Here is a 576,716-nt window from a genome sequence, read left to right on the forward strand (position 1 = left end):
CCCCTTTGGATTTTTTGCGAAAATTTCGACGACTTTGAAAAGTGCTGCAATTAATTTTTGAGGGCACTATTTCGACGTAATTTTTCGAGAGAAATCCATTAAGCGCAGTCCCAATACGCTGCGAGCAACGGATCAAAAGTTACAGCCAAAAAACTGCAGATTTTCGTCGTCATTTCTCTGCTGCTGGTCCTACGCTTTTTTTAATGTGTCTTTTGAGTTCCTGGGGTTCCAATTAGCCTAGAAACGGTCATACAAATCAATTCGAAAACCGAAAATTTTCGGCTTCGAAAATCGGAAAAAAAGTAAGGCTAACCCCTTTGGATTTTTTGCGAAAATTTCGATGACTTTGAAAAGTGCTGCAATTAATTCTTGAGGGCACTATTCCGACGTCATTTTGCGAGAGAAATCCATTGAGCGCAGTCCCAATACGCTGCGAGCAACGGATCGAAAGTTACAGCCAAAAAACTGCAGATTTTCGTCGTCATTTCTCTGCTGCTGGTCCTACGCTCTTTTTAATGTGTTTTTTGAGTTCCTGGGGTTCCAATTAGCCAAGAAACGGTCATACGAATCAATTCGAAAACCGAAAATTTTCGGCTCCGAAAATCGGAAAAAAAGTAAGGCTAACCCCTTTGGATTTTTTGCGAAAATTTCGACGACTTCGAAAAGTGCTGCAATTAATTCTTTGGGGCACTATTCCGACGTAATTTTGCGAGAGAAATCCATTGAGCGCAGTCCCAATACGCTGCGAGCAACGGATCAGAAGTTACAGCCAAAAAACTGCAAATTTTCGTCGTCATTTCTCTGCTGCTGGTCCTACGCTTTTTTGAATGTGTTTTTTGAGTTCCTGGGGTTCCAATTAGCCTAGAAACGGTCATACAAATCAATTCGAAAACCGGAAATTTTCGGCTCCGAAAATCGGAAAAAAAGTAAGGCTAACCCCTTTGGATTTTTTGCGAAAATTTCGACGACTTTGAAAAGTGCTGCAATTAATTCTTGAGGGCACTATTCCGACGTAATTTTGCGAGAGAAATCCATTGAGCGCAGTCCCAATACGCTGCGAGCAACGGATCAAAAGTTACAGCCAAAAAACTGCAGATTTTCGTCGTCATTTCTCTGCCGCTGGTCCTACGCTTTTTTGAATGTGTTTTTTGAGTTCCTGGGGTTCCAATTAGTTTAGAAACGGTCATACAAATCAATTCGAAAATCGAAAATTTTCGGCTCCGAAAATCGCAAAAAAAGTAAGGCTAACCCCTTTGGATTTTTTGCGAAAATTTCGACGACTTCGAAAAGTGCTGCAATTAATTCTTTAGGGCACTATTCCGACGTATTCTCGCGAGAGAAATCCATTGAGCGCAGTCCCAATACGCTGCGAGCAACGGATCAAAAGTTACAGCCAAAAAACTGCAGATTTTCGTCGTCATTTCTCTGCCGCTGGTCCTACGCTTTTTTGAATGTGTTTTTTGAGTTCCTGGGGTTCCAATTAGTTTAGAAACGGTCATACAAATCAATTCGAAAATCGAAAATTTTCGGCTCCGAAAATCGCAAAAAAAGTAAGGCTAACCCCTTTGGATTTTTTGCGAAAATTTCGACGACTTCGAAAAGTGCTGCAATTAATTCTTTAGGGCACTATTCCGACGTATTCTCGCGAGAGAAATCCATTGAGCGCAGTCCCAATACGCTGCGAGCAACGGATCAAAAGTTACAGCCAAAAAACTGCAAATTTTCGTCGTCATTTCTCTGCTGCTGGTCCTACGCTTTTTTTAATGTGTTTTTTGAGTTCCTGGGGTTCCAATTAGCCAAGAAACGGTCATACAAATCAATTCGAAAACCGAAAATTTTCGGCTCCGAAAATTGGAAAAAAAGTAAGGCTAACCCCTTTGGATTTTTTGCGAAAATTTCGACGACTTTGAAAAGTGCTGCAATTAATTCTTTAGGGCGCTATTCCGACGTAATTTTGCGAGAGAAATCCATTGAGCGCAGTCCCAATACGCTGCGAGCAACGGATCAAAAGTTACAGCCAAAAAACTGCAAATTTTCGTCGTCATTTCTCTGCTGCTGGTCCTACGCTTTTTTTAATGTGTTTTTTGAGTTCCTGGGGTTCCCATTAGCCAAGAAACGGTCATACAAATCAATTCGAAAACCGAAAATTTTCGGCTCCGAAAATCGAAAAAAAAGTAAGGCTAACCCCTTTGGATTTTTTGCGAAAATTTCGACGACTTTGAAAAGTGCTGCAATTAATTCTTGAGGGCACTATTCCGACGTAATTTTGCGAGAGGAATCCATTGAGCGCAGTCCCAATACGCTGCGAGCAACGGATCAAAAGTTACAGCCATAAAACTGCAAATTTTCGTCGTCATTTCTCTGCTGCTGGTCCTACGCTTTTTTTAATGTGTTTTTTGAGTTCCTGGGGTTCCAATTAGCCAAGAAACGGTCATACAAATCAATTCGAAAACCGAAAATTTTCGGCTCCGAAAATCGGAAAAAAAGTAAGGCTAACCCCTTTGGATTTTTTGCGAAAATTTCGACGACTTTGAAAAGTGCTGCAATTAATTTTTGAGGGCACTATTCCGACGTAATTTTGCGAGAGAAATCCATTGAGCGCAGTCCCAATACGCTGCGAGCAACGGATCAAAAGTTACAGCCAAAAAACTGCAAATTTTCGTCGTCATTTCTCTGCTGCTGGTCCTACGCTTTTTTTAATGTGTTTTTTGAGTTCCTGGGGTTCCCATTAGCCAAGAAACGGTCATACAAATCAATTCGAAAACCGAAAATTTTCGGCTCCGAAAATCGGAAAAAAGTAAGGCTAACCCCTTTGGATTTTTTGCGAAAATTTCGACGACTTTGAAAAGTGCTGCAATTAATTTTTGAGGGCACTATTTCGACGTAATTTTTCGAGAGAAATCCATTAAGCGCAGTCCCAATACGCTGCGAGCAACGGATCAAAAGTTACAGCCAAAAAACTGCAGATTTTCGTCGTCATTTCTCTGCTGCTGGTCCTACGCTTTTTTTAATGTGTCTTTTGAGTTCCTGGGGTTCCAATTAGCCTAGAAACGGTCATACAAATCAATTCGAAAACCGAAAATTTTCGGCTTCGAAAATCGGAAAAAAAGTAAGGCTAACCCCTTTGGATTTTTTGCGAAAATTTCGATGACTTTGAAAAGTGCTGCAATTAATTCTTGAGGGCACTATTCCGACGTCATTTTGCGAGAGAAATCCATTGAGCGCAGTCCCAATACGCTGCGAGCAACGGATCGAAAGTTACAGCCAAAAAACTGCAGATTTTCGTCGTCATTTCTCTGCTGCTGGTCCTACGCTCTTTTTAATGTGTTTTTTGAGTTCCTGGGGTTCCAATTAGCCAAGAAACGGTCATACGAATCAATTCGAAAACCGAAAATTTTCGGCTCCGAAAATCGGAAAAAAAGTAAGGCTAACCCCTTTGGATTTTTTGCGAAAATTTCGACGACTTTGAAAAGTGCTGCAATTAATTCTTTAGGGCACTATTCCGACGTAATTTTGCGAGAGAAATCCATTGAGCGCAGTCCCAATACGCTGCGAGCAACGGATCAAAAGTTACAGCCAAAAAACTGCAAATTTTCGTCGTCATTTCTCTGCTGCTGGTCCTACGCTTTTTTTAATGTGTTTCTTGAGTTCCTGGGGTTCCAATTAGCCTAAAAACGGTCATACAAATCAATTCGAAAACCGAAAATTTTTGGACCCGAAAATCGGAAAAAAAGTAAGGCTAACCCCTTTGGATTTTTTGCGAAAATTTCGACGACTTCGAAAAGTGCTGCAATTAATTCTTTGGGGCACTATTCCGACGTAATTTTGCGAGAGAAATCCATTGAGCGCAGTCCCAATACGCTGCGAGCAACGGATCAGAAGTTACAGCCAAAAAACTGCAAATTTTCGTCGTCATTTCTCTGCTGCTGGTCCTACGCTTTTTTGAATGTGTTTTTTGAGTTCCTGGGGTTCCAATTAGCCTAGAAACGGTCATACAAATCAATTCGAAAACCGGAAATTTTCGGCTCCGAAAATCGGAAAAAAAGTAAGGCTAACCCCTTTGGATTTTTTGCGAAAATTTCGACGACTTTGAAAAGTGCTGCAATTAATTCTTGAGGGCACTATTCCGACGTAATTCCGCGAGAGAAATCCATTGAGCGCAGTCCCAATACGCTGCGAGCAACGGATCAAAAGTTACAGCCAAAAAACTGCGAATTTTTGTCGTCATTTCTCTGCTGCTGGTCCTACGCTTTTTTTAATGTGTTTTTTAAGTTCCTGGGGTTCCAATTAGCCTAGAAACGGTCATACAAATCAATTCGAAAGCCGAAAATTTTCGGCTCCGAAAATCGGAAAAAAAGTAAGGCTAACCCCTTTGGATTTTTTGCGAAAATTTCGACGACTTTGAAAAGTGCTGCAATTATTTCTTTAGGGCACTATTCCGACGTAATTTTGCGAGAGAAATCCATTAAGCGCAGTCCCAATACGCTGCGAGCAACGGATCAAAAGTTACAGCCAAAAAACTGCAGATTTTCGTCGTCATTTCTCTGCTGCTGGTCCTACGCTTTTTTGAATGTGTTTTTTGAGTCCCTGGGGTTCCAATTAGCCAAGAAACGGTTATACAAATCAATTCGAAAACCGAAAATTTTCGGGTCCGAATATCGGAAAAAAAGTAAGGCTAACCCCTTTGGATTTTTTGCGAAAATTTCGACGACTGTGAAAAGTGCCGCAATTGATTCTTCAGGGCACTATTCCGACGTAATTTTGCGAGAGAAATCCATTGAGCGCAGTCCCAATACGCTGCGAGCAACGGATCAAAAGTTACAGCCAAAAAACTGCAAATTTTTGTCGTCATTTCTCTGCTGCCGGTCCTACGCTTTTTTTAATGTGTTTTTTGAGTTCCTGGGGTTCCAATTAGCCTAGAAACGGTCATACAAATCAATTCGAAAACCGAAAATTTTCGGCCCCGAAAATCGGAAAAAAAGTAAGGCTAACCCCTTTGGATTTTTTGCGAAAATTTCGACGACTTTAAAAAGTGCTGCAATTGATTCTTTAGGGCACTATTCCGACGTAATTTTGCGAGAGAAATCCATTAAGCGCAGTCCCAATACGCTGCGAGCAACGGATCAAAAGTTACAGCCAAAAAACTGCAGATTTTCGTCGTCATTTCTCTGCTGCTGGTCCTACGCTTTTTTGAATGTGTTTTTTGAGTCCCTGGGGTTCCAATTAGCCAAGAAACGGTCTTACAAATCAATTCGAAAACCGAAAATTTTCGGCTCCGAAAATCGGAAAAAAAGTAAGGCTAACCCCTTTGGATTTTTTGCGAAAATTTCGACGACTTTGAAAAGTGCTGCAATTAATTCTTCAGGGCATTATTGCGACGTAATTTTGCGAGAGAAATCCATTGAGCGCAGTCCCAATACGCTGCGAGCAACGGATCAAAAGTTACAGCCAAAAAACTGCAAATTTTCGTCGTCATTTCTCTGCTGCTGGTCCTACGCTTTTTTTAATGTGTTTTTTGAGTTCCTGGGGTTCCAATTAGCCGAGAAGCGGTCATACAAATCAATTCGAAAACCGAAAATTTTTGGATCCGAAAATTGGAAAAAAAGTAAGGCTAACCCCTTTGGATTTTTTGCGAAAATTTCGACGACTTTGAAAAGTGCTGCTAATAATTCTTTAGGGCACTATTCCGACGTAATTTTGCAAGAGAAATCCATTGAGCGCAGTCCCAATACGCTGCGAGCAACGGATCAAAAGTTACAGCCAAAAAACTGCAAATTTTCGTCGTCATTTCTCTGCTGCTGGTCCTACGCTTTTTTTAATGTGTTTTTTGAGTTCCTGGGGTTCCAATTAGCCTAGAAACGGTCATACAAATCAATTCGAAAACCGAAAATTTTCGGCTCTGAAATTCGGAAAAAAAGTAAGGCTAACCCCTTTGGATTTTTTGCGAAAATTTCGACGACTTTGAAAAGTGCTGCAATTAATTCTTTAGGGCACTATTCCGACGTAATTTTGCGAGAGAAATCCATTGAGCGCAGTCCCAATACGCTGCGAGCAACGGATCAAAAGTTACAGCCAAAAAACTGCAAATTTTCGTCGTCATTTCTCTGCTGCTGGTCCTACGCTTTTTTTAATGTGTTTCTTGAGTTCCTGGGGTTCCAATTAGCCTAGAAACGGTCATACAAATCAATTCGAAAACCGAAAATTTTTGGACCCGAAAATCGGAAAAAAAGTAAGGCTAACCCCTTTGGATTTTTTGCGAAAATTTCGACGACTTCGAAAAGTGCTGCAATTAATTCTTTGGGGCACTATTCCGACGTAATTTTGCGAGAGAAATCCATTGAGCGCAGTCCCAATACGCTGCGAGCAACGGATCAGAAGTTACAGCCAAAAAACTGCAAATTTTCGTCGTCATTTCTCTGCTGCTGGTCCTACGCTTTTTTGAATGTGTTTTTTGAGTTCCTGGGGTTCCAATTAGCCTAGAAACGGTCATACAAATCAATTCGAAAACCGGAAATTTTCGGCTCCGAAAATCGGAAAAAAAGTAAGGCTAACCCCTTTGGATTTTTTGCGAAAATTTCGACGACTTTGAAAAGTGCTGCAATTAATTCTTGAGGGCACTATTCCGACGTAATTTTGCGAGAGAAATCCATTGAGCGCAGTCCCAATACGCTGCGAGCAACGGATCAAAAGTTACAGCCAAAAAACTGCAGATTTTCGTCGTCATTTCTCTGCCGCTGGTCCTACGCTTTTTTGAATGTGTTTTTCGAGTTCCTGGGGTTCCAATTAGTTTAGAAACGGTCATACAAATCAATTCGAAAATCGAAAATTTTCGGCTCCGAAAATCGCAAAAAAAGTAAGGCTAACCCCTTTGGATTTTTTGCGAAAATTTCGACGACTTCGAAAAGTGCTGCAATTAATTCTTTAGGGCACTATTCCGACGTATTCTCGCGAGAGAAATCCATTGAGCGCAGTCCCAATACGCTGCGAGCAACGGATCAAAAGTTACAGCCAAAAAACTGCAAATTTTCGTCGTCATTTCTCTGCTGCTGGTCCTACGCTTTTTTTAATGTGTTTTTTGAGTTCCTGGGGTTCCAATTAGCCAAGAAACGGTCATACAAATCAATTCGAAAACCGAAAATTTTCGGCTCCGAAAATTGGAAAAAAAGTAAGGCTAACCCCTTTGGATTTTTTGCGAAAATTTCGACGACTTTGAAAAGTGCTGCAATTAATTCTTTAGGGCGCTATTCCGACGTAATTTTGCGAGAGAAATCCATTGAGCGCAGTCCCAATACGCTGCGAGCAACGGATCAAAAGTTACAGCCAAAAAACTGCAAATTTTCGTCGTCATTTCTCTGCTGCTGGTCCTACGCTTTTTTTAATGTGTTTTTTGAGTTCCTGGGGTTCCCATTAGCCAAGAAACGGTCATACAAATCAATTCGAAAACCGAAAATTTTCGGCTCCGAAAATCGAAAAAAAAGTAAGGCTAACCCCTTTGGATTTTTTGCGAAAATTTCGACGACTTTGAAAAGTGCTGCAATTAATTCTTGAGGGCACTATTCCGACGTAATTTTGCGAGAGGAATCCATTGAGCGCAGTCCCAATACGCTGCGAGCAACGGATCAAAAGTTACAGCCATAAAACTGCAAATTTTCGTCGTCATTTCTCTGCTGCTGGTCCTACGCTTTTTTTAATGTGTTTTTTGAGTTCCTGGGGTTCCAATTAGCCAAGAAACGGTCATACAAATCAATTCGAAAACCGAAAATTTTCGGCTCCGAAAATCGGAAAAAAAGTAAGGCTAACCCCTTTGGATTTTTTGCGAAAATTTCGACGACTTTGAAAAGTGCTGCAATTAATTTTTGAGGGCACTATTCCGACGTAATTTTGCGAGAGAAATCCATTGAGCGCAGTCCCAATACGCTGCGAGCAACGGATCAAAAGTTACAGCCAAAAAACTGCAAATTTTCGTCGTCATTTCTCTGCTGCTGGTCCTACGCTTTTTTTAATGTGTTTTTTGAGTTCCTGGGGTTCCCATTAGCCAAGAAACGGTCATACAAATCAATTCGAAAACCGAAAATTTTCGGCTCCGAAAATCGGAAAAAAGTAAGGCTAACCCCTTTGGATTTTTTGCGAAAATTTCGACGACTTTGAAAAGTGCTGCAATTAATTTTTGAGGGCACTATTTCGACGTAATTTTTCGAGAGAAATCCATTAAGCGCAGTCCCAATACGCTGCGAGCAACGGATCAAAAGTTACAGCCAAAAAACTGCAGATTTTCGTCGTCATTTCTCTGCTGCTGGTCCTACGCTTTTTTTAATGTGTCTTTTGAGTTCCTGGGGTTCCAATTAGCCTAGAAACGGTCATACAAATCAATTCGAAAACCGAAAATTTTCGGCTTCGAAAATCGGAAAAAAAGTAAGGCTAACCCCTTTGGATTTTTTGCGAAAATTTCGATGACTTTGAAAAGTGCTGCAATTAATTCTTGAGGGCACTATTCCGACGTCATTTTGCGAGAGAAATCCATTGAGCGCAGTCCCAATACGCTGCGAGCAACGGATCGAAAGTTACAGCCAAAAAACTGCAGATTTTCGTCGTCATTTCTCTGCTGCTGGTCCTACGCTCTTTTTAATGTGTTTTTTGAGTTCCTGGGGTTCCAATTAGCCAAGAAACGGTCATACGAATCAATTCGAAAACCGAAAATTTTCGGCTCCGAAAATCGGAAAAAAAGTAAGGCTAACCCCTTTGGATTTTTTGCGAAAATTTCGACGACTTTGAAAAGTGCTGCAATTAATTCTTTAGGGCACTATTCCGACGTAATTTTGCGAGAGAAATCCATTGAGCGCAGTCCCAATACGCTGCGAGCAACGGATCAAAAGTTACAGCCAAAAAACTGCAAATTTTCGTCGTCATTTCTCTGCTGCTGGTCCTACGCTTTTTTTAATGTGTTTCTTGAGTTCCTGGGGTTCCAATTAGCCTAAAAACGGTCATACAAATCAATTCGAAAACCGAAAATTTTTGGACCCGAAAATCGGAAAAAAAGTAAGGCTAACCCCTTTGGATTTTTTGCGAAAATTTCGACGACTTCGAAAAGTGCTGCAATTAATTCTTTGGGGCACTAATCCGACGTAATTTTGCGAGAGAAATCCATTGAGCGCAGTCCCAATACGCTGCGAGCAACGGATCAGAAGTTACAGCCAAAAAACTGCAAATTTTCGTCGTCATTTCTCTGCTGCTGGTCCTACGCTTTTTTGAATGTGTTTTTTGAGTTCCTGGGGTTCCAATTAGCCTAGAAACGGTCATACAAATCAATTCGAAAACCGGAAATTTTCGGCTCCGAAAATCGGAAAAAAAGTAAGGCTAACCCCTTTGGATTTTTTGCGAAAATTTCGACGACTTTGAAAAGTGCTGCAATTAATTCTTGAGGGCACTATTCCGACGTAATTTTGCGAGAGAAATCCATTGAGCGCAGTCCCAATACGCTGCGAGCAACGGATCAAAAGTTACAGCCAAAAAACTGCGAATTTTTGTCGTCATTTCTCTGCTGCTGGTCCTACGCTTTTTTTAATGTGTTTTTTAAGTTCCTGGGGTTCCAATTAGCCTAGAAACGGTCATACAAATCAATTCGAAAGCCGAAAATTTTCGGCTCCGAAAATCGGAAAAAAAGTAAGGCTAACCCCTTTGGATTTTTCGCGAAAATTTCGACGACTTTGAAAAGTGCTGCAATTATTTCTTTAGGGCACTATTCCGACGTAATTTTGCGAGAGAAATCCATTAAGCGCAGTCCCAATACGCTGCGAGCAACGGATCAAAAGTTACAGCCAAAAAACTGCAGATTTTCGTCGTCATTTCTCTGCTGCTGGTCCTACGCTTTTTTGAATGTGTTTTTTGAGTCCCTGGGGTTCCAATTAGCCAAGAAACGGTTATACAAATCAATTCGAAAACCGAAAATTTTCGGGTCCGAATATCGGAAAAAAAGTAAGGCTAACCCCTTTGGATTTTTTGCGAAAATTTCGACGACTGTGAAAAGTGCCGCAATTGATTCTTCAGGGCACTATTCCGACGTAATTTTGCGAGAGAAATCCATTGAGCGCAGTCCCAATACGCTGCGAGCAACGGATCAAAAGTTACAGCCAAAAAACTGCAAATTTTCGTCGTCATTTCTCTGCTGCCGGTCCTACGCTTTTTTTAATGTGTTTTTTGAGTTCCTGGGGTTCCAATTAGCCTAGAAACGGTCATACAAATCAATTCGAAAACCGAAAATTTTCGGCCCCGAAAATCGGAAAAAAAGTAAGGCTAACCCCTTTGGATTTTTTGCGAAAATTTCGACGACTTTAAAAAGTGCTGCAATTGATTCTTTAGGGCACTATTCCGACGTAATTTTGCGAGAGAAATCCATTAAGCGCAGTCCCAATACGCTGCGAGCAACGGATCAAAAGTTACAGCCAAAAAACTGCAGATTTTCGTCGTCATTTCTCTGCTGCTGGTCCTACGCTTTTTTGAATGTGTTTTTTGAGTCCCTGGGGTTCCAATTAGCCAAGAAACGGTCTTACAAATCAATTCGAAAACCGAAAATTTTCGGCTCCGAAAATCGGAAAAAAAGTAAGGCTAACCCCTTTGGATTTTTTGCGAAAATTTCGACGACTTTGAAAAGTGCTGCAATTAATTCTTCAGGGCATTATTGCGACGTAATTTTGCGAGAGAAATCCATTGAGCGCAGTCCCAATACGCTGCGAGCAACGGATCAAAAGTTACAGCCAAAAAACTGCAAATTTTCGTCGTCATTTCTCTGCTGCTGGTCCTACGCTTTTTTTAATGTGTTTTTTGAGTTCCTGGGGTTCCAATTAGCCGAGAAGCGGTCATACAAATCAATTCGAAAACCGAAAATTTTTGGATCCGAAAATTGGAAAAAAAGTAAGGCTAACCCCTTTGGATTTTTTGCGAAAATTTCGACGACTTTGAAAAGTGCTGCTAATAATTCTTTAGGGCACTATTCCGACGTAATTTTGCAAGAGAAATCCATTGAGCGCAGTCCCAATACGCTGCGAGCAACGGATCAAAAGTTACAGCCAAAAAACTGCAAATTTTCGTCGTCATTTCTCTGCTGCTGGTCCTACGCTTTTTTTAATGTGTTTTTTGAGTTCCTGGGGTTCCAATTAGCCTAGAAACGGTCATACAAATCAATTCGAAAACCGAAAATTTTCGGCTCTGAAATTCGGAAAAAAAGTAAGGCTAACCCCTTTGGATTTTTTGCGAAAATTTCGACGACTTTGAAAAGTGCTGCAATTAATTCTTTAGGGCACTATTCCGACGTAATTTTGCGAGAGAAATCCATTGAGCGCAGTCCCAATACGCTGCGAGCAACGGATCAAAAGTTACAGCCAAAAAACTGCAAATTTTCGTCGTCATTTCTCTGCTGCTGGTCCTACGCTTTTTTTAATGTGTTTTTCGAGTTTCTGGGGTTCCAATTAGCCAAGAATCGGTCATACAAATCAATTCGAAAACCGAAAATTTTCGGCTCCGAAAATCGGAAAAAAAGTAAGGCTAACCCCTTTGGATTTTTTGCGAAAATTTCGACGACTTTGAAAAGTGCTGCAATCAATTCTTGAGGGCACTATCCCGACGTAATTTTGCGAGAGAAAACCATTGAGCGCAGTCCCAATACGCTGCGAGCAACGGATCAAAAGTTACAGCCAAAAAACTGCAGATTTTCGTCGTCATTTCTCTGCTGCTGGTCCTACGCTTTTTTTAATGTGTTTTCTGAGTTCCTGGGGTTCCAATTAGCCAAGAAACGGTCATACAAATCAATTCGAGAACCGAAAATTTTCGGCTCCGAAAATCTGAAAAAAAGTAAGGCTAACCCCTTTGGATTTTTTGCGAAAATTTCGACGACTTTGAAAAGTGCTGCAATTAATTCTTGAGGGCACTATTTTTACGTAATTTTGCGAGAGAAATCCATTGAGCGCAGTCCCAATACGCTGCGAGCAACGGATCAAAAGTTACAGCCGAAAAACTGCAGATTTTCGTCGTCATTTCTCTGCTGCTGGTCCTACGCTTTTTTTAATGTGTTTTTCGAGTTCCTGGGGTTCCAATTAGCCAAGAAACGGTCATACAAATCAATTCGAAAACCGAAAATTTTCGGCTCCGAAATCTGGAAAAAAAGTAAGGCTAACCCCTTTGGATTTTTTGCGAAAATTTCGACGACTTTGAAAAGTGCTGCAATTAATTCTTAAGGGCACTATTCCGACGTAATTTTGCGAGAAAAATCCATTGAGCGCAGTCCCAATACGCTGCGAGCAACGGATCAAAAGTTACCGCCAAAAAACTGCAAATCTTAGTCGTCATTTCTCTGCTGCTGGTCCTACGCTTTTTTTAATGTGTTTTTTGAGTTCCTGGGGTTCCAATTAGCCTAGAAACGGTCATACAAATCAATTCGAAAACCGAAAATTTTCGGCTCCGAAAATCGGAAAAAAAGTAAGTTTAACCCGTTTGGATTTTTTGCGAAAATTTCGACGACTTTGAAAAGTGCTGCAATTAATTCTTTAGGGCACTATTCCGACGTAATTTTGCGAGAGAAATCCATTGAGCGCAGTCCCAATACGCTGCGAGCAACGGATCAAAAGTTACAGCCAAAAAACTGCAAATTTTCGTCGTCATTTCTCTGCTGCTGGTCCTACGCTTTTTTTAATGTGTTTTTTGAGTTCCTGGGGTTCCAATTAGCCAAGAAACGGTCATACAAATCAATTCGAAAACCGAAAATTTTCGGCTCCGAAAATCGGAAAAAAAGTAAGGCTAACCCCTTTGGATTTTTTGCGAAAATTTCGACGACTTTGAAAAGTGCTGCAATTAATTCTTTAGGGCACTATTCCGACGTAATTTTGCGAGAGAAATCCATTGAGCGCAGTCCCAATACGCTGCGAGCAACGGATCAAAAGTTACAGCCAAAAAACTGCAAATTTTCGTCGTCATTTCTCTGCTGCTGGTCCTACGCTTTTTTTAATGTGTTTTTTGAGTTCCTGGGGTTCCAATTAGCCAAGAAACGGTCATACAAATCGATTCGAAAACCGAAAATTTTCGGCTCCGAAAATCGGTAAAAAAGTAAGGCTAACCCCTTTGGATTTTTTGCGAAAATTTCGACGACTTTGAAAAGTGCTGCAATTAATTTTTTAGGGCACTATTCCGACGTAATTTTGCGAGAAAAATCCATTGAGCGCAGTCCCAATACGCTGCGAGCAACGGATCAAAAGTTACAGCCAAAAAACTGCAGATTTCCGTCGTCATTTCTCTGCTGCTGGTCCTACGCTTTTTTTAATGTGTTTTCTGAGTTCCTGGGGTTCCAATTGGCCAAGAAACGGTCATACAAATCAATTCGAGAACCGAAAATTTTCGGCTCCGAAAATCTGAAAAAAAGTAAGGCTAACCCCTTTGGATTTTGTGCGAAAATTTCGACGACTTTGAAAAGTGCTGCAAATAATTCTTGAGGGCACTATTTTCACGTAATTTTGCGAGAGAAATCCATTGAGCGCAGTCCCAATACGCTGCGAGCAACGGATCAAAAGTTACAGCCGAAAAACTGCAGATTTTCGTCGTCATTTCTCTGCTGCTGGTCCTACGCTTTTTTTAATGTGTTTTTCGAGTTCCTGGGGTTCCAATTAGCCAAGAAACGGTCATACAAATCAATTCGAAAACCGAAAATTTTCGGCTCCGAAATCTGGAAAAAAAGTAAGGCTAACCCCTTTGGATTTTTTGCGAAAATTTCGACGACTTTGAAAAGTGCTGCAATTAATTCTTAAGGGCACTATTCCGACGTAATTTTGCGAGGAAAATCCATTGAGCGCAGTCCCAATACGCTGCGAGCAACGGATCAAAAGTTACCGCCAAAAAACTGCAAATTTTAGTCGTCATTTCTCTGCTGCTGGTCCTACGCTCTTTTTAATGTTTTTTTTGAGTTCCTGGGGTTCCAATTAGCCTAGAAACGGTCATACAAATCAATTCGAAAACCGAAAATTTTCGGCTCCGAAAATCGGAAAAAAAGTAAGGCTAACCCGTTTGGATTTTTTGCGAAAATTTCGACGACTTTGAAAAGTGCTGCAATCAATTCTTTAGGGCACTATTCCGACGTAATTTTGCGAGAGAAATCCATTGAGCGCAGTCCCAATACGCTGCGAGCAACGGATCAAAAGTTACAGCCAAAAAACTGCAAATTTTCGTCGTCATTTCTCTGCTGCTGGTCCTACGCTTTTTTTAATGTGTTTTTTGAGTTCCTGGGGTTCCAATTAGCCGAGGAACGGTCATACAAATCAATTCGAAAACCGAAAATTTTCGGCTCCGAAAATCTGAAAAAAAGTAAGGCTAACCCCTTTGGATTTTTTGCGAAAATTTCGACGACTTTGAAAAGTGCTGCAATTAATTCTTTAGGGCACTATTCCGACGTAATTTTGCGAGAGAAATCCATTGAGCGCAGTCCCAATACGCTGCGAGCAACGGATCAAAAGTTACAGCCAAAAAACTGCAAATTTTCGTCGTCATTTCTCTGCTGCTGGTCCTACGCTTTTTTTAATGTGTTTTTTGAGTTCCTGGGGTTCCAATTAGCCAAGAAACGGTCATACAAATCGATTCGAAAACCGAAAATTTTCGGCTCCGAAAATCGGTAAAAAAGTAAGGCTAACCCCTTTGGATTTTTTGCGAAAATTTCGACGACTTTGAAAAGTGCTGCAATTAATTCTTTAGGGCACTATTCCGACGTAATTTTGCGAGAGAAATTCATTGAGCGCAGTCCCAATACGCTGCGAGCAACGGATCAAAAGTTACAGCCAAAAAACTGCAGATTTTCGTCGTCATTTCTCTGCTGCTGGTCCTACGCTTTTTTGAATGTGTTTTTTGAGTTCCTGGGGTTCCAATTAGCCAAGAAACGGTCATACAAATCAATTCGAAAACCGAAAATTTTCAGCTCCGAAAATCGGAAAAAAAGTAAGGCTAACCCCTTTGGATTTTTTGCGAAAATTTCGACGACTTTGAAAAGTGCTGCAATTGATTCTTCGGGGCACTATTCCGACGTAATTTTGCGAGAGAAATCCATTGAGCGCAGTCCCAATACGCTGCGAGCAACGGATCAAAAGTTACAGCCAAAAAACTGCAAATGTTCGTCGTCATTTCTCTGCTGCTGGTCCTACGCTTTTTTTAATGTGTTTTTTGAGTTCCTGGGGTTCCAATTAGCCTAGAAACGGTCATACAAATCAATTCGAAAACCGAAAATTTTCGGCTCCGAAAATCGGAAAAAAAAGTAAGGCTAACCCCTTTGGATTTTTTGCGAAAATTTCGACGACTTTGAAAAGTGCTGCAATTAATTCTTTAGGGCACTATTCCGACGTAATTTTGCGAGAGAAATCCATTGAGCGCAGTCCCAATACGCTGCGAGCAACGGATCAAAAGTTACAGCCAAAAAACTGCAAATTTTCGTCGTCATTTCTCTGCTGCTGGTCCTACGCTTTTTTAAATGTGTTTTTTGAGTTCCTGGGGTTCCAATTAGCCAAGAAACAGTCAAAAAATCAATTCGAAGACCGAAAATTTTCGGCTCAGAAAATCGGAAAAAAAGTAAGGCTAACCCCTTTGGATTTTTTGCGAAAATTTCGACGACTTTGAAAAGTGCTGCAATTAATTCTTTAGGGCACTATTCCGACGTAATTTTGCGAGAGAAATCCATTGAGCGCAGTCCCAATACGCTGCGAGCAACGGATCAAAAGTTACAGCCAAAAAACTGCAAATTTTCGTCGTCATTTCTCTGCTGCTGGTCCAACGCTTTTTTTAATGTGTTTTTTGAGTTCCTGGGGTTCCAATTAGCCAAGAAACGGTCATACAAATCAATTCGAAAACCGAAAATTTTCGGCTCCGAAAATCGGAAAAAAAGTAAGGTTAACCCCTTTGGATTTTTTGCGAAAATTTCGACGACTTTGAAAAGTGCTGCAATTAATTCTTCAGGGCACTATACCGACGTAATTTTGCGAGAGAAATCCATTGAGCGCAGTCCAAATACGCTGCGAGCAACGGATCAAAAGTTACAGCCAAAAAACTGCAGATTTTCGTCGTCATTTCTCTGCTGCTGGTCCTACGCTTTTTTTAATGTGTTTTTTGAGTTCCTGGGGTTCCAATTAGCCAAGAAACGGTCATACAAATCAATTCGAAAACCAAAAATTTTCGGCCCCGAAAATCGGAAAAAAAGTAAGGTTAACCCCTTTGGATTTTTTGCGAAAATTTCGACGACTTTGAAAAGTGCTGCAATTAATTCTTCAGGGCACTATTCCGACGTAATTTTGCGAGAGAAATCCATTGAGCGCAGTCCCAATACGCTGCGAGCAACGGATCAAAAGTTACAGCCGAAAAACTGCAGATTTTCGTCGTCATTTCTCTGCTGCTGGTCCTACGCTTTTTTTAATGTGTTTTTTGAGTTCCTGGGGTTCCAATTAGCTAAGAAACGGTCATACAAATCAATTCGAAAACCGAAAATTTTCGGCTCCGAAAATCGGAAAAAAAGTAAGGCTAACCCCTCTGGATTTTTTGCGAAAATTTCGACGACTTTGAAAAGTGCTGCAATTAATTCTTTAGGGCACTATTCCGACGTAATTTTGCGAGAGAAATCCATTGAGCGCAGTCCCAATACGCTGCGAGCAACGGATCAAAAGTTACAGCCAAAAAACTCCAAATTTTCGTCGTCATTTCTCTGCTGCTGGTCCTACGCTTTTTTTAATGTGTTTTTTGAGTTCCTGGGGTTCCAATTAGCCATGAAACGGTCATACAAATCAATTCGAAAATCGAAAATTTTCGGTTCCGAAAATCGGAAAAAAAGTAAGGCTAACCCCTTTGGATTTTTTGCGAAAATTTCGACGACTTTGAAAAGTGCTGCAATCATTTCTTTAGATCACTATTCCGACGTTATTTTGCGAGAGAAATCCATTGAGCGCAGTCCCAATACGCTGCGAGCAACGGATCAAAAGTTACAGCCAAAAAACTGCAGATTTTCGTCGTCATTTCTCTGCTGCTGGTCCTACGCTTTTTTTAATGTGTTTTTTGAGTTCCTGGGGTTCCAATTAGCCAAGAAACGGTCATACAAATCAATTTGAAAACCGAAAATCTTCGGCTCCGAAAATTGGAAAAAAAGTAAGGCTAACCCCTTTGGATTTTTTGCGAAAATTTCGACGACTTTGAAAAGTGCTGCAATTAATTCTTTAGGGCACTATTCCGACGTAATTTCGCGAGAGAAATCCATTGAGCGCAGTCCCAATACGCTGCCAGCAACGGATCAAAAGTTACAGCCAAAAAACTGCAAATTTTTGTCGTCATTTCTCTGCTGCTGGTCCTACGCTTTTTTTAATGTGTTTTTTGAGTTCCTGGGGTTCCAATTAGCCTAGAAACGGTCATACAAATCAATTTGAAAACCGAAAATTTTCGGCTCCGAAAATCGGAAAAAAAGTAAGGCTAACCCCTTTGGATTTTTTGCGAAAATTTCGACGACTTTGAAAAGTGCTGCAATTAATTCTTTAGGGCACTATTCCGACGTAATTTTGCGAGAGAAATCCATTGAGCGCAGTCCCAATACGCTGCGAGCAACGGATCAAAAGTTACAGCCAAAAAACTCCAAATTTTCGTCGTCATTTCTCTGCTGCTGGTCCTACGCTTTTTTTAATGTGTTTTTTGAGTTCCTGGGGTTCCAATTAGCCAAGAAACGGTCATACAAATCAATTCGAAAATCGAAAATTTTCGGTTCCGAAAATCGGAAAAAAAGTAAGGCTAACCCCTTTGGATTTTTTGCGAAAATTTCGACGACTTTAAAAAGTGCTGCAATTATTTCTTTAGGGCACTATTCCGACGTTATTTTGCGAGAGAAATCCATTGAGCGCAGTCCCAATACGCTGCGAGCAACGGATCAAAAGTTACAGCCAAAAAACTGCAGATTTTCGTCGTCATTTCTCTGCTGCTGGTCCTACGCTTTTTTTAATGTGTTTTTTGAGTTCCTGGGGTTCCAATTAGCCAAGAAACGGTCATACAAATCAATTTGAAAACCGAAAATTTTCGGCGCCGAAAATCGGAAAAAAAGTAAGGTTAACCCCTTCGGATTTTTAGCGAAAATTTCTACGACTTTGAAAAGTGCTGCAATTAATTCTCTAGGGCACTATTCCGACGTAATTTTGCGAGAGAAATCCATTGAGCGCAGTCCCAATACGCTGCGAGCAACGGATCAAAAGTTACAGCCAAAAAACTGCAGATTTTCGTCGTCATTTCTCTGCTGCTGGTCCTACGCTTTTTTTAATGTGTTTTTTGAGTTCCTGGGGTTCCAATTAGCCAAGAAACGGTCATACAAATCAATTTGAAAACCGAAAATCTTCGGCTCCGAAAATTGGAAAAAAAGTAAGGCTAACCCCTTTGGATTTTTTGCGAAAATTTCGACGACTTTGAAAAGTGCTGCAATTAATTCTTTGGGGCACTATTCCGACGTAATTTCGCGAGAGAAATCCATTGAGCGCAGTCCCAATACGCCGCCAGCAACGGATCAAAAGTTACAGCCAAAAAACTGCAAATTTTTGTCGTCATTTCTCTGCTGCTGGTCCTACGCTTTTTTTAATGTGTTTTTTGAGTTCCTGGGGTTCCAATTAGCCTAGAAACGGTCATACAAATCAATTCGAAAACCGAAAATTTTCGGCTCCGAAAATCGGAAAAAAAGTAAGGCTAACCCCTTTGGATTTTTTGCGAAAATTTCGACGACTTTGAAAAGTGCTGCAATTGATTCTTTAGGGCACTATTCCGACGTAATTTTGCGAGAGAAATCCATTGAGCGCAGTCCCAATACGCTGCGAGCAACGGATCAAAAGTTACAGCCAAAAAACTCCAAATTTTCGTCGTCATTTCTCTGCTGCTGGTCCTACGCTTTTTTTAATGTGTTTTTTGAGTTCCTGGGGTTCCAATTAGCCAAGAAACGGTCATACAAATCAATTCGAAAATCGAAAATTTTCGGTTCCGAAAATCGGAAAAAAAGTAAGGCTAACCCCTTTGGATTTTTTGCGAAAATTTCGACGACTTTGAAAAGTGCTGCAATTATTTCTTTAGGGCACTATTCCGACGTTATTTTGCGAGAGAAATCCATTGAGCGCAGTCCCAATACGCTGCGAGCAACGGATCAAAAGTTACAGCCAAAAAACTGCAGATTTTCGTCGTCATTTCTCTGCTGCTGGTCCTACGCTGTTTTTAATGTGTTTTTTGAGTTCCTGGGGTTCCAATTAGCCAAGAAACGGTCATACAAATCAATTCGAAAACCGAAAATTTTCGGCCCCGAAAATCGGAAAAAAAGTAAGGTTAACCCCTTTGGATTTTTTGCGAAAATTTCGACGACTTTGAAAAGTGCTGCAATTAATTCTTTAGGGCACTATTCCGACGTAATTTTGCGAGAGAAATCCATTGAGCGCAGTCCCAATACGCTGCGAGCAACGGATCAAAAGTTACAGCCAAAAAACTGCAGATTTTCGTCGTCATTTCTCTGCTGCTGGTCCTACGCTTTTTTAAATGTGTTTTTTGAGTTCCTGGGGTTCCAATTAGCCAAGAAACAGTCATACAAATCAATTCGAAAACCGAAAATTTTCGGCTCTGAAAATCGGAAAAAAAGTAAGGCTAACCCCTTTGGATTTTTTGCGAAAATTTCGACGACTTTGAAAAGTGCTGCAATTAATTCTTTAGGGCACTATTCCGACGTAATTTTGCGAGAGAAATCCATTGAGCGCAGTCCCAATACGCTGCGAGCAACGGATCAAAAGTTACAGCCAAAAAACTGCACATTTTCGTCGTCATTTCTCTGCTGCTGGTCCTACGCTTTTTTTAATGTGTTTTTTGAGTTCCCGGGGTTCCAATTAGCCAAAAAACGGTCATACAAATCGATTCGAAAACCGAAAATTTTCGGCTCCGAAAATCGGCAAAAAAGTAAGGCTAACCCCTTTGGATTTTTTGCGAAAATTTCGACGACTTCGAAAAGTGCTGCAATTACTTCTTTAGGGCACTATTCCGACGTAATTTTGCGAGAGAAATCCATTGAGCGCAGTCCCAATACGCTGCGAGCAACGGATCAAAAGTTACAGCCAAAAAATTGCAGATTTTCGTCGTCATTTCTCTGCTGCTGGTCCTACGCTTTTTTTAATGTGTTTTTTGAGTTCCTGGGGTTCCAATTAGCCAAGAAACGGTCATACAAATCAATTTGAAAACCGAAAATTTTCGGCCCCGAAAATCGGAAAAAAGTAAGGTTAACCCCTTTGGATTTTTTGCGAAAATTTCGACGACTTTGAAAAGTGCTGCAATTAATTCTTTAGGGCACTATTCCGACGTAATTTTACGAGAGAAATCCATTGAGCGCAGTCCCAATACGCTGCGAGCAACGGATCAAAAGTTACAGCCAAAAAACTGCAGATTTTCGTCGTCATTTCTCTGCTGCTGGTCCTACGCTTTTTTAAATGTGTTTTTTGAGTTCCTGGGGTTCCAATTAGCCAAGAAACAGTCATACAAATCAATTCGAGAACCGAAAATTTTCGGCTCTGAAAATCGGAAAAAAAGTAAGGCTAACCCCTTTGGATTTTTTGCGAAAATTTCGACGACTTTGAAAAGTGCTGCAATTAATTCTTTAGGGCACTATTCCGACGTAATTTTGCGAGAGAAATCCATTGAGCGCAGTCCCAATACGCTGCGAGCAACGGATCAAAAGTTACAGCCAAAAAACTGCAAATTTTCGTCGTCATTTCTCTGCTGCTGGTCCTACGCTTTTTTTAATGTGTATTTTGAGTTCCCGGGGTTCCAATTAGCCAAAAAACGGTCATACGAATCGATTCGAAAACCGAAAATTTTCGGCTCCGAAAATCGGCAAAAAAGTAAGTCTAACCCCTTTGGATTTTTTGCGAAAATTTCGACGACTTCGAAAAGTGCTGCAATTACTTCTTTAGGGCACTATTCCGACGTAATTTTGCGAGAGAAATCCATTGAGCGCAGTCCCAATACGCTGCGAGCAACGGATCAAAAGTTACAGCCAAAAAACTGCAAATTTTCGTCGTCATTTCTCTGCTGCTGGTCCTACGCTCTTTTTAATGTGTTTTTTGAGTTCCTGGGGTTCCAATTAGCCTAGAAACGGTCATACAAATCAATTCTAAAACCGCAAATTTTCGGCCCCGAAAATCGGAAAAAAAGTAAGGTTAACCCCTTTGGATTTTTTGCGAAAATTTCGACGACTTTGAAAAGTGCTGCAATTAATTCTTTAGGGCACTATTCCGACGTAATTTTGCGAGAGAAATCCATTGAGCGCAGTCCCAATACGCTGCGAGCAACGGATCAAAAGTTACAGCCAAAAAACTGCAGATTTTCGTCGTCATTTTTCTGCTGCTGGTCCTACGCTCTTTTTAATGTGTTTTTTGAGTTCCTGGGGTTCCAATTAGCCTAGAAACGGTTATACAAATCAATTCGAAAACCGAAATCTTTCGGCTCCGAAAATCGGAAAAAAAGTAAGGCTAACCCCTTTGGATTTTTTGCGAAAATTTCGACGACTTTGAAAAGTGCTGCAATTAATTCTTCAGGGCACTATTCCGAAGTAATTTTGCGAGAGAAATCCATTGAGCGCAGTCCCAATACGCTGCGAGCAACGGATCAAAAGTTACAGCCAAAAAACTGCAGATTTTCGTCGTCATTTCTCTGCTGCTGGTCCTACGCTTTTTTGAATGTGTTTTCTGAGTTCCTGGGGTTCCAATTAGCCAAGAAACGGTCATACAAATCAATTCGAAAACCGAAAATTTTCAGCTCCGAAAATCGGAAAAAAAGTAAATCTAACCCCTTTGGATTTTTTGCGAAAATTTCGACGACTTTGAAAAGTGCTGCAATTAATTCTTTGGGGCACTATTCCGACGTAATTTTGCGAGAGAAATCCATTGAGCGCAGTCCCAATACGCTGCGAGCAACGGATCAAAAGTTACAGCCAAAAAACTGCAAATGTTCGTCGTCATTTCTCTGCTGCTGGTCCTACGCTTTTTTAAATGTGTTTTTTGAGTTCCTGGGGTTCCAATTAGCCAAGAAACAGTCATACAAATCAATTCGAAAACCGAAAATTTTCGGCTCAGAAAATCGGAAAAAAAGTAAGGCTAACCCCTTTGGATTTTTTGCGAAAATTTCGACGACTTTGAAAAGTGCTGCAATTAATTCTTTAGGGCACTATTCCGACGTAATTTTGCGAGAGAAATCCATTGAGCGCAGTCCCAATACGTTGCGAGCAACGGATCAAAAGTTACAGCCAAAAAACTGCAAATTTTCGTCGTCATTTCTCTGCTGCTGGTCCAACGCTTTTTTTAATGTGTTTTTTGATTTCCTGGGGTTCCAATTAGCCAAGAAACGGTCATACGAATCAATTCGAAAACCGAAAATTTTCGGCTCCGAAAATCGGAAAAAAAGTAAGGCTAACCCCTTTGGATTTTTTGCGAAAATTTCGACGACTTTGAAAAGTGCTGCAATTAATTCTTTAGGGCACTATTCCGACGTAATTTTGCGAGAAAAATCCATTGAGCGCAGTCCCAATACGTTGCGAGCAACGGATCAAAAGTTACAGCCAAAAAACTGCAAATTTTCGTCGTCATTTCTCTGCTGCTGGTCCTACGCTTTTTTAAATGTGTTTTTTGAGTTCCTGGGGTTCCAATTAGCCAAGAAACAGTCATACAAATCAATTCGAAAACCGAAAATTTTCGGCTCAGAAAATCGGAAAAAAAGTAAGGCTAACCCCTTTGGATTTTTTGCGAAAATTTCGACGACTTTGAAAAGTGCTGCAATTAATTCTTTAGGGCACTATTCCGACGTAATTTTGCGAGAGAAATCCATTGAGCGCAGTCCCAATACGTTGCGAGCAACGGATCAAAAGTTACAGCCAAAAAACTGCAAATTTTCGTCGTCATTTCTCTGCTGCTGGTCCAACGCTTTTTTTAATGTGTTTTTTGATTTCCTGGGGTTCCAATTAGCCAAGAAACGGTCATACGAATCAATTCGAAAACCGAAAATTTTCGGCTCCGAAAATCGGAAAAAAAGTAAGGCTAACCCCTTTGGATTTTTTGCGAAAATTTCGACGACTTTGAAAAGTGCTGCAATTAATTCTTTAGGGCACTATTCCGACGTAATTTTGCGAGAAAAATCCATTGAGCGCAGTCCCAATACGTTGCGAGCAACGGATCAAAAGTTACAGCCAAAAAACTGCAAATTTTCGTCGTCATTTCTCTGCTGCTGGTCCTACGCTTTTTTTAATGTGTTTTTTGGGTTCCTGGGGTTCCAATTAGCCAAGAAACAGTCATACAAATCGATTCGAAAACCGAAAATTTTCGGCTCCGAAAATCGGCAAAAAAGTAAGGCTAACCCCTTTGGATTTTTTGCGAAAATTTCGACGACTTTGAAAAGTGCTGCAATTAATTCTTTAGGGCACTATTCCGACGTAATTTTGCGAGAGAAATCCATTGAGCGCAGTCCCAATACGCTGCGAGCAACGGATCAAAAGTTACAGCCAAAAAACTGCAGATTTTCGTCGTCATTTCTCTGCTGCTGGTCCTACGCTTTTTTAAATGTGTTTTTTGAGTTCCTGGGGTTCCAATTAGCCAAGAAACAGTCATACAAATCAATTCGAGAACCGAAAATTTTCGGCTCTGAAAATCGGAAAAAAAGTAAGGTTAACCCCTTTGGATTTCTTGCGAAAATTTCGACGACTTTGAAAAGTGCTGCAATTAATTCTTTAGGGCACTATTCCGACGTAATTTTGCGAGAGAAATCCATTGAGCGCAGTCCCAATACGTTGCGAGCAACGGATCAAAAGTTACAGCCAAAAAACTGCAAATTTTCGTCGTCATTTCTCTGCTGCTGGTCCTACGCTTTTTTTAATGTGTTTTTTGGGTTCCTGGGGTTCCAATTAGCCAAGAAACGGTCATACAAATCGATTCGAAAACCGAAAATTTTCGGCTCCGAAAATCGGCAAAAAAGTAAGGCTAACCCCTTTGGATTTTTTGCGAAAATTTCGACGACTTCGAAAAGTGCTGCAATTACTTCTTTAGGGCACTATTCCGACGTAATTTTGCGAGAGAAATCCATTGAGCGCAGTCCCAATACGCTGCGAGCATCGGATCAAAAGTTACAGCCAAAAAACTGCAAATTTTCGTCGTCATTTCTCTGCTGCTGGTCCTACGCTCTTTTTAATGTGTTTTTTGAGTTCCTGGGGTTCCAATTAGCCTAGAAACGGTCATACAAATCAATTCGAAAACCGAAATCTTTCGGCTCTGAAAATCGGAAAAAAAGTAAGGCTAACCCCTTTGGATTTTTTGCGAAAATTTCGACGACTTTGAAAAGTGCTGCAATTAATTCTTTGGGGCACTATTCCGACGTAATTTTGCGAGAGAAATCCATTGAGCGCAGTCCCAATACGCTCTGAGCAACGGATCAAAAGTTACAGCCAAAAAACTGCAAATGTTCGTCGTCATTTCTCTGCTGCTGGTCCTACGCTTTTTTAAATGTGTTTTTTGAGTTCCTGGGGTTCCAATTAGCCAAGAAACAGTCATACAAATCAATTCGAAAACCGAAAATTTTCGGCTCAGAAAATCGGAAAAAAAGTAAGGCTAACCCCTTTGGATTTTTTGCGAAAATTTCGACGACTTTGAAAAGTGCTGCAATTAATTCTTTAGGGCACTATTCCGACGTAATTTTGCGAGAGAAATCCAATGAGCGCAGTCCCAATACGCTGCGAGCAACGGATCAAAAGTTACAGCCAAAAAACTGCAAATTTTCGTCGTCATTTCTCCGCTGCTGGTCCTACGCTTTTTTTAATGTGTTTTTTGAGTTCCTGGGGTTCTAATTAGCCAAGAAACGGTCATACAAATCGATTCGAAAACCGAAAATTTTCGGCTCCGAAAATCGGCGAAAAAGTAAGGCTAACCCCTTTGGATTTTTTGCGAAAATTTCGACGACTTCGAAAAGTGCTGCAATTACTTCTTCAGGGCACTATTCCGACGTAATTTTGCGAGAGAAATCCATTGAGCGCAGTCCCAATACGCTGCGAGCAACGGATCAAAAGTTACAGCCAAAAAACTGCAAATTTTCGTCGTCATTTCTCTGCTGCTGGTCCTACGCTCTTTTTAATGTGTTTTTTGAGTTCCTGGGGTTCCAATTAGCCTAGAAACGGTCATACAAATCAATTCGAAAACCGAAAATTTTCGGCTCCGAAAATCGGAAAAAAAGTAAGGCTAACCCCTTTGGATTTTTCGCGAAAATTTCGACGACTTTGAAAAGTGTTGCAATTAATTCTTTAGGGCACTATTCCGACGTAATTTTGCGAGAGAAATCCATTGAGCGCAGTCCCAATACGCTGCGAGCAACGGATCAAAAGTTACAGCCAAAAAACTGCAGATTTTCGTCGTCATTTCTCTGCTGCTGGTCCTACGCTTTTTTGAATGTGTTTTCTGAGTTCCTGGGGTTCCAATTAGCCAAGAAACGGTCATACAAATCAATTCGAAAACCGAAAATTTTCAGCTCCGAAAATCGGAAAAAAAGTAAAGCTAACCCCTTTGGATTTTTTGCGAAAATTTCGACGACTTTGAAAAGTGCTGCAATTAATTCTTTGGGGCACTATTCCGACGTAATTTTGCGAGAGAAATCCATTGAGCGCAGTCCCAATACGCTGCGAGCAACGGATCAAAAGTTACAGCCAAAAAACTGCAAATGTTCGTCGTCATTTCTCTGCTGCTGGTCCTACGCTTTTTTTAATGTGTTTTTTGAGTTTCTGGGGTTCCAATTAGCCTAGAAACGGTCATACAAATCAATTCGAAAACCGAAAATTTTCGGCTCCGAAAATCGGAACAAAAAGTAAGGCTAACCCCTTTGGATTTTTTGCGAAAATTTCGACGACTTTGAAAAGTGCTGCAATTAATTCTTCAGGGCACTATTCCGACGTAATTTTGCGAGAGAAATCCATTGAGCGCAGTCCCAATACGCTGCGAGCAACGGATCAAAAGTTACAGCCAAAAAACTGCAGATTTTCGTCGTCATATCTCTGCTGCTGGTCCTACGCTTTTTTTAATGTGTTTTTTGAGTTCCTGGGGTTCCAATTAGCCTAGAAACGGTCATACAAATCAATTCGAAAACCGAAAATTTTTGGCTCCGAAAATCGGAAAAAAAGTAAGGCTAACCCCTTTGGATTTTTTGCGAAAATTTCGACGACTTTGAAAAGTGCTGCAATTAATTCTTTAGGGCACTATTCCGACGTAATTTTGCGAGAGAAATCCATTGAGCGCAGTCCCAATACGCTGCGAGCAACGGATCAAAAGTTACAGCCAAAAAACTGCAAATTTTCGTCGTCATTTCTCTGCTGCTGGTCCTACGCTTTTTTTAATGTGTTTTTCGAGTTCCCGGGGTTCCAATTAGCCAAAAAACGGTCATACAAATCGATTCGAAAACCGAAAATTTTCGGCTCCGAAAATCGGCAAAAAAGTAAGGCTAACCCCTTTGGATTTTCTGCGAAAATTTCGACGACTTCGAAAAGTGCTGCAATTACTTCTTTAGGGCACTATTCCGACGTAATTTTGCGAGAGAAATCCATTGAGCGCAGTCCCAATACGCTGCGAGCAACGGATCAAAAGTTACAGCCAAAAAACTGCAAATTTTCGTCGTCATTTCTCCGCTGCTGGTCCTACGCTTTTTTTAATGTGTTTTTTGAGTTCCTGGGGTTCTAATTAGCCAAGAAACGATCATACAAATCGATTCGAAAACCGAAAATTTTCGGCTCCGAAAATCGGCAAAAAAGTAAGGCTAACCCCTTTGGATTTTTTGCGAAAATTTCGACGACTTCGAAAAGTGCTGCAATTACTTCTTTAGGGCACTATTCCGACGTAATTTTGCGAGAGAAATCCATTGAGCGCAGTCCCAATACGCTGCGAGCAACGGATCAAAAGTTACAGCCAAAAAACTGCAAATTTTCGTCGTCATTTCTCTGCTGCTGGTCCTACGCTCTTTTTAATGTGTTTTTTGAGTTCCTGGGGTTCCAATTAGCCTAGAAACGGTCATACAAATCAATTCAAAAACCGAAAATTTTCGGCTCCGAAAATCGGAAAAAAAGTAAGGCTAACCCCTTTGGATTTTTTGCGAAAATTTCGACGACTTTGAAAAGTGCTGCAATTAATTCTTTAGGGCACTATTCCGACGTAATTTTGCGAGAGAAATCCATTGAGCGCAGTCCCAATACGCTGCGAGCAACGGATCAAAAGTTACAGCCAAAAAACTGCAGATTTTCGTCGTCATTTCTCTGCTGCTGGTCCTACGCTTTTTTGAATGTGTTTTCCGAGTTCCTGGGGTTCCAATTAGCCAAGAAACGGTCATACAAATCAATTCGAAAACCGAAAATTTTCAGCTCCGAAAATCGGAAAAAAAGTAAAGCTAACCCCTTTGGATTTTTTGCGAAAATTTCGACGACTTTGAAAAGTGCTGCAATTAATTCTTTGGGGCACTATTCCGACGTAATTTTGCGAGAGAAATCCATTGAGCGCAGTCCCAATACGCTGCGAGCAACGGATCAAAAGTTACAGCCAAAAAACTGCAAATGTTCGTCGTCATTTCTCTGCTGCTGGTCCTACGCTTTTTTTAATGTGTTTTTTGAGTTTCTGGGGTTCCAATTAGCCTAGAAACGGTCATACAAATCAATTCGAAAACCGAAAATTTTCGGCTCCGAAAATCGGAACAAAAAGTAAGGCTAACCCCTTTGGATTTTTTGCGAAAATTTCGACGACTTTGAAAAGTGCTGCAATTAATTCTTCAGGGCACTATTCCGACGTAATTTTGCGAGAGAAATCCATTGAGCGCAGTCCCAATACGCTGCGAGCAACGGATCAAAAGTTACAGCCAAAAAACTGCAGATTTTCGTCGTCATATCTCTGCTGCTGGTCCTACGCTTTTTTTAATGTGTTTTTTGAGTTCCTGGGGTTCCAATTAGCCTAGAAACGGTCATACAAATCAATTCGAAAACCGAAAATTTTTGGCTCCGAAAATCGGAAAAAAAGTAAGGCTAACCCCTTTGGATTTTTTGCGAAAATTTCGACGACTTTGAAAAGTGCTGCAATTAATTCTTTAGGGCACTATTCCGACGTAATTTTGCGAGAGAAATCCATTGAGCGCAGTCCCAATACGCTGCGAGCAACGGATCAAAAGTTACAGCCAAAAAACTGCAAATTTTCGTCGTCATTTCTCTGCTGCTGGTCCTACGCTTTTTTTAATGTGTTTTTTGAGTTCCCGGGGTTCCAATTAGCCAAAAAACGGTCATACAAATCGATTCGAAAACCGAAAATTTTCGGCTCCGAAAATCGGCAAAAAAGTAAGGCTAACCCCTTTGGATTTTTTGCGAAAATTTCGACGACTTCGAAAAGTGCTGCAATTACTTCTTTAGGGCACTATTCCGACGTAATTTTGCGAGAGAAATCCATTGAGCGCAGTCCCAATACGCTGCGAGCAACGGATCAAAAGTTACAGCCAAAAAACTGCAAATTTTCGTCGTCATTTCTCCGCTGCTGGTCCTACGCTTTTTTTAATGTGTTTTTTGAGTTCCTGGGGTTCTAATTAGCCAAGAAACGGTCATACAAATCGATTCGAAAACCGAAAATTTTCGGCTCCGAAAATCGGCAAAAAAGTAAGGCTAACCCCTTTGGATTTTTTGCGAAAATTTCGACGACTTCGAAAAGTGCTGCAATTACTTCTTTAGGGCACTATTCCGACGTAATTTTGCGAGAGAAATCCATTGAGCGCAGTCCCAATACGCTGCGAGCAACGGATCAAAAGTTACAGCCAAAAAACTGCAAATTTTCGTCGTCATTTCTCTGCTGCTGGTCCTACGCTCTTTTTAATGTGTTTTTTGAGTTCCTGGGGTTCCAATTAGCCTAGAAACGGTCATACAAATCAATTCAAAAACCGAAAATTTTCGGCTCCGAAAATCGGAAAAAAAGTAAGGCTAACCCCTTTGGATTTTTTGCGAAAATTTCGACGACTTTGAAAAGTGCTGCAATTAATTCTTTAGGGCACTATTCCGACGTAATTTTGCGAGAGAAATCCATTGAGCGCAGTCCCAATACGCTGCGAGCAACGGATCAAAAGTTACAGCCAAAAAACTGCAGATTTTCGTCGTCATTTCTCTGCTGCTGGTCCTACGCTTTTTTGAATGTGTTTTCCGAGTTCCTGGGGTTCCAATTAGCCAAGAAACGGTCATACAAATCAATTCGAAAACCGAAAATTTTCAGCTCCGAAAATCGGAAAAAAAGTAAAGCTAACCCCTTTGGATTTTTTGCGAAAATTTCGACGACTTTGAAAAGTGCTGCAATTAATTCTTTGGGGCACTATTCCGACGTAATTTTGCGAGAGAAATCCATTGAGCGCAGTCCCAATACGCTGCGAGCAACGGATCAAAAGTTACAGCCAAAAAACTGCAAATGTTCGTCGTCATTTCTCTGCTGCTGGTCCTACGCTTTTTTTAATGTGTTTTTTGAGTTTCTGGGGTTCCAATTAGCCTAGAAACGGTCATACAAATCAATTCGAAAACCGAAAATTTTCGGCTCCGAAAATCGGAACAAAAAGTAAGGCTAACCCCTTTGGATTTTTTGCGAAAATTTCGACGACTTTGAAAAGTGCTGCAATTAATTCTTTAGGGCACTATTCCGACGTAATTTTGCGAGAGAAATCCATTGAGCGCAGTCTTAATACGCTGCGAGCAACGGATCAAAAGTTACAGCCAAAAAACTGCAGATTTTCGTCGTCATATCTCTGCTGCTGGTCCTACGCTTTTTTTAATGTGTTTTTTGAGTTCCTGGGGTTCCAATTAGCCTAGAAACGGTCATACAAATCAATTCGAAAACCGAAAATTTTTGGCTCCGAAAATCGGAAAAAAAGTAAGGCTAACCCCTTTGGATTGTTTGCGAAAATTTCGACGACTTTGAAAAGTGCTGCAATTAATTCTTTAGGGCACTATTCCGACGTAATTTTGCGAGAGAAATCCATTGAGCGCAGTCCCAATACGCTGCGAGCAACGGATCAAAAGTTACAGCCAAAAAACTGCAGATTTTCGTCGTCATTTTTTTGCTGCTGGTCCTACGCTCTTTTTAATGTGTTTTTTGAGTTCCTGGGGTTCCAATTAGCCAAGAAACGGTCATACAAATCGATTCGAAAACCGAAAATTCTCGGCTCCGAAAATCGGCAAAAAAGCAAGGCTAACCCCTTTGGATTTTTTGCGAAAATTTCGACGACTTTGAAAAGTGCTGCAATTAATTCTTTAGGGCACTATTCCGACGTAATTTTGCGAGAGAAACCCATTGAGCGCAGTCCCAATACGCTGCGAGCAACGGATCAAAAGTTACAGCCAAAAAACTGCAGATTTTCGTCGTCATTTCTCTGCTGCTGGTCCTACGCTTTTTTCAATGTGTTTTTTCGAGTTCCTGGGGTTCCGATTAGCCAAGGAACGGTCATACAAATCAATTCGAAAACCGAAAATTTTCGGCTCCGAAAATCGCAAAAAAAGTAAGGCTAACCTAAAAGTAAGGCGTATTTGGCTGAATTGTTCACTACACGCGAGATCGGAGCTTACGGCACTGCTTTCCGTCATTGGGGGGAGCTTATGCCGCCTCCTCCGCGGTCTGAGGCTTTCCGCAACTCTTTGACGGTTGCTGGCAGTCGTCATTGGAATTCCCTGCCAGCTGAGCTTCGATCTTCTTCTGATCTTCCCGCCTTCAAGCGTGGTCTCTACCTGCATCTCTTTCAGACTGAAGCGTCTCGTTCCGTATTGTAACAGTGTCTAGGGGCCTTGTCCTTTCTTCAAACTCTCTTCTTTTTGCATTCCTTTCTGTACGCACCGGTTCGAGTTAACTGTACTTGTATCTTTAGTTTTAGTTTTAGTTTTAGCCATAGCCTTAATTGGACTTTAGTTTCAATGTAATTTGTATAAGTTTGTGCTTGTACTCTCTTGTAATACATTTCGTTTCTTTGGTGCTACCAGTTTTTCCAATATTGTAATGGAAATATCAATAAATACCTTCAACCTTCAACCTTCAACCCCTTTGGATTTCTGGCGAAAATTTCGACGACTTTGAAGAGTGCTACAATTAATTCTTCAGGACACTATTCCGACGTAATTTTGCGAGAGAAATCGATTGAGCGCAGTCCCAATACGCTGCGAGCAAGGGATTAAGAGTCACAGACAAAAACCGAAAGACGCATCCTATTAATTTTTTTTGCTGCCGGTCCTTGCGTCGTCATTTGTCTGCTACTGGTCATTTGCTTTTTTTGCTGTGTTTTGTGAGTTCCTGGGCGTCCAAATATTCCAGAAAGGGTCATACTAATCGGATCCGAGACGAAAAATTTTCGATTCCGAAAATCACGAAAAAAGGAAGTCTAACCCCTCTGGATTACTGATGAAAATTGTGATGAATATGAAAAAACAGAATTTAATTTTGTGGCACTTTCTCGTACCGTAATTCTGCCATCAGATTCGATTGCGCGCAGTCCCAATACGCTGCGAGCAACAGACGAGAAGTGTCGGAGATTTTCAAGAATATGGCTCTATCTTCCGATCCAGCGATAATTACGATGTCCTCTCCACATTTTCACGGGTCCAATTAGACCACGAAGACTGGTTCAAATCTCTTCCTGCTTTCAAACTCCTGGGTTCAACATTGCCAAAAAACTAACGACAGCCTGTCTCAAGAATGGACCAGAAGTTACAACGAATACACGTCAAATGTTTACAGATATTCCGAAATGAATCGAAGAAAAATCACAAATCCATATATACCAAGTTTAAACTCTTTATTCAATATGGCTTAATTGTAGTACAAGTGTTTGTGTGTCAGTGTGTAGCTGTACAAAACACGTTACCAAGTAGTAGAAAAGTGAAAGACAAAAAGAAATGCAAAAGTATGATCAAATCTTACAGAATAATTCTGTATTTTAAAACAGGACACAGGAGTGTAATATTTCTGAACCCATGCAGAATAAGAAAAATACTATGCTAAATAGTCATTGTCATAGTTCGCAAGCACAGTTCAAGTTCCGGCTTGCGTAAAAGCGCAACGCATCTCCGTAAAATATGCTATATTGTGTACGATATCGTTCTATTCGTGTTTTACGTAACCTGGATTGACGCGAATAAATAAAAGAATTTTCCAAAATTTTCTCATATTTTTTTTCGGCTGATGGTCCCACGACGATTCAAACGCATTTCCTGGAATCCCTGAGGTACGATTAGTCGCGGAAAAGTTGTACGAATAGTATCAGAGATGAAACGTTTTCTGCCAAAAAATTGTGAAAAGAGTACGACTGACTCCTTTGGATGTTTTCCGGAAATTATGACAATTTTGAAAAATGCTGGAATCGACTTTGTACCGCACCATACCGATGTTATTTTGCAAGAGGAATCAATTGCGCGCAGTCAGAATACGCCATCACCTACTTTATTTCGCTTTTTCATTCTCTCAATTGTTTCACACTTCTAACGAACAATCTAGATTCTTGAATATTTCTAATAGAAATGTAATTGAGATACATTAACCTAACCACCCCGGTTTCGACGCATAGCATTTTGCCTTTACGTCGGTATCCATTTTCACGAGCGACCTTACCCGCCTACGGCATGGCAACGCTGTATCGAGTTGCCGTCGCGTCAATTTCACGACCATGAAAATCCACCCTTAGTCAATACGGCTAATTTCTCGCTCAGTATTCCGCAATCGTTTTGTTCACGAGGCAAGTTACTGTTACCAACAATTGAAATGCATTACCATCCGTTGGTATATAGCGGAGAATAGTAGACCTTATCATGCGCTGCTTACTTATTCACAGTGGTTATGCAGATTTACAATTTATACGCATTCAAATATCTTTGATAGTGAGATTTTTGCAATGGAATTAAGGAAAGCTGACAGACTTTAAACGAGGTAAGACAATTAACGAGGATGCTGGCACATCTATAAAGCTAATAGTCACAGCTTACATTTCTGCATACATTGGAAATCGGATTTTTTTGTAATATTTATAGAAGGTAATTTGTTATTTTAAATAAATATTTATATTCATGAAATGTGTGCACCAAATTCATTTAACTACACTCCTACATCAGTTGGGCATAATAAATTTCATTAAATAAAAGGTCAAATTAATGAATCATTTATTATTTTAATTAATTAATTTCATTAAATAAAAGGTCAAGTTAATTTTTGTTTAAACAGCACAGAGCCGCGTGAAGTTAGATACAATGGAGTAAGATTATTTCAATGTATATTATATATATAGACGCTGCAGTTCTATAAAAAAATAATACGTACTTTTGTCGCAACAATCGAAGATTCGGTCCGATGAAACGTGAAATGAAAGAATCGAGAGCAAACATAGATATAGCTGTCGTTGGTGCTGAATAAAAGATTCCCTTTCCAATCAGGAAATGTTCGATTAAAGTTAATATTGTTTAATTAAGAGAATCTCTTCTTGATTAACAACGAATTCGACTTTGCGCGAGGTCGAAGAGAGAGGAAAATGAAAAAAGGAAAAAATAAACATGGGAATGGAAAGGAAGTAGAAAAAAGTGGCTTCGTGTGAAATGGAAAATGGAATAAACGAACGGTGCCCCAATTATAATCCCGTTTCCACGGAGAGAAGCACGTTCATGCATCTGTTAGTAGCTTTGGCTTGTGGGCTGTGATTTAAACCGATATCTACGTACTCTCCGAGTCTCGAACTCCGCACCTGCAGGACCGTCCTCTTCGTCCGACTTTTTTTTGGCTTCATCCACCTTCTCGCGTGCTGGTTATCCGTTCGTTGCGGGTACGTAGCAAGCTTACTTCAGGGAGGTTGGTAATTTATTTGGCAAGTAGGTAGCGGGACTGGATGGGTACATATACCGCAAGTTATGGAGCAGCTAAATTTCAGTTTGTTATATTCTTCAAAGTTCTGGATACTCGATGATTTCCCAAGTTTACAACATGCGCCGGTATTCACTGGAATAATTATCTTGTACGATACTATTACTCAGCAGACCTCGTCGTGTTCCAAGGGATTATAAAACCACCGTCAGCTGGACGAAGTACAGTATTCTTCCTGCACAAAAAATACACCTCAATTATACTACCTGTACATCAAAATGCGCAACTTCACTGTACACAACTAATAACGAAGGTACATATAAAAATATATTGATTTCTATAGTATACCTAACTAACGATCAATTGATGACGACCCATAAACTGAACTGTTTTCAAGAAAACTTGAACCCTTACTTGTTGGTATAACGTTACAGATATTTTCTAACACTCGAAAAAGCTCGTTTTTGTCAGAAAATAATTACACAGGAACGTGACTGAACCAACTTTAGCCAAGATAAAGATTTACCAAATATACTTTACTTCACTCTTGTCAGTGATGTACAGAAATTTCTAAGAAAGGTAAAAAGGCAAAATCAATTTTCCTGTCACCCCCACGCCTCCATTAAACATGTGTCCCATCTAGGACTAATAATCAATACAGGGCTGGAGTTACACACAGTTTCACGTACATTAATACATGTACATATAATAGATATGCAAATGTTTATAAGCCCGATGCGGCAAGCGATATAAATTATGGATATCGTTTTGCATTTCATTAGTGTAGAAAGGAGGATTTGCAGAATAGCGACTTATCACCCTATTATTCGGTCCAGCATATGTATGTATAAACGGTGGGCCATCCCAAACAACAACGAACCTACGACGATCAAGCTACACAAACCTGAGCTTTCGGAAGACAGATGTAATCCCTCACGATGAGCCCCTAGCCAACGTTTCGCTCCGTCTAGAAATCGCTTCACGATTTATGCTCTGTAGTGGACTTGTGATTTGTTTCATTTCTCACTTTTTTTCATCCTTTTCTCTTTTCCCTTTTTTGTTGGTCGTATTTTTTCTTTTCTTCGTTTTTGCTCTTCGTCCTGATATCTTGATACTCACGCGATACACGTCGAGCCTGCACACAGGCGACCATTTAATTACAAAATATTACGTACATTTGTACAACGTTTTCATCAGCACATTGGTTAATTGTGGAGAGAAAAAACCAAATGCATTAGATACTAGAATTAATTCCTCAAATTTCCGTGACTCGATATTAATCTGTTTTTAATATAACCATAGAACTAATATCGCAAAAGTTTGAATAGATCTTGTAAACGTTTCGGGGCTCGTAATGTTAGACATAACAAATTTGGCCGATGGGCTGGGGATAATGGGAGAATAAAATGAAGGAATTTCTATATTTTTTTGCACACGTTTGTTCACAAAGTCTGCAAGCTTTTCCCTGGTCTCCGAGGACATCGTTGAAGTTTGTTTTGACGGGGTTCTAGAGGCAAGTGTAGGTCAAAACCATCGGTAAACGGACTCAAACTGGTCCAATAAAAGGACAGGAGGATATCTGTGCACAGGGGATTTTTAGACCATGTAGAACAGGGTCGATACTGTCTGCAAAATTCCCGTCCACGTTTCGTGTTCGGAATCGTGTCGGGGGAATTCCTGTTAAAAGATACAGGAAAAATCCTGGTTAATGTTCTTATTTCAGGCTTGTGCATCCAGCGCTGTTAGTAATTCATTTGATACCATATTGAAATACATTGACACAATTGACCCGATCAATTATGCTCAATTATACAAAGCATGACGTAAATGTCAAAAATAACTTTTAATAAATAACCTTCGTCTAAAACTGTATCCAACGTACCCGAGCAGACGGAACGTGAAAGTTGTTGCGCTTTTCAAAGCCTGCTGTTGTGGTTCTATCGCATGGTCTCGTTGAAAGAGTACTTGAAGTACATACTATTGAAGCTCGTGGTATGTCCGCATCATCTTTCTCAGTTAATTCTTTCGTCGAGGAAATTTTTCAAGTCCTTCAAGCCAGCGACGCGTGGCGCTATGTTTTAATAAGCTCCTTGACGATTAGTCACTCTGGGCTACTTGCAGACTCTCTCTCTCTCTCTCTCTGGTAACGTCGCGGTGAGATGGAAATTTTTCGTACCCAACATACCTAACCACGCTTCATCAACTGTCATCCCTGCAACAATTTAACGATTTATCGCCGGTTTTCCACTATCAAGAAGCGCCAGAATAAAGTCTCCGAGAGTCTCATCATACTTCATCTCATACCGAAGAAGTAATGTGTTATTCGAGATGCAATTTCCGTCATTTAATAATACCGAGACAGTGCTGCATTGTAATATTATGTCCCTCGAATATACAGCCGCACGTATCGTAATTCAATTCCGGAGAAGTAATCACGAATTCGGAGCCGTAGAAAATGGTTAGAATTTTTACCATCGCTGGAATTTAACGATCGAATTCATCGATAGCGATACCTGAAAAGTACACATTCAGGACACGATTTAACCCGGTAAAAATCAGCCGCGTCGACGGTCGTAGAACACTAAACTAGTTTGATTGATCTTTCGTTGCTGTAACAATTTTATGGTCTTCGACTCGTTATCGAGTCGTTCACCATGGTTAGCAATGAGCAGGCCGATCGTTATATGTCGTATGCCACCTGTATATGCCGAAGGTACTAGGTATGCACACGTATGGCATGCGTAAAGGGTTGATGGCTTCCTCTTCCCTCACTTGTTCTCGTCCTCTGCCACTTCCTCTTTCCCGGTTTTCCTTTTCCCATTTTTTTTCACCCTAGGTTTGGTCTTTCTCTTTTTACACGCACGGACGGCAGCTTCCAGAAAATCTCGTTACCCTTGGACCCCGACCCTTCTTCTATCCCCGCGACGCGGCGTATCTTTTGCCGGCGGGAAGTGCGCGTGGCGGGAATCTCTAACAAGTGTATACATATATGTACTCAGCAAGATTGCCACCTAGAGTAGTCATTTTCTGATGAGGGTCTTCTGAAAGTTTTAACGCAATCTCGATTCTCCACGTTTCAACTGCTCGCCGGCAAATCCTGAATGTATAAGGTACCTGCGGCTAATAAGGCCTTTCGGGTAATACAATCTTGCGTGATCCATCGTCAGACGCAGCTACGCTATAGCAATTTATCATTAAAAATCAGTCCTAACAAGTAAGTATCTTTTTGCAATATTACACTTAGCTATCAGAAATCGTAGCCTGTATCTTTACTATGTCATACATGCTTCCATGAACTTGAATATGTGAATAACGTATCGTGGTCCAAATATATTTAATTTTTTTTTTTTTTTCATATATACATGGTCGGCGGTTATTAAGCCCTACCAAATCTAATTATAGGCTTTATTATTCTCCTATTTCTTGTATCAAAGTTTGCCTCCGAAATTAGCAGTGTGGTCAGAAAACGATCTGGTGTCAGCTGTTCAAGCGATCAACCCGTTCGCTTTAAAATGAAAATATTGACTCAAAATGCCTGTATTTGAATAAAGAAACATTTTTCAGAAATTGAATTTGTTTTACTTCAAAATTGGAGTTTTTCTCGTAATGTGAGAATAATTATACAAAACAATATTTTTTTTTTTACACAATCTAAGGCCAAAAATTAAAGAGAGACACATGTTTTTCACCCAAATCGACGAAAAATTATCGATACCAACTTTGAAAATAAAAGTATTCTTATATACTTACGGAAGACAAGTATGAGAAAAAATTTGCTTATTATATGCCATCTAAAGCTCCAAGTTGTTACAACGTTGACTGATTGGTAGACTGCTTTTAAAACTCGCAGGCAATTAGACGACTTTTGTAGAATGAAGCAAAAGCGAAGTGAGATGGTTGGGAATTGTCGCTTATACCTATATGTTCATACGTTGTATACTTTACGTTGTACACACGTCGCCATTGCACGCGTGGTATTCGAAAGTAGAATTTTTTTCCTCAACGTATCTTTGATGATGACGGGCGACCCCGTGACCGTCGGTTTTTCAAAGCTCGTCGTTGGCAGCTGGACCGTGTCGAACACATATACATAAAAAAAAAAATGTGCTAGAGTAACAAATTTTCTTCTACAGAGGCTCGTAATTTAGCGCTTTGACGTCTAAAAAACAGGTCATCTGTATTCTATACATATTATACGATAACGTCCGGAGGACGAAGCGTGGGACGGTTTGGGGGTGTAGGCGAACGCCATTGTTCTTCAACCCTTTCCTTCATGAATTTGTAATATCTCGTGGAAAGAAATGTAAAAAGTGAAGAGGGTCAAAAAACATGAAACAAGCGTACCGCGGGTTCATCACTGCGATTGCAAATTGCAATACACGTTTCGTTCTCCTTTAATCCCGAATAACGCCTATTAGGTTTACTGGTGTAAGCTAATGGCCTGCAGAGGTCTGGCTGGTGAACTTTAAAGCGTCATCGCACACCTCTAACGAGGCGGGAATCCGCGAGGGCCGCTAATTTAAACTAACATTTCCCGTTCTCTGCAGCTAACGGGCCCATTTTCAACAATTTGCCTCTGTTCAGCCACATGGAATCACTTTTCCATCCAACGGTAAAATACACATTCAAAGAATTGTGATTTTTTTCTAGTACAGATTTTCGGAATTTACGTTTTCTCTTTTTCGTCAGAAAAGTTGAAGGGAAATATCGAGAGAATGCGGTCGAAAGCAGGAACAAAACAAAGAAACAAATAAAAATTCTCCACAGCCATAATTTGGAACCTGTAGTAATAACTCATTTGAACAACAAACATATGAAAAAAAAAACACTTGCAGCCATGCGTTGCATTGTTGAAAAAGTTTTTTGAAACGGGAACATTAATTTTGTCAGAAAATAATTATTTTTGATAAGTTTATCCGCGATAGATTTTTCATGAGAACAATTTACTTTTCAACAACGCATAAACTCTGCGTTAATTTTCTAAACAGTAGTTTTTCCCGAGACATATAAGTTTTTTGTTTTGTTCTTTTGTTATTGAATGCAAAAAAACTATGAGATATCCTTTGAGAAATCACATTAATTTCTTTCTTCTTACGTTTGTCCTTCCAGACCATTTGATGTATCCTTTAGGATGATCCTTGAGTACACGCGCTTCCTTGTCAGGAAAACTGCATTGTAACGTTCAGCTGTAATTTTTTATCATACGTATGTATATACCAAGGCGCACTTTTTCCCCTCTTGCATACCAACATAAACCTTAACGACGACTATAACTCTGTGCGCTTTAGCGAATACCGTGGCAATATTTCATGGGGTAAAGAAAATTGGCCTGGAGCCTTCGTTTGTTTAACAAACGGCTTGCGTATAGCACGCGCCTATAACGTGTACCTACGTGCAATTCACCCTACAGAAGACGACTTCGTGCTTCTTGCCGGAGGGTTAATCGGTCGAGCCCCGTTTAATCTGTTGTTTTTCAATTTACGTCTGATTGAACAAGCCGGGAGTTCTCTCAAATTTGTCGGAGGAAAATCCTCTCCAATTCCGTATGTATTATATATTATATATATATACTATATATATATATATGCATGACAATCCGCACGACCCTTAATTCGCCGCGCTGATTGTGAATTCAAAGTGTCAATCATATCAGCCTTTAAATGTGTACGATTTCCACTTTCAAATGGTGTTTCCTGGCTCTCGTTTTTAAATTCAATCAATCAAATTAAGTTTAACGACCATCGCTGCTTCGAATGGATATACATATAGTGTAGCTGTGTACCTGAAACGTTAAAAATGTAATTACTTGGTTTTCAGGGTTTCCTCAGAAATTACTCGAGTGATTTACGTGGTGCACCGAGCAGCTGACGACGCTGAGGAGCAGTAAACCACCGAGTAGCAGTAGAAACCAGAGCACCACGGTGTGCCGGAAGCGTAACAATTACGGCGAAATAACGAATGGATAATTAAAACTAATATCCTTCTCGGTGGACTCGAAATTAATTTAAAAACCAAGATGTACGTCAAGCTTTTCGCGACGTACTAACGTGCCTGCTAACAATGTGTAAAAAGCTGCAAACAGGAACCTCACATTTTATCGAAACGAAATTACAATTTTCCAAGTGTAGCAATATTCACTCTGCAACAATAACGTCAATCGCAGGGGTTGCTATCTGTATCAGGGAGGATAATTATCGGATTAAATGTTTTCGTCACTGCATCCATGTTCGAATATATTTTGTGTAATCGATTGTATAAGAGATTAAAGCATCTGGTTTATGCAGTTGCAGGCTTTAGCGGTTTAATCTGATGATGAAATGTTCGCCAGTTTCGATTTGATAATGCACCGTTCATGTAATCCTCCACTTCAAGTGTATACCTGCAGGAATGCGTTCATCCATGATGGTGTAAAATGGGAATATTTCATCGGTTCGAATAGCTGCATTGCAGGGAATTTGTACGCAGACCTTGCGATTCTGTTGCAACGGTGGTTGATGCGAAATCGCCTCAATTCGCGTCGAACATGCCCCGTCTGTATAGAAATGGTCAACGATGCGAGGGATAAATGTCTTTTGCAGAATACGTATGCATGCATGCTCCATTCTCCTCGTTTCTTAATACTTTTCTTTCACTTATATGCGACGCATTAAATTTACATAGAAAAAAAAGGAAGCGAGACTTTCTCCCGAATGACGACGGAATTTTGCAGTCACAGGTCGTTCAAGGAGCCGAATCGTAAAATCATTGAAATTTACGAGCCCGTCTGACACTTTCTGTCGGTGGTAAAACAGTTTCGAAAATGATGAAAGCTCCTAGAACGCGAGGTTATAAGGTAAACCCGTTCGTATTCACATCTTCTTCAAAGAACTATGGCATCCAATACAGTAGCAGAAATTTTGTGAAAAACACAAACAAATTTTGTATATTGAAAATAAAAAAACATCCTATTTTTGTCGGTACCAATGATATTGTTAACAATAATATGTATGTCCTATATACAAGTTAATTTCACCACAGTTCCAGGATCGTATAAGTTTCAACAAGAAACCACCGCATATATGGTCATTAGTTAACGTAAGAATTGTTTTATTTTGTATGGAAGATGGTTCAAAATACACGTTCTGGGTCCTCACTTGGACCGAAACTTCAACTTTAATTGTCGTCCCTCTGACCTATATTTCCAATAAAACTAACATGCATCGAGGTCAAGAATAAACACTTGTTCTGCAAGAGCTTTTTTTTTCATTTACGTATCTAGTCTGTTGAATAACCCTTCAATTTAATACGTGTTTGTGGTACGAGAAAGTTTTATTAGAGACTGGATGACCATTTGTTGGTTTGCAATTGTTAATTTTATTCGTTTCGTTCTGCGAATTATTCTCGAGATGATATAACGGAGCTTCATAAAACGATAAGTATAATATTTTGTGGAATGGAATTTCCAATCTTGTGTAAGCGGGTGTACATTATAATAATATCTCCCTTTAATTAAAAATAAAAGGGAATAGGTTGCGTTATTGGAAAACAATTTCAACGATCTGTGTTGCGAGCTGAACGTATAAGTGTTGAGCAATTTACTTTGAGCTTTGATCAAGATTTATTTTGTGATTAGACATACTTTTAAATTTCAAAGTACCGTAGTGCCTAGATTTTTCCAAGAATCTGAATAACCGTTGATCAGTTCTACTACATCAAACGTACGGGAGGGTGTCTTATTGGTTTTATGAAAGCTGTTTAAAATTGATGATCCCTTACGGTAAAGTAAGTTATCACGTATAAGTCAACGTTCAGTATCATGGAAGAGATCAACTTATGAGGAAAAACCTTTGTAAAACCTGTATGCAACGTCCAAATACGTCAATATTTTTTGTTCATCATTTTTTGTATTTCACGTACATAATATATTCACAACTTTTTGTAAGCGTTTCGACGAAAGAGCTACGTCCGTGTGTTACCAGTAATTTAGGATAAATTTTACCGATCGACAAATGTCTCATTATTCACCATTGGCTATAGTGCAGAGTATCTGGCCAATCCTGAACAACGAGACAAATGATGATCGGTAAAATGTATTCTCAGTTGCCAAAATGTAGGCAGATATTGTTAAATTGTTTACCCGAATTGCATAAATGCAGGCGGATTTCGTTATCGTGTCACTTGTATTGCATAAATGCAGGCGGATTTCGTTATCGTGTCACCTATATTGCATGAATGCAGGCGGATTTCGTTATCGTGGGTCTAAATCTTGGTAAACGGTTTTGCTTCAATCGCTTCACGTCTTCCGGAGGACGCGGCTCAAAGACCTAACGCGTATTAATCAAACCGAGCACCGAATGTGGGGGCAGAGAATCCGCCATATAGGGGGTATAAGGTGAGTCCAATATTTATAGCTGGTTCCGTGCCCTCGAGTGTAGGTGGCTGAGAAATGAGATGAGATTTAAGACTTGAGGGGAGTTTAAAAAGAGACGCAAAGTCGTTGAGAGCCTTCCTCTTACCAAAACTCTGCTTCGCACCAACATCCTCGGCGGAAATAAGAAGAGAAGAGAGAAAAAAGTGTACAACAAACTTTTGCACGCATTGCCCAGACATTTGTCATACTTTTGCGTGTTATTTCCACTGACGTTAATAGCGTCACGTTTCTCTTCCTCTCGGAACCTCCTAAGTACTGCCACAGGATTTTTCCCTTCTCTCCATCTCCTCTCGCGTTTTTTCCCATTCTTTATTCCTACGATTTTCACTAGCTCAACGGTGGAATATTTCATTCAAGGTCTTATAGATACAGCTATACGAAGAGACAAGTCGAGTTGCACATTATTGGTAAAAAACTTGAAAAAATCATTCAAAGTGAAAATAGGTAATCATATTACAGATATTTGCTCGAGGGGAGCAAAAAGTCTGTAGCACTTGGAGTTACTCTTATTTTTTTAAGCTGAACCTGCAACCACAACGGAATATATTTTGTCATTTTTTACGTGACTTCATCCAAAATTTACTAGAAAAAACATATTACGGAATAATCTCACAGCCAAATCCACACATTTTCTCATCAATACTTTCCAAAAATTTATCACCCATTGTTTTTTAGCGACGATCGTAAAAGAGCAGTGTTATCGACATGTTTTTACAATATAGCCACTAAAGTTTAGCTTATCTCGTAAATGGTTGGAAAAACAGAGAGGGATGAAAAAATCTGGGGGTTTGGTAATCGAGAAAAAATTAAGACTAGCATTGGTTTCATTGTTCGCATTGATCAAGTTCGCACGGATTTTTACAACGTATACATATATTTTTGGTCGGATTAATCACTGGCATCTACCGTAACGACGTTGCTCTTTGCTTTAAATGTTACCGGGGGTGTTTGTAATCCCTTGGCCTGAGGTAATCCTACACCGGAGGAATATTCACCTTGATTACAGGGCGGTCTGCCAGAGGGGCGTTTACGTCACTGAGGATTCATCTTCCGCCATCAAAGTGGTCAGCTGCCACGTTTTTCAATGCGACGTACAATTTCTCAAAATTGGAAAGATTACGTTACTTTCAAACCTAATTTTTTTCCTTATTTTCTTCGTAGATTCCTAGGTAAAAGAAACATCTTTGGATGTTCGTATATTTTTTTCCAATTATTTATATGCGAAATCTACAGTTTTCAAAAATTTTAAAGCACCATAAGTGTTATTTTTTAGATGCCAGTAGTTCAGGATCTCGAAGGCTTTCCAAAAAAAGTTTGGGGGTGAAAGTCACAAACCTTTCTGGATAAAGCGACCGAATATACATATTTCTCGGGACAAATATTTGCTGTAGAAATTATATGAGAAAAACGCATTTTTTGATAAACGGAGAATCGTCAATGCGTTAGATAATTATCTCAGTTGAATCGTTTAGCAAATTTGAATAATTCTATCGGACTAAAAAGTGATCATACAAACGCAAAAAATTCATTTGAAAATGGTTGGAGATAATTCCGAAGACCTGAAATCGCGAAAATCTATATTGGGGTAATGGGCATTGTTACAATAACACGTTAAATTATAGTATACTACATTACCGACGTGACCAACTCATTAATAAATATCTACTTAAATGTTAACCACAATAAAACGGTTGTATAATATTTATCCACTACCCTGGACATAACAAAATATTGTTGAAACTATAAGAAATTGTGATAAAAATAAGTTTTTAGTGTAATTAGGGTTGCCAACACTTCACTTTCTGATTATCTCAACATTAAATCAGTTTATCCAAGTTGACTGCATTTTTTTACTTCAATAGGCTTTAACAACGATTTATAGTCTCACCAACATCGAATCATCAAAGTAGTTGTAACAACAAAATTTATTACGAATGAGCATATCGAAAAGAAAGAATACAGCGTACTAGACCCTTCTGGTGACAATTAGAAAACTCATTTTGCATTTAGAACTATATTTTCCGGTAGTGACAAAAAATGAAAATAGCTAAGGACTGAATAATGTCTATTCTAGGGAATTTGTTTTTATCAGCAAAGGTTTGCCTCAGGTTGCGAGCACGGATGTCAGCCAATCAAAATTAAGCAAGTTGAATCGCGCGCGCTACGAGCAGGTTCTTCCAGGAGAATCTCTCGATATATCTCGGACCAGATATTCTCCCGGTGTTTCGAAAAAGAGCTCGACAGCTGCGTTAAATACGGCAAACATTGAAACGCGTTCACGAGGAGTCGCATAGGCCGTATACTCTTTGCCTCCCCAATTTCGTAAACGGCTTTTCCATTTGTAACGTAACATTTGCCGGGAAATACTAACACCGTTAATTAACGCCTGTTCATGCGTTCGTGGGGCTTTGGGTCTTTCGAATCTGTTCTCTTTTCCCTTCTTCATCGCCGCTTTTTGGCTTGCCTTTCGACCCTTCCTCAGCCCGGGTCGTCGGGTTGGCCAACACCGAGGTCCAGAGCAAAAGAGGGTGGCGATGAAATTGTAACTTTGGCGAAGTGTAGTTAAGCGTAACTTAAATTGCTGCAGTATATATACCGGAGTGTTAAATTTTGGAAATAAGAGAGCAGGGAACAAAAAGCGAGAAAAAACAATGCGAGATTCCCGGAAGTTTGAATTCGCGCTGCCAGCCCTCCAGGCTTCGGGGCGATCTCGCTTCTGTGTTTTCCGACCCTGGCTATACGGAATATTAATATCTACACTGGGATTTGTACGCTGACGCATACAATTTAGATTTTTTCAGATCACAGCGTTATTTTTTTCTTTCTTCTCGGGAACCAGGTATACACTTTGGTTCTTACCGAGATACATATCAACACGAAATATGAGATTTTTAGCAGAAGTCTAAGAGGTTTTATATACTACGTGATATTCTTCATTCAAATAACGTAGAAGAAATTATACTCATTTTAGTTTCTGTCCAGAATTTCTCGACATTATTGTGTTGGGCGGTGTTACACTTTGTCTTTTGATTTTTCCGATGCAAAGAAACCTTAGTATTATTTTTGAAATTAGTTCAACTATCCACACGGCTATATATGCACATAAGGCTGAAATCAAGATTATTTTGAAAAATTAAGCGAATAAAATTGATTAAGTCAGTACGTACATTTGACATGTTATTTAAAATTAAAAAAATAATTTTAGAATTGATCTGAATATTTTATCCTTGAGGATGATTTTTTCTAAGGCAGGAAAGAAAAACATTGTCTAATATACTTGCATACGCCACGTGTGGCACGCCGAGGTTGTTGTTTATGCCGTGATAGTGAACGGGGGAAACGAGGTGTCCGCAGCTTGCAGAGCTTTTAGCTTAACAGGTGCTGGCCTGAGGAGTGGATAAACCGTTTTAGCTAGCAGCCGCACCGCAACAATGGTGAATGGCGTTCTGGCACAGGAGGAGAAGAGGGTTTGGTTCCGGTAATGGCTAGGACGAAAATAGGCCTTCTAGCGATGGGGGTGTGATTTTGATTCGGTATTTTAAACCATAATTGCAGTTGCTGGACGGGAAGATAATCGCCTGTAATAATTTGCTCGAACACCTCGAAGAACCCGCTGGTCATCAGACACATGATAGAAGAAGAGAGCAGGAGACAAGAGAGGGGAAAAGCTGGAGTAATATACCGACGGCAGAAAATAAGGGTAGCTGAACGGCAAAATTTGATTTAAGGGTCGAAAGCGCAGCTTTTAATCGCATTATAAATAAATCAATTAAGCTTCCTTTAACGGCGATGCTTTTATGTATAGGTATATACATGTACCTATGCGTGTATATATAATTCAAACTATAGTTATATACTGCAGGTTTACCTAGTCTCGACTTGTAGTTGATTTTCAACTCCTGTTTCCATCTCTTGTTTTACATTCAAACGGGTTATTTTCTCACTCAGAGTTTTCAGCTCTGATAACTTTTTTAATTCTTTGGTTTCTCGTCTTCTTACATGTATCCGTCGACGTTTCGACAGTATCACACTGTCGGCAATGTAACAATCTATGAAAACTGTATCTACCTTTAATCCTGTACGCACCCCGTAATTCTTTAATAAAATCAGTTCTGTTTATAAAGAAACGCATCGGCATTTCGAAACATAAATTATAAACATACTGGAGGCGTTTGCGGAATTATTATCAACGATACAAAGCGGTACCTTTTTTTTTCTACTCTGGCCATGGATCCTAGATCACGTACTCTTTCCTTGATTTATGGACATTTTACGATAAAAAATACCTTATTTTATCGTTCAAGTGTTTTCCAAGCCTTGTTCATCAATAATTCAATTCGGGACTTGAATTTCTTTGCAAAGTTTGATGAGAAACTAGTAAGTTTTGACAGATCGTGGTAAGAACTAGGCGGCGAATTTCAGAAGATAAAAACTTGAAGCATTTATACTCAAGTGTGAATTTTCGTCAAACTTTGACTCGCAAAATAAATTCAGAGTTTAGGTCGCATCTCATTATAACAGATAGAAAAATTTAACACTGAAGATAAGTAAATTTTCGATTGTACTTATGACAAATGAACTTTCCGATAGGATCATATACGTATAACAAAATTAAAATTTATTTGTCTCTAGCACTTCGTTCTTCTGGATTCAGCCTGAATTAACTGCTCCAATAATGAGAAACAAGATTCCAAGTCGGCAGTAGAACCGTACCTGAGCTGCGTTTATTCGACGGAAAAACAAGAGATATCGTTAAAAATTTTCTTTAAAAATTCACGAATCTCAAAGGAAAACAAAATGAAGTGGAATTAGAAAAAGTGGGCCGTGACACGTGTTACGAGATATACTACATCGTTATAAATCCTTGAGATGAAACAACCCACCTACTCTGTTTCGCCTCTTTTTCTTCTCGTGACAATACTTGCTACTCGCGGGTGTTTCATTATTATACACACCCAGCTCGAAAAAAAAGGAAAATAAAGAAACAAGTAAATAAGCGGGAAAAGAGAGAAGAATAAATAAACAGCGTTCTGAAGCCTCTGCGGAAGGTAATTATACATGAGAGATTTGTGTGGATGACGAAGAAAGAAAGAGAAAAATAAGTTATAAGAAAATAAAGAACGAATGGGAGAAAACACGAATGTCAACCGACGGTTTCTTTTCGGAAATAACATTTCTCGTCTTTGTAAAATTTATTTCATTATTATCCGCCGAATTGTTCGCGAGCTCAAACGCCTCATTTTTGTGTCGGGTAGCACGCCAGCTACTCGTTAAGGCTTTTCATATACCTGCACCATAATGCTATGCATATAAGCTTTTGTTTGATATGTACATACATATACGCGAAGCCGAAAAAGGGCACAGGGCCTACGTCCATATCCGGACAAACGTGAATTGGGTTTTTCGGCTGATCAGGGCGGGCTGTGCGAGGGGGTTGAATAAATTTACGCCCCATAGTGCCTTCCACCTTGGTGCCTGGTATTCAAGCAGTGTCAATTTTATTACGGCTCCGTTTTAATTGTATATGCTTGTTAAAACTCTCGCAGAAGGTGGAAAAACTCAGTAATACATAGAATATTTTTACTGACTGTTGGTAAAAAAATTTGGACATTTGTGGTTTTTTGTCGTTTGCTTTGGGGCACAGCAGAGTCGAAAATTCATATGAATTTAACGCGGGTACGTATTATTTCAAAGCGATGCAACGTACGCATTGAGAAATCCTTAAATCATACGTAATCATACTTGGTTAAAATGGAATCCCAGCTTGGAGGAAAAAAATTAACTCCCATTAAGCTAATTTGCGTTTCAAACCATGGAATTTTGGCGACGAAAATGTTCTTCTTACGGGAGATACGAGCATTAACTGACATCTGTTGGTCAGCAGTTGTACCAGCGAAATTTCATGTTTTGCACTTTTTTGAACTAGTCCATGGATTTTTGAGAATTCGAAATCGATACGGTTACGATTGTAAATGCGCTTAATGCACGAGCCCATCGATGGAGTCCAATCTGTTCAAACCTGTTTCATTCGTCGAAACCAGTTGCCAGAACAGCGTAGGGTCATGGTGAGAATTTTTGATGTCTCTTTATAGGAGTTCCGTGGCAATTCTCGATATTCCGTTGCCCGGAGAATTTTTATTCCCGATATGTTAAGCCCCGACGAGAGTTTTACTGTTATAACTGGGCTCTCCTTGCGGGTATAATGCACTTCAGTTGGTAATGAGTATAAGCAAATTTGTTGGTAATTGGGGAAGTTTATATGGTACCTATAAAAGAGCCGAGGCTGTTAGAGAGGATTTATATAAGTGAAAAGCAGCGTGCAGGGGGTGAGGTAAGGACTTGAAGAAGAGCTGAAAACTATGTCCAAGACCCTTCTTTCGGCTTGAATAAATTAACGCTTTTGAATTTAGCAATTTGCTAATTAACGCGCGGCTAATTTTACCAATTAATCGACTGTGGAGAAGTATCCGCCTCTTCGCCGATTGCTCTGCCCCTCGAATTGCCAACGGAGGGAAGTAAACTCTACACGTCTAATCGAGGGTGAAAGCGAAGATGAATTGGTCCGAGTTAGAAATTTTCAGTCGGTGTGAAATTGCGGAAATTAGTAAAATAAAGCAAAACAGAAAGATTAGGAGTGTTTACGCTAAGATTAGTACAGAATAAAAACAAAAGAAAAACAAAAATTTTCTAACTCATTTGATATTGTAATCATAATGAAATCCAAACACAAATTAATCCTATAATAAGTTTAAGTTTGAGTACTTACTCAACTTTGTAAAACGTGCGACGATCAGCCCTGCTGTAATTTTACCTTGGAATAACTGAATAAAATATTTGCCAACTTGCAAAGGCGTCACAAAAAGCGACGCGAAAATTAGAGCAACGATTTAGTGCGAGAATCACGAGCCTGCACTCGATATCTTAGGGGTGCAGGTCGTGTTTGCAATTTGTCCAACAAGGGTGAGTTGGCTTGAGAAACTTCGCGCGTGTGTTATATTGTACGCGTGAAGTGGAGAGGCTACAATCTACATACTTCGCCTCACCCCCTGCTGCACTCAGAGTCTGTCAGACATGTTCAGTAAATTCAAACCTCAACCGCGCAGAGTCCAAGACTTCATACTCTTGCTTTAAGCTCCCTCGCGTGTAGATAGGCATTCGTATGAAAGCCATCTAGACGTGTTTAAGGAGGTGTTATAGTTCGTCTTTACCGACTCAGTAAAATGTCACTTACTTTGACTATATTATCAAAGCCCACGCAGTACCTACTGATGTGAAAATGTCGCGGTTAGCAGAATTCTACATGCAATGTCGGATACGGGTACGAAAATAAGAGCATGAAATGTATTTTGACGATAAGTGGTAGATTCAATTACAGAAACGCATATTTTGGCACAATTCTTGCGCAAGACAAAAGTTTTCTTTGCTATTTGTATTTGGCATTGCGTTTGTAATTGCGCCGACTGATGATGGTTCAAACTAACCGAATTTAGGTCAACAGATTATAACCTCTCGCTCATTAGATTACGGCGCAGCTGCGATCTACTACGTATCGGTCACTCTGCCCACCGTGCTAGTAACATTTTTACGAAGTTGGCTACGCATTTAAAGTAGACTGCGTGCAGAGCTTTCGTCAGAACACCTCTGACAAGGAACATCACTTTGGTGTCCCCCTCCGATTTCGTTGCAACTCATGATTTTTTTTCGTTACAGGGTTGAATACTGCCCTTCAGGATTAGATTGTAGATACACGAAGTGCCGGCAATTAATTAGATTTATTAACAAATAACATAAATTCAATTATTATACATAGGAACAAGCGGCTCAAAGCCATAATTATACAACTTAGTGTGACAAGTAATATATATTTAATTCCTTTCAAAACGCTCGACTTTCTTCTACGACCTAACCGTTCGAACTCTCACCAACGACTGTCTTCTCGAAATCCTTTCCTTCTTCACGTTTTTCTAATCCCTGAACAATGGGACGAGCATACACGGACACGAAATTAACCAAAGGTACTCACGATCCACACTAACATATATACATACATGCAATTGAAAACTCAAGGTCTAGTTTTCTTTATCAGTGGAAAAACGATTTGAAGGGTTGAAAATGACTCCGAAAGATGAGCACCCAACGGGGGTGGTTTATTAGTTTTGGATAAAAGCGCTTGGTATGTATGAATGAAACCAACACAGAAATGTTTCATTCATCAAAAGAAACATCTCAGCTTTCGTTTCATTCAAATACATTAAGCGCATCAAGAAATCACCCCGTTGGATGCCTATCTTTGGAGGTCGTTTTTACCCCTTTGAACCGTGTCTCCACCGACAAAAATACGTGTCCTGCAGTTTTCAATTTTCTACAACGTGCATGAGTTGCAACGAATTCGAAGGTGGAGAACTAAATTGGTGTTCCTTGTCAGTACATAGTATACACCTACCTACCAGTCCGCTTAAATTAAGTCACGAAAATGGCTGGGCAAATTACAGAGCTTGTCGAGGTAACTTTGCAATGTACGAAGCGAGTGATCACAAAGGCTAATACAAGATTACCGTAATCTATTAGTAGGAAATTGTTACACGATTAACGGTTGCCTTAATTTCCACCCCCTCAACGATACCAAGGGAGTTATTATTTTCCCTCGTTTAACCGCAAGTCGGAAATAAATTGAAACTGTTAAACGAGTTTTGAAAATAAATTGGCAGGCGAACGAATGCATAAGAAGGAATTCAACTAGCTTTAATGATTGTCGTGTTCATCGATCGAACTATCAAAGTTAAGAAGAGACATCGCGTTATGTAGACTGAAAATAGAGCTTACGAGCTACGAGCTACTTCAATGCTTGCATTAATTTGCAATTGAGAACAAAGATACTCACATGGGAGGCTCGTTGTCTGATCTATACTCTTCACGTAGCGCTCCAGGTTCTCGTAATGTCGAGATTCGACTGCAGAAAGCTCCTCAAAAGCGACCTCGACGCCTCTTCGAGGCATCGGCACTTGTATAAAATCACTTGCTTCACGATTGTGTTCACAAACACACACTCCACCTGTTATTTAATAATTTACGGATGTCTCAAAAGTGCTGAGTCGAGTTAACACTGGCAACGATCAAATATTCAAGCATGTCAAACGAACGAATTGAAACTGCATAATGTAATCGCCAACCCGTACCTGTTCATCGGTCGGCGTCTCGAGACAGGACAGACGGCGCTTGGATTCGACCAGTGGAAAACCTTACGAACAGGTATTACGTCAACTTCAAAACGAACAACGTGATTGATACTTGTCTAGAGTTCGGTTCCAAAGCTAATCGAGATGGGATGAGTGAGTGAGAGGGTGAATAAATAAAGTCCACAATTTCGCGAGAGATAAGAGAGCGCTTGCTTCCGCATAAAAACCCTCACGGTTTAGAGGGAAAAGCCGAAGCAAGTCCTGTATTTATTCAACAAAAATCAGTTCGACAGGCTAAAAAGTAATAAACTGGCTGGCGCGTTCCTTATCAGACAAATTAATCTAAATTGAACGATCATTCAATAACCTTGATCTACCTGCCAATTATGTACAACTCATCAATACGCCGCACTTCCGACTGTTACGTGGAAGTGGGGTTACGGGGAGGGCCCAAAATAGCTCATGGCCGTGCAAACATCGGTCCCGATTTCTCGGGAATCCAACGCTGTTGTGCTCGGGTGACAAGTGCGTCGCCGCGTCGACGATCCCCCTAGGAACGGGCACCTCCGGTCACCAAGAGGTGGACCCCGTTCTCATAAGCAACCCTAAAAACGCGATCCTTAAAACTATGTGAGATGGAAAGAACTCGACACTCGACCGAGCGCGGGAAGAACGCGGTAATTGCACGCGCGGACAGAATAGGGAGATTTAGCAGTACGTCCTACTTACTCGAGCGCTCGATTCTAAGTGAATCGCGCGCGTGCGCGTGAAGCGGGGGCTGCGCGCGCGCACTGTAGACCCCGTTTTCGCGCAGCGCGCCGCCATGCGGCTGGGTGCCCTTAACGTCGCGAGGTACCAACGGCTCCGCGAGGTTCGAGCGCGAACACAACGTGTACAGTAATGTTCATTAATAGGTTCCGAGTGGCTTACGACTTTTTTGGAATCAAAACTGGAATGAAATTTCTTTGCAATCAAATTTTGTGTGCCAATGACTAGCGACGCATGTGACAGGAGGAACAAATCATAAGTTAATCATAGAGACGTAAAATTTCTATGTAAAGAAAACTCGTGTCAGTTTTGATTTAAAAAAAATGGTGAGTCATTGGAAACCTATTAATTAACATTACTGTACCTCATTCGTCACAGTAATACCCGATACTGTTCAATGGTCAACATTCATACTCACAAAAGACACGTTCATTTTCATTTCGGTTACCATAACTCCGAGTTTCGGTCACAATCATTTTCTTATTAGACGTTTATAATGGATCAAGGTATTTGTTCAGGGAATACCGTGCAAACCGTGCCGTAACTACAGAAGCGAAGGGACCAACTTTGAGAGTGAGGTTAGGAGGCTCGTTATTCTGGCCTTCGTCGAGTGTTCGCATTAGTGAACTGAGGATGAATGGGACTCTACATAATTTGATGGGAAAATCGGGACGGGAGAAAAAAACACGTTCGCAAAATCTCCAGCAATGTTATTTGCGCAAATGATGATGAACACAAATAGAACACTATTATGTATAACTATGCAACAAAAATGAATCCAAGCAAATTCTAATAGCACAAGCTAAGATGTCAACGATTGGAGAAAGGTTTTAAAGTCAAATGTTAAAAAGGCTTAAACTCTGACGTTTCTCAAACTATTGTGACGCTGCACCACAACATGCACGTCACAATAAGCGCCGAAACCGCGGAAGAGAGAAGAAGACACAGAAATTTCACCACACACCCACACATCCAAGGTCAGCCAGCGTGGCCCTTCACTCATAATTAATTACTTGTCGATAACCCCACCTCTCTCCCTTGCACCCCACACCCCCACATGCAGTCACACACGTATATTTAACAATAAGAGAATAACGCTACCGACCAGAGCGTGGCCGGTCGCAACGCGGGACCCGACCTTTTTGTTAATTAGTTTTTAAGATTCCGTTGATACGACACAATATATTCATCAAGTTTAACCCCAGATCACGTGCACTCCTCTTTTGACCCCCCTATCTCGCTAACTGCCCGCTCCCTAAATTGTCCGCAGTTCAAGTGGTCATACGATACCTTTTATCCGTTTTGGACTTATTTTCTTCAGCATGGAAATCGGATCTTTTCAAAGAATTTAAGGAACATCGTCAGTGAGAAAAACGGACATAAGAAAATTATAGAATATGATAAAAAATACCGTATTTTAAATGGTTTTTAAAGTTTATATTACAAAACCTTTTCTGAAATTTTCGAATCAATTTCTGTTACAATTATTTACGGATGTTGTTCATAGGTGTCCACCATCATTAGCGCAAATGATGGAGGTGGAAATTGTAACGACACTCCCAGCTGTCTACAGGGCACTCTACTATCAACGAGGCAAATGCTCGAAGGCATCCAGAGGTATAAACGGCCTGAATGATGTACCGGAATGTCACGAGTCTCCGTTGCGAAGCATCTTCACCTTCTTACCTTATATGTCGAGCGCCAGGTCGAGTTTTTACTCTCATCTAGCCCCGAACTAAACTGGAATTTGTCAACTAGTTCGAGTTGATGGCCCGAGGGTCGTCTATTCGCCGACGACAGCGAGGCTACTCGAACGAAGGTTGGTGAAAATCTCGAGGGATGAGTGATTGGGACCGGAAGGGCGTGAAACAGAGGCAACTCACGGGTATTCTAGATGTTGAACAAAAAGACTAGTTGATTAGCTTAAACTGACAGGTAGATACCTAATCCAATGTCCAGGCTCAAATAGCTCTATTTTCGCGGCTTTGCATTCCGAAATTTGTCCAACGATTATTCCTCTCTTCTCAATTTTTTATTAACCATTTCAAAACTTTTCCCTCTGTTTGTAGACGTTCGACATTAGAGTCGTCGCAGTAACGAAGCTGATTCCTTCAGAAGCAGTTTGTTGTGTAAAGTCAAGTGTTAGTGCAAATGTAGGCACACCTCTCTAGTGGCGCGATTTCTTCGACGGATTATTTTTGTATTCGAACAAAGAATGCGAAGAAAGCAAGCCGTGGAGCCTTTTAATCTCCATGCATCTCGCTCTGTGTGCCGTGGACTTTGGTTCCTTGGGTTTCTCGAGTCGACTCTCTTCGCTCCTGCCTTAGAAGCTGCGCAAACCGCGTTTACACAATGCCGTAATATAAGTGTACACTGTTCGCAGTTAAACCACAAAGAGGATCGAGTCTTTCATTCTTTCACCACCTTCGAGGTTTTTCACAGCTTCCGGATCTCCCGCAGACTCGGTCATCGCCGCTTGTATTATGCGGGTGGAGACAATGCTTCGGGGAGTTTCAGGACTCAGGAAGTTCTCTCTACTCGTACAATGCGAACAACGGAGGGCAGCCGTCCTGAACACTCGTAGACCGCGTTTCGGTCACTCCGCATTCACTCTGCATCTTATACCTCAGCTATCGCCGTTATGCAGACTCAGAGTGCGTGTATTGTTTGGAAATTTCGCAAATTTCGGCTCGCCCCGCTCCGAGTCGAATTTCCATTTTCATTCTCTGTAGGGTGAAAGTCGTCTGATGTTTAAAGGGTTCCTGGAACGTCGAGCTCTGCTGTATCCGGTGATATTGCGCATCGCTAACTTTCCTCTCTCCTTCAAGATCTTCCGATTACTTGGTTGGATTTTTCGTACGTATTAGAAAGAAAAATAAGAAGGAAAGATTGAATTATACCCGAGTTTCTTTCATTATTAACAACATCTTGTCACAGAGGTCACATTGTTCTGAAATATCTTTTAACCTATTAATAAATTCTTTAGATATTGTTTCACTGTCAGACATATTTTGGATAAAGATAACGTAATTTTGTTAACATTATGAGTTTGTCACTGGTAATGTTGAAAACAATATTGCAGGTGTCTGGATTTTATTTGTTGAAGGTAGGGATCAAGAGAAAGTTATATCCGTGAGAATTTGTAGGTAATTCATAATTCACTATCATAATTAGGTATCATTAACATCAAAATCAGACAAATTATATGCTTCGGTTATTTCCCTGATGTTTTTCATACTATAAATTGAATTCTTGGTTTTTAACTATTTACCGAATCAAAGAGATATCGTTTTGACAGCAAATTTGAAATTCCGCTTCACAAAATCTTTCAACCTGTAGATAATTGTAGGTCTTACGAACGTCTCACGTGTGACCATAATTATTTTCACTATAATTCTTCAACACGTTTTATTGAAGGTAAATTAATGTCTAATTAATTTTCAAATAGTTCGATATTCTCGACCAGAAAAAGGCGATTTTATTTCATGAATGACACATGAAATAAATTGCTATAATAACACCGAGAGCTCAGTCTTGTTGTTTATAAAATGCTTATCTGTATTACACTTCCAAGTAACTCAGAGACTAAACCACTCTCGAAAATTTTGTCGCGAAGAACGATAACATGTCTGACGATTCTGTATTATTCGCGGTAGAGCTTAATAAGACGTTGGGACGTTAAGCCACCGCGGCGCAGCCTCGTTTAAGTAATTCCTCTTCTCGAAGTGCCAGAATCCCGGCATATGCAGGATACATTCTAGATAGCTGAGGAGGCTTTGTGCCGTCTGATGAGTCTTGAGCAGGTATATAAGTGTCGTGATTGTTCTTATCGTATCCAGAAGATTATGCATATAAACGTGCTTGCGAAAATCTCTAGGATTCCCGGTCTTGGCTTAGTCGTGTCGTGGAGGAGAATTATCGCCGCTGTTATGAAAGTAGCGAAATTCCACTACGAATTAGTTACGTAACCGGAAGTAATGTCCAGAAAAATAATAATGATAAAAAAAAAAAAAAACACACGATGTTCAAGAATTTATTTATGACGTAATACGGTTTGTTTTATTCAAATTATCGCGTTCAATTCATTCTCATAAATTAATTCGTATCAAGGGATTTGACATTCAAGTTAGTAACATGTTTCTATGGAAATCGATTGAGCATTTGATACTATTAACCAATATTTTTTAAGCTTTATTGGAAAAATATTATCGCAGATGTAGTTTATTTAATTAATTAAAAATTATATCGCATCGAATGCAATGACAATTGCGCCGTTTAAATTTATAGATTCATTTACCGCTTCAAATTAAATGAAGTATTACTTTATCGAATCATAAGTAAATGAGATTACTTCAGTCTCTTTGATTGAGTTACATTGAATTTTATAGTTCTGAAGCCGTTTACACGGAGGTAAAATGAGTACTTTCCTCAAGGCTTCTGCAATATGTATTCAATCAAACTATAACTGCATTACTCTGAACTGGGTCAAGGAATAGTTGAATTCTTAACGAGGAGGTGGACACCACGCCTGTAATTTTATGAGGACAAAATTGAGAAATTTTGTATCATGCACAAATTTACTATCGAATTATGTCTACGTGCAATTTATGTTGTAAGTTTATTTACACCGATCACATTAAACATTGAATGAGCTTGTTATTATTATTACTATTATTATTATTGTTATTATTTCGTACGTCGCATAATTATTTTATTCTCTGTTAACAGTTACTTCTTATCATATCATGTTTAATGTATAGTATACGTATATAATATATTTATAATTTATGTAACGTAAACTTAGAATTATCTTCTGCTCATTTGTAACTAGTTTGTTAATTCGTCAGTTTGTTTCGTGTAAATTATACAACAATAAAAATTTGTAATTACGCATTATATAAGTGATGGGTCATTTATACTGAATATTTCATAGGATAAAATCTACCGGCGTTGAGTATTTATGGAATTTATGCTTGTATACAATGCAAATTACACGTAGCAGTGTTGCTATATACGTGCATGTACATACAATTAATTATACGCATAGGATGTAAATTGTCAGGAAATTCAGCGTTATTGGGATAAGGGATTAGACGAAGTTTTTAAATCGAAAATTCGACCTACAACATTAGTGTCAAAAATACTATCACGTACGTTATGTACATATGCGAAACGGAACTGCTTATAGGGTCACTAGTTGAATGCGGAGGGGAAAAAAATGACATGATTTGATGTCGAAATGTATAGTTAGCGATTCAACGATTGGAAAAACGAAACCTACGCATTAGTTTACGTAGGCGAAGGGTATACGATAGTATACAGCATATATATATGTATATTATATACTCAAGTGCTCGATGAGAGCACAACAATAATATCTTACAATATATATTTACATACGCAAAGTGTGTCATGGTTATAATCCAATTTAATTAAAAACGTTCATATATTTCACTTTCGCGTTATAATTTCTCAGCTCGATACGTTTAATCTCCCGGATTAAGTGAGTATTCCAAACGTAATTGAATCGAACTAACAAGCATTACCGAAGGAATAAAATAACTTTCTATCAAACTTCATTGGGTTAATTATCTCTGTTAAAAATTGCATAGACATATATGTATCACTTTACAAATAATGACCATGTTTATAAATAAATCTGTATAAATTAAAGACAACATTTTTTTTACCAGTTTGAATTCGAGAAAATTAATGCCCGTGTTTTTTCTAATGCTCGGAATAATTGAGATATATAGTAATGAGTTATAATATAGAAGAATAAAAAGTTGTAGGAAGTATAAAAAAATTAAACACTCATTTGTAACTATAATTGGCAAACAGCTAATATCCATACCATGCGTAATCACAGGTCCATGGTCCGTGACTTTATTTGTGGCTTATTAGCTCGTTATCTCGTCCCGTTTACATATATTTCCTAGGTACTCGTAGTACCCACCGTTTCCAATTTCCGACGCCATAGAGCCGATAAACGGGCAATTACAAAAGCCATTTGTTATTTTTCATTCAGATTTACACAGCGTGCACGAAGCAAGGTGTAAGATGAAAGTAGTAAGAAGGATTCTGTCTTCCGAGGGAGGAAGGGGTTAAAAATTATACACTTGACCTGACCTTAAATTGTTCGTAAGGTTTGTTGTACAATTGTGATGGACATGCGAAAACACACTCGGATGGAGGAAGATAAGTTCTTTACACAAGTATAGTATAATGTACGTTTTATAAATGCTGGCTAAATTTCACTCGATAGACGACTCGGGAATTTGTCAACTTCATCACGTGGTAGATCGGTACTGTCCAACGTGCCTCGAGATCGTTCGATGGAACCAGCTCGAACTGAGGGTGAAAATCAGCGTCAGTAGAATGTTTGGGGATGGTCCAGAGCCCGAAGAGCTTCTACGATCGCCGCCGTGCATTGCGGCGGGTTTCTCTTCCTCTGGAAACAGGCAAGAAAGAATACGAACTGTTCAATGTCATTCAGAAGTTTCAAAGTTTTCACTTCCTTCTAAAAAAACAAAAAATGAGAACAAATAAAATCTATCAATAAATATCGTCTATGAACTAAATTTTAGAAAGATAAATTTTATGGATAGAAGAAAAAAGAAAATTCGAATTATTGCTGATTTTGTTAGTGCATGCAATTTTTTCCACGAATCGTTAAGTATTCTGGAATCTGAACCAGTGTTAATTTACAGCATCAGTAAATAGTCACTGGTTTTTAGTAGGCATAGTCTTTACACGCTAAATCATAATTATAGAGAGTGAGATGAATTTTTTTGCCTCGGTACCAGCATGTGATCGCAAAAACGTTATATGCAAAATCATGGTTCGTTATAATTACTGAACTTAAGCTTTATTAGGAAGGATGAATTAACGCAAAAAATGTTGAGAAAGAAAATGCAGGCATAGCATCGCAAGAAATTGGAGTTCTGTATAGCAGCAAGTACACGCCTGGCCAATGCCCGATTTATATGTGTACGTTATAAAGTACAATATTTAAAAATAATTAGGGCAGCTTTCTTCATTTCCGTTAAAAACTGTAACTGTAAGAGATATACATTCAATTGAATCTTATTATTGTTTACATAAACAGATGCACTTCAGCATGGATCACATTAAACAATACTTTCTTTCACCCTATGCTGTCTACTTTAACTGTCTACTTAAACATTTTTCTGCAGCAACGTTATTCGCACCAATAATAATGAACAAAGATGGAATAAGATTCTTTCAGGTTAACAGAAACGATTCTGAGAAAATTAGAATGATACAAGCTAAGTTATCGACAATTTGAGAAAATTTTAATCGGGTTGTAATATTTTTAGATCTGACTTTGCTCAATGATCAGATAGTCCAAATTGTTTGATAAATATCAAGAAATCTTATATTATAGTACAGTTATAACCCGCGAATGTAATTGTTGATAAATATCTGTTGTACCGTAGTTACAAGATATTTACAGAATGTTTCCGAGTAAACACCACAGTATATTGGGTTGCCTACAATTAAGGGGCACAAATATCGGTAATACAGACTCACTACCGAGTTATCGGTAGGTAACGCGCTTAAAGTCCTTGCAAGTGAGCTGGAACTGCCGTATTGCCAAGTTGTGTGGATTTGGCCAGGCAGTTGTTTCGTGGTTTTTCAATCTATGCTGAAGCGCGTTCAGGGATCGCATTCCAGAGTCACGTTAAAGTGATTATATGACATGACTTGACCAAAGTGATTGTGAGTCGGTAAGCCTGTTTTACCGATATTTATTTCCCTCAGTGGTAGGCAACCCAACATACTGCGGTATTTTCTCGGACGTATCCTGAATTATTATCTACTCTAAATATAAGTATTTGTCAATTTTTTCACTCCGGAAATTTGTACGATGATAAAAATGAGTCGAAAATATTAGAATCGGATTGTAAGCAATCGTTAATTTCGTGTCCACGATTGCTTGCGTAATTTGTAATGACACTGCTGGAGAATATATGCCATACAGTTTTTTCTCTAATTTTTTTATTTTTTTATTTAGACGATCCAGCCATCGATCCATCCCTCAATATGTTACCCGGAATTTGAATATCTCGAAAGAATTTTTCCCCTAAAACCGTGTAACAATTAAACAGCAATTGGAGAGTGTTCTTGGGGTTTGGCGTTCGCCATTGCAGAAAACAAACAACCACCGGGGCTCTTCCTCTCTCCGGCTCGCTCTAATTAAATCCCTCGAAAGTCCCTTTCCCTTTCCCTTTCCCTTTCGCGCTGCTCGTCCCTTCGGAACGAGTCGTTATCGTCGCCAAGATCGTACCGAGTATCCCTGCAGTGCGTAGGTAAAGAGACGCTGAGTGTTTGGGCGATCATTTCGTACCCGTGCAACTATGCGGATGGTGCAGGGGCATTTTCCCTTCGCGTTCTCCGTCCTCCTAGCAGTTTAATTTTCTCCCCCTACCAACCACGCGTAGGTATATACATATATGTACGGTGTATACATGTATATAGTGACACCCCGACACCGGTGGCCAATTAAACGTAAATTAAAGCGAGTCACCCGCCGCGGTGAGAAGCCGGAAAACGGAAGGAATTAGTCGGTTACGCGATCGGCTGAAGAGGCAGGTGCTCGTCCGGAGAATCGAGTCAACTTCTCTGCAGGGGATTAGCAATGAAGTTTAAGAGAAATAGACGCGGGAAATTTTCACCCTCGTAATTTTAATTGGAAAAAACAACAATTACACAACAACAAAAAACGCACGCACATTGTTATAAAGTTGTTTACAGTTTTGTCAAGTAACGCGATAGGCGAGTATAGAAATTCTCACCGTGATTTGTGCTAATTGGATCGACCTAGACTTTTTACACTGTCAAGTGAATTCTCTGTATCTATTCATTAGCTTTTCTCGTTAGGGAAATAGAATATATTTACATTGGTATGTTGAATTGAGCTTAGAATAAGCGTTCGCATTTTCGTGTATACTTCTCTACGTGTATTGCATGAGCAAAATGTGAATTGTATACGAATTTTGATGAATATGTGAATAATGTTTCTTTATTCCATTTACAAATTCCATCTGCAAATATTGAAATACTATACTTATTTGGAAATTCCTTCTCATCTTTTTTCCTGCCACGCTGATACTTGTACAGATATCTATTTTTCACATTTTTTCATCCAATTTGCGTGACCACTCGAATCGACTTGAATATATTACACATTTATGGAGAGAGATACCAATTTTGTAAAAGCTCGATTTGTTCTTTTTCATCTGGCAGACTTGATATACAATCCCTGTAGTATTCCGTCGAAAAGTAGATAAATAAACAATATAGAATATAAAAAAGAATTAATACGAAATATTGCATTGTCAGTTTCATTATACTGCGTGTCGGTAACAGAAACGTTATTAATTGAATTTTGTGTGCGTACACAGATCGGTGAAACTACGTGTCGTTCACCATGAATAATTTCATTAGAAGAGAGATAGTGAGAAACCGAGAGAAATAAAAACTGAAAACTGATGCTACCGATTTTTGCTCTCTTCAGATTTCTCGTGGCCGCTTCTATGGCAGATTACAATATAAAATTCTGAAATTCTAGTTACTGTGTATACACCGAGAGAAATTCCTAGTTGTGGTTACTATCTTTGTTACTACTGTGATATTGTAATTTCACTAAAAAGACCTTAGAATTAAAACTGTCTAAACGATCAACTCAATCTATCTCCCAAGTCTTTCTTTTTAGTTAGCGTCTCTGTCATTGGTTTATTAAATTTCCAACAACTATCCAATAAGACAAGTAATATTTAACGTATGATATATATTAATATAAACATAATTCTGTTTTTTTTTTTTTTTTCAATTTGAACTTTGACCTTATTACATCGGTGCGACATCCATGAATAGAATCGTTCCAACGGAGTTTACAAAAACCTAAAATAAAATATCCGACCAGAGAAAAGAAAGATACATAAAACGTTAAAAACCACTGTTCGTGATAAGAATCCGGTTACGCAGTAAAAATTTTCAATTCACGCGATACATTAAAGTGTCATTGATTCACGCGCGGTCTACGTTACATTGTTACTCGTGTCGGTTATACCCTAAAGCATTGTACAGATACTCGGATATTTATAGAAGCCCCGCCTGTATGCATGAAGGGAAGTGTAATGTATCAGGTGGAAATGCGAGCGAGGGAGTTATGACACCGGAAAAGAGGAATTTCTGCCAGGAATTTTATCGCACGAGAGAGACCGCGTGTCACGAGTACCTGCAGGGTGAAAAGTCATATCCACATGGCACGCCCTTATATATTTGCCACGTGACCGTAATAATTATTTGGTGATAAAAAACGACGCAGGAAGCGAACGGTAAAAAATGTTGAGAGACCGACGATGCGAGGCAGCTTTACGTCTATGATGTCAAGTGGTTAGGAAGTGCTCTATTCCACTTTTTACCCTGCATGTCCTGCAGTTCGTGGTTTGTCAATTTTTACTTCTTATCGCCTATGGCGATGTAGCAAAAGTCATGGCTGACGTCGTGGATCCTGATAGGTATTTCATGTTATGTACATTGAATAAATATTTGTCTCTTAACGAGCTGATGTCAAATCCAAGTTCTTTACGTGCATTCCGTGTTATTTGCAAAAAGTTGGTTCCTACTGGGTAATATTTATGTTTGGGTTCTTTCCTACTAAGCAATTTCTGATTGAGTTATTTTCTACTGGGATATCCTTGTTTGAGTTATATTGTCGCTACGGGTTTTTCGAAAAATCTCTGTCGATGATCACGAAAACTATTGGATAAAATAATCTGAAATTTAAAGGTTTTTACATTCAAATAATCAGGATTAAAAAGAGACTCCAACGTCGAAAGATTTAAATCATGCTTGATAGTTGTTCCGGTGATTCAATTGGTTTGGTTTGTATAGTGAAGAGAATCACCGCGAAAAAATACAATTCTTACGGCTCGTTCTTTTGGTTTTGTTTAACCGTCGACGTGGCTCCGTTGAACTGCGTCAAATTCATCTGAGCGACGAAAGTTAATCGCGATACGTAATTTCGTTTTTGTTGTGTCGGATTAGAACTATATCGTGTGTGTTTATGTGTGTGTGTGGAGGATTAAAAATTGACGAGAGCCAACATTTTCTAAGTTCCTATCCCACGATTAGAATAAAGTGGATCCCACAGTTCGGTTGTGTTTCGTTCTATTTTTAAACTATAGTGCAAGTTTCTTTTTAATTTAATTTCAGTTAAGGGTTGTTCAATTAGGAAATCTCGTCTTAGTTCTGCTGCACCGAGTCCCTACTTTTCTTATTTCCTACACATTCGGGATCTGGGGAGCCATTCAAGGCAACATAAAGAGAACGCAAATTACACTTTATAAGGAAAAGGAGAAGAGATTATCCATGCACGGAGTAAGGCTATAAAAGGAAGATTTCCATTCAAATTCATAGCATTTAGACTCTGGTGGATACAGATTTTGGTTCAATCATCAAATAAAAAGATGTTTCACTTTTAATCTTTTAAGAACTTGAGTATTCAACTATTTCGAAAATTTCACCTGTTCGAAAAGAGTCTTTTTTAAAGTTTGTGAATGTATTTCCGTAAAACTTTCAAGGTTTTTCATCGCCATGTATTAGTAATCGATTATTCATTAATTAACTTTCACAGTTAACCAGAATTTATTATTTCATGATTCGAGGCATCTTCTGATGTAAACAATAGCATTATTGCGCGTTGATAACTGTGCTGCAATGTAAAATTTTTCCAACTTTTCCCAGACACCAATGTGTAGAATTAGCGTAAAAATATCAGAATCGGATCTAAAACATCGGAATTGAAGGATCTTGAACGTTCTAATGAAAAAACAATTTCACAAATTGTTGATACCTTCCTTGCTAAAAAACGACTAACGTCATTCACTGTAGTCGCAAAAAAACTCCCCGAGAAAAATGTAATCCACCCCATCGAACTCACCCTCAATGACGTGAACGACGACATATGCAGACCTGGCGTTGCTGGGTGTGCAAGTGTAATTTCCACCATGGGCCGGTTTCGTCTTATCGACGATGAGTATGGAGCCCGTCTTGGTTAGTTCCACCCTGACACCAGGCTCAGCGTCGTAGTTTATCATCCTGCCCTGGCGGTACCAGAAGACATAAAGGGGGGGTTCGGTGGCTGAGATGAGTTGGCACTCAAGCCGGAGGCTGGATCCCTGCTTGACGTGGAGGTCCGGCGCCCCGGGGATGACGGAGTATGCCTCGGTGATCTTGAGACGGGCAAACTGGTGCTGAACGGGTACAGTGGGCACCTGGAGACCGGGGAAATGGACGGGGATGAGATTTCGAAGAGCGTGGACTGGCGAGGATCACTGCCCCTTGCCAGCCGAATGTCCTCCAAGGGTTTAATTAAAATGGAAGTTGCTCTCTTCGAGATTCGGGGATCGAGAGGAGTAGATATATCAGAACGCCAGTTCTGGATGCAAATTCCTGTACCGACATTTTACCGACACTTAGCCAAGACATAAACCCATTTCTAGAATGTTCGAGGGTTTGGGAATATCTACACTCTGATTGACTTTATTCACCCGATCGTCGGGTCATTTAGTCGTTTAAGGTCATCGATTTTCCGAGAATTTCATTGCTCTATTTTTTCCGTTCTCCTTCTCTATCTATCTCTCTCTCTCTCTCTCTCTCTCTCTTTCTCTCATTCTCTCTCTTTTTGCTTTTTATCATTTTTATTAATTCGTTGTTTAAGGGACTAATGTCTTTAATTGTTTTCGTTCTTTATCTATTCTATTCTCTATTCACACTAGCTTTAATTTGTTTTAAGATACTACTGTTTGTCTTTTCTGCTCTCTTTATACACGTGGGTCTTTACCCTAGTATAGTAATAAACTTTCCATTCTATTCTATTTTATTCTATTTTTTTCTCCCTCTCCCTTTTCTCTTATTCTTATTCTCGTAAGAAATTCTTGGTCGAAAATTTCCGTGGGAACATAAAAGGTCGTTAACGGCGACGTCGAGAAGCATTCCTGAGAAAAAAAGTTCGCGTCTACGCCAGACCTCAACCGTCGGTAGGGAAGAAAGGGTATGGAATTACGATGAGACAGAGCAAATTGTTGGTAAGCTAGAGCAACGAAATTATTGGACGGTCGATAACGTCAGACAACTAAATGATCCGATGATCGATAAAGTCAATCAAAGTGGAGATATACCAACATTCTAAAGAGGGTTTGTGTCTTGGCTAAGCGTTGGTAAAACGTCGGTACAGAAATCTATATCCAGAACCGGCCTCGTTTATCTACTAGAAGTGAGAATCACATCTTAATGGGAATATATGGTATACATGCATATAACATTATTATATATAATAATATTAATATATATATATAATAATATCACGCGCATTTCATACACCTGATGGAATTCGCAAGAACGGTCAACCGGCCGAAAACCAAACCATAGAGGACCCCAAGGAATATTTGGTTTTCTTATCCACTTTCACCTGGCACTCGTAGAGACCCGCGTCCTGCAGAGTTACTCCGCGGATCATCAGGGCCCAATCCGACGTCGACGGTCTCACCATGAACCGACTGTCCACCGAATGCGTCGCCGTTCCCACCGTCAGTAGCTGTCTGTCTCTGCGTCGCAGCCACGTAACCTTCGGCAGAAACATGGGTTAAGTGTAATATGTGGCACCGATATTCAGTTTTGGACAGAAGAATAAAAATTTGAAGAAAGCTCAGCTGGGAATCACCCATATGCATATTATTCGAAATAAGGAATCTGTTTCAGTCCATTGATCTCATATTTCGTCATTCGATTATAGTTCAGCAAACTTGAAAAATACTTCCTTCAAATTAAGTTACCGTGTGAATTTGAGGAGAAAAACTCCTGAGTATTAAGCTGGCTTATATTTTCGCTTCATTTTTTGGCTACAGGAAATCAAGGTATTTCGAATTTCAATTGGTTTACCACCTTCTAAATTATTTAACATTCCGAATTGCGTAATCAATTGGGATGACTGATTTTGTGGAGCAATAAATACTAGGTTACTATTTAATATTATATAACTTATGTTATATTATTCTTATATAACTCGATAACCTTTATCAGAAAATATATATTATCCATTATTCAAAAAACTTTGACGAATACGACGCAAAGAGGCTTACCTATTTCAAAATCGAAATATTTTTTTGTTACAATTTGCCGAATTTGTTAGTATATCCGTAAAACCTAAAACTTCAGTTTATCATACGAGTAAAGTTTATTTCTTTCGATTATTACTTCGCCTTTACTTCAGACGGAAAGAAAAAGTTGTCACGCCTATTCGGTAAGTTCATAAAAATCGACGAGGCGAGGCCATTGATCATTGGGTTCTTGAAACGTGCGAAAATGCGATAACATCGCCATTGCACGCTATTTAATTAATGTTGTCCCGGCTGAGAAGAATGGTTTCCAATCCCTTTCGGTTTATCTTCACAGTCCGTAGCCATGTATATAAGACGCAGATAGATATTGCAAGCATGTGTGTAAGCCACTAAAAACGTTAACAACCACCAGCCAATATATATAATCACAGGGGTCACACCACCACGTATGTGTCTACCACCATACATACATCAGTGAGTCTGCACTGTAGGTAAAACATTTCGTTGTACATAATAAAATATTTACGTGCGATAAATCCGCTTGCAGGTGGTAAAATAAAAGGTTTTTCAATTTTTTTTTTTTGTTCGGAAAGAAAAAGAAGGCGATATCTCTCTTGCACCCTTAACGCGCCTGATTCTGCAACACCAGACTGCTGCTGCGAAGGAAAGCCGTTTCTTTGGTCTTAAAATTTTTTACAATTGGCCAGATTTACATATGGACACTTGGGGGAGCGACACAATAACCCCCGTATCATATCGCTGCAGGGGTTCTTATGACGTTCATAATATACCCGGCGCGTACTTAAGCTTGCGGTATATGTATACACTTGCAGGGTCGTTCCAGACCGCGTATTGCTGCACCATTGCAGAGTCGAGGAATACTTTAGTGATTTCACTGTTCCTAGACTTGGACGACTATCGGAGCGATGCACGCGTTTTACGCCGGCAGTAGTGGAACATCGTTTTTTACAAGCAGCTCATGACTTGATAAAACAAGTTTCTGTTTTGCATGATTGCCACCGAAAGAAATAGTAAATTAACGAATATCGTCCGGAAATAATTTTCAAATTTAAACACTTCTGTGTTTTTGATGAAAACTAAGTTTTTTTGGTCAAAATTTTACCAAGTCATGAACACTCCACGTGATATCAACAGATTTTAACCTTTTTAATTTTCAAGTACGTCGAAATTTTTTCACGCGATTGAAACACATCTGTAAGACCAATTTGTTTTTTCGTCACATTTGTGAATACAGTTTTGAGTTGCAAATATTCAAACCTGAACAATAATTATCGATATTGCATCAACTGTTCTGATTGTTTCAAGATTGATCTAACGACGCAGCGATCTGAAAAAAAATTTTTTTGAGCACTTTGCAAATTTTAATCTTACCAAAATCAATGCCTGACCTTTCGAAAGTATGAAAAAAAAATTATGCAAAATTTTACATTACATGAACAGCACGTTACTACTATTCAGTGGGTGATATTGGGTTTTTTTTTTTTTTTTTTTGGATTTCGTTCCGAATTTTTAAAGAGGTGCAATTAGCTGAATTCAATTCTAATCTATGAAAGTTACCCAAGTGTTAAAAAATATAAAAATTTAATAATGAAATATATCAGAAAGTTGATTACAAATTAATTGCAATAGAGAATATAACTTTTATGAATATATTAAAAAGTTTTCTGACATTGTTTGAAATAAAATATTCTGGAATTATAACAAACAATATAATTTCAATATGCTTTTCATAAAGTAGGAAATATTTAAGAATATTTTTAGAAACTGTCAAAACGTCAAACGTGCCACATAGATTTTAACTATATAATTATAAATTTTTGAAGTTCTTGAAAAAATTCGTTCCATAATTTGAGCCATCATGCCATCAGAATTTTTTCAAGAATTGAAAACAAAAAAATAGTACCTTAGTAAGGTTGAAATATTTTTAACTGGAACTGGTCTCGATCCATCGGCTATGGCTGATCCGACTTAGTGTCTTACTACTGAATCGCTGCTTCCACTCACATCGCGACGCAGGAATTATTGGACTTAGTCATTTGTGCACTACTTTAACCACCAGTTATATTTAAGTCCATAAAGTCGTTAAATCGATAATTAAAGGTTTGAAGCATTGATTTGAAAGTTTAAATAATAATTTGGGTATATGAAAAAAATACAGTTGTGTGTGAAAATCCATTAGAGACTCAGAAAGCTTGTTTGCTGCAGACTTCGCAAATAATTCAGCACAGTTTTTTGGAAATATATTCAATAGCTGTCGAATTCTGCCTGATCGAGTATATAATTGAAGTTTTGGAAACTTCTGACAGTCCGTTTATTCGATATCGTGCAAAGTGCCAAGTCGTATTTCCAGGTGAGAATATTCGCAGACAGGAAGTGATTCTCTAGTGGCCAACGAACGGGGTTGGATTCTTTATCCGATTTGTTCTCCAAGTTCAAGTTTCTCAAGACGCAAGGGATTTGCTACTTCTCCCCTTTGTCTGAATGGGGAAAAACAACGATGCACAGTAAATAGGCTCTTTCTCTTTCGAATGCAACTCAAGGTTCGCTGACTCGCTTCCCGGAGAAAGAGAGCACCGAGGAATTTCTGTCTCAACCTTTTATCATCGATTTTTTTAAAATTATTTTCCCTCGACACATCTCTTTCAATCTCAATATAATGAAGATAAATGAAAATGTGAAGGGTGTCGGGGTCTGGTCGAATATTACGTCATCAATCAAGGGATAGGGTTTTGCAGATTATTAAACTCGCTTCTTATCTTGTCGTAAACAAAATAGAATACAGTTATCTAAAAGTATGATACAAGATAAATCGTATGAACCGATTAAAATTATTGTTTGATATACGAAGTATATGTTGTATGCCAGGGAATTATAAGGAAAAAATATTTCGTAGGAAAATTGTGGTACGAGAAAGATTTGGATGTGATAACGATACTTATCGAGAGACGTTCGGATACTCTGAAAAGAAAAAACAAAAAGAAAAAGAATGCGGAATAAATTATATCTAAGTAAGTAAAAGCGAATTGTAATACAGGTTGTAAAAAAAAAAAAATTTGCGGGTTTTTGTTCTAATGCATAAATTCTGATGCTAAGCATCGAAAAACATCAGAATATCCTATTCTTAGCTTTTAGAGTTTGCTTTTGTCTGTTTTACACCGATAAGTAAATTTTGAAGATTTTAATTGATTTTACGAGCAGCAGGTGGTAGTACTTAGATCAAAACGGTAGCAAATTGCATATTACTTGCCTAAGGCACAGTAGTGAGTGTTTACTTGTCTATCAAAGCTGTAGTAACCGTTCTTGTTTATTACTGAGTTAGAAAATGGTGTCAAGACAGTGTAAACAAGATGTTGATTAATTCTGTTTAATTTGCGGTGAATTCGTTAAAGTAAGAAGCAAAAAATTTTCTTTGGCAACAAATTTAAAGCTTTGTGAAGCTTGTGAAGCCTACTTTAACCTGCGAATACGGAATCAAGATAAAAAATGGATACCTTACTTTGACTATGTTAATTTAAAATTATATCTAAAATTAAAATTTAAAAAAAATTTGAAATCATTTATATTTTTGTAACTTGAATACTCAGTAACTGTTATGATTATACGGAAAAACTATTAACCCCAATTGATCTCAAATTCTCATACGAGAATAGGATGGGAGATTACATTTAGGGTTTAATACGAGAAATTTCATACAAACATAAAAAAATTACTAAAAATATTCATTTTTGAACTTGATTTTTTATTATTTTCCATTTGTATGCTATTATTAATCATTATTCTTAAATTAAAAAGACTCCGATGTTCAGGAAGAGTTTGTCTGATTGTTATTTAAAATAAAATTATAAAAAAAGTCAGTTATTTTTCTTAAAATTGGAAAAATTGCTCTGGTTTCTACAAAAGCAAACTTTGATAAAAAAAAATATTTCTCCCTTTATTAGTATCGTAAAAGAAACCAAAATTTGACATTCATAAGTAAGAACCAAAAATCGTGTCGACCGGTGTGATGAATTGAAGTCCAAATATCATACACCGATTTAAAGAAAAATTCTACTAAAATTTCGTAACCGGAAGTCAAGAGACATCCGAATATATTGTGGCTTATCTTCAACGAATACTTGATTTTCACCCGAACTATCATTCGAATCGATATGGCCGTTTGTTAATCGGAATTCAAGATAATATACGCAACCGGGACTAATAGAAGCTTCAAAAGTTTCGTGACAATATTGAATGTACCATTAAAATTTCCTCTGTAATTCATGATATGAATATATGGCACCGTCTTTCCACGAAAACGGTTGTAAGCGCGACGAAATGAAACGAATATCGAATTCGAAGATAATTATTTGTTTAAAAGCGACGAGACGTTCCTCGCGATGACAGACAGACAGACAGACAGACACAATAGAGAATTCGCTTTACAATCGTGCCGAAAGTAGGTAGAAGGAATGTTCCCTACCCGTGGCAACAAATCTGTTTATCCCATTCGTAATTGGTGAGTTAAATTGAAACTCGTCGACATGGCTTGAAAGTCGAGGAAAACTGAGCGTGCGGTACAAACGAATTTCGAGTGGGCGTGTTTTCAGACCGTTAGATATACATATACGGCATAATTAGTTTGAAAATTAGATTAGAAAGCGCGTGTCCTTTCGTGTATAATACAAACGTAGGCGTCTGTTTGTAATAAATGCGTGTAGACGAGAATTATTATTTAATTTACCTTATTATACGTCTCCTACAGAGAAGGAAAGAGTCTGGCCGTTGCGCGTTGCAGCGAAACTTGACCAAGTATGCGAATCACGTGCGATGCATAATGTATACCGACAGGTTGTATTTACACGTGTAGGTTTCGCCTTTGCCCAGGCTGCACATAATATGGTCCAAGCATGCAAAATATACAAAGCGAAGGATGCCCACGTATTTTCCGGCCGACGCAGCCCGCCGCAAACTGACCTGTTTGTCCCGTTATTTCCCTCGAGTTCTCCCTGCATATCTACTGCAGCATGAAGCGTCCACTGCAGATTCGCAAAGTCTTTCGTGTGGAAGCGATCCCAGTTCCGATGCGATAGGTGCGGAGTGAATGTGCATCAAATGCGTCGATGACTGAATAAGCACTGAATTGGCTATACATTCTAAACTTTATTGTTATATATAATTGTTAACATACTTTGGGATAATGTAAGAATGTGAAATAAATCAATGACGAAAATGACGATAAGAGAATGAAATTTGAGTAATAATAATGCTCAAACGTTATAAATAAATTTTTTAAACAAAACGTTGTTCAAGAAATTTTCAGGTAATGTCTTTTTTTTTGTCATGTGAAATGAATTCCTTGATTTTTCTCAATGCACATGAATTTTTTTATATTTTGGAAAATTCCGTTTTCGAAAATTTTTCATTTTGAAAATTTGAGGAAAAATTGTGAATTTTGGATAAGTTTTCGTGTAAACGTTTTACATTATAATTAAAAAGTTTCCGGGGCACTGAAGGAATAGTTTCGTAAATACAGCACTTACAAATTTTCGAAAACGGATATTCCAAGAAGAATGAGAAATTTTTAAAAATTCATGTGTATTCAGAAAAATCAACGAATTCATTTCACATGACAAAAATAATATTCCCTGATAAATTTGTCAAATAATGTTTTGTTTAAACAATTTATTGATAACTTTTGGACATTATTATTATTTAAATTAAATTTTCTTATCGTCTTTATTGTAGTTGATTTGTTTCAGATCTTTATTTTATCATTAAGTATTCAATATTGTTGACGAGACTCACTTTTGATTAACAATGTAGGTATAGGCAATACATCGTTAAGGTTATGGTTTGTTTTTTCATTCTTCCTAGAACAACATCTTGACGACAGTTTTTGCCCACTCAAAATTCTCCAGACGTCTATGACTTTTCTCAATTACAGTAAGCAGAGCCTGGTCAAGAAGCTTTCGGGGTCGGAGTCGGTTAATGAGTGCAATTCAGCCCTCTCGGCTTTAATAACGATATGAAACCCGGAGAAATCTGACACCTTTGCAAAGACTTCATGTTTTGAGGGCGTGATTTGGGACTGGCTCACCCAGCGACGAGAGTCTCATTTTCCCTGAAGAACAAAGTAGGTATAGTTCTTTGGCACGACGCTGTTGCAATTCAAGTTTGCGCGGGCCGGCACGAATGGGGGTAGAACGAGAGGAACGTTGGAATAGGAATAGGAATATAGAACACTAGAGGAACGACCAAGGTGTAAGGTAAAAACGTGGGATTACGAGACCTCTAGCCCTGTGATTCTTAGATGGTACTCTTAAGGTGCTTATAAAGACCCGTTCTACACCTTGAAAACGCGGGGATGCAAAACTCCTATACCGCTCAAGCGATCAGAGTGAAACTTGGGCATTCAATGCCTTATTTTGGCAAAAAGTGGAGCGTTTTTTTACTTTTTCAAAATTTTGAAAAAAAATTTACAGATTGGTTACCACTCACAGAAATTGGCCAGATTTTCACAGTTCCACTGAATGGATCGAACTATCCGGTATGATGCCACTCGGCGGTGATGGAACACACATTTTGAGCCCAGTCCCATGAGATTTGATGGTGATATGACGAAATGGCAGCTGATCTGGTTTTCGATTATGAAGAACACCGAAATCTCATTTTGGCGACATTTGTTACCGACATTACGCGCATGCCGGTAATGTATGCGTGTAATGTCGGTAAAAAATTATCGGCACGCATGAAAGGTCCTTCTTTCCGGAAGGAATAGTGGAACAGGAGAAGAACACTGAAATAGCTGGTGATATAAAAAATATGGCGTAAGGACGCGACGTGAAAAATATCATTCATCACGTATATTTAGTAGGAAATTTTAGTAAAATGAAAATCGTTACAATAACGATTTGAACAATTTCTAATTGATAAGAAAATGTGCTGTGTTGGTAACTGTTTAGGGAAAACGGGTATACTTGTCAATACTAAATTTGCCTGGTTATCACTACATTAAATCTGTTTAGTTTACTATATTTTTTCAGTCAAATAACGCCTTAGCCTCAATTGATTGCTGCTGAACAATATCAAATGACTGCAAATAAAAAAACTTAATACAAGTGAGCATTAGAAAAGTAATTTTCATTTCATACCCAGGTAGAATTGTATTTGTTGGTTATGTTTGGAGAAAAAAATGCAAACGTAGTCACGGTTAACCACAGTTAGAAATTTATCTCAACGAAGGGAACAGAGTCTCGGTACCCGCGACGAAGTGTAATTCCTGAATCGAAAGATTTACTTTATTCTCACAACCGGTAGTCGAGGATTCCGAGTCTCTGTAACATACTGTGCACAGTCACATATCAGCGGATTTTTCACCGTCGCGGATCTTAGACGCCGGCGCCAAGACGCCGTAAAAACCGTCCGGCGTCGTTTTCTCAGCAGAAGTATGCAAATGGCGATAAAAAGGAATGAGGAGAGAGAGAGAGAAAAAAAGCAAACAACAAAACGAAAGGAGAAAGAAACAAGAAAGGTCTCCTCCTCCTCCTCCTCCTCCACAACGACTCGCGAACAGCGTCGCGTCGTTCCAGCTATCGAGGCATCCATGCTTGCAATCAGACGCGAAAGAATATTGCCTGCCGTAATTTAATTTCTTCACCTTCACTTTCCATCCCTCAATGTGTTTTTAACCCCCCTCGAGATTTGCAGGGTAAAACGCGACGTTATTTCTCTTACACTCCTTTCTTCTTTCGTTCTTTGTTTTTATTTTCTTTTTACTCCATGAATTTGCCCGTAAAAATCACCAGCTTGGAGAAAATTTACGGTACATCTACGTATAACGTAAGCTTACTCGCAGGTCGTTCTGTATACATAGCTTCATACGTGAAAAGTCACGAAAAGAGAGACACAAAATCGGTTCACACGCGTCTCAAGCACCATACGAGTTGGAGACTACTTATCCGTAGAAAAGAATACAAACTAAACACCAAAATCGACATTGGCCTGATTTCGAGCTATCGTTGTTCTACTAAAAAAGTGCAAAAACTAAAAAGAAGTCTAAAACTCGGTGAAGTACACTTTATTTTCCGAAAAAACCAAAAAATCTGCTTTTTAGACTATTACGTGTAAATATTTTTATAAATAAAAACCTGCATGAATAATTAGAAAAAAAAATAAAACAATAACAATCGTACCGATTCAATCAGGCTATAATATCATTATTATAGTTAAACTAGTAAGCAATTTTTCATGTCAAAACTGTACCCCATCGCATACATGCATTATAGATGAACGCATTGTATTTTTTTTTGGCCGTTAACACTAATACCAAAATATTTCCATTTCATCAGAACATTAAGTAGAGCTTCCACCACGTGGGTTTGCTTCATGCGATGAGTCAACAAAGAATATATAAACGTGGACATTAAATGTTGTTAATCCTCATCAGGATCCAAGCTTTTTCCGGTTCTTTTAAAACATCAGATTCTACCCTTACCTTCGTTGTATTATACATAAGATGAGAAAAAAAAATCTTTTACAAAAAAATCATTATAAAAAATTTTCAATATTCCAATATACATTGAACAATAATAAAGCTTGTGTTCACGATTATCATCACTGAAAAATTTCTTCTATTCCATATATTTTTCCAGGGCCACACAGTCTACCTCACCAATGTTATACATATACAACAATATACGTATAGACATGTATCGGGTGATCAAAAAGTATCAGGTTAATCAATATTCCAACGACGAGGCTCCCCGAGTCAGATGAAAATCATGTTTTATTCATCGGACGTGGGTGCATGTATACCGTATACCTATACAGTAACACACACACACGTATCTACGTACACCTGTAAAGGTGTCGACGTTCATCTACACGCACGTGTACACCTATGGCTACCCCGGGTTTTCCACGGGTCGTGCATCGGGGTGAACAAGCTTCGGGTTGCCACGACAGGGATGGAAATGCAGCGCCTCGAGCTGCTCTGTCTGAGCTTGCATCGTTATTATACATGCGAACACATGCGTGGATATATGTATACTTGCATGTAAGTATGCGTACGTGTGTATATATGTATATTATGTATGTATATATGCGTGAATCGTGACGGCTTATCATACACGGTCTGCATACATGATTGAATCACTGCGGTTATAGGTACCTATAAGCTGGATAGCGAGTGCACCTATCGTGTGTAAATCTCACATATCGGTATGTTTAATGCATACACATATGCCTGCCCAGATGGTCATATGCTGAAACAAGCTGGTAAATATCATAGCTTTCGAGACGATGAACGATAGGGTTTCTGATTTTTGGACAGATTTTATTTTTCTCAGAGTTGAAAAAAAAACAAAAAAAAAAACCATTTAAAAGATCGTAAAATTGTTAATTAAATGCAAAATAAAATTAAGATTATTTATAATCGTCAAAGTTTATTATGATATATTCAGTCATGTTTGAATGAAAATTTTTATTACTTAAGACATTTTTTTTAAACCAAAGTAAGTAAATTAAACTCTGAGTATCTTCTCGTAAAACTTTTAATTTGTATTTTTATTGAAAAGTAGATACTTTGAATTTACTTTGTCACAATTTCCGATCAACTACAATATTCTGTAGTATTTTTTTTTCAATTTTCAAATTATAATCGTTCGTGTTGCAGTTTTAACGAAGTATTACTATTCGCAAAAGTGTCGTTTGCACAATTATTATATTATATAGGTATCATTGTTTATGATATAATAATTTGATAATTGTTCAAACAACGTATATACAATGGATATCTGCAACCTAATTGATTCTATTATAAATGTTATTAATTTGCCTGGTAAATTTTCACATTCGTAAAATAGAATAATACAAGTTTAACACCAAAAAAACGAAACCTTTTTGCATAAAACTGATAGTCCACACCGAAAAAAAACTGTTCTTATAAGGTCAGATAAATGTATATACGTAATTATATTTCATTATATATTATGTAATTATAATTTAACATAATTTTGAATAATCTTATAAAAGTTTAAATAAATTTCAACAATTATATTAAACTTCATAAAACTTTATACAATTATACGAAACTTTGAAAAAATGTAAGTACGATACTATAATTTTACATAATTTCATAAATTTCGTTAAAATATTATAAAATTCTATAAGTATACACATGTAAATATATATAAAACTGAATTGCAATAAAAAAAATTTCACATAAATTAATCTGTCGATATAAACCATTTTTAAGTCGCAAGTGATAAATTAGCGTCCAATCCGGCAAACTAAACTTACACGTCAAAACTTTCCAAGTAGTGCAAGTCACGGAATACGGAAGCTGTGCACGCCCTGAGACACACGTAACATACGGTTTGTCTTTTGAGCGCATTTTCCGCGAGCTTCCGCTATGAATTACCCCGCTGCATGAATATTTCGAAAATCAAGATACGGCGCGCTGTAGGAAAAGGCTGAATAAAAGAGCAGCCGCTACTGCAATCCTTCGCCTCTGCACACACTCGCCAGCCAGACTCCCTCTTTATCAGCCCTTATCTCTATCCCTCGTGTCTCTTCATCTCCCAGCGGCCCTCCTCCCTGGCCATCATCTTTCGGTATATCACATGCTTTTTTCTCTCTCTTTCTTTCTCTTTCGAACGTGATGCGGGAAGTTCTCCAATTTTCTGGCTCGGATGGCAGATTGTCTCCGAAATGCAATACAAACTTTATCGACGGTATCATCTGCTCCCCCCCCCCCCCCCCCCTTCTCTACCTCTTCTATTGGTTCGAAATTTTCTTCACAAAACACTCGAGGAGAGCTTGCGTCACGCTCGCCTTGACTCTTACACAATTTGATTATTTTGTTAAATTTTGATCTCACGATGTACTTCCTCGGTAGGTACATTATATAACCGGGTGAATCGGAGACTGGAGTGACTCTCTCTCTCTCTCTCTCTTTTTCTTTCTGGATAAAAATTCGCCTTTCACCTTAAGTGATATCGAGGAAAGAAACGAGAACTGTTCTTTCAATGGTTTTGAGATAATAACGGAGGTAACGTTTATGGTACGAAAATAAGAGTCCAGTTATTTGAACCGCGAGATCGTATGATATTTATGCATGCAGAAGAGATTCTCATTGTTTGTATTGTTAAAAAGAAAACAATTAAGTTAAATATAATATAAATTTTTGTAGGAAAATAATAATAAACAAAAATCCGGGCGGCATTGTTACAGAAATATTTCTCAAGTGACTCAGCGATCTTTCTCTGAAACGAGCCATTCAATTATTATATCGCGGACCTCGACGACTCTCGAGATAAATGCACAAGAGGTTGGGATCCACTTCGTAAGAGCAAGGCGGAAGGATGAAAAATTAAGGAAAAAATTAACAGAAAACTTTCTTGAAAAGATGGAGAGCTTTTAGCGCGTTGATATCCTTCCGCGAATTGTAGGATGAAGGAATTATAAATGTTTTGAAAAAGTTGACTTCCGGTCAAACTGGCATTCATCAGGACACCGAAAGCTGGTTTTTAATTTACATCCCTGATTTTCAAATTTCGTAAATCCTGATATGACGCCAAGCGATTCGACGAATTTATAACGAAAAGCACCTTGGAAGCTCTTCCGTATTTTCGGCTAAAGTTCTGAATAAAACAGTATCCGGAATACCTACTGCTCGATAAATTATTAATCGAACAAATGGCGAACGGATGGATCTCTGCTACATTTAATATAATTTAATTTTCAAAACGATGGTCGTCGTCATTAAATAAATACGCAGATTTGCCGTCCCTCGTGGATTACCTTAAGCTTAATTTTCACGTTCAACTAACATAATCGTACAATTTCCTCGACAATGGTATAGGTATCTGGTATATGTGTTATATATTGTATAGACGAGTTACATCAAATCATGGTTCAATTCCCACAGGATCGAAGACGTCGACTTCTTCGATTGGACGAACCATTTGTCAATGAGGACCTCGGAGTATAGGTATTAGGCATATATCTATTGCATGTATCGAAGAGATTTTGATTGGCTACCGAATAGCTGATCGCATTTGTGAGCGAATGAGAGTTTCAATGCAGAAACGATCCCAAGTCGATTTTTACAGTATTGGCCATTGCCAGATGACGAATGCCAAGAATTAGTATTAAGCGTGTCCTTAAAAGGAAGTTCGTTGGCCTAAGATCGATATTAAAAGAAAATAAAAAAAATTATTACTAGAGTATCGTACGTTTATTACTTTACAAATTATTAGATTCTTATGTAATGAAGGTATCTTAAGGCTGTAAAAAAGTAGTTAATACTGAAATTATAAAACAAAAGCTTGGAGATCGATGCTAAATTTCAAACTGCTTCAAAATGGTTCAAAATTCAATAGATTTGTTTAATTTCACTTAACAATGCATCGGAGAAGCCTATTGATTTCTCAAAATTCACCGTAACAGTTTTTTTTTTTTTTGTTCTTAGCATATGTCATGCGTCAGTTCAATATTCCCATTTATCGATTAGAATCACCAATATTGTTGAAATATTATACAATTAAATATAGTGATGCCAAAATAATAGAAAAACAGAAGAGAATTTTAGTAGGATTGTAGAAAATAGTCTTCTCAATAAAATGAGCCACCCTAAAGTTGATTCGAAGAAATCGAGTTGATTTATCATTATTTTGTAACGATTTGAAATGAAACATCGATATACATAAGGTTTTGTTATAATAAAAATATTTTTTCTTTTCATATGTGTATAATATAAACATATTAGGGTGGTGCAAAAAAACAGACTATTTTTTTTTTTTTTGCGTCTCATGTGACAAAATGTTAGTTTTTGATATTTTAAGAGCCCACTACAAAGGACAACTCAAAAAAAAAATTTTTTTAAGAGGTCGCTCCAAATTTTAAAAAATGTCAAAAATCGTCAAAAATTAAATTAAAAAAAATGTACTTTCAGTATTTTGTTTGATTTTTAATTCATGTCGTGTTGTATTGTTATCGATTCTTTCTTACTAAATTAAAGAAAAAGATTTATGAAATTTTAATATGAATATTAAAAGATCGCTCGAAAAGATCTAAAGAAATGCACCAAAAAATTGAAAAAAAATTATGAGCGACCTTTCAAAATTCAAATTTTGAACTGAAACTTTCGGAAACTTATTTTTTTTTTTGTCTTTAAAGTTATACCGTAACGAAATACAAAATTAGAAAAAAAAAAAAAAAAATCAATTTTTGACGATTTCTGACGTTTTAAAAAATGTGGAGCGACCTCTTAAAAATTTTTTTTTGAGCTGTCCTTTGGAGTGGGCTCTTAAAAAATCAAAAACTAACATTTTGTCACACCAGACTCAAAAAAAAAGAAATAGTCGGTTTTTTTGCGCCACCCTAATACATATATATAAAAAACGCATTGAGTTTTACCGCAATTCGCAATCAAAGCTGTAACCGATTTCGAAATAAAAATAACGCCCAACAAGTGTTTCGGATATATGATGGTAGTTATTCCCAGCATTCGTTGAGAAACTGTGCGATGTTGATAATTTTCGGAATGATTTTTTAACACCACATCTGGAGCCTGAATGTGGTTTAATAGTTTCTAAAACGGAGCCTTGAATCGTGTGTAACCTACTATAAATACGTGTAACATAATACATGATCTTTAATGCCCGGATGTGGCGGGGATAGGAATGTTATTCGAGGATGAAAAGCTGATCCCTTTCGGTCCCGTGGGACACGCGAGGACTGCAGGCATGTCAGAAGAGGATCACGTGACTTGAAAATTCCAACAACGATTCTCTCACCGAAGGATAAGCGCGACGCGTTGTGAGATGAAAATTCAAACATCCGGTCACCCGGCGGCAAGTTCGTGCAAATAAGGTAAGTGTACCGGTTATTGACACTTTCAGACCCAATTACTGACCCTTTTATTTTCCAAAATTATAAATTGAGGATACCAAATTGTGAATTTCTCGATGATTAAAACCAACTGCTAGAGAGTTAGACACTAAAAATCTATTTTTTGGTAAATTTAGAATTGAAAATTGAACAGATACAATAAAAAAAGGTCAATTATTGAAACAGGGTCAATACCCTTACCTTAGTTTCACTTAACTTAATCGCCATTTAAATAACAGTAAAAAGGATTTTGGAAGACGCAAAACTGTTTTATAAGGGCCAAAACCAGGGGCGAAGAAAGCCGGGTGAATACTTTTACAGAAAAGCCGTGAAATCAGTTTTACTTTTCATATACGTTTATTTTCATCCCTCATCACTCTCACCCTTTTGCCCCATGTGTAGCCTTTTAATTCACCAAAAGGCTCACCACTGCAATGCCGGACTAATTCGCGGCTTCGGTCAATTTTTGCAATTGTTTCAGGCCAAGATTTCGGCGTTGATAAACTTGAATGGAAGAAGATTGAACCTTTTTTATTTTTAAATAAAATTCTTAGTTTAAATTAGTGCCGTGCATTCATTGTTTTTTTTCTCTTGTGTATTATTTCGTTTTTTTTTTAATTAATCGATTAAAGAACTAATCAGAATTTCTTTTAATAGATTTTTCGAGTAATCGATTAACTTACCAGAACCGGGAAAATGTCAGGGAAAACTAGGTTTTAGGTCCTGGAAAAACTAGAAATGTCATGAAATTTTTTCGCCACCCTGAGCAAGCCACAAAGACTACAAATTCGCTTTATAACAAGTAATTTATTCGACATGGGTATAAGGTCTTCACGATGCCCGCGCACATTTATACGCTATTGCACAACGAGATTACATCGTAATCCTAAATTCGTTTCCTTCCCTTTTCGGTCGTTTCCATTGGGTGGTAAAAAAAAAATAGTGAACTGCAAGCGTATATCTCGCGATTGCGATTACTCTCACAGCTCAGAGTTATGAACCAGGACCGCAAATTTAACATTTTTTTTCTATCTCTTATCAACCATGTTTCATCTCTTTTTTTATTCCTGCCTTTGTTGGTGCGAATTAAACAAGGCGCAGCATTGTTCGTCTTGACGTAGATGTAACAAGCACACAATCCGTTGCAATAGGGGTGAGGGGGGGACACGACGGCTCCCCTAATCCGGTTATTACTTTTTGTCGTTTATTTTTACTATCAAATTAATTTATTTTTCTTCTACCTTAAACAAAATTCACCGAAATTTTATCAAAACTCTAGAAAAAAAAAAAAAAAAAAAAAAATTGTTTTGGACAAATTTTTGAGGTTAAATACACCGCGGTTAACTGTTGTCTGAATTTATGACGGTTGGACGCCCTGCCAAACAACTGTTTTCGAATTGTAGCGCGTGCGCATTAAACTTTAGCAGACGACGGAACATTCTGCCGTTAGCAATTCACACTTGACGGTACACTCTATATATGTATAGTACAGATAGGTTATACGGGGTGGATATGAATTCGTATGTAAACGCGGAGACGCGAAGTACGTGTTCCGCGTACAATATATCTACAGTATATACTCTCATTTTATTTCTGTCTTTTTAAGCTTCCGGTATTTCCGGAATATGGAATACCGACTAGGCTGCATGCAGGCGGTAAAACTCTACGGTTTTCATCGCTGTAATAAAGCTCTGCTTGTCAAACACGCCAATGATATGCAAAATCGTGATAAGCACGTGCAGTAAGGTGCAATATACGTGTGATACGATATGCAAAGGTGTGCGAAATCACTCGCATCGAACAAACAACGAGTTTGTTCAAATTTAACGAAACGGACACGAAACACGCGATAATTTTTCGTGCCATAGACAGTCAGGATCAAGTAATATCGTGGTAAAAATATACGCTGTGGGGACTAAAGTTTTGCCTCCCCCTGAACTCGGATTTTCTATCCTACTTCATTATCAAATCCTTTTTTCTTTTCGTCGCAGCTTTCAAAATGTATTCATATGAATAGACACAGAGATACCGACAGCTGGAAAATATCCGCGTGGATAAGTCATGGACATTGAGGGTGGAAATAAAATATGAGAAAAAGGGGGCCGGAAGTGAATCAAAAGAAAGGCGGAAAAGAAATCAGTTCGGAATTCAATCAACAGTAAGGGGAAAAGCGTATCGGTGGTTAGAGAGAAGATATACGTATAAGGTAGTATACCGATGAAGCGGAGTCAATCAACCGACAGATAAAATAATGGCGGCTGGTACAAGGATAATAATGTGGGTTGAAGGATGAGAACAAGAAAGAGGGAAGCTGGATTCGTAAAATGATTTTGACCTTGTGTAAGGCGTAAAAATGAGAGAAGGAATTTTGCGGGAATAAAGGACTGAGAAAAAGGTGGAGGGAAAAATAACTCGACAAAAAAGAAAAAAAAAATACAACTTGATGGGAATTCAAAAACCGCCCAGTCAGCAAAGTCGGAACGGTGTTGTAATCCGGGATAATTTCTTCGGCAGTTATTCCAATTTCTCAGCCCTACTCGAGGGACGGACGCCGCGTGTTCTTCTCCTTAAATATATGTATAGCTACGAGCACTGGAAGCAGGCCTTACAATTTTAATCACCCTTTCGCGACAAGAAGGATAATGCATTGTCCGATTATGTGTGATGAGAGTACGCGTCAGTTAGAAATTAGAAAAAATTTTGAACTACATGAGGTTTTAATCATCGATAACGTTTGATAAAGGCTATTTTTTTTTTTTATTCGTTTCAATTCCTCAATTCGAAATGAATTTAAACCGAATATAGAATTAGTAAGCTGGGAAAATATCAGGGAAAACTAGAAATGACATGAAATTTTTTTCCCAAAAATTTGTGGTCACCCTGTCGTAAGATTAACGAAATTCTTAAAATTTCGTGTCAACAGAAAAGTTTGGGTCTTATTTGATTTTATTGGACATATCTGATTAAGGTGTTTGGTTGATCGTAATCGGATGAAAAAAATTTTTTATTTACTTAAAAAAAGTTGATTTTATTTTTTAGCGATTCCTTTCCAAAATCCAGCCATTTTCAGTAATCCAACTAAACGCCCATGTCTAACTACACAGTTTTTGTTCACAAAATCTGGTCCAGAAGTGTTCAAGAGATGATCGAGTCTTACGGAGTTGGACAATTTTTTCTTTCATATCTCCTTTTGACTTTTCCTTTCACTTAATTTTTCTTCCAAACTCTTAAAAGTTTAATTACGCGAGACATGCCTGTAGGCCCAAGTTTTCCCCCGTGTGCTCAAAGGCACGCAAGATTAAAAATTTTCACTGAAGTATGTTAAGCACTTCGCATCGCAGGTATGATATATACATAAGTGTAGGTATCGATTTCGTGTACTTTTCTTCTCTTCCTCTTCTCATCTCGAATAATTCATCTCTTTCACATCATCTTGCCTGAAGGAGAAAAAATATGCTCGAAGAAAGCTCGCTTGATTCTTTTTATTTCCCTCCCTTCCTTTTTTTCTTCTTTGCATCGCATGTACGTCGTACACCCTTACTTTTAAGCATGGATAGTCAGTGTTTGGACACGCGTATAATAAAAGAGCTGCGCCTCATATTCCAGAGGCTATATGAGATATCAGCGTCCGGTAAATTGTTGGACGGCAAGAAGGGTCCATTTATAGTAGATCGTATAAGATCGAATCTCGTCTTATCTCACGCCTGAAAGTATTCCGATCTCAGCGGAAGTAAGCGTTGAGAAAAAAAAAGAAAAACCATGTTTTTCGTACTTGTGCGACGCATCTTCGTGAAAAAACTGAACTCCGTTATAAACAAATCAAAACCGTTTCATTTACGTAATACGTAAGGATGAAGTAGAACGTAAGAAAGAAGATGAGTAAGAATAAAAAAATTGTCTGAAAATTTGAAAACTAACGGACTGTAAACTTTATTCTGTATTTTATTGTTCACAAATTCAAAGTCCACGTTGGTTGGTTATTTGATTAAAGTAACGCGAATCCAGAAAAAATTGTAGGCTTACATTATTCTAAAATCTGAACTTTTCACGCCTAGAACTGATAATTTTATCGTAAATGAGAAATTAACAAATTCGAATGCGTTTCTGTTGTTGCGTTCTCGTTAGATTTGAATACAAAATCCTTTATTACACACATAACTTCCCATTAGTCTGTAAAAGTGAACGCCGTATGTATTCGTCATAGCTTTTTAATGTTGTATATTTTTCTTTCCACCGCTGAGGTATCGGATCCGCAGTTATAATTAAAACAAATGTTTCAAAAAGTGAAAGATTAATGCAGTAATTTCTGGTTGTCCGGAACACCGAACCCGCGCGAAATTTTTGCAAATCCCTCGCGGTTTCGGTGAGTCGATTCCATGGTTATCAGGGTGCAAGAACGAGGGGGGGGGGGGGGGGGGGCAGAATCGGGAAACGAGATTTTCCCTTTCACAGGGACGTGCTCAAAATGAGAAGAGAGATTCGCGGAGGAAAGACAAAGCGTGCGAAGTGACTCCGATTTGTCCAACACCGTTCTCGAAGAACCGAAAAACTCAAACGAGCCTCGGTGATCAGACCCAAGAAAGGGGAAAAGGACAAAGTTTTCCAGCCCGCCTTTCAACCTTTTTTCGCTGACCGCGGGCAACAAGGAGTCACTCGAACAAGACACGCCCGAGTCTGCTGCTGATATCGCCTCATGGATTGCTTGAAAGTAGATAAATTGAACGAGATAAAAAAAAAAAAAAAAAAAACGCTGGTAGAAAGGAACAAGGACATTCTTTAAAATAACTTCTTAACTCTAAAATAATTTCAGATTATTTTTTTCAATTCTACACGAGTTCAGAGCGACAGTCAGGAGCCAAAGGCGTAAGTTTTCAAGACCGTAAGTGAATGAATGAATGAATGAATGAATGAATGAATGAGATCGAACGAGTGAGCGATTCGCAATGAATAATTCTGTTGAAAAGTTTTGCAGGTTGGTGAAATCCTTGGAGCTTAGGTATGGTAATAATAAAAATAATGATACCAATAACAATAACATTAAATTTAACGATATACGTGTTGTATATTATCAGGCCGTTTGTGACTAGCCCCCGACGACGAGGCGATTTATTCATCCTCGTTCCTATATTCTTATATTTTTATCCTTCTTTCGCTTCTAGTATTTCCTCTCCTTCCTTATTTTATACCGATGCCAAGAAAATTCAAAGGAACGAGCAAAACTCTACACTGTATATACCTATGTATACCCGTATGCGGAATGGATGCCAATAACGGCAATATCGTCCTACCGCGTTCTGGCATAATATTTGCAAGTCAATGTTTGCTCCTCGGCGATACACACACACACACGCACACGCACATATTTCGCTGTCCTATAACTCCTGGGTATAGAAGAGGTAACAACTAGTGATTTACGACGAGTGATGTTTCAATCTTTCGTGACGTTACCAAACTTTTCCATTTATATTGCGTACATTGTGTATTATACCTACATAGATATTGTGATACGGAAGTTCCTGAGTCCGCATCAACGGTTTCTTGAGGACTGATCGTCCTATTTCATGCTTTTTTCCCAGATCTATCAAGCATCAAAGACTTGATAAAAAAAATTTCGCATTTAAACATTGAGAAGAAGATTTGTAATAAGTTTTAGTAACGACCGTGAGAGGCAGATTAATATTTGGCTTTTAGGTTTCCTATTTTTATTATTTGTAATACGACCGTCTTCTCTGATAAAACCGTTGGCTTTTTCTATTTCCCATGAACGTATTTTATTCTGTAAAGAAGCTTCTTTTAACGTACTTTCGAACGTGTAAAAGTCATTTTAACGTTTTAGAAGTTACACCGTGGGAACCATTTGAAATTACGTACAACGTGTTTTGCAGATAAGTAAAGGTACTTGAAGTCGCTTTGAAGATTGTTTAAATCGTGCCAAGTAGTTTAAATCAATTAAATATCATTCGAACTTATACATCAAAGCATTTGAGAAAAGCTCTTCATATCCTTCTTTTTTCATGCTCGTTGTTAGAATCATGCTAAAGTGAATGCGAAGTGACTAAAAATGCTTTCGATCAATTTGAAGTTAATGAAAAACTGGTTTGTATAAAAAAATTGCACTCTTCAAGTATACAAGTGTAGGTATTTGAGAGCAGGTTTCAGGGTGAGACCAATAAAACCTTGAGTAATACCTCGCGTCAGGCGGCGAGGTGCTTACAAGTTATTAATAATAAGATCGACAAGTTCGTTTACAAAGTTCAACTTTTTATCGGCAATCTTTGTCTCCCGCGTTAAATGATAAAATGGAAATACTAGTTGTTATAAAACAAAGTTTTTAGTTTAATAAAGATTCTTAACGACCGTAACACGGATCTCCCCCTCCTCCTCTCGCTCTGAATTTAAACCATGATCGTTGACCTAAAAGTCAGGCAACAGTTGCAACGATCATAAATTACATCGATGCACGAACGATGAAAAATGTTCTTTGAATCCTGGATCGGCGGAACGAACGTCTGGAGAATTAACGGTGAAAAATCGTAGCCAGAGTTCCATTGCAGTGAAAAATTAAGGAGAATAAGGAATAACGTATAATATAAGGTATGCGAAGAAAAGTCAGCGGTGATTACAACCCGACTATAATATTTTATCTATTGTATAATGACACACTCTGCACTTCAATTTCACATAATAAACAATTCCAAAAATGGTTTATTGTGTTATATACACAATAAATTATGGCAATGCTCATCAGAGAAGTATTTCCGAAGAGAAAAGTTAATCGAGAAAAGAAGTTGAAATTACAGAAGCAAAAAAAAAAAAAAAAAAAAAAAATTGGAAATGAGGAGAAATTCAGCGGCACTTTACCCGACGACAAAGTTCCGAAACGGAAGTTGACACTTTGGTCAACCCTGCGGCTGTAAAAGGCAGCCATAGTCTTGCGGGGAAATGGTTCACCCTTTATTTTCGCGATTCCTTATAGCACAAGCGTGACGTCCGAACTGCAAAAAATGTTCGCTAAATTCTTTGTTTTTGTATTACATGTACATGAATTCGAAATTGGAAGCAACTTTGCAAACGGAATAACATCGAGGATCCTGGCAGTGAAGTCGAGGACGATTCAAGGGACATCTAGAGCAGTGATTCTGCGACGAGGCCCTCATCCTAATCGCGAGATTCGCGTGTGGCAGGGAGGCTGAAGCACGTTAAGTGGGAACGGGGAAGCTAATTCACTCTACGAGGCACCCTTGCGGCAGTTATTGGGCCTCGTTACGTCACCCTTTTTCGGCTCGAATCCTACAGGATATAGAACCGGGGAAGATAGGCATCAAAAGGAGCGCTTTATACAGCGTGCAATATTATCTTGGCACCATTAATCTGACCCGGAACGCGCAACGAGAAAACGGGAGATAGGAAAACCCGGAGCATTGAAAGGTCCGGACAGATATCGGAGGACGAAATCGAGATAACCTGTATTGGCACAGGGTGCGCACATCCCCGGTAATCCTTGAGAGAATTTTCAATTTTTTCCACCCTACAGAAGGTAAATCCGTTAGTAGAATTGGACCTGCATCGGTTCACATTTCTTTTTTCTCTGAGATAAACTCAAGATTCGTTTCAGATTCGATGAAAATGATGTTTACCTAGATTAAACAAACCAATTACCAATATTTCTGTAACCAGAAAAGTGTGATAAATGAAATAATTTCCGCCGTAGGAGGTAACTCTTCGGAATAAAAGGTCCCGCAACACGACCTAAGAAAGTTGAAAAAAAAAAAAAAAAAAAAAAATTTCCATCGTTATTCGTGACGAAAAGTATTTTCCGCTCGATTCTTTATAAGGCAAATTAATTAAGCGCTGTCATCCGCAGGTGACTCGAGCAGAGGGTTGAACCCATTGTCAGGGGGGGGATGTAAAAAGTGGAAGAGGGAGGCGCGTTTTCTTCCGATTCGCACGTAGATATATATACATGTATAATAGGGGGTTGAGATCATCCCCCGATATCCTCGTTCCTAAAATAGGCCTCGGGTTATACGCACCTCCACACATATATCGTTCGGTATAGGAATCTGTGACATATTCTCCCGTCGTTTCAACCCTGCGACCCCCATATTCCAATCCCGTTTCTCTTTCCCGTGGAGAACCGCGGAGGTGATTTACGAGCTAGAATTCATTACGATTACAATCCGATTGCTGGTGCAAGCCGCCTGCGCCTTGCTCGCGGGGGTTGAAACTCCGGCGCAGTGGGTTGATCTTTAGAAACAAGCCCTGCAGCTATCGCTGAATCTTTAACGAATACCACGTACGGTAGAGCTCGACACATTGCTAGGCGTTATTTACTAAGGGTGAATACACACTCCAGGCTCTCACGCGTCTCGTGTTAATCAGGAATGCGAAACGGCGCGAGTCCAGATCGCTGCACATTGCACAGTTCTGAGACTTTCCATTTTTTTTCCACGTTTAAAGAAAAAAAAAAAAAAAATTTGGACGTCGGAATTTTCGACGAATTTTAACCTCTTCCCCGTTATCGGTTTCATGTTTGGAAACAAGATTTTGAAAAGGAGAAATACCGAGGTAGACTCTAGCGCCGGAAAGAGGTTGAAGGAATTTCGTACAAGACCTTTCGTTTTCAATTTATTATTACACTTTCTTACTCATTTAGATGTAATTTATTCCTAAAACATTTACTTTATTGTTTCTGTTGTATTTTTTTCTTTTTTACGTCTATAATCCTTTTATTCCTCGATACCGTTTACCACTTCCAATTTTCTGCGTAATTTTACACCGTTAATGCATTTTCCCTCTTATTTCATCCTCCACCACCAGGCTCCTGTACTATTTCTCGTTGTATATGTTTATTTTTCCTCTTCTTCAAGCGTGAATAACAACAAAAGTTTCCTACCTACTTTCCTTCCTTCCTTACTTTATTTCTTCCAATTCCCTTCCTCGGAAAGTTTCATATCTCCAAATTTATTGGCGACACCTTGTTTTTTTAACGACCGGGTTACGTATAAACTGCGGTTCCTAAACGGGGTGCCAGGATTTTCCCCAATTTCTTTCTTTCCTTCTTTCTCTCTTTCCTGCTTCAGTATTTTTCATCTATTCCAGAGATAGAAAAAAAAAAGTGAAGAATAAAAGAACGGCGGATGAAAAAAGGTCGAGCATTAAGGAAGCGCGTAGATATTAGTTCTACAGCAGCGATAAATAACGATGCAAGCCTTTACCCTCTCGCATGTTCTAGTCATAATCTTCCCTATTTACCCGCATAGATACTTCTCTATGCAAAGAATGTATCCGGAAAACTCCTTCGCGAGTTCATCAATTATTATCAGAGTCAAGTGGAAGAGGCTACCGGCTGACGTGGTATGGTTCGAATGAGAAAAGTTTCAATATTTTCTGTAAACTATGTAAACTCGTACCATAATTTTTAGAATATTTTTTTCTTTTCGTTTTTAATTCTGAAATATTAACGATATTTGTTGTAACGGACGAAAGAAAAACGAATTTCGCTGACCTACACGGGGATTTCAACTGGAATTAATTAGCAATGATTTTGCTTTGAAATTGTCATGAATAAATCTACATATTTTTGTTAAATTTTTCATAGTTTATAATAATTTGCTAAAATTACTGTGCGCCGAAAACGATATTTATGAAAATGTATCCCCATATAAACGGGTTAAATGACGTCATACTATTCAATTCAATTACTATTGATAAAATATACAAAGTATCCCACCGCTGGCACAAGTTAAGATAAAAAAAAAAAATCCTAAAGTGATTACGAAGTTATTTTTATTTCAAAGATAAACCAACCGGGTGAAAAAAAAAAAAAAAAAAAAAAAAAAAAAAACGTGTGCACTTTTCTACAAGACGGCCTCGTTTAAAAACATGAATAAATTTCAGTGATATTCATTCCCGAACGAGTGTTTGAGCCTAATACCCTGTTTAAAAAGGATATGAAAAAGTATCCCAGTTGACAAAGAAAGACGAAAATAAAAGCGAGTAGGTATCTGTAGGGTACAAATATACTTTTCTCTTCACTCGAATCGTCCGGAAGTTGGTTCTCCTCTCTCGTATTTACGTTCATTTTTTTTTTTTTTTTCTTTCTTGTATACACTCCTATACATCTATCAATGGATTTCTGTCGACGTACTATACACTTTCCTGAAAAGTTCTCTGCGGGTGATGCATATTGTGCATATAGATATTTGCGAGAAGGATATCCAACGAGGGGAGGGAAAATCCTTTGTCAAAGCCACAAGACGGCCGGTACCTACACACAATACCTGACATTTCTACAAGAGCAAGGTGGAGACTCTATTTATAACGTCAGGGGTCGGTATGACGTACGAGCGCCTGAATACACCTGCGCATTCCCGAATAGTATATATATACGTATATACACGTGCATATATATATATATATATATATATATATATATGTATATTTACAGACATGCTTCACGTGCAATTCGCGTTCTACCGATGATATACGTCAGCGAAAGAGCTCGTCGCGATGACGAGTGTTCGCCGATTCGGTATCGAATCGTTAATGTAATATCCGTCCGGCGTCGCATCGATAACGAGTGATTGGATTATCGCCACTTTCTGTCAAATATATTTATAAAGACAAAGTACATTCATACTTTAGCATATATTGTTTATTTTTTTTTATTTTTATTCTGATTTTAGTCCGACGGATTCGAGCATCGCTTGACTTCTTGAAATCTTAAACGACTTTTCATGTAAAACTGTTTTTAAGAAATCGGTTGAAATCGTTGAAGAAAAAAATCGTTTCAAACCACATTAGAAGTTGCTTGACATCAATGAATATCCTTCGAATTGAACTCTTGTTAAATCGGTTGGAATCGCATGAAATTGAATGAAATTATTGATGCTTGTCATATAATCTTATTAAGTGAATAAAAGAATTAATTAATTCCGCCTGTGGTGTGAATTAGTGTTTGATAATTGCATTTTTACTCCTCTACTTTTTTTTTTCTCTTGAATACCGTTATAATTATATAACAATAAAAGTAAGAATAAGGACCGTTGAAATATATTTATTTTTGTCAATACTTCCGTAACTTAAGCATTACGAAAAAATTCATCCATTCTGAAATTCTTATCTGATCTGTACGTGAATCAGAAAGGAATTCAGAGAGAATCAAGGGAGGAATGCGGATCACGATATTGCGATTCCATGCGTAAGATGGAGAGAAGAAGGAGGATGAGAAGTCCGAACGGTTCGTTCATAAGTTATAAATTTAATATTCTACAAAGTATTCTTTGACGACAATTATTACGAACCCGTTTCATTTAGTCTCATTTAACTTTATTAACTGAATACAAGTATAATGATAAAATATCTTGCTTGTTCTTATTTCTCTTTTTATATCTCTTGGAGAAATCTCCAAGAGTTTCCACTTCAAGAGCAGAATATGTAACATAATAATAAAAAAAACTGCGTCAAAAAATGTCATCATTTCGCGAAATCTCGCTCCGCATTTAATACTTCCGAATGTCTCTATTGTACTTCGTCCGATATTCGGATTACATACCTTGTTTAAAATTCGCAACAGTACCTCATGCTTCTATCATATGCCACACCTGCTGCAAGTTTTCAATTCGATAATTCAACAACACAAATGGCGTTGCAATGCCGGCGAAGCGACGTTAAATCTAGGCGAAAATTTGCACCACGTTGTTACGGGTTGGAGCATGAAAATTTCGCGCCACAGGTATGACATAATGCAGCTGAACCGCTGCTGCAGCCATTTGTTGTACATCCGTGCGCACAATTCATTTCATTTTTTGTTATAAAAATTTTTATCCAGTTATCTGTGGCATAAAAATATCTATCTTCATGCTTTTTTTATATCTCATTCCAAATCGTAAAGGGTATGATCTCCAAAATATTAGCCCTTTGACTACGTTGGCTTTTGTGGAAGACAAATTGTTTTCTATTGATATGCGCTATAGTGGTTTCAACTGTATCCTATGATTAGAAAATTAACTTTATAACATACGAATAACATACGAAAATAGGAGACGAATAAATTTTTAGATGCCACGGGTGGCTGGGTAAGAATTGTTGGTACTGCCGATATTATACACGGTATCAAAATAAAGTAAATTACAAATCGAACCACGTACCGGATATTGACATGAATTTATTCCACCGCGGTGCTTTCGATCAGATTCACTACCGTATAACATTGCAGCTTACGGGAATACGCCTGACGGAGGTATAAATATATGAGCCATTGAGCGTATACGCACACGGATGCATAAAGCACTCTGCTATTCAATGGATATGAAAGCCCGGGAAAAGTTGTTTCGATATCATCAATCTGCAGGCTTGAGTCTACGGCAAGGGGGCAATACTGGGACTCGAAAATATATTAAATCGACGTTGAATCAGTCTTTGGAACGAAAGTAGGACTTGCCAGTCTTGGTCGGTTTGTAGTTGGAAAAAAGAGATTGAATTTTGAAAACTGAATAACAGTTATAAAATATCACAGTAAAAGCTAGACTCAATAACCCAATTTATATACAATGCAGAGTTTTGTTTAAGTCTGTCTCATGAATCTCATGATTTGGCAACAGAGAATTAGAAGAAAGCGGTGCGATTGGACGGAATTTAGTTTTTAATTTTTTTTTTTTTCAATCAAACTTGTCGAACAAAATGTAGGTAATTGCTTTTTTCTAACTTATGCAAAGCCAAGAATCGATGCTGTTTAGTAATTTCTTTACAAGATAGTGAGAAATTATTACATTACGCTTCACTTTAATGATTCAAAATTTCGCATATTCGTTCGATTTCAATCTACGCCGATTATTCTATTAATTTCGGTATTGCCAACTTCCATCTCAACTTTGAGAAGACTGCCACTAACAAATCTCAAAAAACGGTTACCAATAATAATTCTCAACCCCCAATTTACTCTAGTTCCGAAAACAGAAGATGTACCAACCCCACCCCCTAATATTATCCTAAAGAAAATATTTCGCTGTGCCGAAATGGCGTACGAAAAAAACTGACCACGTTCCACCAATTAGCCAATTAACTCTGTAACGACTTCCAAGTTTTTGCAGCGACGATTAGACCGAAACGACGAACTCACCCTGTCCAAGTTTACAACTCGTCAGTTTCATAACAAGGGACAAAAGCTATTGCTTCGTCCCGTTATCTTAGCAAAAAGAAAGACCAGGGGGAGGACGGAGATGAGTCAGGGATCGTGTCGCTCAAGACACTAAGCTTCAGTCTGAACTTTGGTAAAATTTCCCCTGCAGAGAGGGCGGCAAGATTTTTTTCGTATCTAAACGATTCATCACCGCCGAGGGTGTGTGCAGAGGGATGGTAGCGCGTGTTCGAATTACTTATTCAAAGATGTATTTGGCATAGGGATTGTACCAGCATTTAATACACAGGTAAATAAAGTATCGTATGATGTACTCACGATTCCAGCTCCGGGCTCGGACAGCTTACAAGGTAAGGCAGCCGTTCCTCCTGTTTGTGCCAGGACTTCTTTAATCGGACCCGAGACATCCAGTGCGTTAGTCTCACCCTCTTGTGTCCCGACGTGTCGCCGATGGACCACAGCATCTGAGAATTCAAAGGGTTTCATCTTCAATAGCTCTTGAGCATCGTGATTGCTTCACTACTGATGCGAGTGGGGGTGAGAATGTAGAAATATTATTGGATAATAGAAGAGATGTGGGATAACGAGAGTCTGGGTTATGGAATTTTTAAATGTAGAATAGTTCAAGTAAATTAGGACAGTCTTAATTTATGATGGTAAAGTATAGAAACTCCCGAAATATAAGGGTGGGGGTTAAAGTATCAAAATATTCACTTTTGCGCACTAGTATCGAAATGTATTAATTCTTGACTAACAAGGCGGGTATCCCAGGTCGATATCTCCGATTCGATTTATTTCGTAATAATAATTCGTCTTTGTTTTTAATCTGCTATTAAACATTTTAAGGAGGTGAAACCACCCTGCAAAGTATGGCGTATCAAGAGGCGATTTGGCAGTTTTTGTTTGTAATCCTTAAAATTACATTTTTTATTTCTTGTTATGAGAAAACTTTTCCAATTGAATTGATTAAAAAATGTTATTTTCTTGTAGGTGAAACTGCGAAATCGCCTCTTGAAATCCCTTACTTTGGATGGTGGTTTCACTCCCTTAAACTGCTTAATGGCTGATAAAAAAAAGTACATGTCGCTTAGTTTTTGGTCTACTATAACGAAATCAGATCGAGGAGATCGACCTGGGATACATTCCTGGTAAGATAGGTGCTCTGGAAATTCGCTGGGAGGATTAAAAAAGTTAATAGTACAAATATGTTCACCTTGGTTTACATCTTCAAGTGTGATTTGAAGTTTGATTTTGGGATTTTAGAAATCCTCCCAGATACTATTTACACGACGTGAAATATTTTTTGTAATATTAGGATTACATTAAAATGGTTCGTCAAACGTGGAATGAAATAGTAGGGCAAAAAGGCTATTCTCAACAAAGATTTACTGAAAAGTAAGAACAGGTTAGGGGATTTCAAATTTCATAGATCAGTGAATAATTCTGAAAATTGCATTCACGACTGCAAATGTGATGCTTCAAGTAATTAGCCAATATCAAAAAAGTCAGCCGTAACGCAGTCTCGAAAATATTTGTTTTATCTACCTGGTGGTTAGTCGTTCCTGATTCAATTCCGACTGAATTCTTATCAACTGTTGGCTGAACTATTCAGATTGTTTGCTTAATGCTTTTTAATTTTGGTCAAATTCTTGACATCATTTACATCTCATTTTTTTTTCACAGTGGACTCTATTGATAATGTCCCGAAAACAGAATTTCAAAAATAAAGTTAACGAAAATCGGTCAACGCGTTCCGAATTTATCCACATTTTAAATGGGTCTGGTTTTTTTTTTTAGCCCATCGTATAGAACGACACAATGTCGATTCCGCTACAAATGAGCACCCTCGAAATTTCAATCTATTCCGTTCGTTTCTTTATTTAATATAGGAAGAAAACGGATGAGTAAAGGCGCCTGTGCGCAGCGCAACGTCGATCCACTGCAGCGAATCGATATCTCGAATGCGGCACGAATTTGAACGGGGACGCGAACAAGATGGCGCCGAAACCGACGCTATGACGCAGTAGTTCACAGTTATCAACTTAACACCCTCTGGCTAAACTAAGGGTAACAAAATCGGGAAGAATACAACTATCACAATCAGTAGATACATCACATGTCGTGGAAAATTGAAAGAAAGATAACTAAGCGGTAACGATAGACAGATTACTAACGGCGGGGGGGGGGAGGGGGGGGGGGGGGGTGTTGGCGACAGGCGATTGGTAATAAACGTTATTAAAATTCGGAAACAAGCTTAAAGATGAAATATGTTAATCAGGCTGATCAAAATGATCATTAGAGATGAAATAATAGGCCACACGAAATTCCGAGATATGGTATTACTCGACCCAAGCGGTTAAAACAAAGAGAAAAGGTAAGACAAAGAGTCTCAGGGGTAACAAAAGCATACTTACGTATAAGCACTAATCCGGATTAGCGAGGTTCACAACTTTGGCAATACGAATTTGGCAATACAAATACGAAAAACACTTAAGGTAAGGAAATCGAGAAAAAGAAACACTGGCAGAGGAAATGGTCTGATCTGAACCGCAGTAGAGACAGAAATGGCGAGACTCGGCTCGTCAAGATAGCGGCAACAGCCCCGAGAAAACGTCTTTAGTGCTCGCTAGATGGCAGCAGCTCCGAAACGCAACGTTTGTCTTGCCTTATTCCCTTGTTTTATTTGGATGCGTGGGCGATGGTTCCGACAATGTTTAGTCGGTAGAGGGCTCTCAGATAATCTCCTTCACAAAACCAAAAAAACCAACATCTCTTGTAGTGGGATGTTTTCTAGTAACTGATCTAGCAGATTTTATGCATATCGGATCAGGACGATGGTGGTATCGGAATGCAAGGGACTTCCGGTATTTGAGACAGTTAGTTCGGAATTAGTGGCGATCAACCATTCCGTAGATAACGTTTTGGAAAATTTTTTCAAGTAGAAAACGAACTTAACGAGAGGAAAGTCATTGATTTATTTTTTTTACATAGGCGTTACGAGTCAAACTTAGATATCTTATGAATTTTTAAATATACGTTCACTGGCATGGAACGTTGTGAAGCGGGTTAAAACCGTTTTCCGTTTAATTAATTTAAAAAGCATTGTTCAGTTTAGAACTGAATTTCCGCAGGCTTGCACACGTAATGTCCGGTAATTTATGCGCATACCTACATACCGCGATATGTACCGGCAGTCTGACAAAATTTAAACCCCGGACATTTAAAATACCTACCTAACCACCTTTTTCTATCAGTCGCCGACAGCGAACTCTGCCGGCAGCATTGTTTGCGGTTTTTTTGCCACTGAAAACGACCCGGATATATATTACACCTTTTCTTTGAATTTAATTACTCAAAAACTAGCGACGAATTATTCGTCACTGCCGGCTCGGCGATATCGCATTAAAGAAAAAGCATTATTTCGCGGTTTCATTTCCTTTTTATTATTAGACCGTATATAATTTGTTGTAAAACAAGCTGACTATTATGCATCAAACAACAATTTCAATTGGTTAAACAAACAAGTAAAACGTTATGAGATGAATTGTATCTGAATACGTAAGAGCGAATAATAAATTGAAAATGAAAGGTCTTCTGTTATAGTTTAGTAAAATTTGTGGAAAAATTTGAGAATTATGAACTATTTTGAAGTTCGGCCTACCAAAATTTTCTAACCGGAAGTCTAGATATATCGAAAAAAATTGTGTCACATCTGCATCGAATATTTGATTTTTTTCCTAAACTTTGTTCAAATTAGTTTAGTTGCTTGTTTGGTATCTATGAATCTAAATTAAATTCGAATAAAGCAGCGTGAGTCGAAGATCTCGTCTTGCAGCATTCTTCCAAGATCTAAGAGTAGCGGAAGTTTGAAAATTTTCGTGAGACGTCTCGATGGACCGAATACTCGATGTATCACTAAAATTTGGTCGAAATCAATGCTAGAAATTCATTTCTAATTCAAGATACGCGAAATAGTTATTGAAGCGTTAAAAACCTTGAAGCGGTGGAAGCATCAAAAGCTTCACGAGTCATCTGCCTCAAGACTTGATTCTCCATCGATCTATGATTGAAATCGATGAAACAGTTTTCCCGGAATCAGAATACAACAGTTCTCTGTAAGAATGATCGCGTGAAAAAATCCTAACTTTCAAATTCCACGTTCGCTGTGATTATCCAAAATAAATGAAGCGTTTCTCTCTTCGATTCCCCATAATTCTTCTCTGGTTTCCACGGCGCAACGTCTAATTTAGATCTTAAACTCCGATAAGAGAAATTGTTCTACAACGGGTGAAGCGGACGTCGGGACGACGTCAGATGACGGTAATCAAGGGGTGGGTTTAACTCGTGAGAATACCGCAGTCAATTAACGCCAAGTGCATAGAGCAAAGCTCCTTCTAGTCCCGAATAATCTTCACCTTGGTTTCTCGGGCCGCAACCTGCGTAATCCGCTTATGTAACTGCGCATGCATTTCCTTCTCGGTTATGCGGCTGGTCCATTAATCCTCTCTTTGCTCAAACGATTACAGAGATTTACCAGCGCCCAAGTTGTGTGTTTATATTATACATGTAGATGCCCCACCGTCGAATCGTCGTTTAGCATCTGCTCTCTGTCGATGAAGTTTGAACCCATTCGAAGGCGCTGAGCTTGATCCTTATACAATTGTTTCCTTACGTGACGTGGACATTATTATATTCATGAAGTTACGAGGGTCATTTGAAAAATCGTTAAATATAAAACATTGGAATTATAAATGAAGTCTGGATCTATATCGATCCTTTACTTTGACTCACTTTGATATGGTTGAACAACACAGTACTTGTTTTATTTTGACGTCTTGGAATTGACGATATTGTTTATCTTAATATGTTCCATCGATATTGAATATGATTGAGAAATTGATATATTGAATTGACTACCGAAAAACAAGAAAATCTGTTTCAGTGACTTTGAAGAAAACAGTCTTCTAAATAAAATGATCCATCTTAGAGTAAAGTCCAAAGCATTAATCCACTAGAGTTTAAAGAATTTTTAAACGATGTCAAACGAAGCATCGACGTTTCAGCTTTTATTAATAATTTCAGTATTTTCTGTTTTATTATTTTAACGTACAATTCCATAATTTAATAAATACTTAACGTACGACTTACATCTCGTAATAAAACCAATAAACTGTATATATTCTTGGTTAACCAATCTCTTCAATTGACAACCGATTTGTGATCACTTGTCTTTTCGTTTCTGTTTCATTTCCAAAATACAAATGAATTTAGCAAGTATTTGAAATATTTTTAAACTTTTTCGCGTCTTCTAATTTGACTTTCTGTTCGCCTCATCGGAAAACTTTTAATTAGAGTTTATTATTTGCCACGTGACAAAGTTTATCGAATGGGAATAAACAACGCTGAAACAAGTAGTGGTTATTTGTTTGTTTCTTCGTTGCTTCATATAGATGTGAACGAAAAGTTCAAATTAATGGGAAAAAAATTGTACGAAAACTTGTAATAGAAGAAAAAATAAAACAAAAAAAAAAAAGCAAACACGGCAGTCTTTGATTCTTCATAAAAATTAACCTGTATATTATACATTTGCATTGAATCATTCACTTCAATTTTGGAAGCAAGAGTTTCATAGTTGATAATTTTTCCACCCTTGTAATGCTGTAGCATTACAATTCATTTCCAGTCTGTTGATCATTATTCATTTACACGGACACGTGGGTATAAGATAGGATACAAAATCTATACTATATATATGCAATTGAATGAGTATGTGTGCAACAGAGGAACGTGAATAATAAAAATATTCTCTGCGTCAGCAGCGCTTCGATCGATCCCAATCTCATTCATTATTCACTTGTGGCACTTCCCGTATGTATTATACGTAACAGGTACGAGTTGTCTGGATAAATCGGAAAATACTTAGCGCTTTTTATACACCGTGGATGGTTAACAAAACGTTAGAAAATTGCAGTAGGTTTTACATGAAAATGTGGCCCTTCTTTCAATAATTGGCGATAAAAATAAATAGAATTCTTTGCAGGTTATTGTTCGTTCGTCGTTTCGTTTCGTTCACTCGTCATTTCATGAAGTAAAAAAAAAAAAAAAAAAAAATATAAATATGATGACTTGATTGGAATTGAATTTTTCTATTTTTTATTATGGTGAAGTCCAGTGAATACCATGCCACCGGGAATCCAGGGAAAATTCAGTGAATTCAAAAAATGGTCAGGGAAAGAATGAAGTTTTCTTCAAAGTTGATTGAAATTTGGATCGATTCTGGATCGGAGAATTAACACGAGGTGGTATTACTATGACTTCGTCGTACCTCGTTTCAACACTGAGTGAGAATTTCACGTGATAATGAGTCGTCTTTAACGTCCATTAATAATTCACAAGCAGTGCAAGAATATGAAAAATATTAAATGAGTGGAATTTGATTTCTGAATCTCACGAATATCATGGACACACGAATGCGTAAGCATCACCGATAAACTTTTTCCTTTTCGTCTAAGCTGTTTTTCCGGCTTGCTTTAGACACTAAAACCCAATTACTCCGTTCGAAAGCATCATCGATCCGTACTTCGTATTTCAAATTTGAGATTAGCGAAGCCGGTGAACTGCAGATAGTTTAGTTGGCGAGACGTCGCATCGCGTGCTGGATGGTTCGACTCTCGAGTCAAGTTGAGAGTTGGGTTGAAGGAGTAGAGGAGTGTAGAAAGGGGTGCCGAATAAATCCCACGTCAAAAAGTTCTCTCCCAAACAAGCAGAGTCTGAAAACTTTGCCAATACATACTGCGGCCGTTCCGTATGCCGCATGGTTGTTGAGACAGGAAACTTTTCGGCCCTTTCGGTTGCTCACCACCTATATTCACTAACCGCGCGCATAAATCGTTTCACGCAATGTTTATTCTACCTCCTGCCCCCCCTCCCCCCCTCCCCCCCTCCTGAAACCCTTTCCTCCCTTCGAAATCCCACGTTTTTCACCTAATAAGAGACCGGCGTCTCTTTCAAGCGTTCTCCCACGGGCGCAATGATCAACAGTTATTATCGTTCAACCCTTTGCTTTCAGGAGGGTGAACCGAGCAGATTAGGAATTCAGACAATTATTACTTCCGAAGAAGTATAATAAACGACTTGCTCATTCGAACAAGATAAGCGTGAAAATGAAATTACTTCGACGATTTTGTATTAAGCAATTCATTGAAATTCGACGGTGCTTCTTCGGTCTTAAGGTGCTTATAAAGAAGCGTTGTACATACAGCTAGAAAATGCACGGAAGCAAAACTCCTACATCGCTCAAGCGATCAGAGTGAAACTTGGGCAATTGATGGCTTATTTTGGCAAAAAGTGGAGCGTCTTTTTAGTTGTTCAAAATTTGGGAAAAAAATTTATAGATTGATTACCACCCACAGAAATTGGCCAAATTTTCACAGTTGAACTGAATGGATCGAACTATCCGGTATGATGCCACTCGGCGGTGATGAAACACACATTTTGAGCCCAGTCCCATGAGATTTGATGGTGAAATGACGAAATGGCAGCTGATCTGGTTTTTGATTACGAAGTACACCGAAATCTCATTTTTGCGACATTTGTTACCGAACTTTCATGCCTGCCGGTAGCTTTTTACCGCCATTACACGCATACATTACCGGCATGCGCGTAATGTCGGTAACAAATGTCGCCAAAATGAGTTTTCGGTATTCTTCGTAATCGAAAACCAGATCAGCTGCCATTTCGTCATTTCACCATCAAATCTCATGGGACTGGGCTCAAAATGTGTGTTTCATCACCGCTGAGTGGCATCATACCGGATAGGCCGAACGATTTAGCGCAACTGTAAAAATTTGGCCAATTTCTGTGAGTGGTAACCAATCTGTAAAATTTTTATCCAAATTTTGAAAAAGTAAAAAGACGCTCCACTTTTTGCCAAAATAAGGCATTAACTGCTCAAGTTTCACTCTGATCGCTTGAGCGGTATAGGAGTTTTGCATCCCCGCGTTTTCGAGGTGTACAACGGGTCTTTATAAGCACCTCAAGGACTGAAATCACGGAGAAAGGGCGTACAGAAAATTTTCATGCGCAAATACAGTAATTACGGATGAATTTACTGTTGCAGTATGGCGATTATTCTGATTGTCTGACACTATATTCAATACAACTATAGTAGATACATTGTTTTATACAATGCAAGACTAATCCTCATAATGTGACGGCGAATCAGTTTATCACTAGATTCATGAGTCAAACTAATTTCGACGATTTCGAAAGTCTGTTGAAATCGGTGAACGTCGCAATACACAGTAAACTTACATTAGCGACACCAATGTATGGGGGTCTTTGAGTACGGGACAAATGGCGTCAAACGATGGTCCCAATTCCTCGGGGAATCGATCAATCGAATACGCTGAAAGGTGCAAAGGTCAAGGATTATCCTGAACGTATATAAAAATAGAAGACGAAGAAAATAAAAGAGCTGCAAAGCCGACATTCGCTCAAGACTGAACTGCCTCTTGAGAGAGGCCTACATGTGAAAGATTGCTTCAGAAGCTCACGTCCATTAGAGACGGAAATGCCGGTTATATTGGAGCGACGCTTTTGGACCAATGAAATAATAATCCAACCTAAGGAACTGCTTATCCCAAAATGTCAAAACGTTGTGTCTTGTTTACTATATTGTTATAGCTCTGGTGTTTTTTTACACGTGATACTACTTGCTTGATTCTTATTTAGCCGATCCTCCAAGTAGCTTGGACTTAGATGTTCGTAAAAAGAGTCTTTTCATCGTTATATGCATGCATGGTAGCAAAAGGAACGCGCGAGTTGAGAAACTTGAAGTAAACGATAAATCATGAAAGTTGGGTTATCCGTCATAAAAGTAGTGAAAAAAGTGAGACAAAAACAAATATAAATCAGTTTATGCCACGGATTAGTTTCTTCTTTACAGTGTATAAGGAGTACGAGGTTCACTCATCGATGCAGGTAAGGTAACACAGAGGCACTTTAACCGAACTTCTGCGGTGCTGCTGCTGCTCTAACATTGCGAAGGTTGTAAAAAGTGTTTTCGAATCGCAAGCCTGACTGAGGTGGGAACGAATTAATCACCGAGTCTGACACGTCTGCACTCACCGAAGGCAGTAAAGCGGCAGTTTTTCGGAATTTTTCAATCATCTTTATGGCGTTCCACGATGAGAACAGCAGGGGAGAAATAAAAATTCACCAATTTCTGGGTCTCCTGTTAAAGAAGCACCACTTTAGATGGCTTAAAATGGATCCTAACAAGAAGGCCAGGTCATTTCCTTCAACACGTATCTACAAAACGTCGCGAACAGTCTCGAAGAAGGTGTCGGTATCACAACCTTAGCCATGCAGAAAAGTACTTGAAATAACCAATAACGATGCAAACGAGAGCTATTGAAGTTCGAGCTCAATACTGTCTGCTTCTACAAGCCGGAATAAAGAGGTCGGTAGTGTAAATAAAGTAAAAAACACAAAGGGAATTCCATCGAGGTAGCTGACGTTTCTACATATGATCGCGTTCTCTTCTTATCTCAACACCTCCGAGTACCAAGAACATCGTTACCAATCGTTTCTCTGTTCATTTCACTTCGTTGTCTATCTCTAGATCTCTGAGCACGTTTAGCGAACCGATAAAGTAAATGTTATACGATACCATAAGAAAAGTACTGTACATTCGTATATTTAATGGTGGTTCGTAATGACTTCAACAGTCCCTGCATCCGACTCTCGATTCAATCTCATCAGCATTTCTCTAGAGACATTCGACTTGGGCAATGAACTGCAATGTGGCACGGAATGACAAATGATTGGACAGAAGTGCTATAACGGGTTATTGAAACCGCGAGGAAATGACACCGTGCGAAGTGTTGGACTATCTCCGGGAAGTCGGGAGGGCTTAATGACGAGTAAACTTAGTTTACAACTTCGTCGTGGTAAATACGTTAGGTACGTTCGGTGCATGTACCTACCTTCACAATATCTTCACCTATGTGCGGACACCTCGCGTCTGGCCGCTAAATATACAAGACTTGCTCACACTGCTCTATCCAAATTCCAAACCACCAGGACTATCTCTACACGGTGATCTATGCATATATCCACCACCTTGTAGATGGATATGTTATGTGTGTATGTGCTTTCATTCCAGGAAAGGAGAGAAAGAGAAAGAGGGCCTCTTGAACCCGCATGTTGACGGCCGAGCTAGAAGGGATGGTTCACCGTAAATAAATCTCTACCCTCGTGACTATTTAATGCCGACAAGAGCCACGTAACACCTCATAAAGTATGCATATTATAGGGGTCAATTTACCAATTGTTGGTCATTTTTTTTACAGAGGAAATTTTCAACTTGCTGCAATTTGGACAGGATGTAGTGTACGCAAATAAGGGAAGGTCACCTCACCTTCATGAGCTAAAATATAAAGAACGATTAAAAAATTGGAGCAATTTTTTAACATATTTTTTGTAAGAAGAGATTGTGGTCTGCCTAATAATGATCATTGTTAATACAACTTACAAAACTAACCTTCTACGCTATGTCTCGAAAATTCAAACCGGATGAATCGCCTTTTAAAATTTTACTACCGAGTTCCGATTTCACAAGGCTTCGTTTGATGCTAAAAACTAAATTTTCGAAGATTACGTAAGAAGAAGAAAAAAAATAAATAAATAAAAAAAAAACGACGTAATATCTATATTCCATTTATATTCACAATTTGTATTTCCGTTTACTGCATCCTTCTAAGGATGTCGGTAGTTAGTTACACCATGATTCGGTAGCATAAAAACTGGTTTAACAAAAAAAACTGATTCGAGAACGTAAATATAGTTTTTCTGTTGTTGACTGGAAGTCATATCGAACGGTAATGAAATGTGATCAACTTTATCACCTTGTCAAAATGAAATCTTTATCTTTCGAGTTTTTCACACTCCTGTCATTGTAAAGTAATATGGTCTAAAGTATGTTTTGTTTAAAAAAGTTCAATCCTTCCGAAGATACAATATATTTTTCCAAATCGTCTGCTCCTTTCGAAAAAAGTGACATTAATCGATGTATCTGTCCTTCGCAGGTACAGATTGAAAATGTAAAGTAAAAAACGTGTTTTTAGACAATTCCTGAATATTTATCTAAAAGCCTTTTGCTCGGGAAATGATTCTTAGAATGAATAGAAGAAGTTAAAATAAGAACATAGCCGATAACAAATTCGAAAGCCTCCCTATAATCAGTGTACACTTCAATCAAATATCCAATTTCACAATTTTGATTTTTTTTTTCATTAATTTTCTTAGTATTCTGGAAAAACAGTGTTCAAGTTGTGAGTGATCCTGTTGCCTTTGACTAGATAATTCAGAGCAAAAGAGTTACTCTTTTTTTTTTACCAAGCCATCAACGCAACAGTCGATTGGAGCTCGTTGGAGCTTGAAAATGGCTTGAATTTTGGTGAAACGAAGTGTAGTAGATTTTTCACGCAAAGTTCCAACACCTTGAAATAAAATTTCACCCACGTCTTTCATTTCAGAAGAGGTAGGTAGGTAGGTAGGTGTAAGTGGGGAGGTGCCTGTCACAAGATTTGTTCTGCTTTTACACAAGGGTTTCTGAGAAATGTCCCCCGGTCTAAACGATCGGACGTAAATTGCTAGAACAAATTTTATCCCGTTTTCTCTTTTTACAAGTGATTCAATTTTCTCCTTCTCAAAGAAAAATACATGCTCGGTTTCATTTATGACAAGGGTTTTGGGATTTTTTCTATTTCAAATATTTTCCTTCATTCAAGTCTGCACGCTTCTAAGGGCATGAGATTTCTCTTTACAGGTAAACCCAACTCAAAGCGTTCTTCAATCTCCAGTCAAGTTTTTAAAGATTAAAGTCCAAGGGTGGAAATGCAGTAAACGATACCTTACAAGCGAAACGTCGGGTGCTTAACGAAAAAAAGTTATTTATTTCATTTGTTAATACCCGTCTGGAAATAATGAAATACCTGAAACCTGTCATTGTATTTAGAAACTAATTTGAGTTTATGAACTGGAAGTAAAAGTTAACTCAGCATGCGTGTGACAGAAACTCACCAGGCAAAAAAGGAAGAAGAAAAAACAATCCACAACGTGTATTTGCTGAAAGTGATGGAAAGGAGAAAATGGGCTAGCAAAGCGTCGGTCCCACGTCCCTAAGGAGAAGTTATCCTTCGATCCCGAAAAAGCGTGAGCTTAAATATTTTCCGAGTATCGATTATTCGAGTCTCGTTACACGTGCTTACGGTGAACGAAATATCAACATCATGAGAGGTGAAATTGAGATAGAAAAAAGTAAAATTATCGAAGGAAAGCTGAAGGGAAGAGAGAATTGAAAAAAAAAAACAACAAATTGAAAAAATCCATCAAGGACTGATTGGTTTCGCGAGTCCTCCTCGGAGTAAAAGTTTTGATTTTAATCAGAGCGGTCGTTTAATTATTTAGGAAAAGCTCAGTGAGCCTGAGAACTGTGGTGCGGTGCGGTGCGGAAGCCAAACCGCTCTCGGGGCGGAAACCAGTCTGAGAGTTTAAAGGTGCGAGGTGCGACGACGGGGTGGTTATAAAACAAAACGAGAGTGTCGTCGGCGGGAAAAGGCGGCAGCAGCAGCAGAGGGAGTTGATTCCACGCAGAGCTTCGTTGTTACAGAGTCCCCGAGAGGCAGTGGTAGCTGGTACCGTAGTTTGTAATGACGAACAAACTTAGTTTGCAACTTTGTCAAGCTAAACATGCCTTTTCTCCAGAAACCTGTGTCCGGGTACCCGTGACGCGAGCTGGCTGATGCTGCAGAGCGTATCGCGCCAGACGCAAAACCGACGACTAGGACCCAGAGATGGTTCAGGAAAGACGAGACAGATCAAAGGGTCGGTTTTAGTTGGCTCGAAGGGTGGCCGGCTGCGGGGGTGAAGAGGGAAGAGGGAAGAGGGAAAACCCATCCAGCACAGCCTCTTCGGTGTAACGGAGCTGGTAAGGAGCTTAACCAAACCTCCAAGGATGAACCATGGAGAGCTTTCCTCAAGAACCTTTCGATTATACCCACAGGTGTGTAAGACTTGTTTGTGACACTGCAAAGGTTTTCCTACAACGAAATTATCGAACCTATAAGACTCAGTCTGATTCTTCTCTTTCGCAGGATTACTCACTCCGTTATCAAGGCTTCTGTATATATCTGCTCTTCAATCGGTTGTCTGTCCTTTTTTGGTCAATCTAATGTACCTGAAGTCTACAAGAAGTTCTGCGTTTAACAGTCTGATTTTTGATAATCGATTCAAATAGACTGACTTTTGGATAGTTTTGAACAAGAGATTTGGATAATTGATATACCTTGTGGTTTGGAAATCAATGTTCAAGTAGATCAAAGTAAAACTAGATCAGATTCTGCGAAGTCTTCAGCATGGCGATTAAAATTCTGGTCATTCTTTTTACCAAGCTTCCAGTTCTTTTCACTTGAAGCCTTGAATCCGATCTTAAAAGAGCTACGTAAGATCGAAGTCAAAATCTCGAAAAATCATTCACATTTTATTCACGCGTCGATTGAAGGGGGCAGGCTGGTTACTATTTCATTCTTGACTTGACTGTCAAGTAATGTAATCGACATTGAGAAAAAATGTTTGCGTATAGAAAAGTTTAGAGAATATTAACACAAGACAGTATAATTTTTCCAATTTATTAGAGGGAAGCAATGCACGCCTAGTGAGTAATCAAAAGATTATTCATTTGCAAATGATGCACAATTTTCCGTAGCAGCAATAAAAAAATAAAATAAAAATAAAAAAGCGGGATGACGTGACACTAGTTCCTTAAACTGTTCGGAATGAAGAATCGATAGTGTGACTGGTTTATACTGATTGCGAGAGCAGTCGCTCGTTTGAGTAATGCCGTTTTATACGACATCGGTTTCTGTTTTCCTTGATTTGCCTGTCACTGTGGCATACTACGTTTTTCTTCCCGAAAGCATAATACGTCTGCCGGCAGAGTTTCTTTATACCTGAGCTTGGCAGAGATAAATTATTCAGCATTCAGCCGTTCCAAAAGTCATTTCTCTCAGACGCGTGACAGACTTGCGATATATTCTCTGATGCATACGCGATATTACTTTCGATGCAAGTGCTGATCCGTTATTAAGTATTATTTATATATATATATATTCCTATTTCTATTTCGTTTTCATATGTTTCCGATACTCGATATCCCAGTAGAATCGGAACGAAACGATCGCTGAGACGATAGGCGATTTCACTCGCAATGGTCGACAGGTGTTCTCCGAACGTTGCAAAAAATCTCATTTCATCTGATCTAATTCAATGGTTTCGTATGTCCACAGTGAGTTAAACTTTTATCGATTCGCTAAAGCTATGAGCGTTGCACTATAGAGAGTAGAATTCTTCGAGAATTTCAATATAGATGTACGTTTCAATAGCTACGAGTCAATATTTATTTTACACTGTACATGAATATCAATGGATAAAAGGTAAAACGCCTGAAGGTAAGATCAAACGATCTTTATATTTCGGCCGAGTATAAGATTTACGTTTATCAGGTGAATATTGCTGTCTGGATTTCACAGAGTGAACGATAAATAAATTTTTGGATCTTAAAAAATTCCCAACAAAAGACAAAGAAACGAATTTTAGTGCCTAAAAATTTGCTGACGTTAAATTCTGAGCGATATAAGTACAATGGTAATTACACTTTACAGTGATATTGTGTAGGAGAGGGTGGGGCAAAGTGGGCCTCTTAGGAAAATAATTTCTAAAATCAGAATAAAATGTTTAAAGTAATAATTATGATTTCCGAATAATTCATATTTAATAAAAACTTCAGGTGCTTAATTTTATCGCTTGTTATTTAAAAAAATTTCAGGGAGTCCACTTTGCCCCACCCTCCCCTAATTGTGGTGAAATATCGAGCTATCAAAACAGCGTGCAACATTAATGATCGGCGGGTACAATTCTGCTACCGGTAATTATTTTCCCATAGAATCGATCAGCTTGGGTTGAATCAATGATTGCCCGGCGGGGAAATGCGATCGTTATTAAAATTGTCACATTGCCGAGAAAATTGGAAGTTCGAATATCCGGATATTGTGCAGCGTGAATATGGAGTGTGAATCGCTAACGACGGAATGGTTCGTCGTGTGCTGTAGTTTAACCAGTTAAAATTTTTCGTAGTTAATGTAAGAACTTAGAAATTAGTGTAATCGACGGACTTGTGCTACCGCAGCCTTCACGTGACATACTCTGGGGTCGTGACTAGTTTTTTGCGTTAATTGATGTATTCTTTGGCTCCGCGATATTGCATTCGCTATTTCAAATTTCCAATTTTTCATTTCCCATACGGATTCAGCGATTCCAAAAACCCAAGAATATCAGGTATCGTTAAAATGAAATGATTTTTTACATTTTAGTCCACCATATTGCATCCACAATTTTAAGTTTCCAAATTTCGACTTCAGATTCGAATTCAGCGACTCCAAAAAACCCAAGAATTCTAAGTTTCATTAAAATCAAGGAATATTTTACAATTCGGTCCGCTATATCGGATCCGTCATTTTGAAATTCCAAATTTAGACTTCAGATTCGGATTCAGAGACTCCAAAAACCCAAGAATACCAAGTTTCATCGAGATCTATCAAAATTTAGAGGAATTATTCAATGTGCGCATAAAAGCGTCTTTACCAGTTAACTGGATAATGCGCATGCGCTACAATCCAAAAGTCGTTATTTGCCAGGGTAACCAACTGTCGTAAATTTAGACGACAGTTTACTGTGACGTACGTAACATGAAAAATGTTGACAGCTGTTGATGTGGAATGCAAATGCCAGCGACCACCGTAAAAGTTATTGAAGTTAGGGTCATGACGGTTGATTACCCTGGCAAACAACTGCTCTCGTAATGTAGCGCATGCGCATTAAACTGAAGCAGACGACGGAACGTTCTGTCGTTAACATTTCACACTGTAGGTACATATCAAGTTGTAGCCGCAAAAAACCGTGAATTGACAATTGCCGGAGGATTAATGAAATCGTGCATTTATCGTCAACCGTAAATCCATTGGTTAAGGATTGGAATAAGGAGAGAGCAAAGGAAAAAAAAATCTTTTTCGACGAAAGGTGAAGAAGCTCGTCATGTCATGTACCTACATATGAAAAATGCGATCGTTGTAACTTTCACGATCCCTCCACACGGTTTAATCTGCCAAAAGTGTTTGCCAATATCTATTTCATAAACTTTTACGGTTGAAACATGAAAACTCTTCAAGAAGCCATAATGCACAAAGTACGTACACACACATAAAACCATATACTGATCATGGCTGTGTGTAGAAGGCTGAGAGCAGCGGGCTTAATCACACAAGCCAAGCCCAAGATCTGGGCTATCTCTATGAAGTTTCTAGCGTGAGAGGGAGAGCTCGAACTTTCTTAATTAGAGCAGAGTTCGATCGCGAGGACCTCATTCGCATTCAAACCAAGTTGCTATTGTGGCGAAGGTTCGCTTGATTTTCCCTTCTTTCCAAGGCCTGCCAAGCGAACACAGTTTGGAATCCGGAAGCCTGAGAATAACCTTTATTTCGTCGTTTTAACTTCATCATCTTAAAGGTTCCGCCGAAATCTGATATATCTGTCTTAAAAAAGGAATCATTCAAAGCAAAAGATCATCAAGAAAAAGGTTGTTGAGTACAAAAAACATACGGATTCGATAACCGTCTTATCAAATTTACGATCAAGACAATACAATCTGAACTTCACCCTAGCAATTAAAACATTGTAACATTATTGGCAATCTATTGAAATTGGAAGTCATAACTTTCCCGTCAAAGTCGAATCAGAATGTTCGATTATCAGTGCCGATGTCTCACCGCAATACTGGGCGCGTTTTCCGATAATGGAGTGTAATTAACTCTAGCTCTGTGGTCAATCATTTCCTATACTCTACATAAGCGCGATTGAATTTCGCCGTGGCCATTATTTGTAACTGCATCGGTAGCTGCGATATACCCACTCTAATTGGGTTATGTCGAGAAGGGACGGTGTGTATTGCACATACTCGACGGTATGTGCCCCACAGTGCATGTGGAGCTACTTGCCGATCCACGGCGAGGGTGGAAAGCCTGGCCAGAATGGAGGATCCAATTGTTTCATTCGCATTCCGTACATAGTGCATGCCTCAATTGCAGAATCCTTCAGAACATAGGTGCCTACAATTCTACCTGAACAAAGAACCTGTTTTCCATGATTTCTTCTGTCTGCTCTGCTCTGGATTGGGAAACCCGTTGCAAATTTGGCCTACTAGTTGACGACGTTGAATTTATTCGACATTCAGTCCCAGGGGGAAAAATAAAAGTAGAAAAAGTTGGAGTAAAATTGCCACTTGGAAGTCGAAGCAAGCGACGCCATTCAAGTGGATTCACTCAAGTTTGAGACTCTTCTTTATCCCTGCGTCTCTTCGCATTCAGACGTATAAACGCAGGTTTAGGTTGGCAGGCGCAGATTGAGTGTACAATGTTCAAAACTCTCAATTGCATTACTTGACTTTTGAGAAATTTGAAAATAACCATTTTCTAAGTTCGGATCAGAAGGTAAAATAATTGGTTAAAACTGAGAAGCTCAATTTTGAAGAAGCACTTACTGTTCGTCAGAGATTAACCTTTTAATGATGCAGTACTGATGAGTTTGACTAAAGTACCAAAACTTGACGGTTGTAGACTGGGTCTTGTTCGAATTATAAAAAATGTCGACAACCACTGTAAACGTCCGTTACAGGTACAGTATAACTGTGCAGAATAAAGAAATGAGTTTTGAAATATGTTTTTTTTTTTCTTTCATCCCCTCTTCTACCTTTTTCCACTTGTTAGGCCAAATAACAAGGCACTCGGCATAAAGTAAGTCGTGAGATAAGTGGTCCCCGCGGGAGAAACGCTTCCCATCAGAACTCCGGAGAGGTTTAGGGAGTGACTGAACGACCACCACGCGAAGGGTAAAAGAGCCCCCCGACTTCCTGATATTTTCAAAAATTCTTTAGGCAGCAGATTTTCGACCCTTAATATTGGCGCGTTGGGTATAATTTCACGCGGTGTTTTGACCACGACTCGGGTTCAAAATGAAACAGAATTTTTCGCAATCCTCGAGTCACAAGCGAATTTATGTCGAACGGCTTTGCAAAATTCGCCCCCAGCGAGGCGGCGGCGGTACGATGCGATGGTAAAAACTCGATGTGGAAAATTGGTGACCGTGTAGTGGAATGAGTGGGTAGATACAGAAAATGGGAAAGATTAAATGGGACAACCGCTGGTTCGTTCCAAATACGTTGTGTCTGTTCTCGGCAGAGCGAGTTGCACTAATCAACTTTCGAATCAGAAAGATAAAACTTCTTTCACAGCCTTCCTCCCTGCTCCAACTTCTCTCGTCCGGTTGATTGGCTGGACGGTTAAACACACGGCGAGCCATCCAATCGGCAATTAGCTGCGTTTAACGTCCTCCAATCATCGGAGGAAAATGTTAGTGGGATCGAGTTAAGTACCTACTGCTTTCCGAATTCGTGGGTTAAGTTCGGTGAATATTGGATATTCTTTGACGAGGAACGAGCCCAGGAATGACGTCTTACCTGCCGTGTAAACCAGGAGTTGCAAGGAGAGGAGGATCAATACAAACGCCCTCATGGTCGCGCGAGTTAGGTAGTCTTCATTCCGCGATCGTTCTACCTGGAACAGAAATCATTACTCAGTATTTACTGGAAGAAAAGGGATCCAGAATTCCACGATCTTAGATTATCGGGATGAAATCATTTCGGCTCACACAAGCACGCAATATTGCACAAGCCTTGGCGGAATATTTCAATGTTGGAGTGGTTGCAGGTGAAAACAGGAATTGCAGGAATATTAATGTTTTATGCAAGCACTCGAAATACTGCTGAAATATTCAAGACACATTGCATTAACACTACAACGCTATGTTCTTGCAGTTTGTGTTAAATTTAGAATTTAAACCATCTTCTCAACATCCTCGTATACCACAATTTTAACGACACTTTTATTATGCACTCTTATCGTTATAGTTGCATGTATCAAAATCTTACACGTGACTTGGAATATTCTGGATCATAAAGCGTAGTATTATATAGACAAGCAACAGTTGGATACTTGACGAATGGATTAATGACACAAAGAGTTTGTCCACTTTTAAAATTCTCAGACTATTTTATTATATTGAAATTATATGTTTTTTCCATTCATTTAACGGTTGGTTCTTTGATGAAACAATTTTTGTTTGTTTCTTAAAGCGCTTTGAAATCTTGATAAACGAGCAAAACTTTTAGAGTGTTTAAAAAAAAAAAAGGAAATAAATAACGATACCGTCAAGGGATCGAACCAATAAGACGATTGAAATAGACGTATTTAGAATGATTTAAAAAGTTTTTAAACGACAAATGTTTCAGGCTAATTTAATAACTATAAGAATAAATAATCCCGTCTTGGAATTGATCTCGAAATTATCAACATAAAAAAAGGTAACTCTTAAGAAAGTAACAATTTTTCAAAAGATCGAAACTGAAAAAGGTTTACATGGGGGGAAAAAAGCTCAGAAAAATTCCGGAGTCCAATTTTTTGCACACTAATTTTTGCCAGTTCAAATTTCCTTTGGCAAGTTACTGCAATATACGTGCTGGTTGCAAATTTATAACCGAGTTCCAGCTACAGCTAGGAGCGAGAATGGTGTATGGAATTATTAGCCAGTGAGATACAAGCACGTCGGAGTATATAACACGAGGTGAAGTATTTTAGTCTTCCTTGTGCCGGGTGATAATTGGAATTCCTGAAAACTGGACGTAATAGAAATGGAATAATCGATTTCAATCCATTCGCATTAATTTCTACCCTATTTCCAGTGTAAAAAGTGATCTGCATTAAATTACAATGATTTGCGTGTGATATTGGTGATCTTCAATGATTTCGGGATTGAATAGATACGCAAAGAACCTTGAAAAATTATTGGTAATCAACGAAAGCGCATTATGATAAGATAAACACCAATAAAGTGTTAATGACTTCAAACCACTTGTCTTTTACCACAAGACTTACAATGATTTATAACTTTGTCAGGTGATCTCAAGTGATCCGCAATGATTTACTCCGATATTTACTATCTCAGTTAACACCTCGTTCGTTTAAAGATCATTTCAGTCATCCGGATTCCTTCACCCCTGAAATCGACGTCGATCATACGCCATTGGTTGTAGCCTCGAGCACGGTTCAGGTTCGGCAGGTGGCCGTTATAGTTTCACCGCTTAATTAACTAACGAGCGATTTGCCTCGGAATCCAATTACCCTGCAGCCCAGGGTCCGTCTTGACCAGCAGGGTGTTCCGTTACGATGTGTAAGAATATGGACATTATATATACGTACATGCCTGAGGGTTGATAGCAATTGGGGCGTTCAGTATCCGTCAGAAAACTAACATAAAATAGCAAGTGAAGACTTAAACTTAAGAAGTATCGATCGATCGATTATTATTATTTTATTACAATATTGTTTTTCTTGTTCTTCGAACCTTGTGGGGAAATTTTATCATGACATATATAAGAAACGTTGATGACTCACATTAAGAGATTTAAGGCATAGCATTGCATTCACTCATTATTTAGTCAAGCGTCTGGTTATTTTTTTTCTGTGATCTTGACGTTAAGAATATCACTGCATATCCAACTATAATATGTATATATATATATATAATTTAACGAGAGGAATTCTTTAATGTACTTTTACCAAATAAAATCAATATAACTGATCAATTATATAACGACAATATCTGTATAATCACCTTCATTTTCACTAAAATCCATATAGCCTAAGAAATTCGTTACACATGGCAGAAGAAAACTCGGTAATAGAGATGAAAGCTGGGCTAGCTAGTCGAAGGAAGTGAATTAGTTGCAGGGGTGGAAGGTGAGTTGGGGCAAAATTGGCGCCGGATATAAAACGAATGAAAGCGAAGTAAAGCACGCGGCAGACGTTGGAAGAGACGATGTCGAAGAGTCGAAGAACTGCGCTGGAATTCGAACGCGTTGGCGATGTGCAGCGAGCGTAAAAGGAGAGTTCGAAGAGAGAAATGTGAAAAAATTTCCAGCTCAATGCTTTGAAGGTTGAAGTAATGCGAAGGCGGGAATTTCAAACGTGGTTTTACAGACCCGCTGCTTTTTACTCATTCAGCTTTCCCATTTACAGTAATTTATAATGAACTCAACCTGCTGGCCTCGCTTTAATTATGAAAAACAACTTCCAGCTCATCCAAAGCCTGAATCTCCCTTCGGACCTCTACCGAAATGATAATAATTCCAGCGTTTTCCTGTCGTGCATGCGAATGGTCTATCTGATATTCAGGTTTCGTATCCGGAAGAAAGTCTGTCAAACCGTGATGGAAGACCCGTTGTTTTCCCTGCGAATACATTAAACCGGCTACGAAATATATCTGCCTCTGATGAGGGATATAAATTGTGTAAATAAATCGATTGCAGATTAAAATATGTGAGTAAAAATAAAGCGACTGTGAGTTCCTTGGAGCAATCGCATGTCTTCGCTAACCTTCGTTTATACCTTATACTATCCTAAAAAATCCCAGGTAGTATAAGTATAACCACGAGAATCGTCGTGAATATAAATTAGCGATTAAACTGTTTATTTCCCAAATAAAATAAATTAAATAACCAATTTACTACGTTTCGTAATATTAAAGACGATAAATCTTCTCTCTGTATCAAGTCCAAGAATTGCATAAGTCTCCGTGGTTACGACCGATTACTCGCCAGCTGAGGGTTTAAGGAAAATTGACCTCAATTGAGAAAGAGATTTAAGTAGACCTCGGAGAGTTATTTCGGTCTACCCAACGCCGTTTCACACCCTCGACGCAACGTTCGATTAATGTTCCCCGGGGTATTCAGTTGACATTCGATCGTAAAATTACCGGTGACAACTCAGTCGCGATGTTTGCTCCGCGAATTGCTATCGAGGAAAGATCCCTGATTCTCGTGTTGACAATCTTGCGCGTTGACTTTAGATCCGGACTATCTGCAAAATTTCGAGTTCCTAACCTTTATCGAATTTTTTTTTCATTCACTTACATGAAATTTTCGAGTTTCTTAGAACAGCGATGAGAGTTATTTATTTTAATACAATATTACAGTGTATTCTCTTTAATGGATGGTTGTATAATTGATAATATAGAATGATGCCAATGATATTAAACAAGCAATTAGTTTCTCTTCCCGTCTCAATCGAGGCGGCACAAAATTGTATCCCAATCTCAATCCCCTTTCCGTTTGGCCACTAATTTATAGATTCGATTACCCGAGGATTGTGCAATGTATTTAATCAGTGAAAATTAAATCCGCAAATATTCATTCTACAAGATACTCTTCAAGATCAGTGAAGCTTTACGCGCAGGGGATTAGAATTGACGATCTGTGAAATTCGCCCTATTTTATGGACAAAGCAATATTTCGGATCACTGAAAATATTCTATAACGCTGATTGCGACTAATTCCGAATGCAAACAGTGCAATAAATTATGAACAAATTTGATTCTTTGTAGTCACAGCTTTGGAAAATCGTATTGTCGACGGAAGACTTAAGAAGGCAAAAAGAAAAAAGAAAACCAAATAATAATGAGGAAGGATAAGGAAAGTTTGAGTTAATTTGAAATTTGAATTGAATTTTCCGAGTACATATTCTAAGACGTATTTTACGTCCAAGTGAAAATCTTTCAACGGTTATACCTACGTATATTCGAAAAACCCAATCCATGAATATTCAGTAGGCATTCAGTTATCCAAAAGTGAATAAAATTGTCAAGATTATAAAACGTCACGCGACGGTTGAAAATTTTCAATCGATATAACAAATATAGCAAGTCCAGATCAGTTAATACAGAAATAGCACAAGTTACATAGTTAAAAACTTTACCGTCGCTTAAAGGATTGCATGTCTCATCCGCAAGGTCTTCAGACTTGACGAAGCGGTCTACTAATTCAAACAACGTCTGTTAATTTGGATAAAATAAATCTCAACGTCACAATTTCGTAAAAAAATTGTTATTTCCAGTATCCAGTACAATATTGCGTAATCCTTAATAATTTCCTCAGCTTATACACAGCAGTTAAAAAGCAAATTTTCATTTTTAAGTACCAAGAATTGTATACACCTACCACCGTTATGGTAAAGAAATGAAAATAGTTGATGATTTTACGGTTAACCACAATTACTAGATATTTCTAGAAGGGATGGAAATCTAAAGAGGCGCGTATTCCGCTGGCAGAGGGGTTGAGAAAAGGAGGGGGCTGTTCGCTCCAGTCACCGCGGACCACTTTATCTGTTGGATAAATCGCGAGCATAGCAAGCGGAATATTCATGCGGCGGGTAGTTCTCCCCCTCCGTGAATTCGACGCTGCGGGGGTATTTGCATGAAATTTGCTAATCACGCCGTGAAACTCACCCCTCACCCCTCACCCTCTGCCAATGCTGTTGTGCACCGCGCTGCCGACACTTTCCCTCGTTTGTGGTGAGGAGCCAATGAACCTCCCGACTATCAACTTGTGCCGTTACTGATTGCAATTACGCTCAACGCCAACAACTCGCGAATCCGTAGTATTCATCGACGATATCCTATCAACGATTATATCCTCCGTTTATCGAGTGGTTCATGGACTCCTGGTGAGGCGATAAATCCCCTCCACCCCCCTGCCTCTTTCGAAGAAGGGAGAGAAAAAGGAAAAGAGATACGAGGAAACTGTATTACAGGTACACATCGCAAATTGCCGAGAACGGGAAAAACGTAGGAACGATTTAAGCTCGAATGCAGCTGCAGCACTTTGCGCTGAACTGCAGGTATGGACTCTGAATTAACAATCAGGGTTAGGTACGACTGAGCAGGATGTTCGCGAGGCGCGCTTCATCCGGCAAAGAAAATATGTAGGTATCAAAAGTTGGATGCATATTTCCTTGAGTAGACGCGCGGCTCTGCAGCCTCGGATACTTTGCTAGCCGTTTGACGTTCAGAATTTTAAATTCACAATTTACTTAGCGAGGGTAGGTGTGTGTGTGTGTGTGTGTGTGTGTATGTATTATATGTATGTTCACGTATGTATGTATACATATGTAGATTCACACTAGTGAGTCTCTGCGGCACCGTTTCTAAGTTAAGAATTTCAGCCTCGTATACCAAAACCAGTTCTGTATACAGAATCTTGAAGAGATACGAGGGTGAAATGAGTGAACCTTGAATGAAAATGAAATAAGGAAAAATGAAAGAACCAGAAGCATGTTTCTAGATGCCGGAGGGATCGTTTATATCACTGAAGAATTACGCGATACTCCAGAAAATAACTCAAACGTGGTCGAATCTGATATCTTCTCCCATTTGTGGGTATAAAATCATCAAAGTTCGTTGGATTCTATACATGCATAAGAATGGAAATAAAAAAAAAAAAAAAAAGAAGAAGAATCTGCAAGTAGTATGTGTCAGAAAATAATCTCGGAAATTTTTGCATGAATTTCAAGCAGCGCTTTTGATAAACTTTCGCAAGACCGTTCGTGTAACTTTTTTTTTGGAAAGAATTTTCATTACTTTGCGAGTATTTCACAATTTTCGCGCTAATTTATTGCCGGTTTTAAACCTACGCCTGCTTGATTGGAAACAAATCTCGTAAACACAACTTGAGACGTTGTAAAATTGTGATAAATTGATCAATTCTCTTTCGGATTTCAAAACGTTCGCAGAAATCTACCTTTGAATCAATACTCGGTCCGTGATTCGAGGACACACAACCGCACTCACGTAATTCCGATCGCGTGGGGTCTTAGAGATACGAGAGAAACGATAACTCAAACCATGGCTTGAACAGCAGGTTCGTTTCATTAGATGTGCCGAAGTGCGAGAAGCCGGACTCGCACCTACGAGCACCTCGACCCGGCGGAATCTAGCTGGTTGAATTATTTATAGTGGATTTCCGGCCACTGAGATCAAACACGGGGTGACGTTTCATTACAGTCTGTTCCGAACCACCGATTTCAAATATCCGTGATATGATCCCAAGAATGATAAGTCCTTTCGGCTCTTGTCACGTTCATTAGTGCACCGTGAGTCCCCGGACAATTTTCGAGACTGGAACTCGGGAATAGAAGAGATCTCATACAGGATCCGTCACTTTTCCAGGATGGAACGACGGAGAACACCGTGGAGACAGGAAAAACGAATGATAAGACGAGGAGAAATGGGACTACTTCCCCTGGGATTCGACAGTGAGTAATACACCACGACCGAACCGTTTGTTGTAAGTCATAAGCTCATCCTGTTCACGGACTCCGAGACTGGAACGTCAACTCCTGATCGAAGGCTGCAGGGTAGCCACTTTTTCAAACGCGTGTATTCATTAATTTGACTATTCATCTCTTCAAGTACTCCATTCGTAACGAAAATCCGACTTTGGACAAGTTTTGACCACAAGTTTTCAACACTTGATACATTTTATTGTATAATGAAATTAGAGTTTACGTAGATCAAAGCATCGTTGTAACTTTTGTGACGATAAGTAGTTGAGGTTACTTACACGCAACGATTGTGGCGATAATTTGTACTTAAGGTCCTTATAAAGACCCGTTGTACACCTCGAAAACGCGGGGAAGCAAAACTCCTATACCGCTTAAGCGATCAGAGTGAAACTTGGGCATTCAATGCCTTATTTTGGCAAAAAGTGGAGCACCTTTTTACTTTTTCCAAATTTTGAAAAAAAATTTACAGATTGGTTACTACTCACAGAAATTGGCCAAATTTTCACAGTTGCACTGAATGGATCGGCCTATCCGGTATGATACCACTCGGCGGTGATGAAACACACATTTTGAGCTCAGTCCCATGAGATTTGATGGTGAAATGACGAAATGGCAGCTGATCTGGCTTTCGATTATGAAGAACACCGAAATCTCATTTTTGTGACATTTGTTACCGACATTACGCGCATGCCGGTAATGTATGTGTGTAATGGCGTTAAAAGCTACCGGCATACATGAAAGGTCGGTAACAAATGTCGAAAAAATGAGATTTCGGTGTACTTCGTAATCAAAAACCAGATCAGCTGCCATTTCGTCATTTCACCATCAAATCTCATGGGACTGGGCTCAAAATGTGTGTTTCATCACCGCCGAGTGGCATCATACCGGATAGTTCAATCCATTCAGTGCAACTGTGAAAATTTGGCCAATTTCTGTGGGTGGTAACCAATCTGTAAATTTTTTTTCTAAATTTTGAAAAAGTAAAAAAACGCTCCACTTTTCTCCAAAATAAGGCATTAATTGCCCAAGTTTCACTCTGATCGCTTGAGCAGTATAGGAATTTTGCTTCGCCGCGTTTTCGAGGTGTACAATGCTTCTTTATAAGCACCTTAAGTCATCAAAACTGATACATCTATCTGAGCCGAAACAATAATCCAGGAGGTGAAAGAATTTCTGCAACATTAAAAGTATCCCGTAGCGTCGTCTATTGCCTGCACAAAATGGCAGTTCCGGGAGGCTGAGTACTTATCCTGCACTTAAAGTGCCAAGCATGATGACTACCTCCGAGTCACAAAAACATAATTCGAGTTTGACGATAATGGACGTCATTAATCCAAAGTCCGTTCTCCGATTTCCTGTCGTTTCTTGAAACTGCCTATTCATTCCTCCCACTTCTGGTACCTGCGAACGAGTTATTGTTCGAACGAGTGGTGTTTTCATCGGATATTTTCCGGAGTTTTTATGAGAGACCAGATGGCCATTTTTCTTTGCAAGAATTATTGTGATCACTCATTATATACTTGATTGCGATCGATAAAACTGTGAGTATAAATACGCGTTTGCAATTGCATATTGATACCTATCTCGAATAGTTCGTTGCGGTTGTTGTTTTCGTTGGGATTCAGATTGGCAACCGTGTGTCCGATCAAGGTGATCGAGAAACTGTTTTTCGTGGTCTATGTACAGGGTGTCCCATAACTCCCGGATGGTTGGTCCAATGGCGGTGATGTGTGACAAAATGAGGATGGTCAAGTCTGAGTGAAAGTTTTCCAGTGCACGTATGGGATGAAGCAAAGCTACAGTTAAGACATACATTCTTCTGACCTCTGATTGAATCGAAATTTGACGACCCGCGGTTTTTGAAGTCGATAATTACGAAATTGAAATTAATATTTGGATACATTATGGCCAACAAAAATGCAGGAATTTATTGAATTTAGATTTGATACCCGAGTGTTTCTGAAGTCATTAATAACAAATTTGATTTTGTATCCACTATTTTGAATTTTCGGACTTCAATTTCATGCCCGTAATCAGCCTTCTCAAAAAGCCATGTGCGCGAAAGAAGTTTCATTTACACTTGATTGTCCTTATGTTTCATGCGCAATATCGCTACAGACTTACTATTCTTGACTTACAGGATACTCTGATAATACAATTCTCTACACGAGGTTCAAACCTTGCAGGGGTTTCTAATGGAGTCAAGTTAACCTAATAATAAATAATTTCGTTCCATGATTATGACCGCGAGGCAAGAAAATCTGGAATTGGTAATAACGAGTCTTTGACACACGCTAACTTTGGAAATTCAATCGAAAGAGTAAACAATCGTAAAAACAGGAAATGCCAAGAGTTAAATACAGAGGCGTGAGCCTGGCTAGACAAAAACTGGTTAAAGGAAGGAAGTGAGGCAGAAATGGGTGGTTAATAAAACGGAAATAAAAAGGAATTTCATTGCGGCGGTTACGGGGCTGAAATGTAGCTGGAAATGAGACTCCCGCGGGAAAGGAGCACAATATGTTTCATCCCCCGTACAGTTTTGTACTGTCATCGACGTCGAAGCCACGGTGCCAGCCTGCTCCAAGGGTCCCCGTCTCGCACCCCTGCAGAATCGCAGGGTCCGACCTCGGGTTTCCTCTCTAGGAAAATGCGATGAGTCATGGGCACCGCCTGGAGTAAAAGTTCTCATCCGTTATCAGCGGGGCAATAAAACTCTGCTCCCGCTCCCCTCTTCCCCCTCTCATAGACATGAGTTCCCTTAGCTCGGCCATCTTTCGGGGCTCTGACATCTGCTGCTGTCAGTGGCTGGTATCTCGGGGACGGAGGGATGACGACCCGGGATTACGACTACGGTCAGAATCAAATTCCGGAAATACTTGAGCCGCGATCAAGCGCGAACAATTTCAAAATCTCTTTCACCAGCAGTCGGAGTTGGACATATTTTTGACGTTAGGCACGAGTAGGAGGTTCAAAATCGAGTTCAAAGAGATTCTGTTAATCTCACTTTCGTAAAATTTTGTGAAAGTACATTAAGAAAATACATAAAATAATATCGAATCAAAAAAATAACCATAAAAAGGAAGGATTCTTAATACACTAAAAAAAAAAAAAAAAAAAAAAAAAAAAACCGAATAATTTTTTGTCCAGGCAACGAGAGTGATTTGATGGAACCATCATGAAAGTTTTCTTGAAATAACGAAAAATCTGGTAAAATCAAGTGAAATGTAATTCGAGGAGCAAAAATATTTTTTTCTATAATTGCTAGGAAAAGTTTCTTTCGAAAGAACGTTTTTGTTTCAATAATTTACGTTCGCAAGATTTACTTCAACGTTTTTAATCTTATTGACGTCACCTAATATGATTTAGTAAGTAAGCAGTTTATCTTATCTTCTCTATCGTAAAAAAAAAAAAAGATTCAGATAACCAGTAGATTTAGCTACGTAAAGATGAAAGCTAGAAGAACGTAACTCATCACGCTCTGTATCTCTGTAAGAATAAAAAATGAGGCGAATTTATCCGAGATGATTAAAAACACTGAATAAAATCACCTCGATAACGTACAACGTTGATTATTTCAGTATGAGAATATGATATTCTCTCCCCAATTCATCCCCCTGCAGCCCTTTTGTATTCCCCGTTTGTATTGTATTTTGTCCGGTCGAATTATAGCGCCTTGAATATTGTAATCGTGGAAGCGTGTTATCGCCGCGTCGTATAAATCGCGATTCTTTTGTGCGGGACAGGATGCATGTTGGTAAAACGCACAGCATTCACGTCAACGTTAATCACAGCCGTTCAATCATCCTTATACCTACGTGCACATAATACTGGCTGCAGATAAAAAATTTTCACGCGCATTGATCAGGGTGTGTCACGTCCTCAAAATGGGGGGGGGGGGGGTGGGGGGGGGGGGGCGATATGCGTTATCCGAGATTATATGACATCGCGGATAAACAGTCGCCAGGATATTAGAACAACGACCACTTTCGACCTACGACCCCTCGCGTGTCAATCCCTCTTCGAATATAACTGATCGTGAACGAAGATAAAATCACGAAATGGGATTTAGTTTGTAATCCACAGGTAGTTTAAACTTGTCGATCCGAACGAGTGACGTTTTAAATTTGACCAAAGGTCAGCGATATTCTGTATCTGAATTTATAGATCAATTAGAAAGTTAGTTTCAGGATCGATTACACTGTTCTGCAGCGAAATCCATCTTCAATCAAAAATATGATCGAAATGAAGGTATAGAAGTGCCGAATCTAGATCAGCTTTTCATTTTATGCTATTACGTGATATGATTTTTTTTTTTTTTTTTTTTTTTTCAAACTTAGGATTTCCCACATTTAGGAGATTTTTTTGAAGAAAATAAAAACGCTTAAATCAATTCGTGTTCAAGGTTATTATTATTTATAGTTTCAGGAAGATTTTTAAAATTAACGACTAAATGGTGGCATGACGCATACAAGTAGCAAACGATATGCGCCATTCCGTAATTTTGTTATTAATTTCGTTGTTGAAAAAAATTCTCCAATATTCTTGAAACTATGAATAATGAAGCTCTCAACCTAAAATTACTGCAAGTGTTTTCATTTCCTTAAAAAAAAATCTCCCAAAAATGATAAGTTCTAATTTTTGAACAAAAGAAAAGAAAAAAAAAAAAAAGAGATTCGGCATTTCTATACCTGCAATTCTATCGTATTTTTGTTTGAAGGAGGATTTCGTTGCATAACAGTGTTATTATTATTATTGTACAATACAGGAACACATTTACTGAAAACTCAGTTAACGCGGCGTTACTTGAACTATCGTAAATCCTCTTGTTTAGATTATGATCAATGACGTGATTTTTCATACCGCACTTGTTACAATTGCATTAATTACAGTCCACCAATTTCACACTCATGTTCGACAATTCTGTCATGGTGTACGGAGGGATGAGGGTAAATCCGCTCAACGTGTTTACCCGAGTGATTTGTTATACTGTTTGTCAAAATCACTGGTCGATATACACAAATCTCTGTTTGCACTCTACGTGTCTCTACCCTAACGCATCTGGAGATGAGGGCTGACGACAGACGGGATTATCAGACGCGTAAAATGAAAGTAACAGACTTACTTTCACACTCGCAATGCGGGTTAGCCGATGAGTTTCTTCCAGACTTTACACCGACTATTTTCATCGGATACAACAACACGTCGTCTTTAATGAGTGAGCTTTAGTAGCAGTAATTGAAGAGGAAAAAGGAATGGTTAAAAGGCTGTCGTAGTCGAAGGTATAACAATATGTATAATTTAATTCTAACATTTCCGCAGCGGAAACTATAATACGAGTTCTGAAGAGTATAGCCAATTCGAATTATAGTTATTAAAACTTTTGCTCTTCGACGAGAAGTGGATTAATCGGTATAATCTATACCTATAGAATCTCATAGGTATTGCAGGATAATTATTATGATAATAATTATTCAAATACAAAAGGGTAGAAATTCTGTTCGAGGTTGTATAAGCACTGTGAGCAACTGTTGAGAATACACTCGGTGGCGACAAAGATTGTTCCGTGATCTTTACGCCATAGCCACTGAGCAATTTTAATAACGAGCTTGATTCCGCACAGGTACAAAGTGATTGCTGTTATATGATACAAAAGCGGAAAACTTTTAATTAGCTTTATAATATGTACCAACATTTTCTCGGATTGATATTGAAACTTGTATATATATATATATATATATATATATATATATATATATATATATGTGATGTGTATGTAGGTAGATCCACGCATGCACGCGTACGCACAGTAGTTACATCCTCCGTTGGCTTTTCTTAAAGATCAGACAGCAAGTCTGAATCTTACAGCCGCGCTGCTCTTAGACATATTATACCGTGAATGAAGTATACCTATTCAAAACGGAGAGCTAGCAGTCGTTGGAAGTGAAACTCGAGAGCTTTGAAACCCCACCTTTGAGATCTACTTGAAATTTGAGAAAAAAAATAAATAGAAAAAAAAAAAAATTGCTGTCATGCCTTTGACATACTAAAGCACAAAAGTCACATCGTACAATGCTCGATGCACAAAGGACAAATATCTGGTACAAATTTGTATATTTTATTGTTACAGAAGGGCAACGAAAACGTAGGTACAGGAAAAAATAACATTAGCAATTACACTCAAAGAATTCTCATAAATATATATATATATATATATATATATATATTAGGGTGGCGCAAAAAAACCGACCATTTTTTTTTTTTTTTTGAGTCTCGTGTGACAAAATGTTAGTTTTTGATATTTTAAGAGCCCACTCCAAAGGACAGCTTAAAAAAAAAAATTTTTAAAGGTCGCTAAAAATTTTTTAAAATGTTAAAAATCGTCAAAAAATTAAATTAAAGAAATTATATTTTCAGTATTTTGTTTGATTCTTAATCCATGCCGTGGTGTATTGTTATCGATTCTTTCTTACTAAATTGAAGAAAAAAAATTTATAAAATTTTAATACGAATGTTAAAAGGTCGCTCGAAAAGATCTAAAGAAATGCACCAAAAAATTGAAAAAAAAATTATAAGCGACCTTTCAAAATTCAAATTTTGAACTGAAACTTTCGGAAACTTATTTTTTTTTTTGTCTATAACATTATACCGTAACGAGAAGGAAATTAAAAAAAAAAAAAAGAATCGATTTTTCACGATTTCTGACGTTTTAAAAAATATGGAGCGACCTCTTAAAAATTTTTCTTTAACTGTCCTTTGGAGTGGGCTCTTAAAACATTAAAAACTAACATTTTGTCACACGAGACTCACAAAAAAAACAAAATAGTCGGTTTTTTTGCGCCACTCTAATACATGCCTATATATACACGAGACATCTTTCAGTGACCCGAGGAATAAAAATAACGAAAGAATATCGTTCTTATTACCAATCGAACCAACTCCGCAGTGTCAAAAGGATACGATGAAATCCAATAAGTGAAAAGAGAGAGAGAGAGAGAGAGAGAGAAAGTGAGATAGAAAGGGAGGAAAGAAATCCCGATACCGTGGAATGAGTAGGGATTATAAATGCTCTTATCGATTCAACAAAATGTGAGCATTTCATCGTGACCATAATCAAAAATCAACCCTCGAGTTGTACCTACAGTATGTATAAATCGTTAATATTCATACGTATCATTATACACGCTGTCCACAGACTCCAAATATTTACAGACACAGGTAGATTCGTAAAACCGATGCCTGACGGTGGAAAATCGAAGTTCAAATGTTCGCGACTTTGAAGTATAGGTTCATTTTTCTTTTTTTTACGACTCCAGAGGGATATCAACGCGTGTTCCCTTTTATATTTGGGGAATGAAAGCCTTTAGTGGTTTCAGGGGGAGTAAACGAGCCGTCATTGATGAAGAATAAAAGAGAAGAGTCAAAGAAAAAAAAAAAGAAAAAAAAAAGGTGAGCCACTGGGAATTTTCAAAAATTTGTCATCCTTCTCCAGAGCGTTTTAGTAAAATTCGTTGGAAATTATTATCGCTATTCGGGCCGACTTGAAACTGTTGAAAATATCATCGGTTACGCGAAATTCAATTTCAACCAAAGTAAACCGAACTTTCAGCCGTAGGGTATATAGCCTTTGGTATTTTCGAATAAAAATTTAACCATTTTTAGATGCAAATAATTATTTCGATGGAACGATAATGTTTCCGAATTTGTAAAACCGTTTTTACGCCATTCGGCGCTGCCCTGGTGACGGTTGTTAATTAAATGGCGAATTTTGGATACACATGCCGGTTAGCTAGCTCTAAAATCTGACTGTTATTATTCAACATGCGGTGAACATGCGTGGAAAATGTTTACACATCGTATCTCATGCCCGGGTAAACCCGGAGGCTAATGGATGATGTGGTCTCCAATTGCACGTTGAGTATGCGACAGTCCAGCTAATTTAAACCAGCCCATGAAACTCATGGTTTCGAGTTTTTTCAAATATTGCATATCGTAGTAGCACCGAAAAGGAGACATTTTAGTAAATTTCGTACGCTTCTAGTTTAAGGGTGAATGTTTTTGAAATTTTGAATCATATTTTTCACACAGTTTTGTCTGTCGAATATCAAAAACCCATCCATCCATCCATAAAATTTGATATCGAAGAAAACAAACCATATTATTTAATAATTAATCACTCAAGTATTCATATATTTTTGTTCTCTAAAGTAAAATGTTGCGTAGAAATTTGTTCGGAATCGATTGGCACGCTTGAGAAAATGGCGATGTTTTTTTTATCTTTGAGTAGCAAAACTGTGTGAAATTATTTTTAGAAATCTTTCCCTAAATCTTCCCTTAAATTACCAATAAATGTGGATGTTTATATGACAGTTTTGTCACTCACAGATTTTACGTTCAATATTATTGAGAAATATTTGAAAATTTCAAGATTAAGAATTGTTTCACTTTTTATAAAATCATGTTTTCCATTTTTTATTAACTAAAAGCTAATATTTACAGAAATATCTCCTTTTTAATGATACTATGACGTACGTAGTATGTTCAAAAAAATATCAGGGATGTGAGTTTTATTGTTTGGTTGAGATAAGTTGGAATGCTTCATATACGGTGAGCGTTATAACGGGTGAGTCAAGGAAAAAAGACGACGGGAATAGAGGCAAGAATTTAATTCTTATGCACACATCAACGGCGGTGAAATTAACCTATGAAATTATGAACGGTGAAGTAATATAAAGCGATCGGGAAAACCATTAGCAAGTTCTCGTAAAATGAGTTAGTTTTCTTTTTGTCAAAAGCACAGTTTACAAGCCAATCCCACCGTCGAAAGTTTCAAGAAAACGATTTCAATTACGCAGTGAACCGTTCGATAATCGACGACCCGAAGTTATGAGTCACTATACAGCACCATCAGCCCTTGTCACGTTTCCCTTGTGGAAAATTCTCCCTCGGCGATAAATACAACCAAACACCTGGTACAACAGGAATTCGCTTTTATGGCCTCAATGATTTTCGGATCCTACATAAACTCTGGCTTCCTTCGACGCCGCGCACCTGCGAGTATCTACAAATTTTTAAACCCTTCGGTTCACCCCCTGTCAGATATGGCGTCTCCAATCACTGCGATAAACTGAATTTAAGGACGATTAAGCAGAGAAGAGGAATAATGAAGCCTTTGAAACGTTTGATAAATCAGAAAATTTCAGCAGAATTTTATCTGAATTATTTTCGAGTTCAAAATCGTAGATGAATGGAAATTCATGAGTAAAAATATTTCAATAGTTATTAGTGTACCTCTAAATATTTTTTGTAAGTATCCATCTTGCAGGGAAATTTTTTTACAAAAATTTTTACAAAAATAAAATTCAATTTTCACATAAAAAATAATAAATCGTAAAACTTAATTTATCCCAATTGATATTTAACCATCGGTAGCAACCTACAAATAAGCTGTTTACATTCTTGTATTTCAGGAGAATTTCAACTGAGAGACAAAAAAAAATTATTTACTCCAAATGAACTACCCGTAAAACGATAATCAACTAATTTAGAGCAATTATTTAAATTTTTTTTTCTTTTCCAACCTTCGGTAGCGACCTCTAAAGATTTTTTTATCTTCTACCCTTCAATGGTATTTTTTGTGAATTTAGCACCGAGTTTTTAGGCGAGAGGCAAAAAAAAAAACTACAAGTTTAAATCGAACTACGTACCCTAATGTGTACAACGTGTATCGGTAATCAGCGAATCTCTGATGCTCTTCATGTAAAAATAAGGGTAGCTAACTGTCTCCTCGTAAAGAGGTTATAATTATGGACAGAGGAAGTGTGGCGGTGACAGTATATAAAACATGGAGACCAAAATGAAGGTTGACTTTTATGGATCTCGTAGGTGATCAAAGCATGGGGGAATAGCTTTTGCACCAACGTTGTCAACCTTACCCTTACCTATTGCTTCAGACATGCTGTGCCTGACAAGAACATCGGATGTTGAATGTTACACAGCCTGACGTCTTCCCTACTCTCCTGGCTTTTTCATCCAACGTCACTCTACGTCCCCAGAGGATGAAGGTCTCTCGAGCATAAATTCAACGTCATAAGTTTATCTGCATATTACATCACCAATTTCCCGATAAATTAAGAATCACACAAGACCGTTTGCAAATCCTTCACGATGTATGCGATAAAGTCGTCCAAGCTAAGAGATGCGTCACGCTGTGCAAGAGATAAATTTTTTGCAATAAATGGCAGCAGTTCATCTCAGATGAATTCTTTAATAAATGAATTTTATGACGTCAAAACTCAGACATCAGTTGTCTGAACTCTGCTGGCTTCCTTTGCGAGACTTAATTCGCTGACTTCGGAGTTTCAAGTCTTGTACAACGAGCACCTTGAGAGTTGACTGATTTCTGTTACAGTAATTATAAGTTGACTTCGACGAATCAGTTGAGAATACCAAAGCACTCGGATACAGAATTTAATCATTATTGAACTGCGTACGAAATTGTGTCGAATAACTTAAGCCGTCTTCTTTCTCTCTTGCTCGTTGAATAATTGTTTCTTGATAAAATATGTTGAATATACATTAAACATGGATACAAAGAAGTCGTTGATTCGAATGAGGATTTCTCCAGAGATAATTTTAATATCGAATTTCAAAGGCTTTCGACGAAGACTTGCGTAGCTTTATATAGCTGAAGCATAATGTAACAACAGAGACGGCGTTACTTTGACTGCCCGAAGTTATGAGAAATACGACGTTTAAAGGATTCTGACTTTCACCTTGGATATGTGCACTTCAAAAGAGCAGTAAACTCTTTGAAAAGACGAGTACGATGAAAAAGTTGAGAATAAGTAGATACTGCGTGATGAAAAACAGAAAAAAAGATTAACAAAAAGTTCTTCCGAGACTCGCCAGTCCGTGAAAATCGTTCCTCCAAAGGTAAATATGTTTACGAAATACCTCTTCAACCTTTATTCCGAACGAATGTGGAAGATGTAACGTTCGCCATACCTTGATAGGACCCGATTATCCATGTTCCTTCCAAAGGATTTCCAGACACTGTTCACGAGTGAATAAAAACCGAGAGTAAATAGTTGGTGAACCTCTTTTTTCCCAACTCACCAAGCTCGTGGTCTCCGAACTTAGTGGGTTGCTTCTATATTCATCCAGCTAAGAAGATTGATGTGCTTGTCTAGTGAGGTTCTTGATGGCGAGCAGGCGAGTGGTTAAAAAACGGAAGAAAACAAAGAGCTCGGATGATGTGCGAAAGAAAGGGAAAGAGCGAGAAAGAAAGAAAGATAGAGCGAGGAAAACAAAGGTTATGAAAAAAGGCAAAGAGGCGATAATATATTCGGAGCATATATCGGGGGGATGGTGGTACCACTGGAGGGTATTGAATGCATGGCATTCGCCGGAGTGTCGCGGGGCCTGAGGAGAAATCCAAGCGCGAGATCATTATTACAACGAAGAAACCACGTTTCTAGATTTCAGGTCAACCTGCCTGTAGGAAGCTTCCAGATTCCAGTGACTTCTCAACCGTGATAAAAGACAACGATTTTGCAGGTTTTCACTTCCGTTTATAAAACGACGTTGCTGCAGGGCTGAGCGATTTGCGTCTAAGGATAACGACGCGTGTCAAATTTCTTTTCTGCTGAGGTTGGTTAGGTGGTTGGATGAAGTTGGATACCTCCATTCATAACGGTTGTAGGTTTGAGTAGCAGCAGTCTCCTCGCTATTAATTTCTACTTCAAAGTCCAACAGAATTATTGTTGGATATGGTTTAATCATTATTGTTACCACGTTGATAACGTTTTCAATGATTTATCTTGACCTTAAATGGAGGTTAAGGACTATTTTCACCGTATTTTTCTTTCAGTGATATAACGTTAGCGTAACAACGTAACCGTGAAAGGAAAATCACTGTTTTGTAACTATGGAATACGTACGTCACAAAAGTTCGAAGCTGCAGTTTACTTTCCCAAATATGACTACATTGGTACTAATTATGGTTTATTGAAGTTTAGACAATCCTGAAGTAATCATAAAATAACGAGTTTTTAAAAAATAAATCGTTACAAACTTCAATACCACGAACAAGAAGGAAAAATAAGACTTGATGAAAGCGAGATTATTGATCGGTGAACCAAAATGAACTTCATTGACTCTGAACTTCTGGTTCACGCGGTTGGTTATATTTTTTCGTTTTCCAGTCAACCCTGGAACTCGGTGCTCCTATTAGCACACTTGTCAAGTTCTACAGGAAGTAGAAGATGGCACTTAGACCGTAACTACATCTTGCTAACGAGTGTCTCTATATATATATTGCTGTAACCAGATGCAGGACAAGTGCAGCACTGATCGTGGCAATGATGGAATGAGAAATGATTCACCGACTATTGGACATTTGAAAAATTATTTGTCGAGTAGTTATGCGTTGGACTAAAGGTTTCATGTATGGTTTTTCACTATCCACCAGGACCAAAACGAAGGTTAATTACTGATACCGTTACCATTGAATTATTTTAGTTCTTCCAGCATTTACGGTTTACCTTTTTTTTTTAATACAATTATCTTCAGTCAAACGCGTTGTTATCGAAATATCTCAGCTCGCAATCTGATTTCATTTAATCCCTATAATAAATGGAATCCCTGCACACGTATTTCCGAAGGATAATATCGAACTGCAGAAGCATATTATATTATATTATATTATATTATACACAGGAATTAGTGAACGATGCGAGCTGCGTGGAGATAAAATATTCGTCCAATAATCCACTGCCAATGAATACCAATGAATATTTGAAAAGAAGCGGGAAAATAAAGAACTTGATTTAACCAGTAGCGACTTGAGCTTGCGCATCCTCATTACTCAACCTCGCTGACAATTAAGCAAATAGGATCTGAAGTCCAGCTCCGTGATATAGGTAGCAGGTAAAACCCGTTTTATCTTGGCAGGTTCGGCGAGGGCTCGAAGATTGATACATCGGAGCCTTCAACGTGAGAAAATGTAGACGGAGGTTGGTTAGAGGTAACGCATTCGCGCCGAGGGTCCGTAGGAAACAAAGGGCGAGGGAAAAAGGTGGAAACAAAGAAACGGGATAAAAAGAGGGGAAAAACACACGCACACACATATATATACACAACTAACACAGAGAGAAAATAGTTAGAACAACAGAAAATTCCGAGCGAGGAGGTTTGACCTGCATGTATGCAGGTACTACATGCATCTCTATGGATGAGGATCAGGGGATGAAGAAAAGATAGAAATGAAACTGGGCGAAGTATGGAAAGGGAAGGAAATCGAAAAGAAAATAATAACGATGAGATATAACACCACGTGTACGCCAAGAGAGCTTTGCAATAACGAACCTATCGTCATCACTAGATTGAAGTGCTTTGTTCAACGGGTTCAATACGTAGGTAGATGGAGTCACATATCTATATACCGTCGTGACTGTGCCAGACGAAGAGCAGATACAAATATGAGGAAATGGCCAAGCCATTTTCCGCTTGCAGGTAGAGTGGAATTTACGTTAATGCACTTCGTCAATTTCCGGACTGCGTGAAGTCACTTCCGCATATGACTTTGCGCTGTCCTCTCAGCAATTTCTTTGTACACGTAATTTCATTTGTTTCAATTTTTCACTGCACTTTGAGACACGCGTGATATTGAGGCTTATAAAAAATTCCTAATTCTCAATTTTAATTTAATTTCAAAGGAACTAGAATTCATAAAACATTATGTGTAAAATCCCAAAGCGCAGAAAACTGAAAGTCTCTAAAAAGTTGTTCTCCGTTGATAGGTATAACTTTAATGTTTCTTCAATGGCATTGGAAGGACAGTATTTTTTTTCACGAAAAGAAGATAGATACTCAAACTCTCTGATGACACCCTTCAAGCTCCTCGCGTTTTTCGCACATAATTTTCGTTCGGATATTGCAAGTTGATGGAAAATACGTTGAAAGTCGATTGAAGAACTCCTTGAAATTGTTTGGAAAGTCCTGCATGCGCAGACACTCCAAGTTCTCTTAACAATCTTGGGACTTTAGTGCCAAGCAAGAGTGGGCAACAAACAGAAAAAAAAGAAATAATATAAAAGTGACTCAAATTCTCTTCTTCAATGTTCACCCGTTAAACGCAAAGTGGGCATGATGAAATGATGAACGCACCTAATTTCGTGCGTGGAAAAGAATTCCGCAGGAAAAATACCTTATTTTTTTTATTTATTAACATTTTTTATGTTTGATTATACGTTTTTAATTATGGCGATACGTGGGATCGGAATAAGTAAAATTCAAACTAGACGTGATCGTTGATTACGATTGGCAATCGGTAAGGATTGGAGTTTGTTCGAAGAACAGCGAATGATAAAAAACGAAACGTCGTCTCTACAATAACGTGTCTAAAAGTTAGTATAAAAAATGGAAGAGAAAGATGGACGAAAATGAGAAATTCTCACAGAGATTCGGATCGACTTGGTACAGGATGAGAAACAGAGGCGGATAAACCTCCTCGCGTCGATTCTCGTGGGTCTTATTGGGTCTTTTTAGGACTTACGACGTCCTTCTAAGTTAAGCCGGCAATCACAGCTCGGAAATTGTCTTTCTCTCCACAGATCGAAAGGTGAAAAGTCACTTCAGCTGCCCTTGACACCGTCACTGCCGAAAATTTAGTCTCGAGAACTATAAAACTTTTTTTGTTCAAATGTTTTCTCAATTGTTGCTGAATTGCGTCTTGTTGAAATTTACAAAACGGTGCGCCAAATTCGTCATGCGTGTGTCTGTCTACTTGATATACAACGACTACGTAGATTTGTATAAAATTTATCGAGACGGAGATGATCGGTATCATTCGTTTGTATAATATCCGTGTCTTTTGCTGTAACGATCATGTGTAGGTCACCGATATAATTCTGAAGCACTATATAAAATTTTGAAGATTGAATTTTATCGCTTGATTTCGGAAAAAAAAAGACTCGAGCTTTTAGACTAGATATAAAATTGCTCGGTTCATATTCGGAATGTATAATGTGATCTGTGATCTGTGAAATGAGTGTATAACTGAATAATTGATCGCCATGCCATAAGAATTTTTCTTCATCACGAGTGTAACCAAGTGTAAAATTTTTTACCAGGATCGCAGTTTTTACGAGATTATATCATAAAATTTCGATGTCATAGAAGCTGTATAAATGAATGAATAATCGTTATACCTCTAACGTTGTCAGAGAAATAAAAGATTATGTATCTTATATTATTCTGCCCTGTCGCGTTGGTTTTCATCCGTACCGTGACAGCATCGAGTGTACTTTTCTTTTTCATTCTTTTAGGATCAAAGAAGATGCAAACACGTGCATAAAACTTGCCGGTAGCTTCAAATCGCGGAATCGGAAGTGCAATCCTATTTCACCTTGGCAGCAAGTTGAAAGATTCCGCGTCGGGCGTAACGCCAAAAGCTCGTCGGAGCCGGATTATCGAGATTCGAAAGTTCGGATCAAAGTAAGATGTTATAAAGCGTGTAGGCAAAGCGGAAGCGAGAGATTTTCATGAACTGTTCAGTGCCCCCCCCCCCCCCCCCCCCCCCCACCTTTTTTTCGACGAATGGCGTCGACCAGCCAGCAGCAAAATATTAAGTGTGTGAGGAATTTGGGAGAAGAAAAATGATCGAGGAGCAGAGAACTTGAGGTGCGGATACTCGATCAGCAAATGGAACAAGACCCGAGGGGCGAAAAAAAGGTGAAAGACGAGAAGAAGCGAAGAATATCGGCGCCTGCATGCTACGGATTAAAAAATCGGATAATGAATATGCGCATGTTTGAATATATAGGCCGGTCTGCCAACTTTCGGTGAGCTTTTTAGGGTGAAAATTTTTATTTGGTTTTAATTTGAGTGTCAACTGACGATGAGGTATAAAAATGAAGCGATTTTGTCACGTTTTCGAATTGAAACTATCTTTTGTGTGTTTCGTGAAAAACAGTCTGACATCCTCGAGTATGGAATCTATTTTCGGCTAAATAGTCAGAAACTGACAAAAAAAAAAAAAAAAAAAACATTTTCGTTGCGGTGTAAGCGGAGGAACAAAAAATTGTTTGTTTTTACTTATCTTTTTTGTGAAAAATACAACTTTTCGAGTGTCGTGAAAATGGGATCGTAATTAAATCGGTTTAAATATTCAGTTCCTTGGAATACTAGAATTGAGCAAAATAATGAGCCCATTTTCATTCCAATTTAAAAATTGTCGGAAGTATTCCGAAGTGTACACTCTTGTTTATCACAATGAAATACAAACAATATTTTTACGGTCCTTCGCACACAGATGACTGAAAATGTAAAAATAAAAAATGTGTATTATCCGCAGCTTTTAAAAACATAGAGAAAAAAAAAAATATACATATGATTATACGTTTTTCTGACAACAGATAGTGCCAGAAATTTAAAGGTAAAGACTCAATGTAAAAATGCGATAAAATCCAATAACACATATTTCTCGTAGATCGTAGATCGCGAATTCTTACGTTTTTTCGTTTTGCGTCAATTTTTGTTTCATTCTCTCGGAATTCTCTATCGTTCCGGGAAAGCTGAATCAGAGGAAACCGCGGGAAAAGACGGCATCGATATTTGATTCCAGGGGCGGGGGGGGGGGGGGCGGGGGCGGGGGCGGGAGATTTTATGTTTCCAAAAGATAAGCTTCACCCGATAGTCGATATTCCACTGCGCACCGTCGCTCTTCTTACCCATCGCAGTTTATCCCTCATGCCTCACCCCGCCCATCCGGTCGTTCAGTTCATGCAGCATCCCTCGCTGTAACCTGCTCCTCGACTATTCCAGATACCCGAGAGAGAATCTCTCTCCCCGTGTCTTTCTATCTTGGCATGGAATTTCCGACTAATTTTACCGCAACGGTGATGCGATTTGGAAGATTTGATACAGCGGGAAACAACCGACCTGAAATTTATAGGATGAGTCGAGATGAAGCAGATTGAAGACTAGATATATATATATATATATATATATATATGCTAAAGCGCGTAAGAAAATCTTGAAATCTATTTTTAACAATTTGTCTATAATTTCAACATATTAATTTCGCTTTCGGTATAAAAAGAAATTGCCAAATAAATCAACTGACCAATTGATCTGATATGAATTTGAAATTTCAAGCTTTGGCCAGAATCCTACTTTGAGGAGTCTTCGGGATAAGGTAGCAAGTGGATTCGATCATCTCTTTCGTATTACCTATTGCGTTTCGCGATAAAAGATCCCATCACTGTACTCAGTCATAGATCAAGCATAAAATCGTAATTATTTATAAGCGTAATCACCATTGAGTCCGTTTTTCCATCCGGCTAAAGATCGGCAATTTAGAATCGATAGTTTGTCTATCGATGAAAACGTATCATAATCACCAAATTCCATAGGGAAGCATTAAAGGTATTGAAACTAATGCACGAGACTAATGAATAGTTTTTGCCTCTTGATTATATCTCACATTGGAATACATAACGTGATGACCTTTATTGAGCACGCATCTGGCCAGCGATATATGTATTTACAACGAGCAGAGGCATTAGGCTAACAATGCGATTTTATCATTTACGATAATACGAAAAATATGTAGCATCGTGTAAGTACTCGTGTATTTCTAATAATCGGAAATGGTTCGCAAGAGTTATAAAAATAGTCAGAAAGTTATTTATCGTCAGATCGAAGCAGCGAATAGTTAAAATCCATTAGACTACTAAGTTCGCAAACACTTATAATAATTATTCATTCACAGTGCATCAAAGAAGATAAATATTATGGGATAAAAAAATCTCTATTCACCTTGAATTCATTCCAATTCAACAAACAATGGTGAAAAATTCATTCTTCATTACAAGCTTCTAGTTTCTCTCTCATCTCTGTTTTTTTCCCACTTTTATCTCAGCGTAATCTCTCTGCATCTAAAGCTGAATTCAATTATTTATTCATTTATTTCTTTACTGCTGCGGGTCAGAGGGATAGAGAGGGAGAGAGAGACAGAGATTGTTGATGACTGTGAAAAGTTTTCAGACGGCTGCGAAGTATCGGATGTATAATGTACATACATACATACATACATACATATATACATACACATTTTACTCGCGTACCAATTGCGAGACGAGTGCGAAATATCGTGGGACGCACCTTCCCAAAAAGAGATAATTAGAAATGATTTATTCATACGGTTATAAGCCAGCCTGACATTTCTGATGTACGGGATGATAATCACTGTGACAATCGGTTGCGCGACTCACCAGGTGCCAACTTTTTTCCCTACGCTAATATCCTAAGGGTTGACGTTATTGTTGTTGTTGTTTTTTTCGGATTAATATTTAAATTACTTAATGGCTTTCTCTCTCTCTCTTCTTCCTTTTTTTTCACTTTACGCACGATCCTGAAGCATATTGCACTTGTCACCTAGCAAAAAAACATCGCTTGAAAAAAGAAAAGACAAAAAAAAAAAAAAAATCTGAATAAAATTCTTTCCAATTTGAAGACATTCTTCGTAACTCGCACAACCGTTTTTTAGATATATAGACAGCATATCAACAATACAATGTGAAAGCAACAAATTTTTTTTAAGGGGAGAAAATAGTGTCACCTAGAGTTTAAAAATGATGAAACACTGTAGTCATAATTTTGTAGAATCTCTAATTGTAAGCCCAGCAGGATGTGAGGCTGTTACACGATCGTTTTTTCGTGGAAAACTGGCATTGACGAGGGTTAATCAAGGGCGAAAAACGTGTAGCGATTTTACACCGAGAGTTCAGTAAAATTTCAGATTTCTTTTGCACTGTTGAGAAAAGCGTTCCAATCGCCGTAAAACGTACGTAAAAAGTTAATTAAATGAGAGAAAGAGTGAGAAAGAGAGAGAGAGACTTACGAAACCAGACAGGTAATCACCCCTAAAAAAAAGGATAGAAAAGAAAAGCTGGACCAGGTAGATATACGGTGAAAGATGTGAAATATTATCGGTTATCAGGAATTTTGTATTCTACAAACTTTCTAACGCGAGTTACTTCGACGTATATATCTCAAAAGCTTATTCACGTAATATCTTTTATTGGTAGGGAACTTCGCCACGTCGGGAGTTTCCGTCAATCCATTAGGAATTATCGAACCGGGGTGCGTGGCGAGTGAGAAAAGTAAAAATAAACATGAAAAATTCAATTTGATAGATGAGCAGCAAGTATTATAAATATAGAAGTTTACTTTTCGAGTTTACAGCGAAACGTAACTCGAGGATCCGATATTATTTCGCTGTCAGGTTTTCCACTCTGCGAGGAAAAATCGAAGGACAGTCATGACTTAGAATTTTTCACAGCTTTGAAAGTAAATTTGATTTTGTTTTATTTATTTAACAGAAATATTTCACAATTTTTATAGAAATGGTGAAAAAAATCTGTACGAAGTAATTGGCAACCAAAATAAAAAAGAGGATCAAATATAATACATGCAATATAAAATAATACAAGAAAATTTAGCACCGATCTGTTGTTCTTTTTTTTGTTTTTCACTGGAAAGGAATTTTTTTATTTCGGCACTGAATAAAGTTTCGTTTCAGAGAATTGGATGCCAACCATAATTTCGAGTCGTCATTAGCCACTCCATTTGAAGTGTCATTTATTTTTCGGCTATTAGTTGAACCTTTGCGTGTCTGTCAAGGTGGTGGAAAAAAAAACACGGAATTCTGCATAGAACGTCGATAAAAAAATATAATTATTACTCTCTGCACATTCAACATGGATTTTACCTCCACAGTCGCCTTTGCACTCAATAGGATTAAGCCCCCTCGTCGTTTTATTGCAAACTGTGCATCTCCAAATTTTTATATCTTGTTTAGAAATTTATTTGAGATTAGCAACGTATAACTCACGAATCTTGTAAAAGCGAAAGTGCAAAGATAATGAGCGAGAGTTTAAGATATAAAGAGCCTGTCCTTGGCGCTTATACTGTAACTGTGGCTGCGTATGAACAACGTTGACAGCAAAAGAATTTTCAAAGCACAATAACAACAACGCACAGATATAGATAGTGGGATCCCGTGTTGGAAACAATCGATAAACTAATAACACAATACAATCGCATTGGTATACACGCCTTGAAAGTGTAGACACAACAATGTCTTATAGATGAGGCACGCATCTGGTGACGCGATCTTGTTTACTAGTCCTTGGTGAGCTTTACATGAACAAGAACTACACATATTCATTCCATATAAATATTGCTCATCTGCCAGCGATACATTAGTAAACTTAACGATACGCAATAGAGACACGATAGTGGTAGAAAAAAGTGGTAGTGCTAGGCTGTTTATTAGCACAGTGGATAAATAATTAAACTCGCTTTTCAGTTTAAATTTCACAATTTACGACAGATAAATCCGTTAAGTTACGGAGAGAGACAGAGAGAGAAAGAGAGAAAGACATTCAGCTCCGAGCGGAGGACCCCAATCGCAATATCGGCTCCCAGATTTTGGATAACTTAATTTACGGCGCCGGGTTTCTTTATTTGAAAAGGTTCGCAGCGCGGCGATGTGCAAAAAAAAAAAAAAAAAAAAAAAAAATGGCTGCACAAATAGACGGGATACGGGGGGTTGAAAAAGGCGGAGGTTTTATCGCCAAAGAATAGTTATAGATATTGTCAGTTTTGAAAAACGGAGAAAAAACTGAGAATATAACTTGCAAGCCTTTTCTAATCTCCGCTGTTTTTATCCTTTATTCATCATTTTATAATATAAAATTCTTACCATTTGAGGCCTGCAAGCGAAGGGTTGAATTCACATCTGTGACAAACTGCTTTTTTCCACTTCCTGCGCTTTTTTCCTCGCAATCCTGATCTTGATTATTCTGCTTCGGTATCAACTTCACTGTACGAATTTCACTCGTTGCTTCACGATGCGAATTTATTGTACTATGTCATACCTCGAGTTATCACTAATAATTACACCCTGATTACATTTTTCACTTCAAATTTCCCGACCGTTCGAGTTCACTTTACACATCAGACACGTGTACGGGGTGATAAAATTTAAACTTAAGTCTTCGCAGATTTCAGCTTCCACGTAGAAATTGATACTCGAATATAAATTGAGGTAAAAACAAGATTCCTTTAATTTTCACGCTCACAAAAAACCCCAGTTTTCAATCAAATCGAAACGAGTACTTTTAAGGATTTAAGTAGTAATAGAACCTTTACGGTCAGACACAGATCTGGAGTAAAACAAAAGCTGTGATCAGCAAAGTAGTTTAATCACTTAAAAATATTAAATAAATTTTTCCAGCGTCCAAGGGGTCTTCGATCCAGCTGTGATCTAACTTCCGGTAATCGTGTTGTTGTTGTTTTCGCGATAGTTGCAAACTGGGCGAAATTCCTCACTTCTCAACAGTATTGTTGTTGTTTTCTATTTTCAGTGAAAACGCGTGCCGGCAAATCGGTGAGAAATCGACGCGGTGCGAAGCTTTCGGGGGTCAGCCGAAGACTGTTTGAGAATCTGGGGGCGGCGCAGGCGCTTCGTTTCGTTCCCTCGCCCCCGCAGCGCCGCGACGCCGTCGCGGGATCCGAAGAGTAAATCACCCGTCTAACTGTTACGGGACTTTTGTATTTTCGTATTTTTTTTTTACTTTTATTATCGGTAGGTACCTTGTACGATTCATGGTATATCCCTTAAGTTCATAGGTTAGGTTCTTATTTTCAATCAATTATTTCTCACAGACTTATATATATATATATATATATATATATAGTTACGCAAGAGATTGTTTTCGTAATTTTGTGAAAGTGATAGTTAATTAATCGTATCTACTCTTGTTACATATCAGAATTTAATGAAAATATTTAATGACGTTGCGTTGGTTGTTTTGTTTTTTGTGTTTCTTGTTTCTTTTCACAAAATTTCATACTCATGAAATGGGATAAACAATATTACGTTTGATATGAATTTATTCTCGTCTTTGTAAAATTATATCAACGAGAATAATGATGAATTTATTGATTTTCAAATTCACTATTTAGCTGAAATAATTGTCAACGGATTGATGAACTCGCGATTGCCAAGTCATTTCCACATGAAATAAATCCAATTACCAAATTAAACCAACGTATCAATTTACTTGACACGGTGTTTGATGTTTACCGACAATTAAAAAATTCAATACGTAACTGATGTTAAACTGGAAAAAAACCAACGAACGTGGATGCTAAAGAAAATAGTAGATTCGCACAATTAATTCAATATCGTGTTAAAAATTGTTCGTTGCGCTCTTTTGTAATAATAAAATAATTGCATAAATATTGGTACGTTGATTTTTGTTTAAGATGAAAATTCCCTCAAATGCAGAAAAACATCTCAAGAATCTGAACTTCAATCGTAAAGGCGGAAGTAAGTATTGTTAACTCTGGAGGTTCTGCATATATTTCTATCATTTGTTCCTCATGGGATGTGTAAATGTTAACTAATTTTAATTCAACTCACAACCGACCAGCTTCAGCCCTACTTCGATAAAATTCTTAAAACCCATACGTCAGACTTGCGGGTAGAGTTAAAAAAAAAGAAAGAATAATTCTCTAGGATAACTACGTCTACTTTAGAGTTTTGCTTTTCCAGGATGATTCCGATATCTCGAAGCATGCAAGTTCTGTCAGAAGTCGAATCAGAGCGCAGTTAAAGTGACGGTTTTGCAATTGTGCATAAATCATAGTTGAAAGAAAGAAAAAAAAAAAGAAAAATGAAAACGAACAAAAATAAAGAGATAAAATATAAAAAAAAAAAAAATGACACGAAAACTACGGAACTACTGGTAACAGGAAAGAAAGGAAGGAAGGAAGATTGAAAAAAATTAAGTAAAAAAAAAGTTTCTAGCCGTAGCAAATCAGCTGAAAAGGTGCAACGTCAGCATTTGCAGCTGGCCGTTAGATTAAAAGGTTCAGTTTCTCCGGTAATAAGAGTCAGCATATTTTTTCCCTCCCACCCTGGGGTAATATTTTACATCATTACACCCCATTTCCCCGCAATTAAGATTTGAAAATTTTTCCTCCGATTCATTCATCAAGTTTTAACTTTTAACCTGTGCGACGCCGGCGCTTCTTCTCCTTCTTATAATTCTTTCTCGGGTTTCAAATCACAGCCGAGGCTCTTTGAAAGAAATTACTTTTCTCTCTTCATTTACGCGGCGGACTTTCATCCGAAGCTGCGACTTCCAGACTCAAGTAAGACGCCACACGTTCGTACTTACCAATAATCCTCAAGTACGTCGCGTGCGTCGAGAGACGGAGTCCGTCTCTTTTCTGTGTTTCCCATATCACATCCCATTCAGGTTTAATTGGAACCCGAGTCTAGTCCTTTCCTCCTCAACCTTTATCCCGCAAGCTTGTCGTCCTGATCCTCGCGTTTCACCAAGATGTTGCCGCTGAATCGCCGTTCAGCCTGGAACCGAATAATGCGTTCAAAAGACGGCCGATGAGATTAATCCAAGAAAAATAGACAAAATGGGAAACGCAAAAAAAAAGTACAGGGATAACCTTGGCTTCTTTGAAATTTACTGCCAAGTTTATATGTGTCGAGTAGAAACGATCTCCTGATTAAATTTCTTTTTTTTTTTCTTAAGCCACGATGATCTCTGTAAAAATTCAGTAGAATAGTTCGATTTCATTCTCTGCTAACTCATTTTATTCAAAAGATTATAATTTCATATAATCAGGTCCAATCTAACGGAATATATTTTCTAACGGTAGAAAATTTTAAAACATAACATTATTGTTAATCCTAATTAATATCGGAGCAACGTTGCAGATTTGAATATTTAACGATGCCAATATGATAAAAAAAAAAAGATTATGTCAGCGTCTTTAATAAGTCATCATAGAGTGAAATCGAACGAATCTAAAAGATGTTTGATAATTTTTAAAAAATTTGAAAGGACAGATCGATATCTAATCTTTTGTTAACGATTTCAATAATTTCAATATTTATACTCTCAAGAAGGTCTTCGTTGCTTAGAAAAATAATAATTCACTGAATCTTTAATCCAAGACTACGTCGTAATGAAATAAAGACGAGTATCGATTTTCGTTCGACTAATCACCCTAATTTTTCCTTTACATTTTTTCTTTTTCACTGAACAGAAGACAGTTCTGAAACGTGTTGAACCGGTCGAAGAATTCCCTCAATTTCTCAAAGGATCGCGGTTACCAAGGATCAAATTTGCACCGACTTGCCGGCGTAATTGACTTGAATCGCGTGTTCGCAATTATTTATTTCCACTCAGCGTGACCGTGGCAGGATAAATTATAAGACCTGCGTAGGCTGTTCCCCGGGAGAGATCCGGTTCCCGTTTCAGACGAAGGGGTTTTTTGTCACGAAATTAGGGAGATCAGGCAGCTCCGGACGTGCGGCAAGACGGCGAGGCGAGGCGGGGATCGAGGGCGTCTGTGCACAAAGCTTTTTGCAAAGGAGTTCGTTTGAATAGTAAGTATACCGGGTCGGTGGGTAAAAGAGGGGAATGTCCTGGTCAGGACAAAGGATCGGAGAGAAGGAAAGAAGCCGAGTCACTTCAGTGACGACTAATTCTGTAAGGAATTGATATTTATTTTTATTTTAGAAACTAAAAGAAAAAAATGATAAATAAAAATATGAAGCAGCCGTATCTCACTTTCTAATCCAGATAGATCTTTTTGATTTACGACCCAAGATCTGTAGAATAAATTGCAGAATTTAAAAAATAGTGTTTTGTCTGTTATCCCTTGTACACCCAAAACGATCGTGGCACTACCAGAAGACGTAGCGAGAATATTCTTCAGAATACTTAGGCTTTCTTTGAAGTGAAATCAATGCGAAAACAAATGTATGCAATGATCTGATGACCTGAGGGTAATGACTCCTCGATTTGACTTGGAATGCCCTCTATATAAAATATACAATACATATATTTATACCAAAGGCGATGAAATATGGCTCGGATTTGTAGCAGAAGGTGCCTACTTGTGAGGACAAAGAAGGATTTTTTTATACTTTTGCTTTTTCGTTTTCCACAAGGCGCTTTTACCGTTCTTTGTTCGACCTTATCAAAGACACAGCGTAGCTCGGATATTCCCTTATGGAGTTCGATGAGGTGTTATTTTGGTAGGTATTTGTCTTTTTCAAGGAATCGAGCGTTAGATAAAAGTATATATCACACCCACAAATAGCGCAGAATGGCGATTAAAAAAGAAAAAGGATAACAAACAAACAAATGAATAAATGAATCGTAACTTGAAAAAAAAATAAAATAAAAAAGGCATGAAAAATAGGATACGGTAAAAAGAAAAATGAACATTTTTCCGTTTCTAAGGATTATATGTACGTTATATACCTACAGTTGTAGCCTTCTGCTACAATGCAAGTCCCATGTAAAAGCATACTCAAGTTATCAAGGCTACGTACGTCGAAGATTCAATAAACTTTGTACCCATGCAACAAGATATCGTTAAAGAAACTTTCGTATGGGATTTATAATGATAAAACAACTCTCGCTTTAATAGTAGCGTAAGCTTTAAGCAGCTTCAGTGTATGATCTAAAATTTCTACTGACTGTCGAACCTAACACAAGTATACAAATGGCAAACGGATTGTATTTAATATCTTGAATTGAAAAATCACTAACAGTAAGCGAGAGTGAAAACTGCGAAACTCCAAATCGAGTGAATATTCACTCCGATCAAGAAAAATTTGGAGTGACTTAATTCACTCGAAGCGTATTGGAGTGGAAAAATCTACTCTTAAAGAGTGATTATTCACTCCATCATGCAAGCTATCACATTAATAGCTTGTATTCGGTATTAACCTGAGGAATTGAAGCGATACTTCGCATGGACATGAATGATTGCATGCAGAGTGTCGAAAATCGAGCCAGAGGCGTGTATGCATAATTAATTCAGTTGACGGGTTCCTGGATGCCTGAGCAGGTCAATTACCTGGACAAAGAAAGCACAGCAGTCAGCCTAACTTCACTGGAGGTTTAACCTTCCGACAAAATCGAAATTTCATCGTAACCATCCAAACAATTTTGACACCAAGTCAGGATTCCACGAAGAAGAATCAGTCCAATCGCAAAAGTAGCTTGAGAACGTTTAACAGTGGAATCAAAGGTCTTATGGTCGTCACCTGGAAACAATTCTCGCGTTAACATGCAATAAGGTCATCAAATAAATCCTCAAAATTTGTCCTCTCATTTTGTGAAAACAGAACCAAACTTCGGTCGAATCATCGAACTCGAACCCAATTCATGACAAAGCTTTTCTCCTTTGAAGTCCAGATTTCAGGGACTGTCCCAGAGCAGATTGAAAGAAGTTTCTCATCTGAAAACCGGTAGCCATATCTAAACGAACGAAACGATGATGTAGGTACACAAAAACAACCTTGCTTACAGATTATGAAGCGCCATGTTTCCTCCGTGAACGAACCCTTGTCCTATCAGGCGGCGTTGAACCTCCGGGGTTGAATTATTTAAATAAATTCGGCATGAAACGATGCGCGTAAGGTTTGTCAGAAAACACGGATGTGGTCTTCTCGGATGCGAAGGTGTAGGTAATATGCAGGCAGCCGTAATCTCGCAGTAGGTTGCTGAGAATAAGGATCACGAGGAGAATGAGAAGGCAAGTTTCCGTTCCGAGGAGGCAAAGTCGGGGAAAAAATAACCCCATAGGTAGTTGAAGTGAGCGCGGAAGGATGCGCGAGAAAAGGAATAAGGCGCGGAAATGGCAGGAATGAAATAAATAAGAGTGACGATAAAGGTCCCCGCGAGTGCCAACGAATGAAATGGAATTGCCGTTGGTTGGATTAGATAAACAGCCCGAATTTTATTCACGACGCAAGCCACCTCCGCTGAGCACTTTCACAGAATCTACTCTTTCGCTTCTCCCCTCTCCTCAACCTCGTCACACACATGCTTTAAAGTTTTCACGCCTCAATTATTGTCCAGTCAAGCCATAAATCGCGGTGTCGAATAAGGAATTCTCTCAATTTTTATCATTCTTCCAAATTCCCGGGTTTTGTAAGCGTTATTCAAATCATTCCAACATATTCTGATTCCTGTGAAATGAATAGTCTCTGATCTTTGTTCTGTGTGAAATTGTAACCCAGGAACAGAATGCCTTCGGCTTTCAGTGATATTGCAAAGAATACTGTACAGAGTATAAGAAAATTATGTGTCACCGTTTGATCGGATGTCTCTCCAGGTCGAGATCAGTGAAGATCCTGAAAGATATGCTCCCGTGAAATTGATCTTGATCTTGATTATCAAGGTCAGATGAGTTTAAAAAATTGTATGATCCTATAAAGCATGCTACTCGTTAAGAGGACTAAAAGTCTTATAGAAAACCGTCTGTGAAGACATAAAAAAATGAGGAAAATTTTACAAATCGATATTCCACCGAATTGTCATATTTTTCTACCCACAAGGAATTCTCTCATTGTCAGAATCAAATTGATATGACGTCAAGCCTGAAGTACAGAATTATACATACAAGTGACTCAGGTATATAGGCACGTGTGAATTTTCATCGTTGTTTCCATTATCACGCCTCAGGAGTAGATATAGCACAGAGCATTGTCAAAATTGAGTCACGTTAAAGTCACTCAGCAACTCTACGTGCGACTGTCAAATGAAAGCAATCCGTGGGTTTCTAACTTATTCCAACTCTGTTACACTCACCAACTGTGAGCTTCCGGTTGTAGTCCACAGGGCAACAGGATGTCTTTTAACAACCGTCTCCCGTTGGCCAAATTCTCTCTCTCTCTCTCTCTCTCTCTCTCTCTGAATAACCCACCAGCTCCCTTCAGGAATCGTATATCTGCGCCTCGAAGCGTCGACGAAAGTTTAAAACGGATACGATTAGCGAAGGATTTTCTTTCCTCATATCCTTTCATTACACGTAATTTCTGGTCCGGTCGAGTTTCATCGCGAAAGTTGGAATCACATGGTCTACTCAAGTCCGGAGAGGAGATGAGCCAGCAGCAGCTGTGCAAAGTATCGCATCAGAAGTCGATTAATTTAACGATCGGGTTGTTCCTCGTTTCCTGGTGTCACGTTTCCCGAGTCATGTTCGACCTGCAGGCAACACACTGTACCTACAGAGTATTATGGACTTTGGTTTCGCACTCGACTATCCGTTCGAACGTGCAGCAGCACATCACCGTGGTGGGAAGTTCGTTCCAAGACAAACACCCCTCCTCACCCTGCAGCCGTAGTTCGTGTAGTTATTTCGACGTACACACTCGAAGGGCGGCTCTCTCGAGGTGTAACCAACACCTGCAGCCAGTAAACGATACTGGTAGAACAACGAGAGCTTTCGTACAAAGTTGCGGATTAACTTTACTCAACACGTCGTATACGGTTACTAAACACGAGCGTCGCGTCGCTTCGACGAAGGGTCCGTTAAAGGCGTGTCGAGTGCCCATCAACTTCGCAATGGTATAGGAACCACTGTCAGAGCATTTTGGCCACTCTCGGTCCCTACGTGGAAGTTCTTCGTTCGAACGATTTATTTACGTTTAAGGGGTTAACCCAACAGATGAACAGAAAAAAAAAAAGGGTTTTGTCAAGAGTTTTTTTTTTATAAGTTTTAACTGTAAATATTAATATAGGATTTGTTAGGCTTAATACACTCAATACACTCTTAAATTACATAAGAAAGAATTTTTTTTATTCATTATAATCATTGATTATAGAACAAAGTCTATATCAATATTTACAGTTAAAAGTTGTTAAAAAAATTCTTGAAAGAAGTCTTTTTTTTATCGTCAGTTGGGTAGACCTCTTAAAGAAAGTTCGGAGTTTGCGATATTACTGCAAAAGAGATTACGCATTCGCGTGCGATATTGCAGCGAGATTATAATTATTGTTGAAACTGTTCATCCTGCAACGATCGGATGGTCGGAAGCGCGTGAATATTTTATAGTGAATAGCCGCATGGGACAAATCCGACCGCCATGTACGTGTTCATAAATAATTAGGGTAAATTTCGGCCGTTAATCAAGCGATTCGAGAATGATAAGGTATTCGTACAGCTATAGGTGTATGAATACGACTATCGAGTATTTGCTCCGCCGTTTACAAACATGATTCATTCAATATAGATATATATCCTCGTGCGATAAATTTTCCCATTATTCAACTTAAAACTACAATTGAATAATTATCGCGGCTGCGGTACGATCATGCTGAGGGTACATTGTCGAGACATGAATCAGAATTGACTGTTCAACAGTCCCATTCCAACAAAGCTTTCACGCGGATCTCGAATAAATATGAGCTTTTCATTTAATTTTAGAAAATGTAAAAGAGAAGACAAATACTATCGCCGAATCGCGGGATGATCGGAACTCTGTGCAGGAAAATCTGAATTGTTTGGTTAAAACGAAAAATGAAAATATTGAACGAAGAGGTTAATTTTTTTAAATCGAGCTGCTAAACCGTTTAACCAGTTTTTAATAACTACTCCGAACCACGTTTTACTGCCTGAGCCAAAATGTAAGTGACAGCCGTATTAACGGTAAGCTGGGTGATCTGTCTAGAGATAAGCGGCGGGCTGGACAGACTTTGCTTGATATACTGTTTCGTAAAAACGAAACCAGCGCCCGTCCCGGTTGTCCAACATCATAAACTCGTTACCGCCGGGCTTAATGTTTTCAAATGAAAAAATCAATTCATCATAAAAAACATTGCGGGTAACACAATACGTGTTATACAGGGTGTTTCCGAGTAAACGCCTCAATATTTTGGGTTGCCGACTACCGAGGGGCACAAATATCGTTAAAACAGACCTATCGAGTTACCTCGGTAAAACGAGCTATCTATCGATAATTTGGTAGGTCTGTCTTACCGATATTTGTGCCCCTCAGAGGTAGATAACCCAACATACTACAACGTTTACTCGGAAACACGTTTAAAATTACCTTAGTTATGATTGATAGAAGGATCCAAATGCAGTAATTAAGGTGATTTCCGTTCTTTTGTTATACTCACTGATTTTTTTCGAACAGGGAGTAATTCCAGACTTACTCTTTTATCAATTACTCGAAAACTTTTTCTTTGATAGAGGAAGGATATCCCGGAGTAACGAGCTCGATTATTTTTACTGAAAATAAGAAGGAGATCGATTTGTGGTCACAGGCACGTATGGAACACGAGCCTTGAAGGTCCGGTTCTTCGGTGCAAGCTCGTTTCACCATTTCCGAAGTCTCTTATTATTCAAGGCGCCTCAGTGGCACTCAGCTACCGTTGTTAATAATTGAAGACACGGCGGAGCTCCTCTTCGAATAGAACGGATGGCATGCGTTAGCATGAAGAGAGAAAAATAGAGAAAGAAGGAACGATGAGAATGTTGTAATTTCGCATAAATTATAATATAAACGATGATTTTGCGGGAAGAAACGAGTCGAGATTAATTCCTGCAATTAGAAAAAACATTTTCTTATCTCTAGCCTCGGTATTAGCGATATTGAAATACGTGGCACGACGGTGAAATTTTTAGCCGAGAAATCATTCATTCGAATTTGAATAAATTCGTACCGGGAAACGAAAATTGAATATCAAAAGAATGGAAATATGAAAACGGAGAAAAAAAATTTCTCTACCTCACATTCCGGCTCGCTGAGAGCGTATATTTCAATTTCTATAAAATTTGACTCGCTGTTTTTTCCGAATGTGGGGCTTGGAGGTTTCGCCCCACCGCTGCCTCGTCACGCCCGAAAGACACAGCGCGTTTCACGCTCCGGTAAAATACATATCAGAATATGGGGGTAAAACACACACCTACAAGATGCGGTGCTCTTCTCCGTGTAAAGCCCCGCTTTTCACCTTGTAATATTCGTAAGCTCAAACTCGGGGATATTACTGCATCTATTGTAGCGCGACGAGACGAGCCAAGTGGGTAGAAGGGTGGCTCACATATTGCACGTAACTACCCGCCCCAATCCACCCCTGTTTCTCCGCTCCTCCGCACAAGGTGCATACGGATCCATTCCTCGCTTCTCGTACCTCGGAAATGCGTTTCCACGCAGTTTTACCTTCGATTCAAACGCAGCGAGCTCGATGCGATCTGCATTTCTCTGTAAATACTCGGTTGCATGCGTGCGGAAGGTAATAACATCGATCTCGTCGAACGTTATTTTTTTCGCCACATACCTGTTTGAGAGAATAGTTTTACACGGTCCCGTAGGTTGAAAAAGCAACCCCTGAATATCGTTGTAATAAAAACGAAAGATCGAATTTTATTAGAAACTTTTGTAGCATAAAAATAAGATTCTTCTTCAGTAGCAAGGATCAAGTATACTTTTCAAACAAGATCGTGAAGCGGAGTATCTATTGTTCATCGGGGAAAAAACGTTGCGTTACAAAAAAAAATAAAAGAAAGAAAGTCTTTGACTAGTCAACACATTTCATCACAAACACACACACACACAACTGGTTTCTAGCATTTCTCAACAAGTGTCTGCGTGTGTGAACTCAGGACATGTTGCATCCTGAACTCTGGGCAGACGGCTTCATCGATTTGGACGAAAGTTGGGGGAAAATTAGGTAGATGTTGGGTCGAGATGATCCACGAAATTTTCAAAGCTTCTACAGCTTCCGGTTAAGGAAAAGGAATGTTTTTAACTTTTCAGTAATTAGTAATACGTCTATTTGTAATCACAGAGAAATGGCGCGACCGACTTCCGGTTGGAAAATATTGTTAGCTCAGGCTTTAAAAAAAATGGATAATTTTCAAATTTTTTCACGAAGTTCCCTTAAATTTGTAAACGTTTTTAATTCATTTCAAATGCTTTTCTTTGTACTGTATTCGTTTCTTCCTTGTCATCGAACCACCAATTCAAAACTTGTCTTCGAAAATCTGAAGAACCAAACCAAACTATCAAGAAGTACAAATACAACGATCTAGCCATACAGGTAATTGCAAAAAGCCAAGCTTTTTTATTCCTCCAGCAACGGTTGAGCCCTTTTAAAAACTCGTAACGCGTAGCGAGATATTCGAGCAAATCTCGCAATCGAATTACTTTTGAAATGTGTAAAATATCGAGCGAAGGTATGAGTTAGATTATGATATAAATCAGCACGCAATCTCTGCTGCAAGCTGGCGCGGGCCTCTGGTTTTTCGCCTGATCAAACATGCATGTTATACGTGCAGGTTTTAATCAGGAAAGTGGTTTTCGAATTACAACGTCACGAGGGTCACATGCGGATGTTCATGAAATATTTAGTGGGTCTGTTACGCAATACATGTACACATGGATACTACGTGTGTATAAGAGATGTATGAGGTTTACGTGTAACGTAGGTGTCCCGAAAATTGCACATATGACGTATAATGCATCCGGTGAAACGATACTTGACGGCTTCACCTTGCAATTCAAGCTTCTGCAATTGGTGCGCAAAAGCTTCGCGCGCGAGATACGGCAGGCGAATAAGAATTCGAAAACATCTGGCAAAGTAATTCTCGAGGCATCAGTCGTTTACTGCAGGATCCCACCTCGGGGGCGCAGATGCAATTGTTTCTCCCGACCGAATCTTCGCCCCCAACCTCACTCGCGGAAAGCTCTTTTCTTATTCCAGCTCCATTGTTACTCGCATCGCTGCAGGAACCAGAGAGGGACGCTCTTCTCTTGCTCAAATGCATTTCGACTCATCTCGTTTTCTCTTAGTTTAGTTCCTCATCCTCCATTTCTTCCTCCTCCTTATCCTCCTCCACCTTGCAACCAGCTTCCCGAATGTACACACATTCGATCTGTATTCGCTCAAACTCCTTCATCATTGCTGCACGAATGGAATAATCCATCCTGAAATTCCTCCTCCTCCTCCTCCTCTCGTTCTTCAAGTTTTAGAGCCATACGAACGCCTCGGCTGTGCGGCTCTTGCATTTCATCACACTCACAAAGCTGTTGAAGCGGTTTTTATATTTTCTTTATATTTCTATTATATTTGCATTTATCTTGGTCACTGCTAAGTACGGTTTCTGGTAGAATGATGATCGAGAGCTTTTTATATGGGTAAGTGAAGATTCGGCTTATCTTGTTCAGGAATTTAAAAATGTTCGTAGGTTCAGTAATTCCATGATGGAGTTAAAAAGCCCCATCGTGTAGACTAAGAAGCAGTTGATATTTTCGATATCTCAATTCTTCACCTGCTTAATGTTTGAAATCGATGAAGGCTTATCGAAACCGTAGAAGTACCGGTCATTAAAATTTTCGATATAGTTTTAAAATCATCTTAAATATTTTGACAGCGTTCTAAATCTTATGGCATCGTGTGGAATTTTCAAAAATATGCAATACGTAGCAAAGTTCTAAGACAATTGGATGATTTTAAAAGAAATTTTTAAAATAGAAAGAATCGTTTTCCTACGACGGGACTAGTCTCAAAATTTGTGAAATACGAAGTAGTGTTTGTTTGAGAATTCATAAAAAAAAAAATCAAACGACACGAACGATGTTCAAAGAGGGATTTTAATCTATGAATTGAAAAAAGTCTAGTCAATAATTTCTTTTAAATTTTTTTTGCATCAAATTTGTGAAAAATTCATTCAAAAGGACACACAAAAAAAAAAAAAAACACTTAAATTGACGCATGTTTGAAAAAGTTAAAAAAAAAAACATTATGTTTTGAGAAATTCGCGGAGAAGTGATTCACAGGATATTGAATCAGTACTGACTGCGGTCCTGCAAGTCTCCAAACGTTGGTACACCATGTGCAGCTAGATGGCGAATATTGATAACTGTTATACCGACAGAGTAAAATTTAATTACTATAAAATTAAATTATACTGGATATCGTTACATTAACGGGTTAAAAATCGTTCAAATTATTATGCAATATGATGGAAAACGTTGGGGGAAGAATTGCTCAATTTTTAAAACGAGAAGACATCTTGAAAACGTGTTACCTCGCAAAAGAAACGTGGAATGAAGAGGTTACGATGGATTCTTTCGGCCCTTTGCAGAGCTTGCCACCGCCATGAGGAGCTACGTGTTTGGGTGGGTGTCAGGTTGGACGTATTTTCAATCCTGCCTCTTATTCTATTCACGTACAGAGTCCATATCTGCCCGACCTCTTACGACGCAGCCCTTTCCCGTCGCATAACAGCGTCCTCTCTGTGTATACGCGCATAGAAATTTTATACCCGCATAAATATTATAATCCGAGCCTAGGCATCGCGCAATGCTGAGATATAATATTCGTATTCCATGTGTATGTTCTAGATGAGGCTATGTACGGAGTGTTTCTGGGAAAACACCGATGTATGTTGGATTGCCTATCACTAAGGGAAACAAATATCGGTAAAGCAGACTTACCGGTTATCGGTAAGTAGCGCGCTTCAAATCCTCGCCAGTCAAAGTTGTGTGTATTTGTTCAAGCAATTGTTTTGGTATTTATAACCTATATTCACGGTCAGCGATCACGTTCCGGAGTCACATTAAAGTGATTATGATTCGCTAGGTCTGTTTTATCGATATTTGGTTCTCTCAGTAGTAGGAAATGCCCTGAATGTATAACTTTTGGGATAAATGGGGATAGAATGCACTGTTGATAATGAATGCGAATGAAACGACATTCTTGATATGTGACAGAATTGAATCTGAACAAATTCAAATTCACTTTTAAATTCGTGGTGGCTTATCCCGAGTGAATTCCGTTCCTCAAAGAGATTATCATTTTTCACCACTCGGCCGATTCAAAGTTCGAAAAAAATTACAAATCAACTTTTAATCAAAATGACCAAGACCATGCTTTTCAAGTGAATTGGAATCCGATGATTGGAAAAAAAAATTTATCGAAATTAAAAGGAATTTTATGCAGGTTGTATGTGATTAATCATGTCAAAGGATATGAAATGGTTATTATTGCATGTACCCATATATAAATATGGGCAGCATAATTCTTCCACAACACGACGCAACGAAATCCCAAGAATTCCTTACCGTGATAGTTGAATAGATTAGAAACTGTTATGACATTGAGGTGGGGATAGAACTTGGGCAATTTATCTTATCTGAAATGATATGCCGACCGGATTCGTCTGGGTTTCTGGTTTCTGGTTTCTCCCCAACTGGGTGGTTGCGTGAAGTGACGGGTGAAAAGTCTGAAAGGGCTGCGAGAGTTAGACGAGCGAATATATTTAGCGGCGTGTTCACCCGCTGTGGCTAATATGTTTTTGAAATATTCATAGACCGGCGTTTTGCCGAGCTGAGTGAGGCTAATTGGACCCAAAATTGTTCTCAGCCTAGGATTCGAATATCGCAAGGGATCGTTAATTCGGAACCTGGAGGCCGAGGACGGATGGAGGCCAGAGAGACAGAGGCGGTCCGTTTGCCGGGATAAATTATACGGCCAGAGAGGGAAAGAGGGATGAAGTACGTATGCGGAGTAGTTAGGCACTGCGAAAATAATTGATTTCCACAGCAACCCTGCTATTCGGTCTGGTCGGCTGTTCACCCCTTGTGGCTTATTAGCAGACCCGGGCATAACCACTATAAATAAACAAGGCAAACTTTGCGGGGCAAAATTGAATTTCACCATTTCTTGCCGCGGCGCGAGGCTAGGGTTGAATTTATGCAAACCAATTTCCTTTGGGATTCTCCGGCGTCTTCCTTATCAGTCCACAATAGCCCTTAAACTTTGGTCAATATGTGGCTGACGACCTTAACCCCCAGCCTTTGAGGCGGTCGGACGAAGACCCGACCAAAAGCCCAGCTGTCTCGGGTATCATTCCCGTTTCTGACCATCGGGAGAGATCGGGATGGTTTCAAGGTCATCTCGATTCACTCCCAATATCGCGTTGGCTACCCGGGTGGACATTTTAATCGGGACGACCCGGCGACGGATTGGGGTTTGTTTGCTTACGTCTATTAGCGAAACACGGCGAAAGCGGTATTAAGATTTTCATTAAATTTCAATATGGAGGCAGTAATCTGGTTACCAAAACGTGGCCTGAACGGACAGCTTCAGCTGCTTGGTAGAAGAAAACTTGAAAGAGCGTTGATTTGTTTACAGCATATTTTTTTAAAGGCGTGATTTTCTTAATATCTATTATTTTTTAGTAATTTTATTCATAATTAATCTTTCAGCAAAATGTTTGATAGTCAAAAAATTACCTCGCAGCGTTCTTATAAATCATACTTACCGACTGAAGATAAAAAATCCTCAGCCGATATGATTGATCTTCATAAAATTTGTGAAACAGCATTTTATATGTTCGGTCAGGAATTATTCGAAAATCACCCGATCTCTTCTTCTTCGTAGTTTTAAAAGTACTTGAATGGAACGTCCCGAAATTTCACGGACTATCCTTCAATAATCTAAACGTCGACGAGAAAATCTTGGAAAGACTTGCTGATCTAATCACTAGGGATTAATTTTCATCAAGTTTTTTCATCAAAACGACAGAGACGAAGATCTCTGAAAAGATAGGTGAAAACGTCGTTTCAAAAATAGTGATAAACTGTCGGTAGAACTTTCAGTATCAGTGAATTTAAAAACTTGTTAAGCCTCGAGCCCTTCTTTATTGCACATGATAATATCCACACTTGGCGGTATAAGTTGTCCGAAAATCAGTTTGATTATAATGAAAGGGATTTTTGGAAATGTACTTTGCGACGGCCGCGTTGGATGTAGGGAAGGCGAATTCGGTTAGGGGATGAAAAGCTCCAGATATTTACGTTTCCGGGACCAATTTCAACCGTTGTCGGTGAACAATAGGCTTTAATGGGTGGGGGGTTGGCGCGATAAGGCGATAATTAGCCTCAACTTCCGCACAATCCGATTAACCTGCTAGATAACGCGAGTTATGTTTTACTGACGAAGACGCGGAAAGTGCGCAAGAGTGAGAGAGAAAGAGATAATCAGTGAGGGAGAAAGAAAGAGGCACACATATCAAGATATTCAACTTCGAAATGATAAATCTAGAATTTGGCAAATACGTTTTCGATGTCTGATACGAGAGGTATTCCTTACTATGAAATGATAAAAAAAAAAAAAAAATCCAAAAAAACACGGAGAAGATATCTGATGTAAAAAGGGTGAATAATTCGTATAAAAAATACAGTTACTTAATCATCGAGTATAGAAGCGAAAAGTTGATATTACTCAGACTGTAAAAAGTATCTATTAATCATCAGAGTAGACTTGTTATAAAAAATGAATACCATACGTATATAGTCATTTTAAATAAATGATTTGAGAAACTGTCAGAACACGCAACTCTAGAGAATCTCAATTCGAATAGAAACTAGCTAAAAAAAAAAAAAAAAAAAAAAACAAGTATACGATCTACGAATATCAGGAGTAAATCCGTATTGTTATCCTATCAATATTAATCAGTGAGAATTTGCCAAAGAGCAAGTGGATGGAATATCGCAGTGAGCGTGGCGGGGTGAAGTGAGGTGTTCGTGAATGTTAATTATGAGAGCCCAGAGGGCTGAGAATAACAGAATGTAAAATGAAGTCGCGACCTCGCTGCGCCTCTCCCCGTCGGGTAATTAACCGAACAATTAATCGCCGGTAATCGTATAGCTGATAAACAATCCCGAATGGGTGCAAGCAACGCTTATGTACCAGATACTCGCGTCTCACCCATCAACCCTCTCACCCATCCTCCCTCAATCGCCCAGCGCGTACAATAAACGACAAGGGTAGCGCCTGCTGGGGTGGCGAATATCTTCGCTCAGGACCTCTGAGCGAGTCGAGGAAACCGATGGGACCCTTCCTTTCTCCCCCTCCCCCCCTGCCTCTGGCTTTCGCAGTGCCTTTGACGCCTCAAACTCATTACGGAGGCAGGAAGGCGTGAGGATTTGAAAATCTTTGGGAACACCGTCGGGCCACGAATAGTTTTACGCTTTTGGGGTCGACGCGCAGGTTAGTAAAGGTTAGCGAAGGTTAGGCCTTGGGTCTTGCTTCCTTTGACCCGAGGATCAATTATGGGTACGTTTACGCGGATAAAAGCAATTCCATGAGTTGCTGAACGGTTGGTAATTGTTCAAATTACTCACTTAGAAATTGTGTAATTTGTTGTTTACATATAGGTACGTATTATTTGTGTAGAAAAAGAATCTAAGATATCGATTCATCTTGGAGAATGTTTGATAGTTTTTTAAACAATCCTTCGTCTTTAGCACAATTTTTGAAGAAATTGGTTTGCCAGAAAACGATACTTTTTAGTAGATTTAAGACGAGACAGTCATACATCGAGTATATGTATGAAATTTTATACATTCGTAAAGCTATGAAGATCGTTTTTGAAATGAAAAAAAATATGAAATACTGGGTTTGCAAAAGTTTAGGTATCGGTTTTCCATTTCAGATCACTTGAAAATTTATGAGACTATATTCTGTATTAAAATATACTAGTTTTTAGTTTGACATGATCAACATCGGTGGAATGTTGTAAAATTAAGTATTCAATGACGTCAACGCGATATAAAATAGTGTTGGAATGAAAATTCAAAAAATCGTTTTCTAAATAAAATCACATTGAAGTGATTTAAAATGAAACACAGACTTCTAAAGTTTTCTCTATAATTTCAAAATTCTTTCTCTTTAAGTATTTTTCAAAACGATCTTCGTGCGTCTAGTCTATAGTTTTAGTCACAGAATCTATAAGTATTAGATAGTCAAATACTCAATATAAGACAATCTTTTCATAAAATTAAAAAAAAGTATCGATCTTAAATTAGGTTAATTCACCTCTCAAATCGGATTCACGCACATTCTACCCTTGGCACCAATTTCTCCAAGCCGATATTGCAGCAACGTTAATAATATCAAACCTATAATTACGTTCAAAATTTGAGACAGAGGCTACATTTTTTTCTCAAAATATATTGATTTCTTCAGACAATTGGATGTTTGAATTTGAAGGGTTGGTTGTGGGGGGGGGGGGGGGGGATTGCTGTGTTCTGAAAATCAATTTCCAATTGTGATTGAAAAAATTCGATAGGTCATGTCAAGAGATGAATAAATAGAATAACAATACGTCCAAGAGGTAAACGGAAAATTTGGGCTAGTTTACAAAGCAGACTGCATACACACGTAATTCGGATGAATTCGCGAATATTGAGTCCTACTGCTTCGGTGTGTTGCTGCTTTCTCATGTTCCAGCGTGAGCGGATTCGTGCGATTTCGAATATTTCCGAAGTAAATATTTGATTTAAATAATACGCAGATCCAATCTGTTCGAATGCGTATTCACCGCCTCCTCCTCCATCTTCTTCCCCTTCCGGTGGGAGGTTCGTCGGCGTATTACCGCAATAAAAATATCGATAACCCCTGGCGAAAACTGATCAAACGTATGTCTTCGAATAATAATAATAATAACAATAATAACAATCGCAATAATAATGATAATGTAGTCGTTCAATCTTACTCGAATTAAAAATGCTTCAAGCTTTTCGAAACGACAACGCTCGACGCTCCGAGAAACGTTAGTCTATTAGCAATTATTTTCATACGATATGCAGCTCTGCTTCAGTAAACATCGATATCAAATGGCGAATAAATTTCAAGCCAGTCACCGCTTGATCGGATCCCCATCTCTTTCTCAGCCAATATTTTTCCATCGCCATTATTCATCTGAAATTTAACGACGAGTTTATTTTTCACTTCTTTTTCTCTCCATATCTCATTTTTCTGCTCCGCGCGTGGATGAACTCGTCTCAATTTAATCCTCGTTACTGTCCGTGTCGACGCGGGATTCATTTTATGTATACATACTATAGTAGTGCGTATTAATACACGTGTTGAAATTCGATTTACAGCGGTGATTTATGTACAATGTATGTACCTACATTCATCGGAAAGATGAAAAGACTTTCTGTTCCCTGAAAGTTAGACATTCTGCAGTGTCATTAAAAAATAGATTATTCGTCAGAATTTTACGATTCAAATCTAAATATTTAAGAAAGTGCCACACTATTATTCAGAGATTAATCAATTTCAAATAACCATTATTCTTCGATAAAAAATTACATATCACGTATCTCAATGCGCCAAAACGATCCTGCCTGTATCAAAAAGCAAAAATTCGAAACTGAATCTAAACTACGATTATTTTATATTTGCTAAGCTAATGGCGAGGCTAATGAAATTGAAAATTATACTTTAGCAACAAAGGATTACAATATTGTTATAAGTTAAAGATTGAAGTGGGAATTGAAGTGAAATACTGCAACATTATATGATCAAAGCTTGTTTAAAATTCATTTAACGTATATCCGAGAGGGCTTGGGAAATGCGTGCCATTGAATCGAGTTTCGAAATGTATATTTTAATCGTACCTAATCCCGATCCACCTCCGCCCCTTGATACCATCCCCAGAAACATCGATAGACTTGTAACAGAATGAACGATCGTTCGTTCGCGAAATTTGTGAATTGTGTCACGTTTAATTAGTTTAATGTATTCTACCATATAGTCTCAAATCCAGGCTGTACACGCTTTACCCAAAAAAGAATCATCAATAATTCTCTCGTGATCGGCACTGTCGTTATTGTTTGTAAATCACTTCTTCTACTCACAATTTGATGATTGCATATTCAAGGTATTGAATTTTTCATGATTACACTCAGCACGAGATCAATTAAACAGTTTACCGAAAGAAATTTATCTCATTACTGATATTCGACGGATTTCACGCGGTGTCCTCGTTTTGCTGTTGAAAGAGATACAGATAAACACGGCAGAGAGAGAGAGAGAGAGAGAGAGAGAGAAGTACCCTGGAGAACCACAACACACGTGATTATACATATATTTTTGATCGATTTAATTAAAACTTTTAACCACGGGTGTACACGTACACACGTGAATGCATATATTTATCACATGTATTTACAGTGAGGTATGAAGGGGCATTTCACGGGTTAAAAAGAGTAACTTTTTTTTTTTTGAAACTCACGATTGAATTTTCCTGGAACGAAATGAAATAAAGAGCTTCAAAAAATTTTATACAACGCGAGTATGTTTTACGCGTTTTTCCATGCTCGTGTTTCTATGACGATCGAGTGAGTCTGCGAATGCGCATGCGCGAAGTACTGAAAAGACTACTTTTCACTTCTAGGACTTAAAAGTGGTCTTTTCAGTACTCCGCGCATGCGCTGTCGCAAACAAATCTGACATTATACAACTCTAACCTCAATTTCGTGCTTCGTGAAAAATGCGTAACATACTTTTGTTATGTAAAGAAGAGTTTGCGTCCTTGTTACACAATGTACTATTGTAGATAGAGTTGTACCTCGATCCTCTCATTCAATATTACTGTCCTTGGGAGGGCAAATACAAGTTCAAATCGTGGGTCGCATCCGGATAAACTTGTACAAAGCTAACAACGAAAAGCTATAGAAAGAGAGAAAAAAAAGATGAAAAGTAACTGATAGATAAAGAAATAAAAAGAAACGACACACCACTGATTAGGGTTTGGGATTTGTCATCCGGTCACTCGAGGCTCACGAACCGGCCGGGAAAAACGTCGAGGCAACTTCCGAGGACACGAGAGGAAGAATAAAAAGAAGGAAGGAAGGAAGGAAGGAAGGAAGTAAGTACGAAGAGAGGATGCGATGGGTAAACTCTTAGGGGATCAAGAGATAAGAACAATTTCCTGCGAGGATTCGCTAACGGAAGTAAAGCTGACGAGTTGATCTCTGCTTTCCGGAGACAAACCCGCTCGCTTGCAGCAGCGTATCGATAAGGCTAGCTAACGTTACCGATGCCGTGAAGAGCTGTGACTGCTGCTGATGCTGCTACAATGATGGGAGACCGATGGTTATTGACGTGAGTACAAGGGAAAGAGCTTTGAACTAGTGATCAGCCGGGACATGTTGGTACGTTGTTCGGGGGTGGTTGTAAGTCGGTGTCTGTAAGTTGCTGAACTCCCTCAAGTCCCAGATCCCCGACTCCTGTTCAGTTTACTTTTAACGCTTGACATCTGCTCCCGACTTAGCTATCGACGTATCGGGGATGAGAGGACAACGCGGCTCGATGTCCCAGGAGGAATGTCAACAGGAGTTTCGAGATTTTCGGCGAACGGAAATTGCGAAAAGATTTAACATGCAAATTGACTCGTCAGCGTTACTACAAAAGACCACTTCCTGGAGATTTCGAGTAAACGTCAGATGCGCAGGCCTAAGTGAATTGCTGAAACAGAAAGTTGACGGGAAAAAAGACCGGTCAGATGGATTGACAAACTGTTCCGGACGTTTACAGTTTACACGTTGCTTTAACGCCGCATCTGGACGTCCCATTTTGATTAGGTACCCAACTATCTCCAACCAGCGTACGTATTTTACCGTCGTATTAAAAGTCAGAGGTATAAACTTGAAGTCTTTGGACACTTTTAACGACCATGGTACCCAGGCCACCCACGGCAGTAGGTAACTGCAGTTAAAATCAGAGGGAGAATCGAGTCATTGATTTAAATCTTGGCTTCGTCGGCTTAATTTTTAGTATTTCTAGTACTTGATGGCCCCATGAAAAGCGAAACGGTTCGTAATTCGAACAGTAAAGTCGCCCCGTTATTTGGACGCTTTGTACACTTAATTGGCAGTACAAACGTCTGCGTCGATAGAGAGGCTCCGCTTCCACACAGAATCGAGATTCCTAATGCAGACTAAGCTCCTTTCGGTTCGGTTCATCCACACGAATCACACACGACGCTACACGCTAAACGGACTCCGATTCATCTGCAGAATGTTGTGCCACGCCATCCTTTGGCGAGAATATCGTACAAGCATCGAGAATGCGAAGCAGTATCCACGTGTGCATAAACTGTTCAGCACCTAATCAGCAGAGCGTTGACTTCTGTGCAGATCTAGGTTTTAGCTGCATACATGCATCTTGGAAGACTCGGGTAAACCAGTCGCCAGGATAATGTCAGCTCGGATGTATAACAAGCTCAAAATTTCTGACGCATCGTGGATCCGATCTTCAATGCGAGGTTCATTAATTATCCAACACACATCTCACATGTACGGAAATCAAGGCAAACCGGTTGTGCCTGTAAGTGCATACATCACCCAGCCGTGGTACATAACAAGTTCCTAAATTTGAAACCATCAATTACTGATATCGAAATGTCTGTGAAGTCGAGCACGTAGCCTGTAGAATACGTGAAGCAAAGACAGCGAGGAAGTTGTTAAAATTTTGGAAAATTAACCGAAGTTAGCCGAAGTTGAGCGAGGAAAGATTCGGAGCGTATAGAAGGAAGACCGGCCCCATTCTCGGGTACTTCCGGCCATTAGCGAGTCCCACGCAGTACAAGGAGGAAGACCAATTACGGGGTTCATCCCTTCGGGAAGTCCCTGAATACCTGTAACCGGGTCACCGGGTTAGATGGGTAAGACGCGGAGGTTTCCCTCCTCAGCCTCGGAGTGACCGATGACCTTCGGGATAATTGGAGGGAAACCGTCGCCATTTTGGAGGGTATATAAGGAAAATGGGACGCATTGGATGCGGGGTCGCAATTGTTTCTTCGCAAACTAGTATCAGTTCCGATCAACCAGTAACGGGAAAAAAAGATTACTTTTATGCAGCTGTTGCTGTGGTGCAGGTATAAAGCCTCGTTGCATTCGTGCTAAAATATCAGCAGCAATAATTCATTTCCTGCAGGCGCCTGCATTTCTTTCTGGATTTTTAGCTCCCCCGGAGCGTCGTTACTCCTAGCTGGAAACGATTCGGATCTGGTTAGTTTGGGTCGGAAAAGGTTCAGCAACGCAGGAATGCCATGTGAAACCGAAATATACGACTCCAGCGGATTTAGGGTGCATCCGTAAGCGCAAAATCTTGGAAATTCCGCTACATTCAACTGAACGAATCGTAGATTTCCTGCTCAGCTGCCTTCTGGAGCAGCGCTTGATCGGGAATCCGATTTTAAGGATGAAACTAGACGGCAACTAACTATAGATATATAATACGGTTCACGATCATGTTGGGCTTGGTCCGTTATTCAACGTCTTTGAGATCCGATTTCTTTTGCTAGTTTGATCCCTCAATTATCAAATTTACGATACTTGATGTGATTTCTTTTTGACGATGCGACGACGAATTCTCGATGAATTCTCACAATCAGATCGCACCTAAATAAAATATTTAAACACTGTGATCACAGAAAAGAAGCAGACAAATGACAATACAAAAACAGAAAAGAATTTCATGACGAAAAAAGTATTCTGCTCGTAATGTTGGTTTCATATAAAAAATTCTTCCTTGATGAAAAAAAAAAAATAAAATAAACATATTGGCAACGATTCTTTCACGAAGTCTTTCGTCCTATAATCGACAATAAGCATGTTACAACGTTTTATTTCATTCGATATTAAGGATATTTTTTCAAACTGATAAAAATAAAATCTCCGCGAGAAAAAACCAGTCAATTTGGAAAACTGTATCAGTCGTGAACGATATAAATTGTGCCAGAAGAAAAATGTTTTTCAAAATACGTTAGAACCGAAACTAGATTCGCATGAATCATAAGCTGCTTTCAAGCAATTTGTTTACATCACTTAGAATCCAAGTATATCTGAAAGTATCGCCTCAGCTATAAAGAAAGAAAATCGTTCTCTCCGGAGAGCTGGAATATTTTATAAATATGCAGCCTTTCGTTGCCAGGGAGAACGAGGTGGGAGAATTGGCACGACAACGGGGTCAGACGGATATTCGATATTCATGGTGAACTTTAATTCAAGCCAGCGTGCGGGTATGGATATCGAAAATTTCAATTCGAATAATTGCATAGCTAATTCGTAGCAACGTTGCCAGGGCTTACAATTAAAGGTCAAAACGGCCGATGTGAGCAGAGCACTAAGTGGTTTCCGATCCGTAGAATCGGCTGGAAGCTGGTTCCACAAAGACGAGCATTCCGTGCGGCACGTATGGTTCAATATTCGTGTATTTTTTTCGAAATGCAATATTCTGCCTCCGGAACCGCCTGATGCTGCTGCAGCTGCAGCAACAACATCTCCTGTAAAATTGCACGATGAATACGCAATCGTTATTTCGGTGTTGAATTTAATTTTCCCCAACCGGGAAATTACAACGCCAACGCGATGTGCCTCCTCGCGATTCGGTGGGCTGATACAACTCTAAACGCAATTGTTTCACCCTTGCTGCAGTATCCAACCCCCTGTACATCACAAAAGCCGTAGGTGTTTCCCCCTCGCAAATAATACCATCTCGATTAAAGCTGCCGGTTTCATTCAAGGGACTTTCGTCCTTTCATGATGTACGAAATCAGTTCCGCAAGTACTAGACGCATGAATCATGATGTCTCATTTATTGAGCGAAATAGAAGGCGATTGGTTAGTTAATATAGAAAACATATGATCGTTGCTGATGAATGAATCACGTTTAAACGCGTTCATGTTACTATTTTTTTATCATTCGCACGAAGAATCGGATTCCCTCCTGATATAATAACAGCGTGACTTGAGTCTTTACTTACCCCCATTTGTCGACGTCAACTCATTACGCGAGTCCCCTCGAAGCAGCGTTTAGAGGAAAACAGTTTTGAACCATACCCAGGGGACGACAAAGCTCCTAAAACATGCGGTGAATTTCTAATTAGTCACAAACAATTTCTTTGTGTAAACAGTGTTACATATTCCCTGGATATACAAAGCTCCGTAGTTTTGGTCTGCATGTGACAATGCGAGCAAATCATGCGAGACCAAACATCATTCTAATGCACATAGTAACTGAAGAATGGAATACATAACTGGTCTTCGATGACGGAGAGACGACGTGACCCCACCTTCAAGGTGCTTATAAAGAAGCATTGTACACCTCGAAAACGCGGGGAAGCAAAACTCCTATACCGTCCTACCGAAATGTGTGTCTCATCACCGCCGAGTGGCATCATACGGGATAGGTCGATCCATTCAGTGCAACTGTAAAAATTTGCCCAATTTCTGTGAATGGTAACCAATCTGTAAAATTTTTATCCAAATTTTGAAAAAGTAAAAAGACGCTCCACTTTTTGCCAAAATAAGCCATCAATTGCCCAAGTTTCACTCTGATCGCTTGAGCGGTATAGGAGTTTTGCATCCCCGCGTTTTCGAGGTGTAGTACAATCGGTCTTTATAAGCACCTTAACCCAGAGAGTCAAAAACATGCTAAGTATTCAGTGAAAATGGAACCGAACTATTGAATGTCAAAGGGTCGGTTGGATAGGCGATTCGGTCGACTCCGGGTGGATGGCAAGCCACCAAGCCTGCAGTGACGTAAGAAAAGATAATCCAGAAAAGAGTAATATCTATGTAAATAGGCGGGAAGCAGGCTCTACACGCGGTTTGAACCAAGGAACATACACGCCGAGGGCCGTGGCGTATTATGGACTGCTTCTCAGGCGTAGACCGAAATTACTTGAGACGTGGATGGTTCAACTATAGGTGGTACTTGGTACGGGGCGTTGTTCAAAGATAGTGAGGGGGTTGCCAATGGCGTTGGTAGTAAAGTTTGGGGATTTGGGGGTGGGTTGAATGGCTGACTGGTTGGCGAGGGTAGATATAGATTATTGTTAGGAGGTTCTTGAGGTGGCAATATATCTCAAAAGTCTTGCCACTGCCTCGCGTTACCCGGCAGGTATAATATACAACCCATGCCACACACTGTGTCTCCCCTGTCCGTCGTCATCCACCTTTATCCTTGCTACTGTCCCCTCGGAGGTAGGAGAGATAGATCGGTAAAAATGGATCGTTTAGGAGAGATCGTGACTTTTAATTCCTCTCTTAATCATCGCCCTTCGTCCCGTCGAGTAATGCTTACTCTACACTTACGATTAGACATCGTTTGCACAACTTCTCCGTAAACTGCTTACGGCGAATGTCAAACATGTTATAGTTCCGGACAGAATATTCGGGTTCCAACAAACTGATGAGTTGCAAAATTCTTCCGAGAGTTAGACTCTTTACCAGCTATTGATATAGAAATTTGGAATTGGAAGAGAGTTGAACGTAATGATTTGAATTTATCCGTAAACATTTCCAAAAAGTTCCAAAAAAATTAGACAAAATTGAGTAGTGCTTTTTGCCCGACTCTCCGCAAGGATTCTCTTTCAAGTTTCAGTATTGCCGTAGTTCTTGTTCCTCGGCCTTTACAACAATGGCAAAACCTATAGGCCTGTTGATTTGCAGGCCGATCGGATTTTCAGCCGACAGAAGTCTGCTCGACCGCGAATAATGCTATCGTTTCAATGGATATCGATTATCGAGTCACGGTGCTTTATACCTATCTCGGTAAAGTCGTCGACGTCGTCTCAGCGACCTGAGTTGCAACTTTCGAATTAGCTCCCCGTCATCGCGTCGATACCAACTTTCTACGAAAGGGTTCAGGGCTCGTAAAAATTTCAGAACCCGCCTCCTAATCGTTGTTCAAATTGAATTGGAGTTCTGTGATGATGGAAAATAATTGAGCAAACATTTATAATGCATGGAAATTCGAAGTACCTGCAAACAGGTCGAAAGAATCCTTGTCAAATCAACCATTTTTGAAACTCACTATCTTTAAGTTTGTTAACCTTAATAACTTCGTTAAAGAATAGCGGAATCTCTAAAATACCAAATTCATTTAGTTTTTTTATGGGGGAGTTTCCGAGGAATTAATATTCGAACCTCCTCAGTGTCAATTCTTTTTAAATTACTAAACAATTCATAGAAATTATAGTGTCAATTTCACTCAATTTGCAAAGAACCTTATTTGTGATACATTTAAAATTCATTCACCTTTTTCCAGCACTTTGGAATCGTTTAATTAATCAAATCTAGTTCGAAAAATCAAATATTCTCTAAAAAAAAATATAAATCTGGTCAAAAATTTCGGAAAAATCCCACAAAGTTAATTTCACATTCAACATAATTTACAAAGACTGTTTCATCATTGTTCTGATATTTTTAAACCGTAAGACATTGATATTTGTTAATTTGAAATTTTCATAGCACTCAAAAAAAAAAAAAAATCATTCCATCATAGGACCGACTTGAAGAAGTTTGAAACATAAAATTTACTCTTCGAGACTTTTAGGAAAATTTCAAAAATGGGTAGAATTTTGAGAACTTTGAGGATTGTAATAAATTCTCAAATTCGTAGAGGTTGTTGTGAAATTGACAAAACTCAATAAAATACAAACTGATCAGAATTAAAATTGGTCAATTTGCAGGCGCGGAATGGCCAAAATATTTTAGTTTATTCAAAAGACACGCCTAAGCTTTAACGACGTAATTAGATTTTCGGACTGAAAAGTCATCAGTTTTCTGGGTGATCTTCGAGCACTTTCGACTTTGCCTCAATCTGGGCTCTTTGATTACTACCCGCCTCGTTATATGTTTTTTGTCACTCACGATAACGCAGAACGAGATCCCCTCGTCAACGGCGGAGAGATTCTCGTTACCTTTGATACGTCGTCATCGTTCGATGCATACACGGTGTATTGAAGTACGTCTTCGAGTATCATAATGTCTTTCACGTCAGAAAAAGCAGACTGAAAGACGCTCGAGTATCGCGGCAGTGGAGACAAGAGTATAAGTCAGCCTGACGTTTCAAAATTCGTACAGACAAACAATTACTCTTCACTTGAGAGTCTCCGCGCCTAATCACTGAAAATAATGAATCTTGTCCTTGAACTAAGACGACGAGCACCGTATTGGTGATTTTGAAAATCATGTAAGATCTTTATTATCCTGCTCAGAACCGATAAGAATTGTAAAAAAGAAGATGAGCTTTTTTCAGCGTGCGAAACGAAAATAATGCTATCGATCAATTAGGTTTTGCTTCTTTTACATTCGTGGTTGCTGATCAATTATTATTAATCAATGATTGGATCACAGTTGAACAGCTGTTACTATACTATTCATTATTAAAATGCTAGATGAAACGAAACTTTTTTATGTTCAGTAACGCAAATTAGTTTATCCGAAAAGTTATAATTATCTGAATAGTTTTCCGAATAAACTAAATTTTTTATCTTTAATCATTTCAAAGCGACGATTTGAAACGAAGCATCAACATCTAATCTAAGCTTTCGTTTATCTTCTGTATTTGTAATTTTAAAGAGATCTTTGTGGCTTACGAATACCACAATTCTCTAAATAGTAAATGAACGATTGTTGTGTAATAAAATTAAGCAGCAGAATCCGATGTGCGGATAATTAAAGCATCCAAATTAGAATAGACCAGAAATAAAAGCAAAATGTTCACTAAAACAACACATCAATAATATCTACCTGGAGCTTTCAAAGTCGAAGAATTCAAGTCCTTTTCATAACCACGGAACTTTTAACTTTGGTGCCATGAACTTGCGTAGATCGATTACGAGCTTCTCCATCAGCAAGAAACAATCAGATACAAGCAGTTCAAGGACGGATCTCAACTCTCAGTCACCGTATTCCTTACAGCTAAAAATTGCCTCCTGAAAAATTGATCCTGACCGCTTGTCCCATTATACCCACATCACTTCTGTCGCACTTTTAAGCGACGGGTGAATCAAAGTATCCGGCAGTTTTGCCCGGAACGTTCCTCTCTCGTTTTTCTACGCTAATTGATGTCATCTTATTCACCGGCGTGTTACTGAGTGGCATTATCGACCGGCTTATAGAAACATGTTTCCACAAAACGAGCCATCAGTGTCAGCCTTACATTTTACACGCTGAATCCGCTGTCCGCAGGTGGATTTCGTGGACTTAGTTAAAGTCGTAGACTACGTTAATAGAGCCAACAGTCTCAGACTCTTCGTCGCATTTAATTGCTGGAAAATCAGTTATTCTTTTCACAAATTACGAATAACTGGGAATTCATTTTTACAATTAGTCTCGCGTATATTCATTTTTCATGTTTTCATTAATCCCAGGCTCACCAATTATTTATAACTCTCATTCCCCAGAAGGTTGTAAATTATTCTACCTTGTTTCGGTTTTACTACAGTTTTCACCTGACATTTGGCCAAATCATGCGCAGTCTGTAAACAGAAATTTCAAAGCCTTTCACTTTCGTTTATGATCCTTTTTCTCTCCATTCAGAAACCAGTACTCGAGATTTATTCTTGGCTGCAAACTCGCAACTACATTCGGCGATAGAATGTGCAAACTAACACTCAAATTTTTCTATTACTGTATAAAGAACATGTCGATGTGGATGGATCTGGGTAGAAAAAATGATTCGAGCAATCAAGTAAAATGTTTTGCAACGTATTAAATCTAAATAAGAAGCAATGAATAAAGTAATTGCAATTATGTGCCGAATTGTGTAAAAAATTCTAGGATAATTCTGAGAATCTTGAATGTTTTGCAAGTTCAAGTTACCACCATTTTGTAACCGGAAATTCAGAGGTATTGAAAAGAAAGAATACGCAGCACCTCCATCGAACATTTGATTTCTTTCCCAAATATCATTCAAATCGATTCGGCAAATACCGAACGTGCCTAAAAATGGGTGATTCACGTGATTTCCGGCATTTTACTGGTTCCCTCAATTAAAGCCGCAAAGTTTGTGTCTTTTTCTGCCTCACTCTGACGAATTTCAGCCGCTTGTCCGCCTCCCTCGCAATTAGTGAACGTCAAACCGGGAGTTTCGATCGATGGTCGTCAAACGTGCATCGAACCGAGCCGATCTTGGGAAAAGCTTTCCGACTGCAGTTCTGGCCTGCAGTCGTGATACGGCCTTATGGTGCTTATAAAGACGCGTTGTACACCTCGAAAACGCGGGGAAGCAAAACTCCTAAGCCGCTCAAGCGATCAGAGTGAAACTTGGGCAATTAATGCCTTATTTTGGCAAAAAGTGGAGCGTCTTTTTACTTTTTCAAAATTTGAAAAAAAAAATGTACAGATTGGTTACCACCCACAGAAATTGGCCAAATTTTCACAGTTGCACTGAATGGATCGAATTATCGGGTATGACGCTACTCGGCGATGATGAAACACACATTTTGAGCCCAGTCCCATGAGATTTGATGGTGAAATGACGAAATGGCAGCCGATCTGGTTTTCGATTATGAAGAACACCGAAATCTCATTTTGGTGACATTTGTTACCGACATTACGCGCATGTCGGTAACGTGTCTTTATAAGCACCTTTGTAAGCACCCATGCAAACTAGAAATTAAGGATGACAGAGGCAAGAAGTATCTTGAATGAATTTTCACCTGAAAAAGTGTCATCCAAAAAGCAAAAAAGAGCGGTTCAACAAGTCGCCAACATCTGATTGGCGCTTTGTGAAATTTTTACCGCAAGAACGCCATCTTAATTTCCCTTTACTTTACAGACACTTTCTATACACGGAAATATTCCTCGTTGCCTTTACCTTCGATACCAGAAATCCTGAGCTGGGACCACCGGGATTCGGGGAGCCCAAAATCTCGACAAACAGAACCCGGAAATACTGCCTGAGTGTCTGAAGTGCCTCTGTTGCCGGAGGGCAAAGTGAAAGGAACTTTTTGATCCCGATATTCGAGACCCGCCTCGAGTCGATAGGAGCTTTCGAACTGATTTTTTAATCTCAGAACAGCCCCCAGGTATCAGGTTTACTCTACCTAAAATCAATAAAACGTAGTATTTGACAACAAATTATTTTACACCAAGCTTTGTTACGCACAAAAAGAGCCTTTTCAAGATACAAACTACAAAAAAACAAAGCATCGATTATGAAAAACGGTACTTAAAACTTTGTGCGGATGGATTATTTTCGAAAAAAAAAACAGAAGAACATCCCAGCATGAGGTCTTTATTTATTAAAGCAGCTTGATGAATTTTTTTACATGTTATGAACTTAATAATTGGTTTTGTTAAACACTTGTAAATTTTTTGATAACCCATAACACAATATCGTTATTTTCATGTGATATGGTTTTTTGCAAGAGTATTTTTCTCATAGTAAGTATAATATTCCGTCCAGAGATTATTTTTTGTGCGATATAATTTAGTCTCAATAGTCTGAATTCTGTGTACGTACGGTAGATTGATAGAATTGGAATAATTTTTTTGTATAGAATAATAATTTTGTGTCGAATCGTTGCGTACTCGGTGATGACCGTGATATTCAACGGCGAGACTGGAATTGGTAATTTAATTTCCATGTGAATATAATTGAAACTGGCCACTTGACCATCTGCTCTTCTCTTCATTTTTTATCTTTTATTTTTTTGAGCTGTTAACCCATGCAGAAAATGTTCTCCGATTCGTTGAGAATGTGGGTCAAGGGGACGGTGGCCAACACACTAATCGCAGCAAAATTAACCCCTTTGAGAAGATAATTCATTTTTCGTTTGCTTTTTTTATCAACAACATCAACGATCGTTCACGTTTTTGCTTAGTGTTGGACAAAATTGAGAAAGCAATGCATGTTTCGCTGGTTCGATAGGTAAGATGGATGGATTTAATTGAACCTTATGAATAATATAATAGAATATAATATATATAATAAGCAGAAAAGCATCTTGTCCATAAATTTTCCACCGAATATTTTGAAGAATGTAGCTGAAGTCGGTAAAAACGTTTTCAGGTGTAAGTGACGCTTGATATATATTTTGAAGCTTTTACGGTAAGCTTGTAAGGCACGATGATAATAATCGCAGCAATGATCGTGAAATTAACGATAACGATAATGGCGGAGGATTAGACTGTGAAGCGTGGATGCAGAGCTCTCTTGCTGGCTCGAAATTCGGTTTTTCGGCTCATTTGAAGTAATGAAAAAATATTGTAATCTCTGCAGCAAGGCTGCTCGCCTGAATCTCCGGAAAGCAGCCACGCATTACCGCTCAATAATATAAAAGGCGAATAATAATATCCAAGGTTGAAATAATATAACGCAAAATGAAGCGAAAATACGAAATAAATATGAATCACTCTGCAACGATATCATTTAATTGAAGATACTTTCGGCCCCCGTTAATGTCACAAAAAAATTCTAGTAAAATGAGTATCGTTACGTTTTCAAGGCTTGAAATATTGTAGGAATTACAAGAAAATATTTAATGTAATTATAGTTGTCAGAACTACATTTTCTGGTCATCGCAACATTGAAAATTTTTGTTTGATTAAAAGAATTTTTCCTTTTCTAAGATTAAAAAAAAATATATAATCAGATAGTTCTTCCTACAAGAGATTACGGTAATGAAAAAAGATTTCAATCTACTACGATGAAGGTATTAACACACAAGAGATCTTTCGTAGAAGATTAATCGTTTTAGATCGCGTTTCTTCAATACACCCTTTATCGTGATCAAAATCCGCTATAGAAAAGAATTTTTGATCAGTCTATTCAAAACCGAATAAATCGTATCGACAAAAATTTCCAGACCAAAGTCCGTCCTCAAAATCATTTTGTCGCTTCACCAAGATCCACAAATTATTGAAATAACGACCATAATCAAAAACACTAGCAACGCAGACCAGATTTTTCGTCTACAAAGATAAAATTAATTTTCATTTTCTACCGAGAACAACATTTTTCTATTCCAATAAAAAATTAGACCAACCAAAGGCTGCATGGTAACCACAACTGGAATCAGGACGCAGTAGGAACAAATGACTGTACACGTCCTGGAAGACAGGAAATTGCGTTTTTGTTGCCAATTTCACATTATTTATTTTTTTTTTTTAACATGGATTATTGTGTAGATTTTTTGCGCTGGTTATTTTTGTTTAGATCATTATGCCTCGATCATTTTGTCCTAGTACCGGCACGTGGGACCCGCAAATTGGTGTAATGGGTTATGCGTCGACACCCTGCGATTGCTGGCGGCGTTTGCGACCCTAACGTGCTTAAAACAATTACCTGGGAAGAGTTCCCTCGGGCAGGTGACTCAAAGGCGTCTCCTGCATCCCCGTTAATTGATATTATAGCTTCTGCTTGAGTAATGCACGCGCCCTCTGAGGTCCGACGTCCTTACTCCAGGAGGCCTGAGACATCGACGTCTACACCCATCCCTCTGATGCCAGCTACATATAGAATGGCCATGGCTACTGGCAGCTGCTGATGTAGTTTGAAAGCCGAAGCAGGCATACCTAGTAACAATCAGGAGCAAGAAATTGAACTTCAGGATGAATGAGAGCCAACAATTGAATTTGCCAGTTATGATCGAAGTGTGATGTAAGATCTTTTGATTGCTTTGCCGGACAACTAGTAAAGATCTGGTCTCAAAATGAGATAGAAAATGCTAGATTAGAATAAAAAACAGCATAATTTATGGTCGTTTTCGTTGTTCTGATTCTGAAAACTTTTTTTGAATTCTTCATCTCTTAGCTGACGTTATACTCGAATTTGCTGGGATTCATTTCTACAGGATATTGGTATGAACGTTATTTCATTGGAGCTGAGAATATTGCTAGAAAATTTTCAAGCGGTTTTTCTGGTCTTCTAATCTTTCGTCCAGACTGTCGATCCCATTCACTATTGACAATTTTATATGACTTGAGGCTTGTATGAAATATTTTGCATTAAATATCAGTATATCTCAAGGTTTATAGATATACACAACATTTTACGTTTTCACATCCCGAAGAAATTTTCTCATGGGAGGAGATACTAAAGTATATGTTTTTAGTTTTTATCTCATGCTTTTCAATCTCTTCAAAAACTTTTTGAAAGATCGCATATTTCTGTACTCTATTTAATTGAAGCGTCATTTCACAAAGTCTGCAAGAGACACAAAACATACAAACAGAAATCCTTGACGAAGGGATACGTACCTCATTTGGCAAGATTGAGGAATTTTTCCCGATAAAGGTTGAAACTAAGGCAAGGCAAAGCAAATTGCCAATAATCTCAAGCAACGAAATGATCCGATGATTGATAAAGTCAGTCAATCAGAATGGGGATATCCTTCATCCTCGACCATTCTAAAAAAGGGTTTGTGTCTTGGCTAAGTGAAGTGTCGGTAAACGAATCTGTATCCAGAACTTTCACAAAGTATTTACTCTCGACAAAGTGAACTCGACAACGAACAACAACCTCTGTATAGCAAACTCAATAAACTGTCAAAGTTATCACAGACATGAGATGAAAGGTTAGAAATCCAGATAAAAACGACGAATAATACGATCGATAAAAATATTCTATCGTGATTTAAATATGATAGTTTTCCCCAGTCGAACGATATGGAAGAATATTGCAGGCACAAAGGGAGAAGCTGGCTTCTGAAGTTAACTGATGCACATCTACACGTCAAGCTCAGTCATCGAGTCCCGGCAACTTCTGACCCGATGCTCCAAGGGGCAGCCCTGGGGCTTCAGAAATGGTTTCAACAAATAAAGGTCGCGTGTTGTCGCAGGGTGACAAGCTTGCTAAAGTAAAAGGGGAGTATCGAACTGTGGTTCGACTGTCGATATTGAGGTACGAAGTGCCTTCGACACGTGCCGATAATAATCGATCAAGCACAGTCGTATTTCGCTTGTGGGCTAAATTTGCCAACCATCAATATTTGCAGAGGCATTTCTCCACCTGTGACTAACTTGCCATACCGCCTCTCTTCTGAATCCTCTCTGTATTCCGAAACGTCAAACTCCACTCCGCCGCTCTTGTCTTTATTTTCTTTTTAGACCAACTCAATTCGATTATCAGCTTCTACGTAGGTACATAAGAATTATCGCCGTATTTTTCACAACTCGAAGATCAGACCTTAGACAAATCAATTCTGTGGTTGAAAACGTAAGTACCTTATATTGTTTACTCTTTGTTGATAATAAATATACAAAATGAAATTGGTAGGAACATGGTTTTAATGATATTTAGGAAAACGATAATTCGGAAACAACGTTAATAATTAATTAATTGCACAGCCCTAACGTCACGGAAAACACCCTCAATTTGGGTATAAATTTCAAAAATAAAATATGCAACTACGATCAGAAAATTTCCAATGACATCACAATTCTGATTTCTCACGCTTCTTTTAATTGAAACACGAAGCTGTTGTTTTTGCATCTTAATCATATCGGTTGTGTTCGGGTAGAAAAAAATGTGCCAAATTTTCTTCTCCCATTTTTCAACCTTCTGTTACTCAATTTTTGTATAAAAAAGTGAAGTTGTTATATAATCCCGAGATGAAATTTTCGCCTCACGACATCTCGACATCAAATGAGGAGATTTGAACAATTTTCGTCACAATCGACTTATCGGTTTTTTTCTCAACTTAGAACAGCTCACAATTTGGGTTCGATTGTCTCAATACAATTTTCGAGTTATTGAAATGGAAAAAAAAAATCAAATTCCATTTGTTAATGTTTTACGAGTTCGAAACACATTCAAGCTGGAATTTTTTTTCCATCGAGGTCCATCGAGGTCAGCCAAATTTTATCCACTCGTTTGATATCGACTTGTACATAAAAATCGGCAAGACATCGGCCACGCAGATTCCGACGTTAAAACGTGCTTGCTAGAATTTAATCAGTCGTGATGAGTGATGCGACTTATCTTTTTGATGTAAGTACTTCGGAGAAAGGTTATTTGATCTGAAATCTCGTGCAGTTCACGAGCTCTTATAGTCAATCGCATCGAAGTTCGAAGGGTCAATCACACGCGAGACATTCCAAAAGTATTGCGATCGTTATCTGATAACCGAAGAACGTCTGTTTGTTCATGAAACGACGGCGTCCAACAAGTCTGAAAATATCAGGGCGCATGAAGAAATCTGAGGCGAAAACTAAAAGGGAGGATAATAATGATAATAATCCGAAAAAAGTGACCTAACGCGGGGGCAATTTTTTCTACCAAAAGTGAACTCCGATCAGCGTCGATGCTAGGATGAAAAAGGTGTCTGCCTAGTTGTGAGAGGCTTTGCAACAGTCGGACATTCGGTGTCGTGCAGAAGCAACAAATTCCCCTGCGTCAAGTGCTGGGATGTTTGAAAAAAAGAGAACGAAATAGAAAAAGCGGGAGGAAAAGGGATTGCTTGTTAAACCATATTCACAGGAATCCAGCGACTTTCATCGTCTCAAAAATATATCGTACCAATCGATTAATTTTTTCAGTGGGGGAGGAAGGAAAAGAAAATAAAAAAAAAATTCCTCCAGACATTCAATTACATCGAATGGTAACTTTTTTCTTACTTGACGAACTTTAATTTCACCCCAAGTTCGCGCGTTATGCAGGGTCGAAATTGAAATCTAGGAAAAAGTGTCGACGTTTTGTAAAGGGCAGCAAATCAGGTTTTCACTCGAGTCTAGCGTGTATGTATATATATATATATATATATATATATATATATATATATATATATATGTTTGTATGTGTATATATATATATATATATATATAAAAGTATAGGTATATAGCTGGGCACAACAGAGTCCGGAACGCGAAGCATTTTCGCGGCGGAAGTTTTTTCGAAGATTTATGTCACGAAGAAGTTATATAACCTCGAGTATAAATTCAAATTCACTGTTGCCCCCCGAAGAATTTATATCTTATACTGCCGGTTCGATAGTGCGCACGCTTTTTGACTCTGAAACGCCCTGTCTAATTTTACACGTCTTCCAAATATGGAAGAATAAATAACTAGAAAACACAGAAATTACTTAGTTGTATAATGTATATGCAGATGTTTTTTTTTTCTTGTCGCTACGAATAACGTCGTCGATTCTCTGATCGGCTATGCAACGTCTGCAGTCTCTGCGGTTATATTTTTTCTTTATTTTGTTCGCTTTTCGAAAATTATTATTTGAATCAAGTTGAATGAAACTTAAAATTTTTCCATCGATAGGCTTCCCTTGAATTCGGATTGGTTTGAAAGAAACGAATGAATCAACTCCGTTAATTCCATTCGAAGAATTTTTAATACTTGCTGTGGAGATAGAATAGAATGAAAATGGAGTACGTAAAACGTACCGACGCGTTTAATTATGTAAAATTTTTTACCGTAACAACAAAGCTGTTTGGCGAGCATATGTAAGCGGATTTCCGATATATAAGCAAACCCGTTAGTTAAACTTGTAAAATTCTAGCTGCTGGGACAAATTTTTTATTGTGACTATAGTAATACTAAAATTTACACAACCAATAAATTATTATCTATAGCGTAAAAGCTAAATTCTGAAGAAAATACAGAATTACGAGTAAAAGAAATTATAGAAATAGGAAAAATATATACATATATGTGTATATATTATGGCGGGCCAAAAAAAAACCGTTTAAATAACACAGGAAAGTTTTTCTTTTATTTTGGAATATTATTGCTCAACAACGGATTGGCGTATCGTAAAAAACAATACATATTTTTGTAAAAAATTGAAAGATCTACAAAGAAGTCCGTTGCGATTTTTTTTTAAATCTAACGGTTCAAAAGTTGATAAAAATCGGAAATATCGGAGAAATTTCGATGTTTTAATAAAGAATATTTAAACATGAATTTTAAGAAATATTATATTTTTACTATTTTCCAACCATTCTGTCACGGTGGAAATAAAAAAAAAAAATCGTAAAATTTGACATAACTAATTTTTAACCGTAAAATAACTTTTGAACCAGTAGATTGACGAAAAAATTGTAAGAAACCTTTTTTGTAGATCGTTCAATTTCCTACAAAATATCTATCGCCCTTTACGATAAGCCAATTCGTTGTTGAGTAATAAAATTCCAGAATAAAAATAAAATTAAATGGAAAATCGCAAATAGGCACATTTTTCAACGACATTTTCACGGTGACTAACGAAAAAAAAAAAAAAATACTAATTTTTTTGACCCACCCTATAGTATATACATTATTCTCACCTCATTCGCGCCTTGCAGTCGGTAATTATAAAAATGATGTTTCCTTTCTCTCCATTTTTCGCCATCTCTCTCTCTATCTCTCATCCTCTCTCTTTCTCTCTGCTTACATAGCGCGACATCCGCGCAGAACGAGGCAAGCTGATCGATTAAGCTTGTCGGCTATAAACTGCAGGACAGAGTCGCCTTGTTCACTGCTCAGTCGGGATTAACTCCGTATCTCGATAAGTAGGGTCTTTACGAGGGAACCTAATGCACGTGCCCCCCCCCCCCCCCCCACCTTCCCCGCCCCCTCCCCCCTTGCCAACCCGCGCGAGATTTTACCGTCGATATACCTTTTCAAGTTATAGTCGATGCCGAGCTCATTTCTACACTCGGACGTCATCTCTGACCAATCCACGTACGTATGCTTCTGCAGATGATGAGTTTTAGAAAAGGAAAAGTATGGAAATAAAAAAGAATCTGATTGTAGACAAGAGGAATGCATGGTGAAATTTTTTTTTTCAGTTTTTATAGTCCCTAGAAAATTTCAGTGAAATACCTACGTAACTACTGATTCGACAACGGTTTAAATAAAATTGTTGATATTAGGGGAAAATGTGTCATAAGTAAGTATTTATTCAATCAAACAAGATCATAAAATCAATTTAATGTTCCATTATAGTATCAAATTATCGTTATAGTTGAAAATATAGTTGAAGTATAGTACGACTGACTGTAATAATGAAAAAGAAGAATAGTAACAGAGACTATATATATATATATTCAGCTGGTTACAGGTAGGAAAATGATTCTCAATTTTGATGAATAAAATAAGAATAATTAATTACCCGCGCGATCAGAAATTCATCGTCGTAATTTTATCTCTCGACGCTTGAATCAGGAATTTTCAGAAATATAACCGGCAGTTTATCATAATTATACTCTTTTTTCACTTCCGAGTGCCCAATTTCTTTATAATTAGAACCCGGCCCTCCGAAATGTTCGCGTGGTCCGGCATATAAATTGCTTAGGGTCCGACTACTGATATGGCACGTTTGTACTCGGTATGACTACCTCGTCTTCCTCCGTTGGTGAAGTTGAGCGATAAATCGGTGTGGATATCTGCGTTGCTGGTCTCTCAAGACGTTTTATATATATATATATACATTAGGGTGGCGAAAAAAAACCGACTGGTTTTTTTTTTTTTTTTTGAGTCTCGTGTGACAAAACGTTAGTTTTTGATGTTTTAAGAGACCACTCCAAAGGACAGTTAAAAAAAAAAATTTTAAGAGGTAACTCAAGATTTAAAAAAATGTCAAAAATCGTCAAATAATTAAATTAAAAAAATTATATTTTCAGTATTTTGTTTGATTTTTAATTCATGTCTGTAGTCCCATGCAGATAAAAACTGAAAAATTTTCCAATGTAGCCAGAATTTCTTCGATTTTCACCTCGTCAAGCCAATTCCTGTTTTGTCAGTTCGATTTGCTTTTACTGAATTTGTCACCGATGGCAATTAAGCGTCGATTAAATTTAAGGGGAAAGTCGAGTATAGATCGAGATTTATTTATCGATATAGCCAGAAGTTTGTTCCTAGAATCTTCAGATCGAGATAAATTGTTGCTAAAAATTTGTCCAAGTACAAGATGAGTCAGAAAAATTGAACGATTTTTATCGCACCCCATAACGTAATCACTGATTCCTTACAACGCGTTTTTAAAATGAACAAGAAGTCAAGTGATTCGGTATTATTGCCCGGATTTTCACAAATCATTCGTTCAGGGTTCGTAAAGGAAGGTTTAAATAGATTCTACCAGAGAGTCATACTAATATCATACTTAAGGGCAATCAATAACCTGCATTAGAGAAAAGCCTCGTAAAACGGTTGGCAATAAAGTAGGTATATGTAGCGTAGTAAAAATATAAGGTACGATGCCGCGATAAAACTTTTCCCTCGTCCACCCTTATTCTAAGGGTCTGTATTATACATATATATATATATATATATGTACGTAAGCATTCCAGTGCATTAAGTAGTTATACATACATAAATGTTTCTGCTAATGAAATGAACCCTGCAATAAACAAAGAAGGAAATAAAAGTAAAAGAAGGAGCGTTAAGAGAGGAAAAAAATCCTGGCCGGAAAATCCCCGAAAACGACGGTAACATTTCGGTTTTATTGAAAAGTTTGCATTTTACATAAAAGCTGTAACATACATCACGTCAAATTCATCTATTTGTTTTCAACACGTAACTTAATCACAAGCTGAGTAGTACGTAGATATAATAATTTGAGAAAAATCTGTTCGTTCAAAAACGTGTAGAGTGCATTTTTTTTTTTTTTACAATGATTTGCGAAACATAATTGGCAAAGAAAGGAGAAAAAAAAGAAGAAATTATATATTGAGTACTTGAATTCGGTACGCAGAAGAATTTAACATTCAAAGAATTAAAGTTTCATTCGAGTTCCTTTTTCGCTTTCCGTTTCTAGATATTCAAAATATGTGCAAACTGTGAATGGAAAAAAGGAATGAAGTGGATACAAAGAGGAATAGAACACCGGAAAAACTACATAGACTGTACGTGCGAGCACGAATTCCACTAAAAAATCGACACTATTAGGGAAACGAGTCGAATAGTACTTCCTAGATCGGAGGAGGGATTTCAATAAATAAACAATGGGAATGAAAAAATGAAAAACCCCGGCAATTTCCGAGCTCTGCGTAAGGTCGTCGCGTCGCGCCAAGTCGTGAATCGCGTTATTATACCTACTATATGTATGTATACGCGAAATAAAATAAACAGACCGTTTTATTATGGAATCAACTTGATTTAATATTATTAGCTTCGGTATACACGGAATGGGGTTTCACCCCGCCACATTCGGACCACGGACAATATTCGACCTATTATTATGGCCGACAGGGTAGTAAGTATATTATATAGAACTTATATTTTGCGAACTTCGCCGCACGCCTTGTTTTATTCCTGATTTGGGAAATGAGATCAGTTTTTGAAAATTTGGTGAAAGTGCAGGTAATAAGGACTTGGAGTTCCGTTTTGAATTGATAGGATTGAATTTCATCGGGATAATCTTGACATTTAAAAATCGCGTGTCACGATGTTTGTCCATGCTAATCTGCGGAACCGCTCAACCGATTTTAGTGAAACTTTGTAGATTTGTATTGCTTGGTCCGACTTGAGAGACAGGATAGTTTTTATCCCGATAAGTGACCCTCAATATTTTTTGTTGCAAATTTAAGGAGTTTTTACAGGACAAAGGGTCGTGATTCGTTTATAAGTTCCATAAGCTTTTAATAGATGGCGGTGTGAGTCAATCTATTGAGTTGCGTAAGTTTTTGATAGATGGCGGTGCGAGTTAATCCATTGACACCTGTATTAAACATACAGCACCAGACTGAAACATCCTTTGTTATCTAGGTCGTGTAAGTATTCAATAGATGGAGCCGTGTTTCAATTTCAAACCTTTCCACGATGCGAAAATTTATTCCACGTCACGCGTGTTCCACAGATATACGACACAAATAACGTGAGCGTTTAATTTTTTGCGTGTCATTATTTTGAGCTGAGCCACAGCAACGCGTGGCCGGGATTGCTAGTATCATTTTGCATATATATAATTACAAGCAAGGAAGGTTAAACAAATTTTTGATCACCCTAAAAGATTGTTCTATTCGGAAATAAGGTTTACACGATGTAAGTATGGTTTATACATTTTTTCATGCTTGGGTTCGGTACGTAAAGTAAATTTTTCAGCGATGATAAGAATGAGTCACGACTGCGCATGCGCGGAGTACGATAAAGAGCATTTTGCGTCCTAGGAGTTAGACGTGGTCTATTCCGCACTTTGCACATGCGCGGTCGCAAGCAAGTCTGACGTTGCATGACCCGAATCTCAATTTCTCAATTTCGTGCTTTGTGAATATAATATATAATATAAACGCATAATCAACTTTCTACAGTAGATTTTTGTTAGTATCTTTATGATAAAGTATATTACGACTTTAGTTTTTTCTTTATCACGTGATTTTCTCTCATATATATCACTGTTTTTTTTTGTTGATAAACAGAATTTGGTAATCAAACTGAATAACATTTTTTTTTATTTTAACAAAAAGGAACAAGAACAGTTTCATAATTTGCAATATATCGTTTAGTTGAAGAAAAATCTTAAATTTCCATCTACGCAGATTCAGGGACAATTGATTTGTTAAAAACTTGATTAACTCGAGCGGAATCGTAATCGGATTTGCACTTGTCAGAAAGACATTTGGCCCTGGTTTTTTTTTTCTTTTATTTTCTTTTTTTTTTTTTGATCTCACTGTGCGAGTGAAGTGGATATTTAAGTAACGAGAAAATACACGACGAACGAAGGTAGATTATCGGATCTGTAATCGAAAATCAACATCTTCCATTCTGAAATCTTCTTCGTAGATTTCGAGTGAATTACGAGACAGGCGAAGGTCCCTGCTAGGGTCGACCTTCTGAATCCAATTTCGTGTTCGTCCAGGAGCAGGCGGAGAAACGTGAAAAAGAAGTAAAAAAAGAAAGAAAAAAAAAAAAACAGAAAAGAACGAAACACCGAGAAAAAAAGAGCAAGATATTGTACATCCGTACAGATATATTATAAAGATACACCGTTAAAGAAACGGTGAGAACAATAAACTGTGGGTACGTGAAAAACAGAAAAAGTTAACTAACGGAAAAAAGAGGGCAATAACAATAACACTATTTTTGGCAATCGAGAAATCGGTTTGAATTTGCGGCACAAGAAGAAAGATGAAAAGTAAAAATAAAAAAAATTCGCATATGGTCTCAAGTTACGCGATTCTCAGCGTGAAATGATAAATACCTTACAAAACAGGCTGTGGAGAGACGAAGTTGTGTAATGGAAATGGGATCTGTGAGGAAGCATACGCACGAGTGAATTTTCGGCGATTCAAACCGTAATAAATATGATAGCGAAAAGCGGAAGGGCGCCAGTTACTCGCGTAAATTTTCACAAAACAAATTGCAAATTAAGAGTGGGATAGGATTCCATCGAAGCGGGCTGTAAGGAATCTTTTACGGCCAATAGCGCACACTCATCGAGCGAATATGTCGACCGAATGGAAATGAAACGTTCCGGAAATTTCCTGGTTAATTAGAATTAATGCGTGAGAGGAACGCATGCCAATTCGAATTAGCACGTGAATTCCAGCCACTTTCGAATAATTTCAGTCAGCACAGCTCTGCAGTCGATATATGCAGTCAAGTGATTCAATTATGTAGTACGTATTAAATTCAAAATACTAATCTGGCGTTTATTGTTAGAATTTTGCTAAATCACTTGAGTAGTTACGTCACGAGTGAAGTTTTGCAAAATTTTTTAACAAAAATTTATGGTATCTCGAGTGTATAGACTTCCTTTTTTTTTTTTAAACAGAAGCCACATCGACTTTTACATGAAATTTGCACTATAGTTTGGTACATTTGCGAGGAATCTTTGAGTCAAGTTCATTCGAAAATTGTTTGATTTTAGAGAAAAGTGAAAAAAAAAAAAAAAAAAATAACTATAATGATAATAATCGTTTATGGTAAGATTTGGGCGTGTGCAGCAACCGGAAGAAGGAGGAAAAAAAATTTTCGCGGATCTGCACGGATAACTGTTGGTGTACGATGAGATTTAACCTCACAGTTGATCTCGGGGCGTTTTGCCATTCGCGAGATCAAACCACGTATCCGAATTGGATTTGAATCCACTGGGAACTTGGGATTCCTATCTCGAAACTCATCGACAATCTCTTTGCCGCGTACAACTCTGCGGAGAATAATCTTAGGATCGTTTTTGCATTTTCTCTTTCCCAAATCCTCATACCCGTTCGCATCTAGTCGTTGCTGTAAAAAAACGTTGGCGCGGAACTAACTGTGCATCAAGATAAATAATACAGATCTGCACAGAGCCGTTATTACACAACGCTGTGGTTTCAATTTTGTTTCCTGGGTGACTTCGGGGGACGGAAGATTATTCTTATTATTCGCAAAGACCATCTTCGTAATTCACCCGGAGACGGACAGACGAAGGTTTTGGACCCCGTAAGCAACGGAAAGCCTTGAGCGACTGACTCGTCAAGCAGCTAATTACCAATTATCCACCTCGAAATTGTGTGCAGGTGAGACAAAGTGTCCCGCTAAACACAATGTGGTAATAAATCCGCAGGCTGTGACAAATTGGGAAAACGCGTGCGTAACGTGTTGCCCAAATTCTGGCGAATCGAATCACGATTGCAGATTCTGCACACTTTCTTCGATTTGTCAAAGTCGTAGGCTGTAAGGAGAGCCTCGATTTCTTCGCAAATCACGCGTCTGACCTAGATTGAAAAAAAAGTAACGAGACCAAGGATCATTACGAGGTTTCATAAACGTTCAAGAGACCTCGCACTAGTCGAAAAATATATGCTGATCTGTTCTATTTTTTATATTCTAAATATTTTTCCAATTTTTACTCGACCGTTTACCATCATTGATTCCAAATGAATTTATAAATAAAAATCTCCCGCAAAGCACATTGTCTCTAAAATCTGTTATTGTAAGAAATACGAGTGAAGATTGATTCAAAAATATATTCAACAAAAACCATACTTAATTAGAATTCAACTTTTTTGCAAGTTTGATATATATCAGTAGAAATTTAACGCAAAGTCCTGCATTGACGATACTGATATTTTTATCAAATAGCAACATCAACGCTGATTGATTCCTTACACTTAAAAATTTTTTCCAAATAGTTAGTCTCACGATCAAATATATGGTTTATACGAAATTTTTATTCACTTATTAAGAACCAATTTGTGGGACATCCCGATAAAATTTCGAAAATTTTCAAAGTAAGGAGAAACGGATAACCGGTAGGGTGAGTTTTGTCTGTTTTCCCTGAACGAACGCGTTACCTGATCGATTGATGGACACTTTACTGGTCTGCATTTGCCGGAGGCGGAGGAAACTGACTTAATTCGAGTCTTTTTTCCCGCCCTTTGTTTTTCCCTTAGGTATACAACACATACATATATAGGTATATATACACAATATATATATTTCTTCAGACTTTTCCCGGCTTTTACGCTTTTCCAAGCTTTTAGGCTTTTCGGCAATTCCCGTGCCGTGCTTCTTCTCCTCCTCGATGTTTTTACACTCCTCAGAATCCTCCAAGGGCTCTTGTTTCCTCCGTGTCTTTTCCACCGTCCGCAGCAGCAGCAGAGAAGCACTACAGCCGTGTTATAAAGCCGACGAGCTTCCTCCGAGCCCTTTCAAACGAATTCCTGAGAAAAGCTCTTCCGCGAGTTCCCCGCTCGACTTTGCAGCCGAGGTTTTATACGCGCGGTTCCAAACGACAATTGGCTAATTATCTTGTGCACTCGTACGACGCGCTAATTCCACCCACAGAACCGGAAATGGTTCGAAGATCCCGTTCGCCATGATCGAATATAGGACAACTAGACGCAGCTGCTCTATAAACTGGATTCGTCGGTTCGTTAAAACGCGATGGACACTCCTCCAGCCTGCTTTTTCTACTTCCACTTTTTCCCTTCGCTCCCTCTTCCTCTCTCTCTCTCTCTCTCTCTTTCTCTCTACCACCCTCGAATATTTATGACGGCTAAAAGAGAAATTAAGCTTTTATATGAGCTTTGTTGAGTTCAACTCACTGGCTGACGCTGTCGAGGTGGAGGGCACGAGGCGAAGCAGGAGAAAAGAGAAGGGGGAGGCGATAGACCCGTGCAAGCACCGGCCAGAAGCCGAGCGGGAAGATAAAGGGCGTACTTTGTAACGAGCAGCACTTAGCCACCGAGACTTGAGCCTCCGGACGCCCCGCGAGCCGCCTAGCTTGTTTCATTAAGTGCAAAAATATTTCAAGTCACACCTTCTGTCGTGATTTTCAACCCCCCCCAACCCTCATTGAATCTATAGGAGATCCGACTCCGATTTTGATCGAACTTTCATGAAATTTCGCCTCCAGGCTCATTAGGGTGGTAGAAAAAAAAGCCTGAATTGTGCTAGCGGAGGGTTGGGCAAATGGGCTACCCTTGAGATGTTGTAAAAAAATGTTGTTTTTCAAAAATTCATTTTTATAAACATTGTTGAGTATTTTTTTGAATTTTCATAATATTTAAAAAAAAAAATTTTCCCTGACACGAGAAAATAATTTTTATTTTCTTTGGTTACAATTGAAAACAAACAAAAAAAAAAAAAAAAGATTTAGTGTATTCATACATGAAATGAAAATGGAATTATTGATAAATCAGACTAATATATGCTTGATTCTCGAAGTTGAGCTGATTGTCAATAATAATCCCACCGATCAATCGATTTCGATAAGAAAAATATACGAATGAAGCTCAATCTACCTTCTTTTGAATGGAACAAAAGTCAATTGAATTGAATTATTGGTTTTCAAAATATAAATCACCAAACTCGTTCACTTTTCCGCAGCCACGTACACTCGTGAATACTTCTTTAAGTGTAGCTCTTCCAAAATCTGCAGTTATAGAAATTGTATCTTCCATAATGGTGGAATTTCAAATTAATCAAAAACCTAAATTCGCCTGATATCCATGAAAATTGGTTTCAAGTGTTGTTCGGGTTATTAGTTCCGATATTAAAGTCCGAAGTATCAACTTCAAAATCAATCAGCGAATCGATAAACGAGTGGTAATCAATTTTCGTGAGTATCGGCTGAATTGTGTTTTGATACACGCGAAGCCGGGATTCTGAAAATTCCAAATCCAACGACGGGTTTCGGGATTGAACTTTCACTAAAACTTCCATTAATCAAGATCGATTAGAGCATTTCTAAAAATGCTAGGTATCGCGCCGCAAGTATATAGTATAAAAAACTTGTTTCAACCCCTAAAACTAAATCTGAATAAAAAAACAGAAAAATATATTCCGTATATTTTCTCTCAATTAAAAATTGTGAAAAGTTTAACACAGAAATCTGAGACAAAAGCCCTCAGGGATGTTCGTTGCCAGTTCAGTCAGTCTTCAGAGCTTTCACCTGGTATAAACAATATCTGTATTTTTCCTTTCGATTTGCGCGGTTGTACCTACCGCGGTCTCTGAGTGAACAATTAGGGATCGGCGAAACGAGTGGAATCCAGGAAAGTGGAACGCACGCCGATGAAATTCTACAGTCTCCACTAACCTAATCGCAAGAAAGAAGAAAGGAGAAGATAAAGAGAAAAAATACGGGGTTCGAGGGGGTCAAGAGAAAGAGGATAAAGAAAGCACAAAAATGCGGGAAAGTCGATTGGGTGGATTTCACTTTATCGGTTTGTTCGTTAATTAAACCCCGTAACGAGGCTTGAGCGGAATAAAAGGAATTTCCTCGACGCTGAGTGTATCAGAGAGAGTATGGCCTATATATATACATACACGTGTGTGTATGTATAGGCAGGTAATTTGTCGGTTTTCACAAAATTGAATCCTGCTGAAACGAATTTCGTAAATTGATCCATCAGCGTAACTCGACGCCAATCGGCGTGACCATGTTTGCGTGTGAGAGAGAGAAAGAGAGAGAGAGAGGCTCACAATGAGTGCCATGCCTATATATATATATATATATATTATAAGTATGCGTGTGTGTGCGCGTGTTATAAGCGTAACTAATTACCTCTGTATCTACTAGGCGACCGACGGCGACGCCGAGCGTCGTTGGGGGGTACAAAAGAGGAATTTAATAAAACCGACACAACGGGGGGCTTCTCGCCTTGGGCTTGGGGATGATTGATATTACGTGTTATAAATCTTATACTCCTGGTATTACAAACCAACCTCTGCAGATTCGCGTTATCCTCCGGCAAGGATCTGTTATTTTACAGGCTTTGTACGATATGTACAGACAAAGAGACAATTCGCGCTAGCTTCGTCTACTGATCTCGTTTTCTATAGTTGAAATTTTCCAGCTTGCAAAAATATGCGAAGGTGAACGTGTTTCGCGAGAAAAAAAAAAAAAAAAAAATAATAATAATTTGCGGTTTTACAAATTATTAAAAACAAAAGAAAATTGTAAAAATTTGATTTTTTAATTTGTTGTGAATTTTATCAATTATCGTGAGTAAAATTTTTCAATAGCTTACAATAATCGTAATAACAATTTACGCACAAAGTAGACTCTGCACGTTTGTAAAATTAAGTCTTCAGTCGATATTTGAAAAGTGTATCTGACGATTTTTTCATTATTTATTCAATTTCCACGGATGGATGCCACGGTGGAAAATCGTGAAAAATCTGACGCATCACGATTCGAGTAAAAGTAACCACAGATTAAATTTCAGATATATATCTCTACCAATTTTTCTATTCGTGGCTTTTATTCCATCGAACGATATTTACGAGATTCCTATTCCGCGAGTTATTTTCCACTATAGTTTTTCGGTTAAAAACACAACTTCGTAGAACTATATAGTTCGCTTGCAATTCGGCGTTCGTTTCATTTGATTATATTTATAACTGTCAAAGCAAGTGTTATTCCATCATATATTTTTATACGAGATTCCAACCATAGTTTCGAAATTCAATCAAATTTCCAAATAACTCGAAGCTGTTGCATTGCGCGAAAAAAAAAATATCGTCTGTTATTTTTTTTAGCAATACTCTCGGTTGAAAACAACTTTGACGATCGTCGATGAAATTCCAGTTGATTTAGCTTCAAAAAGAGTTCACAGAGGAATCCGGAGTTGTTTTCGTAATTAGTTTTACTCTCCATCGCGTATGATTTTCACGCTATATATACGAATTACTAAGGAAATAAAAAAATAAAATAAAAATAAAAATAAAATAAAAATAAAAATAAAACAAAACAAAATAAAAATCGGTTCACCTCTGAAGGGACGAGTTCGAAAAATGGACAAAACTCGTCTACCTTTTCGACTCGTTCTGTAAACTTTATCCTCGAGTGAAGAGCACCGGAAACACGGTGTGAAGGGAAACATTTCCGGGCAGCTCGGTTTACGGGGTCAAATTAACAAGAAGCTTTCATTCCCACTCGGTTAGTCAAAGGACTGCAAAGAATATTCCTAATGCGTCCTCGCGGGACCAGCATGAGAGTGTGAGTCTCGTCGGTGACTTTGACTGAATTGCAATGGGAATAAAAACGACGAGATACAAGTAACAAAGGAAAACGAAAAGGAGAAGAAACGGTCGAAGTCACCATTACTTACGATCTGGGACGTCTGGGTGGTTTTCAAACTGGCAATAAGACCCGAATTCGATCAGACCCGCCCCCTCGTTATTGCGAATAAAGACTGAGCACACATACACACACACATACACACACACACACGAAATTCGCGAAAAAGTTGACGACCAACGGCTCGTGGAACTAATTTAGCAAAGATAAATGTTAACCTTATCCGTCTCTTCAGTTCCCTTTCATCAGCTCTCTCCTTTGATCATGAATGGCCTATAACGGGGCTGTTTACAACCTCGAGAGATGGACTTAAATCTAAATTAACCCGTCGTCGAGACACCCTGACCTCGATACCGTTCAACCAGCAACATCCGAACCCTACTCAAGAAGTTTTTCATCTTACCATGCGCGATCAGTGGCGACCCAGAATCATCCGAATCCATTGATCGGCGATCAGGCGATTTCATTGATCCCACGCGATGCCGGTTTGCGTGAAAATCATGTTTTCATCATGTGACGAGGGTTCCCTTGTCTCGTCAAGGGTTGAAGACCACCGTCTGATCAATCTGACAACAACTCAATCCTCGAATTGACGAGACTGCAGGAGGATGCTACTGTGCTTTGAATTTCAAATTCTTCCTGCAGGATATCGGAGGATCTGACTGCTCCTCGGTGCTTGCTTGCAGCCCTGCAGGATGCCCGGGTATAATGTTGGCCTGGCGAACTTCTAAAGTTAAGTTTATGCAAGTTTTCAAGTTCAACGGTTATCTGGAGTCGCTGCGCGCGTGATACCGAGTCCTGATTGAAACTACTTAATCGGTTGGTACATCCTGCGGCCAGGATACGCGTGGTTCCAGCTTATTACCCTCGCGTTTTCTAACCGGCGATACTTCGAGTACTTGGCTTGTATACTAATGATATTATACCGCGGTACTTGTATTACGAAAAAAAATTTCAATGGTTACTGCAGTAATTACACGCCATTTTCGAGGACCGGCTGCATGCACACGGTTAAATGGCGCGTGTCGACTAGTTGTGAAATTCATTCGTGGTTGTGGCTGCAAAAGGCTTTGAAATGTCAGGCAAAATTTGAACTCGTCACGTCTGGAAATATGGGTGCGTCGTTTCAACTTTGAAAGCTATTCTGCAAGATCAAACAAAGTATTGCACACGTTACTGTGCCTCTTCGATATAACATTACGAAGAAAATTTAATTCATTATTTTTTTCTCTTTATAATTATATCGATACTTTACGATATATGTAAATCGTTCTACGAATATATTTTCATTTATTTATGATTACAGATAATTAATTTAATAAAGTGATAAATTCCCTTTGAATTTTATCAAATTTCTTCATTTCTTTGTTAATTCAAACGTCAATATTTTGCAGTACCATTATCTTTTGTAACACCGTTTGTTCACTTAAAGCAACAGTTATTTCCATCTTGTAGTGAATTGATAGATCATCATAAATGCCTAATTGATTCTGAAAACCTTATTACGTCAGAAGCGTTTTTCTTCACCCCTTGTTCAAAGTCAACTCGAGAATTACTTCCACTACTAATAGTATACATATACGGGGAGCTGAAGTAAAAATATCCAACGGCATAGGAGCCAGAAAGAGGTGCAAGAAGTAGACCCACGGTGGTTGGCGCAATCCGTTAAAAAAGTCAAGTGGTCGAGTTAAAAAGAGATGAAAGTGTGTCTGTGCAGTTGAAAAGACGCCAAACCGTCTCGACGTATGAGAAACCGTATGGAATTTGTTGTTGGCACTCGTTCCACGCTTTATTTCTTGCCTCACGACCGAGAAAATTTGCGGGTTTAACCTGCGGAATTTTCGCCCGTTAGTCCGCGAGGCACTTCGTAGTTTGCTAATTGTTCTCATTTTTGCGGGAATAGTTGGTTGGAATTTAAATATTGTAATTCACGTTTTACGGTGATGCATGGTGCGATTAAGGGGATGGTACACTCAGTCTTTACCGACTGAGTAAAATGTCACTTAATCGCAATCAGTGAAATTCTAAATTCACTGCCGAATAAAATTGTCGAAAACCTTGTTGGTTTATAAATTACGTGTCTTTATCATATCAGTTTTTTCTCAATCCCCAAATTTCGATTCATACTGTGGTTCCAGGGATCGTGATTAACGGGATAAATTGCAATCTGAAAAATAGTTTCGCCAAAAAGAAAGCAACTGTCTAAAATAGTGCCAACTAATCGATGAGTTCCAGGGAAAATTTTTGCACAACTATGATTAACGAGCCTGTAATTTATAGAACCCGATTTCAATGTAAATATTAATTGTAAAGCCGATGGTTAAAAATTGCGAGGCGACGACTGCAGCGCCCCAGGATTCCCCGGTTTAACTCTGAGCTTATCCAATTTGAGACAAGTACCTGCCGGTGAGCGATCACCCGCCTAACCAACCCCCCAACAAATATGTTAATCTTAATCCAAGCGATTAATTGAATCGCGTGATTATGTGGAACTTGAACGTCGCTTTTTCACCCTGCCGTTGTTTTATCCCCGTCGGCCATACTCCGGTGTCTCTTTTTCACCCCCCCCCCCCCCCCCCCCACCGCCCCACTCTACGTTTTTTCCCCAACTAGTTGTTTATCTCCGAATTTATGCCCCATTAGGAGGGTCGGACCTTTATGAAATGCCACGGTTTAGTGCCGCGCGGTGTCCGATAGCATCTTGAGTAGCCAGATTTTATGAAAATTGAACCGAGTCATATGACGCGGGGGAAAAAAACTTCCCATTGACTGCGCGTGGCTGATTGGTCGTAGTTTCTGTTTTTTCAAAAGCATTTATTTTCTTCACCGAAACGTAGCTTCTCTCCGTTCTTCAAATCTCCTCACTCCCCTCCCCTCTCACACGATTACCATTTTCAATTTTCAAAGAAAACTTTCAATCTCACAAGCCGAAATCTCTCCTACATATATGCGTATACACATGTGTTATATATATACGTCTTATACTTTCTCCATTGCAAGCTACGTTATATAACCCCGAAACAGTATCAAAACACAGGGTATCTTACAGGAAGAGTAAATACGATACAAATTTTTTTCAACTTCACTTCATATGAAATTTATATTTAATATCTCGTTGTCTCGAAAAAATATATATCGCACTGCAGTATATCAGCTGGAATTTTTTCAACTCTTTTTCATTCTTTCGCATAAAGCTCGTCCTGTTTGTATATGTATGTACATACATCATATCTCGTGGCAGATTAAACTGCAAAAGAAGAAAAAAGAAAAACGTACGTCTAGGTTCGACTACTTTACTGCACGTAGCGTAGTTTCATATCCACAAGGCTAACTTCAACGTTCTTGCTATTCATCAATTGCAATAGGAGAGTGGATTTAAAAATCATTGAACGAATTTTTCAGATACGAAATATACTGAAAAAATGAAAAAATGAAAAAAAAAATAAAAATCAACAAATAATAATAAAAATAACAATCTTGAGCAGAGTTATAAGTAGCGAGGAAATTTCATACGATTTTAAAAGAAAAATTATCACGCCAATAATTTCTCCAATCTTAAAGAAATAGTTGTAGTGATAATGATAATAGTGTTGATAAAAATAAAAATAATGAGGATGACAATAATAATTTTGTGAAAGAATGAAGCTGATAAAAAATTCATACACCATACGGGAGTTGATACACTTTGCTTTTGACGATGGTTACGCGCAGCTTATACGGAGCGTATAAAGTTAATATAAACGAAAGTCATAAACTTTCATCGGCGCGGGAATGAAAAATGAATGGGTGAGGGAGGGGCGTTGACATGGGGTGGATGAAAGGTGCGGTACCCCGTATACATATGTATATGTGTATATACATATGTCGGAGGACATATATAGTCTGGCAGAAACGAATTACGTATGGATGCCTACGCATTTTTTATTTATGTATAATGCACATGTACATAATACATAGGCGTGAATGTATAACGTATAAAATATACGTGATATATTATACGGTAACGTTTCGCACCAACTTCCGTACAATTTATCGCTATTGATCGATAAATCAGAGAAATCGAGTTTTTATTTATACAACGCGTGCGTAATATACATATACATATATATATATATATATATATATATATATATTAGGGTGGCGCAAAAAAACCGACTATTTTTTTTTTTTTCTGAGTCTCGTGTGACAAAATGTTAGTTTTTGATGTCTTAAGAGCCCACTCCAAAGGACAGCTCGAAAAAAAAATTTTTGAGAGGTCATTCCAAATTTTAAAAAATGTCAAAAATCGTCAAAAAATTAAATTAAAAAAAATTATATTTTCGCTATTTTGTTTGATTTTTAATTCATGTCGCGGTGTATTGTTATCGATTCCTTCTTATTGAATTAAAGAAAAATATTTATGAAATTTTAATATGAATATTAAAAGTCGCTCGAAAAGATCTAAAGAAATGCACCGAAAAATTGAAAAAAAATTATGAGCGACCTTTCAAAATTCAAATTTTGACCTGAAACTTTCGGAAACTTATTTTTTTTTTTGTCTATAAAATTATACCGTAACGAGAAAAAATTAAAAAAAAAAAATCGGTTTTTGACGATTTCTGACGTTTTAAAAAATGTGGAGCGACCTCTTAAAAAATTTTTGTTTGAACTGTCCTTTGGAGTGGGCTCTTAAAACATCAAAAACTAACATTTTGTCACACGAGACTCACAAAAAAAAAAAAAAAAAAAAAAATCATATATATAAAACAGGAATTTCTCCACGCATCGCTATGACAAAAAAACATACGGCCTGTCTCCGTGATTCAAGTTCAAAACTCAAAAATTTTTCACGAAAGTAAACAGCGGTGAAAACGAATTTATAAGAATTTAACTTTGTAAGCAGCTTCACGCATCGAAACATTTCAAATGAAAACGCGAAATATTAGGCTTCAAGTCTGTTTTCGGATTACCTACAGCCTGAAGAAATTTCATGTCTAATGATATATTTTTTTTTTTTCCTTCTCCTCTGTTCTTTCAAGACTTCAATGAGCACGCGGCTATACGTAAGATTGTTCAGGAGTGACAAGGACAGCCGTGAAAGTAGGTGTCCAATAAAGTAGTCAGGAATTTTCATCGAGCCTTCGTTCGAAATTGGTTTTCGAAAGCTGCTGTTTCCGTCACATTCGTTCTACAATTATTTTTACCTTGTCCTCACTTTACAGTTGTTATTAAACATCGATTATTCCGAATCTGTTGCCAAGGGATTAACTGTCCTGACATAACGCAGGAGTTGATATCAACGTGACAGCGGAAATCCCCGATAAAAATCAAGGTGGATCAAAGGATTAGTTAGTTAGCAGAAATAGATTTGTGAATAAAAATTGGTAAAACGTGAAAGTTTTCCGAAACGTTTTGTAGTACAGAAAAATCGGTATCGTGGCTGAATTATACACGATTAATCGAATTGGTCAAATTTTGTCAATTGCAAAATTATCTGGAAAACATTCTCAAACATCGTTGTACTATAGAATATAGTCTTATATTATATATACAACAAAATTTCGAACAGTCGGATGCCTGACGGGTTAAAGTTCCGAAATGCAAGATTCCGAAAGATAAAGTTTCGATAGAATAAAATTCTGAAAAATCAGGAAAACCGAAAATCAGAATGACCAAAAGATTACGAACGTAAAAATATGAAAAATCTAAAACAAAGAAAAATCGAAGTGGCGAAATTTCGCATAGACAGAAATCCACAGAACTAAAAATCTTCGATCGTTCCAAATTTGGTTATTTCAGACTTAAAATTTTCTCATTTTAGAACTTTCGAAACCTTGACCTGTCAGTGTTACACACTTTCGGAAATTTGACGTTTCGTCAAAGTTTGATATCTTCACTTCAAACTTCGCACACAAAAATATTCGGAACTTTTCAAAGTCGAAATTTCAACCCCCACCGTCGATAATTAATTAACGTAATCGTTAAAAAAATTCATAACACACGCAGGGCCCGATTATAATTATATCGAACTTGCAAGAGCTCGAGTGTTAAGTGGCATTCGATCAATGACGAATCGATGTAACGCCGCTCGAAAACCCGGCAGCAAATGAGGTGACTTTAATTAGAGGTTTACAGCTTGGATACGGCAGATTCATAAAAAAATTATACATGTAAATAACCTTTTTTATATTGAACTTATAAATATCACTTCGATGCTTCAAAGGTGAGTAGTAACGAAGTCCGCACGTATATCGCGGCTTTTAATTATTCCTCCTTGACGAAGGAGCCTCCATTCAATCTGCACCGACTCCAATCAATCGATCGATCATTGAATGCACTGTCGTTGAAAGCACGACGATGAAGAAGACTTCGATTATAGGCGAGTGGAAAAATTCTCTGTATTATCGACGTGTTTCATTCCCTTTTTCTTCAGGGATCCATGGTTGAATAGTACGGACTTCGTCGTGGCTTTTGATTTTTCTCGTTGTGCAACGAGTACGCGAAATTGAATGAGCAAAGACATTCAAGATTATAGAAGTCGTTCGTTTTTTTTTCGCACTATTGCGAAGTTGAGATCAGCTCTGGAATCAGGCTTCGCCAATTCTTGTGCTGAATCCTGAATCTTTAATAAAAACTGGTCCGCGATACTGCAGCCAAGAAAAAATGTCTCAATTTTGGAATCGTTTTTTCTATGAACAATATTTCAAAAATTTATAATGAAATGGATGATATTTTACGATTAAAATAGTACGTAAAGTGAATAACAATTTTGATTTCATTACAGTCTAGTTGTTAGTCTACAAATTACCACTGTAAAATAAAGGGCTGCGGGTTTTAGGATTTCAAAAAGTCAATTTGGCCAGTTTTGACGGATCATCAAGCGTGGAAATCCACATCAGAAGCAAGGCTATAATCCAAACTCTGCAATTGAATTAATTAATGCCGATACAGTAGAGCGTTAAAAAAAATTCTCCACTCATTACAACAAATAATGTATAAATAATCCTGCTTGGATTCACTGAATTATTTCAGCACGCTTGGTATTATAAATTTTTGCACAAAACATACCAACGCAACGCGGTTGGATAAAACTCGATGAATATAAAGAGCGTTGAATGGTAAGAAAATTTCCTGTCGACTATGCATAGTAATTTATCGAAGTGATGAGATAGGCAAGACCAAAGAGAATGTTAAGTATAGCGGTAGCTTCGGAAGTAATGCAGTCCTTCTGTCTGTCATTCCTTGCAAAATGAGGTAAGTTAGCCGGCTTACGACAGTCGTGCGAATAAGTATGCGTGAGTGTATTACAAGAATACACACACAAATTTATATACATATATACTATAGAGTGAGAGTGAGAGAGAGAGAGAGAGAAAGAGAGAGAGAGGGAGAGAGAGTTCTGCAGGCGGGTTTCCGTCCTTTGAAGTGTTATACGTTTAGGTACGTGCATCTCGATGATTCCTGCAGCACCGAGCTTCGGGGGTCGCAAGTCCTAACTGAATTGGCATCAATTTATGGGAGCTTTTCAAAGCAAAAATAAGCCGGCCTTATTCCCAAGATACCATTGGCCGCATCGCCGCGGGTTGGGCGTCTCAATTCCCAAAGCTTTCAAACTGCAAATAATGTTATCCCTCTCCGCGTTTCGCGAATAAAGAGAAAAGGGGTGAAAAAAGGAAAGAAAAAAAAAAAAAAAATATGGGAAAGGGAAAAGAAATCGAGCCAACCCTGACTTTCCGTGCCGAATTTTACCCCCCGGACTTTCTGCCGACGTATATATATATATATATATATAATTGACGAAGTATTGACCATTCTACCTGACTTCACAATCCCACATTAAACTTTCGGTCAATTGATCAATTTGTTTTGTGTGATCTTAAGGATGTTAGTTTCCCGAACATCGATATTTTTTATTACTTTTATCTCGAGATATTTTTACATTGAGGATATTTATTGAATTATTATATTGGTAACAGCTATGAAGATGTCGATCGATTGGTAAAAAAAATAAAAAAAAAAAAAAAACGTAGAGAACATTGGAATTATCAACAGACGTTTAATCGTTCATCTTCCGTTACTAGATTCGTTCGATTTCAATCTACGATGGCTTATTTTGATTTTACTCATAGTCAGAATACTAATTTATAGTAAATTGTATGATAAAGAGTAACTGGAATTTAGAAACCAAAGGGTTTCTGTGATTTTTAATTTTAGATCAAGCTCAATCTATGTTCCGATAATAAATTCTGATCTAAAATGATAAGTTAAGTAGATAAAGTTACAAAAAGTAGATTTGGTGGTTAGACTGTTAGACCTGCTATTCTATTCAAATCCGACGAAGAAAATAAATAGAAAAAACAAACAAAAAAATCTCCGTAAATTTCAACTAGTAAACGCTTAATCATTAACAACGTCAACAAAAAATAAAAATAAATATTAACTATCTTTTCACTGAAAAATCCATACATTTAACGCGATAGACATGACAGTCAATAGCATTGTGCAAGTATTTTTCATCTCATAGCTGTAAAATATACAATACATAAAAATGTTCAACAAATTAGTTACCCGCAATTGATATTACTTCGCGTGTCACGTCAAACCATCCATCCCCCCCCCCCCATCCCACCCCCTTCATTTCAGACTACAATCGGGGTTGACAAAATATGATAATTATCGGAGTGATAAATCGAGCTCTGCGGAATTTAGACGAGGTCCGAGTCAGCGGGGAAGTTCCGTTTCGTGGTAGGAGGTTGTACATAATGTATATACATAGAGGTAGGAGGTTGGTTATATACTTATATAGGCGTATGCGCCCCTTGAGAGAAAGAGAAAGAGAGAGAGAGAGAGAGAAAGGAGGCTCAAAATGCGGGGACATTGCCGCACACTTGTCTTCCTTGGCCGAGAACCAGAAGTAACCTGATCCCCGTATTCGTTCCCGTGCGAAAAGGACGAAACTCAAGATTCAGGGGGTTGGCTGTGCGAAAGGGCGATCCAGGAAGAGGGGAGGAGAGAAAATGAGAAGGAAGGAGAGCGGCGGATACTTCCCACCGGCAGGAAGGAAACCGAACATCCTTCGGTAATTACCTCTCGAGGACACATTACTCTTTGTCGCCCCGCGACGTGTCTTCTCTCTCTCTCTCTCTCTCTCTCTCAAACTCTCTTTTCCCACAGATCTTCTCTCCGCCGGGCCTTACGATTTTATCGCAACTACAGAGAAGAGAGAAGAGGGTCGCGATTTAGGGGTGGTAAGAATTTCTCTAACCATTCGCCCCTTTTTTTTTTTACTCCGAATATATAACCTACGCCTCTCTGATTTTCGCGGACGCATTCTCTTCTCATCTGGAACACACACGAGCGAATTAGTCACTGCAAACCGGAAAATACGCGGCTCCCCCATTTTTGGTGGCTTTCATTTCGTTTTCTTGACACTCGATTTTACCCTCGAAATTCAACCCTAGGTTTTCGTTGTTTGCGCCCTAATTTCGTTTACCAAAGGTCGCGGAAAAGGTACACGTTTTAAGACTGTTTCAGATTGGGGTGATATTTTTTTACTTCTTCTTCTTCTTCTTCTTCTTCTTCTTCTTTTTTTTCTCTTGATACCGGAACGAGGTTTGATCATGTTCGTTTTTACGGGAAAAATTATTCTACCTAAGTACAGTATTTTTAACTCTTCTATAACATGTTCGAATGATTCTTGAACGAGTTTTGCAACAATGAACGTGGATAAAAAAAGAAAATAAGTATTTTTCCCGAATCTGAAATAACTTCCAGATTATAATTGTAATTACCGTGAAGTTTAGAGGGATCAGAGAATACTAATTATAACTAATCCGATAGATAATTAACGAAAAAATTCATCGATTTTCCAACATTTGAAGAATATTTATTAAAAGTCTTTGAAAAGAAAAAAAAAAAAAAAAAAAAAAACTCAATTTATCGTTGAAAAAAAACTTCACCTAAATCACTAAATTATGTGGTTGTTATTATGATCGCATAATCGTGCCGCCTCTCCTGTGAATTTATACTTGTTAAAAACTGCCAAGCGAATATAAGTATATTATAATTATTATCAATCTCATTATCGTTCGTCTCGGTACGCTTCGGTTCTCGGGCATAGCTGGCAGATATATACCTACGTAGGTATAAGAAATTCGACGAAAGTCTTAAAAGCCGTTGAACGACGTCTGAAAGAATAATTACCGAAAACAATCCAAGTCGAGAGTTGCAGGAGTGGAGGGTGTGCCCGCGCCTTTAAAATCTCAAGTGGCTTTGCAAGCCCGAAGGGAGGCACGTTATGAAGAATATTTATGCCCACCCCGAGGTGAGCAGAATGACTAAAAGAAACGGAGAATAGCTGGGAGGGCGAAACGAAGAGGGATGAAAAGAGGAAACTAAGTCCTGCATGCACCTAAGCTCGCGTCAGCACAGCGCAAGCTCGCAAGCTCGGTTGCAGATGAATACCTTTCGCGTACATCTTATGCCTTGAGCACATATTTGCACAGCACATAGACGCCGAAAGAGGTGACGCTGTCAAGAGTCGCGCTGTTCTGGCCTGCCTCGGTTGACAAGTTTCCGTCTATGCGATGGAAAATCGAGACGGAGGTGAAGCTGATAAGAAAAAGTAGGCAAAAGTATAAAAATTGACTGACCTGAATGAAGTTATTTGCGTAACGACGAAAATCGTTTCAGGAAACGATATTTTTCTTACCCAAGAAAAACAAAAAACAAAACAAACCAAAAAACCATAATTGATCAATAATAATTCGTTATTCAGAGATCGCACGATCGATTCTGATGCTCAAAAGCTGACCCCCGGTGGTTGATTATATGGAGCTGAATAAATAGTCCAAGTTTAATTCTAAATCGGTTCGTCCGTGGAGTTTAAGGTATTTCAATCGTACAGAAATATTTCGATTTTTGAAAATAATTACTTATTGTTAGCCGATTTCGCTCAAAGTCTAATCAGCTCGGATTGCGAGTTGAAAAGACTCGCATAGTAGGCCGAGATTATAATGATACAAATCTGATTATTTAGATTTTACATTACATTACATACACAAAATTCCCTAAGAATTTCAGGTGATTTTGTGATTTTATGATTTTTCCAGATATTCAAGAGCCGCTGGCACGTTCATTTGAATACAAATTGTGTGAAAATTTTTCTGTACATACATAAGAATTTGTCAGCATTTATTATTATTTGTCGAAATATACTTCGTTAATATTTTTTTTATTTTTTTGTTTTTTTTATCAAATTAATACTGGTCTTAAATTTGCAAAAATGAATATTTCCAATCGATCATTTCAAAAAGAAAGAAGAAAAAAAAAAAAAAAAAATTCCCTTCAAGAACCCAAAATTTCCCGAGAATTCCACGATAATTTATTAGTGAAAAAAATTGCCTGAGATTTCCAGGACTTCCAAATTTTTCAAGGAGATAAGACACCCTGCAATAACGAAAATAAATATATCTATGATCTAAAAACATTGTGTTTATCTTTATTTAGGTACGTATATATATATATATATATACATGTATATCATGCAGTGATGCGAAAGCTCGGATGTATAATTATTCAAATTGATTGATGCCAGACGGGGCTCTAAGGTCATAGGGAAAATGGATCGAGCCAAGGTTTCATGATTAATAGCCAATCTGTTCGCGGAGTGAGGCTTCTTCCGTTTGCGGTAGCTGTTACAATTGCCTTTGTCAACGTGACACTGTTATTTACGGTGTAATAACGGGCTTTGCCGATTATCGCCTCGGGGATGAAACGTGTCCACCTGCACGAAACCGCCGCGCGTCTGATTCGGTCATAATTATACGCACCATAGGCGTCGTGTTGGTAGAGTCGGATTCGCCGTTACCGGCATCCATCCTCGTACAGTCTCTTCACACATGCGCGACAAATGGTTAACGTAGGTTAGTTATTTCCGTTATATGTATATACGTGAAACGGTCTTTTTGAAAAAAGTAAAAAAAAAAAAAAAAAAAAAAAAAAAAAAAAAATGTATTGGATTAAACCTGTATTTCAGTGCAAAAACTGGATTCGACGATATATATGTGTACATATATGTATACACACATGTATATTGTATACATATGTGTTTCCAATTGCTGATAAAGCGAAGCGCCATTCAGAGCTAAAAGCGTATTTCAACTCCTTTGAATCGATCTATCGAATACTGCAAAAGACCGCTCAGTGAGATTGGTAGATATAGGTTTATTTATTTTCTATACACACAATGCACGGCACATGGATAACCGTTGATCAATTCTGTATACCGATACGTATTATACATACAACACGTCGGTTATATGTTATCTATTGTATTACGTTTCTTCAATTTATCAATCAGTTATAGAAAACGTTACTAAACTATAAAGTTTATTTCTCTTTGTGTATAAATATTAGGGTGGCGCAAAAAACCGACTGTTTTTTTTTTTTTTTTTTTTTTCTTGAGACTCGTGTGACAATATGTTAGTTTTTGATGTTTTAAGAGCCCGCTCCAAAGGACAGCTAAGAAAAAAAATTTTTAAGAGGTCGCTCCAAATTTTTAAAAATGTCAAATATTGTCAAAAAATTGAATTGAAAAAATTATGTTTTCAGTATTTTGTTTGATTTTTAATTCATGTCGCGGTGTATTGTTATCCATTCTTTCTTACTGAATTAAAGAAAAATATTTATGAAATTTTAATATGAATATTAAAAGGTCGCTCGAAAAAATTCAAAGAAATGCACCAAAAAATTGAAAAAAATTATGAGCGACCTTTCAAAATTCAAATTTTGAACTGAAACTTTCGGAAACTTATTTTTTTTTTTTGCCTATAAAATTATATCGTAACGAGGAAAAAGATTTAAAAAAAAAATCGATTTTTGACGATTTCTGACGTTTTTAAAAATGTGGAGCGTCCTCTTAAAAATTTTTTTTTCAACTTTACTTTGTAGTGGGCTCTTAAAACATCAAAAACTAACATTTTGCCACACAATACTCGAAAAAAAAAAAAAAAATAGTCGGTTTTTTTGCGCCACCCTAATAAATACGGATATATAACTATTTGAAAATTTAACGTTGGTTATTAGTCTTCAAAGGTGATCAATCCTATATAGACAAAGAACTTTGCAGCGTACAAAACGAAAAAATAGATTTAGGAAAATGATGAATCCGAGAATAAAAACTAATAGTATTTGCATTGATTATACTAAGATAAAACTAAGAATGATCAAACAAACGAGAAGTTGGGAGATAACGTGAAAAAATTGATTGAAAACAGAGAGAGAGAGAGAGAGAGAGAGAGAGAGAGAAAAAGGAATGGATGGATGGAGGGAGGGAGGGAGAGGTAAGTTTGAGATGGTGAATATTTATGCAATCAAGAGAGACGTCTACTGTCGAATATTGATGAAAATTTTTAATGAAACTCGGTGAAGTTGCGGATTGAACAAACAACGTATAATTATACAAGTAAAGTCGAAAAGAATAACGATAGCGTGCTCATTCGACCGGAAGTTATAACCCCGACGTGATACAGAAACTGGAGTAGCACGATGGGTGGTGGTTAGAATTTGATAATAACTTTGTGATTTCTTTTTCCAAGGCAATGTGCCTCGGAAACTAAGCGGCTCAACAGGCTGGGTAGATTCGGCATCATCAACAACCTACTGAGTGGGTTAAGGGGATGCTACAGTCAGTTTTTGCCGACTGAGTAAAACGCCCGATATTTTGACTACTATCAAAGCCTACGCAGGCACGAATGCGAAAATGCCACAGTCAGCACGATTCTACACGCAATGCTGAACGAAATTATGAAAAAAACTTTTTGGTTTTCAATTACAGGATTAGTTTTACGGTAGGTAAAAACGAACTACAGCATTATCTGAAGTCTGAAAAAGCTTTGCAGCAAGAATCTCGAAACATTCAAAGGTATCTGAGCAACGAGGCTTTCTGCTTTCGGCTTTCATTCCCTTAATCGTCTGAATAACTTCAACGGAAGGATAGAATCAGACGGGAAAGGAAGGAAACGGGAAAAGTGTGTCGATTCAACTGCAGAGAGAAAGAGAAGGAGCGGAACTTGATTGCACTCTCGTGCAAAAGCTGTCGCGAAATTCACTACAGATTGCGCGATTAAAAGTTCAATAACAGCTCATTTTGCAATCACCGTCGAAATGACGAGCGGCTGCAGCGGACGCAGTTGATTAACCAACTGTAAACCAAGTCACAGAACGTTGATTCGCCGCGTTTGAAAGGTAAATTAAATTCTTGTACTTCTTTTTATACTCTTGCAACTGCAGATTTAACTTCTTGGAACTAAAATGTGTTTTTACTGGTTTCCTTTCACCCTTACTAATTGATAGAACGACTATCAGGCATCACGAAGTGTCTCACTTTGATTTTCAACCAATTCGAAATTTGGTAAAAAGCCGATGTCTTGTTCGATGCGTTTGCAGGTTGTTTATAATAAACGTATCACCGCGATACACTGATAAAATACGTCCATTTTGATCTGTTCTACGGTTCTCCTCGAAATATGTTTTTGCAAAATCGCAATACCCGACGAAAAATTCGACGAGTTTACTCGGAAAAATCTTGGACTTGTGACCATCTAACTTATAAGATAGACGAAATAAATATTTGAACCTGAGTGTCCTTTTACACTTAATTTATTCTGTAGTGCATAGGGTGTTAAATAAAAAAAAACAACAGAAAACGTATTACTATAAATTTTCTCTCGTACATTCAAAATTCGTATCAAAGATAAATCTAATTTCTTTTCCCTCGTACATTACATCTATGGAAATCATAGCCATAGAAAGTCACGAAAATTTCCGTGCCATCATTGTTTAGCATTTCACTATGACGAAGTGTCATAATCTGAGTTTTTTAGGTTAGTTAGTGTATCAGCCACACGTGATATTGGGTTACTGATACCCATCGAATATTAAGGTCACAGGAATGGATGAGCAAATTAGACCGATTCAACATGGCTTACTTTGAAATCGGAAGCACATTTGACATAATTAAGTAAAACAAAAACATTCAAGGTTTTCGTTAATTGTTATTTATAAACTGAATTATCATTTCAAAGCATAAAACAGATCCCACGTGAAAGCCAATTGCAGGATTGCGGTAGATGAGACGACGAGAAATGAACGAAGAGTGTGAGAAATGATGGTGCGAACGTTTTAAAAGAAGCGAGAGCTTTACTAATTTCCCAGTTTGCTAGAATTATCTCGTTAATCCCTTGCGTCTTAACCGTCTTAACGTCACCGGTCGAGGAAACTCTCAGCCGATCTATTCGAGAAACTCCTCTCCATGGTTCTTATTCCTTGATGGCACTCGTCCCATCTTTTCTCCCTTTGTCCCTGGACGGTACGGCGACGGGTCACGCGTAGAGACAATTAATAAAATAAAGTCACGAGCTCCGCAAGTTGGAATTAATTATTACAAGGACGCTCGGTGACTGTCAATGAGGCCCGGGAGTTCAACTGTACGATGAACCACACCTGAGAATAGGAAAACTAATTTCACATCCTTCTGGTATTCACGAAGTCCGAAACGGAAATGACTTGTGTCATTCGAATTAACGTGCCAGTGTAGTTTTCAATTGATAAAAATAATTGCGATAGTTACTATATGAGTTACGATAAACGCAATTTTTAAAGAAGTTTTCTAAGTCAATTCGTATTATTTCAGATGGTCTGAAATTATTTCAATCAAATGAATTCGAAATTATTCCAGATAAATTGAATAAAATTTTATTTGATTAGCAAAAATTGTCCAAATTAATTTAACTTATTGAAAATTGAATAACCAATTGACGGGTTGAAGTAAAGACGAATTCACGCTGGAAGTTCAGTAATTACAAGCACATCAAATACTTGAAATTTTTTTTTTATTACGATGCCTGAATAAATTGTCACCTACGGTAACTCGAGGTGTATCGACGATACAGCGGCTGCACTATGAACCACAGATTCAACCTGTGGTACGTATTAATTAACCTAACGAGGAGGCAGTGCTTCGATAATTATATCCGTCTCAACATGTTATAATATGCAGCGTGTACAGGTTGATTCAGTTGCGATTGAACGTAGTCTTCGGATATATAAGAAAGAAAGCTCTCTCCAGCTTTATTAGAAATTTTTTCTACAGCTTAGCCTCTTGTGATGGGCTTAACCAGACGATCACATTTCTATTCTTGAATAGCTGAATTTTGGAAGAGTGAAAAATTTTGAAAAGGTTAACGTACAAAAAACGATTTGAACGATCATGTAAAACGTTTTGAAATTAATCATAAATATGGATCTGAATAAGTACTTAACAGTGAATTATAATAAATTGGAATGCAAATTCGTATACCAAAATTGAGAAAATTTTGAGAATAAATAGTAAGTTTTTATTATATCTCCATCAAATAGTCGATTCTGTTGCTGAATATCAACTGTTCTTTCCTTCTCAGAGGCTGAAAAATCACTGTGTGCATTATTCCTGACAAATTTTCCAGATCCTGGAACGTCCCATATAAATGCATGCATCTTGAAAGTATCCTGCAAATATGAGTCGTGTATAAATATACAATATACATATATAGACCGCACGAACGCCTTGCGGGTAGAAGTGAGTCGAGTGCTGCAGGCGAGAACGAAGAGCCTTCGTATAATAAATTTAACCCAGTTTCGACGATTTCTCTTAGTCGAAGGAGCGCGAGAAAGCGTGAAAACCCGGGGTGGCCCTTCCGCCATTACTCAAGGAAAGAAGGATCGATTCCTGCAATTTTTCCCGCGGTTAATTGCTACCGCATGCGACACTCGTCGGGTTCTCAGATTTTCGAGCCGCAATTTATACACACCCATACGAGGTATACAGGTTGTTTCAGAATAAACGCGGCGGTGTGTTGGCTTGCCTATCACCGCGGGGAACAAATATCGGTAAAACAGACGTACCGAGGCATAATCACTTTAACGTGAATTCGGAACGAGATCACTAAACGCTTTAGTCTAGGTTGTCAACAACGAAACAACCGCTTTACCAAATTCACACATCACGAGCAGTTCCAGTTCACTCGTGAGGATTTTAAAAGCGCTACTTATCGATAAGTCAGTAGTTTGTTTTACCGATATTTGTTCCCTTCGGTGGTAGGCAACCCAACATACTGCAGTGTTTACTCGGAAACACCGAGTACGCTCGAGACATGCTGCTGTCTGACGCAAGTGGCTTCAGCAAACTTGGGTAGCTTGATTAAATTTTGCACTTAATGCACACTGGCTTGATGGGCAAAGAAGAACGAAAAGTAACGGTAATGATGATGAGAACGGTATTAGGCAAAATAATACGCGCATAATTTTCACGTACCTGTGGCCGGGGAGTACCTTCTTATTTTAGATAAAATATTAATTCCAGACGGTGCGAAAGCCTTTTGGTCGGTAATATCCGGTTTAAATTTCGAGCCAAACTTGAAATTATTATACCATATTGATACTGCGTCGATACAAATGTTCTCGGTAATGCCGATTGGTACAATATCCAGAATCTAAATCTTCATCATAGAATGAATGACCAGGTTTCATAAAATTATTTTAATTTTCTTTTTTTCTTTATGTAATAAAGAATGAATGAAATATTTGATTTTGTCATATCGAATAGTACAACAATTCAATGAGAGAACAAGAAATCAAACATTTTTTATTTAGCATTATCACAGTATAATTCAAATCTTACGTTGCACTGCATCCAAGTCTTCTTATTTGGCTTTATGCACTTTCTAATGTAAGGCATAAATAACTGGAGGCCCCCAATAGAATTTTTTGCTTTCATTAACTATGACGATAGAATTTTCAATGTCAATCGCAATCCGCCAGGAGTAATGACATATACATATAAATGCCTTTGTTCTGTGCCTTGTCTTTTCGCTTCTTTATCCTACTTCTTATTATTAAGAGTCTACATTCTGAATAGACATGATTTGTTCAAATTTGGAATTGAGAAGGCACGTAGACAAAATCGTTCATTTCTGTTCGTAAAGCAATTGCTCCACGTCAGGTAAATTCAAATAGGAATCTTCTACTTGCAGCGTGCATGAATGTAAATTGAACATCGTGGGATCGATTTTAAAATGATCGAAACAAAAAATAAAATTCTTGAGAATTTTGAAGAATATGAAACTTTATTGTCCAACATGACACTTTAGTGAAATGAGGATAATTAATTAGGGATTAAGCGTTAGGTAGAATTTTATAAAAGAATCCTAAATATATTTTTAGTCATTAGTTGACTTGGTAGTTGATTAGGTTTAGATATTTGGTTGATGCTTGAAAGTGTTATAATGAAATTGTGTTGATACACGACAGAAACTTTGAGCAGGTTCGAATATTTGTAACTTGACAGTAATTTTATGAATTTTTTTTTTCAATCAATTGAAAGTCTTTAAGTTGAAAAAAATTAAAATTAGTGTAGATTAAAATTGTTTACTTTGCTAAAAAATCATTTTTCTTGCCGCATTTGTCATGTTTCTAATAATCATACGAATAGGAGTCGAAAAATTGAAAATAAGTTCTAGAAACTCCGGCTGTGGCGCCTGATAAATAGTATAATATGCATACCTATATTCCGATACAGAATATTGGCTGAAGTAATTTGGCGGACATCGATTTCCAATAATAGTATTAATTCAAAGAGTAAGAATACATCGAGATTCATTCCGCGAGTATTGGTAGTGGAGAATAATTTTCCGTAGAATAAATTCCGTGGAAAAACACACCGTAAAATATCATTTCAAGGATATAATATCAGAATTATATGTATACATTCTGAAAGAAGCGGCTGGCTTTCCAGTTTCATTACAAGCAAATTATACGCGATGATGAAAGGACACAAAACGCATGTTTAACGGTGAAAATTTCGAACCGTGAAACCAGGATCTCCCTTCTTCGCCCTCAAGGACCTCGGCGTTGTGCTCTTTCGCAATTTTATGCCAGTGAACAAGGAGGCGTCGCGACGCGACGCGAAGCGACGTCCAGACAGCTCAACGCTCGAGACGCAGGGTACTTGTTAAAGAGTTCCGGGGAGCAGGGGTGACGCGAAAGTAAGGGTGCCGCAATGCTCCGTCACCAAGGTGACGTTGACGCCGTAAGTAAGCTGATCCTGATTGTGAGCCGGCATAGCGAGAGGATGAAAAAGTGCTTGCTGCCTGTCTACGAATGGTTTTATTGCTTCCCAAAATACCTCCCTCAAGTAATTCGCTTCAAGACCCTGCCGCCCTTCTCTTTGTCCTGTATCGATGCAGCCACTCGTTATTTCCGGAAATTAATTCGCAGGTAGGATAAGAATAGGTTTGGAAAAAATATTCCTAACTCACTGCCAGGATCAGTCTTGATTAGACTGCTTGTGGTCGTCGTGTAAAAATAACGATCGTTATATTTTATAAAATTAAACGTTATTATTTTTACTCACATGTATGTCCTTGAAGTCCATTTACAACATCTTGGTGCCGGTGTTCCTTGGATCCACATTTATCACATCACTGTCCATCGGATCACGATTGCAACTGTGATAAAAAACGGTACGATTTTCATTAACGAAAACGAAGTAAAAAAAATTGTAAAACACTGTTACAGGGTCAAGTGTTTTAGAGGGTGGGGAAATATTTTTTTTTCGTTTGATTTTTCAGCAACAGCTGTTACAGATACGAGAAGATTCGTAAATAATCAACGATTTGGCTATTTGCAAACCTTCCCGCAAAGTCAACTCAAAAATAAATTGTGCAAGGGTAAACAAAACTCCCTCCTTAAAGAGGAATTCAAGCTTCCTAATAACGCATATAATAGTTTGAGTGGATGCTTTTTCTTTGTCTATTCCCGGCTTGAATCGGTCTGAGATAAGGGCTTTTCGCGTTTCTGAGTAGGAATGAAAACTTTGTGCACCCCACGAAGTACGAACCCCTGCTCCCCCTGGGCTTTGAGACCACTTGAAAAAGTGAACTGGATATTATGAAACTTAAGAATTTTAGCCACTTGGTAGCATTATAAAAGTAGAGGGGGGGGGCGTGCAGCGGAATTGCAAGGGAAGAGACGTCCGCGTGTACGAGGGCTTTCCGTTTCTCCCTCAGCGACTACGTTGCGTCTAGAGAGAATGCAAAGTTGGATGGCACCGCTTACGAAGTTAGAATTGACTCTACGCCGTGTCAAAGCGAGCATTGCGCATTTCTCTCTCTCTCTCTCTCTCTCTCTCTTTCACTTTCTGAATCCCTGTCGTTTTCGAGTTTGGTAAATAGTTTTAAAGGCTATATATTTCCGTGGAAATATTCGAGAAACGTGGAGCCTCGTCAGGTTTGAAAATATCAAAGTTTAGCAGTTTTTACGCCTGATTTTTCATCCTCCTTTGAGTTTTTCTTATCTCAGAAATTGTCTGCAATTTGTTTTATACGAAGTCAGAACGAGCGGAGATGGAAACTCTAGATCTCTTTCTCTTTCTCTTTCTCTTTCTCTTTCTCGGCTCGATGCGAGGGTTACGGAAGTTGAACGATTCAAAGTTGGGATTATGGTGGCAGAATCTATATATATATATACATATACTTACGCCGATTCGCCAATCGAAAGATTGTGGTAAAAATGACGTAACTTTGGTTTGGTTCGGCTTAAACTTTCCTTATCGGGTCATCGGCTGATCAGCACCGCACAGACGAACGAACGCAATACTTAATATTACTCTCTGCTTGCAAAACCTCAATTTATCCAAGTTCAACGAAAATTTTCACCATTATTCTCGTTTCTGGCGACACACAAAAGTTTTCTGATTGCTTTGCGCCCCTCGATAATTGATATATTATACCAGCCTGCCGGATGAATTAAAAAAATTTTCAACTCGTTCTCGTACTTGCTTCTTGTCAAAAGGAAATTATCACGTTCCCCTAATTAAAACGAAAAGTTGTTATTCTTTTTTAATGATCAATTGACATCTTTTTTTTTTTTTTGTTATTTTTTAGACTTACATAATTATCACTCGAGTTCGAATCAATTGCAGAGGTTGAAAAAGTGTTATTTTTTCACTACGCTGCATTTTTGCGGCCATATACGTTAGCGGTGAAATGGGAAATTTTTTTTTCAATTTGAAAAAAATTAAAGCCTCTGATGTTTTGTTTTCAAGTTCTGTATAATTGTTTTTTCGAAATCGAATAAGCCTCGTCAATTTCACCGATCAAACAGTTTTTCTCAAACTCTTGGCTTCTAGGAACTTGCAATTTCTACAAAATATCGTATCCCTTCGAGTATCCAGATGCGTTTAAAATATAAAAACGAGTTGATTTGGTCCCTTAACCCAGATACCGCCCGACGTTTTCACCCTTATACGTTTTATGGTAAAATCCTGACATTTTTGTCAGACTAAATAGAGCCATTGAGGAGTGAATTTTCAAGCTCAGATTCGAAAGGGGGGTTATGGGAAACGGATTTAGATCACGATTGGTATACAATATTGAATATCTATTGTGTGTTCGCAGAAATGAAATTCTTTGAATTTTCGAACCAAGCAAATAAAATTTGTCGAAACAATCAACGAGCGTAAAAGAAATAAACCGGAATTGTACATCACGAATATCTTTAAGCACAAAGCTCCGATCACTGCGCCTTAAATTTCCAAAACTGGTAAAAATAAAAAAGCTCCAACAAAATTAAAAATTCCAACAGCTTCCAATCGAAAATCACTCGATCATATGGAAATTCACTGAACTCTGCAGATAATCATCTGCCTTGTTTCTCCTTGGCGCTAGGATAATTCGACTGAAACGGCAACTGAATGCAGCTCTACGAGTTTTCACCGTCAAAACGTCACACCTATACATGACATATAGGTACAGTCGTCAGTACCAAGCTAACGGACACCTCGTTTGTCACACGTCCTGCTCGTCCAGGCTTGCGGGGGAAAATTTTGAGCTCCGTTTTGTCGCGGTCGCGGTTCTGTGCAGAGAAGACTAAACCTCTGTATTCTGCTCGAGGAAACCGCACCTTGTTGACCCGGAATCAGTTCTAACAAGGCACATTCGAGAGAAACAGAATACGTCGTGGGGTCCCGGCGCGGCGTCATCGCAGGGACAAACAATAACGCAGATAGAGACGTACACTCGGGTTGCGGTGCCAAGTTCAAAGTTTTTTTTTTTTTTTTTTTTTTTTACAGCGAGGATGTGTGGGATGTAGAGTCCAGTTAAAGGTGTTTGAAACTTGGAAGAAGAGTTTGGAAATCGATAACTGAATTGAATTCTGATTAATTTCATAGCAGAAACCTAGACGATTCCTTTCACATTCATGATCTGAGATAAAGATTCTGTGAATGTAGATTCGGCCAAGCAGTTGTTTCGTTGTTTATAATCAAGACTTAATTATGAAGTCTACAATCGATGCACCCTTAGATTCGTAAAAACGAGAGTAAAATCGGCATGTTTCGCACGACAATTAAATACACGAACGCTGATCAGAGAGTGATTGACCCGGTAAAACTAATGACAGGTTGATAAAAATTAATGATCAAAGGTAAATTGGAATTAATGGCTGATCCAACGAGCGCTGAAAACTCGAGTCTTAAGGTTACGAATAATAGCCGCAGACTCTGATTTCCGAGTACCTCGCGACGTCAAGCTGGGGTGAATATTTTTACAAACATCTTGATAAACCGGGACGCAAAATCGCGGTTATTGAATAACATATTTGGAGGTTTTACCCCCCCCCCCCCCCCCCCCCATGATTATCGGCCGAGCCGAACTGTCGTTTAATTAAATTTCCGAAAAATTTCCCCTCCTGCAGGAGATGATTACTTCGACTGCTATCAACAAGCGTTGAGTCAACATCACCATTTGCTTGACCCCCCCCCCCCCCCCCCTCCCATGACTGTGACTCGATCTCTTATTAAAGTCTCGATGAACTCATTCTCGACTCAATAACTTTCAGTTAGCTTTTCAGGATCGATATATGCGTTGTAGTGTGCACTAAGGTTATGTGAAAATCTTTAATTTTCAGATCATGAATCACGTTGACCACTTTATCACGTTTTGAATTGAACCTCTGACTCAAAATTTCTAAAAAAATAAAAAAAAAAACGGTAGAAAAAAATAATTAATATATATATATATATATATATATATATATATATGTTAAGGACCAGAAAATCAATCCTTTCTACTTTTTTGTCAGAAAAAAATATACATATCAAGATATTTACCGATATTTTGAGAATGGGATAAAAATGGGATCATAATTACATACCCATAAGTATTGAAAAGACATTAAATTTTCCTGTATCGGTGTATAATATATTATATAATATAAATATATTTTCATCGAAGTCTCTACATATACTGATTTAATTATAATCTAAAAATTTTACAACACACTCCGAAAAGTCTACGTTTAAAAAAAAAAAAAAACAATTATTTATTTATAATCCGCTTCGCAATTATAGATAGGAAATACACGCGTTTATTTGGCTCTGCTTTAAAATTTATTTCACATTCGGAAAGATCAGACTCTTCTCCAGAGATAGAAAAAAAAAGTAGTGTATTACGTTGTACGTTTCATCATACGGCCAGGAAGTGCTGATAATTCGAAGACAAAGGTTTCAAAGCGGATTAGGAAAAAGATTTCCGTCGATGTTTTGCTGCTGGCAAAAGCTGTCGACGAGAGTTTTACCCGCGCGCATGTCCATCACACAGATAGGACACTTTTCTCGCGACAGATTTTCGCCCCTTTTCTCACCCCCGGCGACTCTTGAGACGCGGGGCCCGCTGACCCCCGGGACAAAGGGTCAAAGGCACGTCAGGTGTGCGTCAAATATCGACGGTGTAAAAGGATCTCCAGCACAACGACGACGAGAAGTATAAGCTCGACGAAGAATTGGGACACTAGACCACGGGATCGCTGGCATGGAACGAATTAATCTTTCAGCGAAGTTAGTCGCCATGAAAATATAGTTCAAGATGACGATAAAAAAAATTCTTTCAAAGTTTGAGCTCTTAATATTAATATCAAGAGGTGCCTATTTGCGATTTTTCAGTTTCCGTTTAAATAGCACAAGAAAACTTCTTTCTATTTTGCAATTTTATTATCCAACAACGGATTGGTTTATCTTAAAGAACAATGCATATTTTTCTAAGAAATTTAACGAACTACAAAAAAGATCTCTTTAATTTTTTTCGTAAATCTACCGGTTCAAAAGTTATTTAAAGTTAGAAAATTAATTATGTCAAATTTCCCGATTTTCTTTATTTTCACTATGAAATAATGGTTGAAAAATGAAAAAAATATAATATTCATTAAATTTCATGTTAAAATCTTTAATGAAACATCGAAATTCCTCCGACACTTCCAATTACTGAACAAGAAATAAGTTTTCAATGCAAACCATTGTGCAAAATTAATATTCTTGTCAACTTTTGAACCAGTAGATAAACGAAAAAATCGCAAGAAATCTTTTTTGTAGATCGTTCATTGTCCTACAAAAATATATATTGTTCTTTACGATACGTCGATCCGTTATTGAGTAAAAAATATTCCCCCAAAAAAAAAAAACCACTTCCTTTGTTTTTTAAACGGGAAATGGAAAATCGCGAATAGGCACCCCTTAATATTAATATTAGGAGCTCAAACTATCACAGAATTTCTTTTTTCGCCATCTTGTACGTTATTTTCACCGTGACTAACGAAAAAAAATGGTCTTTTTTTTTTGCCCATCTACCCTAATGTATACATTAGGGTGGCGCAAAAAAACCGACTATTTTTTTTTTTTGAGTCTCGTGTGACAAAATGTTAGTTTTTGATGTTTTAAGGGCCCACTCCAAAGGACAGCTCAAAAAAAAATTTTAAGAGGTGGCTCAAAATTTTTTAAAATGTCAAAAATCGTCAAGCAATTAAATTAAAAAAATTGTATTTTCAGTATTTTGTTTGATTTTTAATTCACGTCGTGGTGTATTGTTATCGATTCTTTCTTACTAAATTAAAGAAAAATAATTTATGAAATTTTAATATGAATATTAAAAGGTCGCTCGAAAAGATCTAAAGAAATGCACCGAAAAAATTGAAAATAAATTATTAGCGACCTTTCAAAATTCAAATTTTGAACTGAAACTTTCGGAGACTTATTTTTTTGTTTATAAAATTATACCGTAACGAGAAAAAAAAAATCGATTTTTGACGATATCTGGCGTTTTAAAAAATGTGGAGCGACCTCTAAAAATTTTTTTTTTTCCAACTATCCTTTGGAGTAGGCTCTTAAAACATCAAAAACTAACATTTTGTCACACGAGACTCAAAAAAATAGTCGGTTTTCCTGCGCCACCCTAATATATATATTATATATATATATATATATGTATGTATGTATAATGTGTATGTATATACCAAGCGGGAATGAAAATTGGCGCAGACGTCGTTCGTTCACCTGGGCTCCGGTATCAGGCAGCCGCCCGGGTTATAATACCCCTGGAATAGGATGATTTATTACTTAATATCAGCCGTCTGCCATATACTCGTCAAAGAATTTCCAATTGAAAGTTTCTGACGTTAAAGGATCCATTGACGAGAGACCCTGAACTCCGAGATTGTACGTCGAAATAGCTATCAGGCCGAGTCGATATACGACGTAGTCTGCCTGTGTGCTCGGTTATCCCGTGGAAATTCCACCTAGGGGTGCGAGATCAGAGCTGTAAGTGCGTGTTCACATCCTGTGCGTGAGTCCGGGACGAAACGGAAAGTAAATGATGTATAAAATAAAGAATAACGAGACTTTTACACACGAAATTTTCTCTTTATCGCTGTATCGTCAACCTCCCTAACGCATGCCGGGATAATGTCACCCTTATATTTCATTCGGAGCAACCTTAGATACAAAATAAAAAAAATAAAAAAATAGAAAAGAAAAAAACTTAGCTTGTAATCGTTTCACGTGGTTCTAGAATTCTTTTATCCTATTTATATATTTGCACAATTATCGATAAATTTAAAAAAAATTTTTTTTCTTTGTACTTTTGTAAGATCGTATTAATATTTATTTTCACTAGATTTATATACGTCAGTGCACTTCCAATTTGACTGTAAAAATAGGAAGACTCGGTACTTTTATTTTGCCATTTTTTCACTACTTAATTGCTGTTGAACGTATTTATTTGATGGGAATACTCAAATCGGGTACTTGAATAAAACTTGTTTTTTGTTTTGACTTCGAGTTCTTTGAAAAGTCAATTGTTTCTTCTTTTTTTCTTTTGACAAAACTATGAGGTGTCGTTAACAAAACAACTATTTTATAGCGTAAAATCGAAAATTTTATTGCAAAGCAAGAAGTGTATTCAAAACAATACACACAAAACAAAAACAGTTAAATATTATAGAGCTGATTGTTAGAAAAAAAAAAAAAAACTAATCAAGAAATGTCGTAACAATTTTGTTCTGAAAAAAAAAAAGATTGTTTTACTTAAACAAATATATTTTTTTTCGGGTGAAGAAGAAAATCCATTGTTACTTCAATTTAATCCTGCCCAATATGGCGATAAAAAATTATTTTCAGTGACAAGACGTTTGTTAAACTATCGATTCTACTCTCCTTAGTATGTGTTACACATTTTGTGACAGCAAAGTTTCTGTCAGGATCCCATCGTGTCCTCGTTAATGGTATTTTCATGTGACAAAGTTTAGTAACCGTACAAGTTTAAAGGCTGGCAATACATATTACATAAAATACTGTAATATAATTTTCTATCGACAACGACATATTAATATTCTGGTGAAATGGAATTAAATAATTCGTAAACAAGTTTAACTTTGTTAAATCAAGTGTGGAATTTTTTCCCAGAACAAGTAGGAGAGGGTGGCGCAAAGCGGGCCCCTTAATAAAATAATACCTGAAATCAGAATAAACTGTTTACTTTTCACATGAACGATTAAATTAAATTATTATCTAGCATTCTCTAGAAAAAGTAATCATAAATTGAAATTCAGAAAATTATTTGACTTTTACGAATTGAGAGTAAAGCACAACGTTGAAACATTTCGGGTTACGAGCTGTGCAATTACTCAAGTAAATGACATCCGAATAATTCATATTTAATAAAAAGTTCAGGGGGTTAATTTCATCCTTCGTTATTTAAAAAATTTCAGGCAGCCCCAAATTTGCCCCAAATTTTTTGGGATACAAAAATTTTAAGGTGCCCACTTTCCCTCACCCTCCCCTAAGTAACAGGTATACTGCAAAATCAAGCACCCGAAAGGTGGTGGAGATGTTTTCTGGTTTGTTAACTTGCAAACGCTAAAACCAGCGAGCGGACGAGTTTTGTATTTTGCAAATACAACGTGAAGTAGCCCGAGTTTGCAGAATTATTCGCCACGTAATAATCGTAGGTTACGTGGGTGTTTATTTCACTCTCCGGTAATTTTCACCTGGACAAATCGCAGGGTTCGTATCATGGCGTATTTTGCGAAACTCGGAATACCTTCTGGGAAAATTAATTAGCATTAACGCGTCAACGAGGCGTTCAAAAATTTTTGTCGTATACGAATTAGCCCGGCGTCGGAAATAAAGGTAAAGTCGACAAGGTAAAGGGAAGAAGAAAAAACAAAACACAAAAGGAAAAGAAAAAAAAAAAAAAAAGAACCGTGACAGAACTCAAGTCCCTGAATAAAAAATAAACTCTGAGAATTGGCGCTCGCTTTCGTAGCAATTACACATTAGATCTCTCTCTCTCTCTCTCTCTCTCTCTCTCTCTGCAGTATTTCTACGAAACAGATATTTAATATCAATTTTTTTTTCTGTTTCCAGAGGTGTGATGAAAAAAAAAAAAAAAAAAAAAAAAAAACGAAAGAAGAAATCTCCCTGCAGAAAGAAAAAATGGTCTACGTTAAGAATTACGATGTCATGATTGTTCTTACATGCGATAGAAAATATTTCTCCGTCGTAATCTGATTTCTGAATAATACGAAAGACTCGTAAATAAGTCGTTGATCGTTTATGATAAAAAAAAAAAAAAAAAAGAAAAGTATAATAATATGGAAGCCGTGAGAAGTCGAAACTCAATAATTCACGGGAGTGATGACGATAGTTCATTGGTTGTTCAATGTGATAAATAATGTTGAATTTGTTACATAGACAAAGGACGACATAACGACATCAGTGTTTTCCCCATTTGTCGGAGGTATAAAAAAAAACTCTTAACGAACTCCGTAAAGATTCGAAGGGTGCAGAAAAACCGACTAATAATATCCGTGGTGTATGAGTGCCCAGAGGGGTGGAGATGTGGAGATGGATTCTGGATCCTGTCCGAGGTTCTTACAGGCTGGTTTTTTCCGCTGGACCAGAGTACGCGTCGAGAAGACGAGCCAAGGCGTCGAAAGAAAGTGACAATATCCTGGGGAGGTAAAAGGCGATAATTTTTTACCACGAAACGACCCGCCGATAATAACGGCGAAAGAAGAGAGAGAGAGAGAGAGAGAAAGAGAAAGAGAAAGAGAGAGGGCATTTTCCAATTTTCTCGCGAATATGAGGCCGCGGATACAAGTCTGCGAGGCGAGGCGAGGCGGCCTCTGGAATCAAGAATGCGTCGGACGTGCTCTTGATACTGATTGAGCCGGGTCTGGCGGAGGAACAGGAACGGAATGATAACGTTGGGCGAGATCTGAGCGAGATGTGCCGCAGAAGCTCCGCGGTGCCGCCGAATCGAGATGAGGGAGGGAGAGCTTTCACGGAGAAGGCGACCCTGTAGGTACGATACAAAACCCCTTTGAGGAGGCCAAAGGACACGTGCTACTGCTGGGATGGGTTGAATCCTAGAATCCTGCGTCGGTACTTAGCGCCGTTAGTACATAAGTAATTTCACGGATTGGGGACTTCGAATATCCTGATCGAGGATCCGTGTTCTGGCAAAGCTTTCGAACTTCCCGCAAACGCTGTTTGATCAATGATTGGTTTTTGGTACTTCAGGTACAAGGATATTCGACCTTTGAAAGAATCCTTATTCTTTTTGCATTATTTATTTATTATTTTAAATGTTTGTTTATTTTTTTTCCATAAGAATTTACGGTACTATGTGTAATCGCTTAATAATTTTCGAAATGAAAATTTATAACGAAGACTGTAATAACTGCGGGAGAAAGATTTTTTTCAAATTTCAAGGGTTGAACTCGTAATATATTTTCTAGTTTTTTTACACCAAATGTAAATCGTTGCGTCTGGTTTCAGAGGATTTTTGTTATAGTTTGGCTGAAGAAGACGAAGCTTTTACACGATTTACGATGAATTTATTCAAGTAATTTTTATTACTTTTTACAATTTCGCCGAATACATCGTAAGAATGCTGATTCACACAGAAGATTTCATATTATTTTTCTGTAAGTTCAAAGACTTTGCGATAATGCAACATTGAAATATAGTTTCATCGCACATTTCTTTGATTTATATTATTATACTCGTTTTAGAAGGTTTTAGATCTTTTATCATGAAATTGATCCCACCGAGTTTTCCAAGATCTTTTGCGTCACTTTTGAAGCTAAGGATTATGAAAAAATTTCACGTAACTTCTAATAAAGTTGTGAAAAATATTAATCCGTGGTTTCCAGAGAACTTGGGCAACTTTAAATATCATCTCGGATTGAAAATACGATTTATATACATATAATCTAATTTCTTACGTCTCAGAAAACTTCAGAGACTCTTTATACGTTAAATAATCCAACCAAAGTTTGCCAAAACTCGCAAAATATTAAAAAGTCCGAGACTCCTGGAATTATTTCCTTAGATTTCAGGTACTCGATGAGATTGCCAAAGACGTGTATGTATAAAATACAGTAGTGCTAAAAAGCATTTTAAAAATGACAGTAATTGGGTTAATAACAATAATATAAAATAGAAATATCAATAATTTTTTTATTGAAATAAATTCTATATTCTACGTAATTGTAGAAAATTAACTCTCGTTCGGTAGAAAACAAATTTAAAATAAAGAAAAATTATGTATCGAAATATCAATGAATTTCATATTGTAAAAATATTTTTGAGCACTGCTGTATTTCTAAGAATTGAAGAAATAATATGACGGTCAAATAAATGTACGTGTCCGAAAGGAATCGAGTTGAGTAGTCCAGTCAAAATAGGTCTGACTTCAAAGTATTCGACTCGTGGTTGCATTTTGGTTGATAAGGGTTTTCGACGTTTATTGCATTTTCCTCAAAAACTGCTGTCGATACTTGAAAAATGACTTGTCGGAAACGGAGTCGGATCATCAAATTAAGAAAAAGGAAATTAAACTTATCGACGTCATCTGGGGATTTGTTTGTGCAATAATTTCTTTTTTCTTAATTTGATAATCCGACTCCGTTCCCGACACATGAGAACACAATTCGATATAGAATTTTCCGCTCTACACAATGATCAAATCATTTTTCATCTAACAATAGCAGTTTTTGAGCGAAATCCAAGAAAACGTCAAATTTGGCTGTTTCCTCAAAACTCCAGCTATGCAGCTAAAAAATGACTTCAGATACGAGTTCCCGAGGGTCGAAAACCCCTAAAATCCAAAATCCAGCAACGCTTCGAGTATTTTGAATTCAGATCAATTTTGACTGGACTATGAGGTCCCATTCGTACGTAAAACGTTCAGCGTTATATATAGTTTGATACTTATAACTGTCGGATATATCCGAGGTATCGCATTAAACTCTGAATTCAAACCGTATCCATATTCATCAGCGTAAAAAAAAAATCGAAGTGGTTATATGGGCGAAGAATGGTGACTAAATTCTATCGCGAATCGCTCGCGTGTTCGAGTCGGTGTATAAATGTCTCATAGGGCCGTTAACGTTCCGCGAGAGATCCTGACGTGCGATAACTGCACGCTTGACGTACTACGTGCTACTATGTAATTCCACGTTTGAAGGAGAGACGGAGGAGAAATAAATGCGACCGTCACTCTTGACGCCCTTGAACATCCCTTGAAATGGTCTTGCGGTAAAAACCGTTCCATTTCTCATGGATGTGAGCCAACCGAATGTTCGATACTTCCATTGTGTCTGTTGAACTGCTTGTAGCTTTATTAACATTCTAGTACCACTTGCAGCTATGACTTTAATGGTGATGCTGGGAATGCTGAATTTGTTGGAATGAATTGAAAGTGAAATTGATGTATGACCTCCGGCAGTCTAGTTTGAAATATGAAAATCTCGGACTTTGTAAAGCCTGAAAATGTCAAACTCAAGATTTTGTTGTTAAGGAGATTAGATGGCTGAACTGTATTCTTTTTATTGACTTTATTACGAGCTGATGGTCGTTTATGTATCATTTATTAATCAAATGATTATATTTGTAAGCTGGGAAGACCTTTTTGAAAATACGCAGATAAAAAATACCAAAATTATAAAAGAAAGCTTCGATATCGTCTATTCATTTGATATTGCGTGAAAATGGATAGAAATATTGTAAATTCGTGCGACTTTGCATTACTAATTTTAGTCGGAAGATCATTTTCTACAGCTTCGCTGGAACACGGTTTCTTTATCATATTGACGTCGTTAAATATTCAACTTTACAACATCACACCAAATGAAAATATTGAATTTACTTCTGAAAAAGAAAGAAAATCTGTTTTAGTGAATGTCTAAAAAATATTCTTTGGAATAAAATGATTCATCACGTAGAGTAAAGTTGAAAAAATTTTCAACGATTTCAAAGAAATTCAAACCGACTGTTAACAATTCTAGCATTCCTTATTCACGTATTTTTTTATAAATTTCCAGTCAATCAGCCTTCATAACCTGATTAGTATTTTGCTCATTTCAGAACGCGACAATTTTTTCCATCGAGCATTTCAGTCACACAAGTTCGGGACCGTTTTCTGCACCTATTGTTCTCTGAGAAATTTTTCTTTTTCATCAAATCCAGCAGCAAGAGCTTTCTGTGCCTGAATAAATCCTCCCTCTCGCTTGAATTCCTCAATTCTATAATTCTGCGACATAATCGTAAAATATACCTTTTCTTTCCTGAGACTATTTTTCAATTCTCGAATAGAGGCGCCTGCAGAGAATGGAGAAGTAAAATGAATCGTTTGAACGGTTTCCATCCTCCACAAGTAGGTCCATACCAACCTATAAACTGGATATCCAAGACAAGGAGAATGCGGTTCGGATAATCACACTTCTCCCTCTTTTTCTTTCCACTTTCGTTCATCGTCGCGAATAGTAAAAAAGAGTAAAAAAAAGTCAACCTGCCAGCCTGCATCTGGCTTCTCGCGACCTTTTGCTGGCTTAATCTCGACAATTAGTCAAACGTAAGGCGGTGAGAAAGACGGTGAGAAACTGGACGGAATCGTCGCTCGTCGTGGGTAAAAAAAATGGAAAATCAAACGCGCGGTGAAGACTTCCGGTCGTGAACAAGCCGGTGGTTTAAGCACGCGCGACTTGTAGAACATCAACAGCAGCGGCGACGGATCAGGGGGAGTAAACGTTGAAAGGAGGGAACACGGTTCGCTGCCTTTCGAGAGGGTTGTTCCGGAGATCGACCCGAGCTTGAAAGCCGTACGACTTCCTTGAGATCGGTACCGTCGCGTCCCGTCGGGTCCTTCGCCACCCTTCCTCCAGGTCCCTCGACGTTCCTTGGCGCCCTCGCGCCTTCGTTTTCGCCTTTGGCAACTCGAGGGCGATAATTTCGGGTCCCGAGCCGAGAACCGACCCCAGAGAACGGCCAGTTTTCAGATCGTCCTGCCTCAGAAGCTGCCTTGGAAAAGCTCCAAGTGTCGCTTGCTCTGCTGAGCACGAGAAGGCGAGTGTGTGACACGTGTTTACATGCTTTCACAAGCTTCGACGGTATTTCATACGGCGAAATATTTTGAGCATTATTGTGTTGAGCCGGCATTCTCGATGAATCGGTTCAAAGATGAAGTTCAATCTCTTTCGCGACGATGGTTGTTTAATGTGACACGAAAGTAGTATTGCAAGGTATGATATACCAGCTGGACAGGCATTGCCAGTTTGATTTTCATATGTACCCGGAATTTAATTGTCAACGTTGGCTTTTCAGCTGGAACCGTATAACTGTCGTTTCGAGAAATGATAGCGGTGAGTCGCGGCGAAGTCAAAGGCGGCCCAAGAGCTTGATATTAAATTATGATGAATTATATTCCATCGCAAAATGCCGTTGAAGTACAAAGCAAGTCTTTTTCCGAGACGAAATTTGTCTTTGGAAGTAGGCAGACAAAGCCGACCGCGATGTATAACGAGACGGGTTAGCCCCTCGCAGGGCAATTCCAAAGTGAGTACTAAAGTCCCCTGGAATACCTGAACAGAAAGTTCCATGGTTAGCTGACAGTTCCTTCAGTTGACAATGTCCTTCAACTGCACGTCGTCTCATGTTCTCGTTAGGTAATGACGTGAAAGTGCAGCTGCAGTGCTTCTTCGGATATTAATTCCTCTTGACTTCGCAAAGTTTGCAAAGGCCACTATCCTTTCTTCAAAAGGTTTGGTGCAAAGAAAGAAAACATAGATTCAGTAGAATTGGAGTTCTTTTAACGACGAGAGCGTAATTGTAGCGAATAATTCCAGGACTTGACTCACCACAGATTGAAATTTTCATTCCAAGTACTTCATACAACTGCTACTAGAAGACCTCCGGGTGTTCGTAAAGCGACGGTTGAATGGACGGTGGGAAGCATTGCAAAGTGGTTGGTAGAATTATTAATTATTCCCAAGCATAGCAAAGCTCGTTATATTAACACGAGTATATTTCTCACAATCAGCGTTGAATTATGGAGGCAATAATTTGCCTCTTATAGCGATGGTGTAACCATCGAACGTATTAGCTCCAATGAAACGAGCTACTTCGCTGAAAAGTACCGTTTCAACGCGTGAAACCAGCTTCTCACGTGTTGCGTTTTAAATTCTGTGAAACGTTTTTGACGTATGGAGGGAAAACGTTGAGCGAGAGAAATGAAAATAAGAGAGAACTTTGATGTCACGGTATTATGGTTGTCGTACTTAATATTACGCCGCGGCGGGGTGGAGCATGCACGGTTCTCTTATCTTAATTGTTGGCAAAACTGGGGAAAACTCCATGTATAAAGCCACGCACGCGAGCCTCATTAACCAGGTGGAAATTAAACCTGTTTTATATGTCGAACATTCATTTCTATTGTGTAGGCCCGCGTTAACCCGCGCCCTGCATTAACACCCTGAGGTTAACTAAGTGAGGATACGCCAGCGTGTGGCGTCCCAAATTGCAATACTAAAAACGTCCACGCAGTATTGAAATGCAGGTACCGTTTCGTTTTGTAAATATTTAAAGATGCTGGTTGGCAGAAATCTGACACTGTATTTACAATTTTATCGCAAGATATAGCCATGCTTTGAGTATACTGTTTTTTTCTGTCATTTTCACCTGTTTTATTGTAAGTTAACAAAAAAAATTTCTGTTGTGAAAATCTGACTAAAAAGAAAAAAATTTCAAAAGTTTACACACAAATTTTGATTTATATATATTATTTCTTTTCTGACAATCATGTTCAACTCAAAGATCACGATCCATAATACGACAATGTATCGTGCAAAGATCTTATTATTATACATTAAAAGTTTATGTTAAATTATAAGCATTTTATGAGATTGAATCAACTGAAGATAGAAAAAAAATGTATTCGCGATACTTTATGAACATAAAAAATTTATTGTAGTGGAAAACATACCTTTTTACAGTATCTTTCTTTTAACCTAATCAAACTTTTTTAGAGGTGCCATGGTGGAAAGTCGCTAAAATTTTTTTTCTGAAACATATATTTACGTTTCATCTCAAATCACATTAAAATGGTTGAGAATTCAGTGGACTCGTGGATATTGATTATGATAACAAGTGAAAGTCTTAAATCGATATCCAAAAAAGTCTTCTAACCCATCGTAGTGTGGAGTCGAACGAATCTATCAGACTTTCAATAATTTTGAAGCAATTTTAAACGAAGCTTTTATTTCTAGGATATAATATATTATATTATATATTTAAAAGAATCTCGCAGCTCACGAAATTTGTTGATAATTGTAGAATTTCTTAAATAAGAAAATAATCGTGTGCTCACAATAGTTAAATCGATTGGAGTCAGCTTCGAAAGTAGGAGTTCGTTCACACAAATTGTGTGATTTCAATACTTGAAAAATCAAAGGCGTATATATATATCGGATCAATGAGAGTAATACTTTGTTTTGAAATACAAGCTGCAGGAAGGATCCAATTTCGTTCTGAATTCTCGCTTTGACAGACGTTAATTGGAGTCTCGAAGGCTTTTTTTTTCACCGCGTGTATTGCGTACCCTCTGGTATCAATGGTATAAGAATTTCCCAATCTTTCGGTCCCTCTCTTTCTCCCTTTCTTTTTTCCTTTTTTACATCACCTGTGTCAGGGTTCGAGTTTCGCGGTGCGGGTGTGAAAGAAAATGCAAATGTAACGCCGATTGAGCGTCGTCACGAATTCTTGGACGGTTAAAACGTGCGAAGGAAAAGCTGGCAACGAGAATTGAATCCCTTTATAACGTTCTTCGTTCAACTATTGAATTTCCCTCCTTTTTTTCTCTCTTGTCGTTTTATTTTTGTTTTTCATTCTCTTCTTCAAATCCCGCGTTATACATCCGATGTGCGTGAACCTCATCATCGTTTATACTCCCGCGCCGCGATATCGATCCATTATATGAAAAAAAAAAAAGTAGGTCATTTTATTTTCAGGAGTAAAGACTTTGACAATTTTGCAAATGGAACCGCTCGGAGTTCGCTGTTCCTCAAGATAATGAAAAATTGAAATTTCTACCATCTGACAGTGAGCGAGTCGACCTGCGGATAAAAATATTTTATAATAAACGAAGACAAATGTTACAGTTTATATATTTATTTATATAAAATGCCAACAACTGATAGAATAAAAGTTCCAGTATAGTTTCCCTCTCGTGATTGAATTTCTCACAGCTTGACGTCATCCATGTGACATTTCGTGTCATTTCCTTCAATTTGAAACGAGGGTATCTTTATATTCTATAAAATACAAAGCTTTCCCGAACACGAAGTTATTCTGTCGTACGTGCCAGCCTAAGTTTTCACTTCGGTTTTATCATTCGACCAGAGTTTTACTAACTTCCTAGAACACAACATTTTCACCGGTACGTAGTGTAAGCTTTATTTTCACAGTAAAAATCTCTCAATGCCGATGGTCAAATGGGTCCATTATAAAACCACGTCAAGAAAAACATAACCTAGAAATTACCTAGGCTGGCTCCAAATAATAACTCTCGCAATTTCCTGACCATTGTTAAAAGAATTACGTGTCAAATAATATTCCAATTATTAACTGTTTCGTTTATAATTATATCCTAGTCTGAGGCTGGTTATCCAGGTCAATGTGAAAATCAACGAAGGTTTTCTCCTGTTCATTACCATTGATCGATTTCTATCAATAATTTGAAGGGGTTAAAAATAGATCAAATGACTTCAACTGAATAGTTAATAGTTTTTGCCGACACGCTCCTGAGTTCAAGACTTCAAGTGATTTCGTCAAATCAAAACATTGCAAGTGAATCGAAGTGGCTACTTATCTATTATAGATTTTTATAGTAGGTACAGTCAGGTGATTATTGCAGAATCGATACAATCCTCATCGGAAGAGAGAGAGAGAGAGAGAGAGAGAGAGAGAGAGAGAGAGAGAGAGAGAGAGAGAGAGAGAGAGAGAGAGAGAGAGAGAGAGAGAGAGAGAGAGAGAGAGAGAGAGAGAGAGAGAGAGAGAGAGAGAGAGAAAGTTTTGCGTCGTATCACCGGGCAAATTGCCAGAGCCTTCAACCGTGAATTTTAATTGTCGAGAGTATTATTCGACTCATCGACTGTCAGCAACCTGATCCCACATACTAGCAAGTGTATTTTGTGTAGAGAGTACAGAGGGCGGTGTCTTTGGTCGAATGTCAAACAGCATCGGTTCGTTTGTCCCTGGGAGTTAAACTCTCTGCACCGAAAAGTTTTAATCGATTTGGAAACGTCGTGAAATAGTATATATTAAGAAGATGCTAAAATCCGTCTTTATCGACCGCGTTGGATGTCAGTTATTTTGACTATGATCAAAATCTACGCATTACTGACGTGAAAATTCTACTCTACTCTAAATTACTCTAAAATTTTATTCTACGTAACATAATAACGCCAAGAATTGTATTTCCATAATCAAATTACTATTTATTACAGGAATACGTTTTCTGAAGTTATTTTCGCATGAAACAAAAAAAAAGTTTTTCTACAGTTTTGTTCAGGATTGGATTTAGAAACGCGCTGACTCTGGCATTTTTGCATTAGTGCTACGGAGGCTTTGTTAATAATCAAAATAAGTGTAATTTCACTCAGTCGGTAAAGACGGACTATCGGCATCCTCTTAATTGAACAAAAAGCCCTGACTCACTCTTACGATTAGTTTTAGCTGCACTGTCAGCCTCTTTTTTTCACCACTTGGTTTTCGCAAAATAAAACCAACTCGAATCGCTCGAATTATTGTATTATTTGTTGCACGATGACTGGATGGGATTTACAAGATTTTTCAGGAGTATGACGCAACGGGGGATAAGAGACGATTAATAATAAATCCATACCCAGTCGCCACGCTGCCAGGATTAATACGTAATTCTATCTGTTATCAGTTAACGTCAGATCTGACGTTTAGTCTGAAACCTTCGTCAGGGGCTTGCTGATAGCGGTAGCATCAAACCTTTAATCAACTCTGAGCTACGTACACTGTTCATTAAATCTTTAATCCATACACGCTGATTCTGTGTATGGAGAAAATTTCAACCAACTAACATCTTCACCATCCTGCATTAGTCCTGAAAACATCTTGAAATGCATAGAATTTATCCATTACAGTAGAGCTATTTATCATGAAAAGTTCAAGGATCAATTCGAGCTTTCAGGCTAAACCTAGAAGCTTTTGATGCGATTCAAATCATACTGATCTATTGATGGTGTATAAAAGTGCATTATTCGTTTATTTATCTGCGTTTTATTGAACGACGCAGCTAAATGATGAGCTAAATGAATTTCTATTATAATTCCAGTAGAAAATGCGAGTGACTTTTATGAGATTGCCAGACGCGTAACAACCAAGCGAATTGATATGGAGGCGAGTAATTTGACGTAGGGAAAAATGTTGGCCAAGTTCCCATTACGTTCGCAACTCTATCGGAAATTACCTAATTGAAGAAACATCAATTTCGTTGAATGCACTTGTAGCTTTGCTACATAAAGAGCACTGAACCCATTTGATAAGAGAAAGTAAAAAAATAAAGGAACATAAAACTCTTCAGACTAATTAAAACGTCTGAACTTACCTGACCGCCGAAGAATATCCTAACCTTCTTTGAGTTGAATGTTATAGTTAGTATACGAGTATACTGGAAAAGAGTTGGAAAAAAAAGAAACTCAAAAGCACTCTCAGAAACAAAAGACGCAAAGCTCGTAAGGAACTTTTTATTTTTTTCCCGGCAATTATGCAATGAGCTATATGCTTTTGGATTTACTGACCGAGTAGGTAGACAGCCTTCGTTTACGATCTTCAACGAGGTGGAAACGGTTAAAAAGAGCAAAGACAGAAATTTTATATCAAGTACCCACCAAGAAAGAGGAAGGAAAAAAAGCAAAAGTAACAGAACATCGAAAAAGGTTCAACCATATTTCAAAGAAGAGGAAAATTTCATTTCGAACCCGGCACAACATGGGAATGAAATATTCATACGCAAAAAGGGTTTTCCAACCTCGGACATTTGTGCACTGCTATATGGTATACCTTGCGGGAAAGTCAAATCCAAACTCGCATGCAAATGATCCAAGAAATGTGAAGCGTTGTTCATAAATTTTCAGGCTAATTTTAACCGACAGCTACAAATCAAATATCCAACATCGAGTGACGCGTTAGCAAAATTTTTTAGATTTGTTCGCTGAAAACCAGACGACAGCTTTAAGTGTATTTTTGAGTTGACACCACCGTAAGTTGGTTTGCCTACCACTAAGGGGAACAAATATCGGTAATACAGACTCACCGCGTCATAATATCTTTAGCCAGGTCAAGTCGTATAATCGCTTCAACGTGTCTCCGAGACACGATCAGTGAAAGCCTCAGCGTAGGTTATAACACACGAAACAACTGCTTGGCTAAATCTATCTTAAATCTAAATTTAAATGCGCTACCAACCGATAACTCGGTAGTCTGTATTACCGATATTCGTTCTCATCAGAGATAGGCAACCCAACATACCGTGGCGTTTGCTTGAAAACAACCTGTACTCGCAATCTAGTGTCCGATTTACTGCATCCCATGTCCAAGTGGATTGATACAAATGAAACGGGAGACTATCGGAGATGCAAACTGGTTTTGGTAGAATTGGAGGCTTCTTTACAAATGAACGAAACTGCGGTAATACCGTTCAAGTGTTACCATTTTTTGATACCGTTCAATCGACGAGGCAAAGGCACGTGTAGAAATTGAGAGGCTTTCGACGAGTATCTAGCCACAAGAGCTTCCGTGTAATCCGTAGCGGATGTCCCGTTGGCACGAGTGGATTCACTTCGTTGCGTCGATGCGTCGCAGACTTCCACATCAATACTTTTCTATTCGGTTTAATTTTACCCACGAATGAGCAAATTCTCCCTTCTTTTTACCCAACTGAGCGCGACAGCTGCCTTCACGTGTCTCGATGCCCATGGCATGGTTGCATACAGTGCGGTTGCAGCGGAACCTCCCCTCTGGCAAGTGCATCTCGAGGAGGAAAGTGTGGCCTAAGGATGTAAGTTTTTTTTGCTCTTTCTCATATTTTTTCTATTCTACTCAGTGTTGAGAAGACAAAGCAAAGAAACAATCGGGAAAATCGACTGACCTGAGAGGAAATAAAAAATTTTTAACTAGGATTTTTATTCTATTTAATTCCAATCCCACAAGTGAAGTCCTGAATCCAATTCATCTAAATTGGTTTATTCATTTTCGAATTATAACTGTCCTACGTAATAAAATTAATTTTCGTAAATGAATTCAGATTCGTATTTAAACATATTAATTTCCCTCCACTAAACAAACAAAAAAATATTTCTATCTTCAAAAGAATCACGAATCGTTGAGGGGTGCTGAGTAAAAGAAAAAAACATAAACTCATCCAAGATCATGGTATTATAGTAGTTCTATATACATATACGATAAAATTAAATTGTAACCTGGCTTTGCAGGGTGAGATTTTAATATCCACGCAAGTTGGAAATATTTTTCTCTCATCCCTCGACATTTCCGTCCCTTCCGGGAATGTTTAAGGGGTAAATTGGGGCTGGAAAAGATAGGAGGAAGAGGATGGCGACACTGCAGAGACACGAAACGTTTTCGTGCGAATAGCCGAATGGGTCTGAGGCGAAATCACGCGTGAGTCGTTATTTTTCTTTGGTTACCAGGTTTTAGAAGGGAAAGAAAGGAAGAAAAGTCTACCGTTTAAGGCAAAACCTCAATGTATGTATGTGTGTGTGTGTGTATACATATATATTCTACATATATATATATACGATGCGCACACCGATCAGCGCGCGACTTTTCAGCCGAGGATAACTCGCATGAGCTTAAAACACGAAGACATGATCTCACCGTTGCGAAAAGTGTATAAAATTGGCGTTCGACGATATTTTTACGACCGAATCCCGTTAGAACCCTTAAAGATATGAGAGCTGCCAAGGGGTAGTCGGAATCACCCTACCGGAAATCCTCGCCGTGACGTAGAAAGGGATTTTTCGTTTACTCTGAGATTCGATGTGTTACGATACAGTTTTGCCGAGCGATTGCTGTAATCACGAACTTTCGACCTATTTCTATGTCCAAAGTATAAGTTTAAAACGTTATACGAGCTTTCTTGTCTTAAAAGTCTTCTCTCTTGAGCTTTTTCCAGCTTTTTGATGCACGTTTTTTTTCCCCTCTATTTTCCTCGATTGGTCTATGCAGCATCTTTCTTTCGTTCGCTTTTTTTTTTCTTTTTCTTTTTCTTCTTCTTTATTTTTTTTTCTCTTGACATTTTCTCGCAGCTTATTGCAATTTATCTGAGAATCTTCTTCTGTTGGTATAAAAAGTTTGCATTTCTTAATTGCGAGGCACCTTTTTTCCGTCTTTCTTGTGCAATATTTGTATAATCCTTTTTACCTAGCACTTTTCATTCCATTTTCACACCGTCTCTTATACGGCTGGTTAATGTTTTTTTTTTTTTTTCTTCTTAATTCGAGTGAGTGGTAGATTCGCTAATTTCAGTGGCAGATATGTAGCCTTAATTAACGGGTAACTGAATTTAATCGATAATTTCATTACCCGTATACTGAATGGAAAAAATTAAAACCGCTTGTCGTTGGGTTAACTATAACAATTTTCTAACCTACGAAATAAGGTAGGACTAACTTAATTGAATCTCGTGCTTTGCTAGAGAGTTCCGCGACGAACATACGTGGGAAGCTGAGGGGGAGGAGAATTAATAACACCAAGGAAACGGTAATGGCAACAATAATAATAAAAAAAAGCTCTGTCTAATTTGAAATCAGGCAATTACCTTGATCCGCGTAAAACTGTAAATATAAAAAGCAAACGCCCCGAAAAATTTCATTTTTATAATCAAGGCGGTTGGTATAATATATTCTCTCACGCCTGTGCAAAAGCTTTCATCATATCGATCGACGTCACTAGCTGTCGTGTACTGTTAAGTGGAGTGCGATAAAACTAAAATGCTATACTTTACACACTAGGGCTTTAATCGACGCATGCGCGCATCCGAATAACTCAATTTTACGCACAGTGTCATTAACCATGCGTTACCTAACCCCAAACTTTCCGCACTTGTAACATAATACACTATTTCTTTCGCGTGGATAGCGACATATCAATGGCAAGTTTAAAAATCAAAAGACAAATCAATTGTACGCAGTTAAACCGCAGGGCGGCTTATCAGTTCTGACCAGAGTAGGGAAATCTTGACGGATAACTTTACGTAAAAAGATCTGAGAATATAAGACGGTGGAGTTTAAACTTTCGAGACGTTGTTAAAAAGTTTTTGACGCAGGTATAAAGGGTAGGGAATAGTATAGGATAAGTGCATACTCACGATCTACCAGACCTTCCGTCGGTCGGAATAATCCGGCTCAAAATGAGGCCAGGATCGTTTCATTGATCGATAATCATTCGCACTTAAATGTGCCAGAATCGAACAGTCGGTACGAAACGCCGGATGATTTGGATCGGCGCGATTCCCAGAGAGTTGGGAATAAAATTGACATAAAGACCGATGAAAAGCGTTGATCGCGGTTATATACGGTATGGATTATTTCAACGTCCCCTCGTTTTTCTTTTCTTCCCTTTTTCTTTTCGTTTTACACCCATTTTTTCACAACCCGGAGCCGGACTGGAACTATATAGGCTCGATTCGATTCTTCTGGAGATTTATCGCTCCTCTGGAATCTATCTGGATGCCGACTGGCCGCTTTGAGGTTCGGGACAAAATCTCGCTATTTCCAATCAAGGAATGACCGATATTTGGAAGGACTGATTATACTATCGGTAAGAAAATCGCGCTTATCGTTTGCAGATGCGATCCTGCGATCGGTTAAACAGCTACAGGCCACAAAGTACCCGGCGTGTTTTTACTTCCTGAACTCATTCAACCCTTAACTTGTACAAAAAACGCCAACTTTTATTCTCCATTCGGTTCGCAATGACCGTATTGAAATTCGAATGTATTGAAACCGTTCCACACGGAGAAAAACTTTGGACTAAATCACCGAACAAAGGAAAGAAATAAAAAATATTGAATTACGGATTTTAACACAGTATTCTATTGGGATTATAAATTTTATGCAAAAGAGCGTTGGAACACCGAAAATCAGGATGAAAAAAAGTAATCAAATTTTGAAACTGAAAACTGAGGAATTACATTGCGAACAATTGTGAACAATTTTTATGTGTAAATCGGGTTTGCTGCAGTCGAATAATTCTGACAAGATGAACTTTCGACGATAAGCAGATTGCTTGATTGATGAGTATTATTTACCGTTCCTTGAATAGATCTTTCTCGCATAATACGCCCCTTCGCTAATGGTGCTATTTCAATTTAAGGAATCTTTCACAAAGGGTGGTCATTTATTTATTACAGAACCATTTGCTGTCTTTCTTCCGTGCATAATTAATGCTTCTGAAATTCGTTTGAGAAGCGTATCATCAAGTTCATAAAATGAGGAAAGGAGCTGCCAACTTATGTCCATATTTACGTTAACTTTTGGAAAGTAACTTTGGAGTTTCCAGCCGAGCTTTTTCCTGCCTCGTTCTCTTTGCTATCGAGACCCCCTTTGGAGTAAAATGGTATACGGCTCTTATATAAGTTCGGACAAACGAAAGCTTTAGTACGAAGTTTCCGCTTTCGTTCTTTCTCTTACCGAACAAAGAGCGACTTTTCGACTACTCGTTGCATAATACGAGAAAATGATAATACTGGATATAAATGTGAGAAAAAAATATCAAAAGCGCGATAAGTGGCTAGAATTTTTCTTTCCGCTTCCCTTCAAGTCTCGCGTAAATAAATTTACTGTTTTTTATTTCCGTTTTTTGTTCAGAGTTAGGCGTCTCCGTGAAACCTCCATTCCGAAGTAGTTTTTTGAGGATTTTTCACCCTTATACTCGCGACAAGAGCTCGGATAATCTAATAATATTTTTTTAGTCTTCCCCCGACAGGAGGTTGAAAAATTGTTCCTTATACGGTCTAGAGAACTGAGATTAGACTTCCATTCTACATGTTACTCTATCCAGAAGTAATATATTCGAGGCTTACTCTCGTTGTCAGTTGTATCAACTTTTTTGTTTTTCTTTCACATCTTCTCTGAGCACATAAGTCATTTGACGATGGAAAAAATTCAGGAAAGAATCGAGATTCGAAAAATTAAAGCACGTAATCACGATTACGACTATGATCGTTTACTCATATGTATATTACATTACAGTTATTTATTGCCGAATAAATCGTCGGCTGAATTTATTTGAACGAGTCGCTGTAATATAAATGTGTTTTATACACATAGCTTGAGGATAGGAAAGAATGTACACAAAAGAAGAACGTGAGCGCAAATCGAACCCCGGATATATTCTCGTGGGAGGAAATAAATTCAGGAGTCAAGGATTCTCCTGCTGCCTCAGCAGCTATACGGACTCTTGACTCGGAGTTTATATATATATACCTAGTTACAAACACATTTCAACGAACAAATGTTCCGTGAGAATTTCAAACGGCAATTTCCGTTTTCGTTTCAGTGAATAAATATAGAGGAAACGTAACGATCATCAGCGTCAGAAATAATTGTGCTAATTTAGGTTTAATTGCGTTTAACGTTATATTTATGCTGCCGGATTGATATCGAAGCGAAGCCATTTTCTTACACGGCAAAGTGTCTCGTAACTTTTTCATTCGTGAAAAGATTAATTATTATTTTACTGAAGGACTTGCGATTAATCGATTGATCGTGGATTTATATTTCGATTAATGGGTTTTACAAATAATCAATCGATAATTATTCGCTGTTTTGAATGAAGTGGTTTTTCGATTTATCGGTTAATCGATACTTTCACTTAATCGTTTTTTCGATCGATCGAATTAGCAAAATTTTGAATTAATCGTTTCCCAATTAATCGGACTTTGGAATTTATTGTTCTTTCTTTCGACTCAGCAGGCTATTCAATAAAACGTTCTATCGATCAATCGATCTTTTCAATAATTAGTTTTAATACGAGGAATTGACGAACCGGCCCTTCCAATTAATCGCACAGCCCTAATATAAGCATACTTATAAAAACGATTCGAAAATATTATATTCGTCGCTATTTACCTTCAAAATTTCGTTGTCCAAGAAAATCTCAAGTAACATGAAATCTAAAGATAAAACACAGGCCGGATAGCCAGAGGAAGGAAATGACCGAGAAAAGAGTGACGGAAGCATGCTGTGTTTAAGATCGAGATGCATCCAAGACAGAAAACGTCCGGATATAAAAACCATCGGACGTTGCATTTATACATAACACGTCGAGCTAATCGACACTCGCATTAAAACCCTCGCAGACAAAATAAAAACTGAATTTCTCGGAGCTTTTGTATCCGCCAGACGTCATTAGACAGTCTTGCTTATATATCGCTGCTGGCGAATGGAAATTTTAAATTAACGCTTCATGGGGCAAAAATATTTCTAGATGAAACGACGACGCAGATTAGACGGGATTATCCACTTCTTTCGCATCTTCGAAGTTATAATCAAGAGCCAATCTCGTATGCGTTACTTGTAGGTGAAACTCGGCGTGGCATCAATATCTTCTTCGCAGTTTGCCAGCAATATCACGATGTCAACTTTTCTCCGCTCCATGCACGTCACTTGTGATATTCAAATGAACAAAAAACCACCAAAGAAGATTCCCGCATTTATTTGAAAATTAACTCGCAACTTTTACATTGTATAAATATAACTTGTGTAATTTCAAACATTTCAGCTGTTTCGTCTGAATAAAATTTCTTCGCGTATACTATTTGAGAAGAAGAGACATTTTCTCTGGGTAAATGCAACGATTTTGATCGTTTAGTTACAAAAATTACTAAAAAATTGATCGTAGTTTCGAGAAAGCATTGGGTAAAAAATATTTCAGTTACTTCTATAGATCGTCAAGAAGAAAAGAATTCTTTTGCAAATCTGCACAACAACAAGATTTGAGATTTTTAAATACTTAATTACCTGCCAAGTTATTTTTAATACACCGATATTCCATCTGGAAATTTATTCTTAACACCCCAAACTTTGATTCATTTCCACCTGATTGAGAAACGGGTTTTTTGCAGCACTTTGAAAGCAGTTTGCGTGCTGAGAGATACTTACAAGGCTTTGAAAATTTTTGATTCCATTTCCCATTTTTCCGCCTTTCAAATTTCAGAAATCAGAGCCAGCCCGTTTCGCTGTGTGAAATGCGCCTTGGGATTAGCGAGAGGCGATAGTCCGCAAGCGATTATCGAACTTACGGTCGCGTGCTAAATGCGTGTTAGGGGTATAATGTATAATTACCGTTTTCAGTCGTGCTAGTTTATTTACCGCTATCTCGTTGCGGCAGCGATTCCTGGCTCCCGACCTCCTTTTAACTTCGCGTCGAAAATTGGCCAAAGAAGAAAATCGAGGGGATGAGGATTCGCACTGTATTACAGCTCCTCGATGCACGATTTAAAAAAAATGTGAGTATCGATTTGGTTTTGGAACGTGAAAAAACCATGCAATACAAATTTCGTCTGTCTTTGGTTGAACAAAGATGTTGCCTATGAACTTGAGCCTCAGCCATCGGCACTAATTAATTTATATGAATTCACAGTCGAGTCGAGTTGATAAACGAGTTAAACAAAATCAATCAATTCATTTTCCAACAGTCTGAGCGAATGTCTGTTCGAATTTGTGATGTATATATATATATATATATATATATATATATATATATATATATATATATATATATATATATATATATATGTATATATTGAATGTACATATAAATGAGGTGAACAGAAATAGACGAATATACATATATAATACGACTGGCCCTGAGCGAAATTATTGTCATTAATTACCGCCTCGTTGACAGCCGATCTTATCTTTTTGGTTGCGACTCTCGTAACAATTTCGCACCGTTAGGTCGACTCTGTGGCACTCGATAAGAAAATTAAAGAAAGGAATAAAGGAGAGAAGAAACAAAGAGAAAGGTAAAAAAAAAGGAGCGAACCGAAGGACGTTAATGAAAACGAATAATATCCTGTCGTATAATCGATTATCTGTCGCGTCAGACGGTCGAAAATACTTGAACTTATGCGCCAAGCGAGAAGAATATTAGAGAGAAAACAAATTGCGTGGAAAAAACCAAATAGGAAACAAAATGAAATACGAGTATGACGGGTAAAATATATATATATGTATATAAAATGTACATACGTGTATAGGCGAGGAATAAAACATTACGTTGGATCGATTTTCGTGATGGTCGAGCTAAATAGGAAATGCGATCAAACGATGTGACTGAAAATCGTCACTCAAACGGACTTCCCGATGGAGGAGAAAACGAAATTTCACCGTCGGAATGAGCCACCGTAAACCCACGAGGTTATGATGCGACTTTTTGTTGCTAACAATCATCATCATTGGTACGAATGGATTCTATATGGTGTAGTTAAGTATAGCACTGGCCGTATAAATACCTGTATAAATGTAATAGGACGGAAAAAAATAACGGCTGAATGCTAACGGACTGCTCGTCAAGAATGCAAAATTTTTTCCAACCAGCTCGCAATTTATTTACAATGGAAATATTAACGAGTCACGACTCGCTGGGCGCGTAAATTCGAAGCTAATACAACAGACCGGTATCCGTGTTTCCACGATGAAGAAGAAAGGGGGAAAAAGAAACGAAGTGAAAAAATTTACCGCAGGATAATTAGGAGAGCTTCAGGCATCTGTTTATCATATTTTTCATTTTCTTTTTCATCTCTGAACGGCTCGATGATTCGTTTCGTTTCGCTTGGCTCTCGTTAGTTGATTCTAAAAATGGTACCTACCCTCACATTTTATAATCTTTGACAAAAAAAAAAAAAAAGCTGTCTTTGTTCATCTTAATTTTCAGCCGAAATATCTCATGAATTCGTTTCTGACCGTATCAACGGTGCGATTGCGCATTCGTCGGATTCTGCGAACAAAAAACTATTGCGAAATGTGAACCCTTGTCTGAAAATAAGAAGGCGTAAAAGTTCGCAGAATGTGCGACGATCGTTTTGCCGTAGGCGATGAAAAGCGTGGAAATAAGGTTCGATCTAGTATAACGGGAGTATCGTTTTGATTTTTTCAAGAAAACTCTTAAGAGGCGCATGCCAATAGCACAATACATCAGAAGAAGGAGAGTTTGAGAAGGGTCAGAAGTCGTCAGGGTAAGTCTTGACAAAATACGTACGGATCTGAACAATTTCCCGAGGTAAGAATTGCAAAAAGCATCGCTACCCGATGTTTTCCGAAAGGCGTGCATTCGTCTTCACCGAATATTACCGGAGACTCGATGGCACATCTGCGTCGTTTCTATTCATTAGGCAATCCGAAATAGGTAGAGGAAATTGCATCAGCCGGCGACTTCGTTCCCCACGTCACCGCGTCGCGTCGTGCAGCCTCAGGGCTGAAGATTCAAGGAGATACGAATCCGGAGGAACCAAAGAGTGAAGGTGTACGTAAGGTATTAGCGTACATCTCCCGTCGCCTTATATATTCCATGAACAATTTGCATGTTTAACTTCAATCTCCTCTTTTAACGAGGTATTTTCTACCCGCGCCCGGTATTTCTTCCTTGACTCGCACGTCGCCTCCAGCTACTAGTTAAAACTTTATCAGAGAACATTCGGCGTCCCGTAACGTCGACCCACACCTTGCGGATCAATTTTCGGTCGCCGGGTCCAAGCTCCTTTTTTTCTTATTCAGCATTTCGGTGCCTTGAAGCAATCTACACGTTTTGTCTTCAATAACGTTTCACTCCGACGATACGTAAGATATTCAATCGTCCTGGAAAGGATAGAATCTTCCATCACGCTTCTGAAACATGGAGATCTAAACTGTGGATTATTTCCAAGAGCAACCTCGTCAGAATGAAACCCACATCTATGAAACAGCGCTGATTCAAGCTCCAGAGCAACTCGAGCTCGACTAGATCCAGGTAACGTAGCTACGAGGCGAGTGCCGACTTACCAAAAATGTAGAACATTCAGAAAGAATAACACGAGTCAGGAATCCCTTTTATGGGTCTTCTATTTCATACCCTTCGTGGTCAAGATTCGAGTGACTCGAATTTAATTTAAAGACCCTGTGAAAACCTTCTGGAGACTTTGAAGATCCAGCAGTTCGAAGGACTTGGGGTTTGACCTCGACGCAATGTTCGACAATATTCAATCTGTTGTGTGACCAATCAGAAATCTTGACCTATAATGCGTGAAGCAGATCCAGAAACCGACCAGGAAGGCAAGGAAGGTTCTCCGTTTCCGTCGTCACCAGGTTGAAGAGACCAGAGATTATGCATTTATGCAACACGGTAGATTAAGCAGAGTACTTAGTTGGCCTCGAGGCAGAGAAGAGAAGAGAAGAGAAGAGAAGAGAAGAGCAGAGCAGAGCGGAGGATGAATCCATGTTGTAATTTCGACGCGCTCGCTTCACAGGCCGTTTTACGAGCAGCAGTATTTCATTTGAATAATCCTTCAGTGGATAGAAGTGCGCCTTCCGCACATCCATTCGCCTGCTCGCACACTGTAATGTAGACAACCTTCCACACGCACCTTAATTCGTATGATACACACACGTATCATCTGAATTGTACGAAACTCCGTGAATCTCAAAGAGTTTTCCACCTCTGCTACAAATTTCTGCACCTCTCATACCCGACATCCTTCACACTTTGCAATTAACTAATTTGATCAGGCTACCTCCAGCTCGTCTGAAGAGGATTTATTAAAGCTAGGCAGACGAACATGTTCCCTCTTACATTCGCCTGAAGAGGGCGAGATTATTCTGTCCTTTGCAAAAGGAATTTAGAAGGAGAAGTTTTTCGCTAAAACTTCTGATCATCTCAGGTGAGATTCGGACTCGGATTTCATTCGAAAACGAGATCTAACGGAAGAATAATGCCTGTCTTAGTTATAGCTTTGATGCTTCGTGCTGATCTTGTCATTTTTCTTTCGGTATATAAGTTAGCAAAAATTGTAAAGAAAACGCTTCATTTTCTTCATTTTTCTTAGCCTTACTCATTTTGAGAGGGTAGACATCCAACGATGAACTTGTACGAAAGTTTCATCTTTGCCTTCAAGTCAATTAATTATTACTCTGTATCACGTGTCTTCTAACAAACGTACCTACGCTTCATTAGCAGATCGTCGAATTAATCAATGATTCATTGATATTAAATCAATAAATTTGTGCTAAGCTAATCGAGCGTGCCTAAGTGGTTAGTTACCAGGTCGTTAAATAGACCCTGAATCACTCCTGACAATCCAGTATCCTCGTCTTACTTTGTGCGACAATTTCCTTGCCAACTTTCTGTACAGATTTGTCAAAACTTGACGCATTATCAGTAAAACACGTTCTTTCGATAGTAAACCAACGGAAAATTTTCACCCTGAAAATGAAACTTCCGTCCATCCGGGTAAAATTTCGGAATTTCTGTATCCAATCCTGCAATTCTGAGTAGAAGACGTCGTTAGTCAAGCAATGCTGAAGAGTATCGCATGTCACCTTTGTAGTTAAAATACAGCTGAAAGGCTTTGATCACTTCCAAGGAGTTAGACACGCGAAACTTTCGCGGTATTACGTTTCACAATGCGTTAGACGATGGCAGGATGGAAGCTGTAGAAATATGTAACACATCGTGCACACATGTCGGATGAATGTTAAGACAACGAGTATAAACTACAGTCTAGTAGTATAGAGGCGGGATGAAACAACGCGATTGTTCAACGTTGTACGAAAATTGCATCGCCGGACTGCGCATTCCAAGTTTCAAACTACAACGAGTTATTCTCTACTTCGTTCACGATGAGTGCGCTTCAGTGCAGAAGTCATTGCGCACTGCAGTCATGTGCAACGTATTACAGGTGTACCCAAAGCGATAAAGACTGATACGAATAAATGGTTGCGGGGTGCATTTCGCAGCGGATAAATAGAGAACAGCTTCACCCTGTTTGGAAGAAAATCTCAGCTGTGCTGTTAACTTTTGTGAAAAATGTGAAGCATTAAAGCTGCGCCGGAAGTTTAACTCAACCGCGTTGTCAACCGTCTGGCTAACTTATGAGTGACTGAAACTATGCTAAACACCGGTTTTGGCACTCGACAATACAGGAAAAACGTGAAACGTCACCGCCTCGAAGTGGCAGTTTTGCATTTTTTGGGATTAGGGTGGATATCCAATAAAATTAAACAGTGTAGTTTGCATAACAGATGTAATCAGACTTTTTCATTTCACCGTTCGTCCACTTTTTCGGTTATACAGGTTATACAGAGACTATTTCTCTAGCCGAACAGATTTCTACGACATTAAAGTCCAACGGGAAGCAGTTTCCAACGTGTCAAAACGGTGATGGCGTTTCCATCGTTCTCAATGATGTGGAAGGTTATTATATTTCATTGGATTATCAGAAGATGAGCGTATCGTTTGCAAAAAGTCTGTGCGTGGATCAGTGACCCGTAGAATTGCGTGACGACGGTCAAACCCGTCGAGACGCTTCATCCAGCTGCTGTGAAGTGCAACGAACGATCGAAAAATTCAACGGGGCGAAAAATACAAGACTTCGCTACAGAAAAAAGATGGTTGCTTTACCCACGTAAAGATCGTCGCTTTGGAAACGCAGGGTACTCATAAACGAAAATGTTACATGCGGGATTTCCGTTCCGTTGAAAAGACGCTTGGACGTGTAACTACAAACATGCGTCATCGAAGGACTGACACTTGGAGATTTTTATCGACGCCAGAAGGAGGGGGGGGGGGGGGCAGGAGGGGGGGAAGAGAAAAAAGAGATTGAAAAGCCTGTCGAAGCCTGGCGGACAGCGATATCGAAACCCACCCACATCGCCTCAAAGTTGTAGGTATCTGTCAATTTAGCACTGACACGCGATCGGCGCCCGACCCCTTCAAACTTTTCAACGAACAAGTGAAGTACAAGGCTGAATAACACAAAAATGAAAGGAGAACGAAAAAACAAAGAAGAAAAAAATTGCAAAGAAGTGCGAAGATGAAAGAAAAGCTCGCGATGCTCACCGAATTCTTCAAGTCATATCAAACGCTGCAATAAAATTCGGGCTCAAGTTCTGTTCGTGAAATTGCAGAGAGAAATAGATATAAAGACAGAGAGAGTGAGATGGAAATGAGTTCTAATCGATCTCGTCCGCCGAAGAGATCGACGATTTTTGAAGCGACTATTCTCTCGGAAATTCGCTTACAATCAGATCGCTGTGATCATATTATGGAAGCACTCTAGTCCGCTCAGCCGTTGTCTGATAAAGAAGAACCGTGTCTCTTGGTCTTTGTGCCGCTTAATCGAAGAGTCAAGATCTTGACTGATTTGTTATTAATTACGGTCGTGATATTCAAAGAGGATTTCGCGAACTTCTTCATTCGAAGCTTTCGAACCAGATCAAACCCTCGCACTCGTAACCACCACCGATTCTAATTCAACCACTCAGAACCCGTGGACGGATGCCTCTGAAGTTTGAAGTAATGTGATATCATCAAGCTGATCTCATCACGCAAAGAAAGTACAAAAGCTATATCCCTATCGAATTTAGAATACCCAATTAATCCGTAACAATGTGCAAGCACAGTAATATTACGCAGGTGTAACTGTAAACAAAATCATCAAAGTTCGCACTATTAGAGTTCGTTTGCAGAAAAATTTGCTAGTTCAATACGAAGTGAAGTCAAAAAATTCCTACGTTGACCGAACTAATAGCTTTTCACACGAACTTCGCGAGGATTATCGATTTCTATACCTACATTTCGAAAAGCAGCGGAAAATTCTTTATGATAAAAAATGGGACTCGAGTACTTTCGTTTATCGATCCAGTTCACGTAGTTTTCACACGCGATAAGATTTGAAACGGTTACAGGTTGCATCGCAGAAATCAGAGAGTCTTGTTTTTTGTCTTGTCCAAAGCTTCCGTTGTTCGTCAGAAAACGCTGAGTTGGCCAATTTTGCTTGGCTGCTTCGCAGAGCCAAATGGATGAAGATCGAGGCAGTTCCGGTCTTTGTGTTCGCTTCATCCCAGGTCTTCAGACGCGTTACCTTGCTTCGGGATTCTCGGGCGCAGTTTTTCCCCTATTGCTTGTCTCCCGTCATTCCTCCCTTACGCTCTCTCGGCTCGTTTGTCGGTTGATCATTGATTTCCCCAATTTCATTTCCTCTGTTTTCCCTATCGCCCGTTCTAGGTCCGCCAAAACGAAGTGATTGCTTCGACATAATGAAATTACGTTTCGAAATAAAGTGCCCTTTTCTGAGGCACCCCTTTGCGTAGCAGAGAAATACCCTTCCAGATATTCTTGCAGGAACTGAAACTCTAGGAACATTCGAGCGTGAAGATATCGATAAATTCACGAGGAGTGCGCCTGTGGATTTCTTCCGCAGTTTCACGTTTCACGCCGTCTCGGAAATGCAAGGGGAAAAAAAAATCCCTTCACATGTGTGATAAAATCTCATGAATCTTAACTCATTTTTACCACAGCCACGTTGCCGCGAGATTTATACTCGTGGTTGGTCCTCGACTTTCTCGAACAGGAAGAGAGGATCATCGCAGGGTGTGAGAAAATAGAAAAGTATAACACGTATAGGGCCTACCCGTCCAGGGTATCTATCCCAGAGGGGCAATTCTGCCAGATTTATTTTGTCACTCGGGTTTATCGGGCACGCTTATATCGACGCCGGGAATAATCTTCTGCATTATTATTATGTTTTTGTTCTTTTCAGCCTTCTATGGAAATGAAGGATTTACGCACACCGAGGATATTCGCGTAATTTACAAATTCAAATATAATATTCCCACCCTTGTGTATCGTGTATAACGTATGGTATAAATAATTACATCTACATAAGAATGTGTAAAATTTGCGCGTTATCATCATCAATATCTGCGTTTAAAATAAAAGTTTTGTCACCTTTGTTTTACTATCTTGTAATAATAATCTTCTAATTTGTCAAAGAAATTCGATACCTTCTATTTATTTAGCTATTTTTTTTAATCCATTAAATTAAGAAACTGATTTGAAAAAACTTCATCATTCAAGATGATTTTTATTCTCCACTAGCTGCTTCATTCCTGTATTCCTTCATTTCCTCTAGTTTTTTGTTTCCCGTTTTTTCTTCCATTTTCTTTCCATACCGTAATTGATTGTCCCTGGATCTGAAAGTCAACATCTGTTGTATCGTATTTCTCAAAACCTTCTTCGAGACAAATCACCAGGCATGAGATACGATTTCCATTATAAAGACTTCCCACTTATTCTCAGCGAGACGCCGGAGTGTTGAAAACCTTGCCTTTGTAAGTTATGTTACCTCTTCGTTGTCTACCCTCATTTTTATTGTCTTTCACCTTGTGCTACTTCGTCGATTTTTTTTCACCTATTTTCCTGGTCTTCGACTATCAAGGGACAAGGTTGGGACAAATTATACCCACTTTTACAATAACCAGCTGTCCATTTTCTCATCAATTTTTTCTTTACCTTTTTCTTATTTCTTCTTCGCCTCTTCCATCTCCTTGGATATCAATTCAAAAGCTCAAGGTGCGTTTTTAACAATTTTTATGTAAATGTTGTATTGTTGTTCATGTACATTTTCTGTTTGTTCAAATTTGTAGATTCTGGAAATTCGCGTACATAGAGTAAGTCGAGAATGAAAATCACTTGACCACTTAGCAACGTATATCGTATCCATAGGGAATAAAAAACCCCAAAATTCGGTAGAATTTTTTTTTGTGCTCGAATCGTTTGCGATGTGCGTAAAATTAAGTTTAATTTTTAATGCATCTTTATGTACACCCTTGCCGCGATTCTTCTCACCGATGAACGGTGAGAAAAAATGTGAAAAGTTGAAAAATGTCGCGAATAAGATCAAATTAACCAGATCGTGACGTGCGTAGTTCATTAATTTCACGTAGGATAAATGAATAAGTGAATTAATAATACATCGCTTAACACAGGTGCTTGATAAAACTTATCCAACTTTGTTAACTCTGCGAAGCCACAAGTCGTGGTATGATTTTGTTGTCAGTTTGGGACGATGAAACGACAGGCAAAAAAAAAGAGAATGTATAGCGTTTCAGAAAAAAATTACTTAGAATAATTAATCGTTGAAACTTAATACAAGCGCTTTTGAACCATTACCAAAAATGAAAAAAATGAAAAAGTTAAACCACATCAAAGTCGACCGATTGGGGGAGGTAGGGTCACCAACGAAAGCATCCCAAGAAGATTCCATGTAGACATTGAATTTAGAGTCACGAAAAACTCCGAGGGTGCGGAGCAACGTCACGACGAAACTTGATTGAGCGGATCTAATGGATTTTGATAATTAAAAACAGAGAAAAAGCGAGAAGAAATGGGCAATGAATCTAAAGGGGAATAAGGTGTAGGGGGGAGGGGGAGGCGGAGGGGGTCGAAGAAACGATTGCGTGGAATAAAAATTAAAGGAAAGAAGAACTGGCGAATTGGGCTGACTTATTTTGCGCGAGGATCGGGGCGCGTGGTGTTGCCTGAAATTTATCGGCCTGTGGGATGTCCGTTCCAACCACTTGGCGGAAATTGGTTACCCAATTATACCGCGCTTTGTCAAGACTCGTGCATCATTTTGTCATTCTAGCAGCAGCCGCCATTAAGCGAATCAACTGCTTCCTGCAGGCTTAGGATTCTCGAGTACAGCATCTACATTTTATATTTGGTAACCTGGAGCTGAATGACAACGGGAAATAAGGAAATCCTCGCTAATGGGGGGTCTACGGAGAAAAATCCTGTTCCTTGGGGTTGCCAGGAGGTTACAGTATAATGGGTTTCGTTATAAGAATGGTTCGGATATTATTGAAATCACAAGAACATATTGTACGAGTAACTGTTCTGTGTCACGTCATGTTTGACAGTGATAAAAATAGTGGATAATGGAACTTATAAAATGAAAAAAATTAGAATGAGAATAGATCCTGGGAATGCAAGGGAAAATCAGATGATGTTACGAACACTTGGTTCGACGGAAGTAACGCAAACATCGCAAGAGAATGGGCAAAATATGGGTTTGCAATTTTCTCTCAGATTCAGAGCCACGAAAAAGAAGGGGAGGGTGTACCTTAAAAATTTGACATTTCAAAAAATTTGGGGGCAAAGTGGGCCGCCTGAAATTTTTTAAATAACGAGGGATGGAATTAACTCCCTGAACTTTTTATTAAATATGAATTATTCGGAAATCATTTATTCGAGTAATTGCACAGCTCGTAACGCGAAAAGTTTCAACGTTGTGCTTTACTCTCAACTAGTAAAAGTCAAATAATTTTCTGGATTTCAATTTATGATTACTTTTTCTCAAAAAGGCTATAGATAATAATTTAATATGATTATTCATATGAAAACTAAACATTTTATTCTGATTTTAGGCATTGTTTTCTTAAGGGACCCATTTTGCCTCTCTCCTAAAAGCAATCCGATACATTCTTCGTATAGATACTGGGACTCGTAAAAAAAACGACGTGATAAGCCCGACATCTAGTTCGAAAAAAATAAGAACGGGTAGCCTGGAACCTGTCAAAGATCGAAACACGCATTACCAAAAACGTTTTTTGGTTTTAAATTCGTCGTAAAGCCTGAAAATATGTAGTCTGATGCGGATTTAGTTCTATTGAAAGATGCCGGACTTATCAGTTTCACCAGACGCTACCCTTAGGTAACTGAACCTTGGAAAGCTGCAATCTTGAAATAGTTAACGATTATAAAGCTAGTAGTAAATTTTTTATTTTAAGCTTTGAATTTTTTCTCATTTTACTCAAAAAGAATTTCAATACTTTTCACACGATAATTTCGAAGCCGCGTTCGTACAGTTTTAATGATATTTTGTGCACATTTTATTCTGATGTCTTCTTGTCTCAGGAACTATAAAAATGATTCAAGTGATTCAAACTGATGTAACTTAAATGAATATAAACCATTTTCAAAATTTCAAGGCTAGAAATAAAAATGAAACCAAAATCTTTCAGCTGCATAATCGTTACTAATTTCCGAACCTCCCCGTATAAATAGCAACTGTTTAAAAATTGATTTAAAAATGAAACGCGAAACGGTGACCATCACCTTTAAAACTGGAATCCGCCGCCAGGCAATGTCGAATAAGTCGAAATCCCGTTCAGCAGAGGAACGCGATTTTTATACACCTCCGTTGAATTTACAAATGACAAAATATGAGTATAAAATTGAGCCTTTGTTAACGTCTGTCCGTGACAGCAGCAGCTTCCGAGACAATAATTCCATTTACAAAATTTGACTTTTCAGAGCCAATAATTGTTGTATGTGTGCAATATAGAATGCCGACTCACAAGATCCGAGGTACAATAATCACGTGACTCAACTGCCGAAGAAAGTCATAATTATTTTGCAAATGTAAACCATCGATCGCATCGCTGTTACGCAATTTAATTGGTTTTGAAGAGTTTTTTAACTAACAGTACGTACGAAATATGTATGCACAAGGAAAATTGTAAAAAAAAAAAAAAACACAAGTGCAAAAGATGTTAATTTACCAAATACGGTGAAGGAAATGTTTTCTTATTCAAACAAGCTTCACTTCATACGACAGTAAAAAAAATTTCGGTTATTGAGTAGAAAAAAAAATGAATTTAATCAACAAAATGTGTCTTTATAAATTCAACTGAATAGCTTAGGCATAGGTATAACACATAGATTTCGATGTACCGCAGCTTTCGAATTTTTAGCGCCAAAACAAAGATTTACGGAATTGCAGGATTACCAAAAAAATTTAAGTGATATTGTCTGGTTTGAAAGATTTTTCGTATTTTCCAACAATCTTACGACATATTGCGAAACTTCAAGTGGCTTTTAAACTGATTTCATTCGAATTACTAAATTTGGTGTTCTTTGAAATATTATTTTTTTTTTTTTTCTTCTTTCCAACAGAAAAGAAATTTCACTTATGACTCGAGTATTCCTTCGGAGTTTTGAATCGGAATATTTTAAGAGGCAGGATACGCGGAAGCTGGTTCCATACATTGAAACGTTACAGCTTATCGCCCGTCGCGCGTCGAGCCGATGACAATTATTATTGCAATGCAGCCAACCGCATATCTCGACACTTGAAAACGAGACTGGAGGGTCCTCGACTCGGAGGTCCTTGAAATTCGGTGGTTATCGAATATGGCGGGTGTTCCGGTATGTCGGTCGAAATCGGGGGCCCATCGATGTGATTTTGCGAGGCGTCGCGACGCCGGGGTCAAGGACTGTGTTCGTTGACTGATCCGAAATGGAATCCGCGAGACGTTAACGAACCGAAATTTCGCGAAAAGCCCCGATTTCGTAGGAAAGTGAAAAGAGAGCGAGAGAGAGAGAGAGCAAAAAGTAAAACACTGGGCAGATCTAGAGGGTGATTTTTCCCCCTCGAACTATTTCTGAAAAAAAAAAATAGTTCCTCTCGTTGTTTTCGAGATAAATCGAGCAGAAGGAATTCCATGGCAACTGAAAAAGAGAATGGGAAAAAATTAGGGCTGGGGAAATCTAGTTTACGGGGTGCCGTTACGAAGTTACGCGCCCCCTGGTCATCCCTTTCTGTTCTGTTAACCGCGAGATATTTCCCGCGGCTCGCTGCTGCCTCTCCCTTAAATTCATAGCTTAAGAAACTTTTTCACCCTTCTCCCACCGTCACGCCATCTTTACACGCCCTTAGCTTTTGGCGCTTGAAACCTTTTCATCCTTGCAGTTTAGCCTACCGTCTGGCAGGGAGAAATTTCTCACCCGTGACCTCATCAGGGATTATCGATGGCCACTGACCCGTGGAAGTGTCGCGTCGATCTCCAAGGGGTGAGAAGTGCGATATTGTGTTCAAGGTATAAAGCCACAGAATCATTACTTCCGATATAATCCTCGCAGGATTTTTCACCCCCAACGGAATTCGAGTCGATTGTTCGACGGAAGCACAGCTTTGAAATAATTATATTGTTTTCTATATAATAAATAATTATATTGTTTATTGTTATAAACTGATAATGAGTTTCAGAAATTTGTAGACGAAAAATGTACGAACATTGTGTCAAAAATTCAGAAAATTCTTCATTTCATACTGAATTCGCATACGTGTTGATTATTACTGAAATCGACAAATTTTTAAGCATCAAAATAAGGTTAATAATGTTAGTAATTTTTTTTACTAATCCTCGAAAACTCGTTTAAATATTATTTTATTGCCTCAAAACTTGCGATTATTTCAAATCTCACAAAAATTCCATATGAATCACGCGACATAACCTGACTTTTTCGAAATCAATCGAAAGTATAAGTTCTCTCATTAAACGATGTGTTAAGGTAAAAATAAGAATAATTTTTTACTTGCATCATTTGGTTCAAACATTTGCATACGGAAATATATATCACGGAGACTTTAAATAAATATCAACAATTTCCTGGGGGTGCCTGCGCCTCAAAAGGACAAGATTCATAAATTTCATGGTGAAAAAGATGAATAAAAGAATGAATCTACGAGAGACACACGTGTGCAAAAAAAAAATAACGAAAAACGAATCGAATGTATGTTTATTCTTTCGTAGCGATAAAAGGGTGAAAAATTTTGAAAGAGGTCAGTATACGTGTTACATATTTGATGGTGGGTTTCGGGTGGTGGAAAATGGTTCGACGCCATACATGTCATGGGTAGCAACGAGGGAATATCTGCAGCAGGGTAACAGATGTCGACGAAGAGTTGAAGCGGGATGAAAATACTTCTCGACACGTGAGATGCGCTGGTGGAACTTTCCGCAGGAGATTAAGGATGCGGGTACGGTTGCGACCTTTTTCTGCAGTTGTTGTTCAACATGTAAATTTATTGGTGAGTTTAGCCAGCCGCGGACCGTCGCGATGCCACGATGCCACGCCGCCCGGCGTCGCCTCTACACCAGCTACGCAGATCCTCTTGGAAGATAGAAAATCCCAGGAGAATGTCGGAGGGCTTCCCAAAGACCCACTTGTATCCCCATTAACGAACGATTGGAAATACATCCAGAACTTTTTCCACGATATATATACATACGGCAAAACCTGCTGCAGCTATTCGCGATACGGCGAAGTTTCTAGTGTTTCCTTCCTTCCTTCCTTCCTTTCTTCCTCCGTTTCTTTTATCTTCTTTTCTCTTTCATTTCCAATTTCACCCCTCGAACCCGGGGAGAGAGACAATTAACTAAATGGTCTCAGGATTACATCCAGCGGTTAGCCAAGAGGGACAGAATTGCCCTTTCCACTTTTTTTTTTTTCTCAGAGCTATATTTTCGGTTCATCAATTTTTTTCACCATTCATTACACTGTAGAGTAATCACTTCGATGAATTTCTTGAATTTTCAGAGTCGTATAAATCTATTTCATAAAATTTTTAACTTCGTTAATCGACATGTAGCATAGACAAATTATCTGGAAAGATCAACGTATCGAAAACCACTGCGGCAGGTGTAATATATTTAAATTAATTACTCGCGTCGCTTACTTGGTACGAATATTTAGTCAATTTATCGTATTGAAGTAGGTATACACAGAGAGTTCTGGATACAGAGTACTTTACCGACATAGTTACCGACAATTAGCCAAGACACAAACCTTTTTATCTTCACTCTGATAAACTCCATTGATTATCGAATCATTTAGTTCCCGACGTTATCGATCACACGATAAGGTCAATGAAAGTGGGTAAATGAAACTACGTCGGTAAAGAAATCAGTATAAAAAACCTACTTATTGAATCTTTGATTCGTAAAATAAATAGGTAATAAAACAAATATTCAAGCGTGTTCTATAAAATTTTCAATAGGTTTCAAGAATCATTTACAGTGTATTTCGGGTATATGCGCAGTAAAAATGCCTACAAAAAGTTTAAGGAAACGAATTCAGGCGAGAAATAAAAATTCCTGAAGCATCACCTTCTCGGGATGGTGAAATACTTAAAACATTTGTGATTACATTATCCGGATTGCACAAAATAAAATTGAATATCGTGAAAAGTAAAGGGTTCGGTTAAAACTAAAACTTGAAAGAAAAAGTAAATCTCAAAGTAGTTTCGAAACAATGATCCATAAATACTTCATGAAAAATATGAACAATCAAACGGTTCAGACATTAGTACGAGATGAACGAGAAGGTATCATATTCCAACTGGCGATTCGTTGGAGCAAATGATCGTCAAAGACTTGTCGCAAACGTGGTTATACTCCATGAAGCCAGTAACGACAGCTGCAAACGGACCACATATATCGAAATTTTACTCCTTAATGAACACGGTAGTCAATTAAAGCTCGTCGCGATCGAGTCTGCACAGGTTCACCGAATCCAGGTGTAGAATTGGGCTCTAGTTGGACGGGGGAAAACGCGTTTCACGTAGCAACGTGGTTCGCATCCAACGCTCTCCGAACTTTGCATCGAACTTGAAGCTTTCGGTCGTGTATGTATGTATGTATGTATGGTATAGTAGACTGTAATTCAACGTCCTGTTAACATTCGCTCATGAAACGGTTTGTACGCGCCGTTGATTTTACTCTCGAATACGTATGTGTCTCGCAGCCCGTTCATTAATGTTAACCCATTGCATATACCGCTGGTACAAATTACAATACTGTTGAATACTATTTCAATGTAGCTAGCGTCGTAAGTAATCAGGAGTGAAAAAGAAAATAGGGACAAATTTTAATATGGAAGGATATAACACGACGGTTATCGTCAAATTGGTTTTAGTTACAAGTAGTAAAAAAAAATTCAGTCTTATGTAGCAATCTTTGTTTTACATTCTTCTTGAATGTAGTAGTATTTGGAGTAGTTGATTATTCAAGAAATGATATTTGGTAATAATTTTAGCTCGAGATAATCGCACATTGAGGATGCATTGGGTTATTATATTTGTAAACTACGAATCAGAACGCTCTGAAAATATAAAAAATATAAAATACAGTAATTAGAAAGCAAAGCTTGGATACTGATGCTTAGTTTGAAATTGCTTTAAAACGTTAAGAAAATTTTCTGAATTCATCTTTCACATTTGATCGGATATCTACGATGGCACATTTTATTTAAAAGACTATTTTCTACGAATTTAGCAAAACACATTTTTTTCATACAAAATTCGTCAAATACCAACTTAATTTCATTAAATTACAAAAAGAAATCTATTTCACTGACTTTTTAGAAAATAGTATCCTATAAAAAAAATTAGTTTTATCATAGGTTGAAATGAAAAGAATTTGCTATATTTTCAATCGTTTTAAAGAGATTTGAAACGTCTTATTTGTTTATAATTCCGGTATTTTCTATTCCTGAAAATCTTAGAAGATACCTGATCATCCCTTATGAATGAAACAGACAAATATTCAATGCGCAATTATATATAATAAAATTAATATAATTCTAAGATAAGATAATAAAAAATTCTTCTCACCGAAGAAAGAAACGCCTGTTTAATATTAAAATTATCTGCATCTAACATATTGAACGTAATAAATTTTTCATATTCTTTTAATGATGTATGTAGGATCAAAGAGAAAAAGTTTATCTCTAAATGTAAAATGTAAGAAGTGAGATGAAAGAGGGATGAAACCGAAACTGAAACAGAAGACAAAAGCGTAGGTTCCTACGAGAGTTTGAGACGTCTCGCTGTCGGAACAAGGCTGGCAAAACTCTTTTCACGAAGACATATCGCTTGGTTCTGACAGTAAATTAGGGGTACAGCAACCCATCCACAGGAGAAGTTTGTCAGGACATAGTAGAGGGGGGGGGGGGGGGGGGGGGGGGGGGAGAGAAAACCTGGGTGTTCCTGGTGGAAGATTCAGAATTTCGTGTGGGCGTAACACCGAGGCTGATATCGCGCGGATAACGAAGGTAGAATCCACGCGTAGAAATCGCCGACTGATACATAGACAATTAGATAATATAATCAATGATAGTAATTGTGTTGGAGATAATTGACGGAATTCCAGGTGCCGTGTAGCCGCGAATTGCGATCCACCCTGCATATACGTCTGATTATATGTATGTACCTATATTATATACGTAACTGAATACATTCAACTGAGGAATAACTTCGCCACCGAGATAGAAGCGGGCTGTCTGTTAATATGAAGACAGCAGTGTTCTGGGTAAATTAATTGTTACCAACCTACCAACCCTAAATGTAGCATCAATTTCGTTTCGAATACTCCGAGTACAAAAGTAGAAGACGTTGTAGTAAACAAGAAATTCGTTTACCGTTGAAAAATATTTACAATCCCGAATGAATTAAGTCCCGGTTCCTTTTCATTGCAACAATAAAATATACAAACCGTATCTGTGGATGTGAATAAAATTTATCTACGGGTTATGAAAGAGAAAAGAGCTTCTTGGAAAGTTGGCAATTTAAGATAGGTATTACAAATCAAGTAACGAAAATCTTGAAACATGTTTAATTGAACGGTTAATATTTTGAACTTGAATATTATACTACACGAAGCAATAAATTATATATTGGTAATAATAAAGCGACACGATTATTTTCGACAGCGTTAAGTTTTCATCGAGTTACTCGCGAATGGTGAAAACTTGTGCATGATTTTTTATTTGTTTTATTTATTTTTCAATCAAAATTACGATGGGGTGTCAGGAAAACTTGAAAAATTTCTAAAAAATGGCAATTTTTCAATCACCTATCAAACACTTAATGACGTATTAACATTTTTCGATTTTTTGGTTACCAGAGGGATCTAAAAAATCCTGGAACATAGTATTGAAGTTGCGTACCAGCATCAATAGATTATAAACGTATTGAAAAAATATCTTCAATTTTTACCTCGAAGCAGAAAAAAAGAAAAGAATTACAAACTTTTTACCCCTTATTGAAAAATGAATTGATGAATATGTATTCTTGAAAGAATAACTTTGTCACGAAGTAAACTGTGATTTTAGAATTATCGTATAAAGACAGAATAGGACAGAGTTAGAAGATGTGAAAGAAAAAAAAATGTCACAGACTGATCTTCATGAATAAAGTGTAAAAAATGTTGATTATAAAAATAATCTTTAAACAGAAAAATAAAACGCTCCGGGCTTTAACGATGTGAATGTTCTGGGACTCGATGCGAAATAATTCTACGTTAAAATTGACGCGCCTCTCCATTGCATTGGGATGAAAATATAACTCTTGAAAATATTTCCACCCCGAAACACACGATGAGAAATAACCTCGGAGGGTAAAAATCGCGTGATTGAAAACGGCACACCTGATTTTGCTTTGAAAAATATCGCGAGTGTTGAACGGAACAGAAAACGCGATAAACGTCGTTCAAACTACCGACAGCTGATTCATGCGGGGTGGGTAGTAAACGATCAAATTTATGACAACACATTTTCAAAGTTCAACTCTACCTTCACCCTGTCAAGCACTAGGCACGTACCACTACTAACTACTAAACCAATGACTCGCGAGATCACGTCTAGGTGTAACTTTTGTTGAAGAAAGAAAGAAAGAAAGAAAGAAAGAAAGAAAGAAAGAAAGAAAACGCGAAACAACTAAGACTTAAATCACGAAACGAAAAAACAACGAAGAAAATTATACTAATCCCAAGACCTAAAGTAAATAATCGGATTCTATGCAATTATGCGGTTAAAGCGGTTCACCTTGAATTAATTTTGATAAACATCTATATTATCTTTCACAACTCCAATTCAGTTGGAGTTCCAAAATTTTTCTAATGTCTGAGGTGTAGAGTGAGTTCGTAATCGACTGTTTTAAAAAAACATGTTCAGCTGTTACATGAATGAAAATTGATTGCTCAGGAACGATTTGAAATCCACTGTCTCGCCACAGGGAGATTATTACCCTTTTAGTGACGTAGGGTAAGGTTTTTTCCGACGAGGGGTGAGTAAGAGGGGCAAGAAATATAAGGGATGAGAAAGAAAGAGTGAAAGGAAAAAAGGAGATAGCGGCGCGGCGGTTCAGCGACTCCGCAAAGGAACCAATATAATTCGCTAAGCTTCTCTTTTTTCTTCTTTTCTTCCCTCCATTTGTAAGCCGTTGCGGTGTTTTTTTCAAACGCCTTTCCCGGCTCCTGATTCCCGTATAACGGCGAGGGATTGCTCCTGGAATTCCCCATTTTCGAACACTGCTATATCGCTGTGTGCCGTCTGTTTCGAGACACGCCGCGACGTAATCTATGGGGCGTGGCGAAATAGTTTTCGATTTCTTGGCTTTCGAGGCACCACCGGCTAGGTATAAGCTTCCTAGGCGAGCGAGCGGGCGAGCGAAAATTTACGAGGCTGGTCGTTAACTTCAACTTTTCTTTTCCTACCCCTTTTCCTGTCCGGCGGCTCCGCGGCGACCCGAGAGAACCGAGAAAGACTTGGCAGACTTGCCACCCGGAACTCGGTTCTCCGATTCTTCGCTACTTCCGCCCGAAACTTACCCCTTATTTTTTTCATCCCTCCCGCCAAGCCCCGAGGACAGCCGCCTCTTGGTATTCGATCCAGTTTTTCGCCAAATTCAAACACGTGTATTATAACCAGCGATTATATTTTCCCATACGCACAAAATTTGTCGAAAAATATTCTAATTCCGATTTTACCAGAGGAAATAATGTAGAAATAAAGTTGACATGTTTCTGAAAAGTAACATCGAAAAACAAAGCTCAAATATTTCTGTGTTTCATTAAACGATATTCAATTTCGAAGCTAAAAACTGAGGCTTTCGTGTGTTTCGTGCATTGGTACAAAAATTCCATAACGATATAGTTTTTCGATGAATGTTCTCCGATTAGTAACTAAATAACTAACCGCTTTTTACCTTTTTTTAGTGATTAAAAACGCTCCCACAAAATTAGTCTATTTCATATTTTCCTTTCTTAGATTGAAGCTGGCAGGGCGACTCAAATCTTGGCGATTCTTGACTTTAAAATTGTAAAATTGAAACGGGGCAAAGCTACTCGAAGCCGTCGCTACCTGCAGGGCAGAGCTTGAATAGAAAAAGCAAAATACGAAAAGAGCCAACAGTTAAAGTCGCAGCTCGCTAACTCGGGTCACCCTCCAGGATTTGCGAGATTTCCTATCGTAGTTCAGAGCGAGGACCTGTCGTTCTGATCTGATTGTGCCCGAGAAAAAGGGGTCTTAAATTACCTGGAATCGGCCCCTCGTACGCTACGGGAAAAAGTTTTCTTTCCCTGTAGGAATACGGGTGAAAATAAAAATAAACAAACAAATAAATAAAAGGAAAAAGGGAAGGAAATATAAATTAGAAATAGTCAAAGCAGCCTTTCACCGTGAATGCAGGCGGAAGGACTATACTTGCAATTTATTTCACTGATTCGCGGAGTCGATATTTTTAAAAAAGAAATAAATAAATAAACATGAACGACAAGAGTATAAAAACAAGATTAAATCTGCGCTCGTGATCTGCAGACAAAGTTCTGTAATTTACAATGCTCGCAAGAATTTTCATTAATAAATTATATAACGTTGTAGGCACTTAAACAGATCTCTCGAGAAAAAGGAATCGCAGATATTAATATTTCTTGGAGAGTAAGAGGACTGCCGGAAAGCGTGAGGCATTTTTATTTATTACGATCTCGATTTCGGGATGATGGTGATACTAACGAATCTCATTTCTCACAGTTTCGTATCTTCCTTCATACCTCGGGAAAAAAGAGGCCAGCCATGTCCTAAATTACTCGGGGCAATGAATTTTTCGAAAATCAATCTCCACCAGCTCCCTTGGAGAAAGGATTGAACGGAAAATGATTTTCAAAGCACGTGACGTACGCAGCAAGAGTTGTTTTAGTGTCACTCATCCGAATAACTTGCGAATTCCATTTTGAAATTACGAAACTGCGATAAATGGATGAAAATTTTTTCACAAAAATTATTCGCCTTTGATATTTCTTATCCAAATCGTTTCTCTCGCCGGATTTCTTTCCTCTGCATGCGTAACATGACGACGAAAACAAAGGCTTGGCAGGCTATCAGCGTTATCTTGATTCGATAAGAATATTATTGGTCATTTGACGAGCATATAACTTAACGGATTAACGCATGCAATAAAACTTGATCTTCGACAATACTTTTATCATTTGTAAAGGAAATTACCTACGATCTCTAGTCACATATATCTATTTCATTCCTGGCGCCCAAGAGTTCGTGATTGTATTGAATAAATTCTCCTATGACCGATCAATTTATAATCCTCCAAGTGATTTTTCACAAATGTTATTGATCCAAAGTTCATAAAAAGTAAACGTCATTGCGTGCATCATAAAAATTATGCTCATAAAATCATTCAAACATTCAAAATCATACTTAAATTTAAACATCACACTGTGTAGTGTAAGAATATTCTATCATAGCTCGACTACATATATTTTCCGACTTTGATTAATCCGTCGACTGTCGCACGCTGACAAGTTAAGAATTTTACAACCTCACACCTAGACACCCATATATATTTTACTTTCAGCCAAAGTTCAGAATTTTGTTTATCAGAATGGAATATTTTCATTCGCAATTCGGACCTAATAATTTATTAGGTTTACCTTATATTTACTAGATAAAATTCTACGCGTGTATTAAAATATCTTCGCCTGCCCACAAGCAGCAAATTATATCAAATAGACGTAAAGAATTTTATCTGCAGCTCCGTTATATTCTTATTATTTTACTTTTCCAAATTTCGGCAAAAATTAGATAAATTTAAATAAAGTGTGTAAATTTCTTGGCAAAAAAAAAAAAAGAAAAAAAAAAAAACAACGAGACAAGATTGCCGGAAGACGTAATCCGCCTTCTTTGGAATCGTCGAAGAGGAGATTACGCTGCGATTTCTCATTCAACGGACATCCCACAGCATCCGTAATGACAGGTTCAAGATCAAGAAACAACATAGCACTCGCTGCGGAGAAATTCTTGTTTGTCTTCTGCCACGGCCGGGATTGAGATCACGCCGGTATCCCGGGAGCGGAGTAACCCGCGGATTTAGGTCTTAGTATAAACGCGATGTTGATACGGTCAGGATTCCGGGATTGCCTACCTCGCCCACGGGATCTACCCGCACGGTTGGTCCGGCGAAACTGAGTCTGATAACTTTTCTCATACACGGCGGTCAAAAGGGAGTTGAAACACACCGTCAAAAGCTTATATTACTGCCTCACTTTCGAGGCTCATGACATTTTGGCTGCTTTTCAATCTCACGCGTTACTTTTTCTGCGATTTATTTATATTGACTGAGATCATTGCAGTTGTTTGTTAATTTTATTGCGAAATAGATGTTTGTTGGATTGTTATTAAATTGTCAAATTCGGAGGTTCGTATATGATCCTTTTTAAGATACAGGAAGATGTATAAAATACTATTTTTACAAAGGGTTCAAGCTTCGATATCGATGCTGATTTTTAAATCGCTTTAGAATTTTTGAAAATCTAATCGATGCGTTTGACTTCGTTCTGCAGTGGATCAGTTTATTAGGCAGACCATTTCCTACAAGTTTACTTGCCATATTTGTTTTCATTGAGTTTTTTCATTTTCATGAAATGAGCTACCGTAGAATGAAATCAAACGAATCTATAAAATTTTCAACAAATATTCGAGCGATTTGAATCGAAACATCGATATATAAGTTTTCGTTCAAGCTTACCAGTACCTTCTGTGTTTGTATTTTAAAAAGCTCCTTCGTAGCTGGCAAAAACAATACTTGGATAAATACTTGATGCAGGACTATCGCGAAATAAAATTGGAAAAAAGTATAATTTATCAGACAAGGAACCTCCTTGAACCGGGTCTAATAAACGGTTGTCCGATAATTGAATAAAAGTGCAGGAGATGAGAGAATCGCATCAGCATCTGCTGCAGAAATATGATGAGAGATTAATCTGCAGGGGTTGAAGCGAGTGGGTGGAAAAATAGGTTCATTAGGTTTTCAGGAATTTCAGGAATTTCCGGAAGCCACGCACGAGCGAAATACGCCAACTGAGGCTGGCGTTGCATGCGACGTGAAATCGGAACGGCAGGGGAACCGCGAAAAGAATACTTGCCTCGTGTTCCGTTCGGGTGAGAGCCAATGGCATAAATGCCCGTTGGTAAATGGCGAACGTTAAAATGTCTCAAACTGAAAAGGGTCTCGACGAGGGTGTGCGGCATGCGAGGGTCGGCAGAAAGAGAGAGAGAGAGAGAGAGAGAGAGAGAGAGAGAGAGAAAGAGAGAAATAGAGAGAGGGAGAGATAACGTTAGGCTGGCGGGCAGCCAGTGTTTGTTGACTGGAAATTTACCGAGCGCCGATTGTTTTGGCTACGTGCCATTATCTCGCCGATTCAACTGTGGAGGAGGGCAAACCGTACCAGGGATATTCGCCTTCCGTTTATACAGAGAAAAGAGATGATAGGAGAGGAGAGGAGAGGAGAGGAGAGGAGAGAGAGAGGAGAGGAGAGGATAGTATGGATAAAATTACGTTACCGTCAGCCGCCTCATTATTCATTCGCAGAATTATTTTTCATCCCCGGAAGGTTATACGCGTACCTTGTATACGTATACATAGGTACACACATGTGTACATGTACTATGTACCTACATTAGGGTGGGGCAAAAAAACCGACTTTTCTTTTTTTTTTTTTTTTTTTCTCTAGTCTCGTGTGACAAAATGTTAGTTTTTGATCTTTTAAGAGCCCACTCCAAGGGATAGTTCAAAATAAAATTTTTAAGAGGTCGCTCCACATTTTTTAAAACGTCCGAAATCGTCGAAAATCGATTTTTTAAAAAAATTTTTTTTTCTCGTTACGGTATAATTTTATAGACAAAAAAAAATAAGTTCACGAAAGTTTCAGTTCAAAATTAGAATCTTGAAAGGTCGCTCGTAATTTTTTTTCAATTTTTTGGTGCATTTCTTTAGATTTTTTCGACTGACCTTTTAATATTCATATTGAAATTTGATACATTTTTTTTCTTAGTAAGAAAGAATCGATAACAATACACCACGACATGAATTAAAAATCGAACAAAATACTGAAAATATCATTTTTTTAATTTAATTTTTTGACGATTTTTGACATTTTGAAAAATTTGGAGCGATCTCTTAAAATGTTTTTTCGCGCTGTCCTTTGGGAGTGGGCTCTTAAAACATCAAAAGCTAACATTTGTCACACGAGACTCGAAAAAAAAAATTATCGGTTTTTTGCGCCACCCTAACCTACATATATGTATATGCCGATCCATACCTTCGCTATTGATCGTTGCACTTTTGATTGTTGATTTTTTTGGCGCGAAAGCTTACTGAGCACGGATTAGATGTATAATACGCATAACCCCTTGCAGATTTTCCCCTTTGGTGAAAATTGATGAGTTGTAAGTAAAGAGGAAGAAAGAAAAAGAATAAAAACAACAGCGAGGGATTCTTTCATTATGCAAAAGCTCATAGTGAGCACTTTATTTTCATATACAGAACTTGCGTTAATAAAAAACTGCACTCTGACGACGAGCTTCGTACGCATACATTTCGAAAGAATATATAATCTGCATTGCTTTTGATGAGGTGAGGTCTGATCTACAGACCTTGTCGAAGTAGAGTTTAAACCAAAATTGCACAATATTTTATGAAAAAAAAAACAAAAAAAAAAAAAAACGTCAATTCAGAAGTTATTTGGTTTCGTTAAAAAATTGCCAGCTGTTTAAGCGATTAGTGATTGACGATGGAGATAGCGTCATAAATATCAAACATCAAGCTTCGACGAGGGGATAATTGCTCGTTATCACGCATGTCTAAATTCCATGGATACCATGCGGTGTCAAAATAAGAATTATATCGCGTTTCGCGTATTAGGCAGCACAAAGTGCCACGATTATTCAGCGATTAGAGCCGCTGCAGAGGTGACAGAATGGCATTTGCTGAAAAAGCGTTCAAAGCGGGGTAAAAAATGGAAACTTTCATCTATAAGGGTGATGGAAAACGAATGATCGGCAGCTGAATCGCTGCACGTGTCGTGATTATATCTCATTGTTTTAAATTCGGGCGTAATTAAAAGTGTGGTTTTGTATCCATAGAAATTTGCCAAACAATGGAAAGTAATTTACAACGCCGCCAGATGTTAGTCGTTCATTTGCATCATTGTTTTTCTCAGCTCTGTTCTCCCATCTCCGTTATACTAATTATTTAAGATTATCATGGTTGAATTTTCCTCGCGACAATCGAGCTACGCCTCGACTCAATAAATGGATTCAACAGCGCAATAAGCTGTAAGCCAAATTTCGAATAATTTTCAACATTTCGTAATAAAGATGTCGAACAGTTGAATCTCCAATAATCTTAAAATTAACAATTATGCTTTCCTAGTTTAGATTGACAGTAAAAAAATACTTTTCCTATCCAATAGATAGCTTACGATTATTATAAATTTCGATTTGTTCAGTCTTTCGACTAGACGGTGTAATCGATAGATCTCTACAACGTCTCTGGCCTTGTTTGGCCAAGTTAAATCGCAGACGAACCAGGAAGCGTGTTAACGCGTGATCGTGGAAAATCCAGGAAACAGGATATATGAACGATGTCTTATATTTACCTCGATCGAGTTTAGAGAGAGAAATGGATTCTGGGATCGCGGGTGAAGCCAGCAGGTTCGAAGATTACTGCAGCAACATCAGTGTCTTGGATCGTGACAAGTTCACGTGAGTTAATCTCGAGTCCCAATTGCGAACAATCGTCTGCAGAGTAAAGAATAGAAAGTAGACAAAAAGATAAGACAACAAGAGAAAAAAAGAAATTGAGAGATATGAGCAAGAAAGTACATCGGTGTCAGGGATTCGAAGTCAAGAAGCGCGAGAAGCTTGCAGGAAGTGGATATGCAGATTGCACATGGAGCGAAGAATGCGAAAGACGGTTGCACCGCGTCTCGAAGGGGATGTAAAATCGTGTAATAACCGTTGGGAATGGGCGCAGCGCGTTACTTCAGCTTCAGACTCGAATCGCCGGGCGAATGTTGGTGCAGCAGCGATAAACTGCGGATAGTAGGTAGGTACATAACATAAGTGTACGAGAATTACGAAGGCCGCCAACCGGGGATGGAAATATGTACCACGAATGCAAATTACGCCATATGCAGTATAAATGCATCCGTGTGCGCGGCGCGAAACTGGAGCTTGCAGCTTGCAGCTTGCAGCTTGCGGCACGTGAATACATACATAAGGAGGCCGTGTGGCACGTCGCAACTTCTAGTTACTTCGAGCTTGCAGAGGTGCCTGAGGTGTACTCGTTGTCAGAGTGTAGCAGAGAAGTAGAACTCGAGTGTCGGTTAAAATTTGTAGGATGATTGCAATTATCGCAAGTTTCTGGATCATCGAGTCAAAGTCTTAATAATCGTCAAGAAGAATCACTCGTGACGTCAAGATAGTTTTAATTATTCGAACTGGAACTACTTGTTAAATGACAATTTTCACCTGCATCCAAACACTGAAAATGATTATTTAAACTTGTTTGAATTTAATTATTTTTAATCTATTAGAAACAGTCACATGACCGTAAATAAATCAAGACACAGTGTGACGTAATTTTGAGTTCAGAGACTGGACGTGTTTTTCATGGGTGTGAAATATGGAATGATGAAGAAATCGATGAGTTATATTGAACGGAGGGCACGGCTTCCTCGGCCAAGTTATGTCGTTATCTAAAACAGCAGCTGCTTCCGAAAGAAGCTGTTATAAACGAGGGTGATTTGCCACAAGGAGAATTAGAGACTATAAGGGTGGTGATAAGCTTTTGTTAAAATTGGACTAATAATGACGCGTTAATGCATCAATTAGAAGTCTGATTCTGAAGTGGTAATAATAATGATAATAACCGTAATAATCATTTTCCCAACGACGAGGCATTTCACAAGGAATAACACTCGACTATACGTTACGTAGAAATCGGATTGTCATCAATGTGAACTTGATTTAAGTAGCTTTCGCAGTATCGGCTTGGCAGAAAGCGGTTTACCAAAATTTCCTAAGTATTAAAAAACAAAAATCACTCAAAAATTAGGCGGATTGGGTAAGAACGTACCTCGCATGCTGTATTCTGTTCAAAGGTTCCTCCATCGCGATATAGTACAAGTCAAGGCTTGGGCGAGAACTCGTAGGACGCAGATAGAGAGAAGGGTGTAATGCCTTATACGAGTATGTATGGTATATGCGGACGCAATAAGGCGGCAATTACGTAGATCCTTTATGCCAGAGCACGCGAGGCTTTGGTTTAATCCGACGTGTGTGCTGCGGAATACATCATAGCTAGACCAGCCGATGTGTACACACACCTCGATCGACTAGCAGCCCTCGAGTCCTTTGCGTATATATAGGGTCGTCCACAAGAAGTCCTGTGAACTGTGAACCGCGTGATATTGGCCGCACAGGATAGGATAGGGTGGAACAGGATAGCAGAATCCTGCCAACTTTGTCATCGCGGCGCTGCGGTCACTCCGATGAACCCATCCAGGTTACTAAGAAAAATTTATCAGGGTGGAAAGTCTCGTAGGACAACGAAACCGGAAATCGGGTTGCCTAAGCGTTCGGGCTTAAAATCAAAGGGTGAGTCTTCGGCTTCTTCCACCCCCTCGTTACTCGTGCTGTCCACTCTTTTCTGGCTTTTCATTATCTTTGATGATGCAAGAATGGTATTGGTTTCGGTGGAAAAAAACTTTTTGTAATGTCGGCTAATCCTCGCGTTTTTGAAGCTCTAGAATCCGAGAAACAGGTTTGTAGAAAATCGTTGGTCTGTATGAAAAACCTCCGCTACGATCTCGGAAGCTGAAGGATGGAAAAATTTGAAACTTACAGGATTTTACAGTCAAATGATGGGCGTGAAAAATTGCCATGTCCTGTTTGATTTAAACTTCCGGATCTGCCGGAAATAAATCGATTTTCAATGTTTCAATGTACAGTGCTGTATCTAATTTGGATCACGAAATACCGACTGAGTCACGACCTTTAAGAGGAATGGATCGTACCGTTTGAATCAAAGATTCTGAGATGAGAAAAACAGGTTGAATAATCTTTGGCAGGGTTATCGATGAAAGTGATTAAAACAATGTCTTTATAGTATGTATAAGTAACAGAAATGATGTGAAGCAAAATCAAATCACACAAGCTAGCGATATGAGGTATAAAAAGTTTGTGAAAACTTTGGTAAAAGCAGAAATTTTGGAATGCCTCAACCTCGAGAGATCTCAAAACCAAAAACCAAAGCGCCAAAACAATTAAAATCAGATCTTTTTTCAAATTGCTTATATCTCAGCTTGTGCCATTAATTGTCTCATTAATGTTTCCATTATGATTTTTTATAATACACCGTAATGGAATGTAACAACTATCTGAAGTAGAAAAGAAAGAAAGAAAGAAAGAAAGATCCTGGCTCGATTCTATCGGCTTAATTTGTAGGTGAGTACTCCTAAGGATTGGGGGGAATGGATGAAGCCTGAGCTGCGGTCGGCTGTCTAAGATCCCGACAAGCAGCGGATAAGTCGCTTTGATAATGAATCTGAACTTGGAGGGCCTCGTAGTGAACCGAGGCGAATAGTCTGGCCTGCGGATCGCATGTCCACGGAGAAGTTATCGGCGAAGATAGTGCGCGAAGAGAGAGGTTGTCTCCCAAATTGCTATAACTCAGAGCCAGTCGGAGTTTGGGGTTTCGAAATGAAAAGATTGCGTTAGCGAGATTACATAATGTACCAGCTATACCTGGATGCCCGTATTCTCGAGGAATCAAATGTATTCGAATGGCCTAAAGAAGCCGAGTTGAATGCCGCCAAGTTATCGCCACATCAGCATCTGGCTTAGACAATTTCTCTTTTCCATCGATTTCATATTACTCGAGTTAAGATAATAAGTATTTATCTTAAAGCAAGATTCACTTTGGCAGACAAACGCCAAACGATTTTAGTTCAACAGAGAGAAAGTATATCGGTTGGATTTATTGAGGATTATTTTAGCAGACAGAAACGGTCTTAAAAATTTTTACACCGTGTATTGGTGAGAGAGCTGTTATGACGAGGGTTCGGCCTTAGTACGACAGAATGGGATTTCACCAGATGCCCAGCTACCAGCTCATTCAGAACACGATCTGGAATTAACGTATTCATTCAGCATCCATGTATGATCCACCAACGTCCCGAATACTCGATAAAAATCTCAAACTTATTCGAATATCCTGTTCTAGGATTAGTTGCATCGATATCAACCGAATATCGCTCTGAACTCGATATATTTACTAATATTATACTTTCGTAAACAAAAGCTATTTCATGCAAAGTATTTTTATAATTCTTACGGCAGCTATTGTAAAAAAAAAAGGAATTCCAAAACTTTCAAACGAAATTCGATTCATCCTCGAATTTCAATGTTAATCAAAAGTAAACTTATTTTGAAATATTGTTTCTAAAATTTGCATGTCATGACGTAATGATTTCTTCTTTGAGAAACTTCATTGATAAGCGTGTTGGCACAATTTATCCAGTTCTTTGAAAGCATTAGCAAATTTTTTCTCATCGAAAATGATAATTTTTGCAGTTCCAGGAATAAATATTATCACTCTTCAGTGATTTAATATGATATTTCCCTACTCGGCTCCAGGAAAAATTCGACGTATCTGAGATCATTTTTGAGCTGCATAGACGGGATTTCGAGAAAAGAACGAAATTTGACGCTTTTTACACTTTCTTAAAAAATTGCTAACGATACATGGAAAATAACTTGATCATCGTGTAGAGCGGAAAATTCTACATCGACTTACGTTGTTATATGTCGGAAACGGAGTCGAATCAACAAATTAAGAAAATAGAAATTCTACTTATCGACGGTATCTGAAGAATTTTTGTGAAATAATTTCTATTTTCTTAATTTGTTAATCCGACTCAGTTTCCGACATGTGTTTACATAATTCGATGTAGAATTTTCCGCTCTACACGATGGTCAAGTCATTTACTATGTAGCGATAGCAATTTAAAAAAAAAATGCAAAAAACGTTAATTTTCGCTCTTTTCCTGAAAAATGACTCGAGATTTAACTTCCTAAGGGTCGAAATTCCCTGAAAACCAAAATTGCCACGAGCCAATTATTTTAAATTCAGATCTATTTTTATCGCACTACATCGACGTAGAGAAATTGACAATCGCGTGATAATTATTCGTAGCGGTAATTTGTTTGCACAGTTCTGAATAGGCGACATGTGCTAGATTTTTATTTATTTTATTTTTTTTAATATTAATGTCACAGAAAATATGACACAGATGTTGCACCTTCCACTACGTGCTTCCATTCGTAGAATAATAGACCACCTCGTTATCTAAATTGCATGGACAGACCTTCAAATTAGTCACAACGGTTCACTGGCACTAGACAGTAGACACTATCTACTTTTTTTAGTTGTCAACAGAGTTCACTATGCGAGGTGATTTTATTGTTCACGACGGTATACCGTTCGTTTCAGCAGACAAAAACGATCGCAGAAGTTGGAAGGAAATGACAACGACAGTAGATGGAAGACACTCTTAAGTTCTCTCTTCCGCTGGGAATTGCTCCGGAAGATGATGACAAGGATTTCAATTCTACCTCTCTGCGACAGCTTATTGTTAGAAATTTTCGACATATCAGGTGCGAGCTGATTATGCGAGCGGAAAATTATTTCGAATGAATAAATATTGTGCCTGGAATGTCGTCATTCGATGAAATTTACTGATATATGATACCTAAAGTAAGTATTTTTACAAAATTTTACAAGAGATTGTGAACAATAATCTTCAGATTGGAATTGTTTATTTTTACCGAGTTAGAAATCTTGGGTAATCTAGAGTTTTAAACAATTTTCATGGTCTTATCATCGACCTTCGAATATGTATGTTCATCCCCGGATTTCGATGTTTGTAAAACATAAACTTATCTTGTTATCGATAATATTTAGAGACTGTAATATATTAATCCTAAACTTCGTCCCACGTGGCTCGGGACTAATCTTTTAATCCTTGGTTTTCATTTATGATTTTGACGCAACGTATTTGATAATGGCATTTAATAACTTTTGATAAGAAACTGCAACAGCACCGATAAACATTCTTACGTCATTTATTGAGGTTATTTGAAAAGATTGCAATATTTCTTTCATCTAAAAGCGAGATAGAGTAAAAGCGCAGAAGTGATGTGCAGTTGATTGGAGAAATATGTATGTCCTGCCAGTAGAAATAAGTTCCAATCTCAAGTAACATCGGGACAAATTTTACCGGCTCTTTGTTTAGTTTTTTGCTTATAAAATCAAAACTGTCAGAGTAATCGTGATGGTGAAGATGGAAACACGAATACAATTTCTCTATTGCCACCATCACGATTACCCTGACAGTTTTAATTTTATAAGCAAAAAACTAAAAAAGAAGCGATTTTTTGGAAAAAATTGTTAATAAAAAAGCCATGAATAATAAACTTTAGTAAAAAACATGTCACTATATCATGTGAAACTATTCTTCAAACAATAGCTTAGCTGGTTTTCTTTTAACACTTTTTACACAAAATGCTCACTCCAAATATTTTTGTAGCTTGGCTTATACGTAATTTACCAATTTATTGGGCTTAGAAATGTGCTAAAATGATTGATCGTAAAGCGAAAAATTGTCTTCGTACTTGACGTCGACGAGGTATTTTTTGTACAACCAAATAATGCCGTACTCTCAGTATCTGCTAGATAATACCGTGAGAATTTGATCGAGCGCATTCAGTCGAGACGCCAAGATAACCGTCTTCGAAAATAAGCTCAACCGATTGGTTGAAACCCCCACGAATTACGGTGAACCAATGAGAAGACTCGACGGATTAGCATCCCTTAATTCGTTTCATAAAAACTACTGCACAGGTAGGTGATCGTAGTTAGTCGCAGTTTTTTTAAACAGTCAACATCTCCTCCGATATTCCTCGATCATATATTAAGCATCGAAACTTTGTCAAGTTTTCTGCCAGTATCCGAATATACAGAACTCCGAATTCGACGGTTGAGTTGATAATCAGAATCAAACGTAAGAAACTGTTAAACAAAAATTCTGACATTTCACCTGACAATTTCACTTACCATTTATAATTATTTTCAATATTTTCTTAAGTCTCGTTGTTCACATTCATCTATTCATTGATCGATCGATCGTTATCATTACTTTTAATTACACATTTTCGATTATCTATTTGCCAATCTAAAATTGACTCATAGTTACTCACAATTAGGTAGGTATTCAATAGTCAAATTTTCCTATCTTTCCAACTAAATGTTAATAAACCGAAATCATTGAAATTAAACGCCCGATTACGCAGTTTATTCACTGACGTGCTAAATTTTTATATGTACAGTGAAATTTTGTGGGTCAATTTCAGATTACATTGGCAAACACAATGTGTGTGTGTGTGTGTGTAATCAATGTTTCGTCTGACATTTTGAGAACAAATGAACGGACTTTTATGGCCTTGGCCTCGTTCAACGCGATTTTGCCCGACTTAAAACCGATTAGGTTTGAGAAATATCGATCAAGACTATTCCCGAGTTGTTCGGAAACATGAAAATTTATTATTATAGTTAAAAACATTTATTCTATAAATCACAGAATGATTCTTGATTAAACCTTCTTGGTCTTCGACAATTCATAAAAAAATGTGAAATATTATAGTATATAGTTAACTTCTCCGTCTCTTTCTACACCATGAACATATTACATGCGATTTCAGAAGTCAAGATAAGCTGAAGTGGTTGGCTAAGCACAGCTTAAACGTTGTTCTCAGTAAATAAATTTATTTATCCAGACACTGAAGATTTTATCAATTTGTCGATAGCAGCTTTAGTACGAATTGTCCGAACGATTTTTCAGAGCATTTTTAAATAAAATGAAGGAAAATAAATGCTATTTTAGCCAAGTGAACGAATTGTTTAGCTATCGGTAAATAAATAATACTGCATTCAAGTTCAAATTCATTTCGAACGAAAATTATGTGAGAAATATTTAATGAATAAATTTACGTGATTTGGAAAAGAGAGATGTAATTGGTAATTTGAATGAAGTAGTCAATTATTTTTATTGAATAATAAATCCCACCGATCAATGGAATAATTCTTTACATTCACAGAGATCACGTTTTCGCTTAAGTAAATGTATTGGTTTGATTTAGCCAAGAAATCAAATCGATAGATTAAATTAAAGCTGTTTATGCCCAAAAATTTTATTATTGGAATTGTTAGGTGACAATTTATTCGACTCAAATAAACTTTAAATTCTTGAACCTAATACATTTTTTCGGCTACATAGGTAAGTCAAATCGTAATCAAATACTGACCCCATTTTTTTAAATTTAGAAACAACAAGCGACGAAAAATTTCTACCAATTTCCTTTAGACCATATTTAAAATTTGTCTAAGCAAAAAGTTATTTTTACGTCTAGACAGCACGAAAAAATATGCGTATGTTAGCGATAGAGTGGCTTTATCAGAATTGATAATGATGTACAAATACGGAATCTCATTCGCCAATAATAAATTTCTCGTATCAATGAGAATCGTCTGACCTTATCGCTGAACTTGAATGGTTGCAATGTTGATATTATCGATATTAAATTATCAGTACAATATCTTAATCAGGGTGTCCAGTTATTTGTGAAAATGTGATTCCCTGCGAACATCCAGGTTTTCCAGACAATAATCATTATTTGTCCAATTTGTTCTCATGAACACAATTTAAATTCTTCAATAGTCATGAAAGCATTTATTTAAGAAGAAGGATGTTTACTCTCACTAAAGCAAGTCCGATCAGTTCGTTACAACAGCATTAAAAACAGATGATTTTGGGAACTGGAACATATTTGTGTCAAACGATATACTTTTTTTCGAACCTTGGTTCCAACTTTTCGGACTAAACGAAGTTATTTTATCGAAAAAATTAACCTGTGTAAGAATAAACACAATCGATTCATTTTCGTGATTACCAATCGCAAAACTACCAAAGAATGTTTTTTTTTCAAGGCCTGACAGTAACATGAATGTAAATCTACGTTCCATTTAAGCAGAGGAATCTGACTTGACTGTTGATATCCATCCACTTGTTACTAAATTTTCCCCGACTAATTTCGCTTTTTTCCAGGGATTTTTAACCACCGTTCAACGCAGGGAACTGAAATTGTGTCTGACACCTACGCCTTTAAGTTATAACAATGGCCGTGCCCAAGTGGCTGGACTCGGATTACGTAGAAACGATCCTCCGGAAGGCAGAGAAGGATGATTCTATCAGCGTATCCGGTTTGAGTATAAAGCCAGCCATAGCCAAGGGTGAAAATTACGCGAGTGACTTGTATCGCCTGAGCGTGGATTACTCAAGGATTCTCAAAGGACGTCGAGTGACGGAATCGAAATCTGTCATAACAAAAGTAGCCACTGACGGCGGTTGTCGAGATGAAATGGTAAAGTTCAAAGAGGCAAGAATCACTTGCACGAATATGATTACTAATTGTTTCCTTTTTTAAATAGGCGAGAGAATCTAGATTTTTCGAAATAGAAATGTCGATGATGTCAGAGACTTTGCCGAGGATGCAGGAGATTCTAACGAGTCACGGTATGTCTGCTTCCTTATCAGCAAAATGTCTACACATCCAGGAAGCAGACCCGAAGCATCTCTTCCTCGAGGATCTGCTAGTCGCAGGATTTCGCCTCGCTGATCGCCGGAAGGGATTAGATCTGGATCATTGTCTAGTTGCAATGAGAAATCTTGCCAATTTTCACGCGGCTTCGGTAGCTCTTGCAGAGAAGGTACGAGTGTGGCGATATGCTAAAGTCTTGACCCCTTCATGAAATAGCATTTCTAATGTAGAACGAATTCTCTGAATATTTATCTCGCCACTCGGTTGACCGGTTCAAGAATTTCCGCATTGAAATTTGTGCACTATTTTTTAATTCAAGGACCTTCAAGCCGTGACAAAGTACAACAAAGGAATGTTTGACAAGAATCAGTGTAACGCAGTGGTTGAATTTTATCCCGGCAGAGCGAAAATGTTAGCAGAGGAAGTTGCTAATTGGCCTGAGTTGAGCCCGAGGTAATAAAAAAAACTGATTTTAGATTACGGTTAGAAGAAAATTCGGTATTTCCAACAAAATGTTACGAGAAAATATGGCTAAAGCTTACCTATATTCTTCAGTTATACATTTAATAGTTTCGTGAAAACAAAATTTAAATGGACCCCATCAAATCATTGTATTCAATCAGTTGAATTATCTTTGAAAATATAATTTACATATTCAGATCTATGATGAAATTGGTTCTTTACACCGAAAAACTTGCCCAAATTTTTATTTAATCAAATTATGTTGAATGGACTGAACTTTTTTTAAATTTAAGCAAGACGATGAAAACTCGACTTTCCTTTGACACAACGACCCTTGAATCATCAAATTTAACTTAAAATGTAAACTTTTTTTACTTAGGATTCGTCAAAAACTCATGAAGCTTCCCGAAGGTCTCTATGAAAGAGGATGTGAAGCTGCTCTTTTACGAGAAGATGATTTCAACGTTCTCACCCACGGAGATGTCTGGACAAATAACATGATGTTCCGCTATGACGAAAATGACAAACCCATCGATCATAGATTCGTAAGTATAAAATTGTATATATAATATAAATAGTGTTCAGGGTGACTTCAAAAAGTACCATTCAAGTAGAATAGCAACCAGATTTCTGGACGTAGATTCTTTTACCGACACAGTTACCGACATCTAGCCAAGACACAAACCTTTTTCTAGAATGTTCGAGAGTGGGAATATCGCTCACTCTCGAAGTTTAATTTGTGCCTACAACTCTTATTGCTATTCTATTAATTTACTCAACAACAAGGAATCACCTTCAGAATAATGACTAGCTTCTCCTCCTACGAATCGCAGTTGGACTTTCAAATCAGCAACTACGCTTCACCAGTGCTCGACCTCCTCTATTTCTTTGCGACAAGCCCAAACGACGATGTCCGTAAGCAACACCGTGAGTTAATTGTGCGCGAGTATCACGCCACTTTAATAGACGCCATGACCAAGCTGAAGTGCAGCACTGCAGGACCAAGTCTGGACTACATAATGGACTCGTTGAGAAAACGTGCTCTGTTCGAAGTGATCCTAACGTTCGCGATATTGCCGTTGGCTTTATTCGATCTGAAGAGTGCGATCGGTGCTGAGGCAGCGGAGGAATACAACGTGGAACACGAAAAACTTTCCTACAAGGGAGAATTGTTCCGAAAGGTTATGACGAGGATTCTCCCATTGTACGACAGCATGGGGTTGCTGGATACAGAAAACGGTTTCCGGTAGATTTCAATCCAACATTCACAAATCCATTGTAACTGTCCTGAATACAAAAGGCGGCAATTATGACGTCTACGGTTCTCAAAAATAGCTGCAACTGAAGCTATTTCAAAACTTCAATGTCATCACTTTAGTACGTAAGGTAATCATTTCCATCATATCACTCATATACGTATTATACGTCATATATATATATATATATATATATTTTTCAAGAGACCATCAAATCATCATCCAAGTTTAAACTGTTAATCGAAATCCAGCTCCAACTTGCAATGCGAACGAATACGAGTGGCGCGTTCTTCAGATCTTCCGATCATTCGATCATCATGAATGATACTAGCAATATGTTAATAACTGTATATAGATATTCATAAATAAAGATTATTTCCACGTACGATTTACTGATACTATCCACGCTGCAAAGGTAACTGTAAAATCATTCTATTTGCAATTCTATAAACTATTCACTTGTCGTATATTATCGGGCATTTCTTTTTCTTGAAACATACATTACATGACAATTATTCCAACGTTCAGGATATGAGAGGCATAAAGAAAATATGATTCTCGCAATGCATATCGTGACTATTGCATTGAAGGTCATACTGCTGTGCAGGCTATGTCTGAAGCACCAATGAAATTGGTGAAGAGATGTGGTGAAGAATGTTGATAGCTAGACAATTGATAGCATATATGTAGGGAGTGGAATCAAAAAGGACGAAGAGGTGAAACTTTGATTTGGTTCGAGTAAGAGTTGGGGGTGGGAGTGAAGCTGTATTAATGCGAGTACGGGCGTCAAAATCGCAAGGGAACTGCGTTGCTAACCGAACAGGAGCGTGAACAACTCCAATCGAATTTACATACTAATGGCAACCGGTTCGGGTAATTGTCAAACTTTCGTTTTAGCCAACGGGAATTCCTGTAAAAGTTTTTCGTGCCTCGACTACTAGAAACTCTCCACCACTCAGTTTCTACCCCCCGCGGCCCTTCCTCGCGTTGAGCATTTCCATCCGGTTTTCAGAGTTATTTAAATTTTCATCGTGCCGTGGCCTAAAAATGGAAAAACAAAAAGCAGAAGTGTAGATGGGAATACAAAAATTATAAAACAGGATCAATAATTGCTCTACGAACTTGACACCTTTTCTCAAGATTAGAGCTAATCTCTGTCACTTACGGTTTCGTGGTTCAAAGTCTTAAAGGGCTTAGCGTTGCGCGTCGAAGTAATTAGAGCACGTAAATCTGTGATTTCCTCAATAATTTCACACACAATTTCTGAGTTCCGAAGTTGCTTTCAGATTGAATAACAGGTCGGAAGAAAAGTAAGAGATTAAGAAGCTCTTCCACAAAAGTTTTCAGTATACCCTCAATAACGAACCAAGCATCTTCCGTGTGGAGGCTACCAATAATTGTACTTGACTTTGTTCGAAGGATTAAAAATGAATTTCCTCCGCTGCTGCAGAAAACTAAAAGGTGTTTCCAAGGCTCCAGTAATGATGAGGGAGTTATCTACTCCAACGAGAATCAAGAAGATTACATTAAAGAGTTAGGTTTGAGTTTTCTGGACAGCTTCTAGAGCGAAATGAGACGAAAACTGATATCAGCGCACTTGACCACCGGGAAGAATAGATTCTGTGCATCAACTCGGCACTTGGCAGATTGAAATGCAAGTTGTTCTACATAATTCAACTTAGTTTGCGACCAAGCTGCCTAACCCAGTCCAGAAAATAGCAATTGTGAGTCCACTGCTCCCAACTCTAAAATGCGGTCAGACAGATCAGACTCCGACAAAGCTGTAAGCTGGGACATCTTGACGACAAAGTAAAAGCCACTGGAAAACAAGATGCCATTGACAAGATATCAATTTCCATAATAGGAAGTAGGAAACATCAATAACGTAGAGGAAGTAAAAAGCTTTGCAAAACCGTACAAACTCCCGCAGTAGCAACCTCGTTATTGGCATACAAAATGATGTCTTATAGCCACGACAAGTAACAATGATCGACCATGTTGAGTGGAAAAAGTGAGACGTCACGACGAAGCAAGCACAAAGACGGCATTGTTGGCATTGAATCGAGTGAACGACAAACATCGGATCATTGGAAATGAATCGCTCGATTGATTCGACGATCATTTTCGTGACTCAATAATACAATCATTAGTGTAATGGTTCAAATAATTAACGAAGCAAGTATTCTGGGTATACACGTGGTGCAAGTGCCACTGGCAGTAGTTTGCTTCACAGCTTTGGGTCGGTATAGATAATTCAAGGGTGTGACATCAGCGTGGGTTCAAATCTTTGTCTTCCACAGCTCAAGAGTCCCACACTCCCCAGACAACATTTGGTATCTCATTTTCAGAGCGATCGAGGTCTGGTAAGGACGCGACATCGAAGCTACATCAACAGCCTCGCCTAGTAGCAACACCAAAAACCACACCTGACAAGCTTCGATCCCCGAATATCAGAGGGTGTTGACCTTTCGATATTTACTACCTGCTTTCGCAGGGGAAAATATGTTAACAAGGTTACTTCGAAGGGTCTTGAGAGAGGGATCGGGAGCAGGGAAAAACCCACCAGCAAGCGATGCAGAGTCCATAAACACAAATTTATTAATGGCAAGGCGCCGAAATGGACGGCTGCCTCGTTTCAGACTGCCATACCAGGGCGCATAGATCAAGATTAGGGCGAGTCGAATTTCCCTTGCCTACTATTTTACTCCCCCGGAAGTGGTGTCCGCGGACTTTACTCGGCCGAAGTATCGTGGCGTCTTGCCGTTCCCTAACTGGCACGTCTTCTTATCCAACGCCAAGCTGCCATACCGGATGAAACATTCAGCCAAAATGAAGGTGCAGCTACATGTCTGAAAAGTAATTCGTTCAAAGATGTGCCAAACATGTATTGCACATGACATAGAGGAACCAGAAGATTAACGCATAATGGGTGCAACTAAATTCCGCTACATCCAAAGTTTAACACTATGATAATCAGCTATCAATGTGAGTGCAATGCATGTACGTCTTAGACTCTGTCGTATCGATCGAAACCCTGAGTTCATAGATTTGCATTTGCCATAAGCCACTCGCGGCACCGTTTAAGGTACCTTTCAGACGGATCTATCGATACCAGGGTGTTTGCTTTGATCATCCCGGCAGCATTATATCTCGAGGCCTAGACTCCCGACTTCTCTCTTTGATGATGGTATGATCAGCTACAGAAGAAGCATGTACCTCATTGGCGAAGCGAAGGATGAGTAAAACCTTACCAGGACAACACTGTCGTGTACGGTAGATCCTGGTACCGACTACATTGACGAAGATGGCGGGCAGACAGTTGTTTATTTCGGTTTGATTGAAAACGACGTTAAATTCCTTTATACACTACCATTACAGACAAAGATCGCAAGAAATATATCTCAATTACGAGCAAATCCCACTTATCGAATCATGAAGTTGGTTTTACCCGCTATTATCAGCGTTCTTAAACGAGTCATCGCATCATCATGGCTGTCAGACGTGGATATGTAGACTGGGATAACCGAAGCCTTCGGCAATCTTGGTTCCCGGTTTAGTTTATCGGAGGATTCTCAGTCCGTGTGCAGGAACTGAAAGAGGATGGCCCGGCGAGGATAGATAGCCCCGAGTGAACGCAGACTGCACTGTGTTCAACGGTTCACTTTGAGGTCAGGAAAGTTTCCCAGGCGTGGGTTGAGTCTCGGTTGATAGTATACCCAGGATGTAGCCCGGTTCTTCCTTGATAAAGAAGTCGTGGAGGAGGATTCCTCGAGCCCGCAGGTCAGGAAATAGTCGTACTTCGTCTGCACTGTGTCCAACGTGGCTTGCAAGATGCTACAAACATTTTGAAGGGAAGCTCGGAATTCTCTGTCCCAAGATGCCCCAGACAATTTCCATGCAAAACGCCCGACGTCGCTCCGACAAGAGCATATATTTTTATGGCAAATAGGCACCGGCGACCCGGATGGTTAGACTCGGAGATATGAGACAACCTAACGTTATATTAACGTATTAACATATATAAAAACACGTTCAAATACCCTCGGTGGTTGTTTCTACTCCGTGCTCGTGACGCGATGACAGTGCAGTTTTCTCGCTACCCTAATATAAGTCGAAAAACTGTATAATCGCGCTACGAAGTCTAAGTTAATAACGTTATCGTAACGAAACATTGGGAAAAAATCACTGTTTTCTTATTTTTACAGTGATTCTGAAGGAACCTAAGATTTAACGAAATATGATTGTGTTTTCATACAATTCCAAAATTGCTAAATAACGCTTTTTCCTCAGTATGAATCACTGCGATAGCGTTACCAATTCGAACATGATATCGCACTTGATTTCGTTGATTCAAAAAAATGTAGACTCAGCCACGTCGTCGTTAAATACTTAAAAAAAATTCCGTTTCCTCTACATGCAAGCCAATTAAAATGTATATTGTGTATACGATAAACCATTTAGTTTAAATTCTCGAATTCATCGATTACCGACAGTTGTTACAACTGGTACAAAAAACGGAAGAGAACAGAAGGAATGAAGAATTATATTTACAGACAGAAAATTGAATCCAGTCACCCGAAAGCAGAAAGTCCTTGTCAAGCCGTAGGATCGCGTGATGGAAATACATGTGTGTGTGGGCGTCATTCGCCTTAAGAAAAGGTATAGAGACGCGGGGTTACGAGGGTGAAGTGAGGAAGTTATAGCGGGACGAAAAGGCAGCTCGGACAATCGATTGTAACCTGAGTCAGTCTGGCTGTTCTTATTCGTGCTATATCCAAGCAATGTCCGCATGTTCGCATACACATAATCACACACAAATATAACAGCACGATAGTCATAGCTGAAAGCACGTGTCAGTGGTTCGATTGGACGAATGCTTGAGTATCTTGAAATCGATGCACAATATGACGATCGATGAAACGATTGCCTATTTTACTAAGTCAAATTGAGAACTCAATTCAAGATGTAAGATGTATTCGAAAAAGACACTAATTTTGAGAAGAAAAATAAGAATAATATTCAGGAAAAGTGAGTGAAAGTAATGTTTGAAAAACGTAAATTAAATAGTTTGAAATATTAATAAAGATAATAAATAAGTTGACCTTTCTTCCATCGGCTTGTCAAATTTCAGGCACGATTAATTTTCCTAAGGTCTACACGCTGCGTGGATAATCCTTACACCATGTCTCTATGTACCGTACGCCTAAATAGGCTCCGAGTTTGGATTACATCAGACGGGATAACTGGTGAGCAATATAGATTCGAAGTTAGTCTTAATCCACTTTACCCACGTCCTGGAGGTAAGTTACACCCACTTACGAATGGGCGGGGTTGATGTTTCGTAGTACTTACATTTAAACCTATGCATACGAAATTATCTGCGCGTTACGTTCCGCTTACATTAAGATAAGCAATCGAAAATAAAATGAATCAGAAATCAAATCACAGGAAAGAAGAAGGTATGTGTGGTATTTCAAAGACGTTGAAAGTTAATAAAAATCTGTCAAATCTCTAAAAAACAAACCCTCCGACCATTGATACCAGCAATATTTCATTTCGTTACATCATTTATAAAGTTGCATCGAATAATGTTAAATAGCGATAAGTAATAAAATGTTGTAATTTAATAACCGTTAAGATTTTTCGATCAACGATCGAGTCTTGAAATTTTTATTACGCGATTTATTTTCATCAAATATGATTATGAATAAGTAATGTGTAATTTAAAAATTTGAGAATTCCACGTGAGGAATAACTTATCGATTAAAATCTCCGATTATTTAAACATCTTGAAACGAACCAACGAATTACTAAAAAACTCGACATAAAATTTTACTCCTCATGCGTTTGCTGTAGGTACATGCGAATTGGACCCACGCAAGCAAATCACGTCGAGTAAACATAAATTGCTAAATAGTTAATGTAATCACTGGCCAACGGCTGGGTTCAGGGCTGTAGCAGATGTAGCGTCAGCCGCAGGATGGATAGGGTGACACGTGATGATGCGAAATGGTGAAATGGTGAAATGGCGAAATGGCGAAATTATTGCTCATTTGGAACAGCACGGAACAGACAAAGGTCGCGTGTCCAGAAACCATGGCGGCGTCTGAATTACGGATGCAACAACACCGCGGTGCAACGCGACGGTCCGTGCGAATCAAATACGCATGATGCATCTCCGTGCAACGAAGCAACGGTGCAACAGAGCAACAGCATAGCAGCAGCAGCAGAGGAGAAATGAAAATAGACGCTCACCTCGTCCTCCGGTTATTTCCAGGCCTCCGAGTTTCACGTGCGAGAAAACATGAAAGCGGTGTCAGACCGGGAGAGACGCACTTAAAAATCCTCCCTGGAGGTCGGGGAGGATGAGTCTGGATAAAATATATAAAACCCGGACCTCCGGAATGGGCGGCAAGCTGCACCGACATTCGGCAATCGAGGACTGAGAATCGAGCGAGGATACGGGATTCCTCGAGGATTTCAGGGACGTAAAAACGGGCGCTGATTCGAGGCTCAGGAATCGCGGGGGCATAAATGGAAGCAGCGGGAAAGCGCCGGCAGGCTTCTCTTTCCTTTCCAAATATTCACTTTTCTCCGAGTTTCACAGGCGGAACAATGTCAACGCTTTTTTTTCTTCGAATTTTCGGCGAAATTCTTTACTGTTTCCGCGAAATGTAGAAACATAATTAATTTACTTTTCATTTTTCAAAGTGATAATGATAAAAAAAAAGATTACATTTTTGCATAATCAACACGCAATGTGTTACATATGCACTCGATTTTATCAATAAAATTGTCAATCTTGCAGCAATTAACTACCGTAGGAAATTTCATTCCTACTTGCACAATGAAAGAATTTTAATAGCTTAGAAAGGAAGTTTTTGTTACGGTTAAACAGCGCTTATTTTTTGTAAAATTTATTATACACTGCGTATATTCAAGATTTTCCAACAATAATAATCTTGCCTGACTTTTCAAAGTTTTTTTAGTGAATTAATATACGCGGGGCATTTCATAACGAACTTGTAAATTTTCACCAACACCGTTTTTCATTTTGTAGAATTTTTGTTAACGTAATACTAATATCACTTTAAGATTGATTCAATGTTAGGCATATTTAAAAAAATGTTTTAACGGACAATTGAAAAAAATTTTCGACTCACGAGCATCAATGTTTAAAATAGTGAATGTTTCAAGAAACTTTCCAAGCTTTCCTGACTCCATAAAAAAACACGTTAAAACTATTACCCGTGATATTGATTATTTTGAATTTTTCTACAATTTTTAAAAGTTAAAATCGATAAAATTATTCAAGTCACTCAAAAAATACAACCATTATAATAATTGGTCCGGGAAAATGAGCTTTTCGACAATTTTGAAGAACGTAGAACTTCAAGGAGTCTTCGATACCAAATAAACAGTCAAAAGGAGAAAATTTGAAGTTCTATAGCGCGGCTAATATAACCGAAAATACTTTCAACGCAACGGAAACTAAAGAGAGTCAGAATTTTTAGATTCGATAGATAGAATTTAATTCAGAAGCGAAGAATAAAGAAAAACTGGAAGATAAAAGAAAAATCACGTTGCATATTTCGATGATGTTCAAAACGTTCAGCCTAAATTTTACGGCCGGAATAAGACCACGTGACATATTACGGGGAAGCGGATTTACCTATACACGTATATATATTACATACATGTATACAAACCGCAAAAAAACAGCGAAGCCCGAGGCGCAGAACACTTGTTTCCTCTATTTACTGTACACTCATGTATACAAATACATACATGCATACAGCAAGTACCACGATATAGACATTCTTTATTTTTCTACCGCGGTTATACGCGTAACATTCTTCAAAGTGTGATCAGGATCGCGATAGTCGTGTACTTGACTTTTCCGAGTAAACACCATTGTTATTACCCTCGGTTGACAAGCCAACAAAACCGAGTGGCGGTACAAGTCCTACGCGACACTTGGCTCACACGAACTTTCGGTACACAAACAAGGCGAAACAGGTTTGTTCGCGTTGCTTATTGTTAAGCGTTATAAACACGGCGACGTGGAAATTCTAGCCTGACTTGTAAGCTGTCGGCGGGAATAATGTGAGTAACTGATGTTGGCCAGCGTTGTTTGTGTTAAATAGTGAAAAGAAAAACAGAGGTAGTAAGGTACGTCGTCGTAGCTTTAAATTCATTGAAAACATAAGGAAGGCGAAAGCGATCACGATAAATATCGAGTTCAGAGCATGTGGCACAACATTCGATACGAAATGTCCAGTAGAGTAAATATTTTATTTTATTCTTATTGAAAATATTTCAACTTCGAAGCCTGTTGTGATACGTGTGAGAAAAGGAAAGACGCGTTAACTTCACGTGCTATTTATTCAAGCTTTAATTCGAATTAAAACAGTATTCTTGGACAGATTATCCCCTTCACCGTGACATTTTTCATCAAAATATCAGCCGATTAAAGTTGAAATTTGATCTTTTGTCCGTAAGGTATAGTCGTTTTTAATATATAATTAGAAAAAAAAAAAAAAATTTGAACGAAGTACGATTTATATACTCTGGAAACAAATGAACCCCGATCGAATGAAGTAATTGTTTATCGAGTCGTGAATTGGCAAGAACCATCTACTCCCACACACACACACACACCACACACAGGTTAAGTGAATAATACGAATTACTGTAAGACTTAATTACCTTGTTTCAAGTCGTCTGATCCAAGTTCCAGTTCCACTTGCACGACGAATCACAGTTTCGTTAGTTCACAAATTCACACGAACGACGCGTCGAGTCGCAATTCCCGGAAACCAATGACCATTTCGAGTCTCCCACTCGTCTCGAACCACCGACGACGCTCGCTTCTTGCCATCTTGCCGAGTTTAAAAGCTCCGTACCACACAACTGCCGGCAAGCGTGGTGTGAATATACATAATTTGCCTAAAACTGCAGCGTCTTTCTTCAAACAAGTTTCTCTTTTGCGTTGAACCGGACTCTAGTTGAGTAAACAAAATTGTGCCAACGGTGCCAAAATACCCTAGATCTGAAGTAAAGAATCTGCGTGGGGAAAAAGTGAACGCGACTTTAACTAACTCATAGCACAATTTTACATAGTGACATTACCGAGCAGGATAGCGTTCGTCAGAAAAATAGTTCCCTAACAATATAGAGATTTCTTTAAACCTGTTGTTTCACATATCACTTAAAAGCTTTGACTTCGAAGAAAGAAACACACCATCACCCCCCGACACTGATCCACTGCTCGTATACTACAAAATTTGTTTCGTTTTATTTCCATTTTTTAGTTCCTCTACGCGTAGCGCTAGCAGGCTTCCGAAGATGCGTTTCGAAATTGGCTTCTAGTGCTGTCAGTAATTGTTTATCTCTTTTGCGCAGTCGAGTTCGCGACTAGCTCTGTCTCTATCCTAGAGAATTGTAGGACCAACTGATTTCGGAACGCATTCCGACACGCTCGCTGCCGCAACGAGTTAGCTTGTCGGATGACTACTAGCGCCACTAGTGACAGAGTTTGACGACAGAATCGAGGGACATTTTGCGAACCACTTTTAGCAGCGTCTGTAGGGTGGCTGCACTGACGGCGTGTACACTCGCACCACGCCGATAAGGAGCTCGGTGAAATCTGTTTACCTTTGACGCGAGTGTATGTGTGTGTCGGAATAATGTGCATCATGTGCGTGAGTATAAAACATGGCCTATACGGCCTATACCTAATGGTTTAAATAAAAAAAAGTTTTTAAAAAATGTGCGTGAGTGTAAGTCTCAAAAGAGGTGAGTGACGAAGGCAGCAGGAGTGCTGTGGGCCGAAAAAAGTGTTTCTTCTTTTATTTACGAACTATCGCTGTTTGCTAGTTTCGACGGTGTATAAAAGGCTGTACAAATGTTGAGAGTTTCCGGAAATTTCTTGTCTCGACTCGGCAGATTCATATTCATGTTCAATGACTAAACGATCGCGATGTTTTTGTTTCTTGTACTAGATGCCGTAACGCAAAGCGCGATTTGAATATTATCGAGACGAGAGTGGAATAGGGGGGGGCGGGGGGGGGGGGGGGGGGGTTGCGAACAGCCTTTGCCTTTTGCCGAACGATAAGTCATCTTCAGTGCTGAATTCGGTGTTTATATTTCAGTGTCAGTCAAAATAGGTCTGTATTCGAAATATTCGGCTCGTGGCTGTATTTTGGTTCGCAAGAGTTTTCGACCCTCAGGAACTCGAATTTGAAGTAATTTTTTGCATTTTTCTCAAAAACTGCTGTCGATAGATGAAAAATTACTTGATCATCGTGCAGAGTGAAAAATTCTACATCGAATTATTTTCTCACATGTCGGAAACGGAGTCGGATTAACAAGTTCGGAAAAAATAAATTATTTCATAAAAATTCCCCAGGTGCCGTCGATAAGTGGAATTTCTTTTTTCTTAGTTTCTTAATCCGACTCCGTTTCCGACGTATGAGGACATCATTCGATGTAGAATTTTTCGCTCTACACGATGGTCAAGTCATTTTTCATTTAGAAACCAAAATGCAGCCATGTATCGAATGTTTTGAATTCAGATCTGTTTTAACAAGACTAACCATCGGAGTCGAGTGCGAACGCGTTTTGTGTGTGTTTGTGACAGTGTTTTGGCTGGAAATTGATATCCTGTGGAATAACAACTGCACCTAAAGGTAATAAAATATCCAATATCACGCATCTTGCGTCAAGAGTTTACTGTTCGTTTGGTATTTCGTCGCAATGTGATCAGTAATTTTATTCCAAGGTAAATCTTTTTGGGAAGATGAATGTTTTCGTGGAAATCGACTTAATCCCGTTAGTGAGGATCATTCGTGTAACAACTCTTTCAACTTCTTAAGAATAATTACTGATAATTGAATAAATTGATTCAATCCGATACTGAAACGTAAATATAAAACTTTTCAAGCCTTTTCTACTGCAGCACCTACAAGATTTATTTTCTGATCCTTTATAAGATCATAACAAAGACGTTTCAAATTTCATACCTACGACTAAATTGCATTAAATTTTTTTCTATACATAGAAATTAGTGAATAAATTTACGCAAAAACAAACAAAGATCTTTCATTTATTGCAGAAAATAGTCATTTCTTTCGATACTGCGTAACATCTGTTAAACTGATTGCCTCATTTAACACTACGAAGTTTAATATATCAGGTGATCAAGCACGCTAAGCAGTGTTTAAAGCGGTCAAAATGATCTATACAGTTCTACACAATGATCTATATACTACGCATTGAAAGTATAATCAAGTTGTGAGCTTGGCGTTTCAGCTCACGAGTTAAAAGACTTCTTTCTGTACAGCATAAGAAATTAGGCAACAAAAAAAAAAAAAGGAAAATTCAGATATTACAAACATTAAAGATATCGCTCTGACTTAAAAATTTTTTTTTTTTTTTTTTTTAACGGTTTGCTAAAAACCTCGTCGATATTTGTATCGTACGTTGACAACCAAATCATGCAGTCTGCAATAGCGAAAATTGCAGCCGGCTGTCGCTGACGAAGGAGAAAATTCTCTGTGCAGTAGCACGTGGCAAAATGCAATTGAAAAAAAAAAAAAAAAAAAACGCGGAAACACGTTGGGAGTAATTTTTCCCTTCGCCACGCTCTCAAGACAACGTGACGACCCGATCTTCTCTGCAATTTGTAGGCACCTAAACCCCGTGAATGCTGCAGGGACGGGCTGGTATATATATTTCGCAGACAATAAGCCGTGGACACGTCGCAGATGGCGACAGGTTCCTCCTTATAAGCGTCAAGGACCCAGGACTCGACGCAAGCTCTCCTGGAATCGCGTGTCCGAGGTTGCAGGATCAGTCCGAGGGCAAAACCGGCGAGCCGTAACGCGCCAGGGACAAATTGCTCCCTTCGCTCACCTTAACAAGAGTAAACGGGCTCGTTTACCAAATCCTGGTAGGCCCGAGGCATCAGCTATCGGGAGCGTAGGTTAGGCGAGGAAGGTGCCTACGCGAGTTGAATAGCCTATTAGTATCACGGGAAAACTCTTTCTCTCTCTCTCTCTCTCTCTCTCTCTCTCTCTCTCGTCCCGTTTCGCGACTCGCCAAGCTCGCAGAAAATGGCTTTCGAATCGGGTCATTTCGCATCGGTATTTTGCGTCGAGTTTGGCAGGCGCCACTCGATGCCCTTTTTGAGCCAAGAGGTCCGACCTTAGAAGGCTGTAACTTGGCGTAAATTGCAAATAAAACAGTGAATAAAAAACATTTTTAAAGTTGAAAATATTGGATTTAAGTTGCATTTTCAGTTGGATTTAGTCATTATACACTTTTTCTTGGGTGATCCTATCTTCAAGTCAGACATGTCAAATTTGTAAAGTGAACCCCTTCGATTTCGCGCGATCATACGTGATGAAGCGAATTTTTTTTTTTTTTTTTTTTTTTTTTTTAGATTTTGAAAATAATTATTTTGTAGCTTAGAGTTTCACCTTCAAAATCCCTTTTTTATATTACGTCTTGAGATTTTTTCTCGCCAAGTTATCCACATCGAAAGAAATAGTCTCCGGAAAACTTTGATCCTAGTGTCCTGAAAATCTGGAAACAAAAATATACATATATATATATATATATATTCTTCGCGAATGATCCTACTTTACAAATTCGAGATGAATTGCTTAAAGATCACTCGATAAAAAATGCGTACAGACTAAATCTGGAGAATGAAGGTTCAAGCCATGATTTTCATCGTTAAAATTACTTTTAACTCGATTTTCTACTTCTAATTTACCGTGTTCCAAAGTTAGACTGATTTTTGGCCAAAAACGGTGAGACTCGTTAATTTTTTTCACGATTGTGTATCTGCGGAAACGCACTACCGAACTTCCCCATTATGACAGGAAATTTGGAATCGACTTCCCTTCGCTCTCTTTCCCCTTCAATTCACGCGTGAGAAACGATTCGTCACGTCCGATGTTCTCGGTTTATGCCTCATTTTCTACACCGCTCGCTGCCCTGCCCCGACACACGCTTTGTATGTTATACACGCGCCCCCGCAGTTCATTCCGCCAATTCGCAAAAATATTTCCCGCGTCGCGAATTTCCCGTTATCGGAATTTCTTTTACCCCCATACGTATCTCAACCGATGTTGCTGCTGATATGCTTCGTGTTCGACGGTGAAAATGCAAAAGTTTTAGCAAATTTTAACCACGGTCGAAAGTTTCAGCGTCATTTTTACTTTTCTTTAGGATTACGTGGGATCTGTTAGCGAACAATTTTACACAATATAATATACTAGAGCTGTTTAAAAAAAAGAATTGTATACCGTTAGCTGAAATTTTTCTAAAGCTTATAAATTATTAGTAATTGAAATGAGAGCTCGGAGTTGTATGAAGATAATAAAAATTGATACGTCATCGATTTACAATAAGCTTAATTATTGCTTGCTGAAACGTGATATTATATGTTACTAAAAATAAAAAAAAATTGATCTTTCGACACTGTTTTTATCCTCAAACCATTTAAACCATTTTTATCCTCAATAATTTCACTCAAACAAGTAACTATTCAATGTGACTATATATCTATCAATAAAATAACTTACACCTACACATATCGTTAAGTTATAGTAAAAAATGAAAATGTTCAGAGGTTAAACGGTGTAAATGACGACAGAAATTTCACTCACGAGGAGAGTATCGGACTTCCGGATCACGAATTCGACTGAAACTTTCAGAGATCTTTCTTTGGCCGAAAATAAAATATGGTGCTTTGGACGTGTGTGTAGTTTGATCGCATATCCCGCAGGGAAATCATCTTCGATTGAACGAGAAGCGACCGATTGGCGGATTATTTTAGTCACTGCGTGTCTCTATTTAGCGGACAAACGTTATTCTGCATAACAATTTCATTGATCCGGGAATTAATTGTGGGACAAGGGCTGGAGGGAGGCCGCCGGTATAATGCCGGTTATATATATATATATATATACACACCTACGTACAGGGTTGTAATACAAAAGCCAAATTAATCTCTGCCACGCGTGTAACCGCGAAACTTTGACCGACGACGCACGAAACGTACCTGCGTATAGAGATACTCGATCCGAAGTCTTGCGAAGCTCGAGCTTTCAGCTTTCAACTTTCAGCTTTCAGCTTTCAGCTTTCAGATCTATTTAGGTATGCGATATTTTCTACAGGGGTGAAATTTCCCTTTCAACGATCATAAGATCGGCCGATATATGTATACGAGAATTTCTAAGGATCAGCTGTGTCTATCGGGTATCTTACGTGCAGGTAGAAATTTTTATAGATCAGCGATTGATCGATCGCTCTTTATTTACATTTTCCTCTCATTCTCTCTTATCATTATCGCCATTTTTTATTCTCTCATTGTTAATATGCACGCAAGGCACGATATGAAAAATCTCCAACGATTTCTATGACAATTTCTAACCCCGTAGCCTGACTTATAACACCTTGCACAGTATATACCTATACGGTTTATATAACTTGGCGGAAAGTTACGATAAACGGGTGGGATTAGACCTCTTGTATTTAGGAAAATTCGCTATCCTTAAGGACACTGTTGTATCCTTTTTGCCCCTGGAGTTTCGGCGCACCCTTCGCTCCTGAGGATTCAGCTCTAGCTGCAGACCTTTTTTTTTCAACCTACGGATACTGGCGAAGGATTCCATTCACCGACGAAAAACGGGGGCAGAAGTCAGTTTTTCCTCTTTCATTTAGCGGAAACGTAGGCTTAAATGTATCCTATACATGTATTCGTATGTGTTATATATATATATATATGTATATATATATATATATATATATATATATATATATATATATATGTATATGTATATATATGCTTGTTCGATATTGAACATTTTCTTCGGAGCCGACGCTAATTGCTCGTCGTAGGCCGCGTGGTGAAAAATTGAATTATACAATCGGAGTAAGCGATCAAATTTAAGGGGGTGTCCTGGTCGATTTCGACGTTGACATATATATCTCTAAATATCGAAGTCCACGTGTCTCGAGAAGGGCTTAAGAGACCGATTCTATACGCAATTCTGAACAGAAACACTGCAATGTATTTTAATTTTAAGTAGAAATAAAGAAGAAGCATGGATATATTATTCGGTATTGTTTGTCCATTTGAAACTTCGAAAATACGTTTCGGTAAGAATTATTGTTAAGGTTTGAAAGTATTTTTGTGTGAAAAATTCCCGTTCGTTTGTTTTAATTTTTTTCATTTCTCTCTCTGCGAAATTCCAGTATTCAGCCGAACATCTTGATTAAATAACTCCTGTTATACTTCCGACGCAATTATGAATCGGCACGTCAATTGCAATACATAAATAATTAAGACAGGATCGTCAAGTTTCTTCAGTTCAACATTCTTCATCTTTTCAAGATATTCCAGCTTAAAAACGAGCATCTTTCTAGAGTTATCTGTGAAAAGTAACAACGTTCCGTAAGATTGCATAAAATAGCACGTAAATGAAATTTTAACGAAAACTTTTGTAAAATAAAAAATTTTCGGATGCCAAATAATCGTAATTTGTTGTAATATACGGTTCAGAATGAAAGAAGCTGCAGATGATTTAGCCGATTTGCATATCTCCAAAGAGAAAAAAAAAATTCCGCAATTCACTTTGCCAAAAATTTTCCAATTCTTTGGATTCTCCTTAATCCTTTCCTACCAACGTCAAAGTGACTTCAGACCGTTGAGAGAAAAACTGTTACTATTTCGATTTCCTAACAATAACCCAAGAATATAGATCCAGTTTTAGATAAAATAAAAAAAAGGTGAAATTTTTCGCGGTCTATCGAATCGGAAAAGCTCGTTTTCCAGCAGAGGGTGAAAGAGGAAAAACTCCGTGACGCAAACGATCCGCTAAAACTGCGTGCAGGAACGCAGGGATGCTGCAACCACGGGTTAAATCTCACCCCGAAAAAGAGGGTGCGGAACGCAGAGACGAGCGATCGGATGGCGGTGACGACGCGACGCACCGAATGACGCGTCCCGTGCACGGAGAACCAACCCTTGAAAAGTCCCCGAAGTAGGGGGCATGCGCAAAATCCCGGGTGCAGGTCGGCCGGAGGTTAGTCAGTGGCAAACCCCGCGGCAAGCAACGCTATTCGTCGCCTCGCCGCGTCTCTCCGAAAGAAACGAAGCAACAAAAGTTCTTTCAAATACCTCTAATAATGCATTGCTTATTTTATTTTACAAATAAACCGCGAATTTAATGCTTTCGAGAAATTAAAAAAATTGCAAACGCGAGCTTCGTAGTATAATATATACACACACGTATATACAAATATATATATACTATACATATATTTATAAATATATATGAATCTTTTTTTTTTTTCGTCAAGAAAATTTTTCTGCTCCTATAATATCCGTAGAAACGAGGCAAGAATGGTTTCAATGATATAGTGGACCGAAAAGTGACTGACTAATTGAGGAAAAATTGTGAATTATTTTCAGTGTAAAATTTGGGTGCATGTGATATGATATTTTAGGTTGCAGCTTGTGCACCGGGATTATTACTGTATATATTAATTAGTTTTTAACCGAGGGTGGAACATTTGATGGACAGTAGAATCGGTATGTGTGAGTGGGGAAAAAAGAGGGAGGGTTGAAAAATTTTTTAAAAATATTTCTCCTATTTTAAAAACCTAAAAACTTTGCAGTTTTTTGAAAGCGCAGGAATAATCAACGTAATTGTGACGATCGTACGGCTCGCGAAGACTCAATTAACGCGACTTGTGATAAGCTTAAAATTCTTTCACACTTGTTGTAATATATATATATATATATATATATATATATATATATGTAATGTGTGTATAATGAACAGACGAATGTAAATTGTCGACGTGCCAGTGCAACACGAACGTCGAGACTTACGCCTTGGGGAAAGCGTGTTTTTGCAGGTAGATATCATTAATCATTTTAAAACGGCTTTATTATACCCGTGGTTGGGTGGATTTTTCACAAGCGGGATACACAATCTCTTCTGAGGATTAAGAATACTCACCGTATAATAAGCTTGCCGCATGCTCTTTTAAATTATCACCGTTTAAAAATAACGGATGCAGTAAGTACGAGAATAGAGGAATAAAAGGAGATCATAGGATTGCGGAATATAAAACTTGAAGTTACGAATCGTGGTCTAAAACACCGAAATTTTTAGATTTCAAGATAAAAATCAATCATTTTAGATTAAGGTTCAAACTATTTGATAATCGAACAAGTTTTTACGGACCTAAGCAAATTATTATAATCTTATTCACATGTTTCAATGTCCAATTTATCAAAAGCAGGTCTTACGATGTGTGCCAAAAAAAATTTGAATTCAAATTTTTCCGACTAAGATTTGAGAACATGATTTTTGATCTGAAAAAACTGCGTCACCTTTTCAGGATTAACCGTTTTTCATTCTATATATATATTATTAAATTCGTGTATCAAAATTTTTGAATCAAATAATCGCATTTTGTTTGAAAAAAATAATAATAATGGTTAAAGTGTAAATCTCCGTACTTCCGAAGAATTCGAAGGTTGTTTGAAATCGAAGAACAGAAAGTGAAGAGCCTTTCGGTCTTCACCAACCAACTGCGCACATTTTTTTAATTTTTTGATACGTAACGAAAACAGAACTTTATTACTTAATTCAGAAATACAACTCCAATGGTGATTCGAGAAGAGAAATAGAGGAAACTCGAAACTTTCTATTAGCAAATTTGTCATTTTCTCGGTTTGCAAATTACAGGGCAACTAGTGTACGTTCATACGAAAGTTCCTGGTTAATTAATTCGACTAATTAATGACCGGTTGACCACATCAGCAAGAATTGATTATAAATTTCAACGTGTATACATCGCTAACTACGACATCATTCATTACTGTGGATTAATTAACGAAATCTACGGTAATTCATGGGGAAAGTATAGAGCAACCATCATCTTTGACGTCAAATACTGTCAACAGTTTCTTTCAAAGTATAACAAATATAGATTCAGTCAATTATTCGGTCAATTATCACCAGCGACTTGCGATATTTTACAAAATTTCTGAGTAATCGATGCATAAAGATACACGAATCCTTCGCTGACAATAAATTGCAAATTGATGTTTCCAACCATACGGTAGATAAACTCATAGATAAATTTACAGATCTTGTGATTATCTTGAAGCATTGACTTTTCACAGATCAGCAATAACTGTGTTAAAAAAAAGAATCACTTTCCACGATATTTGAATTCAACTCCATTTTCTGCAGCGTCACTTTTACGCGATTGGCGAATTTTAAGCATGATAAAAATGAAATGCCAAAACTCGAGGCGTTTCGAGGTAGTAACTTCGTAAATTTTCAGTCTTATATAAAATCCTCGGTAATTATAATCGGAGGGATTAACCGTAATCTGGGTGCTTGGCTGCCCGGATTTGTTGCGTTAACACCAGAAACCGCATTCCCTTTGAGCGTACGTCCGGCCGCGAAAGAATGCATTCGTAAGAAGTCTAGAGAAAAAAGTAAAGAAAAAAAATGGAGCGAAAGTGATGATAAAAATGTCACAAAAAAGCCTCTCATCTAACCTTCCGTATCCTAAAAATTTTCTTCTTTCCTCCGTCCGTTTGCCTGCCAGAAACAGAGACCGCGGTAGGTATATTACCAAGACTCTCATCACTATCGAGAAATTGCCAAGCTTGCAACTTTGCCCCCCCTGAAGCCCTGACACCCCCGTCAAACTCAGCTGCGAGGTACGCAACGCTTCAAAGTTTCAACTTTTAACACACGCTCACTGCAGTGTGCATGCCTGTAATACAACTATGGGATACCAGCCACCGTGTGTAACTCGTATGATCTATACGATAGAGAGCCGTGAAAATATCGGCGAAACGTCAACCAGTTGCACCACTTTTGAAACTCGGATTATTTCCACGTCATGTAACGCATACCTACGCCTGAACATATCTTTATGTACACAAAAATCCCGTGTCACGATGTTTGTCCACGCTAATCTGCGAAACCGCTCAACCGATTTTAGTGAAACTTTGTAGATTTGTATTGCTTGGTCCGACTTGAGAGACAGGATAGTTTTTATCTCGATAAGTGACCCTCAATATTTTTTGTTGCAAATTTAAGGAGTTTTTACAGGACAAAGGGTCGTGATTCGTTTATAAGTTCCATAAGCTTTTAATAGATGGCGGTGTGAGTCAATCTATTGAGTTGCGTAAGTTTTTGATAGATGGCGGTGCGAGTTAATCCATTGACATCTGTATTAAGCATCCAGCACCAGACTGAAACATCCTTTGTTATCTAGGTCGTGTAAGTATTCAATAGATGGAGCCGTGTTTCAATTTCAAACCATTCCACGATGCGAAAATTTATTCCACGTCACGCGTGTTCCACAGATATACGACATAAACAACGTGAGCGTTTAATTTTTTGCGTGTCATTATTTTGAGCTGAGCCACAGCAACGCGTGGCCGGGATTGCTAGTATTATATATAATGTACACGGTGCGTTATTTGTGTGGTTATGAGTTACGTACATACCAGAAAAGTTGCGGTTAAGTGTAACCATTCCTGCAGGTTGTTTTACCTCCGTTCTCACATTTATTCTGCACGTGTCACTAAACACAGCGGTTCTTTGACCCAGCAGCAGCAAGAAGCAAAAACGTTTAAGCCACTGCATGTACATTCTGGACTCCGTTTTTACTTCTATAAACCTAATATTGAGTCGAGTGTTAGCTCTTCCAACTGTGACGTAAAAGCTGTCAGCCCAACGACCCAAATGCACGATCCCCCAGTTTAAGCTAGGGTGCCAATCTCAGTGTCGTGTTCGACGGAATTAAGTATAGTGTGTTGCTCTTCATAAATGCACGCCTTCACGTTGGTAGCCATTCTATTTATACAACGTCATTGGTATACCGAACTCGAGAATTTACCTTGTCAAAAACTTTTCATGAAAAACATTTTTCAAAAATCCGTGTCAACTATAAGGATTATAGTTTTAAGCTCACTGTCAGAAGTGAGCGTAATTCGTTGGTTTCCAGTTCATTTGAATCTACTTTAAATGATTCGAAAAATTCGAAACAGGATGACTTCAATACCAAATTACAGTGTGAATACTCCGATTTTTGAAGTACGATGAATTGTTCGCGAACAACGTTTTGAACGTTTCTAATATCTACCTAAACACAGAAATTTGATTATTATTTTCAAAATTCATTTCAATCGTATCGGAATCATCTTGCTTATACATTGCAAACTTCGATGATTGTTTGAACTTCATACGCGGTGTTGCAGAGTTACTCTACCTAAATTCCCGTTACTAATAAACCGTATGAACAGTGCGAATGAGAAGACAATAGATTTTTGTCGAACAACGAAATGGAGAACAACACCTGGTTTATTCCTGCACACGTTGAGTGGCCAGAATTGAACAAAGGGCGATCCAATCGGCGTGGCAGGGAAACGGATGTCGGACGAATCGATCGAAAGGATTCTACGGATATACAGAGGATTTTCCTTTCCATTTTTCCTCGTCTCCCAGTATACTCGTGCCTATCCACTACCGGTAACCGGACGCAGGGGTTTAATTTGCGATTGCGGTGCATCGAGAGATGCATTCAAACGTCCAATTACAGCTTGACGGTTACGGTCGAGCAGCGCGTGGATCTGAATACGGACATTTTCCACTACCAATTCGAAGAGAAAGTGGGACTTGTTCGATCAAGCCATCAAGTTCGATTGGGAAAAAACCATTGCTGAGTTCAGCAAGTTTTATTTGTGCAGTTTAACCAGTCTCGACGGTACATCGGTCCGTATTTCATGACAAAAGTCAGGTTGTATCCTATTTTTTGATAGATATCCAATCGAGGCAACAAAAAACGAAGGTACGATTCCTTTCAGGAATTGTTTTGCACCTTATTATCGCGTTATTAAGTGAAAACTGAGATCAGCTGATTGCTTTTGCCGGCGCCATGTTGGACCGCAACGAGAGCTACTTCGGAAGATCTTTGATGACTAAGTTCAGACACACGAAGGCAAGCGAGGTAATTGAAGTTTCGAAAAAAGTGGCTTAAAATTCTTGCGCCTTTGTTCATCTAAGCCCTAATCAACGTGACTTTCTTTCCAATTTTGTATTTCCATTTCTATCAGTTTATTACAAGTAAATATATTATCTGGCAACAAAGCGTTTGACAAGTAACCCGACGTTCGCGTGAACCGGAAGAAAAGATCTCGTCAAATCGGCAAACAAATTTTCCCCCCATTTCCGTATCGAGAAAAAGTTTCTTGCGACCGAAGTTTGCGTTATTCAGAAAGAAGGAAAAGAGAAGAAAAGTATGAAAATATTCTGCAGTTTCGCGGTATATACAATACATACCTACATATATAAATTGTGAATAAACTTTTTTCGGATAACTGCACTTATATTTTTCTTTTCATAGAGTGAAAACTACCCAAAGTACAACGCCATATTTAGAACTCGGAGGTATAGGAGTTACACCTCGCAAGCTTCCGAGGCGAAGAACAAAGAAAGTTTCTATCTAGGTCTCGTCACGACTACCGTTTCCTGGACTGAAGCTTGAGCACCACCGACCGCCGAGTTTCAGCTGGAGTGAAAAGTAATTTTAGATCGTACCGCGACCAGTGAATAAAAATTCGATTCGATTACCCGGCATCGACGAGGATCAGAGAGAAAGAGAGAAAGGTTATATTATATATATATAATATATATATATATAGAAGTCCTCATTGCAGAAATTACCATTTCATCCGCAGAAATCGTGTGACAGTGGAATTTACGATCGCGAGACGTGGAGTCGTTTCGATGAAATTTAATACAAAATAAACGTTTATTTTATCTTTGCCGTTGCGTTATGGATGAACGAATATTCTAACGAATCGAGAAAAAGCTTGCTTGGGGGTTGATTTTGTCGACAAAAAACTAAAATGTCAGAATACTAAGATCAGTTATAAAACTAAGCGAAGAATAGCCTTGCGAATTATACTTTTGTGCATAATTTTTACAAAAAAAAAACAAAAAAAAAAAAAAAACACGTGGCTTGTAATCCTCCTGTTTTCCAGCAAGGAGCTTTTCCTCCCTTCCGTATAAAGTTTTGTGCTCATTCCATCGTTTGCGTTAAATCTAGGGATGCGAATAACGGAAACAAGGTTTACCGTTATGATTAGAGGAAGCTTATAATGTTCCTAACAACCTCCTAGAAATATCGCGGGAGATACAAATTGCTTTCTGGAATTAAGGAAGAAGGTCCGGAAATTTATCCAAATAACAAGGCAATAAATATATAGTGCAAAAAATGATTATCTGAGTTATTGGAATAATTAGACGTAAAGTTGAGGAAAAAAGAAGTTTTTTCCACTAATGGATATTTACTAAAAAAACCAATTGCTTGTTTGCCTCCGCTGTGCAAACGAAGAGGAAATAAGACTGTAGCGTAAAGTATATAACCCGAGAAATGCGATGTCGTATCTACCTGCTAACTTATCGGGGAATCTGGTTCAATAATTTTAGGCTCGTTTTACGGGGATTATGAATTCCCCTCTCGAGATAACTATTTGCATATTTAACCTTCTGCGAAAATGCAAACGTTAGTTTATTTCAGAAGGATCAAGGTCTGCCGCGCTTCTTTTGCCTTGATGCAGGAACGGCAGCCTTCGAGAGTGCAATTTTCAGACAATTTCAGGTAATAACTTTTGCATGCAAAATTACAGTAATCCATTTTCGCACCGAGTGGACGTATATAATGCCGTGCAAGACTATGGGAGAGCCGTTTTCTTCTCTCTCCATCGCACCCGGGGCTGTCCATATACCTCTTATAATCCAAACGGGTCAATAGCAATTGCTAAAATTGCCCGATCGACGCCCGCCTGAATATGGGTGAAAAACTTTCTTATACATCGTGCAAATCGTTCGATGATTACTTACATTTGATTTTACAAAACGATATCTATGATAGATCTTTATTTCACGACGTTGGAAAATCATGTAACGATTACATCCGAAGAAAAATTTCTAACTCTTTCGAAATGTAGAGCACGTGATTCAAGTAATAATAATCGGACTATTTATTAGTTGTTGAAGTCACGTGTTTCATTTCCCATTGTACTATACATCTGCGTACTTTTTTCAATGCTTGATCAATCGAGATTACGTTTTTTCGCATGGTTTTTTCACATCTATTATTTTACCTACGTAAACTCATCCACTCAACGTTTGCGATAGTTTAATTATAAGTGAAAGAAAGGTAGAAAAATAAGGAAAGGAACATGCAAAATAAGTGAGGTTCGATTCTACAGAAATTAGTTCTACGGAGCAAATGTTTTACAGAATATGTTCCACAGAATCGTTTCTATATGAATATTTTTCTACAGAAAGGAACTTGAAATTCGCATCAGAAATTATCCTGCATAATTTATTTTACATGAGAATTGTTCTGCAGAATATTTTTTTACAGGACATTTTTTTTATTTAATTTAGTCTAATTTAATTTAAATTATTTGGATGTGTGAAACTAGAAAACTATTCAATAGAAAAATATTCTGTTTAACAATTATCACGTGAAGATATTCTGTACAGAACATTTGCTCTGTAGAACTAATTTCTGTAGAATCGAACCTCACTCATTTAGTAGGAACAAGCGTAGGCAAAAATTTTGTACGACTCTTCGACTTGTCGAAAACAAAAAATGTTATTGTTGGATGTTGAAAATTGTGAACGCTATACTAAGTCAATCAGCCCTCCATCAGCCGGGCCTACGTAATACGCGTTCTTTGAAGATATCGATACCTACTCACAGCGTTATCTCTACGTAAATTACGGTATTCAGGAATCGATCTATTCCCACTTTTATGTGGTATCTTTTCATAGCGTTCGTATCTAAGTATTCCTGCGGGATAAACGCAGCTTAGTGAAGTTTATATTACCTATATATATATAATATATAATCGTTGATAGATCAGCATATGGGGCATTCCACGTTAAGTCGACCAATGTTGGACCCCGACTATCTCGAAATCATTCCAGGTTTTCTTTTAACATTCTACTTAGTGAAAGACTCGTTCTGATTGTTTTTAAATTTTTTCATCAAGCCGTTTATTTTTTGTAAATTTTTGAAGTTGATTGAGAAAGATAATTTTTTTAAATCTGAAAAAATTCTCAAAAATCCAGTGGGTGGCATGAAACAGCACGCAGTTTCCACAAATGTGGAAGGAAAATTTTTCCATTTATTGATTTATTTTTTTTCTTTTTCACTTAATTCGGAATTTTGAAAATTTTTGAAAACTGAAATTTACACAGGATCAAATCGTAAGCGTCAAGCAAGGGTCAGTAAACTTGTGAATCTCTGGTTTCACCAAATTAGTTCATAGAGAATGTCTACCATTACCGACGGAGTAGGTACAGCAATTTTCCGACAAATGAAAAGTACAATTAATTTCCGTGCATCGAAAAATTCGATTTTTGATCGAAGCAAAGGTTTCGACAAATATCACGAGGCAAATCCTGCGCGAAGTTGATACAAGGGTAGAGAATAAATGCGCTGCACGTGCAGACAACACGTCACATCGACGTTACGCGCATTTTCTACCTACGAATATTGGCGTAACGCAATTTCGGACACATCTGCTAGGCTCATAAAATATTCCCTTTTACGTGTTCCCGAAGGACCTGAGCGACCTGCAATGCATCGGTTCGATCCCCGGGCGGTAACCTCAAAGTGCGGTTAGTCACGCGGGGAGAAATAAGGAAGCTAAACCGATTACACGCTGATTGGCTAATCTATGCACCCTCTCAGCCGCATATATGCCCCGAGGCGAATCGCATATATAAAACGGAGGCAGATGTCGCCGGCGATATATCGCGAAAAGAGCTCGGGATGCGTCTAACGACATCGAAGAGGCGAAGAGAGGAGAGAAGAGAGAGGAGAGAGGAGAGGAGAGGAAATGCGAGACCCCGAGTCTTTCGAGGGGGTGCCGGTTAGGCAGATGAGAGGGCGGAAAGGGGGCGTGGAGAGAAAAACGCGGTGGATTACGCGGGTCATTTGCTTTATCTTTTTAAGCCATCCGCAGGGGAATAGATGCGGGGATAGGAAATAAGCTGCGGATCTGGAGGCTAATAATGAATAACTGCGAATTATTTACCCGACGACGATGTCTCTCGGCCAATTCGAGAAGAATCGCCAAGTGCAGGGAGCAGCTGTGGGGTGGATTTCGCTACCACTGTCTCCTGAATTCTCCTGCACTCGGAAAAAGATTCCTCGTGATTAAGAAAATTTGATCTTACAATTAGAAACGAAATTTTAAGGGTTCATATATATTCGACTCAACATTATTTTCACACAAACGAAAAGTTTAGTTTATTTTATACTGCGCGGGAGAGAAAATTTTTATATTTAATTTTAGCTTTCATGATTTTGGAAGCTTAACTAATCTTTAGATTTAGTGGACTGCGTGGAACGATTCAGCTGAATCTACCAAAGAGTATTCAATATTTTGACGATGCCATAAAAAAACATTATTAAAATAAAATAGAGATTTCATATTTATAAGGATATATTATTATATTACATTTTTTTTTTTTTTTTTTGCAATTTTTAAACAATTGTTTCGCTAATTTTGTTATTTACAACGATGAATTGGACTCCCACGTGAAAATTTTCGATAAAGAGCGTCTACAAATTAAAGTTTTTCAAAAAAGCAAAAAGGTTTCTTTGTCCTCGTACCGGCTTGTTCCGCGCAAATATTCCCCGACCAATTTGGAAATATTCCATTTTCTCGTCAGGCGTTTACACTGTCAAGTCATGCAGGAAGCAATCTAGAAATCTAGGAAACTGGTGCCTAGAATTTGTCGAAGAGAAGCAGGTAACGGAAACTGATAAATAGCAGGTTCGATTTTTGATCCTGATCGAAACCCGGCTAGCAAACTACTCTTCCGATAGATAGCAGCGTGGCTTCAGCGAGAGTAAATCTCGAGACGCGTGACACGGCCGGGAACGAGGAACAAGGAAAAAGGAACAAGGAACAAGGAACAAGGATCTAGGAGTCGGGAATACGGATGTTTCTCCATTAGACTCCCACGTCGCTCGGGCGAAGATTCTTATTGAAAATCGACTGATCTGAGCCACTATTCTCTCCCTATTTATGGGCGTGTGGGCGTCGGATGGAAAGGAGGGAATGGAAAGGAGCGGCGAGTAAACGTCGTTCGCAGGGTCTCTGACAGATACGGAACACAAGAATTATCTTGATCCTTGGTGGACTCCAACCGTGTTCTAGCCCCAGGACGCGCGTCCTTTCAAAACTAGGAAGCCAGCTGTTTTCAGAATATGATAGTATTGATAGTATTTCAATGTGAAGGGATGTTGTTTTCGTTTTTATTGAATTCTAGAGACATTAGTTCAATGAATTACGGATCTGCTTTAGGCTTGATTCATCTTTTCCTAAATCGAGATTCTTTTTATCATAACAGCATTTCTCAATCTTTGGTGAAACGTTCCATAGCAATTAGGCTCTTTCCAATACATTACAAACGATTTATATCTGACCTCCATTACTCACCAGATACGAACGAAAATAAAGCCTCGGTAATCGATAAATGAGACACAGTGTAAAAGTGTCGTTTCTTTGCCGTCAATTCATGCTCGTCGGTCGAATCGTTATAATTAGCTTCAATGTCGATTTACTCCATTCTGCATGACCAGAAATGTGTTTCACTATTTTTTGGAACAATTTAAACAGTATTATAAACCTCCAAATTTGCACTTCCAAAGTTGGGGCTACGATCGGTTTCAGAGACTCGTAACTGATTGGAAACACTGGATCAGTGATATCAACGTTCCTGTAATATCAGTCGATGAGTTTGCGCAGAAAACGAACCGATCGATTCCTCTTTGTTAATAGGTGAAGGATTTAATTACGGGGTACAATATATAGGCTAGTTTCACCGCGAGCGTGATAAGCTCTGGTGAAACTAGGAATCGGGGCTAAATCCATACAGGCTCACCCCCTTACAACCCTGTCGCTGTTCTCCCCGAGCTTGTAGGGTTATCGATTAGATATCAGGATTAAGGTAATCCTGTTCTACTAGGTAGATGTAGGTACCCAGAAGGCAAGCTTATCTCGTTTTTGTGCGGTTTCCACTCGGGTCCCGTGCCACCCTTCAATCCGCCAATAACCCACTGGGTGAAACGGTTAATTACTCAATTCTTTCGCCGCGTTACACCGAATAAACGTTATCCTTGCCGATCCTCTGTTCAGGGAATTTAGGCAAGATTCGACGTTCAGTTTCATCATTCATATGGAATTTCATTTTTTCTAATTTCCATAGTTGTTTGTCTTAATTGCAGGAATAAATGCTGTGGAAAATACTTTTCTCGGAAATATATTATCCCAACTCTGCCACCAGATTTAGGTCTGCTCTAAAATGTTTAAAATTGAGTATGGATAGATAGACAGGTGATGGAAAGTCGATTTCTCAACGTTAATTTCGGATTTTATTAAGAATTAATATGTCTTTATTATACATTATTTTACATAATATATCTCAACTTGAATGTGGCTTGAATTTAAGGGGGAAGACTACTGTGACGGTCAAAAAATTAACCGATTTTTAAGAATTTTTTATACAGTTATAACTTATTCATAAAGGAGTCGGATTGTTTGTAATTCATTAAGTCTATATTAAATTTGTTTTATACAAATTTTTACTGAAAGATATTGAAAATTGACAAAAATATGGGCCTTAATAAAATTTTTTATATAAAACAATATTAATATACATTTAACAAATTACCAACAATCCGATCCCTGTATTAATTAAAGCTGATTGGTTTTAAAATAAATCTAATTCCGAAGAAAGTAAGAATTTATTCATCTTATTTTTTTCGCCCCGTGATAAATAAGAATTCAGTCAGTTTTATACCTGCGAAAACTATGCAGACATAACGAATGAAATTTTAATTAACTGCAACGATGTTTCTGTTTCCTCTTGAAGAATTTTTCCTGTCGGAAATTAAATTTTTTTCTACGAAGCGTAGAATTTAATAAATTATTTTTCCCAGCTGTTCTTTCTCAACTCTCATGTTGTACAGCCAGCTGACGACTGCATAAACGCACATCCGTGTCACCCGGTGTTTACCCTCAGTGAGTAAAACAGGAACATTGAACGTTGCCCCATTTCAAGAATGAGGTTAGAACCCCAATGACACTTTACTTTTTCACTCTCCGAGGCCCGATATCATTTCCCCCGGGTTAGGGTTGCTAATATAATGCACACCTACCCATAAACCTATGGGGCTGTCCATCTAATTTCGACCTACGTACACTCCTTGACCTCTCGCATTTGGTCCGCAATTTTTATATGATTGTTCTCACTTTGAAAAGCACTAGTTTTTGGTTTTTTTCTTTTTTTTACATTTTTTCCACGTAATTATGTGTCAGATATGAAAATTTTTAAGCTTCAAGTCGGACTGGGAAGATTTTTCTTTCTCACTGTTTTCAAGCTTTTTTTGGTGAGAAAGCGTTAAAAAAATTAGAAGCGGGAGTCATTTTACTATATATATTATTGCTGAAATATTTTATATGTTATGCCGGATTTTTGAAAATTTTAAAGATTTTGCGGAACCATTCTACGATTTACAATTTATTTTATCAGCAAAATGAAGAGCTAAAAAATGTCTTAATAATTCTCAACAATCTGGTATGAAATATGAAAATCTTCTAGCAACCATCGATCGTAAAACCAACGATTCTACCTTCTAATTTTTTTGAAGTTTTTCTTGAAAACAATAAAAAGGAATAATCTCCCCACTTCGGATCTAATTTTGAAGATTTTGATGTTTGACACATGATTTTCCAGAACTTTTTCCGATTTTTAAATTGTGTCGATCAATAAGACGATTTTGAAAAATCGTAGAAAATTTCTACCGTGTTGAAAAAATCTGAAAAAAACTAGTCCTTTTCAAAGTGAGAACAATCAAATGAAAAATTTCGAACCAAATCCGAGAGGTTAAGGGTCGGACGTAAGTCGAAATGGAATGGACTATTCCTTCTATATGTTAATATTTTCGGTGAAACATAACCCGAGAAAAATCTAATTTGAGTTGCAGATTGTCGAGCAAACGTGGCAGTAGAACGTTTTGGACTCGCGGCTGTATAAATTCTCTACGCATTCGATAAAATTGTCAAACGGGGTTGAAGGAGCTGAGAGGGCGAAGGCAAGCACCAACTATATACCCTTGTAACCCAATTCCTGTCTCTGTCTGACGTCGGAATTCCTTTGATTAAATTGACACTGCGAAGTTTGGTCCGCCTGTTATTTTCACGGTGTTAATAACACTTTTCATAGGACGCTTTGTACACTGGTGGAAATAATTTACGTACACGAGAAATTCCCTGAATTTATTACAACGCGATTCTAAAACTAATCACTTTGAATTCGACCAAAATCTGCGAGACTTTGTTGTAGAATGAAATCAACGTTGACGGAATTTTACTTGCTGGGGATTTTTTAATTTGACATTTGCCACAGTGTCAATATTCTTGTTTGTAATATACAGTCGTTTTCATTATATTGGAAATTTTACTTCACTTGTTCACTTTACTTGATTGATTTCTTGAGTGGACGCGTTTGAAACTTCGAAGTTCTATAAGGTTTCACGAAGCAAGTACGTTTCTGTCTATTTTTATTGATTGAACGTGGTATAACGTTTTCAGATATTAGTTTTAAAAAAAGGTCAATAATTGGTTTTCTGTAAAAATTTCCTAGAGTTACAATCATAATCTCATAAAAATTAAAAACTAATCCGAAACTTTACTGAAGGCATGAAGAAGAAAAGTTGCTATCAGATTCGCGATCGTACTATCGACCGTCACGTTATGAAATTGTTTACAAAAAATAGTTGAAATGAACAGGGATAAATATGTTGAAATCTCTTGTACAATTTGTAAAATTAAATTTCTTTACAATTGAAAATTCATATGAATATTGGTTTAATTTTATAATCGATCATCAAATTGCAAATATGATTGAAAAAAATTTCCGAATATTATGAGAGGACTCGTGAGTGAAGCACCTTTTTGAGGAACGCCAAAATTTTTCATGACATCATCAATCAAAAACAGATAGAAAAAAACATTTGCTTCGTAAAGTTTAATTGGTGGTTGAAAATTTCACATTAATCAAAACAAAATTTCACGTATGTATATTGCGTTCAAAGTTTCGACCGCACGAGTGCCCGAAAAAAAATGTGAAAAGCGATTAAATGAGATGAAAAATTCGCGTAATTGAGGCGTAAAGCTGCGTCAACATTCACATAAAAAGATATATTTTCTCCGACCAAGATGAATGCCTAAGTAAACCTTCGGTGATATTGAATAGTAGAGATAAACGTCGGGGAAGATTTTTACATTTAAGAAAATTTTTTTCGATTTCGAACGAAAATCGGGCAATCACTTCAAGTCCGAATCCGGTTTGTTCCGTCGATCGTCAAGGGAAGAGCACAGCGAGCTGAGCCGCCAATCAAAACATTTTGCAAGCAAAAGGAGGAACATCCATTTGTTACGTTAAGCCCTAACCGCGTCGGGAGTGACAATGAGTAAGTCAGAAACCTGACACTGCATAATGTACGTGGTAGTCTATTTCCCATGGGCTTAAGGGGTCCCGGAAACACGTCATATCGCCGTAAGACTTTCTCGTGTTCGCAGGACCCGGCTAACCGGCCCAACTGACTCGCAGGACTACCGAGCGAGAGCCGGAAGTCCTGTTCCTCGCCTCGCCCAGTTTTGGGCTAATCCCAGGACGGTTCCTTCAACTGGTTGAAGCGCGTCCGTCTATTTCTACGTTTGTCAGCGTCAGATGGTCGCCGGAGAATTTGCATGAATTCTCGTTACAGTTTCGCCGTTCCGCAATCAGCGTTTCCCACCCCCATCATGGATGTGTAGGTATAGGAATACACACGAAGGTTCAACGGACCACTTCCAGCAGCTTAAAAACCTGCTGCGTTGTGGGCTTTGCTGTTTCCTGACTAGCGAGAAAAAAACGACTGTAGAAAAATACCAGAGGATTGAAAAACCAGAGAGAACGGGACAGAAAGAGAGAGAGAGAGAGAGAAGGGTAAATGGAGGAAAAAGAACAGAACGAGGCAACCGTCGCTCAGCTTTCGAATCGTTGCAACAATTGAAAATCCCGTAGAGCTTTCAGCCACCCCGCGTTTCGCGACAACCCCTCTGCCGCCCCTCTTTTCCGGCCTATCCTATCCATTGTGCGATATGGACGTGCTTCGATGAAAGAGAATCCGCGAATCGTTAGCATTGTTTACAATTAAGCCATCGCGAACGACGCAACGGCTGCAGGTAGACTCCCTGATACTGTGTATACGTGTGGAAAACTACCCCCCACCCCCACCACCCCTTGCCAGCCCTCCGCCCACCCAACCACCCCTTCAGTTCGGCGTACGTGCGTAAATTTTGCGAGTTTCCCGCGGTAAAGCCACCGGCTCAGAGAGATCGATTGATGCGATGCAATTCAACAATTTGTCCTCCCCTATCCGTCTTCCGGCCTCACTCGAAAGCCTCACACCGTTTTACTGTTCGCCATTAATTGTTGATCACCCGGGGAGCCTGCATTGAACGTCAAACCGTTCTCGTTCACCTCCTCGTTACGCTTGCAGAGGGCGACATTTATCGATGGACAGATTCGCGATTTGTCCTCGATCGTCAAGTTAATTGATCCACATTTTTGATTTGTCGAGTAGAGTTTTGTATTGGGTTTCAGTTTTTTTTTAACAATAAATCAGCGGTTTTAAAGTTATAAGAAAATATTAATATTTTCCAGTTTTGAATAACTCCGTCGACACTTTGCAATCGATATGAAAACCTTCGAAAGCATAGCGTGTGAGTGTCATTGTCCCCATGGAATCACCATGCATTCTATTGCACATTGTCACCTGGCTACGTCGATTCACCCATCAATTCCTGCACTCAGCCAATCGTCGGTCGGTATCCGGTATTATTGCCAATAGTGGGAAATACAGGCTGTAACAACGCCGCCGCGCTGTGATTGGAGAATACTTGCACGTGAAACCCCCTGAATAAGGGTGGAAAAAATAGAATCTTTTGATTATATCCTTCCAGTGTCGCCATACGCGGTATGGAAATTCTCGTATTTATTCAACGGTATCCAGCAGACGTTCGTGAATTTTCCAGCTGCTAGTCGTACATGTGCAATTGAAATTTTCGATGGAATAGATGAAAAAAAAATACGCTTCGATGGAGAGAATATTTGGAGATTCTACGTTTTTTTATATTTTTTTACATCTGTTTCTAATTTACACTTTGTGGCAACGATGATTATTTATGTTGCAGATAAATAAAATACAATACGTACGAACGTAATGATCGATGGATAAAAAATGATACAGATATCTTTTTTTTCATAGAAATAAGTCTGACGTTTTTCAAGTATTCCAACAATACGTACGACATATAGTCTCACACACGTACGTTTCTAGCTTAGAGGTATGCTACTTGAAGCCGAGCTTTTGCGACGAAGGATCACAAAGCCGGCCGAGTTTGCAAACAATTACTTATCGATCCGCTGATGCAATACACGAAGAATGAAATTTCCCGGTGGGAAGTGAATCGGTATAGAGAAGTAAAGTAGCAGACGAAAGCTTGTAAAGAGGAAAGAAAATGAAATAAAAAAAAGAAAGAACCTCCTACACTTGACTAAATTAGATACTTTTTATTAATTTTATTACGAAATGCAGGTATATCGAGTATTTCTCAAATTAAGATATTCGTAAGCTACGAACATTTCTTTAAAAATATGAAAGCAAAGTAGAGTGGAAATATAAACGAAAAGATCAGATATCGATCCTTTGGTACAAATCGTCTCAAAAGTGTTAAAGATCTAATAAAGACATTCTAATTGGCAATATCGAATACTGAAAATAGAATAATTAAGAAAACAAGCTGTTTTAGTAATTTCCTAAAAAACTAACGTATCTATTAGATTTTTTTTAAAAATTTTAAAGTGACATTTGAAACGAACCATTAATATTTAAATTTCTATTCAACGTTCCAGTATTTTTTATTATATTTTCAAAAAGATTTCTTCAGGATACGAGCATAATAATTTGTTATAATAATATAGATAAAAAGTATCAATTACTGGCCAACCAACCTCAGTAAATTACCGAATTGAAAAATATATCGCACGTTCTAATCCATGTCCCAAAGTTCATTAATTTTTCCAAAACGAACTCTGCACACTTCGACAACAACCTGTCACTTTTCCTGGGTGTAAGCCAGCGCTATAATTCCTCCAAAGACAAGTCACCCCATTTTTTCACCCCCTTACAACCCCCGAATTTTGGGTGTCACGTCAAGCCGAGGGTGAGAATGCGGACCATCCCAGTCCCTGTTGTACGAGAGGTAAAGAATGTTAGTAGGGTTGCTGTTGTAAATGAATTGCGGGGTGAATCCCGGGGCGTCTACACATGTACACCCTACAGGTTCACCGTAAACGGGACCGAGCTGGGCTGCAGAAGCTGTGTAACGAATTCTTTTTGCCACGGAATACAAGCCAATCCGGTCGATTGTACCGGGTGTTACCGAGTAAACACCGCTGTATGCTAGGTTGCCTACCAGAAACGGGGAACAAATATCGGTAAAACAGATTTACCGAGTCGTTTAATCACTTCAGTTTGACTCTGGACACTCTGGAACGCGATCACTGAACGCTATAGTATAAGTTGTAAACAACGAAACAACTGCTTGGCCAAATCCTGGCCTGGCTTTCTCGCGAGGACGTTAAATGTGCTACCTACCGATAACCCAGTAGATCTGTATTACCGATATTTGTTCCCCTGAGTGGAAAGCAACCCAACATACAGCGGCGTTTACTCGGAAAAACATTTATGAACATTCTCTGCACCCTGAAATGGAAAGAATTTTTAATTATGATGAAGATCAACGCGACTTCAGAAGGATGCAGAAAAAACTGATTAACGGAGAGCGGAAAATGAAGGGGCGGAATCGTGAATCCTTGGCATTATGCAGCGGTCGACGCAGCCTGGAAGTTCAACGTTTGTATTTTATACCAAGGATTTTAGCGGAGATCGGATCGCGGAGCTTCGCGAGGGAAGAAAATGATTAATAACGTCAGCTATCCGTTTTGTGACGTCATCATCCACCCCTCACATCCCCCGATCACCCTACCCATGGTTATACCTTCTTTGTACGGCAGCGGTCATAAAACACATTCAGGTCGTCCTGCAGGTCTCCAGCGGATGACGAGGGACGGTCCACCCAGGATGGACGACCGGCTCTCTTGTCTAAGGGATCTCGAAGAGACTCGTTAATTTCAACGTGGCTGTGAACCTGCGTGTTATGTCAGAAACGATGCCAAGGCGCTCTGACGTGATTGCGATAAATTTACGAGGTGAAAAACAACCGTTCGCATTTCGCAGATCGGAATCGCGGGAACGAAAAGGTACTTGGAACACTATAAGTCAGTCGACTGATTGCTCTTCTTGATCGAATCAAGGGGTCGAAGAAGGATTTTCTCAGGTTCAACACTCCTTGAACATTGTTCACTCAGAAATCGTTGTCAAACTTCTTTTACTCAGATTAAGATTTCTCATCAAGGTTGAACCATGGACTCGAAATTCAGTCGGTTTATCAGACAAATTCAATCGTAACATGCCCATAAATGTTTCTAGCAAACAGAGTTAACATTTTTACTTGTGGCAATCAATTCAAAATTCGCGAAATAAAAGAAATCATAGAAAGTATGATAACTATCAAAAACACTACGTAGTTTTATGAGGGAGGATTAATCTTCTTTGATTTCTTCGCACAAAAACAAATTATGAATTGGATTTGCTCGCAAACTCACTCCTTAAAATTCATAAAACTTGATAATCAAGTTAAACTCATTTGACCTGATCAACGAGACTATTTTGAGAATTTTAGTATTCAACTATTGTCTCTCCTTAAAAGATTTTGGCACCCTTTTTTATTGGTTGAAATTGAGAAACCTTCTCTTCACATAAAAAGGTGAATACTTCTGCATGTTTAGCAATGGACTCGCATTGTTGGTTTCATTCTGCGATAGAACATGCGTGTACACACGTGCACACAGACGTGATTTGACATCTTACGCGTGGGTGACGATATTATGTCCGCTTAATGGAAGGAGGACACGGTCTCTCAAAGTACGTATATGTATACCTATAATATATCATGTGAAGCCAGAAACGAGCGGTGAAATAAAGGAGGTACAAATCCGTTTTCGGGGGGCTGCTTTGCATGAAACCTTTATACATGCGTGCTCCGTTTTTACCTCTCTTTGGGACGCTTTTGTTGTCAACCTCATCTTGTTGTGTCGTAGGTATAACAAAGCCTATCCCTTACCCACATTTTTAGATCATTATAATCCTGCGTATTCGTGTGTTGAAGCGTGATCAATGATGAAGGAAAAATGCCTTAATTCCATTGCAGTCAACGAGCATGCATCTTTTTGAAATTTCCTATATTTCGGATTTTTATGATGCATGATTTTTTTTGTAACGTAAGGTTGCATAATTTATTAATCTCTGGTGATTGGAGAAAAGAAGAAATTTTTACGAACTCATATTTCATCCTGGTAATATCATGAATTTCAAAATTTTTTTTAAGATACTTTTAAAATGATTTACTTGTCACTGTAAGTGAAACTGCAAGAACTATCATAAAAATTTTCGGGTAAGTGAAACGTGTCGAAAAACTCTGAATTCTTTAACTGAAATGTTAACAACTTGTTTAACACTTGTAGAATAAGGGGTTGAAAAAACTAGAATAACAAATAGTATTTGTCCTTACATTCTTCAACTAATCACTAAACATAGACACGTTACGTAAGTATAAACGCATGTTTCCCTGGAAATGCCAACGTAAGTAGAATAGTAAAACCAGTTCTAGACATAGATTTCTATACCGACATTTTACCGACACTTAGCCAAGATGTAAACCCTTTTTTAAAATGTCGGTATAGGAAACCGTGTCCAGAACCGCAGCTTTGCTGTTATACTAACGTGTGATTCGAATTCCGTTGATTTAAAAAAAGCAAACAAACTGAAAAAAAGTCAGTAACGTCTTTAAAGCGATCCTTGCGCACGTGTACCTACTTCGCCATGCATATATGCATTGCGTATCGTAAATCAACGCACATTTCCAGATTTACCAGGGTACAATTTAATCGTGCAATTCATTTTAATTTTCCCACCAATTGGGAAATTTTAGGCCCTTGCTTTTCTCATGGCAAATACTTCACTCTCTCGCCTCCAATGACCGATCATTTTCCCCATCATTAATAGCTCGCGAGGACCCTTTTCCCATATTTACGTTCATCCTTGTTTGAGTACCAGTCGAGGGTTGATGCGTAGGTGGCTCATATCATTTTACACCGGCGGCGTGTTAACGTTGATAAAAATAAAACAGGGTGAATCGAATCGATTAATCAAATACTAAACGAAGAACAAATCAGCGGGAAAACAATTATTTAAAGTGCATCCTATAGCCCAAAGAGCACAAATGCTACATTTATTTAGAGGCAGACGTTTCAGCTGTGATTCTGGAGGATGAAACTTCACGAATCTTACACACGTTGCTCGTGGTATTTACTAGCCTCTACCTAATGGGAAGAGATCTCGTTGAATCCACAAAAGTACGAGCGTGTATCCGGGATTAAGAAATCAACGTCAAATTACACGCACCAGGATAAAGCGTCGGTTACGGTTTAAGGAGATCCCGCGTGGCTAGTTCTTATCTCGAATAATAATCGGGCCACTATACGTTGCTTCGAAACAAGACATTAGGTGGATTGAGTGAGCTTTTCTTATCAGAAAATACCTCGGCCCTTTTCTTGCCTCAAGGTCTTAACCCTGGCCGCCATTACTTTTTATGTTGAACACTATAAAGATACGAAAGTCGATTTTTTCTTTCAATATACACGTTTTCCTCGGTCTAGTTCATTTAGTTTCGATGTAAAATTTTACTGTCTGTAAGTTTTTCCACACGTACAATTTTTGGAAATTCATCTTAGTTTCAAAGTTCGAATCTCTCAGTTTAATATTTGGGAGAAAAACGTATCGTCGAAAAATATTTACATGAAAACGAACGAGATAAGAGAAAGCTGGAGGATTAAAAGGAATAAAAAATTCCTCAAAGAATATAATAATTATAAAAGGGACTGCAATTGTCCTCGACGTGGCCTCATTAACTTCAAGTACTTTATACAGTGTATTTACCTTCAATTAGAGTCTCGAAAGTATGTATGTGCAGTTGAAACAGGCCTGATGAGCTGGATACCCTCGTTTTAAGGGCGCGCTTACCGAGTCCTTTTCTTTATTTCACCCGCTTTTCTCCCTTCGCTCTGCCTGCGGTCCTTGGGTGAGTATGAAAACGAGTTTGGCGTAAAATGATTCGATAATAGCCCGACCCTCCGTCTGGCCGCCCGGTAATCTCGCCCAGGATACGGTGCAGACCCTCGCCAAGCCCGTCTTTTACAGGGGTCGAGGTGTATTTGCCGCTATACAGCTTTCATTTCTCGAGTGCCTTCTCTAATAAAATTAGAATACAGGAAAAAAAAGTTGAAAGAAAAAGCGAAACGTTTGCGGGGGAAAGAAGAAAAGAGAAAAAAGTAAAGTTAAGATCCCCTCGCGACCTCGAATCTCTTCCTGAGATATTGGAAATACAACGTGCGTTCTAAGTTTAAATTCAGCTGACGAGAATTGTCAGCAACACATTTCTTTTTGCTTCGAAATTATCATCCTTGACGAAAATTCTTCAAGTTAGGAAAAAACATGTTCGATCAATTTCGCAGATTTTTAGTACTGCGGCTTCACCTGCAAAGCTTTCATCCAACCAAAGGTGCGTCCTTGAATTGGAATGCCGATGGCTCGTAAAGGAACGTGGTTGCAGATCTTAATCCGGGACGTGCCTGAAAGAAATTCGATCGAGTCGTCAGACGACGCTAAGGTTATAAGGATTTCGTGAACTCTCTTTGCCCGGATAGTCCATTTGTGAAAAAATGGCAGAAAACGTGAACTGTGTCTCGATTGCTGGAGCGAATTGTGTTCTGATAAAAAATGTGTTTCCTCACATTTAATTAACTAGCATAAAAAAATTTTGCGAAATTTTTGCGAAAATTGACAGGCTTTATCGATTATTTTATTGAACAGTTTCACTTTTTATCCATACATCCTTTCCAACTGAATGGTATTCAGTTTTTGTTTAACATTCAAACGACAAAAAATAAATAGAATAAAATAAAATCGTGGGATTACGTGAACCTAAAAAGTTACTTTAAATGAAATTTCTCGTGCATCTTCTGTCGATATGCATATATACATATATCGAATACAACGAAAGAAATTTCCAAACGTCTTCGTACTTAGATTTTGTAAAAAAAAACTGTTTCCTATTCACACTATCGTAAGGTTTCATCAGACGTAGACGTGAGGGCGATCGAGTGAGTCCGATTGTGTGCATTAATTTTCTTTTTTTCGACACAATTACGGCCTGGCATGGCAGCAGGAAATCGCACCGAACCCCAAGCAGTTTGGCAGAATGAAGCCGCCAGTGCCAGGATAGCGAAACACAGATTGGGCGTTACTAGTCACAGCTTGGCGATGGCTGGAAATGACTTTACTGTACTTGAATCACAGCCACGAATCTCAACGCTGCGCTGAGAGTTTCTTCGGGGTTAAAAACTCCGAGGATTTACTAGCCTTTTATGAAACACTCTTAAATCAATCTCGACTCTGCAGCCGAATACGATTACGGGTGGAAATATTAAATAGAATCACGCGAAGATCTTGGCTGGGTGAGAAATTTAAATACCATTGTCTTGACGAGATCGACGTTGTATGATAATGTGGAATCAATAATACAAATCTTTCTACTCCATTAAGGGGTCTACCCAACTGACGAGCAGAAAAAGGGTTTTTTCAAGAATTTTTTTAACAAGTTTTAACTGTAAATATTGATATAGACTTTGTAGGTTTAATAAATACAATCTCGAATTACACTTAAAAAATTTTTTATTGATTTTAATCACTTTTTATACACGAAAATCGTAGTTGAAAATCAGTCTGAAAAAAGTAGGTCTGCGGTGTTGATAATTTCTCGGAGGTGGTTAACCTGAAACCGAAAAATCGAATGTTTTTAGATTCAACATGTTAATAGCTTTGGAATAAATCATACGTTTTTTGAAATTTTGATTTTGACCTTATTTTTTGTGTAAAAAATGGCATAAAAGCGGTCTTTTTCAACCTTCTCGAAAAATGCCCGTCATTTTGTTAATTTTACAAATATCAAAAATTGTTTAGTAAACCACTTAAAGCTTCAAGATTATTGTATGAAACTATTTTCGCAGCACCGATCACTTCTCAGAGTTGTTTCTTAAGCATCTATAGAAACCGCAGATTTGTTTGGATTCTCAAAATTTTGAAAAATGTACATATTTTTTTCTAGTATTCATACTGATTGAATAGCACCTTTCATAATCGGTTTGAAATACTTCTTTTAAATTATATTTGAACAAATGAATCGTTTTTAAAGAAAAGCATCTCGAACGTTCTACGTTGACTATGCATTCTTGAAAGCATTTTTTACTCATTGTCAGTCTTGGTTAACGTCGAATTAGGGCTTCTATAACACAAGGTATAAATTTGGCAAAAATAAAACTGGGATAACGGAGAGAAAAGCAGTAAATATAAATAAAAACTTGCGGCTAACCGTGACTTTGGTTAACACTGGGGTAATTTGTCTTCGTTTAAAAAGCATAAAACACGGTGCAGACGTTCCAAAATCGCCCGTCAAGCTAATTCCACCGAAATCCTTGTTACATGTACATACGTGTAATAATAATCTCCGTATATATTCGAATACAAGCTTTTTATACTTACACAGAAAATATATGAATAAATGTATGGGTCGTGCGTTTTTCAGGAATAAACGCCGATTAAGTCATACCCTCAGGATACGAACGCACAAATATAGCTATAGCACACACAATACATACATTCGAGACGTCGTCGTTTGCCTTTTGCCTGGTTCAAATTGCGGCAAAAAATTCTAGCGGCACAAGCCCGAGGCGATTTCCTCAGGCTGCTGCTATAAAAGCATGTTTTTCAACCCTTTTGGGGAAAAAAGTCAACAGAGTGCAAGTCGAGCGCGAATCGCGACGGCGCGTGCCTTATCACACGGTATAGATTCCGAACGAGCTGAGGGATACAATTAAGTAGATATGGGGTATTCCATGCGAATGGGTCTGACCCTCCACCTCTCTGATTTGGCTCGCGATTTTTGTACGATTGTTTTGACTCTCGAGGGCAGTCGGTTTATTTTTTTTCTTTCTTTTTTTATTTTTAAAATTTTCAGGATCGATTTGAATTATCTACTCAATTTCAAAATTTGAAAAATCATTTATCGTATATCGAAATCTTTAAGCTTCGAAACAAAGTGGACTGACTTTTTTTTCCTTGTAATGTGAAAAAAGGAATTATTTTTTTTACATATTTTCTTCCACCTTTATTCGAGATATATATTTTTTTCTTTTTTGTAAATTAAAAAGAAAATTCCGACCACTCCGGCTCAAAGCTTAAAAATTTTGATACATGACACAGGATTGTTCAGATTTTCAAATTGAGTTGATCAATATGTTCGGATTTAAAAATTGTTGCTAATTGAAATCGGCTTGGAAAATTTTTTGAGAATTAAAATTAGATCGAGTTGGCATGGAATGCCCCGTATGTATATGTATTCGCACGTAAACAGAGACAGGTGTACAACATAGGTATAAAGTTAACCATGCACCGAGATAATTCAAACGGTTTTAAAGCGAACGAGTCGACACGCCCCACTTCCGGTTATCGGATGAAAACCGAACAGCTGACACCAAGAATTTCACGTCATGCCACCCTCGCCGCAATCGCAGTTTTAATGACCGTACGGTATAATCACTTAATTACAGTATAATGCAAGATGAATGAATGCCGCACGCCTTTCGGTCGTTACGCTCTATAATATCAAGGTCGGATTTGGGGCAAAGCCTGTTCCGGAAATGATACGACCTCACGTCTCTTCGAGTTTAGTTAAATTCGTACATGAATGTCGAAGTTATAACTAATAACGAAGGGATTTTAATGCCGATCGTTTTATTATATCGGATTTGGAACTTGAATTCGTTCGAATTCATTATTTGTCTCATTTAATTTCAATATTTAAAAACTGAATACAGATAACACAGCTCAACAAAAGAAATTCTTTTTTTGTTGCTCTGATTTTTTCCAGGACTTTTGGTGTTTCAAAACATGATTGAATTTACGAATAAAATCATGATTGTATTAGATTTGCTCTAATGTAGAGGGGGGGGGGGGGGGGGGGGGGGGGGGTTCTAATGTAATTTTCATTTTATTCGTAAATTCAAACACGTTTTCAAGAACTAAAATTCACGGAAAAAATCAGTGCAGCGATAAAAAAAAAATTTTGATATGTATAAAATATTCCTTTTTTCAGTCACGTATGGAAATTTGGATACAATAAATAACTAGAACCAATATGGAAAAACCACGTTCACTCGTAGAGTCGTTCACTTCAAATCTTACTATTGTAAGTCCTCTTAAATATGAAAAGCAACAAAACCACTGTTGAACAGTATAATTCTTAAGAGATAATTTCTTAATCATCCAAATTTATAAAAAATACTTTCTAATATATACATGATGCACGTCAAGTGTGCAAATTTTCCGTTACATCCTGCATCCAGCACGTTGTAAAAAGTGTGGGAAAATTGATGCATTAGTATCGAAAAATTTTGAAAAATTTAATCGTATCTGTATAGCTCACTCGTTGACGTTAGATTTCGTTACGTTAAGTGCTAGAATGGTAGTAAATTCGAACATCAAAGTATGAATATATATTCCACGAACGAGAAAAAGGACGCTTTTGAATATGCGCAATTGTGTATTTTTTTTCATATCTTCTTTTTGTTTTGTATACTAAAATTAAAAGAATAAGAGTAATAATAATAATAATAATAATTTAGGAACGAGAGTGAGAAAAAAAAAAAAAAGAAGAAAAACGGAGGCACAGGCGGAAATTTGTTTTTCCTGCTAATTTTTTTCTCCCTTTCTCGTGTATACGTGTATAGAAATACACGCGTAAAAAGCCACGCGTATGAATTCACCCTACCGTGACGCTGCCCTCTGTATACCATGTACTATACGTACATATTTATGTATATAGGCTAATTATTTGGCCCTGCAAAGTACCAAGGCGTATGAATTACCATTCACAATGTATATGTATGTATGCATATGTATATATGTATTTTCGTTTCTGCCAGGGTGAAAAATAAAAGTAGAACAACGAAACGGATATGAATGGGAAATATGTAATCACAACAATAATCGCGAGTACAAAAACCAATGATATCGTCGCGCCATGTGAGAATTATAATATATATGTACAGTATAGGGTGTCCTTTATTCACGGTGTTGACGAATTTCTGTTGCCCCACACCCCAAATCAACCTCAAATAGTTAGAAAACAATTACCTAATTTTTTCAGATTTTTACTTCAACTCTAGGATAGTCAGCTTTGTGATCGAAGTTTCTTATGGGAATAACATGGGAAAAATTTTTTTCCTCGGTATATATTTTCTTGCAAGAGTAATAATATATTTTTTTTTTAAATCTGTAACTGCGAGGTTTTAGTGGGCATTAGTGCCGCTATCTGTAAAAAAAATTTACATCACGATACCAGCAAATCTAGACGAATTACACTTCCTCTAAATATTGCAAAAAAAATCAGATTTTGAGGTCGTGCAATTAGTCGAGATTTCGTGAAATGATTATGTGAATTTTTTCCCAGACAGTAGCACTAATGTCGACTAAAACCTCACAGTTACAAATTTTTTTTAAACATTATTACTCTTACAATAAAATATATACTCAGGAAAAAAAGTTTCTCCCATGTTATTTCCATAAGAAACTTCAACCACAAAACGGATTATCTTAGAGTTGAGGTGAAAATCTGAAAAAATTACGTAATTGTTTTCGAAATATTTGAAGTTTATTTGGAGAATGGGGTGGCAAAAATTCGTCAATTACATACAGTCCCTAATAATAATAATCAGTCCCTTTCATCGTGCGTTTGGTTGTCCGGTATTAGGTACGTACTTCTATTTTGTTACACCTTTGTGTCATGTTAAATTTTCCTCATTCGCGTCACCCTTTGCCTCGCATTAAAATATTTCTGCTGGTATCAAGCCTCGGGTGAAAAGTTGAGTGAAAAGAGAAAAAAAATTTGATAGAAATAAATATTCTGCGACGTTTCAGTCTGGAAAGTCATTTATATTGTCAGGGAAAACGATCACTTCGTTCATTCGATCATTATCACAAAATGTTGATAACGATAGTGACAGTTTTTTTCTAATCAGTTGAACAATCCGAACATTAATGTTACGATGATTTAGGAGAGAGAAAAACTTGCAACCGAGGTATCGCAAATCATCCGATTTGCAAAGAACTTCCGTCGCGTCGTTGACCTAGATTTTCCGAAAGTTCTGTTTTATTGCGGATAATTAAGCGGTCTCAAACTGCGGTTGGGACCCTCGTGTGTCACGATAAGAAGAACTTTCCTAATCCTGGGCGAAGTAATTCGTTCGACAAATGAAACGCGAGTAACGGTGATCAAGTGGCGACATCCGACCGGCAGGGGAAAAATCACGCCAATTTCCAAATACTGAACTGGCATTGGCTGTGAAAATGGCGCGACAATGACGCGCGAAAATCGAATGAAAATCGGCGACAACCGATGCCCCGAGCTTTGTCGAAGGGAGAAAAATCGCAACTCTGGATAATTCGAAGACAATTTTAATTCCGTCTGTCTGCACCCTGCGTAGCAATAACCCCTTTGGGGTGGTAAAGTCTGAACAAGATGTCATTCCAGAGAAACCACACAAAAACCATCCAACAGGGGGAGATTAGGGTAAGCCCATTCGGAGCGAAGCGATGATGGTAGTTTCAAAGGTTTCACCTGATTAATCGACGATCGACCCACGGCGAAGGCCAATCCTCGGCGAGGACCAAAATTGAGATATAAAAAAATTGAGCTTTGATCGGGGCTCGTATTCATACTTGGACTGATTGCCGATAATTGATGGATTAAACGCCCAAGGGGAGGATTAGGGGTGACGTCTCAGAAACTTATTATTATCAGACGCGAATATCGCGTCATTTTTTTTGGTTGTTATTTTTTTTTTCAGCTTTCGGCTCTTCTTAAAATTCAATTAGCTAACTTTTACTGAATTTCTAGGTATTGAAATCTCTTGAAAATCGTCTCCAATCATTCGGACTTGATTAGATTATGATCGAAATCGGTTACATCTCGTTTCAAAGTCATTTTCCAAAATGAAATTTCTTTATTTTCGAATACATCGTGAATATTCTAGGATTGAGTCTATTGGTCAGATGTGAAGTGGATTGTTTCTACTTTTTTTAATATAAAATATCACGAAAAGAATCACATTTCTCAGAGTGCTTTTCTCCACAATGAATATGTGATCAGTGCTTCTAACGCTTTGAGGGCTATATAAACCGGTAAAACAGTGCTCTTTAAAATTCGTTATCGGGTTTTTGGAAACCTTATATACTTGAACTCTCGGTTAGGAATTCGCGTTAGGAATGAAATGGGATTATCCCTAAGGATTTTTCCCGCAATTTCAAAACTCGCCCTCCGACATCCCCAATTTATAAACTCTTGCGAAACGCGCGCGAAACTTACTTTGCATGAATGCTATCCTGGATTTATATGTGTGCATTGAAAGTTCACGGCAGTGAAGACCGAAAAGGCCGGCATGAGCCGCTCACCGACCCAACCAACGTCTCCTCCTCACCTATCGATCCCTCGTTATATAGAGAACAGTTCCTCTCCGGAGCTCATTAACCTCTTCAAATACCGCAGCGCGTGCGGACTTTATCCCTTAATGCGTTATTGTTTAACGAGAAAATATTGTTTCACCGTTGTTCGACAGCGGCGAGAAACTCTTGACACGGGGTGGTAAAAAGTTGCTCTTTTTTACTCCCCGAGGCTGCATTATTATAGAGAAAAAAAAACTAAATTCTGAATCTCAGTTTTACTCTTTCAATGTGTAAAAAAACGTTGGATTATCAGGGATTTTTTTTTTTTTTTTTTTTTTTTTTTTTTCTTACGTAGAAAAACGGCAAAATTTCAGGAAGTTTTAGCGAGTTTTTGGAAAAATTGAAAACTTTAAGCTCAAAACTTTGATGGATTTTCAAGGAATGTACAGCTTTTGCGAAAAGCTTGTACAACTAGCGTGACTTTACCTACGTGCGTCGATTTTGAATTAGTAACTTGGATATATTCAGTAAAGCACAAAGACTTTGAAATAAATAAACTACAATATGTAACGATTGGTTGAATTTTCTTTTCTTATTATTGTAATTTTATCAGACGCAAGGTGAATTTGAAAAATGGTAATTTTGGTTGTAGAAAACTTGTAACATTTTATCATGAGAATTGTAAATTTTTTCGCAACTCCATTTTAATTGTAGTATTTGGTTACAAAATTTTGATCACACTTAGTCGTTGTTTCTAATGACAAGGAAAATAACGTCGACTGGCAGGTGAATAAAGCGAGAGAATGACATTGAAAGGAGGTGAATAGGCGTGGCGCAAGGAGAGAAGAACAGTAACGACAAAATTCCACCCAAATACCTTGCAGTACACGCCTTGCCACCTATTCACATCCCCGAAAGCCTTCCGTGCGAAAAGCTCTAGGATTCCTTCAGTGATAATAATTGTAAGTTGGAAAAAAAACGAAGTCGAAACAAAAAAATAATTTTTAAAAAAGTTTCGAAAATTATACAAGTCACAGTTATTTTGTGGATAAGAATCGTGAGACTATCTCGTGATAACACGTTTATTTTACTATTTTGAAAATTTCCAAAGTCTGTATACTTAAGTCGTTACTTTAATATTAAACAATTTTATTCACAATTTATAATATTTTTTTTTTTTAGAACGAATTCGAAACCTGTGAAGAAACGTACACATCACAGTCGACTTTGTTAAAAATTAGAAAAAAAAAAGAAAAGAAAGAAAGAAAGAAAGCCAAACAGCGCGTCTTAAGTTGGAAATTTCTGTTGATACAACCGTGGAAATCAAGTTTAAAGAAAAATCTGCTAATGTAAAAGAATGCAGTTTGAAATAAAAAAAAAATGCAGCCGGTGAACCATAAAAAAGAGCATCGAACTCGACGACGTGTAAGCTTACATTGCCAATCTCTAAAGCGAATGAATTGTTCGTAGCTGAGTGTAAAGTTCATACGAGTTGAACATATAAACCTGAGGTTACCGGGTAAAAAGAAAGGTGTGGACCGGTAATAAAAGAACGAAATCTCATGCGGCATGGCATGGCATGGCGCAGTGTAAGTACGAGAGGAGAATTTTTAAAGAACATAGTAAAAAGTATTGCGGAGAGCTGAATGCCGTGTGTGTTGTGGTTGCAATATAAGACGTTAACTGAAGAAATGGCGGGCGTTCCGTACTTGCGGGAAACTCGGTTATGTGTACTTATCTGTCTTCCATTTTCCTTCGCGGTATTCCTGTAACTTATTCGCGTGAGCCTGCAGATAGAAATAAGGAGTAATTCTACGGTGAGCGCTTCGTGTTTTTTTTTTTTTTTTTTTTTTTTTTCTTTCTTTCTTTTACCTCGTTTTACAGAATTTTTTGATGAAAATCTGTGAGAGATTTTGGGATTCGGATTTTTGTGGTCAATAATATAAAATGTAAAATATTTTTCCACATTTTCTCATTGCTAAATATTACGAAATCGCTGCTGTAGGCATAATAGCGTAAAATGCGTGATTTTTGAAGCGTCAGTTGTGCTAAATAAGAAATTGAAAAAACTTCTGAATATATTATGTAAATATATATATGAATATTATTATGCTTCGAACAAGGATAATATCATTTGGTTTGATAGAAAGTACTTAATGGATGATTATGTTAAACAATTTTGTAAACAAAAACGGGAAAAAACGATACTTCGTCTTTAAGGTTAATATGCGAAATTTCGAATTTTTTCAATATCGATATGATTATAGTTCGGACCATAGTCAAACTCATATATTTTAACAATCTTTGTGAACTTTCTGCTTACGATAACTGAATCTTCAAAAATCACGCCAGACAATAAAAAATACACATTCCACGCCATTATGCCTACGGCAGCCATTTTGTAATATTGTGCAATAAAAAAAATCCGGTACATTCCGCTAGTCGAAAATCTACATTATTAACGAAAAAAAAACTGGAATCTCCAAAATTTGTAATAAATTAAAAAAAAAAAATTGAGTAGAAAAAAAAAAAAACTTTCAGCTGGAGTTTCCCCTTAAAGTGGAAAGGAAATAATAGACTGCGGGCAACATGCAACCGCAAATACTCCGTAAAAATGAAATTTCGGAATATCGCGAAGCACGTGGCACGTGTCTGCAGAACTTGATCATTTTGGATGGCGATTCGGCAAAGTTAATATTCCGAAGCCACGAGCATGTACTCGGATATTTACGCGTTCCCAAAGGAACGCGTGCTTTTCCTACACTCGTCTGACGAAAGCTTCTTACAACAGGGGAATTCCTCCAGGATACCTTGTAGGCGGAACTCCGGGAGTTGGGGTCAGCCTTTTTCCTACCCTCCACCCTTTATCGGTTTTTCCCTTCACGTTTTGCCGCTTGTCTTACGCCTCGGGGCTTCGGTCGCTGCTCTCGTTCCCTGCGCGAAAAGCTTTGACAAGGACACGCTCCTTGAGGAAATCAGACATCAGTTCTCGGCGAACGCGCATTCCTCCGATATATCTAACCTTTGACCCTGCTCTATTTGATCCAACTAACACATTTTTTTTTTTTTTTTTTTTTTTCTTTATTCCTGGAATGGAAATAGAGAATATTGAAATACCGTCGATATGAATTGCGTCTGGTTTAGATATATGTACTGAGAAAATTTCAAAAGATTGTACGTTTTTCTGAAAATCTTGAAGAGACGCGAATTACGTTAGATAAACTTTTTACACTTGTCTGGATATTATTATTATTTTTTTTTTTTTTTCAGTACAAATAAATTTCTGGGTAATTGATTTCCTATACGAGTTGAACTCGTTGCATATTTATTCAATTTTTTTTTTTTTTTTTTTTTTTTTTTACGGACCAAAAGTCCGGCGCAATAGACTAAAATGTACACTAATCGATACATTCTAACCATTTCGATAGAATAATCGATCGATCGACGCGTCCGAGTCACTATATGTATATGTGAAAGGATCGGATAAAAAGGAAACGGAAAACAGTGAAAAAACAGACAAAGGAGAGAGGAAAAACGAAGTAAAAAGAGACTTGACCAGGGTGATAGAAACCCTCTCTCCTCTGGGTTTTGCTGGTTTTACTGAAAAGGTTGGTTAATGTCGTGTTACCTCCACTTCCCTCCCCCATGGAGCTCTGCCTAAAGCGGCTATTCAACCGCCTTACACTCAAGTATCCTTACACTCTTTTCTTACTCAATTCCTCTTTTCCCTCTCAATTTTTTTCATTCCCTTTTTATCCCTCTCCTCGCTGACACTGGGCAGCGTTTTTTACACCCCTGTAGTTATAATATCCCGCCTATAAACCGGGGAGGATTATTTTCTGACGAACTTCACGCGGCTGATGAACTCGTAGCAAGGATCTATATTTGAACAAGGATCGCGTGTACAAACTCCATGAATTTTTAAACCTTGGATTTGGCATGTTTTCGCTTCGATATTGTAACAGTTTGAATAGCATGACTATTAGGTAAATCAAATAAGAAAATAATGAACGAATGTGAGTTTCACCGTTTGGCAATCCCAGAATCAACATCGAATTAATACCTAGTAGTCCATATTTCTATTTATTCTTTCACTTGTGAATTGATTCGATTTTACAACATACGTTTCTTTTTTACTAAACAAAGTATAGGCACATTTTCTTCTAAACCTATGACTCAAAACACAAGAATTTTACCAAGTTTACAATAAAGAGAAGTAAAAGCTGAGTATAAAAAATTAAACATGTTATTTTTTTAAGAAAAGACTAGTCACAGCAAAATTATTACACAAAATCATTTGAAAATGAGTGTTTTATATACATATATAAAAGGCGTATTCAAATCTTGCGAATGAATGGATATACGAATGATTAAATATAATTAATATTTACAATTTTATTTATACCATTTATACACCCATAATTCATTTATTTGCTAAACAAAAAAGAAAGTATATACAGTTTTCACTCGAAATTTCCATAATAAAACAGCATTGATTGATTTTAAATCTAGAAATACAGATTTGAACAATTTTTTTTACAGTTCACACCTTGTGTCTTTAATAATAAGTTTCTCCCTCTTTTGTTTTAGTGTATTTATCTTCTTTCGTTGGCTAAAAATTTCGTCAAATCAACATTAACCGTCACAACATATTTACGATCTAACTCTAAATCCTACGAAGAAAAATCATATAATAGCAACAATGAAGCGTGACGAGCTCACTCTACGTTTTTCTTTTCTTTTATTTCAGATTGAAGATATGAAGAAGAGCTAAGAAGACAGACGCGCTGGCAGCAATCAAACGCCATGAAGAGACACTTGGTTCTCATTGCCCTCGCGATTGAAATCAACCTCTACTTCACCGGTGAGTTATCACGAGTACCATAAAGTCCTCTATTCATTGGGTGTTCGACTCAAGTTCGCCTGAAATTCTCTCTTCTTTCTCGTTTCATCAAGCAACGAAACAGCGATGATTAATCCATCATCCTTCGATTCAGATTTTCTTCTCAATTCTGCTCGGCGTCGCGCTCCGCGTTCACGGAGAAGAAAATTAGCGATACCAATTTACATTCGAGCCAATTTCAGTCCGTATTTCATAACCACTTCAGCAATCAACCGCGCGAAGATGAGGTCTGGAAGGGACTTTATCATCGGTTGTTTAACAACGTTATTCCAGCGTTTCATCATACCACTGTTATACATGATACCTGGAGGCGTGCTTACGCTGCAGGGAATTCTGATTACTCCAGAACTCTACGTACTCCTAGGTCGAACGGAATGACGAGCAATTGAAACCGAACATAGTAGACCATAACGAGACTAGAATTGGACGATATTTGAGCTGTGCGGAAATTGAAGCAAACTCTGTCGAGTCCAAACCGCAACTGCAGTGTGTAGGTACGAGGTATCAACGCGAGCTAATAAACCCGTTGCTTCCAATTATTATTCGATCAATTACGATAATGAGAGATCTGAGTTTTATGGGCATGAACTTTTGGGGATTGGAAAGGTATTCCGAAATCGGAGAAATTATCACGGTTACATTTTTCTCTGTAAAACAAATCAAGACTTCGAAGAAGGTTTCCTTCGATTTTCCGACGATGGTAGGTACGGACCTCGGTATAATTTAAATCAGAAACTTTCATCTTTGGCTTTCGGAGTTATTCTCGTGCCAGACATGAAACACTCGATTCGCGACAAGTTAATGACTTTAAAACCAATTTCCGCGAGTCGAGGGGCTTTCAAAGTTCTGCAGCCTATCAGGTTCCCCGGACTTTTTGGCAATGCCGTTTCATCGTTTGTTCATTCGTTTTTACAAACGCGAAGGGAAAATTTTGGGAATTCATACCGCGATAGCCGAAATATTCAATTCAATTGGTGTTGTTTTATTCAAAATTATGTAGATTGAGCTTCATTTGCATATCTTTTACGACAAAATCAATTCACGAGGAGCATTGTTATTGACAATAATCTCAAACATTTTGCTCGCCGATATTTCTTACAGAAAGAATTTTTTTTTTTTTTTAAACAAAACGGATCTTGTTTGAAATTGAAATTCGATATTTCGACCGAAGGTTACACCTTCTTCATTTTATTCAAAGAAAAAAGTATGACAGTAAGAAAAGAAAGTTAAATCATAGCAGAGAACAAACTGTCCAAAAATCTCCAAGCTTGACTACAAAAAAAAAAAAAAATATAATAAAATAATAATAAAATCCGCTCAATCCACCTTCGTAGACGGTTTCTGGCGCAGGTTTCATCGACGATCTAATCAAATTTGCCAAGGATACCCGCGTCTGAGTTTGGACAGGTAAACGGTGCGGCACAAAGAAAACAAGTAATCAGCTGGTGCAGAGCCATGATATAATTGCGCGAACTAAGTTACATATTCACTCAACTATGCAGACGACTCGGCAAGTTACAGTAATATACTCTCCCTTACTCCCCCTCCCCTCTCTCTTTCTCTCTCTCTCTCTCCCTCCCTCAGTTGCTGGGGCGCAACGTCTTAAACGTGAACTTTCTCGGTGGTCGCATTAATCTCGCGAGCAGGTTTCGCCGTCCCGTGTCTAATGGTTGAACAGTTGACCGAAATGTTGCCAGGGTGAAACTTGTCGATGATCAAGCGGTTTCCGGCTTTTCGGCTTTCCCAGACCCCAACGCTCGAAGTTTCACCGAATGTTTTTCGCCTCTACGTTCCCATGCAATTGAATAATCACCCTGTACACACCCTAAGGAAACGCCACTGGCTACTTTCCTGCAGCCTCGTTTCCGGCAACGACAAACAGACTTGAGGGGATAAAATTCAACTTTCGGCACGTCGCGTCGAAGGGTAATCAATATTCTTCTTCTATACTTCGCGACGGTTTACACAGGAGTTCGAAAGACTCCTTGGGTAGGTAAATATCAAAGTCGTACGTACGGAAAAACACGTTTCGCAATAACTTGGTCTAAGCTATTTTCCACCTCTTCGCCTTGCGGCTCATCCTCATCGGCGAGGTGCTGAGAAATTTAGACTTTGGATAATTTCTATCCTTTTTTTTCGCAGAGGGCGATGCGAAGCACCAGCAAAACTCTGCTTCCAACAACTTGCCGGCGCCTCTTAACGGACCCAGTAGCAAAAATGGAGAGATTCCAGACGGGCCGATCAGGGAAGTCCTCGCCCAGACTGGAGGCACGGCTACCCTTCCCTGCAAGCTCACGGATCCAGGAGCCGGCATCGTGAGTTAATTCAAACGTTTTTTGTCTTTAAAATATTTATTATCGGACGGTGTTGAATCACTGAATCCGATTAAAGATGATTGGACTTGTCTCGTGATCGTCAGATTTGCAAATTGGATAGAAACTTTTATTTTTCATGGTACAAAAATAGCTGTGGAATCACTTGAAAGTTATACGTAAAAAAAATGGTGACGCGAGGAGTTTTTTTTTTTGAATCTTACCAATTTTCTACGTCGTCTTAATTGACGTCTTGGAACGTACCTGAATATAATAAATCTAAACTGACGGGAGAATTATAATTTTGTCCTGAAAACTTATGGGTAATTGAATTTTCGTGTCAATCGAAAAAGTCTGGATCTTCACTGACGTGCCCTCTTGGAAAGTATCAATCAACACCTTGAAAAAGGGAAATTTATTGATTGAATCAGCCTGCCGAATACAACGAGAGTCAGGTATAAGTTATAAACCCGCGAATTGAGACTTATTAGAATCAATTTTCTATAAATAGCACGAATGAAAGAAAGCAGTAAAGAAAGAATGGAAAGACGAGAGCCGAGAATACAATTGGAAATAAAAGATCTCTTTAAATATTGGCCAACTCGAAAGCGAGGCGAGACACTTTGCGGTAGAGATGGAGAAGCGCGAAGCTTTTTTCTGAGGGCTTGCGGTGACTTGAGACGAATACAAAACAGAATTTACCGACAAGATAAAGCTGAGCCGGGGTTATCAGTAATCGTTGAAAGGGTTGAACCTCATTCGTTGAACTGGAACATAAAATCGGCATTTGCATCTTTAGGGAGGTTGGTTGACCGGAAGTTGATACTTTTCAATAATTTCATTACGAAATAGTCGCTTATTGAGTATTTAGCAAATAATTTTGTCCATGGGCTGAGAAAATCTTCCTAAAAATACAACAATTGAACGTACTGAAGTTAGAAACGAACAAAATTCCTAATCAGAATGGTCAGACATGTATTACATTCGTTCGAATTCGCTCCACGATGATTTATTTTATTCAGATTACTATTTTCCACAAATTTACTGGAACAAATTTTGTTTTATAATACTTCGGGCAATACTACTTGTGAAATTAAATATTTCGCGATTCCAACATGACGAGGGAAAGTTTTTTTTTTTTGGCGAATTTATGGAAAACAGTATACTGAATAAAATTTTCTATCGTAGATTGAAATCGGACGAGTTTTCAAAATTTTCACCCACTTTGAAACGATCCGAAATTACACATGAATGACTAAATTTTCGCTTATAATTCCGCTCTTTTATGTTTTTTACCAACTCAAATTTTTATTCATCCATAAAATGTTCCTTTCAAATTAAGCGACAATATCATTATTGGTATATCACTGCTGGTGCTATTTGAGAGTTGGAAATTGTAGCAACTTCCGAACAACAGAAACAACGACCTACAAAATATCTCGTTTATATGCCCATTCGAAGAGGCAGCACTCTGGCACACTGTCTTGTCGTTCTACTCCATGAAATTCGTTTTCACCATTCGAGCTTTACGATCGACGAATATTTGGTAGGCCAAAAGTTATTTCGTACCAAAGTCACTTCCTCACAAATTTCGATACAAATCGCACAGATATTCCTTTTCTATAAAAAGGAAGGCAGAGAACATTCCTCGCTGTACGTCAAATCAGCAGAAATTTCACAAACATCTAAAAGTCAGTAATTGTTACGGAAACAAGTTAAGAATTCAATTACAATCTTTAGACAGATACCAAATCAAGCAAGTAGGAAGTACGAAAAAAACACGCTAATTCTCTTTTCAATCTTAAAACGAACAATAAAAAAACCCCACAGAGATTCCGAAGAGATACCGAAAGGCTGCAGCACGCGATCAGAGTGGCCACGTCAGCTTGCGAGGATTCCGGTTAGAGATTTTATGCTGATTTGTTTTTTATGATATTTTTAACACCAAAAAGAAATTCGTGCGATTTTATGAAACATTCCAACCCTCTTACAGTGTTCGATAAATTGATCCAAATTTCTAATTGGCTTTTGAAAATCGCTTGTTAATGTGAACGTATATCCTGTTCGTCCTAGGGAAAATCTTGAAGTATATTTAATGTTATAACCTCGGCTGGTTTTGCAGGACGTGCAATTTTTGCTGAAAATATTACAATAAACGTTGACAATAGGTATGCAGCCACACAATTTTTACGAGCAGGCGTACGTATATAGGATAGATTATAGAAACGCAGAGCTGTATACCATCACTTATTTGCACAAGGAATTTCCGCAGGCTTTATATTGTATCGCGAAAAGGATTGGCATAGCTGTATAGTCGGAAATTATTCTCGCGGATTTGAACACGCGAGAGGATTAGAACGAGACTTTGTTGTTTTTTTTTGTTTTTTTTTTTTTTATTTTCCTTTCAAATACATTTTCACATCGCGTGAACAAAGCAGTTTTATTATCTTATCATTTTGCATCTGCAAAGGCTACAGTGGAAAAATGACAATGTGTTGAACCCTATTTTCTCTTCGTTCAAACTGTAAGAATAAAAATAAATAACTAGTTGAGTAATTAGCCACAGAGAGTTATCGAAAAGTGATATATCAAAGGTTAAAAACTGCATGCAGCGTAGCAATTTGGGAATAAAATATAGTGCATTAAAGGAAATGTCGAAAATAAGTGAAACTTGTATTTCCAATGAATAAATTGCGAACGAGTTTCTTTTATCTCAATTTCAGCGATAATAAAAATTGTGGAAAGATTATCCGACTCGAAATGACCGTTGAAAAAGAAGGAGGAAAGTAAGGGATGAGGAAATAATGAAGCCAAATTGTTTATACAATAGAGATGGAGGGAAAAAAAAGGAGGATAAAGAACATACAAGTCGGCCCTGAGCAGTTTGTAATTCGGTGAAACGAGTTGAAGCGTTTGCCTACCGGTTCAACGAAACATGAATAAAAGATGAATTCATCTGGTTGAGAAAAGGTGGAAAGGAGCTTTCGTCTGTATGGTGTAGGTAAGAGCTTCGGGCGAGGCTGGTATTGATTCCGGAAAAATTCCGTAACAAAACGTCGCTCTGCGGCTCGGCAGCAGGTATCGCGTGAAATATAATACAGGGCAAAGATTTTCTAGGTCGTCCCACCTCCACTCACCTTAACCTCCGGCCCTCGACTTGACCTGGCGCAATCCAGAGGCCCAGACGAGAGTCGAGGGCCAGCAACTCCCTCTCGTCAGTGCCGAGTAATTCGCTCCGAGATTTCGACCCTCAAGCTCCGGGACAGTAATTCCTTTCCCTTGAATTTTATCGCCGTTTGAGCGTCGGGGAAGGTGGACTTGATTCAAATTCGACGGGGAGAAAAGGAGGAGGGACTGCATCTCACCTCAAGCAATTCGATCCAGCGGCCAAATGAAATCCTGGCCGTTTCAACAAATTTCAATTACACTATTCGCTCCACTCGAATGGATGCGGTTCGAGGAAAAATAAATGTGTGTTCACCGTTGACCGTCGTAAAAATTTTACATCATGTACATTTTACTGCACAGTTGTACGACACAAGTCGATATGTCATAGCGTGGAACTACCCTGAGGGGTAACGCATGTTTCAAGAAATTTGCAATTATATTCAAAGTGGGTTGTGACACTTTTATTCTGGGTGAATGTGAGTAATCGTGCATACGCAATTAACTCGATTTTTTATGGATTTATTCGTTGAAATGAAGATTGCGTTGTTATTTCAATCGTCGTTCCAAATCCTGAGCCCCTCAGGTAATATAAATGTAATTACTTTGCGGTGCAATATTGACGGGAATATTGATTCGAATGCACCTACTTTCGATTGCTTTGTATTTTTTGGAGTTTGGATGTTTCATTTTATCTCGGACCTCTCAAAGACTAAGCCTCGGATTGAGTTGACTGATTACAATAATTCACCTTTAAAAACTGTGTAAAATCTAAGAAACGGAAAAAAATTTACCATTAGCAATATTGTATGCGAGTATCTATAATGTCGTTTTATCCCATAAGCATTTTAATCTGACTTCGAACTACACAGGATCGTAAAATTCATTAGTAAACGATATTAAATACTGGTTCTGTACTTGCACAAAGACAGAGAAAAGTACGATAAACGAGAAGAAAAAAACTGAGCAATTAATTCTATCTACCTGATTATTTAATCAGATGTCAGAAGGCGAAACGAGATGGAGGACGTTTAGTATGAGAATAAGAAGAGCAAAGGGCAAAGCAGCGTGAAAACGTTGAAATTAATCAATTCCTTTTTTATAACAATCTACGTCGAGGAACGTTTATTTCTGAATGATTAAAAAACAGACTATCCGAAAAAGAGGAAGCAAAAAGTCGAAACAGCATTCCTCAAGCTCCTTCTTCGTTCCTTGATTAACGGATAGACGAGGCGTGAGAAAGACTTGGTTCAAAGCATAATGCACACCATTAGTCAAATTCGAATAATTTGATTACATCTAACGACGTTGTTCGAATTAATTCCATCTAAAATTTCTTATTTTCTCAAAAGGATTTTTCCTTCGTCCTGCTTTCCTTGGACCAAAGATAAGAAGAAAAAGGAGCAAAACTCGCGCGTGAACGAGCCATCTCACAACAGTCCTTTGTTCGCTCGACGCGTCAATCCTTAGAAAGTAGAGCAGTATCTCCCGGAGACATTGTCAGATGACGAGAACCGCGAGGTGCAGGAAAATTTACGAGCTTACGTCACAACACCAGGAGTAAACGGCCCCCAGGTACGAATAAAGATATAGAAAACGATATTGCGTCCTCCGTAAGCAGCTTTCCACCGACCCAAAAGACCCGGCTGGTCGATGCTCTTTGTGACCTTTGCGACCAAAGGCAAGAGCGTATGCTTGGTACTCCTTACCATTAGCAACATTTTTTCTTGAAGTATTTTTTTGGTACGATAACCGGATTCAAGTCATCACCAATGGACCGATTGAACTTTGCCAACACTTGTTACAGTATGATTATCCACGAGTGAAAACATACAGCAAATACGTGCACAAGCACATCTTCTTGGATTCCATAAGACGTAAGAACTTCTTAGTACAGACATCTGTTTTCGGAATGCCCAAACTTTTTTTGGCAACACATTCATTCAGATGTCTACGAAAGTTCGTGCGAATTACGCAACGGGATAACTCCGTGTAACGAAATAGGCACGCCCTATAGATGAAATATCCTCTGGGAGTGTTAGCTCAAGAGGAGGCATCAATTGGCTAAATTAATTACGCCATGGTGCGAACTGTAGGAACCTGCTTGCATGATCAGGTACAACGTGTGTTTAGGCATGTATATGTATGTATATTATGTATACATACAGGGATGTACAAACCTATTTATCGACGCTGAAAATTGAGGTGGGATTATTCCGTCATCTGGGGACATTTCGCGAGCAACTCTAGTGGCTTGAAGCAGACGAACATTAGGGATAAATTTAAGTAAGACTTTTCCGCTGTTACTTCGAGAGAGTATTATGAGTAGGTACTGAGTTACCAAAGGAGACCGTCTTCATCGCACACCCTGCAACACCGGATTGTATAAAACTTTTTAATTAAGGCTATTTGCTGCTTTATTCAAAAGAACAGAACAGAACGCGAAACGGGAATTTAGCAATCTAAAAACAAGTTTTGTAAATCCTAAACTCCTGTAATTATAATTACATTCTGCAGGATGTTTTACGAAACGACATATACATAAACCCCTGCCGAATGGGGGAAACAATTGAGTAGATTAAGACGAGGTACTTTGTATCAAGACTTCAGTTGTTTTACATCATATGCCTACAATATATGTATACATAAATGTCTGCGTACCTTCGTTTTCATGCAAAGCTATCTTGCAAAGTTTTTAGGAGACCCTTTCTTATATTATATCTTAAGTTCATTTAAGTAAAGATCACTTCTAGATCTACTAAATTTAACCTTATCGTGTACGACTTTATTGGAAGAGAATTTGAAATTGAAAGGAACTTTAACGGGTTTTCAGGAGAATGGAAAAGCATGTAAGTAAAATGACTAGGTAAGGCGAATTTGAAGTTTGAAAAGAGGTAGCAGTCCACCATCGAACAAGGAACTTATCAACGACGTGACATTCCCCTATCCCCCGAAGTCGCCCGGCACACTTCTCTTCGACAAGTACGTACTAAAAGGAAGAACTCAAAGAAGAATGTTTTCCAAGTCTCGCTGAGAGCATGGATCAATCGAACGAACCAAGTGTTCCGGGTTTAGATCCATCCAAGAGAGAGAGAGAGAGAGAGAAAGAGGCAAAGAGACAGGTTAAAATCGAGAGGGTAAAGTATATAGATATAGACGATATTGACCCTTGCTGTATAAGGACAAACGAAATTGGTTTCCAGTTTACAATAGGCCGAACTTGATTCCGCTGGATTTTCCAAAGGATTTTCCTCTCGACAGTTTTTTTCCCCGGCACGGAAGAGAAAGTCGATTCACGACACGCATGGTTCACTCGGATGGACCTATTCGTGTATTATACGGAGTTTTTTTTTTTTTTTTTTTTTTTTTTTTCTACTCTTTCGAAAGTCAAAGCTGGAAACTCAAGTCCGAGACAACTAAACCCCGATTAATCGATTTCCCAAAATGGACTTCTCCATAGCGAAATGGAATTCTTTGTTTCATGAGAAGTACTTCACAAGCACAGGATTGTGTCGGTTGAATTCTTCGCCAAAAAAGAAGAAGCGACACCTCATTACAATACAGCATCAATCTTCCCAATACAATCGTCCGAACCCTTGAGTCTAGATTTTTCGGAACCTTAAGTCGTCCAGGCACCAAATTTTTCACGACGTCGATTTTGACGGTGAAAAAAAACTCGTCGAAAATATGCAACGAATTCTGTCAACGTCGGCATGTATAACTTTTGAGGAAACTGATGCCTTTAATCAAATCGTATCAAAGCATAAATGGAACTGAGCCGAGAGTATGGATTCTATGAAAAAGTACAACAACGTTTTGTCATTTTTCGTAAGCCGGTACAGCTGAGGCTCTCTTTCTCTCACTCTTTTTCTCTTTTGCTTCCATGTTATACAATACGGAAATGTGTGTTATGTGGGTTACGTATTGTTACATATACACATACAGGCAGGGCTTTGCCGCAATATCTCGTTACGACGACGCTCTGTACTGTGAGAGAGTATCCTGAAAAGATAAGGCCCACGCAGCTGATGAAAATATCAGACAATGTATTTCCTGGAAGACTTGCAGCATTACGTCTAAAAGCTAGCAAGCTAGCAGGGCTCGTCAAGCGAATTTACGAGGGACTGATATCATTTTCTTTCTCAAAGAAAAGTCGTAATGGCAGGAAGTAGCTGTTGGATATAAATTGCTAATTGCGGTACGTGAGAAGATAATGACTATGATAATGAAAAGTAAATCCAACAATCGATATAGAATCGTTTCGATTTACGGATATCTACCAATGAATAGTGATCACCTTTGTTGCTCGGCAGATTGCAACTTGTCAGAATTCGTTTACTGTATTCACATAATTTTACTTGTAACTTATTGAAATATGCCCGCTTAATTGATGCGATGGGCAAACAAAAAAGGTCAAACGAACGAATTCAGATCTGTTTATTATATATATTAAATTGTTTGCCTTTTCCTTCCGATTCATCGCCTTCATTTACCATACTTTAAGATCTATAGACAACCCATGATTTATTCCAAACGTCCTGAAAAGGATCTTATCGCTCTCCGCTTTTTTATTTCCACTTCATTCTCAGTTATCATTGCAGAAAGCAATTGTTGCCCAATATTAATATTTTTTTTTTTTTTTTTTGTAAAGTTCACTGACTTTTTCCGTAAATCGAAACTGATTCTGAAGTTAAGCTTATACAAATTCTGCACAAAATTAATCCACACTATAGAACAGGTACCTGCCCTCAACGAGAAAAGCCTCTTTAAAAATCGGTTGAGGAGGATTTCGAGAGGTTTAAAAAGATCCCTTCAATTTGACGGAATAACAATTCAGCATTGAGGGGCACCACGGTTAACAATAACACCATTACCTATCTACCTTCAACTTGGTGATAACAGTATAATTCAAACGAGTGGCGGGCAGGTTGAAAAGCTGCACAATTTAAAAGCTTAACTAAGCTGACAAACCTAGCCTGAAGTTCACCGCAGGTCTGATGCCTCCGCAGGACCTTTGTGTCGGCGGAGAAACAAGCTTCGTATATAAATAGTCGTCCACGCGAAAATTAGGAAACACGGGGAAAGTGGGGATTAGCGGCTTCCCATGTGTCGGTACGGCCTGGAGACAATGGATTCCGGTGTCCATCCGCACTGGGAGTTGGACGGAAAAGAAGAAAAAGGGAATGTGGAAAAAGATCCCCTCCTCGCTCTCTCTATTTCCGTGTTCAATCCATCGTAATGAGAACGAATGTCTCCTTCTCTTCATCGTTCCGAAGCGAACGTTGTTCCTGCAACCCCATTTTAATCTCTCGCCTGGAGTTGGAACGACGAAAGCAGTAAAATAAGAAACAAAAAAAAAATGCTACTACGTATTCATACATAAAGGATGAATTCCTTCACCCTACCGTATGAAACACAAGTTAAGGAGAGAGAAAAAATCATTTTACTCTAGTGGTAACTGTTTGTGAAAATATTTTTAGACTTTATCTCTGAAAATATTTCTGATGAATGAAATCAGCTGATAAACATTAGAATTGGATTAGAAATAGTCAAGTTCAATAATATTAGACCTTATACTTATAGAACCTTTTTTATAGGATTGTTCATATTTTAACTAATTGTGTTACTCGAATTTCATGAGATTCGTTTACAATACATTAAATAGTAGACGTCTTACTTTATTCGCGGTGATTATTATTAGCACAAATAACACATTTTTAAACGGGCTTCTCTCTTTCCCTAATCCTTGATCCGGACGGTAAAACCAATTCATCCTTAACCGAACGTTAAAGAGGCAAAGCCTGACTAGACTAACTAAGCACGAGGAAGTAGTACCGATAAATCCTGCGAAGTATTGAGAGTAAATAAGTGTAAAACGTACCTCGTGTTTAGCGAGAAGAACCTCAGCCAGGCGAAGGTAAAACGTGTAGAAGGAATGTCCTTGAACTAGTTTTTGGTTTGCCCCATCCGATAACGGGGTAAGTTATCTCGTTACTTCACGAGGTAAGTTTCAGGAGAGATCGCGTATAAACGCGCAGTCGGTATTGAATGCGAAAATCCTTGCGGCAGGGCGAAGAGAGAGAGAGAGAGAGAGAGAGAGGAGGAGGAAACGGTGGAGGACATCTTCAGGAAGGATAGGGATTACGGCAACCCTAGATTACGAGGCAGTGACTCGGATATTATATTGCTGGAGAATTGCTTTCCTGGGAGGCATTAGCTGTGTGCGATGTTCTAATTACGCGTGTAATAAGGCCTTGTGTAGCGGCGATGAACGCCGCCCAGACTCCACGGTCCAGAATATTGATTGGGCAATCTGAATCCAATCACTGCAGGTCGAGACGCGCTTGCAATCGGCTCAAACAGCTTCTCTGCATCTCTTTGCGGGGCACCGACACTTACATTAGTCAAGCCGCTGGACTGATCCCGACTATAAAGGACTTCGATCGAAATCTGGGGCCGTCGATCAGCTTGGTTAATGGAACCAAAAACTATACCCTGTAATTCGATAATATAGGTGGAATTGAAACGTGAGCATTTTGACATTAACTGTTTTTTACTTATTATCGTTTCAACTAAATCAGGGAACCTACGGAGATTAGTCTACATTTTGAAAATCAAAATCGCTATACCTTCTCTAGTTCGATTTTTTCCGTGAAACGAAGTGAAGCGTTACGTGAATATGCAATGAAATTATCAGTTTTCTTCATTTCAAATTCCGGTTTAAAAGTAATTGTAAAATTGTACATTTGAGTTTATTCCATAAACGAGGAATCGATAATTTTTTTTATAATTTAATTACGTACGATCATAGTTAAACTTTGATTACTTGTTAAATTTATATGGCCGTTAATGTTACGATGATTGTCGTACAACGAAAGAAAGAGAAAAAAAAATTTACTTATATGACAAATAATATCTTAAACATGGATTTCTTATTTAAAACTATTTTATAATGATATAAATTTATTTGATTTCACTCTGCGATGATTTATTTCGTTGAAAATACTAAGTAAAACATATTTGTATCACGTTGGTACCATTACATACGTTAACTTTTTCAAGGTGACACTGCTTCTGTTTTCTAATCAATCGAAAAACAGCAATGTCGAATTTGCTATTAAGAAAAATTTATTTCAGTGAATCTCAGAGATAAAAATGCTCTCTACGATGTAATTGTAATTCCGCACCGAACGATCGATTTGAAATTAAGAATTTTAGTTTATTTTTTTTTTTCTTAAATTTCAAGCAAAATTCTCGCAGCTCTTACGAATAAATGAATTTCATAAATTACTCTAAACAATCACCTATATTTCTGAAATCAATAAGTCAATAAAATGCGAATGGAATTCCCGTTCGATTCGATGGGCTAACCTGAGACCCTTTGGTGTTTCAGGTAACGTGGATCCGGCGCAGAGATCGCCAACTTTTGACCGTCGGAGCAGCGACGCATTCGGTGGACAGTCGCTTTGTGATACGACCCTCGAGCTCGGACTGGGCTCTCCTCATCAGAGGAGTCACTTTTCAGGACGCTGGGGTGTACGAGTGTCAGGTGATGCCATCAACGGTTATTCGCCTTCCCTCCCCGCATACCAATGACGAGATCTATCCGGAAGCGGCCTCGCCGGACCGCATAAGCTGTCCTCCGGAATTAAACGCGCGTTTAAATATCAGTTAAAAAGAGATTAGCCTCGCGGGTAACAATTAGCGAGGGGTCATTAGAGCTGACATATCGGTCAGCCCGGCCTTAGATCCCAAAGGTTGGCTCCATTGAAATGTCAGATTCGTGCACGAAGCGAAGTGAAACTGAAGAACGGCTAATGCGGGGTCAAAGATCTTTCATATTCCAAAGATCTTAATTTGTTGATTTTCACGTGCTCGTTAATATCATCCGCAACGTGAAACGTGCTTCTCGGAATTTCTTTTTTCTTTCAATCGTTTTCTACTGAGAATCCCGAGTGAAAGAAAATGAGCAACTAGGGAAAAGTAGTCGACTAGCGTAGAAGAAGTAGTTACAGAACTTTTCGCTATTTACAATTTGTTAACGGAAATTGAAAGATTGGATAGAAAAATTTTTGTTTACGCAGATAACTCAGTGACGGTTCAGCCTCTTTTTTCAAAACCTTGACTGGTTCTAAGTTGAGGAGAGTCAATCGCCTGAATTTCATTTATATTCGTTCATCCGTTTTCGAGTTTTGTTACCGGACCAAAAATATTCATTTTCACAAAAGCCTAAGGAATGAATCCGACAGGATTGGATCAAAATATAAACATTTCTCAGTTCGAATTAATCTTGGTAATGGAATCCAACACTTTCATTCATTTTCGATATATCGTTTGGCATGAAAAAATTGATCGATCTATGCAGTCTTTGCCTATACATGAACGTGTAGTTCTAATGATAACTCGACTTGTCATCCAGTCATTCACAAGGTCATTATAGTAATAACTTCCTGGATATCTCGGAAAAGTGGGAAGTCAAATAACACAGTATACATTATTTCCCTAATTTGAATTTTTTCCTAACAAATGGGGGACTTAGGTCCTGTTGCCAGACTCTTCTTCGAGAGTTTATATCCCGTCGAAATACCAGTGGGTGTGCGTTTGAGTCCGACCAACGGACAATAAAACAGTCGTTAAAACAGTCGTAGAGCTAACTTCAGAAGACACACACACACACAGCCACGTGTTCCGAAAACGAGGACGATGTAAATTATGGTTTACTTCCTGCGGCAAAAACCTGAAAATATCAAGCTTGATAAAAGTGGCTCGTGTGAATTACATTCTGGAACAACTTTTTCGGTTACTTCTAAGATTCAGCGTCATGCATTGTTAGATTGACGATAAATTTTAGTCTGCAGATATCCAGGCGGACATTTTTCCTAGATACACGTGTATAAAGTTTTTGCATCCTTCGCTTTTCTCCATAACATCGGTTGACTTTCTACCATTACTTCAGCTTCGGGATTATAATTTCACTGTATCCTTGCACGATGCAAAAATCAAAGCCCAGGAAATGGTGGTTACAAAAGTTTTTTTCAGGTCGCTACCCACCCGGTCCAGCAGAATTTCGCCCGACTGAAGATCACCGAGGCATATTCCATAATACCTGGAGCACCAGACCTCCACGTCAAGCAGGGCTCAAGCCTACGTTTGGAGTGCCAACTGATGTCGGCAACGGAGCCACCGATTTATGTATTCTGGTATCGCCAGGGCAGGATGATCAACTACGACGCTGAACCTGGCGTCAAGGTGAAGGCGACGGAGACGGGCTCCACCCTGGTCGTTAATAAGACGAAACCATCCCACGGTGGCAACTACACTTGCGCCCCGAGCAACGCGAGGCCAGCATACGTTATAGTTCACGTTATCGAAGGTGAGTGAATAAGCTAGAAAGCTTCGAGACGACCAGAATTTTTCAAACTCCCCAAATCGACTTACCGGGCGTTCTAACTGCACAGATTTCAAATTTCCCGCCTTCGCGTATGAGCAGTAGAGGTAGATTTGGGGACTGAAAGTGAATTTTCGCCCATTTGAAACGGGTGCAAATTATTCACGAATATTTCGCATCGCTGAACAGGGATGAAAAATTTATTGCCTGTCTTGAGGAAATCGCCGACGGATGGATACATCCCTCGTCACTCGTATAACCGTGTATCCGATGGAATATGAAACATTTCAAAATACCTTGCTACCAACCAGCAGAGCAGCCATGCTCACATTGAATTAGAGTAAAAAGGGTCTCGCCCGAAGCGAAATTGTTATTCCTCTCACGCCGTACCGATCATACTTGTCGTTCTTGAGAATGATAATACATACCTGTATATATATATATATATATATATATATATATACACTTACATATATATGTATACATAACACTCTGGTAAGCTTAATTCAAATTTCGCGTTACGTGACGTTTCCCCGTTTCGATACATAAATTAACTATATTAAAAATGATGATAAAGTTACATTTCAACACCGAGCACATCCAAGCGGGACCGAGGATTAGCGATTCGATGTTGAAAATCCGTCTCTGACGGAGCAGCTCGAACCGTTATTCAAATTCGCGTCATTTTCGATTGGATATTTATTGCCTGAACCGGGTAAGTATCGAACCTATAACCGTACAACAAGCGATAACGTGGAAACGGCACAGGCAACACTCCCTCAGGGCAACGCGATGAAACCGAGATGAAATATCTCTGGTAATTTGAATACACCAAGTTAGCTGCAACGAGGGGATGAAAGCTCGGCCAACCGTACACACGCATACAATAATTCCCCATTCATTGGCCATTCGGAGGGGGTGTTATATGTACGTGTATCGTATATATCTATATATACCGTAGAAAATTGTAGGCAAGTTGTACTTTGGAATGAAGCTTCCGATGAACTCCCGAGCAGGGTAAAAACGAGAGGGTACGTACGGGTTACCAGGTTTTTGAATTAGCATTCCTCGGGCGAAAAACGTGTCTGCTTCACCCCCTCGGTGTGATATTCCAAGTTTGGCATAGCAATGCCGCTGGTTATGTACCCGATCCATAAACACCCCCGGAACACGAGGGGTGTTCGTGTCGGAGGAAAATGCCGTGGGAACCGTTCAAGAGCGCGACGGGTCTAAACTTTTGGGATTCGAATTAGCCCCGCGCACCGCAATCTGCCCGGTGCCAATTACAAGTACAGGGAAAACAATTTTCCACCCTCCAGCGTCACTAATCCTTTCATACATTTTCATCCGCGCAACCGCGTTCGTTGCAAAGACGCGGAACGCGTTTGGGACTGAATCTTGCCGCGGAAGGGTTTGTATTAGGTATTCATTAAATCGTCCGGGTCAGGCGATACTCCCGGATCATCGGATTAGCATTGCGTTCGTCGAAAAGGCGCGGCTGAGCGGAAAACGGCTCCTCGGCAAATACCCGCCGCTTTGCAGGGATCAAAGAAACCTCCCCCTCAAACCCGTCAATATCACAAATTATAAGCGTGAAGAGGGTCAGCTGATCTCATTTTCATCAATTAAAACAGGCTAATCCGCCGAAACGAATCTCGAATAATTCCCGCGAACCTCTGTACACCCTTATTTCGATTTGGCAGTGAAAAATCACATCCGAGAACCACTCGAACCGCCACCCTCACCTTTGCTTTATGCTTCTATTTTCAGAGGAGGAAAAACCGGCCGCAATGCACGGTGGCGATCGGCGAAATCTGAGCCCCGCCATTCTCGCGAGTAACTTCCTCGTCACCCTGTTGGCAACGGTCAGCTGGAGGATACCGAGTTTTACGAGCCTCTACCCCACGTGAGAGGGAAGCGTCGGTTTAGGGAGGGCCACGCGTTTCTGACCGAATCCCCGACGGCCACTCGGAGAAAGAAACTTGACCGACGACAGACAACGAACACCGTTGTTGTATGTGGGGCGGTTATTCCCTCCGCGGGAGAGAAGGAGGATCACAAGGAAGAGGTCCGAGGTCAACAGTCGTTCTCCGGAAGGCGTCACGGGCGATTCAACGCCGCAGTTTCTAGGTCCGTATGTATACATATATATTTATTGCTGCAAGGAAGAGGAAAGAAGAGCCGGAGACTCAGCGATCCCCGCAAGATGAGTGCCGATCTACCCTAGAGTCGTCTGCTCGTCTTAACTATCCGGATACCTATACCAAAAACCAAAAGGCAAGATAACAAAAAATAAAAAAAATTCTCAAACCCATGTAAATAAATAACCGACGTATGCTATGAAAATATGATTATATAATTAAGAATAAAAAAGTATTTAATAAAACCGAATGCCAAACTTCAAGCAAGCATCTTCTCTCGTGACTCGACCCAACCCGAATCCAATACCTAATATGTAAACATTGACGTTTAATTAATCGACAGGTTTTTTAATTCCATGCGATTATGGCTCTCATCTGCAAGCTGAATTATAATTATCGACTCGTTCGAGGACTCACGATAATTCTATACCTATATACAGAAAATTTATTCTCGTCATGGATTAAGGGATAGAATCATTAATTATTTACCTTTGTATAGGTATATATGAATATAATTTTTTTTTACCATTGCCAATCGTTCCGTAGACACTTATTTTCAAGCTGAATATTTTTAAAAAGATTTTATAGCCAAAAGGGCGTATATCAAAGTATAAACAATTGCATGATATGCGATTAATTGCTAAGGCGGACGATCAATCGCTCATTTTATTTTTGAATTCCATGTCAAAAGGGACGTTTCTGTATCGTAGTATCATCGAAATATTCCACACCGCATTCTTTTATCCGTTCCACATTTCAAAGCCTTTACGCGACTCCACTCGAACGCTTAGCAAGTCACCAAGTTTCGCCATTCGGTTTTGCAAACCATTAATAATTGGGTAAAAAGTAATAAATGAAGGAGAATTTAGTTTCATGCACACTTGGATGTTTGTCAATTGAATCAATCAACCTCCTGGTATCTGAAAATCGAAATTTAAAGATCGAACAGCTAGAGTGAATTCGACCTCAACATATCAATACACATGATGATTGTAGCAGACGTTGATATAAAAGTTTGGCAGAATTGACTTATACGCGTAGTTCGCTCTCGATTCGGAAAGAGAACAAGGTTAGATGGTAAGAGAGGAGCTAGTTTGGTCAGGAGATATTTCCCCCTGTAACGCAGTTAGTTCGAGAATACTTGAGGCCTATCGATGCTTTATATTCCCATGGCCACGGAACCTCGGTTGGTCGTCGTCTGTTTCCCTTATTTCCCGTCTTGAAAACGGAGGATGAGGATGAGTATGAGAGAACGAGGAAGAGGAGGTGGAGAAAAAGTTTTACGATAAAAGCACGAAACTCTTTTACGGGTGGTAAATTGAAACAGGAATGAAATAAAGTGATATATTACCAGCCTCGTTCTCACGTCTTTTTCCACAACAGGAATTGCACAACCCTTGCGCAATACTCGGCTGTGACGGAGTAAAAGAAATAACCCTAAAACGAAAAATCTGGCAAATGGACACCGACCTGCTGAGCTTCTAATAAAGATCCTCGCACTCGATTCTACAATTGCGAACTTCGAGCGACCGAGATTACGAAATTTATGATGAGGAGGGTGCCTCTCGTCGTCGGTGAAGAAAAGCCCGCGGCCTAAAGGCTTTGAAATCAAAGTTTTTGGGATCAATTACAACGCGGGTAACGAGCTTTGCGGGTGAAGAGACGACTAAAGGCGAGGGCGAAGCGTCAGGCACCCTCGCACACTGCTCTGATGATGTACACCGTGGTTGAATAAAAGAAGAAGAAGTAGAAGAATAAGAGGAGACTGGGCCAGGATACATTTTTTATCACCCAGACAGGGCGGACAACTAATGCGGTTACAAAGAGCAGGAGTAAAGAGGAAAATAGAAAAAGGTGAGCTCGAGAGATAGACAGAGAGAGAGAGCTACTCTAGTAGGAGCAAGCGAAGGTATCCCAAAACTCAATTCACGAGGAGGCGAGGGCTTCGAAAGCAAAGCCAAGCAGAGCCAAGCCCTCGGCAAATCTGGCTTCTTCCCTCCCATTCGACTGCTTGTCTGCTTTTTACCTTTTCCTCCATATAATGTATTCTAGATTCAAACCGGGCGTTCGCGCTTGAAAAATCGCGCCAAATGGAAGCTAGCTTATACCGAGAGGTTATCTTGAGGGAACTTGCTCGTAGCGCGCGAGATTCAACTTGTTTAATTTTTATTGGTTGACATCCATGTTCGCAGACCTGAAGCAAACTTTCCCTAGCAAAAACAAATTCCCTAGAATCGACCGGTGGCAGTTAACCATAATCTTTCGCCTATTAGGAATGACCGGGTTACGGTGCCGTCACTCTCATAGAGATATTGAGATAGAGAAGATGAGACATCGCGGAAAGCGTCCGGTGAATGGACAGAGAGAGTAAAGATGAGAGAGCCATTTCTGTCTCTGTCGCGCACACGTTGTAAAAGAGAGACAAAGATGGCTTCCTGATCGTTCTTCTCTCTCCATTCGCCAAACGTTTTCAGTTCTCACTCGGACGAGAGTCCATTTCTCGCATCCTCTATCTTGATATCTCTATGGTCACTCTGCTTACCATGTTGGTGAAATTCTGACGAAGTTGACTGCGCGTAAAAACCAGATGGCAGTGAAAGTCTAGCAGGTCCTTTACAGAAAACTTCATAGTATAGACACCATGTACAAAGAGATGTAAAGTAAAACGAATACCTGACTTGGAAGCACATACACACGTTATTCGGACCGTAAATACCAACAGGTTTTACCCGTTTCAAGGGGCAACCGAGTGGCAGACAATTTCATTAGCAGATATCAAACCTTCTGGCTTTACCCTACAGCCTAGCTGGTTAGCCTCGGAGAGATGGGCCGCGGCTTTATACCACCGCGTCAATCGCATTCCGGAAATTGTGTGTACCACTCCTCCCTCTCCCCCCCCCCATTTCCCACCCCACACCCGTCACTCTCTCGCTCTAGCGCTGCTTCTCGAATCGCACAAGCATTTTGTTCTCACCTTCCTACCCTTGTTTCCGTGGCACGCTTTTCACCTCCGAGGTACGAAGAATCTTCTCATGCGTGTGCTTTTGAACGATTAAAGCCGTGTATATACGCGTGGACGGTTAAGAGAGTAAAGCGATTTTGGGTATTTATATCTCGACAATCAATTATTCAATTTGATTGGGGTTCGTTTTATTTGAAAGCATGTAAATCGAGCTTATCGACGTATTTAAAAAAAAAATTTTATCGTCAGGAAAAATTACGAGGAAGCATTGTTATCGATGAAAATATCGATCGTTTCACTCGGTACGGTAGTTTGCATTTGCGACGATATTTCAAAAACAGTTTAGCCGACTTACTTTAAATTTAGAGACTGTATTCTTGGATACTTTATTCAGTATCAGAGAAAGCTTTTTTCCAAGATCCCACTTCTTTTAATTGTCATGCTTTTTATTGATAATTAAATAAATAACTGGACAAAAAATCGAATATCGTTTTGGACGGTTGCTATTTTGTTGAAAAAGAAGAGAAATCCGGATCGTGACGAGGAGGATGATCTATCCAAGAATATTTTCACAAAATTTGGAGTAAATCGTTTATCCGAATTGTTTTTGGGATATCGCAAAACGTCTGCGTAATTACCACTAGCGGTGCTTATACTACGAATTGATTGAAGTATAAAACAACATGTAAATGACGTTCAATCTGCAAACTTGTGAATAAAATAAACCTCAATAAAAATTAATCGCCTTTTGTTGAGAGACTTAGACCATTAAAAATTCTAATGTACCTACTCCACACGCTGCTTGACCCACTTCGTGATAAATACCCTGCCGACAATTTTTCTCTACTTCCCCTCCTCTTTCCCTATCGTCGTTTGACCTTAGCACAGTTGACCCGCCATCGATAATGTGCAGAATGCCTTGCAGAGAGTTAGCCAGGTTGTCCGTTAGCGTATGGAGGGACCAAAGCATGGATGTATAAGGGGGGTCGGAGTGGAGTATGCGTTTGACGGAAACGTCCCGCCGTCAAGGGATATATGTGACGCGTGTGATATCGGCCGGTAGAATTGCGGTCGGAATAGCCATAACCTGGAACCTCCGGATTTGCTGAGCTTTCACTTTTCCAGGCTACACGCTGCTGGACGGTCGGCTATCGAGTTAGTTTTACGCGAAGTGCGTCCCGCCCGCTCTAATGTAGTTTATTACCCCCTTGGGAATCGTTCGCTAAAAGCAGTCGTACGATCGGCAAACTCGACTTGGCCAGATTCGCCGTGAAGAATCTAAATCCCGTTCGCCATTTTGAGAAAACAATTATTTTCCAGCTTAACCTTACACTCTGAGGCGTTGAATTGATTTTGAATGTTTGAAAAGTTAAAACTCTGGCACTCGTGTATCTTTTTTTCTTATTCTTCTCTCCTTTGCTACATATCTATGCGGAATATTGTTTCCGAGTAAACGCCCCAGTATGTTAGATTGCCTACGACTAAGGGGAACAAATATCGGTAAAACAGACCTCCTCAATCATCATCACATCAATTAGTCAAATCAAGTAATATGACCGCTTTAACGTGACTCCGGAACACGATCGCTGAACGCCTCAGCATTGATTATAAGTAACAAAACAACTACTCGGGCAAATTCTCACAACTTGGCAACATTGAGAGTTCCAGTTCACTCGCGAGGATTTTAGACGCGCTATCTACCGATAACTCAGTAGATCTGTATCACCGATATCTATTTCCCTCGGTAGTAGGCAACCCAACATACTGCTACGTTTACTCGGAAACACCATGTATACAATAACCTCGTTGACGAGTTTCAACTTGAAAACGCAACTAGGAGATCAATGTAGCAGCTGGATAACATACTGCAAATAAGATCCGAGCAGTTGAAATTTGTTGGTCTAAACCTAGCAACAAATCACCTCAGCCAGAGGTATAAGGTACGAGCGTAGGTATATATATACGGAGAGATGTATAGGCATCAGTACGCCGAACTACAGTTACGGGATGGAGGAAACAGTGCGGCAATGCAACACAATGTGTATACCAGAGCAATTTGGTGTGAAGAATGAGACAGATTATTTCCCCAGATGGTTTTACAGTGGAAAATAGGGATTTATCTCGGTGAAGAGTGATATACGCTACATCCTGACACGAGATGTATGTATGTACATATAAATGTTGTACACACATAGTACAGGTAATATACACTTGTGCGGGATTATTTTCCTCGTTTCAATTCGCTGGAACAATCCTTGAACATAAGTAGAATAAAGGGCACTTTATATGCAAGAGTTGTATACTTGCACGGATATACGATATGCATTCCCAACAAAGTCATTACGCTAATTGTAAAGCTGATGTACAGAAAGCTGCCGCTTTCTATGAGAATATAGAGTAAATGCGCTCATCTCCAGTAACGAGCTATAGCGAAGTTAGTTGGGCGAGAAATGAAACTGCAGCTACCGCGTAGGGATATGCTTTTGCAAACATCATGAAAAACTGGGCCTCTCCTGGTTTGCGAATTCATTGACCACTTGAAAAACTTGAAAAGTGATAGCTTACACATTCGGACGTGTCGTATCCGAACTCATTTTAATCATAAATGCAGCAACCTCGGTTCACGGGTAATAGCAATAAGCAAATCAATCGAACATGGCTCGGCACATTTCGAAGCTGAAATGAAAATGTTCGTTTTTACCGCTTGATCGAAAATTATGAAAATTTATAGATAGAATTGAACATCATTTATTCCTTGCCTTTTTCTACCCTTTCCAATCTTTTTCAATGACATTCATACGCCTTATATGTACCAAGGTCAACTCGCAACCAGAAGTTGCGGTGATTAAGCCACGGTTTGACGTCACGTCATCTGTTAGAAATCGAAAAAAAATCGATAGGTAAAAGGAAAAATCCTGAGACGCGTTGAAAAGCTTTCACAGTAAATTTAATTAAAGTCGTCCTACGCCTGTAGGTCGAGTTAGTACTGCTGCGCTAATCGAATCACCTCTCGATGTAATTGAAGAATTCTCAGATATTGAACGAATATTTTTCAACCATCGGTATAAGGCGATGCGCCGAGGGATTCTAAATTCAGGATCGCATCTGCACACTCATTTCATATCGCCAATATCAAAGTATAGCTGCAGAAGCCTGACAACTTCACACCTTCGCGGCTAATCAAACCAGATACTTCAGATATTCCCTATAAGATGATCCATCCGATGAACGTTTCTTTTGGTACACATCTGGACGGACAGGCCGAACCAATTATGACGTTCATTAACTACACGGAGAATATAATATACCTAGAATGAGGATTGTAAGTTCTCAATGAGTTATAAAGATACAGCCAACGACTCATCAAAGTGTCTGGATGTTGAAGGAATTGAAATTTCGGTGAGAGTGAAAAACATTGGATTTTTGCAAATGTACTGCAATGCAAACGTCGAAAAAAATAGGGTTTATAATACTCGATGAAACGAATCAAATCTCGGAAATAATAATGGGGAGAAGTCGACCCAGCAGTGACGAAAAATCGTTAAAAATTCATTTAAATCCATAAACTCCAGCCTAAGTTAAGACGCTTTTCTCGTTCGGTTCATCAGTAACTTAAAATCACTCCCGATATACAGAGATGATTGTGTGAATGAAATGATCAGATGAACAGCGGATGGAAGATGAGTCTCACTTTGAATGAAGCGATTGAATAACACGATGATGAATCTGATATACATACACATATATATGTAAGCAAAAAACAGCCTAACCAGCTGAGATCGAGAGAAGATATCCAGCGTTGGGTATGAAGACACGAGTTGTGAGGGGTTTTGAGGTTTAATATTCATGATATCTTTGCGCAAAGTGGGCTTCCTTGGGTAATATAAATGATAATTGTGCTTTATTACCTTTCCCAAGATGCCTCCCTCGCATCCTCGTCCCATCGCCGACTCGTTCAACGCGTCAACCACGAAGAAGCGGTGAGCGACCAAACCACGGTCGGTTTATATATGCGGTTCTCACGACTGTTGCCTACCAGCTACTCACCTTACTTAAGTAAGCGCAGAGGCGGTTTAATGCCGCAGAAACTTGCGGCCATCTCTTTACAAAAGTTGTAATGCAAATTTGAAGACGACGCCGCATGCTGGGCCCAAGGATCGAGGGGAAACACGTTTCGTACCTCAAATCCTACACAGCTAATCACCAATTAGTGGTTCACTGTATTAGATTATTACTAAAAAAGTATAGTTAAATAGGTTGATTAGGTATACTATAAGTTTTCGGATTACAAAAAGTTTCTATCTCGCATAGTACTATGTTTTGGGGTTATGGTAAAAAAGGGGAATAATTAGGGACTGCGTAGTAATAATCAGAATTGAAAATTTATCTCGCAGGATTGAACAATTACGGTACATATTTGCGACGCTATATTCGCCAGGATTTAGACACAGCATTGATATTGGAAGATAGCTAAAGACCTTGCAAACTCCCAAGTAAGAAATGAAACAATCTACATGTATTAAATATACATATAGATGTGCCACAGACTTTTTTGATCCGAATTTAGAATCAGCGTCAAGGAATTTCTACGTGTTGCAAAATTTTTGTTCTGATTATCTGTTTCAATTAGTTGTATGTAAACAAAGTTTATCGAGATAAGCTTTTCTTCGAGAAGTGGCATTTGTTGGATCCTTTGCAGAGTGAATTTATAGCAATAAATATCTTGACTGAAAAGCTCCGAATTTATCTAGCGAGTCCTTAAATTTCCCAAGTGGCATTGGAGAGGTTTCATGAATTATGTGCGGGCGGCTTCCACGAAAATGGTTAGAAACAAAGTTGAGGAGTTCGAACATCAACAAATTGGAAATTCTCAACGGACAAAATACAAAGCCTCTTATTCCTAACGCTTTTTTCAAGCTGGTCAGAAAATGTTATTATAAGGCCGTTTAATAGGTCATGTGTTATAAAAAACAATTTTTGTCTCTCAAGATATATTGGACATAATTATTAACTGCCGTGTTTAGAAAAAATTTAACTCTCTCTCACTAAATTAAGTGTACATATAATTCGTTGATGATAACGACATCAAGGTGGCATTGAACCTGAACTACAACCTAAATCGAATGTAGGTACTCCAAGCCTCGCTCGAAGCGTCAGGGAGTTGGGTTAGATTTTTTATTCCAATCTCGTCCAAAACTAATCGAATTACGAATCGATAGCTTGCTCCCAGAATGTTGGTTCATTCGTTAATCAAGTCGAAGCGTCGACGAGTGCTCGCTGCCCGAACAATTTGGGGTAAAGTTAATCCCAAGGATCATATCTCGCCGGCTATGGATCCCCGGGAGACGAAACTCCTGTAGAATTTCAGGCGGGGTGGAGAGATCCTCGCAGATTATGCGCGTGATTGTACGTATCTCGGTGTCCTCACGGGTTGTGGCATTGTTCCAAAGGTAATATACGAGCTCCAACGTGATCCCCAAATTATGCCCCCTCTCTTTCTATCGCTCCGGCCTCTCGCCCTGGTTCCGTTCGTCGGCACGTCCATCACCCAGCGTCCCGGTACACGATAATAGTTTCCGGCATAATAGTTTACTAATGATACCCGCTTCCCTCATCTGCATATCGTGTACAATCCACCCCGGTTATACACGAGTGTTGTGCGTGCATCAATACCACCACAAGCATTCCACTCTGGGTACCTGGCATGCCTTCAACAAGCCCAAAATGATTTAACAATTGATATTATATATATCTATAATATTGCAGGGTAGCACTTGGCCTGGAGAGTAAAACCCACTTTACAAGCCGCACCGCGTGCTGTGTCAGTAATATGTGATGTGAAAAAAAGGCAAATACTTAGAGGAACCGGAATTATTGGAAATGTGATACTTCGTTATATATTTCACTTATTTTTAGTCAGATATTTTTGCACTTGATTCATGAACTAACTCTGAGATTTAATTTTCAGAACGAATTGGAGGTGTGTGGTTCAGTCGAATGAGAAATTCTTCAAATGCAATCTAAAATATTCAACTATGTTTCAGTGGCATCTAATAGTTGAAATGACTTATCACTATTCACATACTTGATCGAAGTCAACTCATTCAACACATTTTGGTCTAGATAATAGCTAATTCATTAAGCCTGCAGATTGTAACTTACTTATCTATGGAATTAGCGAAAATTGAGAGTCTCTACAGTTAAGGAACCAAATGTGGTGAAAATTCGCCAATTTCACTAACAACAACAACCAAGACTTTGCATGACTTTCCAACCAAAGTTCATAAGAACGATCGATTGGGTAAGTCGCACAAGGGTGAATCTACAGTAATCTTATACCTACTCCGTTTCGTGACCGCGAAGTCTGATAACTTTGCCATTAAATAGCCCCAAATTTGAAGGGTCGTTAAAGAGCCGATGGATCTAAGAAGGAGCAGAGCTAAGCACACTTTGATTGGACCAGTAAGAGCGAAGAAAGGATATACGAGTGGAAGAAGGGTCAAGGGTTAAGGTATCAGCCTCGCAGGAGGTATTGGTGAGCGGATGGAACGAGGCCTGGCACCCCATCGTCCCGAATTACCTCGTAGCCGATCCTTGCCGACAGAGAGGCATCAATTCGTTTGACTTTGCCGGTTACCCGATTAATCGACCTCGGACCCAGGGGCAAATTAGCCCCAGGTTATACCTACGAGTATGTTATCAACCTCCGAAGACGACGGCCGACAAACTCCAGAGGAGCCCTGCAAGTTCCTTGCAGACTTGTTTCGAGTCTCGCCACGAGTTAGACGAGTTATCCGGCTGCACGAGCAACCGCAAACCACGACGAAGGGCGAAAAGATACTCAGGGATCACAGAGCGGACGCCATTTCTAATTCATGGTGTGTATTGGTGCCCGTAGACGTCTGTCGTCACGTGTCCTTCGCTTAACCGCCCCTAAAAGAGGACTCTTGTCCCATGGTACGCGGGTCCTCGACTAACGATGCCTAACGAGGTTTAAGCCGGGGATCCGACTGGTTGGGGAGGAAACGAGTGAATTTAAGGCCGGGCTTGGGGTAGGTAACGGTCGTCGAGATTCCCGCGCTCTCGGTCGCCCCGGTTTCACCCTTCGAGACGTGAGTAAGGAGAAGAAACAATATCTCGATTGTTACCCTTATGAAGGGCAAGAGCGGACTTGACAGTGAAACGCGGTTTTCCTCTATAAATTTGCACACTTTGAGCGTGGAGATCTTTTCGCAAGTAGACACGCAAGGTCGTCCTGTGAAAATGGAGAGGTATAATTATAAGCGTCAATTGTCAACCGGAAGTAGCACGAAAATTGATTGTTTTCATGAGAATTCGGTTAGGTAATAGTATACCATATAAGTTGAAATGCGAAGTATTTCACTTCAGTCTGCACTGTTATGGACAGGGTGTTCGATGTAAGAACATCATTTCATAGTGAAATTTCTAAAAGTATTTGAACAGCATCTAACACAGTAAGCAATTGGTATAGGTACTCTTTCAATTTTACGGGTTGATAATTCGGAGTAACAAGGAAAGCTTTGGTCGTTTCGAGTGTCTTGTGAACTACTTAGCGTTTTATCAGGATCGATGCTTATTAAGCTAAGTATAACAAGAGTAAGTGAAGAGGGGGGGTGTGGTTAGGGAATCTTGAGATCTCTCATTACCGATGCTGTACGTCTTGCAAAACCAGCAGCAGTCGCTTGCAATGCTGTGCAACCTAGCGATGCCACGAAACGAGGTAAACTAACAACGACGATGGAGAAGTGAGTAAGAGAGGAATCGCGAGAGAGAAAGACAGAGGGGCAGGGGGAGAAACGGAGAGAGATAAAGCGGCAGTAGAAGACGCCGCGATGGTGGAAGCTAAACTTTGAAACTACGCGACTAGCATTTCCAACCGCCAACTGAAAACCACTTCGAGCAATGCCCCTGCGAATGAGGTTACGAGGATATTTATCTATCTGCCATTCTCGAGTTCTTTGCTTAGGAGTTCAGGGCAGGTATAGCTGCGGCTGAATTTTTACTAATTACTGGAAATGCTTCAGGACAGGATAGGGAATCTTTATTTAGCTAACCACAGAGCGTGTGATTAGTCCGAGTGATTCACCGCTTGAAAATCGGATTGGGAGTCAACGAAAATTTCGATATTTAGAAGAGTCAATGTCTGAGTGATTTGCAGCAAATTTCATCTCCTGTACTGAAATTTTCAATATAATTGTTTTCATTATTCTCAGATTTCACTGATTGAAGTATTCAAAACTGTAACGAATGTTTTGTTACGTCACATCTGGGAAGACTGTTTGAGAGAATATAGAAATTATAATAGAACATTTTTATTGATTCAATTTTTGCTGCAAATGTCCTTCCATAACCATGTACAACATCAACAAAATGCAAGTCGTAAAAAACCAATTACAGAGATCTGAAAAACTTCGGCGTCGGTTCCCCTGTTTTTCTCACAGGGTACAAACTTTACCAAAATCAGTACTTTATATTATAGTTTCTTGTGACTAATCGGCATTATTTCGTTTTTGATTCGCGTACTGCTGCCCGATACACTTAAATTTTTCATTTTCTAAAATTTCGAAATTATAAAAAAAAAGTATGGAAAATGAAGCAATGTCAAACGAGATTTTTTTTTCAACCAATATTATAAGAACACTGTGTTAAATATGTGTAAAGTTTGAATTTGTGACTAAGCAAAGTTCGAAATAAATTATAATCAAAGGAGAGTGTTACAGAATTATTTAGATTCTGGATTATCTCAATCAGCGTTCATGCGATGCATGCCAGGTGAAACGCTCGGGTAGCACACGCCTGTTAATCGCAAAGAGCAACATAACTATATTGATACGAATTATACAATTAAACTTAAGTAGGTATAATTTGTTCGCAATTACGTAGATGAGTAATTTCCAATAATCGCTGATTAATATCTCAAAGTGCGCAGTTGCCATTGCAAGATGAGGATCTCGTAACTCTGTATAATTGATGCGTTGCCGATAATGTATCGGCAAACTGATTCTTACGATTTTAAACAACAAATGGAGCAAATGCGTGAAATGAAAATGTGCATCAGCAATATGTCCCAATGATATTTGGTAATTTCATGGAAAATCTCTTTTACTAATTCTAAACGAAAATGATGTTCCTATTTCAGGGAAATCCAATTTTTCCAATCTTTCTAAGCCCCATGCAATCAACGACACAGGCAATTACTAAAAAGTATTTAGATGCGATCAAAAAGATTAGAAACGTAAGTAACGGCTGATAAATTGTGAGAAAAAATTTTCTGCAAATCTACTTCCAATGTCTCTCACTGTTTTCAGCCGTGGTCTTAACTTCGTGGATCGAATCGTCAGGGTGATAACGAATAGGGAAAAGACACATATTGCAAGGAGGGTACTACAGTTGCTGTCCCACGACAGCTTTCTGATGGCCGATAAAATCATTGTCTGCTCAAACCAACTGTTCTGAAAATCATGAAATACCGGCGGCCGGTCAGGCAGGTCGTCCAGCAGCCACGCTATGGTAATGACACAGTAACACATGGTTGGTGTTGAACAGAATGAATACTAAGGAAACTTTGTAGCTGAAATACGAAATACTATATCGTTGACTGAAGATACATTTAAGACTTACAGCCCTGGGTTATTTTTCGTAACAGTTCGTCGGGTCACGGTGGGTTTGGAGGTATTAGCAGTTTCATGTATCATCAAGCAAGTAACTAACCACGTCGGTAAAAGAAGTTCTTCATGACCAACAACTATCGCGCGCAAAACGTTGGTAACATACCGTCGTCATTGTGAAATTGAAAAGTTGAGAACATCTCGCTCAAGAAATATATGTAGGCCAAAATTATGTAACGGAAGAATAAAATTTCAATCAAATACACGAATGTGTATGGTTTTTATTTACCTGAATATAGTCAAACTTTTCATAGGCGATAGTAGCATCTCTAAGATGCTTAATTTATTTCATCAAAGTTTTTTACCACGTCAACTTTGAACTGTAAATATTTTGGAGAAATTTTGAATTACTTCATTTGTGGTTCTAATCGTTTCAAGAATGTTCCCGTGAGGAATTTTTTCTTTTGATTTGTTAGGCTGTTTTGAGATTATGAATTGAAAGAAATGAATATCACAAGTTTTTAGGATATCCGAAAATTTCTGAAACACATTTCTCTTTAATGAAAGCACGTCGAAGTTATGTGGAAGGTTGAACCTATTTTCTGAATTTTTCACAAGATTTGGAAGCGGTATTTGGGTTTTAATTGACAAAAATTACGTAGGTGCTTCAATAAATATAAAAATGAATAATGAAAATGAACTTATCATGAGGTTCGTTGCAAATCGACTGGAATGAAGTATAAAAGTTTAGTGAATTTATTCAACTTTGGACAAAGTGGTAACATTATCTTGCGGTAATACAACTTTTTGGGAGTGTACAGAAAGATAGCTGCAAAAACTTATTTTACGTTCTGCATAATATTGACATGCTTATCAAACCATATTTTCTGACTCTTGAAATGCCCAACATTGATTATTGTCAATTCATGGTTATTCAAAGTGCTAACAAGACATAAGAAAATCTTGTTCTCACAGAGCAAATTTTGAAACATAAATAATTTAATTTTTATCCTGTCGGATAAGTAGAAACATCACATAGTTGAAGCGAGTATAACTAGACCTTACACTGTTGCACATTTATTCGATTTTAAGAAGTGTGAATTGACTATATCACTGCCACGTGTCCCAAAGGTGGAGTTGAAACAGTTGAAGAGGCTGTCCAAAAAGAGATATGGGGTTTGAAGCCATCTGCGATGAAAAAGGAACCGAAAACTGTAATCGAAATCGGCAGGAAGATAACACGAAAATTTCTTTGCATGTATTTATAAAGTTTTGTCTATTAAACGTAAAGCCTGCTTTTTATGGATAGCAATCCTGCCGGGATACAATTGAACATGCAGATCACTTTGTCGTAAATTATGATCAGTTAAGATGTGCAAATACATGATTTTGGAAACGGGTGAAGCAAGAAAAAATTTTGAGCCCAATATTTAAAAAAAATTGAAACTATTTCATCAAGCTGTCGTGACATACAATATATGTATGTATTTCCATAACCGATATCGATCGCTGAGTGACGATACATATTTTCATTAACCTTCTCGACAAGTATGTGGATCTATTTCACCACGCTCAAGTATACTTTCAATCCATATTCCAACAATCCAATTCATAACTCATTCATCATCAATGTGAACTCTGTTACTTATTTTCTAAGATCCAAATACTCTGGATGGATCAATTCCAACATTCAGCAAACGTCAGGATCGACTTTCGACGAATAGCAATTTCACAATCAAGTGTGTCTTTTCTTTAAGGTTGAAAATAAATCATTGTAATCAATTTATTCGACTTTGTCCTTTTGATACTATGTAATTCTTTTTCTGACCGTCCATTCCCGGTGTTAAGAATGAGAATCGGTGAATTTTTTGCTCAAAAAAGTAAGGCTAACTCCTTCGGATTTTTCATGAAAATATTGACGATTTTGGATGCTACTAGATTCAATTCTCTGATGCACTATATCGACGTAATTTTACGAGAGGAATCGATTGCGCGCAGTTTCGGCTCGTTGCAAATTACAGATTGGAAGGAACGGCCAAAAAAAATAAAATTTGCACGAGGCTGTTAGCTAGGCTTAGGCTAAGAGATAAGGGAGGGAAATAAGGAATTCAAAGCCAGGAAATTTCGTTTCAGTTCAGTTTCCGTTTATTGATTATGCCTTAATCCTAGTACAAGTGTTCAAATGTCAGTGTATAATACGTGAACAAGTTGCCAGGTAAGATAAAAGTACATGAAACAAGATAAAGAGAAATGATCGAACATTACATAACAACGGTGACTATTATGTCGGGGTGGGGGAGCATAATATATATCGCTGTAGAAGTGGTTGAATTGTAGGAGTCTATTCATTCTCTACTATAATTAGGCTTTATTGCCTCTGATATAATTATGAGACGAGTAAAAATACAATATTTTGCAGTGATGAAGGGTGTGTCTCCTTTTGAGTCTTACTGTGTTCTCATCCGTGCCGCCCGTGTTCACTTCTTTCGCATAAGCCCTCTCACACATACACATATCCGTATGCGCTTATACGCGCTACCAGACTTGACCCCATGGTCGTCAGCCGACAACATGAAAGATCTACGTACATCTAAGGATTACCTTCAGCGGCATGTAGGCAGTAGCATATAAAACAGTGATTAATGAAGTTTGTTAGTATACAATAAGTTCCGAGTTGCGCAGACGTGCGACGCACATCCGCAGGCTACAAAATCTATAACATTGCATCGGTTTATGTGAACTAGATTGAGATGAATCCATCAACAAATTCTGTGCATTTTGTTCGTAATTGCTCGACGTTTGGCGTAAGGCTATTTTCGTGTCTTTTTAGCACGCCACAGATTGCGGAGAATTTTGCGAGAGTTATAAAATGCTGCTAACAATTTTGCGCAATTCCAAAAAAATGGAGACAGAGAAATCGATTGGACGCAGTCCCAATACGCTGCAAGCAAATAATCAGAAGTTACAGCCGAGAAACGGAAGAGGCATTTTCTGCATTTTTTTGCTGTTGGTCCTTGCATCCTTCTTTCTCGGTTTTTGATCCGACGCTCTTTTTGCTGTGATTTCTGCGTTCCTCAGCATCCAATTAATTCAAAAAGGGTCACACGAATCGATTCCGAAACGAGATATTCTCGATTCCGAAAATGAAGAAAATAGTGAGGCTAACCACTTTGGATTTTTGGCGAGAATTTCGACGACTTTGAAAAGTGCTACCATCGATTCTTTAGGATACTATTCCGACGTAATTTTGCGAGAGAAATCGATTAAGCGCAGTCCCAATACGCTGCGAGCAACGGATCGAAAGTTACAGCCAAAAAACTGAAGATTTTCATCGTCAATTCTCTGCTGTTGGTTCTACGCTTTTTTTACTGTGATTTTCGAGTTTCTGGTGTCCCAATTAGCCGAGAAACGGTCATACAAATCAATTCGGAGACCAGAATCTTTTGTCTCCAAAAATCGCAAAAAAAGTAAGGCTAACCCCTTTGGATTTTTGGCGAAAATTCCGACGACTTTGAAGAGTGCTACCATCGATTCTTTAGGGCACTATTCCGACGTAATTTTGCGAGAGAAATCGATTAAGCGCAGTCCCAATGCGCTGCGAGCAACGGATCAAAAGTTACAGCCAAAAAACTGCAGATTTTCATCGTCATTTCTCTGCTGTCGGTTCTACGCTTTTTTTACTGTGATTTTCGAGTTCCTGGGGTCCCAATCAGCCAAGAAACGGTCATACAAATCAATTCGGAGACTAGAAATTTTTGGCTCCAAAAATCGCAAAAAAAGTAAGGCTAACCTCTTTGGATTTTTGGCGAAAATTTCGACGACTTTGAAAAGTGCTACCATCGATTCTTTAGGATACTATTCCGACGTAATTTTGCGAGAGAAATCGATTAAGCGCAGTCCCAATACGCTGCGAGCAACGGATCGAAAGTTACAGCCAAAAAACTGAAGATTTTCATCGTCAATTCTCTGCTGTTGGTTCTACGCTTTTTTTACTGTGATTTTCGAGTTCCTGGGGTTCCAATTAGCCAAGAAACGGTCATACAAATCAATTCGGTGACCAGAAATTTTTGGCTCCAAAAATCGCAAAAAAAGTAAGGTTAACCCCTTTGGATTTTTGGCGAAAATTTCGACGACTTTGAAAAGTGCTACCATCAATTCTTTAGGATACTATTCCGACGTAATTTTGCGAGAGAAATCGGTTAAGCGCAGTCCCAATACGCTGCGAGCAACGGATCGAAAGTTACAGCCAAAAAACTGAAGATTTTCATCGTCAATTCTCTGCTGTTGGGTCTACACTTTTTTTACTGTGTTTTTCGAGTTCCTGGGGTTCCCATTAGCCAAGAAACGGTCATACAAATCAATTCGGTGACCAGAAATTTTTAGCTCCAAAAATCGCAAAAAAAGTAAGGTTAACCCCTTTGGATTTTTGGCGAAAATTTCGACGACTTTGAAAAGTGCTACCATCGATTCTTTGAGGTACTATTCCGACGTAATTTTGCGAGAGAAATCGATTAAGCGCAGTCCCAATACGCTGCGAGCAACGGATCGAAAGTTACAGCCAAAAAACTGAAGATTTTCATCGTCAATTCTCTGCGATTGGTTCTACGCTTTTTTTACTGTGATTTTCGAGTTTCTGGTGTCCCAATTAGCCGAGAAACGGTCATACAAATCAATTCGGAGACCAGAATCTTTTGGCTCCAAAAATCGCAAAAAAAGTAAGGCTAACACCTTTGGATTTTTGGCGGAAATTTCGACGACTTTGAAAAGTGCTACCATCAATTCTTTAGGATACTATTCCGACGTAATTTTGCGAGAGAAATCGATTAAGCGCAGTCCCAATACGCTGCGAGCAACGGATCGAAAGTTACAGCCAAAAAAGTGCAGATTTTCATCGTCGTTTCTCTGCTGTCGGTTCTACGCTTTTTTTACTGTGATTTCCGAGTTTCTGGGGTCCCGATTAGCCAAGAAACGGTCATACAAATCAATTCGGTGACCAGAAATTTTTGGCTCCAAAAATCGCAAAAAAAGTAAGGCTAACCCCTTTGGATTTTTGGCGGAAATTTCGACGACTTTGAAAAGTGCTACCATCAATTCTTTAGGATACTATTCCGACGTAATTTTGCGAGAGAAATCGATTAAGCGCAGTCCCAATACGCTGCGAGCAACGGATCGAAAGTTACAGCCAAAAAACTGAAGATTTTCATCGTCAATTCTCTGCTGTTGGATCTACACTTTTTTTACTGTGTTTTTCGAGTTCCTGGGGTTCCAATTAGCCAAGAAACGGTCATACAAATCAATTCGGTGACCAGAAATTTTTAGCTCCAAAAATCGCAAAAAAAGTAAGGTTAACCCCTTTGGATTTTTGGCGAAAATTTCGACGACTTTGAAAAGTGCTACCATCGATTCTTTGAGGTACTATTCCGACGTAATTTTGCGAGAGAAATCGATTAAGCGCAGTCCCAATACGCTGCGAGCAACGGATCGAAAGTTACAGCCAAAAAACTGAAGATTTTCATCGTCAATTCTCTGCTGTTGGTTCTACGCTTTTTTTACTGTGATTTTCGAGTTTCTGGTGTCCCAATTAGCCGAGAAACGGTCATACAAATCAATTCGGAGACCAGAATCTTTTGGCTCCAAAAATCGCAAAAAAGTAAGGCTAACCCCTTTGGATTTTTGACGGAGATTTCGACGACTTTGAAAAGTGCTACCATCGATTCTTTAGGGCACTATTCCGACGTAATTTTGCGAGAGAAATCAATTGAGCGCAGTCCCAATACGCTGCGAGCAACGGATCAAAAGTTACAGCCAAAAAAGTGCAGATTTTCATCGTCGTTTCTCTGCTGTCGGTTCTACGCTTTTTTCACTGTGTTTTTTGAGTTCCTGGGGTTCTAATTAGCCAAGAAACGGTCATACAGATCAATTCGGAGACCAGAAATTTTTGGCTTCAAAAATCGCAAAAAAAGTAAGGCTAACCCCTTTGGATTTTTGGCGAAAATTTCGACGACTTTGAAAAGTGCTACCATCGATTCTTTAGGATACTATTCCGACGTAATTTTGCGAGAGAAATCGATTAAGCGCAGTCCCAATACGCTGCGAGCAACGGATCGAAAGTTACAGCCAAAAAACTGAAGATTTCCATCGTCAATTCTCTGCTGTTGGTTCTACGCTTTTTTTACTGTGATTTTCGAGTTCCTGGGGTTCTAATTAGCCAGGAAACGGTCATATAAATCAATTCGGTAACCAGAAATTTTTGGCTCCAAAAATCGCAAAAAAAGTAAGGTTAACCCCTTTGGATTTTTGGCGAAAATTTCGATGACTTTGGAAAGTGCTACCATCGATTCTTTAGGGCACTATTCCGACGTAATTTTGCGAGAGAAATCGATTGAGCGCAGTCCCAATACGCTGCGAGCAACGGATCAAAAGTTACAGCCAAAAAAGTGCGGATTTTCATCGTCGTTCCTCTGCTGTTGGTTCTACGCTTTTTTAACTGTGATTTTCGAGTTCCTGGGGTCCCAATTAGCCAAGAAACGGTCATACAAATCAATTCGGAGACCAGAAATTTTGAGCTCCAAAAATCGCAAAAAAAGTAAGGCTAACCCCTTTGGATTTTTGGCGAAAATTTCGACGACTTTGAAAAGTGCTACCATCGATTCTTTAGGGCACTATTCCGACGTAATTTTGCGAGAGAAATCGATTAAGCGCAGTCCCAATGCGCTGCGAGCAACGGATCAAAAGTTACAGCCAAAAAACTGCAGATTTTCATCGTCAATTCTCTGCTGTTGGTTCTACGCTTTTTTTACTGTGTTTTTTGAGTTCCTGGGGTTCTAATTAGCCAAGAAACGGTCATACAGATCAATTCGGAGACCAGAAATTTTTGGCTTCAAAAATCGCAAAAAAAGTAAGGCTAACCCCTTTGGATTTTTGGCGAAAATTTCGACGACTTTGAAAAGTGCTACCATCGATTCTTTAGGATACTATTCCGACGTAATTTTGCGAGAGAAATCGATTAAGCGCAGTCCCAATACGCTGCGAGCAACGGATCGAAAGTTACAGCCAAAAAACTGAAGATTTCCATCGTCAATTCTCTGCTGTTGGTTCTACGCTTTTTTTACTGTGATTTTCGAGTTCCTGGGGTTCTAATTAGCCAGGAAACGGTCATATAAATCAATTCGGTAACCAGAAATTTTTGGCTCCAAAAATCGCAAAAAAAGTAAGGTTAACCCCTTTGGATTTTTGGCGAAAATTTCGATGACTTTGGAAAGTGCTACCATCGATTCTTTAGGGCACTATTCCGACGTAATTTTGCGAGAGAAATCGATTGAGCGCAGTCCCAATACGCTGCGAGCAACGGATCAAAAGTTACAGCCAAAAAAGTGCGGATTTTCATCGTCGTTCCTCTGCTGTTGGTTCTACGCTTTTTTAACTGTGATTTTCGAGTTCCTGGGGTCCCAATTAGCCAAGAAACGGTCATACAAATCAATTCGGAGACCAGAAATTTTGAGCTCCAAAAATCGCAAAAAAAGTAAGGCTAACCCCTTTGGATTTTTGGCGAAAATTTCGACGACTTTGAAAAGTGCTACCATCGATTCTTTAGGGCACTATTCCGACGTAATTTTGCGAGAGAAATCGATTAAGCGCAGTCCCAATGCGCTGCGAGCAACGGATCAAAAGTTACAGCCAAAAAACTGCAGATTTTCATCGTCATTTCTCTGCTGTCGGTTCTACGCTTTTTTTACCGTGATTTTCGAGTTCCTGGGGTTCCAATTAGCCAAAAAACGGTCATACAAATCAATTCGGTGACCAGAAATTTTTAGCTCAAAAAATCGCAAAAAAAGTAAGGCTAACCCCTTTGGATTTTTGGCGAAAATTTCGACGACTTTGAAAAGTGCTACCATCGATTCTTTAGGATACTATTCCGACGTAATTTTGCGAGAGAAATCGATTAAGCGCAGTCCCAATACGCTGCGAGCAACGGATCGAAAGTTACAGCCAAAAAACTGAAGATTTCCATCGTCAATTCTCTGCTGTTGGTTCTACGCTTTTTTTACTGTGATTTTCGAGTTCCTGGGGTTCTAATTAGCCAAAAAACGGTCATACAAATCAATTCGGTGACCAGAAATTTTTGGCTCCAAAAATCGCAAAAAAAGTAAGGTTAACCCCTTTGGATTTTTGGCGAAAATTTCGATGACTTTGAAAAGTGCTACCATCGATTCTTCAGGGCACTATTCCGACGTAATTTTGCGAGAGAAATCGATTGAGCGCAGTCCCAATACGCTGCGAGCAACGGATCAAAAGTTACAGCCAAAAAAGTGCAGATTTTCATCGTCGTTTCTCTGCTGTCGGTTCTACGCTTTTTTTACTGTGTTTTCCGAGTTTTTGGGGTCCCGATTAGCCGAGAAACGGTCATACAAATCAATTCGGTGACCAGAAATTTTTGGCTCCAAAAATCGCAAAAAAAGTAAGGCTAACCCCTTTGGATTTTTGGCGAAAATTTCGACGACTTTGAAAAGTGCTACCATCGATTCTTTAGGATACTATTCCGACGTAATTTTGTGAGAGAAATCGATTAGGCGCAGTCCCAATACGCTGCGAGCAACGGATCGAAAGTTACAGCCAAAAAACTGAAGATTTTCATCGTCAATTCTCTGCTGTTGGTTCGACGCTTTTTCTACTGTGATTTTCGAGTTCCTGGGGTTCCAATTAGTCAAGAAACGGTCATACAAATCAATTCGGTGACCAGAAATTTTTGGCTCCAAAAATCGCAAAAAAAGTAAGGTTAACCCCTTTGGATTTTTGGCGAAAATTTCGACGACTTTGAAAAGTGCTACCATCGATTCTTTAGGGCACTATTCCGACGTAATTTTGCGAGAGAAATCGATTGAACGCAGTCCCAATACGCTGCGAGCAACGGATCAAAAGTTACAGCCAAAAAAGTGCAGATTTTCATCGTCGTTTCTCTGCTGTCGGTTCTACGCTTTTTTTACCGTGATTTTCGAGTTCCTGGGGTTCTAATTAGCCAAGAAACGGTCATACAAATCAATTCGGTGACCAGAAATTTTTGGCTCCAAAAATCGCAAAAAAAGTAAGGCTAACCCCTTTGGATTTTTGGCGAAAATTCCGACGACTTTGAAGAGTGCTACCATCGATTCTTTAGGGCACTATTCCGACGTAATTTTGCGAGAGAAATCGATTGAGCGCAGTCCCAATACGCTGCGAGCAACGGATCAAAAGTTACAGCCAAAAAAGTGCGGATTTTCATCGTCGTTTCTCTGCTGTTGGTTCTACGCTTTTTTAACTGTGATTTTCGAGTTCCTGGGGTTCCAATTAGCCAAGAAACGGTCTTACGAATCAATTCGGTGACCAGAAATTTTTGGCTCCAAAAATCGCAAAAAAAGTAAGGTTAACCCCTTTGGATTTTTGGCGAAAATTTCAACGACTTTGGAAAGTGCTGCAATTCATTCTTTGGGGCACTATCCCGACGTGATTTTGCGAAAGAAATCGATTAAGCGCAGTCCCAATACGCTGCGAGCAACGGATCGAAAGTTACAGCCAAAAAACTGAAGATTTCCATCGTCAATTCTCTGCTGTTGGTTCTACGCTTTTTTTACTGTGATTTTCGAGTTCCTGAGGTTCTAATTAGCCAAAAAACGGTCATACAAATCAATTCGGTGACCAGAAATTTTTGGCTCCAAAAATCGCAAAAAAAGTAAGGTTAACCCCTTTGGATTTTTGGCGAAAATTTCGATGACTTTGAAAAGTGCTACCATCGATTCTTCAGGGCACTATTCCGACGTAATTTTGCGAGAGAAATCGATTGAGCGCAGTCCCAATACGCTGCGAGCAACGGATCAAAAGTTACAGCCAAAAAAGTGCAGATTTTCATCGTCGTTTCTCTGCTGTCGGTTCTACGCTTTTTTTACTGTGTTTTCCGAGTTTTTGGGGTCCCGATTAGCCGAGAAACGGTCATACAAATCAATTCGGTGACCAGAAATTTTTGGCTCCAAAAATCGCAAAAAAAGTAAGGCTAACCCCTTTGGATTTTTGGCGAAAATTTCGACGACTTTGAAAAGTGCTACCATCGATTCTTTAGGATACTATTCCGACGTAATTTTGTGAGAGAAATCGATTAGGCGCAGTCCCAATACGCTGCGAGCAACGGATCGAAAGTTACAGCCAAAAAACTGAAGATTTTCATCGTCAATTCTCTGCTGTTGGTTCGACGCTTTTTCTACTGTGATTTTCGAGTTCCTGGGGTTCCAATTAGTCAAGAAACGGTCATACAAATCAATTCGGTGACCAGAAATTTTTGGCTCCAAATATCGCAAAAAAAGTAAGGTTAACCCCTTTGGATTTTTGGCGAAAATTTCGACGACTTTGAAAAGTGCTACCATCGATTCTTTAGGGCACTATTCCGACGTAATTTTGCGAGAGAAATCGATTGAACGCAGTCCCAATACGCTGCGAGCAACGGATCAAAAGTTACAGCCAAAAAAGTGCAGATTTTCATCGTCGTTTCTCTGCTGTCGGTTCTACGCTTTTTTTACCGTGATTTTCGAGTTCCTGGGGTTCTAATTAGCCAAGAAACGGTCATACTAATCAATTCGGTGACCAGAAATTTTGAGCTCCAAAAATCGCAAAAAAAGTAAGGCTAACCCCTTTGGATTTTTGGCGAAAATTTCGACGACTTTGAAAAGTGCTACCATCGATTCTTTAGGGCACTATTCCGACGTAATTTTGCGAGAGAAATCGATTGAGCGCAGTCCCAATACGCTGCGAGCAACGGATCAAAAGTTACAGCCAAAAAAGTGCAGATTTTCATCGTCGTTTCTCTGCTGTCGGTTCTACGCTTTTTTTACTGTGATTTCTGAGTTTCTGGGGGTCCCAATTAGCCGAAAAACGGTCATACAAATCAATTCGGTGACCAGAAATTTTTGGCTCCAAAAATCGCAAAAAAAGTAAGGTTAACCCCTTTGGATTTTTGGCGAAAATTTCAACGACTTTGGAAAGTGCTGCAATTCATTCTTTGGGGCACTATCCCGACGTGATTTTGCGAAATAAATCGATTAAGCGCAGTCCCAATACGCTGCGAGCAACGGATCAAAAGTTACACCCAAAAAAGTGCAGATTTTCATCGTCATTTCTCTGCTGTTGGTTCCACGCTTTTTTTACTGTGATTTTCGAGTTCCTGGGGTTCCAATGAGCCAAGAAACGGTCATACAAATTAATTCGGTGACCAGAAATTTTTGGCTCCAAAAATCGCAAAAAAAGTAAGGTTAACCCCTTTGGATTTTTGGCGAAAATTTCGACGACTTTGAAAAGTGCTACCATCGATTTTTTAGGGCACTATTCCGACGTAATTTTGCGAGAGAAATCGATTGAGCGCAGTCCCAATACGCTGCGAGCAACGGATCAAAAGTTACAGCCAAAAAAGTGCAGATTTTCATCGTCGTTTCTCTGCTGTCGGTTCTACGCTTTTTTTACTGTGATTTCCGAGTTTCTGGGGTCCCAATTAGCCAAAAAACGGTCATACAAATCAATTCGGTGACCAGAAATTTTTAGCTCAAAAAATCGCAAAAAAAGTAAGGCTAACCCCTTTGGATTTTTGGCGAAAATTTCGACGACTTTGAAAAGTGCTACCATCGATTCTTTAGGATACTATTCCGACGTAATTTTGCGAGAGAAATCGATTAAGCGCAGTCCCAATACGCTGCGAGCAACGGATCGAAAGTTACAGCCAAAAAACTGAAGATTTTCATCGTCAATTCTCTGCTGTTGGTTCGACGCTTTTTCTACTGTGATTTTCGAGTTCCTGGGGTTCCAATTAGTCAAGAAACGGTCATACAAATCAATTCGGTGACCAGAAATTTTTGGCTCCAAAAATCGCAAAAAAAGTAAGGTTAACCCCTTTGGATTTTTGTCGAAAATTTCGACGACTTTGAAAAGTGCTACCATCGATTCTTTAGGGCACTATTCCGACGTAATTTTGCAAGAGAAATCGATTGAGCGCAGTCCCAATACGCTGCGAGCAACGGATCAAAAGTTACAGCCAAAAGAGTGCAGATTTTCATCGTCGTTTCTCTGCTGTCGGTTCTACGCTTTTTTTACCGTGATTTTCGAGTTCCTGGGGTTCTAATTAGCCGAGAAACGGTCATACAAATCAATTCGGTGACCAGAAATTTTGAGCTCCAAAAATCGCAAAAAAAGTAAGGCTAACCCCTTTGGATTTTTGGCGAAAATTTCGACGACTTTGAAAAGTGCTACCATCGATTTTTTAGGGCACTATTCCGACGTAATTTTGCGAGAGAAATCGATTAAGCGCAGTCCCAATACGCTGCGAGCAACGGATCAAAAGTTACAGCCAAAAAATTGCAGATTTTCATCGTCATTTCTCTGCTGTTGGTTCCACGCTTTTTTTACTGTGATTTTCGAGTTCCTGGGGTTCCAATGAGCCAAGAAACGGTCATACAAATCAATTCGGTGACCAGAAATTTTTGGCTCCAAAAATCGCAAAAAAAGTAAGGCTAACCCCTTTGGATTTTTGGCGAAAATTCCGACGACTTTGAAGAGTGCTACCATCGATTCTTTAGGGCACTATTCCGACGTAATTTTGCGAGAGAAATCGATTGAGCGCAGTCCCAATACGCTGCGAGCAACGGATCAAAAGTTACAGCCAAAAAAGTGCGGATTTTCATCGTCGTTTCTCTGCTGTTGGTTCTACGCTTTTTTAACTGTGATTTTCGAGTTCCTGGGGTTCCAATTAGCCAAGAAACGGTCTTACGAATCAATTCGGTGACCAGAAATTTTTGGCTCCAAAAATCGCAAAAAAAGTAAGGTTAACCCCTTTGGATTTTTGGCGAAAATTTCAACGACTTTGGAAAGTGCTGCAATTCATTCTTTGGGGCACTATCCCGACGTGATTTTGCGAAAGAAATCGATTAAGCGCAGTCCCAATACGCTGCGAGCAACGGATCAAAAGTTACAGCCAAAAAAGTGCAGATTTTCATCGTCATTCCTCTGCTGTTGGTTCCACGCTTTTTTTACTGTGATTTTCGAGTTCCTGGGGTTCCAATGAGCCAAGAAACGGTCATACAAATCAATTCGGTGACCAGAAATTTTTGGCTCCAAAAATCGCAAAAAAAGTAAGGTTAACCCCTTTGGATTTTAGGCGAAAATTTCGACGACTTTGAAAAGTGCTACCATCGATTCTTTAGGGCACTATTCCGACGTAATTTTGCGAGAGAAATCGATTGAGCGCAGTCCCAATACGCTGCAAGCAACGGATCAAAAGTTACAGCCAAAAAAGTGCAGATTTTCATCGTCGTTTCTCTGCTGTCGGTTCTACGCTTTTTTTACTGTGATTTCCGAGTTTCTGGGGTCCCAATTAGCCAAGAAACGGTCATACAAATCAATTCGGTGACCAGAAATTTTTAGCTCTAAAAATCGCAAAAAAAGTAAGGCTAACCCCTTTGGATTTTTGGCGAAAATTTCGACGACTTTGAAAAGTGCTACCATCGATTCTTTAGGATACTATTCCGACGTAATTTTGCGAGAGAAATCGATTAAGCGCAGTCCCAATACGCTGCGAGCAACGGATCGAAAGTTACAGCCAAAAAACTGAGAATTTTCATCGTCAATTCTCTGCTGTTGGTTCTACGCTTTTTTTACTGTGATTTTTGAGTTCCTGGGGTTCCAATTAGCCGAGAAACGGTCATACAAATCAATTCGGTGACCAGAAATTTTTGGCTCCAAAAATCGCAAAAAAAGTAAGGTTAACCCCTTTGGATTTTTGGCGAAAATTTCGACGACTTTGAAAAGTGCTACCATCGATTCTTTAGGGCATTATTCCGACGTAATTTTGCGAGAGAAATCGATTGAGCGCAGTCCCAATACGCTGCGAGCAACGGATCAAAAGTTACAGCCAAAAAAGTGCGGATTTTCATCGTCGTTTCTCTGCTGTTGGTTCTACGCTTTTTTAACTGTGATTTTCGAGTTCCTGGGGTTCCAATTAGCCAAGAAACGGTCATACAAATCAATTCGGTGACCAGAAATTTTTGGATCCAAAAATCGAAAAAAAAAGTAAGGCTAACCCCTTTGGATTTTTGGCGAAAATTTCGACGACTTTGAAAAGTGCTACCATCGATTCTTTAGGGCACTATTCCGACGTAATTTTGCGAGAGAAATCGATTGAGCGCAGTCCCAATACGCTGCGAGCAACGGATCAAAAGTTACAGCCAAAAAAGTGCAGATTTTCATCGTCGTTTCTCTGCTGTCGGTTCTACGCTTTTTTTACTGTGATTTCTGAGTTTCTGGGGGTCCCAATTAGCCGAAAAACGGTCATACAAATCAATTCGGTGACCAGAAATTTTTGGCTCCAAAAATCGCAAAAAAAGTAAGGTTAACCCCTTTGGATTTTTGGCGAAAATTTCAACGACTTTGGAAAGTGCTGCAATTCATTCTTTGGGGCACTATCCCGACGTGATTTTGCGAAAGAAATCGATTAAGCGCAGTCCCAATACGCTGCGAGCAACGGATCAAAAGTTACAGCCAAAAAAGTGCAGATTTTCATCGTCATTCCTCTGCTGTTGGTTCCACGCTTTTTTTACTGTGATTTTCGAGTTTCTGGGGTTCCAATGAGCCAAGAAACAGTCATACAAATCAATTCGGTGACCAGAAATTTTTGGCTCCAAAAATCGCAAAAAAAGTAAGGTTAACCCCTTTGGATTTTTGGCGAAAATTTCGACGACTTTGAAAAGTGCTACCATCGATTCTTTGGGGCACTATTCCGACGTAATTTTGCGAGAGAAATCGATTGAGCGCAGTCCCAATACGCTGCAAGCAACGGATCAAAAGTTACAGCCAAAAAAGTGCAGATTTTCATCGTCGTTTCTCTGCTGTCGGTTCTACGCTTTTTTTACTGTGATTTCCGAGTTTCTGGGGTCCCAATTAGCCAAGAAACGGTCATACAAATCAATTCGGTGACCAGAAATTTTTGGCTCCAAAAATCGCAAAAAAAGTAAGGCTAACCCCTTTGGATTTTTGGCGAAAATTTCGACGACTTTGAAAAGTGCTACCATCGATTCTTTAGGATACTATTCCGACGTAATTTTGCGAGAGAAATCGATTAAGCGCAGTCCCAATACGCTGCGAGCAACGGATCGAAAGTTACAGCCAAAAAACTGAGAATTTTCATCGTCAATTCTCTGCTGTTGGTTCTACGCTTTTTTTACTGTGATTTTCGAGTTCCTGGGGTTCTAATTAGCCAAGAAACGGTCATACAAATCAATTCGGTGACCAGAAAATTTTGGCTCCAAAAATCGCAAAAAAAGTAAGGTTAACCCCTTTGGATTTTTGGCGAAAATTTCGATGACTTTGAAAAGTGCTACCATCGATTCTTTAGGGCACTATTCCGACGTAATTTTGCGAGAGAAATCGATTGAGCGCAGTCCCAATACGCTGCGAGCAACGGATCAAAAGTTACAGCCAAAAAAGTGCAGATTTTCATCGTCGTTTCTCTGCTGTCGGTTCTACGCTTTTTTTAGTGTGATTTCCGAGTTTCTGGGGTCCCGATTAGCCGAGAAACGGTCATACAAATCAATTCGGTGACTAGAAATTTTTGGCTCCAAAAATCGCAAAAAAAGTGAGGCTAACCCCTTTGGATTTTTGGCGAAAATTTCGACGACTTTGAAAAGTGCTACCGTCGATTCTTTAGGATACTATTCCGACGTAATTTTGTGAGAGAAATCGATTAAGCGCAGTCCCAATACGCTGCGAGCAACGGATCGAAAGTTACAGCCAAAAAACTGAAGATTTTCATCGTCAATTCTCTGCTGTTGGTTCGGCGCTTTTTTTACTGTGATTTTCGAGTTCCTGGGGTTCCAATTAGTCGAGAAACGGTCATACAAATCAATTCGGTGACCAGAAATTTTTGGCTCCAAAAATCGCAAAAAAAGTAAGGTTAACCCCTTTGGATTTTTGGCGAAAATTTCGACGACTTTGAAAAGTGCTACCATCGATTCTTTAGGGCACTATTCCGACGTAATTTTGCGAGAGAAATCGATTGAGCGCAGTCCCAATACGCTGCGAGCAACGGATCAAAAGTTACAGCCAAAAAAGTGCAGATTTTCATCGTCGTTTCTCTGCTGTCGGTTCTACGCTTTTTTTACCGTGATTTTCGAGTTCCTGGGGTTCCAATTAGCCAAGAAACGGTCATACAGATCAATTCGGAGACCAGAAATTTTTGGCTCCAAAAATCGCAAAAAAAGTAAGGCTAACCCCTTTGGATTTTTGGCGAAAATTTCGACGACTTTGAAAAGTGCTACCATAGATTCTTTAGGATACTATTCCGACGTAATTTTGCGAGAGAAATCGATTAAGCGCAGTCCCAATACGCTGCGAGCAACGGATCGAAAGTTACAGCCTAAAAACTGAAAATTTTCATCGTCAATTCTCTGCTGTTGGTTCTACGCTTTTTTTACTGTGATTTTCGAGTTCCTGGGGTTCCAATTAGCCAAGAAACGGTCATACAAATCAATTCGGTGACCAGAAATTTTTGGCTCCAAAAATCGCAAAAAAAGTAAGGTTAACCCCTTTGGATTTTAGGCGAAAATTTCGACGACTTTGAAAAGTGCTACCATCGATTCTTTAGGGCACTATTCCGACGTAATTTTGCGAGAGAAATCGATTGAGCGCAGTCCCAATACGCTGCGAGCAACGGATCAAAAGTTACAGCCAAAAAAGTGCAGATTTTCATCGTCGTTTCTCTGCTGTCGGTTCTATGCTTTTTTTACTGTGATTTCCGAGTTTCTGGGGTCCCGATTAGCCAAGAAACGGTCATACAAATCAATTCGGTGACCAGAAATTTTTGGCTCCAAAATCGCAAAAAAAGTAAGGCTAACCCCTTTGGATTTTTGGCGAAAATTTCAACGACTTTGGAAAGTGCTGCAATTTATTTTTTAGGGCACTATTCCGACGTGATTTTGCGAGAGAAATCGATTGAACGCAGTTCCAATACGCTGCGAGCAACGGATCAAAAGTTACAGCCAAAAAAGTGCAGATTTTCATCGTCGTTTCTCTGCTGTCGGTTCTACGCTTTTTTTACTGTGATTTCCGAGTTTCTGGGGTCCCAATTAGCCTAGAAACGGTCATGCAAATCAATTCGGTGACCAGAAATTTTTGGCTTTAAAAATTGCAAAAAAAGTAAGGTTAACCCCTTTGGATTTTTGGCGAAAATTTCAACGACTTTGGAAAGTGCTGCAATTTATTCTTTGGGGCACTATTCCGACGTGATTTTGCGAAAGAAATCGATTGAGCGCAGTCCCAATACGCTGCGAGCAACGGATCAAAAGTTACAGCCAAAAAAGTGCAGATTTTCATCGTCGTTTCTCTGCTGTTGGTTCTACGCTTTTTTTACTGTGATTTTCGAGTTCCTGGGGTTCCAATTAGCCAAGAAACGGTCTTACGAATCAATTCGGTGACCAGAAATTTTTGGCTCCAAAAATCGCAAAAAAAGTAAGGCTAACCCCTTTGGATTTTTGGCGAAAATTTCGACGACTTTGAAAAGTGCTACCATCGATTCTTTAGGGCACCCCTCCGACGTAATTTTGCGAGAGAAATCGATTGAGCGCAGTCCCAATACGCTGCGAGCAACGGATCAAAAGTTACAGCCAAAAAAGTGCGGATTTTCATCGTCGTTCCTCTGCTGTTGGTTCTACGCTTTTTTAACTGTGATTTTCGAGTTCCTGGGGTCCCAATTAGCCAAGAAACGGTCATACAAATCAATTCGGAGACCAGAAATTTTTGGCTCCAAAAATCGCAAAAAAAGTAAGGCTAACCCCTTTGGATTTTTGGCGAAATGTTCGACGACTTTGAAAAGTGCTACCATCGATTCTTTGGGGCACTATTCCGACGTAATTTTGCGAGAGAAATCGATTAAGCGCAGTCCCAATACGCTGCGAGCAACGGATCGAAAGTTACAGCCAAAAAACTGAAGATTTCCATCGTCAATTCTCTGCTGTTGGTTCTACGCTTTTTTTACTGTGATTTTCGAGTTCCTGGGGTTCTAATTAGCCAAGAAACGGTCATACAAATCAATTCGGTGACCAGAAAATTTTGGCTCCAAAAATCGCAAAAAAAGTAAGGTTAACCCCTTTGGATTTTTGGCGAAAATTTCGATGACTTTGAAAAGTGCTACCATCGATTCTTTAGGGCACTATTCCGACGTAATTTTGCGAGAGAAATCGATTGAGCGCAGTCCCAATACGCTGCGAGCAACGGATCAAAAGTTACAGCCAAAAAAGTGCAGATTTTCATCGTCGTTTCTCTGCTGTCGGTTCTACGCTTTTTTTACTGTGATTTCCGAGTTTCTGGGGTCCCGATTAGCCGAGAAACGGTCATACAAATCAATTCGGTGACTAGAAATTTTTGGCTCCAAAAATCGCAAAAAAAGTGAGGCTAACCCCTTTGGATTTTTGGCGAAAATTTCGACGACTTTGAAAAGTGCTACCGTCGATTCTTTAGGATACTATTCCGACGTAATTTTGTGAGAGAAATCGATTAAGCGCAGTCCCAATACGCTGCGAGCAACGGATCGAAAGTTACAGCCAAAAAACTGAAGATTTTCATCGTCAATTCTCTGCTGTTGGTTCGGCGCTTTTTTTACTGTGATTTTCGAGTTCCTGGGGTTCCAATTAGTCAAGAAACGGTCATACAAATCAATTCGGTGACCAGAAATTTTTGGCTCCAAAAATCGCAAAAAAAGTAAGGTTAACCCCTTTGGATTTTTGGCGAAAATTTCGACGACTTTGAAAAGTGCTACCATCGATTCTTTAGGGCACTATTCCGACGTAATTTTTCGAGAGAAATCGATTGAGCGCAGTCCCAATACGCTGCGAGCAACGGATCAAAAGTTACAGCCAAAAAAGTGCAGATTTTCATCGTCGTTTCTCTGCTGTCGGTTCTACGCTTTTTTTACCATGATTTTCGAGTTCCTGGGGTTCCAATTAGCCAAGAAACGGTCATACAAATCAATTCGACGACCAGAAATTTTGAGCTCCAAAAATCGCAAAAAAAGTAAGGCTAACCCCTTTGGATTTTTGGCGAAAATTTCGACGACTTTGAAAAGTGCTACCATCGATTTTTTAGGGCACTATTCCGACGTAATTTTGCGAGAGAAATCGATTAAGCGCAGTCCCAATACGCTGCGAGCAACGGATCAAAAGTTACAGCCAAAAAAGTGCGGATTTTCATCGTCGTTTCTCTGCTGTTGGTTCTACGCTTTTTTAACTGTGATTTTCGAGTTCCTGGGGTTCCAATTAGCCAAAAAACGGTCATACAAATCAATTCGGTGACCAGAAATTTTTGGATCCAAAAATCGAAAAAAAAAGTAAGGCTAACCCCTTTGGATTTTTGGCGAAAATTCCGACGACTTTGAAAAGTGCTACCATCGATTTTTTAGGGCACTATTCCGGCGTAATTTTGCGAGAGAAATCGATTAAGCGCAGTCCCAATGCGCTGCGAGCAACGGATCAAAAGTTACAGCCAAAAAACTGCAGATTTTCATCGTCATTTCTCTGCTGTCGGTTCTACGCTGTTTTTACCGTGATTTTCGAGTTCCTGAAGTTCCAATTAGCCAAGAAACGGTCATACAAATCAATTCGGTGACCAGAAATTTTGAGCTTCAAAAATCGCAAAAAAAGTAAGGCTAACCCCTTTGGATTTTTGGCGAAAATTTCGACGACTTTGAAAAGTGCTACCATCGATTCTTTAGGATACTATTCCGACGTAATTTTGCGAGAGAAATCGATTAAGCGCAGTCCCAATACGCTGCGAGCAACGGATCGAAAGTTACAGCCAAAAAACTGAAGATTTTCATCGTCAATTCTCTGCTGTTGGTTCTACGCTTTCTTTACTGTGATTTTCGAGTTCCTGGGGTTCCAATCAGCCAAGAAACGGTCATACAAATCAATTCGGTGACCAGAAATTTTTGGCTCCAAAAATCGCAAAAAAAGTAAGGCTAACCCCTTTGGATTTTTGGCGAAAATTTCGACGACTTTGAAAAGTGCTACCATCGATTCTTTAGGGCACTATTCCGACGTAATTTTGCGAGAGAAATCGATTGAGCGCAGTCCCAATACGCTGCGAGCAACGGATCAAAAGTTACAGCCAAAAAAGTGCAGATTTTCATCGTCGTTTCTCTGCTGTCGGTTCTACGCTTTTTGTACTGTGATTTCTGAGTTTCTGGGGGTCCCAATTAGCTAAAAAACGGTCATACAAATCAATTCGGTGACCAGAAATTTTTGGCTCCAAAAATCGCAAAAAAAGTAAGGTTAACCCCTTTGGATTTTTGGCGAAAATTTCAACGACTTTGGAAAGTGCTGCAATTCATTCTTTGGGGCACTATTCCGACGTGATTTTGCAAGAAATCGATTAAGCGCAGTCCCAATACGCTGCGAGCAACGGATCAAAAGTTACAGCCAAAAAAGTGCAGATTTTCATCGTTATTTCTCTGCTGTTGGTTCCACGCTTTTTTTACTGTGATTTTCGAGTTCCTGGGGTTCCAATGAGCCTAGAAACGGTCATACAAATTAATTCGGTGACCAGAAATTTTTGGCTCTAAAAATCGCAAAAAAAGTAAGGTTAACCCCTTTGGATTTTTGGCGAAAATTTCGACGACTTTGAAAAGTGCTACCATCGATTCTTTAGGGCACTATTCCGACGTAATTTTGCGAGAGAAATCGATTGAGCGCAGTCCCAATACGCTGCGAGCAACGGATCAAAAGTTACAGCCAAAAAAGTGCAGATTTTCATCGTCGTTTCTCTGCTGTCGGTTCTACGCTTTTTTTACTGTGATTTCCGAGTTTCTGGGGTCCCAATTAGCCAAGAAACGGTCATACAAATCAATTCGGTGACCAGAAATTTTTGGCTCCAAAAATCGCAAAAAAAGTAAGGCTAACCCCTTTGGATTTTTGGCGAAAATTTCGACGACTTTGAAAAGTGCTACCATCGATTCTTTAGGATACTATTCCGACGTAATTTTGCGAGAGAAATCGATTAAGCGCAGTCCCAATACGCTGCGAGCAACGGATCGAAAGTTACAGCCAAAAAACTGAAAATTTTCATCGTCAATTCTCTGCTGTTGGTTCTACGCTTTTTTTACTGTGATTTTCGAGTTCCTGGGGTTCCAATTAGCCAAGAAACGGTCATACAAATCAATTCGGTGACCAGAAATTTTTGGCTCCAAAAATCGCAAAAAAAGTAAGGTTAACCCCTTTGGATTTTAGGCGAAAATTTCGACGACTTTGAAAAGTGCTACCATCGATTCTTTAGGGCACTATTCCGACGTAATTTTGCGAGAGAAATCGATTGAGCGCAGTCCCAATACGCTGCGAGCAACGGATCAAAAGTTACAGCCAAAAAAGTGCAGATTTTCATCGTCGTTTCTCTGCTGTCGGTTCTATGCTTTTTTTACTGTGATTTCCGAGTTTCTGGGGTCCCGATTAGCCAAGAAACGGTCATACAAATCAATTCGGTGACCAGAAATATTTGGCTCCAAATATCGCAAAAAAAGTAAGGCTAACCCCTTTGGATTTTTGGCGAAAATTTCAACGACTTTGGAAAGTGCTGCAATTCATTTTTTGGGGCACTATTCCAACGTGATTTTGCGAGAGAAATCGATTGAACGCAGTTCCAATACGCTGCGAGCAACGGATCAAAAGTTACAGCCAAAAAAGTGCAGATTTTCATCGTCGTTTCTCTGCTGTCGGTTTTACGCTTTTTTTACTGTGATTTCCGAGTTTCTGGGGTCCCAATTAGCCTAGAAACGGTCATACAAATCAATTCGGTGACCAGAAATTTTTGGCTTTAAAAATTGCAAAAAAAGTAAGGTTAACCCCTTTGGATTTTTGGCGAAAATTTCAACGACTTTGGAAAGTGCTGCAATTTATTCTTTAGGGCACTATTCCGACGTGATTTTGCGGAAGAAATCGATTAAGCGCAGTCCCAATACGCTGCGAGCAACGGATCAAAAGTTACAGCCAAAAAAGTGCAGATTTTCATCGTCGTTTCTCTGCTGTTGGTTCTACGCTTTTTTTACTGTGATTTTCGAGTTCCTGGGGTTCCAATTAGCCAAGAAACGGTCTTACGAATCAATTCGGTGACCAGAAATTTTTGGCTCCAAAAATCGCAAAAAAAGTAAGGCTAACCCCTTTGGATTTTTGGCGAAAATTTCGACGACTTTGAAAAGTGCTACCATCGATTCTTTAGGGCACCCCTCCGACGTAATTTTGCGAGAGAAATCGATTGAGCGCAGTCCCAATACGCTGCGAGCAACGGATCAAAAGTTACAGCCAAAAAAGTGCGGATTTTCATCGTCGTTCCTCTGCTGTTGGTTCTACGCTTTTTTAACTGTGATTTCCGAGTTCCTGGGGTCCCAATTAGCCAAGAAACGGTCATACAAATCAATTCGGAGACCAGAAATTTTTACCTCAAAAAATCGCAAAAAAAGTAAGGCTAACCCCTTTGGATTTTTGGCGAAAATTTCGACGACTTTGAAAAGTGCTACCATCGATTCTTTAGGATACTATTCCGACGTAATTTTGCGAGAGAAATCGATTAAGCGCAGTCCCAATACGCTGCGAGCAACGGATCGAAAGTTACAGCCAAAAAACTGAAGATTTTCATCGTCAATTCTCTGCTGTTGGTTCTACACTTTTTTTACTGTGTTTTTCGAGTTCCTGGGGTTCCAATTAGCCAAGAAACGGTCATACAAATCAATTCGGTGACCAGAACTTTTTAGCTCCAAAAATCGCAAAAAAAGTAAGGTTAACCCCTTTGGATTTTTGGCGAAAATTTCGACGACTTTGAAAAGTGCTACCATCGATTCTTTAAGGTTCTATTCCGACGTAATTTTGCGAAAGAAATCGATTAAGCGCAGTCCCAATGCAATGCGAGCAACGGATCAAAAGTTACAGCCAAAAAACTGCAGATTTTCATCGTCATTTCTCTGCTGTTGGTTCTACGCTTTTTTTACTGTGATTTCCGAGTTTCTGGGGTCCCAATTAGCCAAGAAACGGTCATACAAATCAATTCGGTGACCAGAAATTTTTGGCTCCAAAAATCGCAAAAAAAGTAAGGCTGACCCCTTTGGATTTTTGGCGAAAATTTCGACGACTTTGAAAAGTGCTACCATCGATTCTTTAAGGTACTATTCCGACGTAATTTTGCGAAAGAAATCGATCAAGCGCAGTCCCAATACGCTGCGAGCAACGGATCAAAAGTTACAGCCAAAAAAGTGCAGATTTTCATCGTCGTTTCTCTGCTGTTGGTTCTACGCTTTTTTTACTGTGATTTTCGAGTTCCTGGGGTTCCAATTAGCCAAGAAACGGTCTTACGAATCAATTCGGTGACCAGAAATTTTTAGCTTCAAAAATCGCAAAAAAAGTAAGGCTAACCCCTTTGGATTTTTGGCGAAAATTTCGACGACTTTGAAAAGTGCTACCATCGATTCTTTAGGGCACCCCTCCGACGTAATTTTGCGAGAGAAATCGATTGAGCGCAGTCCCAATACGCTGCGAGCAATGGATCAAAAGTTACAGCCAAAAAAGTGCGGATTTTCATCGTCGTTCCTCTGCTGTCGGTTCTACGCTTTTTTGACTGTGATTTTCGAGTTCCTGGGGTCCCAATTAGCCGAGAAACGGTCATACAAATCAATTCGGAGACCAGAAATTTTTGGCTCTAAAAATCGCAAAAAAAGTAAGGCTAACCCCTTTGGATTTTTGGCGAAAATTTCGACGACTTGGAAAAGTGCTACCATCGATTCTTTAGGGCACTATTCCGACGTAATTTTGCGAGAGAAATCGATTAAGCGCAGTCCCAATGCGCTGCGAGCAACGGATCAAAAGTTACAGCCAAAAAACTGCAGATTTTCATCGTCATTTCTCTGCTGTCGGTTCTACGCTTTTTTTACCGTGATTTTCGAGTTCCTGGGGTTCCAATTAGCCAAGAAACGGTCATACAAATCAATTCGGTGACCAGAAATTTTCAGCTCAAAAAATCGCAAAAAAAGTAAGGCTAACCCCTTTGGATTTTTGGCGAAAATTTCGACGACTTTGAAAAGTGCTACCATCGATTCTTTAGGATACTATTCCGACGTAATTTTGCGAGAGAAATCGATTAAGCGCAGTCCCAATACGCTGCGAGCAACGGATCGAAAGTTACAGCCAAAAAACTGAAGATTTTCATCGTCAATTCTCTGCTGTTGGTTCTACGCTTTTTTTACTGTGATTTTCGAGTTCCTGGGGTTCCAATTAGCCAAGAAACGGTCATACAAATCAATTCGGTGACCAGAAATTTTTGGCTCCAAAAATCGCAAAAAAAGTAAGGTTAACCCCTTTGGATTTTTGGCGAAAATTTCGACGACTCTGAAAAGTGCTACCATCGATTCTTTAGGGCACTATTCCGACGTAATTTTGCGAGAGAAATCGATTGAGCGCAGTCCCAATACGCTGCGAGCAACGGATCAAAAGTTACAGCCAAAAAAGTGCGGATTTTCATCGTCGTTTCTCCGCTGTCGGTTCTACGCTTTTTTTACCGTGATTTTCGAGTTTCTGGGGTTCCAATTAGCCAAGAAACGGTCATACAAATCAATTCGGTGACCAGAAATTTTGAGCTTCAAAAATCGCAAAAAAAGTAAGGCTAACCCCTTTGGATTTTTGGCGAAAATTTCGACGACTTCGAAAAGTGCTACCATCGTTTCTTCAGGGCACTATTCCGACGTAATTTCGCGAGAGAAATCGATTAAGCGCAGTCCCAATACGCTGCGAGCAACGGATCAAAAGTTACAGCCAAAAAAGTGCAGATTTTCATCGTCGTTTCTCTGCTGTTGGTTCTACGCTTTTTTTACTGTGATTTTCGAGTTCCTGGGGTCCCAATTAGCCAAGAAACGGTCATACAAATCAATTCGGAGACCAGAAATTTTTGGCTCCAAAAATCGTAAAAAAAAGTAAGGCTAACCCCTTTGGATTTTTGGCGAAAATTTCGACGACTTTGAAAAGTGCTACCATCGATTCTTTAGGGCACTATTCCGACGTAATTTTGCGAGAGAAATCGATTAAGCGCAGTCCCAATACGCTGCGAGCAACGGATCAAAAGTTACAGCCAAAAAAGTGCAGATTTTCATCGTCGTTTCTCTGCTGTTGGTTCTACGCTTTTTTTACTGTGATTTTCAAGTTCCTGGGGTTCCAATTAGCCAAGAAACGGTCATACAAATCAATTCGGTGACCAGAAATTTTTAGCTCCAAAAATCGCAAAAAAAGTAAGGCTAACCCCTTTGGATTTTTAGCGAAAATTTCGACGACTTTGAAAAGTGCTACCATCGATTCTTAAGGGCACTATTCCGACGTAATTTTGCGAGAGAATCCGATTAAGCGCAGTCCCAATACGCTGCGAGCAACGGATCAAAAGTTACAGCCAAAAAAGTGCAGATTTTCATCGTCGTTTCTCTGCTGTTGGTTCTACGCTTTTTTTACTGTGATTTTCGAGTTCCTGGGGTCCCAATCAGCCAAGAAACGGTCATACAAATCAATTCGGAGACTAGAAATTTTTGGCTCCAAAAATCGCAAAAAAAGTAAGGCTAACCTCTTTGGATTTTTGGCGAAAATTTCGACGACTTTGAAAAGTGCTACCATCGATTCTTTAGGGCACTATTCCGACGTAATTTTGCGAGAGAAATCGATTGAGCGCAGTCCCAATACGCTGCGAGCAACGGATCAAAAGTTACAGCCAAAAAACTGCAGATTTCCATCGTCAATTCTCTGCTGTTGGTTCTACGCTTTTTTTACTGTGATTTTCGAGTTCCTGGGGTTCCGATTAGCCAAGAAACGGTCATACAAATCAATTCGGTGACCAGAAATTTTTGGCTCCAAAAATCGCAAAAAAAGTAAGGTTAACCCCTTTGGATTTTTGGCGAAAATTTCGACGACTTTGAAAAGTGCTACCATCGATTCTTTAGGGCACTATTCCGACGTAATTTTGCGAGAGAAATCGATTGAGCGCAGTCCCAATACGCTGCGAGCAACGGATCAAAAGTTACAGCCAAAAAAGTGCAGATTTTCATCGTCGTTTCTCCGCTGTCAGTTCTACGCTTTTTTTACCGTGATTTTCGAGTTTCTGGGGTTCCAATTAGCCAAGAAACGGTCATACAAATCAATTCGGTGACCAGAAATTTTGAGCTTCAAAAATCGCAAAAAAAGTAAGGCTAACCCCTTTGGATTTTTGGCGAAAATTTCGACGACTTCGAAAAGTGCTACCATCGTTTCTTTAGGGCACTATTCCGACGTAATTTCGCGAGAGAAATCGATTAAGCGCAGTCCCAATACGCTGCGAGCAACGGATCAAAAGTTACAGCCAAAAAAGTGCAGATTTTCATCGTCGTTTCTCTGCTGTTGGTTCTACGCTTTTTTTACTGTGATTTTCGAGTCCCTGGGGTCCCAATTAGCCAAGAAACGGTCATACAAATCAATTCGGAGACCAGAAATTTTTGGCTCCAAAAATCGTAAAAAAAAGTAAGGCTAACCCCTTTGGATTTTTGGCGAAAATTTCGACGACTTTGAAAAGTGCTACCATCGATTCTTTAGGGCACTATTCCGACGTAATTTTGCGAGAGAAATCGATTAAGCGCAGTCCCAATACGCTGCGAGCAACGGATCAAAAGTTACAGCCAAAAAACTGCAGATTTTCATCGTCATTTCTCTGCTGTCGGTTCTACGCTTTTCTCACTGTGATTTTCGAGTTCCTATGGTTCCAATTAGCCGAAAACGGTCATACAAATCAATTCGGTGACCAGAAATTTTTGGCTCCAAAAATCGCGAAAAAAGTAAGGTTAACCCCTTTGGATTTTTGGCGAAAATTTCGACGACTTTAAAAAGTGCTACCATCGATTCTTCAGGGCACTATTCCGACGTAATTTTGCGAGAGAAATCGATTGAGCGCAGTCCCAATACGCTGCGAGCAACGGATCAAAAGTTACAGCCAAAAAAGTGCAGATTTTCATCGTCGTTTCTCTGCTGTCGGTTCTACGCTTTTTTTACTGTGATTGACGAGTTTCTGGGGTCCCAATTAGCCAAGAAACGGTCATACAAATCAATTCGGTGACCAGAAATTTTTTGCTCCAAAAATCGCAAAAAAAGTAAGGTTAACCCCTTTGGATTTTTGGCGAAAATTTCAACGACTTTGGAAAGTGCTGCAATTTATTCTTTGGGGCACTATTCCGACGTGATTTTGCGAAAGAAATCGATTAAGCGCAGTCCCAATACGCTGCGAGCAACGGATCAAAAGTTACAGCCAAAAAAGTGCAGATTTTCATCGTCGTTTCTCTGCTGTTGGTTCTACGCTTTTTTTACTGTGATTTTCGAGTTCCTGGGGTTCCAATTAGCCAAGAAACGGTCTTACGAATCAATTCGGTGACCAGAAATTTTTAGCTTCAATAATCGCAAAAAAAGTAAGGCTAACCCCTTTGGATTTTTGGCGAAAATTTCGACGACTTTGAAAAGTGCTACCATCGATTCTTTAGGGCACCCCTCCGACGTAATTTTGCGAGAGAAATCGATTGAGCGCAGTCCCAATACGCTGCGAGCAATGGATCAAAAGTTACAGCCAAAAAAGTGCGGATTTTCATCGTCGTTCCTCTGCTGTCGGTTCTACGCTTTTTTGACTGTGATTTTCGAGTTCCTGGGGTCCCAATTAGCCAAGAAACGGTCATACAAATCAATTCGGAGACCAGAAATTTTTGGCTCCAAAAATCGCAAAAAAAGTAAGGCTAACCCCTTTGGATTTTTGGCGAAAATTTCGACGACTTGGAAAAGTGCTACCATCGATTCTTTAGGGCACTATTCCGACGTAATTTTGCGAGAGAAATCGATTAAGCGCAGTCCCAATGCGCTGCGAGCAACGGATCAAAAGTTACAGCCAAAAAACTGCAGATTTTCATCGTCATTTCTCTGCTGTCGGTTCTACGCTTTTTTTACCGTGATTTCCGAGTTCCTGGGGTTCCAATTAGCCAAGAAACGGTCATACAAATCAATTCGGTGACCAGAAATTTTCAGCTCAAAAAATCGCAAAAAAAGTAAGGCTAACCCCTTTGGATTTTTGGCGAAAATTTCGACGACTTCGAAAAGTGCTACCATCGATTCTTTAGGATACTATTCCGACGTAATTTTGCGAGAGAAATCGATTAAGCGCAGTCCCAATACGCTGCGAGCAACGGATCGAAAGTTACAGCCAAAAAACTGAAGATTTTCATCGTCAATTCTCTGCTGTTGGTTCTACGCTTTTTTTACTGTGATTTTCGAGTTCCTGGGGTTCCAATTAGCCAAGAAACGGTCATACAAATCAATTCGGTGACCAGAAATTTTTGGCTCCAAAAATCGCAAAAAAAGTAAGGTTAACCCCTTTGGATTTTTGGCGAAAATTTCGACGACTCTGAAAAGTGCTACCATCGATTCTTTAGGGCACTATTCCGACGTAATTTTGCGAGAGAAATCGATTGAGCGCAGTCCCAATACGCTGCGAGCAACGGATCAAAAGTTACAGCCAAAAAAGTGCAGATTTTCATCGTCGTTTCTCCGCTGTCGGTTCTACGCTTTTTTTACCGTGATTTTCGAGTTTCTGGGGTTCCAATTAGCCAAGAAACGGTCATACAAATCAATTCGGTGACCAGAAATTTTGAGCTTCAAAAATCGCAAAAAAAGTAAGGCTAACCCCTTTGGATTTTTGGCGAAAATTTCGACGACTCCGAAAAGTGCTACCATCGATTCTTTAGGATACTATTCCGACGTAATTTTGCGAGAGAAATCGATTAAGCGCAGTCCCAATACGCTGCGAGCAACGGATCGAAAGTTACAGCCAAAAAACTGAAGATTTTCATCGTCAATTCTCTGCTGTTGGTTCTACGCTTTTTTTACTGTGATTTTCGAGTTCCTGGGGTTCCAATTAGCCAAGAAACGGTCATACAAATCAATTCGGTGACCAGAAATTTTTGGCTCCAAAAATCGCAAAAAAAGTAAGGTTAACCCCTTTGGATTTTTGGCGAAAATTTCGACGACTTTGAAAAGTGCTACCATCGATTCTTTAGGGCACTATTCCGACGTAATTTTGCGAGAGAAATCGATTGAGCGCAGTCCCAATACGCTGCGAGCAACGGATCAAAAGTTACAGCCAAAAAAGTGCAGATTTTCATCGTCGTTTCTCCGCTGTCGGTTCTACGCTTTTTTTACCGTGATTTTCGAGTTTCTGGGGTTCCAATTAGCCAAGAAACGGTCATACAAATCAATTCGGTGACCAGAAATTTTGAGCTTCAAAAATCGCAAAAAAAGTAAGGCTAACCCCTTTGGATTTTTGGCGAAAATTTCGACGACTTCGAAAAGTGCTACCATCGTTTCTTTAGGGCACTATTCCGACGTAATTTCGCGAGAGAAATCGATTAAGCGCAGTCCCAATACGCTGCGAGCAACGGATCAAAAGTTACAGCCAAAAAAGTGCAGATTTTCATCGTCGTTTCTCTGCTGTTATTTCTACGCTTTTTTTACTGTGATTTTCGAGTTCCTGGGGTTCCAATTAGCCAAGAAACGGTCTTACGAATCAATTCGGTGACCAGAAATTTTTAGCTTCAAAAATCGCAAAAAAAGTAAGGCTAACCCCTTTGGATTTTTGGCGAAAATTTCGACGACTTTGAAAAGTGCTACCATCGATTCTTTAGGATACTATTCCGACGTAATTTTGCGAGAGAAATCGATTAGGCGCAGTCCCAATACGCTGCGAGCAACGGATCGAAAGTTACAGCCAAAAAACTGAAGATTTTCATCGTCAATTCTCTGCTGTTGGTTCTACGCTTTTTTTACTGTGATTTTCGAGTTCCTGGGGTTCCAATTAGCCAAGAAACGGTCATACAAATCAATTCGGTGACCAGAAATTTTTGGCTCCAAAAATCGCAAAAAAAGTAAGGTTAACCCCTTTGGATTTTTGGCGAAAATTTCGACGACTCTGAAAAGTGCTACCATCGATTCTTTAGGGCACTATTCCGACGTAATTTTGCGAGAGAAATCGATTGAGCGCAGTCCCAATACGCTGCGAGCAACGGATCAAAAGTTACAGCCAAAAAAGTGCGGATTTTCATCGTCGTTTCTCCGCTGTCGGTTCTACGCTTTTTTTACCGTGATTTTCGAGTTTCTGGGGTTCCAATTAGCCAAGAAACGGTCATACAAATCAATTCGGTGACCAGAAATTTTGAGCTTCAAAAATCGCAAAAAAAGTAAGGCTAACCCCTTTGGATTTTTGGCGAAAATTTCGACGACTTCGAAAAGTGCTACCATCGTTTCTTTAGGGCACTATTCCGACGTAATTTCGCGAGAGAAATCGATTAAGCGCAGTCCCAATACGCTGCGAGCAACGGATCAAAAGTTACAGCCAAAAAAGTGCAGATTTTCATCGTCGTTTCTCTGCTGTTGGTTCTACGCTTTTTTTACTGTGATTTTCGAGTTCCTGGGGTCCCAATTAGCCAAGAAACGGTCATACAAATCAATTCGGAGACCAGAAATTTTTGGCTCCAAAAATCGTAAAAAAAAGTAAGGCTAACCCCTTTGGATTTTTGGCGAAAATTTCGACGACTTTGAAAAGTGCTACCATCGATTCTTTAGGGCACTATTCCGACGTAATTTTGCGAGAGAAATCGATTAAGCGCAGTCCCAATACGCTGCGAGCAACGGATCAAAAGTTACAGCCAAAAAAGTGCAGATTTTCATCGTCGTTTCTCTGCTGTTGGTTCTACCCTTTTTTTACTGTGATTTTCAAGTTCCTGGGGTTCCAATTAGCCAAGAAACGGTCATACAAATCAATTCGGTGACCAGAAATTTTTAGCTACAAAAATCGCAAAAAAAGTAAGGCTAACCCCTTTGGATTTTTAGCGAAAATTTCGACGACTTTGAAAAGTGCTACCATCGATTCTTTAGGGCACTATTCCGACGTAATTTTGCGAGAGAATCCGATTAAGCGCAGTCCCAATACGCTGCGAGCAACGGATCAAAAGTTACAGCCAAAAAAGTGCAGATTTTCATCGTCGTTTCTCTGCTGTTGGTTCTACGCTTTTTTTACTGTGATTTTCGAGTTCCTGGGGTCCCAATCAGCCAAGAAACGGTCATACAAATCAATTCGGAGACTAGAAATTTTTGGCTCCAAAAATCGCAAAAAAAGTAAGGCTAACCTCTTTGGATTTTTGGCGAAAATTTCGACGACGTTGAAAAGTGCTACCATCGATTCTTTAGGGCACTATTCCGACGTAATTTTGCGAGAGAAATCGATTAAGCGCAGTCCCAATACGCTGCGAGCAACGGATCGAAAGTTACAGCCAAAAAACTGCAGATTTCCATCGTCAATTCTCTGCTGTTGGTTCTACGCTTTTTTTACTGTGATTTTCGAGTTCCTGGGGTTCCAATTAGCCAAGAAACGGTCATACGAATCAATTCGGTGACCAGAAATTTTTGGCTCCAAAAATCGCAAAAAAAGTAAGGTTAACCCCTTTGGATTTTTGGCGAAAATTTCGACGACTTTGAAAAGTGCTACCATCGATTCTTTAGGGCACTATTCCGACGTAATTTTGCGAGAGAAATCGATTGAGCGCAGTCCCAATACGCTGCGAGCAACGGATCAAAAGTTACAGCCAAAAAAGTGCAGATTTTCATCGTCGTTTCTCCGCTGTCAGTTCTACGCTTTTTTTACCGTGATTTTCGAGTTTCTGGGGTTCCAATTAGCCAAGAAACGGTCATACAAATCAATTCGGTGACCAGAAATTTTGAGCTTCAAAAATCGCAAAAAAAGTAAGGCTAACCCCTTTGGATTTTTGGCGAAAATTTCGACGACTTCGAAAAGTGCTACCATCGTTTCTTTAGGGCACTATTCCGACGTAATTTCGCGAGAGAAATCGATTAAGCGCAGTCCCAATACGCTGCGAGCAACGGATCAAAAGTTACAGCCAAAAAAGTGCAGATTTTCATCGTCGTTTCTCTGCTGTTGGTTCTACGCTTTTTTTACTGTGATTTTCGAGTCCCTGGGGTCCCAATTAGCCAAGAAACGGTCATACAAATCAATTCGGAGACCAGAAATTTTTGGCTCCAAAAATCGTAAAAAAAAGTAAGGCTAACCCCTTTGGATTTTTGGCGAAAATTTCGACGACTTTGAAAAGTGCTACCATCGATTCTTTAGGGCACTATTCCGACGTAATTTTGCGAGAGAAATCGATTAAGCGCAGTCCCAATACGCTGCGAGCAACGGATCAAAAGTTACAGCCAAAAAACTGCAGATTTTCATCGTCATTTCTCTGCTGTCGGTTCTAAGCTTTTCTCACTGTGATTTTCGAGTTCCTATGGTTCCAATTAGCCGAAAACGGTCATACAAATCAATTCGGTGACCAGAAATTTTTGGCTCCAAAAATCGCGAAAAAAGTAAGGTTAACCCCTTTGGATTTTTGGCGAAAATTTCGACGACTTTAAAAAGTGCTACCATCGATTCTTCAGGGCACTATTCCGACGTAATTTTGCGAGAGAAATCGATTGAGCGCAGTCCCAATACGCTGCGAGCAACGGATCAAAAGTTACAGCCAAAAAAGTGCAGATTTTCATCGTCGTTTCTCTGCTGTCGGTTCTACGCTTTTTTTACTGTGATTGACGAGTTTCTGGGGTCCCAATTAGCCAAGAAACGGTCATACAAATCAATTCGGTGACCAGAAATTTTTTGCTCCAAAAATCGCAAAAAAAGTAAGGTTAACCCCTTTGGATTTTTGGCGAAAATTTCAACGACTTTGGAAAGTGCTGCAATTTATTCTTTGGGGCACTATTCCGACGTGATTTTGCGAAAGAAATCGATTAGGCGCAGTCCCAATACGCTGCGAGCAACGGATCAAAAGTTACAGCCAAAAAAGTGCAGATTTTCATCGTCGTTTCTCTGCTGTTGGTTCTACGCTTTTTTTACTGTGATTTTCGAGTTCCTGGGGTTCCAATTAGCCAAGAAACGGTCTTACGAATCAATTCGGTGACCAGAAATTTTTAGCTTCAAAAATCGCAAAAAAAGTAAGGCTAACCCCTTTGGATTTTTGGCGAAAATTTCGACGACTTTGAAAAGTGCTACCATCGATTCTTTAGGGCACCCCTCCGACGTAATTTTGCGAGAGAAATCGATTGAGCGCAGTCCCAATACGCTGCGAGCAATGGATCAAAAGTTACAGCCAAAAAAGTGCGGATTTTCATCGTCGTTCCTCTGCTGTCGGTTCTACGCTTTTTTGACTGTGATTTTCGAGTTCCTGGGGTCCCAATTAGCCAAGAAACGGTCATACAAATCAATTCGGAGACCAGAAATTTTTGGCTCCAAAAATCGCAAAAAAAGTAAGGCTAACCCCTTTGGATTTTTGGCGAAAATTTCGACGACTTGGAAAAGTGCTACCATCGATTCTTTAGGGCACTATTCCGACGTAATTTTGCGAGAGAAATCGATTAAGCGCAGTCCCAATGCGCTGCGAGCAACGGATCAAAAGTTACAGCCAAAAAACTGCAGATTTTCATCGTCATTTCTCTGCTGTCGGTTCTACGCTTTTTTTACCGTGATTTTCGAGTTCCTGGGGTTCCAATTAGCCAAGAAACGGTCATACAAATCAATTCGGTGACCAGAAATTTTCAGCTCAAAAAATCGCAAAAAAAGTAAGGCTAACCCCTTTGGATTTTTGGCGAAAATTTCGACGACTTCGAAAAGTGCTACCATCGATTCTTTAGGATACTATTCCGACGTAATTTTGCGAGAGAAATCGATTAAGCGCAGTCCCAATACGCTGCGAGCAACGGATCGAAAGTTACAGCCAAAAAACTGAAGATTTTCATCGTCAATTCTCTGCTGTTGGTTCTACGCTTTTTTTACTGTGATTTTCGAGTTCCTGGGGTTCCAATTAGCCAAGAAACGGTCATACAAATCAATTCGGTGACCAGAAATTTTTGGCTCCAAAAATCGCAAAAAAAGTAAGGTTAACCCCTTTGGATTTTTGGCGAAAATTTCGACGACTCTGAAAAGTGCTACCATCGATTCTTTAGGGCACTATTCCGACGTAATTTTGCGAGAGAAATCGATTGAGCGCAGTCCCAATACGCTGCGAGCAACGGATCAAAAGTTACAGCCAAAAAAGTGCAGATTTTCATCGTCGTTTCTCCGCTGTCGGTTCTACGCTTTTTTTACCGTGATTTTCGAGTTTCTGGGGTTCCAATTAGCCAAGAAACGGTCATACAAATCAATTCGGTGACCAGAAATTTTGAGCTTCAAAAATCGCAAAAAAAGTAAGGCTAACCCCTTTGGATTTTTGGCGAAAATTTCGACGACTTTGAAAAGTGCTACCATCGATTCTTTAGGGCACTATTCCGACGTAATTTTGCGAGAGAAATCGATTAAGCGCAGTCCCAATACGCTGCGAGCAACGGATCAAAAGTTACAGCCAAAAAAGTGCAGATTTTCATCGTCGTTTCTCTGCTGTTGGTTCTACGCTTTTTTTACTGTGATTTTCAAGTTCCTGGGGTTCCAATTAGCCAAGAAACGGTCATACAAATCAATTCGGTGACCAGAAATTTTTAGCTCCAAAAATCGCAAAAAAAGTAAGGCTAACCCCTTTGGATTTTTAGCGAAAATTTCGACGACTTTGAAAAGTGCTACCATCGATTCTTTAGGGCACTATTCCGACGTAATTTTGCGAGAGAATCCGATTAAGCGCAGTCCCAATACGCTGCGAGCAACGGATCAAAAGTTACAGCCAAAAAAGTGCAGATTTTCATCGTCGTTTCTCTGCTGTTGGTTCTACGCTTTTTTTACTGTGATTTTCGAGTTCCTGGGGTCCCAATCAGCCAAGAAACGGTCATACAAATCAATTCGGAGACTAGAAATTTTTGGCTCCAAAAATCGCAAAAAAAGTAAGGCTAACCTCTTTGGATTTTTGGCGAAAATTTCGACGACGTTGAAAAGTGCTACCATCGATTCTTTAGGGCACTATTCCGACGTAATTTTGCGAGAGAAATCGATTAAGCGCAGTCCCAATACGCTGCGAGCAACGGATCGAAAGTTACAGCCAAAAAACTGCAGATTTCCATCGTCAATTCTCTGCTGTTGGTTCTACGCTTTTTTTACTGTGATTTTCGAGTTCCTGGGGTTCCAATTAGCCAAGAAACGGTCATACAAATCAATTCGGTGACCAGAAATTTTTGGCTCCAAAAATCGCAAAAAAAGTAAGGTTAACCCCTTTGGATTTTTGGCGAAAATTTCGACGACTTTGAAAAGTGCTACCATCGATTCTTTAGGGCACTATTCCGACGTAATTTTGCGAGAGAAATCGATTGAGCGCAGTCCCAATACGCTGCGAGCAACGGATCAAAAGTTACAGCCAAAAAAGTGCAGATTTTCATCGTATTTTCTCCGCTGTCAGTTCTACGCTTTTTTTACCGTGATTTTCGAGTTTCTGGGGTTCCAATTAGCCAAGAAACGGTCATACAAATCAATTCGGTGGCCAGAAATTTTGAGCTTCAAAAATCGCAAAAAAAGTAAGGCTAACCCCTTTGGATTTTTGGCGAAAATTTCGACGACTTCGAAAAGTGCTACCATCGTTTCTTTAGGGCACTATTCCGACGTAATTTCGCGAGAGAAATCGATTAAGCGCAGTCCCAATACGCTGCGAGCAACGGATCAAAAGTTACAGCCAAAAAAGTGCAGATTTTCATCGTCGTTTCTCTGCTGTTGGTTCTACGCTTTTTTTACTGTGATTTTCGAGTCCCTGGGGTCCCAATTAGCCAAGAAACGGTCATACAAATCAATTCGGAGACCAGAAATTTTTGGCTCCAAAAATCGTAGAAAAAAGTAAGGCTAACCCCTTTGGATTTTTGGCGAAAATTTCGACGACTTTGAAAAGTGCTACCATCGATTCTTTAGGGCACTATTCCGACGTAATTTTGCTAGAGAAATCGATTAAGCGCAGTCCCAATACGCTGCGAGCGACGGATCAAAAGTTACAGCCAAAAAACTGCAGATTTTCATCGTCATTTCTCTGCTGTCGGTTCTACGCTTTTCTCACTGTGATTTTCGAGTTCCTATGGTTCCAATTAGCCGAAAACGGTCATACAAATCAATTCGGTGACCAGAAATTTTTGGCTCCAAAAATCGCGAAAAAAGTAAGGTTAACCCCTTTGGATTTTTGGCGAAAATTTCGACGACTTTAAAAAGTGCTACCATCGATTCTTCAGGGCACTATTCCGACGTAATTTTGCGAGAGAAATCGATTGAGCGCAGTCCCAATACGCTGCGAGCAACGGATCAAAAGTTACAGCCAAAAAAGTGCAGATTTTCATCGTCGTTTCTCTGCTGTCGGTTCTACGCTTTTTTTACTGTGATTGACGAGTTTCTGGGGTCCCAATTAGCCAAGAAACGGTCATACAAATCAATTCGGTGACCAGAAATTTTTTGCTCCAAAAATCGCAAAAAAAGTAAGGTTAACCCCTTTGGATTTTTGGCGAAAATTTCAACGACTTTGGAAAGTGCTGCAATTTATTCTTTGGGGCACTATTCCGACGTGATTTTGCGAAAGAAATCGATTAGGCGCAGTCCCAATACGCTGCGAGCAACGGATCAAAAGTTACAGCCAAAAAAGTGCAGATTTTCATCGTCGTTTCTCTGCTGTTGGTTCTACGCTTTTTTTACTGTGATTTTCGAGTTCCTGGGGTTCCAATTAGCCAAGAAACGGTCTTACGAATCAATTCGGTGACCAGAAATTTTTAGCTTCAAAAATCGCAAAAAAAGTAAGGCTAACCCCTTTGGATTTTTGGCGAAAATTTCGACGACTTTGAAAAGTGCTACCATCGATTCTTTAGGGCACCCCTCCGACGTAATTTTGCGAGAGAAATCGATTGAGCGCAGTCCCAATACGCTGCGAGCAATGGATCAAAAGTTACAGCCAAAAAAGTGCGGATTTTCATCGTCGTTCCTCTGCTGTCGGTTCTACGCTTTTTTGACTGTGATTTTCGAGTTCCTGGGGTCCCAATTAGCCAAGAAACGGTCATACAAATCAATTCGGAGACCAGAAATTTTTGGCTCCAAAAATCGCAAAAAAAGTAAGGCTAACCCCTTTGGATTTTTGGCGAAAATTTCGACGACTTGGAAAAGTGCTACCATCGATTCTTTAGGGCACTATTCCGACGTAATTTTGCGAGAGAAATCGATTAAGCGCAGTCCCAATGCGCTGCGAGCAACGGATCAAAAGTTACAGCCAAAAAACTGCAGATTTTCATCGTCATTTCTCTGCTGTCGGTTCTACGCTTTTTTTACCGTGATTTTCGAGTTCCTGGGGTTCCAATTAGCCAAGAAACGGTCATACAAATCAATTCGGTGACCAGAAATTTTCAGCTCAAAAAATCGCAAAAAAAGTAAGGCTAACCCCTTTGGATTTTTGGCGAAAATTTCGACAACTTCGAAAAGTGCTACCATCGATTCTTTAGGATACTATTCCGACGTAATTTTGCGACAGAAATCGATTAAGCGCAGTCCCAATACGCTGCGAGCAACGGATCGAAAGTTACAGCCAAAAAACTGAAGATTTTCATCGTCAATTCTCTGCTGTTGGTTCTACGCTTTTTTTACTGTGATTTTCGAGTTCCTGGGGTTCCAATTAGCCAAGAAACGGTCATACAAATCAATTCGGTGACCAGAAATTTTTGGCTCCAAAAATCGCAAAAAAAGTAAGGTTAACCCCTTTGGATTTTTGGCGAAAATTTCGACGACTCTGAAAAGTGCTACCATCGATTCTTTAGGGCACTATTCCGACGTAATTTTGCGAGAGAAATCGATTGAGCGCAGTCCCAATACGCTGCGAGCAACGGATCAAAAGTTACAGCCAAAAAAGTGCAGATTTTCATCGTCGTTTCTCCGCTGTCGGTTCTACGCTTTTTTTACCGTGATTTTCGAGTTTCTGGGGTTCCAATTAGCCAAGAAACGGTCATACAAATCAATTCGGTGACCAGAAATTTTGAGCTTCAAAAATCGCAAAAAAAGTAAGGCTAACCCCTTTGGATTTTTGGCGAAAATTTCGACGACTTTGAAAAGTGCTACCATCGATTCTTTAGGGCACTATTCCGACGTAATTTTGCGAGAGAAATCGATTAAGCGCAGTCCCAATACGCTGCGAGCAACGGATCAAAAGTTACAGCCAAAAAAGTGCAGATTTTCATCGTCGTTTCTCTGCTGTTGGTTCTACGCTTTTTTTACTGTGATTTTCAAGTTCCTGGGGTTCCAATTAGCCAAGAAACGGTCATACAAATCAATTCGGTGACCAGAAATTTTTAGCTCCAAAAATCGCAAAAAAAGTAAGGCTAACCCCTTTGGATTTTTAGCGAAAATTTCGACGACTTTGAAAAGTGCTACCATCGATTCTTTAGGGCACTATTCCGACGTAATTTTGCGAGAGAATCCGATTAAGCGCAGTCCCAATACGCTGCGAGCAACGGATCAAAAGTTACAGCCAAAAAAGTGCAGATTTTCATCGTCGTTTCTCTGCTGTTGGTTCTACGCTTTTTTTACTGTGATTTTCGAGTTCCTGGGGTCCCAATCAGCCAAGAAACGGTCATACAAATCAATTCGGAGACTAGAAATTTTTGGCTCCAAAAATCGCAAAAAAAGTAAGGCTAACCTCTTTGGATTTTTGGCGAAAATTTCGACGACGTTGAAAAGTGCTACCATCGATTCTTTAGGGCACTATTCCGACGTAATTTTGCGAGAGAAATCGATTAAGCGCAGTCCCAATACGCTGCGAGCAACGGATCGAAAGTTACAGCCAAAAAACTGCAGATTTTCATCGTCAATTCTCTGCTGTTGGTTCTACGCTTTTTTTACTGTGATTTTCGAGTTCCTGGGGTTCCAATTAGCCAAGAAACGGTCATACAAATCAATTCGGTGACCAGAAATTTTTGGCTCCAAAAATCGCAAAAAAAGTAAGGTTAACCCCTTTGGATTTTTGGCGAAAATTTCGACGACTTTGAAAAGTGCTACCATCGATTCTTTAGGGCACTATTCCGACGTAATTTTGCGAGAGAAATCGATTGAGCGCAGTCCCAATACGCTGCGAGCAACGGATCAAAAGTTACAGCCAAAAAAGTGCAGATTTTCATCGTCGTTTCTCCGCTGTCGGTTCTACGCTTTTTTTACCGTGATTTTCGAGTTTCTGGGGTTCCAATTAGCCAAGAAACGGTCATACAAATCAATTCGGTGACCAGAAATTTTGAGCTTCAACAATCGCAAAAAAAGTAAGGCTAACCCCTTTGGATTTTTGGCGAAAATTTCGACGACTTCGAAAAGTGCTACCATCGTTTCTTTAGGGCACTATTCCGACGTAATTTCGCGAGAGAAATCGATTAAGCGCAGTCCCAATACGCTGCGAGCAACGGATCAAAAGTTACAGCCAAAAAAGTGCAGATTTTCATCGTCGTTTCTCTGCTGTTGGTTCTACGCTTTTTTTACTGTGATTTTCGAGTCCCTGGGGTCCCAATTAGCCAAGAAACGGTCATACAAATCAATTCGTAGACCAGAAATTTTTGGCTCCAAAAATCGTAAAAAAAAGTAAGGCTAACCCCTTTGGATTTTTGGCGAAAATTTCGACGACTTTGAAAAGTGCTACCATCGATTCTTTAGGGCACTATTCCGACGTAATTTTGCGAGAGAAATCGATTAAGCGCAGTCCCAATACGCTGCGAGCAACGGATCAAAAGTTACAGCCAAAAAAGTGCAGATTTTCATCGTCGTTTCTCTGCTGTTGGTTCTACGCTTTTTTTACTGTGATTTTCAAGTTCCTGGGGTTCCAATTAGCCAAGAAACGGTCTTACAAATCAATTCGGTGACCAGAAATTTTTGGCTTCGAAAATCGCAAAAAAAGTAAGGCTAACCCCTTTGGATTTTTGGCGAAAATTCCGACGACTTTGAAAAGTGCTACCATCGATTCTTTAGGGCACTATTCCGACGTAATTTCGCGAGAGAAATCGATTAAGCGCAGTCCCAATGCGCTGCGAGCAACGGATCGAAAGTTACAGCCAAAAAACTGCAGATTTTCATCGTCAATTCTCTGCTGTTGGTTCTACGCTTTTTTTACTGTGATTTTCGAGTCCCTGGGGTCCCAATTAGCCAAGAAACGGTCATACAAATCAATTCGGAGACCAGAAATTTTTGGCTCCAAAAATCGTAAAAAAAAGTAAGGCTAACCCCTTTGGATTTTTGGCGAAAATTTCGACGACTTTGAAAAGTGCTACCATCGATTCTTTAGGGCACTATTCCGACGTAATTTTGCTAGAGAAATCGATTAAGCGCAGTCCCAATACGCTGCGAGCGACGGATCAAAAGTTACAGCCAAAAAACTGCAGATTTTCATCGTCATTTCTCTGCTGTCGGTTCTACGCTTTTCTCACTGTGATTTTCGAGTTCCTATGGTTCCAATTAGCCGAAAACGGTCATACAAATCAATTCGGTGACCAGAAATTTTTGGCTCCAAAAATCGCGAAAAAAGTAAGGTTAACCCCTTTGGATTTTTGGCGAAAATTTCGACGACTTTAAAAAGTGCTACCATCGATTCTTCAGGGCACTATTCCGACGTAATTTTGCGAGAGAAATCGATTGAGCGCAGTCCCAATACGCTGCGAGCAACGGATCAAAAGTTACAGCCAAAAAAGTGCAGATTTTCATCGTCGTTTCTCTGCTGTCGGTTCTACGCTTTTTTTACTGTGATTGACGAGTTTCTGGGGTCCCAATTAGCCAAGAAACGGTCATACAAATCAATTCGGTGACCAGAAATTTTTTGCTCCAAAAATCGCAAAAAAAGTAAGGTTAACCCCTTTGGATTTTTGGCGAAAATTTCAACGACTTTGGAAAGTGCTGCAATTTATTCTTTGGGGCACTATTCCGACGTGATTTTGCGAAAGAAATCGATTAAGCGCAGTCCCAATACGCTGCGAGCAACGGATCAAAAGTTACAGCCAAAAAAGTGCAGATTTTCATCGTCGTTTCTCTGCTGTTGGTTCTACGCTTTTTTTACTGTGATTTTCGAGTTCCTGGGGTTCCAATTAGCCAAGAAACGGTCTTACGAATCAATTCGGTGACCAGAAATTTTTAGCTTCAAAAATCGCAAAAAAAGTAAGGCTAACCCCTTTGGATTTTTGGCGAAAATTTCGACGACTTTGAAAAGTGCTACCATCGATTCTTTAGGGCACCCCTCCGACGTAATTTTGCGAGAGAAATCGATTGAGCGCAGTCCCAATACGCTGCGAGCAATGGATCAAAAGTTACAGCCAAAAAAGTGCGGATTTTCATCGTCGTTCCTCTGCTGTCGGTTCTACGCTTTTTTGACTGTGATTTTCGAGTTCCTGGGGTCCCAATTAGCCAAGAAACGGTCATACAAATCAATTCGGAGACCAGAAATTTTTGGCTCCAAAAATCGCAAAAAAAGTAAGGCTAACCCCTTTGGATTTTTGGCGAAAATTTCGACGACTTGGAAAAGTGCTACCATCGATTCTTTAGGGCACTATTCCGACGTAATTTTGCGAGAGAAATCGATTAAGCGCAGTCCCAATGCGCTGCGAGCAACGGATCAAAAGTTACAGCCAAAAAACTGCAGATTTTAATCGTCATTTCTCTGCTGTCGGTTCTACGCTTTTTTTACCGTGATTTTCGAGTTCCTGGGGTTCCAATTAGCCAAGAAACGGTCATACAAATCAATTCGGTGACCAGAAATTTTCAGCTCAAAAAATCGCAAAAAAAGTAAGGCTAACCCCTTTGGATTTTTGGCGAAAATTTCGACGACTTCGAAAAGTGCTACCATCGATTCTTTAGGATACTATTCCGACGTAATTTTGCGAGAGAAATCGATTAAGCGCAGTCCCAATACGCTGCGAGCAACGGATCGAAAGTTACAGCCAAAAAACTGAAGATTTTCATCGTCAATTCTCTGCTGTTGGTTCTACGCTTTTTTTACTGTGATTTTCGAGTTCCTGGGGTTCCAATTAGCCAAGAAACGGTCATACAAATCAATTCGGTGACCAGAAATTTTTGGCTCCAAAAATCGCAAAAAAAGTAAGGTTAACCCCTTTGGATTTTTGGCGAAAATTTCGACGACTTTGAAAAGTGCTACCATCGATTCTTTAGGGCACTATTCCGACGTAATTTTGCGAGAGAAATCGATTGAGCGCAGTCCCAATACGCTGCGAGCAACGGATCAAAAGTTACAGCCAAAAAAGTGCAGATTTTGATCGTCGTTTCTCCGCTGTCGGTTCTACGCTTTTTTTACCGTGATTTTCGAGTTTCTGGGGTTCCAATTAGCCAAGAAACGGTCATACAAATCAATTCGGTGACCAGAAATTTTGAGCTTCGAAAATCGCAAAAAAAGTAAGGCTAACCCCTTTGGATTTTTGGCGAAAATTTCGACGACTTCGAAAAGTGCTACCATCGTTTCTTTAGGGCACTATTCCGACGTAATTTCGCGAGAGAAATCGATTAAGCGCAGTCCCAATACGCTGCGAGCAACGGATCAAAAGTTACAGCCAAAAAACTGAAGATTTTCATCGTCGTTTCTCTGCTGTTGGTTCTACGCTTTTTTTACTGTGATTTTCGAGTTCCTGGGGTCCCAATTAGCCAAGAAACGGTCATACAAATCAATTCGGAGACCAGAAATTTTTGGCTCCAAAAATCGTAAAACAAAGTAAGGCTAACCCCTTTGGATTTTTGGCGAAAATTTCGACGACTTTGAAAAGTGCTACCATCGATTCTTTAGGGCACTATTCCGACGTAATTTTGCGAGAGAAATCGATTAAGCGCAGTCCCAATACGCTGCGAGCAACGGATCAAAAGTTACAGCCAAAAAAGTGCAGATTTTCATCGTCGTTTCTCTGCTGTTGGTTCTACGCTTTTTTTACTGTCATTTTCAAGTTCCTGGGGTTCCAATTAGCCAAGAAACGGTCATACAAATCAATTCGGTGACCAGAAATTTTTAGCTCCAAAAATCGCAAAAAAAGTAAGGCTAACCCCTTTGGATTTTTAGCGAAAATTTCGACGACTTTGAAAAGTGCTACCATCGATTCTTTAGGGCACTATTCCGACGTAATTTTGCGAGAGAATCCGATTAAGCGCAGTCCCAATACGCTGCGAGCAACGGATCAAAAGTTACAGCCAAAAAAGTGCAGATTTTCATCGTCGTTTCTCTGCTGTTGGTTCTACGCTTTTTTTACAGTGATTTTCGAGTTCCTGGGGTCCCAATCAGCCAAGAAACGGTCATACAAATCAATTCGGAGACTAGAAATTTTTGGCTCCAAAAATCGCAAAAAAAGTAAGGCTAACCTCTTTGGATTTTTGGCGAAAATTTCGACGACGTTGAAAAGTGCTACCATCGATTCTTTAGGGCACTATTCCGACGTAATTTTGCGAGAGAAATCGATTAAGCGCAGTCCCAATACGCTGCGAGCAACGGATCGAAAGTTACAGCCAAAAAACTGCAGATTTTCATCGTCAATTCTCTGCTGTTGGTTCTACGCTTTTTTTACTGTGATTTTCGAGTTCCTGGGGTCCCAATTAGCCAAGAAACGGTCATACAAATCAATTCGGAGACCAGAAATTTTTGGCTCCAAAAATCGTAAAACAAAGTAAGGCTAACCCCTTTGGATTTTTGGCGAAAATTTCGACGACTTTGAAAAGTGCTACCATCGATTCTTTAGGGCACTATTCCGACGTAATTTTGCGAGAGAAATCGATTAAGCGCAGTCCCAATACGCTGCGAGCAACGGATCAAAAGTTACAGCCAAAAAAGTGCAGATTTTCATCGTCGTTTCTCTGCTGTTGGTTCTACGCTTTTTTTACTGTGATTTTCAAGTTCCTGGGGTTCCAATTAGCCAAGAAACGGTCATACAAATCAATTCGGTGACCAGAAATTTTTAGCTCCAAAAATCGCAAAAAAAGTAAGGCTAACCCCTTTGGATTTTTAGCGAAAATTTCGACGACTTTGAAAAGTGCTACCATCGATTCTTTAGGGCACTATTCCGACGTAATTTTGCGAGAGAATCCGATTAAGCGCAGTCCCAATACGCTGCGAGCAACGGATCAAAAGTTACAGCCAAAAAAGTGCAGATTTTCATCGTCGTTTCTCTGCTGTTGGTTCTACGCTTTTTTTACTGTGATTTTCGAGTTCCTGGGGTCCCAATCAGCCAAGAAACGGTCATACAAATCAATTCGGAGACTAGAAATTTTTGGCTCCAAAAATCGCAAAAAAAGTAAGGCTAACCTCTTTGGATTTTTGGCGAAAATTTCGACGACGTTGAAAAGTGCTACCATCGATTCTTTAGGGCACTATTCCGACGTAATTTTGCGAGAGAAATCGATTAAGCGCAGTCCCAATACGCTGCGAGCAACGGATCGAAAGTTACAGCCAAAAAACTGCAGATTTTCATCGTCAATTCTCTGCTGTTGGTTCTACGCTTTTTTTACTGTGATTTTCGAGTTCCTGGGGTTCCAATTAGCCAAGAAACGGTCATACAAATCAATTCGGTGACCAGAAATTTTTGGCTCCAAAAATCGCAAAAAAAGTAAGGTTAACCCCTTTGGATTTTTGGCGAAAATTTCGACGACTTTGAAAAGTGCTACCATCGATTCTTTAGGGCACTATTCCGACGTAATTTTGCGAGAGAAATCGATTGAGCGCAGTCCCAATACGCTGCGAGCAACGGATCAAAAGTTACAGCCAAAAAAGTGCAGATTTTCATCGTCGTTTCTCCGCTGTCGGTTCTACGCTTTTTTTACCGTGATTTTCGAGTTTCTGGGGTTCCAATTAGCCAAGAAACGGTCATACAAATCAATTCGATGACCAGAAATTTTGAGCTTCAACAATCGCAAAAAAAGTAAGGCTAACCCCTTTGGATTTTTGGCGAAAATTTCGACGACTTCGAAAAGTGCTACCATCGTTTCTTTAGGGCACTATTCCGACGTAATTTCGCGAGAGAAATCGATTAAGCGCAGTCCCAATACGCTGCGAGCAACGGATCAAAAGTTACAGCCAAAAAAGTGCAGATTTTCATCGTCGTTTCTCTGCTGTTGGTTCTACGCTTTTTTTACTGTGATTTTCGAGTCCCTGGGGTCCCAATTAGCCAAGAAACGGTCATACAAATCAATTCGGAGACCAGAAATTTTTGGCTCCAAAAATCGTAAAAAAAAGTAAGGCTAACCCCTTTGGATTTTTGGCGAAAATTTCGACGACTTTGAAAAGTGCTACCATCGATTCTTTAGGGCACTATTCCGACGTAATTTTGCGAGAGAAATCGATTAAGCGCAGTCCCAATACGCTGCGAGCAACGGATCAAAAGTTACAGCCAAAAAAGTGCAGATTTTCATCGTCGTTTCTCTGCTGTTGGTTCTACGCTTTTTTTACTGTGATTTTCAAGTTCCTGGGGTTCCAATTAGCCAAGAAACGGTCTTACAAATCAATTCGGTGACCAGAAATTTTTGGCTTCGAAAATCGCAAAAAAAGTAAGGCTAACCCCTTTGGATTTTTGGCGAAAATTCCGACGACTTTGAAAAGTGCTACCATCGATTCTTTAGGGCACTATTCCGACGTAATTTCGCGAGAGAAATCGATTAAGCGCAGTCCCAATGCGCTGCGAGCAACGGATCGAAAGTTACAGCCAAAAAACTGCAGATTTTCATCGTCAATTCTCTGCTGTTGGTTCTACGCTTTTTTTACTGTGATTTTCGAGTTCCTGGGGTTCCAATTAGCCAAGAAACGGTCATACAAATCAATTCGGTGACCAGAAATTTTTGGCTCCAAAAATCGCAAAAAAAGTAAGGTTAACCCCTTTGGATTTTTGGCGAAAATTTCGACGACTTTGAAAAGTGCTACCATCGATTCTTTGGGGCACTATTCCGACGTAATTTTGCGAGAGAAATCGATTGAGCGCAGTCCCAATACGCTGCGAGCAACGGATCAAAAGTTACAGCCAAAAAAGTGCAGATTTTCATCGTCAATTCTCTGCTGTTGGTTCTACGCTTTTTTTACTGTGATTTTCGAGTTCCTGGGGTTCCAATTAGCCAAGAAACGGTCATACAAATCAATTCGGTGACCAGAAATTTTTGGCTCCAAAAATCGCAAAAAAAGTAAGGTTCACCCCTTTGGATTTTCGGCGAAAATTTCGACGACTTTGAAAAGTCCTACTATCGATTCTTTAGGGCACCATTCCGACGTAATTTTGCGAGAGAAATCGATTGAGCGCAGTCCCAATACGCTGCGAGCAACGGATCAAAAGTTACAGCCAAAAAAGTGCAGATTTTCATCGTCGTTTCTCCGCTGTCGGTTCTACGCTTTTTTTACCGTGATTTTCGAGTTTCTGGGGTTCCAATTAGCCAAGAAACGGTCATACAAATCAATTCGGTGACCAGAAATTTTGCGCTTCAAAAATCGCAAAAAAAGTAAGGCTAACCCCTTTGGATTTTTGGCGAAAATTTCGACGACTTCGAAAAGTGCTACCATCGTTTCTTTAGGGCACTATTCCGACGTAATTTCGCGAGAGAAATCGATTAAGCGCAGTCCCAATACGCTGCGAGCAACGGATCAAAAGTTACAGCCAAAAAAGTGCAGATTTTCATCGTCGTTTCTCTGCTGTTGGTTCTACGCTTTTTTTACTGTGATTTTCGAGTCCCTGGGGTCCCAATTAGCCAAGAAACGGTCATACAAATCAATTCGGAGACCAGAAATTTTTGGCTCCAAAAATCGTAAAAAAAAGTAAGGCTAACCCCTTTGGATTTTTGGCGAAAATTTCGACGACTTCGAAAAGTGCTACCATCGATTCTTTAGGATACTATTCCGACGTAATTTTGCGAGAGAAATCGATTAAGCGCAGTCCCAATACGCTGCGAGCAACGGATCGAAAGTTACAGCCAAAAAACTGAAGATTTTCATCGTCAATTCTCTGCTGTTGGTTCTACGCTTTTTTTACTGTGATTTTCGAGTTCCTGGGGTTCCAATTAGCCAAGAAACGGTCATACAAATCAATTCGGTGACCAGAAATTTTTGGCTCCAAAAATCGCAAAAAAAGTAAGGTTAACCCCTTTGGATTTTTGGCGAAAATTTCGACGACTTTGAAAAGTGCTACCATCGATTCTTTAGGGCACTATTCCGACGTAATTTTGCGAGAGAAATCGATTGAGCGCAGTCCCAATACGCTGCGAGCAACGGATCAAAAGTTACAGCCAAAAAAGTGCAGATTTTGATCGTCGTTTCTCCGCTGTCGGTTCTACGCTTTTTTTACCGTGATTTTCGAGTTTCTGGGGTTCCAATTAGCCAAGAAACGGTCATACAAATCAATTCGGTGACCAGAAATTTTGAGCTTCGAAAATCGCAAAAAAAGTAAGGCTAACCCCTTTGGATTTTTGGCGAAAATTTCGACGACTTCGAAAAGTGCTACCATCGTTTCTTTAGGGCACTATTCCGACGTAATTTCGCGAGAGAAATCGATTAAGCGCAGTCCCAATACGCTGCGAGCAACGGATCAAAAGTTACAGCCAAAAAACTGAAGATTTTCATCGTCGTTTCTCTGCTGTTGGTTCTACGCTTTTTTTACTGTGATTTTCGAGTTCCTGGGGTCCCAATTAGCCAAGAAACGGTCATACAAATCAATTCGGAGACCAGAAATTTTTGGCTCCAAAAATCGTAAAACAAAGTAAGGCTAACCCCTTTGGATTTTTGGCGAAAATTTCGACGACTTTGAAAAGTGCTACCATCGATTCTTTAGGGCACTATTCCGACGTAATTTTGCGAGAGAAATCGATTAAGCGCAGTCCCAATACGCTGCGAGCAACGGATCAAAAGTTACAGCCAAAAAAGTGCAGATTTTCATCGTCGTTTCTCTGCTGTTGGTTCTACGCTTTTTTTACTGTCATTTTCAAGTTCCTGGGGTTCCAATTAGCCAAGAAACGGTCATACAAATCAATTCGGTGACCAGAAATTTTTAGCTCCAAAAATCGCAAAAAAAGTAAGGCTAACCCCTTTGGATTTTTAGCGAAAATTTCGACGACTTTGAAAAGTGCTACCATCGATTCTTTAGGGCACTATTCCGACGTAATTTTGCGAGAGAATCCGATTAAGCGCAGTCCCAATACGCTGCGAGCAACGGATCAAAAGTTACAGCCAAAAAAGTGCAGATTTTCATCGTCGTTTCTCTGCTGTTGGTTCTACGCTTTTTTTACAGTGATTTTCGAGTTCCTGGGGTCCCAATCAGCCAAGAAACGGTCATACAAATCAATTCGGAGACTAGAAATTTTTGGCTCCAAAAATCGCAAAAAAAGTAAGGCTAACCTCTTTGGATTTTTGGCGAAAATTTCGACGACGTTGAAAAGTGCTACCATCGATTCTTTAGGGCACTATTCCGACGTAATTTTGCGAGAGAAATCGATTAAGCGCAGTCCCAATACGCTGCGAGCAACGGATCGAAAGTTACAGCCAAAAAACTGCAGATTTTCATCGTCAATTCTCTGCTGTTGGTTCTACGCTTTTTTTACTGTGATTTTCGAGTTCCTGGGGTCCCAATTAGCCAAGAAACGGTCATACAAATCAATTCGGAGACCAGAAATTTTTGGCTCCAAAAATCGTAAAACAAAGTAAGGCTAACCCCTTTGGATTTTTGGCGAAAATTTCGACGACTTTGAAAAGTGCTACCATCGATTCTTTAGGGCACTATTCCGACGTAATTTTGCGAGAGAAATCGATTAAGCGCAGTCCCAATACGCTGCGAGCAACGGATCAAAAGTTACAGCCAAAAAAGTGCAGATTTTCATCGTCGTTTCTCTGCTGTTGGTTCTACGCTTTTTTTACTGTGATTTTCAAGTTCCTGGGGTTCCAATTAGCCAAGAAACGGTCATACAAATCAATTCGGTGACCAGAAATTTTTAGCTCCAAAAATCGCAAAAAAAGTAAGGCTAACCCCTTTGGATTTTTAGCGAAAATTTCGACGACTTTGAAAAGTGCTACCATCGATTCTTTAGGGCACTATTCCGACGTAATTTTGCGAGAGAATCCGATTAAGCGCAGTCCCAATACGCTGCGAGCAACGGATCAAAAGTTACAGCCAAAAAAGTGCAGATTTTCATCGTCGTTTCTCTGCTGTTGGTTCTACGCTTTTTTTACTGTGATTTTCGAGTTCCTGGGGTCCCAATCAGCCAAGAAACGGTCATACAAATCAATTCGGAGACTAGAAATTTTTGGCTCCAAAAATCGCAAAAAAAGTAAGGCTAACCTCTTTGGATTTTTGGCGAAAATTTCGACGACGTTGAAAAGTGCTACCATCGATTCTTTAGGGCACTATTCCGACGTAATTTTGCGAGAGAAATCGATTAAGCGCAGTCCCAATACGCTGCGAGCAACGGATCGAAAGTTACAGCCAAAAAACTGCAGATTTTCATCGTCAATTCTCTGCTGTTGGTTCTACGCTTTTTTTACTGTGATTTTCGAGTTCCTGGGGTTCCAATTAGCCAAGAAACGGTCATACAAATCAATTCGGTGACCAGAAATTTTTGGCTCCAAAAATCGCAAAAAAAGTAAGGTTAACCCCTTTGGATTTTTGGCGAAAATTTCGACGACTTTGAAAAGTGCTACCATCGATTCTTTAGGGCACTATTCCGACGTAATTTTGCGAGAGAAATCGATTGAGCGCAGTCCCAATACGCTGCGAGCAACGGATCAAAAGTTACAGCCAAAAAAGTGCAGATTTTCATCGTCGTTTCTCCGCTGTCGGTTCTACGCTTTTTTTACCGTGATTTTCGAGTTTCTGGGGTTCCAATTAGCCAAGAAACGGTCATACAAATCAATTCGGTGACCAGAAATTTTGAGCTTCAACAATCGCAAAAAAAGTAAGGCTAACCCCTTTGGATTTTTGGCGAAAATTTCGACGACTTCGAAAAGTGCTACCATCGTTTCTTTAGGGCACTATTCCGACGTAATTTCGCGAGAGAAATCGATTAAGCGCAGTCCCAATACGCTGCGAGCAACGGATCAAAAGTTACAGCCAAAAAAGTGCAGATTTTCATCGTCGTTTCTCTGCTGTTGGTTCTACGCTTTTTTTACTGTGATTTTCAAGTCCCTGGGGTCCCAATTAGCCAAGAAACGGTCATACAAATCAATTCGGAGACCAGAAATTTTTGGCTCCAAAAATCGTAAAAAAAAGTAAGGCTAACCCCTTTGGATTTTTGGCGAAAATTTCGACGACTTTGAAAAGTGCTACCATCGATTCTTTAGGGCACTATTCCGACGTAATTTTGCGAGAGAAATCGATTAAGCGCAGTCCCAATACGCTGCGAGCAACGGATCAAAAGTTACAGCCAAAAAAGTGCAGATTTTCATCGTCGTTTCTCTGCTGTTGGTTCTACGCTTTTTTTACTGTGATTTTCAAGTTCCTGGGGTTCCAATTAGCCAAGAAACGGTCTTACAAATCAATTCGGTGACCAGAAATTTTTGGCTTCGAAAATCGCAAAAAAAGTAAGGCTAACCCCTTTGGATTTTTGGCGAAAATTCCGACGACTTTGAAAAGTGCTACCATCGATTCTTTAGGGCACTATTCCGACGTAATTTCGCGAGAGAAATCGATTAAGCGCAGTCCCAATGCGCTGCGAGCAACGGATCGAAAGTTACAGCCAAAAAACTGCAGATTTTCATCGTCAATTCTCTGCTGTTGGTTCTACGCTTTTTTTACTGTGATTTTCGAGTTCCTGGGGTTCCAATTAGCCAAGAAACGGTCATACAAATCAATTCGGTGACCAGAAATTTTTGGCTCCAAAAATCGCAAAAAAAGTAAGGTTAACCCCTTTGGATTTTTGGCGAAAATTTCGACGACTTTGAAAAGTGCTACCATCGATTCTTTGGGGCACTATTCCGACGTAATTTTGCGAGAGAAATCGATTGAGCGCAGTCCCAATACGCTGCGAGCAACGGATCAAAAGTTACAGCCAAAAAAGTGCAGATTTTCATCGTCAATTCTCTGCTGTTGGTTCTACGCTTTTTTTACTGTGATTTTCGAGTTCCTGGGGTTCCAATTAGCCAAGAAACGGTCATACAAATCAATTCGGTGACCAGAAATTTTTGGCTCCAAAAATCGCAAAAAAAGTAAGGTTCACCCCTTTGGATTTTCGGCGAAAATTTCGACGACTTTGAAAAGTCCTACTATCGATTCTTTAGGGCACTATTCCGACGTAATTTTGCGAGAGAAATCGATTGAGCGCAGTCCCAATACGCTGCGAGCAACGGATCAAAAGTTACAGCCAAAAAAGTGCAGATTTTCATCGTCGTTTCTCCGCTGTCGGTTCTACGCTTTTTTTACCGTGATTTTCGAGTTTCTGGGGTTCCAATTAGCCAAGAAACGGTCATACAAATCAATTCGGTGACCAGAAATTTTGCGCTTCAAAAATCGCAAAAAAAGTAAGGCTAACCCCTTTGGATTTTTGGCGAAAATTTCGACGACTTCGAAAAGTGCTACCATCGTTTCTTTAGGGCACTATTCCGACGTAATTTCGCGAGAGAAATCGATTAAGCGCAGTCCCAATACGCTGCGAGCAACGGATCAAAAGTTACAGCCAAAAAAGTGCAGATTTTCATCGTCGTTTCTCTGCTGTTGGTTCTACGCTTTTTTTACTGTGATTTTCGAGTCCCTGGGGTCCCAATTAGCCAAGAAACGGTCATACAAATCAATTCGGAGACCAGAAATTTTTGGCTCCAAAAATCGTAAAAAAAAGTAAGGCTAACCCCTTTGGATTTTTGGCGAAAATTTCGACGACTTTGAAAAGTGCTACCATCGATTCTTTAGGGCACTATTCCGACGTAATTTTGCGAGAGAAATCGATTAAGCGCAGTCCCAATACGCTGCGAGCAACGGATCAAAAGTTACAGCCAAAAAAGTGCAGATTTTCATCGTCGTTTCTCTGCTGTTGGTTCTACGCTTTTTTTACTGTGATTTTCAAGTTCCTGGGGTTCCAATTAGCCAAGAAACGGTCTTACAAATCAATTCGCTGACCAGAAATTTTTGGCTTCAAAAATCGCAAAAAAAGTAAGGCTAACCCCTTTGGATTTTTGGCGAAAATTCCGACGACTTTGAAAAGTGCTACCATCGATTCTTTAGGGCACTATTCCGACGTAATTTCGCGAGAGAAATCGATTAAGCGCAGTCCCAATGCGCTGCGAGCAACGGATCGAAAGTTACAGCCAAAAAACTGCAGATTTTCATCGTCAATTCTCTGCTGTTGGTTCTACGCTTTTTTTACTGTGATTTTCAAGTTCCTGGGGTTCCAATTAGCCAAGAAACGGTCATACAAATCAATTCGGTGACCAGAAATTTTTGGCTCCAAAAATCGCAAAAAAAGTAAGGTTAACCCCTTTGGATTTTTGGCGAAAATTACGACGACTTTGAAAAGTGCTACCATCGATTCTTTGGGGCACTATTCCGACGTGATTTTGCGAGAGAAATCGATTGAGCGCAGTCCCAATACGCTGCGAGCAACGGATCAAAAGTTACAGCCAAAAAAGTGCAGATTTTCATCGTCATTTCTCTGCTGTCGGTTCTACGCTTTTTTTTACCGTGATTTTCGAGTTCCTGGGGTTCCAATTAGCCAAGAAACGGTCATACAAATCAATTCGGTGACCAGAAATTTTTAGCTCCAAAAATCGCAAAAAAAGTAAGGCTAACCCCTTTGGATTTTTAGCGAAAATTTCGACGACTTTGAAAAGTGCTACCATCGATTCTTTAGGGCACTATTCCGACGTAATTTTGCGAGAGAAATCGATTGAGCGCAGTCCCAATACGCTGCGAGCACCGGATCAAAAGTTACAGCCAAAAAAGTGCAGATTTTCATCGTCGTTTCTCCGCTGTCGGTTCTACGCTTTTTTTACCGTGATTTTCGAGTTTCTGGGGTTCCAATTAGCCAAGAAACGGTCATACAAATCAATTCGGTGACCAGAAATTTTGAGCTTCAAAAATCGCAAAAAAAGTAAGGCTAACCCCTTTGGATTTTTGGCGAAAATTTCGACGACTTCGAAAAGTGCTACCATCGTTTCTTTAGGGCACTATTCCGACGTAATTTCGCGAGAGAAATCGATTAAGCGCAGTCCCAATACGCTGCGAGCAACGGATCAAAAGTTACAGCCAAAAAAGTGCAGATTTTCATCGTCGTTTCTCTGCTGTTGGTTCTACGCTTTTTTTACTGTGATTTTCGAGTTCCTGGGGTCCCAATTAGCCAAGAAACGGTCATACAAATCAATTCGGAGACCAGAAATTTTTGGCTCCAAAAATCGTAAAACAAAGTAAGGCTAACCCCTTTGGATTTTTGGCGAAAATTTCGACGACTTTGAAAAGTGCTACCATCGATTCTTTAGGGCACTATTCCGACGTAATTTTGCGAGAGAAATCGATTAAGCGCAGTCCCAATACGCTGCGAGCAACGGATCAAAAGTTACAGCCAAAAAAGTGCAGATTTTCATCGTCGTTTCTCTGCTGTTGGTTCTACGCTTTTTTTACTGTCATTTTCAAGTTCCTGGGGTTCCAATTAGCCAAGAAACGGTCATACAAATCAATTCGGTGACCAGAAATTTTTAGCTCCAAAAATCGCAAAAAAAGTAAGGCTAACCCCTTTGGATTTTTAGCGAAAATTTCGACGACTTTGAAAAGTGCTACCATCGATTCTTTAGGGCACTATTCCGACGTAATTTTGCGAGAGAATCCGATTAAGCGCAGTCCCAATACGCTGCGAGCAACGGATCAAAAGTTACAGCCAAAAAAGTGCAGATTTTCATCGTCGTTTCTCTGCTGTTGGTTCTACGCTTTTTTTACTGTGATTTTCGAGTTCCTGGGGTCCCAATCAGCCAAGAAACGGTCATACAAATCAATTCGGAGACTAGAAATTTTTGGCTCCAAAAATCGCAAAAAAAGTAAGGCTAACCTCTTTGGATTTTTGGCGAAAATTTCGACGACGTTGAAAAGTGCTACCATCGATTCTTTAGGGCACTATTCCGACGTAATTTTGCGAGAGAAATCGATTAAGCGCAGTCCCAATACGCTGCGAGCAACGGATCGAAAGTTACAGCCAAAAAACTGCAGATTTTCATCGTCAATTCTCTGCTGTTGGTTCTACGCTTTTTTTACTGTGATTTTCGAGTTCCTGGGGTCCCAATTAGCCAAGAAACGGTCATACAAATCAATTCGGAGACCAGAAATTTTTGGCTCCAAAAATCGTAAAACAAAGTAAGGCTAACCCCTTTGGATTTTTGGCGAAAATTTCGACGACTTTGAAAAGTGCTACCATCGATTCTTTAGGGCACTATTCCGACGTAATTTTGCGAGAGAAATCGATTAAGCGCAGTCCCAATACGCTGCGAGCAACGGATCAAAAGTTACAGCCAAAAAAGTGCAGATTTTCATCGTCGTTTCTCTGCTGTTGGTTCTACGCTTTTTTTACTGTGATTTTCAAGTTCCTGGGGTTCCAATTAGCCAAGAAACGGTCATACAAATCAATTCGGTGACCAGAAATTTTTAGCTCCAAAAATCGCAAAAAAAGTAAGGCTAACCCCTTTGGATTTTTAGCGAAAATTTCGACGACTTTGAAAAGTGCTACCATCGATTCTTTAGGGCACTATTCCGACGTAATTTTGCGAGAGAATCCGATTAAGCGCAGTCCCAATACGCTGCGAGCAACGGATCAAAAGTTACAGCCAAAAAAGTGCAGATTTTCATCGTCGTTTCTCTGCTGTTGGTTCTACGCTTTTTTTACTGTGATTTTCGAGTTCCTGGGGTCCCAATCAGCCAAGAAACGGTCATACAAATCAATTCGGAGACTAGAAATTTTTGGCTCCAAAAATCGCAAAAAAAGTAAGGCTAACCTCTTTGGATTTTTGGCGAAAATTTCGACGACGTTGAAAAGTGCTACCATCGATTCTTTAGGGCACTATTCCGACGTAATTTTGCGAGAGAAATCGATTAAGCGCAGTCCCAATACGCTGCGAGCAACGGATCGAAAGTTACAGCCAAAAAACTGCAGATTTTCATCGTCAATTCTCTGCTGTTGGTTCTACGCTTTTTTTACTGTGATTTTCGAGTTCCTGGGGTTCCAATTAGCCAAGAAACGGTCATACAAATCAATTCGGTGACCAGAAATTTTTGGCTCCAAAAATCGCAAAAAAAGTAAGGTTAACCCCTTTGGATTTTTGGCGAAAATTTCGACGACTTTGAAAAGTGCTACCATCGATTCTTTAGGGCACTATTCCGACGTAATTTTGCGAGAGAAATCGATTGAGCGCAGTCCCAATACGCTGCGAGCAACGGATCAAAAGTTACAGCCAAAAAAGTGCAGATTCTCATCGTCGTTTCTCCGCTGTCGGTTCTACGCTTTTTTTACCGTGATTTTCGAGTTTCTGGGGTTCCAATTAGCCAAGAAACGGTCATACAAATCAATTCGGTGACCAGAAATTTTGAGCTTCAACAATCGCAAAAAAAGTAAGGCTAACCCCTTTGGATTTTTGGCGAAAATTTCGACGACTTCGAAAAGTGCTACCATCGTTTCTTTAGGGCACTATTCCGACGTAATTTCGCGAGAGAAATCGATTAAGCGCAGTCCCAATACGCTGCGAGCAACGGATCAAAAGTTACAGCCAAAAAAGTGCAGATTTTCATCGTCGTTTCTCTGCTGTTGGTTCTACGCTTTTTTTACTGTGATTTTCGAGTCCCTGGGGTCCCAATTAGCCAAGAAACGGTCATACAAATCAATTCGGAGACCAGAAATTTTTGGCTCCAAAAATCGTAAAAAAAAGTAAGGCTAACCCCTTTGGATTTTTGGCGAAAATTTCGACGACTTTGAAAAGTGCTACCATCGATTCTTTAGGGCACTATTCCGACGTAATTTTGCGAGAGAAATCGATTAAGCGCAGTCCCAATACGCTGCGAGCAACGGATCAAAAGTTACAGCCAAAAAAGTGCAGATTTTCATCGTCGTTTCTCTGCTGTTGGTTCTACGCTTTTTTTACTGTGATTTTCAAGTTCCTGGGGTTCCAATTAGCCAAGAAACGGTCTTACAAATCAATTCGCTGACCAGAAATTTTTGGCTTCAAAAATCGCAAAAAAAGTAAGGCTAACCCCTTTGGATTTTTGGCGAAAATTCCGACGACTTTGAAAAGTGCTACCATCGATTCTTTAGGGCACTATTCCGACGTAATTTCGCGAGAGAAATCGATTAAGCGCAGTCCCAATGCGCTGCGAGCAACGGATCGAAAGTTACAGCCAAAAAACTGCAGATTTTCATCGTCAATTCTCTGCTGTTGGTTCTACGCTTTTTTTACTGTGATTTTCAAGTTCCTGGGGTTCCAATTAGCCAAGAAACGGTCATACAAATCAATTCGGTGACCAGAAATTTTTGGCTCCAAAAATCGCAAAAAAAGTAAGGTTAACCCCTTTGGATTTTTGGCGAAAATTACGACGACTTTGAAAAGTGCTACCATCGATTCTTTGGGGCACTATTCCGACGTAATTTTGCGAGAGAAATCGATTGAGCGCAGTCCCAATACGCTGCGAGCAACGGATCAAAAGTTACAGCCAAAAAAGTGCAGATTTTCATCGTCATTTCTCTGCTGTCGGTTCTACGCTTTTTTTTACCGTGATTTTCGAGTTCCTGGGGTTCCAATTAGCCAAGAAACGGTCATACAAATCAATTCGGTGACCAGAAATTTTTAGCTCCAAAAATCGCAAAAAAAGTAAGGCTAACCCCTTTGGATTTTTAGCGAAAATTTCGACGACTTTGAAAAGTGCTACCATCGATTCTTTAGGGCACTATTCCGACGTAATTTTGCGAGAGAAATCGATTGAGCGCAGTCCCAATACGCTGCGAGCACCGGATCAAAAGTTACAGCCAAAAAAGTGCAGATTTTCATCGTCGTTTCTCCGCTGTCGGTTCTACGCTTTTTTTACCGTGATTTTCGAGTTTCTGGGGTTCCAATTAGCCAAGAAACGGTCATACAAATCAATTCGGTGACCAGAAATTTTGAGCTTCAAAAATCGCAAAAAAAGTAAGGCTAACCCCTTTGGATTTTTGGCGAAAATTTCGACGACTTCGAAAAGTGCTACCATCGTTTCTTTAGGGCACTATTCCGACGTAATTTCGCGAGAGAAATCGATTAAGCGCAGTCCCAATACGCTGCGAGCAACGGATCAAAAGTTACAGCCAAAAAAGTGCAGATTTTCATCGTCGTTTCTCTGCTGTTGGTTCTACGCTTTTTTTACTGTGATTTTCGAGTTCCTGGGGTCCCAATTAGCCAAGAAACGGTCATACAAATCAATTCGGAGACCAGAAATTTTTGGCTCCAAAAATCGTAAAACAAAGTAAGGCTAACCCCTTTGGATTTTTGGCGAAAATTTCGACGACTTTGAAAAGTGCTACCATCGATTCTTTAGGGCACTATTCCGACGTAATTTTGCGAGAGAAATCGATTAAGCGCAGTCCCAATACGCTGCGAGCGACGGATCAAAAGTTACAGCCAAAAAACTGCAGATTTTCATCGTCATTTCTCTGCTGTCGGTTCTACGCTTTTCTCACTGTGATTTTCGAGTTCCTATGGTTCCAATTAGCCGAAAACGGTCATACAAATCAATTCGGTGACCAGAAATTTTTGGCTCCAAAAATCGCGAAAAAAGTAAGGTTAACCCCTTTGGATTTTTGGCGAAAATTTCGACGACTTTAAAAAGTGCTACCATCGATTCTTCAGGGCACTATTCCGACGTAATTTTGCGAGAGAAATCGATTGAGCGCAGTCCCAATACGCTGCGAGCAACGGATCAAAAGTTACAGCCAAAAAAGTGCAGATTTTCATCGTCGTTTCTCTGCTGTCGGTTCTACGCTTTTTTTACTGTGATTGACGAGTTTCTGGGGTCCCAATTAGCCAAGAAACGGTCATACAAATCAATTCGGTGACCAGAAATTTTTTGCTCCAAAAATCGCAAAAAAAGTAAGGTTAACCCCTTTGGATTTTTGGCGAAAATTTCAACGACTTTGGAAAGTGCTGCAATTTATTCTTTGGGGCACTATTCCGACGTGATTTTGCGAAAGAAATCGATTAAGCGCAGTCCCAATACGCTGCGAGCAACGGATCAAAAGTTACAGCCAAAAAAGTGCAGATTTTCATCGTCGTTTCTCTGCTGTTGGTTCTACGCTTTTTTTACTGTGATTTTCGAGTTCCTGGGGTTCCAATTAGCCAAGAAACGGTCTTACGAATCAATTCGGTGACCAGAAATTTTTAGCTTCAAAAATCGCAAAAAAAGTAAGGCTAACCCCTTTGGATTTTTGGCGAAAATTTCGACGACTTTGAAAAGTGCTACCATCGATTCTTTAGGGCACCCCTCCGACGTAATTTTGCGAGAGAAATCGATTGAGCGCAGTCCCAATACGCTGCGAGCAATGGATCAAAAGTTACAGCCAAAAAAGTGCGGATTTTCATCGTCGTTCCTCTGCTGTCGGTTCTACGCTTTTTTGACTGTGATTTTCGAGTTCCTGGGGTCCCAATTAGCCAAGAAACGGTCATACAAATCAATTCGGAGACCAGAAATTTTTGGCTCCAAAAATCGCAAAAAAAGTAAGGCTAACCCCTTTGGATTTTTGGCGAAAATTTCGACGACTTGGAAAAGTGCTACCATCGATTCTTTAGGGCACTATTCCGACGTAATTTTGCGAGAGAAATCGATTAAGCGCAGTCCCAATGCGCTGCGAGCAACGGATCAAAAGTTACAGCCAAAAAACTGCAGATTTTCATCGTCATTTCTCTGCTGTCGGTTCTACGCTTTTTTTACCGTGATTTTCGAGTTCCTGGGGTTCCAATTAGCCAAGAAACGGTCATACAAATCAATTCGGTGACCAGAAATTTTCAGCTCAAAAAATCGCAAAAAAAGTAAGGCTAACCCCTTTGGATTTTTGGCGAAAATTTCGACGACTTCGAAAAGTGCTACCATCGATTCTTTAGGATACTATTCCGACGTAATTTTGCGAGAGAAATCGATTAAGCGCAGTCCCAATACGCTGCGAGCAACGGATCGAAAGTTACAGCCAAAAAACTGAAGATTTTCATCGTCAATTCTCTGCTGTTGGTTCTACGCTTTTTTTACTGTGATTTTCGAGTTCCTGGGGTTCCAATTAGCCAAGAAACGGTCATACAAATCAATTCGGTGACCAGAAATTTTTGGCTCCAAAAATCGCAAAAAAGTAAGGTTAACCCCTTTGGATTTTTGGCGAAAATTTCGACGACTTTGAAAAGTGCTACCATCGATTCTTTAGGGCACTATTCCGACGTAATTTTGCGAGAGAAATCGATTGAGCGCAGTCCCAATACGCTGCGAGCAACGGATCAAAAGTTACAGCCAAAAAAGTGCAGATTTTCATCGTCGTTTCTCCGCTGTCGGTTCTACGCTTTTTTTACCGTGATTTTCGAGTTTCTGGGGTTCCAATTAGCCAAGAAACGGTCATACAAATCAATTCGGTGACCAGAAATTTTGAGCTTCGAAAATCGCAAAAAAAGTAAGGCTAACCCCTTTGGATTTTTGGCGAAAATTTCGACGACTTCGAAAAGTGCTACCATCGTTTCTTTAGGGCACTATTCCGACGTAATTTCGCGAGAGAAATCGATTAAGCGCAGTCCCAATACGCTGCGAGCAACGGATCAAAAGTTACAGCCAAAAAACTGAAGATTTTCATCGTCGTTTCTCTGCTGTTGGTTCTACGCTTTTTTTACTGTGATTTTCGAGTTCCTGGGGTCCCAATTAGCCAAGAAACGGTCATACAAATCAATTCGGAGACCAGAAATTTTTGGCTCCAAAAATCGTAAAACAAAGTAAGGCTAACCCCTTTGGATTTTTGGCGAAAATTTCGACGACTTTGAAAAGTGCTACCATCGATTCTTTAGGGCACTATTCCGACGTAATTTTGCGAGAGAAATCGATTAAGCGCAGTCCCAATACGCTGCGAGCAACGGATCAAAAGTTACAGCCAAAAAAGTGCAGATTTTCATCGTCGTTTCTCTGCTGTTGGTTCTACGCTTTTTTTACTGTCATTTTCAAGTTCCTGGGGTTCCAATTAGCCAAGAAACGGTCATACAAATCAATTCGGTGACCAGAAATTTTTAGCTCCAAAAATCGCAAAAAAAGTAAGGCTAACCCCTTTGGATTTTTAGCGAAAATTTCGACGACTTTGAAAAGTGCTACCATCGATTCTTTAGGGCACTATTCCGACGTAATTTTGCGAGAGAATCCGATTAAGCGCAGTCCCAATACGCTGCGAGCAACGGATCAAAAGTTACAGCCAAAAAAGTGCAGATTTTCATCGTCGTTTCTCTGCTGTTGGTTCTACGCTTTTTTTACTGTGATTTTCGAGTTCCTGGGGTCCCAATCAGCCAAGAAACGGTCATACAAATCAATTCGGAGACTAGAAATTTTTGGCTCCAAAAATCGCAAAAAAAGTAAGGCTAACCTCTTTGGATTTTTGGCGAAAATTTCGACGACGTTGAAAAGTGCTACCATCGATTCTTTAGGGCACTATTCCGACGTAATTTTGCGAGAGAAATCGATTAAGCGCAGTCCCAATACGCTGCGAGCAACGGATCGAAAGTTACAGCCAAAAAACTGCAGATTTTCATCGTCAATTCTCTGCTGTTGGTTCTACGCTTTTTTTACTGTGATTTTCGAGTTCCTGGGGTCCCAATTAGCCAAGAAACGGTCATACAAATCAATTCGGAGACCAGAAATTTTTGGCTCCAAAAATCGTAAAACAAAGTAAGGCTAACCCCTTTGGATTTTTGGCGAAAATTTCGACGACTTTGAAAAGTGCTACCATCGATTCTTTAGGGCACTATTCCGACGTAATTTTGCGAGAGAAATCGATTAAGCGCAGTCCCAATACGCTGCGAGCAACGGATCAAAAGTTACAGCCAAAAAAGTGCAGATTTTCATCGTCGTTTCTCTGCTGTTGGTTCTACGCTTTTTTTACTGTGATTTTCAAGTTCCTGGGGTTCCAATTAGCCAAGAAACGGTCATACAAATCAATTCGGTGACCAGAAATTTTTAGCTCCAAAAATCGCAAAAAAAGTAAGGCTAACCCCTTTGGATTTTTAGCGAAAATTTCGACGACTTTGAAAAGTGCTACCATCGATTCTTTAGGGCACTATTCCGACGTAATTTTGCGAGAGAATCCGATTAAGCGCAGTCCCAATACGCTGCGAGCAACGGATCAAAAGTTACAGCCAAAAAAGTGCAGATTTTCATCGTCGTTTCTCTGCTGTTGGTTCTACGCTTTTTTTACTGTGATTTTCGAGTTCCTGGGGTCCCAATCAGCCAAGAAACGGTCATACAAATCAATTCGGAGACTAGAAATTTTTGGCTCCAAAAATCGCAAAAAAAGTAAGGCTAACCTCTTTGGATTTTTGGCGAAAATTTCGACGACGTTGAAAAGTGCTACCATCGATTCTTTAGGGCACTATTCCGACGTAATTTTGCGAGAGAAATCGATTAAGCGCAGTCCCAATACGCTGCGAGCAACGGATCGAAAGTTACAGCCAAAAAACTGCAGATTTTCATCGTCAATTCTCTGCTGTTGGTTCTACGCTTTTTTTACTGTGATTTTCGAGTTCCTGGGGTTCCAATTAGCCAAGAAACGGTCATACAAATCAATTCGGTGACCAGAAATTTTTGGCTCCAAAAATCGCAAAAAAAGTAAGGTTAACCCCTTTGGATTTTTGGCGAAAATTTCGACGACTTTGAAAAGTGCTACCATCGATTCTTTAGGGCACTATTCCGACGTAATTTTGCGAGAGAAATCGATTGAGCGCAGTCCCAATACGCTGCGAGCAACGGATCAAAAGTTACAGCCAAAAAAGTGCAGATTTTCATCGTCGTTTCTCCGCTGTCGGTTCTACGCTTTTTTTACCGTGATTTTCGAGTTTCTGGGGTTCCAATTAGCCAAGAAACGGTCATACAAATCAATTCGGTGACCAGAAATTTTGAGCTTCAACAATCGCAAAAAAAGTAAGGCTAACCCCTTTGGATTTTTGGCGAAAATTTCGACGACTTCGAAAAGTGCTACCATCGTTTCTTTAGGGCACTATTCCGACGTAATTTCGCGAGAGAAATCGATTAAGCGCAGTCCCAATACGCTGCGAGCAACGGATCAAAAGTTACAGCCAAAAAAGTGCAGATTTTCATCGTCGTTTCTCTGCTGTTGGTTCTACGCTTTTTTTACTGTGATTTTCGAGTCCCTGGGGTCCCAATTAGCCAAGAAACGGTCATACAAATCAATTCGTAGACCAGAAATTTTTGGCTCCAAAAATCGTAAAAAAAAGTAAGGCTAACCCCTTTGGATTTTTGGCGAAAATTTCGACGACTTTGAAAAGTGCTACCATCGATTCTTTAGGGCACTATTCCGACGTAATTTTGCGAGAGAAATCGATTAAGCGCAGTCCCAATACGCTGCGAGCAACGGATCAAAAGTTACAGCCAAAAAAGTGCAGATTTTCATCGTCGTTTCTCTGCTGTTGGTTCTACGCTTTTTTTACTGTGATTTTCAAGTTCCTGGGGTTCCAATTAGCCAAGAAACGGTCTTACAAATCAATTCGGTGACCAGAAATTTTTGGCTTCGAAAATCGCAAAAAAAGTAAGGCTAACCCCTTTGGATTTTTGGCGAAAATTCCGACGACTTTGAAAAGTGCTACCATCGATTCTTTAGGGCACTATTCCGACGTAATTTCGCGAGAGAAATCGATTAAGCGCAGTCCCAATGCGCTGCGAGCAACGGATCGAAAGTTACAGCCAAAAAACTGCAGATTTTCATCGTCAATTCTCTGCTGTTGGTTCTACGCTTTTTTTACTGTGATTTTCGAGTTCCTGGGGTTCCAATTAGCCAAGAAACGGTCATACAAATCAATTCGGTGACCAGAAATTTTTGGCTCCAAAAATCGCAAAAAAAGTAAGGTTAACCCCTTTGGATTTTTGGCGAAAATTTCGACGACTTTGAAAAGTGCTACCATCGATTCTTTGGGGCACTATTCCGACGTAATTTTGCGAGAGAAATCGATTGAGCGCAGTCCCAATACGCTGCGAGCAACGGATCAAAAGTTACAGCCAAAAAAGTGCAGATTTTCATCGTCAATTCTCTGCTGTTGGTTCTACGCTTTTTTTACTGTGATTTTCGAGTTCCTGGGGTTCCAATTAGCCAAGAAACGGTCATACAAATCAATTCGGTGACCAGAAATTTTTGGCTCCAAAAATCGCAAAAAAAGTAAGGTTAACCCCTTTGGATTTTTGGCGAAAATTTCGACGACTTTGAAAAGTGCTACTATCGATTCTTTAGGGCACTATTCCGACGTAATTTTGCGAGAGAAATCGATTGAGCGCAGTCCCAATACGCTGCGAGCAACGGATCAAAAGTTACAGCCAAAAAAGTGCAGATTTTCATCGTCGTTTCTCCGCTGTCGGTTCTACGCTTTTTTTACCGTGATTTTCGAGTTTCTGGGGTTCCAATTAGCCAAGAAACGGTCATACAAATCAATTCGGTGACCAGAAATTTTGCGCTTCAAAAATCGCAAAAAAAGTAAGGCTAACCCCTTTGGATTTTTGGCGAAAATTTCGACGACTTCGAAAAGTGCTACCATCGTTTCTTTAGGGCACTATTCCGACGTAATTTCGCGAGAGAAATCGATTAAGCGCAGTCCCAATACGCTGCGAGCAACGGATCAAAAGTTACAGCCAAAAAAGTGCAGATTTTCATCGTCGTTTCTCTGCTGTTGGTTCTACGCTTTTTTTACTGTGATTTTCGAGTCCCTGGGGTCCCAATTAGCCAAGAAACGGTCATACAAATCAATTCGGAGACCAGAAATTTTTGGCTCCAAAAATCGTAAAAAAAAGTAAGGCTAACCCCTTTGGATTTTTGGCGAAAATTTCGACGACTTTGAAAAGTGCTACCATCGATTCTTTAGGGCACTATTCCGACGTAATTTTGCGAGAGAAATCGATTAAGCGCAGTCCCAATACGCTGCGAGCAACGGATCAAAAGTTACAGCCAAAAAAGTGCAGATTTTCATCGTCGTTTCTCTGCTGTTGGTTCTACGCTTTTTTTACTGTGATTTTCAAGTTCCTGGGGTTCCAATTAGCCAAGAAACGGTCTTACAAATCAATTCGCTGACCAGAAATTTTTGGCTTCAAAAATCGCAAAAAAAGTAAGGCTAACCCCTTTGGATTTTTGGCGAAAATTCCGACGACTTTGAAAAGTGCTACCATCGATTCTTTAGGGCACTATTCCGACGTAATTTCGCGAGAGAAATCGATTAAGCGCAGTCCCAATGCGCTGCGAGCAACGGATCGAAAGTTACAGCCAAAAAACTGCAGATTTTCATCGTCAATTCTCTGCTGTTGGTTCTACGCTTTTTTTACTGTGATTTTCAAGTTCCTGGGGTTCCAATTAGCCAAGAAACGGTCATACAAATCGATTCGGTGACCAGAAATTTTTGGCTCCAAAAATCGCAAAAAAAGTAAGGTTAACCCCTTTGGATTTTTGGCGAAAATTACGACGACTTTGAAAAGTGCTACCATCGATTCTTTGGGGCACTATTCCGACGTAATTTTGCGAGAGAAATCGATTGAGCGCAGTCCCAATACGCTGCGAGCAACGGATCAAAAGTTACAGCCAAAAAAGTGCAGATTTTCATCGTCATTTCTCTGCTGTCGGTTCTACGCTTTTTTTTACCGTGATTTTCGAGTTCCTGGGGTTCCAATTAGCCAAGAAACGGTCATACAAATCAATTCGGTGACCAGAAATTTTTAGCTCCAAAAATCGCAAAAAAAGTAAGGCTAACCCCTTTGGATTTTTAGCGAAAATTTCGACGACTTTGAAAAGTGCTACCATCGATTCTTTAGGGCACTATTCCGACGTAATTTTGCGAGAGAAATCGATTGAGCGCAGTCCCAATACGCTGCGAGCACCGGATCAAAAGTTACAGCCAAAAAAGTGCAGATTTTCATCGTCGTTTCTCCGCTGTCGGTTCTACGCTTTTTTTACCGTGATTTTCGAGTTTCTGGGGTTCCAATTAGCCAAGAAACGGTCATACAAATCAATTCGGTGACCAGAAATTTTGAGCTTCAAAAATCGCAAAAAAAGTAAGGCTAACCCCTTTGGATTTTTGGCGAAAATTTCGACGACTTCGAAAAGTGCTACCATCGTTTCTTTAGGGCACTATTCCGACGTAATTTCGCGAGAGAAATCGATTAAGCGCAGTCCCAATACGCTGCGAGCAACGGATCAAAAGTTACAGCCAAAAAAGTGCAGATTTTCATCGTCGTTTCTCTGCTGTTGGTTCTACGCTTTTTTTACTGTGATTTTCGAGTTTCTGGGGTCCCAATTAGCCAAGAAACGGTCATACAAATCAATTCGGAGACCAGAAATTTTTGGCTCCAAAAATCGTAAAACAAAGTAAGGCTAACCCCTTTGGATTTTTGGCGAAAATTTCGACGACTTTGAAAAGTGCTACCATCGATTCTTTAGGGCACTATTCCGACGTAATTTTGCGAGAGAAATCGATTAAGCGCAGTCCCAATACGCTGCGAGCAACGGATCAAAAGTTACAGCCAAAAAAGTGCAGATTTTCATCGTCGTTTCTCTGCTGTTGGTTCTACGCTTTTTTTACTGTGATTTTCAAGTTCCTGGGGTTCCAATTAGCCAAGAAACGGTCATACAAATCAATTCGGTGACCAGAAATTTTTAGCTCCAAAAATCGCAAAAAAAGTAAGGCTAACCCCTTTGGATTTTTAGCGAAAATTTCGACGACTTTGAAAAGTGCTACCATCGATTCTTTAGGGCACTATTCCGACGTAATTTTGCGAGAGAATCCGATTAAGCGCAGTCCCAATACGCTGCGAGCAACGGATCAAAAGTTACAGCCAAAAAAGTGCAGATTTTCATCGTCGTTTCTCTGCTGTTGGTTCTACGCTTTTTTTACTGTGATTTTCGAGTTCCTGGGGTCCCAATCAGCCAAGAAACGGTCATACAAATCAATTCGGAGACTAGAAATTTTTGGCTCCAAAAATCGCAAAAAAAGTAAGGCTAACCTCTTTGGATTTTTGGCGAAAATTTCGACGACGTTGAAAAGTGCTACCATCGATTCTTTAGGGCACTATTCCGACGTAATTTTGCGAGAGAAATCGATTAAGCGCAGTCCCAATACGCTGCGAGCAACGGATCGAAAGTTACAGCCAAAAAACTGCAGATTTTCATCGTCAATTCTCTGCTGTTGGTTCTACGCTTTTTTTACTGTGATTTTCGAGTTCCTGGGGTTCCAATTAGCCAAGAAACGGTCATACAAATCAATTCGGTGACCAGAAATTTTTGGCTCCAAAAATCGCAAAAAAAGTAAGGTTAACCCCTTTGGATTTTTGGCGAAAATTTCGACGACTTTGAAAAGTGCTACCATCGATTCTTTAGGGCACTATTCCGACGTAATTTTGCGAGAGAAATCGATTGAGCGCAGTCCCAATACGCTGCGAGCAACGGATCAAAAGTTACAGCCAAAAAAGTGCAGATTTTCATCGTCGTTTCTCCGCTGTCGGTTCTACGCTTTTTTTACCGTGATTTTCGAGTTTCTGGGGTTCCAATTAGCCAAGAAACGGTCATACAAATCAATTCGGTGACCAGAAATTTTGAGCTTCAAAAATCGCAAAAAAAGTAAGGCTAACCCCTTTGGATTTTTGGCGAAAATTTCGACGACTTCGAAAAGTGCTACCATCGTTTCTTTAGGGCACTATTCCGACGTAATTTCGCGAGAGAAATCGATTAAGCGCAGTCCCAATACGCTGCGAGCAACGGATCAAAAGTTACAGCCAAAAAAGTGCAGATTTTCATCGTCGTTTCTCTGCTGTTGGTTCTACGCTTTTTTTACTGTGATTTTCGAGTCCCTGGGGTCCCAATTAGCCAAGAAACGGTCATACAAATCAATTCGGAGACCAGAAATTTTTGGCTCCAAAAATCGTAAAAAAAAGTAAGGCTAACCCCTTTGGATTTTTGGCGAAAATTTCGACGACTTTGAAAAGTGCTACCATCGATTCTTTAGGGCACTATTCCGACGTAATTTTGCGAGAGAAATCGATTAAGCGCAGTCCCAATACGCTGCGAGCAACGGATCAAAAGTTACAGCCAAAAAAGTGCAGATTTTCATCGTCGTTTCTCTGCTGTTGGTTCTACGCTTTTTTTACTGTGATTTTCAAGTTCCTGGGGTTCCAATTAGCCAAGAAACGGTCTTACAAATCAATTCGGTGACCAGAAATTTTTGGCTTCGAAAATCGCAAAAAAAGTAAGGCTAACCCCTTTGGATTTTTGGCGAAAATTCCGACGACTTTGAAAAGTGCTACCATCGATTCTTTAGGGCACTATTCCGACGTAATTTCGCGAGAGAAATCGATTAAGCGCAGTCCCAATGCGCTGCGAGCAACGGATCGAAAGTTACAGCCAAAAAACTGCAGATTTTCATCGTCAATTCTCTGCTGTTGGTTCTACGCTTTTTTTACTGTGATTTTCGAGTTCCTGGGGTTCCAATTAGCCAAGAAACGGTCATACAAATCAATTCGGTGACCAGAAATTTTTGGCTCCAAAAATCGCAAAAAAAGTAAGGTTAACCCCTTTGGATTTTTGGCGAAAATTTCGACGACTTTGAAAAGTGCTACCATCGATTCTTTGGGGCACTATTCCGACGTAATTTTGCGAGAGAAATCGATTGAGCGCAGTCCCAATACGCTGCGAGCAACGGATCAAAAGTTACAGCCAAAAAAGTGCAGATTTTCATCGTCAATTCTCTGCTGTTGGTTCTACGCTTTTTTTACTGTGATTTTCGAGTTCCTGGGGTTCCAATTAGCCAAGAAACGGTCATACAAATCAATTCGGTGACCAGAAATTTTTGGCTCCAAAAAATCGCAAAAAAAGTAAGGTTAACCCCTTTGGATTTTTGGCGAAAATTTCGACGACTTTGAAAAGTGCTACTATCGATTCTTTAGGGCACTATTCCGACGTAATTTTGCGAGAGAAATCGATTGAGCGCAGTCCCAATACGCTGCGAGCAACGGATCAAAAGTTACAGCCAAAAAAGTGCAGATTTTCATCGTCGTTTCTCCGCTGTCGGTTCTACGCTTTTTTTACCGTGATTTTCGAGTTTCTGGGGTTCCAATTAGCCAAGAAACGGTCATACAAATCAATTCGGTGACCAGAAATTTTGAGCTTCAAAAATCGCAAAAAAAGTAAGGCTAACCCCTTTGGATTTTTGGCGAAAATTTCGACGACTTCGAAAAGTGCTACCATCGTTTCTTTAGGGCACTATTCCGACGTAATTTCGCGAGAGAAATCGATTAAGCGCAGTCCCAATACGCTGCGAGCAACGGATCAAAAGTTACAGCCAAAAAAGTGCAGATTTTCATCGTCGTTTCTCTGCTGTTGGTTCTACGCTTTTTTTACTGTGATTTTCGAGTCCCTGGGGTCCCAATTAGCCAAGAAACGGTCATACAAATCAATTCGGAGACCAGAAATTTTTGGCTCCAAAAATCGTAAAAAAAAGTAAGGCTAACCCCTTTGGATTTTTGGCGAAAATTTCGACGACTTTGAAAAGTGCTACCATCGATTCTTTAGGGCACTATTCCGACGTAATTTTGCGAGAGAAATCGATTAAGCGCAGTCCCAATACGCTGCGAGCAACGGATCAAAAGTTACAGCCAAAAAAGTGCAGATTTTCATCGTCGTTTCTCTGCTGTTGGTTCTACGCTTTTTTTACTGTGATTTTCAAGTTCCTGGGGTTCCAATTAGCCAAGAAACGGTCTTACAAATCAATTCGGTGACCAGAAATTTTTGGCTTCAAAAATCGCAAAAAAAAGTAAGGCTAACCCCTTTGGATTTTTGGCGAAAATTCCGACGACTTTGAAAAGTGCTACCATCGATTCTTTAGGGCACTATTCCGACGTAATTTCGCGAGAGAAATCGATTAAGCGCAGTCCCAATGCGCTGCGAGCAACGGATCGAAAGTTACAGCCAAAAAACTGCAGATTTTCATCGTCAATTCTCTGCTGTTGGTTCTACGCTTTTTTTACTGTGATTTTCAAGTTCCTGGGGTTCCAATTAGCCAAGAAACGGTCATACAAATCAATTCGGTGACCAGAAATTTTTGGCTCCAAAAATCGCAAAAAAAGTAAGGTTAACCCCTTTGGATTTTTGGCGAAAATTACGACGACTTTGAAAAGTGCTACCATCGATTCTTTGGGGCACTATTCCGACGTAATTTTGCGAGAGAAATCGATTGAGCGCAGTCCCAATACGCTGCGAGCAACGGATCAAAAGTTACAGCCAAAAAAGTGCAGATTTTCATCGTCATTTCTCTGCTGTCGGTTCTACGCTTTTTTTTACCGTGATTTTCGAGTTCCTGGGGTTCCAATTAGCCAAGAAACGGTCATACAAATCAATTCGGTGACCAGAAATTTTTAGCTCCAAAAATCGCAAAAAAAGTAAGGCTAACCCCTTTGGATTTTTAGCGAAAATTTCGACGACTTTGAAAAGTGCTACCATCGATTCTTTAGGGCACTATTCCGACGTAATTTTGCGAGAGAATCCGATTAAGCGCAGTCTCAATACGCTGCGAGCAACGGATCAAAAGTTACAGCCAAAAAAGTGCAGATTTTCATCGTCGTTTCTCTGCTGTTGGTTCTACGCTTTTTTTACTGTGATTTTCGAGTTCCTGGGGTCCCAATCAGCCAAGAAACGGTCATACAAATCAATTCGGAGACTAGAAATTTTTGGCTCCAAAAATCGCAAAAAAAGTAAGGCTAACCTCTTTGGATTTTTGGCGAAAATTTCGACGACGTTGAAAAGTGCTACCATCGATTCTTTAGGGCACTATTCCGACGTAATTTTGCGAGAGAAATCGATTAAGCGCAGTCCCAATACGCTGCGAGCAACGGATCGAAAGTTACAGCCAAAAAACTGCAGATTTTCATCGTCAATTCTCTGCTGTTGGTTCTACGCTTTTTTTACTGTGATTTTCGAGTTCCTGGGGTTCCAATTAGCCAAGAAACGGTCATACAAATCAATTCGGTGACCAGAAATTTTTGGCTCCAAAAATCGCAAAAAAAGTAAGGTTAACCCCTTTGGATTTTTGGCGAAAATTTCGACGACTTTGAAAAGTGCTACCATCGATTCTTTAGGGCACTATTCCGACGTAATTTTGCGAGAGAAATCGATTGAGCGCAGTCCCAATACGCTGCGAGCAACGGATCAAAAGTTACAGCCAAAAAAGTGCAGATTTTCATCGTCGTTTCTCTGCTGTCGGTTCTACGCTTTTTTTACCGTGATTTTCGAGTTCCTGGGGTTCCAATTAGCCAAGAAACGGTCATACAAATCAATTCGGTGACCAGAAATTTTTGGCTCCAAAAATCGCAAAAAAAGTAAGGCTAACCCCTTTGGATTTTTGGCGGAAATTTCGACGACTTTGAAAAGTGCTACCATCGATTCTTTAGGGCACTATTCCGAAGTAATTTTGCGAGAGAAATCGATTAAGCGCAGTCTCAATACGCTGCGAGCAACGGATCAAAAGTTACAGCCAAAAAAGTGCAGATTTTCATCGTCGTTTCTCTGCTGTTGGTCCTACGATTTTTTTACTGTGATTTTCGAGTTCCTGTGGTTCCAATTAGCCAAAAAATGGTCCTACAATTTAATTTGGAGACCAGAAATTTTCGGCCCCAAAAATCCCAAAAAAAGTAAGGCTAACCCCTTTGGATTTTTGGCAAAAATTTTGACGACTTTGAAAAGTGCTACAATTGATTCTTTAGGGCCCTATCCCGACGTAATTTTGCGAGAGAAATCGATTAAGCGCAGTCCCAATACGCTGCGAGCAACGGATCAAAAGTTACAGCCAAAAAACTGCAGATTTCCATCGTCATTTCCCTGCTGTTGGTCCTACGCTTTTATTACTGCGTTTTTTGAGTTCCTGGGGTTCCAATTAGCCCAGAAACGGACATACAAATCAATTCGGAGACCAGAAATTTTTCGCTCCAAAAATCGCAAAAAAAGTAAGGCTAACCCCTTTGGATTTTTGGTAAAAATTTCGACGACTCCAGAAAGTGCTGCAAATAATTCTTTAGGGCACTATTCCGACGTAATTTTGCGAGAGAAATCGATGGAGCGCAGTCCCAATACGCTGCGAGCAACGGATCAGCAGTTACAGCCAAAAAACTGCAGATTTCTGTCATCATTTCTCTGCTGTTGGTCCTACGCTTTTTTTAATGTGTTTTTTGAGTTTCTGAGGTCCCAATTAGCTAAGAAACAGTCATACAAATCAATTCGGAGATCGGAAATTTTTGGCTCCAAAAATCGTAGAAAAAGTAAGGCTAACCCCTTCGGATTTTTAGCGAAAATTCCGACGACTTTGAAAAATGCTGCAATTAATTCTTTATGGCACTATTCCGACGTAATGTTTCGAGTGACATTGATAGAACGCAGTCTTCATGCGCTGCGAGCACCGCATAAAAAGTTACAGCTTCAAAACGAAACACTTCTTTTCTACATTTTTCTGCTGCTCTTCTTTCTTCTGTCATCTGTTAGCTGATAGTCCCACCCTTAATCTTCCGTCTTTTCCGATTTTTGGGGGTTCCAAATAGCCTGGAAAGTGTTCCACAAAGCAAACCCGAGACAAAGATTTCCTAATCATTTGAAAAGTAAGGCTAACCCATCCAATTGATAGTAAAAATTTTGATGGCATTGAACTGTGCTGCACCCAATCCTTCCGTACACTATTCCAACGTCATTTCGCCATACGGATCGATTCCGCGATTTCCAAATACGTTGCGAGCAATGTGTGGAGAGTTACCGCAAAAAAACAGCAGATTTCCTCCCGAATCACCAATGCTGAAGTTATTTGGGAAACGAATCGTTCCGAATGAATCTTTCCGACTTGTGTTCGTTCTATCCATCACATAGTCATAAAAATATCCTTTACTGCATCATCGATGTGGGTACATATGATCTCTTCTAATCGTATTCACGGACAGATCGCTTACCGACCTTATTTACACTACGCACAGGGTGCCGCTTGACGATGAATACACTTTGCTTATTTTTGTTCACAGAACCCTTCATCTGGTTAGCAGTCCCCGTACATCTTTAGTCAACGCTCGAGTCAACTCCAGTCCTCTTTTCATATCTTGGCGTTTTTTTATATCTATTGCGCAGCCGACTTTTCAAAAAATCAATTATCAAAATATGCAGCCGGAATAGCATGTGGATTCAAGACACGACACTTCTGACTGGGTTTTTGTATGAATATATGTATATATATCTAGTCACCGACCGTTATCAAACGTTCATTGAACTTAGATATTCGAATTTTTTTAAATTTGTCTATTGCAGCATGGCGGCCGTCGGACATCCGGCAATGAATATATAAAGTAACATAGATTGCACACCTTTTTAGATCGCTAACGTGTGGTTAGTGTCCTACTTTACCGTGTAAGCAAAGTGCATGTGCGCACATCCCTGGCGCACGTTAAAATATACGACGGTTATTTGCCCGCGTAGCCTACCCCTCAGAATTATTATTCACTGAACTATTGTCACTGATATATCATATCCGTTACTATTGTACAACAAGTTTGTAAGTCAAAAGATGGCGATTCAAATCAGACTGACTCGGTTAAACGTAAATTCTTAATTAGGAGCTTTGCAACGAATCGAAAGTAAAATTATACAATAGATCATAACGCGGAAGAATATTATGATTCGTTGCCAGAGCATGCGGATTGAAAAAGGTCCTCTATTTTTAACATACGCCGAAAATGGAACGTGAGGTACGAAAAAAAAGTTTTTACACTCAATTTAACATATCGAAATGACCTGTACATCTTGTGTAAAAATTAAGTTGGGTTAGGTTTTTTTAGGTTAGGTTAGGTTCGTTTGTATAATTGAGAACGATCGAACGTCCATATATCTCTTAACTGTGATGTTTCAAGCCTGAAAAAATCTCACAAATATCAGCAAACCTTGTGAAGTCTCAATGAATTGTCATTTTCTTCTTTGATATCCTTGGAGCCTTGAAAAGCCAGAGTTTAGAATACTTGAGTTATGTTGGAAATTTATACACAATTAACATACGCCAAAGGGAAATTCTTCTTGTTCAGACTAATGGACAATCTGTTTGTCAGTTAACCTTTGATTCTTCTGTCCAGGGCTGCAACGTTTTGTTCGAAAGCATTGATGGATTTGCACGTATGGCAGAAGAGCAGTCTGACAAGGATGCCGCTTCAACTTTGAGAGGATTCCTAGAGTATGTCGACACCTTCGCGAATGCAAACACTAAAATCAAGAGCAAGGATTCGATAAAGACAGAAGATGCTAGCGCTGCTGATGTGATTCAGCAAAAATTCACAAACACGAATCTTACAGATTTAGTGAGTAACAGCTGACCGAGGATTCTCAGAATTCTTTAGTAAGAGAGCAGTTCACTTTGTCAGCAAACGATCATCGAATCGTAATTCGTATTACTGCCTAATTTATATACCCTACCATGTATGGAAGATCATTCTCTCCAATTTCATCATTTGAACCCCTGACTCAATGCGTTTGAGGTAAAATACAGGATGAAAGTAAACGATAGTTTTGACAATGCTAATCTTTAAATCCGGCAATTCCAAACTCGTTTATACTGCATAAGGTTGAAGATCATGACGTTAATGCGATGAAATAATTTTTATAAAGAATTGTTATTTCAGAAGTTTGGGGATAGTTGAAATTTATTCAACTGTTGAAAAACAAAACAAACTAATATCTTTCAATCTCGACTTATCTTCAAAATCACTTTTAAGTTCCAAAGTAGTGATTTTGTTGCTTATATTTTATTGTCTTAATGTCAATATCCTTAACTTCCTATCACCAACACTAAACTAAACGAAGAACTTGCACCTGCTACAAAATTTATTTTCACTTTCACAAATTGGGTTCAGTTCCAGTACTGCTAAAGAAATTTAAATCTATACACATACCACACTACGCGCAGTGGTAAATACTAAGTACTGAATATATGTAATAAAGATAAGAAAAGTGAAAAGGGACGAAGCTAACATGTTTTACTGCAATTACAGATGGAAAAAGAAACTATGCTAAAATCAGCCGTACAATACATCGCTCTGGCAGAAATGCAAGGTCCGTTCAACGAAGGGAACACAGAAGAAGATTGGCAGCTGAATGAAAGAAATCAGACCCTATACCGCTGCGCAATATGTCAGGTTCAATTTTCGAGTCGTGTTTCACTGGACAGGCACATCGTAGACTTGCACCTAGGTACAACAGGCCGTTTCCAATGCGATGTTTGTCATAAGGAGTTTTCCCGTGTATCAGATTTAGCCAGGCACAAGCTGATACACACAGGCGTGAAGCCATTCCAATGCAATACTTGCCAGAAGCAATTTTCCCGACAGGATCATCTTAAGCAGCACATACTTAGTCATTCGCAATGTTCGGATGGCGAGTTTTTTGCCTTCGACAACGGCTTGAACAGATGCACAATATGCCACAAACAGCTTTCTCGTCCTCAGCACCTAAGGACCCACATGCGTCAGCATTTGGGCACACTGTTCGAGTGCGACAAATGTAGCAAAAGATTTTCTCGGGCTTCGCATCTCAGAGCTCACATGAGACTCCACTTGGGTACGTGTTTTAGATGTGAGATATGCCAAAAGGAATTCTCCCGACCATCTGACTTAGATAGACATAAACTTACACATCTGGATAAGAAATTATTTGATTGCCCCACGTGCCAGAAAAAGTTCTCCAGAAAAGACAACTTGAAAAAGCACATGCTTTCCCATGTTGAATCGATACCGACAAACCAAGAAAGCCATGAAAACACTGGCTTCGACATAAATATGGGCGATGACAATTCTTGTTTAAATTTAAGAAAGAGTTTCCCATTGCCATCGCACGTAGAAGGACACACAACTAGTCCCGAGAGCAACACAAGGTGCCACGAATGTCATGTTTGCCGAAAGCATTTTGCAAGGAAAGACCATCTGAAGAGACATATCGCCTCACACAAGATCTGCCCCCATCATCAGAGCCCAAATTGTGCAGGTTGTCAGGCGGTGAAAGAAGAGACATTGCTGCAGGTAGATTCGGCCACTTATGAGTGCAGGGAAAGATCGAGCAACTGCGACCTCTGCAGTGTACAATTTGCCAGCACATATAATTTTGGAAATGACGTTTGCGCGCATAACTGGCGGGACAAAAGATTTGAGTGTGCGGTTTGCGAGAAGCGTTTCAACAAAAAGGTTCGATTAAAAGAACACGTTCGCAGTCATGGGGATCAAAAGTTTTCTTCGTTTAACGGTAGAGACAAGGAAGAAAACAGGTGTAATATATGCCATAAACAATTGTCACGACCCGAACACTTGAAAGCACACATGCGGTTGCACTTAGGCACACTCTTCAAGTGTGATTCATGTGGAAAAGAGTTCTCCCGATTGTCAGACTTGGACAGACACAAACTAGTGCACTCGGGACTCAAACGATTCATATGCATCATTTGCCATAAGCAGTTTTCCCGCAAGGATTACTTGAAGAATCACATGCTATCGCATGCCAATCAAAAGTCGTTCGAATGTGACAAGTGTAAAAAACGATTTATGCATTTCTCTAATTTAAGAAATCACCTTCATCTCCATCTAACTGAGTAACTGAATAATTTTGGCAATTGTTTTTGATGATATAGTGATGAATAGATACACAAGTATCTAAAACTTTTTTTACACTGTTCAGTGTAGCTATCGGCACTCATATTTTATAAAACAATTAGAATTATGAGAGAAATTGGTGATCAAAGATAACATAAGCAAAGTTTATCTTCTTCATCTCGCTTTTGTTTAAGGGGTCATTCTAGTCTAGAGGCTTAAACTTGGGCCGTTTTTTCGTGTTTCATAAAAAAAAACACCCATATATATTTTTACCATTCAGTTTTGTAGTCTTTCATTGATTTTTCAAAAATTTGCAAAAAATTTTTGTATAAAAAAAGTTAAAAATGGAAAAGTTATGGGCCTCTAAATGTGACCGTAAAAGAAAGAACAGGTTGAGACGGTTGACATAATTCCAATGCTCCCATTCATCGGAAAAGGAAATACAACCAACTTTATTCATCAATTCGAATATAATTATGACGGGAACAAGAAGGATAAGAAAATTCCGGATATAAAGGGAAATATATATACTGAAAGTCCATACCAAATTTGAAGTCAATCGGTTAAATTGAACTGGAGATTTTATGTCAACCAAGTTTAAAAATGTATTGTAGTTTTGACCTCGATGTTGTCATTGATTTCTTAACTTAAATCGACGATTTCTGGAGCATATTGAAGGCTCTATGCCGCATTCGCAACTTCCTCTTAGGCGGTCTATTAAGACGCACACTGTACATCGTTTCACTCAAGTGCCCATAACTTTCTCAATTTTTGGAATGTTGACATCAGTTTTGGGCCGAAATATTTCCTAAGGATGTACCTATAATAATATACATAAAAACAAAAATCGATCTTTCCAAAGTTCTAGACTACAATACCTCCTTAATACTGACTAAGCAAAGATATCTGTTTTGTTGGCTTTCTTTTTTCAACTTTGTAAGAATATAGAAATTTTTATACTGAAATCCTTCGCAGTGTTACACATTTTAATTGAATAAAACTGTCCGTTGCACTATTGAACGTCGTTGATTTAACTTTGAGTAAGTATTTATAACTGTACAAAAAAGAACAAAAAAAAGTGAATAAATATTTTCAAGGTTACAAATAATGTTTTTCGAAGATTTTTATCCTTCAAATTCATTTCGTTCTGTCATATTTTCAACGTAATAACATGTAATTCCCCACGTTAATTGCATATAATCATACGAATTCCCTGAAGCTGATTACCTAATTTCTTTCAAACTTTCTTCAAACGAAAACTGCGCTACACAAGGTAAAACTGAATTCAACGTGGAAAAAGACTCGAAATTTGAGTGCGAATTTGAAACAACCGATATTCAACAACGTATAATGCAGGTTTTTGGTACGGTTATTTGATATGAACTTCTGCATAGATTGAACTTCAATTTACACCCTTTCTTTTAAATACCGATCGGTATTTATAGGTTCACAGAAATTACTGACAATATAATTACAGAAATATAATTTTATTGGAAGCGTTTTCTTTTTCAATTTCATTCGCAACTTCTTTTTCCTCCCGTTTACATGACTTGTACAATATACTAATTTACGAATGATTATAGCTGAGTGATGCTGCAGATAATAGAATTGCTCCAGGCAAAATATTAAAACCTCTGTATACTTACATATATATATATATATATATGCTATAATGCTATAAATATATATATATATATGTAATGCATAATATAATATAATACATAATATTAGATACCTAACAACATTACATGTGATATTTATTTCCAAGTATTTGCAACTTAAATAACATTTTCTCTTGCATCATACGTATTGTAGGCAACACATGATACAGTTATTACATATATGTACAAATCAACGACCCAGCATACTTACAAATATAATTAACGTATATGATGTAACAATGATTCATTCAAAAGATGTATCACCTAATGCATCAATAAGAAACAGACGATTAGTGAAAATAACAAAATAACAAAAGAATTGGCCGCTGTTTGATATAGGAACTTTTCTAGAGTCTGCGGCGATAATTTGAACGTGTCATACAGTATTGCTGGATATAATAACTTTTTTCGCCAAATAAATAAAATGTACTTAAATGATATACACATTTGTACAATTTGATCACAGTGTCCCGGGGACCCGTGTGTATTTCATCCGGATTTTTTATACGAACAAAAATCAAGACTCTAAGAACAAGAAACAAGTTAGACATTTGAATAATCCCAATTATTGGTTGAAAATAAAAAATAATAATAATTGGATAATTAGACAACGCAATTACCGATCCATCCACAACCTAGTTATTATACGTAGAAGTAACTGTGACTGAAACGGATTTATTTCCAGACACATTTTCATAGCAAAAATCTACTATGATGAGAAAAATTGTACAAAATATTAACAGCGCGTGAAGATGTTTGCTAGAATGTAGGAATCCTAAACAAACAAAAAAAAAAAAAAAAAAATCTGATTCACGTACAACATCCTCGTGTTTCTAATAATTTTATAGTACATGCCATTCGAATTCAATAACGCGATATTTGGTAAGACATGACAACTAACTTGTTTTAGGTATCCGATAGACTAATGCTATGTTTAATTATTATTCTAAACGATTCGTGATTTTATCATCAGTTGGATGTTTCATCACGTTATTTTTCTTTGATGAATATTATTTTCTTTCATCTAAATGTTTAAAAGTTCTAAAAATATTTGAGATTACAATTGCCTCTATATTCGATCGGCTTATTACGTTATTACGTTATTAAGGGTGCGTAAATTTCAACATTTGTAGACGTTTCAGCCACAATGCTGAATTTGAATTTTGATAATCACTCCGATATTATGCATTCGTTTATCGATGTGTTTTTGGATCCATTCCAAGTCACACAATATCTCCGGAATTATAATATAAGGCCTCCAACTGCGCATACATGTCTTAATGACATTATGTATGTTATTATTATTTGTAATCCCAAAATGTTTGATGAACATTTACGACTTAGTAAAATTACTCGATTTCACGATGACTGCGATTGATATCCGCGTCTTGTGCCCCTCGCTACAAAACTCTGGGAAAAATATCAATTTTTATTCAGACTCAAAGCAGTTTGTCGTATTTCAAAGTGTACTTTTACGACATTTCGATTATCCCATCGATTATTCGTAGTTTAGTTTATTCGCATCTTTCTTCTTTATTTTCATATCTTTACTGATGTCGGTAATAGAAATTCAGTAGTTTGCAGCTGTTGTGAAATGTTGATAATATAATATAATCTAATCATTCTTTTGTAGTTTTTTTGCTGCGACAGCAGAGCACTGACATGATTCTTAAACAGATAGTCTGACCTTTCACAGTCGGTATTTATTCCATAGTCAGCAAAAGATCATCCCCTTCTAGTTTCATACCCTGACTTATGTCAAGCGACTTGATCTTTCCAGCCTTTGGTGCTTGCACAACCATTTCCATCTTCATAGCCGAAAGTACCACCAAAGGAGCCCCTTTCTCAACCGTGTCTCCAACCTTCACCCTTATGTCGATCACAGTTCCTGGCATCGGAGCTCCAACCTGACTCTTGTCTGACTTCGAGGCCTTAGGGTGAATGTGTAGTTCCTGAAATTATAAATCAAAGCGTCACGTCGTTGCAGTTTTTTATACAGATTTTAAAGACAAAGTATTCATTAGTGACTATATGGGTAAGACACCATGGAAGGATATCATGAAAGTAAGGTATAGGATCATTTAGTCCTGACTTACTGCAAGTTGAGGGCACTGCAATGTATACAATAATTAAGGTACGGTGAGAGAACAACTTTTACGTACCTTCGCAGCTTCTTTGTCCTTGATGAATACCGATCTAAGTTGTCCGTTCATTTCGAAAAATACTTCACGTTCTCCGTTCGCCGTGAGGTCCTCAGCCATCGCCAAAGTTTTGATACCAAGAGTCTTGCCTCTCGCTATTGTAACGTCAAATTCTTCCCCTACTTTCGGCCCAGTAAGGAATATTCTCGTATCCAATTTGTCAACTGGACCAAACGATTCTTTGAAGTTAAGGTAATCCTCGGTTACTTGCGGATACAGAGCAGCTGACATTACATCCTCGTCGGATACGCGGGGGTGAGATTCTTTGAGCTGAGTCTTTAGAGCGGCGAAGTCCAACGGCGGTAAACTCGCCCCCGGTCTTCCCTCGATTCGCGGCATTGCTTTCAGGACTTTAGATCTGTAGGATGAATCGAACTTTGATGAATTAATCTGATTGTCAGAAGTACGAAAACATGAGTGAATATTGAAAAGATCGAGACCGCGCTTATGTCCGATGGTATATTGTTGTCTACATTAAAGTTGCTACTTACCTGAGAGGCTCTGGGAATCCTCCGTAAGGTTCACCAATGGCACCCTGAAGGAACTCGACGACGGATTTCGGGAAAGATAGCTCTTCAGCTTTTTCGAGCACCTCAGCAGCGGTCAATTTGTTCTGTACCATAAACTGGGCGAAGTCACCGACAACCTTCGAGCTCGGTGTGACTTTGATAATGTCGCCGAGAAGAAGGTTGGCTTCTCTGTAGGCCTTTTTAACGTCCTCGAAAAATTCACCAAGCCCAAGAGAGTACGCTTGGAATTGTAAGTTGGTGTACTGGCCCCCGGGTATTTCGTTTAGGTAAACATCGGCGTTTCCTGACTTCATCGTGGTCGTACATTCGAAGGGTGCGTAAAGGGTACGCGTCTGTTCCCAATACGCCGAGTACTCAGATATATCGGTCAGTTTCATTCCAGTGTCCAATGGCGTTCCTGCAAAACATTTTCCAGATTAAAACTTTCTACGGATCCATCGAAAAATCACCGTCAAGTTGAACGGAAGTCAAGCAGACCTTGAAGCGAGGCAACGACGGCTCCCATCGACGGCTGACTCGTCATTCCGGACATGCTGTCGACGGCAACGTCGACCACATCGGCTCCAGCCTCGGCACAAGCCAACATCGACGCGACTCCAGCACCAGCTGTATCGTGTGTGTGAATGTGGATCGGTACGTCTGGTTGTTTCTGCCTGATGGCATCTATTAGCAAACTAGCAGCCTTGGGTTTCAGGAGACCGGCCATGTCTTTGATCGATAGGACGTGTGTTCCAGCCTTCACCAGTTCATCGGCTAAGTTTGTATAGTACTTCAGGTCGTACTTTGTGCGTTTCGGATCGCTAACATCACCGGTGTAAGAAATTGCAGCTTCTACAACACCACCAGCTTTTCCAGCTGCCTCCATACCTGCGAATATTTCGTCATTTAATAGGATGAAGGTAACATGTTTTGCCACTTTAATACTATATGTGACTGTCAATTTATCCATTTCTTTAATTGTCAAATAATCGAGTGGTCAGAAGTACCATTAACATTAACTGTAGAAGATATTCTTGTGATTTTCAGTACGAATCGAATTCATTATCGTTGTTCTCACCCAGAATCAGGTTTGGGAGATAATTCAAGGAGTCGAAGACCCTGAATATATCCATGCCAGTTTGCACGGCCAGCTCACAGAACTTGAAGACAACGTTGTCAGGGTAGTTCGTGTACCCCACTGCGTTTGCTCCGCGGAGTAACATCTGGAAGGGAATGTTCGGAATGGTTTTTCGCATGTCTTCGAGCCGCTCCCAAGGACATTCGTGCAGGAACCTCAAAGCTACGTCGAATGTAGCACCACCCCAGTTCTCGAGTGCGTATAAGTTGCTAAATTTGTGGGAAACGAATGGAGAAATTTGCAGCAAGTCGTGGGAGCGAACACGCGTGGCTAGCAGCGATTGATGAGCATCCCGGAAGGTCGTGTCCATCAGGAGTAACTCTTTTTTGGCCCGGACGGCCTTTGCGAAAGCTTCTGGTCCTTCTTCTTTGAGAATTTTTCGCAGACCTTGTGGTGGCTCCAATAATCCTACAAATTAGATTACCGTTTAGTATATCTGAAGGTGAAATGCTGAGGGTTTGAAATGAGCGGTGAACATGGATATTGACATATGCTTTGGGCTATTTAATTCATACCTAAGAATTTTTGCAAACTTACCTGGAGCATCTGGATCCATCGTCTCTTCAGCGGCAGCAAGTTTAGCAAAGTCTAAAAAAACAATTGTCAAACAAAACGGATAAAAGGCATGCGATAAATAAATGATAGTGTAAAGTATAAAAATGAAAAGAGATTAATAAGTTTAAGATGTAAATTGGGTGGGTATACGTAATATGAGCAAGTGTTCAGATCAATGATCGTATGAGGTAGTTACAGTAAGAGTCGGGCATCCAATGGCTGTACTAATTGAAACTCATAAACGACCGGGCGTTACTTACGTCACACGTCGTTGAAATTTGCAAATAAATAAAGTTCATGCCTCGTGTTTTCAATGGGTGCAAAGATACCAATTTTTGTATTTATCGTACCAAATTGCTGTTAAAGATGAGAATCACAGCTTCTTTGCAGACTTCGCAGGTATATGTAGTCAGTTAAAATATTTGTTGCATTAATTTACTTTAGAAACGAAACTGACAGTGTGAGTACGATTCGCAATGCGAACCTGGGCCATTGCGATTCAATGTGCCGACGTGAAGAAGAGGAAAACAAAGTTATTACTTTACAAGCTGCTAACCATCTTGAACTACGTTATCCACCAATAGCTAAGGTCTGTTCATTTCAAACATTCATTCATACCTCGAGCGATTTGGGGTATTTGTGGTTTGATTTCGGCTGGCTTTAGCGACGTGGCAAGTGGGGTGCTCGGTCCATTCACAAGCACAGTTCCCAAGTAGTTGAGAAGCTTCTGCGCCCGATTCTGACTGGGCTGGAACTGGAACAGCTGCGGATTTTCGTCTATGAAGTAGGTGTCCACGTTCCCGTTGAGGAACTTCTGGTTCTCCAGTACGTTCAACAGAAACGGAATGTTCGTCTTGACTCCACGGACTCTGAACTCCCTCAGTGCTCGGTTCATCTTCGCACAGGACGACTGAAGATCTCCAGCGTGGGCTATCACCTAAAATTCGGGAAAAGCCAACTTTTCAAAAAGCTTCGAGAATGCGCAGAGCACTTCAAGGACTGCCCGTTTTTACCTTAACCAGCAGGGAATCGTAGTAAGGCGATATAATAGCGCCAGCGAACGCCGAAGCACTATCCAACCGGATACCCATGCCCTCTCCGGATCGGAACACCTCGATTCTCCCAGTATCCGGCTGAAAGTTCTTGGCTGGATCCTCGGTAGTGACTCGGCACTGAATCGCGAACCCTTGAGGCACGATTTTCTCCTGCGTCATGCCGAGTTCGCGCAGAGTCATGCCCTCGGCGATGTGAATTTGAGACTGGACAAGATCGATTCTGGAAGTAAAAAAGCGGGGTCAGTTCGATTTTCAAACTCTCATGGTCTTGAGATTCCTCTATCAAACTCCGGATCCTCAACACTTCATATAGGATTCAAAACCTCATAATTAATTACCCAGTGATCTCCTCGGTGACAGTGTGCTCCACCTGGAGCCTCGCATTAACTTCAATGAAGTAGAAATTCCCGGATTCATCAGCAAGGAACTCTACCGTTCCCGCGTTCGCGTAGCCAACGTGTTTTGCCAGCTTCACAGCGTGCTCCGTCATGTTGTCACGAACCTTCGGGTCCAGCGAGGGTGCAGGTGCAATTTCGACGACCTGATACAAGCGACAGAAGAAAGTTTTTGGTCAAACTTTTCATACACTTGCAATGGAGGGCCAACTCCTTCTGACACAAATTCCGCCCACCTTCTGATGACGACGTTGAACTGAGCAGTCTCGTTCGTAAAGGTGAACAACGTTCCCCGCATGGTCACCCAGCAGTTGAACTTCTATATGACGAGGCCTCTCGATGAACTTCTCGATGAACATCGCTCCGTTTCCGAAGGCAGCCAGAGCCTCAGATGACGCACGCTGGAACATTTCTCGCACTTCTTCCATCCGTCTAACGACCCTCATTCCTGAAATAAAGAGTTTCCAAGACGTTGAAGTCAGCCGGCAGTTGTGAGAAAACTGTTGAACATCCGACGAGACTTACCTCTACCACCGCCACCGTAGGCAGCCTTGAATATAACCGGAAGTCCGTGCTTGTTGCAGAATTCTTGCGCCTCGTCGGCCGTCGTGACGGGTCCATCGGTTCCTGGAACGATGGGAACTCCCGCGGCGATGGCTGCTTGCCTGGCGGCGACCTGGGCGGATTGACTGGATATTAAAAGGCTACTGAGAGATTGCTTTCGACGCTACATCGGAAGGACCGTCACGTGTATCGTGCGTTACCTTGTCACCCATCTGCTGGACCACCCTCGGACTCGGGCCGATGAACCGGATGCCAGCATCGACGACCGCTTGCGCGAAGTCCGATCTTTCCGAGAGAAAACCGTATCCTGGATGGATCGCATCGACGTCATTTTCCTTGGCGACGCGGATTATCTCAGGGATGTTGAGGTACGCCTGAACCGGAGGTAGACCGCGACCCACCAGGTAACCCTCGTCGGCTTTCTGTCGATGCATGTGCATTTTGTCCTGCTCCGAGTATATGGCGACCGAACGGATGCCCAGTTCGTTACACGCCCGGAATACTCGGATGGCAATTTCACCTGTGGTCACGAAATTCGCATAAGGTACTCGTCAAAAGGGTTCGGTACAGTTTTCGATAGACTTTAAGTCCAGCCATGCAGAAAACGGAGTTTAAACATGATCGTGGGGTGTACAGAACTGGTGAAATGGAATCGAATGACACGTGCTCGATCATTCTAGCCACGTGAAGAAGTATTTGTAAAGCACAGTGGTTTCGTATGCTTAATTGTATGAATTGATGGGCTCGCATCACGAGAAGTGTGCGAAATACTTCTAGCTCAATATCGGAGAATCCCACGTAGTGATTTAAATTCATGAAATGATAATTGACGTGTTTTGTATTATTTCGCAACTGCAGTTTCCACTCCACTAAAGTGGAGTGAAAAATTCCAATCAACGAACTTGACATCTGCATGTTACTCAATGAACTACGATTACCACACGTATCACTTTGGAATTTCATCTTTTGCCGCAGAGAGATAAATCCGTCTGGGATATCGCAATGGTCCTTTTTCTTAAGTCGCTTTACGCCAACGATGAAGCGAACGTTCTTCATCCGGCATTCTAAGACCGTTAAAAACTTACAATTGTAAGTTTCCTACTATCGCGTTGCGTTGACGGATCACTGATTGCTACATGATCAAAGTTCGTCTTTCCGCTTAACGTGTGTGCATATGTGTAGCCATTGAAAGACTTTAAGCTTCGTATTTAGCACCAGCGTATTACGTTTCACACTTAGATTTGTGTAGTCGTTTTGGAATAAACAATCGCTGCCTGCGTTTATTCTGACTTATTAAAATGCGACTCGCATAATCTCGCACGTACCTCTGTTCGCTACAAGGACGCTTCTTATTGGCTTGTACTCGACATCTGTGGCGAAATTGTTTTTAGCCACATTCCAGGTTTGGAGGATAACCCGGTGCCTGGAGAGAGCCCGCGTCGCTCTTCTTGCCGAATACATTTTTGATTATTTCGTTGTAGATACTTGTCGGCGTTTGGAGTACGGTTTCCCCTTGGAACCGCTTCCCGCTGTCTTCGGCTTCCCGAAACTCTCGATCTCGAATCGGGACTCGTAGACCCCTGAAAATATAATCATACAATTATTGCATATATCCGTGTGTATTTTTGAGCTCGATTATTCACACTATCATCGTTGACATTCGAGTGAAATCATGCGACTGGTTCATTGAACCTACGAAATATTCGGGTTATCCACTGTACCCTAGTTATCGTTAAAATTTTATCGTCGCAAAAAATGTTGATTGTACATACATGCACTGCCTCTCACATTCACCGTCCCACTTTCAAGTGGAATGGACGATTACAAATTCTTATTTTTTGAACTTAAATCTCGGCTGTAAATAGTTGTCGAAAAACAAGAGTTGGAACACTGGGCAACGATAATGCAGCCTGCAACATGATCACGTGATTGTTGCGATTAGATATCGAGCGAATACACGTATAATATATGAAATATCGTACAATCTATGATAGAAGAGAAACTTATGACGCTGTTACGCCAGTAGTTCAAATGAGCGATTTCCATCCGTCTTGGTTGCATTACAAAATTTGCAGAAACGCAGCGGGTCGCCGATTCTTACATAACTCGAACTTTGGCCAGACGGATGCGCTGGATGCGATTTGTTAAACATTACCTCGAGACAGTTTTACAGTGCAGACATATTCTTCGGCCTCAATCGAATCGCTTTCATAATTAGAATTTTAATTCCGCTCTCGCATGCATAACCGTGATGGCGTGCGAAATTCTCATTAATTATCATTTCGTTTACCCGCCACTTCGCTGCTGCGGTTTCCTCTGACATTGCAATAGCTCAACTGGCACTGCATGAATTAGCAGCGTTACTTCTTGACACACGGCATTTCTTTAACGCATGACGAAACTGCAAAGTTTATGTGATCGTTGATTGACTAATTATCCAAAAAATAATAAATAACCGTCCAATCATCCGGATCGAAGTAGTTCTCAGTACTTAGCTGCTAAAATTAATGAAGCCAGAGATTTACTTGAAAAATAGTATTTGCAATTACATAGCTATTAGTATTCTAATCAATTTTAAATAGGAATAAATCATTATTTTTATATATTATATAAAATTTTTACTAGTATAGTATATTGTTTATTCACTAATTTACATTCAAAAGAAAAAGAATGCTTGTTAACGAATAAGTTTTCAGCGACAAATTGAGGGATGTAAATACTAAACTGGTCCAAAAAAGTAGAGCAAATTTATTCTGTAATTATTATAAGTAATAATGTGTAATAAATGTAATTCCACTTTAAAAGCACTTTTTTTTAGCATAAAATAAATTTGCTGAAGTTGGAAATTAATTGAATGACATGATTTTATAACAGTTGAAATTCTTTACGAAAACCACCGACAATATTTTGTGATAAATCTAGTATTTTCATTATGAATCATGAAGAAAAGTCAATTTTTACATGATTTCAAATTTAACCTTGAATAACTTTTCAAAGAGTTGAGCTATAAAAAAATTATAGAAATACTTTTTTGTAGAGCATTCAATTCCGTAGAAAAATATATATCGGACGTTCATGTGTATTCTCTCGTTACTGAATTACAAAATTCCGAAATAATTAAAATAATTCTCAAATGTTAATCAAATGGAAAATGGAAAATTGCGTTGAGGAACCGCCAGATATTAATATTCAGGGCTCGAATTAATGCGGGTGTCTTATTTCCTCCACCTACAACTATTAAACACGTGACTTAAAAAAAAATATATAGTCGATTTTTTTGAACCAGTCTAGTAAATACCTTTATTAATTTTGACAGATTTGATGATCCCTAACATTTTTCAATGTTTTTGAGAATGAAAAAAAAAATGATCAATTATCACAAAAACGGAATAAATATCCACGGAATAACGCATTAAATTTTAAGAGAAACGTTTTGGTGAAGAACTGAGAATAATAACTCCGTCAACAAGACTCGTACCCTGAACTGTAGAATAGCTCACGTGATGACCCTAGGAATAGTTTTCTAGTCACCGAGCCAATCTTAAGAATAGAACGAATACATCTTTTTAGCCACATGTAGCAGAGAGTCGTAGTACAATATTGTGCAATTGATGAATCGCCCATCTAAAGATGAGGAGTACAAGGTCCGCCATTCAGAATTATCGATTTGTTTAAATCTTTTTTATCATTTCTGGAATTTTGAAATCGGCCCATCGCACTTGTATCGAAAGTTGAGACTCAGAATGTTTAAATAATTTTTTTCTTTTCCCTAATAAATTTTTTTCCGTCGTCAATCGAAACGCGAAATTATTAATGTTACATCGAATGTCAACAGTGCTCCGTCTGAGAATTTTATGCGAATTATTTGAAGTTGTAGACACGCTTGGCATCCGTGTGAGCATCTGCCAAGGCCGTACGATCAACCTCCGTACTCGATAGCTCGTTGAGAACTAAAATGCGTTTAACTGGTTCAAGTGCGGTTGACATGACGTATCAACATCAAGCTCAAATCGGGATCCACAAGGCTCGATTTTCAATCTGAAATGGCGTAATTCAGGCCTCGTCAATCATTAGCGGAATACCAATTAAGATCTCATTGCAGATCAACGTGACTACAAGAGGCCAAATATGGAGAAATAAGAAATGTGATTGAAGAGGGTGTCTGTGGTGGGAAAAGGAAAATCTCGTACAGAGTGGAGTGGAAACGTGATGCGTGTTGGTTGATTGCACTTTTGCGATTTCTTCGCGATCCCTGCTGTTTTGCGATACCATTTAATTACGATTTATGACCACAGCGCGTCGATTAAACTAGAAATAAGCAATCGCTCGTGGTAGGCGTGTCAATTGTTAGGCAAAATCATGGTCCAACCGTATTAAATAAATTGGATCAATTGGTCTGTTGAAGGTCCGACTATTTTTATACCGAGTTTTCCAAGCCACGTTACGATGCCTACGATACCGAATATGACAATCTGTGCTTTATATCCTGACTGCCGTGTGTCTGCTTTGAGGTGAGTGGAAAATTTGAGAAATATAATTAACACAGATTGAGTGAATCACGTTGTCATTATTATCTTGTGAAACTTAATTCTTCAGAATAAGTATGAAAAATGTCCATAATCTTCTCCGTTTAAATGATCTATAGGCTAGAGATCCCGGTGCATGTCTTTCTCCTCAATTATATACCTCCTTCTCCTTTAATTATCCCGAGTTAAGAGCGAGGTTTGAAAAATCAACTTCAAGTCTCACAAAACACCGACAGCCCGTGCAAAGCGAACACACCGTCTCAGAGTTCCGGAGTTGTTATGCAATATTTGAAAGTCGAACTAGAATAACAATTCTGAATTGAGAACAGGTAATCAACTAACATTAGTCGGTCGTTAAACTCATGTATCAGATATCTTATAGTCTTGACTAAAGATTCGAACGATGTATTTTTCTAAAAATGGAGGGACATACGAAAACACTGCACATGGAAATCTACTCTGTTCTCTGTGTGGAATCACCTGGCGTTTCATTATTTCTACTTAATCTGTAAATATACTTGAGAGGATATTATATTGAAATTTGAAATACAGCCACAAATACTAGCTCTCCCTTATCGAATATCTACATCATACGAAAACTGTTCGAAATCCTTTAAATCTCGCTTCCATGGTGATCTGATAGCAGATTAAGCATTGAAAATTATGAGATACCAGGGACGATTGGTACACAAATTACCTTCGAAATGACACCGTTTCTATCATAAAATCTGTAAGGTTCCCATACGAGTTTCGCATGACTTGTGGTAGGTATACAATAAGGTTGTATACATGATTTTGAATGGCTTTGGCAGGTATCTTAACATAACAGCTACAACGCGCAGAATACAGTAAGTATTTTGATTTCCTAGTCGAGATTATTTGAGATACAGTTAGTGGTCAGGTGAAAAATTGATAAGAAAAGTTTGACGCTTAACTATCACGTGACTGACAAAGTCAAGGATTGCACGTCGACAATCATTACTTACGTTTTTAAAGAACTCGTGAAATATTAGTCGAACGATTAAATTGTGCAACGAGGTAATGTATGAATGACTTTAAAGACCGAGATATTAATACTACCGAAGTACGAACCCTATATACATGTATGTATATATATTTAAATGCAGGTAGGTATGCTCGAATTGATGTAGCCTTCGAGCTCAATCACCCGAGCGATAAGACCGATAAGAGCTTAAAATATTATTACATCTGCGACAAGACTTCCCATCGTTATATATCTACTTGAGTTAAAAACGATTTTGTCGGATCATTCGCTGATTGTTACGAGAAGATTAGCAGTCACGTTGTAAACATTTTTTGTATCTCCTTAATCTGGCGGTAAAAAAATAGCTCATTTAAGTTGTCAATTTTTATTTAATCAAACCCAACGCATGCAAGATACCGATTAATACCGAAATTCTTTCGATAATTTGATTTTAAAGTACATATTTCGGCATCAATGTCAGCCTTCGATACTGACATTGAAATATCGCCATCGTTATACCGAAAGTTGAAACTACGGACACTAAAATCCAAAATATCGAAATAGATTTAATTTAAACATTTAAAATCAGATTTAAAAAAAACCGAGTATAATCAATGCTTTAATGGTGCTTCCTCCGGGTAATCATCCTCTACGAATAATCATCGCATAATTTTGTATTTTCACACAATGCTACCATCTTTTTAAATGCAGTTGCAGTATATTTGACTACAGTTAGCCGCCGCCAACAGTATTTCAGAAAATCGGTATTAAATTTTCGATACCGTACAGCAATAGTTGATACTCAAGTGCAATATCTGGGTTAAGTCAACGCGCGATGTAAGAGGCAGCAGGTTTCTTCTTTCTCTATTCTTTCCTCAGAAAGAGCTGTCGTGACGGGAAAATCCATATCGAGCCACTTTCCACGTGTTTTACAAGAAGGCAGTGACACTTGGCTCGTTATATAGCGGAACTTGAATCATTCTAGAGATTAACGGACTTAAAATATTCGGCTACTCGGATCTTTAAAGCGAGCAAAGATTTCGGCTTTATTGTACATGTGAAGCTTCTTTTTGAATTTGAAAATGGCAGACAGTGTTTAGCGTTGTTTAATAATGATCTATGTTGATCCGGCGTTGTAAATTCTGCAGGCGAGATTTTAAGTATAAAATTAAAAGTAACAACAACTATTTGTGCAGACTTTTTCGAGCCTGAAACAAAACCCTATAAAATCTCGACGAATGTAGACTGAAAGAACGCTCCTCTTGACAGGCAATGTGAATAGTTAAACAAGTTAGGATATCGCACTCTTACTTGAAAATAAGTAAAAAATTGCGCAGGTCACTTTAATCGCTATTATAGATTTGCAATCCTGAGTGTGATGAATTATCCCGCGATTTTTAACGTCGTTATCGAGAGCCTTATCAAAATATTCACATTCGCAAGAATTCGAGAGGTAATATAACATTCTTAATCGGGGTTAATCCGTAAAATGACGGCCCGCGACACACGTGTTATGTTTTTCGCAAATCTATACTGCAACCAAAAGATAGAATGTGAAAAATTTTCAACACTGCTTCGTCATAAAATGGTATTCTCTGGCAATTTCAATATGATAGAATTTTCGGAATGTCAGAAAGCTTGCAATAAGTTCAGACTCGTAGGATTTTTTTTCTGCCATTACGCTCGAAGCTTTTCTGATCTAAATTTTCGAAAAATCATACTCTGATCAACAAGTATTGAAATATCATTATAAAAACCAGTGCGTCTTTGTAGCCGTTCAACTTTTTCATATCGGTTAAACAAAAAACGGTAATTCTGATGAAAAAAAAGGTTGTATTTATAGTTCCGAGCTGAAAATTATTCAGGAAATGCAGAAACACTCGTCATATCGTAGCGTATAGCCGAGGCAGTAATTTTATCTAGCTGTATTGCATAACTTATGTACAGCCTATGTTTTCAAGTCTATTCCTTTATTCTGTGTAAGATTCTTCTTCTTTCTCTATTTCTGTACGAGATAATAATTTCTAAATTTACATCACTGTCCCGTTTATAATCGCGCCTAAATCATCATTTGGAGTCTCCTCGAAGCTTGTAAAATCATCACCTGCCTTAATAATTCGCCTCCTGCATAAACTAAGCATACGAATTCACTCGTGACAAGTTTAAAGAATTCTAGGCTACACGTGCGATTTCGGATAAACTATGTATGTATATATATATATTTACTGTTACATTTCCTTGCCTAAGTATCTCTATTGAAGCTTTGACGTAAATGACCTTTTTTACCACATAATCGTCTGACCTGATAATCCTATTCAGAGATATAATGTAGTATTATTAATAGAGTATAGTGACGCTAAGAATCAACTGCTTTCTTTACGCGTACATACAATGACAATGACAATCGATCAGCAAGTGGACAATTCTTTTTATGTCTAGTCATTACTGTTTTCTACCAATGACATAACGTGTAGATTGTTAAATAGAAAATTTTACCATCCAAGGACATGTTCTACCTCGATTTACCGTATTTTTTATAATTGCGTGTTCAGATGTATGAATAATCTACCCAAGAATGGTTACTTGCAAATAGAAATTGAATACGAATGTATTGAATAGAAAGAAATTAATTACAGAAATAGTCAACGTAGATGAGACGAGTAAGAAATACTTTCTACAGGAATTCACAAAACTTTGAAAGTCGAGAATTTTCTTTGCCACGTTCAAGTGATGAGATTTCTATCAACTGTAACTCTCATAGATTTAAAAAATCAGCATGAATCTTCCTACAAACTTTCAGCGAACTTTAATCACCAACGACTGTCGAAAATCTCAATGTCAGATAAATATTACGCTAATCTCGTACCGTTCGGTTGCTGAACCGTCCATCTGACAATATTATACAACCTTTATCACTCTCGTATTAGACGCCGTCGGTATCAACGAAATTACGATGATAGATATGACCAGATCATGACATGCGACTCGCATAACTCGGCCACAACTTTGCTGCGGTTATGCTTGTACTACTGTAAATACAAATGCTGGAAACTTTTCTTTCTCCGTCACTGAAATTGTTAAGTAAATCCACCTCTGTTGCGTCATGAGAACTGAGATAAGTCGACGATTGTAACACTAGACGATGATAACTGACTCGGAAATTGGATAAAAATGAAACAGGAAATTTCATAATATGCGTACAAGAAAGTTGCAGAGTATTTTTCACACAGACCTTGCAAAACGTGGTTAAGACGATGCATGTTAATTGGCGATTGGTTATTAAAAAGTTGGTTGATTTCCTTCGGGAAGAGAAGACACGTGGTACTAATTTATAAACTTCAAATGATATTTAACGTACGTTTCAACTGCGTTATCGTTTATTGATAAGGAATATAAATATTTTTAATCGTTCGAAAAATTCTAGTACCGTAGAAAAGTAGTGAAAAGTAATCTGGATTTAATTACATTAAATATTAGTAAGCTAATATTTTACATATCGGTATGGCTACTGAATACAAAACTACACCATATTCCTACAAGTAAAAAGATACCCGATTCTCCCCGCTTTTCCACCTCCGATCGTCATAGCTGATACTAGGCAAGATTCAACGGGTCAACACTCGATCGTTCCGATAGCTGATGACGTAGATTCAATAACGGCTTCAATTCGGTTTGTTGACGCAGGCAAGACGTAATAAAACCTGTCGCAGGCTTCATCCCGATGAATTTCTGGCTTCCGATATCGAAGGTTACAGTTAAGGGCTTAGGAAAAATATTCAGGAGTGTCAGGATGTGCGACATTTGAACTTTACAGTCTATTGTACGACGGAAAGTTATTTTGCAAGTATCCAAAATACTTGCAAAAGACCGATTTCGAGTCAGTCAAGTCAAATCCTCGAGAACTGAAAGTGCAGTAATTTTCTACCGATTTATACGAATCTATGATCTACGATAATGGAAAGTTTTTACAAGTTGTGGAAAAGGTCCGATATCTGATCTCCGAAGATTTACTCGCACGTACTTAAATCGAAGACGATGCTTCAAACTAATGTAAATCACTTGCAACACAATGCTCGGCATCTCATATGATCAGGAAATAATGCATTCAGAAATTAGCTCAAGAACCTGCCGAGTTTTGCACAAAAGCACGAGGGCGTCGCGGAATCGATTTTGCACGCACGCGTGTAGTACATAAATTAATGTGCGTCATAGGTTGAATTAATGAACGTTTGCCAAAGGAACAGCCGATTAGACCGAGATAATCGTTATTTAATTACTATATTGGCACGAGTGCTAGAATTTTGGAAAACTCGTTATACGTATGAGCGATGAAAAAACAAATGTCGTCTCTTTAACTAACTAACTTGATCAAGACTTTTTATAAATAATTGCTGCCTACCAATTGTTTTAACTTTCATTACCGCTGTAAATTTATGACGAGATTTCAATTGTGTCACTGGATGAACAGACGGATCGTGACGCATTAACGGCAAGTGTTGTTTTCCTTAATTTTGAACTCGTCCTCTACCTTCCCTCGCTATTTTCTTTACCCAGTGCTAATAGGCCTGCGTATACATCTAAGTAAATAGAATTCCGTCGTTATATTCATGTATCTTATAACTACGCACTGTTGGCTCAGACTTCAGGGCACGTCACTTTGAGCGAAAGATTACGAAATATTTGTTTTTTTCCAATCAAACATTTGGTTCTTACGAACGCTGATCAATTGTACAGGTTTTACCTAACTTAAAATTTTTTACATATATAAATAAATCATTCGTCGGCATTTTGCAACCCATTACTACACGATTCTATGGAGAAAATCGCATCGCATTTGAGATTTTTCACATTATCCGTCTGATTTTCCGGGACGTCGGTGGCTGTGAAATTTCCACTAATCACTGGGTGGCGGTTAAATGTTGACTCAAAAATTTCTACTCACAACTAAGCTGCCGATGATGGTGCGAGGAGCAGTAGAAACGTCCCGTTGAAGCCGGCCCGTGTCCCAAACCGTACTGAGAGACACATGCGTATTCGACCTCTGCTCCGCACCGCTGGCATATATATTACAACATAATACAGCGTGTTTCAGAGACTCTTGGCTCCGCGGCAGGTTGCTGATGCTTTTCGAATCGACGTAAACGCCACAGCGGCTCGTAGGCGGAACGAGCACACCCAACACTGTATGGATCTTTGAAACCGTCGGTACGGCAGCTTGCTGTGAAAATTTGCTTTCGATGGATTGAAATTTTCAGTTTTCATTGATTTTTCGAAATTCGATTCCATTTCTTACTCCAGTCTGCATGTCGATGCTTCTTGGCAGTAAGAATGTAACGCATTTTGTTTTTAACAAGTATTTCGTAATTTTTCTAAACCTTTGGGATTTTCTGGAGCTTCGTAATTGTGCTTGTGACGTTCATACAGTTCTCCAATCTCCTAGTTTGCTGTGAAAATTTGCTTTCGATGGATTGAAATTTTCAGTTTTCATTGATTTTTCGAAATTCGATTCCATTTCTTACTCCAGTCTGCATGTCGATGCTTCTTGGTGCTGAAATTGGAACGCATTTGGTTTTAAATTTTCTAGCTTGCTGTGAAAATTTGCTTCGACGGACTGAAGTTTACAGTTTTCATTGATTTTTTGAAATTCGATACTATTTTTTGCGCCAGTCTGCATGTCGATGCTTCTTGGCAGTAAGAATGTAACGCATTTTGTTTTTAACAAGTATTTCGTAATTTTTCTAAACCTTTGGGATTTTCTGGAGCTTCGTAATTGTGCTTGTGACGTTCATACAGTTCTCCAATCTCCTAGTTTGCTGTGAAAATTTGTTTCGACGGACTGAAATTTACAGTTTTCATTGATTTTTCGAAATTCGATACCATTTTTTACGCCAGTCTGCACTTGGTGGCTTCTTGGCATTAAAAATAGAACAAATTTGATCTTTAACGAGTATTTCGTAAATTTTTTCAGCTTTGCGATTGTGCTCGTGACAATTATACAGCTTTTTAATCATCTTGTTTTGTATTAAAGTTACATTGTTGTACCGATGATAAAGTCGTGACTACAGCAGGAACAACGAAAAAATTGATAAAAACTATTTTCAAACAACTTAGGAAAGAATACAAATTACTAAAGTTGCAGAAAACCGTAACACTGATTTTGTTTGAAATTTTTCTCAACCGTTTATGTCACTCATGTCCATTGGAGCTACGAGAATTTAAAATCTGTTAACCATTTTTCGAAAGTAAAATACGAAAAAAGCTCAGTGGCCTTGTTAAAATGTTCACAATTCTCAAATTTATTCGTAGTTAAAAAAAATGCAATTACATTGCTACAAGTGCTAAAAGAAATCATGAAAGAATCATGTGAGAACCCCTTTAAAACTTTCACCTGTTATTCGGGCAGATGCTCTTTAAAATTCACGTGGTTATAGCTTGCCAAAAAATAAAGATACATCAACGGGAAATAGTTGGTATTTTAAATCGTCGGTTATTGATCAATATATTAGATTACTTGGAATATAGGATAAAAAACTAACATTATCGGAAAAAAATCTTCACCCTTTGCAATATTTATCAACGCTTTATTATTTAATAATATTTTTTTTTTCACAGTAAGGCCCTAACTATTTATGAGCTATATCATCATCCAACAGTTCAGTTTTTTTTTTCTTTCCTAGCTTTCTTTAATAAACACCGTAATCGATAACTATATATAATATACATATCATAATTATATGTTTAATTATTATGATACGTGATTTTAATCATGTATGTACATGTATAATGTAATAATTATTATTTTGCCTACCTAAGCTAGCTAATAGGAAATCGAAGTAACGTAACAGAGGTTTGAATTTCATCGATTCGTATGCGGATTCGTGATACGCAATCACTGCTGTCAGTTATTTTCATCGACGCGATATTGACTGCGAGTGTAAAAGTTTTTGCGGGACAATTATTTTAAACATTTTCGATAATTATGTAATCCGATTTATTCGTTAATTTCGATTGCCTCATACGTGATTACGTTCATCTATGAGCTAGTTGAAACAACTACAGTCGATCCGAATTTATTCACTTCTTTTTTTCGAAAAAACAATAAATGAACACTTTCTTGTATCAGTGAAAAATTCTTCTTACCTAGTTAGGTGGATAAACTACACTGTGCGGTGTTGTAATAATTATTAAACCTTAAGAGCATATCAATTTCTATTTTTATCTCTTCCCAATAGCCTTCTAGTCGTTGTTTTACAACGCTCGACATTCTTGGCCGAAAATCAGTACTTTTTTTACGTTTTCCACTTCACAGAAAAGTAAAAAGTAAACTGCTATTATACCTAAAACCGGATCCGAACGATTTCGACGCTCTGTTACGTCCCCTTGACTCGCGGGATATATACAATAATTTGTTGGTTTGTTATATCGTAATTAATATTACAACAGTTATTATTATGTTATTTACTTTTATTAATAACTCTTGGAAGTCAAAAATTAATCAAGTTAAAAAAATATAATATTCAAAATAGAAACTATAACCGTATTTTTTCTTTATTCTTTGTCTTTTTATTTTTTTGGTGATTTTAATTACATCGCATTTGTTTGTTTTTTGTCTTTTTTTTTTCTCGTTTTGTTTTTTATTCTCTTTCTAATTACTTTGTTTTGTTTTTGTTTTGCGCTTCACTTCGACAATTGTTTATTATTTTTTTTCCCCCTCTGCTTGTTTACTACCATGGATTTGTTTTGTTTTTGTTTTTGTTTTTTTTTTTTTGTTTGTTTTTTTCCTCGTTCTGAAAACGCATCGAACATTATTTTGTACGAAAATTTACACTATGAAATAATTAATACGATATAAAAAGTTTGGTGAACTTGACCACGTCCAGTTATAACCAGTTCTCGCCTGATCCAAGGATTTCGCTATCGTAAATCACCTCTTTTTTTTTACACCTTCACGTCATTTCTTCCCTGGAGAATAAGGACGACGGAGAAGTTTCACCACGTTCAAGCAATAACGCAAAAAAAAGGGAAAATGTCAAAAACTTATTCTGTACCGAGCTGAAACTATCTAGGTATATACCATGTATATTATACGTGCTGCTAAATCTAACGAATAGAAACAAACAACCGAGTCCTGATCGCTCATTTCGAAATTTATAACTTATCGACACAGTATCACGAAATACTTATTACAAAGTCAATTTTTATACTTTATTGTGTTAGACCTTAGATTCTAAAATTGTTTCACTTGCACCCCCGGCGATGTGTAATTACATCCTGCCGTTATCTCAATCTCTAGATCTCTTTCTGTCTCATTCTCTCTGTCTTTAATTTTTGGTTACTGGTTTTTCAGTTCAGAAGTCAGTGGTTCAATCTTCAGGATCAATAAAAAACAATCGTATTCCACGATAACGTATACCACAAAAATTCCTGTGCATATTATGAATAAATTTTTACCTCGTTTAAGGAACTTTTGACTCGACAATGTGACAAATCCTAGGAAAAATCGATCATACGAATTTATACAAATTCCGGAAGCAGTCGTGGCTTTTTCAAAATAATAATAATACCGTCATCACCACCTGTGCAGTACAATATTTCAAACGCCTAAGCGAGAAAACACACTCAAAAATTACACATATTGCAATGTTATTACAATTATCAGAGCTGATATAGCCGGAGTCGCTCGTAAAGATATTAGCTTTGATTAAGCGGAACAGTAATGTCCTATGCATGTTAAACATAATTATGTTACATATAAGTATATATGTATACAATAGTAGTAATGTACATACGTAAAAAACAGTTGAGCATGAAGAACCGTTTTCTTAGATTACATTAATAGTATGTTAATTTAACAATTATTTGATTTATTTTTATTTATTTTCTCTCGCTTTTCAAGCAGTATGTAGTGATTTGTCCTCGCCCTGTTACCGCTGCATTTCACTTAAGAGGGTGGATATTATTGTATACGATTAGACGGCTGAAAATTGGGTGAATTTTGCCATTTCACAGGCCAACAGCCAATTATTAAATTCGATTCGAGTTTGTTCTATTCAAAAGTATGTGCGTCATTTTTCTTTTTATTAAAATCAATTAATAGGCTGTATTATTATTTAATATACCGTCAACCATTTCTGTATCTCAAAAACGGGTCAAAATTTATATTTCCTCCAAGAAAGTAGTATAAACTGTCCAAAAATGCTGTCTCCAAGCTTGAAGTGAATCGTTCAAGTTAGTTTTGAGATACCGTCGGACCGCAAAACATATCACCGAACGAAATGATCGACTTTATTGTCAATAACAATAATGCTTACTATTAATTAAATATAATAAAAATAAAATATGTTTTAAGGTCGATCCATACACTTTTTAATGAAATGAAAAGGATGATATTCGTGTTAGAAATTGCGAAAATTCCCACGCTTTTTCAACCCTCTAAACTGGTATACGTACACCGCCTTAATTTGCAACTCGACAAACGAATTGTCGCACATAACATTGGAACCGGGATGAACGTAACGTACATCATGCACACCGTCGCTAAGACCCTTGAAGACCAAGGCGCGTGGAAGACCCTCACTCTAACGGGTGTGTGTGTGTGTGTGTGTGTTTGTGTGTGTGTATGTGTGGATATCTCTGTGTTTGTAAAAACATGCGAATCAAATGAATCTGGAAAAATTTCGCACGATTTACTCCTTATCGACACCCTCGCGAGTCTCCGGACCGAGAAGCGTCGACTCGTCCTCCTCCTGGCTCTCGATCTCCAGGACCTCGACGTTCCTTCGTTGAAGGCGTCGCGACGCCCTCCACTGGACGTAGGTCATCAGGATTACGCTGAGGATCGCGAGGGCTGCCAGTCCGCCGATGATGAAGTAGACCATCCTTGGAACTTGCCGGATTCCCTGAAACAGTCGATACCCTAAACAGCTGCAGGCTGGTACTTCCGTTTCAGGTACATACTATCGACCCAGCCACGGCTTAATGCTATGCTTTTCTCTGCCGCAACATGATCGATACACCCAAGTTGAACCTGGCCATGCACGATCAGGAGCATTCAGATTCCACGCCTGGAGTCGGCCTCTCGTTCAATGAACCGACATATCTATCAAGAGCTTCGCTTCGTCTACGATCCTGAAGGCAGATTCTCGCACATCGTACAAACACCCGATTCGCATTCAAGTTCCGTTTGGAATCAGGTATATACACCGCTTATCTGGACACTTATTTGCAGTGCTCGCGGTTACTCGGATATCGAAGGGGATAAGATTCAGCAATTTCCCTCTTTTGCACGAGGGAAAAGTGACAGATGTTTCAAGGGTTGAGGACATCGGGCAATGTTACATTTCGAGGTGGAAAAACTGGATGCCATATCCGATACGTCCAATCCCAGCAATGGAACATTTAGGGTTAGATAATTAGTAAGATGTGAAACGGTAACGAAAGATTTTTGATAAATTTAATGCTGATATCGAGTGGAAGAAACCCTCCGGATGAATAATTCATCAAAAGTTTAAGTCCCCCGTCACTTTGCGACTGAAAGTGCTGGAAGTTTGCAAAATTTCGCGACACAATCTTCACGGAATACTCAAGTTTTTCATTCGGATTTTTCCATGTATTGGACGATACTTCTAGTATTTCCAAACATACTAAGGACATAAATGGAAGCAATTAGATTGCACGCTTTTCTTTTCTTCTTTTTCTTGTAAAAATGCTTAGAGATCGTTTCTAACTATGCGAAATTTGCTTAGAAAGGTTATACAGTTTTACTTAGCGGTCCAAATAATTTTACGCTTTTTCCGTTGCACAAATGTCTTGATGTTATCGCAAAATTAACGACTCAAGAGTCGCGACGAATCATTCTCTTTACCGAATTTTATGAGCAGCTTCTACATAACAAAGGTTCGCTTCTCAGGAGATTTTCTTATACTCGAATGAAATCGATTTATGATACTATCAGTATATCCAATAAACTCGTCTGAGAGTATGGATATAAAAGCTTGTTTCTGTCAAGTATACTGAGGTATCCGTTTTCTGCTTCTTAGTAAGCATCATCGTTAAATAATACTGCGAAATACGTGAACTATATTATTTCCAGGACCGCAAATTGAAACTGAAGTTACGGTTGGATTCAACAGGACGATTTATTAATCATTTTAGAGTGATTGAATCAGTTTACGACTGCTTCGGTGCAACAAACCTACCATTCCTTCCAGTCTGATCAATTATAAATTTTTACGTTGTTAATAAATTCCCCATAAATAATGCGAGATGAATTTTTTCCTCAACTGTTGAAACTACAAAAACAAATTTATAAGATCATGGTATAGGTTACAACACATCAAACACAGCCATAATCTCTGAAAATCAGACAAAGTATACCACCGTGGTGTGTGAAGAAAATAGAAATGTTTAATGGTTTTGATGTTATTGAAAAAGAAGACATTTTTTTTCAAATTCATCATTTTTTTCTCCGACGAACTTTTTTCCTGCATCATAAACCTGCTCCATCGTTACAAAAAATGAACAAACGATACATAACAGCCTAATTTTCTTTGAACTTTGTCCAAACTCGTCCCATGTGAAAGGAAACAGCAATACCTATACCATTCAACGATGCAAACAAGGAAAAGCACTCACCTTCCACTGAAGGTAAGACGACGGATCAGTAAAGGACCATTTTTGCGGCCAGGGTTTGATCGTGCCCTCCGGAGTCTTAAAGATGAGTCCTTCGAGGCTGAGTCCATGCGCGAGAACGCTAGTCGTGATGTTGCCCTTCTTGTACGAGGCGATGCCAGCCTTCATGTACATTTGCGGTATGGTTTCGTTTTCTCTAAGCTTCAGGGTCACCCGGGGTAGCTTCCTGGGGACCTCGGTCGAGGACGAAGGGTTCGCGGACGACCTGAAGACGGTCGACGAGGCCGAGGACGTCTGCTGCTGTGTCGAGAAGAACGTCGTGGTCGTCGACAAGCTCAGAGGAGTTGAACTCGGCGCGGAAGTCCCAAGGAGGCCATTTTCCTCCGGCATCGCCGGAAGCTCGTCGCGATTTCTCTCCTCTTCGAGCTTAACGTCCTGCTTGTCCGTGACGACGTCTTCGGCGTCAGTTTTGGTCCCGTTTTTCCGAATACTGACCTCGGCTCTTTCCATGCTCAACATCGTGCTCGCGAACAGGTTGTGGTCCTTCTGATTAATCAGAAAAGGGGTCGCGATGCAGGAGAGGATTATCAGCGCCACGACAAGCGCCATCGTGCACCTGAGGACCATCGGTTTCGCCTTGCTCGAGACTGCCGGCGAAAATCCTGCGGCGGCATTGAACTGATCGGTTTGGGGTAAGATGGTGTACTGAAGAGACGCGTCGCCCTTTCGCACTGTCTTGTACATATTTTGCTTCCGTCTGCGACCCGCTTCACCTGCGGATAATTTCACCACATCGGTTTTAAACGACGTTGCTTAGGTATATAGCGAGACTGATTGTGAGTGGCCAGCTATTATCCTCGTACACTTTGTGTGCTCGGACGTGTTGTACACTCTGAAACCGGGATCAAATACAAATTTGCAATTCATAGCAGTCCTGCCAACGATACAGCCTTTCATTCGAAGTTGACACTTCTATTTCCTAACCGCCGCTTTATGAAGAACGAATAACGACACCACCGATGCTTATCGCGGTCACGCGAAAAACTACCCATCCGTGTTACGGATGCACCTGCTAAGGGGTGAGAACGAGAATTGCCAGTTGGTTTGATTTCTCTACCCACTGAGATGACATTTTTTTTTCCCTAATTGCATCTTTTGCGAATCCCGCAACACCAGAAGGTCCAGGACTCAGATTTCCCGAACATATGGTCTTCGGTGAGAGAAGAAAGTGTTTTCTCTTACTTGTAAAGCCATTGACGGATTGTGTTTTCCCAATTTTATCGAGTTTAGGCAATGTGTCCCCAAAAAGTCCTTGAGCCGTACATCAGCTGTCACGAAACGTAGATAAGATATGTTTGTTCTTCTATCGATTTAAAGTTGAAAAAAAATAAAAATCGTGACTTTCTCGTCAATTTTTATGTGAAAGATAAATTACAGGAAGAAAGGAATCGGTAGAGATTAGTGCTCGTTGGTTTGTAGACTGCAATCTAGTAACGCGTCTCTCACTGAGCCTATATTCCGCGAGAAAAATGAAAACAAACGAAAAGTAAGATGCGACAAGATTTTCCTGAGTCGTTTGACTCTACGCTAAGAGAGATATTCGTCGTGAAACTGACAGAGCGATAGCTAAATGCTATTTTGATACTAAACGCAAAGATTGTAATAAGGTTCTCAGCGTAAATATCGAAAAAAACGAATTGTGTGTGGAAGGAAAAACTTACAGTACGTCTCAACGAAGGGTGGCGAGATTCTTCTGGTTAAAAAAAATTTTCCACACTGGTCCTCAAAACGAACGTGTTTCTCCGGGACAGGCTGAACCTCGCCTGAGAAAATTCTGCCATGAAAATGCGCAGACTCGATCTTCAAGGGAGGAATAGAACGCGCTTGCGCCTCTGCAAGCCCTCTTATATTTACACCTTTCAATTTATAACGTAAACTGCGTACACGCGAGTTAACAGATTACAGAAAGATCGTGAATAAAATCCGACCTTAAGGTTGGGATGTAAATACGCATTATTAATGAAGGATTAAAATTTTCAACGATTTTTAGCAAACGCCGGATACGAGGATATTTTAATGTTACAGAAAAACAAAATCAATCTCTCGTCAATAATATTATTCCAACAAATTTATTAGTATAACAAAAATACGCTTTTACATCATTTGGAAATATCGGAGAATGAAATCCGTGAGTTAGTTACAGCTCCGTATTATACCTAAATATATGTACATTGTGTATGTATATCTAAATGGAAGACCTTATCGTGTGATAAAACGAATGAACTTAGTTCTCTACCGTGGCCGTACTTTGCATGCGTATCTTTGGTATATCAGTGACAGGACTGAGGTGTTATTTTGGTATGAATTGATTTTCAAAGGACCTTCGGATCTCCTACCCGGAATAAAGTTTTTCCGCGTGTTTCTATTCCGCCTCCTTTCAACGTTGCTTAAGGAATTAAACTTTCTGCGGAATCGATTTAATATTTACCAGCGTCAGACCAGCTGAATGCTGGTTGTGGTTCGACTTGGTACCAAGTGCTGCGCCTATCCACACTTGTGCCTGCTTAAATCCATGTTAGTAAATATAAATCTATTGTCTGCACGCAGACGGTTTTATAATCCATGTTACGCAACCTTCGGTCGCTCTGTACATCAGAAAAAAAAAATTAATTCGGTACCCAACAGTATCAGCCTTTTCGGAATATCGTCTCCTTGTTTTCTTATCAATTATTTATTTTCGTTTTCAATTTATCGTGGGCATTGCAGTCGCCGATGTTACGTGCGTCGCATCCGCCGAGGGCCAGAGCTGCGTGACCGTCTTCGTCTGCGTGAGGAAGTTAATTCCCTGCGAAAACGTTATCAGAATTATCTCAGTTTCATTTCGTGATATTTTGGAGAATTACATCGATAGAGATTATTAGTTATGGGAACCTCTTTTATTCTTTTTCATTTCAACCTCGTGTTTAAATGTATTGCTGGATTCATGTTTTATTGGTCCCTGTGAGATAGGTTAAAAAATTTGTCGTTTATTTCATTCCTTTACCAAAAATGAATCATGTAACCTTCTACCGTATCATGGACAATAGAAGTTAGTCATTTTCATCGAAACTTGCTTTGCAATCGATTTATTATGTGTGTTAAAATGTTGTTCGTAAAAGTATAAAGATCAGAAAAAAAACATCGATTATGTCCATAAACAACTTTTCATATTTCTTAGCCATTTTAAATATTCGCGAATTCTCTAAAAATTGTAACAGTTGAAAAGGACGTAAGTTTTTGAATCCACTCAACGGATATTTATAACTCTGCGTAGTACAAAGTCCTTTGCATGATTTATAATCGAAATTTCAGACATTTTGAGTAAAATTACGAATCAAAAAATACTCTGCGTCTTATTAATAGTCCAAAGACTTGCAAAAGATCGCGTACCTTTGTACATACATTCAAATCAAAGTCGAAATACTTCGAGACTAGTTTTAATCTTTGAAGGATAACAGAATTCATATTTATAGTGCAGAAGAACTGATAAAGCGACAAACTGCATTCTCTTAATGAATACAAAAGACAATATCAAGTCTCCATTTCGAAAGCAGATAAACATCTCATGTACTCACGGATTTCCCATAGAAATTATTATCTCCAAGGAATGAGGCTCTGCTCCCGGTGAAGCTGAACATGGGAAGCGGTACCGGAATCGGAACGTTAATGCCAACCTGACCGACGTCGGCCCGATGGGTGAAGCTCCTGGCGGTTGCACCATTGGTCGTGAAAATGGCAGTGCCATTTCCATACGGATTGGCGTTGATGATGTCGATGGCCTGATCCAGAGTGTCGGCGTTAATGCAGACAAGAACAGGGCCGAAAATCTCCTCCTTGTAGCAACGCATGTCGAGTTTAACGCCGGAGATGACGGTCGGCCCGACGAAGTTGCCCTTCTCGAATCCCGGCACCTCGACGCCTCTTCCGTCAAGGGGAAGGGTGGCACCCTTCTTCAGGTCGGCGTCGAGGATGTCGAGGATGCGCTGCTTGCTCTGCGGCGATATCACCGGGCCCAAATCGGCGCCTGGAACATGCCCAGCGTTCACTTTGAGGCCCTTAGCAGCGCTGACGATGTCGGCGATCCACTCCTGCGACTTTCCCACGAAAATCGCCGTCGACAAAGCCATGCAACGCTGACCCGCAGCCCCGAAAGCTGCCCCGACGATCTGACTTATGGTTTTGTTCTTGTTAGCGTCCGGCATCACCACGCAGTGGTTTTTCGCCCCGAGGTTACACTGCACCCTCTTACCGTGGGCGGAACCCTGTTTGTAGATGTATTTACCCTGAAAAGAATTTTACATTGTAGGAAAAATGTCTGCAGACCGTAATTCGGTCTCGATTTTGAATATCAGAATTAGCCACGAAAATTGTTCCACATCACTTCCGCAATGAACAATTTTCGCTCAATTTTATCACCATTATTGTGAAACTTTTTGTGTAAATTTCATTGTGTTTAACAATATTGCTCATGAACGCTTTAAATTATTCCCGTACATTACATTGACAAATTTTTTAAAAGTAATTCTTGAAATCAACATAGCTTCTTCAACAATGTAGCTAAACCAATGCTAAGCTCATACTTTGACGTAATTATTTTCAGTGTAACCCGATGTCAGACGTATGGATCGTATCTGAGTTTTGCTGACGACTCTTTATTGCAGTTGTGAAAGACTGTTGCTTCAGGGACATTATTACATATATATACTTGTTGTACGTTTGTTCCGACACTAAACTATCATAAATTGCGGGATGAGTTCAACCAGTGTATCTGATACGGTGTATCTCCCTGCCAATTTACGTAACAGAGATTGCTGGAAGCACGTACAACGAAATTTCATTTTATTAGAGCCCATACTTGAAGGTAACTCTGTTAACTCCGAAAACACGAAATAGTATATGAAGGAAATAGTTTACGAAAATAGAGGCTTTTCGTAATAGATAATCGAAACCCCTTAGAAACTATGATAATGCTATACATTGATAAGAATAAACTGTACCCAAACGCAGTTTCGTCAACTCGAGAACCCAATTAGTGAGCCACAATCAAAACTTCAACATTGTACAGACTATAAGGTCTATACGATGCATCTATTAACAGGGGGATCAATGGGCTCAAGAATATGTTAACAAGAGTTTATAACCTCTGAGGACAATGAGCTATTATGTGCAAAACCATCGCCCTGTACTCACGGCCTGGTCCGAACCGACGAAAGAGATGGCCTTGATGTCCGGATGTTCGCATATGAAATCAACGGCTTCGTGTTGCCCGTGAATGATGTTGAGGATGCCTGGCGGCGCTCCAGCCTCGGCGAATAACTCTGCGAGGATCATCGTGGCCCCGGGAACTCTCTCGGATGGTTTTATGATAACCGCGTTGCCGCAGGCGACGGAAACCGGTATTGACCAGAGTGGAATCATCGCGGGGAAATTGAATGGGCAGATCGCCGCAGTCACGCCCAATGGAAGACGGTACGAAATCGTGTCCATGTCTGTTGCTATGTTCGGCATGGTTTCCCCGAGGAGGAGAGACGGAATCCCAGCGCAGTTCTCAACGACCTCTGAAAGTCGAGGAAAGCATGAATTTTTTTTTTTTTTTTTTTTTTGTTGGAAAGGGAGGATTTTTACTCACGAAGTCCACGCAGCACGTCACCCTCCGCATCGATCATCGTCTTTCCATTCTCTTCGACAATGTTCTCGGCAATTCTTTTCTGCGAATATTTGTTCTCTCGTTAGATATGCAAGTGATTGAAAATCTACGATTGAGAATGCAAGATGCGGGGACTGACCATGTTTGCTCTGATCAGAGCTTGGTACTTGAGCATGACCTGTTGACGCGTCACGATGCTACTCCATCGCCATTTCTCGTAGGCGGCTTTCGCCGACTCTACTGCGCTCTCCATTTCGGTTTTCGTCGATTTTGGTGTCCTGCAGACAACCTCGTTAGTAGCCGGGTTGTGGACGTCGATGAATTCCGATGTCTTCGAGTCTGGCGAAGAAAATTATTATGAATTACAATCCTACTGATTGGCTAAGGGGCGTTAATCCATCTCGGGCACGTTCAAACCATTTCCGTTTCCAAGGGGAAAACATATTTGTATACCAGTTCCATTTACCCTTGATCGAATCGCGTGAGGAATTAGCCAGTAATTGGGAATTCGATACTTGAAGCCAACAATTACCGGAGGAAAGGTGTTAATTGAATGCAATCTGGTTGATATCTAAACCCGATCATAAATGGATCATTATTGATCAGAATACTGCAAGTTTGATTGCACAGAGGCGTTGATCGGTAATCGCATCGTCGTATTCTCACCTATGAATTTTCCATTCACGTACATTTTGACAGCTGGCGCGAGGGAACCAGCGGAGCTGAAAGACCTCGCACTGTTCTTTAGCTGAAAGAAAAAAATCGTTACTTAAAATTAAAGAAATCTTACGGTAAACATGTTTCTTTATCAATTGTTGCTAAAAGGGAGCTTAATGAGATCGCCGCTATCAGTCAGAGCTTTAGTGCCAGGCTTGAGCATCTCAACAAACAACATGAGGCGATGTAGTGATAAACGAGTCTAAGTCTCGGAAAGAGAAAAACTAACATAAATTATCCCAAAATGCTTAATAATCGACTTCTGTTTATTCTATAGATGTAACTGTTACTGTCAGAAATGAGAATTATTTTTAGAAATAATTTCTAAAATCTTTTAATTATACGACTGATTTTTTTGTGGATATCAGTTGGTGTCAAATTTTCACCTTGCATATTATACTTGGCAAGTTTCGTTTTCTCTTGTTGATAACAAACCCCTGGAATGGCCCTAAAGCCTATAGTATATGACGCGATAGTGAGGTATGAAAAAAAATCTTAAAACAAGAACTGATACGTCAAGGAATCATATTACATAACGCTTGTGAGCGAGATACGTATACGAGAATTGAAATATCAGTTGAATTCTCTAATCTGAAATCGCTGTCCCTGAACTTGAAATCGCAAGAGCGGATGCTCGATGCGTTAAATTTGAAGGTGAAAAAAATACCGCGAAAAACGACCAGCTGACTAGGCAAAATGACGTGGCCGTGATTATAACAAGACTTTACAAAAATAATCTAGTCTGTCAGACACGCGGCCTCGGACATTCCGCGGCATTAAAAGTAAACGTAAAGAAACCGAATTTCGGCGAGCGAATTGCATGGATTAAAATTCGCGAACACATCTTAATGAATTCGAAACAATTTACTACAATCGCAGACTACAAGCCGTTCAGTCACCATCATGTTACTATGTTAGTAGCTTGGCACTGACTTTGCTTATGATGCAAGAGTAAAATATAATAAGTAACAGTATTTCCTCACACGCGAATTGCCGATAGTGAATTTAATTTCATTAGGTATGGTCGAATTACCTCGCATATTGATATTTTGGCGAGGCGTGACATCGCGGCGATGTGATTCCTCTGGCGAATTCTGATCAACTGGAACAGAGTTCGAGCAGCGGTTGGCCTTGTTCGTCTAATCAATGCGCGGGACTATTTATGTTAGCCGGGTTATACGTCGGTCCACTGACGTCACGAACCGCCGATGTTTTCAGGACCGATAATGCCGCATATGATTTAGTCCCCACTTTGCGACGTACGCGAAGACCGACTGTGCTCGCCGTCTCGACGAAACCAAGTACACACATTTTCGATACCGTATTTACACATTTTGAACAATGCATGCCATGACCGCTTTTAGCTAGTCGAAAATCTCAATTGCTAATAATTTAATCTGCAATTCAAGCGAGGCGAACGATATAGCTCCGTTTCGAAACAACGTTCGTTACGACATCCGTTCTGGCCTGTTACCAACGACGATGGTAACTTATCCGTCGAGTCATCCAAGGGGGATGGACCGGTTATACAGAAATCTGTTCTACCGAGTTATAGTCCTACAGAGAATATTCTACAGAAATTTCATTCCACAAAGTGCGAGACTACGGAATGGAAATCTTACAGATTTCGTCTTTGCAGAGAAATTATCTAAAGATGATAATAATAAGTCAAGTAATATCTAAAACCATGGAACACGATCTCCTGATAAGAACGCAGAAGCTGGCTGTATCACCTCGAAAGCTAAAATAAGTTGGGCATCACTTTCTACAGAAATAAACTCTGTAGGATTTTCATTCTGTGGAATAATATTTCTGCAAAATCGCACTCTGTAAAATAGGATTACTGTAAAAAAAAAGATTATGTTTATGATGCCAAGATGAATATTGACTGTAGTACCGCACTTTGAAAAATAAACTTTCCATGGGAAAAAATCTTATAGAATATTTTCTGTAAGACTTTTTTTTACGTATTATAGAATAAATTCCAATGGAACCGGAAGCCTGTAGTGAAGAACATCGTCGGTTATCCATCTACCTACTCAGACAAACAGCAGATGGAGACACGTGTTTTAAAAATTGAAGCCTTTTGAAAATTGGCAATATTGATACGAAATCGCGATTCGATCATCGAGGCTGCTGCAATATTGTATAAAATATGCGATATCGTTTCATTCCCATTAAACTCTCGATATAATTCACTGACATTTTTAGAGTTAAGAACCGGTCTCGTATCAACAAAAAACGAGAGAATTTATTCGTGTACACACTTATATGTGTACATATAAGCCTACAAACGAGTCATGTATCAATGCACAAGACACAATCCGTTTGGCGCCGTTCCGTCGCAATAATTAATGTGAGATTCTGAATACTTTCTTAATTCGAGGTAAATTATAACCCGTTTAGGTCGTTTGTCATAACACCGCTGATAGACGTTATCGCGAGGTGCATCGTTTTGTATGTATGTACAAGCTTTTCCACCCGAGATTTAATAACTAACGGTTTTGTAACCGCAGTTTATAATTTCAATACCGAAAAAGAAGAAATATATATGTATACAATATATGTGTTTGGTAGGTGTATAATATCTGCCAGAAAGAGAGATGATGAAAGTTGCTTTTAAATCCGTTTCACATGTGTCTCCAATACGAGCTTTTACTTCCGCTCTCAGCCGGCTGTTGTTTTTTCTTCTACTTTGTACTTTATACAAACGTTTTTATCGCCTTAGAAAAAGTCTCTTTCGAATATAAACAAGTTTAATTATACATTCAATCATGAGTACTATGAATAAATGGAGACCGAATAGCAGACAAGAAAATCGATGAACATATCAATGGATTTGATAAGAGCTTTTATTAAAAATATGATCTTTAGCTTTACTCTGTAGTATAAAAAGTTTTTTGAGCCAAGTTTTACGATCAAACCTTCATCCATCTGTTGAAATAATTTCAATTCTCTCCTTTTCGTTTATGAATAACAATTTGGTTCGCACATGTAGATAAATATTTGGCTAATGACTTGAATAACTCTTGGCTTGGGATTGATAAAGCCTGAATAATGAAACAGCTGTTATTTATCGGGAAGTCCGCGTTTAACGCCTGGCTCGATGCCCGCATGTTACGCCTAACATTATGTACATAATATGTTACGATTCGGTAGAAATCGCAAAATAAGATTACGCAGTACTACACGCGGGTCGATATTTGGAAAATGAACGACATGCGCATATATTCGGTAGAGATTAAAGTTCAAGCCTGTTTCATTCGAGTCATTTATTTCTCTTCATTATTCATTTTCTTTCTTTTTACTTTTTCTCACGAGTGCGTTTATCATACATGTTCAAGGCCTGCGAACGATTGGCCAATAGAGGGGTAGTAAAAAGAAAGAGAGAGAGAGAGAGAACGAATTACAAAGTAATTGTATCGCTCGCGATGTGAAATATCTTGAATAATTGCGGTAAGACGTAATCATTTATTTCTCAGACTATGCTATATACATGTGTATATAAATAATATTTAATGAACGCAATGCATTTTGTAACACGATGCGGTTACTCCTTACAATCAGTCCCCGAGTATTAATCTCATCGTCATACCACACGATATTACCCGAAGTACCGTGAAATTTATCCGTCATAGTTCACAGAGGCTCGGATTAATTCTTTATTTAGAATTTTTCTCTATAAATTTATATTTACAAGTTACCGCGATTGACGTATACACCTCGGTTTTGGCCTACTTATGCCAGGGGCGATTCACCGTGTAGTCTGGCAGTGAAATATCGGTGGGTTTTTGCCTCGGCTTCAGTGCATCATCCTTATTATACACATACAACTTTAAAAAGCCAAGCCACCTTGAACCATCAAGAAACACTGCGCTGTGAGGTTCAACGTTGTCCTAAAAACATATAAAATTAGTCAGAGATCTCTCTCACTTTCATTTTCCAAACGTAAGGAAAAACAACTCGTTATATATATACCTCGTGCCACGATCGAGTAGACGGATGAATTTATCTATCAGGTTTCTAAATATCTAACATCATTTGAAATTTGAAAAGGACATCTTCTCTCTTTGAGATTACAAAGTTCGATTACCTAAATCCATCATCCGTTTTCGTATCCGCATTATTCATACGCGAGCTCCGGTTTTACGTACACAGCTTCACCGTAAAAATCATAAATGGCAAGATATTTTTCGCTTTTAAAATCGATTCTTGGGATAAATCGACATTGAATTGTCGCCGGTATGATAAAAAACAAAATTTCACATCGTATCTGCATACGTCGTTCGGTGTACTCGTATGCTATACATACGATGTACCTATAAAAACACGCGGTGATCCGTGAAGGAGATGGCTGTGAAAGTTGTGTCACCTATAACGTTAAGCGATGTGTGTAGAGAGTCTTCTTTTCTTTCTTTCTTTCTTCTCTTTCTCTCTTTTTATTTTGTACCAAGTCTACGCGTCGCCGGTATAGAAGTCAAGTTTGCGTGTATCTGTTACACACTACCTGGCATTTACGGTAGGCATACAGGCATAGTGTAACCTACGCATAAAGTAAAACTCCACGCATACGTAATCTGGCTTAATATTCCACGCGGCAATACGCGCGTTACAAAACTCGTTACAGTGCCTCAAGTAGTCGTACCTGATAGCATAACCCCGCCTCTAATTCCCCTCCTTATATATTTCACCCACCGTCGTATTACACTCACTTAAGTGTCTTTCATTTCCTTCGATTCAATTCCGTTTCGCTGTAAAAAAAATATTTCATACCCCGATCATACTAACCAGCAATCCATGATGAAAGTGTATTTTTTATCTAAAAACTCTTTCAATTTCTTCAAAATTGTCCCTATATATTGTATCGAAATTTATAACCCATTCGCTGGAAACTAAAGCTATATATATGTAAGTTTCTTTCTGCTTGTCTGGAAAAAAAAAACTATAATTATTACACCGTACATAAATTTTGACGAAAAAACATTAATTCCCCGGATTTTACCTAGAATTCTATACACATTGATTAAAATTTGTATAAAATGTGTAAAATTTTCACAAATTAAAACGGAATTCCCGAAAGTCTCCGGTAATAACTTTATTTTTGAATGAAAAATTGTCGAATCAATTTATCGTCCCGCCATTTCTTCTCGTTCATCCGATATAAGCGGTATTGTACAACCAGCCATGTTGGTAAAAATGACATTACAATCCAGCTGCCGTAAGAAGTTACAGGTATATCGTATTTGAGTATTCCGACACGCACGCTGGATCCTCCGCAACACATTTACATTCGTTCCTCCAGGTATACACAGAAGTAGGTATGTATATTGTAAGTTGCGCATGCTGAACCTGCTCTTATGGCCGTGCTTCGCGTCGCTTAAACCCGACTCGTTAGCATTCTCAAAACGAAATATACCCGACCGACGAGACGACTGACTACGTTTGCAGCCGCTTTGAATCGTCGCGGCGATCATTCGAACGTGTGTAAGCAATTTAATGGAGACGTTTTACAGCGGGATGCGCGATGCCGTAGATGCCTATTAAAAGTCTTGATGCAGTTACGGCTCAACTTGCGTAGAGATATGGTATAACAATACAACAAACAAATCAAAATACGATTATAATCATCCCACGTGTGTCGCCAGGTAAAATATCTAACGTCTCGTATACAGCGAATAGAGCCATCGGAGCATTTTATCTGCGGTACGACGATGATTAAAGAATTTGTGAATTTTATTCCGCAAATTTTTTCGCTGCTCAATTTTCTCAGGACTCTCGGAAATCCTGGCAAATATTAAACGAATATCTAACGCAAAGCACGCGCTTAGGCACTTTGGGAATATTCAAGGCATTCCACATGCCTCAGGGTATCTTCTCTTCTTCTCTTCTTCTCTTCTCTACGCACCTATACATACAGAGAATGAATTCCTGACGACCGAATCGTCCGTCGTCTGCTAAAATTTAATGCGCACGCACCACAATGCGAGATTCTTTATCTAAATGTAACCTAAAAAATTTTTAAAACTGTTCAACACCAACAGCAGCTGTAAAAAATTTTTTAGGCTAGATACATCGTGGTGAAATGTTGTTTAAATTTTTGTCGGATTGTAGCGAGTGCGCGTTAAGTTTAAGCAGACGACGGACCATGCAGTCGTTAGGAATCCACTCTGTACACGACTCAACGTCTGTAGAGTAACTCCAAAACCAATGAACCGATTTCGATTCTTTTTTTTTCTATGGATAGCTACAACCTCTGGCCAGATCTTAGGCTACATTTCGTTACAACCGTATCAATATTTTTCTAGATATAACGACATTTGCAAGCCAATTCTGACGGGGTCACACACTCGTGCGAACGCTGACTGATCTCTGACAGACAGTGGAAAGTTACATTCAAAAGTTTTCAAGGTCTCTACGAGTTCCGCGAAAAATTTCGCGAGAACATACGGCCATGGCTAATAGTTTGGCCAGAAAAAGTATTTGAAAATATCCGAAGGCGGAGCCGCGTATAATGAAAGACAAAGCCTCGAAGCTGGACTCGAATTATGCAAATGGCGGAATGATTGTTTCCCAAACGGGGCAGGCAAAGGCTGCAGGAATCATTAGCCAGCGTAACGTTCAATGTCCTGCGTCGGTGTTCTTACGCCGTGTGGTCGCGTGTAACCTTCGCCAGCGCGTTTCCCTGTTCCGCGTTCTAAAAATATTTACGTAATGATATAGCTAGTCGGACTTGGCTCGTCACGCGGGCATATCTATGTACAGAAATACGGACAGACAATCCGATCGGCTATTTCTCAGCCCCTTAAGGTCGAACGAGCGCGAGTCTATAAACCAAACCGGGGATCTACAACCTGACTCGGAATTATTGTCAACTCCCGCATTGTTCGTCGATCGTTGGTGTATTTACAGGTGGTTAAGTAGGTCCTGTAGACACGTGTTTTTGCGCCGCCTTCAAATCCGTAACGTACGACACAAACACCTGCGACTATACATGTACGTGTCGCGATGGCCTGTAACGTATTCTATATACGCACCTGGTATATGTGCGTCATTTTTTTTTTTTTTTTTTTTCTTCTGTTTCTTTCATTTACAAGATACTCCGATTTATCCTTGACCTCAAAATAATCACTCTCGTTATACACTCTCAGAGGAATCGAGTCTTCTTCTTTCTGTGTGTAGATACAATACCCATTTATGCAATCGTTTGGAAATCGCACCTTAAAGACCTGCACTCATTCACTTGTACTTAAGTCAAGCAGTTCTTGAAGAATTCTGAAATCCTCTTATATTTCTCCATAAGAAATCCAATGCTCGTTATTTACGGATTATTCACAAGAAAATGATTACTCGACATCAACAAAGGAGTGAAATTATTCATTCAATGCTGAGTGGATAAAATAATCGAAATCCAATGCACTGACTCGGGGTTGCGTACGGATGCAGCACACGTTTCGTTGTAGGTCACAAGCACACTTTGTTATTGTTGATGGTACAATTACCGGAAATCATGGTTCCGGTTATCCGAAGTATAACAACGCGGAAACAGACGAACGTCGAAAAATATGTAGGACGATTATTTCGAGTGTATAGGTATACAGAGCACAAATGAATGCCCACAAAGTATCAAATATATTTCGTTACTGTCCGGGGAATAATTGGAATCGATTTTTTTCTCTACTCCTCTTTTTCTCTGTTCTCTGATTAGCAATTACAGCAACACGCGTATCATCGTTGAATCATGGCCTCAGTTAAGGGTCAGGATTTTTAATCATCGCACCGACTCACCAGACATCATCCGCTGCTTTTCAGAGACTCGAAGTAACTCGACCCACGATCTTTGAGCTTCAACAGACCTGCAGGTAGCCGGCTTTCAAGTCGGACACCGTGATATTCTGTCTTGGTAGGTAAATGATGGGCAGCCGGATGTTGTTTCAACGAAGGCTGCAGATAGCAAGTAAGCGCAGGTATTTGTGATGTAGCACGCGCATTTGTGTGCCTACATCGGTAAAAATTTTAACGCATTGGCATATATATATATATATATATATGCATTTAAGTATTTTGATACGCAAAGTATTTTGTATCTTATATGAGGAAAAATATAGAGCTTCAAATATCGGCCAAGATTCTTGATTCCTCTTTCACAAGACAGAAGCCCCAGCGAAAGGAAATTGATGGGAACCAGATGCGTCTGGATGCGCGATGAGAGGGAAAATACATTTCGACTATATGGTCGGGAAATAAATGCCTCGTTAGACACTTCATGAGCCTCTGCAGCAGGCTCTACACACCCAGCTTTGTAGGCATACGCGATCCGGCTGACCAGATGTACGTGTACTACTTTGGCTTATCTGCGGGAGAACGCTATCGGGTGAGACACACGTACCTATAACGCAATCCCGTCGTATTGCCAGATAAACCGGACACGCTAACGAACGTTAGTAAGCTCGGGCTGATTGCAGAACTTCACGTTGGTTCGAGTGACTCCAGAATGTTGCAGAAAAAATTGTTCGTTGATGATATGTTGTGGCAATAACGAAGCTAAGTTTATGCTTCTACATTGAAGAAATTGGCAACGTTTTTGCACAATTCCAAGGCGACTACTCGCTATGGTATATTTAATATGTAAAATGCTGTGAGTTGGATTCGGAGTAAATCCATTTCTCGTTAAAACTATAGTAATAACTTGCACACTTATCAATAGTGCCAGGCTTTAAATGACGAGGAAAAAGCTAATGAAGTCAGCTTTTACTACAGAGAGATATACTTAGAAAATGCTTTCATGTCTTGCAGCACGGCAGACGGAGAACAGAAGGAACTGTGGAGAGTCATGAATGGCACGGAATTCTAGGTTTTTTGAGACTCACTTTTCAGCTCGACAATCAGCGCCTGAATATCCGCTATGGAATGGTTTTTTATCACGAGATATACGAAGCTGTTAAACATCTTCGAAGATACAGTTTTTTTTTTTTTTTATCTTATCGGTTCATTTTCGAACTCGATTTCGATAGTTGGTCATATTCCAGGTATAACTGAAGGATTAATCGCTTAATAAACAATGTACAGTAATTAAATTTCATGAAAATTTTTCCAAATCCTTGAAACGTGGAATACGCGTGACATTATTCGATCATAGCGAAAAATTTAAGAATTGTTATTAGAGAAGAAATTTCAACAAGATCTCAGCAAAAATGCTTGAATAGAAAAACAGTAAAATTTTTGCTAATATACGCGTGAAAAATTACTTGTCGAATCACATCTTCCAAATTCATCTCAGTTAGTAATACCGCGTGATTAGATTAAACACGTACAGTGGATTACATAAATATGCATCAGGATATCCTTGATTTATTTCCGTTGAATTATATTATATTATATGAAAAGAGATACGGTAAAGCTATTTTTACAGTTACCCGAACAGTGAGCATGAGTGAAACAGCTTAATTCAAACATCACTCAAAGCGTCATCTGCAAGCTTGAGTAATTTTTTTCATCACTTCCCTGAATGAATAATGGTTAATAAAATTCCAGAAGCATCAGCTACTTTTAGTTCTTTCTCTGGTATTTCCCAACCAATCTTATGACGTTGGAAAACTCTGAATCCAGTCTAATTTTCCAAGGGAAAAACATCTGCAGTATGATGTGAAGTGAAATTTTCAATTCCAAAATTGTATTCGTATTCGTTTCTACAATTTTCTGGTCGCTATTTTTTCTCACGACTAATTCGTTACGATGAAAATTTGTTAGATCAAAAGTGATTTGTAAATTTTTTTCATTCGAGACGAAGTGAAAAAAGAGTGTCTCATAAATGATGAAATCACGACTTACGCTGATCGTGCAAGTCCCGACAGACTAACGAGCCACGCATTCTCCTCTTTTCATTCCAAGAGATAGCTCTAACGCACCTCCTTCGTTTACTGAAACGGCAGGCCTTCACCTTCACCGGAAATGGCCGTTCTTCGGTCATATCCGCCAATTTAACGGATCGCTCACTTCGCGGTATTATAGCGATGGACATAAAGCTCGTCGCGACTTTCGAAAGCTCATGCAGTCCGGGACGAATCTGCGTTATCGAATCTTTTCTCGGAGACGAATCAATTCCAGGCTGTGTTCGATCCTCCTCCGCCATGCCAATATATATGGATTTTTTTCGTTCTCCTATACGGCGAAAAGAGTGATTAATTTAATCTGATTTCTGTTGTACCAAGAGATAGCTGGAAATTTTCTACCTTCTTCTTGCAAAAAATTTTTCCAGCCTGTAAGAAATTTTCATACCAAAGTCATGGCGAATTTCCAGACAGTCGATTCATACGTTTTTTCATTATTATGGGACTTACCAGTGCAAGTTGAGTCAGCTGGATGAAAACCGAGAAGTGAGCGGGAAATTTTCTTTACACTTGTGCAATCGGTGACTAAAGTTTCTTAAGAATACGGGAAAACTAAGTATAGTACTGAAGTAAATCTTGATTATCAGTACTGAGAAGTCATCGTATGATTATTGCTTCACCTGCAAAATCATTTGTTAGGCTGAAGATCAGAATTGAAAAATTGTTGATTTGCATTGAATGATCATTCGCCGCATATTTTTTAATAACGTTTTTACAACACAATTTTTTTCTAGTAACTCAAATTTCGACGGTGATTGTTTTACTGCCGCAATTATAAAAAAATCCATACACTGTAATTATAACGTATATAGTTTATTGTTCTATGTTGTATAAAAATCTACTCAAGGATATATTATTGACCGAATGTTTCGTAAATTGTTTTCCTCAGCACGTGAACACATAACAACACGTTACTTAGTTATTTCAAATTAACGTTTAGAATGTTTTTAATTAATTAATGGTTTTTCAATCCTTTACTTCGTGAGTAAAACATATATTCTGACTGTTCAAAACATATCAATTTTACATTTGCATTCTGACCGATTATCAGTTAAAGTTAACCGGTCAATCAAATATGAACTAAAGAGAACCGATCACTCTCGAGAGATCATACAAACAATACGCTTCATTATAATTATTTCGAAAAGTTATTACCAAAAAATCTCAACCTCACTTTTCCACAAAAAGTTTCTCCTCTTCCATTTCTTTGGTTTCTTCGTCTACCCAAGGACGTCAAATCGCATTACTTCCAATTCAGCATCCCCATTGTGACCAACCACCATAGCCGGAAAGAACAAAAAAAAAAAAAAAACAGAATTTCCTACGCCACTTCAATGCGCTTTTTCAAGATATGAAAACATTTATGGCGAACTCGACGTGCACTCTTGCTGTAACTTTTAAACCCATCAAATCTACGGGGTTTTCACGAGTTTATCATCCATCTCATGCCACTTCATTGTCGGACTTGGGGTTACTACGTGTTACTACGGTTTTTCACTACCTGCGGCCTGTGACGAGGTGTGCAACATGTGCGCACACCAATTCCTGACTAACCATGCACCTGTACAGTGTAAATGTGTAAATGGCATAGTACTGTAGTTGGGTATAGTTATGTACTATGCATACCTCCATAGAGCACCGTGTACACCGCCTACTTTCAATTGTAACGGCAGAAACGGTGCTGGACTTTCCATTTCGTCCGCGTTGTATTGTTTACTACGCTCTGTAGTCATTCCGTACAGGAATTTACGCGAGACTGTGATATTCTTGAGGTGAAGGAATGGGAGAATCGTGCGGAAAATGGAGATAAAGAAAGTCAAAGAATAGGAGACGAAATCGTCGAGAGACAATTCTCACCTTTTAGCATCAACTGGCTTCAGTACAAACAATTCGGTGATCTCAACTTTTCGGGAAAAAAGTATGCAAGCGAATGAATCTACAAATTTATTTTTAGCCGAAAATTTTTTAGGTTCTTTTTCATTCAACGGATTACACAGACTGTGAAATTATTTATCCGATGGAAGTAACGAAGCTGGGACAATTTATTCCGGGACTAGCGATAAAAAAAAAAAAAAAAAAAAAAAAAAAAACGTTTATTAATCGACCAACTGTTAAGTAATATGTATAGGAGATTGAAAAAATTAATGGAAAAAAAGTCATTTGGGTACAACTTATAAATTATTCAGTTGTCGCCGTTTCGGTAATAATTTCGTTCAAATGAAATATCGCTTTCAATATTCTAAATGTTATTCTAATATTCTCAGGTGATTAATTAATCATGAAGATACGAACAAATTTACATTCGTACATTACTATCGTTAACTTTTTGTTCAACAAAATATATACGTACATGATATATTTACCGTTTGGACAAATGCTTTGGCTGACCCACCTTATTGATTACATATTTTGGCAGCTTTTATCATAAATCATTTATGCACAATAAATTATATCCAAAGCACACGCTTAACCTGTTTGTTCTCGTCCTAGCGATCGTCGAGGGAATTGCGTTGTACCTGCGGATATTATTCGATGACCGATATTTTTTCAAGGAGAAAAGAAGCGAAAGAAATGAGAATTTAATCACACGACGTACGAGGATCGGTGTATAAACGATGTGTCGGCCAATTACCGTGGGTTTCAATTAATCGCAAAATATTACTTTCTCTGCATAGATTTTGCGGAGACGAATTCGAAGAAAAAGAGCAAAGTTTTAAAAAAAAGAGAGAAGACCAACAGAGTTTTTTTAGTAATGTCGTATAAACTGCGAGAGTATAAGATATTGAAAAAGCCGTTATTGCTTTACAATTATACGTAATTGGCGTCATATTTTTTTACCTTAAGAAAGAACGAAGTGTTGGTATAACTGTAAAATTTGTGAGTTAACAAAGAACGTATTTTAGACACCTGTTTTAAAAAAGCCACGGAGGTATAAGAAATTTGTTTAAAACCTCTTTAAAATTGTCTGAAAATTTCACCTGCGAGTCTTACGAAAAACTCGATCTCTTTCCTAGTCTGAAATTTCGTCACCCAGTTTTAGAGGTGAGTTTAATCGTTTTCATATGTACAGTTTTAACAAAAATTGAAAAATATTTTGCTGGATACTTTTTCGAATATGAATATACTGTTTTGGCCCAACGCCACGCGAACTTTCCAATTACGAATCGATCGAAGGAAGGCCGAAAACGTTTCAAGAAACGTAGCAGCACGCCTTATAAACAAACCGCGGAGTGCAGTTGAGGCAAGAGAAATTTCTCTAATTGATTGCAGAACCGGAAACGGTTAGCGAATGTAGGTACCAGCCTGGCATTTGCGTCAAATTGTTAGCGGATTTAATAGCGAAGTGCGAAAGCAACGCGAGTTGTATACAAATGGCAAAACGAGAAACGTTCAAATTAAGAAAGGAAGGAAGAAAGGAAGAAAAAAATAAAGAAAGAAGACTCTCGGGACCCGATTATCGTGGTATGGTTAAGTTAACCGTTAAAAATAGCCGGCCAGCTTGTCCGAAGAAAGTCTTACGGATGTTTGAGAGTTTTTGAAAGCGAAAGTTACAGAGGCGCCGGACGACAAAAGTGTTGAGCAATCTACGACCTCGAACACCTACGTCCGACAAACTAATCTTTTGGTACCGGATATTCGATTTTATATAAGAGAAGATTGAATGCTGTGAAATTTCCCGACTTAAAATTTTTTAAACGCAGGTAGAAAAATTTTAATACCGATCGTTGATTCAATTCAGATCCTTACGATATGAATTTGGGTATATAGCAATTGGGGCAGGGTTGAAATTCCGAATTTGAAAAGTTCCGAAAACGCCTAATTCCAAATTTATTTGCTGGTGAAACTTGAAATAAAGAAATCAAAGTTTCGAATAGTGCGCAACCCAAGGTTCAAAGTTCCGCAAGTGCAAAAATGAGTGAATTAAAAAATGTGAAACATCGAAATTCCGAATGATCGAAGATTTTCAGTTCTATAAATTTCCCACCAAGCTCGGTTACCATTTTAATTTTCGGAATCCTGAATTTCGGAACCTTGAGTCGTCGGATTTCCAACCATTCGAAACTTTGTTGTTTCGTAAAAGTTCGATTTCCTTACATCAAGTTTCCCCACCAAATAACTCGGAATTAGGCGCTTTCGGAACTTTTCAAATTCGGAATATTCGCCCCGCCCCAAATAATTCTTCGACTCATCTGATGAGTAATAAATTCGTATCGCAATAGAGTGAACAATTTGGCAGAAGAATGGTACCTTGTACAACCGCTGAAGACGGAATGAATGTATATCGCAGATGCCGCGGAGAATGGAAGCACGCGGGAGTCTATTTTCAAACGAAACTGAGTTTAAATTTAAATTTAAACGCTGTGGATTCGATTGAGCAACGTATAATATATACATCTATACCATACGGACTCATGACACGTACGTGCCTCACAGAGCGAAGGCAGCTCATCGTCTAAGAAGTACGAACCTAATATTTGAGGAAAATGTCGTTTGTTACAGATATTAAAAAGAATGATATTAGTGTCGTTACAATAACGGTTTGAGTATCGTTCGAATTACAAGAAAACGTGCCACAAGTAACCATTTATAATGTCATTACAGTTGACAATTGCACCAGATTTTTTGCTTATTCCTTTAGTTTACTGAATTTCTTCAGTTGGATTGATTTAAATTAATTCACATAATTCAACTTGATTTTCTTCATTCGGATCAATTTCTTCTATTCAACTTCATTCATTTTAATTCATGAATTTCAATTTTTTTTCACAATAATTCACGATTATTCATTCTAATTGAATTGAATTCCAAAGAATTTCAATTCATTCTTTTATATCACTTGTTAATTGAAATTGATTTGTTTTTCTAATTCAACTCAATTTTTGTTCCGCTTTAAACAGATAATTTTGTCACGAATCCAAACTAATTCAAATCAACTCGACTCAATCTTGCATAATTCAGTTATTTCTCAGTTAATTCTCATTATTTCAGTTAACTTTTAGTAACTCAATTGATTTTCATTAATTCACAAACATCAATTTGTTGTTTCATGACTATAATTGAAGACGCAAATTTTAGAAACTAAGAAAAAGGTAAGGCTCGATAGTGAAAAAAACAATGTAAAAATCTATGCTGGAAATGGTTTTTCGGTAATCGTTTTTTAATTTAAAAATAATAACACTATCGTCAAGTTAATGCGAGTCAACTTTCCGGAACAGTGAATTAGAAATTAGACTTAGATGTGTCTAGCTGGGTATGAAATACGTGTGTGCATTACTGCGCCCATTTGAAAGTTATAGAGTTCACATTTCTCTCTCCCTCCACATCTTCCTCTCTACGTTTCACGGGGAACTTTCAACGAGGGACGAAATTTAACGCAGGGATTCCCCGCGCCGAGTCAACGAATAATTTTCTATAAATAACAATGTGATTCCTAAATATTTTCGCGCCAGCTTCGCCGCCTTTGTGCAGCGCGCGGCCACGAGACTTAACGCGATGCGTTTTTTCACAGAAATACTGCCGCGTGTGCATCTACGAATAATGAAATGAAAACAAGAACCAAATGCGTCAAGAAAATTTAGATTTAATCATTTCACGTGATTGTCGTCTTGTTATCAAGTTTGGAAATCGGTTTATCACTCTGAGAATCCGTTCTGTGCGTTGAACGATGATTTAAAATGAAATTCTTTAAAAGTTATACTCAAAAATTTGAAAACAAATTATCAGTCAGCTTAAATATCTTTCAAAATTTGACCAATGCGTGACATAAATTTCTGTGTAAGGGAACAATGTCTAGTCTTTTCAAAATACGGTGAATTTAATTTTATTGAGAATTTTGACAATCCAGTTTTTCGACGATGATGAACGATAAGAAAATTTTCACCTTCGGGCCAATAACTCACGAAAATAAATTTATTTTTTATTATTATTCACACGAAGGTTTGTTTTGATACGTATTTCTGCTTAAAATTGCAGATATACATAAACTGATCATCTCGCATCACGTATTCTCACACAGATTTGCGGTTTTCCACATTTCCATAATCTTTCATTTAAACACCGGCTGTGGCAAAAATATTACCGTAATTTTTCGCACTTCTTAATCCACAGCATCGTCCGAAACCGATGCCGGTAGTACCGGTTACGAGTTAATGGATATTCCAGCGTGGCTGCAGAAGTTCCAGAAGAATTTCCAGACTAAAGGCTGGACACCGAGCTTCATTAAGTGACCAATATAAAAAATCTACAATATTGTCATTGGCCTTTCGTTGAAATTTGAAACCGGCATCGGAATCCCGGTGCAACACGACGAGGAAAGTTGAAAAACGGATTCGAAGAAAAATTCGAAACAGGATGGAGGCACACACTCCAGTTCATCCGATTCACGCATGAGTGTCGTATATACATCGACTTCCGATGAAACGGAGTTTAAAAAATTTCTTTCTCGTCTTTCGAAATGATAACAGCCGAGGTACAGGGAAAACCTTCTCGCCTGAAACCTGGTATAAGCGGTGCATGATTTATATAAACGGTGCCGGCTCGGTCTGCATTATATGGGATATTCCAGCACACTATTATAATGCAAGTTTATGCGCCAAGATACATATAGGCGTGAAACGAACTGGCAGAGGGAAGTTCCGAGGCTGGAGGATGGCTGATCCTTTATACGGAGGATCTCTCATCTCTTCCGACTTTTGTTGTTATTAGGATCTTGTTGCTGCGAGGAAAAGAAAACTCCTGATTATTGTTACCTATAGTCAAACTCCGTTATCTTGTCGTTTGTTTTCTTTTTTTTCTCTCTCTTTCTTTAACTGTTCAAAAATATTGTACTTCGAAGATATTGGCCAATTTCAACGATTCTATATACCTGCGTTTTGAACGTGTTTTATATTTTTCAGGACTATACATATTCCTCCTCCATCATTTTGAAACGTTACAATTGGTCGGACCTTCTAGAAAATTCCGAACGTGCCCAAATCGGGATGACGATACATATTTCCGTGAAAATAATTACAGGATTTGTATGAAAATAAGAACGAATGTAGAGACCAATGGAAAAGCGCACATCCGGGCTGCTGGAAGGTTGGGAAAGTTTTGTGCAGCGTAAGCGGCGAGCTTCGGTCGGACAATAAATCATTGTCGAGCAGAACGGTAATAATAAAATCTTATCAATAGTCTGAAGGGGGGAGGGGGGGGGGGGGGGGGGGGGGCGAAGAGGCCGATAAAAACCGGCCAGGAGTTTGAACTCTGCGGGCAGCTTCGAGTCTACATTCGTACCGAGGTATCGGCTCTGGCCTGGCGGCAATCTTATCGGGGAAACGGTTTTTATCTGACACATAAGTCCCGCAGCCCCGAGAAACGGAGGACAAAACGCCGCTTGTGCGTGTATAAATGCAGACACGGATCGCGAGAGGAGCCGTCAGGGAGTGCAGGGTTAACAACATTATTTTTTTGCCCGCGTCTGAAAGCCCCCCGCGTTTTCAGGCTGCGCGCGTTACGCCGGCCGCGGCCGCGGCTCGAAGCCGGCCCAACATAACCTAACTTAACCTAACCTAACCTCCACCTCGGCGACTCCGCGGCTCCTCCCGCGCTTGAAAATAACTCGCGAGTACAGCGTAGTAGGTTATACCCACCGGGGCAAGTGAACGAACTGTGTAATGTATACACTGCATGGGACTTTGTATGCGCTGACTCCCAGCGTTGCTACTACTTCAACGTTTTTTCCAACACAATTTTGTCACCGTTTTTTGCCGACGGATGTGACGAGGATTTACACAGTAATTTATGCGTCGTGGAAAATTAATCCGAATTGATAATTAACGCCAAGAATACAACGATATCCCTCTACTATGAATGAAAATTATTCCAAGTGGCTTTGAATAACACAAGATATATACATATATATATATATATATCAACGATTTGAGAAACGCCTTTCATAATTAGAAACTGCAGGTTGATTGAACCTTGCCGTTTAAAAATTTTTTTGTAAATAATTTTGGTCCTACATTACTCTCCATACAAAATGAGCTCAAAAATATTCGAAGCTATAAAATGACGAAAAACAAAACTATTTTTATGTGATAACACGAGCTATGCTTCAATTTGAGCAAGAAGAGAAAATTTTTTTTACAAGAGGCGTAATATCCTGCTCTGTTCGGGAAATGGCGACTATATTATACTCTTCATCGACGATCAGTTGCAAGCATAGAAGCATTACAGTTATGAGATATCCAACAAATCAATAATTTCCAAAAAGGTCAAAAATATAAATGACAGTAATATAAAGGTCCTAAAATAGCCACCTAGCAAATACGTGCAGTGATAAAAGGAATAAAAGTCGCTTCATGTTTCATGTTACCCGGATGCAGGAAAAGCTCAGACCACGTGACCAGCGTTGTTGCATAGATATGCATACATATATGCCTGTAAAACGATCTTTCTCTCTCTCTCTCTCCTCTCTCTCTGTTTCGGCTCTGACTCCCTACGCATTACCCGCAATTATACATAACTATATATATATATATATATATATATATACACTATATATCCATACTCGTATAACGCATGTATCATATGCTTACATCCTTCGTCGTAGAAAGTCCGCGGCCTTTGTCTCTTTGCGCCGAGACGAGCGCATACGCTGCGTATATCCTGCAGGTATATATCTATACAACCGTCCATCCGCCATCATACACTGCGTGTGTGTGTGCACGTATGTGTACATAATACACCTTATACCTTTGCCCTCGCGACTCTCCATCTTTTCTTAAACCCCCACCTCGCCGATGATATCACACGTATGCATCTTCAGCAGTACCTGCATGCACCAACATCACATACACGCGAACATTGCGTACGACAGGGGGAGGGGGGAGGGGGAGGGGGAGGGGGGAGCTAGACCTCCAGCTCCGATACGAGTATGACGTATCGTGTACGAGTGGCTGTCGATATATTGTAAAATTTTCAGTTTCAGAAGAAAATACCTTATTTAAGTAAGATTTCTTTTCAATTTCGAAACATCCCCGAAGAGAGTTACTTTTTGAAAACTCGTTATTATGTGAGCACGGAGAAAGTTGAAAGAATAGCGTAGAAAGAAGTTCTCGCAAAAATCAACACGGATAAGACGGTGAAATTTGTCGTGATTATATAATTTTTAGTTGCAGCTATTACACAAAACGTCAAAGGTCTGCAGTGAATCATAAAATGCAAAGTTTTCCATCCGATACCCGGAAGCACTTTTACTTTGAGAGTGAATCTCACAACTGCATAGGTATAATGTAGGTATTATACGTGCGAAAGGCGACGGCTCGAGGATCCTGACCTTTCTGGTTACCTGATCACGACGCAAAAATTCTCTGCAGTGCAGCTAGTGAGACGCAATTCTGCAACGAAGTGAGCGTTGCAAAACGTCGGCGAACAGGCTTATACTCTCCATTTTCGAATAATTTTTAAACTTAAAGCAAACTCGCGGATTATTACAAGTAGGTACAGTCGCGTGTAATTCGACACTCTATGCAAAACAGCCAAATCGGTAATTTGGTGGATCTTGATATGACTAGTCTTATAACTTTCCGCTTCATTGATTACATTTCATTAATTTATATGACATGAGTCATTTGAAACACGAAGAATTACCATTTGCCTTTGTTAAAATCAGAAACTTAGGTTATGTGGTGATAAAATGGCGCCGACAACCAAGCTCTGACGTCGCAAGGACATCTTCCAATAAATCATTCGAGAGTTAAGTTTTCAATTTTTATTCAAGTTTTTTCATTTAAATCACTTACGAACTGCGCAAGATCCAAAATTCAGTCAGTTATAAACCACGAAAAGCCTCGCCGATTCGTACCAAACTCATTCAAAATATTTCGTTCGTTTTTAAGTCACAGTCAACCAGAGTCACATCCGAATCTCCAGACCTGAAAACGTCAAGGTTTTAACTTTTCATTTTTCGGTGTGATTATAACAACATTAATAACTTTACATGTTATTCTTTTTTTCGCAAAAAGTAACGGGAATTTTAAAAAATTAAGGAGACGCGAACGAAAGAATAAGTGTAAGACGTAAAATTGCTTCTTCACACCGGCGCACAGGATGTCCGTGAAAAATTGAGCCCCGAAGCGTGGTACCGGTGTTCTTGAAAAAACGGTGCGATGCCGCAGCAGCGAGCGAAGGAATTCGCGTGTGCGAAAAGTTCCACAAAATTTTCTCCCTCCTCTTTACTCTCGACTTCGGCGTAATACTAGGTGACGACATTTGTGTCCAAATAAAATTCCTCGATAAAAAGTTGAGAATTCCCCATAATATTTGGCAGTTTTTATAATGAAAAGCTCAAGAAATTGTGCACCTTTAATAGATAAATTTGGATCTAAGAACACACAAATAATTAGAAACTGAACAATACTATTTCCGAAAGTTTGAAAACAATTTATAAGAAAAGTACGTTTTTTCCTGCATTCCATCATAATTCCCTCACTTTTTCCTACCCATGAAATTCCCTGACTAATCCCGGTCTGTCGCCACCCTGGAATAACGTTTCGCATATTCCTGGGCGATTCTGCACCCGGTGTAATGTGCATACCTGCATTGTTGTGCGTTATATTCTTCGCCGGGTGTAATTCCAGACCGAGAGCAGGATACACGCCACAATGTATATTACATAGGTAGCCGGCAACCACATAAGACAGCTTTGAGGTCTACCTCGGAAGACACCATCGTCGTATTTATATCTCTGATAGGAAGGGTGAGAAGGTATAAGGTATTATTTTTCGCGGGCGAATAGAGGGATAAAAACTGTACAAGTCTCATTCACGCCTCTTGTAGAGAGGAGTTCCTCGATTTTGGACAAGCGATAAAGTGCCAGGACTTTGATTTGTCTGTAATACTTACACAGTCTTGAGGTGTAACAAGTTTTCAATAGCCTCAAAATTTTATACCGTTAAGCTGAATAGTGTGTAAAAATTTTTTGTTTCGTTTTCTTGGCGAAACTTTTGCATTGACATTTTTAACAGTTATTACAGATTAAAATAATTGCGATGCATATTATTTTTTATATGAAAATTTGTGATGTTTCTAAATGTGAGATTCATTTTTAAACGGATTTCTTGCACCAACAGAAAAACATCTCTGTTCTGGCTTTCTGACGGAAAAAAGTTACTTCCATGATTCAATTTTTGAAAAGTTAGGAACTGTTCCTTTACAAAATCATGTTGATTTTCCATGGTGATGGAGTTGAATTTGTACAAAATTTGTTATTATACATACATCCGCAAATACAAATTATAAGCTATTCCACGATCATTCCACCTTAAAAATCTGAGGTCCTTATGTACAGAAAAATTTCCAATTTATTACGATGGAATCTTGAGATTAATTTTTTTTGTTCACGGAAGCCTCGTGCTTTAAATACAAGGAAGGAAATTTGGTGGCTAAAATAAATCGACTGTTTTTTTTCAACTGTTAGAACCGCAGGTATAATTATTGAAGAATATTCACATCTCACGATCAGTATAATCTGATAATCGATTTTGTTGTGAAGTTAATAAAGTTTTCGCCACTAAAGATACGTTTAAATACGAATATTTATCAAAAAATTGAGGATCGAAGCAAGACTTGTAATTTTGAACTGTTTGACGTTCGGATTTCGCTTGGATCCGAATCAAATCCGTAAAAATTTAAAGAAAGAAAAAACGAAATGTCCGACGAGAACATCGATTTCCAAGAGCGACTTTCCAGCTTTATATCCAAGAAGGATATCCTTTCGCGAGGATAAATTTCTTGCTGTTCACCACGAGCGTTAGTTTTTCTTATGATAAGGGAGAACCGAAAATATCGCCTCGAGATGATATTCTCAAATGACGTCGATCCGCAAAGATTCCCGGCGTTGTATCGCCGGGAGTAATTCTCGCCAAGGTGAATCCTTGCCGATCATGGATCGGTCCCCAGTCGAGGATCGAGCGAACCGGGTTCCACGGCGAGAGCTAAATCGTTTCGAATGCACCGCGATCGAACGGCTCGAGAAGGCGAGGAGGGACTTATATAAGAAAGCAAGATGGCGACCGGTTGTCCCTGAGCCCGGACCGCCGTTTATTTGCCCATTTTTATTTATTTTCCCGACCCGCCAAAAAAGTAACCGCGCGTATAAAGCCGGCATGCCGGTTTGCCGCTTCCCTCGCTATTTGCCCCGCAGACCTCTCGCCAGATGCACGCGGTATATAATCCGCGAAAATCCTCTTTAAGCTACGTTTATTGCACGGTCTTATCGCTACTTTTTCTCTTTCTAAGTATTCACAGCTTTGCCGGTGTAGTTTCTGCTTTATTGTTCGGTATTTGTATCGTCATCTTTCTATCAGTTTATTTATTATACATTCTGCCTATCTAAACAAAGGATTCTACTCTCGTACATACATAATCTAAACTGTATAATCGAACGACAACATATTTTTCAATATGAGTAAATATTATCACATTTTATTTATACGTCGAATAAAATTTTTTCTTAAAACCGCATATCCACGTAACTCCTAGATTTTACCAAATAATTCTGATTTATTTGACTTGAAAAAAACTTGATTGAATCTACGGAGGCCTTTAATAATTTCTGCGAATAGGCAAATTCCATCAAATTTATTCCATTTCATGAATTATTCTAGTATGTATGCAATATATGTATAGTAGAAAGTAAACTAAATTGTTAATTCCATTCAATTCAGCAATGTGACACCAATGTATCACATATACTATACGTAAGTTGAAAAATCTTTTTGGTTTTGAGTAATAAATTTATAATGAGAAATATTCACTTATTCCATTTCAAAGTTTCAAACAAAACATAAGATTTTTCATCACGCTATATATATTTTTTATTAATTTTCAAACCAATTATCATTTATATGTAATATATTGTAATATATTTATTATTTATTTAAATTCAAATTTTGTCGCGTTTCCCAGTTAATAAAAATTGTTTTTTTTTCTTCTGCTTAATAAATATAAATAAATATATTCCAAACGACGCCGCTTTGAAAGAGATTCCAACAAGGTAAAATGAAATTCACACCAACTCTGCGAGCGGCGTCTGAATATCATGTAGCATGTCCGCCTGTTGTTTGCTCTAGAATGTGAATTTGCTCATGACATATGCTTTTAAAACCGTGAGCCGGGGCAAACGAACAACGGGGTCGATACACATATATTTGCTTTGGGTGTCATCATCCGTTCGTGTACAAAGTACACACGGAGCCAGTGATTCTCGCATGGTTAATTTATCGGCCGAGTCGTTTACGTTGGCAACGCTACCGCTGCGCCGGCTGGGTGCAAACTGATCTAAATTTTATTGGGTTCTGCTATGCTTACGTAGATTGAACACGAAGTTTAGTTTCGCCACCTACCGACGGTGGCGCTGCGAGCGAATCCAGCGTTGCCAACGTAATACGCGAATCACTGTCACCGTGTGTACCTACGAGTACATAGATCGAAAAAATGAAAGAAAAAAGCAGACATTATTCCCGGAGTAACTTAATACCGCGTAGATATCGGACGCTCCGCGGATGCACGTACGAGTATTACACACACCCGCATCTTCGGTGAGATTACTTCAAAGCCTGCAGCCTCCAGTGCCAGCTCCTATCGGTCAAAGGCACCGATTGACAAGCAACTTCGGATAATTCAACGTGGATGTTAACGACGTGCCTCGACTCGTTTATTCTGTCACACCTTGCGACACCCCCTCGATACGTTTAATTACCCAAAAATTGATCCTCGCACGCTTAACGCGGCAGCTTCGACGTATTTTTAAAGTTCTCCGCACGTGTCTCACGATGCCCAACTAATTGTAAGCACAGCCGTGAATCGCGTCGGGTTTCAAAATCTTTCCACAATCTTGTAGGTGCGTACCTTATGTACCAGAGTCCCGGGGACTCTACCATATACGTGCAGCAGCTGCGCTCATCTACACCAAAGTTCACGGGATCTTCAGACACCTGAAGCTGACCGGTTTTTGGCCGCCTGCATTACCGACGGTCGGTACATTTCACCCCGTCGTTAGGTATAGGCTGATGTTGTACGGAATTCAGTTGGATTGTCATTGCCCTATCAGTGCCGCATGAATATTTATGACCTTCGAGATTATCTGCATCTGAACAAAACGAACTTCACCGAGCCATAATCACTTTTTTCTTCCTTGTTTGATTAACTCAGTGGCGACAACTTTTTCTTTTCTTTCTTTTTATTAAGTTGGACGCAAATTTCGTTTTTTACTGCATTCATACTTATTAGCGAGCTGTAAGTTTTTTTTTTTTTTTTTTTTTTTTAAACTCATTATAGATGTCACTCGTTCACAAGATGTTGGTGCGACATTTTTAATAATTGCGTGTAAATGAAGTCTCTTTCAGGCCGGAGAACTTGCTGAAATTCTTTTCAAGACTTCGGTTAACCGAATAAAAATTAAAAAATTTTATACCGTTGCTTGAGATAATCAAATGAGGCAGGTAAATCAAGTACAATTAACTTTGCTCCCCGAATGCTACAGCTCACTAAAGCTAATTTATGTACATGCGCAAATCTCGAATGTCATAAATATTTGAGTTCTAGTTAATCCGATTGGTACGGGTAAGTGTAAAAGTTTCGCATTTTGACAAAAAAAGGTTGAACAGGATTTCGAGGACTCGAGTGTAGATACTCTGAATTTAACCCTTCGTGTGAAGATCTATCTTCTAGATCTTTCGTCCGTACACTTTTTCGAAGTATTCTAGGCTTTTAAGAAATCAAAAAAAAAAATTCAGGGTTTCTTCTCAAAGTGTTGACTACATTATCCAAAAGTCGTTCAACTCAAAAGTTTCAAAGTATTGTTGATAAAAATTGATATTTAGAAACCGACTGTTCCCCAAAAGACCCATCGTCGTTCACACGGAGTAGAGGATCGAGTATGAATTTCCTCGCCTGTTTTTCCGTCCAATGTTGAATATTCCGAAAAGTAACTAACTCACCAAACTGCAGCACAAGTTGGGTCCAGAGCAGCGCGGTCAATAAACTCGAGCGGCTTTGCGTTCATCATTTACGAAACATCGAGGGCCTGAAGCGACTCTGTATTCGCGTGGGAAGGTGATTCTGGTGTCGGAGAGAAAGGAAGAGGACGAAGAAAAGAAGGAAGAAGGCATGAGGCAGCTCAAGAGGATTTCAGTGTCCACCGCCTGCATGTGTGGAGTCTCGCGTCTTAAGGCATAACGTACCTAATTTTCATCCCGCCAATAAGGCCCTTGAGATCAAAGATTTCTCGAAAGCGTAACGTCAAGTGACTCAATTGCTTCTCGAGCAATTACACTTGTGTGCGGACGTGTGTGTGTATCGATTTCTTTATCCATAGGGTAACATCACGTCTCTCTCTCTCTCTCTCTCTCTCTCTTTTATTAGCTTTGACTCATTTCTTCGCATATGCTTTAAAATCACCAAAGGAGACTCATGGAGAGCCGAAACGAACGGACCCGCTAATGAAGGTGCCCACTAGTGGGGACTTCTGCTTTCATACTGGCCCAGCGATCTTTTAGACCGTCTTCCTCGGCTGCCCGAAATTCAAGAATAACCCACCCTGATGCGTTCATCTTGCAGCATCCTTTTGCATCACAAAGAGCCCGAGTACCTCTAATTGACGGGTTTCAGGGTTCCAGTAACGACTTTGCATGTACATACATAGGTAATATTATGTACCGTCTACTAGTTCATGACGTAAACTATTAGGTAAACCGGGATGCGAAAACTTGACATCTGTCACTCACCCGATAGGTTTTTTACTCACGGCTTTTTGTACGCGCAACGGAAGAGCCGGAAAATTTTGTCCAAGTTGTGCAAAAATTGAAGAAAATTTTCGAACCAAATTACAATTATATTATATACCTTTCAATGCTGATTTTTTATTCGATGCATCGATATTTTTTCCGCGTTTCATTTTCATTCAATGCGCATTATCCAAAGATTGCGCTTATTTCTTCGTGTGATCATATTATAATATTACATTGTTATTAACAATATCGCCCTGTATTCGAGTATATTGTGCACGAGGATATCTGGGTATAATTATAATATTATTCACATCAACGCGTATCAACACCAACAAAAAAAAAAAGATAACAATAATAATAATAATAATAAAATACAATAAATGATTGGAGCGAGGCGCATCGCGTCGATATATTTATGTAGATACATATATGCATATGCGACGTCACCAGCAAGCAGCGAATTGTTATTCATTGTTCCTCCATCAACGACCATCAATCATTTGTCACTGTGTATAGGTATATATATATATATATATATATATATATATATACATGTATAGGTATGTATTATGTGTGTAATAAAGTACCAACCGCGTTGAAATTATAACACGCCTCGAACTCTCGTCTCGACGAAACTTTAGCCTGCGCACAATATTTGCATACCCCTTATACAATCGAATATAGTACTTGTGTATAATCTACTGCCAAATACGGCCTGTCGATACAGAAATCATGAAAATATTTCGTCTTCCGAAGTTAATTGTCGAGGAAATGAATAGAAATTAAACTGATAAATTTTCACGTGCATAATGCCGATCTTCGTGATAATTATATCAACACATGTTTTCTCCTCGAGTTATGTACCAGCTATATAATTTACTTATTATTATTATTTTTATTGTTATCATTATTATCATCACGTGTTATACAAGTCTCACATTATAATATGTATCATTATGAGAGTGGTCGTCTGTTCTTTTAATTAACAAAAAAGAAGGAAAAAATAAGGAAAAAACAACAACTGGTAAACGTAAAACGCTGGCAAACTGTAATATAATCAGATACAATTATAAAAATGTTAAGTAATAAGCTTACAATTAGTTTTGTAAAATAAATACGTCATTTGATATTATAAATTTTTTTTATTTAACCTATCGATTTCCTCTCATCAAGCAAACCATATTGTGTGACTTTTTATATCAATATTTCGATTAAATTCCGCAATCAACTTTCGGCTGATTTGACAGATTGGCGATTTGATTTGACCTCATCGGTATCAGCGATCGTGGATCGACAGATCATTTAATGAATCTTCTATACAATTCGCTTCATGGAGTGATTATTTACCGGGCAGAAAACAAAACGGATGAATACGGACGGGATTGCAATTACGAGTATATATTGGCAATTCGAAGCGATCAACGAGACTGCCGATCTCTTTTCCTCCGCGAAATCTTGTCGCCGTCGACTCTCGATCCTCCCGATGCGATGGATCCAGCCGCGTCGATCAAGCTCTTCTCCCCCTTTTCTCGGTTTCATCTCTTGATCCAACAACGTCTTGCTTCTGCAGCCGCTGCAGCGAGAGGCTGGCGAACACCGAACGACGCGACGCCCCGTTTCATACTCTTAAATGGATCTGATTGACGGTGACGTCATCGCGCCGGGACAGTTGCTACGAAAACAGATACATAATTCAGTGCTGGCTCTCTCTCTCTCTTATTATAATATTTTACGATTTACAGCCCAACACCTGGAATCGGGAGAGACGGATTTTTACACGAGAATTATAATCACGCAGAAACAGTGGTTAGATGTAAAAACAGAAATTTGCCAATTTTCGAAGTTTGTATTTTGTTTTCTCGTTACTGTTTTATCACCAGGATGCAATGATTTTGATGTAACTTGACGATGTAGCTTTCGTTTTTTACCGTTTTGACAAATTCGTAAAAGAACAGTTCTGTAGCAAAGAATATTATTTTACCGTGCTATAACGTGAACGAATATTAATTTTAAACACAAAAGTTGTAGAAATATTGAAAATAGTACTTTCCGTATGGAGAATAATTTTTTCGTTACTCCGAAACATTGTATACGTTTTTTTGGTTTTTTTATTTTTTTATTTATTTAGTATCTTTTTAACGATGAGTTTAACGATATATTTCGATACCGTGTTCTGCGTGTGTTTTATCTCTCATCTTTGTCTTTTCATTACTATTTCGTTCAAGGATGCTGCGAGATTTTATGTACAAGATTTCTACATTTCACCGCGATTCAATAAATTCAAATCACCATTCAAATCGGAGCTGTCGTTTACGATGTTCATTGGCGAAAGAGAATTTATATATAATATTCCAGTTGAGACTATAATTGAAAATTCATTGACCCGAATAAATCCACTTGTTTGAATCAAGTGAGATGAGGCTGAATGAAATAAATACGATCAATTGTTCACGGTATGAACATATTATGACTTCGGTATAGGACAGGAAATTTTTACAGAAGAAACAATAGGTGGTGAAAATTTTTACGAGTGTAAATATAAATAATTCAGTATCTGTGAAAATTTTATTCGCAACTAGCAAACTTCTAATGCTAATGCATTATGAATTAGAATTTATACAGATTGTGGATTTAGGGTTGCAAAACTGCAATACGTGAGCCGATGTTTAATTGAACGACTGTTGCTCGGAAGTTGTGAAATTTTCCGAAGACTTTATAACTCTGAACCATTGATACCATGCATAAATGTTCACTTTTAAATTTTGCTGTTTTCAGAGTTTTGTGTATTATTAAAAAATCAACTGTACCAGTCCCCTTAAAAGGTGTCAGTTTTTACCTACCGCGTTGAATATCCTTTACGTTGACTGTTATCAAATGCCTGCGAAATGCTAAAATACACCGCAGTCAGCGTAATTCTACATGCAATGTGGAATACAAGTATAAAAAAAAAAGTTTCTCTTACGCAATAATAATGCCAAGGAATGTTTTTTTCCGAATTTACGCATCCGTGCTGCGCTGCAGGCTTTGATAATAGTAAAAATAAGTGAGATTATACTCAGTCGGTAAAGAACGACTGTAGCATCCCCTTAATCGATCAATTTTCACGACGCGGATTTTACGCTGACGACTTTTTCTTTGTAAGGATAAAAAAAAAAAAAAAAAGGAAAGGAAAGAATAAAGAAGCATAGCGTAGAAGCCCACGCAAACGGCTCGAATGGTGTTGCGGTAATCGATGCTAAAAGCTCAAGGACCGTTATCCGCAAGTTAATTCTCGCTTCATATTGAAACTGTACGAAAAGGTCAGTATATGTAAAAACTGTGAGTAGTATAGAAGCGGCCTCGCATAAAAAGGTTGAACACGTCGTATACGCACGCGTGTAACGTAACACACGCAATACAACATCCGCTGTGCAGATCCGAGTCTTAAGTTTAACGCAAATCCCACCTTGCCTAAGAGATGAATTATGAAACCAGCCACCTAGTTGCACTTCATACTTTCAGTATCTATATAAGATTCTGCAACTGTTTTATTGCCAGTTATTCGTTATTACATTCGCACCTCGAGGTGCTTACCGAAATTTCATTAAAATGCATTCGCGAGACTACGATAAATATTTAAAAAAATTATTAGTCTTATGTTTTGTCTTTCAATTTTTTCATTTTTACAGAGATAATGAAAAATTTCACATTAAAAAGAAATCAATGCGGTTCAATATTTCCTAATATTGGATCGGTACATAGTTGCAAGTTTTTTTTTTTTTTTTTTATTTTTGTTACGTATATAACATGAATGGAATATATCAATTGTACTGTAAAAAAATATTACGAAACTTGAACATATTTTCCTTAAAAGACTGTCCCAATTTGAAGGTAGCGTTGAGATATGAATTCATAGATTGCGTGTATAATAAATAGACTGTACAGTATAAATCCTGTAATTTATTAAAGAACGTGAACATTACTTATCTGAATTGCGATACCCAATGTTTACGTATTACTTTAACGTATTAGATAAATAATCAGTGTAACACACATATTCGAAACAAATATTAAAAAAAAAATAAAAAAAAAAAAAAAAAAATAACCTGCTAATTAGACGGAATTAGGGGTAACAGGTATAGAAATCAATGAAACACATTTGCAATATATTTTGTAATAATAAAATGTATTAAATAGGTAGTGTATTCTTGGCAATACTTATCAAACTACATGTTTTGTGGTACATGAGACGTGCTTTAATAATATGAAAACAAGAGAAGAGAAATACGTATATTGTTGTGAAAAAAAAATTCCCAAAAAAGAAAAAAGAAAAAATGATATTATTCAGGAGAAAAAAAAAGTGTCTGGAACCAAACTCTTCAATCGCCCTCGAATTTAATTATTTTTATCTCCCGAACTCGAGTTGCTTTTGATAAACTTGCTCCAGTCACTCTCTTGACGTGTTTATTATTATTTATTTTTTTTCTTTCGTTTTTTTTTTCTTTTTCTTTATAATTATTTTTCTTTTCTTTAAATTATTATTATTATTATGGTCCCATTGTTAATATTTGGTCGAAATCGTCCGAATCACGGTTGAAGAAGAGAAGGATGGCAGAGAGAAAGAAAAAAAAAAAAAGTTGCGAAAAAAATTTCTATACGAAATGATAATAATCCTATAGGAATTGTGAGTGTTTTTTTTTTTTTTTTTAATTTAAAATTTTTTTTTTTTTAAATTTTTTATTTCATCTCATTGCTCGAATATATCGAAAAATTATAAATGCAACCTCGGCAACGATAATTATACATAATAAATTAATTCAGTTATATAATTAAACAATTAATGAATAATACACAGTATATATGCGTGCGTGTATATATGTATATATACCCGTGTCGCAAACGATTTCGAACCTGTCAGTCTATCGATTGGCTCCCAGTACGTATTGTGAAAAAAAATACACTTGTATATACGACGCTTTGTATCAAAATAACGTGGTTGCTATTTATCGTTAAATCTGCTTTCGTCATTAGTTTTCTCCTTTCATTTTTTCTCAATTTCACACAATCGCGTTTCATACGTTCGCGCAAGAATGAACTATCACAAAGAAAAAACAGAAGAAAGAATTATACAGTTTGTTTTTCAATTTTTTTTCTTTTCCTTTCCTTTCTTTTCCTTTTCAAGCATGCGAAAACAAGCATGTACATGAATTTATATATATATATATGTTGTGTATATTTATTGTATAGATATACCATTTCTTTTTATTGTTTCATCTCGCTAAAGTAATCTCTTTAATAATGTTTTGTATCTCATATACTGCACCGCACGTCAAACGAAAGTGTTTTTTTTTTTTTTTTTTTTTTTAAATCATAACTATAATGATAATAATAATGACAATAGTAGTAGTAGTAATGATAATAATAATAATGACGTATATTAATTGAGAGCCAAAGGATCGACCTGCATTTGTTTTTGTTTTTGTTTTTTTTTTGTTTTTTTATGTAAATCTGAGAAGAATGCAGTATAAAATACTGTATAAATATATAAATACGTTTGAAAAAATAAATATATTAAATTAAAAAAGACGTACACATAAAGAATATTATAATAATGGTCAAGTCTATAACAGAAACCCACAGGCACGCGAGCTAAGCCAAAAGTCTGTTCCCCGGTTTTTCATATTCGCAATTACACATACCGATTTCTCATTTATTTATATTTATATTTATATTTATGTATGTATGTATGCAGTACCATTAAATCAAGAAATCGCGGGCACTTTAACAACACAAGCAGCATATATATATATATATATATATATATATGCGGGTAATATTATTAATAAATATCATTTGATTTTAAACCCCACGAGACTGGTAATAATAGTAATAATATTAATAATAATAATAATAATAATAATAATAATAATAATAATAATAATATTAACGATAGTAGTAATAATAATTACACAAAGGATCGATCAAGTTTTTCCTATCATAGTTTACATTGAATGTATCGTCGACCAGACTTTTTCTGTCAATTATATTATTGAACTTCTGAGAAAGAATAACATTATCATTAGTGTATATTGATTTTCAGCTGCAACCTATTATACTTATTAAACAATTTAACTAACGTTGAAGATAAGGAAACGGTAAAAAAAAAAAAAAATAATAATATATATATATATAAGAAAAATCATCTCGTCACATACAGCTTTCGTATAATATAATATATGTATACTTATTTGTGAATGTACAATCGCGTGGGAAAATTTTAATCGACATTTGAGTTAAATAAATGTTAAGCTTTAGTTGAAGTCGTCGTCGTAGTCGTCGTGGTCATCGTCTTTGTTGTTGTTGTTGTTATCGTTATCAACTGACTTTATGCGTAGCAACGTTACGGTTTAAAAAAAAATGCAAAAAAATTAAGGAGAAGAAAAATTTACAGTTTTATTATTATTTGGTTATTGCTCGTTTTTTTTTTTTTTTTTTTTTTGTTGTTGTTTTGTTTCAAATAATAAAAATAAAGGAAAGTAAAAAAAAAATCTTATAAAACGTATATTATTACATACGACTTACGAAGTTACAGTGCTGAACATGCATAAGACTGTCATTTAAAACTGACGTTGCTACGAAAACATCAACAGTAATGAGAACAATCAGCGTCGTCGTCGTCGTCGTCGTCGTCGTCGTCATGATTCTAGTAATAATTTAACATAATCGATCAAAGGGTGTATTTATTTACTTGGATGACTAAACGCCGGTTATTCGACGTAAGTTTCATTTAGCTTTTTTTCTTTCTTTACGTTCCGTTTTGCTTTTGCTTTTTTTTTTTTTTTTTTTTTTTTCAACTCGCAAGAAGGCACACAATCATTAAAATATAATATAACAGGTGTATACATATATATATATATATATATATAATTATTACAAATAATAACTCATATTAGAAACTGTGCTTCAAGTCTGGAAAAAACTAATGATATTTTCGACTATTCTACAATAAAGTCCCCCCCCCCCCTCCCGGCCGTTCCCCTGAAAATCGTCGCGCGGTGATTCGGGACTTTGCTCGCGGGCCAGTGTCGGATTTTCCTGGGGCCATGTTTTACAAAAATTAGTTCTGCGGGTACACATTCGTAATATATAATGTAATATAATATAATATAATATAATATAATATAATATAATATAATATAATATATGTGCATTTTCTATAACTTTTTCTCAAGTTTTTTTTTTTTTTTAAATATCACTTCTCGTCGTTACTCGCTTCTTCGTCGCAAGAGTAGAAAACAGAAGAAAAAAAAAAAAAAAAAAAAAGTAATTCGTGCGCGACCCCCCCCCCCCCCCCCTCCCCACACACACACACAAATACGTGAACATAATATCACTCGAAAAAAGTAACGTTGAAGAAGAAGTACATATGCAAGTTAATGCGTGGACGATGATGGAAAGAGTGAGAAAAAGAAATAGAAAATATTGAAGGAAAAAAAAAATAAAAATAAACAAATATTATATGAAAACGTAGTACAAAAAATTAAATAATATTAAATAATAATAGATAATAATGATAATAATGTTTCTAAGTAATAATTATTGGTTATTGATAATAAATAGGCATTTCCTATTCAATTGTTGATAATATAATGACACGAGCGCGTAATGGTGCCGTAAAACAGAAACTCCAAGTCGAATATAGTATAATAATAATAATAATAATATTAATAATAATATATAGGATAAATTATTATCATTATTTATTAATTATATTTTTTTTTCTTCCCATTCGCGGTAATTATTCGGTAAAATACCAAACTGTCTTAATATGTTCTATATGCGTGTATATAACTGAAGAGTGAGAAATAATTTCGATTAATCAGGTAAAAACTATACAAAGAGAAAATTGAAAGAAGAATCGAATGAAAGTTTATAAATTATTGCGACAGCTTAATTGCAGCTTTTTTTTTTTTTTAGTTGTTACTTCTTCCGACGATGTTTCATGTAAATAATAATGTTATTCATAATAATGATAATCATTAATATTAATAATTACGATATAATAATAATAATAATAATAATAAACTAAATCTATAATAACACTTTTTTATTTCAAATATAAATTAAACGAAAACATTGTTTGCTTGTTTGTTTGTTTGTTGTTTTTTTTTTCTTTTTTTTTTTCTTTTTAGTCTAAGAAGTATGTACAAAATGTATTCGATTTTCAAAAACCACGTCATCATTTAGGCACTTTTAACGGTGTTGACTTTCAAACGGCAAACGGTATGGGTCAAGATATTAGAGATAATAATGTTGTTTTTTTGGCTAGGCGAATATCAATGCTACATCAGGATGTACGCGTGTTTTTTTTTTTTTTTTTTTACTTTTGTTTTTCTGGTTTTCAAAAAATCGCCTTAACCGCAAAAAAAAAAACCAACGACCGCTTAATATCCCAAATTCTATTCCTTCCCGCGAGTCACGTAAGAATGATCAATTAAACACCAATCGCGTTTTCATAATATAGAATTATCTCTTCTTCTTCTTCATCTTTTTTTTTTTTACATTTCTTTTTAATATAGTAAATTAGTAATATTTCTATTGCAATAGTTACATATCACATAGTTTACGGGAAAGAACAATGTTAATATAGAAAATATTTTTTCATCTTCGTCTCAATCATCGACTTGTTTTCTTTCTTTTTTTTTTTTTTGCATTTGTATATATATATATGTAATTTTTTTTTTTTTTTTGTTATTTTTCACAATTCAGCTCTTGTTTATCGTCTCTCATTTTCTTCATCATTCGTTCTTCCGATTCGCATAATCAATACATTAATATTTGTCGTCGCTGTGATTGTACAATATAAATTATATATATATATATATATATATGAATGTATATATAATTTATTAAGATATATTTTTACTTATTATAATGATATTTTCGAACAAGAATTTTGCCGATCATCAAAATTTCGAAAATCTCCATTCGCACGGAGAAATCGCAGCTGTTTTTTAGTCGTTTCGGATACCTTCGTATAATGCTCGAAAACCATTTTCTTGGATCTGTTATTAATTTAAGTCACATTTTAATAAATCTCTCTATACGCATATAAAATTTTAACCAATTTTTCAGTTTTTTTTTTCTTTTTTTTTTTCGTTTCCTCTTCCCTCGTCAGTTTCCGATACTTGCTTACTTTCTTTGTTTCTTTTTTTTTTTTGTTTCTATCTATCTATCCTTCTTTCGTCATTTTTTTTTTTTTTTTACATCAATGGAAGACAATTATAATATATATATATATATATATATATATGTATATATATATATATGTATATGTATGTATATCGGTTATACCCCACTTTTGCAAATTCTCTCATAACCTTTGATTTTTAATATTTGTGCGTGTGTGTGTATGCGTGCGCGCGCGTGTGTATATATACATAAATATATATATAAATATATCACACCAAGTTGCACATACACTCGCACTTTCTCTCACCGTAAATCTGTCTCACTCACACTCTGTTCTCATCTTCTTTCCCTTTCGCGCCAGCTTTCACTATCTCTCTCTCTCTCTCTCTCTCTCGCCGCGTAGAATACTTCATCTTTACTTCATCACTTCACTCGCACGTTCATTAACTTTCCCTAACTTTTAGCGATATAGATTTAAACGTAGTATCGTGTATTCCACGTATACATAAAACAACATATGATAGATATATATATAAGGAGAATACAAAATACAAGGTTTAACATCTATATATATATATATATACCGAAAGTTTAAAGTTTATCCTCGCCAGTGTGTGCGCGTATGTATACATGTATATTGCAACGTCATACCTGCTCCGAGGCTTTTATCGTTATTTTTCAAGAAACGGAATGAAACGGCGCCAACATAATTATACCCGGTATGTATATATATATATACTAAGAAATTCACGGCTTCGTACATAAATAACCCGCTACTTTCCAATCACTTTCGGTAAAGAAAAACACCGTATCTATATATATATATATATATCTAAAATAAGCTATTAAGCGATATACTCGTTTGAAAATTCAAATTTATGTTAATATAAATAAAGAGAAGCTACAAAAGGAAAAGAAAATGAAGAAAAAAAAAAAAAAAAAACAACAACAAAATCATCATTCAAGCATGAAGAAAAATTATCTCAAACCTGCTATTAATTGACAAGAAAAATTCCCTCGCATGTCCGTATTTCATTCCTACTCTTTTCGCGATTTGCCTCAGACTATACATCTCTCTTAATTAAACTAAGGACTATTACATATTATACTTGTATTATTATATTTTAAAAATGTAAAAATTTCCTTACATATATATATATATATATACATACATATTACATATACATATATATATAATTCATTTTTTCCATCTACTTTTATGAATACAATCAAAGTCGTCGGTAAAACAGAAAATATAAACAAAGAATTTTATAGAGGAAAAGAAGAAAAAACAAAAAAAAAAAAAAAAAAACACCAATCACGTTGGTCTTAAAAAATCTCTATGTATGTATATGTCACGCTTGTTTGTATTATTTAAAATGAAAAATAAAGAGAAAAAAACATTCAAGAAAGACCTTCTATCACCTCTTTTTTCGCCTCTATCGAAATTGCTAAGACACACGTATACACAACGCTCGCGGTATTCGACTAATATGGATTGTTTGTGTGTGTGTGTGTGTGTGTGTGTGTGTGCGCGTACATGTATAAATAGACTACGCTAAAGATATGATTTTCTAAAAAGGTGAACCTTCTCTTTTTCTTCTCAATCATCATCGCGTCTTTCACACTCAAAAACTACACGCTTACACACTTACACACTGGCACACACACACACACACACACGCACACTCCAACGTATACCTATATACATAGATGCCTCTTAGTATTTTAATTGAAAACCTCTTAAAAAAAAAAAAAAAAAAAAAAAAAAAGTATTTTTGCAATGTCAGAGAATTGGAAAAGCCAGCGTAATGAGACAAAACGACACGTGTAACGTAACGCTGAGGTTACGCAAAATGCGAAACGGAGGCGCCCGATAAGCGCGATCAAATATTACAAACCTTACACGATTACACATAATAATAATAATAATAATAATAATAATAATAATAATAATAATAATAGATAATAGATAATAGATAATAATAGATAATAATAGATAATAATAGATAATAATAAGATATCGATCGGTCGTTGTTATACAAATGTGTGTGTGCTATTATACCGTTTTGCACCGCGGGTAAAAAAAAAGCCGATTTGGCGGTAAGAAGATGAAAAATGAAATGAAAAAGGAACAAGAAAAAAGAAGAAAAAAAAAAAAACGAAAAATGACTTATCATAATATTGGTGAAAAAAATTCGTATAAAGATAAACAAAGGGGGGAAAAAACACCACGTAACGTATTTAAAACAAGTTTGTTCCCCGTTGATAAGAGGTTCGCTGCTGTTTATACCCGACGGCGATAAATATCATCGTTTACATATATATATATATATATATATATATATATATATATATATATATATATATATATATATATATATATATATATATATATATATATGTATATATATATATATACGTATATAAAATATATGCGTATTTATATCTTCAAATGTTCAAAATCAGTTATCGGATTGCTGATTCTGTTGAATACCGGTAGTCTGGACTCCGCGTTCGGCGACAAGGGTGATGGTGTCCTGGGCGCTGGATCCTCGACGATGGGACTCGGTCCCTGAGGACTTGGACTGTGTCTCGTCAGGATGGTAAAGTCCTGACCGAAGCTGAAGGGCGTCGTGACGTCGTCGTTGAAGAAACTGGCCATCGAATTGGTCGGCGATTGGCTCAGACTCGATGATGGCGAAACTGAATCGGCTGTGCTTCCCAGGGAGAAAGTTGGGCTCAGGTTTAACGGCTTTGGTCGCGTTCCGATCACCGATGCTTGGTGGTGCTGGTGCTGGTGCTGCTGCTGCTGGTGCTGGTGATTCTGCACCCTCTGCGACGCCGAGGAACCGATGTTCATCGAACTCGATCTCATTATCGAAGGGTTGTACGCACCCAGTGACGTGGACCTCATAAGTTGTTGTTGCTGCTGCTGCTGTTGTTGTTGTTGTTGCTGTTGCTGCTGCTGCTGTTGCTGCTGCTGCTGATGGTGGTTGGCGGCGATTTGTTCGAGGATCGCCGCCGAGTTTAGACTCGCGTTACTGCTACCGATGATCGGACTGAGACCCATTATATTCGGCTGTGCCTGGCCCAGCTGGGCGCTGACTTTTTGGTTGTGTATACGCGCCTCCTCGAAATTGTGTATAAAGTGACACCGAGGTCCGTAAGGACAGAAACCGATGGTGTGGAAGGTCCGGCAGAGTTCGGTCTTGTACTTGGGATGACGAGCCAGGTTTCTAAGCTCCGAATAACCGTGGGCGAACTGACATTTGTCACCGTACTTACAGGCACCGCTCTCCTCGAACGGTCTGCACAACTCGGTCTTGTAACGCGACGTCGGCTCGCTGACGCTTCGGTCCAACTTTCGGTGCTGTTCTATCAATGTTACCAATGACGCGTAGCTACGTCTTAACGGCGTGTGTGCTGATACTGGCTCCTTGGATTTCGCTGGCGCGGCGTTCTGGAATCAGACGGAATAAGAAGAACGTCAGGACGGTTCTTAACTTTTTCTTTATTATTTTTTCTTTTTTAAACAGAAATCTCATTACTATCATTATCTAGACAGACTTTTGATAAATCCCTTATAATCTAAAAAATCTAACAAAGTAGAGCGTTTCGATTCGTCAAATGTGTAAAAAAAAAAAATATATATCAGATTGAAGTTTGTAACATTATTTCTAAAGATGCACTTTCAGGCTTGACATTTAGTAAACTTTTAATACGGCATCAACTAACTCATATCTTATAAGCGCAACTTCTTCAAAATTTCGATACGTTAACAAAATCGATGACAGGCAATGTTCGTAACAGCGATTAATAATTTCTAACCATCGATCATAAAACACAATAAAATCATGAGTAATATGTGATATTGAAAGAAAAGAATTGGGAAGAAGAAAAAAAAAAAAAGCAACTCGAAGGTTTGTCCGAAGCCATAACACAACTTGGTTTTGTATCGTTTATAATCTACCGATAATGAAGCTTCTAAAGTGTTAAATTTCAATCCGTATTGAAACTCCAAGTTTTCCAGGAGAATGGCTATAAAGAAAAGGAGTGGGAGACCCGCTTGGGGTCATAAACCATTTTTATGGTTTTGGGCCCTACCAATTTTTGGGACCCACCCATATACATAAGTATACAGCGTATCCCTTCGCACGCCACGGTCACGGGTATTATATAGCATCCCGTATAACGGTGAACCCATTGTTTCAAAGCTTTGTCTCAGAAGGTACGAAGGAACGAAGGAACGAAGAAGGATAGATTTCACGAAGGGCAAGCAAGAAGCAACCGTAGGTTCGCTATACAAGCAGAGATTCTCCTTCTTGGAACGAATTTTTCACGCTTATCCGACCTTGTACAAGTGCAGATTACTACTTGCCTTTCGCGGGAAAAAAAAGTAGAAAACAAGAAGAAGAAAAAAAAAAAAAAAAAACGAAAATAACGTGCGCAGAGGTGCTTATTATTATTATTATTATTATTATTATTATTGGTTTATTTTCTTATACTTTGGTTTCTAATTATTTTTTTATTTGCTTTTTGTCTCAGTTGTTTGTAGTTCCTTGATATATATACACACATAATATCTAATCTTTTTGATTTTAAATATCAAAATCTATCTTGACTTAAGATTTTTTTTTTCTTTTTCCGAAGACCACGTTCGACCCCCACCGCCACAACTTCATCCGTAGATATTGAGATAATCGTTCATGTTTTTCGACGCTAAATCCGGTAGCGAGCGATCAAGCATCGTAGAAGAAGAGAAAATCTGAATCGCTTTCACGATTTCAATTTGAAATTTTCAATACCTAACGCGGGACGAGATATTTTCAAACTTCAACTTTCGCTGGCTTGTAGACGTATATATCGTGTACATATTACATGCATTATATGTATACATACATTATTTCAAAATAGAAAATGCACTAATTAATAACGCACGCAATAGCATATATATATATATATATGTATTCGCAAATAATGTCATATCATAATGAAATAGTCGGCAATTCGGTTAATTTCTTGCACCGAATACGATAATATGATTTTGACGTGTGGCAGAAATTTTAAATGTTGGACAAAAAAAAAAAAAAAAAAAAAAAAATCTCAAATCTGATAAGAAAACAAATATTTCAAACGTATGGAATTAAACGAGATACACGTTTATACATTTTCAATAATAATAACGAAAGAGCTTGAACAAGTTATATCCGATTTCTGCACATGTATCAACAGCATTGTAATCAATTTATCCACATACAATGTTAAACTTGACAATTTCCAACATTATCATTGACTAAGAATTTTCAACCACGCACATACCGTGTGAATAAAAAATATACGTAAACCCGTAAACATCCTTAAGCGCGCGAATGCCTGACTTTTCTCACGTGTTAACTTAAAAATAAACTAAATAAACGAATTGAAACATGTGATGAAGCAGAATAAAAACAAAACAAAAAAAAAAAAAAAAAAAAAAAACCGAAAGTAAAAACAACGTAAACGTATATCTCAGTATTAAAAAATTCTCGCGCAACAACAGCAACAGCAACAGCAGCGGGAGGCACATTGAAAAAATTACTAAACCGACTGTACGTCAGAAAGAGGCGAGTGGGGAAGGGCTGTGCAAGTAATTCATACATACCACGCGTAAATTATAAACGAGTATATGTATTACATATATTATATATGTACGTATAATATATACTATCCATACGCATGTGCGTAAAAATATACACACAGTTTGAGGCAATTGGGGAATTAAAAAAGGCTAGAAGTGCCTGCGCTCAAATAAATAAAAGAAAAAAAAAAGAAAAAAAAAAGAAGAATAACTGTTTTTTAGTTGATAGTTGTAATTATTTTTTCTTTCTTGTTTTTCAAATATAACAGATACACGGTCTTTTGTAATTTTCTTCTTTATTTATTGCAAGTTTTGAATTTCCCTGTCCACTTTGTATCCCGGTGTTACAATAATTATATAACGCTAAACAATGAAGAAAAGAAAAATCAACAAAAGTTGAATAATTTTTAAACACGAGAAATCTGTTATTAAACCGAGTAAAAAATTAGAACACAAGTGTGTAAAAATAAAAAAATAAATAACAAAATCGTGCAAAATGTATAATAAAATGGTTTATTTTTGTTAAACATAACGTCCAGTTTTTTTTTTTTTTTTTTTTTTTCCTTATTCTTCTTCTTCTTTCGTCCCAGAGGAATCTTGCGAGATATGTGCAAAAATTTTCGTTAGGTACGGACGGATGTAAATTGCGAGACGAGCGAGGTTCGACACGTTGATACTACTCGACGACTCGACGACTCGTCGCAGTCACGAAACAACGTCGCCGATAGAGCCTGTGTGTGGTGCGATGAAGTATTACATAAAATACAGGATTTTTAGGAACCGGTCTTAGTAGTAGCGCTGCTATTACGAAATACTAATAACATTCAACCGCTTAGCCGATGTTGCCGGTGCCGCTTTTCAACCGGCTTCTTCGCTTTTAGACTTTAACACAATCTCGGAATAATTCGAAACGTTGTACGTATATAGTAACGTCTATGTAATACATAATACCTCTTAGATAATTATACTGTATATGCATATATATATATATATATATGTTTACGTGACGCGTTAATTAATATAGCCGGCAAAAAACTCCCACGTATATACATATATATATAAACACACACACACACACATGGGTAAATAAAATAATGTTAGATAGTGTAAAAAAATTGAGAGGATTAATATGCCTCAATAATTCTATTTAAAACTTTATTATGTACGTATTGTTGCTGCGAAGAACAAGAAATTCATTGATGATCTTGTCGGTTGAACAACGTCGAAGAAATTCTTACAATCTTACAGCAAATGACGATTGATTAATTAATTAATCGGACGGGAAGTAGTTTGAAATTTTTCCATAATATTATATACGTAGAATCGAAAGGTATTATCGAAATTATTACTTTTGCTGAATATGTAATCGAGTAATCGATATTTACTACGATGTATCGGCTATGGTTTTTACCCACATTTTCACCATCGTGACAAAATTTACGTAACACCCGTAAGTCATAATGTAGACGAAGCATGTTATGCTTAAAAGTTGGATAATTTCCGGAAATTACTACCGCAAACCCATTCATACAAGACGACACGTAGTATCCGGTTCGTGAAACAGTCGTCGGGTTTCTTACTTTACTGAGAATAATGTAGAATTATAATGAACTTGAGAAGGTGTGTTGAAAAGACCGCGTGACCCGCGGAATTTCTGTTTATTACCACTCTCGTAATTCTAATTTGTTGAAATATTAGACGTAATAATATAATATAATAGCGACCGCAGCTTATCTTCTTAGCTTGTATTGCAAATGGTGAGAATTGCAAATCGAAATTTCACGCTGTTTTATTAGTTGTGTTTATTGGATTAAATTGAAATAAATAAAGAAAATTAAAAAATAAGTAAAAAAAATATTACACTTATACCATTACTGCAAACTTTCCCTAATAATTTCAATAAATAATGTAAACAAGAAGAAAAAAAAAAAAAAAAACACCTCGTAGTTTCAAAATTGAAGCAATTTTTCAGCGTTTTTCGTATTATAAATTTCGGTACATCAATGAACCCGTGAAAAAAAAAAAAAAAAGAGGTAAGAGTAAAATCAACATCTACAAATTATTCATCGAAGAAAATTAAATAGATAAATAAAAAAACAAAATTACTTCGAGATATATTTGCGTAGTATTAGTGGCGCTGCTTCAATAAAATCACTTTACGTGATCATTATCATTATAATCATCGTTATTATTGTTATACAATCATAATTAAAACGGTTATTAAAACAGAGTTTGTGGAAGTAGAAAAAAATAAATAATAAGTATAAAATGAGGAGTTGAGAAAAAAAATAAAATAAAAAAAATAACAACAATCGCTCAAACGCTGTTGCAACTGTTTTATTTTCAATCTACTCAATCGGTTGCGGACATTGTATTCATACAGATACAATATATTTATATATTCCATTTACTTTGACCCAGTGTAATATATATCTATATCATCAATATATATATATATATATATATCATGAAAACAAAAAGATTTCCCCCCAGTCACGAAGTTATTATTATAGATCTATATAACTCTTAACATCTTTCACAGTTAACTCGTGTTAATTAATAGTCGTTAGTCTTCTAGCAGCACAAAATCGTTACACGGATGTGATTCAGTGCTTTACATGCGCCATAATCCCGTCCGTTTTGCGACTTCCCCGATCGTGAGTAGCGAGAAGCGCCAACCAATGAACCAACCAACCAGCCAACCAACCAACCACATGTTGCGTTCATTGCGAAGCGTCAAAAATAATACTATACTCTTCCATATATACACGTGATATATGCATAATATATGGTTGTTGGCTAGTTGGTAATAAAGAAAGAAACAGAAAAGGAATAAATTTGAAAAAAAAAAAAAAAAAAAACGCTATTTATTACACTTTTGTATCATACAGACGTATGCGTATACATATGAATATACGTACAAACGTATGTATGTATAATATACAAGTTACATGGCGGGCTAGCCGTGGCCTAAAGTCAAAGGAACTTCCGCCCGCAATTGTACGGCTGTTTGTTAGGCATACGGAGAAGTACACTGCTTCTGTACTTTATTATTTATACAATTGTTTGCCAGATCGCTTGGTCACTGTTTCGATGTTGTTTTTTTTTTTTTTTTTTTTTTTTCTTTTCTTTTTACCGTTTTATTCTTCCCTTCTAGTGTAAATTTATCAGTCAACTTGCCGCGGAATGAACGATTATCTTTACTATATATAAAATTCTTAAATACAACAAAAATGCAGTGTTATTCCGATTTTTGTAATTTCATATGGAAAAAATTGATGTTTCGTGTTAGAAGTTCTTCCGTATAAACGCTAATCTAATCTCTATTGTAAATTTGCACGACGTGAACGAACGTGAACAGAATTTCTTCCGTGAAACTATAAGAATAAAATCCAGAACAACCGATAACAAGTTTATGCATGTATGTACGTATATAATTTTGACAACTGGCTAAACAGACGTAGATAATTGATCGAATGAACTAAAATTGTTGAAATTATATACCCGTTGGAGTTTAAGATCAGCTTGCTTCACCTACGAGAATAAAAGATCGTGTTCAGTTCTCGTCTCGGTTTTACAAGTCGAATGGTATGTATTCTTACAAGCAAAGATGTGAAGCATTGAATACAAATTTCCGGGGATGAGTCGCGACAGGCGATTTCTATTTATAAACACATCGTGGCCGAAGGAAGATCCTTCTCATTGTCAGTTTCAGGACGATCGGAAGACGAAGAGGAGGAAGATTTAGAAACAAAGAGGTAGAACTCATCAAAGTTAAGGTAACGAAGCGTGAGGTGAAAAAATCATAATCGTACAATTCCTAAACGTCCTACAAAAAGTCGAGACTTGAAAATAAACGAGTAATTATCGTTTATCACGGTTTACTGAATTTCACAAAAAATCCACGCATGGTTACAGTGACGTATCACTGACTTAATTAAACTCTTCACAACTAGACCGAATCAACACCAAGCATGAATTCCATTCAATGATTCGATAACATCGAAACGATTCGCTTCTCAAATTCCTTCCAATGTCGAGCTATCGGTGTTTTTCCATTATAGAGATAGTCTGACCCGTAAACCGTTTCTACTTTTCGATGAACAACAACGGGCCGAAAACGGATGTGCGTACTACATGCATGCACCGTAAATAAAGAGCAAGAAATGGGGAGCAAGGTGCATGGATCCCCCCCCCCCCGCCATTATTATTATTTCCCAGTCAGCAAGCAGTGCAGCAGCCCCTTTACATCGTCGTCGGGTTTCTTTTCTCCTGAAAAATATGGGAAAAGTTTTTACCCGACGCGACGGAACACGAATAGGAGGGAGGACACAAAGGAACGCGTCGCTCGGGGGTCAAACTCTGCGTTGTTGCGTGTTTGTCTGTCTGTGTGCCTGTCTTGTGTTGTGTTGTGTTGTGTTGTGTTCGTCGAGACGACGGGAGAGTAACAGGTCCGTCCGACACGTGCATCGGCAGCAGCAGCGATGCCGTTCAATGGCGACCTGGGCAGGGACGAACGGACTGGCGCATGGGTTGAAACCACGCCGGGCAAATAAGTAAATAGGAATGTTACTCAACGCGAGTTTAAAACGAATTCCGAGGCAGCCTGCGGCGACGGGCAGACGGACGACGTTTCGAACGTTCGTTTCACGGCGCGACGTGAAGTCAGCCGGAAAGTGAATCATGTCGAAGAAAAACCGTTACACAGCGATGTTGGAAATTGTTGAAATTTGAAAATCGTAATTCTCGTGAAAATAGGAGGATAATCATTTTCTGCCCCGATGTGGAAGTGCGAAAACGACGGTACCGACGCTGATTCAAACGCGTAAAAGCGAGCGCGAACTGCATGTCCGATTGTTGTTTGTCGCTATCGGCTCGTTGTTACGATTATTATCGTTGTTGATCGCTCGCCGACTAAATATGACGACGGTCGTAACGAGCTGCGCGATTATATTAACACGACGCGTACTTAGGAGGATGAATAAAGCTGATGGAATTTTCTCGGTTGTCTAGAGGCTTCTGATACACGTTGTTCCGCACACACATGTATTCGGTATATATATTTACATCCCGCTCAGGGATAATCGCTCGGTTTACCATCCCGACGATGCGATGGCACGAGAGGGAAGAAAAGGAGCCAGCGACTACGTCGGTTTATTTTTCTACTTTCTCAAGAAGACGAAGAGGAAGAAGAAGAAGAATAAGGAACAGGAAAAAAGAGACCAAGAAAGGACGCGACGACCGCGTCGCGAGGAGAAGATGAGAATGCTCGTGTGTATGATTCGGGAATAAACATCGCCCCCTTGGAGAGAAACGAGCAGCGGAGGATGATACGAGACACAAAGCGTATTCTCCTCTTGCCGTATCGTGTATATAGAGAGAAAAACGAAAATTAGCTCGGTCTCGCGATCAGATACTCGTCCTTTCTGCTCTCTCTTTGTATCCTGGGTGTGAAGAAAAGAGAAGAAAAACTAGTAAGAAAAAATCAACATGAAATGAAAATACACACGGTGCCTATTAATAATCGACCGGATATCGCGCGATGGTTCGTTGAGACGTGATTCTACCGCGTTGGTCACGTCGACGAGAGAGTTTTCTGCTTTTATTACGGAGTTCGGTAATTACACGGCGCGCGTTGGCGATGCACGGAAATAGCCACCGTACGACACCCTGTGCCTGCCTGCCTTCCATGAACACGCCACACCGCTTAGCGTAGGTCGGTTATTCCCGCATCGCGTATATTTACGCCGTCAGAAACAAGCATAGGATCAACCGCCAAAAGTACACCGCGTGCTGATCAACAATAACCGAGTATACTCGACACGTAAAATCCGAGAAGAAGAACTCGGAGTTCACGGCCGAATCGGTCAGAGGTTGAACGTGGGTGTTAAATGGACGATAATCATCGCGGGTTGCAGTTTCTCGCAAAATACAACCGCTCGGTATCGCCGACACAAAATAGTCCCGGCGACGCGGGCTTCGGATGAGCGAAACGTCGCGGATGATGCACGCAGCCAGCGGTGAAACCTCCTTCGGAGGTGAAACCGAAGAGAGTGCGCCGCGTTGTTGGTGTATAAGGCGGTAGTCGTTCGTACTCGAGGAGAGAGTTGTTCTTCGGTTAGTTGCTTCGGTCTCGTTTCAATTTACCCGCGCTCTCGCTCTCGCTCTCGCTCCACGGACTATTTTTCTTGCCGCGAGGCTCTTTTGTTTTAATCCTCATCGCCAGCCAGCGACGCGATATCGTCGCCGATTCCCCCCCCCCCTCGCGTGTAAATAATTCCGGATTAAAGAAGCGTCGCTGTTGTTTATAATCGTATTTTATAATCGTGTAAACGCTCACCTTGAACAGCAGCTCGCCGCACTCGAACATCGAGTTATTACTCATCACGGCTGTGGACATGTTGGCGACAGTTTTTTTCCGCTGCTTGAATATTCTCCTCTTCTTGGGTTCGCCGGTTACTTTACTTTACGATGCGGCGTTGATTTTTATCGTACGTTTAAAATATGAAAACCGAACTGAACAATAAAATATGTAACCTATATTAAATGTATATGTTTTATGTAAATGATTACTTTTTATTAAAGACGAAATCAATGGTAAAAACTTGATAACCGTACGTTTGTTTAAACTCAGTACACAAAAACTGCCACTTTAATATACGTTGTTATTTTCTTCTTATCTCTCTCTCTCTCTCTCTCTCTTTTTTCCTTTCTGTAATTTACATTTAAACACACCCGTTTAACGCAGATTCTCCATAAAACAATATATCCCGACGATGTTGTTACTTCTTTCTTTTAATCTTTAAAATTCTCTTTTATCTTCTTATTATTATTCTTCTTCTTTTCTACCCGCTTATTCTCGTCATGAGAGTTTTACTACGAGAATACACGTGCATATGTAACGACGAGGAGAAATATTATCATCTGACGAGATCGTGAATCGTTAACAACGCGTTGCGATACTCGAAACTTTCAGTGTTCTCTACGCGTGTCTTTCGTCTACCTGTGCGTGCGTGCGTGTGCATATGTAAAAAAAACAACAACAACAACACCAACTTGGCACTTTTTTGCTTCTGATTTTACAACTCGGTCGGTTATCGAGGGTGACTGCTTTTCGAGATCTATCTCACGAAGCTTCCGACAGCTTACTGAACTCCATTCGGAGCCGGCGGGAGAGGCTAGTCTCGAGAAAGGCGGCGACTCGCTTCCCCCCCTCCTCAAATCGTCGCCCTTCTACCGTCGCGCTCGCTTGTTTCCCCGCTCGAAGCTCACCAAATGGTGGGGGAACCTCGCGGCGACTCCGAACTTCCAACTTCCTTCTCTCCGTTACAAATTCGCCCAATTCCGATTTATTTACCCATTTTTTATCTCTCGTCTACACTATTCGACCAAACATTCTCACACTTATCACACGTGCAATTGTCGGTAGCAATTCATTTCGACGATACAACGAGCGATGATATAACTATATAACTCACTCGGAAGGTATTTACATACGTTTGAAATTGCAATTTTTCTCTCTATTCCTAACCCGGAGGAGGGAGGCTGTTATAGTTGAAATTCAGAATTTCGACCAACTTCAGGCGGGTGCTTCGACGGCCATCTTGAATTTGTTTTTGTCAGATAATTTGCGCGGATACTAGTTTTTCATAAAAAATGGTAACGATTAAACAATTATTTTTTCTCTAACATCGATTAATCGAAGTTATTCGACTTACAACATTAATTCAAAATGGCGGCCGAAGCTAAAGCTGAATCTGCTCGTAATTTTCGAATTACAAGAAGAAAATAGCAAACGCGGGTATTCTTTTCGTACATAGTGACCGGGCTGGCTTGTTTAACGTGTTTTTGAACGTGTGTATGTACACGCGTAACGTGTAACGTCGAGAACAATGGATGTCGAAAATTGAACGAGAAATAAACAAAGGCGACTCGAGCTTGACCTCAGGTTTGTATCATTTACGTCACCGTCTTATCCTTAGAAATAGAAAGAGAGAGAGAGATAGAAACGGAGTAAAATATTTACCACGAAATGGATTTTATTTCAGGAAAAAATTTAAGCAAACTTTCACTGAACATCCGACTGGCCGGAAATTCTCGGAACGATACGCAAAACGAGGCTCGTCGTCGGTTGATTGGAATTACTCGTTTTCGAACAGTAAAAGAAGCGAGCTGCGGCGGTTTGTTGTACCTGCAATAGCTGCACGGAGTAAAAAGCTGCTGCAACGCCGCGCTGCAATGCCGGTTCATACGCACCACCAGACGACGACTTCGGCTAGCTCCTGTAGGTGTAAAACCTCCGCTTGTGTCCGCCCAATGAAGGTAGTAGGTAAGTGTGAGTACGTATACCGGGACATGAATGAACCAGCCGCTGGCCGCTATTCATGCCTGCCCCAGACCAGAGGTTCTAAACACTGCTTATAACTATACAGTATACGGATAATTGTTTGAATTGTTGTACATGCGTCTACGCACCAGCCTGACGTCTGCGTAAAAAACCACCGAAGACATGATTGCCGAGTTTTTAATCGCTAGATTGTTTCACTGTAAGTTTTCGGTTTTTTTAACTTCCTTTTCGATGTAGTTTTTATTCCTGTATTCTTAAGAACTGCGGTTATCTCCGAACAAAATTCTTAAAATTACTTAAAAGTAAATTCGTCACTTTCTTAGGCTGGAATTTTTTTTGTTCTTGTTCTCCTTTTCTTTTCTTTTTTTCTACAAATTTATCGAGATTGTCCTCGTTTTCTCTGCTTCGTACAAAAGTTATCACGCAACAATACGAATTGTTAACAGTATAGATATGGATTGTTCATGTTTCGTACGAATAATGCAGACAAAGTTTCGTCATTCTTTATCTATCTATCGGACAACTTTTTATGTCTTATCGTCTCACTTCCCGAGTCATTGTACCTTGATATTCTATTACATGTAAATTAAATCGGCGACTTTTGTCCTCGTAATCCAGTTCGAAATCGTCTATGAAATCGGCAAGAAATAGTTTGAAATAACTCGACACGATCTACTGTCCAATATCAAATGATTACCGTGAATAATTCGTAATGATTTCTTAGATTTTTCATCTTTCGAAATATCTTTCACACAATTTACGCTAACTTTGAAGCAATTTGCATGAAATTTTTTATAGTGAGCCAATAATTACTATACGGGAAATCCTCATCTACGTAATGCATAACGGATCGTAGAAAAAAGCCATTCTTCCGAGATCATATTACATCCACAGCTAATTCTTCTAAGGTGACGCACATATATCGACGCGTCTATATTTGCATATACGTATACAGTATATATACAACGTGCGTATATATCACCACATCGATGAGATGCCGTATGACGTGTTTTTCCTCTTTCTCTCTCTCTTTATATCTCTCTTTCTCTGTCTTTGCATACATCTTTTACTCTTCATTCTCATTCTCCGTATACAACCGACGCTTATAACGCTAATAAGGCAACAGGTTGTATGCCGTCGCTGTTACGTATACGATATCCATACATATATATGGGGCATTACAGGACGTATCGATCGGGATCAGAAATTGATATTCATATTTTCGGAGAATTTTCCGATATTAAAAAATAAACGATCTACTTTGAAATGATTTTGAAAATTTGAAAAAAAAATCAGCGCATTATTTTTCGACTAGTACTTTAGCGAAGGGAAAAAAAAATCATTCAAATCAGAGATATAAATTTCTTATCTCGATCGATACTTCGTCGAATGTCCCATACATACGTGCATAGTATTACGCGTGTCGAACTTTCAGCGATAGTAATTAAATATGTGAAATAACGGATCATTCGCAACGTTGCACTGAAATTCACGCTGGATATTATTATGTATATATAGTTTGTTGAATTATTTATGGATTTTGAAAAAGTTTGATTAATTTTGTTTGCTTCAGTTTTTTCTATTTTACGTTTTTTTTTTCTTCTTCTTCTTCTGCTGCTTCTTTCATTCAATTCAAGCTTCGTACCATACGTGTTTGAATTTTTTTCCTATTTCGAGTGCGGCGTATCGGGCGTTCCGGAACTTTGTTTCTGTCTATTTCTGTTTATATTTGCCGTTTAATAATTTATATATTCCTCCGTCAAGGTGAACTGATTAACAAAGTTTAATAACATCGCTCTGACTCACCGTCAACCGTGCACACACGCATATATTTCACGCCACCCATAATGTACATATGATAATTCTACACATACATTATACATATACCTACACGCACGCACACGCGCGCACGCCAATACGCAAGAATAATTCCTCTACTTTCCGGCACAGGTAAAACGTACCTTACATATTCATATAATACAGGTGGGTACGTGCACACCAGCTTCAGTGCAGGCTGTACATAACACGCCCGTCCATTAACCTAATCACCTTCCAGAAATAGCTATTCACTCATTTAATCGCTCTACATACGTGCATGCGCTAACACAGAGAAGCTTCCTTTCCTTTGATGCATATGTATATGCGCGAGTAACTAACCACGCGGACGTATGTATACAGCTGGTGTGTATATGTATGTATGTATGGATGGATGATCTAGTCACATTCACCCGTGAAGAAGGCGTCGATTCGTATTATAATTATTCTATTAGAAACGAAAAATACACCTCATAGCGAAATATTATATATATATATATATATATATATGGAAAAAATTACCTGTAAATATAACAATTTTTGGATAATATTAACACGTGCGGGAGGATAGCGATGAAATTTGAAAATTGAAAATTTAATAAAAAATTTTCGATGTTTTATGATGGTTTTGTTTTTGTTTGTTTTTTTTTATACACGGACGAAAGTGTTTTGAAAAAATCAATTGAATGCTTGCGAAAAGTGATTATACATTCAACTAAAGAACGACACTCAATTAAATCGTGAAAATGATGGTTTTGTGAAATGTAAGAGAGAGAGTTTTGAGATACCATGTGATGGTTTTTTTTTTTTATATTTACTTGATGAGTGAAGTAAAAACTAGTATTAGATTTAGGAAAATTTACAAAAAGGTCTTTTTTGTAGAGGATTAAATTTCTTGCAAAAAAGTCACAGGAAATTTTTTTTTATCATATACAGTTTTAAAGTGGATAACAGTTTTTTGGTTTTAAATTTCGAATGCATACATTTTTCCTTATATAAAAATTCGACTATCTTGCGGAGTGTTTTAGAGTTATCGGAATAATTCGGGGACTTGGCCAAATTTTTATCTCCAAATATTGATTACTTTTGAAGGGTGAACGCGAAGAAATTCCGACGTGACTTTAGTACGGATGTACTTTACGCAGGCAAGGTATACGAATTATGCATATCTGTCAAAATAAGTGTGAACTGCTGTTGAAAAGTCTAATCCTCATTCAATTTACCTACAGAAATTCCAAACCAGACGGCAAGTATTATTAGAAGCCCCGATTATCCATAGACGAACTTTTATAGGTACACTTACAATAAACCGAGCCTCAATAACATTGTAATTACAATGTTAATTATGATAATCCCTTGGGTGCTGCAGTGACGACGATGAACAGTAAATCGAATGTGCATTAGGCTGTCCTTATTTAGGGTGTTGACGAATTTTTGCCGCTCCACCTCCCAAATCGACTTCGAATTATTAGAAAACAATTACCTAATTTCTTCAGATTTTTACCTCAATTCTAAGATAGTTCACTTCGTGGTCGAAGTTTCTTATGGAAATAACATGGGAAATACTTTTTTTTTTTTAGTATATATTTTATTGTAAAAGTGATAAAGTTAAAAAAAAATTGTAACTGTGAGGTTTTAGTCGGCATTAGTGCTACTGTCTGGGGAAAAATTCACATAATCATCTCACGCGATATCGACGAATTGCAAACCCTCGAAATCTGACTTTTTTTGCATTTAAAGGAAGTGCAATTCGTCTAGATTTGCTGGTATCGTGATGTAAATTTTTTTACAGATAGCGGTACTAATGCCCACTAAAACCTTGCAGTTAGAGATTAAAAAAAAATATTATTACTCTTGCAAGAAAATTTTTACTGAAGAAACAAGTTTTTTCTATGTTATTTCCATAAGAAACTTCGATCACAAAGCGGAATATCTCAGAGTTGAGGTAGAAATGTGAAAAAATTAGGCAATTGTTTTCGAATTATTTGAAGTTGACTCGGGGGGTGAGGCGGCAAAAATTCGTCAACACCCCAAATATGGGACACCCTAATGTGCATACATTGTAGTATGCACCTTTTTTTATACATTATACAAATTTTACACGTAATTGTGATTTTGTATGTAATGAAATACAACAAATCGGTAAAAAAAAAGCCACTTTGATCTATAAATTTAACATATTTTTCATCGAACAACGACTAATATAACGTAGGTAAAATTCCTCGTATGTATAATAGGATGTTTCGGAAAAAAATTGCGATTATCTACTGTGGCACTCCTGAAGGGTTTCCTATAAGATTAAAAGAAAGATTCTGTCAAGAGATTAGCATTCCACGTTAGGTAAAAAATCTAGCTCATTTGATTTTTCGCTTTTTTTTTTTTTTAATTTACAAAGAAACACTTTATAGCACTACAACAACTTCTTTGCTGAAATTTTTATTCAACCCAAAGACCACGATTTCTAACATAACAATATATTGTTATATTGAACAGGAATCTAATTTTCCTAAATCAATAATTCATATCAAATTATAACTATTTTATAAGATTGCATTAATAGCGAAAAAAAGTCGTTAGATAAACTCTTCAAACATCAACTAAATGCTTAATATTACAAATGCGAGTCTTTATCGTGACGCAAAAAGTAAAAAAACTGATTTTTTTTTGTTACAATTTTTCATAAATTTCAAACAAAGTAACAAAAGAATAAAAAAAATGTAAAATCAAACGAGTGCGATCTTTCATACAACGTAGAACGCTCATATTTTGACAGAGTTTTTATTTTAACCTAAACAAACTTTCTAGGGGTTACGATGGTGAAAGGTCGCAAGTCGCTCTATCATAATCTAAATTTTGTTCGAATGAATCTTTTATCAAAACTTTTTTACTCGTTTCAAAAATCAAAAACTCGATATTATCATTAAAATTTCACTGTAGCCCCCCCCTCTTAAGGGGATGAAAAACCTTAAAAGGCAATTATTCCCTTACAGGATATCTATACCCCTTGTGATATACCTTATACCTTATACCTTATACCTTATACCTCAGACCGACGACGAGGCCCGCATATCCGATGGCTTGGCATCACCTATGCACTATATATATATATATATATATATGCAGATGATACGCACTCGTAGGAAAACCCGCGTGAACGATACCCAAAACGACCCCATTAGTATATGGGTGAATGTATGGACAGATCTGGGCGTAATATATTTAGCGGCATGAGAATCTGAACAGGGGCGGAAAGACACCCTCATGGGGTGCCGACGCCCCCATGCATGCTCGATGCGTGTAACGCCCGCATGCCATGGGAAATGCCATGACACCCCTAATTGGCCAGAAGTCATTTACACGCATGTGTATGGGGCATTCAACGTCAATTCGACTAGGGTACCGTCTAACCCTCGTCCTTTTTATTTGGTCCGCGATTTTTTATCTTGTTTTGTCTCAACTCCTCGAATGATTACAATTCTTTTTTTTCACATTTATCCTACCCTCGGCACCCCCATAAGGCCCCTTAAATGACGATATTTTGACAGTGATTCGGAGAGATTTTTGAAAGTTATGAAAAAAAATAAAAAATTCAAAAATTCTGCGGCTAAAACCAAAAGTAGTTCAAACAAAATTGATGTGGGCAGGCATAACGCTGATTTTTTTTTTATTGATTTTTCAACTGGTTCATCAATCTTTTTTAGTCCATTTAATTTCTTTTTCTTTTTTTAATAGTCTGGGTTCAATATATCTTCTCGCATACAAAAATTATCTGTGAATCAATTATCAATCTTAATTACAATTTACAGATTCTTGGTTTTTCCCACAGAATTTGTCTAATTTTTTTTTTATAATTTGTCCCAATCGATATCGAATATACAATATAAAAACAAAAACAAGAAACAATATGAAAAATCGCGCACCAAATCCAGTAAGTTGGTCAGGTCTAAAGTGGCTGAGTAATTTTCCCTTGCGAATTACAAATCAAAGAATCATCTTCAACGTTGCAATATTTTCGATACTTTTTAATCTTTATATTTAGTAATACATATTTCCGCTTTACTTATCTGCGTTTTTTTTTTCTCCTCCGTTCTGTACTCGCAATCAGTTTTCCCCTTTTTTTTTTTTTATGGTATGCAATATCTTTCGTATAATAACGTTTACAATTTTTATACTGGCTGTTAATTATTTCATGGTTGCAATTAATAAAATACCCTTTTAAGAAAAAAAAAAAAAAAAAAAAAGATGTCCGTCTGGATAGATTTTTGAAAAACAATATCTGCATTAATTTTAATCGATAAATCGACGATCGAACAATTTTCATACATGACGTGCAACACTATTACCCGATCGTTTATATTGTTACTCGAAATATTTTTCTTTTCTCTTTGAAACTCGTTCAAGAATGCCAAATATTAATGAATAATACATTTGAAATTCTATCGGAGGAAGCGAGACGATCGAATGCAAAGTCAGGATTATTCGATTATGCTTTATCTACACCGACGACGTGATCGCGAATGTCGAATAAATCTTTATTGCTCGATAGCCTTGTGCAGCAGGCAACGAAGGCGATGGATAGGAGAACGAGGAAAAAGGAAGCCCGCATCCACTTACCTACATGCCGTATTATATGTATACATATATATGTATATAATGTATGAGGCGCATACGTGTCCTTATGCTCGCATAAAATATTGCACGCAGATAGCGGACAAAGAGTATAATAATATGTATGATCGCGTTTATGGTTGGCCAATGTCAATTTTGCGTTCACTTGTATAGAAAAAAAAAAGACAACACTTGGCTTGAGGATAAACTGTGTGTGTGTGTGTAAGTTAATTGTAAATTAACGGAGAATATTCTTAAAGAAAGCATCGTTTCTTTATTTATTTATTTGTTGTTGTTGTTGTTGTTGTTTTTTTTTTTTTTTGTTTTTTATTCTATTTGTCGCAAGTTTTGGAATCTTTCAACGAGAAAGAGAAAATTTCGAAAGCTAATTTACTCCGATGATGATTGTTAATTATGAATGAATAACGCGACGAGGAAGAAAGTGATCGTTTATTATAATACAAAAAAAAAAAATCATTAACGTTGTTATAAATTTTTTTCCCTACAAGTTATGGAAAAGGTAATGGTTCTAATTAAAAATCATTTAAAGGATGCGGAAAAAATTTTGAACGTTAAAGCCAGTCTTTAAAATTTTTACATATAAATACGTAAAACTTTTAAAAATCTGCAAAAATTTTACACAAAGTATTGAATTACTTACACAATCGTCATAAATTTCTTTTGTAAAGTCATTAGTTCAGTCAATTATTCAAAGACGAATGCTTACACAAAATTAACTATTAAACCTTTCACACATCTTTTGCAGAGAATTCAATTCTGTATCAAAGTAATTCCAGAATCAAGTCCGTAGTTATCAATAAATGCAGCTGAGTGATAAAAGTTTAACGAAAAAAAAAAAAATAAAAAAAAATAAAAAAAATGGAATTTCGACATTATTAAAATTAAGATTAAGACATACCCTTCCACGAGGGCTACTTTTCCTGTTTTTTACAACAGATCTTTCAATTATCATTGCAGAAAAAAAACAAACAAATCAAAAACCAAACAATTCCATAATGTAGAAGCTGTGAAAAAAATTATTCGCTCATAATTTCAACAATCTAACTAGATAATCGAGCGTTGATAAAAACTTAGCGCAATTCTTCGCTAGTGTTTTTAAAACATTCGTTGTACCTGACGCCGGGAAAACCAACCAGGTTTTGTACAAGGTACCGGTTTTATTTGGCCAGCAGTCTATTCGGCAAGGTTGTGACATCGGGTTATCCGGAAACCGGCGGAAGGCGGGTGGTTTCCGGTTTACGCGACCTCAGCGAGTCCGCATCGGTGTAATCCTCTTCCGGTTGCTTTCGATTCCGATCAAACTCTTATTCCTCTGCAGTCGTTGCTTGCAATTTGCGAACTTTCAGCTGTGCATAATACACTCGGATTATACACACACACACACACACGTATATATATATATATATATATATATATGTATATATATACATATATATATAATAATAATATATATGCATAATAAGCCTCCTCGAATGAAATTTTTCACCTTTTGCTCCTCGCACGGTGAAAACTTTCCCTCTCGCTTATGATATTCCCATCTGTCATGACGTTCGGATGCCGCGTATTACATATATAATGAGAAACGCAACTCTCACTCGTTTCACGACTTTGCGCCTACAATTTTTCCCAAAACATTTTCGATAATGTTAAGTTTGGAATTTTTTGCCTGCAAGTGCTAACGAGTCTGCGGTTGTATAGATACAACTATACATAGATTTACAGAAAAGAAATGAAAAAAAAATAAATAAATAAATAGTAATAATTTATTTAGAATTCCTTCGTAGTTGTTGAAAATCTAGTACATCAGTAATTTAATTTCACTTTATAATAATTAAGTGTTTTATTTTTGAAAAAAAAAAAAAAAAAAAAAAAATTATCAGTTTTTACAAAGTTACTGGAACAGGTTTTTTTTTTTTTTTAATCAATATAGTCAATTAAATATTCAATGATGTCAGTATGATAAAAAAAAAAGTTTATATTCTATTCTTATATTTTTAAAGAGATTTTCGTATAGTTACGTAATAAAATGAATAAAAAGTATAGATTTTTGGTCAACATATCTTCTTCACGCGTTTGCTTCCTTTCTCTTTATTTTTAGCGAAATTTACATAACAGTGGCTAAAAATTCTAAGATATAGGCTTTTTTCAAACGTCTGTAATTTTTTTTTTCCCCCTGAGAAATTTATTGACAGTATAATTTCACAAAAAAATTTTACTAAATCCTTTATTCCGTATCAAAGATACAGCCTGATTATCATATTGAATATCCGCATCTTCGTGAAGAAAAAATAATTCTGAGGAATTTGAAAAATTGAAGAGAAAAATAAAACCGCGTATTTCGATGATTACACGTTCAATATGAAAAGAAGGATTAAAAAAGTTTAGTGAACCTCGTATTTCTATCCCAATCACCTAAAATTTAACTGCTCTTAAAATAGGTACAAATAGGCACAATATGTGACTAACAATTAAATGTTTGAACAGTTTATATAAGAATTTCAAACTCGACAAACATCTGTGGTAGATAGATATTCCTGAATAGCTTGTATACGCATATGTTTGATACATAAATTGTGCATACAGGAGTATATAATTTGTATTTCATAATATTTAAAGACGGAGGAAAAGTGTCAAAATAAACTGTCGGTCATTCTGCAGTTCGACAAAAAGTTATATATTTATATGTAAAGTATATATGTATGGATTTATGTAACGAAAATAAGCAGACTTGCAAAGCGACGTTACGTAATGAATAATATTTCAATTACATAAAATAAATTTCGATTACGGCAACATATCTCTCGTTACACATATATACCGGATGTGGTTTATTTGCTTTTAATTTTTGTCACGTTTTTTAAGTTGTACCTACCGATGCATCAGTGCGCCTAAAAAACGTACCACACTGTATCACGATCTGAATTTAAATTTGAAAAGAATCGTAGCTTTGAACATTATCGTAACTATACAAGAAGAATCGAAGATAGCAACAATTTAGAGGTAGAAAAAATTCACAAAGCTACAAGTATGGAGGAATTTTCGCAGTGAATTGCAATGTGGAAAAGAAAAATTTAGTCTTTTCGATTAGTTTTATAAAAAAATAAAAATAATCTTCTGCAGTAGTTTTGGAAAAAATAGTGCAGAATAAAAATTCCTCCAACCATTATGCAACAGAAGTACGTTTGCGAATTCCGGAATCGCACAACGGCCGCGTTCCTTTTAATCCTTCGTTTAAAAAGTTTCATCTCCACGTGTTATATTTTTATTTATTCGTTATTTTATTCATTATTCAACAACACAGTTGGCAAAAAGTCAACTTAAAGTTGACTTGAAATGCCGACACATAGACAACTTTTTGAAAAATAGGCTAGAAAAGTAGGCGAATTTTGAAAATTTTTCTCAAAAAAATTATTTATTCGATTGGATCTTGAATTATAATATATTGAGCCGTTCGCTGCGTATAAATTTTTTTTTTATTTATCAACGAAACAGCCAACGTTTCGACTTTTTACGTTCGTTCTCGGGTCTAAGTTTAAAACCTTTTTTGGGTCATAAAAAAAAAAACAGAATTGAATTTAAAAAAAAATTCCATACGCAGCAAACGAGAAAAAATGTACCAAAAAATTGTGTCCAAATTTGTTAAAAATTGGTTGCGTCGTTTTTGAGATATCCTGCATCGAGTTTAAAGTTCGGCTAATCGGCCGCAACTTCTACAATTCTCCGAATTTCATCACGCAATTTTCACACCATATTCTTTCACACTTTAAAGTTTCGGAAACGCGAATCAAAAGACAATCGATTTTACAAATATTCTATTCGAATGTGTCCCCTTAAATGGCTCGTTACCGCAGGTGGCGCTAATGGCGTGACGCCCGAGATGTCGCGAAAATTGTTGTAATTGTTGTATCGAGCAGTTTTGTGCTAAAGTGTGTTGATAATCGTGAGATAAAGGTGATTGAAAGTGTCTCAACGACTAAAGTTTGGCCGAATATTCTCTATCTAAAAGGTAAGAACTTTTATCTGACCAGCAAATGTAGAAAAATTTTATCGAAATTACGGTTTTTCCTGAAAACATAACCTCATTAGTAACGCGTCTGCGGCACGTTCGATCGAAGGTACGTTTTACACTTTCGTATTGATGTGTGTAGCTTTCTTAGCTTTTTTCTTTGTGATTGCAAGTCGTTGATTACAATGGGAGATTTAAGAAGATGACAAATTTCTGCTATCCATATAAGTGTTGTTTGTAAAAGTATAGGAAAAACGACGCAGTTTGGTTATCTTGGAAGAAATATCGTCGCTAAAATCCTGTCGCACAAGGTTACATTCAAGTTTTTAGTTTTTTCTTCAAACAGCAATTAACTGAAATCGTAGAATTAACGGAGGCGACGTCATTTTGGCGTGTCGTTGATATTTCGATATTAATCGAAAAGACGCACGTCTAATGGCACATTTATATGCAAAAACAAAAAAAACACTTTTTTCCTCTTCTTCTTCTTCTTATTATTATTATTATATATAATTATCATAGATTTGGTCCTGAATCAGGAAGAAAAATTATCTAACACGGATATTTTTCATGTAATCATTTTTTAAGGATGGGGGCAGCTTGAACGGACTAAAACATACCTGTTTTCAGAAATTGTTATTTTTCATTTTTAAGAAAATGAAAATACTTGGAGAATTTTTAGGTCAAGGGCTTTATTATTTATAGTTTTAAAAACATTTTAGAATTTTTATCATCGAAATTAATAACAAAATGGCGGCATGGCGCATGTCGTTCTCTTGTCATTAATTTCATTGAAAATCTTTGAAATTCTCACTGAAACTATAAATAATAAAGCCCTCAAACTCGAATTCCTTTGAACGTTTTCATTTTCTTAAAAAAAAAAAATCTCCTAAAAATAACAAATTCTAAGTTTTGACGAAAAAAAAAAAAAAAAAATCATATCACGCAATATATACGTGATAGCATAAAATGTAAGGCTGATCTAGACTGAGCACTTCAATTTCTTCATTTCTATCATATTTTTGTTTGAAGAAGTATTCCGCTGCAGAAAAGTGCAGACGACTTACAGCTGACTCCTCGTCGATTTGAAAAAATCAAAGGTCGACTCAAATTCTGCTTTTTAAGTCAACTTGGGCTCAGCTTTTTATAAGTCGATCATATGTTGACTCAAACCGATTCACAAGTCAACTATGCGTCCAATTTTCGTCGACTTTGAATATTTTCCAAGTCGTCTTCTAGTCAGCTAATAGTAGTGGACGTTGTGTTGTTTGGGGACAGATACGACTCGCGATGGAAAAACGTGTGCGAGCCACGTGTGTCTGGATTTTTCGCCGGCTTGGATGCGTACAGTAAGTTTGCAGGGTGCGTATTGTGTCCAACGGAGTTTAACGTTTGCGCCGCATGACGTCGGTCGCATCGCGTCGCGTCTGTTTGACATCTGCGGATGGGATGGAGGCCGAGGATTTTCAACCATCTTCGAGATGCCGAAGGCAAGTGTCGGGCAGATGGTGACGATCGAAAGAACCCGGCAAACGCCGCTGATATTAGACAATCGTTGCACGAACCGGAATCGAAACCTGCGATTGCGATTCAGACGGATTGGGCTAATAATACATATATATATATATATATATATATATACATACAGAGTGGATTTCTAACGACCGTATACTCCGTCGTCTGCTAAGATTTGATGCGCACGCGCTACGATACGAGATTTTCTATCTAATAATTATCTTTGCAGGGTAACCAACCGTCGTAAACGTAACCTCGAAAGTTTTGAAAGGTGCTCTTTACCGACAACTGTGCAAAATTGTTATTTTTGAAAAACATTATAGCGCGTGCGGGTTGAGTTTTAGCAGACAACGAACCACGCAGTCGTTAGAAATCCACTATGTACACGACTCGACGTCTCCTCTGTCCTCTGTCCGCTGTTTTTTCCTGTGGATAGGTACAAAAAACAGAAAAAAAAACAGAAAAAAAACTAACAATATTCGTCTAAAATATTGAATTTTAGATGTAAAATTAATCCCGTTCACAATATACTTATAACACATGTAATATCGTCACGTGATTGTATCAATAATTCGTCGAGCTTTATGTATATTCATATATATTCATATATATATGGGTACAGAAGAGTGAACTGCAACTGATACAAAATTCTGTGATTGAAATTAGTTAGTGGACTATAGTATAAAGTATAACTGAACTGCGTTATCGGTTATTTGGTATCGTTTACTCGTTGATCAATATCACCGACTCAGCGGTGTCGTATCAGATGTTATTGTAATCGTAGAAAAGTTATCATTATACCATACTACCTGACTTTTATATACATATACATGTTGAAAACAGAATGTGTATACGTAGTACGTTTGCAATAAAACTACTTGCTGTTCGTCGCTAAAAATATAGAAAGAAGCAACGAGAGTGAGACAGAGAGGGAGGGAGGGAGGGAGGGAGAGAAACGAGAATTGAGGTAGAAAATTTCTGATCGATTCTTACATGTCTCATAATCAGCTTTGTCGTTCATTGGGGTTGCGGGTTTTACAGGTACAACTTACGAAGTATAGTCATACAGAACTGGCAATGATTAGATAAGATAACGCGGGCTGAGCAGCGTTGCCTTATTATCTTAATATTTAATTAACATTTTCGCGATAAGGCTACCTGGTATTACAACATTATCATCATTATTATCGGAATATATATATATATACATAACATACCACCCTGGAGTTCGATGTCGTGTGTACGTACATATATATATATACAATATATATTTTAACAGTTCCAGCAACGGTGTCTAAGTTTAGATCGACACTTCATCCGATAACACATGTGCATATTATAATAATTATAACGCATATGTATATTATATATCATATATGCTGTGATGCGTGATATTATATTATACGCCCCGTCGTATACGCGATAATTATAAATATACTTGCAGTAATTGACTCTCGGCAGGATGGATGGGAACAAAAATCAAAGCTATTTTTTACTTTATTCTCTGCATTTGTGACTTTGAAGATTCTTTCAAGAGTTTCGACAGTCTTATGTTGTGTATATTCACTTTTAAAATAAAATTTTCGAGTAATTGTTAGAAGAAATGATCGATCATCGCGGAAAACTTTGGATCTGACTTTGGAGCTGACTGCAATGAGTTGATTTTTAACGATTTAAAAAAGGAATAACGAGTCTTGATCTTCCTTTATAAATACGCAATCTCTACGAGTGTTTAATTTTAATTATACAAAGTTTGCAGACTATTGAATAAGGCAATTTGATTTTATGAACTCAGGAACTACGTGTAATGCAAAAAAACAACGTAGAGGTACGAGAAACGATGTGGTCTGCATGACATTTTTTTTTTATACATTGTGAAAATAAATATCATCGTGTAATATTATAATTAAACATTATTTCAGCCAAGTTGCGTTATATTATTGTGACGTATACAAAGGAGCACGGATGTGATACACGTTGAAGAGAGCTTATCGCACAGCTGAAAGATAGCGCAGCGCGCGATCGAGCTTGCGCGCACAATTCAACATATATATATATATATCGTGGACGTTCTAACCACAAATAAATAAAGTGCGATAGGCTAAAGTGCAAGCGCACGGAGATGTGGAAAAGATAAAGAAAGTGGAGAATATTAAAGTTATTATTAGAGGTATCGAAGCTACGTTTCAAATCTACTTAAAATTTTTAATAATCTGGTAAACTCGATCGATCATTTTATTCGGGAAACTATTTTCCACAAACTCAACGGTGAAACAGACTTTCTCTTTTTTTCTACAGCCTTTTGGCCGTAATCAATATTGCAGGGTGTCCCAGGATTCATGGAAATTACGGAATCAGGGAATTTTCAAGGAATTACGTTTTCACAAATAACTGGACACCCTGTATTTGTGCTACGTTAATAAATTGAAAATTTAGCGATGCTATAATGATTTTTAAAAAAGAAGTCTCAATGAATCTGTAGAAAATAGTCTTCTTTGAATAAGATCGCCTGAATCCACTGAACGTTTAACGATTTTCAAATTGCGCATCGATATCTAAGATTTTCTTTTGCAGAAATTGCGGTATTATCTATATACCAACCTTCTTGATCACCACTCTCGTTGTGTTAAATAAATTATCGTAGTTTACCCTAGAATTCCAATTTATAGTCATAACTTTGAATATCTTTTGAGAAGTTTCCACTCGTCGTCGCCAGGGGCGCTTGAGAGTTTTGCTTTCTCATTAGAGAAAGCGCCATTCTAAATCAGTTCTGGCGTTTGAAGTTGAAAAAAAATGATCAGCAAATTTTACTACAGCATACAAAAAGAAGTAAAAAATTTTTTACATACTTCCGGTGAAAAGATATCTTAAAGTCTTATTCCTCGTTTCTTTCTCTAGTTCTTTGTTTCATTTCTTTTCTCTTTTTCTCCCCGATATTACAACCGCATCGCGTTGCATCGGTAAGATTGTACGTATGTCGTATAAGTAGTGATAATAACAGCGGTAATAACGTAATTGTTATATTATTAACACATGCGTATGCAGAATTATACTACCATGTGATACAAGGCCGTGAAATCTTCTCGGAAGGAGTTCTTACATCGTTTCGTGTTAATTAGTTTTACCAAAGTATCGATGCTGAATAATAATAAAAATCTTCTCGTAGCGCCATATGCGTCGCTGTAATATAACTAACGGTATCAAATCGTAAATGGCGAAGCGTCCAAAATCGTAGAAGTGAGGTTACGTAACGTTCTTACCGTGAAACTTCTTGTCGAAAAGAATTACTATTAATTATAAATAGTTTTGTGTTATAATGAATATTGGTAATTGGTTTAATTTGTCAGCGATTTATAGATTTATATAAATTAGACTGATGATCCATAAATTAACACGGTTCTCGCAACCTTGTGGAATTTTCCTTTGTGTCGATTGATTTTTTTCAAGCCTCTTCTCTTCGTTATTAAAACATATAATTATATTATAAATTAATTACAACGTGTAGCGTTCAATACAACTCGTTATGTTCCTCTGCCCATTTTGGCGTTTTGATCCCTTCATTCTCGACCCCGGATCTTACAAGTTTCAAAACGCTTGTAACAACTATGTTCCGATCATTATCTTACTAACTGCTTCTAAATTGCAGGAAGAAAATGGAAACGAGCCTTGTATTTAATATTTTTCTGAACAAACGATCGATGCTATAATAGCAAGAATTTACACGACATTAAAATACGTTACAATATCCGGGCTTGAGAATAACGAATTGTAAAAATATAGGAATACGTACTCTATACCTCAGATTTATAATTACGTATCAAAACGGCACGAATCAAGAAGTTCGAAGCATGTGCATAATTTTAATTTTCTTTTAGACTGTTTACTTTCTTAAATCTTACAACAAATATCATATCTGCAGGTATTGCACATCGACAATGCGTGTACAATTTCATTTTCACATTCGCTTGCATAAATTCGAACAGATCGTTATAACGACTTGGTTTATTGCCCATTATTTACGACGTGTTTACAACACGTATACTCATACTTATATGCATACGTAGTTTCCGCATTAAAAATAATTTTTTGCACCGTGTGTATGAGTCAATAATAATAACACCGGTAGCATGTAATCCAATAACAAGAACAGGAAACTGGTCACACAGAAGATTGACGTCACAGACTCGTCGTGAGATATTATTGCAATATCTATACTATCAGACTGGCGAAAATTTTTGCAACATTTTATTGCCCAGGATTTGAAAAAATAGATTCTACACAGCCGCTATAATCGAGTATAATATTCAAAGAAAAATATATGCGAACGCGATATGAAAAGAGTGAATTTAATGATAAAAACAAGATATTCGAATAAGGCATAACGTGCTGCAGGTTCGTCCACATTGCATCGTAATTGTGTGGGCATAAGTCGTACTCACAGGCATATGGCATGCACAAGAAAAGCGTGAGTGTGCGTGGAATTAACTTTCACATTTCACGTTAACACGCTGCAACGGAATTAATAAATCTCCGCTTGCGCAATCGCGTATACGATCCGAGTTTCCCGCCGTCTTTAAGCGCGACGCACACGTTATACGAGGTTAACGTATCGGCCGATAAATTAGCGACCTTTTCTAAATCGTTCCGCGCCTCGAAACGTCGCTATTGGACCCCGTCAACGTCGTGAACTTACGACAGACACGCTCCGCCCATCGGCCAGTGATTATCAGTCAGTTGCGCGAGTTCGGAGGGCTCCGCTCGTGCAGTCACGCTTACCGGGAGTCGAGGGACAGGTTGACATCACTGAGGGTCTCCTCCGCGCAGCGCTGCAGGTTCCTGCATTACCGGTAAGGTGTTTTATGTCAAAGAAACGTTCGCGATCGCGGTTCGATTTGTCTCACAAACGGTAATTGCACTTTGGTAAATATTCACGAGGAGATTTCTTTTCTCGTTAAAGTTACGATTATTTCTATAAAAGTTTCGAACACCGATCTCGCTTAGTGATTATTATTGTTATCATTGTTATATTAATAACTTTTCCCACACAGTTCACGTGTAAGACGATGTTTTTGTTTTGACACATCACTTCGTAATAACAATGGAATCTAATTGTGAATATAATTATTTTACGATTGTTATTGATAAATTATCATTATCATCACGATTATGATCATCTGATTATGCATACGCATTCATACGGCAACAGGATTGCACAAGTATACGTCCCTTCGCTCGCATACCTTGTACCTCTATTCGTGTAGTACACACATGTAACATTGCATGAAAGACTTTCACCGAGCAGCTTTCCCTTTCTCTGAACAAATCGTTTTGGCCCACGCACTTTTCGTTCGATCCGTTGAGGAGCGGAGGAGGAGGAGGAAGAGGAGGAGAAGAAGGAGGGGCAGGAGGACGTAGCCTTGAGACGAGTAATCGTCACGGAACGTCAACTTCCGGTTTATCCCCGTACTTACCCACCTATACGTACAACCGGCAATTTTCATTTGAACGTGCGCAGCACGCTCATCAATTTGTCAGCATGTTCGTGTTTATACTCGTATCGTATGCATACTGTATATGAATAATTAATTCGCTTTTTCAATCGATTGTAAATTTGTAACCCGTTGTACTATGCGCATGCGCAGTTACAGGTGCGCAGTGTTGCAATGTAGACTAATACATCGGTGAAGGAAAACGAAGAAAATGGAAAAAGGGTGAGGGAACCGATGCTCTGGATTGGCGGAAATTAACTCGCACATTTGTTTTTGACAAATGGTAAAAATCTAGATTCGGCCATGTTGTTATTATCTTCTCGCACTACGGACACAGTTTTTTCTTTTATTAGTATGCAGTATGACCATAACCAGGATTCGAACTTCCTGTTACTCATCTTATCACATAGATCGTTAACAGCTATAACTGCATGTACAGCTGAATGAATGAATGAATGAATGAATGAATGAATGAATGAATGATCGTTCGACAAAACGACACGGAATTACAATCCGCGTGATCAGTATGCAAACTCAAAGTCTACATCGATTTATAATCGTTAGAATCGATGTATTTTCTACGCTAATTTTCCAAAACACAGTATATAGACTCAAGAACAAAAGGCAATGACACGAATGACACGCGGCTCTATTCAGAGAGAATACAATATATTACTGTCTGTACTGTACGATTATAATTCATCTGATAGTCATTTTTTTTTTTATATGATTTATAGCATAGATTTATGCATAGATAGTAGTAAAGAAACTGCAGTTATTTCACTCGTCGGATTCCCATTATATCCGTTCTATCGTCTTTGCCAGATGCTAATAACATCAATATAACAAAGTCTCTAAGAAATTCCTGGGAATTCCCAAATCCCACTGCTATAAAATCGGTACTTTCTCGCTTAAGTGTCTTGATCGCATCGCGAAGTGCGATTTGTGCTGCAATTAATTATCAAACACGTGCGTTAAAGTTTTTTTTCTGTACGTGAAATTACAAATATAAACGATACACTGAGAGTTTCTAGATGTTGCTATTGTACGCTTATTTTTCACTGTAATCCAAAAATATACTTCCGGATATAAAATGAAAATGAGTTTCGTAGCTGTGATACTATATTATTTTTGATTTGCAATTGTATGTAGAATATTTCCTTATCTAACTGACATGAAATAATAATTAACAAGAAATAATTTTATTATTACCTTATAATCGTAAAAAATAGTCTCATCACTCTAAAAATATTCAAACCGTTATTGCAACGTCACCAATTTAGCGATAGTATTATTTATTGATTGCAAAAAATGTAACTTTTCAAATTGTCTGTCATTGCAGAGACAAATAGTCAAAAGGATTTAATTTTTTTCCCTCTACAGTATTCTCTTCAATCGCGTGCACGTGACGTCCGGCAGTCTATACGTCGTATCACTTATTTCTGATCAGTTTACGAACGAGATAAAATGAAATTTTGACCAACGAATACGTGTCGATAAATTATTCGATGTTCCCAAGAATCAAGAACGCCTTCTGCCATGACATACGTAGGAGTAATATTGGAATCGGTAATAAATGTGACATCAGCGAATCGATTCGTCGAATAAATGTAAATGACGAAAATATGTCGTCTCGTGTCTCGTAAAGTCCGGCTCATTCGTTCGACGCTTTGATACGGTGGATCGAGACTTTCATGAATGAAGACGGCATTCGATATCAGAGGCGACCTGCATGTCGGTTATAATTTACGTAAACATTTATGCAAGCATGCGAGTCCCGCACGGGGTGTTCTAGTTCGAAATACCGCAGCCTCGTTCACGTCACGTCATTCCGCGTTAACACCGCGGTGAAAAAATTCAAAAATCCAATTCGAACAACGACGATTTGGAAAAAACGCAACTGGCCTACTTTCGCCACTCTGCACACACGGAGATACGATTGAGATTTTTAACCACGACGCACGAGCAAACTTCAAGACAAATCCAACGACCCAGAACAACGGTGATTTATTGGTGGCAATTGTTATTTCGCGATAAGATATGTTTCTTTTTTTTTTTTTTTCATCTATACTATACTCCTCGACTTGTCCACAGAGTTTCTTTCTCACGTGACACCCGTTATATCCAGCCGTTTTCACCGACGTATTTCTCTCTGTCTGTACATAAAATACACAGAATTATAATACGAAGCTACTTTAATCGAATAGTTTACTATGATAAGAAAATACGCGACTCGTATATGCACGCGCAGTGCTTTGAGACCGATTTTTCACCCTGCAGACAAAGAAGGTGACAGTCTGTTTGAGAAGAAGGTGGATTTAACGCTTACCTTCGCGAAGAGTAACTTTGAATTATCTAATTTGTTTTAGCTCTCGACGATAACGTATCTGTGTGTAAGTGTGTGTGTGTCTTTTTTTTTCAATTTCCTTTTTCTTTTCTTATTTGTTACACACGTCAAAAGCTTCTATAAATATTACAGGAGATTATCGATCAATCTGTCCTCGAAGGTGCGTTTCGATACGACCCGTTTTAATTTCCTTCGATATCGTAATTCATTTCCGTTGCATCGCTTTCTTCCTCTTTTCTCCTCAGCTTCTCGTCCTTGCTTTTATTACTTATTTCACACATTAGACCAATAAATTCGAATTTGGAATTGAATGAGACTATAGTTGATCTTTATTTTGTTGTTGTTTTTTTTATCTTCTTCCTTGGTCAGGATTTCATCACTTTCCTTGTTGTCATAATTGTAATCAGTTATTCGATACGGTGTACTTATAGATTAAAGTTTATCTCTTCCGTTCTTTGTTTAAAATTATCGAATAATCATATACGAGTTGAAAAAAATTTACGTCATAGAAGAAATCGGATTTACTATTTAGAGTTAAAAATTATTTCACCAAAGAACAAGTGGAAATTGTTATTTATAAAGGCGTTGAAAATTAATAAAAAATTGAAAAAAATGAAAAATTTAAGATCGACGTTGAAAATCTTCCCGTTTCAGATATAATTCAAGAAACCTAGAGTCATATTTTTTCTCGTGTCTTTTATCTCCCCGCAGGAATAGTCGAGAACGAGAGCGATGGGGTTATCTTGAATACATACAAAAATATCTTTCAGCATAAGAACGTGTAAGTCGTAAGATATCGGTGCAGAGCCGAGTGCCTAACGTCGGTTTGATGCCTGTGCTACACACGATATTGTACGCAGTGTGAAACTTCTTGATAGTGCACGTCACAGACGGATGTGAGCTTTCGTGCGTGTGTCGGTGCAGGTTCGTTTGCATCGTAGCTACTCGGCGATAACGCGCGTCTTTTAAGATGATAGTGCTGGAAAATTCCACAAACTTTGTTGCGTTTCTTCGATAATAACTATAACGCGTTGATATATTTATATTTATTCGTATAAACGTGACGAATATCTTCTAGGGATAACGAAATTGGATGTATACTATATCTATATAGATAGATATATATATTATATTCACGTACGCCGATCGTCTAGAGAAATTAACGAATGTGAAAAATAATCGCTATTTTTACTCTAATGATGTTTGGAAATTTAATTTATCGCATGTGAGAGTTTAATCAGGCTTTTATTGTTGGGAATCTGTTCTAGTAGATGGTAATAACGACGTAGACTGAGTGAGAGGAACGCGTTTATTTTACTACAGCTCTTTTATTTTCAATCATGATTGCGATGGTAGAATGACTCAATTCGAACGTTTGATCAGTTTTATTTGTTGTATACTTACTGTATTATAGGTTATTTATCAACGTGGTCTTATCGTTTTTATCCTAATTGTTACTAATTGTAGGAAGAAGTTGATTTGGATCCAAAACCATTCTTTCATTCGATTCAACGATATTTAATTTCATTGTAGATTTGGTAGTAATTGATAATATGTATAAGTCTGAACAGAAGATGAATTCAATGATTATTTTGCCAATGTTGTTGAATTTATAAGCCACTTCAGGAGGGACCTGAAGGTCTGAGATACAAAAAAAAGCATATTTTTGTAATTTTTTTTTTCAGAGTACCTTATCTATTCATATTTTTTAACTTATTGTACATTATTAAGCATTATTCTAAGAATATTCTGCTACATTTTCAGAAAAAAATATTGAATATTCAGCTAGTAGTAGTGGTGAGAACCGAGTCACCTCAAAAAAAAAAAAGTTTCCTTGCGGTAGTCGGGATAACTGACGATTGCTTCATCTGAAATTAAAAAACCAAAGAGATTTCTTTAGTACAAAAGTTTATCTTGAATTTGAACGAAGGAAGTAACAAAAAATTCTGATTTAAACTTTGATTTGCATTTTTTGTTTAATTAAAAAATAAGTTGTAATTGAAAAAAAATATCTTACCGCATGGAAACTTTTTTTTGAGGTAACTCGGTTCTTACCATTACTACTGGCTGAATTTTCAATATTTTTTAATGAAAATATAGCAAAATATTCTTAGAATAATGCTTAATAATTTACAATAAGTTAAAAAATATTAATAAATAAGTTACTTTGTAAAAAATAAATTACAAAAATATGCTTTTTTTTGTATCTCAAACCCTTGGTACCCCTTAAAACCGCTCACGCGTGAGTTTCAGTTTTCCAATACAACCGACTTCGCAAGCTTGTCGGATTAGCATTGAAGCAAGTTTTTTTCTTTTAATGGAACTGCGTGAATTGCCATTTAATAGACATTAATAGGCGTGAATTGCTTCCGAGTATCCCGCGCCGCGTGTATACAGCTTGGCCAAACAATGAGACATAACACGGCGCAGTTTATTAGCGTAACTAATTTCCCACCGGAAATGGTTTAACCGGCCGCGAAACAGACCTTAAGGATTAAAATAGACGACTCGGCTCGGCTCGGCGGTGTGATGCCATATGGATCGGATGGCGAAAGGGAGTAAAACGGTCCCGCAGGGTTACCCGGCAAAACGGGGGAGAAGCTTATGGCCTCTTTGTATTAACAATTATTATGCTGGTCGAGCTAAGAAACGGCATGGAGCAATTTCCTTTTCGGATTATACCGGTCTCACCCCGAATTCACTCTCCAGAGCTCTCTTAAGGACGGCAATTATTATTCCCGGAAATTGTATGAAACCCTTTACACGAATTAACCATACAATTATTGCTATACGAACTCGGTTTTTAACCTGGATCTTAATTTTCGACTATTGATGAAAATTACGATCGCTAATCACTTTGAGATATACAGACGAAGGATCAATCAATCGATTAATGGTGTTTCGAATCTGATCTAGAATACAGTAAAATTGTACATCGATTCATCCTCTCTACGTGAGAAATTATTTTACTCAAAATTATGAAGTTAAAAAACATACTTTTTGCTTGAGAAAAATTTCAAAAAATCTTGTCACTTCAAGCAGAGTGATTTAAATTGTGTGTCAAAAATCCAGGCGCAGAAAAGTATAAAGTGAATGAAAATGGCTAACGTAGATAGCATGTGACTCAATGAGAATGTCGAAATTCTCCATAAATGTTATTCCGAAGTCCATAAATATAAATGAACCCATTATACGAAGGCACGTGTCGTACTTTGAGCATGTAGTGCAATTTCAAATTTATAAACTGTTTTAAATTTGGTTTAATATTTCCGTTGAACACCGTGTCAGCAGCACTCATGAGTCCATTGCAGATAAAAAAAAAGATTCGAATCATTATTTCACAATCTTCGGTTATCAGTCACCCGAAAGTCCCCCCGAATATATATGCAACCTAAATATAACCAGTTAGTATCGGTCGATGCCACCGTTTAGCACCTAGCCTCAGTGTTAATATGTGGCGTCGCGTTTAGTCGAGCCAACGAAACTTGGAAAGAAAATTTCCTCCGAGCGCTGAGCGAAGCGGACTTTTCAACGTATCTTTCAAATAAATAACGCGTCGCTGTTTATTCTCAAAAGAGTTCGTTACCCTTCACTCTTTAGAATTTTAAGTAGCTTTGAGTAGCTGATATTGATGCGGAAATAATCGCAAATCATCAACGATTATTGTAAGACTGAAGGATATACTGCATTCAAAGAAATCTTTTTACTATTTAAACGAAATAAACATAAAAATAACATTTTCTCATGGAAACGCAATGTTTTATTGCGAATACCAAAATTTATGAAATCATTGTTTAATACGAAATATTGGTTTTCATTTGGTCAATTTAATGAAATAATACTTTTTTCATGATATTCAAATGAATTTAATCTCTTCGTACAGTTCACTAAGTTTTCTTTGTGGATAAAGATTAGTCAAATTTACGAAATCATGACAGCTACCTAAACGATACCTAAATCTCTCAAATTTGACTAAGGAAAGTTCGGAAATTTGACGAATGTACTAAAGTATTTGCAGTTAATTTTCACTCGATTTCAGCTTATGGTGCGCTACTGCAACTGAATCAAATATTTTTTGTACTTAATAATCAATTTTGAGGTCGACTCTTCTTATAGCCATCCCACAACCACGATCATAAACCCTATCATTTGCCAAAGTTTGAAAATATTTCATTTGATAAAAACGCCTTTTTGCCAATCAAAGAAACTAGGATCTCTCTCTTAAAAAAAAAAGAAAAAAAAAAAAAAATATACCGCTGCCATAAATTAACAAAACAAGAAAATTAACCTTCGATAAAGAGTCCCTTCGACGATGGTTGACAAGGAAACAACCCGCAGTTAGGAAAATAAGATTTCCTTGTGAATTCTGGAAAACGTGAGGCGAGTAAATCCGACCTTTTCCCTCGAAGCCCGTATCCATGGACGAGTGTTCATCACCCAACCGTGTATCCAGATATGTAATTTCCTCCACTCGTCGTTCCGTGTCCCGATTTACTCGGCTAGCTGCATTATGCGCCGAGTCACCGAACCAAAGATACTTACTGCAGGAGGCTAAACAACGGCCGAGTTCAAAGTGTATTGTATATTACAAGCAAAGGATACAGTTAATTGTCATGGCAGGGCCGAGGATCGCTGGGAAATCCAGTTATACATAGACGCCTCGCCTACCTTATACCTTATCCTTAAACCTATAGTACGACGTAGTAAGTAAGTAAGTAAGTAAGTAAGTAAGTAAGTAATACGCACGCAGGGTGCGTCAGGGGTGCTTGCTTGCAGCTCTGTCAGAAATGCACGTGCGCGCGGAGAGAAACGGACGAGTGTATCGAGGAAGTTGACGGCGTAAATTCGGCGCCGAACAACACAGCTCGGCAATTAACGTTGCCTCTAATTACTCTCCATACCGAGTATCTCGGTGAGAAAATAGCGCAGCGACGACGAGCAGAGGAAAAACGGGGATTCGAGCTTCGGCTGACTCAGACTCCGCCCGGTATCATCCGTCAGTCTGACGGTAGTCGACGTACCTAGACTTACTTACTTACTTACTTACTTACTTACTTACTTACTTACTTACGGGCATAGTTAGTGACTGACTTATGCTCGGAGGTTAAATTTTAACGCTCGTTCTTAGAAAAGAAAATTGCAATTTCACGTCACGTGTCTTCTTTGCAGAACAATCAAAGATCCTTGGTTGTACTTTATTTAGTCTAATCTTATCGTCTGCAATGTCAGCCTTGTTTCATCGAGACGCATACCGATTTAGTGATAAATCTATTATTCCGTTAGATTATGTTATGTTATTTTATAGACATTCTCGCTTGGCAAAGTAACATCCTTAATAAGTAATAAGAACTTTGGGCACGTATTCAAACGCTTCTCTCTTTGCTTATTTACTTTTTCTTCGATAAATAAAAGCTGGAAATTGTTGTGGAATAGAAAAACGAAAGGAATTGTGGTTCGTTTTCATTCAATTCTATGTGGAACGGATGGACTCCCGGGTATATAATGCGTGTCGACGTGAAACGTTGAACAAAGAGTTGATAATCAAACACACATGGTCGTCCATCTAATCAAACATAATGGGATTGTTATATGACACCATCGTATTTGCACAGTATATAACACTATAGCATGATGCTCAACATTTACATTGCATTCGGTAATAAGCGTGAAGATAATTTTCGGGAGTATAGAAATTTTAAAATTATTATAAAAACTTTGAAAAATTTGATATAAGTATAACGGTAAGGATATATCATCGACGAAGAATTGCGTGTCGTTGAAAGAAATTTGGAAATTATCCCAGCAGTGTTTAAAAACTATTAACAATCCTCCAACGATTCGTATCACTGAAATTTTTTATAAGGATCTCCTCGTAAGGACACGTGCGAAATGAAATTCTTTAAATTTTGATTGGAATGAAAGAATTTTGTCGATAATATTGTTACTATTTCTGTGGATGTGATGCTTGTGGAATCGAATGATAATGCAGTTACGGATATAACAAGAAGGAGAATTTAGTGGTGAAAGAAAGAAGGAGATGAAAAAAAATGTATGTGCATACACGATAGCTTTCGCGTATTCCTTTATAAATATGTAACGAGGTGATAACCTATATTTCATGCGGCTATTGGTTTCAGTATAAACTTGCTGATTTTTTTTACTCCCAATACGAAATGATTTGACTTTTCAAACAGCGAAAGTATAGCGGGAATTTCTTTAACAGTTTTTTGACCCCTTATTTGAAAAACCTCGATGTATCCGAAATCGTCGCTTATATAATACAGATACATGCACCGCGTATCGCGATTACATCGAATACATATTTACGTCTTTTATATATATATATATACATTAGGGTGGCGCAAAAAAACCGACTATTTTTTTTTTTTCTGATTCTCGTGTGACAAAATGTTAGTTTTTGATATTTTAAGAGCCCACTCCAAAGGACAGTTCAAAAAAAATTTCTTAAGAAGTCGCTCCACATTTTTTAAAACATCAGAAATCGTCAAAAATCAATTTTTTTTCAAGTTTTTGGTGCATTTCTTTAGATCTTTTCGAGCTACCTTTTAATATTCATATTAAAATTTCATAAATTTTTTTTCTTCAATTTAGTAAGAAAGAATCGATAACAATGCACCACGACATGAATTAAAAATCGAACAAAATACTGAAAATATAATTTTTTTAATTTAATTTTTTGACGATTTTTGACATTTTAAAAAATTTTGAGCGACCTCTTGAAAAATTTTTTTTTGAGCTGTCCTTTGGAGTGGCCTCTTGAAACATCAAAAACTAACATTTTGTCACACGAGACTCAAAAAGTCTCCCTAATATACGTGCACTGATGATCGTGCTACATTCGGAAAAAAAACCATTTCCGGTTTTTCTGTACTTACGATAAATTTTTTTATTACAAAATTTCATAAGCTTTATCTGATTTCAATGCTTTCAGGACAGGAAAAAATATTTATTCGTGGAATTCGCGATTTTGAAGATCTTTCAATCGGTAATTAACGATTCAAATATTATTACCGCATAGATCTTTCGTAACGGCCATATTACGTATACATATACGTATAAATTTATAAAATGCACATATCCGTCTGTCTATAGGTAGTTATGTGGGAATTTGTACGGTTTCGTAATCTCATCTGTAAATAATTATGGGACGTCCAGGTGACTTCGCGTCCGGAGGATCTTAATTAGTCTCTTAGCATGTATCTGGTCATCTATAGATCATATGTTATATACACACATCTAATTTCGATTCCTGAAGCCTCGTTCAGAAATCCTCTCCGAGAGTGCACCTGCATCTCTCGGTTGACGTACAGATCGATCATTAAATCATTTCGATCGAACGCCCACTTGTAATTAAATGCGACTAGAAAAATGTGGATTGAAGTTCGTAGAAACTTGACGAGGTTGAAGTTAGTGACGTTAATCTGACGGACAATTAGGAAAAATCAAGATTTTGCAAGTTTGGAATATCAATGAAAGCGGTTGTCTTTGAAAAACATGAGTAATCTTCTCTGCATCACGGTTTGGTGATTTCAGACGGTCTGAAAATTGCGAAGTTGTAATTCGCAATTTTCCGTAAGAAACGATCGTTACATTAGTGTTACGAAATTTAATCACGTAATAACTTTGGTGGCTAATTAGCACCACTTGCAAAAAGCAACAACAATTAATTACAGCACTTTATTTCTTTGTACGTCTTATTAAACTGTAAGGCGGTGTTGCTCGGAAGATGAAGTGATATATATTGGGAGGACTGAGTTTTTTGCAAGTCTGAAGTGAAAAATAAGCGAAACTTGTAAATATAACCAGAGTATACAACCAATTTTATTTATAAAACTAATTAATTCAAACCTAATGATTCACTTTTCATTTCAGCGATTAGAAATTAAAAATTTTACGACTTCCTATACATAACTTCGCGTAAATTTGGATCGCGGTTTATTAACCGGCCATAAATTAATTAAAATCTAGTAATAAAAAAATCGGACTCGTGTATAATGTGAAAATCGTGTAATTAAGATTCAGAAATCAATTAATCGTAATAATCTGTTATGCAGGCACACTACATGTACATATATTTATACATATATGGGTTATTCCACTCCAACTCGACCAGTGTTAAACCCCGACCATCTCAAAATCATTTCATGATTTTTTCTAACATTCAATTAAATTTTTTTCAAATTGTTCTATTTTTTTTCTTTTAAAACGTTTATTCTTTATAAATATTTCAAGTCGATTGCGAATGCCTATATTTTAAAAAATCTGAAATAATCCTCAAAAATCTAGTCAATGACACAAAACACACCCCCTCCCTCCCCCTGTTAAGGAAAACATGGACAGAATTTTTTTCTATTATTTAAAAGATGAGAGGAGCATCTGCAAAGTTTCTCCTCAAGTTTTGCGACAGGCTAATTGAGGACGTCGAGGAGGGTGCAAGGTCGCCGAAAAAGGTTGAGCTTTTAAGTATGAAGAGTGCGTGAGCTGCACTGCAGGCACTTGAAACTACGGGGTGGATGGTTATATCCGGTGAATAGAAGCCGCGTTGGGTTGTTTCGAGCGACTGAACCCGTAACTGAAAAGAAACGCAGCAGACGAATCCCATTTCTAATTAGAAAACGTAAATTTCACCCCGAGTGTCCCATAAGTCACAACGGCAACCTTCGACCCTGCGGTTCGCCTCCCCCTGCGAACCCACTGACCTGCAGGGATTCCGGAGGGTTTTCAAACTTTTCACCACCCCTCGTCCACCCTCGCCCAACTTCTTTTTCACCCTAGCTTTTTTTCTCCTCTTTTCTCTCTTTTTTGCAACCCACATGTGAAAACAGTCATCCATACGCCCACATCGGAGCCGTCTTGCGCAGGTTGTTCAACGGTCGAAATGGGGTGCCGGGGCGTTATATGGTCGTGGGAAAGCGGTCCGATCCCTCGGAGATGTTTCGAGTGGTTTAAAAAAACTCCGAGGGCCCGTCGCATTTCTAGATAAATCTATCGAGGGGTCGTCGAAATCGTCTACGCTATGGCTGGATCGCAACGAGTTACTCCGTCATCGAATCGACCCGATTTTTACCACCCTAGTCGGTATTAAACGCGGCTCTTTCACCCGCTTTGGACAATATATTTCAGTCCTCATTTACTACACGTGCGTCTCTCTCTCTCTCTCTCTCTCTCTTTCTTTCTTTATCCCAACTCGCGCATCACCCCACGTAAGACGCTTAGGATATTCCCAATGGCGTAGCCGGTGATCGGCGTTACGTCATACAAGATCGAAGAACATCGTGAAGAAGAGATTTTTATTTATTAATACTCATCGCCGAGAGGACAATTTAATTTCAATATTTAAAGTTGGAAAGAAGAGAAAATTGCGACAAAAACTTGGACTCGGGACTCGATAAATTATTTTCGAATCATATTAATTTCACGCGTGCTGACTCATTCTTTAAAATTTCACGAAAATCTGTCAAATTTTCGATACTTTCGATGTAGGAATTTACCAAAGAGGAGGCATTTTATTCAGCTAAAGGTATCGTTTTTTCCATTCACTTTAGCATTTCAATATCTACTTCTTTGAGATTTTTATGGGAAATAAAGTCTACGTAGTTCGAGTCGATAATTTCCTCTTCGTGTGTTTAAAAGAATTTCTAAGAACTTAAGAGGACCCGCAAAATGGGGGAATAAACTAACCGTCGAAATCGATGAAAGTTTGGCAATTTTCGATCCATTTGAATAGTGAGGCAAAAAATAATAAAGTTTCATCAAAAAATCTAAAATATCGCTCAACTGTATTCACATGCAGTTGATTAATGTTTTAAATGTATTTTATAACGTGAAATTTTACTATTCCAACTAGCTTTATTTTTTGATAGCGTTGTTCTTATGAAATCTTTCCACGGAGCTCACGCGAAATCACAAAGTATTCACGTAGTTGGGTTAAAAAAGTTTTCTGTAATGAGCTTCAGACAAAAAAAAAAATAAATAAATAAATAAATTAAAAAAAATAAAATAACTACACGCGGTAACCAAAGAATTTATTCAAAGCAATTACTATTTATTGCCACATATTGCCAACGTATATTACAAGGTAAAATCGATTTAATATTTTATTAGCCACACGTAGTGAATTCATTTAAATATATGAACTATACGGAGAGAAAAAAGTGGTTGAAACGTTGAGTCGTTGAAAAATATTTACTTGATTTAAATAATCCAAGTAAACATTTTTTTAGACCAACAGATCTCGAATTGACACAAATAAATATTCAATCTACGGCTCGTTAACGCAACGACTTTTTTTTTTCTCGTTATAAAATTTCTTCAATCCAATTGAATGATTTTTAATTCTACAGCTGCAGTAATTAATATCGGAAATTTTTCGGTTGAATGAAACTTACTTCAAAAGTAGGCCATTACATTGAGCCAAATAAACGGAAGTTTAGTACATTTTATTTTATCTCGGTGTTGATCGACACACCCAGAAAAATTAATTGCTAGAGGCAACGACATTTCAGTAGTACGTCACACATGGACACGAACCTACTAGAAAGTTCACACGTACTATATATATATACGAAAATATTTACGTGATTTAATGAAATATATATATATATATATATTATTTAGCCGAAATTATTTTTCGCCAAGCAACGTCAGTTCGACTTTTCTCTACAATGAAAGAATTTTATTAGTTTTAAATTAAATTCAAATTTCCTTAGGAGTGAATTTTTCATAAGTTTCTAATCACAGTCAGATCACAGTACGTCTAGAGAACAGATTGATTTGAAAAGAAATCCTGTTAACCTTAAGAAAAAAAATGCATCAATCCCCGAAGTTGGCGCGAGCAAATACACCGTGAAAAAAGGCAAAGTCCCGTTTGCCGGGTTTCTACGCCGTTGGATTGCGGTCCCCCAAGGTTTGTAGGTGGCAGCACCTGCGGCTTTCATCCCTGGACCCAAGGGGGGAGCGAGAGTAAAAAAAAAAAAAAAAGAGCCCCGGCCTCGGGTGGCGGGAAAAAAAGGAGAGGAGATATATATTCAACGTCTATTCCCTCCGCGCGGTGCGAGGGGGCGGCCCAAAGAAGAAGAACGGGCCCAAAACCGGGGCCCGTCCGAATAATCCTCGGGCTTTTCTATGAGACACCTGTACGCGCTACACGCATTATTTGTATACGCAAGAAGGTTCCGCGCGTGTGTGTATTGCACCGGTCGACGCATTCATGGGAATACATATGAGAATTTATGAACGCCGCCGCCGTTGTGTCCCGTCATTTTTATAGAACGACGACGCCTCGCGTCGCCGCACTGCCCTAACCTATTCAGCATCTCGGTGCCTATACCTGCCGTTCTTCCGACTCTAAGGACGGCGAAATATTACCGAAGGATGTGGGAAGATTTTCGGATTATTTTTTTTTTTACCTTCCCCTCTGATACCTGCGGGAGGCACCTGTTCTGCACTCTGCAGACCGCCGGTGTCTAACGGCCCTCGATTGTAGAAACTCTGTTCAAAGCTTTAAAGGCTTTCAATGGACGCGAGATGCGCCTCTGATGCAGATATCGAGAACCAACCGCATTGCGTAATGTACCTGTTGCAACGCGGGAAACCGTCATTCATGATTAAGTCCGACGGAGATCGATCTTGTTGCGTAAGACGGTATTTCGGTGCAGGAGGTCGAAGCTTTTGTTGTTGTTTTTTTTTTTTTTTTTATTTATTTATTAAGTCATTTTAATCTCTTGGCTAGAGATTATTTTTTGTGTATATTGTCAGAGTGTTACGAATTTTTTGATAATATAATGAAAATACAAAGTTGTAGATTGATATTATAATTTCCAAAGAATGTCCGCGGTGATTTATAGATTGAAATTATTCAAAAATATCTATATTCTGATAGGAATGTAGAAAGTCGAAATTTGAAATGATTAATACGAGGAGGTGAGATTATCGAAGTCACTTAAGGTCACTCGAAGTTACGCGAAGTTACTTGAAATCTTTTTAAATAATGTCTAAGTTACTTGAAGCCATTATGTTATTTGAAGTCACGTGAAGTAGTCCAGTCGTGCAGTCGTGAAATCATTCTAAGTCACGTGAAGATACTCGGAAGTCACTTGAAGTAATTAACGTTATTCGAAGTCCCTCGAAGCAGTTGAAATCATTTAGGATCATTTGAAGTCAATTAAAATTATTTTCAAGTGATGTCAAATTACTTGAAGCCATGAAGTCACTTGAAGTCACGTGAAGTTTTGCCAAGTTTTGAGGTCTTGAAGTCAAAACGTACGACTCATCGTCAGGATTTTTTTTTTAATCTAAGAAATAAGAAATTTCAGCGCTTAAAATTAGTCGAATTAGTAATATTGCTGAAAAAATTATCGCGCGCGTTTTGCAACACGTGATTATTTTATTTTCCAAGCATCCAAAGCCTCTAATCCTCGTATTTCAGTCATATTTTACTTTTACACAGCTCGCAATTTGTCCAAGAATCATGTCTCATCTCCTCAAACAACATTAAACATTTAACGTTGAAATAAATATTCCCAGAGTTCCGTGCGGGACTTCTGTAACAATATCAAACATATCGCTTGAATACCGAGTATTTCATAATATAACGTCGCGTAGTATTCGTTCAAATATTTGCTACATCTAGCACGTGTCCTGCAGCGCGTGTACACACATGTGCATACGTGTATTTCGAGTTAGCGCGCAATTACACGACACGACGTTTACACCGAGGCTCTTACATCGTACGTTGGGAGAAAAATTTTCCTCAAACAATTTCCGCCTGTGTCCTTCGCATTTTAATATCGTAAATTTACTTTCCGCATATACATAATAAAATGTCAGCTTTATACGAAGGTCTCTAATTATTATCATTATTATTACTCAACATTCATGTACAACGAAATCATAATATTTTCATTTCACTCTCTCCGTAATAACTTCATCGATGACGATGCATGCCAGTGGTGTGTTATACATATATTATATCCCATTTATTACACATATATTGCGATGAATTTTTATTCTCATTGTCATCTGATCGTTCGTTGTTCTCGTTGCGCGTACTTACTTTGTTTCTCGGCTTTACAGAATCCCTCAAGTTATTCATTATACCAAAGATTTTTTTTTTCATTTATTTTTCTTAGTTCAACATTATACGATGAAAACTCATCAAAAGTCAAGTTCAAATTTATACAGCGTTCGATATATCCGTTAGAGGAGCAGGATTGTGGGGGGGGGGGGGGGGCATATTTTTAATTGGCAGAAACAAGCCTGCAGACCTTGAGGGTATCTCGAAATATTATTCCACTTATTTGCATGTAAATAGGAAACAACGCAGTACGAATATCGTATAAATATCTATATATTACGCCAATGTACATAGTACATTCGTATTAAATTAATTAGCATCGTGTAAACGTGAGGCACGAACAATAATTCCGTTCCCAGAACATCGATCAAAAGCGTTGTTAAGTTTGGCCGCGAAACTGGAAGTCGAGATACGGCGAAGGAGAAGTAAAGAAAAAAACAAACAATTAAGAAAATTGAAGATAATAAAATAAGAAATAAGAATAAATTATTATTATCGATATTTTTGTAGATAAGGAATGTTTAGAGAGCAAGATTCGATGTTGAGGAAGTTTGTAGGTATGATAATAATTTACGAAACCGGACGTGGTGAAAAAAATGAAGAACATTTTCAAAACAGCAGGAAATAACTATAAGCATTCAATAGGGATACAAAATCGAAAACTATTGTGACCAAGATCAGGAAAATTGTATAGAAAGGATGTAACATGTGACTGACTGCCGCAGAATTTATTGTCCGGAAGGAGCCGGAAATTTTTCTAATCGAAACGGCGCGCAGTGGTTGAAAATAAAAAACAATTTTTAATGCTGAAAATTATTTTTTGATTGCATTTCGAGGAATCTGTATCATAATCAAGTATCGTAAAATAGTATAAAACTTGAAAAATCGGCTTTAGTCAGTTTCCTTTTTCCTTTTTCCTTTTTCCAGCCTAAGAACTTTAGCATGCAGACTCCGATTTCATTCGGGGGCGTTACAATCCTGTTCGAAATTAAACCTAAATTAGAAACTTATTGCTCCCGACTTTCGGCTCTCAAGTGAAAAGCGGGAGGCGCGGATCAGGAGAAAGTACTTTTGAACTACAGACGGAGACAAGCCGAGCAGAAATACTTACCGCGGGAGAGAAGCGAAGAGGAAAAACGGGATCCCGAGTCTCTGCGAGAGAGTCGAATATCGTATAAAAGAGGGAGATGAACATCGGCTCGTAACTTTCTGCGGGAGGCTATGTATAATAACTACCTATACATACCTGTGTAATATTTATTTTTATATAGACTTTTTTTCTTCACCTGCCTATAGATATACGTATACATGTATATAATGCATATGTATATACATATATATTCGCAGATTCGGTGACGACTCGTGATTGCTTTTTTCCTTTTTCTTCCTCTTACTTAGCCTGATTTTCTTTTGTTTGTTATTACTACGATTATTCTTGTTATTTTTGTTGTTATTATTATTATATTCGTATCGCAACGACCACAGATCGGATACTCGAGCGTGGTTTTTTATTCCCTTTTTCTTTCGCAAGAAAATTCGTCTCTCGTTACCGACGATTTTTGGATATTTTAAGGGAAAAGAATAGAAATAAATATATGTGTTTAAAATTTTTCGAAATGAAATTTAATTCAACGTTAATAATAATTATTTAATAGATTCATATTAGATGGGAATATTTTTATTCCAAATGAAATCAGAAGTTCTCTCTCTCTCTCTCTCTTTCTCGTTATACCGAGTTATAAGGAAAAGCGGATGTGAGTATACAGTAAAGGAATCCTACGCATACCGCACGCATATCCGGAGAAAATTTATCAACTTCTGATTGTGACAACGTTACATGTATTTTATAATGAAAAAACAAAAAGAAGAAGAGACATAATAATAATAAAAAAAAAAAAAGAATCGTGTGACGCAGTTCGTTGCGTTTTTTTAAATACAAATATTATGTCCACCATTTTAATATTCACTTGTCAATATAATATGAATTTAATACTTTTTAAAATTTATATTCGCAAATTTTCTCATCGGAAATTGCATGTAATTTCTGATCTATATTTTTTTGTTTTACAGATTACACGTCGTGATCGACAGAGTCTCTTACGTTTCGAATCGCTGTATCGGCAACGTTGAAAGCTCGGATAATGAAGGTAAGCAAAAAAAAGTCTCAAAGTAGAAGGAATAAGCATTAATTGACCGATTTCACGGCAAGCTGCTGATAATCACCGTCGATTAATTAAGTACGGCGATTTACCTCACCGTAATGAATCCTATGCGGAATACGTCTCAGAGTAAAACGCGCGGTGCAATAAACTTGCATTCTATATTAATATATCAAGCGAATTTAATACCCAACGAGCCATCCGGTATCTTGTGCCCATATTATCGCTACGTACTAAATTAGTTACGCTAGTTAAAAACGAAGAAATAAATTTGATTTTACTATGTGTGGGATATTCCACGCCAACTCAACCAGTATTAAACGTCGATCATCCCAAAATCATTTCATATTTTTTTTCTAACAATCTACTCGGTGAAAAACGATTCCATATTATCAAGACGAACATTCTAGCAGTCTATATTCTGAGCTTTCTATTTTATTGTCTGTTTATACTATTTATTCTACATTTTTAAATTCCATATCTTAAATTTGGCAAAAAGTTGCCTATCAAGGGCACGTCAGTCTTGGCTCTAGAAAAGTCGATTTCTTAGCTTAAGATGCGAGCGGCAAAGCTCGGCAGAATTCCAAGGACTCACGCGGGCATGTTGAAACAACAAAATACACGCAAAGGCTGCACGCACAGTACCGGAGGGAAGACCCTTTCGGTTCCGAGAGGCGCACACACGCGCAAAGAGACGTGAATGCACCGGCTGAACCATATCTCAACTCTTGAGACTCGGCTGCAGTGGACCATCGCGGCCATATTGAAGGCCTGGCCTTGGTGGGATGAAAAAATCTCCGAGATGCCTCCTCCTCGGCTTTACGTCCGCCGTCACGCTGCGCAATCGGTTCATCTCCCTCCCACTTATCAGCAGTCTAGACGCTGCGGACTCTCCGAAGAACGTTCTATCAATTCTTCTCCTCGGAATATCAAAGATTATGCAGGTGCGCTATGCGCTCCCAGAGCACGAGATGCCGATCTCGCGATTTTTAATTCGCCTGCGTTACCTACGCGAAACACGAATCAATCTCTTTGTCTATTTTCAGAATCTACCATTCTTCGAATATGGTTTTTCATTCTTTTTATAGTCTTCTCGAATACATTTTAACACCATCTTCGACATGTGAGAAGACATCGTTTCTACGTTTTTCTCAAGTAACCTTTGCTTACAGAATTTTTAGACTTTTGACTCTGCATAACAGCTCAGAATAACTTCAACTGAATTCAAATGTTGAAAGCTTCGAGTATGTGATGTGAATTAACGGACTGTAGGTACAGGAATTTACTTTATTTCAAATGAATTTTAAACACGATTTCACAAATCTTAAGATCTCTGATAGAATTCTAATAATAATTTAGGAAAACCGCAGACTGGCGTTAGTTCGGAAATAAATTAATAACAATACAACAGATTGCATGAATTTATTATCGCGAACGAAGGGGTTGAACCAGATGCAAAGTAGAAACTGAAAATGAAACAAACGAGGATCTTTAAACCAATTCCGAACTGCATCATTACAAGGTTTCAGACATTTTTTGAGTCGCGTAATCTACGTTGCCAGTCCTTAAAAATTGTACAAATAAGTATTAAAAATGGAAGAAGAAAAATAAGGAGAAACCTGTTTCCCTCTGATTAACCACCGAAGACCCATCTTCATAAAGAAAGTCTAACGTGGTGATAAGAAACGGCTGGTTCCTTTTTTTTTTTTTTTTTGTTTTTTTTTTATACCCAACGACGGGTTTTCCTCCTGAAACTTTTTCCGTCAACCGATAAACGTGCCTAAGGATTCGAGGCCAATAGTTCGTGAGCGTTTCCTCCGTCATTTTTTGTCCGTTTCTCCTAATTTCGGATCAGAGTGTGCGGGTGCGTGAAGAGAACCCAAATGACGCGACGCCACTTTGCCGGGGTCTCGAATTTATCTAGGGACGACAGCCCGACGGATAAACGAAAAATTAAACCACCTCCCTAGGCTAGGGCTCCACTAAACGAGGCCCAACCCAAAGGAACCCAACCCAACCCGATCCGATCCGATCCGATCCGATCCGATCCGATCCGATCCGATCCGATCCTACGACCCAACCAGACCGCCGCCCGGTTGGGCCAGGTCAGTAATTGTCGGTCTAGAGGAACTCGATGCATCGAGCTAGAAAATAAATTGTTAAGATAGAAAGTCGACGGGCGGCTGGCTGGCTACTCGTTCCTTTGGCTGGTTACACCTACGTTACGCGTCGACTTTGCTCCGACTGCAGACCGGAATTTCTATCCGTGTTTGCCGAGGGTAATTTCAACGGATGAAAACGCACGTATCTTTGGTTATACATGCGTTCCTTATACACTTGGGGCATTCCGTTTGGGTATCGATGCGGAGATTTTAGATTTTATCTAGACGTGCTCAGTTTTTTTTTTTTTTTTTTTTTTTTTTTTTTTTAATCCATATTATTAGAAACTTTTTCATTTCTCAAAAGATAATCGTTAATTTTCTACATTAACATTGATTTTTAAAATCACATACGTATTATTGAAATGAAAACTCCACACATTCTTGACAAAAATTCAATATTTTTTTTTTACAGTTTACTAGAAGTCTTTCAATCTTTTCACATTTTATAATATAAGATCTTTTGAAGTATTAAATTAAATCATGTCTCAGACAGGGGTGGACACTTTTTTTCCTATAAATGAGACTCCGAGAAAAATTCTTCGACATATCTAAACTCCGAACTTCCGGTCCTGATCGATACCTCGCGGAATGCCCGATACACTGTAAATGATAGATGAAAGCTTACGTATTCCTGTCTCCACACAGAATTTCGACGGCGCTCAGGCATGGAGGAAAAATTTATAGAACATGAAAGAATCAACGCGAGTAAAAAGAAAAATCAGATTTGTTTATTAATACTCTATTTCTAATGCTAAATTTGAGGGAACAACCCGATACTTTATTATAATTTTAGAATGAAATATTTCCGTATTATATTTTGAGCCATATCGAAAGTGTAAATTATTTTCTTCCATATTTATTCAGCCGATTCCGAAATATCTTACCGATGATAAATTCCCCTTGAAATAATCTTACCTTGGAATAATAATGAGTTTATTGAGTAAACTGAGTATTAATGGATCCCACGACATACATACATAAGACACCGTATAGTCAATATAAGTATTATATTATGGTATTTTCGCAAGAATTTTAGTAATATCAATGCTTCGTATTGTGCTTGGAATAAAAATTTGCGCAATAATTATTCATCAATTTAATAAACATCCATTATGGATTCAAGAGAGAGAGAAAAAAAAAAAAAAAAATCACACAATGACTCTAAAAAAAAAAAAAAAAAACCATTTTCAGCAAACTGAGTGCATTCGGAGTTGGAACGGTTTCGTGAAAATCAAAAGGAAAATAAAATAAGGATGGTCAAAAAAAAATTATGGGCACCTACATCGAATGGTCGTGGACCTTAATCACAGAAGTGTAAAAAAAGAAACTCCAAACTAATTCAACGGAGGATATTCGAGGATAAACGAAGGGCGAAAATCTTAACCTTAACCTTGTTCTGATAAAAAAAAAAAAAACAAACGATAGGTATCCTTTTTTTTTTCTCTTTCACGGCATGCAGACACGGTTTTTGAGCTGGTGTCATCGGCATCCTACCTGGACACGCAAGTGGACGGATCGAGTTTCAAGGGTTTCAACTGCATTGTTTTTTTTTTCGTTTCTTTACTTTTGTTCTCCGTTTTTTCTCCATTACCGATTAAATGTGTGAAGAAAAAAAAAAAAAAAAAAAAAAAAAAATCCTGGGTCAAAATGCGTCGCGCATCGTCTCGGATAGTTTGTTTAGAGTTGAAATTTGGCTTTTTGAATTTTTGACGCAGGTTAGGGATTGCGTGCAGCGTTGAGTGAGGGGCTCAGCCGAAGCCCTTCTCCAACCTCCTCGGAGATTCATTTTTCAAGGGACCTAAGGACCTGCTTCTTCCTTCTCCCAGGTCTGGCTTCAATCAGGGCTGTCCAAAAGCCCGGGGATCGGTTCAGGCTCGGAATATCAACGATGGCCCGCACTCGAAACTCCAAAGAAGACGATAAAGTAAAGAGAAAAAAGGAAGAATTCTTCCCTCTCTTTTTATTCATCATCTTTTGTTTATTGTCTTACTTATTACTTTTATAATTTTATAACACTGGCTCGGGTTTTTCCTCAGTTTAAACGATACTGCATCAAATGCATTCCGAAGTTTGAAAAAACTGGACACATTGTAGAAAAAATTTTACATTTCTTCATCCAGTTAAAAAAATTATAACGACGAAGTCGTGGAGAGTATGACAAAAGGATTTTTTCAGGGCATAATATTCGAGGTGGACGGAAAAATTTTGAAGCTTGATGTACCGGTTTGAGGTCTTCGCATTTTGTCACGTACTGTACATTCAGTTGTTTACATTTTAACCAAGCTGCGTTGCCAAGTCGTCGGACCTGTTGATCGTGCGGCGTTGAAGATCCGTCAGTGTATTAAACCATTAATTAACTTCTTAATTACTCGCTGCTCGAGAATATAAGGCAGGGGTGGGGGGAGGGAGGAGAAATTCATTCAAACCTGCTGATTATCAATATCGGGACGAACAAACTCGCGAAATATTATTTCACGATGGCTGCTTTCTTTTAATTTACTAAAACCTGTATGAGTTTAACTTTTACCGTGAGAAAAATACCTCATTGTATTATTTATATATGGCAGCGGAAAGTTGTCATTTATTTTTTTTAAACTCAGTTTTTTTTTTGCCGCAAAGTAACGAAAGAAGTCAGTCACACGAATAATGATACGAAAAACTTGACGAAACACTGTGCAATCTTTTTAGGAGAATAAAATGATTTTTAAAATTGAAGAAATTTAATAATTTATTTGGGATTTATCGACTTTGATGGAAGATTCTTGAAAGAAAGGGTAAAGTTGTTTAAATGCTAAAATGTATTTTTCGTTTCATTCCCTTTTTTACAATTCCAAAAATGTTTCAATTGTGTTAAATGAATATTCAGAATCATATCCGAATGATTTGAATAAGGAATTATATTCAGAAGTTTCGGATTCGGTTGAAGGAATGAAAAGTGTTAATCAGAAATGAAATTTTCCTAAAAACAACTTTATCGAACATGTGAAAAAAGAAAAAATTTCTGCAAAAATTTCTCCTCTCGATACGATCGATGCTTCTTTTTCAAAGACTGATCCAAGATCCTGGTATTTTAAATCCATATCAAGATCTGAACTTGCAATAGATATAAAACAACAATTAATTTTTCGAAAACTAGCAACGTGCCAACTGCCACATCACTGCCTGCGTGTCTAGTAATTCGATAAAAAAAAAATAAAAAAAAATCGAGCTTCCCTCAGAACGATAATTCCACCTTGACTGATTGCGAGTCGGTTTCACAAGAATCGGTAGCCAGCTTGAGCAGCGTATTATTCTATTTGAGCAGCTCCCTCCCCGCATCCGTGTCGACGATATACTGACGAAAATACACTCTCTAAAGATAAGGAATTGTAATATTTGTCGAGCGATAAAACCGCGATAAGGCGTAAGAAGCCGAAGAGCGTCGCATCGTCCCGCGTTGCTTCTACGCTCCGGATATTCCTTGCGGGCATCTATTATACTTGTCTTGTCTCGTCTTGTCTTCTTCGGCCACAAAATCAAACCTTTCTTCTCTACGATCAACGATCATAATTCTTTCATAATTTTTTTCAAGTCATCTGCTGAATTCTAACAAGACTCAGCTAACTTTCTACAATATTTTTACATTAGAGACAGAATTTTAGGCTAGAAATTGTAGACTTACTTTTCCGAAATTATCCAAAAATCATTGGCAATGGTCTGTAAATATCAATCAGGTACAAAAATACTAAAAGTACTTGGATTTATTCTAGAAAAAATTTAAGAAACGTAAACGACGTGGTCCAACAACCGCAAAAAGAAAAAAAAAACAATAAAATTGGACATTTAAAATCGAAAATAGGGTTCCGAATATTAAAAACAGGCTTAAATTTTAATGGCCATAAACACAAACAAGTCCTGATTTTATTTATTTATTATTTCTTGTTACTTTTTGAGGCTAGGAGCGAAGAGGAGAATAAAATGTATCGATAAAATAGAATCGCTTTTGCACTTTTTCTTTTTTCTTTTTATCGTTTTTTCTTCAATCAGTTCTTCATACTTTTTTGCCGGCAGTCTTGTCTTTTTCCCCACGTAGCAGCTTACAGCCACGCTCAACGCGTGTCCTGTTCACCCATTTCCGAAGGACCTCAGCCAAGCATGACCAGCGTAAACCACCGACGCTGCCGTTGCAGTTACAGCCAAGGCAGTGGGACTCGGCATGAGTATCCACATTACAGCGGTGCCTGGACTCTGGCCATAAACTACAGGCCACGGCCCAGAGTCCAGCCGCTAGACCGTACACAATATGATTGTGCGGTTGCACCCAGACTCGAGGTGCAACTGCATTTATCCAGGAATCGCTTGCGCGATTCGCGTCTACGATCGTCTAGACAACTGCGCAGGGATTTTCAACCGATTTCTCGGTAAACGATCGGGGGGAATGAAATTTTCATACATTTTCTCGTAGTTTTTTTACATAAAGATTATAGGCCAGCCTACAGGACCTTGGAAGCTGTATTCACTGTGTGAATATAAACTCGACTTGTCGTATTAAAATATTTTTATATATCACGATTTTCACGGAATTTATTGAACAGTTCCAAATTGAAGTTCGAGCGATTTGATTCCGAATTTTGACAATTAACAATTTATTGTCATCCTTTGAAACAGAGATTTTTTAATTACGTATCCGTTATTTAATTGATATTACCACAACTCGGAGTATAATATAAACTGAGGACAAAATGGTCGTTTGGTATTAAAAAAATTTCAATTTTCATTACACCTGAATCTGTTTTAACTTTGTTTCTAACATCTAGTGAGCGTTTAACGAAATTTTTCAAAGCGGATCTAAGAATTTCTTCAACAGAAAATAAGCTTCAGCCGGATATCGCCTCGCGCGTCGATCTTCGATACCCGGATTAGCGAGTTTGCGATTCTTACGTCGTCCGCCATCATCGGCGTTGGTTTCATCTCGCGACTAAGCCGAGTAATAAGTAATAAGCAAAAGTCAAGCAGGGGATTCGAGCAAGATCTACGAAAAAAAATAGCATCCAATGTCAGAGTTGTAGCCTGACTTCACCGGCAAAGCGAGACGGTTTATATCGCATCAACTTGCGATAAGTAAGTCCGTGTGAAACCTGCGCTTGACTTCTCCCTTATATCATGGAGGATGGATAAGGTCTTATCGCACTCGGGCTCTACTTCCATGCGGTAGGCAGATTCCCGGTCAACTGCAGTTCGTCTCATCTAACGTCTGCATGACATCTTCAACACTGACTTCGCAAGGCGTTTTTTTTTATCGCCGTCATGAAAACAGGAAAGTCTCTGAGTTTGTTCTTCCATGGATGGAAGAACCGCGGTTGACGCTCTGTAACTTCCCGATCTGGGGGAGATGAGTACGAAGGTTTCATTGGAATCGACGAATTCAACGAGAAATAGACGCTCAAGAGCTTGCGAAGAGACACTCTTTAACCCTTTTGTGATTGTCAAATTTTTATCTCGCATATGATTCACGTAAATTTTTTGCCTGCGTGGGTTTTAGAAATTCCAAATTCCAAATGGTTTTACTTGATTTTGATAAAACTTTATGTCATGTAGTTTCTGGTTTCACTGATTACGAATCTGAACTGAGCTTGAAAAGTATTTACTCGCGTGAGATTTCGTGTTTCGTGTCATTAGACTCGGCTTCTCGAGTTGAGATTGAGCGAGAAATTTTACGAGGCAACGTAACAGTTTTGTGGATAATTAAGGATATCGTTCGGACATTGTTTTCCGCCTTCTTATGTCTTTAAATTATATTTTTATACCCGCGTACAATCGCTGCATTTATACTCTGTACGATCAGAGGTCGTTGCATGTTTGAGAAAGTACATGTGTCATACCGTAAATGACCAGATCATTAGTCTTGCGGTTTCAGTCCATCCGTCAGCCTCGAGTCAGCGCGGATTTCGAGCCACATTTGAGTTACAAATGAGTAATCATCACAGTGGCAACAGACACCCTGTTTTCGGATCCGAAATAGTATCGACTGAACTGTTACAGTTGAATTTATTCAATTTTTCTCAATTCCAAAAATAGCTGGCCATAAAAAATTCCCGGAACTGGATTCATCAAAAATCGTGTTCTTCAATAAATGAAGTTCTTCGCGTGATCGTTCTGTTTTCAGTCTAATGGTCACATTTCGTCGCATTTGAGCCTCCTAGCTAAGTTAATTTAAAACCGGTAGTGCCTCTAAGGAAGATCGGAAAAACTTACCGATGACTCATCAGTGCGGTTTAATTATACGAAAAATATGACGAGAGGTAGGATAGATTGCCGTTGAAGTCTCGAGTCACGGTTTGGTTTGTATAAAATTCGTTTTGGCCTTTTTCTCTTAGTGAATAATCCCGCGTTTTTTCTTCTTTCAGTCCACGAGTTCCATTCACACGTGAAAAAATCGCATCTCTTAGTTCATGCAAGATATACTTGCAAGTCGTTCCGTATGAGAAAATCTCTTCGTCTCTTTTTTATCCGTGATGAATTCTCGTTATAACATGAGAAAGTGATATCAGTTTACGTTGATGTTTACTTGAACTAAATACATTCTCGTTTGGTAAATATTTTTTAAACGAGTAAAAAGGAGATTTTCGATTATTCAACAGGACATTCCCCTCGAAGAATCAAAATTATTTCTAATAATACACTTGATCTAATATATATTTTTTTTTTTTTATAAAATCGTCTCTGTTTTCTTATCGGTTCGACGTTTTTTCTTTTTTTTTTTTTTTCTTTTTCAAACGCTATTTTTTCACGTCGACTGTTTAGTTTGGTCGGAAGTAAGATGATCAGTTAAAGGGCCGCGTCAGTGGGTGGCAGTTACATTTGTTTACCAACTATACGCAGCTCGTGATAGGGGGAGTTAATCTGCTAATGGGTCGTTTGCATATTATCTGTTTGTTCGTCGGGGTTGTGTCTCGCCGATAAGAGCGCAGAGCGGAAGCTCTCCCTGAGAATAAAAATTTTTCACACGAAGTTATTGTTAGAAATATACGCTTTTACCAGTTTGCATTATAATTCAATAAAGTCGCGGGCTAGATGCCAATTTCTTTTTGAAACATCGACTATTTACCTTCGGTCGGAGGTATTTTTTGACCGACCTCTCGTATATTGTATACTACAGCGTTAACCGTAGGGGAAATAGCACCCGGTGCAATCTGAGCATAACGTGAGATGTTTATTTTCAAATCGTTTTGCCAAACACCAAAATAGTTCGGTTAGGGTGACCCTGAGGAACGGGTTGAAGGTCTGGGCCAATTTTAAACCGACGCTGCAACACACGTTTTATATGTGCCTACAATATCCAATGTTCCCAAATTATTTCGCACGACAATGGATATCTCACTGACTGTGAGAATAATTTCATTTTTTATGTTACTAGGAAGTTTTAATTTAATTTAAACATTTAAATATTCACGATATCGCAAGGAAATTTGGTACAAGTTACTATTTAGTGTAATCGTAGTTGTCAATACTTCACATTTTTGAGTACTTAGCATTCAAACGTCAATAATTTATCGCAAAGTAGATTTTTTGGTAACGGCAACAAGACTGGTTTTCAATTTTAACCGAGACAGAAATTTTTTCGGTTATGGTGAGAATTGAAAATAGTTTTCAGGACTCTACACTAATCACAATCGAAAATTTCTGTGAAACGGAATTTCTTCTACCGGACCGGAAACGCACCACACGTTTTTTTTGGCCGAAATGTAAATGAATTTGGTTCACGTCTGCGGTCCAAAAGTTGCTTTTATACGCGCAGGTGTGAATGTCGATTATTTGTAAATGGATCACAAACTCGTAAGTTCGCCCGTTCTTTTTAATTTTTTTTCTCACGTTACGGTATAATTTTATAGACAAAAAAAAAATAAGTTTCCGAAAGTTTCAGTTCAAAATTTGAATCTTGAAAGGTCGTTCATAATTTTTTTTAATTTTTTGGTGCATTTCTTTAGATTTTTTTCTTCTCTTAAAGATTTTTTTTCTGAGCTGTCCTTTGGAGTGGGCTCTGAAAACATCAAAAACTAACATTTTGTCACACAAGACTCGAAAAAAAAAAAAAAAAAATCGGTTTTTTCGCGCCACTCTACTCTCCATGTTTCCAATTTTCCTTACTTCAACTTTCCAAATTTTTAAATTCTACGAACAAGACTTTCGCGTCTATGAAAATTCGATCTTCTGGTCCTCCTGTCAATCAGCAGTTCTAATTTCTCATCCCAACCGGGTTGAAACATGAGAAACGATCGCGGGGAGGCTCGCGGCGGTTATGAATATCCCGAAATTACCGGGGGGCGAGAGGGTTCACCTGTTTCGATTTGAATGCCCGTATTGTCCGAGGAAAAGGGCGTGCGAGGATGGCGTGCACCTGCACAATGCGAAACCTGAAATCCCCATTGAGAAAATTCAAAAGTCAATTGTCACTCCCTCCAAAACAACCCGAAAAGATACGATGCGGTTGCCCGGATGTGGAGGCCCTTCTTAGGCCCCACCTCCGCCCTTGGGGTCCCTTTTCAGACTAGTCGAGAGGCTCAAGAGACCCCGACCTTCCCCGACCTTCTAAAGAAAATCCTTATTATTCCTCCTCATTGTCGAGTCGTCCGAGTGGCCGTAAATTTTTCCCTTTTCCGCCGACACTCGAACCCTCGTGAAATTGTGCAAATGAGCCACGTGTTACGGGGGGGGGGGGTGAAACTGTTGTTTTCACTTGTCTTGAATATAATTCAGATCGCTTTGTTTATAGTTTCTTATACATGCGACTGGATGGAATTGTAGTTTAGAAATCCGATGGTGCGTGATAATTTTTTTCAACTTGCCATTTAGTGCTCGGAATTACTTTTATTGTTCATTAATATTTATTTTTAAGTGATTTTTACATTTTTGTTTAAATATTCAACCATGAATAGTAGCCTGAATGGCACGTTTTAGTGCGTTTTTATTCCTCTATGATTTTAGAGAAAGTGATTAACATCTAAAAAACGGTAAATTCTTATAGTTAGTCTAGTTTGTACGAATTTCGATTACTCAAAAGGGTGTAGAATTGTAGTGAATTTTGTTTCTTCTTAGTAAAATTTATGGAAAATCGAATTGAATCGTTGAAAAACTGAATGTGATTTTTTTCCAAACGATTCACTCGCGATAGTGATACGAATGAAATAATTTTTATCTGCTATAATAATTTATCTAATAAAAATAATAATGCCAATAATGAGAATACAAATTCAATTGTCATAACTATATGTATACCCGCGTTCCCACAGAGTGAAATCTGTTTTTCGTCAGGCAAGTATCTCCCCGAATACACTATGAATGCACATGTGCATGAGGAGCAGTGGGAAAAGCGAGACTGTCAAGAAGGGAGAGACAGGTTTGACGTAGGGATTTTCCGTGGGTCTTATACTCGTAGACGGGCAAGAAGCGGCGTTCCAAGTTTTTGTCCGGCCCCATGCAGAGCAACAAGTGTAAAAGCCCGTTCGATGCGTTGAAGAAACTTGAGTAAAAAAGCGAGCCGGGCTTCGTTGCCGCTGCAAGTTAACTTTTGTGAAGGAAATACGTGCAACAAGAATACGCTGCGCGTCAAATTTTCGACTCTAACGACCAGCGACGAACTCCTTCACTCCTAGATTCTTTCACCCACACTTTGGCTTCTCTTCTCTTCTTGATAAGTCACGTTCGTTTACTAGGATGTCGTTCTTGGTCAGCGTATGTCTCTGCCCACGAACTTCGGACCGATCTGCTTGTCGTGTCTGGATATCAACCGGAAAGAAATGATCGATCGTACCGGCAGCTAAGATTCGATGAAAATTAGAACTTTCGTCAGAGATCAGATTATACGAGATACGGGGATTATTTTCAGGTTCAACTATCATCCCGTATTTGTCCCAGTCTATGAATTTTAGGAGGTAATCCAAAATTTTACTTTTTTATCGGATGACGAAAAATATTTTTACGCTTTTATTCACATCGGATATGGAGGATTGAAAATATCGAGATACGTGTCCTTTTTCGCTGTTTTAGAAAATTTATATTGATCTGAATTTTGTGTTTGTAAAAATCCAAAATTTTTTTTTTTTTCAGACGAAAAACACATTGGGTGACTTTTTTTTACGATGGCAGTAAGTCTAAGAATTCTAAAGCAAAGTTTCTATTCAGTAGCGTAACGAAGTTGGCAAGTGATTCTGAAGGGCTGAAAACTAGAGGATTTTCGAATCTTAATATCAAAATAGGAGCTACGTAAAAATTTTAACTTGAATTTAACGTGAATTTTTATACTTTGGATCAGGTTTTTTCATTTTTGATCATCGGACATGGTGAGCATTCTATTTTTTTCCGAGGCGGGGTTGAAGTTCCGAATTTGAAATGTTCCGAAAGCGCTAGATTACGAATTATTTGGTGGTGAAACTTGAGGTGAAAAAATCAAACTCTTACACAACAAAGTTTCGAATGTTCGGCAGCCCGACAGTCCAAAGTTCCGAAAATTCAAATTACGATAGATTAAAATTTGGAAAATAAAAATATACCCACACAACGAGTGGGTGTAAAAAATCAAAAAACCGAAAGTCAGAATGACCAGGTTTCCGAACGTAAAAATATCGAAAAGCCCAAAACAAAGAAAGATCGAAACGGTAAAATTTCACCAAGCCGAGAATTCATGGAACTGAAAATCTTCGATCATTCGAAATTCAGATATTTCAGATAAAAAAATTCTCTTATTCTCAAACTTTCGAAACTTTGACGTTTCGTCAAAGTTCGACTTTTTAAAAAAATTTGAAATTTCAACCACACAGCCCTCTTCGCCCACCGTCGTCGGCCTCAAAAAATATTTACTCCGAACAGTTTCGTTCATAAGGTTGGAAAAGTCCGTGCTAACAATAAGTCAGCTCGTGCACGAACCGAGAGTTGTAATCGTGAGTCAGGATTCTCCCAGCGTGAGTCGGGCTCCCCTGGTGTCTGGAGTATCTTGGCAAGGGACTAAGGCAACACTGCGGGGTCCCACTCAGTCAGCGTAGACAAAGATAGGCCTCTCGAGATGAACCCGAGATAGGGTCCCAGGTTTGTTTTAGCAGGTCAAAACCCATCCCGGGATTCGGGACCCGGGACTCGCAGGTCCCAGGACCGAGTGTCCCAAATAACCACGCCAATGCCTCTCAATGCCATCCCGACGCCTGCTGGACCCCGGATCGGCAAAATCGGGATTGCGAAGTAGGAACATTAGGCGACTCGAGGCCTTGCGAGAGCTCAAACTCTCGAGAGCAAAAAAAAACGGGAAACGAAGGAGGGTGTAGCTGATGTAGTAAGCTGGACCAATCTCGGCAATACCGATGCTTTGGGAAGCTGGTGGTCCGTCGAAAATCGATACTTTTTGGTAATTTTATAACGAGATAGTTGGATAATGAGTATTTAATGAGGTATTAAATTCGTAAGCTATGCGAGAATTTCTTTGAAAATACAGAAATAGTAAACACTCGAATTATAAACGAGTTTATAAAATTATACATTGATATTGAGTGATTAAAAAAATCTAGTAGACTTCCGGTTGCACTTGAGGATATAGTTGATTTTAATTAGAAGATTAATTTCTACAAATTCACCGTAACAGATTTTTATTTTTCTTCTTGTCAAATTAGTTGTGTCGTTTATGAATATTAATCGCTGTTAACGTACTATCGTAAAATGAAACATCGAATGATGTGAACATGAAAAATAAAAGTGGTCGAACAAATTTTTCGAACACAGTCTTCTGAATGAATTGAGTCGTCATAGATTTAAATCTATCGAATTACTAGATTTCTAATCGTTTTGATGCTAGCTATTAGAAACGCAGCTACGATAAGTAAGCTCACGTCGATAATTCAAGCATTTTTATTTTTAAACGTTTAAAAATAATCTTGCAGTTCGTATACATAATAATTTGACAAGTATTCAAATTATCAAGAAAATATCGATTTTTAATAACCAATCGACCTCTTTCGACTGTAGTTCTCTGTAATCTGTACTTTGACGTAATACAATTTTTTTTTTCTGTTCTAAATCGCGACGATATCACTAAAAACAAACATTCATTTTATTAGAAATACGCAATGCATTACCGCATTATTTGAATTTTTACGGGCAAGTTTGGAGTCAAATCTACATCAATTGTGGTAGACAAATCGTAACTCTTACTATTGGTATTACTATTAAATTTAGCTCAATTGTTCTAGATGTAATTTCAAAAAGGACTGTCCATATCTCAACTGCGTTAATGGCTTGCAGATATTATCGCGAATTAATTAAATTTCAAATTACATGAATTCTGAATTAGCTGTAATATCAGCGATATATAATACATTATCGCACAATTTGAATTTTGATAGGCAATCTTTACACTAGAAGTAGAGTTTTTTTTTCCTTCTTCTATTGCGTTAATGACTTGTGAATTTTTTTGCAAATTATTTAAACTTCATACAGTAATAGGCGATCGGTTCAACCGAATTTAGCTGAGCGATATACGAGATCCGGTTTTTATCAGCGATGTAGCTGTGGATTTCTTCGAATCAACAACAATCAACATCATCTAACACTTGTCAATCGCTTAACATGTTACATTTAAATCCCACATAACGATTGTTGCCATTTTCATATTCTTTTTTTAGTACGAACACATCTTCGTTAAGGCTTACTAATAATACCCTCTTATCAAATGTTATTCAATTCTCGATGTACTTTGTCCAGTATGATCATAAACGATCATCTTTCAAACCAGTCTTTATCTCTGACGTCGAAATAAACTTTATCAAATTTAAATACTTTCAAACTTCTGTGCTGCTTCTGTCACTTTAAATTTATTCCTTTCATACCAAAATTCACTGGAATTAACCCCGTAGCTTCGATCTAATTCTTATAGTTAGCCATATATTCACACGAAATGAAACAATCTGTGATGATAACAAAGAATAACTCCAACAAAAGAAGCGGAGAAAATGAAAATCTTCTCTTTAACATCGAGGAAAATCTCTCGCCTGCAGTGCAGCGCTTTGTTTCAAAAATACCACTTTCGCCGTTCATATTTCGAGGTTTTTAACGTATGCCTTTTGGGGGGGGGGAGGGGAGTCAACCACCCTTCCACCCACTCTCTTCACCCTTTACTTTCCGAGGAACTCCGACAAAGAACCGAGTGTGCCCGAGCTGCGCAGCTTCCGAACGGGTTTTTACACCCAAACAAACGTTTTTTTACCTCTTATTACGGTCTCTTTACGTTCGTGACTTGGCTTCGGCCAGCCACGGTGTTCTCAACTGCATTCTTCCGATTTTCAACCCTCGATGCTTCAATTTAAATCTGCAGCAAGGGGATGCGGCTCGATTTTACAGAAAGGAATTCAAGCAATTTCGTAGATTTTGTTTGAATTGAATTTAAATTATTCGTGTTGAATCTATATATGTGTGTGTTGAATTTGTCGTGTGTCGAACGTGTATCGCGTTGTATGTATGGTACAATAAAATTATTCTGTCGAACTGATTTCTGTAGAATATATCCTCCTTTGTAGCATGGATTGCGATTCTTGTGCTACGTTAATAATATTCATGATGATAATAAGTTGTCAAATTTTACATGAGATTTTTCTATGAAATGCTATATATCGAGAGAAATTTCTAGTTTTAGTTACCACGAAGTCTTTAACTGGTCTAAATTTTCTCAGAATCGGTAAAATTATGCTCCAGGCAATTCGCTCCTTCAAGAATCGGTATAACGAGTGTCAGAATAGAGGCTACGAACAGTCGCTATTCCTATCGGCGCACCGGGATGTGTAAATTAAGCCGATGGGGGAATGGAACGGATGAATGAAAAATTGAACCAGTTTCTTGGCCGCGGTCGCGTTTATGACCTCTAAAACGGCTCTCGAGGTCGAGCGGATGACCATAGTCGATTGGTTCGTAGGCAGAGAGGATCGAGGATTCGTATCTACAGAGGCCTGCTCGTCAGCGGAGACAAACAGCCTCAAGAAAGATGAAGCAGAAGAAGGAGGGAAGAAAAACGAAGCTCAAAAGTGTGGTAAAAACCGAAAGTAGAAGACACGCGGAGTCGAGCGGGCCTGACAAAACGCAGCTTTTTTCTACGTGAAAAATTGCTTCACCTCAAGACTTACTACTCCAGCAGTAGCTCACGTGTATTTATGACCCTGCGTTTTGGCACCTCTTCAAAAGAGAGCTCCTAGCTCCGACTCTTCGCAAAGGTACCTGCCCGACCAAATATCGGACGAAAGCTCGCCGCGAAGTGAAATTTTTCATTAATATAGCTATTTCTAATGGGCCATTCGTTAATTACGTAAGGGTTCCGAGGGGGAGGGGGGTTTAAAAAATCTTAATCTTAATAAATCTTTAAACAGATATTTTTTATTGAGACAAAATTTCCGCACAACAATGTCTCAGGAAACAGAAATCGACGTTCCAAAAACTATGAGATCTATTTTTTCACTTTTAATATACAATTTCATTTATATATTTTTATTGTAAAAAATTTTATTTCGTAATTGGTTTTTAAAATCGTAAATTTGTTCATATTTGCACACTTTGAAGCTTATAAATGAAAACTATAGGTAAAATCTTACGGAAGAAGTGGAAGGGGGAATCCAAGAAATCTTATGTGTTTTTACACGAGTAAGGGGGGGGGGGGGAGGGGTTAAAAATGGTTTAAATCGTCCTTACGTAATGAACGAATGGCCTCTAACACCGTTACTCGCGTTATCATAATTTTTGCACTTTGTCCGAATGCCTGCACGAAGGCACGAAGTTGGAAATCACTTAACGACTTGCTTCGAGAGGTGAACTTCACAGGTTAACAAGTTTTTTCGTCAAGCGATGTACCAAGGTGTAATCCTGCACGGTCCTTCGTCCCGGTTTTTTGCCTTGTTCTGTTTTTCTCTCTGCCGTTTCCTATTTTTTATTTTACTTTACCGATTCATTTACGCAGGTAACACGTGTAAACAGAGTAGCTCAAAGTATCAATGAAACGTTTCACGATGAAAGACTTCTGTAGGCAGGTATATCATTTCTCTAATCGAACGATAAACTTTGTGGAATTGATTGATCGCTTTATTGAACGATATATATTTCAGTCTCAGCTTCCGGCTGTTGATAAACTTTCTTGTTTGGACACTGGGGAAATTTGATGGCCGCTGTAAACCATTGGGGATCAATTTTACCTTATCGTGTCCTGCGCGGAATGTCTACCAAATTCGTGAACTTTGAGCTTCGAACGCTACCGGGTAATCCGCAGAAAGCAAGGAACGGCTTGGCTGGAAAATTGGTAGATAATGAATTGACAAATAATTCTAACTGCACGGGGATTCTGGACCATGCATGCATATGTGTCAATAACCGATTGACATATCAACTCAAAATTTGCAGAATTTTGGGTTAGTCATTATCACCAGAAGCGTGAATCACGAACGGAGGAAACTGACTCTGGATTTTTCATTCCGAAACAAGAAAGGCGATAAACTTACGGACAACCGTATCGGAAATTACAAAGCCTTCGTGACTCGGCGATCGTTTCTTGATTCATCAAGATGATGATGATTCAGGATTTCTTTGGTCGAAATTCAGTCCTCGTGAGTAATAAACGCAATCATGTTTCTTATTCGGACTTTGCATTCGCGCTGAATCGTGTCCAGAGTACGAATCTGGTGCCATGTACAACAGCTGTGCACACTTTCCTTTCTGCTAATTGCAAAACGCGGCGTAACAACTAAAATTAACGCGTTTCGCTATTGCAGAAGCTGAGTTGAATTCAGGGGCTTCATTTTCTTCTTATAAACGACACGTTTCTCCTGAGATTATTTTCATCGCAGCAATCACTTGTTCCAAGAGTATATACGTATTTTTTATAATTTGAAATCAACATGTCAGGAATTATTTCAAATCCACACCGATCGCTGCTACCGAAAATAAGTTTTTTATGTCCCGGGAAGGCCCAACGCTCAGCGACATCTGGTGTTCGGTATTGCAAGTTGTATCGTTAAAGTCTTTCGACTGTTGCAATATCGCTGAAATTCAAGAATTTAATTTGAAATTATTGTTAAAGAAAGTTTGAAGCTCGAACCTTGCCCCAGTCTAAAGAAAAGCTCATCGTTCAGAGTTCGATTATTTCCAAACAAACTTCGTGTGGTGTTGTGGAGTAGGTACGAGTTTTTAGCGACTGGTGAGAGCTGACGCGCACGAAGTTGGCGTATGACGACGCGACGGGAGCACATTTTTCATTCAAAATGTCCGCCAAGGTTTTTGAACTGTTATTTTTACAGCCTGGCAGCTCGCGTCGCATCGTCGTATCGTCGTATCGTCGTATCGTCGCAGCCAGCACGGCGCACAGTGCAGCAACGGACATTAAAGACGTCTAACCGAGAGCTCGTGGGTATGGCGTAGAGTCAGCCATGCCGTTGCTGTTTACAGTATAATATATAGCTGCTCTATCAGTATGCGATTTAACGCTGGTGACGTCAGGCCATCCAGTAAGACGAAGACGAAGACGAAGACGTGGAAGACGAGGCAGGAGGGGAGGGATTCGGAAGGCGAGAGACGGCGAGGGTAGGGAAAAAGGAATCACACGATACAACGTCGCAGTTCGGCTAGCGCCAACCACCTCTTCCCCTCCTCCTCCTACTTCTCCTCCATCCTTCCTCTCCGGAGGCGGGAAAGATACTCGCTATCTGCAGATATAAACGCGTTGTAAACATTCGATATAGCTTTACTCGACCTCCTAGGTTCCTCCGTGTGTTAAAACGAGATATATACCAGCTACAGAGACTCCATCGATTCATTCATTGATTACGTCTAGGCTGTACAGATCTTCTTATAATTCCTATTTTTGCTCTTTGGAACATCAGACAGCGTGAAAGCCAAAGTCGTCTGGGAGAAGTCTGCAGAGAAAAGCTGAAACTGTTGGACGTTTTTCAAGCGTAGTAATTCAGTCCGATAAACGCACGTAAACATACAAGATTCGTATTTTCGTATGGAATATCCGTTATTTCTACAAAACGAATCCAGGAATAACTGAAACTATGTGTTTTTTTTTTTTTTTTAATAATCTAAATCAAGTATCTAGTATTAAATATGTTCAAGTTCCTATCCGTCTCACTTTTCATCGTCTGTCAAGTTGAAGAATCCAAAAAATTATCCTACTACAAACTGTATCCTGCTAAAAAAAAAAAAAAAATCAAAAGTCTGTTCAAACCGCTGAGTTTCCCGCCAAACGTCATCGCTCCGCAAAGCCATGGAAGTCCTCTTCTCTTCGTGTTCTCTGATCGTCTCGGACACTCCAACCAACGTCCGTGATTAACTTTCGCTGAGTTTCCCAACGCCTTCGCTGCCAAGAGCGGATTGGAGTTGATTATATTTCGCCGTTCCTTCGCGCCATGGGATTCAAACTACTCCAAGCAACTAGGCGTGTTTATCTCTTGGCAGGGACTGTACGCTTCTCGGAATTACGACGATCTCGTACGAGAGGAGAATTGTGTGTGTGTGTGTGTGTGTGTGAGAAGGAGAGAAAAAGAGAGAGAGAGAGACTGGAGGCTTGTACGATCCGCGTGTATGCGCTTGGACCACGGGCTATCAGCGGCAGTGGTTCTCATGCTGAAAAGGGTCGAGTGACCAGCGTGAATGAAGGAGAAACGCGGAGTTGGTTCCTCGTCGAGGAATGGTATGAAAGCCACTTGGCTATCGTCTGAACTGCGCGTTGTTCTTTTCCTTTGTTCTGGTGCTATCGGCGAGGAAAGGGGCGTTGCTACAGGTCGGTTCATTTCCGTCTAGCTGACGAAAATAACGAATAGAAGGGTGAAACGAGGAGATGGATGTAAAAAAAAAAAATAAATAAAAAGAAGAAACAAATCCACGAAGCTGCTGAGACCTTCTCGTGAATCAAATCACACAAACTCTTTCCCACCATTTCGAAGCTGGTGCAGCACTCCGTGCAATATGCTTTTATGTTATACGTATTATATACCAGCTGCGTCACATTTCACGTATGCCGATAAAGCAGCGGTTTTGCACGACGACGCGATATATCTAGCTTCGAATCTCGAGCTTACTCGCATCTTTTTTTTTTTATCCTCGTGTAGACGCCACTTTCATATTGTATGTGATATGGTTGTTTGTTTGTTTGTTTGTTTTTTTTTCTTTCTTCTTTTTGCATTATGCATTCATTGGTCAACGTTCATCTCACGCTTCATGCGATAAACGTTTCAGGATGACTAATGAAACCGCAATTAAATCGTTGCTTCATGTGCATGAGAGATTGCGAGGGAAAATATGGAAGATAAATTCAATGGCGAAGGATGATTGGAAGATGAAATGAGGAAAATTGATCGGCGGAAAAAAAACATCTCCTTCATCCAGTCCTCGGTGATTTATCGAGAAACTTTTTAACATTGGTCAAATTTCATTCATACTTCTCTTTTTAGTGTAAAAAATTATTATACGTATAACTACACTCTACTCTTTGTTATATTGAATTTACAGTTAAAATTTTTACAGTCATCTGTCAAACCGTCATCCTTGTAATTAAATTTCGATTTTTGCAACAAATACGCGATAATAGTTCCATACAACACCACGCGTACCACGTGTACAGTACAATCGGAGTTGTTAGGGTTAAAATCGTCGAGGTTATCGGAACGGAGAGGAAGCGAGATTGCCGCTGGGAAAGAGGGAGATAAACCGCACTTAATTTACGTTAAACAATAATAACAACTGCTTATTTTTCAACGACTAAACTCATTTCTTTCTTCCCATTTCATGCGCATAAAGTGCGGAATATTGTTGTGACCGTGTATAATTGTAGCTGCATTCACGCTCATGCAAATGTTGAATGATTTTGCTGTCTGATATTGACGGTGGAGTGGTGGGGCGGTGAGGAGGGGGGGGGGGGGGGGCTTATGACGTATTACGTCGCATTCAAGGAACCTGAATGAAAGAAATCACTGTGCTATCGCCTCGCTCTCTGGTATCCAGCGTTCGACTCAACTCTGCGGGGAATTTTATCGAGAGTTAATGTTGCCCGTAAATTACTGTAACCGTCGTCGTTTCGTGGATCCCATACACTGTCAAGTTTTCCACGCATCTCGAGAGTTCGGCGTTCTTTAGGGATAGCTGGCGAAGAATTTACAGCTGCAATGATTCTTGAAAGTTGCAAACGCTATCCGAAACGCTTGTGTAGCTTAACATGTTCTTTGTTATTATGATACATACTTAGCCAAGAGAAAACAGATATTCTATACCTAGATGTCGGGTAACTATACGTAGCTGGAACAACATTCAGCATTGATCGAATCATTTTTAACGAGGAGAATAATTTTTTTGTTTAAAATAATGTTATATCTAAGGTTGATTAGTTAGAACGTTTGAATAAAAATATATACCGTAAACATCATTGATCGATTTTTAATTTGGTTTTAAATCGGAGCGTCGTTTTAGTACCTAATTTGTGTTTAGTTTCCATCAAACAACTAAGTCCGGTTTCATTGATTATTATCTTAGTTTCATTTGCACTTTTTCGGTGCATTCATGAACGTCTCGTATATCTGCATTCCTTTTTTTTCTATTGATACGTTACAGGTTTAAGGTGTTCATATGAATTTTAAACAGTCGCAGAGACGCAGAAGTACAATTATTCAAAACATGTGCTCATATGTTGTGATTTATGTTTAGTTTCCCTAGACTTATATATAGATTGCACTTTCTTTCACTATTTTGAATTCCGATCTGATGTGAAAAAAAAAAAAAAAAAAAAAAAAAAGAATTTTACCACCCTCACACCGCACGTATTATCGTGCAAATCTAAGCAATTACTCAGTTGTCGAGTAACAAAGAATCAGATCGATCTCGTTGTTAATTGGGTTTTAAGTGAAGTGTCCGTTCTCTAATTGCGCGGAAGATCTATACTTGTATCGTGATTTACGAACTGGAGGCAAATTTTTTTTATCTTAAATAGTAAAGTAAAGAGAACACGAAACAAAAAAAGTTACAAATACGTTATTGGTGTTAAAAGAAAGAAAAAAAAAAAAAAAAAAAAGAAAGTGGAACAAATATCGCTGCCTTCATTTATTGTACGCGCAGCACAAACATGCACACTGACTTCAACAGATCAGACAGTCGATGCACTTCGAGATAATCAGTTACACTTTTAAGTAGTTTTTTATATTTTTCTGACGAATATGACACGCGTGTGTTACAAAATCTTCCTACATAAAACGTGAGATCTATCTTTTTATCTTTTGGAAACAAATTATTTGATGATCTGCAGAAATTACTGACAGAAGAGCAAGGCTTAGGCAAAAACTTTAGTTGCCTGAGAATAGAAGCGTGCTGATTACAATCAAAACCGCGTTATGGCTCGTCGATTGTGCGGTTCTGCTGGCGTTTGTATAATGCCAGTTCTACCGTCAGTTTTACGTAATTCGAAATAACCTGGAATCAGGTAAATTGTATCGCTGGAAGATATTACAGGTTTATCAGAAGCGTTTCACGTTCGCCGGCTTGACTCGGTTTGATTTTCAAGGACAGAGTCGCGAGACGATCATCCTCCTCGAGACGGTTTAATTTTTGCAAAAAACGCTTTCGCGTGTTCTCCACGTGTTCTCACGAGGCTCCTGGGGTTTAATAAAGAGCAAATTGTCCCAGGACGTCGAGTCGTTTCTGTACGCAAATTGAGAAAAGCTTGAATCCTCGTCGTCGGTGGTTTATTATTTATTATGGAATCAGGGAATTTCATTTCGTATCTGTAATATACTATTTTCATTCTAGATTCATAAAGATTTAATCATTTGGTGAGAAAAAAAAAAATTTTCATATCAATTTTCAGGCAATGGTCACGAACTAAGTCCGGATTTTTTTTAAAAATTATACGTGCTAGCGAATTCTTATAATAAGCTGTGTTCTAATCAAATATAAAATATTCTTGTTCGTACGACTATTGTATTTTTGGATAAATAATAACTTTTATGAAAAACCTGGAATTCTCAGGGAATCACGTTTTCACAAATAACTCGACACCCTGTTCATACAATCCTTGAGAATTTTCATTCACTCCCCACAACCAAAGCCTAGAACATCAGTTCCGGATACTAAATGAAAATTAGTTCCGCGCTTCTTTCCCAAGAAAATCTATAGTGCGTTGCCATTATCTTTGATTGTTACAACTAGTGTACAACATTTAGTCATGTCGTTGGGATAAAAAAAATTCATCTCAATAATTCCTTGTTCAAACGAAAGAGTTCAGCAAACCAAACAGAGAAATTTAAAGTCGTGACGTCATAATCGACAGCAATAATCAGGCCCTAAGTCGTCGGCAATCTGACGGATCATTTTTGTCGTACCAACAATATTCGAACCCCTTCAGCGCAATCGATGTCAATTTTTCCATAACTCTCCTGCAACCTTAACAAAATTATAAATGAAAGACATAAGTATGCGTAAGCCTCACGACGACGTCCGTGATATTCTCGCTTCGTGATAACCGAGCCTGCGGCGCAATCTCTTCACGAGTATGGCGCGCATTTACATACGACGTCTTGCCTCGAGACACGTTGGTACGCCTGCCTGACGCTAGTCGCCTACGTCGCGTAGTCTTAAGACGCGTTTGAAAGTTCTTGTCGCGGATGGGATGGGATGGGATGGGAGTCGCCTGCCTGCATGGGAGCCAGAGGTGTAGGGTCAAGCCCCTGTGCAGGCGACCGCACTATAGCGTATCTTCTGTCTCCAAGACCGGTGCGGTCTGTTCATCGAACTAACCAACAAACCCGTCGAATCCATCTGGGTAGAACTTTATACACTTTATAGTTCCCAGTAAACTGCACGCGTTGAAAGATGCGTGCGCTGCTTGACGCCCAAGATTAACCACTCCGAAAAGCTTTGATCTCGTTTTTGACAATTTTTACGACAGTTCCATTTTTCTTTCGAAAAAGCTCGATGAGACAAGTGTTTTTCTGTATTTGAACGAATGCTCGTAAATCGATTGCCTTTGGCGTATTTTTTCTATAGATATTAGTTGGTGGTACCACGAAATACTTGAAATATATTTATATTCGTTCTCTGTTGAGAATTGAAGCGGTTACGAAGTTCGTAGTCATGTTTTAATTTGACGATCGATTATCGAATGATACCAAAAAATGCTGAATCTTCGGTATTTAACCGGCAGAAGTGGTTTTCTCGTGGTTACGTTATCGAACGACTCTACCTAAGGCCAGACTATTTATGTAATAGATCATGAACTGTGATGACAAAAATTTGTTTGATATTTTGGTTTACGATTTATTACCAATCAGGCCTAAAGTAGGCGTTTCTAATTACCCGTATAAGCGAGCTATATTTCGGAAAGAGTTTTGCGAATAATTTATACGATACATAATAGATTTACATGCATATATATAGATGTGTGTGTGTATAATTATTGTATAATAATGTGGTTCTAATCATACGATAATTAATAACAAGAGTTGTTAGGATTTTGAAGCAGTGATAAATAAAATGTCGTCTGTATTGTCCTTGACGATTAGAAAACTGAAAAAATGTCAACTTGGTTATGAAGATAATAATTAATAACACACAGTGAGAAATCAATGATCCGATCGCAATTAAATCTGCAGTACCAAAATTTTATAATTAGGTATTGAAATATTCGGTTCAACATTGACATAGATAAAAAAAAGTCAGTGAATAATCGTCTGCGCGTCACGCTACAAGTAACCTAATAAGTCTAATAATATTTTAAATTTGAAGACTAGAAGCAAGTAATTTTGTCTCCGTTCTTGGTAGCTGTTGGTACTATTGTATGTTGTAATTTTCTTGATTCATTCATTTTCAAAAGGAGAGAAAAGGGTGATGCTCGTAGTATTGATGAATTGAAGTTTATTGGTTCGAGAGAATTGTTCATTAACTTACAATATCAGACAAGACTAATCAACCGATTATTATCATCTCAATTCGACGAACAATATTTTTCACCGTTCGTTTTGAAATGGTTTTTTTTTTTCTTGTCTTTTGACACGTCATTGTTATGCACGATTACAGTTTTATTCGAAATCAGAATATCGTATTTCTCGACAACGTGACATTGCTTCGTCGTTTTGTATTATTTGAATATTCTCAGGCTACTTGAAGTAAGTCGTTCCAATCGCAAAAGTTGAGTGATAATTGATTGTAAATCAATTGGGTTAAAAATTTGACTTTTCTTACTAAACTTACACGACGAGACAGTAAAAAAATAAAACACTTCTTTGTCCCATTTTCCTTAATTTGATCACCAAAAATACTTTATCCATATCACACGCGCGCGATATTCTATATTGTATACTGTATATATATATACTCTATTTACAGATAAACGTGATGACGTTCTGTCTAGATATGTTACGAATCATCGTGGTGTAATCGAGGGTATAATATGTACACGTAACATGCTATTTTTGAGGATGTAGAATCGAGGGAGGGGAATGACAGAGTGTTTTGTACGAATAAGCTATTTTTATGATCGTTACAACGAAATAGTATGCGCTGGTAAAATGAGTCGTGTTGGAAATAAACGGAGAAAAACGGACGTAAAAAATTTTCACACACACTTAGTAATGACAATATACTATCGTCGTGTTATATCAGCTGAAAGTTGAAACATGCGATACGAACATTGCCCCCCAGAATATGAAAAAAGAGATCCCTGACGGGTGACCCTCGACCTGCAAACTTGAGGTCAACAGTTTTTTCCCCTAAACATGCATTAATGTTATCTCTCATCCAGTGGGAGACTGGGGAAGAGGGCGATACCACTGCGTACGTCAATTCTCGAGTATCTGACCGTGTTGACGGTTACGTGAGATGTGAAGAGTGGAAAAACAGGCCTTACGAAACGGAGGAATATGAATTATGCGTGCGAAATATTAAAAAATATGGAAAGAAGGAGGAAAAAATTAAAAAAAAAAAAAAAAAAAAACCAGAGAGAGAACCATCGGAGGAAGGAAAAAAACACCGCATGGTCGATGACTAATTTTACATGTTTCGGGGAAAGGTTGATCCAACGACTGGGCCGTTATCAAATTTGAACATTGCATGAATTTGTTTTTCGTGGAATTTTATCGGAAATGCAGTTTTTACTCTGAAAAAAACGGGAAACACTTTAATTGAAGCGTATGAGTATAAATCATCTCAGAGATTAGACAGTATGTACCTGATATAACATTTCGACGTAAAAGTTACTTGTTCCACTTTGATACGAACGATATGAAGAGAAAGATTATTTCTATTCAATCGTTGATACTTAGGAATTGAGATATATGTGACGTATGTGGTTATCAAATCTATGACGTAATGCGAAATATTCAATGCCGTTATCAGTGGAGTAAATACATAATTAGTGTATTTCAATGAACTCGAAATTTCAGTCTTGTGCTCAATTTGGAATGTACAAAGGTTCGATAGATATCGAGTTCTTGTTATTTTGATGAAACGAAACGGGAGTAAAGTTCTCAACACCTATCTCACCAAATTTTATCTATGTCAATTGGTCGAGTATTTTTTTCGGATATTGTCCAGAGCCAGATTATAATTACACGAATTAAATTTTTCCCCTCACAAGCGTGAATCTTGTTTTGAATTGGGATTGAACTGTGACTGAATATAATTTGACATCAAAACTATGTACCCTCTTTGACGTACGAGTAATTAAATTAACGTTCAACTTGATTTATTCTGACACGGACATTTCGTTGCTATTTGATACGCTGATATCAAGACTCGTGTCAAAATAACTGGCACAATATCTGCGCGAAATGATATAGAAGTTCTCAAATATACTCTGCATATTCAAGACCAATCTTCTGTATTAGCGTTTGAAGAATACCAAAGAAGTCATGTTTCTTCCAACATTGTACGACGAGCTGGATCTCAGTAATAATATATTTCTGATCCTAACAGTCATGCATCGCGAATGCCACTAATTTTAGAATTTCGTTAGAAGCCGTGACTAAAGCTGAAAATAAAGCACTCCTAGACAATTTCACATCAAGGTTCAAGGAATTGTTTCAAGGATTGAACAACAAGCCCTGTTGAAAGTCGAAGCGTCGTTCTGACCGATGAAAGAAAAAACCAAACGAAAGGAAAAAGAAATTGGTAAACAATAACGACACGTTCATAATACACTTATTGACCACTCAGCACACGCAATATAAGTTGTAACCGAACCTGCTAGACCGTTTCCGGTGTGGGTCGGTTACGTTGCTTGTAAGCGTAGTCTGATAACCGATGTAACTAGACTCCTGGTACCAGGAATCATAACGAATTCGCTAATGTCTCGGTGGATTTCCGCAGTTTCATCAATACGACTTTGCTTCCGTCAACTGCGCACGAAACACCCAACCTTTGGGTTTTCGTTTCACAGAAGGAATTACCTAACAGGCGTACGTGTAGACCGAATCGTAGGGCGATAGTTTGGGTCGACCAGGAGAGCTAATTAGAGGCTAATTACGAGGAGAGGATACGCGGTTCCGGCGAAAATGGTAGTAATGAAATGTTATAACATTAGCGTTAAACTAATATACCATAAACCACGCAAAGCGATACGAAACGCCTGTGTGCGTATCTGTTTCCCTCTGTTTCAATTCAGTCCGCTGATTAGGTTATCAACAGAAGGCAGAGCTGACCTAGATTTTTGTTAGTCGCCTCTAAAACCGCAAAAAGTCACCTTGAGTCACCTTGGGTCTGTATACGGTGGTCTTTGCCACGGCCAAAAGGATCAAATAGTGCAAAAATTCAGCTTGGATTGATAGGGTTGAGAATCGAGCTTTGCATTACCGATTAGGATCTCCTGGAATATTCTCGATTCAAAATCGCAGAATGATCTGCGGATTAAAATCACCGGCGAAAAGTGTCGCGCGTGCAGCTTCGGCTGTAATGTAGAGCAGCGATTTCGAAATCAGCTTAATGTACCTACAAACTGCGCGTAATCGCACGTAAAGTAACACTTTCGACTCTGTGTGCGTGAGCCGATAAAATAACGCCGTCTCACTTGCGGTGGTATTATAATTTGACAGGCACGTACGAGGAGTGTGCAGACCTATTATTCGCTTCCCAGTAATTGGCTTGAGTTATGCCGATGCTTTAATCCATCTCGCGATAAGCTTAGACAAAACAGTTTCGGTTCTACGTCTGTTTGTTTGCCTTACATACTCACCTTATGTTATTGCAGTTCTCTTATTGAACCAGCGAGGCTCTTTGCTTCCAAGCTCGCATGCATCGTGTGTCAGGATAAATAAAACTATCACGTGTGTGTAATATATGTGCCTCTAGCTTGCAGCACTCCCGCAAATTTCAACCAGGCATCATATCCTGTCGTATTAATCCAAACTAACATACTAATCACGAATGGAAAAGTGTAACATGCACAAACGAATGAATGATCTCAGGTCCTCTGAAGTTTATTAATTCACTCGATGAATTGTCAGAAAATTACAAGAGACATTGTCAGTGTTTCCTCCGTTCCGAACCCAGGGAAATATGGAAAATCATATGTCAGTCTACTGGAACTTGACAGAATAAAATATCGTGCGTGGAATTTTATTGCGGTCGATAAAAACTTCTTAGAAGTTATCGGTATTGTTCTCAGAATTAAGAAGACTTCCTCGATTTCATAAATGGAAGTGATGGAGAAATTTCCTCCAAGTACATGGTTGACCACCCAAAGTTCACCAGAATGTGGTAAGTCACTTCCGCTACGAATAAGAGGACAAAAGCGACATATTAACGAGTCGAAGCCAAGCACCTGTCACTTCCAATACTTCAACTTTCTATCGATACCATTAGCTAATCATCCAACTACCAACTCCATTGCACGCGTATGAGTGAATACGTCTGTACAGTCACCGACAGGACGACGTCAATTTATATGCCGCGACGTCTTATAGTAAACATCCCAACGATGAATGCTGCCGAAGGTTTCCTAATTGCCCGGCATGCCATGGAGTGTGATTGCTCATCTGGCGTTTTTGCATGACTCTCGAGGTGAATTAGGAACAGCGAAGACTATAGGCTTGAACCGTAAACGACTGCACGGTGGAACCTTGACCAGTAGGTTATCGAGAATCGTGTAACAACCAACAACGCGATGTACATCTCCTGATGCTGTGAGAATATGGACCAATGGTGATGGGAATAGGCCAGATGACCGAGATACTAATCGATTCGAACAAACGAAACTATGAAGAAGGACGAAAAGGTGGAGAAAATGATGGAGTTGTACAGTCATTTTGCATCCCAAGGCTTCATCCAATAAACAAAAAGGAAGAATTAGCGACGACACTTCGTTCCAAGCATCCATGACGCTTTCGGTGTAAGTGATAACTAATATCGCAAAGACGAAGTCACAGTGATTCATTGATAGCTCAGAAACGCTACTGTGAACCACCATGGATGTTCGTTCAGACGTTCAGGTGACGTCAATTCGATCGACTGGAACTATTTTTTTGCTTACGCATAATGAGATATTGATACGGAAAGAATTCGCGCAAATTTTTATTTTACCGGTAGGTAGAAGTGGTTTTCTAGTGATCATGTCTAATGAATAATTCATTACGTAGCTACGATATTCTACGCTGTGATAAATCATGACTTGCAGCGAGATCGGGAACTTGTTTGGTATTTTGAATCCCGATTCATTGGCAAAAACTTACGTCTCCGTTATTGACGATTCGGAATTTCTCGAGTGTATGATAACAACAATAATATTACCAACGACTTCGGAGACTTACGAAAGATACATCGACTATATACTTAACGAAGCTGGGTGACGGTGTTAAGGATGCGTCACCGGTTCGAAATGCCACATCGAATGTTTTGCGAGTATACACGCATATGAATCTCCGTCTTTGTATTGAAATGTTTACCTGAGTGATACACGCGTGTTTTACAGAGCATGCATTATGACGATATACGAAACGAGCGGCGACTGACGCAACGGAAACGCAAAGCTTTCCCAGTTAAGACGTGTCACCATGACGTAGTTTCTCGTACCTACTCACGATGCGTACCCGTGACGTGTATCAACCGCGCATATTTCATCAACAATTTTCAAAGAGCGTAATGATGCATTGATTAATACGTCAGAGAGACTCATCGATCGATTTCGGTCAGTCTTAAGGGTCAAAGTTTAGATCAGTCGAGACGTCTGCACTGTGTTTTTGCATGTCACACGAGATCATTGTAATCACGTGCAAGTCGTTAGATGACGGAATTCCGTTAGGAAATAAATTTGGAAACGATTCTTCCACGAAACGAATTCGAAATGGATTTTCCACTTTTGATAATTTTAATTCGCGGTGATAACGCGACCATCGACAAATCGATTAAATTTCTCAAGTTCTGGATGAGCAGAAAATCGTCACCTTGCAAATTCGGTAGAGTTTATCGTTGGATTTGAGAAGTTATTTGACACATTTTTTTCTTTCTCACATAAATTGCCAGTCATATTGAAGCGCGGAACATCAGGGGAATAGAACTTGCAGGTAAGGCGATATAGAAGGAGGTTTTTTTCTTGCTAACGACCGTCTAAGTCGCTCCTTAATTCCAACGCCGAGTGTGCGGTTGCCTGTAACGTAACCATATAGAATAAGTGTATTTACGTATAATATTTTACGATAATCACGTGATGGTTTACAGCGAACCACTGTTCGCGATGCGAGAATATAACGAGATTTATAACCTCAACACGTGAGGTATGTACGTACACGTATTGCTCAGAGTTGCGGAGACCCCAAGACGAGCTCCGCATTCACGATCTTCTGAATCGGACTGTACATAAATTTGTATCAATTGCTGTACAGCTGCCTCAATTTATTGTGGGATTAGAAACAATGAGTGAGGTCAAATGGTCCCTTCTTGCAGAGCAGCTCTGCAGCATCCCTCGTTACCACCAATGGTGACGTCACTAACGGAGAAAAAACGAAGAATAAGCTACGACGAAAAGGAAAATGGGAAGAAAAATTCCATCAGTGATGGAAACTCGTTGCGACATTGCACCTCGACTTAAATTTTCATTCGCAATTTTGACTCCACCAGTCAAGTCTGCGCAATTTCGGCGAGGGCGAAGTCTTTTTTTTTCTCCAATTTTTCTTGTTTATTTTTTACTTTTGATGGAGTCTGGCCAACTAACGCTCCTCAAGATTACAGCGTTTATTTGTCCTACCCGTTATCGGAGGCTTGTGTAACACTCCGCCTCGGTATATGATCAGGTGTGGAGACTGTACCTCTACACCGTGCGTTAATGGGCTGGCTAAACATTCGACTCGGCTCGAACTACCGAGAAACGGTTCAAGTTTCGTAGAAATACCGTGGCTGTTATACTTCGGTCCAGTTCAACCATCGCCTCGACCGCGAGGGCCAAATAGCCAAGTCGAGGCCATAAAGGGTGGAACGCAGGGAGTTTCCATGCTTCGTGCCCGAGCGCTGTAGACGGGGAAAAGCCGATGAATGCCCGTGGAACCAAAAGCTGGGCGGACAATGGACATTGGGATTAAGCAGAAGGAGGAACAGATCGTTTAACACGCAGGAGGGACGACTTCTCGTATCCAATGCCACGGACATCATGAGCGTCAATGTTACCGAGAAGCGAATGTCAAGTACCTCAATATACATATACGGTTGTTTGATATACGTATGGAAATTCGACGAGGTGGTTAAAAACGCGTTTCACTATTATTATGCTCGAACCTCATACGAGATGTAAAAATATCAACGAATACGAACACGTCTCGCGTTTTGATCTCGTCGCGATGATGGTGGCAGCAACTGTCGCCGAATAACGTCCAAGCATGGAAAACCTTGTGCAAAGGTGTTGAACTCTCGGTTTCTCCACGTTTCGGCTTTTTTTTGCTGAATAAATAATACGACGAACATCCAGTTTCATACGTTAAACGCTATTCTCTTAGGCTGTAGTCAAGATCTTCTGCCACCGGATGGTACGTGGCTTAAATCTCTACTTCTTCTCATCGACGTAAATGTATACAAAGTGAATTGCTAACGACAGAATGGTCCGTCGTTCGTGCTATGGGTTAATGCGCATGCGCTACAATCTGAGAACAGTTGTGCCAATCTGTGAACAGTGACCAACCTTCTTAAATTTAGACGACAATTCGCTGCGACGTATGTAACCTCAAAAACACAACTGCTAGCGACAACTGTCCACGTTTTTGAGTTTAAATACATGAATGTTGGTCATCCTGACAAACTATAGCAGACGACAGACCATTCTATCGTTAGCAATAAAAACCGAGATTTTGTGTCAAGCGATATAGGCACATGCAGTTACCAAATTAAAGCGTGCACAAAGGGAACAATAAACATAAGTAAAACGGATGAATACGTCATAAAAAGTCCCTCGAGTCCCTTAAGTCCCTTTTGCTGACAACGTAGGCAGGAATGTCGTAGACTGTACAATAAACAACGCGTAAAAACACATGTACGACACAAGGAAACAGGATTATATTTGTTGTATATATGCTAGGTAGAACGTGAACGTGGACTTTCATATTTGTTTGGTTGTTGTTAATTGTTTTTTACTCTTTTTTCGCTTCCTTTGGGTGCAGTTTTATTTTTGTAAACTTATTTTCACTTTTCTTCTTCCCTTTTCTTTCCTTCACCTCTTATTTTTATTATACACTTCATTTCTACCGCAAGTTGACAACGTCGTCACGTCCCACACTTCCTATACCCTATGCCATGCTGCTGCTGCTGCTGCTGCTGCTGCTGCTGCTGCTGTTGTACAGACCTTCTTGAATACGTAAAATTTCTTTTTCTACACACAATGCAACTTATACCGGCGGCTATGCGATTGTATCGAGAAACAATGGGATATTTTAGACTTTGGAGAGATGGTAATTGTACCGAATTTTCAAATTACCGTTTACACTTGCTCATAAAGGAATTGCATTTATTGTCTTATACATACCTATTCGTATACTTATCATGTTCGAAAGTTTCAAAACGTTCGTAAGTTTGGATTTATGTACTTGAAAATATTTTACATGAAATTTAAACCAAGCTGTTTGTATAAATCGCCTTGATCTACAGTGATGAGGTTATATATATATACATATACTTGTATATACTACCTGTTTGCTTTTCAACACGATTGTAGACATCGTCGAAAAAGACGATTATGCAAAGTCCTTCGATATCTGATTCGTTCAAATGCCGATATACGACATGTTGCCACAATGTCGTTTGCCAGTTTGAACAATGCGGTTCAGTTTTTTGGTGAATCTTGCTGTATGAATCAAACCGTCGTACCTAGAATATCGCTTTGATTGAAAAATCGAAATCGTTCCATGGTCAGTGTTTTTTTTTTCTTCTTCCAATGGGTGAGGGTCAAAAATACATGGAAAAATAATATAACGAAAGATGAATTGTTCGAAAATGAAGAATTCGAAAAATTCACCTTTCGCCATTTCATTTTCGCATCTTTCACGACCCTTCGAAGTTTTCACCCCCACCCTTTATAAAAAAAAGCGCTGTGAATTACAACGTTGTGAATTCTTTATACAGGCTGGGAAAATGGGGATCAAGGAGGTGAGATCGATAATTAATGTTGTCCGCTGGCTGGTTGTAGGATCGAGCGGATCGAGCGGATCGAGCGAGACGGGCGTTGCGTCAGCGATCGAGCGCCGCGACGACTCCAGCTTCTAGTTCCTAGCTTCTGGGTTCTATCTTCCATCTTCTATCTTCTAGCCATCGTCGATCTGGCCAATTGAAAAAAGAGGCAGAGGCAGAAGGTCGCATCTGACGCACTGAGTATACAAACGCATGGTTAGTGAGTTTATACACCGACAAGCTGAGTGGCTAAACACATAACTGATTTACGTTCCTGATTGCCGTCAGGCTTCACCTTTTACGCTGTCTAAGGGTGTCTGCACACCGTTTTCGATTCATCGAGTACTTCGTATCGCTTCGCTGCTCAGTCCTCTTTAATTTTCGACCTCTACAGGTATGCATATTTAACACTTCTTCCCTCCGTCTCTTGAATGCTTTTTTCAACGTTCGTTTCCTTTCAAAATTATTGCTGAGTTAAAGACTTCCAGCGAATTTTTGTCACGCTTTTTTTTCTTTAATTGAACTGTTTGTTCGGTACGTCGTTGAACACAATAGGCTTATACGTATACAATATATTAATTATGTACATATATACGTATATGGTGCTCTTTAAGAAAGTCATTTTTGAATTTCGACCGGCGTGTCCCCCCGATCGGCTACAGATAATTCAAAAATAATTTCCTAATTTTTTCAGATTTTCATCTCGACTCTAACTCGTGCCCTAAAGAGGATGGATTCCATCCAACCCTTTCAGGGGCAGATTAAATCTATCGAAAGGATTTAGATGAAATTTGGTGTAGGAGTGATTCTTGGGTCTCTGATTACGATTTTGAACTCAAAATATGAAAATTTAAGATAGCGGATCGAATATGGTGGTGTGAAATCCAAAACGTCATTTGATTTCGATAAAACTCGGTATCCGTAGGTTTTTGAGGTCGCGGATTACGAATTTGAACTCGAAATTACAAAATTCAAAATAGTGGATGCGGTAATACAATATCAAGGGACTTTTGGGGGTTTGGTCCAACGTATTGGATTCGCCACTTTGAATTTCAAATTTTTGAATTCAGATTTGCAATCAGTCACTCAAAAAATCCGCCTATGTGTACTCCATCAACTCCGTGTGATAAATCGTTCACTATCGAATCGGCTGTGCTTGAAAATCGGGAAAATAATCGCGATTGGTTGTCTCCGTGATTGCAGACATAATGTAACAGTGTTACAAATGCCGAGAGTAGAAGAGTGTCCGTTAAGTCACGGAAAAAAGGCGTCTGTGTGAGAAAACGAGCATCGATGATGATAGAAACGTTTATTACAATTAAGGCGCATCAGGAAACGATTCATTCGCGTATCCTCGAGTGACCTATCATTACAGA

At 38.5% G+C, this 576,716-nt stretch overlaps 8 protein-coding genes across 13 annotated transcripts; 3 read left to right on the top strand and 5 right to left on the bottom strand.

The window, feature by feature from the left end:
* Positions 1-58,275: 58,275 nt before the first annotated feature.
* On the bottom strand, positions 58,276-279,672 carry LOC124413199 (neural cell adhesion molecule 2-like). 2 transcript variants are annotated; one of them, XM_046893630.1, is made up of 9 exons: positions 279,509-279,672; positions 208,101-208,194; positions 164,258-164,352; positions 142,039-142,229; positions 112,069-112,165; positions 93,756-93,901; positions 65,755-65,910; positions 64,225-64,558; positions 58,276-58,704 (listed from the first exon to the last, which is right to left on the bottom strand). In XM_046893630.1, the coding sequence occupies exons 5-9, from the start codon at positions 112,121-112,123 to the stop codon at positions 58,544-58,546; spliced, it is 852 nt and encodes a 283-aa protein (XP_046749586.1). In that variant the 5' UTR covers positions 112,124-112,165; positions 142,039-142,229; positions 164,258-164,352; positions 208,101-208,194; positions 279,509-279,672; the 3' UTR covers positions 58,276-58,543. The 2 variants fall into 2 exon arrangements, with proteins under 2 accessions (XP_046749586.1, XP_046749583.1); XM_046893627.1 differs by lacking the exons at positions 142,039-142,229; positions 164,258-164,352; positions 208,101-208,194; positions 279,509-279,672 and adding an exon at positions 139,554-139,864.
* Positions 266,358-271,193, top strand: LOC124413193. Its single transcript, XM_046893619.1, has 6 exons — positions 266,358-266,488; positions 268,589-268,904; positions 268,972-269,250; positions 269,401-269,534; positions 269,923-270,088; positions 270,377-271,193. Exons 2-6 carry the CDS (start codon positions 268,659-268,661, stop codon positions 270,791-270,793), a joined length of 1,242 nt encoding a protein of 413 aa, XP_046749575.1. The 5' UTR covers positions 266,358-266,488; positions 268,589-268,658; the 3' UTR covers positions 270,794-271,193.
* Positions 279,673-280,959: 1,287 nt separating the features above from the next.
* Positions 280,960-337,882, top strand: LOC124413200 (neural cell adhesion molecule 1-A-like). 2 transcript variants are annotated; one of them, XM_046893631.1, is made up of 7 exons: positions 280,960-281,046; positions 281,337-281,490; positions 320,493-320,606; positions 322,788-322,960; positions 333,516-333,671; positions 335,162-335,495; positions 337,281-337,882. In XM_046893631.1, the coding sequence occupies exons 3-7, from the start codon at positions 320,549-320,551 to the stop codon at positions 337,418-337,420; spliced, it is 861 nt and encodes a 286-aa protein (XP_046749587.1). In that variant the 5' UTR covers positions 280,960-281,046; positions 281,337-281,490; positions 320,493-320,548; the 3' UTR covers positions 337,421-337,882. The 2 variants fall into 2 exon arrangements, with proteins under 2 accessions (XP_046749587.1, XP_046749588.1); XM_046893632.1 differs by lacking the exons at positions 280,960-281,046; positions 281,337-281,490 and adding an exon at positions 287,635-287,737 and having other exon boundaries at positions 320,493-320,599; positions 322,781-322,960.
* An 85,073-nt stretch (positions 337,883-422,955) lies between these two features.
* Positions 422,956-426,316, top strand: LOC124413443 (zinc finger protein 845-like). Of its 2 annotated transcripts, XM_046894008.1 has the most exons (3): positions 422,956-423,213; positions 423,592-423,813; positions 424,504-426,316. In XM_046894008.1, exons 1-3 carry the CDS (start codon positions 423,202-423,204, stop codon positions 426,091-426,093), a joined length of 1,824 nt encoding a protein of 607 aa, XP_046749964.1. In that variant the 5' UTR covers positions 422,956-423,201; the 3' UTR covers positions 426,094-426,316. The 2 variants fall into 2 exon arrangements, with proteins under 2 accessions (XP_046749964.1, XP_046749965.1); XM_046894009.1 differs by lacking the exon at positions 422,956-423,213 and having other exon boundaries at positions 423,683-423,851.
* Positions 426,317-428,371: 2,055 nt separating this feature from the next.
* Positions 428,372-444,755, bottom strand: LOC124413442 (pyruvate carboxylase, mitochondrial). Of its 2 annotated transcripts, XM_046894005.1 has the most exons (14): positions 444,618-444,755; positions 435,494-435,748; positions 434,369-434,688; positions 434,130-434,280; positions 433,841-434,052; positions 433,548-433,750; positions 433,168-433,429; positions 432,773-433,091; positions 432,137-432,187; positions 431,540-432,007; positions 430,960-431,349; positions 430,444-430,879; positions 429,914-430,310; positions 428,372-429,703 (listed from the first exon to the last, which is right to left on the bottom strand). In XM_046894005.1, exons 2-14 carry the CDS (start codon positions 435,627-435,629, stop codon positions 429,455-429,457), a joined length of 3,594 nt encoding a protein of 1,197 aa, XP_046749961.1. In that variant the 5' UTR covers positions 435,630-435,748; positions 444,618-444,755; the 3' UTR covers positions 428,372-429,454. The 2 variants fall into 2 exon arrangements, with proteins under 2 accessions (XP_046749961.1, XP_046749962.1); XM_046894006.1 differs by lacking the exon at positions 432,137-432,187.
* A 4,314-nt stretch (positions 444,756-449,069) lies between these two features.
* On the bottom strand, positions 449,070-453,146 carry LOC124413445. The gene is made up of 3 exons (XM_046894012.1): positions 453,032-453,146; positions 451,314-452,083; positions 449,070-449,578 (listed from the first exon to the last, which is right to left on the bottom strand). Exons 2-3 carry the CDS (start codon positions 452,052-452,054, stop codon positions 449,366-449,368), a joined length of 954 nt encoding a protein of 317 aa, XP_046749968.1. The 5' UTR covers positions 452,055-452,083; positions 453,032-453,146; the 3' UTR covers positions 449,070-449,365.
* Positions 453,147-453,431: 285 nt separating this feature from the next.
* Positions 453,432-458,888, bottom strand: LOC124413444 (probable methylmalonate-semialdehyde dehydrogenase [acylating], mitochondrial). 2 transcript variants are annotated; one of them, XM_046894010.1, is made up of 7 exons: positions 458,747-458,888; positions 457,663-457,744; positions 457,136-457,335; positions 456,979-457,057; positions 456,540-456,907; positions 454,925-455,632; positions 453,432-454,155 (listed from the first exon to the last, which is right to left on the bottom strand). In XM_046894010.1, exons 1-7 carry the CDS (start codon positions 458,777-458,779, stop codon positions 454,054-454,056), a joined length of 1,572 nt encoding a protein of 523 aa, XP_046749966.1. In that variant the 5' UTR covers positions 458,780-458,888; the 3' UTR covers positions 453,432-454,053. The 2 variants fall into 2 exon arrangements, with proteins under 2 accessions (XP_046749966.1, XP_046749967.1); XM_046894011.1 differs by lacking the exon at positions 457,663-457,744 and having other exon boundaries at positions 458,747-458,865.
* A 35,690-nt stretch (positions 458,889-494,578) lies between these two features.
* Positions 494,579-505,317, bottom strand: LOC124413148 (protein TIS11-like). Its single transcript, XM_046893529.1, has 3 exons — positions 504,508-505,317; positions 494,974-496,010; positions 494,579-494,873 (listed from the first exon to the last, which is right to left on the bottom strand). Exons 1-2 carry the CDS (start codon positions 504,565-504,567, stop codon positions 494,991-494,993), a joined length of 1,080 nt encoding a protein of 359 aa, XP_046749485.1. The 5' UTR covers positions 504,568-505,317; the 3' UTR covers positions 494,579-494,873; positions 494,974-494,990.
* Between the last annotated feature and the right edge of the window lie 71,399 nt (positions 505,318-576,716).

This window comes from Diprion similis, chromosome 12, assembly GCF_021155765.1.
Source record: "Diprion similis isolate iyDipSimi1 chromosome 12, iyDipSimi1.1, whole genome shotgun sequence".
NCBI lineage: Eukaryota > Metazoa > Arthropoda > Insecta > Hymenoptera > Diprionidae > Diprion > Diprion similis.

Coding starts and splice junctions, on each gene's coding strand:
- LOC124413200 (XM_046893631.1), top strand. CDS start 320,549: ATGAAGAGACACTTGGTTCTCATTGCCCTCGCGATTGAAATCAACCTC. Junction 333,672..335,161: donor CTGGGGTGTACGAGTGTCAG/GTGATGCCATCA, acceptor AGTTTTTTTCAG/GTCGCTACCCACCCGGTCCA. Junction 335,496..337,280: donor TATAGTTCACGTTATCGAAG/GTGAGTGAATAA, acceptor TTCTATTTTCAG/AGGAGGAAAAACCGGCCGCA.
- LOC124413199 (XM_046893627.1), bottom strand. Junction 64,559..65,754: donor CGGGTCTCTACGAGTGCCAG/GTGAAAGTGGAT, acceptor CCCGGTCTCCAG/GTGCCCACTGTACCCGTTCA. Junction 58,705..64,224: donor CGTCGTTCACGTCATTGAGG/GTGAGTTCGATG, acceptor GCCTGTTTCCAG/AGGAAGAGAAACCCGCCGCA.
- LOC124413443 (XM_046894008.1), top strand. Junction 423,814..424,503: donor ACACGAATCTTACAGATTTA/GTGAGTAACAGC, acceptor CTGCAATTACAG/ATGGAAAAAGAAACTATGCT.
- LOC124413193 (XM_046893619.1), top strand. CDS start 268,659: ATGGCCGTGCCCAAGTGGCTGGACTCGGATTACGTAGAAACGATCCTC. Junction 268,905..268,971: donor GCGGTTGTCGAGATGAAATG/GTAAAGTTCAAA, acceptor TTTTTTAAATAG/GCGAGAGAATCTAGATTTTT. Junction 269,251..269,400: donor CGGTAGCTCTTGCAGAGAAG/GTACGAGTGTGG, acceptor TTTTAATTCAAG/GACCTTCAAGCCGTGACAAA.
- LOC124413442 (XM_046894005.1), bottom strand. CDS start 435,629: ATGTATTCGGCAAGAAGAGCGACGCGGGCTCTCTCCAGGCACCGGGTT. Junction 434,281..434,368: donor TCCAGCAGATGGGTGACAAG/GTAACGCACGAT, acceptor CAATCCGCCCAG/GTCGCCGCCAGGCAAGCAGC. Junction 430,880..430,959: donor CGTCGTTGCCTCGCTTCAAG/GTCTGCTTGACT, acceptor AATGTTTTGCAG/GAACGCCATTGGACACTGGA.
- LOC124413444 (XM_046894010.1), bottom strand. CDS start 458,779: ATGTCACGCCTCGCCAAAATATCAATATGCGAG. Junction 457,058..457,135: donor CTCTGATCAGAGCAAACATG/GTCAGTCCCCGC, acceptor AAATATTCGCAG/AAAAGAATTGCCGAGAACAT. Junction 455,633..456,539: donor TCGTCGGTTCGGACCAGGCC/GTGAGTACAGGG, acceptor AATTCTTTTCAG/GGTAAATACATCTACAAACA.
- LOC124413445 (XM_046894012.1), bottom strand. CDS start 452,054: ATGTACAAGACAGTGCGAAAGGGCGACGCGTCTCTTCAGTACACCATC. Junction 449,579..451,313: donor CGTCTTACCTTCAGTGGAAG/GTGAGTGCTTTT, acceptor CGACTGTTTCAG/GGAATCCGGCAAGTTCCAAG.
- LOC124413148 (XM_046893529.1), bottom strand. CDS start 504,567: ATGTCCACAGCCGTGATGAGTAATAACTCGATGTTCGAGTGCGGCGAG. Junction 496,011..504,507: donor GCGGCGAGCTGCTGTTCAAG/GTGAGCGTTTAC, acceptor GTCTGATTCCAG/AACGCCGCGCCAGCGAAATC.